The sequence below is a fragment of the Parasteatoda tepidariorum genome, chromosome 3, assembly GCF_982258835.1.
Source record: "Parasteatoda tepidariorum strain Cologne lab strain chromosome 3, Ptep-v5.0, whole genome shotgun sequence".
NCBI lineage: Eukaryota > Metazoa > Arthropoda > Arachnida > Araneae > Theridiidae > Parasteatoda > Parasteatoda tepidariorum.
Window position 1 is genome coordinate 11,300,342 of NC_141757.1, and position 576,716 is coordinate 11,877,057.

Here is a 576,716-nt window from a genome sequence, read left to right on the forward strand (position 1 = left end):
ACAGCTGTCGAAAGTGTAAGGCTCTCAAGGAGGCTGGATAGCAAGAATTTTGAAAGAAAATATTAAATGAATAAAAAATAAAAATAAAAAATAAGAGTCAGCTACAAAACGTCTGCAATGAGGAAAAAGTTTATAAAGTTTCTCTAGCGATAGGTATATATAGATAATATTAAGTTATAATTTTCAAACTCAGACGGAAAGTTGGCCTCTATGAGCCGAACCACCTTACAAAGAAAATTTTTTATAGACCTATTAGGGGGGCTGCAAACGCCCCTTAAGTCTTTTGTTTAGCTAACCGGGAGAAGGTACTTTGATCTATGCAGTAGCCCGATCGCCGTATAAACGTGGTTCAACGGCTAAGACCACGTGCAAGTGACTTACGCCTTAAGCGAGGGGGTGCAGGTTCGAACCCCGGCGGAGGTCAATTTTGAAAATTTTTTATATTTTTTTCTTTTCTTTTATTTACATTATATTATTTATTTAATGTGTTTTGGATATATAAAGGATCCTATATGTAAAAAATAATTTTTTTTATTCGGGAAATTTCAAATAATTCTTAAAAACTGGAAAAATCCAGGAAAATTAGTTTATTTTTATTAAATTATTTTTTTAAACTCTTTTTACTATATTTTCACGATAGTTTAGCATTCGAAATGTGTTCCATGCTTAAAACCAAGTGTCATTCTTGGTGAAAGAACGCATAAAGGAATAAAAAATAATATAAAAAGGCGGGAAAAAGGTTCAATTTTTAGGTTTATCTAACTCCCTCTAATATTAAGTTATAATTTTCAAGCTCGGACGGAAAGTTGGCCTCTATGAGCCGAAACACCCTACAAAGAAAATTTTTTATAGACTTATTAGGGGGGCTGCAAACGCCCCTTAGGTCTTTTGTTTAGCTAACCGGGAGAAGATAGTTTAATCTATGTAATAGCCCGATCACTGAATAAACGTGGTTCAACGGCTAAGACCACTTGCAAGTGACTTACGCCGTAAGCGAGGGGGGGGGGCAGGTTCGAGCCCCGACGGCGGACAATTTTTAAAATTTTTTATATTTTTTTCTTTTCTTTTTTTTTACATTATATTATTTACTTAATATGTTTTTGATATATTAAAGGATCCTATATGTAAAAAATAATTTTTTTTTCGGGAAATTTCAAATAATGCTTAAAAACTGGAAAAATCCAGGAAAATTAGTTTATTTTTATTATATTATTTTTTTAAACTCCTTTTACAATATTTTCACGATAGTTTAGCATTCGAAATGTATTCCATGCTTAAAATCAAGTGTCTTTCTTGGTGAAAGAACGCATAATGGAATAAAAAATAAAATAAAATGGCGGGAAAAAGGATCAATTTTCAAGTCTATCTAACTCCCTATAATATTAAGTTACAATTTTCAAACTCAGACGGAAAGTTGGCCTCTATGAGCCGAAACACCCTACAAAGAAAATTTTTTATAGACCTATAAGGGGGGCTGCAAACGCTCCTTAAGTCTTTTGTTTAGCTAACCGGGAGAAGGTACTTTAATCTATGTAGTAGCTCGATCACCGTATAAGCGTGGTTCAACGGCTAAGACCACGTGCAAGTGACTTACGCCTTAAGCGAGAGGGTGCAGGTTCGAACCCCGGCGGAGGTCAATTTTGAAAATTTTTTATATTTTTTTCTTTTCTTTTCTTTTACATTATATTATTTATTTAATGTGTTTTTGATATATAAAGGATCCTATATGTAAAAAATAATTTTTTTTATTCGGGAAATTTCAAATAATTCTTAAAAACTTGAAAAATCCAGGAAAATTAGTTTATTTTTATTATATTATTTTTTTAAACTCTTTTTACAATATTTTCACGATAGTTTAGCATTCGAAATGTGTTCCATGCTTAAAATCAAGTGTCATTCTTGGTGACAGAACGCATAATGGAATAAAAAATAATATAAAATGGCGGGAAAAAGGTTCAATTTTTAAGTTTATCTAACTCCCTCTAATATTAAGTTATAATTTTCAAACTCGGGCGGAAAGTTGGCCTCTATGAGCCGAAACACCCTACAAAGAAAATTTTTTATAGACCTATTAGGGGGGCTGCAAACGCCCCTTAGGTCTTTTGTTTAGCTAACCGGGAGAAAGTACTTTAATCTATGTAGTAGCCCGATCACTGAATAAACGTGGTTCAACGGCTAAGACCACTTGCAAGTGACTTACGCCGTAACGAAGGGGGGCAGGTTCGAACCCCGACGGCGGACAATTTTTAAAATTTTTTATATTTTTTTCTTTTCTTTTTTTTGTGCATTATATTATTTATTTAATGTGTTTTTGATATATTAAAGGATCCTATATGTAAAAAATAATTTTTTTTATTCGGGAAGTTTCAAATAAAGCTGAAAAACAGGAAAAATCCAGGAAAATTAGTTTATTTTTATTATATTATTTTTTTAAACTCTTTTTACAATATTTTCACGATAGTTAAGCATTTGAAATGTGCTCCATGCATAAAATCAAGTTTCTTTCTTGGTGAAAGAACGCATAAAGGAATAAAAAATAAAATAAAATAGCGGGAAAAAGGTTCAATTTTCAAGTCTATCTAACTCCCTCTAATATTAAGTTATAATTTTCAAACTCGGACGGAAAGTTGGCCTCTATGAGCCGAAACACCCTACAAAGAAAATTTTTTATAGACCTATTAGGGGGGCTGCAAACGCCCCTTAAGTCTTTTGTTTAGCTAACCGGGAGAAGGTACTTTAATCTATGTAGTAGCCCGATCACCGTATAAACGTGGTTCAACGGCTAAGACCACGTGCAAGTGACTTACGCCTTAAGCGAGGGGGTGCAGGATCGAACCCCGCGGAGGTCAATTTTTGAAATTTTTTATATTTTTTTCCTTTCTTTTTTTTACATTATATTATTTATTTAATGTGTTTTTGATATATTAAAGGATCCTATATGTAAAAAATAATTTTTTTTTCGGGAAATTTCAAATAATGCTTAAAAACTTTAAAAATCCAGGAAAATTCGTTTATTTTTATTATATTATTTTTTTAAACTCCTTTTACAATATTTTCACGATAGTTTAGCATTCGAAATGTATTCCATGCTTAAAATCAAGTGTCTTTCTTATTGAAAGAACGCATAGTGGAATGAAAAATAAAATAAAATGGCGGGAAAAAGGTTCAATTTTCAAGTCTATCTAACTCCTTCTAATATTAAGTTATAATTTTCAAACTCGGACGGAAAGTTGGCCTCTATGAGCCGAAACACCCTACAAAGAAAATTTTTTATAGACCTATTAGGGGGCCTGCAAATGCCCCTTAAGTCTTTTGTTTAGCTAACCGGGAGAAGGTACTTTAATCTATGTAGTAGCCCGATCACCAAATAAACGTGGTTCAACGGCTAAGACCACGTGCAAGTGACTTACGCCTTAAGCGAGGGGGGGCAGGTTCGAACCCCGGCGAAGGTCAATTTTTAAAATTTTTTGTATTTTTTTTTTTTTTTTTTTTTACATTATATTATTTATTTAATGTGTTTTTGAGATATTAAAGAATCCTATATGTAAAAAGAAATTTTTCTTATTTGGGAAATTTCAAATAATTCTTAAAAACTGGAAAAATCCAGGAAAATTTGTTTATTTTTATTATATTATTTTTTTAAACTCTTTGTACAATATTTTCACGATAGTTTAGCTTTCGAAATGTGTACCATGCTTAAAATCAAGTGTCATTCTTGGTGAAAGAACGCATAAAGGAATAAAAAATAAAATAAAATGGCGGGAAAAAGGTTCAATTTTCTAGTCTATCTAACTCCCTCTAATAGTAAGTTATAATTTTCATTCTCGGACGGAAAGTTGGCCTCTATGAGCCGAAACACCCTACAAAGAAAATTTTTTATAGACCTATTAGGGGGGCTGCAAACGCCCCTTAAGTCTTTTGTTTATTTAACCGGGAGAAGGTACTTTAATCTATGTAGTAGTGCGATCGCCGTATAAGCGTGGTTCAACGGCTAAGACCACGTGCAAGTGACTTACGCCTTAAACGAGGGGGTGCAGGATCGGACCCCGGCGGAGGTCAATTTTGAAATTTTTTTATATTTTTTTCTTTTCTTTTCTTTTACATTATATTTTTTATTTAATGTGTTTTTGATATATTAAAGGATCCTATATGTAAAAAAAACTTTTTAATTCGGGAAATTTCAAATAATGCTTAAAAACTGGAAAAATCCAGGAAAATTTGTTTATTTTTATTATATTATTTTTTTAAACTCTTTTTACAATATTTTCACGATAGTTTAGCATTCGAAATGTGTTCCATGCTTAAAATCAAGGGTCTTTCTTGGTGAAAGAACGCATAATGGAATAAAAAATAAAGTAAAATGGCTGGAAAAAGGATCAATTTTTAAGTCTATCTAACTCCCTCTAATATTAAGTTACAATTTTCAAAGTCGGACGGAAAGTAGGCCTCTATAAGCCGAAACACCCTACAAAGAAAATTTTTTATAGACCTATTAGGGGGGCTGCAAACTCCCCGTAAGTCTTTTGTTAAGCTAACCGGGAGAAGGTACTTTAATCTATGTAGTAGCCCGAGCACCGTATAAGCGTGGTTCAACGGCTAAGACCACGTGCAAATGACTTACGCCTTAAGTGAGGGGGTGCAGGTTCGAACCCCGGCGGAGGTCAAATTTTAAAATTTTTTATAATTTTTTCTTTTCTTTTTTTTTTTGCATTATATTATTTATTTAATGTGTTTTTGATATATTAAAGGATCCCATATGTAAAAAATAATTTTTTAATTCGGGAAATTTCTAATAATGCTTAAAAACTGGAAAAATCCAGGAAAATTAGTTTATTTTCATTATATTATTTTTTTAAACTCTTTTTAGAATATCTTCACGATAGTTTAGCATTCGAAATGTGTTCCATGCTTAAAATCAAGTGTCTTTCTTGGTGAAAGAACGCATAATGGAATAAAAAATAAAATAAAATGGCGGGAAAAGGTTCAATTTTCAAGTCTATCTAACTCCCTCTAATATTAAGTTATAATTTTCAAACTCGGACGGGAAGTAGGCCTCTATAAGCCGAAACACCCTACAAAGAAAATTTTTTATAGACCTATTAGGGGGGCTGCAAACTTCCCTTAAGTCTTTTGTTTAGCTAACCGGGAGAAGGTACTTTAATCTATGTTGTAGCCCGATCACCGTATAAGCGTGGTTAAACGGCTAAGACCACGTGCATATGACTTACGCCTTAAGCGAGGGGGTGCAGGTTCGAACCCAGTCGGAGGTCAAGTTTTAAAAATTTTTATAATTTTTTCTTTTCCTTTTTTTTTACATTATATTATTTATTTAATGTGTTTTTGATATATTAAAGGATCCTATATGTAAAAAATAATTTTTTTATTCGGGAAATTTCAAATAATGCTTAAAAACTGGAAAAATCCAGGAAAACTAGTTTATTTTTATTATATTATTTTTTTAAACTCCTTTTACAATATTTTCACGATAGTTCAGCATTCGAAATGTATTCCATGCTTAAAATCAAGTGTCTTTCTTATTGAAAGAACGCATAGTGGAATGAAAAATAAAATAAAATGGCGAGAAAAAGGTTCAATTTTCAAGTCTATCTAACTCCTTCTAATATTAAGTTATAATTTTCAAACTCGGACGGAAAGTTGGCCTCTATGAGCCGAAACACCCTACAAAGAAAATTTTTTATAGACCTATTAGGGGGCCTGCAAATGCCCCTTAAGTCTTTTGTTTAGCTAACCGGGAGAAGGTACTTTAATCTATGTAGTAGCCCGATCACCAAATAAACGTGGTTCAACGGCTAAGACCACGTGCAAGTGACTTACGCCTTAAGCGAGGGGGGGCAGGTTCGAACCCCGGCGAAGGTCAATTTTTAAAATTTTTTATATTTTTTTCTTTTTTTTTTTTACATTATATTATTTATTTAATGTGTTTTTGAGATATTAAAGAATCCTATATGTAAAAAGAAATTTTTCTTATTCGGGAAATTTCAAATAATTCTTAAAAACTGGAAAAATCCAGGAAAATTTGTTTATTTTTATTATATTATTTTTTTAAACTCTTTGTACAATATTTTCACGATAGTTTAGCTTTCGAAATGTGTTCCATGCTTAAAATCAAGTGTCTTTCTTATTGAAAGAACGCATAATGGAAAAAAAAATAAAATAAAATGGCGGGAAAAAGGTTTAATTTTCAAGTCAATCTAACTCCCTCTAATATTAAGTTATAATTTTCAAACTCGGACGGAAAGTAGGCCTCTATAAGCCGAAACACCCTACAAAGAAAATGTTTTATAATCCTATTAGGGGGGCTGCAAACTCCCCTTAAGTCTTTTGTTTAGCTAACCGGGAGAAGGTAATTTAATCTATGTAGTAGCCCGATCACCGTATAAGCGTGGTTAAACGGCTAAGATCAGGAGAAAATGACTTACGCCTTAAGCGAGGGGGTGCAAGTTCGAACCCCGGCGGAGGTCAAATTTTAAAACTTTTTATAATTTTTTCTTTTCTTTTTTTTTACATTATATTATTTATTTAATGTGTATTTTAAAGGTGTAATGTGTAATATTAAATGTGTAATATTAAATATTAAATGTGTAAATAATATGTAATGTGTAATATTAAAGGATCCTATATGTAAAAAATAATTTTTTTATTCGGGAAATTTCAAATAATGCTTAAAAACTGGAAAAATCCAGCAAAATTAGTTTATTTTCATTATATTATTTTTTTAAACTCTTTTTTCAATATTTTCACGATAGTTTAGCATTCGAAATGTGTTCCATGCTTAAAATCAAGTGTCTTTCTTATTGAAAGAACGCATAATGGAATAAAAAATAAACTAAAATGGCGGTAAAAAGGTTCAATTTTCAGTAGCCCGATCACCGTATAAGCGTGGTTAAACGGCTAAGACCACGAGAAAATGACTTACGCCTTAAGCGAGGGGGTGCAAGTTCGAACCCCGGCGGAGGTCAAATTTTAAAACTTTTTATAATTTTTTCTTATCTTTTTTTTTACATTATATTATTTATTTAATGTATATTTTAAAGGTGTAGTGTGTAATATTAAATGTGTAATATTAAATATTAAATGTGTAAATAATATGTAATGTGTAATATTATAGGATCCTATATGTAAAAAATAATTTTTTTATTCGGGAAATTTCAAATAATGCTTAAAAACTGGAAAAATCCAGGAAAATTAGTTTATTTTCATTATATTATTTTTTTTAACTCTTTTTTCAATATTTTCACGATAGTTTAGCATTCGAAATGTGTTCCATGCTTAAAATCAAGTGTCTTTCTTATTGAAAGAACGCATAATGGAATAAAAAATAAACTAAAATGGCGGTAAAAAGGTTCAATTTTCAAGTCAATCTAACTCCCTCTAATATTAAGTTATAATTTTCAAACTCGGACGGAAAGTCGGCCTCTATAAGCCGAAACACCCTACAAAGAAAATTTTTTATAGACCTTTTAGGGGGGCTGCAAACTCCCCTTAAGTCTTTTGTTTAGCTAACCGGGAGAAGGTACTTTAATCTATGTAGTAGCCCGATCACCGTATAAGCGTGGTTCAACGGCTAAGACCACGTGCAAATGACTTACGCCTTAAGCGAGGGGGTGCAGGTTCGAACAACGGCGGAGGTGGAATTTTAAAATTTTTTATATTTTTTTCTTTTCTTTTTTTTAACATTATATTATTTATTTAATGTGTTTTTGATATATTAAAGGATCCTATATGTAAAAAACAATTTTTTTATTCGGGAAATTTCAAATAATGCTTAAAAACTGGAAAAATCCAGGAAAATTAGTTTATTTTCATTATATTATTTTTTTAAACTCTTTTTACAATATTTTCACGATAGTTTAGCATTCGAAATGTGTTCCATGCTTAAAATCAAGTGTCTTTCTTGGAGAAAGAACGCATAATGGAATAAAAAATAGAATAAAATGGCGGGAAAAAGGTTCAATTTTCAAGTCTATCTAACTCCCTCTAATATTAAGTTATAATTTTCAATCTCGGACGGAAAGTTGGCCTCTATGAGCCGAAACTCCCTACAAAGAAAATTTCTTATAGACCAATTAGGGGGGCTGCAAACGCCCCTTAAGTCTATTGTTTAGCTAACCGGGAGAAGGTACTTTAATCTATGTAGTAGCCCGATCACCGTATAAACGTGGTTCATCGGCTAAGACCACGTGCAAGTGACTTACGCCTTAAGCGAGGGGGTACAGGTTCGAACCCCGGCGGAGGTCAATTTTTAAAATTTTTTATATTTTTTTCTTTTCTTTTTTTTTACATTATATTATTTATTTAATGTGTTTTTGATATATTAAAGGATCCTATATGTAAAAAATAATTTTTTTATTCGGTAAATTTCAAATAATGCTTAAAAACAGGAAAAATCCAGGGAAACTAGTTTATTTTTATTATATTATTTTTTTAAACTCTTTTTACTGTATTTTCAGGATAGTTTAGCATTCGAAATGTGTTCCATGCATAAAATCAAGTGTCTTTCTTATTGAAAGAACGCATAATGGAATAAAAAATAAACTAAAATGGCGGGAAAAAGGTTCAATTTTCAAGTCAATCTAACTCCCTCTAATATTAAGTTATAAATTTCAAACTCGAACGGAAAGTAGGCCTCTATGAGCAGAAACACCCTACAAAGAAAATTATTTATAGATCTGTTAGGGGGGCTGCAAACGCCGCTTAAGTCTTCTGCTTAGCTAACCGGTAAAAAGTACTTTAATCTATGTAGTAGCCCGATCACCGTATAAACGTGGTTCATCGGCTAAGACCACGTGTAATTAACTTACGCCTTAAGCGAGGGGGTGCAGGTTCGAACCCCGGCGGAAGTCAATTTTTAAAATTTTTTATATTTTTTTCATTTCTTTTTTTTTTACATTATATTATTTATTTAATGTGTTTTTGATATATTAAAGGATCCTATACATAAAAAATATTTTTTTTATTCGGGAAATTTCAAATAAGGCTTAAAAACTGGAAAAATCCAGAAAAATTAGTTTATTTTTATTATATTATTTTTTTAAACTCTTTTTACAATATTTTCACAATAGTTTAGCATTCGAAATGTGTTCCATGCTTAAAATCAAGTGTCTTTCTTGGTGAAAGAACGCATAATGGAATAAAAAATAAAATAAAATGGCGGGAAAAAGGTTCAATTTTCAAGTCTATCTAACTCCCTCTAATAATAAGTTATAATTTTCAAACTCGGACGGAAAGTTGGCCTCTATGAGCCGAAACACCCTACAAAGAAAATTTCTTATAGACCAATTAGGGGGGCTGCAAACGCCACTTAAGTCTATTGTTTAGCTAACCGGGAGAAGGTACTTTAATCTATGTAGTAGCCCGATCACCGTATAAACGTGGTTCATCGGCTAAGACCACGTGCAAGTGACTTACGCCTTAAGCGAGGGGGTGCAGGTTCGAACCCCGGCGGAGGTCAATTTTTAAAATTTTTTATATTTCTTTCCTTTCTTTTTTTTTACATTATATTATTTATTTAATGTGTTTTTGATATATTAAAGGATCCTATATGTAAAAAACAATTTTTTTATTCGGGAAATTTCAAATAATGCTTAAAAACTGGAAAAATCCAGGAAAATTAGTTTATTTTCATTATATTATTTTTTTAAACTCTTTTTACAATATTTTCACGATAGTTTAGCATTCGAAATGTGTTCCATGCTTCAAATCAAGTGTCTTTCTTGGAGAAAGAACGCATAATGGAATAAAAAATAGAATAAAATGGCGGGAAAAAGGTTCAATTTTCAAGTCTATCTAACTCCCTCTAATATTAAGTTATAATTTTCAATCTCGGACGGAAAGTTGGCCTCTATGAGCCGAAACTCCCTACAAAGAAAATTTCTTATAGACCAATTAGGGGGGCTGCAAACGCCCCTTAAGTCTATTGTTTAGCTAACCGGGAGAAGGTACTTTAATCTATGTAGTAGCCCGATCACCGTATAAACGTGGTTCATCGGCTAAGACCACGTGCAAGTGACTTACGCCTTAAGCGAGGGGGTACAGGTTCGAACCCCGGCGGAGGTCAATTTTTAAAATTTTTTATATTTTTTTCTTTTCTTTTTTTTTACATTATATTATTTATTTAATGTGTTTTTGATATATTAAAGGATCCTATATGTAAAAAATAATTTTTTTATTCGGTAAATTTCAAATAATGCTTAAAAACAGGAAAAATCCAGGGAAACTAGTTTATTTTTATTATATTATTTTTTTAAACTCTTTTTACTGTATTTTCAGGATAGTTTAGCATTCGAAATGTGTTCCATGCATAAAATCAAGTGTCTTTCTTATTGAAAGAACGCATAATGGAATAAAAAATAAACTAAAATGGCGGGAAAAAGGTTCAATTTTCAAGTCAATCTAACTCCCTCTAATATTAAGTTATAAATTTCAAACTCGAACGGAAAGTAGGCCTCTATGAGCAGAAACACCCTACAAAGAAAATTATTTATAGACCTGTTAGGGGGGCTGCAAACGCCGCTTAAGTCTTCTGCTTAGCTAACCGGTAAAAAGTACTTTAATCTATGTAGTAGCCCGATCACCGTATAAACGTGGTTCATCGGCTAAGACCACGTGTAATTAACTTACGCCTTAAGCGAGGGGGTGCAGGTTCGAACCCCGGCGGAAGTCAATTTTTAAAATTTTTTATATTTTTTTCATTTCTTTTTTTTTTACATTATATTATTTATTTAATGTGTTTTTGATATATTAAAGGATCCTATACATAAAAAATATTTTTTTTATTCGGGAAATTTCAAATAAGGCTTAAAAACTGGAAAAATCCAGAAAAATTAGTTTATTTTTATTATATTATTTTTTTAAACTCTTTTTACAATATTTTCACAATAGTTTAGCATTCGAAATGTGTTCCATGCTTAAAATCAAGTGTCTTTCTTGGTGAAAGAACGCATAATGGAATAAAAAATAAAATAAAATGGCGGGAAAAAGGTTCAATTTTCAAGTCTATCTAACTCCCTCTAATAATAAGTTATAATTTTCAAACTCGGACGGAAAGTTGGCCTCTATGAGCCGAAACACCCTACAAAGAAAATTTTTTATAGACCTATTAGGGGGGCTGCAAACGCCCCTTAAGTCTTTTGTTTAGCTAACCGGGAGAAGGTACTTTAATCTATGTAGTAGCCCGATCACCGTATAAACGTGGTTCAACGGCTGAGACCACGTGCAAGTGACTTACGCGTTAAGCGAGGGGGTGCAGGCTCGATCCCCGGCGGAGGTCAATTTTTGAAATTTTTTATATTTTTTTATTTTCTTTTTTTTTACATTATATTCTTTATTTAATGTGTTTTTGATATATTAAAGGATCCTATATGTAAAAAATAATTTTTTTTATTCGGGAAACTTCAAATAATGCTTAAAAACTGGAAAAATCCTGAAAAATTAGTTTATTTTTATTATATTATTTTTTTAAACTCTTTTTAATATATTTTCACGATAGTTTAGCATTCGAAATGTGTTCCATGCTTAAAATCAAGTGTCTTTCTTGGTGAAAAAACGCATAATGGAATAAAAAATAAAATAAAATGGCGGGAAAAAGGTTCAATTTTCAAGTCTATCAAACTCCCTCTAATATTAAGTTATAATTTTCAAACTCGGACGGAAAGTTGACCTGTATGAGCCGAAGCACCCTACAAAGAAAATTTTTTATAGACCTATTAGGGGGGCGGCAAACGCCCCTTAAGTCTTTTGTTTAGCTAACAGGAAGAAGGTACTTTAATCTATGTAGTAGCCCGATCACCGTATAAGCGTGGTTCAACGGCTAAGACCTCGTGCAAATGACTTACGCCTTAAGCGAGGGGGTGCAGGTTCGATCCCCGGCGGAGGTCAAATTTTAAAATTTTTTATAATTTTTTCTTTTCTTTTTTTTTGCATTATATTATTTATTTAATGTGTTTTTGGTATATTAAAGGATCCTATATGTAAAAAATAATTTTTTTATTCGGGAAATTTCAAATAATGCTTAAAAACTGGAAAAATCCAGGAAAATTAGTTTATTTTCATTATATTATTTTTTTTAACTCTTTTTACAATATTTTCACGATAGTTTAGCATTCGAAATGTGTTCCATGCTTAAAGTCAAGTGTCTTTCTTGGTGAAAGAACGCATAATGGAATAAAAAATGAAATAAAATGGCGGGAAAAGGTTCAATTTTCAAGTCTATCTAACTCCCTCTAATATTAAGTTATAATTTTCAAACTCGGACGGAAAGTTGGCCTCTATGAGCCGAAACACCCTACAAAGAAAATTTCTTATAGACCTATTAGGGGGGCTGCAAGTGTCCCTTAAGTCTATTGTTTAGCTAACCGGGAGAAGGTACTTTAATCTATGTAGTAGCCCGAACACCGTATAAACGTGGTTCATCGGCTAAGACCACGTGCAAGTGACTTACGCCTGAAGCGAGGGGGTGCAGGTTCGAACCCCTGCGGAGGTCAGTTTTTAAAATTTTTTATATTTTTTTCTTTTCTTTTTTTTACATTATATTATTTATTTAATGTGTTTTTGATATATTAAAGGATCCTATATGTAAAAAATAATTTTTTTTATTCGGGAACTTTCAAATAATGCTTAAAAACAGGAAAAATCCAGGAAAATTAGTTTATTTTTATTATATTATTTTTTTAAACTCTTTTTACTGTATTTTCACGATAGTTTAGCATTCGAAATGTGTTCCATGCTTAAAATCAAGTGTCTTTCTTATTGAAAGAACGCATAATGGAATAAAAAATAAAGTAAAATGGCGGGAAAAAGGTTCAATTTTTAAGTCAATCTAACTCCCTCTAATATTAAGTTATAATTTTCAAACTCGGACGGAAAGTTGGCCTCTATGAGCCGAAACCCCCTACAAAGAAAGTTTTTTATAGACCTATTAGGGGGGCTGCAAACGCCCCTTAAGTCTTCTGTTTAGCTAACCGGGAAAAAGTACTTTAATCTATGTAGTAGCCCGATCACCGTATAAACGTGGTTCAACGGCTAAGACCACGTGCAAGTGACTTACGCCTTTAGCAAGGGGGTGCAGGTTCGAACCCCGGCGGAGGTCAATTTTTAAAATTTTTTATATTTTTTTCTTTTCTTTTTTTTTACATTATATTATTTATTTAATGTGTTTTTGATATATTGAAGGGTCCTATATGTAAAAAATAATTTTTTTATTCGGGAAATTTCGAATAATGCTTAAAAACTGGAAAAATCCAGGAAAATTAGTTTATTTTCATTATATTATTTTTTTAAACTCTTTTTACAATATTTCACGATAGTTTAGCATTCGAAATGTGTTCCATGCTTAAAATCAAATGTCTTTCTTGGTGAAAGAACGCATAATGGAATAAAAAATAAAATAAAATGGCGGGAAAAGGTTCAATTTTCAAGTCTATCTAACTCCTTCTAATATTAAGTTATAATTTTCAAACTCGGACGGAAAGTAGGCCTCTATAAGCCGAAACACCCTACAAAGAAAATTTTTTACAGACCTATTAGGGGGGCTGCAAACGCCCCTTTAGTCTATTGTTTAGCTAACCGGGAGAAGGTACTTTAATCTATGTAGTAGCCCGATCACCGTATAATCGTGGTTCATCGGCTAAGACCACGTGCAAGTGACTTACGCCTTAAGCGAGACGGTGCAGGTTCGAACCCCGGCGGAGGTCAATTTTAAAAATTTTTTATAGTTTTTTCTTTTCTTTTTTTTTACATTATATTATTTATTTAAGGTGTTTTTGATATTTTAAAGGATCCTATATGAAAAAATAATTTTTTTTATTCGGGAACTTTCAAATAATGCTTAAAAACAGGAAAAATCCAGGAAAATTAGTTTATTTTTATCATATTATTTTTTTAAACTCTTTTTACTGTATTTTCACGATAGTTTAGCATTCGAAATGTGTTCCATGCTTAAAATCAAGTGTCTTTCTTATTGAAAGAACGCATAATGGAATAAAAAATAAACTAAAATGGCGGGAAAAAGGTTCAATTTTCAAGTCAATCTAACTCTCTCTAATATTAAGTTATAATTTTCAAACTCGGACGGAAAGTAGGCCTCTATAAGCCGAAACACCCTACAAAGAAAACTTTTTATAGACCTATTAGGGGGGCTGCAAACTCCCCTTAAGTCTTTTGTTTAGCTAACCGGGAGAAGGTACTTTAATCTATGTAGTAGCCCGATCACCGTATAAGCGTGGTTCAACGGCTAAGACCACGTGCAAATGACTTACGCCTTAAGCGAGGGGGTGCAGGTTCGAACCCCGGCGGAGGTCAAATTTTAAAAATTTTTATAATTTTTTCTTTTCTTTTTTTTTTACATTATATTATTTATTTAATGTGTTTTTGATATATTAAAGGATCCTATATGTAAAAAATAATTTTTTTATTCGGGAAATTTAAAATAATGCTTAAAAACTGGAAAAATCCAGGAAAATTAGTTCATTTTCATTATATTATTTTTTTAAACTCTTTTTACAATATTTTCACGATAGTTTAGCATTCGAAATGTGTTCCATGCTTAAAATCAAATGTCTTTCTTGGTGAAAGAACGCATAATGGAATAAAAAATAAAATAAAATGGCGGGAAAAGGTTCAATTTTCAAGTCTATCTAACTCCTTCTAATATTAAGTTATAATTTTCAAACTCGGACGGAAAGTAGGCCTCTATAAGCCGAAACACCCTGCAAAGAAAATTTTTATAGACCTATTAGGGGGGCTGCAAGCGCCCCTTAAGTCTATTGTTTAGCTAACCGGGAGAAGGTACTTTAATCTATGTAGTAGCCCGATCACCGTATAAACGTGGTTCATTGGCTAAGACCACGTGCAAGTGACTTACGCCTTAAGCGAGGGGTGCAGGTTCGAACCCCGGCGGAAGTCAATTTTTAAAATTTTTTATATTTTTTTCATTTCTTTTTTTTTTACATTATATTACTTATTTAATGTGTTTTTGATATATTAAAGGATCCTATACATAAAAAATATTTTTTTTTATTCGGGAAATTTCAAATAAGGCTTAAAAACTGGAAAATCCAGAAGAATTAGTTTATTTTTATTATATTATTTTTTTAAACTCTTTTTACAATATTTTCACAATAGTTTAGCATTCGAAATGTGTTCCATGCTTAAAATCAAGTGTCTTTCTTGGTGAAAGAACGCATAATGGAATAAAAAATAAACTAAAATGGCGGGAAAAAGGTTCAATTTTCAAGTCAATCTAACTCCCTCTAATATTAAGTTATAATTTTCAAACTCGGACGGAAAGTTGGCCTCTATGAGCCGAAACCCCCTACAAAGAAAGTTTTTTATAGACCTATTAGGGGGGCTGCAAACGCCCCTTAAGTCTTCTGTTTAGCTAACCGGGAAAAAGTACTTTAATCTATGTAGTAGCCCGATCACCGTATAAACGTGGTTCAACGGCTAAGACCACGTGCAAGTGACTTACGCCTTTAGCAAAGGGGTGCAGGTTCGAACCCCGGCGGAGGTCAATTTTTAAAATTTTTTATATTTTTTTCTTTTCTTTTTTTTTACATTATATTATTTATTTAATGTGTTTTTGATATATTAAAGGATCCTATACGTAAAAAATAATTTTTTTTATTCGGGAAATTTCAAATAAGGCTTGAAAACTTTAAAAATCCAGAAAAATTAGCTTATTTTTATTATATTATTTTTTTTAACTCTTTTTACAATATTTTCACAATAGTTTAGCATTCGAAATGTTTTCCATGCTTAAAATCAAGTGTCTTTCTTGGTGAAAGAACGCATAATGGAATAAAAAATAAAATAAAATGGCGGGAAAAAGGTTCAATTTTCAAGTCTATCTAACTCCCTCTAATATTAAGTTATAATTTTCAAACTCGGACTGAAGGTAGGCCTCTATAAGCCGAAACACCCTGCAAAGAAAATTTTTTGTAGACCTATTAGGGGGGCTGCAAACTCCCCTTAAGTCTTTTGTTTAGCTAACCGGGAGAAGGTACTTTAATCTATGTAGTAGCCCGATCACCGTATAAGCGTGGTTCAACGGCTAAGACCACGTGCAAATGACTTACGCCTTAAGCGAGGGGGTGCAGGTTCGAACCCCGGCGGAGGTCAAATTTTAAAAATTTTTATAATTTTTTCTTTTCTTTTTTTTTTACATTATATTATTTATTTAATGTGTTTTTGATATATTAAAGGATCCTATATGTAAAAAATAATTTTTTTATTCGGGAAATTTAAAATAATGCTTAAAAACTGGAAAAATCCAGGAAAATTAGTTCATTTTCATTATATTATTTTTTTAAACTCTTTTTACAATATTTTCACGATAGTTTAGCATTCGAAATGTGTTCCATGCTTAAAATCAAATGTCTTTCTTGGTGAAAGAACGCATAATGGAATAAAAAATAAAATAAAATGGCGGGAAAAGGTTCAATTTTCAAGTCTATCTAACTCCTTCTAATATTAAGTTATAATTTTCAAACTCGGACGGAAAGTAGGCCTCTATAAGCCGAAACACCCTGCAAAGAAAATTTTTATAGACCTATTAGGGGGGCTGCAAGCGCCCCTTAAGTCTATTGTTTAGCTAACCGGGAGAAGGTACTTTAATCTATGTAGTAGCCCGATCACCGTATAAACGTGGTTCATTGGCTAAGACCACGTGCAAGTGACTTACGCCTTAAGCGAGGGGTGCAGGTTCGAACCCCGGCGGAAGTCAATTTTTAAAATTTTTTATATTTTTTTCATTTCTTTTTTTTTACATTATATTACTTATTTAATGTGTTTTTGATATATTAAAGGATCCTATACATAAAAAATATTTTTTTTTATTCGGGAAATTTCAAATAAGGCTTAAAAACTGGAAAATCCAGAAGAATTAGTTTATTTTTATTATATTATTTTTTTAAACTCTTTTTACAATATTTTCACAATAGTTTAGCATTCGAAATGTGTTCCATGCTTAAAATCAAGTGTCTTTCTTGGTGAAAGAACGCATAATGGAATAAAAAATAAACTAAAATGGCGGGAAAAAGGTTCAATTTTCAAGTCAATCTAACTCCCTCTAATATTAAGTTATAATTTTCAAACTCGGACGGAAAGTTGGCCTCTATGAGCCGAAACCCCCTACAAAGAAAGTTTTTTATAGACCTATTAGGGGGGCTGCAAACGCCCCTTAAGTCTTCTGTTTAGCTAACCGGGAAAAAGTACTTTAATCTATGTAGTAGCCCGATCACCGTATAAACGTGGTTCAACGGCTAAGACCACGTGCAAGTGACTTACGCCTTTAGCAAGGGGGTGCAGGTTCGAACCCCGGCGGAGGTCAATTTTAAAAATTTTTTATAGTTTTTTCTTTTCTTTTTTTTTACATTATATTATTTATTTAAGGTGTTTTTGATATTTTAAAGGATCCTATATGAAAAAATAATTTTTTTTATTCGGGAACTTTCAAATAATGCTTAAAAACAGGAAAAATCCAGGAAAATTAGTTTATTTTTATCATATTATTTTTTTAAACTCTTTTTACTGTATTTTCACGATAGTTTAGCATTCGAAATGTGTTCCATGCTTAAAATCAAGTGTCTTTCTTATTGAAAGAACGCATAATGGAATAAAAAATAAACTAAAATGGCGGGAAAAAGGTTCAATTTTCAAGTCAATCTAACTCTCTCTAATATTAAGTTATAATTTTCAAACTCGGAAGGAAAGTAGGCCTCTATAAGCCGAAACACCCTACAAAGAAAACTTTTTATAGACCTATTAGGGGGGCTGCAAACTCCCCTTAAGTCTTTTGTTTAGCTAACCGGGAGAAGGTACTTTAATCTATGTAGTAGCCCGATCACCGTATAAGCGTGGTTCAACGGCTAAGACCACGTGCAAATGACTTACGCCTTAAGCGAGGGGGTGCAGGTTCGAACCCCGGCGGAGGTCAAATTTTAAAAATTTTTATAATTTTTTCTTTTCTTTTTTTTTTTACATTATATTATTTATTTAATGTGTTTTTGATATATTAAAGGATCCTATATGTAAAAAATAATTTTTTTATTCGGGAAATTTAAAATAATGCTTAAAAACTGGAAAAATCCAGGAAAATTAGTTCATTTTCATTATATTATTTTTTTAAACTCTTTTTACAATATTTTCACGATAGTTTAGCATTCGAAATGTGTTCCATGCTTAAAATCAAATGTCTTTCTTGGTGAAAGAACGCATAATGGAATAAAAAATAAAATAAAATGGCGGGAAAAGGTTCAATTTTCAAGTCTATCTAACTCCTTCTAATATTAAGTTATAATTTTCAAACTCGGACGGAAAGTAGGCCTCTATAAGCCGAAACACCCTGCAAAGAAAATTTTTATAGACCTATTAGGGGGGCTGCAAGCGCCCCTTAAGTCTATTGTTTAGCTAACCGGGAGAAGGTACTTTAATCTATGTAGTAGCCCGATCACCGTATAAACGTGGTTCATTGGCTAAGACCACGTGCAAGTGACTTACGCCTTAAGCGAGGGGTGCAGGTTCGAACCCCGGCGGAAGTCAATTTTTAAAATTTTTTATATTTTTTTCATTTCTTTTTTTTTACATTATATTACTTATTTAATGTGTTTTTGATATATTAAAGGATCCTATACATAAAAAATATTTTTTTTTATTCGGGAAATTTCAAATAAGGCTTAAAAACTGGAAAATCCAGAAGAATTAGTTTATTTTTATTATATTATTTTTTTAAACTCTTTTTACAATATTTTCACAATAGTTTAGCATTCGAAATGTGTTCCATGCTTAAAATTAAGTGTCTTTCTTGGTGAAAAAACGCATAATGGAATAAAAAATAAAATAAAATGGCGGGAAAAAGGTTCAATTTTCAAGTCTTTCTAACTCCCTCTAATATTAAGTTATAATTTTCAAACTCGGACGGAAAGTTGGCCTCTATGAGCCGAAACACCCTACAAAGAAAATTTTTTATTGACCTATTAGGGGGGCTGCAAACGCCCCTTAAATCTTCTGTTTAGCTAACCGAGAGAAGGTACTTTAATCTATGTAGTAGCCCGATCACCGTATAAGCGTGGTTCATCGGCTAAGACCACGTGCAAGTGACTTACGCCTTAAGCGAGGGGGTGCAGGTTCGAAACCCAGCGGAGGTCAATTTTTCAAATTTTTTATTTTTTTTTCTTTTCTTTTTTTTTACATTATATTATTTACTTAATGTGTTTTTGATATATTAAAGGATCCTATATGTAAAAAATAATTTTTTTTATTCGGGAACTTTCAAATAATGCTTAAAAACAGGAAAAATCCAGGAAAATTAGTTTATTTTTATTATATTATTTTTTTTAACTCTTTTTACAATATTTTCACGATAGTTTAGCATTCGAAATGTGTTCCATGCTTAAAATCAAGTGTCTTTCTTGGTGAAAGAACGCATAATGGAATAAAAAATAAAATAAAATGGCGGGAAAAAGGTTCAATTTTCAAGTCTAACTAACTCCCTCTAATATTAAGTTATAATTTTCAATCTCGGACGGAAAGTTGGCCTCTATGAGCCGAAACACCCTACAAAGAAAAATTTTTATAGACCTATCAGGGGGGCTGCAAACGCCCCTTAAGTCTTTTGTTTAGCTAACCGGGAGAAGGTACTTTAATCTATGCAGCAGCCCGATCACCGTATAAACGTGGTTCAACGGCTGAGACCACGTGCAAGTGACTTACGCGTTAAGCGAAGGGGTGCAGGCTCGATCCCCGGCGGAGGTCAATTTTTAAAATTTTTTATATTTTTTTATTTTCTTTTTTTTGCATTATATTATTTATTTAATGTGTTTATGATATATTAAAGGATCGTATATGTAAAAAATAATTATTTTTATTCGGGAAATTTCAAATAATGCTTAAAAACTGGAAAAAACCAGGAAAATTTGTTCATTTTTATTATATTATTTTTTTAAACTCTTTTTACAATATTTTCACGATAGTTTAGCATTCGAAATGTGTTCCATGCTTAAAATCAAGTGTCTTTCTTGGTGAAAAAACGCATAATGGAATAAAAATTGAAATAAAATGGCGGGAAAAAGGTTCAATTTTCAAGTCTATCTAACTCCCTCTAATATTAAGTTATAATTTTCAAACTCGGACGGAAAGTTGGCCTCTATGAGCCGAAACACCCTACAAAGAAAATTTTTTATAGACCTATTATGGGGGCTGCAAACGCCCCTTAAGTCTTCTGTTTAGCTCTCCGGGAAAAAGTACTTTAATCTATGTAGTAGCCCGATCACCGTATAAACGTGGTTCAACGGCTAAGACCACGTGCAAGTGACTTACGCCTTTAACAAGGGGGTGCAGGTTCGAACCCCGGCGGAGGTCAATTTTTAAAATTTTTTATATTTTTTTCTTTTCTTTTTTTTTTACAATATATTATTTATTTAATGTGTTTTTGATATATTAAAGGATCCTATACGTAAAAAATAATTTTTTTTATTCGGGAAATTTCAAATAAGGCTTAAAAACTGGAAAAATCCAGAAAAATTAGTTTATTTTTATTATATTATTTTTTTAAACTCTTTTTACAATATTTTCACAATAGTTTAGCATTCGAAATGTGTTCCATGCTTAAAATCAAATGTCTTTCTTGGTGAAAGAACGCATAATGGATTAAAAAATAAAATAAAATGGCGGGAAAAAGGTTCAATTTTCAAGTCTGTCTAACTCCCTCTAATATTAAGTTATAATTTTCAAACTCGGACTGAAGGTAGGCCTCTATAAGCCGAAACACCCTACAAAGAAAATTTCTTGTAGACCTATTAGGGGGGCTGCAAACTCCCCTTAAGTCTTTTGTTTAGCTAACCGGGAGAAGGTACTTTAATCTATGTAGTAGCCCGATAACCGTATAAGCGTGGTTCAACGGCTAAGACCTCGTGCAAATGACTTACGCCTTAAGCGAGGGGGTGCAGGTTCGAACCCCGGCGGAGGTCAAATTTTAAAATTTTTTATAATTTTTTCTTTTCTTTTTTTTTTACATTATATTATTTATTTAATGTGTTTTTGATATATTGAAGGATCCTATATGTAAAAAATAATTTTTTTATTCGGGAAATTTCAAATAATGCTTAAAAACTGGAAAAATCCAGGAAAATTAGTTTATTTTCATTATATTATTTTTTTAAACTCTTTTTACAATATTTTCACGATAGTTTAGCATTCGAAATGTGTTCCATGCTTAAAATCAAGTGTCTTTCTTGGTGAAAGAACGCATAATGGAATAAAAAATAAAATAAAATTGCGGGAAAAGGTTCAATTTTCAAGTCTATCTAACTCCTTCTAATATTAAGTTATAATTTTCAAACTCGGACGGAAAGTAGGCCTCTATAAGCCGAAACACCCTACAAAGAGAATTTTTTACAGACCTATTAGGGGGGCTGCAAACGCCCCTTTAGTCTATTGTTTAGCTAACCGGGAGAAGGTACTTTAATCTATGTAGTAGCCCGATCACCGTATAAACGTGGTTCATCGGCTAAGACCACGTGCAAGTGACTTACGCCTTAAGCGAGACGGTGCAGGTTCGAACCCCGGCGGAGGTCAATTTTAAAAATTTTTTATAGTTTTTTCTTTTCTTTTTTTTTACATTATATTATTTATTTAAGGTGATTTTGATATTTTAAAGGATCCTATATGTAAAAAATAATTTTTTTTATTCGGGAACTTTCAAATAATGCTTAAAAACAGGAAAAATCCAGGAAAATTAGTTTATTTTTATTATATTATTTTTTTAAACTCTTTTTACAATATTTTCACAATAGTTTAGCATTCGAAATGTGTTCCATGCTTAAAATCAAGTGTCTTTCTTGGTGAAAGAACGCATAATGGAATAAAAAATAAACTAAAATGGCGGGAAAAAGGTTCAATTTTCAAGTCTATCTAACTCCCTCTAATATTAAGTTATAATTTTCAAACTCGGACGGAAAGTTGGCCTCTATGAGCCGAAACACCCTACAAAGAAAATTTCTTATAGACCTATTAGGGGGGCTGCAAGTGCCCCTTAAGTCTATTGTTTAGCTAACCGGGAGAAGGTACTTTAATCTATGTAGTAGCCCGATCACCGTATAAACGTGGTTCATCGGCTAAGACCACTTGCAAGTGACTTACGCCTTAAGCGAGGGGGTGCAGGTTCGAACCCCGGCGGAGGTCAATTTTAAAAAATTTTTATAGTTTTTTCTTTTCTTTTTTTTTACATTATATTATTTATTTAAGGTGTTTTTGATATTTTAAAGGATCCTATATGTAAAAAATAATTTTTTTTATTCGGGAACTTTAAAATAATGCTTAAAAACAGGAAAAATCCAGGAAAACTAGTTTATTTTTATTATATTATTTTTTTAAACTCTTTTTACTGTATTTTCACGATAGTTTAGCATTCGAAATGTGTTCCATGCATAAAATCAATTGTCTTTCTTATTGAACGAACGCATAATGGAATAAAAAATAAACTAAAATGGCGGGAAAAAGGTTCAATTTTCAAGTCAATCTAACTCCCTCTAATATTAAGTTATAATTTTCAATCTCGGACGGAAAGTTGGCCTCTATGAGCCGAAACACCCTACAAAGAAAATTTTTTATAGACCTACCAGGGGTCTGCAAACGCCCCTTAAGTCTTTTGTTTAGCTAACTGGGAGAAGGTACTTTAATCTATGTAGTAGCCCGATCACCGTATAAGCGTGGTTCAACGGCTAAGACCACGTGCAAGTGTTTTACGCCTTAAGCGAGGGGGTGCAGGTTCGAACCCCGGCGGAGGTCAATTTTAAAATTTTTTATAGTTTTTCCTTTTCTTTATTTTACATTATATTATTTATTGAAGGTGTTTTTGATATATTAAAGGATCCTATGTGTAAAAAATAATTTTTTTTATTCGGGAACTTTCAAATTATGCTTAAAAACAAGAAAAATCCAGGAAAATTAGTTTATTTTTATTATATTATTTTTTTAAACTCTTTTTACTGTATTTTCACGATAGTTTAGCATTCGAAATGTGTTCCATGCTTAAAATCAAGTGTCTTTCTTATTGAAAGAACGCATAATGGAATAAAAAATAAACTAAAATGGCGGGAAAAAGGTTCAATTTTCAAGTCAATCTAACTCCCTCTAATATTAAGTTATAATTTTCAAACTCGGACGGAAAGTAGGCCTCTATAAGCCGAAACACCCTACAAAGAAAATTTTTTATAGACCTATTAGGGGGGGCTGCAAACTCCCCTTAAGTCTTTTGTTTAGCTAACCGGGAGAAGGTACTTTAATCTTGTAGTAGCCCGATCACCGCATAAGCTTGGTTCAACGGCTGAGACCACGTGCAAATGACTTACGCATTAAGCGAGGAGGTGCAGGTTCGAACCCCGGCGGAGGTCAATTTAGAAAATTTTTTATAATTTTTTCTTTTGTTTTTTTTTACATTATATTTTTAATTTAATGTGTTTTTGATATATTAAATACTGAAAGAAAACACAAATAATTAAGATCAAAAGGATAAAACTTCTTTGAAAAAAACGCGCTAAGAAGCAGCAGAAATTTCAGAAAAAAGTATCAATACAAAACAAATGAAATAAAATGAAAATATGACCACCGAAGCCGACGTCTTCAGGGGGTACCGGCCCCGGTAGCCATTAAAAACAAAACCATTTCTATTTGAGGGAGAAGCAAAAGCTTAAAATATCTCCCTCAGTACCCCGATGGTTTTGTATAGAGGTCCAGGAAAAACAAGATACATTCAAAAGAATAAACAAATTACGAAAAGAAAATCAATAAAAATCATCAGAAAATTAAAAACTCACAGTCACAGGTCAAGCATCAACTTCAAAAGCAAGTGGAGGAAAAGAAAACACTAAAAACTGAAAAACAACGCCCCCTATAATAATGCGCAGTAGAAGTTTAAAAATGAAATGAAAAAGGTCAGGAGAAGGAGATACGTAGATAAATTAATAGAATGCTTAACTGGGGCTGCTCAGTTAAGACTAGAATTGCGCCCTGTTAAAAGAAAAAATATATAAAAACTTAAAAACCATCAATCATTTTTTTAATTAAAAAATTAACATTACAAAAATTAAAAGGAAAATCATTTTTACTCAAATTATTTAAAAAATTATCCACAGCTTCCCGAAAACTTTCAACATTATTACAAATTTTCTTGATCCTAACTAATTGCGAAAAAACAAGATTTTTGAATATTTTACTACACAAATTAGTTTTAAAGTTGCTGAAAAAAATAACATTAAAATTAAAGGCTTTTCTTTTATCAAACACACCAATTTTAATAAAATTGTTAACAATATCAATTTTAAAATCTAAATATTCAATATTAAAGCAATTTTCATTAGTTTTTTTCAGAACCAAATCACCAGGATAAATAGTATAAATAAAATTATAATCGTCACAATTAAACAAAATCAAATCATCAATGTATCGGAAAGCATTAAGTACTTTATGTTCAAGAAATTTAGCCTGGAAAAAGTGCAAAAAAATGTTGGCAAAAGCCCCAGAAAAGGAATTACCTTGTGGAATTCCAATAATTTGCTTATAAAAATCTAAACCATAAAAAGAACATTCTCAAAAAGATTAAACTTGCATAAATCTAACCAGTTAAACCTATCAATTTTTTCATCAAATAAATACTTGTCATAAATACCTTCACAAATCTCAATAATTTTTTCATGTGGTATGCTGGTATACAAATTTTCAAAATCAAAAGTGTTAATGCTGGAAATATCATTACTTTTAATAAAATCCAAAACTTCAACATTACTTTCAATAATAATATTTTTCTCTTTTTTAATTTTAAGCAAAATAATTTTTAAAAAACAAAAAAACCTTTTACTAATATCAGAATTATAACTATTAGTACCACATGCTATAAACCTAAATTTAATCGGATTTTTATGAAATTTAACTATTGGAAATAAATATGGAAATGTAATCCTATTTAATTTAAATTTTAATTTTTTACTAAATGCAATAATTCTTTTTTCAATAACTTTTTTATCTTCTTTTAACTTTAAATAGGTATTATTTGCATTATATTCCCCAATAATCAATTTTTTAAAAAAATATTTACACATAATACAGAAATTATTTGAAGCTTTATCTACAACAGTAACAATGAATTTATCCTTAAGATTTTTAATTTTTCTAGATAAATCATAATCAATAAAAGTACCTTTAGGAAATGAACTAAAACTGGTATTAAATAAATTAAATTTAACCCTTTCAATAATTTTAGCTTTCCACTCAGAAAAACCTTCAACAGGCCAATGATATTTTCTGGAAATTTTTGCAATAAAAAAATCTAGATCTTTTTTAATGGATAAAATAAAACCTTCTTTTTTCATCTTAACTCTGGTTCTAAATTTTGAACCCTTACTTAAAATGCTAATTAGATCCTGATCACCCACAATTTCCAAATTTCCGGTAATAACATGTCCATAATCATTATCAATAAATTTTGAAAAACCCTCCTCATTACAATAACAATCAGATTTAGAAATACAATTAAGATTTCGACTTAAAAAATTATAATTACACACCTTTTTCCTAAGTGTAGAAGAATATTTAAAAGCAGCAGTAACCCTAATTTGTTCTAAAGGAAAGAAATCAGAAAGACCATGAATAATCTGTGGTAACTTAGCATTTTCAAAATTCTTATCATGAAAATTAATCGTACAAAAAACCCTTTCGACTTTAGAAACATTATTAAAAAGCAAATCAGTTTTCTTGACACCAATTTTTGATTTAATTAAATCCAAAACTATAAATTTAACAAGTTCAGTATCAAATTTAATTTTAGAACCAAATTTAATAAGGAAATTTTTTAAAACTTTATTTTTAAAACCAAAAATATATTTCCTAATAGTGAAAATATTATTCAAATTAACAGGTAAGTTACAAAAATTCGAAAACTCATCAAACTCAATAAATTTACCCTTACCTTTCCCACCTCCCCTTTTACTTCTAAATTTTGAATCACAAACACCAGGAAAATCAAAAACTTTTAATTTATTATAAATACAAAAATCTTCAGTATTAACAGTACCTTCCCCATTAAATTTACTATTTAATCCATAAGGAAAAAGAGTTTTAAGACTACCAATGTAAATATTTTCTAAATCAAGTCTTTTATCTAAATTTTCCATAAAATCCAAAATAAAAAGAGTAACATTATTAAAATCATGAAATTGAAAATGTAAAATTTCATAATCCGTGGAACAATTACTATTATTAAAATGTTTTATAGCTGATCTGTGGGAATTAATCCGCTTATGAAATTCAAGACCTGTCTGACCAACATAACACAAATTACAACAATTGCACTGAATTAAATAAATAATATTAATACTTTTACAAAAAAATACATTAGAATGACTGTCAATTTGAGAACTATCAGCCAAAGGACAAGTTTTACATTTTTTATTACAACATTTCTTAAACTTTTTAAATTTTTTTATATTTTTAAATTTATTTAAACAAAATATTTGACTTAGTAACTTTTTGTCCGAAGTAATCCCTAAGTCAAGACTAACTTCAGTGCTCCTTGTTTGGGCGCGCGACGAGCCAGGCGCCATAAAATATTTATATATTGTACTTTGCATTATTTTAAAATTAACCTAAAAGGAAATACTAAATTAGACATATAAAACCTAGACATCCAACAAAACCCTTTGACGCTTTAAATTAATTAGAAAACACCTAAAGCAAGAAATAAAAACAAAATAATTTTTCAAATAAGAAAAGCGCAAATGCAGCATAAACCAAATTTGAAAAATACAATACTGAAAGAAAACACAAATAACTAAGATCAAAAGGATAAAACTTCTTTGAAAAAAACGCGCTAAGAAGCAGCAGAAATTTCAGAAAAAAGTATCAATACAAAACAAATGAAATAAAATAAAAATATGACCACCGAAGCCGACGTCTTCAGGGGGTACCGGCCCCGGTAGCCATTAAAAACAAAACCATTTCTATTTGAGGGAGAAGCAAAAGCTTAAAATATCTCCCTCAGTACCCCGATGGTTTTGTATAGAGGTCCAGGAAAAACAAGATACATTCAAAAGAATAAACAAATTACGAAAAGAAAATCAATAAAAATCATCAGAAAATTAAAAACTCACAGTCACAGGTCAAGAATCCACTTCAAAAGCAAGTGGAGGAAAAGAAAACACTAAAAACTGAAAAACAACGCCCCCTATAATAATGCGCAGTAGAAGTTTAAAAATGAAATGAAAAAGGTCAGGAGAAGGAGATACGTAGATAAATTAAGATAAATTACCGGGAGAAGGTACTTTAATCTATGTAGTAGCCCGATCACCGTATAAGCGTGGTTCAACGGCTAAGACCTCGTGCAAATGACTTACGCCTTAAGCGAGGGGGTGCAGGTTCGAACCCCGGCGGAGGTCAATTTTTAAAATTTTTTATATTTTTTTCTTTTCTTTTTTTTACATTATATTATTTATTTAATGTGTTTTTGATATATTAAAGGATCCTATATGTAAAAAATTATTTTTTTATTCGGGAAATTTCAAATAATGCTTAAAAACTGGAAAAATCCAGGAAAATTAGTTTATTTTCATTATATTATTTTTTTAAACTCTTTTTACAATATTTTCACGATAGTTTAGCATTCGAAATGTGTTCCATGCTTAAAATCAAGTGTCTTTCTTGTTGAAAGAACGCAAAATGGAATAAAAAATAAAATAAAATGGCGGAAAAAGGTTCAATTTTCAAGTCTATCTAACTCCCTCTAATATTAAGTTATAATTTTCAAACTCGGACGGAAAGTTGGCCTCTATGAGCCGAACAACCCTACAAAGAAAATTTCTTATAGACCTATCAGGGGGGCTGCAGACGCCCCTTAAGTCTTTTGTTTAGCTAACCGGGAGAAGGTACTTTAAACTGTGTAGTAGCCCGATCACCGTATTAGCGTGGTTCAACGGCTAAGACCACGTGCAAGTGACTCACGCCTTAAGCGAGGGGGTGCAGGTTCGAACCCCGGCGGAGGTCAATTTTGAAAATTTTTTATAGTTTTTTCTTTTCTTTTTTTTTACATTATATTATTTATTTAATGTGTTTTTCATATATTAAAGGATCCTATATGTAAAAAATATTTTTTTTTATTCGGGAAGTTTCAAGTAATGCTTAAAAACAGGAAAAATCCAGGAAAATTAGTTTATTTTTATTATATTATTTTTTTAAACTCTTTTTACAATATTTTCACGATAGTTCAGCTTTCGAAATGTGTTCCATGCTTAAAATCAAGTGTCTTTCTTGGTGAAAGAACGCATAATGGAATAAAAAATAAAATAAAATGGCGGGAAAAAGGTTCAATTTTCAAGTCTAACTAACTCCCTCTAATATTAAGTTATAATTTTCAATCTCGGACGGAAAGTTGGCCTCTATGAGCCGAAACACCCTACAAAGAAAAATTTTTATAGACCTATCAGGGGGGCTGCAAACGCCCCTTAAGTCTTTTGTTTAGCTAACCGGGAGAAGGTACTTTAATCTATGCAGCAGCCCGATCACCGTATAAACGTGGTTCAACGGCTGAGACCACGTGCAAGTGACTTACGCGTTAAGCGAAGGGGTGCAGGCTCGATCCCCGGCGGAGGTCAATTTTTAAAATTTTTTATATTTTTTTATTTTCTTTTTTTTGCATTATATTATTTATTTAATGTGTTTATGATATATTAAAGGATCGTATATGTAAAAAATAATTATTTTTATTCGGGAAATTTCAAATAATGCTTAAAAACTGGAAAAAACCAGGAAAATTTGTTCATTTTTATTATATTATTTTTTTAAACTCTTTTTACAATATTTTCACGATAGTTTAGCATTCGAAATGTGTTCCATGCTTAAAATCAAGTGTCTTTCTAGGTGAAAGAACGCATAACGGAATAAAAAATAAAATAAAATGGCGGGGAAAAGGTTCAATTTTCAAGTCTATCTAACTCCCTCTAATATTAAGTTATAATTTTCAAACTCGGACGGAAATTTGGCCTCTATGAGCCGAACCACCCTACAAAGAAAATTTCTTATAGACCTATCAGGGGGGCTGCAAACGCCCCTTAAGTCTTTTGTTTAGCTAACCGGGAGAAGGTACTTTAAACTGTGTAGTAGCCCGATCACCGTATAAGCGTGGTTCAACGGCTGAGACCACGTGCAAGTGACTCACGCCTTAAGCGAGGGGGTGCAAGTTCGAACCCCGGCGGAGGTCAATTTTTAAAATTTTTTATATTTTTTTCTTTTCTTTTTTTTTACATTATATTATTCATTTAATGTGTTTTTGATATATTAAAGGATCCTATATGTAAAAAATAATTTTTTTTATTCGGGAAATTTCAAATAATGTTTAAAAACAGGAAAAATCCAGGAAAATTAGTTTATTTTTATTATATTATATTTTTAAACTTTTTTTACAATATATCACGATAGTTTAGCATTCGAAATGTGTTCCATGCTTAAAATCAAGTGTCTTTCTAGGTGAAAGAACGCATAACGGAATAAAAAATAAAATAAAATGGCGGGGAAAAGGTTCAATTTTCAAGTCTATCTAACTCCCTCTAATATTAAGTTATAATTTTCAAACTCGGACGGAAATTTGTCCTCTATGAGCCGAACCACCCTACAAAGAAAATTTCTTATAGACCTATCAGGGGGGCTGCAAACGCCCCTTAAGTCTTTTGTTTAGCTAACCGGGAGAAGGTACTTTAAACTGTGTAGTAGCCCGATCACCGTATAAGCGTGGTTCAACGGCTAAGACCACGTGCAAGTGACTCACGCCTTAAGCGGGGGGATGCAGGTTCGAACCCCGGCGGAGGTCAATTTTGAAAATTTTTTATAGTTTTTTCTTTTCTTTTTTTTACATTATATTATTTATTTAATGTGTTTTTGATATATTAAAGGATCCTATATGTAAAAAATAATTTTTTTTATTCGGGAAGTTTCAAGTAATGCTTAAAAAATGGAAAAATCCAGGAAAATTAGTTTATTTTTATTATATTACTTTTTAAACTCTTTTTACAATATTTTCACGATAGTTTAGAATTCGAAATGTGTTCAATGCTTAAAATCAAGTGTCTTTCTTGGTGAAAAAACGCATAATGGAATAAAAAATAAAATAAAATGGCGGGAAAAAGGTTCAATTTTCAAGTCTATCTAACTCCCTCTAATATTAAGTTATAATTTTCAATCTCGGACGGAAAGTTGGCCTCTATGAGCCGAAACACCCTACAAAGAAAATTTTTTTAGACCTATCAGGGGGGCTGCAAACGCCCCTTAAGTCTTTTGTTTAGGTAACCGGGAGAAGGTACTTTAATCTGTGTAGTAGCCCGATCACCGTATAAACGTGGTTCAACGGCTAAGACCACGTGCAAGTGACTTACGCGTTAAGCGAGGGGGTGCAGGTTCGATCCCCGGCGGAGGTCAATTTTTAAAATTTTTTATATTTTTTTCCTTTCTTTTTTTTACATTATATTATTTATTTAATGTGTTTTTGATATATTAAAGGATCGTATATGTAAAAAATAATTTTTTTTATTCGGGATATTTCAAATAATGCTTAAAAACAGGAAAAATCCAGGAAAATTAGTTTATTTTTATTATATTATTTTTTTAAACTCTTTTTACAATATTTTCACGATAGTTCAGCTTTCGAAATGTGTTCCATGCTTAAAATCAAGTGTCTTTCTTGGTGAAAGAACGCATAATGGAATAAAAAATAAAATAAAATGGCGGGAAAAAGGTTCAATTTTCAAGTCTAACTAACTCCCTCTAATATTAAGTTATAATTTTCAATCTCGGACGGAAAGTTGGCCTCTATGAGCCGAAACACCCTACAAAGAAAAATTTTTATAGACCTATCAGGGGGGCTGCAAACGCCCCTTAAGTCTTTTGTTTAGCTAACCGGGAGAAGGTACTTTAATCTATGCAGCAGCCCGATCACCGTATAAACGTGGTTCAACGGCTGAGACCACGTGCAAGTGACTTACGCGTTAAGCGAAGGGGTGCAGGCTCGATCCCCGGCGGAGGTCAATTTTTAAAATTTTTTATATTTTTTTATTTTCTTTTTTTTGCATTATATTATTTATTTAATGTGTTTATGATATATTAAAGGATCGTATATGTAAAAAATAATTATTTTTATTCGGGAAATTTCAAATAATGCTTAAAAACTGGAAAAAACCAGGAAAATTTGTTCATTTTTATTATATTATTTTTTTAAACTCTTTTTACAATATTTTCACGATAGTTTAGCATTCGAAATGTGTTCCATGCTTAAAATCAAGTGTCTTTCTAGGTGAAAGAACGCATAACGGAATAAAAAATAAAATAAAATGGCGGGGAAAAGGTTCAATTTTCAAGTCTATCTAACTCCCTCTAATATTAAGTTATAATTTTCAAACTCGGACGGAAATTTGGCCTCTATGAGCCGAACCACCCTACAAAGAAAATTTCTTATAGACCTATCAGGGGGGCTGCAAACGCCCCTTAAGTCTTTTGTTTAGCTAACCGGGAGAAGGTACTTTAAACTGTGTAGTAGCCCGATCACCGTATAAGCGTGGTTCAACGGCTGAGACCACGTGCAAGTGACTCACGCCTTAAGCGAGGGGGTGCAAGTTCGAACCCCGGCGGAGGTCAATTTTTAAAATTTTTTATATTTTTTTCTTTTCTTTTTTTTTACATTATATTATTCATTTAATGTGTTTTTGATATATTAAAGGATCCTATATGTAAAAAATAATTTTTTTTATTCGGGAAATTTCAAATAATGTTTAAAAACAGGAAAAATCCAGGAAAATTAGTTTATTTTTATTATATTATATTTTTAAACTTTTTTTACAATATATCACGATAGTTTAGCATTCGAAATGTGTTCCATGCTTAAAATCAAGTGTCTTTCTAGGTGAAAGAACGCATAACGGAATAAAAAATAAAATAAAATGGCGGGGAAAAGGTTCAATTTTCAAGTCTATCTAACTCCCTCTAATATTAAGTTATAATTTTCAAACTCGGACGGAAATTTGGCCTCTATGAGCCGAACCACCCTACAAAGAAAATTTCTTATAGACCTATCAGGGGGGCTGCAAACGCCCCTTAAGTCTTTTGTTTAGCTAACCGGGAGAAGGTACTTTAAACTGTGTAGTAGCCCGATCACCGTATAAGCGTGGTTCAACGGCTAAGACCACGTGCAAGTGACTCACGCCTTAAGCGGGGGGATGCAGGTTCGAACCCCGGCGGAGGTCAATTTTGAAAATTTTTTATAGTTTTTTCTTTTCTTTTTTTTTACATTATATTATTTATTTAATGTGTTTTTGATATATTAAAGGATCCTATATGTAAAAAATAATTTTTTTTATTCGGGAAGTTTCAAGTAATGCTTAAAAAATGGAAAAATCCAGGAAAATTAGTTTATTTTTATTATATTACTTTTTTAAACTCTTTTTACAATATTTTCACGATAGTTTAGAATTCGAAATGTGTTCAATGCTTAAAATCAAGTGTCTTTCTTGGTGAAAAAACGCATAATGGAATAAAAAATAAAATAAAATGGCGGGAAAAAGGTTCAATTTTCAAGTCTATCTAACTCCCTCTAATATTAAGTTATAATTTTCAATCTCGGACGGAAAGTTGGCCTCTATGAGCCGAAACACCCTACAAAGAAAATTTTTTTAGACCTATCAGGGGGGCTGCAAACGCCCCTTAAGTCTTTTGTTTAGGTAACCGGGAGAAGGTACTTTAATCTGTGTAGTAGCCCGATCACCGTATAAACGTGGTTCAACGGCTAAGACCACGTGCAAGTGACTTACGCGTTAAGCGAGGGGGTGCAGGTTCGATCCCCGGCGGAGGTCAATTTTTAAAATTTTTTATATTTTTTTCCTTTCTTTTTTTTACATTATATTATTTATTTAATGTGTTTTTGATATATTAAAGGATCGTATATGTAAAAAATAATTTTTTTTATTCGGGATATTTCAAATAATGCTTAAAAACTGGAAAAATCCAGGAAAATTAGTTTATTTTTATTATATTATTTTTTTAAACTCTTTTTACATTATTTTCACGATAGTTTAGCATTCGAAATGTGTTCCATGCTTAAAATCAAGTGTCTTTCTTGGTGAAAGAACGCATAATGGAATAAAAAATAAAATAAAATGGCGGGAAAAAGGTTCAATTTTCAAGTCTATCTAACTCCCTCTAATATTAAGTTATAATTTTCAAACTCGGACGGAAAGGTGGCCTCTATGAGCCGAAACACCCTACAAAGAAAATTTTTTATAGACCTATTAGGGGGGCTGCAAACGCCCCTTAAGTCTTTTGTTTAGCTAACCGGGAGAAGGTACTTTAATCTATGTAGTAGCCCGATCACCGTATAAGCGTGGTTCAACGGCTAAGACCACGTGCAAGTGACTTACGCCTTAAGCGAGGGGGTGCAGGTTCGAACCCCGGCGGAGGTTAACTGTGAAAAATTTTTATAGTTTTTTCTTTTCTTTTTTTTTACATTATATTATTTATTTAATGTGTTTTTGATATATTAAAGGATCCTGTATGTAAAAAATAATTTTTTTTATTCGGGAAGTTTCAAGTAATGCTTAAAAACTGGAAAAATCCAGGAAAATTAGTTTATTTTTATTATATTATTTTTTTAAACTCTTTTTACAATATTTTCACGATAGTTTAGCTTTCGAAATGTGTTCCATGCTTAAAATCAAGTGTCTTTCTTGGTGAAAGAACGCATAATGGAATAAAAAATAAACTAAAATGGCGGGGAAAAAGGTTCAATTTTCAAGTCTATCTAACTCCCTCTAACATTAAGTTATAATTTTCAAACTCGGACGGAAAGTTGGCCTCTATGAACCGAACCACCCTACAAAGAAAACTTTTTATAGACCTATTAGGGGGGCTGCAAACGCACCTTAAGTCTTTTGTTTAGCTAACCGGGAGAAGGTACTTTAATCTATGTAGTAGCCCGATCACCGCATAAAGGTGGTTCAACGGCTAAGACCACGTGCAAGTGACTTACGCCTTAACCGAGGGGGTGAAGGTTCGAACCCCGGCGGAGGTCAATTTTTAAAATTTTTTATATTTTTTTCTTTTCTTTTTTTTCCATTATATTATTTATTTAATATGTTGTTGATATATTAAAGGATCCTATATGTAAAAAATAATTTTTTTTATTCGGTGTCTTTCTTGGTGTCAGAACGCATAATGGAATAAAAAATAAAATAAAATGGCGGGAAAAAGGTTCAATTTTCAAGTCTATCTAACGCCCTTTAATATTAAGGTATAATTTTCAAACTCGGACAGAAAGTAGGCCTCTATGAGTCGAACCACCCTGCCGAGGGAAATTTTTATACATAAATTAGCGGGGACGCATTTGCCCCTTAAGTCATATTTTCAGCTAACCGCTAGAGGGTACTTGAAGCTATGTGGTAGCACGCTCGCAGTATAAGATTGGTACAACGGCTAAGACCATGTGATAGTGGCTTACGTCTGGAGCGAGAGGCCGCGTTTTCGAACCCCGGTTGTGAACGATTGTAAAATTTTTTCTTTTGTTTATTTTACGTTATATTATTTATTTAATGTGCTTTTCGATACATTAAAGCATTCTATATATAAAAAAATATTTTTTTTATTCGAGAAATTTGAAATTATGCTTAAAAACTGGAAAAATCCCTGATAATAAGTTTATTAATATTATATTATATTTTTAAACTCCTTTTACAATATTTTCACGATAGTTCAGCATACGAAAGGTGTTCTATGTATAAAATCAATTGTCTTTCTTTGTAAAATAACGCATAATGAAATAAAAATAAAATAAAGGAAAATGGCGGGAAAAAGGTTGAAATTTCAAGACCGACTAACTCCCATTAATATTAAGCTGTAATTTTAAAACTCGAATCGAAAGTAGGCCTCTATGAGTAGAACCACACTACCAAGGGAAAGTTTTATAGATAAATTAGGGTGGCCGCAGTTGTCTCTTAAGTCATTTGTTTAGCTAACCGCTAGAGGGTACTTGAAGCTATGTAGTAGCACGCTCCTAGTATAAGAGTGGTGCAACGGCTGAAACCATCTGCTAGTGACTTATGCCTAGAGCAAGGGGGCGTGGGTTCGAAACCCGGCTGCGGTCAATTTTTAAATTTTTTTTCTTCTTTTGTTTATTTTACATTATATTATTTTTTAAATGTGTTTTTCGATATATTAAAGTATTCATAATTTATTCTATAATTTATTATCCATAATTTATCCAGTCCATAGTTTATTAAAATATAAAATGTTTTTATCGTGTTTTTTAAAAATTCACGCTTGAAAACCCTGAGTCAACCTCTATTAAATGTTTTTTTATAGAAGGTTGTTTTCCAAGTTTCTGGATTAGGGTAATAATCGTAATATAGAGCAGCATGTTACAGATCTTGTTTTAAAGTTAGAATGTTTGCACGTAAACTGCATTGCAAACCTTTTTAGGTTTATAAATTAAAAGGTTTTTGCTGAGTGAAAATAAACCTATTTTTTCTATCTGAGATATATTATTCTTTACTGTTATAAAAATCGTTTCATTAATTAAAGAACTCTTGGAAAATTGCTTAAATTTAAAAATTCACAACTAACTTATCACACATGTAAGTTATTTTGGGGAGCAAAACTGGTCAGTTGAAACAAGCGATTCTGAAGTGTCGTAATTTATTTACTGACGTTTATTTCTGGGGAGTTGTAGAAGAAAATATATACACTTTGCTTATTTATTTCTATTTAATATGCATGGTGTTTTCAATATAAATGTAAACATCAACAATCTCCAGCTCTTAACTTGCTCTACTTCCGGTAACAAAGTATGCAGCTGTTGTATATTCTGCAAGGCGATATTTTCGAACTGATAATTTTGTTTCTTATATAAGAAATAAATTATGCGACTTCAGAGCTCAAATCTACTGTATTTCTTAAGATATTAATGATATTAAGTAATTCTGATGCGTTTGAAGGGAAAATTTCTTACAGTTATTTAGAGATATGACTCCCAGTGGCTCAGTGGTAGCAATTCGAGCTCCCGTGCCGCAGATCCAGGGTTCAATCCTTGGGCAGGGCAAGATTGACTCAGCCTTTCATCCCTTCAGTGGGTCGATTAATGAGTGCCAAGCATGCTTGGGAACTAAACACTGGGGGTTCCGCGTTCGGCTGACCACCTAACTGGAACATCTGCTCCTGCACTCCCGAGCCCAAAGCCAAGAAAACAGAGATGGGCACAGTAGGACTTGGCCCTCGATGGGCTGTCACGCCACTGAGTTTAGTTTTTTGATTTAGAGATGTATTGTTAAAAAAAAAGTGACCTAGTTGCTAGATATGGAAAAAATTCGCTTTTTTGGAATTTCTGATTTGGCCTCTTTTCATTTGTTTATTACGGTTTGTTCTGGATGCACCATCATACGTTAGTGTTTGCATATTGTTCGAGTTGCGAGATTAAGTCCATTTTACAAACTATCATTTAGGTTTAAATTTCTAAGTTAGTATATTGTTAACAAGGTAAGAAGTGTTGAATAACGATTCTTTTTCAAATGACAATTTTTACTTATTGAAAATACTGGTCTTCAAATGACGATACTTACAACTATTCTTCTCCCTAAATAATACACAAATAATGTATCAGGTAATAAATGTCCGTACACAAGATGTATTAGTCAAGAGAGTCTCAAAATACTATGTGAGCCAAATGGCCTCAAAACACGCTATAAACAATTATCCGGAAATACAGGCAGTCAAAAGCTTGCAGCGCGCCTAGTGTAGAAAACATCATCCTTTGGAGCGTGACGTTGGCTTCTCGGCTACCGAATTATATTTGTATCAACTATTTTTCACATAGTTTTGGCATCAACAGTAATTCTTTAATTTTTTTTTTATTATTAAAGTTTAAAAAAGCGGTTGCGCGAAAGCGAAAAGTATTGTATGCTGTTTACAATTATAGTATAGTATTTTTGAAATTTGCGAATTTTTGAATGTAAAGGTAAGTTACTTATCTGGCTCATTATGATATGTACTCATCTAATTATCAGAATGATTAATGATGTCTCAGATTTTAAAAACTGGAGGTGATGAAAGCGAAAATGTTACAGGTTGTCGTTGTAGTTTGTTGTTTTCGACTACTAGTAGGATCAGTGATAAAAGTTGGCTGGTCTAAGCTTTCTTTTTATTCCTTTGACATTTGGTGTTACTTTTCACTTTTTATGAAAACCTTGTTAGTTAAATATTTCGCTAAGCGTAAGGTAGACGTTGTATATATCTAATCGATTCTATTAATACTTGAAAGTATGGGTGTGATCTCTATGAAAAAAGTGAATTGTTCTTCCTGGAAAAGTGGAGTGCGTAGTGGAAAATGTTAAGCAAGCGTAATAAAGTCATCTTTGAATTTACAATAAACTTTTATTAAGCAAGAAAAAAAATATAACTTAAGCATCATAAAACTTCGAGACCACGAGAGTATTCTTCTCTCCACAGCATAAAACAGCTATTGTCGCTCCATACATTTATATATATATCATTGGTCTGTCTAGGTTTATGTAAGCAGTACCTATATTGTGAAAATTAAAAATTTTATTGAAATATCAACGCATAAATGTGGTAAGATAAGAAAATATATTAAAATATTGTCACAACAAATAAATATCATTTAGAACTAGTAAATTTCATATGTTTCTAAAAAAAAATTGCTTTTGTAAAATTTTGGGCTTAAAATTGTTTAAAAGTATTTTCCTTAAGTTGTATTTGTTAAGGTGCCACTCAATGGTAGTAAATCAGGGTTCCCACGGGTCAGGGAAAACCTGGAATTGTCAGGAAATATTATTTTAACCCCAAAAGTCAGGGAAAGATGCAATTTTTTTACAAAAACCTGGAATATTCCTATATCATACCTGGAAAGTAAACAGTCTTAAAATTGTCAGTAACAGTAATCAGTTATTGTTATTCAAGTTAAATAATTCTAATATCTATTACATCTATTTGTTGTAAGAGGTTCTCATTTCAGTCAAACAAAAATTTTCCTTTCCTCATTTAATATTATTTTACACAGAAAATCTAATATTTCACATTACAAATAATAGAATTAAATTTTCCTGAAAAACTCAGAGAATTTTTTTCTGAAATAGAGTGGGAACCCTGTAAATTTGCCCTGGATAGACCCCTGTATATAAGTCTAATCTGGATCTGTTTTATATCAGGGGTCTGTTTAGGTTATTCCGAGAGGTTCCTATATTGTGAAAATTTAGACGTAATTTGTGAATATTAAAAATTATATTTAAAAATCAACACGAAAATATAGATTTATCGTTTCTTAAGGGATACAAAAATAAAATTTTAAGAAAAAGTATTTTGTAAAACTATCGTTTTTCCTAAAGTTGAATTTGTGAAGGTACCGCTGAATGGTAGTAAATTTGGCCTGGACAGACCCCTGTATATATACACAAGCATGTATTTATCATCCAATCTAAAACATTTGCATAATCAGTGTTTTCATCATAGAAAAAAAAATGGGTGACAATTTCTCACCCTTTCTCAAAAACAGGGTGAGATTTCAGAAAGTTAAGTGAGATTTCTAAAAACTGAAAAAATACAACTGGACTTGGAAAAAAAATCATTTCTTTTATTATAATACATTTTTAACGTCTTATATTTTTTAAAGCATTGAATATTTTTGCTGCATCATCATTGAAGATTTTGCCTTTACTAGGTATTTGTCCATCTTTCATTAGTGCATTAAAAAATTTGAACGTCTTATACGAAAAACCATACCTACAGTAAACACGTGGTTGCAGAGAAATGTGTTCTGAAAGGGGTTCCCTGGTTCGGAGGGGTTGTGTTCTGTTGTTCGAAAAGGTTCTGAACAATACTACTAAATAGGGAAGTACTGGTAAATAGGGAAGCTGGATAACGGGGCAAGTGTTGAAAATAATGAAGATCCAGGAAGAAAAGTGAAACTGATTTGATTCTAAATGACGTAATTCGAAGCTTTTTCCAAAATGCAGGAATTTTGCGAATTTTGAAATTGATTTATAGAGTGCGCGAATTTCTCGCGGTAATAATTTTTTAATGCAAGAAAAGAAAAAAATATGCGAGATTCTCGCGCTGCAGTGAAAACACTGATAATGAGGGTGAAAGAAAATGTAATAACACACTTGCAATTAATATGTAAATTTATCTTTAAATTATTTTAATGTTTGAATTAAGCTTTAAAAAAAACAGCCTTTTTTTAACTCCAAAACCTTGTTCTTGCTGTCAGACATATTCTACTCTCCTGAGTATAATAATTAACAACTTTTGAGAATTATTTTAAAAAAAATATATGTTGAGATCAGTTAATTATTGGCAGATTTAATCTAAAAAGTCAGATTGAATTGTAATAGAAAATAATTAAAATCAATATTTTGATTGATAATGATTGCAAATCTTATTTATTATCTGTAAATGAAATAGCTATAATAGGGGTCTTAAAGTATTAAAATTACAATCAGAAAAACTAATAAAAGTAATAAATAGTTTCAATAATTCTGGAAACATTTTTATGTGTGATATATAGTATAAATCATAATTACAGAAGTATATAATGCAACTATTGTGCTAGTATACATTGCAAGTATTGTGCATTATTTAGTATCTAATAAAATGGCAAAAAAGAAACTTGCGCCAGGTTTTTGACGTCAAAAGCCTAACCTTGTTTGAGATATACAATTCATGGTCCTGAACCATCGAACAACAATTTATTTCCAGTCTTGCCCTGTGAAATAATGTTGCAATATTTCATTATTTAGGATTTCATTTTAATCATGTCTGTTCCTGAAGATTCTAGACCCTTTGAGGTCTTAAGACAGCACGCTGCAGATTTTAAGACTGGTTTCGATGAAGACATCAATTCTTGTCTGGGCCTTTTGGATTCCAAACTGTCTGCGCTTATTTCTGATCCTGGATCTACGAACACTCCTTCAAAAGATGGCAACAGGCTCAGTGTAGATATCCAGTTTACAAGAGCCAAATACGACATTTATGTGCACATGAAATCTCTTTTTGATGAAATAGAATCCTCTTGGAAAGAACAGCTGGAAGATATGAGGAATAATTTTTTAGAGAATGTTGAGATTTTATTGGCTAAAACAAAGTTGCATGAAAAAGTACTTCAAAATGGTGAGTATATATATATTTTTTGTTTCACCCTTTTATTCACTGCCATTCATAGTGAAAATTACAATATTTTTTGTTAGATTCTATTATATGAAGTCCAGGGTTGGGTTTTTGACGTCAAAAAGTGGTTTTTGACATGACAAGGGTATAATACTGGTTTAAACTGTCAAAAACCCGTCAAAAATGTCAAAAACTGAAGTTTGCCAAGAAAATATATAAACTTCAAAACTACCAACAGTTGCCATGCATTATATTGAAATTTAATTATACTATAGGTAATCAGCAGGTTTTAAAATATTTTTTAATTAAAATTAAGGTAAAATAACAGATTTAAAATCTCAGAAATTTATATTCAAATGCATGTGCAGAAAAATTTTGCACAAAAATTGTTTAAATATTTATATTTAAAAAATTTTTTTTTCTTTTTGATACTTAAGAAAATTAAAAGTTTATTACTATGCATTTTTGACATATAAGGAACATATAACTAATATTTATAAGGAACTTACAAGTTATGTTGTATAAATACAAACTTGATACAAGATACAAGTGTATAAAAAAAAAAATTTTAATGTTATACCGAATATCTTTATTTTCCAGTATGTTAATTTGAATTTAAAAGTAGTTATATTTATGAATAATGATAAATATAATTCATATTGTTTATTATATTTATGTATAATTATTACACTTATCATTTTAAAACAATTTTTATCTCTTAATTTTTTTTTCTCCACTCGTATTAAGAATACAAATAATGCATATCTTGAAAGCAAGAAGTAATTATTCAACAGCTGAATATTTAGATATTCAACAAAACTATATCATATTCAGCAAAATGAATAGGCTGAATATACTGTAAATCGACACTAACTACTCTGTGTATTTAACAGAAAGCACTTAAATTTGTATTGTTTTATGTTAAAAAGATTATTAAGAAGATTTAAAAAAATATTAAAAAGATTTTTCTTTAAAAGAAGATGTCTAATGTACAAAACTGCTAATGTTTATCTTTAAAAATGTCTAATTTTTAGTATAATCTATACTATACACTAAATTTGGTTATAAATAAATTTCTTAATAATATCACTGCAGATTTTCAATAACACATGAAAATGAATACATAATATTACAAAAGATGTGAGTTTTCAAAAGTACAAGATTTTGGTTACTATTCAAAATATAAGTGTTTCTTCAAAATTTTAAATTTATTTTTTCTAGAACATATTTAGAAACACTATCCTTTAAAAAATATATAAATTTTATGTATTAATTAAATTTCACATATGAATATAGGTTTTCGACATTTTTGACAATGAGGTTTTTGACGTGACGGTTTAAACTGTCAAAAACTGTCACATGTCAAAAACCTGCCAACCCTGATGAAGTCACAACTTATTATTTATATCACAACTATTACTTATTAACTGAAGTTGGCTTGCAGGGTTGCTATTCCACAGGCAAAACAAGGAAAATGTGGAAAATAAAAGGAAATTAAAAATCACCTTAAATTGCAGGGAATTTTGATTTTTTTTTTCTTTACAAACAGGGAATTGTGTTTCTTACATTTGTCTTTTAAAAAATGATGACCACTCAAAACGTAATCTACAAGATATTTCAGTATGTTCAGCTGTTTTTCCTGCAATTAAAACTAATAATTATAGTTAGACCAATATAGCTCACACAGGAGCACAGTAATTGTTGTTTTCTCTTAATATATTGTGTATAATCACGGGTCTGTTCAGGCCGAATTTACTACCGTTTAGCGATACCTTCACAAATTCAACCTTAGGAAAAACGGTAGTTTCACAAAATGCTTTTTCTTAAAATTTTATTTTTGCATCCCTTAAGAAACAATAAATCCATATTTTTGTGTTGATTTTTTAATATAATTCCTAATTTTTCACAAATTATGTCTAATATTTCACAAGATAGGTACCTCTCAGAAAACCTAGACAGACCCCTGATAATATGTACAGGGAATTTTTTTTCCCTCCAGATTTGAGTGGCAAACCTGGTTTGTTAATATATATATTTCAAAAAATTTGCATTATTGATTATTCAATTTAATAATTTTCGTCTAAGTAAGAGAAAGTTTTTTTTTATGTTTATATTTGTCTAGTCCACTCTTTTCACTACATAGTTAAACATACATACATAATCACAATATAAGTGACACAAGAGCACAGTATTAACATAGCACAGTTAAACATAGTTAAAAAGAAGGTTTTGCTTTAAGTTTAAAGCACATTATTTTGTGTCTAAAAGACTGATTCTTTGAAAATAAATTTAATCATAACTAAGAGGGTTTTTCAGCCTCTAAAAAGCATTGAAACACTTTCAAATACCAATAAAAATGTGTAAAACTTTAAATTTTAATTACTTTAGAATATGCCACTTTTTAAAAAAAAAAAAAAAAAAATTGAGAATTTATTGGAAATTATCTATCTAAAATAAATTATTTGTTATTCTAGCCATAACTACTTATTTCTGTATTTTTATTTCTTTACTATTGATAAATATGAACATTTTTAGTGATTTTTAATTAAAATGAGTCTTTTTGTAACAAAATCTTTAGATGGTAAAAAGTCTTTAAAGAATCGCAAGGTACGAACCGAATCTCCTGGTGCAACTTCAAATTCATCATTTTCTTTGTTATCAAAAGCAAAGAAGTTACCTGGTAAGTATTTACTTGTTTTGTATAATATAGACATGGTGCATAGCTTCTTTAAAAAGTGCCTAATTTTCCTTTCTCAGAAATGAGATTTTTTTTTCCTTTACAATGTCGATTTTTGCCACATGTTATGCAAAAGCTTGCTTTTCACATTGTTCTTTCAGAAACTAGTTATTTTATTATGATCTTGTAAAGTCTTTGAAATTTTTTTTTTTTTTTTTTTTTTTTTTTTTGCATTTTGTTAATGTATATAGTGCTTAAAAATATTTTTGAGTGCTTAAAAAGTGCTTATTTTTTGTTGAAATATTTGGCTACACACCCGGATAGAGTAGAAAATGAAAGATAGAGTAGAGATGCGGAAATTGTGACTTTGCAACCATTTCTCTTCTCTTTCCCTAAAAAAAGTAATGCAACATTGATGTAATAAGTACACTTTTAATTTTGTTTGATTTAATGTTAGTTACTTCACAATTTTTTTATTTACGATTTCTACAGAGATGCTAACTGCTTCCCTTTCTTCAAACTTTTTTTATAAATTGGTAGCGAATTAAATAGTAAAGCTTGTAGAGTGAAAATAATTGCACCTACTTTTTGAAAGTGTCATCTTGATAAATGCAAAGAAATAGAATTTCTTAAGGTATTTTGAATTTTTGATATATAGTGGTGGAAAAAATAATTTCATTACCTTAAGAAAATACTTTTTTACAAAGCTGAGCAAGTTGGCCTCTCTGTTTCTTCTAAAAATAATAAAGTTGTAGTAAAATGGGACAAACGCAGTGAAATAAAAAAGTGATTTTTTGCAGTTTGATAATGTACATGGTGCATAGCATTTTTAAAAAGTTCTTAAAGGTGCATACTTTCGATTTTCGTTTTTTAAAAGCCTTTGAAGGTGCTTTTTTCCATTGGGTGTTTTTAAAAAGTGCAAAATTTTCCCTTTTCAAAAATTAGATTTTTTTTTCTTTACCATGTGAATTTTCGCTGCGTATTATGCAGAAGCGTCGTTTTAACATTGTTCTATTTAACATTTTCGCAATCATTCAACCACAATCTATTTATTTTCATCTTAACATCGGTCCATAGCGTATGAAAGAACCAAAAATTTTACTGGTTTGATTAAATACTTGTGAGTTCACGTGTTCGTCTACTGAGCTGAGTTTGACGAGGTTCTTGCACTCTCAAGTACATCTCTGCTACATTTTGCAAGATATTCTCAATTGTAGTCTTCATTTTCAACCCTTTTAAATGAAAACGAAAAATCTCTCAATCTTTTTATGGTGGCTAATATAATCAAGACAAGAATTATTTGTCAAAAACTAGTTGTTTTATCACAAACATGTAAAGTCTATGAAAATTGCATTTTGTTACAGTATATAGTTCTGAAAAATATTTTTGAGTGCTTAAAAAGTACTTATTTTTTGTTGTTTTGTTCACCCTGATATAGACACATGCATACCTACCACAGATACATTCACTGAGATCCATAAATTTTGATACCTTCATTTGAATCATTTATACATTAATACAAAAAGAATTCATTTACAAGAACAGATATTTCCACAGGAGATATTTTCTAGACAAATAAAATATTTCTTACACTGATCTCTGAACCAAAATAATAAGCAGGCAACTTAATCATAATTTATGCTTGTCGGGAATATTTACAAAAAATTTTGTCTTTACCAGTTTAGGTGTAAAATCATTTATTTATCAAGAGCTGAGTTTGCAGATAGTACGTTTCATTCTGGTTTTTTTTGGTTTCTTTATTATTATATTTTTTTTTATTTTTTTAGCTTTATTTTTTTTTAGTTTTTTTTGTAAATGTATGTATGTAAAACAAAGAAACATAAATTTTTTTTAATCCTTAAACTCTAATTTTTGCATTAGTAGTTTTTTGTAAAAAAAATATTTATTACTGAACATTACATGTAATCATTTTATGGTAGAAAAATATGATTTTGCTGATATTTCATTTTTTTCAGCAATTAAGTATTTTAGTTCAAACTAAATATTTTTCTGTTATTTTTTAGTACTCAGTTCACTCCTACCTCAAACCCATGAATCAGATGAAGAAATAGATGAAAACGGTAATATTTGTTTTCCATTGGTTCAGGGCCGTATTTTGGGGGGCAAATATCATTTTCCCCTTAAAACATGATAAAAACTAGATTTTTAGCTATAAATATTTTAATATGAGCCAATAACCATTAAGTTAATATTAAAATCATTTATATCAATTACTAATTGAATTGAATTTTTTAAAAAGTTAAGAACCACTAAGTAAGTCCTGAGAAACACTACGAAATCATGCTCAAAACTAAAAAGAATATACCGACACAATTAAAAAGCTTGATGGAAGAACCAGGTAAGTGAAATTTTTAGGGCCTTTAATGAATCAGAGAAAATAACAAAAAGTGTTTGCATCATTATGGGTATGTTTAATGTAACAGAACTGTTTTTGCGTTCACTTCAATCTTATTATAACTAATCCACATCAGTTTTTAGTGCACTTGCCTGATTTTTATTTCAAATTAGGCAGTGGTAAATGATTAGTGGTCCTGCGTTCTAATAGGTAATAAAATAGTTTGAAAGCAACTTTTTCATTCTGAAAGTGTCACTTCTCTTATTCTTCCACTGGGTTTTTTAAAATAATCCACTAGGTTTTTTAATTAATATCAATATTATTAATACAATTAATATCTTTTTTATTCAATATTATATGTATCAATGGTTATACAAATGAACAGATTGTAAAAATTTCAATTTAACACACTTTGATTCAAAATAATTTAATGTTTTCTACCCCAAATTTTCGGTTTTTGACAATGTCATACAAATTAAATTTAATGCAAGAAGAAAGTTTAATACCAAAATAATTCAAGAACATAATTGATTAATCTCTAATAATTTTATATATACGTTTATTTATAAGTACTTCATATTTATAATAGCTGAGAATCTTTACCCCAAAATTTTGAGTTTTTGTCATTTATCAAAAACGGTTTTTGACATAGCGGTTAGAAATGTATCAACCTTGCTGGTAGGGTTTATCCCAACCAGAAAAAATTCTGCCATAGGGGCTTGAGCAAAATGATGTTTCGTATGATCTTTTAATTTTTTAAATGTAGTGGTGTGGAAAATAACTTTAAATCAAATTTATAAAACTAGGAATCAAGCATTAAAGCATAAACTTAGCTACCACTAGAGGAAATTTTTCTATAAAGTGTTGAAAGTTGACAATCCTAGATTGCCAAGTGTACATGTAAAACAACTAAATCATTTCTTTTACTTTTATTTAAAAAATCCCTTATTTAAAAGACCCAAAGGTACTGTGATCCTTTAAAAAGCCCTAATTTTATTAATAAGGCCTCAAATTTCATTTTGACACTTCAGTTTACCATTCTGTAAAATTTCTAAACTGTCAATAATTAATCAATCAACCTGCAATAGATATTTATAAAGTAATTTTTTTTTCCTTTCAATTGACTACTCAGGGGTTTGTCCAGGGCAAACTCACTGCCGTTTAGCAGTACCTTCAAATTTAACCTTTGGGACAGCAGTAGTTTCACAAAATACATTTAAAAAAAAGCAAGTTCTCATGCAAACCTCATTCTCGTTGCAATCTATGGAAAAGAGGAACTTTTCTGCCAGCTGTCTTTTAGAAAAAGGTAGCACGTGTTTGGTCAGATGTGGTTAACCTAACCACCCAATCGCTTACGCCATATAAATGTGAGCTTTTTTTCGCGGAGTTGTTAAAAATGAAATGAGCTGGTTAGATGGTGCTGTCTTGTAAGCCTAACTGGTCGCTGACACCCTATTATAGTGAGTTTTTTTTTTTTTTTTTTTAATTAGCCGATCCCTTCTGCGTGGTAAGGAAGAATAGAGAAAAGCATTAGTGTTACACTATCATGCTACATACATTTTCAACCAAAAAAAGCTACTTGTATTTATTATGAAAGTAATTTTGTCTGAGTTTTTCGTTTAAAATTTAAACAGAAGGGGATTTTACTACTTTCTCTAAAAATTTAGTCGCTTTGAAAATCAATTCAAGGTCATTTCCCCTTACAAAATGTGTTAGCAAGTTTTAAATCCTTTGAAATATTTTGGAGAATAGGGAAAGTAAATCTCAAAGAAAAGGCCATTAAATAGAAAATTTACTTCGCTATTTGGAAGTTATTTTATGAAGAAATTTCCAAAATGTTCTTGATTCCTCTATAAAAAAAATTGCAAAATGGAAGATCGTTAAATAGTTTTACAGCTTAGAAATCTTTGAATAACACTTTTTTTAACTTGTGGAGTTAGAAATTGTGATCTTATATTAGTATCTATTTCTCTGAATTCTACGAATAACATTTTATATTATTTAAAAATGTATTCAACAGGTTATTCCCCGGATGATGCTTCTAAAAGCTCTGAGATGCCTCGAAACTCTCCACCTAAACCTAACAAAGCTCTCATTAAAAGAAACCCCTATCCAAAGAAACCTGAAGTACAAAATATGGAAGAAGGTAATAAATATTTTTTCAACCCTGTGGTTAAAGTCTCTAAAATTTTTAAGTTTAAATTTGATTTTTCTCTGGCCGTTGAAGGACATGCTGTGTCCCCATGTATAACTCCTTTGCTATGTTTGCTAGAAGTGCAACAGTGGAAATGTGACTTGTCTTTGTTGAAGTAGATGCGTTAGTTTGTGATGCACCAGTGAGAGTGTAGTTAAGGAATTGTGATTGGAGCATTAGTGACCGAATAAATGTAACACTCGCTAAGTTTAAAAAAGTGCTTAAAGTTTTCCATCTGAAAAAAGAGAGCGTATTTCATTTTACTATTGTAAAATCATGCATCCATTCAACATTTTTCCTAAAGCAAAATTTGAGTTCAACAAAGCAGTTATTTCTTAATTGTACCAATCAGTTCAGTTAGTTTGTTTCTTTTCCCCTTCCTAAACTGAGCAAGTAAAACACCAAAAACACTTGTTTCTTTTTTGAAACAATCAAACCTTTTAGTGAATAACATATGAATGTAAAACTGTCTCTGTACCAGCTGACGTTTACTTTAAAACTGATTTTTACTTTTTATTTCGTCCCTTTTTTGTATCAAATGTAAAAGATTTTATATGTTCTTAAAGTATTTATTATTTTTAGATGAAAGTTCCAACACGACAGATCAGGACGATGAGGAGGAGATAGAAATCCTTGGTATGTACTAAAGTGTTTTTTTTTTTTTTTTTTTTTTAAGTTTGAAATTACATGTTTTTCTATCATTATTACGTGTTTCTCTTCTATATTTTTCCTCCGAGAAGAATTTTTTTTTATTAAATACTATACTTAGTGCCCTGGAGCAGAATTTTTTCGGTCTTTCTGCGACATTCCTCTCAAATACTAATATCTTTCTGCAAGATGCTTAAAATTAACAAATATACATGTTACTAATTTAAAGTAACAGAAGTGTTAACTTCGAAAAATAAATGAATTTTAAAAAGTCGGATCAGAACAACAGCAAAAAATTTCATTGAATAGGTAATATTTTTTTTTTCCTAATGTTATAAGTGATATTCTCACATTTGTAGGAATTTAACACACTAATTATTTCCTTTTTCACACTTTGTAATTCATCATCACTTTGAAAAAAATTGTGAAGTATGTCGCAGTGAGTACTGGGGAAAAAAATTTATGGCAAAATCCCGCAAATTTCACTCTTCAAAAGTGGTCACTAAATGTGTGTCTTCATTTTGAGATACAGTTATAATATTGTATTAAAAATATCAGATTTTTTGAAAGTTATGGGTAAATCAGTAGTAATAACTGCATTAAAAAATAGAACGAAAATTTCTACAGAAGAAAGAAAAAAAAATTTTTATTTCATTATTTTTATTTTTTCAAATGAGAATAGAGAATTCATGTGCATTTTCTTTCTACTCCGGTGCACGAGAAAGGCATCTTTTCTATATAAATCTAAAGAAAAGATAAAATCCTTCGTAAATTTCTACAGAAAAACTGGTTAAGCCTGAAAGAACCATCATTTTTCTCTTGATCTTTTTGTCTCATTCTTTCCTAATTTTTTTATATTATGCAAATGAAGAAATTGAGAAAGCTCAAAAATTATTCAGAGTCACCATTTTTTGCAAAACCATTTAATTCCTCTTAACTAGTTTCTTTGATTACTCTCAATTTAACCTTATTAGGATGGACATAATTATAAAATTTTATTCAGCAAATTAATATTTTTCCTTTTTTAATGTTGAATGTTCATTCCAAATTTTCTTTAAAGTTATCTATATTAAATAATCATTGTAAAAGGGGTAAATGGATCATAATAGCAGCCAAACTAATATCTATCAGGCTTGTTTTTTTCACTATTTTTGCAGTAATTAAATTGATTTTCTCGTGGTTTCTAAAGTTCCAATAATCTTGCGACCCCTGTGGCAGAATTTTTTTTGGTTTTCTGCAACGAACCTCTCTAGAATTACTATCTTTCTCCAAGATACCTTTAATAATAGCAAATGTACATATTACTAATTTAAAGTTTAAAAAAAAAACAATGTGTTTATGAAAGTTTTAAAAAAAAAACAAAACCTATTTGGATAAAATAAGATTGTATAGAATTTTTTTTTTTTTTTCAAATGAATATGTAATATTTTTTTATTCTAATATCAAGGACGATATTCTCACATTTTGTTGTAGAAAAATACACTAATTAGTTTCTTTTTGGCCTTCCATAAATCATCTCATCACATTAAAAAATAATTGTTAAAACTTCGTGAAATTTGTCACTGTAACTACTGAAAAACAATTGACAGTGAAATCACGAGAATCGGACTCTTCAAAAAAGGGGTTACTAAATGCATGCTTTGTTTCTAGATTCGGTAGTAGTAATAAATAATATCATTTTAAAAAGATAGAATTTTAAAAACTGTGGAACCCCCAGAAGAAAAAAAAAGCGATGGAATCATTGCTTTAAAAATTAAATATTCATATGCGTGATTCGAATTTCCCATGTTGTCAGAAATATACCTGGATATTTAAAAACCATGTTTGTTTTAGTTTCTTTTATTTATTAATGAAATTTTTAATATATATATATATATATATATATATATATATATATATATATATATATATATATATATATTTCAAAGAAATTGGTAAGAGAAACAGTTAAATCTATTCAAATTGAAAAAGAAATTACCGAAACATACTTAACGATTATTTGACAAAATACTAAATAGTGGCCGAATATTTGCTACATCTCTAGTTTATTTCTGTTATTATATGTGTTCCGGTGGTCTTTTCATATCTTTAAATCATTTTATTATATGAATATTTTGTTTTTGCAGAAGGTGTGTCAGCAAGAACTAATAGAATCAAAGCTAGAAATTCGACTGTTCTTAAGTCAACTCCCATGAAGCAAGTAAAAGGTAACAGCTTTTATGATTTAAGTTAATCATTGTAATGTACTTATCACAATTTTTTCTCCGTGTCTTTACGATATTAGTTTATACGTTACCTTCGTCCATTTACATAAAGCCTTTTCTTTCAAAGGCATGGAAATTTGATAAAATCTATGGATTTTTTTTTTCGGATTGTTTATAGTCCCTGATAAAACAATGTATGATAATCTGAGCATTTTTGATACAAATTAAATTCAGTGGTGCAACAGCCAATTAAGAGCCAAGACCTACTATGCCCACCCCAGTTATCTTGACTTTGGGGTGCAGGAGCAAATGTTCCAGTTGAGGGAGCAGTGGGAACACAGAACCTGTCTCAATTTCAAGCTTCATTTTCCACCCTCTAAAATCGAATCGGAAAATCTCTTGATCATTTTTTAATGGCTAATGTAATCAAGAAAAAAAGAGCTCTTTGAAAATTATTTTGCATTTTGTTAATGTATATAGTGCTCAAAAGTACTTTTTGAGTGCTTAAAATGTGCTTATTTTTTGTTGATAGATTTGGCTAAACACTTGTTTAATAGTGATTTTTTTTTCTTAGTTATGCTGACTCCTCTAAAGAGAAGTACTGCCAAAAATAGAAAAAGTATACTAAAGCCTGATTCACTCGTTGAAAGTGGTAAGTTTGTTCTTTTTCCCCTAATGTAATGTAGTTTTTTAAAAAAAAATTAGTTTTTTAATCTTAATATAGTCTTATGTAGTTTTCAAAATTTAAATTTTTATTCCAGAACTCCACACTACTCCTAGCCGTTCCACTAGAAAAAGAACTGCTGGTAAAGATACAAATATTGGTAATATTTTTTAAAAAAATCCTTAGACTTGTAAATGTTTTGATCAATGAATTATGTCTATTTTATAACACATATAATATTAAAATTGTAATACTAGAGGGTTTATAATACTATTATTAATTATTAACACTCCAGTATTATCAGTTAAACTAAAAAATATTATTGCATATTCTATTCAATTTTTTTTTTTTTACTCTATTTTCAAATAACATTAGACTGGGTTTCCAAAAATGTAATAAAATATTTAGAATTTTTAACCAAAATCATTTCAACAGGGTTGCCACTCCACAGGAAAAACCTGAAAAATACAGGGAATTTAAGAATCACCTAAAATAACATGAAAAATGCAAGGGATTTTGAGTTTTTCTTAAGAAATTAGGAAATTTTGTTTCTCATTTTCGTCTTTTCAAAAGTGGTAACCACTCTAAGTGCATTCTGTTGAGTATTTGAAGATGATATTTCAGCCATTTTAAACTAATTCATTTACTATAGCATTATTTATTCTGTTCCTTATTTTTCCAGCAGCATTAAGTAATCCTTAAGAAGTTTTTCCAGCAATTAAAACTAGTATAGCTAAACTAATATAACTCAGAGAAGAGCACAGTGATTTTTTTGTTTCCTCATAATATATTGTGTATAATACTTACAGGGAAAACACAGGATTTTATTTTTTTAATTATTAAGTGCATTTTATTTTTAATAATTTAAATTAGAATAGTATGATTATAAAGAGTACATATGTTTAATATTGATCAGCTCTATCTTGGTTCCCCATTTCTACAAAAATGGTACCCATTTTTCCCAATTTTTTATCTTAAAATTTTTTAGGCTACTTATCTGCAACTCTTTTTTACCCGAGACGATTATGGAAGGAAGAAAAAAATTTTTTATTTTTATTGCCTGAAAAGGCTTGAGAACAACTATTTTCAGGAAAACGAGGCTTTTCTGTACTCCTAGCAATTGTTTTTAGCATAAATTGGGTTGACAACCTGCAGTCGGCAAGAACTTCTGAACACAATTATTTTTTTTTCTTAAAAAATAAAAAAAATTGAAAATTTTTAATTGCAACTTTGAGTCATCGCTATTTAATGCACTCATATATATATATATATATATGTGCTAAATCAACTATTGATTAAAAGAGAAAAAATTTTAGAAAAAGTATTTTTTTGAATGAAATCTAATAATTAAAAGGATTTAATTTTCTTCAAATATACAAAAAATAATTTAGTGCTAAAACACTTAAAGTTTTAAAATTATCATATTTTACAGCAAATTGATCATGGTATATAATAATTAAAATTCTAGTCATATTGTTGAAAAAATTTATTTATTTATTTTGGCAACTGTTTTCATCCTTTAGGCTACTAAAAGCAACTATTTTGTTCATTTTTTTTTTTTCTGTGGCAAAGCTGGCTATAGGCAATTATCACTTTCTGGTGCATAATTTTTAGAGTTGTAGTTTAGTTATGAAAGGGCATAGGGAGGCATCCCTGAGGAAATTTTTTATTGCATAAAACTATTTCGCTATACAAATAATAATTATAAATTCTATATCTATTTCAGTATGTTTTGATTTTCCATTATTTTTTGCACGTTTGCTAGTTTATTTAACAATTCTGTTAAATCAAATGACTTGTTTTCTTTGTTGAGGAAAGAATTATTTATTTCAACAAAAAACAAGCTTTATATTTTTCTCATAAAACAGGCTCTAAGAACGATAGTTAATTTTTATCACAGAAAATAGAATTCCTACTTGCTGTTTTATTCCGTGTACAATACTTATTTTTTTCCTCCATTTTTAGCAATCTTTTGTTGCTCACTCACCAGTAAGGTAAAGTATGGTAGTTTTTTTTTTTTTTATTTACAATATATTGATCCCTGCCTACTAAAGACTCTCCGTGCAGTAAATGGTGGCTGGTGCATGTTAAACCTGTCTGGTCGCAAAGTCCTCCATATCTCTGGGGGTACTGGTCTAGGAGTTTCCTTGTCTTCTGGATTGGTTCAAAATTACAAGGTTACGGAGTTAAACATTAGTAGTCGTATACCAAAATTGAGTCATCTGTTCAACGCAGGTTATAAAATAAAATATACTTGATCCAGGAGTTCTCTTGTTTTCTGGATTGGGTTTAAAATTACAAGGCTACAGAGTTCAATATTAATAGTCGTAAACCCAAAAAAAATTAGTCTGCTATTCGACGACTGTTATAATATAAGATAAAATATGTTAATATTAATGATTGTAACTTATACCATTATATATATACATATAATACTTATATATGTAAAATTTTATTTCATGTATTTGGTTTTCTATTTTAGGTGCAAGTGATGCTATGGAATGTGAAGAAAATGATATGGATGGTATGCTTAATTTCTATATCTTTTTCTTTAAAATAGACATTAAATTTGTTTTAGTAGTGAGATTTCACTTTAATTTTTTTTTTCTTTTTTTTTAATACTTTTTGTTGTCCCTGGGTTATTTATTGTGGTATTTGTATTACACTTGATGTTGGATTTCAGAGTTTGATTGTATTGCTTCAAATCCTTCCGTCTTAAACTAGCTGTTCGAATGCACTATATTCAGAGTTGCCACAGTCGACTAAAATGCAACTATTTTCGGCAAGTGGTTACTGTGGAAACTTTTTATTGCCTGAAAAAGCAACTATTTTCAGGAAAAGGAGGCTTTTTTGTACTTGTGGTGTTTTTTTAGCCACGTTTGAACAGGGTTCCTACACGGTCAGGAAAACCTGCAAAAGTCAGGCTATTCTAAAATTAAGCTAAAAAGTCAGGATTTTTCTTACACATTCATAAAGTCAGGATTTTTCTTACATATTCATAAAGTTAGGAAAATATAAAAAAAACTATAGCTCATTCAAAGACTGACAGACACAAATAAAGTTTCAAGGAAAAATTCTGTAATTCAAAATATGTAATTTCCTCATAATAACATTCCTCTTTCCCTGGTAGAACCTGTCCTGTAAGCAATTTTCCTCCTGTTTATCCAATGATAAAGAATTTTTGATAGGGTTGCTAGGTTTATTGCTCTCTGTGTGAATAACTGGTTTACAGACAGTAGTAGCTGAAACGACAGCAGAAAAATCAAAAAAGGAATTTTTACTGTTTTGTGATGCTGCCAAAAAAAAAAGAAGAGCAAAAGAGATGAGATAATTTTTTTCGAAATATTTGCTCAGAGAAAAAAAATGTGAAAATTTGTGGGAGGTTATAAAAATTTTTCTTATCCTCTCTCATGGTAACGCAACAGTCGAAGAGGGGGTTTCAATCAATTAAAACTTATTGGTTTAAAACCTCAATGAAGACTCTATTATTTCACAAAGGCGTGTGTATGATTATGTTTCATTTATAAGTGGAATAAAAAACATAGGCATTAATGAAAAAATGCTAGATGCTGTAAAAGGATCTAGAACAAGATGGAGACATGCATTAGAAGCCAAAAAACAAAAGAATAAAAAAGCTGAAATTTATAGAAAACGAATGAAAGAAAAGATAGATGATTTGAAATTAAGAAAATCTAAATTGACGGAAACTGCTGCAACAGAACTGGATGTTCTTGATTCAGAAATTGTCAAACAACAAAATATGTTGAGAAATATTATATAACATAGGAGCCCCTGAGTTTCTCCGGAAGCTTATAGTATTACAGAAATGAATTTAAATATACTGAAGAAAAAAAGATATTTTTGATTTTATTTTTCTCACAAGTTGCATAATTTTTCTATCTGAATTTTTATTTGTATATAATTAACTTTTCTTGACTTTTTCCTATCTTTTAAAAGAAAAGTCAGTTTTAAGTTAAATTGTGATTTTTAAAAATTAATATTTTAATGTAATAAATGTTCTAGTATGTTTTAAGAATAAATATTATTTGAAGATACTGATACATATCTCAAGAGTTGATTAACCCTTAATATCCTGACTACACTCATGCATTTGGTTCCACTTAACATTAAATAAAATAATATTTCCATAATCCAGCAGATTTTCTTGATCTTTTTATTTAAATAGTTTTCGTATCTAACTACAAAGACACACTAAAAGTTTAATCTAATCATGCTAATCAAAGATATGTTTCGTAAGTTTTCTGAAAATATAATTCGGGATATAAAGTGCTATTACGCAATTCCACTTCAATATATAAGTGTTTATCCTATTCAATCTATGATACTTATAACTAAGTAGCATATTATGACTAATTGAAACTGCAATGTTAAAAGTTTTGTTGGAGTGGGAAACGGCAGGTATTGTAAAAGGTCAGGAAAAACCTGCAAAAGTCAGGATATTGTTTTCTCAAAATAGTGTTGGAATCCTGTTGAAAACCTGAGGCCTGCAGAAGCTTCTGAACACACTGATTTATTTATTTTTGAAAAATAAAAAATGTTGAAAATTTTAAATTGATAATTTAAGTCATCACCTATCAATTCATTCAATTGGCACTGATTCCATCGTAAGTCTATTTTGTTTCTTGATCGCCTTCTCAGTTGCTACAAAATTCCATGTGATTTATTTATTTTTATACGACATTACGAAGGATGAGTTTCGAATTTGAGTAATCACTTTTCACAATATATATGCTAATTCAATTTTTGATAAAAGGGAAGGAAAATTTTTGTAAAAGTATGTTTGTTTGTTTTTAAATGAATTCTAGTTATTAAAAGTATTTAATTTTCTACAAATATACAAATTTTTTTGATTTAAAAATTATATTGTCATATATAATATCATTACTGATAGTTTGACGTACAATTCGGGTTGCACTGTAATTTCATTAAAGGAAATAAAATCCAATAATACAGTGCACACTTAATGCTTGCAAATTTTAAATACAATTGCTTACAATTTTTTTACGAACTTTTAAATATACCTACTTTAAATGAAATCCTTATCCCTTCCAGAGGATGGAAAATTTTAATAGCGTGTCCGTGGATCATCCTCAGGGATGTTTTCCAAACTGTCAACAGTAGCCCATTTTGCAGCTCTTGTGAGATGTAAATCAATAACTGCTGCTAATGAAATCCTTTGATTTTTCCAAGTGTTTATAACTATCAGACAGATGTCTAACTTTATATTTTTAGCATCTTTCTAATATTGTAATTATTATTTTTTTTATTTTTAGTTGCTCCAAAAACTCCCAAGAATGTGCATTTTTCTATGGGACTTAATGTTCATGAAGATCTTGGTGAGCTTGTTATTTAATATTTTAAGTTTTGTGGCATTGTTTTGTATATTTTCAGATTATATGTTTGAGGTCATACTCATTATCCAAATTAAGATGTGGTCTACTTCGTGCTGCATATGAATGAATTACAAATATAGGCACTGAAGTGGACACACTGTATTTTCGATTCTATTAAAAGGGTCCCCTTCTTCCTCAGTGTCTGTCTTGACACAAGTGACATTTTTTGCTTAGACATTTAGTGTTTTTAAAAGTGCTTATTTTTAATTTAGTGTTTTTAAAAGCTCTTGAAGGTGCTTTTTTTATTTGAGGTTTGTAAAAAGTGCTTATTTTTCTTTCTTTCAAAAAGAGAATTTTTTTTTTTTTTGCCGTGTCAATTGTCACATTAAATTATTTTTTCTGCGGTATTTATCACAAACTAATTATTTTATTATGATTATGTAAAGTTTTTAAAACTGCTTTTGAATTTTATTGATTTTATGTTCATAAATTAAGAACTTTAAACAATGGAAAAAAATTACTTTTTATTACTGCACCGATCCTAATTATGACCTTTTTTTTAGGAAAGTGATTAAAAACATTTTTGGGTGCAGAAATGGTGCTTTTTTTTTTGTTGAAAAATCTGACTACGCACCCTGTTACAAAATGTTCTTGTTATTAAAACCAAAATATGTCCATTTTCTGTACCTCTTCTTGTGCTTTTTTCTTTCTAAGTTCTCCTATAAATCCTTAATTTCTTATGTATTTTTAAAGCCTCAAAATGCATCCAATATTGTCATATATTACAGAAATAGTATTGTAAACACCTCTTAGTGTCAATTCGTTAAAATTTAAAAGCAGGTAATTTAGTAAATGTTAAACTGTTTTATAATTTAATTGCTAGTGTTCAAATTTTTTTTTTTTCAATTAAAAAAAAAATGAAAATTTTTAAAAACTTAAGAGATTTTACATGCCATAATGTGTAAAAAAAAAAATAATTAAATTTACGCTGCTTATCATTAAACAGCTTGCAAATATTTTTTTCAAGTAACAGTTGAAGATTCTGTTGAAAAGTTCTGATGAGTGTATAAAGAGTATCTATATCATATTTTTATAGAGAAGATTGGGAACTACTCCGAAAATTCCTGGAAACCTATTGATTATTTTTGGAGCAAAGTTTTCAATGTAAAACATAATCTAGATTTTCCTCTAATACAATCTTCAGGGTGCGTAGCGTTTGTAAAAAGTACTTAAAGGTGCTTTTTTGAGGATTTGGTTTTTTAAAGCTTTTTTCAGCTGGCGTTTTTAAAAAGTGCTTGCTTTTTTTTTTTTTTTTTTTTTTTTTTTTTTTTTTTTTTTTTTTTTAATAATTTTTTCCCCTTCAGTGATATCTGATGGATCCCATGCATTTCACGAAAAACGGGGAGTTTGCTACATAATCATTCACACGGACTTTATGTCGTACCCACGTTATGACTATGAGGGTATCAGATCCTTATGAAATGTTTTTCTTTTTAATTCATTTTAATTTTGTTCTTGTGTATTTTATTTTACTTCTAACACTTTTTTTGACGTAGGGGGTAAGGGTACTTTTATTTTGAGTTCAGGGTCAAGTTGAATTCACTCGGTGATATGGGAAAGTTCTGATTGTTTCGATTTACGCCCGTTTCTTTTTGGGTTTTTTTTAACGCTAAAACTGTTTATAAAAAGTTTTTGTTTTTCGATAATATCATTGATTGAATATGAATTTTTTGAGTGCTTGAAAAATGTTTGTAAAGTGTTTGAAAAGTTTTTAAAAAGTGCTTATTTTTGATTCAAAGATTTGGCTACGCACCCTGTTTTTTTTTACTAATATATATATTTTTTTACTTATTGCATTTTATTATTGTGTTATTACTTAATAAAATAAAAATTGTCACGTCTGAAAGATCAAGAATGAGCTTGAATATCATCGAGCATACGGATTATCAAAGAAGCTGTAAAAAGAAAAGTTACAGGTTTTTGCATGACTCCAGAAATAAAAAATTTTTGTAAATATGCGGGTGCTAAACACAGCTGGGCAAAATAAGAATGTACCTGGAGCAAAACTTGATAAACGTTTTGATCTGAAGAAGAAAAAAGAGTATCATGTGCCCAGTCAGTGATTAATGAAGGCAACCAATGTCTCATAACTGTAATAAAACACAGGGTTGCCACAGGTGTCTAAAAGGCAACTATTTTCAGCATGTGGCTAGTATGGCAACTTTTTTTTGCCTGGAAAGGCTAAATAAGCTACTATTTTCTGGGGAAAGAGACTATTGGAGACTTTTCTGTACTCGGCGATGTTTTTAACATGAATTTGGTTGAAAACCTGAGGCCCGCAGGAGCTTCGGAACACTTTTTTTTTCCTCTCTTAAAAAATAAAAATATGTAATTGCAAATTTGAGGCTTCACTATCTAATTCATTTCAATTTGCACAGATTCCATTGTAAATCGATTTCGTTTCTCGATGTTTTCCTATTCTTTTTGTTTTGTGTGCTAAGTTCTTATTCTTTATGAATCAATACTTTTTAATCAATTTTAATTATCCCATCATTATAAAAATTACTTTTTTATTATATTCAAATTATTTTTCATGATTAATTTTTTTAAAAGAACAATCAAAAATTTCTTTATAGATTTATATTTTTGAATTAATGTAATTTTGATATTTCGAAGCATTGAAATTTGATCATTAAATTATTTACTTTCAGTTTTGATCATAATTTATTTGCGTCTATTATATTATAGTTAATATTATTGCATCTAATAACTTATTTACATTTTTGAATTTTAGAAATTTATTCTCCGGAGATTAATCTTACAAGATCTGCCCCTCGAAGAAAAACTGTGATGACTGAAGTTGAGGAAAATTTTACAGGTCAGTCTTTTTTTTTTTGTTTGATTTCCCCTCCAATATTTCTTCTTTTGTCTACTTTTAAACATATAAGGTAGGTTGGTATCTAGTATCTCTCAGAATGAGGAAGTTAAAATCTAGATGTTGCATAAGAAGTTGTAACATTTAATATTTCTTACATTTAATCAAAATATCATTTGATATTTGCTTATATCTTTTTAGTTGAATGTACTCCACATTTATTTTATTGTATTATAGAATTATATTTGTTTATTAATTATAGATTTCAATATCATTTTAATATAATTAGTTTAAAATAACTATGAAGCTGTGACCTTGTTCACACACAAACATCCCTCCGTCTCTTATCATTGAAAATGGAGGGGGGAATGAATTATGGACATCTAATTTTTTACTCCACAGAGACTTATTACTCAGTGAATCTGGATCGTGCTGTGGAAACCGTGTGTATATTAGTCGATTTAAAAAAACTATTTTTAATCTTGTAATCATATTAAAATTAATGGATAGCTTGATATGAAAAATATTCAAATGTACATGGAAAAAATTAAACTTAAGAATACAGGATATGTGTCGCAATAGGCATTAAAAAATGCTAATTAATTTCACTTGTTAACAATATGTAATGATAACCTTACATAATATAACAGTCCGCGCTGAAAACAGTATTAATCTCTCTTCGATCTTTATATTTTGAAAATTTTAAATGTTAAATTTAATATCTGACAACATCCTCTTATTTTATATTCTTTCTTTCCCCCCTCCCACCTCTTCTCCTTTACCTTTGACATCAAGTCTAGCATCAGCTTATAAGATGAAAGAGAAATTTTTCTGCAACAATAGTCACATATTTTTCAAAAGCGTACTTTTCACATTGTTTTATTCAATGTTTTCACAATTCATTCACCCACAATCCATTTCAGCTTACTAACGGTCCATAGCTTATGAAAGTGCCGACATTTTACATGTTTGATGAAGTACTTGAGAGTTTGCATGCGAGTCTTCTATTCAATGTTTTCACCATTCATTCAACCACAATCTATTTCAGCGTACCTTCAATCCATAGCGTATGAAAGTGTCAATCATTTTACAGTTTTGCTGAGGCGTGTGAGCTGGGGTCAGTGAGATTATTGCACTCTCATGTGCAACTCTGCTGCATTTTGCAAGATATTCTCATTTTTAAGTTTCATTTTTTACCCTGTGATTTTTTTTTTTTTTCCATGAACAGAAAAATTGTCTATTTTTCCATATGTTACAAACTGTAGATTTGGATAGTTTATATTTCCTGTAAATATCAGCTCAATTACCTCCATTTTCAATCTTTCTGATTATGCCCATTTTATCATCAATTCAGAAAGTTTTACGTTTACTGCTCGCCATAGTTGAATATGAGACACTTGTTTGCAGGCTTTTTTTTTAACTGAACTGAGAGCAGAAAGGAGTTGAAATGAGGGCCTTATTAACACAGATTAGTGTCCAACCTTTTGACAAATAAGGAATAATTACTCATTCCCTCTGACAGAAAATGCATATTGATCCACTGGAAACATCTGCTTGGCATGTTTAGGGATGGGAAAGTGAGATAAAAGAAGCAAACGAGAAAAATGCTTATCGATACATTTATTTCCCTCTATAGATTGATTTAAAAATAGGTATATCTATTTAGTTTGAAGTAGAAATTTCAAAATTATTACAAAAAAAAAATGAAGAAACAAATCAGTCGAAGGCAGAAAAAAGTTCATTATATCCAACTTCCTCACTTTTTTGGCTCACTATATCCACAAAAAATAACATTATATCCAGGGGTTCACTATATTATTATTTAATTGTATTGTTTGACTGTATTATTATTTAATTTAAAGAATTGTACTTGGAAAATATGAAAACTTAAATTTTCAATTAGTAGTCAATAACCAAAAGGCTGTAATGACTTAGTATCCACTTTTTCCTCAAACCTAATGAGTGTGGTGAATAATATTCATGGGTCCTTTTCATTTTATAGCCATTTTTTACAAACTTGTTTTGTCTAGATGAAATTTTATTTTTAAAAAATTTCATATTAGAAATATTCTTTAGCTATAAAAAGTTATTTCAACAATAAAAATTATATAAATATGTGGCAAGCTTTAGTTAAACATACTGACTTCGTATTAATGCTTCTTTAGAGTTGCGAATTTATTTATAGTTTTGTAATTTACATTTTTATTAAATATAAATATTGTTGCATTTTTTTAAAACGTGAAATTTTACTAAAATCTTTTTAGAAAACCTGGATAGGTCAGGGGAAAAAATTATTTTTGAGCATGAACCCTTCGTTTTTTAATTTGATTTAAAGATTCAAAAATATTTTTAAATCTTTTCCTTTTTTTATTTTCTCTTTTTAAAAAAAAAAAACCCTTGACTGTCTGGTCTTGGGGCTCCTGTTGTAGCCTTTGAAGCAATATTAGTCTGTTTTTCTCTTTCTAATGTCTGTGGCTTATCATTTGCTGTTTGTTAAAAGTTTTTATGTCATATAAATGTACAAAAAAAATTCTGTTTATTTCAATTTAGACATTTCCCACACGCCTGTTGGTCGACCTAAATCAAAGAGAAAAACTATTGGTAGCGGTGTAACAGATGTTCCAGGTAAAATTATCTTTTAAGTTTCCTTTACTTTTCATAATATGATGTTTAAATACATTTTTTAAATGATTACTGTTTTAAAAGTTGGTATAAATGTAGGCTTATTCTTAAGAGGCTTTCATGCAGCAAGCGAAGCAATGTGAAATATTTGCTAAATGATTAAAATTTCAGGTAAAAAAAATTTTAATGCTATTATAACAGAGAACTCATCTGAAAAAGAAGCAATGCGTGTATCTTCATTTATTCAATCAAAGAATGAAACTGATTTACACAAATTCAGAAACGGGAATCGTGAGAAAATAACATTTAAATAATAAGTCAGGTTTTTTTAAAAAAAATTTTTATTTTTTTTTACTCATAAGGTTTTAGGATTTTTCTTTATTTTTAGAAAGATGTTTACCTTACTATCATTTTGGAAATAATCATTAGTGTATTACTTCGTTTTTTCTTCTTTTTAAGATTATTTCCAAATATTATTGTTTTTAGTTGGGTTTAACAATAAAAAAACGGCTTTTTGTAGCGATTCTGTAAACCGGAAAAAATCAGTTATCCGGAATACCAATGGTCCTGATCGTTCCGGGTAATCGGTTCCCTACTGTATTTCGTTGATTCTTTAATTGCTTGTTCTTATTTTGTTAATCCATTATGGGGTCTCGGGACACTGTCATTTTGATATAACCACTTACTCCAGAAAGATTCCTGTGTGTTAACAGACAGTGTGTCCCCTGATTAGGTGCTGTCCTGCTAACATATAAATCTCTAAAACTCTTCGTTTTTGCCTGGTTTGTGTTTCAAACTTTCTAAATTATTATTTTCAATTATTAATTTAATGATTCCTTTGAGTATGCAAAAATCTTTACTTTTAGTCAGAAAATACTCTGTATCTTGTTTTTGAACTTTTTTTTATCAATAAATATTTAATAATTATTTTACAAAAATTATATGAAATGTTATGCATCAGATTAATGCTATTACGCAGATAAGAAAGGAGAATGAAAGTTATAAACGTTTCCTTTAGAATAAATATCATACCTGCCAAGTCTCCTGTTTACCATATATTGTCAAATTTTTCCGTGTTTGTGAAATTTTTAAAAGAAAATTTGGCTAAAATATATTCGAGACTGGCAAAAGTACTTCTCTTATTCCTCAACAGATGTCGCTATTGCTAATACTGCAGTATATTGAGTGTTTGTAGTTTAAGTAATTATAAATAATGGTTTTAAAAAGATCCTCTTTTAATTAAGATTTACATATTTATTTTTTACTTTGGTAAATGTGTTTTAATTATTCCCAATTTTGACTTACATTATTATGCATGATGTATCAAAACTTTACTCCTGACCCAAAAATGTCACTAGTAATAAAGAACAAATAAAGAAGCTTTTGCAATCTTTATGTCAATGATATTACAAATACATACTATATTAAAATTTTAATAAGCTTTTTTATTGGTGCAAAATATTTAAAAACTGCCATTTTTAATTAATATCAAAAGTAGTTAATAAAACTAACAAATTTGTTAACCCCTTAACTGCCGAGTAAAATTAACGTGATTCACTCCCCAGTGCCACCGTTTTTCGCGCAAGTGCACTTTCTTACACGGTGTTTTGGTGGGGGAAAATGATGCACGCTTTGCAATTTAAAAACAGTTTACTTTTGCAAGACAGGAAAGAAAGAATATACAAAATTTAAATTAAATAATAAAAATACAATATAAAAGATGTTAAAAAACTTAGCTGTTGTATGATAAATCCTGAAACATGGTTGGACACATAAACCAACATCACATTCATCGCACTGATAGCGGGATTTTTTTTCTTGAACAAACAGCACATTTTCGCGATGCATTTTTCTTTGAAGACGTTGATGGAAATAATAAAAAGCACCAAATACATACGGGAAACGAAAGCGAAAAAAGAATAAACCCGACCTTACTCAAATAAATACAACCAAGCGATTAATACAATATCACTTTTCCATAACATCCTTTTCCCATTCCCCCTCCTCCGAAATTAGTAATACATTTGCAAAGCAAACACTTTCAAGGCCATTTTACTGCATTCTGAAGTAGGGGGTGTAGTTCTATTTATAGCGGCGCAATGCAAAGCATGGTACTTCGGGAAAGCATATATATACGCCTGCGGCAGTTAACGCATCGTCTGGCTGAAACGTATATATACGCCCGCGGCAGTTAAGGGGTTAATAGAGTGATGTTATTAAATATTTATTTATTTTTGTCCTTTGTATCAAGGAAATGCGCATTATAGCACCTATAGATAATACTTATTTGTATATTTGAGTGATTTGATTAACAATTCTAACAAAAATTGGGAATGAACTTTTAAATATATTTAAATTATCTAGCAATAAAAGAGAGGTAAAAATCTTATGCATTGTTTATCATTACTTTGTAGTTGCTCCATCTCCCAAAAGATTCAAGTCTTCAAGAAACTCAAATACATCTGCAATTACTGGTAAGTGATTTTTCTAAAAAAAATTTTACTTACTTGACCTCTTCATGCCGCTTGGCTTATAAGCATACAAAGAACTTCTCCAGTCTGTAGTTTGGCATCTGGCTTCCTCTAATTCTTTAATTTTTGATCTCTTGAAATCTGCCGGCATTTGTTTCAGCCTAGTTACTTCTGTCTTCGCCTTTTTCTCCTACCATCAAAGAAAAAGAAACAATCGTTAATTTTTCACTTAAGTACATGTACTTAAGTGGAATAGCTGCCAACTCTACTGAATTTTCCAGTGGACTAGATTTTGCCAGTTTCTCCTGGTCTACTGCTTTAATTAAAATTCTCCTGGTTTTTATACATTTTAGAAAGTTCCCTGAAATCGAGTATGTTTCCTAAGAAAATACCTATTGAAATAGAATTTTTGTACAGATTATTGCTTGCTCGCTTGAATATTTAATATTACTAGTACATAATGAAGCGAACCTCATTTATAGAAATCACTTCAAAACTTTTTTTGTTCTAAAATGTTCAGTTTATTTTTGTTCAGTACTCTCTTTTTAAATTAATTTTAAAAAATCTTTTAACTATCTTTGATGAATTTAATGTTAATCATAACTGCAAAATATTGCAGTTTTTCTATTTCGATAACCACAAAAAAAATCCCTAAAATTCCCTGTGTGTAAAATATTTAGTACATTATGTAACAATTATCATAAAATTTATAATTCCATGTTAGCAGCTTTGTTAAGTGGAAAAGTGTTACCACTTAGTACATGTCTAGTCCATTTTCATTTTCTCACTTTTTAACGTTTATCTTCATATATTCTCTATTTTTATCTTCTGTTGCAGTTAAGTTTGCTTTTTCTAATATTATTTGGTTTCTGATTTTAGCAGGCCAAAAAATTTTGAAATTTTTTCTGAGACAGTTATGAAATTTGATTTACTGTACTAAATTAAATAAACTGAGATTTTTATCAACCATTTTTAAAAAAAGTCTCATAGTCTGTAATCCCTGGTGGACTCTAGTAGCAAAAGGGAGGGGAAAATATGGCTGCCAACAAATTTTAATACATGCAGATAAAAACTTATAAGGAAATGTAGCACAAATTAATGAATCCATTTTGCAAAGGAGTTCCATTAACTTTTAAAATCTTTGAGTAGGATTTAAAAAAAAAAAATTTTTAATCTTATGTCTATTTCAAATATTATTTTGTTATCTCAAACGAAGGGGGACAACAAAAAAACTTGTTAATTCAGAGAAAGTAAATTCATGTGTCTTATTTTGTGCTATAAGACACAATTGAATATTTATTTTGCTTATCTGCATTGATCAATTAGCATTTTTAAGGTAAACCCTGTTAAAACTGCATCTTGCTTAATGAAAATATAATTAATAGGTCAAAAAATGTTTAGGTTTTAAATTTATTATTATTTATTCATTTATTTTTGCATGCAATAGAATTGCTTGCATTAAATTTATATTCTTTCGTAAAATCGCCTTAATTATTTTCTATCTGGTTGGCTACAATTTAAAAATATTCAAATTAAACTACCCAATAATTTAATATTGCTAATTTCCAATTTAACATTCAATTGGAATCTAATATAATTTTTTAAAAACCTTTAAATATTCTTATTAGAGTGTATAATACCGTTTTAGTAATTTATACTAAAATGTTTATGATTGGTGTTTTGTCTTTAGAAGAGTCAGAAGATGCTGATCTTTCGAGAAGTGAATCATCTAGTTCAGGTAAAAATTTATTTATTTAACTTTACACATTTTAAATAGTTTGCTGTAAAGTAGGAAACAAAAAATATCAGTAATGAAATAAGCATTTCATGCTCATGCATCAGTTGAAATCCTTTAAAACTTAGAAGTTCGTCTGACTAGTAAGCCTTAGAAATTGTTTCTGATCCCCTTAATATTTTAAAGATTCCCATTAGTCAATAAAGTCATTAAAAAGGGTTAGATTTGAGCAAATCAAGAAATCAATTTTTGCCAAAACCTAGAAATATCACTATAAAGCTAGAAAATATGGTCCACAGAGGTTACTTAGTCCAGTTTTTAACGTCTAATTAAGTTCTTGTGTTCTTCATCACTTGAAAAGAGGAAAATAATTTCTAAATTCGGTTCTTGGTTTATATATTTAAAATATTGTATTTAGTTTTGGTCGCACACAAATATTAAATTGTGTTAATGAATACTCTCTCTTATATTGATTTATTTAATCCAATTAATTTATTTAATCTCCAGATTTGTGATACTTCAGTAGTAAATATACATAGTCTTGCAATTGTTTTTAAATTTTATCAGAGTTTTTTCAAACCTCTATCTATGCCTTTAATAAAATATTAATTCAAAACATGAATTTTGAATAATGTGTTAAAATAATGACTTTTTGACAAATTAACATGGTTTTTCCAGCAGTATTTGTTTTGGATTTCCGCGAAGTCATAAATACAAAAATGGGTGGTAACCTCTAGTTATAAGTACTGAAATCTTCAGAATCTGTAAAGTAACTAATCCCAATTTTAGAAATTAAACTAACGTTGGTACATTTTTATTCAGTGTTGTAAAATGCTTTTTTTTTATTCCGGAAAGAAACCAAACCCACTGAGTTCAATTGGATTTTTTTCAAATTTAATTGAGTTTTCCATCATTTTTGTTTTATAAATTTCTTTATAGTCTTAGAGCATTAATAAATGCTTTTTATACTTGGTTAATAGCCATAATTATAAATGCATTTTATTATTTTAATTTACATAGATAAATTAACAATAAAATTTTTACTGACAGTAATGGTAGTGTTAGATTTACCTATTCTGTTTTAGAATTATGAAAAACTACTAAATGTTTACATGAAGAAATAAATTATTTATTTTAATTCAAATAAACATCACTTCAATTGTTTAGCACATCACTTGAAAAACATCACTTTTCAAATATTTAGCATGAAAAAATTGTATGTATGCAATGTTATGTGGAAATATTACTTTTGCAACTGTGTCATTGTGTACGATGTCATGTACAGAGAAAGAAAGTTTCTAGAATAAGCTCTAGTATTTCAATAACAAGGAATACAATTGAACAAGTACAGTCAATTCGCTATAGCTCGAATATTACTATAACTCGATTTTTTTTTTATGAGGTCCCGACCCTTTTATCTTCAATTTCATGTTAATTATTCTTGATTACTCGAATTTTACTCCCTTTAACTCGATTTTTTTTTTTTTTTTTTTTTTTTTTTTTTTTATCTTTTAAAGAAAGAAAAAAAAACCTAGGAGCTGATATCTTGCTCCTTCCTTTGCAACACACACACAATGTCTTTCGCATTCTTCACGGAGAAGCTAAGGCTGTCCCTCTTGAAATATGTGAACAGTAAGATACAGTTAAAATGATGTTTTCAATATTGATGAAATGGGTTTATTTTTTAAATGTCTTCCAAATAAGACTATGATGTTAATGGATGATAACTGCTCAGGGGGTAAAATGAGCAAGGAACGTTTGACTGTCCTAGTTGGAGGAAATGCGTCTGGGACAGAGAAATTGCCCTTACTTGTTATCGGAAAATACCGAAATCCCCGATGTTTCAAGAATGTAAAAACGTATCCTTTGGATTACAAGTCTAACAAAAAGTTTTGGACGACATTAGTTTTGTTTGAAGACTATGTAAGAAAATGGGATCGGAAATTCTTCGCAAAAAAAAAAAAGAAAAGTGATACTCTTTATGGATAAATGCACAGCACATAGTGATCTTCCTAATTTGAAAGCAGTAAACTTGCAGTTTCTCCCGCCAAACACAACAGCAAAGTTGCAGCCGATGGACCAGGGTATCATAAAGTGCTTCAAACAGTCTTATCGTAAATGACTTGTCAGAAAAATTATCTTAAATATTGTAAGCAATTAGAAGATTTGTAATTAATAAGCACTAACTAAATAATCCGACAATATTTTGAAAGTCCAAAACCGAAACTAACGGTAAGTCGAACTTCCGATATGTCGAAGTTTTTCGTCGGTCCTATCAGATTCAAGTTATCGCGAATTCACTGTATTTCACCAGTTAAAAGATGCTATATTTTAAAAATATCATTTAAAACTGTATGTAATCGCATAGTTTAAAGAAATAGTATTTAAAATATGTTTTTATAAGTAATTTTCTTATTGCGAATTAGTATCTCAAGTTTTTCTGAAAATACCTTAATTCCTTGTAATTTCTAATAACACTAGTTTTTAGAAAGGTTAAGTAAAAAATTTAAACCGCAGAATATAGATGCATTGAAAATTTAAATATTTCAATGCATGTGGCATGTATTTTATTCTATTATTAGCTTAATAGCTACATCTGATTTGTTAATAATAAAATGCAGATGTAAAAAACAGACTTCAGTGTTTGTTTTTTTTTTTTTTTTTATCGGATTTGGTAAAATCATAACAAGCCTATTTTCATTTGTAGGTCATTACACTCCATGGCTGCTTATTGAAGACCTTGATGGTAAAGTGCCTTCTCAATCAGGTGTGTATGAACTAAAAGTGTACAAAGCAAAGAAATCTGCTTATATCGGAAGCTGTGACAACCTCCGCCAGAAACTCACCTTGCACAAGCTAGGTGGTAACTCAGGTCACAAGCACCTAGACAAGTTTTTGGAGAGAAACAGAAAAGACGTCCAAGTGCGATACGAAATTATGCCGTCTGCGGCTCAAGCCAAGACAGAAGAGATGAAAAGAATCAAGGCATTTGTTGAACTGTATCATACCTCTCCATCCTACAACTGATGTTTATAGAGATATTCAGTTCTCTATCTGTAACTTATGATGTTTTGTTTTTTTTTAATTATTGATAGTTTCTATGACTCTTCTTTTCAGGGGTCTGTCTAGGTTTTTTTAAGAGAATTTTGTGAAAATGTAGACATTATTAGTAAAAATTAAAAGTTATATTTAAAAATCAACACAAATATATATTAAAATAAGAAAATGTTTTCCAAAATTGTCACTACAAATAAAAAAAAATTTGCTTTCATAAAATTTTCAGCTTAAAATTGTATCTAAATTTAAAAATAGGGCACATAGCATTTTTAAAAAGTGCTTAAACAGGGTGGCCACTCACCTGGAATTATCAGGGAATTTTTTTATACTGGAAAAAACCTGGAAAAATCAGAGAATTTTAAAGAAAAGCTGGAATTTTTTTTAATTTCACTAATTTAAATTATTTACTAATTTCCTTAATTTAAATTATTTCATCCATTATACCCACTTTTTTTAGACGGAAATGTATCTCCAAGCAGTTTAAATATTATCAAGTTAGCAATACTTTGCTTGCATCAAAATTTGCTCCATTACAGCTCTGTTAAACTAGAATGCGACATAAAATTCTCCCACTGTTGCTAAACGAATGTGGAAACCTTTGACCGCTATGAACTGTACAATTTAGAAAAGATTGTAGTGGAGGTGGAAGAGGGGATTAGGATATTAGCTTCTGTTTTTAAATTCTGTCCTTGGGCTGAATCCATTTATGGCTTAAGTTTGTTCCAATTATTTCGTGGTAATTTTTTTCCATTTTGACAAAATGTTTTTGTATTTTTAACTTTATAAAATTCTCCAAAAATTAGTTGGTTATAATTTAATAATAATAATAGATTTTATATTGCACTCTTTTTCTGAAAGCTTTTGTATTCCCATTAAAAGAAATCTGTGAATTATTTTTTCTCAGCAAACCAACCAATCACAAATTTTTTTTTTACAATCGCTAACAGCAATGTTTATCGACAAATTGTAACAATTGTTGCATTAATGCTAATTTTTTCTATTTCATTTTAAAAAAAGATTTTTTTTTTTTAAGAACTAACTATATACAAATATTTAATTTTACTATTTTGTTGGTCAATGTATGATTTTTTTATTCAAAAATTTGTACCAAAATATTAAAAAATAAATAAAAAAATCTTGCCAAATTGTCAAAAAAAAAATTTTTTTCAAGATATGTTTAAAAAAATAACGTTTTGAATAAAATATTTTATAATCTAGACACTTTTCTTGCCTACACTCTATTAGAATAAAGAAACTAAAACCTGGAAATTTTAAGATTTTTATCTGGAAAAATCAGGGAAATTTGAAATCTGATATGAGTGGCCACCCTGTTAAAGGTGCTTATTTTTGATTTACGTTTTTTAAAAGCCCTTAAAGGTGCTTTTTTTTTTTTTGTTCGGGGTTGGTAAAAAGTGCTTAATTTTCTAATTTTTAAAAAGATTTTTTTTCTTTGCTGTATCGATTGTCATTTTAAATTACAAAAAAAGTCATGTTCGCAATTTTCTCTGCAGTGTTCATCAGAAACTAGTTATTTTATCATGATTATGTAAAGTTCTAAATTTTATTGATTTTATGTGTATAAATTAAGAACTTTAAACGATAAAAAAAAAAAATTATTATTGCGCAGATCCCAATTATGATTTTCTTTTTTTAGAGTGATTAAAAATATTTTTTGAGTGCTTAAAAGGTGCTTATTTTTTATTGAAAAATCTGGCTACATACCCTGCAAAAATCATTGTCCTTAGTTAAATTTTAACTTTAATTTAATAAAAACATACATTTAACAATACTAGCACTAAAAGTTATCTTCAAAAATTTTAGGCTGGGTCACACAGAAAAAAGGTGAGCGGAGAAAAAAAAAACTAATGGTCTATTAGAATAAATTTAAAATAATAGTTCGAATTTCGACTTGTAAACTTTACTGAGGGACAGCCTTGTCATTTCATTTTTAAAAAAACTTTACGGAAAAAAAAGATCACTATAATATGGCGTGAACAACCTATTAGACTTACCCCACCGCACAATCTGGCCTATCTATTAGTAGATATCCATTAGTAGTGCTATCTATTAGTAGAAAAATTCCTTTTTTTTTCCCTTAGATTGCAAGGAAAACAGGTTTGCGTTGTACTGGCGCTTTTTCTTCCACTTCCATTAAGGAACAGAGTAGCTGGCGCTTCTCTTTTCCCAGAGTGTTTCTGGATCCCAGCTTGCTTTCACCCAAGCAAGCCGTGTGAGAACAACAAAATTTTACGAGGCGGAGGAGAGAATCTTAGAACTTGCTTTTTTAAAAATATTGTGAAACTACCGTTTTTCCTTAAGTTGAATTTGCTAAGCGGTAGTAAATTTGCCCAGACAGATCCCTGCTTTTAATGAACTCATTCATTGGAAATTATCATTTATTTATATTTAACTTCATAATTTTTATTAGTATATTTTTAAAATCATATTTCTAAGCTCTTCAGCAGAAGCATAATATTTTTAGCTGTTGAAACAAGTGTATTTTTTGTGTGTGATTTCTATTGAGCGCTTTGATTTATAATGTTTTTCATGTCATATTTTTAAAGTAACAGACAAACTTGCTCAAATATGCTTAAAAGATGTTTTTTTTAATAGATTTTAATGATAAAATGTCGAAATTAGTTTGTTCCTACATTTGATTTAGCATTTTATAATGTTGAATAAATTTCTTTTATTGTATTTATAAGTTGTGTTTTACTTTCTTTTTTTTTTTTTTTTTTTTTTTTTTTTTTTTTTTTTTTTTTGTATGTAAGTTCAATTATATTTGTTTATCCTTACAATGCTTGGCACTGCATAATCAGTTCTGATTTTCAAGGATGAAATTACATCTCAAAAAAATTAATGTACCCAAAAAATGACAGACTCAGTCTATAACTATGGCCAAAAGCTCATGATAAAGTTTTAATGTGTGAGGCTGATGCACTGGATTTTCCGGTGTAAGCTGTAGCTTTTTTCTAAAGCGAAACTCTTGCAATTAAAAATGCCACGCCAAGTGTAAATTTTCAAAATACATATTTTAATAGGGTTTTTCTTAATAATCAGTATTTTAAAATTTTATGCTTAATCAATAAAGAAAAAAAAATTCAATGAGATAAGATGTAACATTTAGTTCAACTACATTTTTACGCAGACATTTACTTGATTTATAATCTTTCCACCATTGCTTTATTTTAATTCTACTGCATACAAGGCTTTGTACGCTTAAATCCCTGAACTGAGGTCACATTCTTGCTTTAGCCTTTTTCCAGTGCATTATTCATAGCGTGTAACCTTTTTAAAAAGTGCTACATTTTCCCTTTTCGAAGAGGGAATGTCGATTTTCGCCATGTATTATGTAAAATCGTGCTTTTCACATTGTTCTATTCAAAATTTTCACAATTCATTTAACCACAATCTACTTCGTTGTACAGTCTGCCGTTAGTATATGAAGGCGCCAATCATTTTACATGTTTGATGAAATACTTGCGAGTCCGCGTGTGTGTCTTCTAACTTGGGTTCGGTGAGATTTTTGCAATATTATCCATTTCAGGCTTCATTTTCCTCCCTCTGAAATCGAACCGAAAAATCTCTCTATCTTTTTATATTGGCTAATGTAATCAAGAAAAGAGTTCTTTGTCAGAAACAAGTTATTTTATCATGATCATGTTAAGTCAGTAAAAATTATTTTGGTTTTTGTTAATGTATACAGTGCTTAAAAACTACTTTAAAAATGCTTATTTTTTGTTGAGAGATTTGGCTACGCACCCTGTAACAGTAAAAAATAAATGAAGAATTTTTTTTTATATATATAATATGTGGACCATTCTCATGGAACTTGAGCTATAAATTTAATTCTTCAAAATAGCGCTACATTGTTTTAATTGGTCTAAAAAAAAGATCAATCTTGTAATGTTTCTGGAGTTAACCCTAAAGAATATTCTTGGCCTCACAAAGCATCATGCAATGGTGTTAATATTCCATCTTCAGAAGTTTGTTGTATTGATTCATAGAAGAAATAAGTTATACTTAAGAATAATCAGAGGTAAAATGCTCCCGGATTATTAAAATTACTACCACAAAGGATGAAGGTCACATTTCCGCTCCAACCTTTACAAGTGTTGTATGCATTTTAATTGTCCCTCCGCTTGCTCCCAATATTATATTTTAATTGATGAAGGTAATAACTTTGATTATTTTTTTAAGTAATTAAATAATGATTTGTGCAACTATTAAGGGTGTTAACCCTGAGGAATAATTTTGGCCTTACAGCTCAACATGCAAGGGTGTTAATCTTCCATCCTCAGAAGTTTGTTGTATTGATTCATAAAAGAAATAAGTTATACTTAAGAAAAATCAGACAGGGTTCCCACGGTCCTTGAGAGTTCTTGAAAGTCCTTGAATTTTTTTGTGCTAAATTTAGGTCCTTGAAAGTGCTTGAAAAACGTCTTAGGTCCTTGAATTTGTCCAAAACTGCCGGCGGCCCTTTTTATAAAACACCCGCGGATCTTTCTTGTTCTTTCTGTTTTGTTCCCGAGCTCTCTCATGTGGTTTTTAACGCCACCGTTTCTAACCGGGCCTAGTGTCTTGGTGTCTGCCAAGCTCGTGGAGCACAGCAGACAATAAATGCGTTCGGGGCGAGAATCCACTTCATCTTCTGTCGCATATGCTTAGATCTTTTCTTTTCGCAACTGGAATAATCTCGAATTTCGTAACAATATGTACCTTGTAGTTTTCAATAAATTTGCCGTTTTACCATCCGCACTTGTCCTTACGTTTGCGTCATTTCAAAACTTTATTGTAAAGCGTATTCGCAAAGGCACGGCTTCGTATTTGTGTTATGTAGTTTAGACTAGTTATGCCTGGGAAGTGCTATTTTAATCCCCAATGGATGGATAATCAAGCTTATAAAGAATGAATTTTATCGATGCCCAAAAAGAAGTTCAGAGTCAAGTGCCGATTATGCATGAAGGAGATCGATATCGCGAAAATGGAAGAATCTGCTCTTAAATCACACATGAAAGAAAGGTAAAACAAAAAAAGCAGTCTCATGCCTTGAGTTCTCTTTTTCCAAAGACATCAACATTTAATTCATCTGGTGTAAATACTCCTTCAACATCGTGTGCCCCATGTGAAACAGAAACTTTAGTGGCCGAGGTAACATTGTCTTCAAAAGGAATGTGCTTGATGCTGAAATTCTCTGGAGTCTGAAGTGCATCACTAGTAATTATTTATGTAACTCCTGTGAAGGGATTCGATTAGTAAATTGTTCTCCAAAATGTTTGCTGATAGCTGTATAGCGAGACAATTTTTTTGTAGTGCCACAAAGTGAGCCTATTTGGGCTCCTTTGAATTGGCACTATACTTCAAAGGGATTCTTATAAATGATCTGAAGAATGTTGATTGCTACACTACTCTTTGATGAGACGTTAAATCAGTCTCTACCATCTAAGCAGATGGACATTATGGTAAGGAATTGATAATAAAGTTTGCACTAAGTATCTTACCTCCCAATTTATGGGTCATGGAACTGCAGAAAATATTTTGTCCTCTTTTTACAAATGCATGGATGATGGTTAAAAGCTCTCTAAAATACTTCAATTATCCATGGATGGACCCTATGTCAATTGGAAATTCTATTAGAAGCTTCAGTGTGAATTAAAAGAGAAATATTCCCGCCAGGTCATATTCATTGGCAGTTGTGGATTACACATAACGAATAATACTTTTAAACATGGTGAAAATGGGATATGTTCCTTCTAATTTTTATTTTCAGAAAGAATTGTTGCTGCATAACATTTAGAGAAGGTTGTGTAAATTATGGATGAATAATTTCAGAAACGATGTTTAATAGAGGAGAGGAGGGGGTTATGAAATAGTCATGGAATATGGAATACCTAAGATTTGGCTCTGTCTTTCATGCAGCCTTCACATGGAAATACACAGGATTAAAGGATTTCACCATTAACACCTCATTACCATTAGTTATAGATTGTGCTGAAAATGATTTTGTGAATTAATATGTAAAACCAGTAGGGTTGTTTTTAAAAAAATATAAATTTTAGTCCATAATACATATACTCTCTTCTCTCTATATAGGCAAAGCATTTAGGTATTATATTTGAAATTAATTATTGCCACAACAAGCATTGTTGCTTCTAGTAAAATAGAAGAGAATAATTTTTAAAATTGGTCTTAGATTAAGGTCCTTGAAAATTTTGTTGAGGTCCTTGGAAAGTCCTTGAATTTCAATCTCATCATAGAGTGGGAACCCTGTCAGAGGTAAAATGCTCCCTGATTATTAAAATTTCAACCACAAAGATAATGAAATCTGAGAATTCCGTTCACGGAAAATTTTGTAACTGTTGCTAAAAAATTTGACTTTTCAAAAAAGGTTGTCTTTTTCGAATTTCCAAGAGAAAAAAAAAATTCTTTTTACCATATTTCGCGATTTACAATTACATTCACATGATTTAAAATCACGCGTCGATATTCCTATTTACGCGATATGAGATCGTGTTTCAAATTTTCACGTTTTTATGACATCGAATCGTTTTTCATATTCACACGATTTAAAAGCGACTAAAATTATACCTCGGAATTCGTATTCATGCTCTATAATACTACTAAACTCATACAAATCAATCTTGCAAGCTTTTTATGTAATTACTGCGGATTGGGCCACTTTGTGCAGCCCCTAGTGTCTATAATTATTTTGTACGGTATGGTAGTATATATAATTATCTGAGCTAGTTTGAAAATTATAGGTTAATATTAAAAAGAGATATTATGCTATATAAATGAGCAAAAATTCTTAATTTAAAAACTTTTATTATATTACAATACTAAAAGGAATAAATTAATTAAATGAGTATTTTATTTATAGTACAGTGCAGAACCCATTATCCGGAAATAAAAAAACCGGAACGAAATTCGAAGAATTTTCCTGCCATTTTTAAAAAAAAAAAATTTCCTCATAGATTTTAGGATTTTTCTTTCTTTTTTGAAAAATTTTTACCTTACCATCATTTTGGAAATAATCATTGGTGTATTACTTCATCGTTTTTTTCTTCTTTTTAAGATTATTTCCAAATTTTTTTTTTAGTTGGGACAATAAAAAAAACGGCTTTTTGTAGCGATTCAGAAAACCGGAAAAATCAGTTATCCGGAATAGTGATGGTTCCGGATAATCGGTTCCCTACTGTACAATATTGTAAAATAAACTGAAAAAAATTCTTAAATAAAATTTTGAAAAATTGCCCATCACATCACTGAATTTCGAACCAGGGTGTTCAGACATTACCAATTGGTTGCTCCATATTTCTTAACCCTATCAGTCCATCTGGCTGACCAATGTAGCCATATTATGGGCCCCCTAATTTGTCTATGATTTACTTTAGTATGAAAATATAATCTAATATCTGACCGAGTTAATAGTTTTATAAAGGGGAAAATTATAGGTAAATATGAAAAGTATAAGAACAAATTTTTTTTTATTTTAACGCTTTTGTCATGTTACACACTCGAGAAGAAGAAAACATTATTATGCATATTTTTACTTCATAACTGTTGTTGATCAGCCGACCCAATTTTAAGTGTACGACTACTAATGTTCAATTCCGAAGACAAGAGAACTCTAGGATTAAGTACTGGGAGAAATTTGCCTTTGTGGATGACTTTTGATGTCATTAACCCGCATTTGCGATACATGGAGAGGATGACATCGAGAACCTCCCACGGTTAGCCCGATGACAAGGGAATTCTAGCCCATGATCCGTCTACCACTGAGGATATTTCACGCCAGCACTGTGGTCGGTGCAAGCCGGATGCAGAATTCGTATCAACTGGGATTGGCGAATGCTCTATCCTCTGAGCCATTGCGGCTCTACTCAAATATTTCAAAATTTCCTGGGTTTATTTTTTCTACTGTTGTTGCAGTAGGCCAGTGTTTCCCAAACTTATGACTTTTGTGTACCCTTTCTAAGTTCTTCTTAATGCTGTGTACCACTAATAAAAGAAATGAATGTAGTTTTTACTATAAAGAAATTGCACAAAAGTATAAAATCACAACTGGCTGTTGATACCACTAATTATTAACTGTTAATTCTGCAAAAAATGGCCAATAGAAAGTTACGTAATCGTAAATTTTCATGGCTAGCTTTGTTTTTAAATAAAATTTTTGTTTTTTGCAAGATATTCCGCATAAGAACGCGTACCTCCTCTAAATTGTTCCCGTATACCCCTGGGAGTACAAGTACCATACTTTGCGAAAAACTGCATTAAGCCAAGGGATACGATTCCTCTTTTTTTCCAGTAGCGCCATCTATGGCCATGAATTCGACTTATGTCACACCCGTTTCTAGGGTGGAACCATTCATTCATCCACAGATCGTAATTTTGACTTGAACCAGAGAACGATCAATCTCCAATTCAGTACCCCCAGAGGTGTTGATTTGTTATGGGGACATGGAGGAATTTGTGAATCGACAGATTTAACGTGCACTAGTTACTGCACGGGGAGTCTTCGGCCGGCTGAACTCGAACTCACGTTTTCTTGAGCGTGTGTCCAGCGTCCTGCCAACCAGGCTACCCCGGCTCTAAAATCTTTCTTCCATTTTGCACACACTTTCAGAGACGTAAATTTAATTCACAAAATTTTTACTTGCAATTTACAAAGGAAGTTCCATAAGTGATATCAAAACTAAAAGAGCATTGAAATGGCCTTAGTGGACATTTCCATTCGGCACAAGTGAGGTCATAACCACTCAGGGATCGTTTTTGATTGTATTACTTACGGAGGCCTTTTGGGGCAATTTAAATTCTTAATAATTAAATGGATAAATGCTTGGGGAAAAAACAATTAGATATTCGGTTTCAGGTGAGAATTTCCAATAAGTTATGATTGGAAATTAAAAAAAATTATAGAGATGTTGTAGAGATTCTCGATTACTAATACAAGGAACATTTTATATATTTATTTAATTTTAAAAACAACAATTTCCCTTCTTTCTTTAATAAAAGCACATAGTTGATTAAACTGCTTGCATAAATATGTAATAAAATATGATTTTATTTTTTAAACTTCATTAAAAAATTTTAAAATTAGAAGGAATTTTAAAATCACAGAGACGGATATTATTCATTTGATATATCCTACTCCCAATTGGACATTGCAGTTCAAGATGATACGTCAAAGGTCAATGTGTGGGTATACCCACACATTGAAATCATGACGTCAGCTCCAGCTGATCGTTTATAAGTAAATTAGCGAGCTAAAGATGAGCTTCTCTTTTAAGTTAGAATGTTAATTAACATAAAGTTAATTAAATACAGATTGGAATCACACATCGAATTTATTGAAATATGATTCTTTCTCGTCTACTTCTTTTACTTTTGTTTATGTATTTTATTGTAACCAATGTATTTTTTTGTGTACCAAGCAACTTCGATGCTTAAGTTTGCTTATGTTCTATATGGTTTCGTGCCTGTATTTGGGTTAAGTAAGAAATATATTGCGAAAGAATTGAAATCTTTGTGTAAGAATATAAAATTTGACACTCAAGAGAGTTGATACTTGATGGGCATGGCCTACTCGATACAGAATGGGAAGAACAGTTGCCAATGTAACAATTGTCACGTTTCAACAACCAATCAGAATCGAGATACACACACTACGTTACTTGCAGGCATCCCTGATAGCATGCAACCTTGTGTCGGAATTTTTTTTCATTGTCACGAAAATGTTTGTACTAAAAATCTTTTTTCAATAAGGCAAAAAGTAATGCAGTTTCAAACTTTTCACCCTAGTTTAAAGATTCTTTTAGTTAAAATTGTATTGCCATTTAGGTTCATTGTGACGTTTTAGCTGACGTCACACAAGCGATAAAATCATATTGCATTGTCCGTTAAAATTTCATGACAATGTGGATTTTAGCTGAGCATGCAAGACATTGCGAAAAGAAATCTTATAATTATCTAGATTTAAGATTATTTTCACCGTGAGATTAGCTTTATTTAAGGATTTTTTCGCTCTTGAAAACCTTAAAACAACCTCGATTTTCAGGTTTTTATATAGAAGGTTGTTTTTCACAAGGTTTTGGCTTGGGGTAATGAGCGCTCACTAGTAGCACGCGCGTAGAATCGAGCAAATTGTCACAGACATAGTACAGAAATGATATTATCGTTTTAAGGTTAGAAGGTTTACACGTAAGCAGCATAATAAACCTTTTTACGTTTACATTGAAAGGTTTTTGCTGAATGAAAATAAACCTTATTTTGCGGTCTGGGTATCCCATTACTTCCCCCCCCCCTTTGCATATTCTCTTTTCCCTACCATTTCGAGCTTCCCGTTTTTCTTTTATTTACTTTTATGATGTAATTTGAATGAGCGCCCCCACTTTTATTGAAGTACTAGCAATAAAGCCTAGTTTTTCGTTTAGACCAGGTTCACGTAAACTGCGGAACTGAGGTTTGAACTACCGAGTTAGATTGCGTTCTGACAATTCAGCCTCTTTTTGTACTTTATTTGTACCAATGCCGGGGATGGCTCCCCTGCTTTGGTAGCCCGACAACCAGCTCACGAAGTCGAGCACTTCAAGGTAGTACGGCTTAACGAGGACCTATACCACACACCCTCGGTCCCTACTCAGGCTGATCAAAGTGGTCACCCACCCGCTTACGCATCGCCGTCAAGGATGCTTGACTTCAGTGTTCTACTGGGAACTGTGTCCCTACGATCTGCGGGACCAATTCATCCTACGAGTTTGATAATTTTGGATGGCGCGAGTTTTGAACTTAAGCGTAAATATTCAATCGGATATTAATAACCCGAAAGTCTTACGTCAAATTTTGAACCCTAACACCATCTGGGTTTAATTTTTCTCTTTCAGCCAACCATAAATAACCGGAAACTAAGGTGCCTGTTGCCGGAAATGTATGTACAACCAATCAATGTATCAATTATCTCAAGTGCAAATTGATTATTATCACGTGATGTGACCAGTATTTTATTTGTTGACAGGACAACATGGCGAGTAATGGTGACGAGTATGACACTAGTTGGTATGATAATAATTTTATGGAACCTTTCTAAGTAATATAAATTGCTTTTTAATCTTTGTATACTAGTTTCGACTTAGGAAAAAAATGTAATGTATAAAATAAATGCTGAACGTTTATTTTGTGCTGTCATAGAACAGAATCAAAATATTCTGTAAACCAAAACTTTCTGTAAATAATCTCATTTTATTTAATTAAAAATTTAATATATTTTGCCGAAACTTTACTACATAAACTGCATTTAGATTTATTTTTTTATATTTTATCTGAAGTTAGTTTTGTGATATATGTTTGTTTTGTGATATTTTTATAATTAAATGCATTTGTTTTTATTCTAGGTATTGAGATTTTTTAACCTTTTTTATTTCTTTGCTGTTTTGGTGATAGTTGTTGGTTCGAACAGACACCAATACTTAAATAACCCTTTCTGTAGAAATTAAAATATATTTTAAGAATTACAAAGAAGATAAAAAATTTAATGTACTTTTATTAATCTTTTATCCGTATCATGATCTGTTGCGCCAACTACATTTGCCAAGGTACCAAATAGATTTTGAACTTGTAAATTTTTTAAATAAGTCATGTAGATATTTGCCTGGGGATGGGTATGAGTTATACTTTTCAAGTGGTTCTTTTTATTTGATGTTTTTTTTAGTTTCTTGCGGGCCGCTGCCCGTAAGTTAACAAGGCTTGGTAATTATTCTGTCACAGATAATTAAACGGAATTCTCTCCTATCTCACTCTTACTTAAATTCCCAATATTGTTAATTCAGTATTTTTTGTTACAAGATTACAAATGTTAAATGATGGATAATATGAGCATATTTTCATATTAAAACCCAATAATATTCCTAGAGTCCACCTTTCTGCAAAATACAATAGCAGAGCTTGCCCTAGGAATAAAAAAGGGCAGGCCGCTTACTCGCAGAAAAGGGCACTCACTTAACACTGTTCAAATTGATCCAAATATGTAATGTTATGTAATAACTGAATTTGATCCTCAATTTTCAAATTACCCTTTTATAATATTTTATGTGTATAGTTCGCAAAGTACTTCTTTCTCATTATCAAAATAACAGAAAAATTTGAAGCTTTTTAAAAATAATTAAAGCCAAGCTAAAATACAATCTTTGTATAGATTTTCTTCCAAGAAAAAAAAAAAGGAATTAATTGATGAGCAACTTTAAAGCTTTTTTTTTTTTTTGCATTTTAATCTGGAAATTATGAGGCATTTAGAGAGCATTTTTAAATAGAAAGGTATTTATTAAAATAAATTAAATGGCAAAGTTTAAAATCACTAAAAATGGCAGTTCCGCAGTGGACCGATCGTTAAGACATGGTTCCCAGCAGATCACCGAAGTCAAGCATCACTGGCTGCGGTCTGTGTGTGGGTAGGTGATCACTTGGATCGGTTTGTGTAGGGATCAAGGGTCTGCGGTATTGGTCCTCGTTAAACTGTTCTACCGTAAAGTGCTTGACTGGTCGTCATGCTACCAAAGCGGGGGTGCCATCCCCTCTGCAGAGGATCAAAATTGTGAAGGCATGTCTTCGGATCATTCTCAAGGATGTTTCCCAGACTGTCGCCAATAGCCCATTGTGCAGCTCTAGTGCGACGTAAATGAACTACAACAACTCACAAAATGGTAATCTAACACCTCTAACGCAGTTTACCAAGCTCAAAATTTCAGATATAGCTAGTTGTTAATTTTACTTTTATATATTACTTTTATTCTGATATTATATCCTTTTTATAAATGCTACAAGTTGTGCTTTCATTCGATATAAAACTAAATTTAACTAATAAGAATCATGTTTCGATTCAATATACATAAATGAAAGCAGTTTATTTTCTCCTTATTACCCTCCCCCAAGGAATAACACACATATTCTTAATAGTCATGTAAAGTTAATCACATCTAATAGAATTTCATATTTTTAATTCCAGGGTTGCTGAATTAAAAAAAGCTTTATTAGAGGACTGCAAGTTAGAAAATATAAAAAAAGTATGTCAAGGAAAGCCCCTTCCAGACGCATTGAGATCAGAAATTTGGCAGGTAATTTGTTATTTTACAATGCTCTGAGTGAACTATTCTAATAATTTTACTTTACAATTTTGCTACATATATAATATTACAACAACTTTGTACTTATCAAAAATTTCAATATTTTTTAAAAATAAATATTGGCCAGCAAATTCCCTTTGACATATTTTTCCTCTCAGTCACGTTTATAGTTCTGACAATTTATTATTCCTAACTTGAGTTGGCATAGTTAAAATCCCCATGCTATTCCATCACTTTTTATTCTGATTAAGTTGTAATAATTCCCTTTGACATTTTTCTTTTTCTGTCACATTTATCATTCTAACAATTTATTACAGTACAGAACCCGTTATCCGGAAAACCAAAAAACCAGAACGTAATTCGATAAATTTTCCCGCCATTTTTTAAAAATAAATTTTTTTTCCTCATAAGATTTCAGAATTTTTCGTTCTTTGTTGAAAGATGTTTACCTTACCATCATTTTGGAAATAATCATTAGTGTATAACTTCATCGTTTTTTCTTCTCTTTAAGATTATTTCTAAATATTTTTTTTCTTTAGTTGGGTTTAACTATTAAAAAAAAAAACGGCTTTTTGTAGCGATTCAGAAAACTGGAAAAATCAGTTATTCGGAATTGCGATGGTCCCGATCTTTCCGGATAATCGGTTCCCTGCTGTATTTCTTACCAGATAATTAAATTCCCTAAGCTATTTTGTTGCTTTTGATTCTGATTAAGTTGTAATAATTCCCTTTGACATGTTTTCCCTTTCAGTCACGTTTATAGTTCTAACAATTTATTATTTCTAATCTGATAGTTAAAATCCCTGTGCTATTTCGTTACTTTTTATTCTGATTAAGTCGTGTCTGGGAAATACATGATAGTTTTGACATGATATTTATAATCTGGGGTCTGTCTAGGTTTTTCGGGAAGGTACATATTTTGTGGAAATTTAGACATAATTTGTGAAAAATTAAAAATTATATTAAAAAATCAACACAAAAATATGGATTTATCGTTTTTTACGGGATACAAAAATAAAATTTTAAGAAAACGTATTTTGTAAAACTACAGTTTTTCCTAAAGTTGAATTTGTGAAGGTACCGCTAAACGGTAGTAAATTTGACCTGAAATTGGCCTGGTAAATTCTGTCTTTTACATCATATTTTTTATCATTCAAAACAATTACTTGACAATAATTATTCTGTTTTTATATTGTATTATTGTTGTTCTTAATAAGGTCTGCTACATTTTCATTTTCAATATTTATTGTTAACAATAATTTTGTTCAATATATGCTGTTTTAAGGTATAAAAGTCATAATATATCAAGATAATATATTTTTAAATCTGTATAGTTATTGTAACATAAAATTGTCAATGTTTCAGTCTATCGACATAGCTTCGAACTGTCCAAAACTTTTTTGTCATAAACCTTCAAATCTTACTTTAAAACTATAATTTCAAACTATATAATTAATTGTTCTTGCTTTTCAATCCTCAAAAATCACCTGTTACTCGACGATTAACTAATGAGTTGAAAAGAATTGGATGGAGTAAAGTCCTTTTTCTAGATTTTGACTCACTTTAAAAAGTTGTCTGCAAAAACTTTTTTTTCTGTTACTATTTTTAAACAGAAAAATAATTTTTTCATTCATTAAATTTTGTTTTAATAAATATATATAATGAACAAGACATTAAAAGATAAAGTACATTACACCAATTTGCGTAATAGGGCAGTCTGCAGTGAATCAATTGATTGCTTTCCTTTCTCAATAGTTACAGGGTGTGTAGCGTTTTTAAAAAGTGCTTGAAAGTGCTTATTTCTGATTTACGTTTTTTAAAAGCCCTTAAAGGTGCTTTTTTTTATTTGGGGTTTGTAAAAAGTGCTTAATCTACTATCTTTTGAAAAAAGATTTTTTTTTTTTGCTGTGTCGATTGTTGTTCTGAATTACAAAAAATTCATGATTTTCACAATTTTCTCTGAAATATTTATCAGAAGCAAGTTATTTTATCACGATAATGTGAAGTATGTGAAAGTGTTTTTGAATTTTATTGATTTTATGTTCATAAATTAAGAACTTTAAATGATAGAAAAAAATTTATTACTGCACAGATCAGGAATTGTTTGAAAATTGATTAAAAATATTTTTTGAGTGCTTTAAAAGTTCTTAAAAGGTGCTTATTTTTTGTTGAAAAAATTTGACCACGTAACCTGTCTTTACAATACGTCACAATGTTACTTTAAGCTAATGCATATTGAACAAATGTGCTATCAGGGGTCTGTCTAGGTTTTTCTGAGAGCTACCTATTTTGTGAAAATGTAGACATAATTTGTGAAAATTAAGAATTATATTAAAAAATCAATGCACAAATATTGTAAAAATATTTATCGTTTTCTACGGGATACAAAAATAAAATTTTAAGAAAAAGTATTTTGTGAAATGTTCCTAAAGTTGAATTTGTGAAGGTACAGCTAAACAGTAGTAAATTTGGCCTGGACAGACTATTAATGCAAAGGAATATTATACTTTCTGAAAAATTCTTTTCTCATTAGATATTTCCTCTCTCAATAGTATCTCTCTTCAATGTTAGTTCTTTAAGCTAATGCATTTTGAACAAATATGCTATTAATAGAGATAAATATTATACTTTTCTCATTAGATATGCCTTTCTGTAAGTACAAAAAGTGATGAAACCTGGGATGAAATATTTGATTTACCCATACAACCTCAGATCCGAAAAGACTGCCAAAGCTTAGTTGGTGTGTATAATCCATTTCATATCTTCTATTTTCATACAGCTTTGTAATTACATTTTAACTCGCTTTAACATCAATATTTAACAGTTTAGAAATCATATGAGAATCATTTAGTCACTCCAGATCTTCCAAACCACACTAGCAAAGCTGTGATGGCTCAGGAGATAGAGCGTTCGCCTTCCAGTGTGGTGAACCGGGTTCAGATCCCAGCCGATACGAATTCCGCATCCGTCTTGCTCCAACCACAGTGCTGACGTGAGATATCCTCAGTGGTAGACGGATCATGAGTTAGAGTCTCCTTGCCGTCAGGCTAACTGTGGGAGGTTCTTGTGGTCTTCCTCTCCATGTAACGCAAATGTGGGTAGTTCCATTAAAAAGTCCTCCAAGAAGGCAAATTTCTCCCAATACTTGATTTAGAAGCTCCCTTGTCTTCTGGATTGGATTCAAAATTACAAGGCTACGGAGTTGAACATTAGTAGTCGCAAACACAAAAACTGGGTCAGCTGTTCGACGACGGTTATAAAAATTTTTTTTTTATAAAAGTAATTCAAGAACTTTCTAGATTCATCTTTATTTATTTAATGTCATAATTTATTTTAAAATTTTCATATTTTATAAATTTGACTGTGTAATTGTGTTTTCTAGTACATATTAGCATTTTTGCCATAAAGTCTTGTTTTGTATCACAGCATTAGTTTGTTTTAACATCTTTCTTTTTTCTTGCTTAAGTAGCTTATTTCTATAGTTTATAGTTGTTTATTACTAAAATATTTAGTGTAAATGCTTTAATAAATAATTATTTTTCGTTTTAGACAGATTAGGAAATGAAGATGAAGACAGAGTATCTGTTTTGTGTGATTTAGAGTCTGTAATTACACGCTATTGTCGACAATCGGGGTATGACTACGAAGATAATTGGGTTTATGTTCTGGAACCTCTTGTGGCTCTCCGACTTCCCAAAGGAAGATTATATTCTTTATTTCATTCAATTCATCAAAAATTTATTCCTAAGTAAAGACATTTTTTAAAATATTTCATTTAATCTGAGTGGAAAATGTTAAAAAATCAATGTTGATATGTACTTTACTTCAGGGTTATTTTGATTACTTTTTCAGTTGAAATCGCAATTAAAAGGTGCATACTACCCAGGTGGCAGAATTTTTTCGAACCTTCTGCGACAAACTTTTCTAGCATTAGTATTTTTCTTTAAGTTTCATTTAATAATAATAATTACTAATTTAAAGTAGCAGAAACGTTGCGTTTACAAAAGAAAGTATAGAATGAAAATGTATTTTAAAAAAATCTATTGTAAAAGTAATATTTTTTTAATTCTACATTTTGTTGGTGGAAAATTGCACTAATTATTTCCTCTTTAAAATTTTGTAAATCATTACAAAAATTAAAATTCGCACATAAATTAAAAATCGTAAAATCCGTGCAGTAACTCCAAAATAAAGATCGGCGACGACATCACGCAAATAGGACTGTTTAAAAAAGTGACAGTCAAATAAGTATGTGTAAAACATGGTGTTTTTTAACGGGAAAAAATTTAAAAGAGAACATTTCTAGAGCAAATTATCTTTTAAACTTTCGTGATTTCTAAATTTCTCATTCTATATTATTAATTTGAAATTCCAGCTGAAACCAGTCATTACAGACTTTTTTTAAAATTCCAAATGAGAATAGAAAAATCACGATTATTTCTTTCCTCTCTGATGAGCAAGAAAGACATCTTTAAAATAAATTCGGCAGAAAAATACATTTTTCGAAAAATTATGTAGAAAGGAAAACCAAACTTTTTCCTTTCTCAAATGAAAAATCTTTCTGCAAAAACTCTGTAAGGTTCTGCAACAATGTTGCCGCAATTCTACCATAAGGCATGCTACATTGCTCGGTCTGCTCATGCTCACAAATATGTACCGTCTCTTAGATTCCCATTGATTACGGAATTCAAAAATACATTGCGGTAAAAATATGTGCTTTGACATGCCATTATGGGCATTACATATTCCTCCACTTTAAATCCACTTGTTTCTTTTCTCAAATATAATAGCTAAATTTTTATTTCAATGCAAGTGTACAGTGTGCCAAAAAAAATGAACCACCCTGGAAAACATTTGAACTAATGATCTTAAGGGGGTGACTTTAAATATGCTACCTATAAAGTGCAGATGATATTTTAAGTTACGAATTTAGACTAAAAACCATACTGTTTCTGTATAATCATACCTTTTTTTCGATGGACTCAGATTTCTGATCCACAAAATTAAGGGGTAGCCGTATATACATGCATGGTGTGTAGCATTTTTAAAAAGTGCTTAAATGTCTTTGAAAAGGTGCCTTGTCTATATTTGAAAATGGAGTAATTCCATTTAGAACTAAAAAGTCGTTTTTTTTTTCCTGATTTAATATTAACGAATAGTAGTAATCATTGTTGCATGATTATGTTTCATAAAAGTATTGAGTTAAAATTTCATCCAAATTATTTAACCTTTGACAGTATTTTTCATTCAAAAACTAATTCTTTAAAGCCTCAGAGACTTATACCACTTTCGAAATGGTCCATTTTCAAGAATGATGGCACATTTGTGACATCATAATGCAATAACTGTCATAAAAAATTTTTTCATTTATGAATTTAATTGATGTTCTGAGTTGATTTTCTTAGGCATGAATGTTAAATTATTTATTTTCTTTTTATTAGAACAGATTCCAGGTTATCTAGTCCTTTTCACCTTTTGCGTCTTTTACTGCTGTATCATGAACCTGAGTTATGCTCCTTTTTAGACACCAAAAAAATTACACCTGAATGTTACGCAAGGAATTGGGTATGTGTTTTAACTTCCTCTTGACATATTTTTGTCTACAATTTTTCTTTTTTGGTAAATGATAATTGAAGTTTTTCTTTTATTATAAAATGTATGTATGAGTCAACACAGTAGTGTATAATCTTATTTACTTTTGAATATTTCGTAAGTAAGAAACCTTGGCACAATTTCTGTCTTATTTTGGAAGAAAAATTCGTATTCAAACTTCGTTAGCTTTTAAACTGCAAGCAAATGTATTTCTGTAATTTTTTGAATTAACAAAAAAAAAATTTCCAATAAATTTTGTGAAAAATATTTTATAAATTTAAAGCTAAAAGGTTAAGCTAATTATAGATAAAGTTTTATATTAAGCAATTTTTATATGACAATCTTGCTTTAATTGACTTGCTCTCTTAAAAGAGTCAAAGCAAATATTATTTACTCTATAATGTGAATGTAACCCCAGTTTCCTTCCCCTTTGTATTAAAAACTTTTGTTAATTTTGTTTCCATGAACTATAATAATTTTAACCATTAAATTACTTTTGAAAATCTAAGAGTTAATCTAAGAGGAAAGTTACGAAACCTTAAAAGTTGTGACAAAGATTGATATTTCATTTCTCTATTAATTACTTTATTCTTCCCCCAAGGACTATCTTTTTAATTTATGCATCATTTTCCTCCTTAAATTAAATAGTCTTATTTGGATTCACCAAGTCATCAAACATAAGAATCAGGAGGAACGGTGTCAGGTTTCGGAAGAAAAAAAGTGTTTTGCAGCTTAATGTTATTGCATATACAGGGTTTGAGGATATTGATCAATATTTTTCAAGAAAATCCTGTATTAAAATTTTAAGTTTCAACTAATTCAATTCTTTTGTTAGTTTCTTATCTTTTTTTTTTTTTTACCTCCAACAGATAACATTTCAAGGAAGTGAGATTAAAATCATAATTTAATTTTTCTTTTTAATTTACTTTTTTTTAGCAGCAATATAATACCTTCCTTTACATGTATCCAATATTCTATTTCAGTAGCATTACTATTCTTTACAACATATATAAAATTATGCCTACGTGAAAAAGAAAAACAAATTAATATTTCCTATGCTGCAACCGATAAATAGGACAAGGGCTCTTAAATAATTCTTTAAGAAAAATCTCAGCCCCCTGTAAGTTTTTTTTTTATTAGAAAGACCCAATTTTGCCAGGAGATAAGTAAGTTTTTTAAAGTATATTCTGTTTGCATACTTATATATACTAAATCTGTACTTAAGATATAGCATAAGTTAAAAAAATATTACTTGATTAGCGCCATAAAGATTAACAAAAACATGGATATGAGAATAATTATTTTAGCCATTTTTCTACTTTCTAAATGTATAATGAATCACATAATAAGAAAGTTACTGAAATGATTCTTTGTAAAATTTAAAGCATAATATGTTGTGCAATTACTTTTAAATTACTAGCACATAATTAAATTACGAGCACATAATTCAATAATAAATGAAATTTATATTTTTCAGTGCATGAATTATATCTTTACAAAAAAATTATCAACTTTTATCCTTATTATACTTTTTGTTTTTTAAATAAATGAAAAAAGGCAATAAATTTTTTAATATTTGTTTTCTAAGCATGCTAAATACATAATTTAAGATTTTAATGAGCATGTAGAAAACCTAATTTAATTTAATTATGAACAACCAGTATCTACAATATGCATTGACTTTCAATGATAAATAATTATTATGTTCAATATTTTTATCAAATAAAATATTAGCAAGAGACTCACAAATATTAAATAAAATACATTTTTGGTACTCTAAAATATATGTGCAATTATTGCTCAAAAATGGCAGTTAACTATAAAATATTTAACTATGGTATTATTGAAATAAATACAATGATTTAAAATTCTTTTTTATTTCTTCATTATAATTAAAAGTACTATTTGCATTTATTTTCATTAACAAATTAAAATTCTAAATATATCTATAAATAAAATGTGTTTTTATTTTAGTTCTGCTGTTTGTTCTCTTCCACCTGCTGTCTAAAAGTCATCCATATTATGTGGGACATTTATTTTCTTGCATCTGATCCTTTTTTAATTTTTTACCTTGCATTAGCTATTGTGATAAATGCCAAGTAAGTTTATTTTAAACATTAAAATTATTTATCAATAAACGGAATAATTGCTTTGGAAAATGCTTGAATTTTTCGTTATCCTTTTATATTAAATTGATAATCATTTCCTTATACTTATCAGCCCCGTGGCAAAATTGTGGCTACACAGCAACATTGTTGCAGAACATTGCAGACTTCTTGCAAAAAGATTTTTTGTTTAGGAAGCAAAGAATTTTTTTTTTATTTGCAGAATTTTTAAATTTACTACCATTTAGCGGCACCTTCACTAATTCAATCTTAGGAAAAAAAGTAGTTTCACAAAATGCATTAAAAAAGAAAGTTCTCATGCAAACCCCATTCTCGTTGCAAACTATGGAAAAGAGCAGCTTTTCTGCCAACTGTTTTTTACAAAAAGGTAGTATGTGTTTGGTCAGATGGAGCAATGTGGTAAGCCTAACCAGTCGCTTACACCATATCAAAGCGAGCTTTTTTGTGTGGAGTTGTTAAAAATGAAACGACGAGGCTCTTCCTCTATCTATAGACCTTACAGGAAATCAAAATTTAAACATTTTCTTAAGCCCTATTGTAAATTTATTCAACAAACCTTTATTTTTTAATAAAGCATTTTTTTTTCCTGTGAAACTTTTTTCTGTATGATCCAGTTGAAAATGTTTCAGAATTAAAATAATTTTTTGTGCTAGTACTATTAAGTGCATGTTTTTATTAAATTCAAGTTGAAATTTAACTATGAACAATGATTTTTATGTATTTTGAAATTTGGACAGAATTTTTAGCCCAAAATTTTACAATAGCAAAATTGTTTTTCAATATATGGAGAAAAATATTTAGACATTTACCAGTCATAAATGATTTTTATTTGTAGTGACAGTTTTTAAAAATATTTTCTTACTTTACCGTATTTTTGTGTTGATTTTTTTAAATATAATTTTTAATTTTCAGAAATTATGTCTAAATTTTCACGAAATTGATACCTCTTAAAAAAAGCTAGACAGGTCCCTTCTCATCTATTTTCTGTTTTGTTCAATAAAGTTTAAGAAAATTTAACAATGGAAAAAAATGGCATAATTTGATAAAACCTAATATTAAAATTTTTGTGATGATTAAAATCAGTGGTGGATTATTTTCTATAGTTTCTATTACTATAGAAAATAATCTCATAATAAAGCTGCTTTTGCATTTAAATTTTTTTCTCCCCCTAATAAATTCTTTAAGAAGCCTAATAATTCTTTATTTGTAGAACATTTTAAATAAATGTTTCCTGTAATTTCAGAATAACAAGTTTTTTTCTTGTTTAGGGAGCAACTTCTAGAAATGAAAGGAGCAGATAAGCAGTCAATAATAGGTAAATATTTTCTTGTGATGGAAATATTTTGTTCCTATTACTATTACATTTTTGTAGTTACTTCAGTAATTAGTCATGGATTCTCAAAAAAACAAAAAAAAAAAACAAAAATGGAAGTAGCAGGTTTTTTTTTTAAATTCAAAAATTTTAAAACTTGAATTTTTTTCTTTTCTAATTATCTCTGCATATCTATTCAGATATTATTTATCTCTATATCCTGATTGTTGTGGTCAAAAAGTGGCCGAGTTATGAAAATATATATATATCAGTGACTGTATAGATCTGTCTACAAAAAGCTCTAGTGAAGACCAAGGCCCACCTTGGGCTGTCAAGCCAATTATGATTATTAAAAAGTCTTGCTTAAATGATTGGAACAGATTTTAGTCATTCATGCTTTATGTCATTTTCAATACAGAAACTCTACCTCACTTAAAGTCATTTATTTCTTTGCATTTAATTTACAGTTTTTCTGAAAAGGGCCTTGATCAAGTGTCTCACCCAATGATAGTTCTGAACATGCACTTACCCCATAATGTATTTACAAAGGGTGGAGTACTTAATTCTTTCACAAGTGTTATATTTTTTTATTTTTAGAAAATAATAGAAAAGCTATTAAAACCTGGAAATTTCTGTAATTATGAAAAACAAAATAAATATAATAACTATGCTTTTTATTCTGTTATAAATAAGTACTGATATTTAACGAAATCTAGTCCTAAAGTGGAGTGAGCGTGAAGACACGGTGGAACACCGAAGTCAATCATCACTGCTGTAGTCAGTAAGCTGGTGGGTGAGCACTTTGATCAGCCTACGTAGGGACCAAGGGAGCAGGGTATTGGTCCTTGCCAAACTGTTCTTCCGTAAAGTGTTCGACTTAGCGCACAGGCCGTTGGGCTACCTGAGCATGCAATCCATCTCCTCTGCAGAGAATCAAAATTGTGATGGCGTGTCTTCGAATCATCCTCAGGGATGTTTCCCAGACCGAAGCCAATAGTCCATTGTGCAGCTCTGGTGAGAAAAATAAAGTACCTACATTAAAGAAATCTAAATCATTTCTTTTAACATCTCAGTTTTTAAATCCTGTGGCAGCAGTCTTGAACCCGCCCTGGTGCTTGCTGAACCAAACCTTACCATCCTTGTAATTCCAATTTGAAATTTTCATTATGATTGCATCATCACCTTGTAGATCTGTATCTTGAGTGCCTTAATCCTCTCAAATCCTTATTTATATTCATTCTTTCTATGCTGTATTAACTTTAAAACTATTTATTATTGTTCCAGTTTATGATATTTAGATTTTACTGTGGGTACTTTTTTTTCAAGTTTGATAAGCATGAAACCAAATAAAGGAACGTTTTATGTATCTAAATCCGTTAAGCTAATTGAAATCATTGTGGAAAACTTGTGCTCTTAATTGCACTATCAAAATTACTAAATGAAATTTAGTTCATGAATGTCTGTTTATTTTTGCAGATGAATTGCAATTAATTCCTTGTCAACTGGATGCAAATGACATTGAAGACTTTTGCACTGTTGCATTTCATTATAAGATGTGTACTCCTCCTTCTTTCATTCAGGTATACAGTTGTTTTCCAAAAATACTGTATGTATAGTTAAATTTAATTTATTCATTGATTTTTCGTAATCACATCTCCCTTTGTAAATTTCCTAGCAACAATTATATCTTGGCCCCAGTTGGGCTCAAAATTTGCTTTGTTTAGAAGAAATTTGGGTCCGTTAACAGACCCTTCACAAAATATCTTTTCATAAAAACAGACCGTTCACAAAATAATTTCACCTTTTAATCAGACCCTTCACAAATTTGTTTATCATCATTATTGTTTTGTCAATCGCATAAACTCTTCCCGGGAGAGAAAAAAGAAAGACAGTTCGAAACGAACTAAGTTTTCCAAATTTCTCTAAGTTTAAATTCCAAGTGTTGTATTCTAAGAAAATATTTCTATGTTTACAAACATCGTGTGCTCATTCTTGCTGATATTAAATGATTATTTTTTTTGTAAATAAATAATTGATCAATTTATATTTATTTGTATAATTAATCCATAGAATATTATGTAAATGAAAATTAATTTCTGGCAACTTTTTAAATAAAATATTATAAATTTAGGAATTGTTTAAATTCATTTAATGAGTAACACATTAAAAGTGATACGTAACTAAGTTGTGTTATTTAAAATACTTCAATTGAAATTATCAAGAATGTTAGTGATTTTGTTTCCATTATTTGTCCGAAATGAATATTCTGTGTTGAGCAGTATAGGCTAAATATTTGTATGTTGCATCTCTAATTTAGTACCAGCAATTGTTGAGCAGAATCTTGTATCTATTTACAATTTTTGCAATCACAGGAACCAATTTGCACAAATAGGGTCCTCAATTCAATTCACAAAAGCAGGACCCTGGTTGAAAGAATGTGACTTAACACTTATTTTATATTCACAAATTATGAGTAGTTTTTTCACAATTCTACAAAAACAGGACCTTCCACAAAATGTCTGGATAGACCCCTGTATAGGGACAATTGCAGCCCTTATGAGGCCAATATAGGTTAATGAATAAAAAATATTGGGTGAATCTGATAATTCTATATAGGGCGGATATTGGTTGTAAAGTGCCTGCAAAATATTGGGTAAATTGGACAGTTTTATTTAGGGCTAATATTTTAAAAATAATGGCTCTTTGAACCCTTATTGAGCCAAGATTTGTGAATATTGGTCCACAACGAGGGCCCTAGTTATTTTGCTGCTAGGGTTGTGGTAGTTCAGTAGTAATAAGGATAATTGTCTGGTTATTGCATAAGTTCATACATAAGCATTAACAAGCATATTGCACAAGTTTAAACAAACAAAATTTAAATTTCTCTAATTGATAATGTAATCTCTACTAATATATACAAATTTCACCAATTTTGAAGAACGTCCCTGGTAGTTTTTGTAAAAAGAACTGGAGTTGTTCTATATTATTCTCAGATTAAAAATAATTACCATTTAAAATTATAGCAAACCATAATCAGATAGCACAAGATCGAGGAAATACTTTGAGTGCGGTTTAATTTCCTATTCACAAAGTACTTTTTGTGCAACATGTGGTTTAGTATTAACATAGAAAAAAATTACACTATTTCTTTTTACCAATAAAGATGGATAAGTACCTTTTCTTTTGGTAAATCAGTCTTAGTTACAAACTGATACTAATGTAACTTAGTATCAGTTACAAAAATATTATACTTTTTGAAACAGAAGTATATAGTGTAGACCTCAATACAGGTCTGCACTATATATGTTTGATATATGTGAAAAAGCTCCAATGTTTTTATGAGATAGAATTTTATTACATATTTGTTCACTTGTGATGCAGATTTAAGTATAATTTTGATTGTAAAATAATTTGATTGAAAAAATTTTGATAAATAAAATAAAATGATAAAACAGTTGATTTAAATCGGAGTACAAAACTACACATATTTTATTTTAAAAAAATAAAATTTTAAATGTTTTTATTATCGCTGCCATGTATTGTATGTAATCTGTATGAATTACATATGTAAGGTATTCAGCAAAAATTCAAATGCTGTTAAATCAAGTATTAATTCTCATTTATACTTTTTGCATTCTTAGATACTTTTCTGTTTCTTGAAATGTTCTCATATATACTTTTTGCATTCTTAGATACTTTTCTGTTTCTTGAAATGTTCATACTTTTTAATTTGCAAATATTACCCATATCTGTTTTATGTTATTTTTATGAAAGTAAACTTTCCTTAGGAATACTATTCCATAATATATGAAGGAAATGTCGACCCCGAGAGAGAAATGTTCCTTTCTCAAGCGCTTTGCCTGCCAGTGTCCGTATCAGATATAATATCAAGAAATTCTGTTAAGGTAAATTATATATGTTTCAATACATCATATAGGTAGGATATTGATGATTCCCTAATGTGAATAATGTATGTAATAATTTATCAGAATGGACTTGTGAGGTTTTTCTTCAGTTTCGTTCTACTTCAAAACTGGAGGTAGGAGACTGTTGGAAAAAAAATATGTGCACGAACATTTTTATTTGTTCACATGACGAACTTTTGAATTTTTATTAATCTTTCTCTTTATTTTGTAAAAAGCATATGTGATGGTTATTAAATGTTTTTTTTTATTATTAAATTTACACACAGTTTAGGTATTATTTTAATTTTAACGTCAAGACAAGAAGTTGGTTTTGGTTTCTTTGAACTTATGAAAATTTTTTATCTGGTATCTAAAAAGAGTTTTTTTTCCAGCTATCTTTATAAGTAATAAAATACTTCAGCAGTTTTAAAATATTTCATAAGCCATATTAAAATCTATAGCGGACCAATCATGCCCCATACATGCTTTAATTTATAGTTACAGGGTCTTTCCTAATGAGGATACTGAAAGCTTCTTATTTAGAAAAATTATTTTCATTTGAAAAAAAAGTGCACCTTTTACTTACATTATTAAGGTGTGGATGTTGTCAGAATGCTAATTTCATGTTCTAATAACCTTATAATTGTTAATTAGGGAGTTCTACAGCTATTACAAACTATGTCAATGTATTTCTTGTCACATATGACAATATTTTCTTTTTTTATTGATGTAATTTATTATTTTCTTGCTCTAGACAGAAGAAATTATAAAATACTTTGTCGTTGATTGTCGTCCTGCCAGCCAATACAACAATGGTCACTTATCCACTGCTTTCCATTTGGATGCAAACTTAGTAAGATTTCTAGTCTTTTTATTAGAAATTTAATTCATGTAATGTAAAAATATTAAATTTATTTATTATTATTTATTTATGACTCACAGCTTTACTATCTGTGTAACATTTAAAGTTTTGTTTGTTGTGTTTTACGAGTAGCATCTTATTCATAATTTTTAGTTTCTTATGTTTGTTTGATTTTTAGCATTTTTTCCCCTCTACAAAATGCTTTTAATAATTTAGTGTTATATTACTTCTATGATATCCTTTTATTAAAGAAAACCATAATTGTACCCCTTAAAAATTCCTAATTTTGAACAGTTGGTTCCAGAAGAAATTTTTTACTACCTTTTCTGAACGAAAACCAAAATTATGACCTAACTTTTTTTACTTAAGTATCGACGTTACAAAAACGACACGTGGCTTCACGAATGAGTTACTGTCTTATGTTTACATCAATCTGATAATGGTATTTACTGGGAGACAGTACTTTGATCGCACTCAATGGTGATTCAATTTCAACCTTGATTTAGTTTATCACTTTTTTGAAATATTCAATTTTTGGAAACATCAATGCAATCATCATATGAGTTCTATGATTATATATTCAATGTCAAAGAGGACCACAATTTTTAAAAATGTGGCATAGCTTATCCAGTAGTTTGTCCTTTTTAAACAAATAAAACATTGCAGCTAAATAATCAAAAATCAACAGCAACCAAATATGATTAAATAAATGCAAAGCTTTTATAAAGCAAAAGTATGTATAATCATTTTCAATCTGGGTAATAAACTCAGGACCTTTTTGGGACAATTTAAAACTGTCACATCTGTGACTTCCATGACCATTTTTGGCTTTTTCTCTGTGAGAATTTTGGTGGTTGTTCAGGTTTTCATCTGTGCTGCAGGTCTTTTTATTATTATTTTTTCTATTAAAGTTTTTTTTTTTAGTTTTGTTTACAAATGACTGTTAATTGTTGTTAATGTTCTTACTTTCTTAAATTTCAATTAGATAAACACAGAGTATCATGCTTGAAATTATTCTAAAAGCATCACACTTGGACTGCAGTGTTACTCTTAACTTACTGACTTAAATCTTGGTCATCAAATATTTTAAAATTTCGAGTCACTAATTATCACCCTCACAGAAGCTTACAATTCTTCAAATTCTGCTATACTTCCAATTTCTATAATATATTGCTGTGGCAGAATTTTTTCAAGCCATCTGCGACAAAACGCTCTAGCACTAATATCATTCTGCAATATACTTTTAATAATAACAAACACGTATGTAAGTAATTTTATATAACAAAAGTTTACAAAAAAAAAACAAAAAAAAAAAAGATCAACAAGGAAATCAAACAAATCAGACTCCTCAAATACGTGTTTCATTTCGAGATTAAACTGTTGTAATATCCCATAGTAATATTCCATAAAAGATATCAGATTTTAAAACTATGGAGAAATGAATAGCAATAACTGCCAAAAATTCAATAGAATTATTTCCTTAAGATGTAAATACTCAAATGCATGATTCGAATTTTCTATATTGTTTGAAACGTATCCAGATGTTTAAAATTCATGTGAAAATCAATATCAATAACTGCCGAAAATACAATAGAAAAATAACATTGATTTATGATACTATATGGGTAAAATGAGCGTGTCAAAAAGCGATTGCCTAAATGCATGGTTCAAATATTACGTGTGAATTTCTGTAGAATAGAAAATAATCAAGAATGAACTTTTTTTTTTACTTTAAAAAAAATTCTTTCTGCACGACCTCTGTGACAATGTTGCTTTGTCGCTGCAATTCTGCCACAGGGCAAACATGTACATCAATAAATTGCACGAGCTTAAAAGTAAGTGAATTAATTAATTCATCTTTTTTTGAAGCATACCAAGCATTAAGAAATATAACAGTTTTATATAAATTTAGAAAGGTTCATATGCAACTTGTCTTTTTTTTCTCTGTTAGATGCTGAGGGAGCCTGCTGCATTTGGGACTGCAGTTGAGGCATTGTTTGCTGTTCAGAAACAGGCCAACGTTGCTGGTTCTGTAGCTGCTGGGGAACATTTCTGCTTCATGGGAAGTGGAAGGGAAGAAGAAGATCAGTACGTACACATGGTAGTCGCTAGCTTTTTGCGGAAACATCACAGCTATGTTAGTCTTGCTCAAGGCGGGTTCTCAGGTGAGAATGCTCGTTGATGTGTTTATCTTGATGAATTCATAAATGTGTTAATTGTTTTAAATAAAGAAAGCTCATTATTATTCTTCATATCCTGTATTTTGTTTCTCCTTATAAGCTTTTTGTTTGTCTGATTTATTGTAGCTGATGATATATTGATGATAAGTTTTACAAAAGCTTAATTTTAAATCCTCACAGTAAAAGCTTGAATGAACGAGTATCAGAAATCCACTGATACAACAAGTTTCCAAATCACTATCAACAGGCTAATATTAAAGATTCCAAAAATGTTAAAAATTACTTGTCTCCTGCTATTGTGACAAATAAAGCTTGGTTTGTTAAAGAAATTTTTCTGCTGTTTAAGTGAGCAAATTGTACAAAAATAGGGCAATATGGAAGAAATTTTTACTAATGTCTGGTGTCAATACGGAATAATGAATAACTTATTTTCAATCGAAATCCATTTTGTTTATAAAGCAAACTTATGCGGGATATCACAACTCAAATTATTTTCCTTTTTACAAAAAGAAAATTGTTTTTTTAAGGAATCCTGCCGCACATTTCAAATATAGAATATTGCCTTTTGTTGACCAATTATACTCCAGTTCTCTTCATTGTTATTTTAATATTAAATATCACTAGCAGCAAAATAACTTGGGCCCTCATTGGGCCAATATTAACGAATCTTGGCTCGATAAGGATTCAACGGGCCGTTATTTATCCTATATTGGTCCTATATAGAATTGTATGATTCACCCGATATTTCACAGCCACTGTACAACTAATATTGACCCTATATGGAACTGCCAGATTCAAACGATATTTTATATTAATAATTCATCCAATATTAGCCCTATATTGGTAATATATAGGCTGATATTGACCTTAAATAAGACCAATATTGAAAATTCTAAACATCCAAATATTGGTGCTTGTTCATATAAGATCCATATTGAGTCAATTTTGAGCCCAACTGGGACCAAGATAAAATTGTTGCTGGGGATGTGTTTTTGCGTATAACGAGTTGTTTATTGCGACCTGTTAAAAGCAAAACTTATCCATCTGCCACTGTGGATTCTTGTTAGAATGAACTTTTACTGTATTTCAAATGTAGAAGATACCTGCTAAACAAACAATTGTATTCTTTAAAAGAAAAAATTTAATTATAAGGACAAGATATTTTTAATTTCTGTTTAAGTTTTTGAAACTAATACATTGATTCGTATTGAAAAAGCATATTTGAGGATCTAAATAATTACTTTCTTATGTATTTCAGCCTTACACAAAATCATTCCGTCCAATGAACTGAACTCTATGCTGTCTTTTCATTCTCCAAAGGGCTGCCTTGTCTGCTCATCTGAAATGACAATCAACTCCGAAAACCAAGAGAAAGAGATATCAATATTTGATCAGGTAACTCCCCTACCACTACACAAAAGCATTTCCCCTTACATATAGAAGTCTACAACAGATTTGCCACAGGTGACTAAAATTTGCAACTATTTTCGACCTGGGGCAACTGCCGGAAAAGGTTAAAAAATGCAGCTATTTTCAGGGAAAGGGGACTATTGGGAGACATTTCTGCAATGTTTTTTTAAGCATAAATTGGATTGACGACCTGCAGCACGCGGTAGCTTCTGAGCACAATGAATGTTTTTTCGTAAAAAAATACAAAATTTTAAATCGCAAATTTGAGTTAAAACCTTTTAATGCACTCAATTTTCACAGACTTCATTGTAAATCTATTTTGTTTCCTGATCGCCTTTTCAACGGTTATTGCAAAATTCTGCATGATTTTAAAAAGTCCAATATTTAATATATTATGATGCGGGAATTTCCAATGTGAATAATCACTCTTCACAATATATATATACAGTGAACTCTCGCTACTACGATATCCGATACAACAATAACTCCCTCTATTACGATAATGTTCCGTGGTCCCGCCAAACTTGCATATGGATTAATGTTATCTTCCTCTCAATATAACGATATTCTCTGAAGCAGTAAACCTCTGTAAAACGATTTTTTTTTCAAATTTCAACATTATTTTCTAAATTTTTTTATTGGTTTTCAAATAATGTAAAAAGCCCTTTTGTCATCTTTTGCCATTTTTTTTCATCTTTTCTGATAAAAGGGTCACTGCTGGTTATGATCTTTCACCCCACTGTTATTTCTTTTCACATCAGAGAATGACTTTTGTATTCAAATTTCATTCCCCCACTGTTGAGGTACTTAGACCACCCTAAGAGCTTCATGTTTTAGAATTGCCTCCCTCAGTTCTTAAGAAATCACCATTGTAACATCATGAGTCATAAATGACCACACACATCACAGTAACACCTGCTACCCTGAGAAGGTACTGTTTCTGTAGAAGGTGGGTGGAGCACGTTTATTGAAATTGAGGAGGAGAAATAAAAGTGTATACTGACCATTGGTCATCGTTCATCACTGTCACTTAATCCCTGATTTAAACTACACCTGGTGTTTTCATGAGCTAGCGCAAATTCTACGATCAGAACTTTTCGCATTTAGTGCTGCTAACATTTTCAGCTTGGTGAGTCTTCCGTGTATTGGATGTTTTTTACTAGTGTAATTTAGCATAAGATGGCAGGGAGAAAGCAACTTTCATTTCAAGATAAACTTAACGTTATTAAAGATATTGATGATGGAATGAAACAGATTGATGCAGCTAGAAAATACGGATTATCTCAATCTACAGTTGCAACGTTTCTAAAGAAAAGAAAACAGATCGAAGATACTGTAAGTTCAAATTTAATTAATCCAAAGCGTAAACGACTAAAAGTCGCAACTAATGAAAACATTGATGCTGCCGTCTTAAAAGGGTTTCAAGAGATGAGAGCAACAAATATCCCGATAAATGGGCCCTTGTCTGCGAATTTACGTGCACACAAGCACGTAAATTCGCAGTAATGCTAGGGAACGAAACTTTTAAAGCCAGTAATGGTTGGCTAATGCGTTTTCGGGATCGACATGGAATAACTTTCCAGGAAGTTCACAGAGAGAAAAAATCTGCTCCGATTAACGAAGCAAACGAATGGAAGCAAGAGAAGATGACAGATATTCTTCAAAAGTATAAACCAGAGAACGTTTATAACGCAGATGAAGCTGGGCTGTTTTTTCAACTCCTTCCCGATCGAACATTGGCATTTAAGGGTGAAAAATGTTACGGCGGAAAAAAATCAAAGCAGAGACTGACTGTTCTTCTGTGTGCCAATAGCACAGGAACACACAAAATTCAACCTCTTGTTATCGGCAAATCATTGAAGCCGAGGTGTTTCAAGAATGTGAAAAGTCTTCCCGTGGAATATAAAGCCAATAAAAAAGCTTGGATGACTTCTAAGTTTTTTTCTGAATGGTTGTTGATGTTAGATAAAGAAATGAAAAAGAGGAAGAAAAAAATTGCTTTATTAATTGATAACTGCACCGCTCACACCTCAATTCCAAAACTACACAGCATCGAAATTGTTTATTTCCCGGCCAACTGCACTTCGATTTTGCAGCCACTCGACATGGGCATAATCAAGTGTTTCAAAGGATACTACAGGAAGCGTTTGGTTGAATCGATACTTGTCAACATCGAAAATAAAGTAGATGACCCTTTTAAAACTGTGAATGTCAAGGAAGCATGTGATATTATTGCTGGTAGTTGGTGGGAGGAAACAGAAAAAGCCATTCAAAATTGTTGGAAAAAGGCCGGTTTGTGTGTCTTGGAAGATGAAATTGTTTCTAATAGTGAAGAAAATTCCACAGACAGTGATCTTTCAGATAATCAAGAATTTGTTTTGAATCTTCAAAAATCTTTATCCCAACTTGAGGAAAAAATGGGTAAAACATATGGTGTTAACGTGGAGGACTATTTAACTGCGGATGACGATCTCACAATTTTCGCAGGAGTTAGTGATGAAGAGATTCTCTCTGAAATTACGGATGAAATGGAAAATAATGATGAGGAAGAAGATGGTGATGATGATCCATGTGTATCACAGTCCGTATTGTCACCCCATGAAGCTCTTCAATCCGTAAAATCTCTAAAGACATTTTTCTCAAGTCTTCCATTCACGAAAGAAAATCATTTTCGGGCATTGGACTCAATGCATACTTTGTTGGTTGACTTAACAGTCAGAAAAATGAATAAACAAACCAAAATGTCGGATTTTTTTCAATAAAAATGTTTTTTTAAGGTAAGTTTACAGTCTTATTTTCTGTATTTATATCCATTGTTTTTAATGTTTAACCGTAATAAACACTTTGCAAATTAATTTTTTCGATAATATATAAATATATTTATAGTTAATGAATATATAACATTACATTTCAAAAAATCTTATTGCGTCCCAGAATTGTGTGGGCCCTCGATATAACAATATATCCCTCTACAACAATATTCTTATTTGGTCCGCAAAATATTGTTGTAGCGAGGTTTTACTGTATTTGCTAAATCAATTATTGGTTAAACTGTTTTTGTGTATGTTTTTTTTTTAATGCAATAATATTTTTTTAATGATTTCTTGTAATTATAAGTATTTAATTTTCTGCCAACATACTAATTTTTTTGATACAAAACTTTAGTGATAGAATATCTATAAAAATTATCATATTTGCCACCAACATGACTAAATGGATCATTATATATGACAATTAAGTCATTTAGTAAAATTTTAGTCATATTTTTGTTCTTATTTAGACAGCTATTTTCATAGTTTTCGGCAACTATTTTCATGCTTTAAGCTACTACAAGTAACTATATTGTTCATTTTTTTCTGTGCCAACCTTGCTCCTATTATATATTTATTAGAAATATATTCTTATTCATTTTCAATTGCTATATTTTCAAATCTATAAAAAAAGCTCTTTTCTATAAGTAATTCATAAATATTTCTCTTTTATTCCAGCTGGCTTCTGCTGTGAAATCCAAGAGTTCAATTGTAAAAGAAAAACTAGTCGAATATATTACAAATCCTCAGTCAGAGGAAGACAGGTGAGGTTTTTCTCCTCAAGTTTATAAACCGTCCCTCAGTTTCTTTTGATCTAATGTTCAGACTATCACTTACAGGGCTTCAAGTACTGTGCATGTTGAGCATTTTGTGTCAAAGCGTAATATTTGTGTATTAACGCATAGAAGCGATGTTTCACCTTAAAATTGCATCGAATCTGCATCAAAATGCTCCCCGTACACATAAACTTTTAAAAATCGCAATCTGAATGTGTACTGAACATGTTAAAATTTATAACAATTTTTTTAAGAAGATCAATAAATTTATAATTGCCGAGATGATTGTGGGCCGAAAAAAATCCGGATTTTTCAGTAACCACAATCCGGAAATCCAAGGTCCATAAGTTTCGAGATATCATCGATCCCATTTATGTATAAAAATTCTTGCCTATTTTATTTAAAAATATTAGAACTGGAATTTATACTTGGCATATCTTTCATTTGTAAAAAAAATTTTCTTGTAGAATAATAAATGTGATTAGAGATAAAAGTAAACTTATACATAATTATTAATTTAAAATATGCTGCATTTAATTTTTTTAGAATTTCATGTTGTGAAAATATCAATGATTTAAATTTATAAAGACATTAAATTTTTTAAATACTTCATTAATGATTTTATTCAAGAAATTTCCAAGATTTTTGAGTTGGGCTCATAATCACCCCTGTAATTGATTAAGTTGCAATTAATATTAATGTGTGTTCAATAAAGATTTAATGGAAAAAATTGTTTTTAGGCATGTCAGCAGTAGTGATAAACTTGGTAAGCGTTACAGAGGAATGGCTCCTGTTTTTAGCATTGGAGATGATGAAGGTAATGAATGATTTATTATTTATAAGGAATTATTACCCCCTGACAGTTATAACTTGTAAACTAGAACTTCATGAGTTTGTGAAACAAACTATGAGACCCTGAATGTACAGTAATACCCTCCTATGAGGGACACCTCCAAATAAGTTCTTTAATTAATATTTTGTTGGGATGTTGGCCTTTAAGTGTTTGCTTTCTAGTAAAGGATGCTGAATAAAATATATATATAAGATAGAGGTAGAGTACTACAAAATAAATATTAAAATACTCTTAATTGTACAAATTAAGAAAAGATTACATTTTTTACTTTGTATCATATGATTTGAACCAAATAAACCAGATTTAAATTTAAAAAATTAGATTTTGGGGGCAATTTTTTATAAAAACCTATTTTTTTTACCAACTCTAATGCTGTGCACACTTAGCTGCATTTAGTTCTAGTTCCATAAACCTTACATTCAGTTAATCACATGCACAATTATTTATAATGTTAGTTTTTGAAATAGTTTCTTCACTTTCTCTTTGTTTAGAAGCTGATAGGTATACGGAATCCGAGGAAGAATCCTATGAGGAAGTTAATATTCAAACTTGGCTGAAAAAACCTGGTGTTATAGGAACATTTGTTTGTGAAGAAATTAGAGATATGGAATGTAAATATCCGAGGTAAAAGTGTTCTTTTTTTCTGATATATTTACTGTGTTCTGAGTACTTTTTTCCTTATAAATAAAATTATTTAAATTAACTTTCATTCTGATGGAATTTTAGAAACTAAACTAAAAATTATCAGAATTTTTCAAAATGTGGAATCATTTCCAGAAATCAAGCTCAATAGATGAAGAGTAGTGTTGGATGATCTTAAAAGATAAAAACTATTAGAATTCCAATTGTATAGAGCTATGGATTTAATCTTAATTGTGCTTTATTCGCAGTTATTTCTCTACTTTATTCGTGTTTCAATCACAATTATTTTCACCATTGCACAAATGTGCATGAAGAATAAGAAAAACTGCATAATAAACTGTATAATATATTTGGTGTTGGTGCTACAGCATTTAGATGATATGAAAAATCAGGAGCTAATATTCTGTTTTATATGTTAAATATGCAATTTCCTGTAGTGGAAGAAAAACATTAGTGGTGTGCCATGTGATTAGTAAAGTGCAGCAATGCTGTAAAAAAAGGAAAAAAATCATTCTGATATACAATGATAATGAAATCGCCAAAAATAAAGTACGCCAAGAGCCGCTATGGCTCAGGGGATAAAGCGTTCGCCTTCCAATGAGGCGAACCGAGTTCGAATCCCAGTCGATGCGGATTCCGCATCCAGCTCTAACCGACCACTGTGCTGACATGAAATATCCTCAGTGGTAGACGGATCATAAGTTGGAGTCCCCTTGCTTGTCAGGCTAACTGTCGGAGACTCTTGTGGTCTTCCTCTCCATGTAACGCAAATGTGGGTTAGCTCCAACAAAAAGTCCTCCACGAAAGCAAATTTCCCCCAATACTCGATCCAGGAGTTCCCTTGTCTTCTGGATTGGGTTCAAAATTACAAGGCTAAGGAGTTGAACATTAGTAGTCGTAAACCTATAAAATTGTGTTGGCTGTTCAACGATGGTTATAATTATAATATAATGTAAAATAAAGCACACCAAAAAGGGATAAATTAAATGTGTGCACTTGAGAGTTAGAATAATGTTGTAAAGTGTATTACAATTTTAAAAATCACAAGGAAATTGGTAGTTATGAATACCAAAGTAAGGTTTAATATGTCACTTGGATTTACGATTAAAAGGGCAAAAAAAAAAGTGATTACTGAAATTTAAAATTTGCGCTTCATAATTTTGTATTAAAGATATTTGGGTTTTTTAAACCCATGCAGAATTTCATAGCAATAACTTTTAAAGAAGCTATTGAGAAACAAAGTAAATCTATAATAAGATCTGTGCAAATTGAGCGCATCAAAAAGTGATGACTTGAATGTTAGATTCAAATATTAGACATGTTTTTATTTTTCAAAAAAAAAATAATAATAATAATGCGTGCGTTCAAAGCTACCATAGGTCGCACATTAACAGTCGTCTGTGCACTTACAGTTTAGAATATGGAACTGTTTTGTTATAACTCTTTTTTAATTAATGTAGGTCATCACATTCTAACTATGAAAATTTTTGAATTTCAATAAATATTTTTACTTTCAGCCACCTAATTGTAACAGAAACACATTTGTACATTCTGCGTGCAAACCAACAAAAGAAAGGTTATGCATATATTGTTGCAGTTCGACCTCTCTCCTCAATAGTCAAAATCACCAGCAAACGGAAGTGTCCAGAATGGATTACTTTTGCATATGGTAAGTGATTTTTCACAATTATGATCACAATTATACCAGATTTGTTTTGTAATGAATAAGTTATATGTTTATCTATGAATACAAATTTTTTGTGGCATTATTAGTTCAAAAGCTCAATCTAAATTCTATTAGTTGTAAGCGGTATGTTAAAATGCTTATATTTTTTGCATAAATCTGTTGTTGTTGCTAATTCCCATCAAATCAATAAATCCGTTGACATTTTAAGAAGTTCGAAACTAAAAGGGGAGAGGAATGAATGTCGTTCCAGTCAAGCCCTAAACAGTTCAAGATGTGCTCAGTTGATGCCTGGTTTTGTTGGCTTTTAGGGCAAAGAGGAAAGATCTTTTGATTAGCAGAAAATGCGAGACTTTTCAGGTGTCCACTGGCCAGTCAGGATAGGCAAGTGTTGGTCTGCCTGTCACCAGGAAGAGATAGAGAGTCCTGGTCTTTTTGCTCTATACTAGTAGTGAGTAGGTGGAAGCAGCCTACTCATTCTAATCTGTACTGCATAAATCTAATTGCAGGGGGTCAAGATATTTTTTTTTTCATTTTCAAAATTATTCAGTATATTTTGAGAAATGCATGAAAAAGAAATGTTTTACCTTAATAACATCAACAGTTTCTTTAATTGCTTAAAATTCTCAATTTGAAAAAAAAAAATTTTTTTTAAACCTCACTTCTTGTTCCCTGCCTCTAAAGATGTTGTTCATTCTGTGAACCTAAGTCACAGAGGAAAGCAATACAGTACGAGCTTAAAAATCTGGACTTCAGAAATCTCTAACATCCGGACTCTTACGTCCAGTTCGTCAGAAAAGAAGGAAAAAAAGAAGAAAAATCACTTAAAGTAAAAATTTAAATGTAAGAGCCCAAAACCTCAACTCTACTCCAACAATGAAGCAGTAGATGAAGAGGTAAAGGTGGGGAGTGAATGAAAGCTCATAGCTGATAAGGACATTCCAGTCATTCTTATCAGCTCTGTATAGATAACAAAGAATACAGAGGGGATTCCCCTCTATATTCTTCCATAGATGAGGCATGCTGGAGGAGGAATTCTTCTACCACCTTGTTTTTCCCCCTTGTGAAGAAAGAAAACTGGTTCTTAGTTAGTTAGTTATTATATATTCTTAGTATCGGTTCTGTAACTTAGGAGGTGGGGACAAGTTCTTTCATCCCCCAACAAAAAAAGGATTAGTATCATTTGTTTCAGTTATAAGTTGAAATTCAGCTCGCGTTTTAAGCCTATATTTTTAGTTATAATTGCTAATATTATGTTATCTAAACAATCGATTACGGGGGAAATGACGAAGTTTGATGTTAAGTTGTTGAAATTGATGTCGGAGGTCTACGCACGCACGTTTAATTGCAAAAACGGCTTGGTGAATTCGAAACTTCGATAATTCTATCAATTTAAGTAAGATATCTAAAATCCAGACATTCCAAACCACACAGCAGTCCGGATTTTCGAGGTTGCACTGTATTACCCACACCACATTGCCACAGGTACCCATAAATAAGATGGGTCCCATTCAAATAACAAACGACAACACACAAGAGTTTAACATGCATGCCATAAGCTGAATTTAAACCCGCAACCATTGGGTTTGCAGTCAGACACTGTGGCTGCTTGAAAAAGTTTGCAGAAGTAAATCATTGATAGTATCGTCTTTAGAGCAATTGACTGCAACATGTTATTGTATCATCAAGTAGAGCTCTTTAATTGAGAGCTTCAAACAAATATTTGGAATACATTTTAATCTACTTATTTGTTTTTCGTGTTTCTTTATTTGACCATTTCCGTCTGCAGTGCAGATATTTGCAGGTCGCTGGCAGAGGTTTTAATGGTTCTTCCTTTAACACATAGTGTATGGAAAAAATTCTCTGTGTGCTTCTCAAAAGTGGTCGTAAATAGAGATGGTTTTTCCTAGAGGTTTTACTGTACATTGTTTTATGCTTTATCATCCAAATATTTTTCAGTCAATAATCTTTCTTGAAGCAATTATTTTGAATAAACAAGTTTTACAGCCACTTTCCTGTCTTGAACTATTGAGACTTAATCTAATGGCATCCCTATCTTGGTATACAAACGCAAATATGAATATATATGTTTGATCTCTTAACTTGAATGCATATCTAAATTAATTTTTCAAAAAATCTTCATACATAAACAAGTAATATAAAAAAAAATGTTTAAGTCAATTCCTACTTAGATCAACAAAGAAAATTTTTATTTTAGTTACTTTTTATTAAATAATTAAAAATTTTTTCTCCCATATAAAACTAAAATTAATGAATTAATATTGGAAAAAACTGTATTAACATCAAGTGTCATCCACTGCAAGTTTAAAAAAAAGTATTTGAACTTGAAAGGATGAATAAAAAGTATTTTATTAACAATTGAAATTTTGAACAAGATATAGGGAGAGTGTGAACTAATAGTAGGAATTAAAAAAAAAAGAGTTCACTTTAATGATATTAAAGCACATTGTATTGCAGGCCATATTGAAGAAGATGGTATAGCCATAAATTCCAGGGACCATCTCCTAATTCCCAAAGCTGGTGATGCAACAAGCCTTATCAAGTACAGAATCTACGACATCAGCGTAGTACATTCCTCCTGAATGAGAAAACTGTTCACTGCAGCACATGTGTATATATGTCACTAAAGGAAACATAACTTATTTTTCTCTTTTAATATATGCTTATTTAAATAAAAGAAATAATATAGTTATCTTTTTTTTTTAAATCATAAATTTCTTTCAATGTTTGATAATTAATAAATAAACACAATATAAATGACCTCGCAAAGGGGCCTTGTGAACTTAGGGTTATTGTCTTTGTTGTACTGACATTATTACGACTCGAACCATAGACTTCTAACAAGTCTTTCCATAAAAAAGCTCAGTGGTTATTTTAGTCCTATGTATGTTGCATCCTATCTCAGGGTGGCCACGGAAAAAAATGAACAAAATAGTTGCTTTAGATGTCTAAATAAGAACAAAATTCTTTCAATAATGACAAAAATTTTATTAAATGACTTGTCATATACCATGATCCATTTAGACGAGTTGGGGGCAAATATGATAATTTTTATATAAACGTTAGTATTCCAGCTCTAAATTTTTACATCAAAAATTAGCATGTTTACAGAAAATTAATTTTAATTTTAGAAAAACATACTTTGTCTAAAACATTTTCCCTTTTATCAAATATATATACAGTACAGAACCCGTTATCCGGAAATCATAAAACCAGAACGAAATTCAATAAATTTTCCCGCAATTTACTTAAAATTTTAGGATTTTTCTTTCTTTTTTGAAAGATTTTTACCTTACGATCATTTTGGAAATAATTATTAGTGTATTACTTCATCATTTTTTCTTCTTTTTAAGATTATTTCCAAATATTTATTTTTTTTAGTTGGGTTTAACAATAAAAAAACGGCTTTTTGTAGCGTGAATGTGAATGTATATTCTAGATATTAGTTTTTAATTAAATTTAATGATTTCTACATGCTTATTAAAATCTCAAATTTTATAATTATATATTTGGAAAGGAAGGCTTAGAAAACAAGTATTTTAATTTTATTATCTTTTTTTCATTCATTTCAAAAACAAAAAGTATAAGTGGATAATTTTTTTGTATCTTGTGAGACATATAAATAATTCATACGCTGAAAAGTACAAATGAACATACAAGATATGTGCATTTTATTCTATGAACTAATAGCATTACATATTATGCTTTAAATTTTGGAAAGAACCATTTCAGTAACTTCATCCCATACATCGTTTCAAAAACCCAGGCTGGCTGGATTTGTTCTTAAAAACCAGTCTAATTTCTCGAATCGGGTCTAGGCACTTCACAAGCTTTGGTTGTTTTAAACAATTGACACTCTCAACAAACAAGCACTTCATTAAGATAGCCATTTTAAAACTCCTCTCTTTTCAAAGATGAAGCAGAAGCAATAAAAGCAGCTACTATACAGAGAAAATGCAAGTAAACTTTCTTGATCACCTTTTTGTTAAAAGTAAAACAAAGCTTTATGTAATCTGCATCAATCAGTTAAATTCCTCAACTTTGTGAGTGTATTTAATCAAATAACTGTCATATAAAAAATATTTATTTTAAAGTGAAGTTTCAGAAGAAAAAAAACTTCCGTAACAGAAACTAAGTTTTAATTTATAAGAATATGTAGAATGATAAAAATCTGATCCATTCTTTCTGATTAGGTTTAATCTAAGACGTCATAAAATTTATATATTTTCATAACACACTAATGTGTAAGTAACAGACAAAATAAATGAAAAATTTCTTACAAGTTTTAATACTACACGGAAACAGGGTTGTTGTTTGTCGAAAGTAAGAACTCCTCTAGCCACCTGTGACTATGCTAAAGAGGTATAACTATTTCAGGCAGGGATGTGGGGTTGCTGTTTAGAACAAGTTTTGGCTAGGGTCGACAAGAAAAAGGGAATATTTCTCTCTGGTCTATTGTGTTAGCCCTAGAGTGAAGCAAAACTACCTTCCCTAAAATACGCCATTCTTGTTTCCATAACAACAGACGTCCTCAGACCTTATGGCTGGGCGAGTTTTTACCGTAGACAAACTATGCTTTATACCATTGGTCCCCAACTTTGAAGCCGCAAAACCATACCAGTTCGTGGTTAAAATGGTTCCAGGCTGTCCAAAAAACATTAAATAATTTTAATTTATTTACTGCGGTGTATTTCAGGTTTGTATGACTTTCCAAGCTGGGAGACGTCACCAGTACAGCACGTTATTGTATTTTATTTTGAAAGCATGTTAAAAACAACAAAATTTAAATTATTAAATCATAACATTTAACAATTCCTTCAGTGACCACAATAAAATTATCATGGTCTGCAGCGTTGGTTGCAAGGTTGGAGAGTACTGCTCTATACAATCAGGGTGGCCACTGATATCTGTAAAAAACATTCACTGTTTTTCCCCTGCACATATTATACGCATTATATTACGAGGAAACACGCATTCACTGCACTCTAGTGAACTATATTAGGATAAAAGTGCTGGTTTCAATTGCTGAAGAAATAAGAAACAGCTCAACGTATAATAAATGAAATAATATAATATAGCTGAACTATCATCTTAAATATCTCATAGATTGCAATTTGAGAGGTTTGCATGCTTTAAAAGACAAAAATAAAATTCCCTCTTTTTTCCCCCAGTTTGTAAGGAAAAATTCCCTGCATTTTCCCTGTTACTTTAAAATTTCTCTATTTTGCTGGTTCTCCCTGTGAGGTGGCAAGTCTGGCAATATAAAATAAATTTTGAAAAACATGCGGTAAAAATTTAACTTCATTAATCTATCAAAACAGTTGTAAAAAAAATTCATACATTAGGTACTGACAAAATTAAGTCTTTAAAACAAGCATAGAAAAACAAATTGTAAAACTTTTAAGATGTCATGTACAATTTTGTATATCTTTTCGTACTTTGTTTACATATAGATAAAGGTTTTTTAAAGGACAATACTTTAAATTATGTTCAAGAAAAAAAATTAAGTATAAGAAAAATAAGATTTATTCAAGGGTATTTAAAAATAGAACACAATGAAAACTTTTAAAACATATCATAATGCTTCAAATTTAAACTACTAAGTCTAACATATTATATATCGATATAATTGCCCTATTCAAAGAATTTGAAATTCCATACTTCTTAAAAGATTTCAAAATAACATTTGAGAGCCAACGTATCTAATCCAGAGAGAATGTGAAATATTTATAACTTGAGAAAAAAAAATTTAAAAACTTTTTTTGTAATGTTTTTTAATTTTAAAAATTTTTATATTTGGTTTTATTTTCACTGGTCAACTTATAGAACTGACATATCAAAAATTTGCAAATCCTTAATAAGAGATAGAGGTCAACTTATAGAACTGACATACCAAAAATTTGCAAATCCTTAATAAGAAATACAGGTTAACTTATACACTGGCATATATGGTATTTAACCAGGGTTGGGGTTTTGGATGTCTTAAACTGACTAATACTGTCTTAAAGTGTCCAAAACCTTGAACATTAGTAAAAATTCTATGTGTAACCCTTGTACACATAATTACATTTATTAATAAATATTTGATACTTTTTATACAGTTTGCTTTAACTTATTAAAGAAAAATAATATAATAGGAAAAGATTAATAACTTTTGAAGCTCCACAATTCATTGAACAACAGAAGTGAATACTTTATTCCTTAAATATGATTTTAATATAGACAAATTATGTTTTTGCATAAGGATATATAATGCAATATTAAAAATAATAAACTTTTTTAATAAAACTGAAACGTAGCTTAATTTTGTTTCTTGTTAAAAAATTAACATTAAATTTTTCACAATGGTATTTTTTTTAAAAATTGTGACATAATTTGAGTAAATAGGTTTTGGATAGGACGGTTTAAACCGTAGATTAAACCATTCTGCCATGAACCATGCCAACTCTGTATTTAATCCTTTATAAAGCCATTTTTTCTAGTAATATTTGAAATATTTTTGGGATTAAGATTGATTTATAAAAAAAATTCAGTTAGTATTACTTAAGATAAATTTTTTTAAGACTATTTTTCTTAGTTTTTTTAAAATCGCATGGATTAAAATAGCCTGGCCAATTTTTTTTTTTCCAAAATATAACCTACTGTAAAGAACTGGTCATAAATTTGAACTTTTGTGCTAATAAATAATTGAATTTATAGGGCGTGTTTATAAATACAAATAAAAGCAACGAAAAGTGATCAGATGCACAAAGAAAAAAAAGTTTCCAGTGTCTCTTCTTGACTCCTCGCTAACCTTTACAGTTATATTAAGGTAAACTAAGCCCTTTGTTTTATTTTATTTTCTGTGGTACTTTTTGAATTATGGGTGCCACTCTAAAAATATATTTTAAGACTGAACTTACTTTTTTGACCAATTAACACAATCTAGTGTTATTTGAATTTCCAGAAAAATTTATACTTCAAAATGTGCCTTTCTATGATAAGGACTCGTACATTAAATCAATTATCTAATTTTTCTTCACTCAATTAATCTATTTTTTACAGCAAACAGCTAAAATAACAGCTAACTTTGTACAACTTTTTACAGCAACCACTGAATGTAATTTTTGTCCTATCCCTAAACATCTTTAAAAAGAAAATCTCAATTTAACTTTGACCAGCATTTTAAAACGCTGAGGGAAAATAAAAACAAGAAAATTTAGATAAAATAGCAAGCAGGCATTGAAGTTCAATCTCATTTTCATTAATTGATCATTTCCCAATAATTATAATTAACAATGTTTATATTACAATGTAATTTTTATTTAACAGAAAATATTTGTTACATTTTTAAGGAAGATTCACATTTTTATTAACATTATTATTCTACATTTTTATTAATAGAAATTTTTATATTAAAAACAAATAGAGAAAGAGCAAATGAAACAAAATCTACTGATTTTCTCGCTACATTTTTCTGATATCTGTCCCCAGGACTGAAGACTTCATTCATTCTTCAGGACTTCATTCATGTTTTGAAGTTATCAGCTGATGCCCGCATAAATGACAGGTGGTAAAATAACTTCCAATCGACATTTAAAAATTAATGAACTTGTTGGGAAGTATACTTTCCCGAGTCTAATAAAGAGTACATTGCTGGAGTTTTCAGTACACGCTCAACCACGTAGCTCCACAATTAAAGAGTAAATTTCAGTTATTTCTAACCTGTATAAAATAATGCTGTCAGATTCATTCAGATTTCATAAACAAAAGAGTAACCTGCAATGATGTGACATCTGCTGAAAAACACTGCATTTCGTTTTGTAAACTTGTATAATAACTGAATAATTAAGAATTCAGATAACTGAATAGAAATCATACAGACATTTTCATTTTTATAGGAGGGTGATGCTCATATCCAATAATTTCAAAGTCGTCATATTTAAATTCATCTATCTCTTTCACCTCACGCTTTATCTTTAACTTTGGAAAGGGTTTAGGCTCCCTTTTCAGCTGAAAAAAAAAACATTAAATACATCAATCCAAAACGTTATACACTAAAAGTTAAAATGTTTGCAGTCATATTCATCACTGCAAACATTTATAAACATTAGATTATATAGAACAATATGAAGATTCAATTTAATAACTTATTGTATCCACAAAAGTTTTAATTTTTCAGAGTGTGAAGCCAGATTTTTCAACAAAAAATAAGCACCTTTTAAGTACTTTTTAAGCACTTAAAAAATATTTTTAATCACTTTCCAAAAAAAAAAAAAATCATAACTAGGATCTGTGCATTAATAAAAATAATTCTTTTTCTATCGTTTAAAATTCTTAATTTATAAACATAAAATCAATAAAATTCAATAACTTTACATAATCATAAAATAACTAGTTTCTGATAGTTACAGAGAAAATTGTGAAAATCATGTATTTATTGTAATTTAGAACGACTATCAACACAGCAAAGAAAAAAATCTCTTTTTAAAAGATAGAAAATAGCGAAAGATAGCGCCTTTCAGCACATTTTTCAAAAACGCTAAGCACCCTGTTTTTTAATAAATAAGTTACTATTATCAAATTTTCTTCTTTAGAGCCAAAGTTGAAAAAAAAAAAGTTTTAAAAGTTTTTCTCACAAAAAAAAAAGCTTTGAGGCTTAAATTACTTTTTTTTCTTCTGATTCGTTAAAAGAGTACTTTGAATAATATTTTAAGCCCCTGATTGAAATTAACTAAACTATTCCAAAGTATTTCATTGAATTTAACTATTAATTAATATTTTCAATAAACAATTCAAAAATATCCATTTTTGCTAACATAATTAAAAAGAACTAACATAAATAACTGTAAGCTAACATAAATAATAAAAAGAACTAAATACTTTAACTATGCTTTTATATTACTTCATAATTCCACTCAACATATACACCTTCACGCTTTGAAAGTGAATTTAATTGTTGCAAGTTAAGACTCCCATGAGGCAGGCAAGGGCATTTTAGCAACTTGTAAAATAAATGAGAAAGCTACTGAAGACAGTTGTTTGAATATTTTCTTTCTATCACTTTCTGTTAAAAGGCTGTGATAAGTGCTAATTTTGTTTTGGATTTCTGTCTCCCCCTGATAGTCATATGCTCTTGCTATATTTATTTGGAGCAATTTAATATTGAAAAGAATTCTGGTACTGCAGTAAAAATTATAAGGCTAAATATATAACTTTTGTGGTTACACAGAGCAATTATGAATTGAATAATTTACAGTTTAAATTAATTCTACAGTTTAAAAAATATACAACTTTTTTTTTTGTCTTACTGAAAGTATTTGATCCACTATTTTCTTTTAAAAAGCTTGCTTTATATTTCATTTATGTCAAGAAGCATTCTTTCTAATATTTAAAAAAAAACTTCACAGTATCAGAAACTTTAATTTTTTTAAAAAATTCCTACTGATATTCAGATAAAACAACACATTATAACGCAAGGTACCAGCACCAAAAACTGTAAAACTATACAGATCAACCACTCCCTTCCATAACCTAATATTTAGGCTACAGGAAATATTTTGAGTATTTTTGTTTGTTGTGTATTTTAGCAAAATTTTCACTACAAACATATTTAAAAAGCTTCAGTACCCTTGCAGAAACGAAACAAAATTTTGTTTCTTTATTATATATTGGATATAAAGGGCTACAGGGTACATAGTTAAATCTTTCAAAAAAAATAAGCACCTTTTAAGTTCTTTTTAAGCACTAAAAAAATATTTTTAAGCTCTATATACATTAATAAAATGCAAAACAATTTTCAATTTTCATGATTATGATAAAGTAACAAATTTTTGTCAAAGAACTCTTTTCTTGATTATATTAGCCATTATAAAAAGATCAAGAGATTTTTTGGTTCAATTTCAGAGGGTGGAAAATGAAGCCTGAAATTGAGAGTATCTTGCAAAATGCAGTAGAGTTGCACATGAGAGTGCAAGAATCTCATCAAACCTAGGGCATTATACGCACAAGTGGACTCACAAATATTTCATGAAACATGTAAAATGATTGGCGCTTCCGTACGCTATGGACCGACAGAACACCGAAATGAATTGTGAAAAGGTGGAATAGAACAATGTAAAAAGCACGCTTTTGCATAATACATGTCGAAAATCGACATGGTAAAGAAAAAAACCTCATTTTCGAAAAGGAAAAATTAGCACTTTTTAAAAACACCCAATGAAAAAAAGCACTTTTAAGGGCTTTTAAAAAATTAAAATCGAAAATAAGCACCTTTAAGCACTTTTTAAAAATGCTACTCACCATGTAATAATATATTTAATAACAATGGCATTACCTGTTCAGTAAGAGCATCAATATGATCAAGATATATGTGAGCATCTCCAATGGTGTGGACAAAATCTCCAGGCTTTAGATTTGTTACATGTGCAATCATGTAGGTAAGTAGTGAGTAGCTAGCAATATTAAAAGGTACTCCTAGACCCTGGAAACAAATTATTCATTAAACATTCCTGTAATCTTAAAGCAATTTTAATTGAGAGTGTCTGTCAATATTGTCATTTTTCATTTAAAAAGAATTGCATTCACTTATAACATATAATAACAAATTTATCGACATTAATGACAGCTTCCCAGCTTATGACTTATGAGCGTTATTCTAGATTCATGCGTCTTAATTGTTTCAACTTAAAAATATCAGAATTTTAAAAATTACATAGAAATCAGTGGATATAACCACCAAAAAAGTTTTGTTGCAGCATAAAATTACAAATTGAAATTTTTAGAAGAGTTTTCAAATTCTTAAAATTATTTTCCAATAATAAACTGTAGAATAGTGCAATACAAAATAAGTTCTCTCTTTCATGGTACGATGAACTTATTACATTGTAAGTTCTTTTACTATATTGGCTACTGAATGAATTCACATAAAAATTTGGTACAAGAGTGAAAAGAAATTTATGAAGGAATACTTAATATTATGCTGTTAGGAATTAACAAAATTGCACCAGTACTGTATATCTGTACTTTGAAGATACTCTAGTGTCTACTGTGCTTATACATTCTTTTAGCAATTATTAAAAGTAAGTCAGGCTAGACACCTATAATATGCAAGGATAAAATAAAATATTAAAGCAGAATAAAATGATATTACCATATCTGCTGACCTTTGATACATTTGACAAGATAATTCTCCATTGCAGACATAGAACTGAGCTAAGCAGTGACATGGTGGAAGTGCCATTTTTGATAGATCTGAAAAATGTAAAAAAAGCATCATCACAACTATTTATATTTACAAAAACCAGATGATGTATAAATAAAATTTTGGAAAGATTCTGATGTAAAAATATAAAAAACTCAAATAATGTCAGATGAGAAGTTCATGTGTTCAAGCTTGGAAACCATAAATAATTTATAAATTGATTCAAATTTTCTTTTCAAAGGTAATTAAAAAGAAAAAAATCTTTGCTTAATGGTCAGAAATCAGCTGAAAAATCATCTATTGCCTAGAAACTGAGATATTTCTCTATTAACTATTAATAACCCTCTCCAAGCAATCACATAACATAATTTCATTTTTTTATTGTCTGATGGAGTGAATTAAGTATTGCTCTCTTGAATTAAACTAAGGGTTATCTTAAATTATTAATTTGTAGCAGCGATTTTGCTTGGCTGGTTTTTTGGAACTATCGCCAAAAATATATAGCTTTTTAGCACCCAATTTATGATGAAATCTTTTCGAAAGTTTGACTGCCTCACTATTTTGACAGTCAGGAATCCAGTTGTAAAAAAATATATATATGTTCATTCAGAAAAAGTACGTTTTGGTCACTGGATTTGTAATCGAAGGAAACATTAAAATTAACACTTTGTGAAAATTTGATCATTAGAATGCAAGTTATTCAGGGTGATATCTTTTTTACTTTGCGAACCTCAGTTTTTCACAATTTCAGTTTAGTGCCTTAACCATTGAGTCAATATAGTTCAATAAATACCTATAGCATACAAAAATAACACTGATAAGAATAAAAAAATCAGTCAATTCATCTATTCATACATTAAATCATTTTTCATACATAAAATTATTTTTCATATAATTCTAAAAGGAAAGATCCTTTTTTTTTTTTTCCTTGACAAAACTAACACATTTCAGCAGCAAGGAACATTTTTAAAAAAATTCCAATTAAAAATCAATAAAAAGACTTAAATTTTTTTAATATAAACATGCAATTAAAAATTACTATAAAAAAAAGAAGAAATGACCCATAATAAAAAAACAAGAATATTACTTAAGAAATTAATATACCTGGTGGATTCCAAGCTGACAGAATCATTCTTCTATCATGTGGCTTTTCTTTTATCATATTAATTATGTATTTCAACTGATCTATTCCTTCCTTAGAATAATCTTTACTCATATGGGTATAATCTGCACCAAAATGCCGCCATTGAAATCCATACACAGGCCCTAAGTCTCCTAGGTAATTAATACATTTACAATCAAATACATATTTATATACACAGTGAAAGATAAAAATGATCTTGAGACATCATGAGAAAAGATTTTTAAAAAAATCAAAGAGAGAATTTGAAATAAATATGAAAAATATTCCAATAATTTTCTAATTTTCAGTGTTGCCACAGAAAAAAATTATCAAAACAGTTAATTTTAGTTGTCTAAAACATTAAAATAGTAGTTTAAATAAGAACAAAATTTTTTTAATAATATGATTCAAATTTCATTAAATGACCTAAATGTCATATGCCATGATCCATTTAGTCAAGTTGGTAATTAGATGATAATTTTTAAATAAGTTTTAATATTCTAGCACAAAATTTTTACAGCGCAAAAATCTTGTATAATTGCTGAAAATTAAATACTTTTAATTACTAGAATACATTAAAAAAATACTTTTTCATTAAAAAAAACATACTTTTTGTACAAAATTTTCCCTTTTATTAATAATTGATTTAGCAAATGTATATATATATACAGTCGAACCTCGCTAACTCGAACCTCGATTTCACGAATTTTTCGATATCTCGAAGGAAAAAAAATTCCCTTCAAATTCCTATACACTCAATGTTAAAAAAAACTTGATTTCACGAATTTTTTTTTCTAATCCCTCGATAACTTGAATTTTTTCTCTCCATAAATAGTGCAGATTTTCTTTCCGAAAATGATTGGAACAGATTGACTGAACTCGTGAAGCTTGATGACATGGAATTTCATGACTTTGTAAACATAGATGATGCATAACAGTGTGTGGTCAGTGGGATGACAATGATATCATCGCTCAAATGAAAAAGCTTCTTGTGAACTATCTGAAGGAGAGGATGAGGAAATCGAAGATTTACAGCCCAATGTTACTAACAAACAAGCACTTTCTGTAGTGGACACTGCAAGGAGATTTATTGAGCGGCATCCGAATATATCAGAGGACAGACACATTTAAAGCTGTAGTCCACTTAGAAAGTGTTATCGACGAACTTTCTTACACATCTCTAAAGCAAACAATTTAATCTTTTTTCAAATGAAAGTGTAAAAAGTGTTTTTAGATTAAATATGGAAAGGTAAATAAGGTATGTAAAGAGCATTTTTCTTTATTCTTCCATCGATAACATGCGATTTTCGATATCTCAAATTTTTGCCCGTCTCCCTTCAAGTTCGAAATGTCGAGGTTTGACTGTGTATATTACAAGTGATTATTCCAATTCGAAATTCACGCACCATAATATCATACTAAAAATAGGTTTTATTAAAATCATGCAGACTTTTGTAGCAATAACCCTTGAAAAAGGCAATAGAAAAAGTGAATAGACTTAAATTGTATCTGAGCAAATTGAGCGCATTAAAAAGTGATGACTCAAATTTGCAATTCAAAATTTTCATCAAGTTTTATTTTTTTTTAAGAAAATTTTTTTTTATTCCGTTCAGCTCCAAAGCATTCAACATTAAAATTTATATTCACCTAAACAAGAAATATATTACAACAATTTTTTTTCTCTTGTCAATAAGAGCTTTTTTCTCAATACAATAAAAAGCTGATAAAACGACTCACCTTCTTCAGGATAAGATAAGTTGATTGAAGCCATATATTCTTTAGAACTGTTTCCGTCCCAAATATGTATGCCCTTCTCCTTTAAAACATTTGCATTTGTACTTCCAGACACAAACCATAAAAGTTCTTCACAAATACCTCTCCAGAACACTTTCTTAGTTGTAATTAGAGGAAATACACCTACAAAATGCTCTTCGTTAAAACCTTTTTTTTTTTTTTAATAGAAGAAAAAGTAAGAACATGGAAAATATAGATATATAAAACTTTTTACAATTTTAAAATATGTAGCTATTACTTTATGCTGTTAGTGGATAAGATTTAATATGAACTAATAATCAAATGAAATTTTAAAAATCTCTTATTTTTAACATTCATAAAAAAAATATGTTTTTGAGAAATGAAGTAATTTGCAACTGGTATTGTGATGGAACAGAAAAAATTTGTTTTGGAGCAAATAAATCTGCAGAAGCTTTTGAGCATATAAATTAACATTTTATAGCATATTTAAAAGAGCTTGGAAAAAAGCATTATAAAATAAAAATATGCAAGACAAACGCCAAATATTAATTACTTAAACAAACAAATAATTACTTTTTCCACTTTATTTCTGCAGGCGAATATCTTATTTAGAAAAACATGCATTTTAAATAATATGATAACAAAAATACACCAAAATTTGAAAGTAAATAAAGTTTCTATTATAAATGCAACTTATTTACCACCAATAATGAAAACATGCTTTCATTAATAATATATAGGAGCCTAGAAGAGGATTGAGGGACGCACAACATACAATCCAGTTTTGGCAACTTCAAGGTAGTTGCTGCCAAGACTCAGTAGAATATGGAAATATTCTCAAATAAAATTATTTTTTAATAAAATAAAGTAGTCATCGTTAGAATATGAATCAATAAGTCATACATAAAAAGTAAGAAGATGTTAAAAATATATATATATATTAATAACACGAAAGAATCAGTAAAACATACAAATAAAATGAAATTTCATCAATTTTAAGTAATGTAAAAAATACCAATATTTATTCGTACCATTCCGCAAGCTGTAACGAGCTTGTGTACCAAAATAAGACTTGGTGCCAGTACCAGTTCTGTCATCTTTAATGTTTCCTTTTTCTAAAATTAAACGAATTTGATCCAGATACTGGTATTCATCATGCCTGGAAAGAATTACAAATAGTTAAAACTCTATTCACAAAAGGACAATTTTCCATCTTGATTAAAACAACAGAAAAATTGAGTATGATGAGGAAAGGTACTAATAAGAGATAAATACCTAATATTTCCATTCATTGCTGCAAATTAAAGTTTATTATTTTTAAGCTTATACAAACACAATACAGGAACTATAATGAAAAGAAAATGAAAATCGCGCGCAAAAATAATAAAATGAAAGTGTTAGTTATTATTGTGAACTTGATTTGTTCTTCTACGGTAGCAAATTTTCAAGGAACCATTCTCGTTGCAAACCGGATTAGTGAAAAATATTCACTCAGGAAGAACTTCTTATCAATCAGGTTCTCATTCGAAAAAATACCATGCAGTAAGAAAAGCTCTTTAGGTGTCTCATTTTTGCAATTCACTATACAAGCTATAAACACATTTTGATTTAAGTATAATCTATGAGAAGCAATGTATATTATCAATTATTATGGAAATTTAATTTCATGCTTTCTAAACGTTAATGTTTTAAAAAGACAACATCAAAAGTATAAATTGTTTGTAATGTAGTTTTTATTGTCTGCTTTTCCTCTCTCTATTTTACTTATGGCCAATGTGGTTTACGTGGGAAATTATCCCAACACACTTTCCGATGAAGATATACTCGATATCTTTGAGGATTTTGAAGGACTGGTGCTTCTGAGATCCTTACGAAAAGCTCGGAAATGCTATTCCTTCATTTTATGCCAAGATCAAGAACAGGTCATCGAAGTCGTTTTTGCCTTGAACGGTATTGATGTTTGTGGTAGGAACTTGATTGTCCGAGCTTCCGATGATGAATTGCAAGAAGTAATTGATCAATGTGAGAGAGAAGACACAAGTTACGAGAGCTACGCCGCTAACAAAGAGGTACCTTCCGAGGGTCATCAAGGGTCTTCAAACTCGAATTATCGTCAACCGCGAAAGCCTTCTCGATTGTCTTCTGCCAAAGGAGCTGTAGACACTTCCAATCAAATTGACCAAAATCTCATTAATCCAAAAAATGGTGTTGCCACTAGAGAAAGATATGAAACGGCTGATTCCGTTATAAGTGAAGCTTCATGTTCTGAAACTGGCTCATTTAGATCCTTTTCGCCATGCTCGTCCGCAGCGTCAACATGCCAAAGGCAGCAACGCAAAGGAGAAAAATTCAGCTTTGTCTCAATTGTTAATTTTCCTGATGGAACTACTAACGAAGAACTTAAAGAAATGTTTTCTGATTATAACCCTTTCAAAATAATAATCCAAAACCAATTCTCTGATCACGATCAACCTACTGAAGCGGTTATCTGTTTTTTAAGGAGTAAAGATGCAACTAGTTCCATTTTAAATTTAGATAATACATTATATCATGGGAGAGTAATTCTTGTCACAGAATTTGATGATGTCTCATTAATATCAGATCTTATGAAAGTTCATTGTTAAATTTCTTTAGTATTATTAAATTCTTAATGTTATGATAAATGCTCAACTCCCCAGGATGTATGGGAATCAACAAATTCTGGATATTTGAGCATTGAAATATCAAATTATAATACCACTATATTTTTCAGGAAAAGCGAAACACCTGAATAAAAATTGAAAAAAAATTCTTGTTATCCATGACCACAAAAAAAAAATAATAAAAAGTAGAAAAACTATATTAATTATTTGTATTATATAACTATCTAAGTTACTAAAGATAAGAAAAAAAATTAACAAATTCAGCAAGGGAGAGAAAACATAATGTGAGAATAATATTTTGCTCTGACTTATTTCATTCAAAAGTCTTAGTTTTTCATACACTAGAAAAATGTTATGCCATAAGAATGTCAATAAGAAAATAAAGGTGTTTTAGAATATCAGCTTTTAAGTAGATAAAGAAAAAGAAATCATCAATAAAAATATTAAAGATAAATGAAAAGTTCAGTGACAAGAATATAAATTTACGTAATTCTATTAACAAAACTTTAAAACTGAAAATCTCTTTCTTTCTCATTTAAGGAAAAATTATGCTATAAACAATGATAAAAATATATATCAAAAATGCTTTTAAAAAATATTATGCCAAAAGTTTATAAAATAAAGAGAAATTAAAAAAGAATTGAACTTAAAACTAAATTAGTTCAGTGAAAAAAATTTCAGTTTTCCATAAGTCTGGGTATTCTATCTATATCCATGTACTGGCAACAAATAACTTATGTCCAAATCACAATGAAAATTTTATTATTTGCTGATAATGTTATGTTGGCATATTCACACATAATTTGAATTTTTTTTCTTTTGCAATTTTGTATTGCAAAGTAAAATGCATTATTATCACCAACGAATCAAATGATTACAACTAAATTGGATCTACATATTTGTTTGTTTTTGACAATACTTGCAGTATTTGTAATTATCAAATTTTGCTGACAAACATTGTTAAATATATTTTTTAATCAAAGTGCTGCTATTTTAAAAATTTTCAGAATCTCCAAAATGACATGGGATAGAAGAAGAAAAAAACAAGTACTTCGGAAATTTATCTAAATGTCCTTAAATTTTTATATTGTTATGATAAGGCAATTCAAAAAGTTGTAAAGTAGAGCTATGACAGTGTTCTCCCGAAGCGTTTTTAGAATGTCTGCCTGCCCTTTGGTCCCTATAAATGTGCCCTCTTTGCTCTTTTTGTACAAATAAGCCACCATCCCTTTAAAACACTGTCGTTTTATTCATATTTCATTTTGAAAAAAATTAATTCATAATTGATATAATAACTACATGCTGGTAAAATTATCTGTGTTTTCAGGTTTAATTCTTATTACTATTACAAATATTTACTTTGTTAGGATTATTCTCAACTAGTTAAATTTTTTAAATTTAAACTAGCTCTTTTTTTTAGTGGGATTTTAATACTTTTTTTAATGATTTTAAAATTGTTTTTTAAATACATACCTTATTTTTTTAAAAAAAAAAAAGCTTTCAAGTTATTTATTAATTAATAATTTTTTTTATTGTTAAAAATATTTTTTGAAATTTCTCTGATGCTTTCTTTTAGATCTATGTTCCCAATGTAGTTTTCAGTTCCATGCAGTTTCCTAAATTAAAAGATTTTAATAATCAAGACAGAAACTAACGTACTTCCTTCTTCTATGACTCTCCGCACGCTTATGGTGAAAGCATGTGAAGTTTTGGCATAGGTAGAGAGTTCTGCTCTACGCCTCCTGTGTCCCATTTCGATTGCCAATAAATAAACTGTACAATAATGAGATTCCTTTGAGAATACATTAATATCATCCACGTTGATTAAATCTGCTGGCACATTTTGACAAAGAAAGAATAAAATTGCTGTTCGAGTGGTAGCTTACGCAACCAAGCATTTAGAGTTGCCCAACAACCGGTTGGTTCACAGGCGATGTTCCTCCTGACAGCCACTTTGCTTCCTATGCGCATGTGCTGGATCTTAGAACATATGATGCTCTGTTAAATCTGAGTATATTGCTTACACTTTAAGTTGTTTTTCTGGTTTAGCATACTGAACCGAGCAGCTCCTTGTAATCTAAGGGGTGGACTTCTCCTTTCCATATTCTTTGGATTGGGGTGGGCCACCCTTCTAAAAACGCTTAGGGAAAACAATTATATATATATATGTATGTATATATTATACAGGGTGCGTAGCATTTTTAAAAGGTGCTTATTTTTGATTTACGTTTTTTAAAAGTCCTTAAAGGTGCTTTTTTTTATTTGGTGTTTATGAAAAGAGCTTTATTTTCTATCATTTAAAAAGAGATTTTTTCTTTGTCGCATTGATTGTTATTCGAAAATGCATGATTTTCACAATTTTCTCTGCAATATTCATCGGAAACTATTTATTTTATCGTGATTATGTAAAATTTCTGAAAATGTTTCTAAATTTTATTGATTTTTATGTTTATACATAACTTCTATATAAACTTTAAACGGTAGAAAAAATAATTTTTGTTATTGCACAGATCCTAATTATTATTATTATAACTTTTTGGGGGGGAAAGTGATTAAAAATATTTTTTGAGTGCTTTAAGGGTGCTTATTTTTTGTTGAAAAATCTGGCTATGCAGCATGATATAGTTAAAATTATCTTAAAAAATATTTTTCGAAAGTAATGTATCAAAATTTTAATAGTAATTTTTTCTTTAACAAAGAAAGGAATTCTAAAGAGAATGGATACAGAATTCTAAAATAAACTAGCATATGTTTAAAACTAAGAAATTAAAATAATAATTATTCAAACTGAATTTAAGGTCCTACTCATTGACTTAATGAATTTAATCTAATAAATTAACAAATTGATATATAAATATATTTGTGATACATTTAACATAACAGAAAATTTGTCATTTTCTTTTTTTTAATTCGACCCAAAACATCCCCATGACACATGAATTTCTTTTAAACCTTGTTCGTGCAGTTGGACATATTCTGTTCCCCGGAACTGACCCTAGAAGGTATTGCAAATTTATGTTGTTGGGAGGGGATAATTTCTATTTTACTGAATGAAATTTAAAATTGGTCCAAATCATTAATAAGTTTGTAACTCATTAGCTTCAATAAAAAATATTTCTTTTGTTGATAATACTATATTTTCACCAATATACCGTGAAACCTTTCGGGAGCGACCACTCTCTATTCCAGAGTAAAGTGAGGGTTGTTGGAGATTGGTCGTTCCTAGGGCTCCTTCATCAAAAATACGTAATTTTTCGCAAACAATTTTCATTTTAGTTAGTATAATTTTCTTGGTGCGGAAAAAGCACTTGTGTTGGTGTGATAAAAGCCAGATATAGTTTGTCTGAAGCAGGGTTTCCCAAACTATTGACTTTTGTGTACCCTTTCTAAATTTTTTGTAACGCTGTGTACCCTTAATAAAAAAAATAAATGTATTTTTTACTATAAAAAATTGCACAAAAGTTAATAAACACAATTAGCTGTTGACATCACTAATTATTAACTGTTAACACTGCAAAAAATAGCCAATAGAAAAATACGTTATCGTAAATTTTCATGGCTAGCTTTGTTTTTAAATAAATTTTTTTGTAATTTTCGTTTGTTGCAAGATATTTCGCATAAGAATGCGTACCCCCACTAAACTGTTCCAGTACCCCTGAGGGTACGCATACCACATTTTGGGAAACACTGGTCTAAAGTAAGAACTCCCCTAGCCATTCGTCTGAACCTGTGGCGGTGACTATGGTAACAAAGTATGACTATTTCAAGTAAGGGTGTGGAGTCACTGTTTAGGAAAGGTTTTGGCTCTTGTCGGAGAAGGAAGTGGAATCTTTTTTTCCGGTCTATTGTGTTAGCCCTAGAGTGAAAAGAAGCTGCCCTCCCTGAAATGCGCTATTGTTGTTTTCATAGCAGCAGACGGCCTCCGACTTTGTGGTGGTGGGGGGGAGTTCTTACCGTAGACAAACTATCAATGAATAAAATTTAGCATCAATAAAAATGAGCTTAACTGCTATGTGTAAAAACAAATTTATCAATTATGAAAGATAGAACTATTTTAAACAATTATTTATGTTTTTAGTTTAAGTTTACAATTGATTTTGTAACATAAAAATTAGTTTTTAAAAAAAAGGAGAAGAGGTTTACTTGAATCTGATGCATATTTTTCAAAAAAAAAAACTTTTTTTTTTCGAATTTTAATTTTCAGCTCTAAAAACAATCATTGATAGCAGAAGTCATCTAACAAATAAGAAAAAAACCTCACTGTCTAAGAGCTATTTACAAATATTTTGAATGCATTTGAATTTATTTATTTGTTTTGTTAATATTTTTTATTTTGATATTTTTTTGTGTTTCTATATTTGACCTTTTCCGCATTTGCTGTAGAGGTTTGGGCGGTCTCTGGAGGAGGTAATTAATGATCTCTCCTAAAGATTTTCTTCAAGTCTTTGGAAAACAATACCATGCCCCCCAAAAGTGGTCACAAATAGAGGCAGTCTTTTTCTGGAGTTTTCACTGTATTACTGATTTAATGACTTTATACTTAATTATTCTAGTCAAACAGCTATAATTGGTTAATGAAGCATTGAACTGTGGTGAAGAACTAGGGTTCCATCCGTAGTGGTGGCATGAAACCCACCCAACTTCAGATCGTTCGTTATCAGTTTGTCTGGCTGGGAAGTAAAGGCTGTCTGTGTGCAATATTCACCACATTTTGGAGACTTAACCTGTTCCACAAAGGGCTGTTGCGGGAATAGTTTGCTTTAATTCTATTCAATAAATAATAAATCTTATGATAAAGAAATTTAAAAAAAAGAAATTAAATCTTTTTTGCCTGGATTTTTATTAATTTTTTTCGTTTTTTTTCTTTTTGCATTTATTTATTGTGTTATATATATTTTCTTTAACCAAATCATGCTCAAAATAAATGTAATTCAAAGATTCATTTGAATATTAAAATAATTTATGCTATGAAAATTATAAAATTAATGTTTTGATAAAATTAGAAACCTGTCGTTATAAATTTATTTTTTGTATTTTATTTTCCAAAAATTGTTTTGTATAATTTTTTTTCAAAGTGTAAAAAATTTCAAATATTTTTTGATTTTTAAAATATTAAACACGAGCTTTTTTTATGTATATATATAACCGTTGTTGAACAACCGACCCAATTGTTGGGTTTAGGACTTGTTTAATTGCGTAGCCGTGAAATTTTGAACGCAATCCAGACGACAAAAGAACTCCTGGATTAAGTATTGGGAGAAATTTGCGTTCGTGAAGGACTTTTTGATGAAACTAACCCGCATTTGCGTTGCATGGAGAGGAAGACCACGTGAACTTCCCACGGCTAGACCGACGGCAAGGAGACTCTAACCCATGATCCGTCTACCACTGAGGATATTTCACGTCAGCACTGTGGTCGGTGCAAGCCGGATCAACCAGCCATCGCTGTGATCGAACCGCGTATCACCTCATTGGAAGGCGAACGCTCTATCCCCTGAGCCATCGCGGCTCAAACACAAGCGTTATAAATTTTGTATATAATTTACTTCAATGTGTCTTAATTTTAAGGACAGAAAAATTAAGTTAATATAAAGATTATATTTATTGTGGCCATTAAAAGCTTTTTTTTTTCCTTAACAGTTTTTTGAAGCTCTTTCTGCAAGGAAAATAGAAGAAAAAAAGTCGCAGTTTAAAGGTAAAAAAAATTAAATTACGAACGTTTTTCATTTTCACAAAACTGGCTTTTTTTCGTACTAACGTTTTGCGCCTTTTTCGGAATTAGTATAGAGGACACTGTCTAAAATTAGGCTAAACTTGACGTCCTAATAGTCATTGAATAATTATTGCTAACTCACAACAGATATGAAAATAACACATTATTCTCAAAAAGCGTTATCTCATGAGACGACGAAAAAAACCAATGAACGAATATAATTAAGAAAAATTAAAAACGTCTTGAATTATTGAATTCCAAAATATCTAACTATTTATCCGGTGTTTTTGTGTTGCCCCCTAATTATTCGGATGGTTATGATCAAACCCTGCTCTTTACATTGATAATATAAATAATTAATGTAGAAAACAATTATTTTACTATTTCGGATTGTAGTGGGCTACAATCAAATCAATAATTTTTCCTAATCTTTTCTTCCCTGATAGTTCTAAGCGGCGATTGGTTGTCAGAATATCAATTCCTTTCTCGGATGAATTAATTCTAAGTAAAGTTATTCTCCATAATTCCTGTTCACTTCCCAACTCTTAAACCTCTTATAATACGCCTTTTCTGTGAGCCATTCCTATCACTATAAGTAGAATGAAATCTTTCTAGCAGACGATAAAAAAGGCACAACCAGATAAAAAAAAAATTGCAGTACTAAAACGATAATAAATGAAATATATTTAATTCTTCCCAAAATGCCCGAAGCGAGATGACGTACGTAGATATCTGTTGGTTAAAAAGGCATCCTGTTTTTGTGCCGTTCTAAGAAAAAGGAAATCTACTACCACGGACCGGAACTACTTACATGATCTCTTACACAATACTTTTTCTTTTGAATTCAGCCCGACGTTTTGAGGTTAGTGTGGCTCCTTTATTAAAGGTTGAGAAAATTACTCTCTTTAACGAAGGATATGTTTTCAAAAGGTATGTTGATTGTTTGTACCAGTTTTTATTCTCTTTCCATCAATTAAAACAAAATCTGAAGAAGAAGAAAATACTATGGTTGAAATGTGATTAGTAAATGTCTATCGTTAAGTTGGTCACAGTGAGAAGAGGTGTGTTATATATTAATCAATATGAATTAGCATAAGCGTGACTTCGTTAGAGGAGGCAAATTGTCGCCACACTAATTTTCCAAAACTTAAAATTATTTTATTTCATATCCGTAAGAAAGCTATTTCTTTCTTTTTAAGTAAAATTTTTTTTTAAATACATCCATTTCAAATAGTTTATTTTTTATCAAAATAACATATTTTTTATCACTTTTATATAAGTAGTATATTAACCAATTAAGGATCTTTTTCAACAATTGAAACTCTGTGATTTCAATGAAATTTTATTATTATTGTTAGTTTTTTTAAACTAACCATTTTTGTGACATATCACCGATGCCACTTTTCCGACATGATCAGATCGAGTCGGTGAAATGAACAGTCGGCTAAATGATCGTGTCTGCGAAAGAAACTGTCGCTGAATGGTTCTGCGATGTGATCAGTCGGTGAAGTTATCCTGTCAGAAAAATAAACTGCCGGTGTGAAATGATCGTGTTAACGAAGTAATTGTCGGTTTTGCAATGTGATCTGTCGGCGAAGTGATCGTATTGTCGAAATAAATTACCGCTGAAATGATCGTGTTGACGAAATAATTGTCGGCGATATCCAAATAATTGTCGGCCAGTTTATGGTTGTAGTTAGTAAATATTTGATTTAATTCATCCACAATGTAATAATTTTTAAAGACAAATATTTTTTACTGTTGAAGTATTTTAGTATCGTTTTGCATTACTTTTGCTTCATAGCAGCAAACAGCATGTTTTGAACTCGGAAATTTATATTCTAACTTGTTTCAAACAATTTTGGTAAAAAAAAAAAAATAATAATTCGATTAACCCCTTTATCCAATATTTCTATTTAATTTTTGGATTCTATAAAAACTCGATTAATAATTTTCGCCAAAGAGATAATTTAGAAAAACACAAAAAATTAATTCGTAATTATGTTTTACAATTTTGTATTCATTTTAATTGCATATATTATACGGACATTTTCTGTATAATGAAAGTAAATATAACTTTGTTTAATGTTTAATCATTGTAAAACATTAATAAGTTAAAATACCTATTTAAATATCAACTAGTCATAAAAACTTTGAAAAGAGAGTCGCAAGAATTTTTATTACCCATTGGGAAAATGGGTGTTATTTTGGGTTTGATGGCATACGCACCGCACCATATTTGAACGTAATCACATTTTTCAACTGTGTTCAAGAATAATAGTAAACAGTGCGCATGCGTCGTCATTGCATGCGTTGCTATGGCGACCGCTGCTGTTTGAAAAATTTTTTAGAATTCTTTTTTTTTAACTTTTAATTTTGTTATGCATTAAGTTGGTAAGTTTTCTTTTTTTTTATTTTCATCAGCAGGCATTTTTAATGCATTTACATAATAATTTAATGTATTTTTATATTCTTTTTATTATTAACTTATAATTACTGCCTTGACCGTGATTTTAACTTAAATATGAATACTAAAGAAGGAAAAGTATTTTGTGACGTCTTGAAACACGTACATAGGCAGGATTTGAAATCCTATCCGACGACAAATATCAATTGAGACAGTTTTTGCTACCCATGATTTTATCAGAGTTAATCCAGGAGAAAAAAAAAAAAAAACATTTGACCATTGAGTAACCAGTAATCATAGTAAAGCGATTGCAATTTCTTCATTTTTTTTTCCCGTTTATGTTAAACTGTTTTGAAAGAATTTTAGAACGAAAATGTTTTTTCTTTCCTTCAATGGCTTATGAATAAGAAAAAATTAACAGCAAAAATAACATCGAAAATCCCGTGAGTTAACGAAAAGTTATTGTCTTATAAGTTCTCTAACTTCTCAGTATCTCGAGACGGTTCTGTGGCTAGAATCCTCATACTGACGATACTACGTTAGGTTTCCGTGGTTTTCCACTCCACTGAACGCAAAAAAAAAAATCTCCACAAAGGATATAGTTTGTCCCAAAATTTAATCCAGAAGTTGAAATTACAAGGTTACATAGTTGATCATTGATAGTCGTACACCAAAGAACACTTCTGTTCAACGAAGGCTGTTCAACGCCGTTTATAAAATAAAATATTTAATGTCAATTTAAATTATGTACGAACCATTATTTTTTTAATGTTATTTATATACATTTTTCTTTTAATGCTTACATTTTGTATTGTGCTAAATTACAATTACTGGTCCAAACCAACTGAGAAGATATTAACAGTATCTATGTGCTATGAATATTTTAGGAAATGTCACATGATCTATATCTTGTAGTTTTTCCCTAATATGAATTTTAGACTTGACTTCTGCAATCACAATCTAAGTGTTTTATATTTTTGCTAATTTAAATCCTTTCCTAGCCTCTACTAGCAGAAACTATATCCTATTTTACCGTCAATCTGAATTTATCTTCAAGCAAAATTTTGACCCTATTCCGATGAACTAGAGTGCTCAAATTTCAACAAATATTCCGTGTTTCATGACTGTACAAATCAATCGTTGCCTAAATGCTGTACGGAAATTAGTCTCCATTTTACTGCCAGTTAAAATTTTCGACCACTTAGCGGTTTTAACTAACGGGCACAGAACTAAAAAGAAGGCAGTAAACATTTTGAAAAAGACGTTTTTCTAATAGACAAAAAAGGCGGAAGTTTTTGTTTTTGTCAAAACGAAAAACGTAGAGAGCATCACGTTCGTGATAAATAAACTGCCATCGCCGTTGAAAATTTCTCCCATGTTTTTAAAAAGTACATGCGCCTTACGTTTTATTATTTTAGACTAGACAAAAATAAAACTTTCTCTTCTACTCTCTTGTCTTTTTAGTATATTTGAAGAAGAAAAAAAGTGCCCTTTTAAAATTTAGTCCCGTTCTTACTGCTCTAAAGTAGAATTTAATTCAGGAAGAAATAAAAACTATGCTGTTGAATCACTTGTGAGAAAACCCAGTTAGTTAGCGTTTCAGATAATTGCCTTTCAAGCTTCCTCCGTTTTCTCCTGCAATCAAATATTCTTTGTTTCCCATCCCACCTTCCTCAATAACGATTAGTTAATTTTCGATAGAGTTTATTTATTTTGCCTTCTTAAAGGTAAAGTAGCGAATCCTAAAGTGTAGGGTCAGATGAGGTAAAATTGGTACATGGGAGAAAGTGGGTATATATATGTTAAAAAACACGTATTTTCTCCTTTAAAATTTAAATAGCAGCAAGCATTTATATTTCAGTTTTAGAAACTGATAAAGTTTAATGTTTACAAATTATCTGTTTATGATCAACTTGTCCAGTATGTTAGTTTAAGCTGCTGATGAACTTCCTTCTATTATAAAAAACAAGCATTTATTTTGGTTCAAACTGGTAGAGCAGTGTTTCCCAAACTTATGACTTTTGTGTACCCTTTCTAAACCTTTCGTAACGCTGTGTACACTAATAAAAAAAATGAATGCATTTTTTACTATAAAAAAATTGCACAAAAGTTACAAATCACAAATGGCTGTTGACACCACTAATTATTAACTGTTAACTCTGCAAAAAATAGCTAATTAAAAAATACGTAATCGTAAATTTTCATGGCTAGCTTCGTTTTTTTTTAAATTTAATTTTTTGATATTTTAATTTGTTGCAAGATATTTCGCATAAGAACGCGTACTCCCAATAAACTGTTGCTACGCGTACCTCACTTTGGGAAACACTGGTAGAGAGACATCTAGAGAACAGATCTACATAGAATTTTAAGAATAAAGTGGGTGCATAGTTTGGCTTATCTAAGTATTGTATGATAGGAATATTTTTTCTTACTTCTGTGTTAGCTTTAGTAAGTATCTAATGCTCAATATTTTATAATGAAATAGCTAAAAAATAATTTACCCGATTGATTACAGCCCTGCATGATAATTTTAACACTGAAAACAAAATTTCTTTTAAATTTTATAGAAGTATGATAGAGGAAAATAATAATATAACAGACACATTATACAATTTAAAATAGCATAATGGTACAACCAGTGGTCGGAAGTAGCGCGCTACAAGTAGCGAAACTACTGTTATCGTTACTTTTTTTTGTAGTGTAGTGCGCTATAGTTTGTCTAAAGTAAGAACTCCCCTAGCCATTCGTCTGGACCTGTGGAGGTGACTATGGTAACGAGGTATAACTATTTCAAGTAGGGGTACGAAGAGCCGCGATGGCTCAGGAGATAGAGCGTTCGCCTTCCAATGAGGTTAACCGGGATTCGATCCCGGCGATGGCTGGTCGATACGAATTCCGCATCCGGCTTGCACCGACAACAGTGTTGACGTGAAATATCCTCAGCGGTAGACGGATCATGGGTTAGAGTCCCTTTGCCGTCAGGCTAACCGTGGCAGGTTCCCGTGGTCTTCCTCTCCATGTAACGCAAATGCGGGTTAGTTTCATAAAAAATTCCTCCACGAAGGCAAATTTCTCCCAGTATTTGATCCCAGAGTTCCCTTGTCAGCTGGATTGGGTTCAAAATTACAAGGCTAAATAGTTGAACATTAGTAGTCGTAAACCCAAAAAATTGGGTCGGCTGTTCAACGACGGTTATAATATAAAAAGTAGGGGTGTGAGGTCACTGTTAAGGACTGGTTTTGGAATATTTTTCTTCGGTCTATTGTCTTAACCCTAGAGTGGAGAGAAGCTACCCTCCCTGAAATGCGCTATTCTTGTTTCCATAGCAGCAGGTTGCCTCAGACTTTGTGGCGGAGGGGGGGGAGTTCTTACCGTAGACAAACTATACTTTTTAAAAGAAGTTGTGTAGTATATTAAAAAAATAAGAAGAGAAAAACCGTAGTTTTGTAATGATTTCTGGCAACTACTTTTAAAGTTTTTTTCTAGTAAAGAAACAAAGTTCAAATGCGAAAAATTTTCCGTCTGATGCTCCCGAGCAGTTTTTAATTTTGCACGAAACTGCCGAGTTTTTTTCATATGCTTTTTAACACTATATTAGCCATTTATTAAGAAATTTTTGTTCTAATTGGAGAGGCTTGCAATAAACGAGTTTATCTCGCTTAAATATTTACCACCTAATATTTTCTTACTGTTACATTGCCTTTCTAACAGCACTGATCACGAAAACTGAGCTTTAATTTAAAGACGGAAGCAATAGCTACGACTCCCTTGCCCCTTCTTTAAACTAAATCAACTAAAAAAACAAAACAAAAAAATATTTGAGGTTGTACCCCTGACACTGTTTCTCGGCATCTTTTCTCTCTCGCAAAACCATCTACTCAGGCTCAGCCTAAAGGCACAATCAAAACACTTTCTTTCGTAAGAGACAAGATTCACTGTTCACAACCCCTTCCTCCCCTCAAAACAAAGTTGTAATCTGCCCTTCGTTTCAAGAGATAACTGTGATTAGGATTACGTTATTAGAGAAGGCAAGCTTCTCATTCCACTTCCTTTACCAACCCACGTGCTTACTCATCGTCGTTTCCTCTAGGTCGCTTCCTCATTCCGGTTCAACTTCCTGTCCTCTTCACTTTCTCTCGCACAAGTTATTTCAACAACAACAAAGAAGCAGTAAGATTTTGAAAAATATCGTTTGTTTTGTAGTTCGTTTCTTTTCTTCACCGATGACTTTTCCACGCGGTTAAGGCCGTTACGCAATCTGTGTCTGACAAAAATTTTTAAGAGGGAAAAAAAAATCGTTCGCTAAAAAAATGGATTAAAATGTTGAACATCATTGAATAATGATAGGATTGATTGGTAAGTAGTTATAATTATTATCATTATTATTATTTTGAGAGGGAAAAAATTGTTTGCTTAAAAAATGGACTAAACTGTTGAACATCATTGAATAATGACAGGATTAATTTGCATTATTTGCAAGTAGTTATTATTGTTTTAAGAAGGAAAAAATAGTTTGCTTAAAAAATGGATTAAAATGTTGAACATCATAGAATAATTATAGAATTAATTAGTAAGTAATTTTATTTCTAGTTCTCTATAACGTTGTTCTTTTACACATCATTATTATTGTTATTATATATTTTCTTAAATCAATTTCCTGCCGTATGTACCTATTTATTTTACCAATGTTTATTTTCAAAATCAAAAAGCTATATTGTTAAATTCTTCAGAAAATATAGTTAATTCAAGGATTAAATGTGTAATTTTTAATGAATTTTTTATAAAATATATAAAGCTTACATTGATGAAACTCGAAAATGGAACATAATGATATCATTCACTAAATTAACTTACAAAATTTGTAATTAAATTGAAATTAGTATATAATTTGAATAATTTTGATGAACAAAATGATTGATGATTTCTTTTGAAAGAAAAAAAAAATCCTTAATGTGACGAATACCAGTTTGTTAGTCTGAAAAAAAAATCGATATTCTTTTTATTATAACATTATTGCGTAACTCGGATTCTTCATATTTAAAACTGTTAAAATGTCTATTTATATTTTATTAATTCTGGCCCACATTGGATTCTAGAACCAGTGACGTGACGTACACCCCCCGCCGTAACCCACGCATCACGGGGGGGGGGGGCAGGCTGCCCGTGAAATTTGAGGGCGCTCGCGCCTTTCCTCCAGAAAAAATAACACTGAATTACAATAAATGCTTTTTTTTTTTCATATTTTATTTTCTAACCGTCGTTAAACAGCCTACCTAATTTTGAGTTGACAATTTAGTTTCTATTGAATTTTATTTTGAGATCGATGAATCAATTTTTCGCATTGTTTTATCATTAATTTTAAATTAGAATTTATGCCCTTTAGCTAAATTCGCCGTCCTGAAGCTTTGTCTAGTTTAGTACTGAATTGGTTTTTGGTGTATTTACGTAAACTGAAAACGATTAAAATAAGCTGAATAATGTTTTTTTTCTTTTTTTTTTAATGAAAGTGGAAAGAAGAAAAAAAACACGGCGATAAACATTTAAAATGGTTAGTAGAGAAACATATTTCTTTATTAGCAAATTTAGTTATTTTAGTTTGATTTCAAAAGCTCGGTGGAAGATACGAATGAAATTTTTTTTTTTTTTTTTTTAAATCCATGTTTCTTTTATAATTTATTCGAAATATTGTAAATAAAAAAAAACTATATATTTCTTTTCTTTTAAATGGTTCCATTTCTTTTTTTATGGGAATTTAGTTTAAATAATTTCATAAAGGGTACCGAAATATTACATAAATAATGGCTTTTTGATTGGATATAATTAAAAATTCCAAAATCATTGCTGACTAAAAAAAAAAAAGAAAAAGGTCTTAATTCTTGGAACCACTGTAAATCTTCTGCGGAACACCGTTTAGGAACCACTGCAATATAGATAAAGCAGTCGATCTATGGTGTAAAAAACGAATTTTATTTTTCTAAAAGTGAAAAATAATAATACACCTAGAATCAACTTTCAAACCAAGACCTTAGATTTCAGTGATCTCATTTTTACTCAACCACGATTGGTTAGAATGGTTCTTGTGATGGGTTGTGAATGGTTCAATATTTATTCAGATATAAACTGCTTTAACTTTTTATAAACCATTTAAATGGTTAGGATTTAAAAACTGAAATTTTGTTTTAATCTAAAATCGTTACGTATTATGTCTTAGTTTCGTTAAAAAAAAAATCCGATACATTGTAAATATAGCCGTCATTTTGTGATGGATCAAGCTATTTGGAAGCGTCTTCGGTATTTTCTAGCATGCTTGATATTTTTAGGCTAATCACAATTAACCTATATGCCTTTACTGAACTATAAGATGGGACTGAATTTTAATTGGGAAATTTGCTACAATAAGGCTGTACTACTCTGACTTATTGCGAAATACCTGAAATAAATCAAGCTAAATAAACAATATATATATTTTAAAGGTATGAGTACTGGCTGTAATAAGCCTAAAACGTGTTGGAAAAAAATTGGAGACTCTATTGCTTCCTTATTGTTTCGTGTTATTGTTTATTAAAATTAAAAATTGTTCAATTTAATCAAAATATATTATTGTATTAACACATAATTGGTGTTAGACTTAATTAGTTTCCAATTCTATTGGTAAAAAAAAATTTCAAATTCATCCGCAAATTTGTTTTTTTAATTTTTCATAAAATGTTTGATGTGGATAATAACTTGTTAAATATTTTAAGCTCAAGAAATTTCTAAAACTTAGTTCTTTATTGCTTTAAAAATTTAAATGCCTTACGTTGAATCGTTGTATGAAAAAAATTTTGCTTTTTTTTTTTGTTTTCTTTTGCTTTAACTTTGACTGAAACAATCAAATTTCAAGAATTTCAGGATCAAGTTCAAATATGACTTTGCGAAAAGTTTTATTTTAACACCCCGTCATTCATTCCAAGACCTCGTAATTAAAAAATTATCATCTGTACTATTTAATTTAAATGAATACAGATTGTGGGAAGAAATAAATGTGAAGTATATTTATTTATTCCTCGAAGAGTATTACAATTTTAATAGGGAACGGTTTTTAACGCTATTTATTTTATTTATTTTTAAAAAATTCACTTTAAGTGTTAAGATCTGGCAAAAGGTAATCACTCTCTCTTGCTACTTTTGATTGACACCTCGAGCACCAGCCTATAAAATAAAGATTTTGTGAGGGAAACATAAATTGTCAACAACAATGGATTAATAGTCAATGTTTAAAGCAAAATAACTGAATGTAATCACGAAAAAGCACTTTAATGTGCAATAACTTTCAAACAAATAGGTACGTATTTCGGAAGAAGAAAAAAATACTCTTATGGGCAATAAATCAACCAACATGATTTATTTTTTATTTTTTTTTGCTGCAAGTTTATAATTAATAGTAAGATCTGATATTTTATTATTATTATTATTATTATTTCGTCGTTCTTCCTATAATTTTTTTACACACCCTCGTAATTTTAAATCTTATAAATTTTGATTCATAAAAAGCAAAAAAAAAGAAAGAAAAGAAACAAAAATATTTAAAATTGCAATAACTTTTGATCTCATTGAAATTTTGATAAACGCTCTGTGTGAAATGTGGCCCTTTCAGCATGCCAAATTTCAACTCTGTAGTTGCATTCTTGCGGCCCTGTAGAGCGGCCCGTATTGTATTTTTTTCAACAACGGTACATTTAGAATTGGTCCCTTTCAAAGACTTCATCGCTATATGAAATGATGCTTTTTTGCGAGTAATACAGTATTTTCACAATTGCTTGGAGTTTGCAACAATTACTCATGATTGTTAAGCCAAGTTTACCCCATCTATCAATAGCGCTCTCTATACTTATTCTGAAAATGGCGCAAAACCGTCAACATGGAGAGAAAACCCGCAGTCTTGTGAAAATAAAAATGTTTGTTGAATATTTTTTTAGTATTTAAAAACTTACTTCGATGCTGTATTATCTGGGCTCATAAAAATTTGCAAAAACTGGGAATTTGGCAATGATTTTAATAATTTTCATCTTGGTGAAAAACTGTCGCCAAATCGGTGATTTTTTACATTTTCTTATAGAAGTTTAATAACTTTGCACGCTGTTTTTCAAAGTTCGGTCTCCAAGGAAAATAAAAAAAGCCATAGTTTAAGTGTCTTACACTCAACGCTATGATTTTAAGCTATAGATATAATTTTGCCGCAAAGAATTATCTGGGCTTTAGAACGAACAAATAACTTAAATATTTTAAAAGTTATTAAACTTTTTAAAAAATCTGATATTTGGCGACATTTTTCCACTTAGATGAAATTTATCAAAATCACTGCCGTATTCTCAAATTTTTAGGAGCTCAAATAATGCAGCATTGGAATAAGTTTTTAAATATAAAAGAATTAGACAACGAAGGCTTTTCCTTTTCACAAAACTGTGGCTTTTCACTATATTGACGTTTGGCGCATTTTGAAAATAAGCGTAGACAGCGCTGGGCTTCATCAGAAAGGCTAAACTTGATCTAACAGTCATGAGTAACAGTTACAGTTATAAAGATGGCATATTATTCGCAAAAACGCATAATTTCATATTACGAGGGACAAAAATTAAAACATTTTTCCAATTTAAATCATTTTAAAAAAGTAGTTTTTGAAATTTTTATTTTAGTTTTACGTCTGTAAGTTTCTATGAGTTCCTACTTAAATTTCGATAAATAAAGTAGTGATAATATCGCCTTCAATTTTATTCGCATTATTTAAAAAAAACAACAACATTAAATTGGATTAGTATGAGACACTAGCTAGAATTTTGAGCACGACAGCTCGTTGGAAGGAGATCAAAATTTCGATGGGCATTAAGCTTCCTTAGACGTTGAAATAGCTAAAAAAAAATCTGTTAAGAGTTGTTCCGAAAACGATTGATACTTGTATTGTCATCCAACAGAACTCCATTTAAAATTTAAGCACACTAGTTAGTCAAAAAGTGGTCAAAATATTTAGTAACGATAAATTTCAGGTAAGAAAATAGAGACAAATTCTGCTTGTCAGAAACGAATTAAAACTTATATTGTTTTCTGTCACAAAGCTAAAGTTGAAATTAGAGGACCAAAGTTATTCGGAAGGCGATCAAAACTTTGAACTAACAAAATATTATATTTGTTGATAAAAGTCTTCCTTTGTAGCTATAATGATACCAATGAAACCTTTATTTTGCCACCATGCATACAGGTTACAAAAAGAGATTTGAGTGCACTGGCTAGTTGGAAAGAGGTCGAAATTTCAATTACAAAATTTTCCCATCCCAAATCCGATTGTGATTTTTTTTTTTAAAAAGCTATATTAAAAATAAAGGAAACATTTTTCATAAATTTGGCAATTTCAGTATAAAAATAGTTCTTAAGTAACAATATTTTAATTTGCATTTTCATATGCGAAAATGATTCACGTTAATTTCAAAATTGATTAGGTACTTTAAATAGGAATTTTTAAATGAATATAAATACTTCATAAAAATATGAATAGTATAATTTTACTTTTCACCCACTTACCTTACCCTTCATGGCTCGGCATACTAAAAGTTATAATTTCTAATTCCATGGTATAGGGGAGAGTGGGGTCACTTGTAACATTTTTTGCTTAACTATTTTTAACTAACAAAAAATCCAATATATTATTAGTATTAATTGACAGACGAGTAAAGTAGACTATCCTCTACTAGAAAAAAAAAACCTTATTTTAAATGTTATTATATTAGTGATTAACAATTTTTGACAGTCGCGCACTTGTTACAATTGTCCCCACTTACGGGGTCAATTGTAACAGTTCATAAATTCAACTAAAACATAGTTAATTATACATATTATCATAGTTGTGATATATTTTTTTATTGATCAAAATAGTAGTGATATTTTAGGAGTAAAAATAATAATGAGCAGAGACCTAAAGGGTTAAACTTTTAACTTTAAGGGGTTAAAAATTTTAATTTATGCTGTGAAAGGTGACAAATGAAATAATGCGCATGCAACATAATATAAATGATATAGGAAACTATTGGTGGTTCTTAAAGAGTTAAGTAATGGTTTGTAAACATAAGATTATTTATTTTCAGCTGTTACAGTCTTCCCTTTACTTATTGTTACAATCGTCCCCAAGACGCCATTTCCGCTTCATTTGTTAAAAACAATGCTAGTTAATTAAAAAAACTAATCTTTTTTTTTTCTTAAAATGTTAATTAAGTTGTCCACTTACATATTCGGTTAATAATTTTTATTTGTTTAAACAAAATTACTATGTTACAATATAATATTCTAACACCAAAAAAAGTACTTACGTAGCGTGAAAATATCTTTTGTGATATAACTCTTTCAAAAGTACATAAAAATGGTTGCCACCAGGGGTGTACATGTAGATTTATTAACGCCACGTAACATGTAGATTTATGACGCCACGTAGGAACCGAATCTAATACCCGACACTCGAAATATTTGCTCTGTTACAATCGTACCCTGTTACAATTGACCCCACTCTCCCCTACTGTATTTAAAATAGGAAAGATATCCCTGATCTATTCATTCTAGTAGAATAAGTCCCTTAAGAGGACGCCATACCGCGGAAGAAAATTTTCCTAGCAAATTCTCTTTCTCCTTCATTATTAAATTAAAATTTAGAGTGTAGAAAAAGTAAGTTCAGACAAACCTAGAGTAAGCCATGAAGTTTAAAATGCTGAAAAGAACATTTTAAAATATACAAATGAAAATAAATTATGAGATGATAACTTAGGATTACGAAACGGAGAAGTTCTCTTCTATAAAATTGTTTGCATTTTAATATTTTGAAGTATTTTTTACAGCAATTGAAACTTCATGATTTACTCTAGGATCGCATGAACTTAACTTTTTCTTTCATTTGAATTAGTAATGAAGGAAAAAGAGAATTTGCGATGGAAATTTTCTTCCTCGGTATGGTGTCCTCTTAAGAGACGTTGCGATGTCTATATAACTGCGGTTAAATAATTTCAAATACCAGAGCCGGATTATACCTTTCGTAGGCCCTAGGCATAGCCGTTTTTGAGCCCTCCCCTCCTTCCCTATTTTCAAAATATATGCTAAAATTTTCTTGCATATTTTTTTTTTTTTTTTTGCGTTTTTATTAATATGGATTTTAATTTACAAATTTGTTTATCGAACTTTATCTGCAATACCGACATACTGCCGATATTGCAGTTAATATCGATAATACTATTATGATTAGTTCGATCGATAACTATGTAAACGTAGTTTGGAATTCGACAGCATAATACAAGATTTCGTTGAATCCAAAAATCGCAAAAAAGTAATAAATTGATCATAAGATTCTGCAAAATAATTTATTACCGAAAAATATTATATTTTTATTTGTATCTTCATAATTTTGTGCAAAATACACTTGTTGTTTTTAAAGCTAAATTATTTTTGTCAACAAAATTTTTTTCTCCCAAGTTTTTCGTAGGCCACTGAATTTCGTCGGCCCTAGGCACGTGCCTAGTGTGCCTATAGGTTAATCCGGCCCTGTCAAGTACAAGCTCTTTTTGTTTAAACCTCTTTGGTTTTAACCGATCAAATATCTTGTTTAATAAAGATGTGAGTGCTATATCGGATCAACTTTTTCCATTGTGATTTTTATTAATTGTTATTATTATTATTTTGCTTCTCTCATTTTTTTTTTAAATTTAATAAAATCGAAACTTAGGAAGACGACCAATGTCAAATTAAAGAATCACGTAAATGGACTTGCCGGAGAAAGAAAGAAAGCTACTGTCAATTGGCGAAATTTGACTGCGGTTAAGAGTGCTAAATGATGTCTGATATAGAAAGGTGCTGTTTTGGCAATCACAAAATTTGGCATAGCATCAGTAAAATTGTTTTTGTACTGTAAGGTGATTTTACTGTAGTCGCTCTTGAAACTAGAAAAACCTTTCTTTCTATATTTTCTTTTATGCAGTCTAACCCCGCTATAGTAAACCTTCAAGGGATCGAAATTTCAGTTCAGTATAACCGGGAGTTCACTATATCCGTTACACAGGCAATTTAACTAATGGTTCCCAAACTCCTCCCTTTTATTACACATTTGAATAAATGACTGAAAAATATTATGTAGTAGCAAAAAATGTGTTATTTTTCATTACTCATCGTCTTGCGTACAAATAAAAATTAGTAATCTTTAGATGATGAGCATCCTCAACATCAGATATGGAAACACTTCACGACTCTCAGATAATTTTTCCCGAATTTCTGTTATTCCGCTTCTTAAACCTGTCTAACCTGCCATTCGAGCACATAAAATTAGTCTCTATAGATGGTTTTAAAAATCGGTATACGTATTTATTTTGAAGTAGAAATTTCAAAATTATTGCAAAAATATGGAGGGGAAATCAGTCGAAGACAGAAAAAAGTTCATTATATCCAACTTCCTCACTTTTTTGGTTCACTATATCGACAAAAAATAACATTATACGTGCATAGCAAGGCACGGGACCGAACATTTCGTTCACTATATCCGGGAGTTCACTATAAACCGTGTTCACTATAGCGGGGTTTGACTGTATTTTATTTTCTGTTTTTTTTTTTTTTTTTTTTTTTGCTTGATATATTCGATTTCGTAATTTTTTTTTTTTTACTTAATGTGTTCTATTTTCATTTCAAGATTTTTTTGTGTATTCCTATTGTATTGATATATTTTGCTTTGGCTGTATTACTGCGCTATTAGAAAGCACTCCTTTTTGCGGATATAATCGTGTGAGCTGATGAGGAGATTGTATCTTTTCATTATTTTGTTTCTGGATTTTCGATATTTTCCTTCAATATTTTTTTAAAAATATTTTATTTTAATCATTTTCCATCGTGATCTGTCAACAGAAGTCTTGGCAGTTTCCTGGCAGCGGTCCGCTGAGAAACTTTAAAAAAAAAAAAAACATAACAAAAAGGGACCAACTAGGTGAAAATATTAGATATAGCAAAAATCCGTAAGTTAAAAACGCTGACGTAGTGGAATATTATTTTCACAAAATCAAAACAAACATTTACAATTGATGTAGACTTATTTCTTTAAAGCTGCTGCATACGATTCAAAATTCGTAATTATTCTCTAACAAGGGAAACTAGGGAAGTGTGACTCGCCAATTTTGAAATAAACTAGTGGGATGTATGCCCTATGAGGAATAATTTTAGGGGGCAACATTCGTTTCGGCCCATAGAAGGTCCTATGAGAGATAAAAATAATTCTATATATAGAAAAATCGGTATTTTATTACTTCAATGCAGACTAGTTATTGTAATTGCCTCATACTCCAATTAATTTGTAATTAATCAATTAATTAATTTGCTAATTAATAAATTAATTAGCAAATTAATTAATTATTAGTTAATTAATAATTATTAATTAATTGATTGATTTGCAATTACATACTCCAATTAATTTGGAAACATTTTTAAAGGAAAAAAATTAGATGTCAATTTTTTTTTTAAAATTAACCTAACAGGTTTTTCTGAAAAACTACAGATATATAAAATTTTCGAAATCAATTTTGACAATAAATATGCATTATATAGTGCGTGAAAGTACCACAAAATTAATCGGAGTATGAGATAATTACAACAACTAATAGTCTGCATTGAAGTAATAAAATACCGATTTTTCTATGTATTGAATTATTTTTTATCTTTCATAGGACCTTCTATGGGCCGAAACGAATGTTGCCCCCTAAAATTATTCCTCGTAAGGCATACATCCCACTAGTTTATTTCAAAATTGGCGAGTCACACTTCCCTAGTTTCCCTTGTAAGTAAAACTGCGGTTCTGTGAGCAGAAAATTTGGCAGATTATAGCTTTTGATGAATTCAGCTTATTATTAATAATATTTAAAAAAATATTATTGAACTCCTATTGATTATTTAACTTCTTTTAACTAAATCGTATAGTTAAAATAAATAAAATTTATAACTTTGAAATGGCGATATATATTTCGTTCATATATATCTCGTTTATTATTGAACAAGTATAATTCGAAAACCATAATGTTAAACAAAAACAAATAAAATTATTTTTTTTATTTAATGAACCAACAATGGTTGTAAGACCACAAGATTACTTTCTAAATTTCATCAATACATTTCTTCAAATTCGCATTCTATGTCCATGTTTTTAGTTCGAAGGTAGGCTTAAACAGAAAACTACATGGGGCGGATCCAGAAATTTTTCCTGGGGAGGGTCGTAGACTCAGAACCCCCCGCCCCCCACAATTAATTTTTTTTATAAAAAGAATTTTTTAATACTTTTTTTTGTTGAAAAAACAAAAACAAAAGAAACTGGGGTTTTTAATGCTAGTCTTCTCATTTATTTTTTTCATAATGTACAATAGAATAATACATAAATAATTCAATTATTTAAAATCTTTAAATAATTAATGTCATGCGTTTTTTTAGAAACTTTGGCAAATACCATCTTTGGTTAAACGTATTGAAGCGCGCATCAACATTATTAATGTTTACAATCAAACTATGACGAATTTCGTTTTAATCTTTTGGATTATGATTATTGAAACAGTGAAGAACATAATTATATGGAAAAAAAATTGATTTTTCCGACCTACCTAGATGTATATGCCCCCTTAAATAATTTTTAAAAGATTTTATTTCTTTTGTAAACTATTAAAAAAATTATTAATTTTATTTATTTATTTTTTTTTCAAATTTATTTTTGGGGGGGGGGTTAAGACCCCTATGACCCCCCCCCCCGTGGATCCGCCACTGTATATATAACAGCTATAAATAGCGTGCTTGTAGCTTTGTCTTTGTAGCATTAATCACGCCAACATAACGTAAATAGGTAGTATCTAAAATAAACGCGGACATGCGCAGTTGCTTCTATCTTATACATACGGGTGCCTACAGAAGCAAACGTAAAATTGCAAAATCTCCCTAATGAAAATGTGTAGAACGTTAATTAATTATCATAGGATTTTATTTTATAAAATTTTCTTTAATGCTACGAGGCCACCAAAAAATTTGTTTTAGCTTTCGGAAATAAATTGCAATCAGTTTTTGTAGCATAGGGGCAGCATAAAACCTGATACCTGTGTCGTGTTATTTCTTGATTATATCGGGGAAAAGTACGAATTAAAGTACAAAGTGCAGTATATTTTTAATCTTTAATTTGTAATTGCGTGTTATTCTTCGATGTTTTTAACGTTCGTGTATCAATTGGTAAAATTAGACGATATATAATACAAATTCGACGACTGGACAAATTAGACGATATATTATATAAATGTAGAATATTTATTATATCAGGTATTATATTAGTATATTATAATAATTAGACCAAATTATTAGACTCACTGTTGTTTCGTAATAATTACATGTTTTGCACGAATTTATAGGCAATACTTTTATATTTAAACATATATGTAATGGGTTTTTATTCAGGAATTTTTTTTATTTACTTCCTATTTGTGTTTATTTTTAACGTACTGCATTACAAAGTTAACCAATTGATACACGAACGTAAACAAGTGCAAACCGGTTTCAGTTTCGTAAAAACAATAAAGCTGTATAGTATCACCTGATAATTAAGATTTTGCATAGAATCTTATAGTGCGTCTATTAATTTGGCCACGGAGTGACTGTACTTATGTTAGAAAGATACTTCGAATCTTTTGGATAGACTTACTAATCTTTTCTGCAGAGTAATAATTAATAACATATTTTAGCAATAAATAAGCATTTATTACCTGATTCGTTACAATTCTAACAAAAATCAATTTCGAACTAATGAATTAAATAGTTTTGTATCCAATTAATAAACTGAAAGGAGATGATTTCACTTCCTTGAGGTGTGCTTTTACTTCTGTTGATTACTGATGTTTTTCCTCCAATTTGTGTCAGTTCAAAGGTCGAATCCTATCGATTACTAAACAATTAGTACTCCCTGCATTCTGTTCGAGAAAAAGGAGGAAACTTTTTACATTTTTGATACCAGTCAACACGGAAATAATAAGTGCGTTCGTTAATATAATGTTGTAATTCAGCTAGACTTAGATATTACTATAGGGAAGGTCGAAAGTGATTTTCCAACCCATTAAAGTGTTTTTTTTATTTATTAAAGTCTTGATATTAGACAATTTTTAAAGAAATTTATTTATTTATTTTTTTTTTTTTTCGGTTTCAACAATTTGTCCTATTGTTTTTTCATGTCACTGGGTAAACCGTTACTTTAATTGTTTTCATGACTTGAATGATTTGCTTGGAGAATAAATAGTAATAAATAATTGATTCGTAATAGTCATTGAATTAATAATTTATTAGTAATAAATAATTGATTAGAAATTTTCGATTTGTAACCAACTCCGATATTTGGCACACGTAACAGGAGAAAATCTAATGTTAACACATGGTGCGTAGCGTTTTTAAGAAGTGCTTAAAGGTGCTTATTTTCGATTTTCGTTATTTAAAAGACTTTAAAAATGCTTTTTTCGCTGGTTGTTTTTAAAAAGTGCTTATTTTTCCCTTTTCGAAAATGAGATTTTTTTTTTTTACCATGTCGATTTTCGTCACGCATTATGCAAAAACGTGATTTTCCCATTGTTCTATTTAACGTTTTCATAATTCATTCAACAACACTCCATTTCGGCGTACCGTCGAACCATAGCGTGAGAAAGCGCCAATCATTTTTATGTTTGATGAAATAATTGCATATATACTGAGCTGGGTTCGGTGAGATTATTGCACTCTCCTGTGCAACTCTGCTGCATTTTTCAAGATATATTCTCAATTTCAGACTTCATTTTCTACCCTCTGATATCGAACCGAAAAATCTTTTGCTTATTTTATAATGGCTAATATATTCAAGGGAAGAGTTCTTTGTCAGAAACTAGATATTTTATCACGATCATGTAAAGTCATTAAAAATTATCTTGCATTTTGTTAATGTTTATAAAGATTTTTTAAGTGCTTAAAAGGTGCTTATTTTTTGTTGAAGATTTGGCTACGCACCCTGTAACATCACGTATAAATAATTCCTTCTTAGAAATTATATAACAATAAGCGGCTGATTCTCCTAATCAGTGATTATACAAACTTGAACAAACAGTATAAACTCTTTATTGAAAGATTCGAAAATCGGGCTACCATCAGCAACACATATCGTCACCATCTACTTTTATGTATTTGTTTTTTATGTAAAATACAGAGGGTTGCCTCAATCAGAGAAATATGGTCCTCATAGTTTGGTCAGGAGAGCGATTCAAAGTTTGAACCCCTTAATGCTAATTTTACTCTTTGCATATTTCACTAAATCTCGAGAACTTTTTTAAGCGAATTAAAAAAAAATTGCACGCGTTTATGAAATAAAAAATAGTAAATTTATGTCTTATAGTAAATTAATTCTATACACTTTTGAGTACCTTAGTATCTTGAATGCAGTATGCGCAGTAACATGCGCTTTTCATTACAAAGTGTTTTTTATTTTATTTTTATTTCTAATTAATTATGACTTTTGCATTATATTATTTGCATATTTGTTTTACATTTTTAATTTGAGATGTTTTTTTGTAATTTTGAAAAATTTATTTTTATGCGTGATTAATTCGTTTAGTAACTAAAATATTTTTTCTTCTTCAAAAGGTCGATTTGTTAAACTTTTTAAACGAGTTTTATCTCTGTCGTTTCTAGATTTAAATAAAAAATACCTACAAATATATTTTTAAAATTTTTGTTGTTGTCATTTACGCTCTAATGTTGTTATTTAAATTGCTTCAACCAGTGTTAAATTTCAACTAAAGTGTTTACTGTTGCTAACTATTTTAATAATCTTTCACGGATTTAAAAATGCTAAGATTTACTCCTTAATGATTTTATTTGTTGAAGGCTTAATCTTTCTTTGACAATTTTGTCTGAAAATAAATCTAATTAAATTCGCTTAGTGGTTACCTAAGTTTTAAAATTGACAAAATTGCGTTGTGCTTAACTTTTTAAAATTAATGTATAGGCCATGATAATTTAGATTAACAATTGAAAGTAAAATATGATTTTAGCTACCATCTGTATATTGTATTTGCCAAGTGACTATGCAAAACTTACCACATGCCACGAGTTCTTCTAGCCCAGTGTTTCTTAACCATTTTGATATAATGGACCCCTTTTAAAATTTTTTAAGTCACGGATAAAAAAAAATAATTGCAAAAAACATCAATTGTTAGAAAACATTTAATTTTATTATTTTAATAGTATACAAAATTTTTAAAATTAAAATTTTTAATGTGAAGGTTGCTGCTGCTTTTCCTTAATTAATAAATTTAATAGGGGGATGGTTTTCGACAAAGCGACGTGTATATCATGTTCAACATTCAATCGATTTCGATGTTATATTTTTATTGTCGCAAGTGTGGAAAATTCCGCTTCGCAAAGACACATTGTAGCAAACTGAATTATAGCTGCCATTGTTCGATTTACAAGCAATGGGTAGGTTTCCAAACGTTTTAAAAATTAGTAGTAGTCAACCGACCCCCAAAATATAACTCATGGATCCCTTAGGGGTTCATGAACCACAGGTTAAGAAACCCAGTTCTAACCAAACTGATCGGCGTGGTCAAGCCACAACTTTGACAGGAAACATAAGAAGCAGCATTATTATTTATATTCTACTTAAATCATTAGTTTTATCCAGGGGATAGAGCGTTCGCCTTCCATTTTGGTGAACCGGGTTCAAACCCCAGCGATGACTGGTCAATACGAATTTTGCATCCGGCTCACACCGACCACAGTGCTGACGTGAAATATCCTCAGTGGTAGGCGAATAATGGGTTAGAGTCCTCTTGTCGTCAGGCTAACCGTGGTAAGTTCTCGTGGTCTTCCTTCCCATGTAACGCAAATGCGAGTTAAATTTCTCTTAAAGGGCCGGGATAGCCTGGTCGGTAGGGCGTTGGGCCCATATCCAAGAGGTCGTGGGTTCGATCCTCGCCGGCCGAAGACTCCCCGTGTAGTAAATGGTGACTGATGCACGTTAAATCTGTCGAGTCTCAAAGTCCTCCATGTTCCCACAACAAATCAATACCTCTGGGGGTACTGATCCAGGAGTTTCCTTGTCTTCTGGATTGGTTCAAAATTACAAGGCTACGGAGTTGAACGTAAGTAGTCGTAAACCGATGAAATTGGGTCGGCTGTTCAACGACGGTTATAAAATAAAATAAATTTCTCTTAATACTTGATACAGGAGTTCCCTTGTGTTCTAGATTAGGTTCAAAATTACAAGGCTACGTATTTGAACATTAGTAGTCGTAAACCCAAATATGTGGCTCGGCTGTTCAACGACGGTTATTAAAAAAAAATACCAGTAGGTTTATCGGAATTACATACATTTACAGGCTTGTGTGCTCAATTTACGCATATTAACTTTTGTCAAATAGAAGAACAGATAGCACAATACAGAGAAAGACAACACGAAAATACATCCAGAGTAAGAGCGGGATTCGAACCCGCTACCTCCACCCTTTTTTCCCCACCCCTTTCTTTTGCTCAGCGTTTCGAGGGCGATACCGCTCAGCCAGAGAGGCCCCATTACCAGTAGGGCAATGGGCCCATGCCCAAAAGGTCTCTGGTCCGATCCCCGCCGGTAAATGGTGGCTGATGCACATTAAATCGAGTCATAGAACGAGTCACAAAGTCCTCCATGTTCCCGTAACAAATCATACCTCTACGGATACTGATCCAGGAGTTTCCTTGTCTTTTGTGTTGGTTCAGAACTACAAAGCTACGGAGTTGAACATTAGTGGTCGTAAACCCACATTTGGGTCGGCTGTTCAACGACTGTTATAAAATTATAAAATAAAGCAGCGAGAAAAGCTTTTATATTTCACGTGAAATATCCCTGTTGAGGTATTTTGTTACCAAGATCCTTTTAACCGGGACCTTTTTTACCGAAGGCATGATACTTACTCAAGGATCAGGTGATGATAGGTAGGGGGAGGAGGGGGGAAGTGACATGAAATAAGTGGTCAACTGTATAAACAAGGTGGATTTCGTTCTGTTTGATCCACTTTCTTGATGACCCCACTATCTTTCTCATTTACTTCCGCGTGTTCCACTGATTATTTTCACCTTTTACTTTTCATTGCTAAAACACTTTCTCTGGAAGTAGGCCGCCAGCACCAAACAAACAAAGGTGAAAAAATTAGGCCTGGAGATTTTTTTTTTCTTCTTCTTCTTTTTTTTATAATTCCTATCTTTCGGCAATGTCTAAACGAGATTGTGGGGTCATGAGATTTTGCATATATGGACGTAAACTGAGGCATTATATTTTCTTATGAGATCACTCGTTGCAAATTGACACTTAGATTTCGCAAACATTATTCCTGAAATTACATGGTGCGTTTTTAAAGGTGCTTATTTTCGATTTTGGTTTTTTAAAAGACCTTAAAGGTGCTTTTTTCATTGGGTGTTATTAAAAAGTGCTTAGTTTTCCCTTTTCAAAAAGTGAGATTTTTATTTCTTCACCATGTCGATTTTCGCCACGTATTATGCAAAACCGTGCTTTTCATAATACGTTTATTCATTTTGGGACTTATCATATGTTTTTATGATGGATTAAAGCTGCAAGTCAGTAAATAAAACAAATTTTATAAAACAACAAGCGTTCAACTTAATGGTTTGCTCATTAATTTGGTGAATAGTGCCTATACGTAGCTTTTTATTAACTTCATAAAATATAATTCTTCTTACACGAAATTTTATTTTGTGTCTTAATTAATGTAATGGAAGCATATTTCAATGAAAATAATACCACATTTTATAAAATTTCTATGCATGGCCGAAAATGGGATAATATAGATAATAAATACTTAAACTATTTTGAGATTATTAAAAAAAATATTAAGAAAAATATAAGAAGGATGATTTTATTTGATAAGTAATTTCGCCATCATGAAATGACACCGTATAAAAAGATTTAAAAAAAAGAAAATACCGTAACCGTACTCGTGTTCTTGGTAAGATGTTGATTACATCGAATAATTCGGTTTTCCGCTCGACATCCGGAAACCGACTAGATAATTTTTCACATCCGTTCGAAAATATATATTCGGTTAAATTTTCTTTTTTATTGCAATACACTTTTTATTTCTATCGTAAGGAGGTGTCACATGTTCATTTTATAAATAGAAAATAGTCTGGTTTACTCTTTTTTTTCTCTCATTGCATTAGATCAACAATATATGGGCTATAGCCATACATTTTGTTTATTAATAATTTGAATAAACGTCCATTCTTTATAGCTTAGATTATTTATGTATTTAATTTTTTTAAAAAATTTTATTTGGAAATAAAAGACGTTAAATATTTATGATAATTCACGATTATAATTAATATTAATTATAATAATGAATTATAATCCCGATTATAATTAATTGAAGGACACCTTCAAAATGTTAACAAAAAATGAAACCAAAAAATTATTTTTCAAATTCTTTCATTTTAACACTTTTGGTTCGTTCAAATATCGCTTGCGTTAACACCTCACGGGTTAGGTTTTTGTGATTTACTTATTTTTGCTGATAAGGTAGTTATATATATTCGGTTAAATTTTCTTTTTTATTGCAATACACTTTTTATTTCTATAGTAAGGAGGTGTTTCAAATTCATTTTATAAATAGAAAATAGCCTGGTTTACTTTTTTTTTCTAGCATTATAATAGATTAACAATATATGCGCTATAGCCATACATTTTGCTTATTAATAATTTGAATAAACGTCCATTCTTTATAACTTAGATTATTTATGTATTTACGTTGTTTTTTAAAAATGTATTTAAAAATATAAGACGTAAAATATTAATTATAATCACGATTATAATTAATTGAAGGACACCTTCAAAATGTTAGCAAAAAATGAATGCGAAGAACTATTTGTTTAAATTATTTAATTTTAACACTTTTGGTTCGTTCAAATATGGGTTCCGTTAACATCTCATGGATTAGGTTTTTGTGATTTACTCATTTTTGCTGATAAGGTGGTAGGAAAGGGGTGAGCAATGCTTACGATATGCTTGAAGTAAATGTCTTTCTTCCCCCAAAAAATTTACATAACTTTCAATACAACCATGATTTTCTTCAATTATTTACGGCTGAACTCCAATAACGCAGATTCAAACCATTAGGTACTAAAAATTATTAGGTACTAAAATCATTAGGCACTAAATTGGTCAAACCATTAGGTACTAAACCATTAGGCCATTACTAAATTGGCAAAATCTGGGGACAAAAAAAGCTGCATGGAGATATGTTCTGGGGAAGGCCGAGGTCTACCAACACCTCCTAGAAAAGAGTAGGCCTCTGCACGGGTTACCATAAATATCCTTTAGTAGTCCAAACGTAATGACATATTTCGTATTTTCAACCACTGCGCAGCTTAGTACCCCGAACGTAATGACATCTTTCTTATTTTTCATCAACTGCGCAGTTAACTTCGTCACATCGGACTACTAATTTGATCCGTACTGAGGCCTTCATTATTCTAGGAGGTGTTGGGTCTACCCCGTACTATTGGACAAATGATTGTTAGGTAGGTAGAAATTTAATTTACGTCGCCCTACCCAAGTCAAAAGTCTTGATGGTTTTCCATTGATGGGCCAACATAATTTTGATGGTAACCATCAATAATATTACCATGAACCTTTATATTTTTTGGTAGTAACCAACATAAGTAACCATCACCCCAATGTAGGAATTCGGACTGATTTCTGATGGTTCAACATTAAAAAAAACTGTTTTGATGGTATATTTTTGAGAACCAACAGGAATTACCATTAAACCATGTATAGTTGGAACCGAACCATCATGGATTGTTGATCCATGAGAATCAAACTTCTCTTGATGGTCTTCTCCATCATAGTATTAAAGTAGCATTTTCCAACATGAAATGATGGAAGTTTGTTGGCATATCAAACACCATGAATGCATAATGGAAAATATTGGATGATGTTGGACCATCATGAATCGCACTGAAACCAACATAAACCATCAAAATGTTTTGATGGTACTATCAAGAATTTTGACTTGGGTAGAGCTCCACAATGGGCTATTGGCGACGGTCTAGGAAACATCCCTGAGGATGATCCGAAGACGTGCCATCTCAGTTTTGATCCTCTGCGGAAGGGATGGTTCCCCTGCTCTGTTAGCCCGTCGACCTGTGCGCGAAGTCGAGCACTTTACATTGGAACAGTTTAACGAGAACCGATTCGCGCTCCCTCGGTCCCTACGCCGACTGATCAAAGTGGTCACCCACCCACTTACTAACCGCAACTAGTGATGCTTGACTTCGGTGTTCTACTGAGAGCCGTGTCTTTGTGGTCAAAGGTCACTGCGGGACGAATGATGGTTAGATTTCACGAACTGAAGCTGGAGATTTTTCAATTAACCTTTCACATTACAAAATGGAGTTGACTGTTGTTGGTAAGAAGTCGGATAATTCAATTAGCCTGCGGCATACATACATACGGCTTTTTGAGGTGCTTAGGTAACATGTTTTATTAGAGAGTTAGAACTGCAAAAATGTGTAAGCCTACATTCAAGTTTCCTTGTAAACTCTAAAGTTGTTTTGCTTTACAACTGATGCGACTTAAAAATCCTGGTTTCGTAACAGTAAAAAAAATAGGTTTTTATTGGTTACAGGGACCTTTTGTTGACGACTGCTCTTATTCCGAGTTGACCATTGATCCATTATTATAACCGATTAGTCTCGAATTTTGATTTCGCCTATTATATTTATCTCCAAAAAATATCATTTTTTAACAGCTTATCGCGATGATTTCGGAATTTAAATAATTAATGCTATTTTTGCATTGGTCAATATTTTCGTTACCCAAGTAAAATTTATCAACACTTACAATGATTCCGTATCACAATGATTATCAATATAATATTGCGATATTATCTTTTTGATATGTTATTTCATCGATAATGATACTATATTATTATTATATTATAACCGTCGTTGAACAGCCGACCTAATTTTTGAGTTTACGACTACTAATGCTAAGTACCGTAGCATTGTAATTTTGAACGCAATCCAGAAGACAAGGGAACTCCTGGATCAAGTATTGGGAGAAATTTGACTTCGTAGAGGGCTTTTTAATGAAACTAACCCGCATTTGCGTTACATGGAGAGGAAAACCTTCCATGGTTTTCCTGACGGCAAGGGGACTCTAATCCATGATCCGTCTACCACTGAGGATATTTCATGTTAGCATTGTGGTCGGTGCAAGCCGGATGCGTGTTCGTATCGACCAGCCATCGCTGGGATTCTAACCTGGTGTATCTCATTGGAAGGCGAATGCTCTATCCCCTGAGCGATCACGGCTCTTATTCACTAACAAGAAGTTCTTTAAGCTTTAAATAACAATATAAACTTTATAGCTCAAAATAGTATTCATTACCTCTTATTGTACTGCTATCTGTTCATAGTAAGGTCAATAAAGGGCCGTTTATGTAAGTAAAATGAACAGTTCTTCTTATTAAAGTGTTAGTAATTTGAAAAACCGCTTTCAAAGAGTTTTGTAAAGTTTAGATGTATAAATGTTCACTTTCTATTAAATATTTTCATACGGTTCGTTTAAGGTATCGCGGCTCTAGTGAGCACCTTTGTCGACAACTGGCTGTTAAGGGAGAGCTTGATTTTTTTATTTTATTATACAGTCAAACCCCGCTATAGTGAACCTTCAAGGGACCGGGAGTTCACTATATCCGTTACTCAGGCAATTTAACTAATGGTTCCCAAACTCCTCCCTTTTATTACACATTATTCAAATAAATGGCTGAAAAATGTTATGTAGTCGCAAAAAATGTGTTATTTTTCATTACTCTTCTTCTTGCGTACAAATTTTTTTTTTTTTTTTAATCTTAAGCTGATGAGCGATCCTCAACATCAGATATGGAAACAAGGGCGCCGGCAGAATAATGTAAAAGGGGTGCAACCCTCTAACAAACTACCCCCCCCCCCCAAAAAAAAAAACAACAAATTACAAATATTCTGTTATTGCATTTTGTTTTGTTATTACACATACTTTCATCTATTAATTTCTTTCAAGATACATTTCTTCATTGTTAACAAGACATTTAAAAAAAAGTACGAATTTCTTGTACTTGCAAATTTTGCCACGAGAAACTTTATTGATGGCGCTGGCATAGCTACTGACCTTGAAACACAAATAACTAAGAACAGTAGTTTCGTATACTAACGTGTTTGTGCACGCTTAACATTGGTATTTGTTTAGTTGATATTTATTGAGTTTTGGAAGATAAATATATATACTATGTATAAAGATCTGCTCTTACCGAAATTCATCTCTGAAGATACAACGTGGTACGAAATGTGGTGGAATAGAGAAAATTTTTATGAATCCCTCGAATACATCGATTTAGTAATTGTGAGCTCACCGTTTTATCCAGCTGTAGCGGAGGCAATCAAAATTGGCCGAACACTTCCAGTTACTACGTGCACTATTGAACGCACTTTTAGTACAATGCGACGCATCGAAACATGGAATCGGTCTACAATGTCTCACGAGAGATTAAGTAGTTTGTGCATGCTCAGTGTGCATAAGAAAAGAATCAAAGATGACTCAGAATTCATTGAAAAAGTTATAAACAGATTTGGGCAACAAACAAGGTTCATTACAATTTTTGTTTGATTAAACATTTTTTTAATTATTATGCATCAATAATTACTTAATTATTTGTTTTTGATTAAAAATATTTTTAATAAAAAAAATTTATAATTTTTTTTTTTTCTGTATCTCCTTAATTGTTTAAAAAAAAGACAGGGGGGTGCAAGTGCACCTCCTTGCATCCTCCTGCCGGCGCCCTTGTATGGAAAGACTTCCCGACTCTCAGATAATTTTTCCCGAATTTCTGTTATTCCGCTTTTTAAACCTATCTAACCTGCCATTCGAGCACATAAAAGTAATCTCATAAAATCACTTAGCAAATTCATCGACAATTGTCCAGATACTGGAAGATTGTGGCTTCTTCGATTGGTGAACCACTTCAGTAATGCTTCTTCAACATCCTTGTGATCTGCTTCTCTCAACTTTTTTTCTGCCATCTAAATTTTTTTCATGTTACAAACTGCAGACTTGGATAGTTTATATACCCTGCAAATATCAGCTTGATTGCATCCATTTTCAATTTTTCTGATTATGCCTATTTTATCATCAATGGAGAACGTTTGACGTTTACTGCTCGCCATAGTTAAATTTGAAACACTTGTTTGCAGGATTTTTGTAACTTAACTGAGAGCAGAAAGGAGTTGAAAAGAGGGCCTTATCAACACATATTAGTGTCCAACCCTTTGACCAATAATGAATAATTACTTATCCCCTCTGACAGAAAATGCATATTGATCTCACTGACACCTTACAGGTGCATCGTCTGCCTTGGTTGGAAACATCTGCTTCGTTTGCTTAGGAATGGGAAAGTGAGATAAAGGAAGCAAACAAAAAAAAAATGCTTATCGCTACATTCCCCTCTATAGATGGTTTTAAAAGTCGGAATATGCATTTAGTTTGAAGTAGAAATTTCAAAATTACAAAAACAACAAAAAAAAATTAGTCGAAGACAGAAAAAAGTTCATTATATCCACAAACAATAACATTATACGTGTATAGCAAGGCACGGGACCGAATATTTCGTTCACTATATCCGGGAGTTCACTATAAACCGTGTTCACTATAGCGGGGTTTGACTGTATATTTATTATATTTATAAACTAACAAACTCCGTACTCCATTTTAGTTTTAAAATACGCAATCACTGAAGCTTTATCTAAGAACATTTTGCTTAATCGTAACGAAACAGACGATAAACGATGTTTTCGTAAACGATATTTCGTAGCATTTTTTTTCGTAATCAATATCTCTTGTTATCATTAATGATCACGACATTGTCGTATCAGGGCCGGCCCCAGGGCAGGGCGATCCGGGCGGCCGCCCGGAGCGCAATGATCTAGGGGCGCCAAAATGATAGTTAACAAGATTGAGAGGCGGCAGGCGGAATTTATCATTTTTATTTCTAAGCACATAATTCAAATAATATAATATATTTAAACATTAATGCAAAACCTAGTTAATTCAATTCAACATGACAAAACCACTCAAGAATTGATTGTATTTTATGTAATATTTTTGGTCTAAATAATATTTTTGTCTAAATAATACTTTGGCTTATATAATATTTTGGTCTTTTTGTATAATATTTTTGGTCTAAAAGACATGCCCAGAAATGAGCTACTGGCTCATTGCAAAGATTTGGAAATAGTTTTAACTGATGGAAATTCAAGTGATCTTAACGCCCTGGAACTAGCCGATGAAATAAGCATTGTTTCGTCATTATTAACAAAAAAGGAAACCCCTGTTGAAGTTCTCAAGTTTATCGCTACACTTAAATTAGCACCAAACCTCAGCATAGCATTCAGAATCCTACTTACATTGCCAGTCACTGTGGCTTCAGGGGAAAGAAGCTTTTCAAAACAAAAAATAAAAAATTATCTCAGAACGAAGCAGACGCAAAATCGACTCAATGGATTGGCAATGATAGCTATAGAACACCAAATTAGTGACAAATTAGACTTGAAATCACTGGTTCGTGAGTTTGCCGAAGGAAAAGTTAGAAAAAGGGTATTTTAATTACTTTGGTTAGTTAGAATTTATTTATAATATGGGATATTAGTTTAGTAAGCATTACTACACTTTAATCTTTGTTATTTTGCCTTAAATGCTAATTTGCTTATCTTGTTATCTGATGATTGAGTTTTTAATAAAAGTTTTTTTTAATATTTTTCTTCAATGTTTTCTTGATTTTCTGATATGGTCGCATGAGATTTACTTAAAAAAACGGGGGGGGGGCGCAAAATTAAGGTTTCGCCCGGAGCGCCAAAATGTCTAGGGCCGGCCCTGGTCGTATTTGGTACACCTAAGTGTATTATTGATAGCCAGTGACCGTGACCTGAGAGAACCAGAATTCAACTTGGATTCGTGGGCCAGTCCCAATAAAGCACCAAAAAAATTTCGATTTCACATTATAAAATTAATATGGACAAATGTAATATAAAAATAATGAACAAACAAATGTAAAAAAAATAAAAGTTTTTTTTCCCTAAAAAAAAATAATAAAATGCTTTTCATTTTTGAACGTCCAAGGTCATTTCCTCCTTTGTTTAAATAATGTTTTTTGGAGAAGGAAATTTCCGCCGCATGTTGAAGGGGGGGATATTATTTTTAAAGGAAGTGTCGTGTCCACTCGTGGTGATGTTTATTGTAATAGGAAACGTGATGTCTGCTTACCTACTAAAAACCACGTGTCCTACCTATACCTTTCGGCAAACAACCTTGGAATTGGAATGAAGAGATTAGGAGAGAGGCAGAAGGAAGTTATTCCCCCGGGAGGAAGTACTTCATTTCTTTCCCCCACTATGATGAAATGAAATAATTTATATACCGGTTATCACTTTTTTTTTTCCTCCTTTGTCCATTCTTTTAGCCTTGAATTTGGAAAGGATGAACCCATGGTAGCTTCTTTGTTTCGGCACGCCTTCGCGTTCTATTCGCAAGCTGAAAGGGAAAACATTTTTTTTTCTTCTTCCAAGATACACTTTCTCATTAAATGTTTGACAAATATTAAGTTATTTTATTCAATACTAAATTGATATATATATAAAAAAAAGAAACTAATGAATGTAACATTTATTTTATAAACGGAATCGTCAATGAAATTTGAAATAAATACACAGGTACAGAAAATCTTCTGTCTGCTATAGATATCTACTAACTAGATGAATGAAAAGAAGGAATCAAGAGGTACCTCAAAATAGAATCCAGTTAGCATGTCTTATATACTAGTGAATAGGTATTTAATAATTATAGTGGTAGTTACGCCACCTTTATCCCTGATAGAATTCAATGAACGAATACCACTAGTTGATTTATGCTGTTTTTTTTTTTTTTTTTACTTATATCATTTTTGCTCATTATATTTTTTAATCTTTTTTTTGTTTATTTATATAATTTCGCTCATTTTTTCTTCGTTTTTTTGTTTATTGGCCGGTACATTTCACCGGATTTTTTTTTTTTTTTGAGCACCATATTTTTTTTAGCAAATCAACTGATTAATGTGGACTATCCGTATCACGTCCGCAAGTCACCATATAATTATCGACTATGTCAACCTTCATTCATCAAAAGGTACCTCACTACTTAACTGGTATTTAATATTACTAGTGGTAGTTACGCCGCAGAATAGTGTTAAATATTATTTTTAAATTAAGTCGTTATATTGTCGATGAAAAAAGAAACAAGTAATGAATACATGTTTTTAAACGCGGACTGATTTCAGCACAAAAAAAAAGAAGAAAAAAAACAGGCGCCGAATGCAAATGAAAAGGCTCCTGTTGATCCAGAGACATATTACACTGTATTCCTCTTTATGTTAGATTAGAGGTTCTCAAACTTAATCGGTCGCGGTTATGAAATGTGTAGTGTATCACCACAACGAAAATACTATTCCAATTCACTAATGTATAAGACATGTTAACTCGATTCTATGTTGGGGTACTTTTTCATAGATGAAAGTTGACATGGTCGATGTGACTCTCCCCACATTGGTGACCCGGGCATCATGTAAACGCACCTACCTTGACAGAAACACCTACTTCGATTAGAACACGACTACCTCAATGGATTGTCCACATTAAACAGCTGACTTGCTACTTGTGACTGCGACATTATCCACCTCCTCATGCTGTTGCTACTCAGTCTCGATCACACACAATGTCGGCCTGTATACACTCGACTGCTAATGGCAACACAGGAGCTGAACTTAATGCAGCTCTCACGATCAGCACTCAAAAAGTACGGTAATCTTAATACAGCTCTCCCGGTTTCTCACAAAACAGCAATGACTCAACTAGTGGTATACGTTCATCTAATTCTACCACAGCTATAATTCTGGTGGGGAAGTCCTGTAGTTTATCTACCACTACAAAAATATAATTCCAATTCCCAACTAGTATATAAGACATGTTAACTCGATTCGATGGAGGGGTACCTTTTCATAGATGAAAGTTGACATTGTCAATAACTACTATCCCCACAAAATGCTTTTGTAAATGGAAATTCTAAGAAGAGCACTAAATATTTTTTCCGCAGTTGCATAGATGCTATATTAAGGAAATAGAACGAAAAGAAAGATGTTTCAAACGACATTTAAAAAAGCCAGCATCTCCTAAATCTCCGATCCTTAACTTTCTTTTGCATCATAGTTCTTCATCCATTCTTTACTTCAATTTCTAAGATATATATATTTTTTTAAAAAAAATTTCAAATTGTTTTGTTTGGTTACTTTTCATTTAATATTTTATACTTTATTTTAAGGATATGAGGAGCTTTATAGATTATTCAATTTTTCGTAATAGGGAGATTTCGCACTTTAGCGTTAGCTTTCGTACGCTCTTGTAAGTAAGATCGAACCAACTGGCATGCTTTATTTTCGATGCTACCTATCTTTACCTTATGTTGGCGTGATTTACGCTACAAAATAAAGACAAAGCTACAAGCACTCTGTTTATAGCTGTTAAATGTTGTTATTTGTTTAAGCCTACCTTCGAACTAAACACATGGACATGGACGGCGAATTTGCAGAAATGTATTGATGAAATTCTGAAATGAATCGTGTGATCTAACAACAATTGGCTCTATTGCTTTTTATTTAACTTGTTTGCCTACTTGAACTTGGTCCATAAGAAACTAGATATATTTTCGTTATTTTAAAATGATAAATTATATTTATGTTTTCACTATACAATTTAGTGAAAAGAAGTTAAATAACCAATTGAAGTTCAATAATTCTTTTTTCATAATAATAACAAAAATGAGCTGTATTTTTTATCACTGAATTCATCAAAATCTATAATCTACCAAGTTTTTCTGCTCACGGATCCGCAGTTTACGGATTTTTGCAAAATCTTTTAATTTCACTTAGATAAATTTGATATTTTTTCACGGGCGCATGCGCATTTCTCCAGAACTGACGCATGCGCACTAGAAGTGCATATGCGCAATTATTTGAAATCATACTTAAGGGAGCGTACGGAAGCTAACGCAAATTTGTAAAATCTTCCTACTAATAAAATGACGTCTCTGGCATTTTTGTCCTAGAAATTGGAGACCAAGCGTTTCAAAAGTTTGCTTGCACAAGATAATCGTCCAATAACTTTCTTCCTTTATTCGTCCGAAATGAATATTCTGCGCTCAGCAGTATAGGCTAAATACCAAATATTTATATGTTGCATCGCTAATTTAGTAGCTGCAACTGCTGTTTATTTTTTGAAATTTAATTTTCTTAATTATAATTTTACATAAAAACTCCTTGAAAAAGTTTTTTTTGCAATAACGGACCCAATTTGCACAAATTCACAAAGGCGGACCCTGGTTGAAAGAATGTGACTTAAACGTTTTTTTTTATATTCACAAATTACGAGTAATTTTTTCACAATTTTACAAAAACGAACCTTTCACAAAAGGACTCGACAGACCCCTGTTGATTCTGAAGCTGCAACCACAGAAACATTAACTGAATCGGATATTTTGGACTGTGTGAAAATGAAAAACAATACAGCAATAAATTGTGAGGAAGACGAAGACAGAAATGATGAAGAGATCACCAAACCTTCATATGATAAAATCATTTGAAACAATTCGATAGTAGATAATTTACAAGATAAAAGTGCATCAATTGCTATTTTAATTGTGTCTAGTGTTTATGAATTTAAAACCTGTTTTGTGTTGTTTAGGTATTTCAAATGGTGATTTTCCATTTAACGAATTTGCCATATACGGTATTTAGCAACTTCGGCAAGTAGAGGTTTGATAAGCTGCCCGAACAAGGAACGGAGCCACGCTACTTTTTTGAAAAAAAATCTTTAAATCATATTACTTTGCTCTCTAACTATACAATAACATGGTGCGTAGCGTTTTTAAAAAGTGCTTAAAGGTGTTTATTTTTTAATTACTTTTTTTGAAAGCCCTTATAGGTGATTTTTTTTTATTCGGGATTTGTAAAAAGTGCTTAATTTTCTATCTTTTAAAAATAGATTTTTTTTTTCCTTTGCCATGTTGATTATTGCTGTAAATTACAAAAAATGCATGATTTTTTACTATTTTCTTTGCAATGTTCTGAAACTGTAGTCATATTATCATGATTATGTAAAGTTTTTGAATTTTATTGATTTAATGTTTGTAAATGAAGAACTTTAATTGATGGAAAAAAAAATTTTTATTACTTCACAGCTCCTATATAATTTTTTTTTTTTTTTTTTTGAAAAGTGATTAAAAATATTTTTTGAGTGCTTAAAAGGTGCTTATTTTTTGTTGAAAAATCTGACTACGCACCCGAAATTACTAAGTGCAACTATTTGCTGTTTAATTATTTTATTTTATAGCCACCCGTTTGTGGGTTTGCGACTAACGATGTCCAACTCCGTAGCCTCGTAATTTTGAACCCAATCCAGAAAATAAGGAAGCTACTGGATCAAGAATTGTGATAGACTAGTTTTATTGGAGAACTTTTTTTTATAGAACTAACCTCTATTTGCGTTACGGGGAGAAGAAAACCTCGAAAGCTTCGCACGGTTATCCCAACATCTACCCCATGATCCGTCAACCTCTTAAGATACTAAACGTCAGTAGTGTGGTCGGTAAAAACCAGGAGCAAAATTCGTATCAAACAGCAGTAGCTGGGAACCGAACCTGAGTCACCTCACTGGGAGGTCAGCGCTCTGCCCACTGTACACGTCATCATCACTCTACAGTCCTAGAAGAGCTCTCGTTTTCTTTACGGCTTTGGACCATTATTCTTTTCTGTTGGTTGCTTTTTTCATGTAGTTCGTAATTTTGCATAGTTTCAGGTCCTCTTCAACTTATTCTTTCCATCTAGTTCTAGGTCTTCTTCTAAATCTTGGCCCTCCTGGTTTTCCGTCAAATAATTTTTTTAACATTTCTTTTTGAATCCATTCTCAGGATGAGTTTAAACTATTGGATTCGTATATTTGTTATCACAAATTTATTTATTTATTTTGTTCCTCTAAGCCGACAGGGCTGTGTAGGGTTCAGTGAACTAGCCTTGCATCAGAAAGGTTATGGCTTCGAATCCCGGGCAAGGCATGGATGTTATTTCATTCTCTGTACTATTTGTCCTTACTGTGGGAGCAACGTTGGCCCACCTCATATGAGACCCCTGAAAAAGTGGTCAACAAATCTACCGTTCAGATGCCTGTATTGACAAAGGTCATTACCCAGGTGGGCATTGGGAAAAAAATTGGTCCTTTAATGTCCATCCTCTCAAATTGCACCAAAAAAATTTTCCTTTCCCATATTTAAAAAAAATAAGAATCTGAGAGTTAAGTTCACATTCATATAACCCAATTATTCCTTTCATCTCTTAATACATAAATGATAAATCGACCTATACTATTAACTTTCTTCAAATGAAAATCGAAACGAAATGAATATATTTTTTTAATATCTCAGTTAAAGTAAGGCAAAATATCCTATAAATTTGCAATTTCCTTTATTTTTTTCAATTAGCTTCAGCAGTAAAATAAAATTATGTAAGCAATAATGTAAAATTGAGGTAATTAATTGTATTTTTAATTTTTTATTAATTTTGACATATCTATACAAATTGAAATAAATTAGTAATCTTCTTTATTTTTCAATTAAAAAATGGCATCCTATTTAAAACGTTTCACTAAACACAACTTATTAAAAAAAAAACATTAATTTAATATTTTCAACTTATACTACATTCAAAAACTTCATACATTTAATGCGACACCTTTCAGCCGTATTGTATATATATATATATATATATATATATATATATATATATATATATATATATATATATATATATATATATATATATATATATATATATATATATATATATATATTCTATACATATTTAGGTCATAACTTTTAACACAAGAACCTAAAATAAAACTTTTTTTTTACATTTTATTACTAAAACTCACAATATCCTAAAAAAAATCATAATTTGTTGTTATGATTATTTTTTAAATGAGTGAATAAAAGTAATTTAATTAAAAGCATGCACTTTTTGCATGTCACTCAAGTAGTTTCACGCCATAATGAGGGGGCCGGCATAGCCAATACCTCCTAAAAGATATAGTTTGTCTACGGTAGGAACTCCCCCCGCCACAAAGTCTGAGGCTGTCTGCTGGTACGGTAACAAGAAAAGCGCATTTCAGGGAGGGTGGCCTTTCTTCACTCTAGGGTTAACACAATAGATGGGGGAGAAATATTCGCTTTCTCCCCCTTCCCGACTCGAGCTAAAACTTGTCCTAAATTGTGACCCCACACCACTGCTTGAAGTAGTTATACCTCGTTACCATAGTTACCGTCAAGGGTCCAGACGAATAGCTAGTCGAGTTCTTACTTTAGACAAACTATAGAAGACCTCATCACGAATCATTTGGTAGTCCGACGTAACGAACATAAACTGCTCAGTGGAGGCAATAAATAGTCGAGTTCTTACTTTAGACAAACTATAGAAGACCTCATCACGAATCAATTTGGTAGTCCGATGTAACGAACATGAACTGCGCAGTGGAGGAAAAATAATAAAGATGTCACTATGCTCAGGCTACTAAGTTGCGCAGTGGTGGAAAATACGCAAGATGTCGTTGCGTTTGGACTACTAAAGGATCAAATTTCTTGTTTATGGTAACCCGTGCTGATGGCGTGATAATTGGATGGCGCACTTTTTCAAGATTAGTTCTAAAAATCGATCGGAAGTAGTAACTCGGAAGCTTTGCGATGAATTTTAACCCTTAGCGTCATCTGTGTCAACCATCCATAATTAAAAGTTACATTTTATTTGGTCTTTCTTTTAATAATTTCTGTGTATTTTATGATTAAATGCCCTTGAAAAGAGTAGTGTAAACAGTAAAGCGGCTAGAAAAAAGGGCAATTTAATTTTTTAAAAATTTATAAATATTTCTTTAAAGAAGTCTAAATATATATTTTAAACGCACTTTGATGCAAATGTATGCTGAAATCTTTTTCTAATAAATAGTTTATTGTTCACAATTAAGCATTCGTATTTTTTAATTAATAAATTAATTTTTTTAGTGTAAATATTTTTATTATTATAAATTTCATGGGAATGAAATTTTATCATTAAATTATTTGAAAATTACAGTTTATTTTTCATAAAATATCTAATCGAACCAAATATTTATGTTTTAAAAATTTAATTTCATAATTAAAATAACATTATATATAGTCCCCATAGTGGACTAAGGTGCGTAGAGTTTTTAAAAATTGCTTAAAGGTGCTTATTTTATTTGGTGTTTGTAAAAAGTGCTTAATTTTCTATCTTTTAAAAAGAGATATATCTTTCTTTGCCGTATCGATTTTGTCGTTCTAAATTACAAAAAAATGCATGATGCAAAAATTAATGCAAAAATGCAATTTTTGAATTTTATTGATTTTATGTTTATAAATTAAGAAGTTTAAACGGTAGAAAAAATTTTTTTATTACTGCACAGATCCTAATTATGATTTTTTTTTTGGAAAGTGATTAAAAATATTTTTTGAGTGCTTGAAAAGTACTTAAAGGTGCTTATTTTGTTAAAAAAAATCTAGCAACGCAACCCTTGGACGAATGGATGCCCCCTCTAGGCTGAATGTTCTTTGTACGTGGTTTGCGTATCATGATTTGTGTATTTTGCTTTTGCGTATTCCATTACTTATGCTTTTTTGCTAAGTTACACAACAGTGACTGCATGGTTTCCATGCTGTGGAATTTAATACTTTATTTAAGCATCGTGATTGAGTCGATAAACATGCCCAGTAATCAAAGAGCAAAAGGGTCCTTGAGTATCACTATTAAAAGTTTGTCCGTTTTCCTGCAACTTGTTTGTATCGACAATTGTCCATCAGAAGATGTTATCGAATGGCTTGAAGGTCAAGATTGTCATTGTCTCACGGAAATTAATCAATTAGGAGGAGGAATTAAGTGGAATTATGACAATATTTCTTTAAAATCTTGTGATCTGAAAGAAATCTTCCTCTAAGGAACTGTAAGAAGGAAATAACTTCGCGATGAGATTTTCTTTTTCTTCTGCAATATGCGGATGTTTGAAGTCCTACTACGGATTGCCAAGTATGTAGTGATTCTTTCTTTTTTAATCCATAGAAAAACTATTCTTTAAAATTATTTCTAAGGGAAATAAAGCTATTTGTGTCGTTTAAAAGCTCTGCCTTTTTTATCTTGGATTTTCGGTAAGGTGCTTTATCCCAATTTCTTTTTTTTTCTTTCTCTTCTATAAATCTTAGATGGCCGAGTCTGCAGCGCAATGCTTTTAAAATAATAGATATATGCGAATGCCGTTACCTAGCTATTCTACTAAGTAACTAGGGTGATTCTTTTAAGTGCGGAATCAAGAGTTCAAAAGTTAGCTTCTCTAAATTTATCAACTAATGTCACGATTGTTTCCTTCTATTTATTGACTTGATTCGTTAGATATTGAAAAGTAAATAAATGACATTTTTTTAATTTCATTTATTTGTAAGAATATTTTAATAATTGTATCTTCAAAATAATTAGTATATGCGAATGTCGATAATATGCTTATTACCCAGCTACTCTACAGAGTAACTAGAGGGGGGGGGGATTCTTTCAAGTGCGGAATTAAGAGTTTTCCACAATTTACCTTGGTAATGTGGGCATTAATGATTTCAATATCGTTACGTAGCATAATAAATAAGCATGCTTGCATTGTATGGTTAATGTTCAAAAGTTTGCTTCTCTCATTTTATAAACTTATGTTTCGATTGTTTGCTTATATTTATTGACTTGATTCTTTAGATATTGAAAAGTTAATAAATGACATAATTTTAATTTCATTCATTTGTAAGAATATTTTAAATCGTCCAATTCTTTGTATCGCAATTATTCTTCGTATTACTTATTATTCGATCCTATTAAGTAATTGGCGACAAATTCTCTCAACTAATGTGCTGTTGCTAAATTGTAGTCACTAGAGTTCTTAGATTTGATTTATGTGATTCTTTCAAGTGCGGAATTAAGGGTTTTCCACAATTTACCTTGGTAATGTGGGCATTAATGATTTCCATATCGTTACGTGGAGGTATAAATAAGCATGCTTGCATTGTATCGTTAATGTTCAAAAGTTTGCTTCTCTCATTTTATAAACTAATGTTTTGATTGACTTGATTCTTTAGATATTGAAAAGTAAATAAATGACATTATTTTAATTTCATTCATTTGTAAGAATATTTCAAATCGTCATATTACAATTGTCCTTACTTAGCTTATCATTCGATTCTATTAAGTAATTGGCGACTAATTCTCTCAACTAATGTGCTGCTGCTGATTGCAGTCACTCGAGTTTTTAGATATGATTTATGTGATTCTTTCAAGTGCGGAATCTTTCTTATGTGATTCTTTCAAGTGCAGATATTTCGGACATTCACCAAAGTGACTATGAGATTGTTGACATTCACCGGTGAAAGTTGACATTCTCTTAATTTCAGCCATTCATCGTAACAAATATGCTTCTTAGCATTTGTGTTCATAAGTAATTTTATGGTTGAAATAATAGTTAAATTACCAAGACATTAGATCGAAAATACAAATCTTTCGATAATTCAAACAGATTATTTTAAAAACTGTATTTGTATTTGCATCAGAAATGTTAGGAGGAAAATCTAAAAATGAGCGACAAATAACGACAAAATACTTTTTTTTCAGGAGAATCAAAAATTTTAGGATAACTACAAATTCTGATGTTATTAAGCTCTATTCGGTTAAAATAAATGAAAAAAAGGTTTAATGGTTTAATAATTTGTTTATTAAATGTTTGAATAATTTATTTATTATTATAATTAATAATAATAGTGTAATAATTATTATATTATATATAATATAATAATTATTATAATATAATTATCATATTATTATTATAATTTATTTATAATTAAATAATTATTTATTTAATATTAATAATAAAAATGTATAGTAATAATTTATTTAATAATTTATTACTATTAAACCATGAGTGCTAAATAATTTATTTATTATTAATTTAATTGCTATTAGTTTAATTTATTTTTTTATAGTTTAATAATTTATTTATTATTAAACCACGAGTACTGAAAATTACTTTTACTATTTTGTATGCAATTCATGTCATATTTGTATCTTTTCATCTTTCTATTATTTTCTAATATTTTTTAATTATTATTAATATAAAATATATACTATATATTGCCTTAAATATATTAAAATCTTTATTGATTCGATTGTTGTAAAGTAATATAAAAGCATATTTAAAGTATTCAGTTCTTTTTTTATTATTGTGTTATTAACGGAAAAAAAGTGGATATTTTTGAAAACATTGGCATTGAAAACATTAATTAATAGTTACTTAGTATAGTTAAATGTTATGAAATACTTTGGAATGGCTCAGTTAATTTCAATTAAGGGTTTAAAATATTATTCCATGTATTGTTTTAAAAAAATGAATAGAACCAAGTTTAAACTTAAAAAGCTGGTTTAATATTTTTTTTTTTTTTTAAAAAAATCCCCGTTTTTTTTTTTTTTTTAACAATTCCATTCAATATTCAATACATTCTTCAATATTTGTTGTTTTAGTAAGCATTTATATTTAAGTTGGTTATCCAAAGTTCTCGATTTTAAAAATAAAGAATTCTTAGAAAACCCTTAAATATCTGATTATTTTCTCTCTTTTTTTTACCTAAATAAATACTGTAATAGTGATGCCAGAAAAATATTGAATAAGTATGCTATTAAATCAATGCTTGTAAAAAATTTTTAAATGAAAAAAAATATATGAAATTTTAAGGGAAATAATCAATTGACCACTGTCACGAATTGTTTTCTTTGTTTATTGTTGGAGCCGTTTAAATATTACGTAAGCATGTTTTGGGCAATTTTCTACTCCCCCTTCCCTCTTGTAAGCAAATCACACACCTTTTCCTTTCCTTACGTAAGAGAGTTGCAATACTCCCTGCCCCCCCCCCCCCCCAAATCGGGATTTCCTGTAACTTGGACTGTAATAATCTAATTTTAGGATTACATTGGAATTAAAAATATTTAACTTTGCTCCGAACAAATTTACGTTTTAATTCCTTTTATAAAATTTTGAGTATATTTTTATTTTAATTTATTTTATAACCGTCGTTGAACAGCCGACCCAATTTTTTGGGTTTACGACTACTAATGTTCAACAACGTAGCCTTGTAATGTTGAACCCGATCCAGAAGACAAGGGAACTACTGGATTAAGTATTGGGAGAAATTTGCCTTAGCGGAGGACTTTTTGATGGACAATTCTTTGTATTGCAATTATTCTTCGTATTACTTATTATTCGATCCTATAAAGTAATTGGCGACAAATTCTCTCAACTAATATGCTGTTGCTAAATTGTAGTCACTAGAGCTCTTAGATTTGATTTATGTGATTCTTTCAAGTGCGGAATTAAGAGTTTTCTACAATTTACCTTGGTAATGTGGGCATTAATGATTTCCATATAGTTACGTGGAGGTATAAATAAGCATGCTTAAGTATTATCTACTAACCCGCACTTGCGTTACATGGAGAGGGCGACCACGAGAGCATGCAACGGTTAGCCAGACGGCAAGGGGACTCTAACCCATGATCCGTCTACCACTGAGGATATTTCACTCCAGCACTGTGATCAGAGCAAGCTTTCGGGTTTTTAATTTTAAATGTCAAAATCTGAAATTTGAATGGAATTGGCCAAATAATTATTGAGAAATGAGGATTAAAAGTACGACTTTTTTTTTATTAATATTATTCAGTGTTAAAAAAGTGAAGTTAACATTAAGGGTCCCAAACTTTCGACAGCTCTTATGCCTAAATGAATGGAACCATTTTTCCCAGATTGAGGTTACAAGCATATTTTGAAGGTAAAGAATCCAAATTCGCCGATAAAAAACAAAAACATATGTGTATTTAGCGGAAGACGATTTTTATGTCCGATATCGTAACTTAAAATATCGTTTGAACAAATATTTTGGAATATTTAAGGTTGTTCCCGAATCATTAACATGGTTTTTGGAAGTTCTTCCGAATAGGAAAATAAAAAAGACACAATTTAAGTGCCTTACACTTGAAGCAAAACTATAATTTTAAACTATGTATGCAATCTTGCAGTGCAGAAATATCTGGGCTTTATAATAGACAAATAACTTAAATATTTTAAAAATTATTAAACTTTTTTTAAAAAATCGCCAATTTGGCGACATTTTTTCACCTAGATAAAAATTATCAAAATCAATGTCTTATCTTACCTTTTTGCAAATTTTGTGATCCTAAATAATGCAGCTTTAAAGATAATTAACTGGAGAACCTTGGCTAAGGGAAGAATGTCTTGGCATAGGCTTGTTGAGAAGGCCAAGGCCCATCCTGGGCTGTCGTGCCAATGAGAAGAGAAGAAGAAATAATGCAGCATTGGAGTAAGTTTTTAAGTATTAAAGTCCCGCAGTGGACTGATCGTTAAGACACGGTTCCCAGCAGATCACCGAAGTCAAGCATCACTGGCTGCTGTCAGTGTGCGGGTGGGTGACCACTTGGATCAGTCTGAGTAGGGACTGAGGGTGTGCGGTATGGGTCCTCGGTAAACTGTTCTACCGTAAAGTGCTCGACTTCACGTGCAAGTCGTTGGGCTACCGAAGTGGGGGTGCCATTCCGTCTGCAGAGGATCAAAATTGTGATGGCATGTCTTCGGATCATCCTCAGGGATGTTTCCCAGACCGTCGCCAATAACCCATTGTGCAGCACTAGTGCGACGTAAATAAAAACTACTACTACTGCTTTTAAGTATTAAAAAATTTAGACCACAATCGCTTTTCATTTTCTCAAAACTATGGCTTTTTTACATACTGAAGTTTTGCGCCACTTTCAAAATAAACGTAAAAGGTGTTGACTGAAAACAGGCTAAACTAGCCCTAATAGTCACTAGTAACTGTAACAAGCTCATATCAGTTATGGAAATATCATGTTATTCGCAAAAAAGCATAATTTCATGCGACTTCAGAGACTTCGGAAAAGAATAGTGGACTTGAGAGACCTTTCATGATAAATTCTGTTTCATCTCCATTGGTAATTTAAATTTTAAGGGCGGTTATTGCTGCACATCTTTATGTATGATATTTTCCTTTTAGGAAAGAAATGTAACTACAAAAACATTTGAATAGAATGATTCATGAATGGTTGGAGTGTCTATGGATTGTCTCGAACCAGCCTACCTCAATCTGCCAGGTTGGCGATGCGTACCCGTGTATGCCGTCCCTCTATCACCCACATCACCACCGGCAGAAAATTCACAACCTCTAGATGCGCACAACCTACTCCCGCCCAATATACGTAAGTTCTCCCTTTTGTTCTCTCTATAGACAACATTAACTGAACCTTATTGAGGTTGTAGCACAATGTTATGGTTGACCGAATACTTCTAAGTGTGTTAAATTTATCTACAGACCCTGACCAAATTATCAGACGAACTTTACAATGTTAACCAATTGATACACGAACGTAAACAAGTGCAAATCGGTTTCATTCGCGAAAAAGCAATAAAGCTGTAGAGTGTCACCTGATAATTAAGATTTCACATAGAATCTCATAGTTAATCGAATAATTTGGCCAGGAAATGTATATTAATCTTCGAGACTCGTTTCCTTTTACTTGATCAAAACAGCTAGGTGTAATTTCAAAATTTGTGTTTTGTACCCTCTTGATAACTGTAAGATTAACTTTGTGAACTTGTAACTAAGTGAACTATTGAACTAAAAAATTTTATGTCCCTCCTATTTTAATAAATCCTAATGTTAATTTCTCTTCAGAGAATTTGCCCAATCCTTTCAGTTCTTGTAAGATGATAGAGTTTCCATATTATGCGTAGCACATGTTATGGTGTACAGTGCGGTAAAAAAGGGAACACCCTGAATAACTCATGATCAGGGCTGCAGGTTTGTCGCGGCTCGAATTTCCGCGAGATTGTCATCTTTTTTCCTAAAATCCGCGAATTTCTCAATATGTCTTGACTTGCGCGAAAATTGATTAAAATTTGATTTTTTTTTTTCATTTTATATTTATTATTTTTATTTTCCTGAACCTTAAATTGAACATGTAAAATTGATTAGATATTTAGGGGAGTGAATCAATAGCAAAATGACATGAAAATAGTTCAGAGATAAGAGATAATCACAATTTTGTCAACTAAGGTGGTCTTTCTACACTTAGGGAGGGTAATTACCTTCCTGAAGTCAGTAAGAGTACAAAAGAAATTGGAATCACAAAAGAAGGAAAATGTTATAAATCAAATCTTTGACATAAAAATTTTTATACATGCTATTGCACTGGGCAATGAAATTTCTACTGCCTTTCTACATATCCAGTTAATTTTTCCTAGGCGGATTCTTGTGATTTCTTAAATATGGATCAGTTTCTTAGACGAAGGGGGGGGGGACTAGTAGTTAGTAGGGACCAGTAGTTTGAATGTAGAATGTTTGAGTTTTCACAGCAATTACTTCTTACAAACCAACGGTCAAGGAATTGCGCGTTGGTGAAGGAAAATTGATCGAGTTTTGGAAATTAAAGACCGAACGTTCCAAAATTGGCAAAAGTGGCGTTGATGCAGAAAGATCGTTTTCTAAGTATAAAAATGTATTAAGTGATGAAAGACGAAGGATAAATGAGAATAATCTTACAATGTACAATACTTTGTACCAAAATTCTGTTCATTTAAATAAAAATATTAATATTGCTTGAAATTCAAAGAAATACTTTTGTTGTGTATTTTTAAGCTTTTTTTATTATTTGCGCAATTTCTGTCTTTTGCATCATTTATGTAATAAATTTTTTTATGTTTAGAACTTGTGTAATTTTTAAAATTTCCCGCGATTTTTCCGCGAATTTGGGGTCTTTTTTCCCGCGACAAACTTGCAGCCCTACTCATGATCTAATAATTAATTTTCACGTATTTAGACTCAATTTTAATATCATGGCCCAATGGAAGCACAATTTTTAAAAATAATGAAATTAAATTACGCAGTCACAATATTTCTCTAAATATCACTGATAATAAGGGAGAAAAAAAATCTTAAATGTGCTAATTACCCGCAAAAAGATTAATTATTTTATCTCTTATGACTGTAAGGAATTTAATTTGATGATAAATAATTCACAAAAACTTTCTCTTCTGGGCTTCTGGCATATTTTAGTCAAAGAAAGGGAGAATTCGTAGTTGAAAAGCGGGCTAACTTATATTTATTATTCAGGAACCGCAATAAATTATTTAGTTAGTCTTCTATAGAAAAATATTAAAAAATCATTGAGCAGAATTCATTTAAATACAAGATATATAAGTTTTACAATAAGTTTCTTAAATTAGTAATTTACTTTAAAAGTACACACAAGTTTTTAACTGCTGTGGAATTTCAAGGTTGAAGCAAATTTTAAGTTTTACAAGAATAAAAAGATTCATTGAAAAAAGTTAAATTAATCCATATGCAAGTTTTAAACCTTATTCAAAACTATTCACCTTAATTACATAGATTCAAAAATCGCAAAACCGGAAAATTTACACTTGTAAGAAGCATAACATAAGATTTTATATTAGTCATTTTAAAATTTCTTTGACCAAATATTAAAAAAAAAAGTTTTAATAACTTATGGAAAAAAATAGCCTTAAGACAATTGTGACACTGCTCTATCCCATAAGCTAGTATGGCTCCACACTTTATTCAGTGATTTATACCGTCGTGACGTTTAAATAAGTTATAAGCAAAATAAAGTGTCAAAGTTAAGCAAAATAAAATGTCAAAAAAAAAAAAAAAAAAAAAAAAAGACGTGGCAAATTTAAGAACACCCAATAAATTTTTACGTGATTAATTAATAAAAATAATATCTAATAATTATGATTAAGTCATTTTCTAAAAAAAATTTAGAAATTTTTTTGAAGAAAATCGAAAAAAAAAATGATTTTAGATATAATTAAAAAACGTCGTTTCTCGCAAGATCTTTAATATTGAAATATATTTTGGTTTGTTTCATCAGGTAAACTCAAGAAGCAACTTAAATGGCATTTTATTGTAAGGTTTCATCTAAAACTATGCATCGTGTTAATTGTGTTTATCGTTATGCTTTTGTTACATTTCTATGAGACTAAATATTTTACGGTAATTGAAATAAAAAAAATATTTTTAAAATAAGAGTTAAATGAATGGAGAAATTTGTTTGCGCTAAATTTTGACTATAATGCATTGACCTGCGTGATCAATAGCAGCATGCCAAACGTAACATGTCAGCAGCTATGTACTGTTAAATCTTTATTCTGTTTAATTGAACTTCTTAAAAAAATGTGTTTCACTTAATCTAATAACGTAAAGTCATCGGAAAAGGCAACAAATAATAATAAATAAAATTTTTGATTATTTTAACTTTATTAATTGTTTCGATACATAGTTGCTGTTTAATATCGATTTATTGATTATTTACTTTTCTATTCTCTACCTTATGTGAAGATCTGGTATTCAGCAAGTAGATAAATAAAATTTTTGAATTGGAGTGTTTTTCTGGTTAATGCAGATGTAGCTGTGCATTGTTCAGGTGTGATTCAAAATGGGAACCAATAGAATAAGCTGTAAATAGAATTGTTACATTAATATCTATAAAAAAAAACTGAGTTGTGGTGAGTCGAAAGTTTGTAAACTATTTCAGTTGAAGAAATACATTTATCCCTAAAAATTGCCTTCAGAACTAGGTCTGTTAGTCGAGCATAACTTAGTTTTTTTTTTTAATAAAAATACTTATTATTTTTATTTTAGTAGTATACAGAAAAGAAAAAAAAGCAATGTTCAATTAGTCAAATTTATGCTAGTATATAGACAGATACAGAAAAATAGTGTATGAAAACAACATTTTGACAAAGAAATGTTTCATTCATTTACAACTTTTGTTTTTACTTTCTAGTTTTTTTTATTCTCTAAATGATTATTTCTTCTTTTATCAGTGCATTTTTAATAAAATAGCGTTATTTTAAAAATAAAAAGAATTATCAATTTTTATTTTTTTAACTTCCGAACCTTTCATGTTTTTGTATTCTATTTTTGATTACTACGTATGTAATATATGAAACACTGAAAATTTATTCAGGGATTATAAAATGATTTGTATCATAGAAACGACTGAAACCATACAAAATGATATTAATTAACAATCAGGTAAACTTGTTTCATAAAAATTACTAAAACCATATAAAATGATATTAATTACCTGGTAAACCCACCCCATAGTTTTGTGACTGTGGACAAAAAAAAAAGAGCACTTGAAGAAAAAGTCCGTAAAAAAACACCTCATAAGTAACTATGAATAATTTGAATATCAATATGAATATGAATTTCAAAGTCGATTCAATTGACCCGTTGATCCCCAATTCCGAGTAATTAAATATTTATTCGAATGAAATTATATATATATTTCTTAAAAATATTAATGCATGAAGATTAATTTAAACACTACCTAGTATTTAACAAAATGATTAAGACTCTTCTCCGCCACACATTTTCTTAAAATAGAAGAATAACACTGGATGTGATTTTTTGTCGAATTTATGCGAGTGCTTGATTTCACAAAATTCGGGTAAGAGGATTTTAAATAGTAAGCTACAGATGTTCGTACCTTATGTTCGTAAAGCCACTGATTACTTTTTCTCGAAAATGTATTTTTGGTTCAGTTTATTTATTTTTTCGTCGGGATGGTGTACTCTAAATTATTAAGCTCATTAAGTAGGATTAAGTTGTTCTAACATTTACCTTAATTTCTATAAAACACACTTATAGAATTGCTAGGTACAAACAATGCTTTTTGCCTAGTTATTGTTTTAAAAATTCTTTTAAATTAAAATACTTTAAATTTTGTTGATATTTTTAACTTATTAAAAAATTTAGCCCCTGAGAAGCAGTTGATTGATACATAATTTATAACAATATTGTATATTATATAATTGAAAAAATTAAAAATGAATCAAAATTAAAACGTATAAAGTATTAAAAATATATGAAGTAGCATGTATCACAGTTCACTTTGTATCACGTATATCCTCTTTTTCAAAAGTCTCAACTGAAAAATAGGCGGAATTTATTTCTTTAGATACGTCGATGTAAAAGTAAAGTTGCTTAAATCCAATATGTACTTAAATACTTAGTTTTATTTTGAAATTTTTTATTTTTTTAAGTACATTTTGTTTGTTAAAACTTTTGATCAGAATGTCAGGAAATTTGTAAATGTATAATATTATGTTATGTAATCCTATGTGACAAAACAATCACGAATGAGATCAATTTTTTGGGACAGTTTAACATTTTAAATTGCAGTCGAAGTTTTAAAGAAATGTAAGATAAAGTAATAAAACATTTTGCTGAACAAAAGTACAAAAAATGAACAATTTTTTTTTTGTTACTCTGAATCTGAATTGATCTGGATTTCTGCTATGAAAGATACAACATTAAACAAAATATTAGAGCAACTATCTTAAACATTAGTTACAGTAAAGTTTATCATGATTAAGAGATCTGATCTTGTTCCGGTTGATTTCTCATCTTGTTCCGGTTAACTTGCATGGTTTTAAAAATCGAAATTGTTGTGTTTAAAGAGGAAAATAAAATTATTTAATTGATTCACAAAACTGGTATTCATGTTTTGAAGAAATAATAAATGGTCGGAATAATTTTTATGCATATTTTATTTAATATATTTACCTTTTTATTATTTATTTAAAAACGAAACAGACAAGATGAGATATTTAGATTTTTTTGGATTACATTGTCCATTTTGGTAACCATAAAAACTTTACATAAATTTACACAAGGAAATAAAAAAGACAACACATAGAAATCTCATTTTCTACCTCGTTCAGCAGTACTATTAAAATTTAAAAAAATTAATACTTTTAAATCCGAAAAAATATTTGAGAAAAACACCAAATTTTGAAAGTGTTAATTAGCACAAAATAATAACTTCAACATCCTGTATTATTTTGATAAAAACAAAATAAATTAAAAAATTATATAGAGTACACTTAACACACTCATATAGTAAATTAAGTTTAACAAATTATCCAATTCTTAAAAATATTTTTTATTACAGTTTTTATTATTAAGTATAATAAAATCATATGGATGATTTTGATGAAACTTTTGCATTTAAAATATTTCTTCGTTCTTTGAATTAATTAAAATCTAAGTTGATGTTAATTTTTTGTATTAGGATATAAATTATCAACATTTATTTAAATTTTTTTATTAAATTATATATAAATTCGTTTATTAAATTAAACATAAATTTTTATAAAATTAAACGTGACATCCAATTTATGAATGAGAACAAAGTTATTGAAAAATGATAAAAATTCTAAGTTTTGACTTATAATTTTAAAAATTACATTAATTTCATAAGTATGAATTAAGAACAAACTCTGTGCGTTAAAAATGAATTCATGCACAAACAATGAACGGTAAAATCATGAACTGATGTACTATGAAAATAAATCTGATATATATATACTATTAAACATAAAACAGTTGTAACAGAACGTAAATATACAATCATAAATGCATTAAGTTTAATACAAACATTTGCTTACCTGTAAAAAAAATGGATTTATTTCATGAGTTCTTGTAATCCAAAGATAAACTTTATTAAGAACTGGAGTTCTTGATGGCCAAATTTATTTCGAAAAGTAAAATTATTAATTTTAATTATCAAAAGCATGCAATGCTTTTGATAATTTTTTGCATGCAAATAACTTTGGATAAACGAATTCTATAATTGTGAACAAAAAGCTTTCAATTCGCCTGAAAAGTTCTTGAGGGGTGGAGAAATGAGCAAAAAGGGAAATTAACATTAAAGGGTCTAAACTTTGAAACGGTCTCCTGATCATACTATTGGGACCATATTTTTCAGATGTGGCTATCACCAATATTTTGAGAGTCCTAAATCCAAATCTGCTGGAAAAAAAGAGGTATATTTAATCTGAGATAATAACGATTTCGTGTTTGATTTCATAACTTAAAATATCGTTTACATCAATTAATTACAATATTTATGTTGAGGCCCTCGAACCATTAAGATCGCACGTGAAAATCTGATCATTAGATTAAAAGTTATTCAGAGTGTTCTTTATTTTGCCCACTGCACATGTTCGAACCATCGCTAGCAGCTATACAACTTGGGCCCTCATTGGCCCTCAATATTCACGAATGTTGACTCAATAAGGGTTCAAAGGATCGTTATTTTCCGATATTGGCCCTATATAGAATTGTCAGATTCACCCGACATTTTATAATCATTATTCAGCCAATATAGATCCCATAAAGGCCGATATTGTCCCTATATAGGACCAATATTAAAAAATCTAGACATCTCAATATGGGTCCTTCATTTCATGTTCATATAGGGCTTATATTTTGCCAATTTCGAGCCCAACTGGAGCCAAAGAAAAATTGTTTGCTAGGGGTCTTGTAGATTCTAAGTTTGTATATAATGTTAAAAACAGAAAAATGGTTTTCTAATGAGTATGTTAAATGTGACAAAATCTAAGAGATGCTTTCTTATTATCTATGACTTTGCAGCTCAAGATCCACGTCACTGGTCTAGGCAGCATGTGTTCACCTGGCTAGAATGGTGTGTGGACAGCTTCTCTCTGCCCCCTCTGGACATCGAACAGTTCTTTATGAATGGCAAGTTGTTTTTATATTATTATTCATCTTCTCATCATTATTATTGCTGTATAGTCATTCAGAGAAATAACTGTGAAACACTAATGTTATCGTGCTTGTTCGATTATTGTTCCAAAAACTACTTTTCGCAAAGTGGATAGAAAAATAATAGAACTCCCGCGGAGGATTCTCTAGAAAATATTTTGAGTTTTTTGCTCGATATTTTGAGTTACTTATTCAGACACAAAATGAACAAACGGATATTTATTCTGAATAAACCATTATTTTTTCCGACTAATATGGAATCTTTAAAACATGGAATTTGAAAGATATGTTGCCAATAGTTTAGACACTAGAGCGGCCAGAAGTTTGAACCACTTAATATTAATCTCGTAGAAGGGCAAGTTCCCCTGAATGATTTTTTGAATTCCTTTTTTTTGTACTACAGAAAAGTTATTTTTTAAGTAAAAAGAAAGCTCCATCCCTTCTCCAACACCATATAATTTTGTCTCTTACTTATCATTGTTTTTTTTCTCCTTTTCTTATTTTTTTAAGTTAATAATTCAAGAGTGATGGCAAGAGGAATAAACTAATGCTATTTCCTATTTCCCCAATAAGACAAAATGACAACTAAACAAATAATTTCTACCTTTGAAAATTCGTCTATTCTTCTTTTTACATAGCAAATAAGATAAGTTTTCTGCTGTTTAAGTTTTTAACAATGTAATAGCATCTATGAAAAAAAGGACTGGTTTTTGCTAAAAATCCGGAAATTAAACAACATAGGGATTATAATCTCAGCAGCTCCCCTTTGCCGCTGATTCAAGAAGAAGACCAGAATACTTGCACATATGTGGTAAATATTTTTAAGTTAAAATTTTTGAAAGGGAATTCGTATTATAACAAAAATAAAATCAAACTGAAGGATAATATTTAAGGTTGGAAGATTTAAAGTCCAAAACGTTTCACGCTTTCTGATCTCTGATCCTCCAAATAGTGTTTCTGTTTAAGTAATACCTATACAATAATTGTTTCAACTGTTTTTAATTTAAAAAAAAGGACGTGGTTTATGTCTGCTGAAGAAGACAGACTTCTCTGAAAGAACACCTCGGTGTGGAGACGTCCTTTACAATGCTCTCCAAGTCCTACTCCTTCAACATCAGCAACAGGGAAAAGGAGAGAACAATGTCTCGGCTTCACTTTTGCAACATGCCTCTTCTCGAGAGAGAAGTAAGTTCTTATTTCTCCCCCTTTTTATACATTGTTATAAGACACATATGTTACTTATAGTCCGAGATAGCGAAATAAGGTTTATTTTAACTCGGCAAAAACCTTTTAATGTAAACCTAAAAAGGTTTGTTATGCGGTTTACATCTAACCTTAAAACGAGATCTGTAACAATCTGCTCTATTCTACGCACATTACCCTTTCCCAAAACCTTGGGAAACAGCCTTCGATATAAAAACCTTAAATCGAGGTTGACTTGGAGTTTTCAAGCTTGAAAAAAATCCTTTAATAAAGCTAGTCTCAAGGTGAAATTAATCTTAAATCTAGGCAATTATAAGGTCTCTTTCCGCAACGCTCAGCTAAAATCCCCCTTGTCACGAAATTGTGATGAACAATGCAATTTGTTCCTATCGCTAGTGTGACATCAGCTTAAACGTCACTATGGACCTAAGTGACCTTTTTGCCTAAGTGACAATGCTTTTTAAAAAAGCTTTACGAAATAGTTTTTAATCCTTTTAAAATGAAAGGTTGGGAACTGAAATATTTTTGCTTTATTGAAAAAAGGTTTTTAGAACAAACATTTTCAGTATAAAGAAAATTCAGACACAAGGCTACAGCAAGGTTACATGCTTTCTGGGTATGAAATTTACAATTATTGTGTGAAACATTTGCCACCACCTTTTAAATGTTTTCAGACTGTGGCCACCCTGTAATAAATACTATATTCAGGGACCGACTTAAAGATTTGGGGGCCCCGGGCACAGATGAATTTGGGGGCCCCAGTTAAAGAGCCGATAAATTTTAGTTAACATGCAAGGTCTTAAACTTAATATTGAAAAAGTATTTTTCAGACCATAAAAATTGCAAGTAACATGAAACCTTATTTAGAAGTACGTCCCCCAGATATTCAGAATTTAATTTAGTGAAATTGTAAAAAAAATATATATAATCAGCTAAATACTAAATTTAGCATCAGCTAACAAAATTAGTGCAAAAATTTAATAAACATATCTAGAGGTTTTGGTTAGAATGTTAAAAATTATGAAGGAAACAAGATATTTGTACCGATTACCTATTTTTATTTTCCTTTCATCATTGATTTTCCATGAAATGAAGGTACTATAAAAGAAAGAGAAACTGTAGTTCTATTAGAGTAAGTACTTGACCTTTTAATATTTCACTCATTTAGTATTTCAGCATTATTAGAAAGGGGGGGCATTTTGTAAATTTGTAGCTAAATCATTAGAGTTGGTCTCTTAAATTTTCTGAAATAAGGTTATTGTGTGATACAATCTCAGCATCAGCTAACAAAATTGGTGCAGAGTCAGAACAGTCATTCAGTTTTTCAGCATTTTAATCAGCAGTTTGAGTTTTAACAGTATAGAAATCCATTGATCCTTTAATGCGTTTTAATTCAGCATTTTTTTTCGCCTTTAATTTTTTTTAGCACAACCAGACGGATAAGATCGCTTCATGATGAATTCAATGTGTAAGCGAATAGCAAAGAAAATTTTAAAAAAATATAATAAAAGCAAAACAGATAATGTAACAAAACAAAATATTAAATTTAACTACAATAAAAAAAAACTTAAGAATGGTTTTAAAAAAAAACTTTTGTTTGAAATCTGATAAAAGTAATCATCAACATTCGAAAATTTTTAAGATGCCATAAACAACAATGATTAACTAATGCAACTAGCTTCAGAGAAATTACTAACAGAAGCTTATATCTTAGTCTTGTAAAAAGAATGGCCTTGCACTAGAGCATTAAAAGTTGTTATAATACTGTAATAAATAATGTCAATAGCAAATTATTTTGCTCTAGTGCGAGTGCGGAGTAAATAGTAATGATATAATGGAATAATGATGTAATGCAAGTACCCCATTCATGAAATTTGATAGTTGTCCCTGTTCTAAACATTTTTTCAAAGGGATCTTCTACACAAGGTTTTGTATTTGCCATGTTATGTAAAAGATCATTTATTGGGAAAGAGGCCCCTCAAATGCTGGGGGCCCCGGGCACGTGCCCCGAATGCCCTCCTGTAAATCAGTCCCTGACTATATTGGAATGATGTCCCATAGTTGAAAATAAATCATTGACTGTTATCTTTACAGGTCCTTTTCCTACAAGAACAGGCTCCTGGCCAAGGTCTATCAGCAGTGACTTCCATAGCATGGGTCATGTAATACACGAGAGTGAACATGCACAAGTAGCCATTAGTCACATGAATGGTAGTGACGTTGACAGTACCACAGCTATGAGTCCCCCTCCAGCCAATGAAGACTCGGAAAAGAGCCCGGAAAGAGGTTGCGTAACAGGTACGAAAGATAAGCTTACGAAATATAAAATCCTCTTTTAAGCTCCATTCCGTTGCTCTAACAGGGTATTTTGTAATGACCACCTTTAATATCTAAATATAATATTACATTAAATGTTGCGAATAGTATTAAAGCCAGGGAAAGGCAGAAAATAGAAACACCTTCAAGTACTAGCAGACACCAAACTACTTTTGATGTTTTAAGTCTCTGCATGATGCGTAGCGTTTTTAAAAAGCGCTTAAAGGTGCTTATTTTTGATTGTCATTTTTTAAAAGCCCGTAAAAGTGCTTTTTTTTATTGGGTGTTTTTAAACAGTGCTTATAATTTTATCTTTACGAAAATGATTACTTTTTCTTTGCCATGTCTATTTTCACCACTCATTATACAAAAGCGTGCTTTTCACATTGTTAAACGATTTCACAATTCTTTCAAACACAATGTATTTCGACGTACAGTCGTACCGTAGCGTATAAAAGCGCCAATCATTTTACATGTTTGATGAAATACTTGCGAGTTCGCATGTGCGTCTACTGAGCTGTCAGATTATTGCACTCTCATGTGCAATTCTGCTGCATTTTGCATTTCTCAATTTCAGGCTTTAGTTTCCACTCCTGATATCGAACCGAAAAATCTCTCAGTCATTTTATAATGGCTCTAGAAAAAAGTTCTTTGTCAGAAACCAGTTACTTTATCATGGTCATGTAAAGTCTGAAATTTATTTTGCATTTTGTTAGTGTATATAGTGCTTAAAAATATTTTTTGAGTGCTTAAAAAGCACCTAAAAGGTGCTTGTTTTTTGTTGAAAGGTTTGGCTACACACTCTGATTTAGTATAGAGATAAAACATATTTTGTTAGGGGAACACAAACCTTACAAACACTTCTAATTCGTAATTCAGAATATCTATGAACTTATGTTTCATGCCAGATAAAATTATACAAGTATAACAGTAAAAATGGACAAAGTTACAAAAAAAAAAAAGATCTGTCTCAACTCCGTAAGAAGATCTGGAGTTTGGTGAGCGAATCGAGCATTTTTTAGAAAATGTTATTAATATTTCTGTATATTCTTAATGGACAAGACTTTATTTTTGTCTTCTTTACGATTACGTTAATTCTTTAAAATTTAATAAAAAAATGTATGATTTTTACTTAAAAAAATATACTAAACATTACGAATTTTAAAAAACGTCTTTTTTTAGAACTACACTCTTAGATTAACTAACGGCGATTGTTCAATAAACACTGCATTGAGTCAACTGTTAGAAGAAGTATATTTTTGTTGTCTAATTTTATAGTTTTGTCAAAATGCTTATTAAAATCTGCTTAATTTGATTTAAATAGGGAAATACTAATGTATTTTTTCTTTCGAATTTATGGCAAACAACTTTTTTTAATTAATGAAACATAAATAATTTTCGCTCATTTTCACTTGGTCGACTTGTACAACAATCATTAGAAAAGTATGCCTTTTAACCCTCAACGCTAAGTGGTCAGATAGGCAGGCGGACGTTAATTGTTCCGTTTCTGTCAACAGATAAATACAAAATAGGATGAGAATAATAAAATGACTGTCATTTTGCTTCTTGACCTTTGTAATGATGATCATAACCCCTATATGCATTAGACTATTATGTATTTGCTCTTAAAATTTAAATTTTTGATGTGAGTTTTCTTTGCAGCATTAAGTCTAAAGGCAAAGTAGATCTCAATAATTTTACAACGGATTATAGTTATTTTAATTATGTTACGCAAATTAAAAATTAGAAGGAGCTGACAATTTTAACTTTCTTCTGGGCATATAACTTTGACCTTCCATTTAAAAAAAAAAGTTTAAAATTAAAAAACCGAGTGATATCGTTTTCATCTAGGTTTCTTTCTAGAAAAACAAAGTTCTTAATTTGCAAAAGTCTTGTCAGGCCAGTCTTGACATACGCTTCTGAAGCTAGGACAATGACAAACTGGAGGAAAATTGTATCACAATATTTGAGAGAAAGATTTTACGGAGTAGGGGAGAGTGGGGTCAATTGTAACAGGGTACGATTGTAACAGAGCAAAAATTTCGAGTGTCGGGTTCTAGATTTGGTTCCTAGGTGGTGGACAAGGTGTATTTAACAAATCTACATGTACACCCCTGATGGCAACCATTTTTATGTACTTTTGAAAGAGTTACATCACAAAAGATATTTTCACGTCACGCAAGTATTTTTTTTGGTATTAGAATATTTTATTGTAACAAAGTAATTTTGTTTAAACAAATAAAAATTAGTAACCGAATATGTAAGTTGACACCTTAATTAACATTTCAATAAAAAAAATTAGTTTTGCTAATTAACTAGCATTGTTTTTAACAAATGAAGCTGAAATGACGTCTTGGGGACAATTGTAACAATAAGTAAAGGGACGATTGTAACAGCTGAAAATAAATAATCTTATGTTAACAAACCATTACTTAACTCTTTAAGAACCACCAATAGTTTCCTATAGCATTTATATTATGTTGCATGTGCATTATTTTATTTGTCACCTTTTACAGCATAAATTAAAATTTTTAACCCTTTAGGTCTCTGCTCATTATTATTTTTACTCCTAAAATATCACTACTATTTTGATCAATAAAAAAATATATCACAACTATGATAATATGTATAAATTAACTATGTTTTAGTTGAATTTATGAACTGTTACAATTGACCCCGTAAGTGGGGACAATTGCAACAAGTGCACGACTGTCAAAAATTGTTAATAACTAATATAATAATATTTAAAATCAGGTATTTAATTTTTTTTCTAGTAGAGGATAGTCTACTTTACTCGTCTGTCAATTAATACTAATAATATATTGGATTTTTTGTTAGTTAAAAATAGTTAAGTAAAAAATGTTACAATTGACACCATTCTCCCCTATACTTGGTGGTGTTAATGAAAACAATAACTGGAGAAGGAGATTTAACTTTGAACTGTACAAGATTTATTAACAACCCGATATTATTAAATACATAAAAATAAATAGAATGAATTGGATGGTCCACGTGATTCAAATGAGTGATGACAATACAATGAAAAAGATACTGCTTTTTAGACTCACTGGAACAAGAAAGCGAGGAAGGGCGTGTTTGAGATGGACTGATTCGGTGGAATCTGATTTTCTTGCAATTAATGAAAAGAATTGGAGATCAAAGATAAATCGGAAGTCGTTATGGAGAAATTTTCAGAGGAAGGCATTGGCCCACATTGGGCTGCCTGGCCAACTATGATGATGATGAGGACATTGTTTTCAATAAATTTTAACAGAACTCCTCTTTTCAAGAAAGAAAAACTCAAATAATTTAACTATTCAACTTTCATAGATAACACAATGCTAAATAATTAATACTTGCATGAATTATGGCATTTGACATTAATAAGAAATGTAAAATGAATAAATATTTTCTTAACTTGCCAAAAAAAAGGGCCTAGGTGGCTCGAGAAGTGTTTTTAGTACTGTGAACAAGCAACTCATATAACAGAATGACCAAAAAATATGGCTATTCTGGTGAGCTAATTTGAAGTCGAAAGTTGTGCTTCTCTGTGGTTTCTTATTAACAATTTTTAAAAAAATGACCACCCAAACAATTTCCCGAGGAAGAAATTTACATCTGAATTTCGGACAAAAGACCCTGAAATGAGCCAAGCCACGGGAGAGAAACTATAAAATAAAGTTTTATTGAAAATCATTCGTTTTTAAGTTTTTTCCCAACAAAATAATGGTAGGTAGGGCTCTGGGCTCATGTCCAAGAGGTCGTGAGCCGCAGACTCCCCTTATAGTAAATGGTGACTGATACACGTTAAATATGTCGAGTTAGAAAATCCTCCATGTTGCCATAATAAATCATACCTCTAGGAGTACTGCAGGAGATTCCTTGTTTTCTGGATTGGTTCAAAATTACAAGGCTACAGATTTGAACATTCGAAGTTATAAACCCAAATTTGGGTCGGCTGTTCAATGACGGTTTATAATTACAATAATAATACTATGATTAAAAGTAAAGCTTCTCTTTATTTTGGATGCATAAAAAAATTATTATTTTTGTAGATGCGGTTTTATTGAACTCAAAACATCCCTCTGTAGTTACTCCAGTGCAATCTCACCCAACAACCCTGTTCAATGATAGAAACAATGGAAACTGTGGTGAAAAAATCAGTAAATATTATTTTTTTATTCATTGCTTACTTATGGTTATCATTCAGCTCTTATTAACTGCTTCATAAAATGAATTTTCATTGCAATAAACTTTGCTGTTTTATTGTGCTTTCTTATTTAAATCAACATAATTTCTTTTATACATTAGTAATGCTCATCGTCATCTTTTATTGAAGTGTAATAAAGTATTGTAAAGGAAAATTACTGATGAGTGCAAGCACATTTTTTCTTCTTTTTTTACTTGTTATCAATGTTGATAAGTTTTAACTTAGCTTAGTTGCCTGTTTTGCTTTTTTAATAATACTACTAATTAATTGCTTATTGGATAATCGCTATTATAGAATTGCTTAATTTCACATAAAAATTTTTTTTTTATAAGATATCGTTTTAAACGGCGATTGATTTATTGCTAATTTTTTCCAACATTCAGTAAAGATTCTGTCTTTCTGTGGCTTTTTTTTTTTTTTTTTTTTTGCCTGCTTTGTAATTTAAAATTTTTTATTTTCTAAAATAATTAGAGCATGTGAGGGTCAATCTAAAAATGTTTTGAACAAATTGTGAGGAGTTTAAATAAATTTTTTATTAACAAGAGATAGAATTTCTTTTTGGTTTCAAAAGCTTAATTTAGATATATATCTGATAGCAGAAACCCTTCCGGACGGCAGTGGGCAATTATCACGGTAGACTTAGAGGTTGGGCAGCTCACATCGACCAGAGGTCTATTGTACCCAAACCCCAAATCATTAGCCGCTGTGGTTCAGGGGATAGAGCGTTCGCTATCCTAATGAGGTGAACCGGGTTCGAATACCAGCTATGACTGGTAGATACGAATTCCGCATCCTGCTTGCACCGACCACAGTGCTGACGTGACATATACTCAGTGGTAAACGGATCATGGGTTAGAGTCCCCTTGCCGTCAGGCTAACCGTGGGAGGTTCTCGTGGTCTTCCTCTCCATGTAACGCAAATGCGGGTTAGTTCCGTCAAAAAGTCCTTTACGAAGGCAAATTTTGCCCGATACTTGATCCAGGAGTTCCCTTGTTTTCTGGATTGGGTTCAAAATTACAAGGCTACGGCGTTGAACATTAGTAGTCGTAAATCCAAAAATTGGGTCGGCTGTTCAACGACGGTTATAAAATAAACCCTAAATCATGATTAACAAGAAAACCTTATGGCTTAAATGAAGTTCAGCAAACACCTAACAAGAGTATCTTGCGATTCCCAGCACTCAATGCAATGTTGCCCTAAATGCTAAAATCTTTGAGCAGAATAGACCTCACAATTACAGAGTATATGTCGTGAAGTCTCCTCTTCAAGATGACAGCCTCTACAAAGAGGATTATAGATTCAACACCCATTATGTATAGGTGTGTCTCCTGAGGGTGCAGTGTTCAGTGCGAAGACCAATGATCTTCCTGAAACTGTAGCATAACAAGATCTTTTTGATGTAAATTAGGACAGTCAGCTACTTAGCTTGTCTCTGACCATGCGAATTGCGCCATTGCTCATGGGCATTTTGCCATAGAGCTTGGATATAGATGCCCTGAATGGGAGAAATTCCCAAGGCTGGCTCAGGGCTCCAGAAAATCCCACTAGAGCCAGCCCGTGCTGCTTCATCAGCTAGTTCATATCCAAGAATGCTCATCTGTCCAGGTGCCCAATGTAGGTATACCTTGTTATGAGTAGAGAGGTCACAAAAGACAGAGAAACACTCCCACTCTAGTAAAGAGGTGATGAATTTACACCTTGATAGTCATAAGAGAATTATCACGGTATCTGCAGATCATTTTTCTTCTAATTAAAAAAAGTGAAAAATAAAATTTCTAATGCTTCTTTTAAAAACATACTAAAACTTGTTTCTTCTTGTATTGGATTGCAGAGCAAAACTTTAAGGTGTTTCTAATAACTGCCTCTTGATTCCTTTCTGCTTCTGCCTGCAATCAGACAGGTTTTGGTGTTCCTCAATCGTGATTGGACAGATTTTGATAATGTTTTTGCTTCCTCAATTAAATATTAATTTATGACCTTCAATGTGATAATTTATGACTTTCAATTGAGGGGAGTTGCCATGAAAAACCTTGTATGTTTTACAAAGTAATTATTTTTCTTTACTGAAAAACCCATTGTTAAGATAATCTTTTCTCTTAACAGATGTTCGACTTTTGTGGGACTTTCTTCAGCAATTGCTGAACGACTCTCAACAAAGATACAATTGTTGTATCATCTGGAAGGACAAGTCTCGGGGAATATTTAAGATCACTGATCCTCATCGTTTGGCAGCTCTGTGGGGAAAACAGAAGAATCACTTAAACATGAACTTCGACAAAATGTCTCGTGCTTTACGATACTACTACAGGGTTAGAATTCTCCAAAAGGAACCAGGAGAGAGGCATTGTTACAGGTAATCATTCTTTCGCCTACACTGAATGCATAGAAAAAAGTGAACCATGAAAATTCAAATGCAGAAATATCAAATTGTGAACAAAACATGGGGAATTAAGCAATGAGCAAGTTAGCATTTTGATGTCTGGAGATTATTTTTTCAGCACTTGAAACCTCCTGGTTCGTAATGTTGATTCCATTGTCATATCTATGTGTGTTAAACAAAGTGAATAAAAATAGTAGAATACGTAAGATTAATCTAATTTTTTAAAGCCATATTCAATGTGTGCTTCAAACTTACAGTGTTTATAAACATTAGTTGATAATAAAATTACTCAGACATTATAATTCTGTTATTAACTTTACCGTTAAAATTAAAGTTACATATACATTTAAAAAAAATTAAAGTTTTTTAAAACTACATTTTTTAAGTGGGCAAAAAAGGAAACAATTTTATTTTTATGGAGTATAAAACAAAGAATGTAGACTGACAAAAAACGTATGGCCTAAACTACCAGTAAAATTTACAGTGTTTCGTGCTCTATGGGAACGCAAAAAAGTTGTGGTAATTTTTACCAAAATGCTTTGGTGATGATTTTTTGGTAAAATTAACTGTAAGATTAAGTTTTTGTTACCATTGGTGGTAAATATGGTAAAAAATTACCAATTTTAACAGCAGCGTAGTTTAGGCATTGTAAAAATGTTCAGTTTAATAAATTAAAATTCTATTTTTTTTTGTTGTTGTTCAAGTATTAACTTTTTATTATTCATTTGTACAAAATGTTACTTGCAACTGTATTGTTTCTAAGCCCTTTATTAGTATTTTTTTATTTAACTACTGCCGTGTTTAATTATTTATTGGATAATATCGATTGGAATAGTCATTTTATGCTGCAAGCTGTTCATATGAATTTGTATTTTTATTTGATAATTGATTTGTACCTGTTTCAGATTTTTAAGGCATCCGAATGAACTGCGTCATTGCAAGCAAAGGGCTCTGTTGACACGCGAGAATGGCACTCCAAATGGAGTCCAGGCGAGCGGAGATGTTGAGGCAGCTTTAGACATGAGTATTAAAGAGGAAGGCTTCTCACCTAATGCCGCAGACTAGTAATCAAAACAACAACACCTGTTAAGTGTTTCCACAGACTTCAGTTGAAAGGTCATTAAAAAGTCGTATTTATACTTCTCCACTAAATGACTGACTGTTACTCCGCTATCTTTGTTATCAGTAATTAATTATTTTTTTTTAAAAGTTCAAAGTATATTACGTTTGTTCCAAAAATAACTGTGATATTAGATTAGCCTTGGTAACACATTTGATTTTAGTATATTGGGTCCAAGGAATACAAGATGGCACAAATAATCAGAGGAATTCTATAATCTAACTTTTATACTCAATAACAGATTTTGCTATTTACTTATCACACTCTGAAAGCTCCACTGAAAGTCTCGATTGCATTTAATTTGCAATCAGATGCTCTCTTTCATTCAATTCCTACTATTAGTTCACACTCTCTCGATATCTTGTTAAAATTTCCAATCATTAATAAAATGCTCTTTAGTCATAAATTTAAATTCAAATACATTTTTTTAAACCTTTAGTGGATGACATTTCATGTTAATACAGTTTTTTCAAATATTAATTCATTAAATTTAATTAATTCATTTTAGTTTTATATGGGAGACATTTTTTTAATTATTTAATAAAAAGTAACTAAAATAAAAAAAAAAATTTGTTGACCTTCATAGGAATTGACTTCAAATTTTTTTTTTATATTACTTGTTTTTCTTGTGAATTAATCATGTATGATGGGAATTTTTATTAGTAGGGATACACACAGAACAGGGCATTTAACCTGGCAGTGCTTAAATTAGGATTATTTGTTCTAAAATTATACTTAAAAGAAAAAAAATCAAAATTATAACTTAGTATTTTGTCTGATTTTATTATATTTACTCAATAAAAAGGTGTCCAATGTATGAAAACAGAGTTACCAGTTGTTTGATCTATTTAGTTCATAACTTCTTGATAAAGCTAGACGATCAAATAAAATTTTTTAAATTTTATTTTTATTTGAGAAAAAATTTTGGGCCATCTTGTATTTAAAATCTCTTTTTAAACATTGTCATATTTTTAGTATCATTATAAACTATAATGATGAGAATTACATCTTTGTAATGCTACTTTCAAAGAGGCAGGTATTTAATTTTTTTTTCATGTGAGAGGAGTTATAGCATTTTGATGCTGACACTTTATTAGATGAATTGTCCATAAAAAATATAAAAAATGTTTTTTTTATTGCTGAAAAAATAAACACGTACGAAAAGAAAAAATTAAAATTATTCATTAATAATTACTATTGAGAAAAATATAAAATAGAGATCTTAATTGGGAAACATGTGCATGCAACAACTGCATCTTTTTTTTTATGCACAAAGTAAATGAGAAAGAATTTAAAAGAATTATCTATAAAAATCTATATATCATTTAACATATCTATCATTTAAAAGATCTATATATAATACATTTAAAAGAATTATCTATAAAAACACTATTTTTATTTTTCACATTTGTTGGAAATAGTAATATTAAAAAAAAAAATTATAAGCATAATTTTCTACTGTGAAATAATAGATAAAAAAAAACAACACTCTAATCACATAGTTTAAAAACAAAAACAATATTACCAAATTAAAGAGAAAATTAAACTTATCACTTACTGCTATTTAAAGGAAAGAAAAAAACTGTGAAAGTAGACGTACCAAAAATCTATATTACCTTAAGTAATATTTATACCATTTTATAAGGCATGCATAAGCTGCAGTGGTTTTTAAAATTTTCTTTTTCTTCCATAGAATTATAAATAGCAATTATACATTTTCTAAAATAAAAATAAAACAATTATCACAGTAATCATCACTTAATTTTAATATAGAGTTTTCCTAAAGCAGAATACGAAAGAAAAATTACCTTCTGGACATCTGATTGACAACTTGTTGTGCGTCATGTTTGAAACAAATAAAAATTTAGCTTCCTTGATTTTGGAAGCTATTTGAGAATTTTTTTGTAACACACTAGACCTTATGTATTTCACTAACTTTTTAAAATTAAACTTTCGATTTAAAAGCAAATGCAATTTGTTTACAAACAACTTTACAAACACAGACATATATATTTTAAATTTAATATTTGGATTGTTATATTTAGTTTTATTTTATTGTTTGAGTATACATAAATTTCATCTATGACAAATATTTACAGTCAGACCTGTTTATCTCGAATCGTTAAAAAATTCAATTTAATTAAAAGTGCTTTAATTGTTTTTAGTAGAAAAATACGAGCATTTCTGTAAATTAATTATACCACATATATCTAAACTAAAACTAAACTCAGTCGCGTGACAGCCCATAGAGGGCCTAGGCCTACTGTGCCCATCTCAGTTTTCTTGACCTTGGGCTCTGGGATGCAGGAGCAGATGTTCCGGTTAGGTGGTTAGCCGAACGCGAAACCCCCAGTGTTTAGTTCTCAAGCATGCTTGGTACTCATTTATCAACGTACTGAAGGGATGAAAGGCTGAGTCTACCTTGCCTGGCCCGAGGATCGAACTCAGGACCTGTGGCATGGCAGCGCGAAGCGCTACCACTCAGCCACCGGGCGTACCACATATATGTATTTGCATAAAATTTTTTTTAACATACCTTTACTAAAACTAATATTTTTAAGATTTTTGACGTCTGACCTTCTTTGTTTGTTATGCTGTTTGGGCACTTGTGCTCGCTCGACTATTTGAAATTCGAGAAACAGAGGTTTTGAAAAAAAATTAGAGATAGACACGGAAAATACATTGATTTTAAATAGTAAATGTAAGGAATTTTAGAAATTATGAGATAAACAGGTTTGAGATAAACAGGTTTAACTGTATGTTTATAATTTCTATTGAAGTCAATTTCCTCGAATCGGTTCTCGTTTTAGATATTAGCATTTTAAATCTAAATATCTGTTACCAATAAAAATATTGCTGAAATTCAATGTTTCCATTTAACAAAGAAGTCTTGACAGCTTATTATACATAATTGTTTGTGCACTAAGAAAGTTACTAATTTATTTGACTATTTATCGTTTTGTTGTTTAAATATTATCATATGCAAAGATGAGAGAATTTCTTTTTAGTTTGTTAAAACTATTAACATATCAAGATGTTAGTTATTTTACATAGACCTACTTAAATAGTTCAGAGGTCAATTAAATATAGAGCTGCTATTTTAAAATATATAGTTTAGGAGATGATACTGTATTTTTAATCATTGAGTTTATAAACATGTTCCAAATTCATTATTGCATGAAATGTTCAAAGAATGCAATTTGGAATTTATTTGATCCAACAGTTTGAAAATTTTCAGTCAAAAGTATAGCTGATGAGATAATAAATTATCTTTTCTTATTTTAAATTTGATCATTAAATGTTAACTGTAAGTTACATTAGCTTTATGCCGGATAGCCTGGCTTTTACGATATTTTTAATCACTTATAAACATGTTCCAAATTCATTATTACTTGAAATATTCAAAGAATGCAATTTAGAATTTAATTGACCCAACAGTTCATAAATTTTCAGTTAAAAGTATAGTTGATGAGATAACAAATTATCTCTTCTTTATTTATCTCTTGTTATTTTAAATCTGATCATTAAATGATAACTGTAAGTGACGTAAACTTTCTGGTTAGGTTTATGCCAGATAGCCCGGCTTTTACTGTATTTTTCATCCTCGAGTTTAGAAACATGTTCTAAATTCCTTATTACTTGAAATATTCAAAGAATGCAATTTAGAATTTAATTGACTTAACAGTTCATAAATTTTCAGTCAAATTATATTTATTTTAGAAATAAGTTTTCACAAAAATGATATGCTGAGAGAATTCATGAGCGAGACATTTCTTTGTTATAAGTTAGTTGTTTATAATGAATGTTGTTCTCTATTATGATTACTATATTTATGTGTTTTCTTTTTGTACCTGAGAAATGATTCTAAAATGTTTGTAAATAAATGCATTGTTTTCACATAGTGATAATTTATTTTTTGTTTTCTATTTTTTTTTTTCTAAGGAAAAACATATATCAAGAAGTTGAATTAACTGATTCTAGAGATTGTTTTAAGAATGCAACATATGCTTAAAAAGATCTTTTTTTACATAAATTGGAAGCATTTTATTTTTTAAAATTTAATCAATGGTATTTGCATATATGTCTCAAAATTATCAGTCCTATTTCTACCTGGTTTTCACGAGATTGTACATTTTTTCTATATTAAGAGATTATTAATATTGTACATTTTTTCTATGTTAAGAGATTATTAATATCTCTTCAGTTTTTATTGGATTTAAAAGTTCCCTTTTGCTGGGAAAGTCAATTTTTGAAGCTTACAACTTAATTTATAATCTCTTAAAAACAAACTAGAAATTTGAAGGGGCTATAAATTACTATGCTACATTGTAGAAAAAGTTTGTTTCTTAAAAAATACCACTGAAGTTAACCCTCTGCATACGGCTCAGTTTTTATATTCTCCCGTACTGAAATACGGGGCAATTTTTTTATATACATATGTTACAATTCACATCTTTATCAGTTGTTTTAAAATAATACAAGAATTTTATTAGCTTTTACGTTTTAAAAAAATATATACTAATTCCCAAAAATATCGAAATAGTATCGTCGGATTCCATGTGGTGATGGCGGAGCCAAGTGCAAACTGCTAGTGAACGAGCTATACCAGCTCTCCTGGAAAGTGTAGGTGGTCAGAACACTATCTAACCTCTATGCAGGGTTCCTGATTTTTTTAATTTAAAAAAAAATCATATTTTTTTGATTTTTATTCAAAAACACTGTAAGAAATTTAATTTGTGATTAAAAATACTTTATAAATGTTTAGTCAAAATTAAATTAACTTTAAAACTATATTATAACAAAATTTTAGGAGCTCTAACTTACTAAAATAATTTTTCGTTATAATACATAGATCTGAATGCATGGCAACCATTTTGGAACAAATGCATGATTGAAATTTAAAGACACAAAAACATTGTAAAAATATAGATTTATCGTTTCTTACGAGACACAAAAATAAAATTTTAAGAAAAAGTTTTTTTTTAAAAATTATTCTACGGTTTTTCCTAAAGTTGAATTTGTGAAGGTATCGCTAAACGGTAGTAAATTTGGCTTGGACAGACTCCTGTACTTTAACTATTAAAGCAAAGTTTCAATTAGCAAACCATAATTTTAATTTAAAATTGTGATTTCTTTTTTTTCCTCTTGATTTTTAAAATGACAAAATAAATGAAACAGATTGTGTTTATAAATGTAGTCATTCATCAAAAAATAAATATTTAATCTATATATTTTTAAATTAAAATATTTATTTTTAATCCTACATCAATAAAATATAATGTAGATTTTAATTCCATGCTTTTTCAATCAAAAGGTAGAATTTTAATTAACATTATTTGCACTTTTTTTTTTAAAGAGATTCGTGTTTATTAATTACTTTTGACAGCTATGCAAGTCTATATTAAGACAGGATTAAATGTTTAGTGTAATCTGTACTTTCAATCTCAAGAATCAATAGATTTTTAAAAATGTAATTTCAAATGTGTTGGAATTTAATACACATCAAGAAAGAAAGTAATTTCGTTAACTAAAATTAATTAATGTAGCAATTTATTTAAAATAAATTTTAAAACTAAGAAAATAAAATAAAAGTATCAATAATTGAAACACTGTTTTTTAAGTTTTAAAATCGATATATATAAAAAAATCAGTTGATTTAAATCAATGATTTTTAAAAAAAAAATCAACAAACCCTGCCTCTATATGGATAAAACACACAAGCTGACAATAAAAATGCATAAATTTATTTAAATTATTATTCAATTATCTCTCGTATTCTAGAAAGTAAACTTTCCAAAACATCAAAATTTAAGAGTGCTTTTTCATATATTTCTTTCCACGCAGCACTGGGCATGAGAGTATTGTTTACTGTCACAACAGTCTTTTGTTTTTTGCCCGCTTGCTTGGCTGTCTCCTTGTAATGGGCCCGGGATAAGTTAATAGCTTCCGCTAAAGGTTTCAAGTACGACTCTGAAACAGCGTCTATGATGTCCCAAATGCCTGTCAAATTTTTATTTCTGCCATCCCTCAGTACAAGGTAGCGGAGAAAGTTTAATGTCGACATTATTCTGTCATTATTTTCAAGCAAATCTGTTTCTGCACCCTCTAGCAGAACAAAGACCTTCTTCATAAACAGAATTAAGTTCTTACCGAGAAAATAAGAAGTAGGATCATTCATATTCGTGTGCAGATAATTTTTATAGAGATCTATAGCTAGTCCAACACAACCGGAATGTTCCACAGTGCATACCACCTGTAATATTAAGTGATACCTGGCTTTCCAATCACATTTTTCGATGTAAGTTAAAAAGTTATTAATGGCTATCTGTCTGCAGTGTTTCACTTGGCAGTGAACGGCAACATTTAGAAGTAGTTTAGACAATTCTGTGTATAAATTTATTTCAACACAACTATAGCTGATTTCAAAATTTTCAAGGCTATTTAAAAGTTCGCGAGTTAACAAAAGTCCTTTGAACAACACACAATTGTTTGTTTCATGTAACAATTGCTTCATATATTTTAAATTATTCATGAAGATGTACTTATGACTATATACAAAAGGCTGAGAGTCAATGGCAAGTTTTTCTACGAATATTAGATATGATAAATTAGAAAAAGCCAACAATGACACAGGTTCTTCACAGTCTTCCTCGGCAGCATTTTTCTTTATTGAAAATGAAGATTGTTCATATTTATATAAATCGAAAACATTACGACAGATTCTGCACAAGCTCTTCAGATAATTTTCACATAAAATACGTGTTGTACTTTTTGACTTTCTTTCATCTTCCATGTGTAAGTCTAGATACAAAAAGGGATGATGAAACAGTTTTAATATATATTTCCGTAGTATCTCCCGCTGCAATTCAATTCTATCAGCTGAAGATTTTGTTTTCTCCGAACTGACCTCATCTATGAAAAATTCAACAAAACTGTAGTAGTTGGACAAAACGTAATTCGAGTCCACCACTTCGGGTGTCGCATCCAACAGCATCTTCTCCTCCCCTTCAAGGTCGTAATCGTTCGGTGGGGGAAGCGATTCAATGTGCGCATTTAAAGAACTCAAAACCCATTCGAGGGTCTTAACCCGCTTGCTAGGAACTTTCTTCAGTGTCTTCTTTAATGGTTCTAACAAGAGACAGAAAAACGAATGCTCTTTGAAGCTATCGGCTTCTTCCATGAGGGCCACAATAACTTCTCGTGGTTTACCATGATCTACAATGTGGAGCAGTATCTTCTTGCAGAGTACAAGATCAGACTCGTGTTCCAAAATGTTGTTGGTTTTAACGGTTAAACATATCTTGTTTATTAAGTTCCAAACTCTACTTTTAATGAGTTCTTCATTTTCTGGATTTTTCAAGAACTCAAGAATTGTCTCATACTTTTTCTCCAATAGCAAATTGTAGAGGTTGTCCTCGAAGCTCAACTTTGTTAACATTATTTATGGGCACTGAAAAAAAGATCTTGCATTTAATTACATGAAGTAGTAGGGATAAAAAGTCAAATTGAAGGTTATACAATAAACTGTAAATAAAATAAGTTGCTTATAGCACACAATAAAACTAGTTCATACTAGAGTTGAGTTATGATTCGGTGATTCAAATCACTGAACTGATTTGGTGATTCAAATCGATTGATTTGCAATAGTGATTGAAATCAGTTGATTTTATCGAAATAAATTCAAATTATAATGAATAATAAGTTTCTGAAATTTCAGATACTCTTGTTTCATAGTGATCCTATGGCAAATTTCTTGTAAAACCTTTTAGATTCTTGCACATTCATTATTTAAGATTTACTATTCAAAGAATTAGATAAATTTGCATATAAAAAGCAAATAAAAAATATTATTGAATTTCCTTTGTAGTTTCTTAAAACTTAACACAGTTAAAAGTGTTTATATTATTTAGCAACATATATAATTATACAAAAAAATGAATATACTTATATATGTTCATATCTTTCGTAAATATATTTATGTTGATAAGAATATACTTATGAAAGTTTATGTACTCGAAAGAAGTCTAATGTTTTAATACCTTTTCTCAATTGATTTTTGGTAAAGGGGGAAAAAAGTACTAGATAAGTGAACTGTTAAAAGACTCTAAGCTGAATAGTATTTTGAATTATTTTATTTGAATCACATGATTTGAAATATATTCGTTAAATCATGTTGTTTGAATCTTTGATTCAAATTACTCGATTCAATTAGCATCCCTGTTTCGAATAGTGGTTTGAATCCCTTGATTTGATTTAGATGATGCGAATAAGTGATCTGAGTCATTGATCCAAATCACTTAATCAAATCAGTAATCTGAATTACTTAATTTGAATTATTGATCCGAATGGTTAGATTCGATTTATTGATCCGAATGGTTAGATTTGAATTATTGATCCAAATAACTTGATTTGAATACTTTGATACGAATAGTGATTTCAATCACTTAATTCAAATCACTGATCTGAATAATGTGATTTGAATCACACTTGATTTAGCATATATATATATATATATTGTGCAAAGTGATTAAAATTCGAAATTCATGCATCGTAGAAGTTTAATAAAAATTGAGATTTTTAAAATCATGCAGAATTTCGTCGCAATAACAGTTGAAAAGGTGATAGGTGATCGGGAAACAAAATAGACAAACATCGAAATCTGTGCAAATTGAGAGCATGAAAAAGTCACGATTCAAATTAGCAATTCACAGTTGTCAAAATTTTTATTTTTCAAGAAATAAAAATTCATTTTGTTCAGAAGCTCCCGGGGGTCGCAGGTTGTCAACCCAATTTATGGTAAGAAAAAAACATCACTAGGAGTACAGAAAAGTCTCCCAATAGTCTTCTTTACCTGAAAAATAGTTGCTTTTTTTAGCCTTTTCAGGCAAAATAAGTTGCCTCAAGTCGAAAATAATTGCAAATAGTCGCCTGTGGTAACCATGGAAATATTAGTCCTGTTTGTTTTCATTTGATTAAGTGATTAAGAATACATAGGAAACAATACTTGTCAGAATAGCCACATGAAATACGTACACCCCGTGGCAGAAACACGGTGTGGCATCAGCCAGATTAACTGTAACTGTGTACTAACTGTTTAGTTTTAGTTTCAGTTTGTGTATCTCGTTAAGTTGTTATTAAATGTGTTTGCGAGATGCTAGATCCTGCTCATTTATTTAATATGTACTGAAATAATACATAACAACACATGGTGGCAGCGGTAAAAGAAAACAAATTAACGCAGTAAGTTTTGACTCTCCTTCGATATTCTGAAATTACATCATGACATCAGCTCCTGCATATCATATAACGCCGCCGGAATCATTTCCTTTTTCGATTCCCTCGGAATGGCCTAAATGGAAGCAAAGATTTCTACGTTTCCGAACTGCTTCTGGACTAATAACAAAAACAGAAGAGGAACAAGTGGATGCTCTCATATACGTCATGGGCGATAAAGCCGAGGACATATTTCTTTCGCTCAGTATATCGGAAGAGGATAAAAAGAAATTCCAGGAGGTTTTGAATAGTTTCGACACTCACTTTGTTGTTAAACGAAACATAATATTCGAACGAGCTCAGTTCAATCGGCGAATTCAAAAAGAAGGTGAGTCTGTCAATGATTTTATTACTGCTTTATATGCTCTTGCTGACAAGTGTGAATATGGTAATTTACATGACGAATTGCTTCGTGACCGTATAGTTGTTGGTATTAAAGATCAAACTTTAAGCGAAAAATTACAACTTGATTCTGAACTTACCCTGCAAACTGCAATTGACAAAGTACGTCTTTCGGAATCAGTTAAGAAACAACAATCACTACTAGTTGAAAATTCTACAGTTAATGCTATTAGTCAAAAGAAGAAATATAATAAAACAAATAATGCAGACAAAAGTAATTTTCATGATTCGAAAAGTAAATATCAAGATTCGAAGACTAATTATCAGCGAAAAAATTGCAAATGGTGTGGTAAACAGCCACATGAAAAAAGAAACTGCCCAGCAAAGGACTCAAATTGCAGAAAATGCAAGAAAAGAGGACATTGGGATAATGTTTGTTTATCTACTATTAAAAGAGTCAATGAACTTTGTGATGCTGGTTTTGTAGGACTAGTGGGAAGTACACAAAACACAGATGAGTGGGTTGTTCCTGTTAAAATACTAGGAAAATGCATCCAATTTAAAATTGATAGTGGTGCAGACTACTCTGTTATTCCAAGCAGTATTGCCTCCACAGTACTCAAACATGCAGAACTAAAAAGTACAGATAAAATGATTTTTGGCCCCGATAAAACACCCTTGAAGTTAATGGGAAAACTGCTTGAAAATGTTGAATATAATGGAAAAAAGTGCTTAGAAGAAATTTATGTTATAGAAGGACTCCAAACATGTTTATTAGGAAAACCTGCCATAAAATGTTTTGGACTTGGTCCCAATATCCAATCTCAGTCTGTGCTCAACATTACAAGTTTTAATCCTTTTCATGAATTTCCTTCGTTATTTCAAGGACTTGGCTTACTGAAAGGAAGTTACCATGTTGAACTTAATAGTGATGTTAAACCATATGCCCTAACTTCTCCACGCCGAATTCCAATACCACTTCTGGAGAAAACTAAACTAGAAATACAGAGAATGCAAGAATTAAATGTTATTCAGAAGGTAGAAAAACCTACTGATTGGTGTTCTCCTGCAGTGGTAGTACGAAAAAAAGATGGAAGTGTGCGAATATGTGTCGACTTGACGACACTCAATAGAAGCATCAAAAGAGAATGGCACCCATTGCCAACAACAGAATACAATTTATCACTTTTGGCTGGGGCGAAAATCTTTTCGAAATTAGATGCAAACTCTGGGTTTTGGCAAATTCCTCTCGATGAAGAATCTTCATATCTCACAACATTCATCACACCCTTTGGCAGATTTCGTTTCTTACGTCTACCATTCGGAATATCATCTGCTCCAGAACATTTTCAACGTAGAATGTCACAAGCTTTAGAAGGTCTTCCTGGTATTATATGTCACATGGATGATATACTCGTCTGGGGTTCAAATCAAAAAGAGCATGATGAACGTCTAACATCTACTTTAATTCGTCTGAAAGAAACGGGAATCACTCTTAATAAACAAAAATGCTGTTTCTCTGTTAAATCTATAAAATATCTTGGTCATGTCATTGATGACTCAGGAATACACCCAGATCAGGACAAAGTAAAAGCCATACAAAATTTCAGAAGCCCAACAAACAAAACTGAACTGAAAAAGCTACTTGGAATGGCAAATTATTTAGCAAGATTTATTCCACGATTTTCAGATATTATGGCACCTTTGATTTCTATGTTATCCACAAAGAATACATTTGTTTGGAACTCTCCTCAGGAAACCGCACTAAAAAAGTTAAAAGACATTTTGTTATCTGAACCTATACTTACCATCTATGACCCAAACAAACAATCAATTGTTACAGCCGATGCTTCTTCTTATGGATTAGGAGCCACACTGTGTCAGAAGCATGATTCTACAATCAAGGTGGTAGCTTATGCATCCAGAACTCTAACTCCTACTGAACAACGTTATGCTCAGATAGAAAAAGAAGCCCTTGCACTTACATGGGCATGCGAAAAAATTTCCAATTATCTAATGCAGGGTTCCCACTCTATGATGAGATTGAAATTCAAGGACTTTCCAGGACTTTTCAAGGACCTCAACAAAATTTTCAAGGACCTTAATCTAAGACCAATTTTAAAAATTATTCTCTTCTATTTTACTAGAAGCAACAATGCTTGTTGTGGCAACAACTAATTTCAAATATAATACCTAAATGCTTTGCCTATATAGAGAGGAGAGAGTATATGTATTATAAACTAAAATTTATATTTTTTTAAAAACAACCCTACTGGTTTTACATATTAATTCACAAAATCATTTTCAGCACAATCTATAACAAATGGTAATGAGGTGTTAATGGTAAAATCCTTTAATCCTGCGTACTTCCATGAGAAGGCTGCATGAAAGACGGAGATAAATCTTAGGTATTTCATATTCCATGACTATTCCATAACCCCCTCCTCTCCTCTATTAAACATCGTTTCTGAAATTATTCATCCATAATTTACATAACCTTCTCTAAATGTTATGCAGCAACAATTCCTTCTGAAAATAAAAATTAGAAGGAACATATCCCATTTTCACCATGTTTAAAAGTATTATTCGTTATGTGTAATCCACAACTGCCAATGAATATGACCTGGTGGGAATATTTCTCTTCTAATTCACACTGAAGCTTCAAATAGAATTTCCAATTGACATAGGGTATATTACTATGGATAATTGAAGTATTTTAGAGAGCTTTTAACCATCATCCATGCATTTGTAAAAAGAGGACAAAATATTTTCTGCAGTTCCATGACCCATAAATTGGGAGGTAAGATACTTAGTGCAAACTTTATTATCAATTCCTTACCATAATGTCCATCTGCTTAGATTGTAGAGACAGATTTAACGTATCATCAAAGAGTACAGTGTAGCAATCAACATTCTTCAGCTCATTTATAAGAATCCCTTTGAAGTATAGTGCCAATCCAAAGGAGCCCAAATAGGCTCACTTTGTGGCACTACAAAAAAAATTTCTCGCTATACAGCTATTAGCAAACATTTTGGAGAACAATTTACTAATCCCTTCACAGGAGTTACATGAATAATTACTAGTGATGCACTTAAGACTCCAGAGAATTTCAGCATCAAGCACATTCCTTTTGACCAGATAAGAAGACAATGTTACCTCGGCCACTAAAGTTTCTGTTTCACATGGGGCACACGATGTTGAAGGAGTATTTACACCAGATGAATTAGATGTTGATGTCTTTGGAAAAAGAGAACTCAGGGCATGAGACTGCTTTTTTGTTTTACCTTTCTTTCATGAGTGATTTCAGAGCAGATTCTTCCATTTTTGCGATATCGATCTCCTTCATGCATAATCGGCACTTGGCTCTGAACTTCTTTTCTGGCATCGATAAAATCCATATCCATCCATTGGGGATTAAAATTGCACTTCCCAGGCATAACTAGTCTAAACTACATAACACAAATACGAAGCCGTGCCTTTGCGAATATGCTTTACAATAAAGTTTTGAAATGACGCAAACGTAAGGACAAGTGCGGATGGTAAAACGGCAAATTTATTGAAAACTGCAAGGTACATATTGTTACAAAATTCGAGAGTATTCCAGTTTCGATAAGAAAAAGAAGATCTAAGCATATGTGACAGAAGATGAAGTGGAGTCTCGCCCCGAACGCATTGATTGTCTGCTGTGCTCCGCGTGCTTGGCAGACACCAAGACGCTAGGCCCCATTAGAAACGGTGGCGTTAAAAACCACGTGAGAAAGCTCGGGCACAAAACAGAAAGAACGAGAAAGATCCGCGGGTGTTTTATAAAAAGGGCTGCCGGCAGTATTGAACAAATTCAAGGACCTATCAAGTTTTTCAAGGACCTAAGACGTTTTTCAAGCACTTTCAAGGACCTAAATTTAGCAAAAAATAATTCAAGGACTCTCAAGGACCGTGGGAACCCTGTAATGGGTACCAAGTTTCTTTTGGAGACAGATCATAAACCTCTTGTCCCAATACTTACTAGAAAATCTTTGGATGATTTAACACCTCGCCTACAACGTCTCAAAATGAGGCTCATGAGATATTCTTTTGATGTTTTCCACATTCCTGGAAAAAATCTTTGCGTAGCAGATGCACTATCTAGAGCACCACATCAACAAGAAACTCCAAATCTGGAATTGGAAGAGGAAGTTGAAGCTTTTATCAATCAAGTTTTAGAATCTGTTCCGATGTCTTCAGAGAGACTTTCCCAGATAAAACTAGAACAAGAGACTGACTCAGCATGCAATATGTTGATCAATTACGCTTCTCAAGGTTGGCCGGAGAAAAACCAGATAGTACCATCCTGTTTACCCTTTTGGCCTCTAAGATATGAAATCTCCATACAGAATGGCTTGTTAATGCGAGGAAACCGAATAATCGTGCCAAATAGGCTACGACAAGAAATATTGGGCAAAATCCATGAAGGGCATATGGGAATTAATAAATGCCGAGCTTTAGCGAATTCAGCAGTATACTGGCCTGGCATTAGTAAACAAATAGAGGAATTAGTTCGGGACTGTCCTGCATGTATACAGGAAGCTAAAAACTGTTCTGAACCTTTGAAACCAACTAGTTTTCCTCAGAGACCATGGGAAATTGTAGCTATGGACTTATTTAAACTCCATGCAGAATGGTATTTATTAGTTACAGATTTTTACTCACGTTATCCAGAAGTGGCAAAACTGGATAGTTTAACATCAAAAGAAGTAATTTTACACTGCAAATCAATTTTTGCCAGACATGGAATTCCAAATGTTGTAAGATCAGATAATGGACCACAGTTTGAAGTTACAAGAACAGCCGAGTTTCAAAACTTTGCAAAAGTATACGGTTTTAAGCACATTACTTCAAGTCCAAGATATCCTCAAAGCAACGGTTTTGTTGAAGCAGCAGTGAAGATAATTAAATTAAGATTCAAAAAGTCTAAAGATCCTTACTTGGCTTTATTGAGTTATCGGACAACACCTTTAAAGAACGGCTACAGTCCTGCTGAATTGTTGATGGGGCGTCGACTACAATCAACCTTACCTTTAGCAATTTCACTACTTCAACCAAAGCTAATAGAGAAGGAGATATTGGAAGAAAAAGAAGAGAAAAGAATAGAAAGACAGAAAAAGGATTATGATCGGAGGCACAATGCTCATGAATTGAAACCAATACATCCGGGTGACAAGATATGGATAACTGATAGGAAGGCTGTTGGAACTGTACAGAGAAAAGCTGAATCACCAAGGTCATACTTTGTTAAAGAAGGCAAACAAGTGCTTCGACGGAATAGGAAACATTTGATTCCAGGATCTAAACTACAGATTCCACCGCTAAACGATGATTTAGAGCATAGATTCTCAACCTTTTTAACGTTACCGCCCCCTTAAGGAGCAAAAATCATTTCAACGCCCCCCGTTGTGAAAATCCAGTTATTTAGAGCATGGTGACTGATCGAGGTGTACTGAATTATAAGAGGCAACATTAAGCAATTTATTAGGAGTTACATTTGTTTGGTTTTAACAAATAATGTGTACATTAACTCGATACTTTTCTCATGGCAAGTAATCGCAGTCTATTTGTTCTTATTAAAATAAATACGGTAATAAAAAAATACAAAAAAACCTATGCTTAAAATCAATCATTTATTCTTAATTAGATAATTAAAAACACACCCAAAATAGTTTTTCTTACACTAAAAAGTAGTATCAACGAGACATTCGTTTCTTAACGTTTGGTTCAATATTTTAAGTGTGGTGAAGACGCTGGTCCCCTCGTTACACAATTTCGAGTTGATTTCTCTTTTTTATGTGACAAGATCCGTAACAGCACTGAATCCACTTTCGACAAGGTAGGAGGAAGGGAGGACATTAAAAAATTTTTAACGATAGTCCGCAGTCCAGGGTAGAGGAGACCAAATTCTGTGAGACGATCATCACTTCAAAGTTTCATTAGTTGGAAGTTCGACCAATTCCTCATAAATCTGAACCTCTGCTGTTACAATATTCACAAAAGGGTTCATAACCCATTGAGGGACTTCCAGGGAACAAAAAATCTTTAAAACGGTCAGAAAAGTCCACGAGTAAAGAGTCAAGGTTTTGACAATATTCTTGTGCATCATCAGAGCGAATTTCACCTGCTTCACTGAACTCATTCCAACCAAAATTCTGCTTCCACAAAATGAGTTTTTTCAGAAAGGCAGAAATGACTGATTTTATAGGGATCAAATTGAGCTCGTCGGCATGAAGTTATAATTTTATGCCATTAAATTATAATAATATAATCAGCCAAAGTCTTTCTCCAATTCTAGCAATCTGTCTCTCAGAGCTACATCTCTGTTTTAGAGAAGCTTAAGCACAGAGTCAAAAAGATTCCAAGACCTATTGAGACAGGCGCCTTTGGAAAGTCAGAGAATCTCGGTGTGTAGTAGCAAACGATTGAATACTTCATTATACACAGTTGTCTGAATAATCAATCGTTGAGAGCATTACTGCGAATTTTGTTCACAGCAAATATAACATATTGCAATAACTGATGCAAACGGTCTCTGATATTTTTTCCCACTAAATGCTGTCGGTGAATCAGGCAGAGAACAGCTAAAATATCTGGTATTTCCCTTTACAAAAGGGTGATGTCGACCCACCATTGCAGGATCTCCATCAGTGGCAATCGACATAATATTCGCAAGAGGAATATTTTTCTTTGTAAAATAATCTTGGACAGTATTAAAAACAGATTTACTTTTGATATCTACAATCGAGCTTCTTGCAAAAATTATCTTGCGACTACTTTTTCCAACCATTCCAAACCGGACCTACGCCTACAGTAAAGCTTACATTGAATGGCAAGGTTGATTCCTCCACTTGAAGGAAAAATTTGTTGGATATTAAAAGTTTGCTTAAAGAAGCTTCAACATCTTTGGCCATCTCACCATTTCGTAACCCGCACTGTATCGTTGCTTAATGGGATATTTCGGATTACATTGGATGTGGCTGGATGGCGTAAAACTGTTTCTAAAACTTGACAACCGGCAGTATCAGCTCTGATCCGATAGTATGAACCTTCCCAGAATTAGCAATAAATTTTGATATATTATAAGAGGCTATCAAACCATCGTCGCATTTTTGTGATGAGATTGCTAGCAACCCGGTGACCGAAGGTGCTTTCAGAAACTTGTCTTTGATGTTCGCGAAAAATGACAAATCTTTATTTTGTTTGTCAGGATGAGTTTTTTGCAAATGCTCCTGCTAGCGGAAGGATTTAATTGTCTCATAAGATAAAACTTTGTTACAAAGTAAACACATGGGCAGTTGAGAGTTCAACAGCGATTGAACAAATCCAAACTTCAAGTGCGTGGCACAGGTATTGATGGTACTTCTTTTTGTTAACCGACATTGTTGGTGGCAGCAAAGTACAAATGATGAAAGAAAATCAATTATTTCTCCAAATTAATAAATAATTTATGGTAAGGAACTAATTCGCGCATATACCTGGCCAAATAAACAATGAGATCGAAACGAAACTAGGGAAAAAACTGTAAGGAAGGTAACGAAAATCATCATAAGAAACAGGAGTCAAATCAAACATTCATACCGAAAGCTCATGCTCTTCAATTTCCATCAAATGACCTGAATGAGTCAGAGCCATTCGCGAAATAGCTATGATGAATCAGAGGCAAAAACTACAGACTCATGAGCTGCGCTGTGCTGGTTCGAAACGGAGAAAGGGTGTCGTATAAGTTCGTTTTATCGGTGGTACAAAAGATGTAAAAGTCTTAATTTATTTTGTTAGTTTAATCTTTATTTTCCTTTAATATTAATTTTATTTATTAAGTAAATTTATTTGTAAGTTTTAAAATTAAATTTGAATGACAAAAAAGCTCATCGCCCCCCTACCGCCCAAAACATACCCAACGCCCAAAACAAGTTCACCGCCCCTCAGCATACTCCCAACGCCCCCAGGGGGGCGGTATCGCCCCCGTTGAGAAACAATGATTTAGAGGAAGCTCTTTCAGAAAGGGATAACAGAAGGAGCTTACCAGAAATAACGGATCCAGATCCTACAGTGTTAACTCAGAAGAAAGATGTATCTCCAAAAACTGTTGTGACTCGCTCTGGAAGAATTGTGAAAGCTCCCAATAGACTAAATCTTTAAAGGGGGGAGATGTGGCATCAGCCAGATTAACTGTAACTGTGTACTAACTGTTTAGTTTTAGTTTCAGTTTGTGTATCTCGTTAAGTTGTTATTAAATGTGTTTGCGAGATGCTAGATCCTGCTCATTTATTTAATATGTACTGAAATAATACATAACAACACACACGGCGACACAGCGACATTGTCGCAGAAAGCGACTGAGTTCTTGCAGAAAGATTTTTTTTATTTGGGAAATAAAAATTTTTGGTTTGCCACAAACAAAAGTTCTCAAAAAAGATTCTGCAGAAACAGAAGCTGTTGTACCAAAAAAAAAAAAAAAAAAAAAAACATTTTCTACAGAAACAAAAAATTTCTGCAGAAGCAATAATGGTTGTGCAAAATTTTTTTCTTACAGAATTGTTTTAAATATTTTTTTTTCTAGCGTACCGCGGAAACAGAAAGCGCTCGTAATTCTCCGTTAATCTCCAGCACAAACAGTTACTGAATAAAAAGGGGAGAATTTTTTTCCCCTTTATTAAGCTATTTTTGGAAATTTGCCAACTTCGGCCTCTATCGGTTATAGTCAATTCTATTTTATTATTTTGATTACTCAACTTCAATATTAATTTTTTCACCTGATTTGTTTCTGTACTTTAGGGGTGCACAACCTGCGGCCCGCGGGCCAAATGCGGCCCTTCGACTACTAAAGTGCGGCCCGCGAGAGCTTCTAAACACAATAAAAAAAATTAAAAAATGGCAATTTTTAATCGCAATTTTTAAGTCATCACGTTTTGACACAATCAATTTTAACAGATTCTTTAGTAAATGTACACGTTTAACGCACTTTCTTTAAGCCGATTTTATTGTAAAAATAAATGATTTTTTTAAACAGTTATTTCCGCTTTTCTACGTGATTTCGAAAATCCCGAATTTTTATTACGACGCGAGTTTCAGATTGCAAATTTAAATAATCACTTTTTGTGTATTTTATTTTTGACAATTTCATCTTAAATCTAAGTGATTTTTTATCTTTTTTTTGCAATTCTTTCTTTTTTTTCAACAATTTTTTTCGGCAGTTATTGCTAAGCGTTCCCACGTATTATAAAAAATTCCAATTGTTCTATTACGACATACAAATTTTAAATCATGCATTTGAAACGCTTTATTCGTGCTGAGTGCAGCATAAATATATTTTTTATTTTTATGCTTTTCCACATTATTTTGACGATCCCGTTATTTAACTATGATGTTATTACGACACGTAATCACGTCATAGTTAAATAACGGGAATCGCGCAATTAAATGATCCATTTTTGATACGGTATTTCGGTACAGTTTTATCTTAAATCCTAGTTATTTTTCCTCCGTTTTTATTTCCGCAACGAATATGATTTGGTCGAATGTGGTAATGAATTGTGATTTGATGAAATATCAAATATTCGGTAAAAAAAAAAGAAGAAGAAATCGACAGAACGCCGTACACTTGGGGCCAAATAGCGAAATCTTTTACTGCTACGAAACACTGAAACTAAAATTTCAATGCTCAGAATAATATTTCCTGGAAAAACGTATTCATAAATTAACTCTAAAAAATAAGGCCAATCAAGAACGTTTTTGAAAATGTCGAAAAGCGAAACAGAGAACATAAAAATCAATCTTAATTTTTGAAAAATTTTTTAAAGCTGAACATCTCAGTTTTTCAATTACCAGAAAAAGCCAAGAAAAAAGAATTAAGAAAGAAATGCTATTAAAAATTACTGCGTTATAATGAAAACGTCTAAGAAAAGGTTTTTTTAATTTAAAGAAAATAAAAAGAGAGAAAAAAAGCGTTCTTAATTTTTAAATGAAAATCTTATGCCGAAAATCTCAATTCAAATTTTTCTCATTGCCATAATTTTAGCAGAAAAAAAAATTGCTATAAAATAAATTTTATTAGTAACTTTATTTTTTAAAAAAATGCTGAGTCATAATAAAAATTCCTTAAAAAAGAAAAACAGAAAAAACACATTTTTCTTAGTTCCTGAAACAAAACTTTAATACTGAAAATCAAACTTTTCTATGTTACTGGTTATTTATATTACAGTTCAGGGAAAGAGTGATAATAAACTCAATTCTCAAAGTATTGAAAAAATGACAAAATTGACTTGTCTGATTATAATTTTTTTTTAAAAAAAAAGTAATATCCATAAAAATTCAAAAATTAAAAAAACTTTTAAAAATACATTTTCAAAAAATTTTCTGCCGAATATTTGACTGATCATTTAACCAACTGAATTTTTCACAGAAGGGCCAAATACTCGTTACATCCCTCCCTAAATTAAATGCAATGTTATTACAACTTAAGAAATTCATAAAATGTCGGAAAACGTGAATTTTTGAACTGCTCACTGTTTGTAGTTTAGATTTCAATTTTTTGTTGCTTAAGTGATCTTTTTCGATAAAAAAAAAGAAACTGTTAACGATATAAAAAAATCTAATAATTAATAAAATAAAATCATGAAGCACATTACAAAATAAGCACTGAATTTTATTTTGAACTATCACAGTTTCTTTTTTTATTTTAGGCTTTTGTTTAAAACCTATAAATTTTCTTCAATTAAATTATTTAATTTGAATTTATATTACTTAATTATGACTAAACTTTTTCCGACTTTCATTGTGTGGGCATTGCAGTTTTTTTTTTATTTATTAGAATTTAATTCTAAAATGAATTTTCGTATTGCACGATATGATAAAAAAAAAAAAAAACATTTCTTTTCTTCAATGTTTATTTATTTTGATAAATCTATTGTTCATATGACAAAAATAGCAAGTTTTTTTTCTGTAAAAAAAAGTATAAGTTTTTTTTATTTTTGAATGAATTCTAATAGTGGAACACTACTAAGTTATTGATATTACTAAGTTTATTGATAAAAAAAAATGGAAAGCTAATGTTTAAATGAGAGGTCGCCAAAGTGGTCTATATAGACCCCCAGGGGTCTATTTAACATAAGCGGGGGTCGATCTGAGCCAGGCGGTAGAATGGAGGTCGATCCGAACCGGAAGGGTCGATTGGTTGAAGGATTATCAGTGTTTTTCAGATATGTGACAATTAAAAATAAAAGAAGACTTGGAAATGCATACAGGTAATCTTCAGAAATTGAGCGACTATTTTAAACTGCGTTTTGTTGATTTGGAAAACATTGACATCCGTGATTGGATTATTGTGCCATTTTCTGCTCAAATTGAAAACGTGGACATCAATCTGCAAGATGAGCTTGCTGAATTATTATGGGGATTTGAAGCAAAGACGCTTTTTAAAAATTTAGCAATAAGCAAATTTTGGACAAATATAAATATAATGCAAAAATATGTAAGACTTTACGAAATAGCTCAGCCATTTATGATAGCATTTCAAAGTTCCTATATGGTTGAAGCTGGTTTTAGTCACGTAAATTCAATCTTAACTAAGAACAGAAATAAATTAAATATGGAGTTTCGAGCGGATTTCAAATTAAAATTGACCAATTTTAAACCCAATATAACAAACCTTGCAAAAAAAAAAAAAAAACCAGGCACACCCATGTCATTGATTAAAAAGCAATAAATCCGTAGTTACTTTACTTATTATTTCTACTTACTTGTAATTACTTATTATTTCATAAATATTAAGGTATTTATATTTTAACATTAATATATTTTTCATAAAACTATTGTTACACTATGTACTATTACTTTAATAAATATTCAAAATCATAAAATAAATGTACAAACACACTATCTAATAGAGTTTTATCTTAATTAACAGAAAATGACTTTTATGGGGGTCGATGGAGATTTCGAAAAATTATGTAGGGATCGATGATCAAAAAGTTTGTCAACCCCTGGTTTAAATAAACATTATTACATTTGTCATTAACATGTCTAAATAGATCTGCGGCCCTTCGTTAGCAAGGCTGCTGTGCAAGTGGCCCTTCACTCAAAAAGGTTGTGCACCCCTGTGTACTTGATATAACTACTATAATGAAACATTAAATCATACTGTTTTAAACTGCTTTAATAATTTAATTTTGATACTGTTTTAAACTGATACTTCAAATTCAGTTATCTTGTTTTATAAATTTAATCTTTTTGTCCATTCTTAGCTATTTCTATAAGTTCTATCTTATTACAGGTTCTGGATAATCTTTATTTATGCTCTAGTAAGCATTTTTGTCTGCAGATCTATACATTTATAACTTTTCGTTATTATCGAAGATTATGCAAATTTATATTTAAACAATTTAAACTTATTAAGAAATGTAAACTTATATTATGAAATTAAGAAAAAAAAATCTACACAGTTTTATTCTATGCATGTAGACTTATTTTATAAACACGAATTTCATCTATTATTATAAATTCATTGCACATACATTTATAACGATAAAAATATCTTGCAGAAAGATATTGGTTCTAGTTAGGTTTGTCGCAGAAAGTCAGAAAAAATTCTGCCACAGGGTACGTACATAAGTGCAGGCACAAGATTGTACTTCCTGTACACAAAACCCTTATAACTAACTACAGCGGTACCTCGAGATACGAGTGTCCTAACATAGGAGTTATTTGAGATACAAGCTGTCGAGCGAGCAAAGTTTTGTTTTGAGATACGAGCGACATGTGAGATATGAAAAACGGCCATGCAAGCCCTTCACATCCTCGACAATGCTCCTGCTCACCCACCAAACCTTGAACATGACATCCTCGAAGAGTTCATGTTTACAAAGGTTCTCTATCTAACACTCTCTATCAGCAGGTGATTTCTAATTTTAAAAAGCTGTACACTAAGCACCTGTTCTGGTGCTGATTTGAGGTAACAGAGAACACCCTTCGAGAGTACTCGAAGGACCACTTTAACATTGTGATATGCCTCAGAATTATTGATCAGGCCTGGCTGAGTGTTACAAGGAGGACCTTGATCTCTACATGGAAGAAGCTGTGGCCTGAGTGAGTCTGTAGCCGAAAATTGTGCTGTCTCCTGAGTTTGTAGCTTCGAGGGATTCGAACCCGAAGTGCCAGTGGAGGAGGAGATAGTGTCTCTGGGAAAATCCGTGAATCTGGTGATGGGTGGGAGAGACGTGAACGAGTTCCTCTCATGAACTGTCGACCGAGGAATTACAAGAGTTACAGTCACAGCAGCATTCGAGGGTTCTGCAAGAAATTGATTTCGAGGAAGAGCCAGAGGTGGAGAAGGTTATCTCAACAAGTGAGATAAAAGAGTTCTTGGGAATGTGGGAGAGAATTTCACAGTTCGTGGAAAAGAAACATCCCGAAAAAGTTGCAACTGGTCGTACATCGGAGCTATTTAATGACACTTGCCTAGCTCACTTCTGCAGCATTCTGAAAAGGAGGAAAAAACAAACCTCCTTGGACAGTTTTTTTTTTCTCTTTTGAATGCGGCTAAAAAAGCAAAGACCAGTGAAGAGAAAAGTAGTGACTAAAATTAAGCATACAGTAGCATTTAAGTTGTGTGTAAGTTGCATTTAAGTGACCAAAATACAAATACGTATGTACACTTCATAAAACCAGTTTTTTTTTTTTTTTTTTTGCTTTACATTCTCTTTTATTATGCTTTTATACAATATTTGTCATTTATAAAAAAAAAATTTTCATTCAAAAACATGTAACAAAAGCAATTGGAGGTAGCATTTTTGGGGCTGGAATGGATTAATGGCATTTCACTAAATTTCAATAAGAAAAATTGCTTTGAGATACGAGCAAATTGACATACCAGCAACGATACGGAATGAATTAAACTCGTATCTCGCGGTATCACTGTACTTAACAATTTGTATTATCTATTCCAGTTTTATTTCAATTCAGCATAAAAAGTTATATCGAAAAAGTTTACATGTTCAAATAGCTTTTATACAGCAATGCAAAAAATTTACAAAAGTACCTGTCAAAAGATGCACTTTTTATACACAAAAAACTTTAAAATTTTCAATTATTCACTCCGTTGACTTGTGTCTAGACTCATTTGATTCAACCTTATAAAATATACCTATTGGAAACAATGGCTTGCTTGTTTACTTAGCAATGTCATTTGAGCAAATTAGTATATGTACAAATTTTCACTTTTCTAAATAAAACCCTTATACCATTTAAACTATTCATGCATGAACCCACTTGGCTTAACCCACTTGGCTTAACCACTTAACCCACTGGCGGTTAAGGAAATGGGCAAAATTGGGAGAATGTTTCTCCCCTACACACAGTTCCCCTATCAGTTAACATGGGAAAACCGGTTTTGATATGCAGAGAAGACTACAGGTTAAAATGCGACTTTTTACGTGCAGAACCGTCAGTGGGTTAAGATGGGTTTATTTCAATTTAAGTGTACTAAGTACATTCGAAACAATTCCTAAGGTAAAATGCAAAAAGTAAAATTAACACTATGAAAGCTTGAGTGAGCAAAATTAATAATAGCAAAATATGTTTTAGGGTGCTGGAAAAAAAGTGATTCAGATATTACATTAAAGACGAAAATAACTTTGAAAAAAATTAAACGGGGATTTAAAGCAACCATAAATAAATAGCCTAGTTCAAATAAGGGAGATTATTCTAAACTAAAATAGATAATCCAAACGCCACTATTTTGACTTTTAAAAAAAAAACAACCACATCCAACAACAAAACCTTTTTTCACAAATTTACAGTATACATCTTTTAGGATGGAATAGCCTGACAGGTATAGCTGAGAGGTTGTGAGTTTGAATCCGATCAACAGAAGAATCCACATGAGGGTGACAGGTGCATGCTAAATATGCATGGGTCACAAAGTCCATCCCTTAAAATTTTCAGGTTTAAAATCATTTGTATCCATGTAGTTGGCGTGACAGAGGACAGACGATGTGGAAATATCCCCGTAGTTGGTGGGAACAGGTACAAATACCAGGGTGGCCACTCAAATCAGATTTCAAATTTCCCTGATTTTTCCAGGTTTTCCAGATAAAAATCTTAAAATTTCCAGGTTTTTGTTTCTTTTTTTCTTATAAAGTATAGGATGTGTACAAGAAAAGTGTCTATATTATAAAATATTTTATTCAAAATGTTATTTTTTTAACATATCATCTTGAAAAAAATAATTTATTTTGACAATTTTCAAGATTTTTTATTTATTTTTTAATGTTTTGGCACAAAATTTTGAAACAAAAATCATATATTGACCAACAAAGGAGCCTTTTTTGTTTAAAATTAAAATATGTTATAAGAGGTTTAAATGAAATAGAAAAAATTAGCATTAATGCAACAATTGTAACAATTTGTCAACAAACATTGCTGTTAGTGATTGTAAAAAAATGTGTGATTGGTTAGTTTGCTCAAAAAAAATAATTCACAGATTTCTTTGAATAGGAGTAGAAAAGCTTTCAGAAAAAGAGTTCGATATAAAATCTATTATCATAAAATTATAACCAACTAATTTTTGGAGAATTTTATAAAGTTAAAAATACAAAAACATTTTGTCAAAATAGAGAAAAAAAATAACCACCAAAGCATCGGAACAAACTTGAGCCATAAATGGATTTAGCCCAAGGACAGAATTTAAAAACAGAAGCTATAATCCTAATCCTTTTTCCCACCAGAATCTTACCTAAATTTTCCTAAATTCCCATAGCGGTCAAAAGTTTCCACATTTGTTTAGCAACCGTGGAAGAATTTTATATGGCATTCTAGTTTAACAGAACTATAATGGAGCAAATTTTGATGCAAGCAAAGTATCGCTAAGTTGATGATATTTCAACTGTTAGGTGATACATTTCCGTTAAAAAAAAAAGTGGGTATAATGGATGAAATAATTTAAATTAAGAAAATTAGCAAATAATTTAAATTAGTGAAATTTGAAAAATCATCAAAGAAAAATTTCCAGCTTTTCTTTAAAAATCCCTGATTTTTCCAGGTTTTTATCCAAATTTCCCTGATATTTCCAGGTTTTTTCCAGTATAAAAAAATTCCTTGATAATTCCAGGTTTTCAAGATTTTCCAGGTGGGTGGCCACCCTGAAATACGGAAATATCCACATATAACTAAGGTAATATTTGCCAAAAAATCACAGAATGATCTAGTAGAGGTCATATAATATTCACTGGGTACTTGGAACAGGTTCAGCAATAAATATACTCGATCGTGTTTCAGCTACTCGAATTAGCAAAAAATTAATGACAATCTAGATTTAATAATTCAATTTATTATCTTAATAAAAGTTCAAACACTATTATTTGTTGTCACGAGTAGCAGACTACCAATATCAACGAAAGTGAAAGAGGGGAGAAGCAATTAAAAGCTTTTAAATTAGGAATCCTATTTTTCGACCAAAACTTTTGATCGAAAATTTCCAGTATCCATTCCTTATGAATGTATCAATGGATACATTTTGCGTATTTTAAACGAGCTAGCTTAAGTAATGATAATAAGTAAAATCTGGAAAAAATATGCTGTAATAAATAATTTAAATTATTCAACATTACCTGTTTGAGATTTAATTTAGAGTTGAAAGAAATAGAAGCAAATAAACAAAAACTCTGACCAATCCAAAACCAAACAAACAAAAAGCTTTTCACTTCGTTTCAGTTTCTTTTGTTACAGCATCAAATTTATAATTAATTATATATTTAAAATTTAATTTTAAAAATTCATAAATTAAAAATAAACGTCCTTTGTAGAATAAAAGTAGCTAAAAAAGCTACCTGAATTTTTTTTCCTTCATTAACGACTACAGAATAAGTATTTCTCTCTCTTGCATCATTTGAGAAAAAAAATATGATTTCAAATTTAAAATTGCTGGCAAAACGTATTTGACTATCATTTAAATTATTTTATTCAATATTACGAAAACTAACACCAATTTATTTATATGTACAAGTGTATATGCTGAGCTGATGTGATGACCGTGTCAAAAATGTCGGCCCCTTTCGGCTAGAGCATGCCGCGTTAAGGATCTCGAAATGGACATAAATTCCTTCGTAAGTAAATATTTTAATCACAATTATCTATAAGATTGAACATTTGTATTACTATAGTTTGGAATTAAATACCATTGAAATGTCAATGGTTGCAAGACTTGAGAAAAGTTTTAAAAATTGGTTGTAACATCTGAAAGTTCGATGATGTAGAAAATCATTTTTCATGTAGTCTGTGCCAATATTGGATTATTAATATTTTCAATTGGTAAAAAACATTGCAAAAATTACAATTCTTGAGCTTTATTGCAAGCTGGATGGAATTAAATCTTGTTTTCAGTAAAAGTAAACACTTTAAGCCTAATTTAGGATGTTAATGATTGTGATCACTGGAAAATATTTATTATCTTAACTTTCCTGTCACATATTACTTGTGAATTTATTTTCTGTAAAGTCAAAAGAATCTCTTTTTGATCTGCCTGTTTATAAACTTTTAGCAACAATACTTAGCTGTATACTCCAAAATAAACTCGTCTTACATTTCTTGACCATATTTGAACATACCTAAATGCGTGACTTACCTTATTTTAATATATGGATTTTTGTTTTAATCTTATGTGTTTCTTGTAGAAAAGTGTAAAAAATCATTCTTAGACAAATTAATATGTGATTTCCTTGATCTGTTTGCAATATGTGTTTGAATTTTCAGTGAATTTTCTTGAATTCTTATACATAGGAGAGCAACTATACTCGTAGGTGTTCTGTTTTATAAAATTGTAACAATATTTAATTTTCATTACCGTATGTACGTTGAGAAGTTTCTTTAAAATTATTTTGCCCTATAAAAGAAAAAATAAACATTTTGGATTTACTAAATTTATTTGTCAGTTGTAGTAAATAAAGAAGTAGTACAAGAGTATGCATGAACCTTGTATTATGATGAGATTTAAAAAACATTAGTCCCTGGAGGATTACTTAGTCAAAGAACCTGTGACTAAATTTATTACCTTTGTCTAATTAGATCATTATTTACTTGTCCAAAGGACTGATAATTGAATATTACTAGTCTAAGCCTATTATTTTCTGGTTTGTTTTCAAATTTCTTAAAGACTTTTTTAAAATAATAAACTGAATATATAAATTAAAATATAGGATCTGTGCAATGTTCGCAATTATGATAGGCTGTTTTGTGAGAGAAACATAAACCAGAACTAAGATCACAAAACCAAAAAAGCACATCCTTATATCAAGGGTGATTGTAATCCGAGCGGGGATACTTCAGAATTCCGGGTTTTTCGTATCATTAGTCCAGATCTAAAAACTAGAAGGGCTTATGGTTTTTGTGCAATTATTGCATAATTCCACATATCTCAAGACCCTTGTTTCACTTCAAAAACTTGTAATTTTGAAGTGTTAGTTCATTCCTGTTCAAAACATTTATGTGCATTCTTATGCCTACTTGATTCTTTTTGTTTGGGAGGATTTTCGCCAATTTGAATATTTGGAATTGCACCAGTATTTGCTAATATTGAGATTCTTATTCATGCAATTTTAATATTCCCTGTGGCAGATTTTTTTCAGGCTTTCTGTGACATTCCTCTCTAATACTGATATCTTTCTGTAAGATACTTATAAATAACAAAAATACATGTTACTAATTTTAAGTAACCAAAGTGTTCACTTCAAAAAAATAAATAAAAAAAAATCGGATAAAATTAAATAATTTTTTAATTGAATATGTAATATTTTTTTTAATTCTAATATTATGATCGAAATTCTTGCATTTTGTACGCAGTTAATGCACTAATTATTCCTTTTTCACATTATTAAAAACAGATTCGTAGCAGAAACTACCGAAAAAAGATCGACGGCGAAATTGCAAATCGGATTCTTCAAAAAGGGGTTGCTAAATCCACGTTTTTATTTCGTGATTCAGTTGTAATAAATAGTATCATATTACAAATATTGGATTTTAAAAGTTATGTGGAAATCAGTAGTAATATCTGCATGAAAAAATAGGAAGAAAATAAAACCAAATTTTTGCTTTATTATTATTTGTTTTTCCATTATTCTCCAAGGAGAATAGAAGAATCACAAACATTTTTTTTCCCACTCCGATGCACGAGAAAGGCATCTTTGGAATATAATTCTGAATAAAAGATAAAAACTTTTGAAAATTTCTGCAAAAAAGATAAGCAAAATTTTTTACTGCCCAAGGGAAAAATCTTTCTGCAAGTTACCTTCTATGACAATGTCGCCACGGGGAAATATTAAATTATGATTCTTGTATTTACTTGATTTCAAAGCTATGTATTGCAATTAGTTTTAATTTGATTTTTAAAATTTTACATCGCAATTCCTATTCACGTGATTTTAAAATTCAATATCCTGATTTTTATTTGCTTGGTTTAAATTCCTAACATCGCGATCCATATTTACGAGAGTTTGAAATCCAATGCCCCGATTAGTATTCACAAATTTTTAAAATCCAGTAGTGCAAATTGGTATTCTCGTGTTTGTTATATCTAATTGCATTTTTCGCATTTATGCATGATTTAAAAACTACGCATTACGATTCCTATCCATGCGATTTTAAAATTCAATATCATGATCCATGTAAAAAGTAAGTTTTTTTCTTGAATTCGTGACTCTGAAGGTGTAATATTCTGAATTAGTAGGTAATTAATTATAAATGTTAGATAAAAAAATTATGTTAAATATAAGACATGTATGTGGTACATAAATTGATATAGATTTAATGGACATAAAACTTTTAAGGTTTTTCATTTTTTGGCACATGATTTTGTTGATTTTTTTCTTTTTAGTTCTTGCCACAGTTTCCACATTTTTTAAAATTAACCTGATAATCCCTGTGGCAGAATTTCTTCTCTCTATTTGTGAAAAAACTCTGAAGCTCTAATATACTTTTACAAGATACTAACTAGCATATATATCACTAATTTAGGATAAAAAAAAAGCTGTGTTTACAAACATATATATATATATAATAAAATATAATATACATGGTATCCGCTCACCTGGAAAGTCATGAATTTCGGTTTTGAGCAAAATTTGTCATGAAATGTCGTGATTTTAACTATTTTCTTAAAAAAAGTCAAGGAAAGTCATGAATTTAGGTGACCATAAAATCTAATTATTAAACTGGAATTTACCCCTACCCCAATTTCTTCGTGTTCCGAATATCTGAATTTGTAACAAACTCCCCACTCACAGTTATATTTTATTAAAATATAAAATGTTTTTATCAAGCTCTTTAAAAATTGTGTTCTTTTAAGGAATGAAAAAAAAAAAAAAAAACTTCATTTCTAGAGCAAATTATGTTTTAAACTTCTGTGATTTCAGAATTTTTCTTTTATCAATTTAAAATTCTAGCTGAAGCAAATCAGTGATTGGCGAATTATTTTTGTTCCGAAATGAGAACTGAAAAATAAGAAGTATTTCTTTCCCTTGAACAAGAAAAGTATCTTTAGAATTTAATTCTGCGGAAAAAAGAAAAATAATTACTTTTGTATTTTTTCAGATATTTTATTTCTTCAAATCTTTATTTTCTCTGTTTTTTAAATTAAAAATCTTAATTTAAGTAGAAAGATGCACGGTATAATAGTTTTGGTTACTCCTATAATTTCAATTAATGGTACTATGATGCTTTTTTAAATTTACTATTGTGTTTTTGTCGGAGAAAATTGTAACTTCGTAAAATCATGAAAAATTCTTGGAATTAGTCATGGAAAGTCGCTGAAAATCTTAAATGTAGCAGCTACCCTGAATATATTTTTTTTAATTGAACATGTAATAATTTTTATTCTATTATTATGGGTAATATTCTCGAATTTTCTTGCCAGAAAGTGATTATCTAAATTTATGATTCAAATTTTGCGTATAAAATTTCTATAGAAAAGAAAACTAAAATTTTCTACTTTTCAAAAGAAAAATCTTTCTTCAAGAATTCTGTAGCTTTCTGCTGCAATGTCAGTGGCCAACAATGCTCGACTTCGGTGTTCTACTGAGAACTGTGTCCTTAGGATTAGTCCACTGCAGAACAAGAGTCTGATCTGAGAATTTGAGTTGAAATTTCTATTCTCTTTTGGTTCTTTTCTAATCTCTCATATTTTTGCTTTTTCTTTATTATATTGTTAAAATTCATATTTAAAAATAGTAATATATTCATATTGTAAAAATTCATATTTCTAAAATAGTAATGATTACTTATTTAATGACTTGGGTTGAGAAATCATTTTTGCTTTTTACAGACAATTTTTTCTCTTGCCCCCAATTTGAAATTTTTTTTTTGTAAGTTCGATCTCATTCATTTTCTATAAATCACTATCTATTATATACCATACATGCCATCTAAAATATCTGCCTTCGCTTTCCACCAAATCTGTACATCAAAGATGCAGTTTCTCCTTATTCTTCTCTCAACCATTAACATAGCAGAAACTGTTTCTCACATAGTATAGTATTTGTTTGTATTTCTCTCAGCACTTTTCATGAAAAAGGGGTAAAAATGTCACTGTCATATTCCTGCAGAAGGCAATTGACACATGCCGCAAAATTTTTTATACCTTTCGCACTTACAAGTGTTCTTTATTTTTGTATTTAAAAATTATCATAAAAAGAAATTTTAACAATTAAACATTAATGAACATGAAATTCAGAAGACAAAGTTGGGTTATATTTATTTGTAAATTGTGATTGACTACCTGCTTATATTCTAATTTCTATGTTTTTCCTTAGGATTTAGAATTTTATGATTTTGAAAATGCTAGCGAAGAGGAAATTCAAGAAATACATGCTATACTTAAAGGCCCTGGAAATAATGGCTCTGTGGAGGTATTAATTTCTAAGTTAAAATGGCATGATTGTTTTTATTAAATCTTTTTGTATAACTTAGTTTTTTAATTACGATTTTTTTTATATTTAGCTTCCATGGGAAATAACTTTAAAAGAAAATTGTAATGAATCTCTTCCGGAAAAAGAAGGTAAGAATATATAAATTATTAGTATTTTTTTTTTATCTTATGCTTTTTTTAAAATTTATTATTCTTTATTGCCAATGCAAAAAAGGAAATGAGGACTTTCCTTGTCGCTGTGTAAGAAAATACAATCAAACCCCTGTTTAACGAACCCCTAATACTGAATAGGACTGGATGATATAAGAAATTTTATATTGTGATGCGTCGTCAGTTTTGCATCGCGATATAGTATTTTTGAAATTCATTTACTTGTAAGGCGCAGAAAGTCAGATTTCTATCAAAACTGCATACTCAGATTGATTTAAATCAATTTATGAATTTGATGTATATGTTTTGCTTAAGAAAGATTTTAATGTTATATTTTCTAAAAATGATCGCTCAAATAACGAAAGATTTCTTAGTTTAAAAAATAAATAATAAAAAAATAAATAAAATTGAAATTTACCAATATATTTGCCAAACAGTATAGAAAGAAAATTCAAAAAATAACTTCGTTAAAAATTATTTGTATGCTTAAAACAAAGTGCTAAATAAATTAAACAGAAAAGAAAAAAAACACTTTTAAAACAACACTATTTTTTATCCTTATTATTTCACATAAATAATAAAGTTAAATTGAATAATTACCGAATTCTGAACGAAAAAACAAAGTAAGGTTTAATTTCTTAAAAATAAAAACAAAAGAATTATGATATTCGCTATTATATTCAACTTACAATATTGAAAGAAAATTAAAAAACATGATTTTACTCTTGAATAAAACGAAGTGCTAAATGATTTTAAAAAAAGAAGTCGCAATCGCAAACATTACTAATTTTTTGAAATAAACAAAGTTGATTGACTTATGTCCAAATCCAAAAGAGGAAAAATAAGTTTTGTTATAATTTTATTTATAAAAATGAAAACAACTAAAGATTTATAAATTTAAAATCAGTAATAAAAACCCATTAAATTATTATTTTATCCAAAAAGATTTTAATAAATTAAAATAAAGTAAAAAATAGCCTAACAAATTTAATTACTTTTTAATTTAATTCTTTATGGGCACCTTAAATTAGATTTCCGTTTGTAATAAATTCAATAATGTAAAATAATACTTAAACATATAATATCAAAATTAATTTTCACATTTAAAAAAAAAAAGAGTTTTGTTTAAAAAAAATAATTTACCTAATTAATTAAGAAACACTTCTTTATATGTTTTTTTCAATAATAGATTACGTTCGGAACAAGGAAACGACGGTGATCACAAAGTCTGAAATAATCTAAAAGAAACGATATCAAATCGCGGCAAAGAAGAAAAAAAAAAAACTAAGAGGTGCGGAAACGAACATGCGAGATCACGATATATGTTCTCAAAACTGATTCTGATTCTACCGCTCATCAATCAAGGCCGTTTCAATATAACGATACATACATTGTCTTCCCCAGCGCAAGTTGGCATCGGAACGTAAGTGATCCTTGCGTGTCTTGTATCGTTATATCGTTCGTCTTCTTTACTCGACGCCTTAAATCAGATTTCTGATGCATCGCCTGGAGCGAAAGTCATTGTATCGGCCTGCCGATACAGGCGTTAAATTGATATATTGCGATATATCGATTTATAGCCCAGTTCTAATACTGAATCTCGCTATTTAACACATTTTATGGAGTAGATTCAAAGGAAGCAATGAATATCGGCTCTGACACTGATGAGTTTGAAATCCGCAGCAAGATGTTATTTTTCAAACTCATGAAGAGAAGAAATTAACTTTTAAATTTAGAAATCAAGGAAATAAGCAAACTTTTGAGATTTAATGTCAAATCAATCAGCACGTAATCATTTGTTGTATTTTACGTTCCTAAATAAAAACAATAAAAAATTCTTTTAATTTGGCTTTTGTTTAAACATCGTAAATTTTCTTTAATTAAAATATTTAGTTCATATTTATATTACTCTATAAAATGCATATATTTTTTGTACTTTCATTCTGTAAGTTTCTTTTGGGTTAGAATTTATATTCTCCATCCCAATATTCATGTATATATACATATATATATAGGTAGGTATATATTTGATAAATTAATTATTGTGAAAAATTTGAAAAAAATGTGTCAGTTTTTTTAGGTTTAAATAAGTATAAATAATCAGGGCTGATTGTGCTCCGGAAAAAATCCGGATTTCCGGAATTTTCGCTAACAGTGATCCAGATGTTTCCGGAGATCGAAGGTCCAGAAGTGTCAAAAAATCATAGATCACAAAGTTTCCGGAAATCAAATTTTCAAAGGTGGAACTTAAAAACACAGTTTATTTTATTTGTTTGTAAGGAAGATCCAGAGAGATACTTTATAAGCTTATATTCATGATTAATATTAATTTTTTATCTGTAAATAGTTGTTATAATCATAAACTCAAGAAAGAAAGACATATTTGTAAATTTTAATTACTTCTCCAGGTCATCATAGGTATGTGTAAAATTTTAAATATATTTTAAGAAAACTAAGAAATATTGAGAAAAAGGGAAAAAAAACTTGTTTAAATTTTTTTCAATTTAAACTTCTTTTTTTTTTAACTCAAGAAATTTTCCGGAATTTTGACTTAGGCTCACAATAATTAATAATTAAAAGATTTTAATTTTCTGCAAATTGTATTAAGTTTACTGATAAAAATTTTTAGTGCTTAGAACACTAAGGTTTATATAAAAATTATCATATTTGCTGCTAACACGACTAAATATGCGTGTGGCCCTTTGTTAATCTACCTTCTCAGTAAGTGGCCCTTCACCCAAAAAGATTGTGCATCCCTAATCTGTATGGATATTTTTTGGGAAATCACAAAGTTTGCACTGAATTACCAATCACTTATTTTACAAAGTATTAAAGACTTATTATTATTTCACTTGATTTGTGCTTTTTAAGAATTTACAGTATTCTTGCAGTTTTATGAAAAGGAAAAGAAGGAAACAATATCTTCTCAATCATATTATTTTTAAAAAGTACTGTTTGAGGTGTTCACTTGTGTAATACTAGGAAATTCTGACACATATTCACATATAACTTCAAAAACTTTTACCTATTAATCATTTTATTTAAAAGTAATAGAAATTAACAATTCAATAAATTTTCGATGTGGTGGATTGAAACACCATTTACATTTAATAAGTTACTTTTCACAATTGTCTTAATTATTTTTTTTTCTTTCCATAAATTATTAAAACTTTTTTTTTTCTCAATATTTAGGCAAGGAAAAGTTGTAGTTACTAATACATATATTTCTTTATTTTATTTTCAAATTAGGAGTACATTTTCTTACCGGCGTGTTTATACAGTTTCCTGCTTAGTAGTTTTTACTCTTTTGAACCTTAGTAGTTAAGGTGAATAATTTTGAATAAGGTGGGAAACTTGCATACGGATCAATTTAATTTTTCTTCAGTGAATCTTTTTATTGTAAAATTTAAAACTTGCTTCAGTTTTGAAATTTCACAGCAGTTAAAAAAAATTATGTACTTTATTAGTAAATTACTGAAAAATTTATATCTTTTTGGTTAGATCTTGTGTTGAAATAAATTCTGTTTAATGATTATTTAATATTTTTATAAAGAAGAACTAAATGATTGTGGTTCCTGAATAAAATTCTAAATGGTCTATCTATTCAACAACAAATGATCATCTTCCCCCGCCCCCCTTTTTTTTTTTTTTTTTTACTGAAATATGTTGAAAGCCCTGCAGGCAAAAAAAAATTTTGAGAATTATTGTCAAATTTAATTCGGCTAAAAATAAGAAAGAGATAAAATAATTTATCTTTTTGCAGGTATTTAGCACATATAAGAATTTTTTTTCTTCTTATCAATAACATTTTTAGAACAATATTGTGACTGTGGTCTTTTGAGGATTTGTGTGTGTGTGGTTTTTTGAATACTGGCTTCGTCCTCAAAAAATGTACTCTTGCGATACCCATGTATGCACACAAAAACCTTTCTCATTTATAAGTTTAAATTTGTGTTTCAAGAGCCTAGTAACATTAGTAGTGGTACATCAGTAGTAGTACATTGAGCAGTTTCTGAAAAACTTAATATTTTGCTCAAAAATTTTAATTAAAAGTTGATTATAATATTGATTCTTACCAGATTTTAAATGAAGTTGGTAATTATGTTAACATCTAATTTGGATGACAAGTAATTGATTACTGGTAATCATTTTTTTTTAAAAATGTACAATAAAAAAGCTGTATTTGTTTTTAGAAAAATGTATTAGTTTGATATTTTACTAACCATTTTTAGCCATTTTCTATTGCTGATATATATATATATATTTTTCTCTTTTTAGATACACTAGAGAAAATAGATGTAAAAAGTACCAAATGTCTGGGATCTGTTGTTGGCCCAGCTTTACATTTTGCAACCCCACAATCTCCTTTATCACCTCCAGTTGCACGTCTACCTCCACCAACAGTAGAAGCATTCATTGCACCCCCTACTAGTGTAAGTCCATATCCAAATCCTCCTTACATTGTGTCTAGGACGATACCTTATCTACGTGCCTATCATCATATGGGAATGCCATTCTTTGCATGTCCAATACCAGGAAGTGCTGGGGAAGCCAGCCCTATACCTTCACCTTATGGGCAGTTTGTACCAGTAGTTCCTGCAACTGTTGCGCAAGAGAAATATATGGGGCATATTGATTCTGAATCTAATCAAAAGAGCAGCAACAGCAAACCAACTGAAAAACAATATAATAATCGCCGTAGCAAAAAGAAATTGGACTATTCTACGTCATCTGAGACTGTTGCAGATGTTTACCGAGAAGTAACTCTAGATGGGACTTCTCCAACTGTTAGTAGTGATCGTCCACCTTTAGTGCCTTTACCTGTACCACCATCTACGTTTGGTGTCGCAGGTGGGACAATTCCTTTACATGGTTATCCCCCAGGTTTGCACACTCTTCCATACCCCCAGATGACTGGGCCGCAAGCTCCATCAGCCGCAATGTATTATGTTCCCGTATTTAACCACCCCTATAGCAGTTACTTGCCTTCTCCATCTGCTCCAATGGTGCTTCCGGTCAACCTTCAACCGGAGGACACCACCTCCCCAGTCAGTAGTTCTTGTGAAAATGCAGAACCCGCTTTGCTCGCCAAAACTAGTGAGATTGTCCCACACGTCCAGTCGAACTGTGAACAACAGAAACAGTCTTCCGAAGAGAAGACTACAGACTCTGCTGCCAAAAATATGTCAGAGGGAGAGGACATTACGGACTGCAACTCCTCTTCCGACTATCCTAACAGTAAGAGCATAAGCTCGTCTCCTGACTATATTCCCGATCCGGGAATAGTTACAGATGACTTTTACGATAAATGTGCCGCTTCGACTTGCGAGGAAGACGTGAAACAGGCTGACTCTTCTCGATGTTGGGCCGACCTGTTCAAGAAGCCTCGCTCCGAAATCAACGGTATCGACCACCAGCAGAGGCACACGTTAGATAAAGATGAACTTTATACAAATGGAAAACATTATGCGTCTTCTAGTGATGTTCATTAATTTCATAAAACTAGCAATAAATTTGCTGCGTAATATATTTTGCATAAAAAGCATTTTTAAAGCGAGTCTGCCCTCGTGTTTTTTGAGTGATATATTGTTGTGATCTTGATTGAAAGATTGAGCTTTTGTGCATAAATATATTTAAATTATTAGATTAATAGAAAAGTATTGTTTGTGCTCTTTCTCTCATATCTGCCACATTTCACTATTTTTTTTTGAAAAGTGGATTTCAGCTGTTTGAGGCTGTGAAAAAAATTATATATATATTATAACTGGACTGTGCTTTACTAACTTTACTATTGTAAGATTGCTGTGTTTTAATTTTTATCTTGTTCTTTACATATAAATTGTATATACATTTTTATATTAATAGTCATTAAATAAGGTCTTTAGTAAATGTGTTTGAATTTGTAGGCGTGTTTTTAAAAATTAGATTTAAATTGATTGTTGTAATTATTCAGAAATGAACTAGTGATCTATTTGCCTGAATCATGCTGTTGTGACAGAAAAATTCATTGTAAAATGTTATGGCACTGACCATGCAAAGCAATTGTTAATTCTCAAAAATATTTGCAATTTTTCTTACATAAAATTTAACTGTTGATAAGTAGTCATGCAATAAAGGTTAATGTTATAAAATTGTGAAAGCTACTTGCAGAAATAAAATTTTTATAGTGTAGCTACTGAGATTTGCATTTGATTTTTTACCTTGTCTCATTTTATATAATAATTTTTTATTTGTTTTGTAGATATTTTTCAATTTTTTGTTGCATGACAAAGAAAAGATGAATAATAATAATAAAAAACTAAATGTTTATAACTTAAATTTGCTTTTCTTTCATTAAAACTTTCAGTTTGATACATAACAAGCAGCTAGCTTGCAGATGATATATACAATCCATTTTTTTTTCCCCTTAAAAAATCAGCTTTAGAGCTGGCTATACTTCGTTTCACCTCAAGTTGGCACTACAGGGAAAGGTAGGAAATGTAATACTACGCCTTTGAAAAGTAGTTATTCGCTATTTCCGAATTAATTACAGTTTATGTGTGAATGCAAATATAAATAAATTTTGTACAATACGAAATATGTATCTTGAAACAAGTTTTAGAAGTTTTTTCATGATTAAATATATTTAATTCATAAATACCTTCTCAGGAAAGCGAATATACAAGGGAGGTGTTTGGCGATGAATTAGTTTCCGAGGACGGGATATTGGTGAGTTGGCTATGTTTTCGCACTTGTCAGCCAGCTCTTTCAAGTCTCCTTACCTTTTTTGCATTATTTCAGTTTCTTTCGCAGATTAATTGATTTTATTAGTTGTTATTTATTTATTTTTAGGTTGTTTTTTTTTAAAGTTTGTATTTTATTGCATTAATTGTTAATTTTTGTTTATTTTTTTTGCTAATTACTAAATGTTAGCTTGTTTTTTTTTGCTAGTTTGTTTTTGTAGCCATTAATTCAGCTTTATATGAGATTTTTAAAGACTTGAGAATTTCTTTAGAGAAACAGGGCTGATTGTGCTCCGGAGATCGAAAGTCCAGACGTTTAAAAAAATCATTCATCACAGGAGTTTCCGGAAATCAAATTTTCAAAGGTGGAACTTAAAAACACAGTTTATTTTATTTTTTTGTAAGGGAGTGCCAGAGAGATACTTTCTAAGCTTATATTCATGATTAATATTCATTTTTTGTCAGTAAGCAGTTGTTATATTCATAAACTCAAAAAAGAAAGACACATTTGTGAATTTTAATTACTTCTCCAGGTCATCATAGGTATGTGTAAATGGTATAGGTACGTGTAAAATTTTTAATATATATTAAGTAAACTAAGAACTATTGAGAAAAAGGAAGAAAAAAACCTTGTTTAAATTTTTTCTAATTTTTCAATTTAAACTGTTTTTGTTTTTTTTTAACTCTGGAAATTTTCCGGAATTTTGACTTTGGCTCACAATCACCCCTGGAGAAAAGAAAAAGGCAATCTTCCATTATAGAGAGATTTTTTAGCTAAGTTCTTTTGTTTCACGGAAGCAAATATACTTCAGGAAAAAAAATTAGTTTTATAATAAAAAAAAACTTTACAGAAAAAAATGTTACTTTTTATAAAAACAAAGAAAAGTAAATATTATAAAACATATGTATGATCTTTTTCATGATCAATGCTTTCTTGCCTATGTTGATTTTTCCTTCCCCTACAAAACACCAATGTTGGATAAATTAAAACATATAAATTTATTAAAAAAAAAAGGTTGCATACAAAAATAAGTATCTAAAGTAAAGTATTTATGAGCATATTTTTTTTACTTAGTTTTAATAAATAAAAAACTATCTTTTTTAATTATAATTTTATTTCGTTTAAAACTAATTTCATTTAGTTAAAAAAAAAATCTGTCTTTTAAAAAAAAATTATAGTAAGAAATCAGCTTACAATTAGTATCTCAAATCAATTATTATTAGAAATGCTCTAGAAAAATCTTGCTCTTTTCTATATTTTGCTCAAAATTTTAGTAAGATTCTTAGGAGAGAAAAAATATTGGCGCTTTGTTTTCTTTAACGCCAATATTGCCACCACTTTCTCTTTTTTTTTGCTACCTAACGCCCCCAACTATCTTTGAGCAACCCAGTTTCCATGACAATGGCTGCAATCCAGTCTACCTACCTTTCTCTCCAGTACCAACTTGAGGTGAAACGAAGTATAGCTTGCAATTCCTAAATAAAAAACTATTACTATACTATTGCCAATGATCCTTATAACAAGTTTTCTGTATAAATGTTTTAAGATTTTAGCTGACTCTGTTTTCACCCAATTTCTGATCTACTTCATTGTGTTGAAGGCAGGATTTACAAAGGGGAAGGCCCAACCCAGTAAAACCCAGTGTTTTTTTTTTTTTTTTTTTTAGATTGGACACACTTGAAAAAACCCAAATTAATACCCACCAGGTCAGTTTTTTCACATTTTATCATTTCCAATCAATTTAAACCTAATTGTTCTTTGAAATTATTAACTTATTTTTTTATAAGTTTATCTTAGTAACTTTTTGTCAACAGAATTATGATGAACAAATGAGCTAAAATACTTGAAATAAATAAAGTACATGATTAAAAAAAATATTTTGCTAAATTATAATATATTATTTATCTACAAAACAAATTAAGTGTAATATGCATACTCATACTTATTGCATAATTTATTTGTATTGAAAACTCTTCAGTGATAGTTAAAGTACATCTTCAACTGATCCAGATTACTTCGATCTAATATTTTAAAATGATCCAAAATTGAAAAATAATCAAATCTTATTGGTATAAAGGGGAAACTTACTATAATAGAAATATTTATGGTTATGAACATAATTAGGAATTATTACATATTAAGATATCTATAAATATAGTTCGTTCACCAGGAGTTGGGCACTTGGCTCCACCTCCTCGGACGCAGAGTTCATTTCAGTGCGGGAGTAAGATAAGATACATCTTCGCTCTTGAAATTGAGACAACCATCAATGCGCACTAAACGCAAACAATGAATTCTTTTCCAGTCACTTACTTCGCTTTATCATCTGCTACTATACCTGTTGTTACTCGAGCTAATCAAATACATTTTAAATTTGAAAACTGCTCTTTTTCCAGCAATTTTTTTAAAAAAGACAAACTATTCACTCAAAAGAGAGAAATATCAAATTTATAAAATAAAATGCACATAAAAATTGCGAAATAAATATTTTTGTAATATGATTGCCAAATAGCAACCTTGTTTAGGATTGTTCACATCCTTCTCCCAAAAATAGCATCATTGGATACCACGAGATGAAGGCGGAGCCAACTCCTGGTGAACTAACTATATTTATGATAAATAAAAAACTGACTAACAGCTATTAAAAAAATTAAATAAAATTGTAAAGTTGAAGAAAAAAGTATCCTCTTAATTCTTAAAAGAAAGAACAAATAATATTTTCTTAAAAAAAAAAAGCATCCGTAAAACGCTAAAAAAATATAGTCTATCAGGAACACTTTTAAAAATGCTGCACTATGTTAAAAACAGATTATGTGCAAAAGTTCCATCTTTACTGCCGTTTTATAATAAAAACGTCTATTAAAAATAAAAGTGTGTTAATAGGAAAAGCTAGATAGCAACCAAAACAAAAATCATTCTTAATTTGTAAATGAAAAATTTGACGCTAAAAATCTCAAATTAACTTTTTTGCGCTGCAGTAAAAAGTAACCATAAAAGAATAATATCCATTAGAAACCTTCTTAAAAAAAATACTGTCAGAATAAAAACACAAATAAAAAGAAAAATTACTAAAAAAGGCAAAAGAGAAACATAAATATTTTTCTCAGTTCTGAAATATAACTAACTTTGAGAATCACAGTTTTCTGTGTTACCGATAATCTGTCTTACTATGCAGGTAAAAAAATAATTACAAAAGAAAGAAATCTATCAGAAATCTGTGCTGTAATTAAAACAGAAAAGCTGCTAAAACGGAAAAGAAAAAAAAAGTGTTTCTAATTCTTAAAGCAAAAAGCGTTGAATAAACGACAAAATATGACTTCCTGAATAAAATTAAAAAACTCATGTTTAACTATACAGTAATTTATACTTCGTTGCAAGTTACGAAAAAACTATTATCCTCATGGAGAGAGCCTGTTTGCAAATTGATCCAAAGCTTCCAGTGTGAACGTATAATAACATCACCAACTCCGAAAGGATGTTGCTAAGCCTTCTTTCTGAAATGTTAAATGAGGAAAACAAAACTTTTTGAATAATCAACTAACAATTAATAAGAATTACTAAAAATCATAACAAATTTACGTCTTTCTATTCGCATTTCAAAAAATGGACGAAAGAATAAAAATTTTTCTTTGTAAACTATTTTCTTCCTCAGTGAATCAAATTAATAATTCCTCAACTCCCATTATATTTGTTAAGGGCATGTCAGCATAAGACACCATTTTTCGTGGTTCAATCAAATCCAATGCTCTAGGAACGTCATACAGTTGTTTCTTTTCAAGAAAGAATGTTCTTATTTATTCAAACACGTCACTAAATCTAGGATTTTAGTAAGACTTCGAAAGTATAGCCTTTTTTTAAAAAATAATTCTTTGATATAATCATTAAAAAAAAATGTGTATTAAATTTCTGTTTGAAGTGTTCAATTTTTAAAAGCATATTTGAATAATTTGATAACAAAACAAAACGAAAATATATGCAGCTGCGGATGATTACTTAAGTTCTACATTGCAGTGGTCTCTTTTTTTTAAAAAAAAAAAAAAACTTGAAATGGAGCATAGTTTCAAACCTCGCTTTTTCCTTTGTCTTTCAGAACATAAATTAGCAGGTTTTAGAACTTAACAAATATGCCAAAAAACTACTTCGAATTAGGTATCATAAAAAATACGATTTTCAATTATTCTTTAATTAAATCTATTCAAATCCCTCCCCTCTCCAAAAAAAAATACTTTGCAGAAATAATATTTTGAAAAAAGTGCTTTGTCGAATCAAATATTCGGATAAAGGGCCGAATAGTGACATGTTCGAAACAGGTAATCTGACAGGTCAGAGGTACAGAAACAAGATCCTTGCATCCTAAGTGAGACTTTTCTGTGGAGCAAATGAACAAAATTTCATCTTTATGGAATAATGCCCACAACAATTGGAGCGGCCTGCACTGTCCCTGACCTTAATCCTATGGAACATGTATGAGATACGCTTGTACAGTAGCAGCATGAAGACCAGCTCCACCAACCATTGGTGAGCTCAAGGGTGCCTTAGTGCAAGGGTATGTCTGGTCACGCTAGAGATTGATAAGGTCCCTGGTTAACAAAATGAAACAATGATGCGAGAGTTGTGCAGCTGTCAGAGGCGATCATGAAACTAATTAGAATTTTTTTTCTCAAACTGACATAATCAGGGGTAATTGTGAGCCCAACTAAAAAATCCTGAAAATTTCTTGAGTAAAATCCTTAATGACTCATTTAAAAAAATTAACGTCTTTATAAATTTAAATCATTGATAATTTCACAACATGAAATTCTAAATAAATTATTTGCAGCATAATTTAAATTAATAATTTTGTATAAATTTACTTTTTATCTCTAATCACATTTATTATTCTACCAGAAAAAATATTTACAAATGAAAGAAATGCCAAGTATAAATTCTAGTTCTAATATTTTTAAATAAAATATACAAGAATTTTTATACATAAACATGATCGATGAAACTTCTGGACCGTTGATTTCCAAAAATTTCCCAATCGCTGTTAGCGAAAAATCTGGACTTTTTCTAGAGCACAACCATCTCTGCATTATGTTGGTCAGCTGCATTGCAAGACGAGTGACCAATTTCTTTCCTTAGGAGCCATTTTTATTTCTCCATATATTGGACTTATATCAGATTTTGATAAGGTATGGTTTTATTTGTTTTGATACTTTTTTACTGCAAAAAAAAAAAAAATTGTTCATTTTTTTTTTAACAGTATAATATAGGAGACAACAACTAAATCTGAATATAAAGCATAATTTCTTTTTAAAGATGAACTTCTAAAGATTCATTGTATTTGGGTAGTATCAGATGGACCCATAATTTAACGTTGAGGTATATTAAAAAACACCTATTTTTGGACAAATATTTAATTTATACAGCCCCAAAATATATAAATTATATCAAAAAGGAATTTAATACATTAGTTTTTTTCTAAAAAGAGCTTTATTTAACTACCATTTTCCCATATCACAATATATTATTATGAGCATATCATTTTTAATATTTACTGGAATTAATTTTTGCAGAAATGAAATATAATCGGAGAATAATTTTTTTCTCTTTTGAACAATATTCAATGTTACAAAATTCATAAATTAGGCTGTGAAGTTAGTTTAAGCCTTAATACCTTTCAATGTCTGATTAAAATATCAAATTTAAATTTACTAAAAATTATATAACATAACAATTTTTTAAACAAAAATAAAAGCCTTTTGTAAACTTAACATGTTTTTATTAAAGTTCAAGAATTATAATGCGAATTTCCAGACATCTTCCTGCAACAACACAAATTTATTCTTTTCTATACAGAAATGATATTAAATAAATATTGATGTTTCACAAAATGAAAAAATGCAAAACTGGTTATGTTAAAACAGTTATATATCACAATTCATATAACTAATATGTAACAAAAACGAAGCAAAATCTAAACTCAAAAACGTCGTCTCCCACCTCCTCCACCTCTTGAACGCCTTCCTCCATAGGCCTCTTCCTCTGCCTGCTTTTTCATTTTCCAGGCTTTATAGCGCTTAGACATTTCGTACAATTCGTCGGGAACAAATTGATCGGCTTCCTCTAAAATTTTAACTAGAGCACCAGCGTGCATCCAGTCTTGCCTCGTAAATATGGAAATGGCATGACCAGTATTTCCTGCACGCCCAGTACGTCCTACACGATGAACATATTCTTCAATGTTTCTTGGAAAATACATATTGAACACATGGGTTATATCTTTAATATCTAACCCTCTTGATGCGACATCTGTAGCAATCAATATACGGACAGCGCCTGTTTTCAAATCGTCCAGAGCCTGTTCTCGATCACACTGCTCCCTATCACCATGGATAGATTGCAGGGAAACACCCCGTAACAATAGATCGCTGGACAAATCGTCAGCGATGCACTTGCGCTCAACGAACACTATGACCTTGTCACCAGATCCCATATTTCCTATGAACTCTTCTAGTATTTCGCGTCGATCTTCGTCTTCCGCAAAAACAATCTCCTGTGTAACAGAATGGACAGCGGCTAAATCCAATGCTCCAACATTAACCTTGAAAGGATTTGTCATGTAGCGAGCAGCCAAATGCTGAATCTCACTCGTCCAAGTAGCACTGGTCATCACCGTCTGCCGATCGGGTCGGATGTCGATCACAATTTTTCTAATCTGTGGCTCAAAACCCATGTCGAGCATACGATCGGCTTCGTCGAGGACTAAATAGGTCACACCTGTCACGTCTATAATTTTGTTCATTACCAAATCGTTTAGTCGTCCTGGGGTGGCAATCACAATGTCAACTCCCTTGGTAACCACGCCGATCTGATTTCTTCGACTCCCGCCGCCATAAATGCAGACACACTTGATATCGTGGTAGGTATATTTCTTTGCTTCAGATTCAATTTGTTGAGCAAGTTCGCGTGTCGGAGCTAATATGAGACAGGTCGGTCCGACACGTTGAGATCTGGGAGTCACCTGACCCACAATGTGTATCAGAGCTGGAAATAAAAAGGCAATCGTTTTACCAGTTCCAGTTTGCGCTATTCCTATCATGTCGTATCCATTAAGCAGTATCGGCCAAGCTTGACTTTGAATAGGTGATGGAGTTTTAAAATTCTGCTTTTGCAGTTCCTCCAAAAGTTCTGGATAAGGATGAAAAGCATGTTTGAATGTAGTGACAGGATTAGGTGTAGGCCTATCATCATCTTCATTAACTTTATTTACAGATATATTATTATTCATCATTCTAAACTCGTGAACAGCCTTTTTGGACATAGCAGTAACACTAGGATCTTCTGAGTAAAACATCTTTATAATGGGAGGGAGTGAAGCAAGCTTTCTCTTTCTTGCTTCTTCACACTCTTGGCCAATTTTATCCCAATCGATAAATGTTGTTGTGCCATTCGGAGTGGAGTCAGCATATGAAGAGTCGCTGTACGCTGATCTTTCACCAGAACGAGCAGATGAGTCAGTGGAGAATCTTTGGAAATCGGTAGTCAAGTCCTCTATGAGTTTTTTGGCTGCATCGCGAGATTCTTGGGAACCAGTTATACGTACTGTAGTTCCGTCCATGCTGTTGCCGTCATCGCGCAAGACTTTTATGCGCGCCCCACTTTCAGTTTGAAGCTCTTGTATTTTTGAACCTCCTCGCCCAATCACTTTTCCTACTTTATTAGAATCTATTACCATTTCAGTACAATCTTGCTCTTCCCTCGTATTGTCCCTCTGAAAATTACGAGGACCCCTGTTAGAAAATTGGGACCGGTCATTATAGCTAGGTCTTCCTTGGGGAACATATGTAGAATTATTTACATATCGTTGGTTGGAATTTTCCGAATCCCAAGTGTTGTTACTCTGATCCCAAGAAGTGTTACTCTGATTCCAAGAAGTGTTACTCTGATTCCAAGTAGTGTTACTCTGATTATCATCCCATCGTTTAGCAGGTGGAGTGTATTTTGGAACATTGTATTCAGTAGTTGGAGCCGAAGGATCATAAAGTTCATCATCCCAACACTCTTCCATTTTTATTAAAATATTAAGCCAAGCTTTTTAACAATAATATTTGAATTTAACAGTAGCTTCTCGCCGGATATTAAGAAAACTGACGTACCAAAGCTATTGTAACTTATTGTTAAGACTTAATGCTTAATTTGCAAAATTAGCTTACAGCTTACTGTAAACTACTTAATAGAAAAATGAGTTGAGTTGTTTCTTTTCAAAAAGAGAGGTAAGTACTTTATTTGCGCCGCACTAGAACTGCACAATGGGCTATTGGCGACGGTCAGGGAAATATCTCTAAGGATCCGAAGTCATGAGAGTTCAATTTTGATCCTCGGCAGTTAGGATTTCTCCCTTACTTCAGTAGCCCGACAATCTGTGAGCACTTTACGGTAGAACAGTTTAACGAGAACAGATATCGTGAACCCTTAGGCCCTACCACTGCAGGACTCAATCTTAAGGAAAAAGTAGTGAAAATGGATAGGCAACAGTGCACCACACCACTCATTCCTTTAATCAAACTGCCCCATGCACTATTAAATGCTCCAGGTTTCTAAACGGTCATGCCTTTGCTTGTTTACTTACCATTGTTGTTGTTGTTGTTAATTTACGTCGCACTAGAGCTGCATAATGGGCATTTGGCGACGGTCTGGGAAACATTCCGGAGGATGATCCGAAGACATGCCATTACAATTTTGATCCTCTGCGGAAGGGATGGCACTCCCACTTCGGTAGCCCGATGACCTGCGCGCGAAGTCGAGCACTTTACGGTAGCACAGTTTAACGAGGACCAATACCGCACACCCTCGGTCCCTACGCAGACTGATCCAAGTGGTCACCCACCCGCACACTGACCGCAGCCAGTGATGCTTGACTTCGGTGAACTGCTGGGAACCGTGTCCTAACGATCAGTCTACTGCGGTACTTACCATTGTCAAGATCGTTGACATGATCAATTTTTTTAAATTCTTTTTATAACCGTCATTGTAGAGTCGAACCAATTTTTTGGATTTACGACAACTAATGTTCAACTCAGTCGCCTTGTAATTTAGAACCCAATCCAGAAGACAAGGAAATATTGAATGAAACCCATTAAAAACGCTATCATTCACATGCGAAAAAAAGAATTGCATGTAGGGAGAACGGCCCTTTAATATTTTTCATTTATTGCACCATCCTATTATCGCATCCTACAAATATAGTCAGCTAAGGACTTACGTCAAATGCACTAAATAAACAAAATTGGAAAGCTATGGCTGATGATTTTATAACAATAAATAATTTAGATGGAAATGCGGTAAGTTTTATGTACTTTATATTTTTAATGTGCAAAATTTCTCTCTTAAGGTTTAATAGATAATCTGATAAATGTTACTCAATCTTCCATCCCTTTTATCCAACTCAGTTGATTAGTACATAGTAGATCACTTATGTTAGTAACTTTCAGTTGTCTTAATTGTCTTCAGCTTAAAAACTGATGATAGTAAAAGCAGTTACATTTAATGTTTGCCTTTTTTCACCTACATTTACCATTTACCGTTTTTCTTTAAATAAAAGGTTTTGTTTGTATTGATAGGGAGATAATAGGCCTTTTTATCTACATATTAGAAAGTTAAGCTATAGATTAGGGGTGCACAACTTTTTTGCGTGAAGGGCCACTTACGCAGCACGTAAATTGAGTCCCATTGAGGGGAAATTGACGAAGAGCCGCACTCATATTTAGTTAAGTTAGCGGCAAATATAATGTTTATCTAAACATCCTAGTGTTCTAAACACCAAGTATTTTTATCAAATATATTTTTACCAAACATTTTTATCAATAAACTTAATAACATATTTACAGAAAATCAAATACTTTCAATTATTTAAATTTCTTTAAAACTGAAAAAAACATAATTTTTTTTAAAAAACTTTTTCCATTTTTCGCAATAATAAATTTAACAAAAATATTTTATCTATGCATTAATATTGGCAAAGGATATAAATTAGAATAAAAAAGAAGCTTACAGAATGAAAGTGCAAAAAAAAAAAAAAAACGCATTTTATAGAGTAATATAAATTTGAACTAAACATTTTAATAAAAGAAAATTTATAATGTTTGAACAAAAACGAAATGAAAGAAATTTTTTTATTACGTTCAGAAGTTCCTGCCGGCCGCACATCAACAATCAGCGTGCGACAACATAGGTTGTGTTATAGTTTTGATCATTTTTTTAACAAGTGGCTTAAAAAAAAAGGGTGTTAATTATATGGACATCTGTTCTCTCCAGCCATAAGCCAGTTCAAAGGAATATTTCCTTTTTTTGTACTTTTAACAGTGGGTATGTAATAAATACATTAATTTGATTAATGTAATTAATGTGAACATAATAAATATAAATTAATGTGAACATAAATTATTTGGTGTGCAAATTTTCATATCTGTGTCCAATTGCGAGACAGAAACTTTAAAAAACACTACATGGTGGCTGATGCAAATGTCTGCTCGCAACTAAGAAAATTTTTTTGTATTTTTGACTGCAGCAGAATAATTGCCATGTCTTGGCAACTTCTGAGCAATGGCCTGCAAGAAACTTCACAGAAGGTAACCAAATCAAAGGATTTGTATCGTAGCCATATTCTGGCAAACCTCTACACATTTTCTTTTTAATTTACAAGTTTAAAATCCCTTTGGTGTCTTGGCAGTTGCAATTGGGGTAACAGATCATGATACGGAAATTTTGATGCAAACTGCTACCTTCACTATTGAGTAGGACTGGGCTATAAATCGGTGTATCGAGACATATCGATTTAACGCATATATCGGCAAGACAATACAGCGACTTTCATTCAAGGCGATGCATCAGAAATCTGATTTAAGCCGTCGAGTAAAGACAATGAGCGCAAAACGATATAGAGATATAAGACACGCAAGGATATAAGATAACGATATAGCGCTATAAGATTCTCCGATGTCGACTCACGCTGTGGAAGACGATGTTCATTTCGGTATGCTGAATTGGCCTTGATTGGTGAACTGTAGAATCAGAATCAGAGTTTTGAGAACACATATCGCTATATCGCATGTTCCTTTTCGCACCTCTTAGCTTTTTTTCTCTTTGTCGCGGCTTTTCTCATAGATTATTTTCAGTGGGACTAACGTCATGATCGCCGATGTTACCTTGTTCTGAAGGCAATCTATTAATGAAAAGAATATATAAAGAAGAGTTTCTTCATTAATTAGATAAGTTTTTTTTCTTAAAAACTTCTTTTTATTTTTAAATGGGAAAATTATCGGCAATCTAATTTAGGCCAAAAAGTTTTAACCTTTAAGTTAGTAAAATAACCTAACAAATTCAATTCCTTATGGGCATAAGGAATTGAATTTGTTAGGTTATTTTTTTACTTTCTTTTAATAAAAACTTTTTGGATGAAACTTCTAATAATTTAATGAATTTTTATAGTGATTTTAAATTTATAAATCTTGTTGTTTTTATTTTTAGAAATAAAGTTAAAACAAAATTTATATTTGTCATTTAGATTTGGACATAAGTCAATCAACTTTGTTTATACAAAAATTTTTGGAAGGTTTGCATATTTTATTCATTTTTTTAAATCATTTAGCTCTTCGTTTAATTAGGGAGTGTAATAATTTTTTTTAAAAATATTCTTTTCATATTATTTGTTAATTAGCTAAATATATTATCGAATATCAAATTTTTTTTATTTTTACGAAATTAAATCTTACTTAGTTTTTCGTTCATAATTCTGTCATTATTTGATTTAATTTAATTATTTATCTGAAATGATAAAGTCCCGCAGTGGACTGATCGTTAAGACACGGTTCCCTGCAGATCACCGAAGTCAAGCATCACTGGCTGCGGTCATTGTGCGGGTGATTGACCACTTGGATCAGTCTGCGTAGGGACCAAGGGTGTGCGGTATTGGTCCTCGTTAAACTGTTCTACCGTAAAGTGCTCACTTATTTTTAAATTAGACGACTTTGTTTTACGTTTATTATGAATTTCTAAACAAACATTTCAATAAATATTTTAAGTAAGATTTGTACATTGTAGTCAATTTATTTAATATCTTTCTTAAGCAAAACATATATATCTTCAAATTTATAAATTGATTTAAATCAATCTGAGTATGAAGTTTTGATAGAAATCTGACTTTATGTGCCTTACAAGTAAATGAAATTCAAAAATACTATATCGCTATATCGCGATGCAAAACTGACAATGCATCATGATATATAATTTCTAATATCGCCCAGTCCTACTATTGAGCCAAAGGATTTTTTTACTTTCAAAAATTTAAAAACAAAATATTTTGGTTCTGGAAGGGGATATTTCCATATCGTGATCTGTTGCGCCAACTACAATCGCCAAGGTGCCAAATACTTGCAATTTTTAAAGAAACAACAACATGTAGATGTTTGCCCGGGGGTGCTTATGAGTTATATTTTTCGAGTTGATCCCTTTCTGTGATGTTTTTTTCCCTTCAGTTTCTCAGCGAGCCGCTGCCCGGAAGTTGCCAAGACTTGGCTATTATTCTGCCACATATCAGGATACAGAAATCTCCCCCAATATTTCTGCCTCATTATCTCTAGAATCGTTAAAGTGCCAAATAAAATTTTAACTTGCAAAATTTTAAAAATATTATGCAGGTGATTGTCTGGGAATGACTACTAGTTATACCCTTTAAGTTGGTAATTTTTTTTATTTTTAATTGATCATTTATGTTTAGAATACTTCTCAAGCCAATTTACATTCCTTAGAAGACTTACAATTTCAGATATCTTTAAAATAAAGTCTAAATTACATTAATTTTCTTTTATTTATTTATTATCATTTATTTTTTGTGCACGAATTGATACTTCAGCGAGACAAAACAAATGGCTACTAGTTATACCCTTTAAGTTGGAGAATTTTTTTTTCATGGATCATTTATCTTTAGAAGAATACTTCTCAAAACAATTTACATTCTTTAGAAGACTTACAATTTCAGATATCTTTGGAATACTTCTTAAAAATAAAGTCAAAATTACATTAATTTTCTTTTATTTGTTAGGTAATTGTTATTATTATTTATTTTTTTGTCCACGAATTGTTACTTTAGCGAGAAAAAACAAAAACGCTATTAAAATCTAATGTATCGATATTGAGTATAGTGAATTAAGAACATCAAAGCCTTTTCGATAGTCAGAGAAAATTGGGAAAAGATAAAAATTCAATAGTGATTTATTTAATTAAAATGTTTTTTTATAAACTCAAGTAAATACATATAGTAATGTGGATTTCATTTTTTGCAAGGATTCTAACTGTAATGGGCAGTGATAACAGTAATTCATTTATGTATATATATATATTCATATTCTTTTTTTCATTAACTTCTAAATATTTTAAAAGTGGATATATAGCTATTAAGAGTCTTCTTTTGTTTTTTTTTGTTGAATGAAATTAGGTATAATATAAGTGAACAATGAGTTTTATTAACATGTGAGTTTTAAAAGCTTTTATATTCACATAATAAGCATTAGATGTAGCAAGCACAAAATGTAAATAGTTAACTGTTCTCCCATCTGCACTAATATTGAAAGAATTTTTAAAGTGTTATGTTTTCATGTCAAGACTTCATCATTTAATTAATAGTAATTATTAAGTATATTTTAGCCCTTAAATTCTGAAGATCTCAACATTTTATTTAAGAATTTGCTCATTATGAAACAAATGCTAGTGAAGTGAAACCAAGTACATATACTCCAAGTGCTTCATTTTTCAGTTACAATTTATTGCTTATTTGTGAATGTGTGTCGGGAGAGCATAAGTAATCTGATTCCAATTCTTCAAATTTCGCTTTTCCATGTATCTTCCAGAACATAAGCAAACAATTTTTAGATTAAAACTTCACAAATGTTTATTGTATAATCTCTCCTGGTCTAGAAACTAGAAGCAGGGCATGTGATTTTTTCGCGGATATCAGGACCATTGATTTGCGAAAGTCAGTGATTCAAAGCCTATAATCCGACAAAATTTTCATATCAATCTAAATTTTATAGTTAAAAAATAAATAATTTAAATAAAAAAAAACCTTCTCTAAATCGCGTTAACAAGACATAGTCATTCTGATGCCTGTTCCGCAAATCCCCCCCCCAGTTCGTCGGATTTTAATATTTGAAACAACACTGGAGTCCATTAATATTGCAATTCATATCCACTCATTTTTAATAACAAACACTGATTTTCGTATTTGCCTGATTTAAAAGTTACGAATTTTTAATCTTATTCATGCGATTTAAAAATTTTGCGCCACGACTCGTATTCACGTGATTTAAAAATCCAATATCGTTATTCTTATTTAGGCAAATTTAAATTCCAATGTCGCTATTCGTATTCACGGGATCTAAAAATCATGCATTGCGATTGTATTTACGCAATTTTAAACCCCAATTTCACAATTTTTATTTTCACGTTCTCAAAATACAACCTCGCAATCCTTGTCAGAACTTAGTTTTTTCTTAAATTAGTTACTATGAAAGTGTCATATACTTTATTGGTAGGTAGTTTAAGTTATAAATCTTAGTTCAAAAAATTATATTAAATATGAATAGAATATAAATTGATATCTTGTTATCGAGTTTTTTTTGCATATGAAATTTTCAGGATTTTTCACTTTGTGTCGCAATCACGTTTTTGCCATTGTTAAATCATCAATAATAGTGCAGATTTGATTTTGCTATTAATTTGATATTTTTGTTTTATAATAGTTGCCTTTGACCGAAGGTTGCAGGATGCCTGTTAGGATGAGGAACTTAGATGAAACTCGTAAGTTCAATTCATATGTTTGAAAATTCTGTTTATTGTGAATGTTATTTTAACTAGTATGTTTATTATTATCAACATGTGTTATGTATGGGAACTGTAAAAGGCTGCAAAATTTAGCAGACATTTTTCAATTCCATCGCATTTGCTTAAAAGAAAAAGACACCTACTTTTTATATGTTTCTTAAGTATTTTCACTACAGTTCAAAAGACTGCCATATTTATTTTGTTTCTCACATTGAAAAATTATTAATGCCGTATATTTGCGTGCTGAATGACAAATCAGTTTTAAAAATCATCAAATTCTGGTTTTGTTTTTCTACATTTTTGTGCTTTGTGGCATGGTTACAAATTTTCTATAACATGTAGAATTTCTTTACAGTGGCTACTGAAAAAAAAAAAAAAAATAGTGGGTACGACACCATATGAACTTATGTTGGTATCCTTGCAAAAAAGCTATTATTCAAATGTGTGATTCAAAATTAGTGTGTAATATAAAATGCCATTTTAAAAAGAATAAAGGTTTAAAAAACCACAGAGAGCTGCAAATGAAGCATTAAAAATGACCTTGGGAATTTGTGATGGAATTTTCGGGAATCGATTGTGTAAAATATGATTACTCAAATTCGCATGTTGTAATTATATTTTATTATGTAATCATAATTTTAAGAAACAATGTTTTTCTTTATCAGGGTTGCCACAGGCGACTAAAATGCAACTATTTGCAACTATTTTTGGCATGAGGCGACTATGGCAACTTTTTTTGCCTGAAAAGGCTAAAAAAGCAACTATTTTCAAGAAAACGAGACTCTTCTATACTCCTAGAGGTGTTTTTTTTTCAAGCATGAATTGGTGAAATATCTGCGCCCTGCTAGATAGTTCCTGAACACACTGAACTTTTTTTTCTTAAAAAAAAAAATGTTAAAAATTTTTAATTGCAAATTTGAGTCTTCACTTTTTAATTCGTTCAATCTGCACAAATTCCATTGTAAGTCTATTTCATTTCTCGATCACCTTTTCAATGATTATTGCTAAAAAATTCTGCATGATTTTTTTTATTTAAATTTTTTTAAATTTTTTTTTAACGGTATTACAATGCATGAATTTCGAATTTTAGTAATCACTTTTCATATTTATATAAACATTTATATGAAAATTATCATATTCGCCACCAACTTAACTGAATGGATGATGGTATATGACAATTAAGTCATTAAAAAAATTTTAGTCATATTTTTGATGAATTTTTGTTCTTATTAGGCAACTATTTTCCTAGTTTTTGGCTACTATTTTCATGCTTTAGGCTACTAAAAGCAACTATTTTGTTCATTTTTTTCTGTGGCTACCCTGCTTTATGGAATATTTATGCATGATTTGTTTTTGTTACTGACAAAAGAGAAGAAAATGAGTAAACATATCTAGCACGTTAGTTACAAAATTTGTAAAGAATAGATATAAAGAATTTACGAAATTCGTAAAGAATTAAAATAGTAAGTTTATGTATTTAGTGAAGATCCTTTTGGTATCTAAAAGATTTAAAAATTTATGATTTTAAGAATGTTTATGTGGGGAGATTCACATCGACAACGTCAACCTTCATTTATAAAAAGGTACCCCAACATAGAATTTAGTTCACGCGTCTTAGATACTAATGAATTGGAATTGTATTTTTGTAGTGATAGACACACTACAGTTTAATTAAAAAAAATTTTTTTCCTTATGAATCTAAGAAATTATTCTAAAAATAGAGGAACCTCATTCTGTTTTTGTGAACGAGTGAGAGTCACCCATTTCTCACCCTGTGATGGAATTTTCCTTTGATCTCTAAGTGTCTTCATTAGAAAGGAAAAGTTAAAGTAAAAAAGAGAGAAAAACAAACAAACTAAAAAGTACTGGAAGAACTTACAAACTTAGCGTCTTGTGACTGGATTCATAGTTATCCCAATATTCCTGATAAAAAATTGATTTTAACAATTTTCTGTGCAATATTTATCAGAAACTAGTTATTTTATTATGATTAAGTGAAATTTGTGAAAATGTTTTTGAATTTTATTGATTTTATGTTCTTAAATTAAGAACTTTAAACAATAGGAAAAATAATTCTTTATTTTGAAAAGTGATTAAAATTTTTTTTTGAGTGCTTAAAAAGTACTTAAAAGGTGCTTATTTTTTGTTCAAAAATCTGACCACGCACCCTGTTTTATACCTGCCAAGTCTCTTGTTTTTTAGCGAAGACTCCTGTATTTTACGACTTATCTCCTGTTTACCTGTATATTCTCAAATTTCTCTGTATTTGTTGAAGAAATTAAGAAATTTTTTTTTTTTGATGATAAAATGTCCACTGATGGCAAGAAATACTTCTCGTATTGCTTAACAGATGGTGCTATTGCCAGTACTGCAGTATGTTGAATGTTAAAAGTTTAAGTCAAGGCATGATTAAGTTTATTCAAGGCGCCTTCCTATGAGGTGAACCCAGGTTCGAATCCCAGCGATGACTGGTTAGTACGAGTTCCGCATCTGGCTTGCACTGACCACAGTACTGGCGTGAAATGTCTTCAGTGGTAAACAGATCACAGGTTAGAGTCCCCTTGTCGTCAGGCTAACCGTGGGATGATTTTGTTTTTTTCCTCTCCACGTAACACAAATGTAACATAAAAAAGTTCCCCTAAAGCAAATTTCTCCCAATACTTGATTCAGGAGTTCTGTTGTCTTCTGGTTGGGTTCAAAATTACAAAACTACGGAGTTGAACCCAATTGTAAACCCAAAATTGGGTCGGTTGTTCAACAACGGTTATAAAATAAAATAGTTTATTCTATTGCCAGTACTGCGGTATATTGTGTGTTAATAGTTTAAGTAAATAAAAATAATGGTGTAAAAAAATTTTCTTTAGATTAAGATTTATAAACATATTTTTTACTTCTCTAATTGTAGATGCTTATATTATTTCCAATTTTGAAGTTCTCTTTTTGACTTAGATGCATGATGTATCAAAACTTTACTCATAGCTTAAAAAGTGTCGCTAGTAAAATCTCTGTATTTTATTCTCCAATGTTGGCAGGTATGCTGTTTAAATTGCCATTCATGTAAGTGGTATGAACTAAAGTCGTTTTTCTGAATTCCTCTTGCAAACATGGCAATTTTGTAAAGAGAAACTAAAATATTTTGTTTTATTCCTATTTCATTTCAGCTTGCAATCAACAGTTTGAAAAAGAAAAAAAAGTATTTTGAATAATTTTCAAATTGAAATAAAATTTTTCCAAATATTTTTTTTGAAAAAAGATATTGTAGTATGGAAAATTCTTTTGCTTCCACTGGTTGCTGACTATTATGGATAAGAATCCACATACATATCCGTGGAAAAGGATACAATGGTTGATTGTTCTCGTAAAAAATTATGTGTATGAAAAATCATAATGATGAAACAAATTTTTTTCCAAAGAATTAAGCCTGAAGAATGCCGGTTGCATACATTGCACATCTTCCAAATTTAACTTCTTTACAAACAATATTTCCTATAATACTCAATTTCATGCTCTAACTATATTTTCTAAGCTTGAAAATTTTGATTTAAAATTATTTTAAACTCAATGGCATAAAGAATTAAAAAGAAATAAAAATTATGTATAATATATATGTATATACAGTCGAACCTCGCTAACTCGAACCTCGATTTCACGAATTTTTCGATATCTCGAAGAAGAAAAAATTCCCTTCAACTTTCCTGTACACTCAATGTCAAAAAAAACTTGATTTCACGAATATTTTTTTTCTAATCCCTCGATAACTTGAATTTTTTTTCTCCATAAATAAAGTAGATTTTTTTTCTAAAATTAAAAAAATATTCAGAAAAAAAAGAAAAGAAAATTAAGAATGGCTGGCAAGGCATGGAGTGATGTGTCTTCCTCTACGATAATGAATGGCTTCAAAAAGCCTGGATTCATTAAAGATCACGAAAGTAGTCAAACAATCAACATCGTTAATTCTGCTGAAAACTACACCGAAAAAGATTGGAACAGATTGACCGGACTCATGAAGCTTGATGACATGGAATTTCATGACTTTGTAAACGTAGATGATGCAGTAACAGTGTATGGTCAGTGGGCTGACAATGATATCATCGCTCAAACGAAAGCTTCTTGTGAACTATCAGAAGAAGAGGATGAGGAAATCGAAGATTTACCGCCCAATGTTACTAACAAACAAGCACTTTCTGCAGTGGACACTGTAAGGAGAGTTATTGAGAGGCAGCCATGTATGTCAGAGGAGACATTTAAAGCTATAGTCCACTTAGAAGACTTTCTTACACATCTCTAAAGCAAACAACAATTGAATCTTTTTTTTAAATGAAAGTAGAAAAAGTGTTTTTAGAATAAATATGGAATAGTAAATAAGGTATGTAAAGAGCATTTTTCTTCATTCTACCATCGATAACATGCGATTTTCGATAATTCAAATTTTCGATATCTCGAATTTTTTCTCCTCTCCCTTCAAGTTCGAGTTATCGAGGTTTGACTGTATATACATATATAAGTTCAACATGTAGAGAAAACAAGGGAAAAGTTACAGAACAATGAAAAAGGGGGAAAAATTTAAAAAAAAATAAAAATAGCAAAAAACCGGAAAAAAAGACAAAAAATTTAAAAATTTTTTTAAAAAAAACCCGGAAAATAATCCGAAGATATAATCTTTTAATTGGCTCACTCGATTATATCCGCAAAAAAAGAGTGCTGTCTAATATTGCATCAATATAGTCAAAGCAAAATATATCAATACAATAGTGTGAGAAGCACTCAAAAAATTTTACAAAAAAATTGCTTAAATTAAAATTTTTCTTCATTTTTTAAAATTTATTATTTTTATTTAATATAATTTTTTTATTTCCTATTTCCTCAAATTGAACATGTAAAATTGATTAGACATTTAGGGGAGTAAATCAGTAGCAAAATGACAAAAAAATTGTTCAGACATAAGAGATAATCCCAATCTTGTCATGTAAGGTGGTCTTTCTACACTTAGGGAGGTTGATTGACTGATTAGGATTACCTTCCCTGAAGTCCATAAGATTACAAAGAGAATCGAAATCACAAAAGAAGAAATATTTTACAAATCAAATCTTTGACAGTAACATTGTTACACCGGGTATTGCATTGAGCAATGGAATTTCTTCTGCCTTTCTTTGTACGTATCCAGGCTATTTTCGGCTTCTTGTTATTTGGGACGCGTGGGATTAGCGTAGACGCGGAAAGATCGTTTTCAAAGTATTAAAATGTATTAAGTGACGAACGACGTAGCATAAATAAGAATAATCTGAAAATGTACAATACATCATCATCAGTCGGGATCTGCCTCTCTTTCTAACTCCAGTTTGCCGTTGCTAAAAAGATTCTTTTAGTTGTTCTGTCATCGTTCATTCTTACAATGTGTCCGGCCCATTTCATGCGCTGGATCTTATGGTACTTCATAATGTCCGGTTCTCTGAATATCCTGTAAAGCTCAGAGTTAGTTCTCCTTCTCCACACTCCCTTGTCACATACACCACCAAAAATGGATCGGAGTATCTTCCTCTCGAAAGCAGCGATGGTCCTCTCATCAGCTTGGGACAAGGTCCAGGTTTCAGATGCGTAAGTGAGAACTGATCTTATTAGGCTTTTATATATTAGCAACTTGTTGTCTCTTTTAATGTTGTCAGATTCAAGGAATTTTCTTATGCCATAAAAGCACTTGTTGGCTGCAGTTACTCTCTTCCTTACTTCTGTGGAAATAGAGTTTTCGGAGTTGATTTCAGAGCCAAGGTAGGTGAAAGAGTTCACCTTTTCAAATTTATACTCTTCAATCTCGATGTGCGTGGAGGTATCGGTATAGTTGATACATTACATATACTTTGTCTTACTCTGATTAATTGAGAGGTGCATTTTTTTGGCCTCTCTTTCCAGGTCCAAGAATGCCTGCTTTAGGTCTTTAGGGGTTCTTGCTATGATATCAATATCATCAGCATAGGCCATAATTTGAACAGATTTTGAGAAAATAGTTCCTCTAGTGTTAATTCCTGAATCTCTTACTACTTTCTCAAGAGCAAGATTGAAAAGAAGGCATGCTAATGCGTCGCCCTGTCTTATGCCATTTTTTTATTTCAACAGGTTGAGATAAGTTTCCCTGTATTTTGACTCTCAATTTGGTGTCATTTAATGTAAGGGATATTAGTTTCACAAGTTTTTCAGGAATGTTAAACTGTCTCAGAGCGTCGATAAGAAATGTACAATACTTTGTACCAAAATTTTGTTCATTTAAATAAAAAATATTAATATTACCGGAAATTAAAAGAAATCCGTTATAATATACGTAATCCGTTATATATACGTAATTAAAAGAAATAAAAAGCAAATAAGCTTTTAATGCCAGTTTCAAATTAGAAATAATGCAGGGAATTAAAACAAGCATAAATTTTTACTTTTTGTATTTTATTTCCCCTTTTTATTCTTAAAATATGTTATATTTTGTAGTTTTTTCCCCCTTTCGTGTTGGCAGCTCTTTTATTGTGTCTTTAAAATCTTTTCTATTTGAACTATCTATTTCTCTTATAATTACAGTCTTCCTTTATTACAGTAATTTCATTCTTTATTTGGTAGTTTTGTTCTAATTCTGCTACAAACGAAGGATGAAAAATTATTCAACTATTAATAATGTTTAATAAACATTGCAAGCACAATTATAATTGTTATTTAAAGCATGCTTCTGTTTATTTTATTTGGCCTTTATTACTTTTTCATCTATAACAGGGTGCGTAGCGTTTTTAAAAAGTGTGCTTAAAGGTACTTATTTTCGATTTTCTAAAAGTCCTTAAAAGTGCTTTTTTATGGGGTTGTTTTTAAAAAGTGCTTAATTTTCCCTTTTCCAAAATGAGATGTTTTTTCTTTACCAATATCAAATATCAATTTTTGTCACGAACTTCGCAAAAAGCGTGATTTTCACATTGTTCTGTTCATCGTTTTCACAAATCATTCAAACACATAGATATTCAGCGTACACATTTATATTCGTTTCTTAGCGTGTGAAAGCTTCAATCATTTTACTTGTTTGATGAAATGCTTGCGGGTCCGCATGTGCGTATACTGAGCTGGATTCAGTGAGAATTATTCTTGCACAATCATGTGCATCTCGGCTGCATTTTGCAAGAAATTCTCAATTCTTCATTTTCCTCCCTCTGAAATCGAACTGAAAAAATCTCTCTCTATCTTTTTATGGTGGTTAATGTAACCAAGAAAAAGAGTTCCTTGCCAGAAACTAGTTACTTTATCATGATCGTGTAAAGTCTGAAAACTATTTTGCATTTTGTTAATGTACATAATGCTTAAAAATGTTTTTTAAGTGCTTAAAAAGTGCTTATTTTTTGTTGAAAAATTTGGCTACGCACCCTGTAATTGAAATGTTTAATACGTTCTGTAGAATTTTATTTATAATTTTTTTTTAAATTCTCGAAAACTTGAGTGATTAAGTTGAATACAGTTTAGTGTTCATTCTAGTTCATTTTCTAATTTAAACATATTTGAGATCATCATCTTTAAATAATTTTTCCATGTTTTTTATAATTATTTTTTTAAAGATTTTTTTTCTAAATTTTAATGACATTTTCTTGAACTTGTACAGCTGCTGAAGGTGCACCTCGGGAAATTCAACTGGCAGAATATGGTAATTCTTCTTTGTGTTACCATCCCTCCTGTAATGCTTTAATTTTAATAATATTCCATCCTCGTTGCAAAAGGCCATTTTGTGCATGCTGTTTTCGTTCTAAAATGAAACTTTAAAATAACCTCTCTTTTCCATCTTATGATTTGAAAAAGGTTATCAAACATAACCTTTATTTTCTTGGGCATTAACATTCTCCTCATCATTATTTTAGCATGATTTTCATTTTTTTATCTATTTCATTTTTGTTTGAATATTGAAATTCTTTCCTAATTCAAATTTGTTGTATGATTGATTATATACATCTTGTGAATGTATCTTGCTCAGTTTTTTTCTTCTTCTTTTCTGCTTTAAACTACATTTTTTGAAAAAAAAAAAACAGGCTAAAATAAGATAACAGGGTGCGTAGCGTTTAAAAAGTACTTAAAGGTGCTTTTTTTTAAAAAAAATTCGGGGTTTGTGAAAAGTGCTTAATTTTCCCTTTTCGAAAATGAGATTTTTTTTCCTTTACCATGTCGAATTTCGACACGTATTGCGTAAAAGCGTGGTTTTCACATTGTTCTATTCGATTCATAATTCATTTAAACACAATGCATTTCGGCGTACCGTCGGTCTGTAACGTATGAAGGCGCCAATCATTATACATGTTTAATGAAATACTTGCGGGTTCGCATGTGCATGCACTGAGCTGGGTTCGGTGAGATTTTTGCACTCTCATGTGCAACTCTGCAGCATTTTGCAAGATATTCTCCATTTCAGGCTTCATTCTCCACCCTCTGAAATCGAACTGAAAAATATCTCGATATTTTTATGGTGGCTTATGTAATCAAGAAGGAGTTCTGTATCAGAAACTAGCTATTTTATCATGATCATGAAAAGAGGCTAGAATAAAAAAAACAGGGTGCGTAGCCTTTAAAAAGTGCTTAAAGGTGCTTATTTTTGATTTACGTTTTTTAAAAGCCCTTAAAAGTGCTTTTTATTAATTCGGGATTTGTAAAAAGTGCTTAATTTTCTATCTTTTAAAAACAGATTTTTTTTTCCTTTGCCGTGTCAATTGTCGTTCTACATTACAAAAAATGCATAATTTTCACAATTTTCTCTGCAATATTTACATTAAATTTTTATCATCCAAAAACATTATTTTGAGCAATTATTGATTGAGTCTTGGCAGATTTTGTGCAATTTTCTGAAAATTTTAATATTTGAGTAATTATTAAAGCACCGCTGAATGAAATGTAGTTAGAGGAATTTTGTACATTTTTTCGAGCTAATATAGTGAATTTAGTTAGAACAGTAATCACATCACTATAATCAATATTTTATTTAGATTTTTTCTTTTTAAATGGGACTGAAGTCAGTTTAGTAACTTAACTTCAACTCTGAAAAAAATTCAAATGTGAGAAAGTTAATTTGTGTTAAAAAATACAGGGTTGCCACAGGCGACTAAAATGCGACTATTTTCGGCATGAGACGACTTTGGCAACTTTTTTTTGCCTGGAAAGGCTAAAGGAGCAACTATTTTCAAGAAAAGGAGATTATTGGGAGACTTTTCTATACTCATAGGCCCGCAAGAGCTTCTGAAAACAATGAATTTTATTTCCTTAAAAAATAAAAAATTTTGAAAATCATTGAAATGTTGAATTCTTTCCAATTCTTTTCTTTTTAATGCGCTCAATTTGCACAGATTCCATTTTTAAGTCTATTTTGTTTCTTGACCACCTTTTCAACGGCTATTGCTACGAAATTCTGCTTGGTTTTAAAAAACCTAATTTTTAATACGATATTACGATGCATGAATAATCAATTTCACAATATATTTACATATATATTTGTTAAATCAATTATTGATAAAATGGAAAATTTTTTAGAAAAAGTATTTTTTTTAATGAATTCTAGTAATTAAAAGTATTTAATTTCTTGTAAAAAAAAATTTAATATAAATATTCGGTGCTAGAACACTAACGTTTATATAAAAATTATCATATTTGTCACTAAGTTGACTCACTGGATCATTGTATATGATAATTAAGTCATTTATTAAAATTTTAGTCTTATTTTTGAAAATTTTTTGTTCTTATTTAGGCAACTATTTTCATATTTTTCAACAACTATTTTCATGCTTTAGGCTACTAAAAGCAACTATTTTGTTTATTTTTTTCTGTGGCAACCCTGAAATAACTCCTATCGAATAATGAATCTGATCAATATAATAACTTTGAACCATTACAGATATAATTTTGTTTTTAATTTGATAAACTGTTTTTTATTTTAAAAAAAAATAAAGCATTACATATCCACTGTAAAACACAAGTTTTCTTTTGACTCATTTATAAAATAAATTTACATTTTTACTGATAATTTTACTTAATCTTATACATAAAAAATTCTTCCATTGAGATTAATTACAAAAGTTGAAGGTTAATTGTGTAAAAATAATCAATAAAATAGAATGTTTGTGTGTGTGTTTGTAGTTCGTTTCAAGTATGACATTAAGCATCTAAAGATGAAATTTTAAATGAATGTAGATTAGAAGGGCTTTTCAAGCATGACATTGGCATTTAAACATGAAATTTTAAACGAATGTAGACTAGAAGGGCTTTTCAAGCATGACATTGGCATTTAAACATGAAATTTTAAACGAATGTAGACTAGAAGCCCGTTTCAAGTATGACATTGGCATTTAAAGATGAAATTTTAAATGAATGTAGACTAGAAGCGCGTTTCAAGTATGACATTGGCATTTTAAGATGAAATTTTAAATGAATGTAGACTAGAACTAGAAGGGCGTTTAAAGTATGACGTTAGCATTTTAAGATGAAATTTTAAATGAATGTAGACTAGAAGGGCGTTTAAAGTATGACATTGGCATTTAAAGATGAAGTTTTAAATGAATGCTGACTAGAACTCCCGCCCTGATGCAAGTCAAGACGGATTTTTAAATTTCTTATTAGTTTTTTCGACAACCGTATTTTCCATTTAAAGTTCATACTTTTTCCTTCAAAGTTTAATTCCTCATATTTTCTTAGAATGGTTTTTTGCAAAATAATTACTTTTTTCCTCTTATCCCTGTTAAGTTTTTAAGTTATGACACTTAAGAATCTATAATAGATATAAAGAAAAAATTATGAAACAATACTCTCATTTTTTTAAAAAAAATATTTATGAATCACGCAAGAAGAAGTAATGCTTCAAAAGGCTGTCCTTCAAGCTCCTCTCTCATTCATTTTCAATGCTATAACTTTTTATAAAGAAAAAATTATGAAACAATACTCTCATTTTTTTAAAAAAACTATTTATGAATCACGCAAGAAGAAGTAATGCTTCAAAAGGCTGTCCTTCAAGCTCCTTTCTCATTCATTTTCAATGCTATAACTTTTTATAAAGAAAAAATTATGAAACAATACTCTCATTTTTTAAAAAAAAATATTTATGAATCACGCAAGAAGAAGTAATGCTTCAAAAGGCTGTCCTTCAAGCTCCTCTCTCATTCATTTTCAATGCTATAACTTTTTATAAAGAAAAAATTATGAAACAATACTCTCATTTTTTTTAAAAAAATATTTATGAATCACGCAAGAAGAAGTAATGCTTCAAAAGGCTGTCCTTCAAGCTCCTCTCTCATTCATTTTCGATGCTATAACTTTTTATAAAGAAAAAATTATGAAACAATACTCTCATTTTTAAAAAAAAATATTTATGAATCACGCGAAATAATGCTTCAAAAGGCTGTCCTTCAAGCTCCTCTCTCATTCATTTTCAATGCTATAACGTTATACATATTTATTTTTTTTTAGTTGAAAATGTATGCAGTATGATAGTGTAACACGGGATAATGTTTTGCTCTATTCGAGCTTTTCATACAAATTTCTTTTATGGTGAAGATTTATAAAATAAATAGTTGATACTAATATACAAGATAAAGGTGTATCAATTGCTATTTTAATTATGTCACGTGTTTATGAATTTAAAACTTGTTTTGTGTTGTTTAAGTATTTTAAAAGGTAATTTTCTATTTAAAGAATTTTCCATTCAACGAATTTATCAGAATTTAGGTACTTTGTTAAATAGAGGGCCGACCGCAGTAAAGTATAAAAGTAAGTTTAAAAAATTGCCCTATAACGTAAGTGGCGCCTCTCTTTACTTAAACAGTAATGTTTATTGGCTGTTTCTGTATAATTTATATCTTATGTCTAAAAATAATCAAAATACTTATATAAGTTTCTTAAAAAAATCTTTTGAAATTTAATTGAGCATTTTTAATAATCTTAATATTTCAAAGTAAATAGATAAAATTTTTAAGTAGGAAATTTGAAAAAAATCAGTGTAAAAATTTGATTTTGGCTGTTGTCTCTTTATTCCAATTTTGTGTGTGGTTGAGTTCGATTTAAAAATAAGTTAAAAGCTTCCTATGTATCTTAATAGTTTTCAATTTATCAATAGCTGAAAAAATTGCTTACTAATATTACTAAAAATTCTTAACAATTTTTTTTTTTTTTAAAATTTACTATGAACCAGGCTTTTAAATATTTAATCACTAGTACTGTTCTATTTAATTTAGAATTTATGCTGCATCTCATTTAGTTCTACCAGAGGATTGGGAGAAGAAACTTTAATATATGCAATAGTTTTGTTCCTTAAATAAATATTAAATATATATATTTTAGCATTTTGATTAGAAGTTACTCAAGATTTTAATTTACTGTTTGATGTTGAATCTTAAAAACTGATTTTAACTGTTGAAAACTCAAAAATCGGGGATGCAGATTAATGATGAGTTAATCAAATGAAAAAATAAAAAGTAAATAAAAAGATAGCATTTTGAAACATAAGTTTTAAATTGTATTAAACTTAATATATAATTTAATATTTTTTAAAAATATATATTTTAGCTCTAAAGGTATTGGCAATCCTGATGATCAAACTCTATTAGTTACATGGTGCGTAGCGTTTTTAAAAAGTGCATAAAGGTGCTTATTTTCGTTTTTTAGAAGCTGTTAAAGGTGCTTTTTTCATGGGTTGCTTTTAAAAAGTGCTTAATTTTCCATTTTCGAAAATGAGATTTTTTCTCATTACCATGTCAATTTTGCCACATATTATGTAAAAGCGTGCTTTTCATATTGTTCTATTCCACGTTTTCACAATTCACTGAACCACAATCTATTTCAGTGTACCATCGGTCCATAGCGTATGAAAGCGTCAATAATTTATAGGTTTGATGAAATACTTGCGAGTCCGCATGTGCGTATAGTAGTGAGCTGTGTTCAGTGAGATTCCAGTACTCTCATGTGCAACTCTGCTGCATTTTGCAAGATATTCTCAATTTCAGGCTTCATTTTCCACCCTCTAATATCGAACCGAAAAATCTTTCGATCTTTTTATTATGGCTAATATAATCAAGAAAAGAGTTCTTTGTCAGAATCTAGTTATTTTATCATTTAAAGTCTTTGAAAATTAATTTACATTTTGTTAATATATATGGTACTTAAAAATATTTTTTGACTCCTAAAAGAATACTTAAAAGGTGCTTATTTTTTTGTTGAAAGATTTGGCTAAGCACCCTGTTACCCTGTTTTATAAATGTAAGAAAATTTGTAATAAGAGTTCATATCTGTTATTAACTACTTCAGACAGTGTAATTTTAAGATTTAAAAAAAAAAAATTACAACAATAATGTATCTTAAATTTTTGATGCTATGGTTTTATTCATGGTAAAAACTCAAAGACCTGCCAACTCTATGGGAAATCAAAATAATACATTAATTCCAAACAATGAAAGGAAATCACTCTTAAATAATAAATACTCTATAATACATTGTAATATGTTAATACAGTACAGAACCCGTTATCCTGAATTCAGAAAACCGGAAAACCAAAAAACCGGAACGAAATTCGATAAATTCCCCCCCCCTTTTTTTTTTAATTTTTTTTTTCTCGTCATAAGATTTTAGGATTTTCCTTTCTTTTTTGAAAGATGTTTACCTTACCATCATTTTGGAAATAATCATTAATGTATTACTTCATCGTTTTTTCTTCTTTTTAAGATTATTTCCAATTTTTTAAAAATTTTTTTAGTTGGGTTTAACAATAAAAAAACGACTTTTTGTAGCGATTCAGAAAACCGAAAAAATCAGTTATCCGGAATAGTGATGGTCCCGATCGTTTTGGATAATCGGTTCCCTACTGTAGTAGGTCTTGTCCCCGTGGCAGAATCACAGCGACAAGGCGAGATTGTCTCAGAACGTTACAGAGTTCTTGCATAAAGATGTTTTGTTTGAAAAGTTTTTAAAAAAAATATTTACTTTCCTTTCCTACAAAAATGTACACTTAATATTTGAATCATGCATTTAGATAATCATTTTTTGATGCATTCAATTTATTTATTATAACACATTTGAGAAGTCCATTTCGCATGATTTCATCATTGATCTTTCTCTTTCAACAAGTACTATTACGGATTTCGTGATTTTTTATTGTGATGATTATTTATTTACAGAATGCGAAGAAGGATGTAATTTTTGGATCCCCCCAACACAATGCAAGAATATCCCCCATAATATTAGAATAAAAAAATTATTGTATGTTCAATTGAAAGAAAATTGTTGAACTTTTTTTTGTAAACACAGTTGTTATTTTAAATTAGTTATGTATAGGTTTGTTATTATCAAAAGTATCTTGCTGAAAGGTATCAGTGATAGAGAGTTATGTCGCAAATAGCTCGAAAAAATTCTGTCACAGGGGGTCTTGTTCTTGTTTCCACTATAATATATTTTACCACTTCAAATCCTAATTTGTCATAAATTCGGTATTACATGAGTTATTACTTATAGTTTTGGGAAATAAAATTTGAGGACTTGAATATTCCGTATTCTCATGTCTAGTATTTTCATAATTTTTCTATGTTTTACTGTTTTAATTCATATTCTTTTTGTAATTTTTATCCTAATCAAGGGACAAAGTGGTGCCCTATTTGCTGAAATATTTGTCAATTTAAGGATTTTACTCATTATCCATACATTCAATGACGATCTTTACCATGATGCATAGCATTTTTAAAAAATGCTTAAAGGTGCTTTTTTCACGGGATGTTTTTAAAAAAGTTCTTAATTTTTTCTTTTCGAAAATGAGATATTTTTTTCTGTACCCTGTAAATTTTCACTACGTATTATGCAAAAGCATGGTTTTCACATTGTTTTCTATTCATCATTTTCACAATTCATTCAACCACAAACCATTTTGGCGTGCCGTCAGTCCGTAACGGATAATAATGCCAATGTTACATGTTGGATGAAATACTTGGGAGTTACTACTGAGCTGGGTTCGGTGAGATTCTTGCACTTTCATGTGCAACTCTGCTGCATTTTGCAAGAGATTCTTAATTTCAGGCTTCATTTTCTTCCCTCTGAAATCGAACCGGTGGATAATATAATCAAGAAAAGAGTTCTTTGTCAGAAACTAGTTATTTTTATCATGACCATGTAAAGTTTTTGAAAATAATTTTGCATTTTGTTAATGTATATAGTGCTTAAAAATATTTTTTGAGTGCTTGAAACGTGCTTATTTATTGTTGAGAGATTTGACTATGCAACCTGTTTAGCTTACTTTTTCTGATATTTAGTTGTAAACATTCGAATAGAAAGAAACTAAATAGAAGCAAGTATGCATTGCTGTTCTTTAATTTACTCTTAAAATATACCTTCTAAAATATTGCACAGTAAAATATTGTCTTCCACAAATAGCCATTTTATCAAAGAGAGTCTTGGCAGTTATTTATTGAAAGTTGTCTTACATAAAGATGCAATCACAAACACATGAAATATGTATTATTTTTCATTATTTTAAAATTTAATACGAGGTTTTTCGCTTTCTTTAAATAGTGGAATGAGTAGGAAAGGCGGCAACAGATCTGTGCATCCAATCGAACAAGAGATTTGATCAACGACTGAGATAAAATTCCATTTAAAAAAGCATTAGAATCTTACCATTTGCAAAAAATTGTGGTTTTTGAATTCTTTTTTCAAACCACTAAGATTTAAAGAAAAATAATCGAATTTATATGTTAACTTAATTAGAAATATGAGTTGATCATTTAACACTTCTCTTTAAATTGTAAAATAATTGTTTGGCAGGTAATGAAACCAGTCAATTAAAAATGATATTTTAATGTACTGTAATAAAGGAAAAAATTTCCTTTCCCAAAAAATTATGATAAGGTCATTGCAGATACTAATTTATTGCACAAAATTTAAAAAGAACACGATTGATAATATTTTTTTTATGTAGAATAGTTTCTGCTTGAATGTACATAAAAGTAAATTCAAAATATGGATTCAAATTTTTGCTAGTGTATATCTTCCTAATGTTACTTTTTTATTTAAATAAATGTTTGCTTGCCCCTTCTAGTGATTATACTCCTCTTTCCCTGGTCATCAAAGTAGTAGTTTGCCCTAAACATCCACACTCCTCTGCCCTCTACTTACTCCAAATTATTTAAAATGTGTCAAATTCAGTTAAAACTGTCTGTATAGGAAATATTGCAGGAATGATCTTTAGAAACTACTGAAACGAAAAGATATACTTATTAACATAAAAAGTTAGTTTACTTAAAAAAATAGGACGATCCTAAAACTCTGCATGCTTTGAGCATTCTAGAATAGGTGCCTATTCTCAAAACTCACTAGACCTGAATCAGGAAAACAAAAGAGATTTGAAATAGAAAACGTAAATTAGCCAATGAAAAATAAAAGTAAAAAACCAAAACTGTTTAATTTTTGTTTTCACCATTTTTTACCACCACTGAAGCAAATGACATTTTTGTGTTACCAAGTGAGTTCATGGGGTTCTTTGTGAGTTCCAAGTGAGTTTTTAAAAAAATGCTTGAGAGCTTATTTTCGATTTTCGTTTTTTAGAAGCCCTTAAAGGGGCTTTTTTCATTGGGTGTTTTTAAAAAGTGCTTAATTTACCCTTTTAAAAAGTGAGAATTTTTTCTTTACCATGTCGATTTTCGCCACGTAACACCCAAAAGCATGCTTTTAACATACTTCAACGTTTTCACAATTCATTCAACCACAATCTATTTCAGCGTACCGTCGGTCCATAGCGTATGAAATCGCCAATCATTTTGCATGTTTGATAAAACACTTGCAGGTCTGCATGTACATATACTGTGCTAGGTTCAGTAAGATTCTTGCACTCTCATATGCATTTCTGCTTCATTTTGCAAGATATTCTCAATTTCAGGCTTCATTTTCCACCCCCTGATATTGAACCGAAAAATCTCTTGATCATTTTATGATGGCTAATATAATCAAGAAAAGAGTTCTTTGTCAGAAACTAAATATTTTATTGTGCTCACGTAAAGTCTGGAAATTATTTTCCGTTTGGTTAAAGTATGTAGTGCTTAAAAATATTTTTGAGTGCTTAAAAAGTACTTAAAAGGTGCTTGTTTTTTGTTGAAAGATTTGGCTACGCACCCTAAAGTTGGATTTTCTTCTCTTATGCCACAACTCTGTAATTTTTATTTATTTTTCATATCCTAGTTAATTTTTGTTTTATTTATTTTCTTAATATCTAACTTAAAAGTGTTTATTTCCTTTTATCTTAGTACTGGCTGAAATCCTGAGCATTAAAGAAACTTCTGATGGAGAGTCCTTGTATTATGTCCATTATATAGATTGTGAGTACCTTTCCATTATTGTCTTTATGATTGTTTAAAAAAAAAAAAACTGAAATGAATCTGTACTTAATACTTTTTTTTAAAATAATATGCTGCACCTTATAAGGCTTATTCCATCTAATTGAATATTATAATTTTGCCATGTTTATTAGAATTTCTTCTATAATTGCCGGCATAAAGTGTAGTTCGTTCACCACTTGGCTCCCCCTCCTCGGATGAAGAGTTAATTTCAACCCGGGAGTAAAAGCAGAAACATCTCTGCGCTTGAAATTGAGACAACCCTTAATGCGCGAGAAACACAAACAATGTTTTTTTTTTCAGTCGCTTATTTCGCTTTATTATTTGCAATTATAACTTTCGTTACTCTAGCTAATTAAATATATTGCAGCGAAATGTCTTAAAAAGGACAAACTATTCACTCAAAAGACAGAAATATTATCAAATTTATGAAATATTTAATGTTAAAAAATGCACATAAAGATTGCGAAATGAATATTTGTGTCGCATGATTGTGAAATTGCAACCTTGTTTAGGATTGTTCACATCCTTCTCCCAAAAATATTGAACTAGTATCGTCGGATACCATGTGATGAAGGTAGAAACAAGTGCCAACTCCTGGTGAACTAGTTATTACTAGTGCTGTTTTGTTATATGCAGAGTAATTTGTTATATGCAGAGCATGTTGTTTTGTTATTCGAATAAAATAAGTAAACTTCATGGCTTAACAAAACTTAATCTTACATATCAATAAGCTTACTAAGAGATTTCAATAAGGTTAAGGAAGAGTGATTATTCAACTTTTATATATCTTCTGGAAGGAAAGTTTAGTTTCAGCTTCCGTGGCAGAATCGTGGCGTTACGCTGACGGCGCGGAACGTCAGCGTGAAAATTTTTTCTTTCAACAGAAAGATTTTTCTTTGGGAAGTAAATAATTTTAGTTTTCTTTTCTGCAGAAATTTTTGTTCCATTTTTTTTTATGTAGTTATTACTATTGTTTTTATAATCCCCATGGTTCAGGAGGAACAAGGAAAACTTGGAATTGTTAGGGAATAAATTATTTTTTTTTAAAAAAAAACAGGGAAATTGCAATTTAAATTGCAATTTAAAAAAAAAAAAACCTGGAAAAATTCCTACTTCATACCTGAAAAAGAATCAGTCTTAGAATTGTCAGTATCAGTAATCAGCTATAGAGAATCTAGTTAAATAAATGTAACGTAAATTTAATTTTAGTACGACTTCCAGGCTTCTATCCTCATTCAGTGTTATTTCTTTGCTCATAAAGTCTAATATTTGACATTGCAAATAAAATATCAAAATTGTCTGATGAAAAATTGCATGGTATGGATTAAATAAGGTTTGGATGTTCTTTGAGATTTTCCTGATATACCTGGAAAAGTCAGTGAAATATTTTCCTGAAGTTGAGTGGAAACCCTGTTATGAGTTTCATATTTTATTCCAAATAGGTAATTCTCGAAACCTTTTATCATTTAAAATTATAAATTTTTTAAAATAATTTCATTCTATGTTTTATTGTAATGAGTAGTGTATATATAAAGGTTTGCTGTGTATTTTAGTTAATAAACGTCTTGATGAGTGGGTTGGTAAGGATCGTTTGGACCTTACTAAAGTTCAGCAACCAAAAAAGGAAGTCAAAACACCGTTAAAAGAAATTAAAAATGGTTCTCGACCATGCTCTCCAGAAAAGGAAATAATTGTAAGTATCGTAAAAATTTTTTTTTTTTCGTTAACCGGCCCAAATGTTGCCTATTGTGTACCAAACGTGAGCCAAGTTGCCAAGCAAAGTGAATGGCAAAACATTCACCGGAATAAAAGTCAAAAACTTTAAACTAAAAACAAATATTAATGAATTGTGAACAAAAATCTCAAATTTTCATCATTTTTTGAAACAAAAATTAAGATGGAAGAAAGAAAAGAAAACATGCTTTGTTTTGAATGAATTCAGAGAATAGAGCACAAAACCCCAAACTAAAGTTCCTCTTACGGTTGTAAGAAATTTGGCGGAATTCTACATTGTTTGGCAAATTTTCGCTAGCTCCCGGCTTACTGAAAAGTACCAATTTTTTATTGAATAAGGAGATTCATATCTGCAACACTTTAGCATAATAAAACTGTAATAATAGATGATAAATGAAGTTAAATTATAAAATTGAAATATAATTTTATAAAAAATTTAAGTTTAAAAATCCAATTTTCTTCCTTTTTTTAAGGGAAAAAGAAACTAGCAAACTGAAAGGGCTTTTGCCCAGAGGTTAATTTTTTTAAAAATATTTAACATTTCATCTGACATACATTATGTTTATAAAAATAAGATATCGTGTAAACTGAAAAAAAATTGCTAAAATTTTATCCAGAAGATTAGTTAAAAGACTTTAAGAATGATTATTTTAATTATTTTTTCATTTTCAAAATATCTTTAAACTAAAAACAAATATTAATGAATTGTGAACAAAAATCTCAAATTTTCATCATTTTTTGAAACAAAAATTAAGATGGAGGAAAGAAAAGAAAACATGCTTTGTTTTGAATGAATTCAGAGAATAGAGCACAAAACCCCAAACTAAAGTTCCTCTTACGGTTGTAAGAAATTTGGCGGAATTCTAGATTGTTTGGCAAATTTTCGCTAGCTCCCGGCTTACTGAAAAGTACCAATTTTTTATTGAATAAGGAGATTCATATCTGCAACACTTTAGCATAATAAAACTGTAATAATAGATGATAAATGAAGTTAAATTATGAAATTGAAATATAATTTTATTAAAAATCTAAGTTTAAAAATCCAATTTTCTTCCTTTTTTTAAGGGGAAAAAAAAACTAGCAAACTGAAAGGGCTTTTGCCCAGAGGTTAATTTTTTAAAAAATATTTAACATTTCATCTGACATATATTATGTTTATAAAAATAAGATATCGTGTAAACTGAAAAAAAATTGCTAAAATTTTATCCAGAAGATTAGTTAAAAAAATGACTTTAAGAATGATTATTTTAATTATTTTTTCATTTTCAAAATATCAAGTGTAAGTGCATAATCATAAAGTTACTGAAATAATTCACTATGCTATATTAAGTATTCATTTTTAAAATAGTAATGTGTACATAATTTTTTTTAAAATTAATGATGGGAAATTTCCAATGAAATGTAAAATTATGTACCATGTATTCTGGCGTATAGCGCACACTTTTAATACAAAAAATAACACTGGAATTTACGGGTGCACGGTATACGCTGAATATAAAAAATTATAGATTAAAGAAATTTAAATATTGAAAAATACTTTTATTTTAAAGAAATAACATAGCTTTACCTATATACTTGATTGATTTTCGTTATTACATAAATAGTTCATTATATTCGTCTTTCGTTATTTCTTCAGGCACGTCATCACAATCTGTTTCGTCTTCATCATCTGTGTTACCCTCATCCATAAATAAACAGTCATCTTCTGATCCGTCCAGATTATTTGAAATGCTGCATTTTTTGGATGATTTTCTAATAATCTCAGGCTTAATTTCATCCCATACTTTTAATATCCATTCGCACACTGTTTCCAAACCTCCTTATGTAAAGGTTTTCTCGCCCTCCAACATCCAAGTGCTCCACTGTTTTTTTAAATTGGCTTTAAATGGTTTGTTTAAGCAGACGTCCAATGGCTGAACTAATGGTGTCAATCCGCCCGGAATAACTGCCATATCGGTGTTACATTCTTTCAACAATTTTTTTGTATTATCTGTAAGATGGGACCTAAACATGTCCCACACTAAAAGGCTTTCTGGTTTTCTATTGATACTAGACGAGATATTGCACATGTACAATCCAAATTTTCGTGCGCGTTATACGAAGAGTATATCTTAAAATTTAAAAAAAGTTATTAGAAATTACGGGTGCGCGCTATACGCCGGGGCGCGTTATGCGCCGGAATATACGGTATTCATAGAAAGTAGTTGTAGCCTATAGTATGTTCATTTGCTTCATTTCATTTCATTGTTTAAACTTTACATGTGAACTACTTTCATATTTTTACACTTCTTTTTAAAATTTTAGGTAAAGGAAGAACCAATTCATTTATTACAAGTATGTAGCTATGTTTATTTCTTTTATTTTCTTGTTATGAGTTGCTAAATTTTTATGCAGTGTTACTTGTAAAAATAACCTATTAACATGTAAAAATTATAACATATGGTGTATCCTCTTAATGCAGTGTATCTTGTGAGCAACATTAGTGTGTATAATTGTGGACCAATACAAATCCAGGAAACCAATATAGAATCCTGGAACTAGTTAATCAATGAAAGTTTTAGGGTTTTTTAAAAGCTACTCTCTAAGTGATTTTACAATGAAAAGTAATTGTTGATATGTGTTTAGAGTTTAGGCTAGAGACTTTAGTTCATGAGCATTAAACATGATATGTAGCATTTTTAAAAAGTGCTTAAAGGTTTCGATTTTCGTTTTTAAAAGCCCTTAAAGGTGCTTTTTTCATGGGGTGTTTTTAAAAAGTGCTTAGTTTTCACTTTTCGAAAAGGAAAAGTCGATTTTCTCCATGCATTATGTAAAAGCGTGCTTTTCCCCTTGTTCTATTCAACATTTTCACTATTCATTCAAACACAAACTATTTCGGTGTACCGTTTGTCATTAGCATATGAAAGCACCATTCATTTTACATGTTGATGTGCATTTACTAAACTGGGTTTGATGAGATTCTTGTACTCTCATGTGCAACTCTGCTGCATTTTGCAAGATATTTTCAGTTTCTGGTTTCGTTTTCCAGCCACTGATATCAAACCGAAAAATCTCTTGATCTTTTTATGGCGGCTAATAAATTCGAGAAAAGAGTTCTTTGTCAGAAACTAGTTATTTCATCAATATCTTTGAAAATAATTTTATAATTTGTTAATGTACATAGTACTTTAAAATATGTTTTGAGTGCTTAAAATGTACTTAAAAGGTGCTTATTTTTTGTTGAAATATTTTGCTATGCACCCTGTTAAATAATATGTGTTTAATAGTGAACCTAGTAGCAGAAATCTTGCGGCACTTGTCTTCAAGCAACCCATGGCATATGAGAGGGTTAAAAATCGTGTATGGTCATTTGGGTTCAATTAAAATCGCAAATCATTATTAAACTGAAGCTATTTTGATTCACTTGGTGAACAGAATATGGCAGAAAGAAACAAATATGAAATTGACGCAGATATGAAATACAAAAATAAAATAACTGATTTACACTTCAGAGTACATAAATTTTAAGAGTTTTTATTTATTAACAAAGGGTATGATGCTGATTCTGATTAATGAATGAGCTGATTCTGAAATGAGGGAAAGTAATCATAGTTTTTTAAAATAAAATTCAAGATAGTTAAAGAAGAAAATTTCAGTATACCCAGTAAAAGAATTAAACACGATGGTTTTTTTCGTAATAAAAGGCTTTAAAATAATTTGTTTGTTGTTTACAGAATGGTGGTATTGCTCCTCCAAAAAAGTCAACTGCCGGAAGGAAAAGAAAGTTTCCTGGTGCGACGGGAGATGAACTCATCATTAATGTTAGTACCTTATTTTAATATCTTACTTTTACCACCATCCTTTGTATGGTTTTTATTTTTGAAAAAAATTCTTTTTAATTCAGCAGCAAGATTCAAAAGATGCTGCTCCTAGTCCAAGAACTACTGGAAGTTTAGTTGCCCACCATGATGATCTCATAACAAGGATGAAGAATATAGAAATGATAGAATTGGGAGGTCACATGATAAGACCTTGGTATTTCTCACCTTATCCCCAAGTAAGTTCTTATTTTATTTTGCTCAACAATTGCCAGACTTTAAAGTAATATTTTTTTTAAAATTTCCATCGGCAAAGGAAATGACAAACTCTTATAAGATTAAAAAAGAACACAATACGAGAAAAAAGCCTATCAGGAGATGTCGAGCACTCCAGTATCGCTTCACCTCTGAGCCATGCATACCTGCCGAGCCTCCTATTTTTTAATGAAGACTCCTGTGTTTTAGGATTATCTTCTGTTTCCCTGTATATTCTCAAATTTCTCTGTCTTTATTGAAGAAATTTTAAAAAAAATTGTCAATAAAATATCTGCCAATACCTAAAAATATTTTTATTCCTCAAATGATGGTGCTATTGCCAGCACTGCAGTATCTTGAGTGTTTATAGTTTGAGTTATCATAAATAATCATTATAATAAACAATCATAATTATAAAAATCTTATTTGGATTAAGATTTATATACATATTTTTTACTTCGCTAAATGTAAGTGCTTGTATTATTTCTAATTTTGGATTTCTCTTTTTTACTTACATCATTATGCATGATGCATAAAAAAAAGCCTTTGTAGCGCAAAAAATGTCCCTAATAAAATCTTTGTTATTTTATTTCTCAAATGTTGGCAGGCATGGCCGCTCATCCCGACAAATGGTTTCAGTTCATGAGAATGAGAGAGAACTCTTCCACAAAGTTCGTCTTTTCCACAGTCATGGCCTACTGTGAGTCTAAATTCTACAACAGCCTTTTCACAGGGCTTATCTTAAATATTTTGATCTAAAGCTTTAAAGATATGATAATTTTTAAAAATCATATGGTGAAATATTGAAATAGTTAGTAAAGAAAAATACTAAAAAGAAAAATTTATTGAAAAATATCTTACTCTATAATAAAATTAATTTTTTTTTTTTTTTTAACTTTGCTATCTGTAGCAATTTTTTTTTTTGGCCACAAAAAACTTTTCTATTCCTGTCTGAAAGATGATATTTTATTGCTTTGTTTATCATCTACGTTAATTTTAAATAATTATTTTGTACTGTTTTTTTTAATCAACTGTTATTGATATATTAAAGCATACAATGTTCATTGATACTTCTTTGACTTGAATTAACAAGGTTTCATACTTACATCTGAGTACATATGAACCTTTTAGCAAGTATTTGTGCTAACCTAAGTATAAAAATGTGCTTAAATTTAAGAGCAGTTTCTAAATATGGGCCATGGTTTAAATTTATAGCCTTGCCTCCAATGTAATGCACTTAAACTACAGGCCATGTATTTTCTTCGGGGGAAAAATTTTGAAAACGGTGTTGAATTACTAAATCTTGAACTTATGTAATAACTAAATGTGTTAAGTGGATAGTTTTGTTTTTCACTAAGTTAAAGTTATTATTTATTTATTTTCAGAATGTCTGCCATAATTTTAATAATTGTTAATAATTATTTTTAATTAAATGCATTGTTAATAATTTTATCCAAATTAAATAAATGCTGAAATAAGTAATTAATGCTTAAGTCAGAAATATTGGTGGGTCTTACAAGTTTGCTTAACCTTAAAATCTTTCCTACTTGCTTAATTATTACATTTTTAACATCTTTTAATGAAATTTTTTTCTCCATTATTTAGGAACTTGTTAGTTTGCCATGTATATATTTGTGTGAGTTTTGTCTTAAATATATGAAATCCAGAGGTTGTTTAAAAAGACACATGGTAAGCTTGATGTTTTTTTAAAATTTTTGTATGACATTTAAGTCAATTATTTGAAAAATAAATAAAACCAAATCAGAGGCTTTTATTTTTATATGTTTTGACCTTCAGTGTAAAATGTGATAGCCCAAATTTTATTAACATTTTACTTTCCTGTTGTGAATAGACACATCCTACAGGTGCATCTTATCCTATAGATACATTGTACAGGATATCCTATAGATATCTTTTGTTACATCCTATATCAGCTTCAATTTGCCTGAGTTGTATAAATCTCTAGTGAGAGATAACGTAATTCTGGTTCAGTTTCATATAAAGCCACACATCTCTACAGTATCTGCGACAGGAAAATCTGTTAATTTTAAACTGTTATAATAAAAATATGAGCAATTACTTTTTACTCCTGTGTTTATTGTGTGTGTTTTAAAAGTATCTACTCGGATAATGAAAAACATTCCAAATAATTTAAAACAAAATAGTTTAATATTTATCAATGAAAAATGTTTAATAGTAAAGAAACCTATCAAAATGTCAATTTACTGTATAATATTATTTTTTGTTTATTATTAGTGAGGACATGTTATGTCCTAATGTTTGTCCTCCGTTTTGCATGATTCCGTTTTCTCCAAATTTTCATTCTGAATTTATACATTGAACCTCTTGAGTGGCATTTTTACATTCAAGTTTTTCCTTGGTATTTCCCTTGCATAATACATAGAAGCAACATCTACAAAAATTTGAAAAACAAAAAAAAAACAACCTTCAGATGTCAACTAATAGTTGAATTAATTATAAATATTATGTCTCAGTATTTAATTCTATTTCATGTTAATTATTGAATCTTGTTTAAGCCAAGTGTAATCTATGCCATATTCCTGGCAATGAAATTTATCCTATTTATCCGTGAAATTTATCTTTGTTATTATCCTGATTAATGTAGTTGAATTAATTGTGAATATTATGTCTCATACTATTTCATGCTAATTATTGAATCTTGTTTAGGCCAAGTGTAATCTTCGCCATCCTCCCGGCAATGAAATTTATCGCAAAACTTCCATATCATTTTTTGAAATTGATGGTAGAAAAAATAAAGTAAGTTTGTGTTTTGATTTTTTACATGGTGCGTAGAGTCTTTAAAACGTGATTAAAGGAGCTTTTTTTTTATTTTTGTTTTTCAAAAGCCATTAAAAGTGCTTTTTTCATGGGGTGTTCTTAAAAAGTGCTTAAATTTAACTTTTCGAAAATGAGATTTTTTTTCTTTACCGTATCAATTTTGCCACATATTATGTAAAAGCGTGCGTTTTCAACTTCTATTCAACTTTTTCACACTTCACACAACCACAATCTATTTCAGTGTACCTTCAGTCTATAGCATATGAAAGCGTGAATAATTTTACAGGTTTGATGAAATACTTGCGAGTCCGTATGTGCGTATAGTGAGTTAGTTCGTTGAGATTATTGCTCTCTCATGTGCAACTCTGTAGCATTTTGCAAGATATTCTCAATTTCAAGCTTCATTTTCCACCCTCTGAAATCAAACCGAAAAATCTCTTGATCATTTTTAATAGCTAATATAATCATATGATTATATAGCTAATATTATGGATTAGAGTCCCTTTGTCGTCAGGCTAACCCTGGGGTGTTTTTGTGATTTTCCTCTCCATGCAACGCAAATGCGGTTTAGTCCATCAAAAAGTCCTTCACGAAGGCAAATTTCTCCCAATACTTGATCTAGGAGTTCCTTTGTCTGCTGGATTGGGCTCAAAATTACAAGGCTATAAAGTTGAACATTAGTAGTTTGAGGGTTCCCACGGCCTTGAAAAGTACTTGAATTTCATTTTGATTTTCAAGGGCCCCTAGAAGTACTTGAAAATGATATTAAATCCTTGAAAAATTCAAAATGACCTTGAAAAGTATCGTAAACTCAGGAAAACAGCCCTATTTCCAGCATTTCTGTGTTTAACTTTTTGACGCGCGTAAGTGTGAGAAAATGACTTTCCCTCCTTTAAGATGATGACACGTACTGTTTGATTTTAAGATTTTATGTATGTTTGGCTGATTTTAGGAATTTTAAATATTGGGAACTGTGCCAAATTCTGACAAAATCTCGATTCTTATTCAGGCAATTCTAATATCAATCATTGATCTTCGTATTAAACTGATTTAAAAGCTATGTGTTGCGATTCGTTTTCGCGTGATTCAAAAATTGTACTTGCAATTCCCATTAAAGCAATTTAAAAATCTAATATCGCGATTTGTACTTAAGCGTTTTTAAACCCCAATATCGCGATTAGTTTTTCCGCAAGTTTAAAATCCAATGTCGTTATTCGTATTCACACATTTTGCAATGTCAAACATCGATGTTGTAATATCAAACATCGATTTTCGTATTTATATTCTTATTTGAAAACTACTCGTTACGATTCGTGTTCATGTGACCATGTCAAGTGCGTATGATCGATGCTACTGAAAAAAAAAATTAATTCAAGTATGAGTGGTTAATTAAAACAGTCAAAGTGACCAAAATTGTTAGTAAGAATCTATCAGAAGATATTGAGGTGAAAGTTGGCAACTAATTCAATTTAAAATGGTTGACCCGTAATAAATTTAAAATGATAATTAAGCCACAACATCCAATAATTGATTAATTTTCTTTAATAGAAAAGTATTCAAAATTTCAAAATTATATTTAAGAGCAATTTAAATTTCACTGTCTAAATGCTTCTGCCACTTTAAATATTAAATAAAAATCTCCCGGCAGAGTTGTTTTTAAATATCTAATTGATATCACAGTATTATATAGAACATCCCTCCTGTCCTGCCCGAATATTTGCTTATTCAGAGGTTGTATACAGGGTTGGCAAGTTTTTGACACATGACGGTTTTTACCGTCATGTCAAAAACTGTCAAAAACCCATAGTTTTGGTAAAACTGTATTTTTATTTGAGTTTAACTGCTTATAATTTAAAATTAATTCATTTTTGGGCAATAAAATTAGAAAAAAAAGTTGTTAAAAGATATTTAAGAACAGATTCTTGCATTTTCTCAACATGATTATATCAAAACATACTATTTGAAGTAAAATATTAGGATACTAAACTAACTTTTCAACATTTCCAAGCATAATTTTGTTTGTCATATTACATTACTGAAGAATGTCAAGTCATTCTTGACTTAGAGTTTGTTATGAGTTACAAGTTTTGAAAGTTTTGTTTAGCTTATTTCTAATATTTAAGAAATGCCAAATTTTAAATTCTTCTTTTTAGTTCTTGAATTTATTAATAGTTCCAAGCTTTTTTGTTAGCTTGTTTATTTCTAACAATTAAGAAGTGCAAAATTTTGAATCCTTTGCAAATCAAGCTATAATGATAAAAGCAAGTATCACTATTTTCAATAAGTATATTACAATATTTCAGCATGAATGTATATCCTTCTATAAGAATACATGTATATAGTTGCAAAATCAATAGCAATAATTTACATCCTTCATTTATAAAGGCAATTATGTGAAAATAATATATTGTCCACTATATGCCATAAATTAAAGAAAACAGTAGGTTTTTGACAGTTTTTACCGGTAAAAACACGGTTTTTACCACTGTCATGTCAAAAACCAGTTTTTAATGGCAAAAACCCAACCCTGGTTGTATACCTAGCTTAAAATAGGCCTTGTGCAAAATTCAAATCTGACGTTTTTATGAATCATGAATTTTATTTTTGACTTGAAGCCAATCACCCTTGCTTTCTTTATACTTAGATCACTTTCCGAAATCAAGAGAGCAATGGAAGTCTTATTTTTCAGTACTGCTATTATCGACTGTCAACTAACTATTATTGTCGAAACATTTTAGTTTAATATGTAAAATTTTAGTCTATCTTTTACTAAAATTTAAGTCCTTGATAATTTTATAATAAGTCTTAAAAAGTCCTTGAAAAGTACTTGAATTTTATTTCTTAAGTAGAGCATGAACCCTGTAGTCATACCCCCCCCCAAAAAAAAATGGGGTCTGCTGTTCAACGACAGTGATAAAATAAAACAAGAAACACAATGAACATTGTCTGGGTATTTATTAACGCAAAATTACGTTTTTCGCATTGCGTTGCCTAGAGGCAACACAAAGAGGTATTTGAAAATTTTTTAAAAATTGTGAAAACTTGTATTGTACGTTTAATTTTTCCTTTTGACTTTCTTCTCTTAGTAAGAAATGAATTTGTTCAAAATTGTATTCATGAATTGCAACTTTAATGAAAGCATAAAATGAAACTAAAGTGGCATTAGCTGAAATGTAAGAAAGCATCTAAATATTGACTAGAAATTGATTTGAAGTGTCATGAAAAGGAAAAGAAACGCATTTTAAAAGAAATTTTAATTTTAGGATAAATTTTTATTTTATTCCAGGTATATGCTCAGAATCTTTGCTTACTAGCAAAGTGCTTTCTAGATCATAAAACTTTATACTACGACACAGATCCTTTCTTGTTCTATGTTATGACAGAACTGGATAACAGTGGCTTTCACATTGTTGGATATTTTTCAAAGGTTTGTATCCTTAATTATTGTTTATTTTTTATGTTTTGAATAAAATCTGTTTTTGTAACCTTTTTTTTTGTTCAGGAGAAGGAATCTACTGAAGATTATAATGTGGCTTGTATATTAACTCTTCCCCCCTATCAGCGTAAAGGGTATGGAAAATTACTTATAGAATTCAGTAAGTAGACTTCATTAATAAATACAATAGTTATTATTAAATGATTATTAATAAACTATCCCCAATTGCTGTACATAGAATTTCCTCATTTTTTATTTTCTCCCCGTCGCATACCTGCCAAGTCTCCCGTTTTTTTTAACAAAGACACCTGTATTTTACGACTATCTCCTGTTTAACCATATATTCTCAAATTTCTCCATATATGTTGAAGAAATTTAAAAAAAAAATATTTGGTGATAAAATATCCACTGATGGCAAAAGTACTTCTCTTATTCCTCAACAGATGGTGCTATTGCCAGTACTGCTGTATGTTGAGTGTTAATAGTTTAAGTCAAGCCGTGATGGCTCAGGGGATAGAGTGTTCACCTTCTAATGAGGTGAACCAGGTTCAAATCCCAGCAATGACTGATCGATTCGAATTCCACACCCGGCTCACAGCGATCACAGTGCTGACATAAAATATCATCTGTGGTAGACAGAACTTGAGTTAGACAGGGTTGATTGTGCTCTGGAAAAAATCCGGATTTTTCGCTGACAGTGATCCGGAAGTTTCCGGAGATTGAAGGTTCAGACGTTTAAAAAAATTTTGATTCCGGAAATCAAATTTTCAAAGGTGGAACTCAAAAAACTCAGTTTATTTTATTTGTTTGTAAGGGAGAGCCAGAGAGATACTTTATAAGCTTATATTCATGATTAATATTCATTTTTTTATCAGTAAATAGTTGTTATAATCATAAACTCAAGAAAGAAAGACATATTTGTAAATTTTAATTACTTCTCCAGGTAATCATAGGAATGTGTGAATGGTATAGGTATGTGTAAAATTTTAAATACATTTTAAGTAAACTAAGAAATATTGAAAAAGAAGGGGAAAAAAACCCTGTTTAAATTTTTTTTCAATTTAAACTTCTTTTTTTTTTAACTCAAGAAATTTTACGGAATTTTGGCTTGGGCTCACAATCACCCCTGGTTAGAGTCCCCTTGCCATCAGGCTAACCATGGAAGGACTTTGTGGTTTTCCTCTCCATGTAATGCCAAGACGGGTTAGTTCTATCAAAAATCCTCCACAAAGGCAAATTTCTCCCAATAATTGATCCAGTAGTTCCCTTATCTTCTGGATTGAGTTCAAAATTACAAAGCTACGGAGTTGAACATTAGTAGTCGAAAACCCAATATTAAGTCGGCTGTTCAATGACGGTTTTAAAATAAAATAGTTTAAGTAATTATAAATAATGTTTCGAAATTTTTTTTCTTTAGATGAAGATTTATATACATATTTTTTACTTCGCTAAATGTAAATGGTTATATTAATTCCAATTTTGAATTTCTCTTTTTTCCTTGCATGATTATGCATGATGTATCAAAACTTGCCTAACAAAATTCTCTAGTAAAATCTCCATTATTCTATTTCTTCAATGTTGGCAGGTATGCCATCGTTCAAAAACTATTATATTCTATAGTAATTTTTCTCTCATTTTCTACTAATTAATAAAAGTTTATGTTTATTAATTTCTATAATTATTAGTGAGAAAGAAAAGCAAAAATGCAGGAAAATTGTAGCTTTTACAGCTATTACATTCCCACATTTTATGCAATTCTAAACAGTATATTATTTTCAAATCTTATTTTAATTTTTAATCATAAATTGAGATATTTCATATGTGCTGTTTTTTTTTCTTCTCGGATATTAAACTGAGATTTATAATGTAAATGTTTTATGATCTGTGGTTCGGTTAATAAATGTATTTGTTTGGCTTATTTTTCTATTGGATTTTGCGTATTCCAATAGAAAAATAAACAAGTGAGGTTATTGTTAATTGCAAACAATATTATTAAAATTAAAGTGTCCAGTTTTAAGATTAAAAGTCAAAATAAATCACTTTGATCTCATGATTTTTATCCATTACTAACTTAGTCCACATACATCCTAACAAGTCTTTTTTTTATTAAAAAAAGTTAGCTACAAATTTTATACATTTATTTTTATTAACTATAATTTTTTGCAATACTATTTTATTCTATCTTAGTATGAGTAATGTTATATTAATAGTCATTTGTCAGAACATGTATGTAGGATGTCAAACCAGAAACATCTAATGGGATCTTATCAATCAATCTAATGGGATCTATTAATGGAATCTTATTAGTCAGAAATATATAAGATTTCTGGTTCAGATTACTTCCTGAAATCAAAACAGTTTTGTACAGTGTATTTGCTTAAGATGTTATTATGTCAAATTTGTAGAAGTAGTTAAAAACATGTGTGTGTATTTTTAAAGTTGTTTAAATTCATATTCTAAACAGTTTTTAAGAAATGTTATTTACCTTATGGGATGTTATCAACATCTTCAGTTAAAATTTAGTCAATACTTCAATTTTAATATTCAATCTTTATAATATTTAAAAAAAACAGTAATATTGTCGTTTAGAAATAGTAAAATTTGCACTGGCAAGTAGAACAGATTTATTGAAAAACATCTAGAACATGGTGCATAACGTTCTTTAAAAAGTTCTTAAAGGTGCTTTTTTATTTTTGTTTTTTAAAGCCCTTAAAGGTACTTTTTTCATTGGGTGTTTTTAAAAAATGCTTAATTTTCCCTTTTAGAAAATGAGATTTTTTTTTTACTATGTCGATTTTCGTCAAGTATTATGCAAAAAGCACAATTTTCACATTGTTCTATTCAATGTTTCAACAATTCATTTAACCACAATCCATTTTAGCGTACCGTCTTTCTGTAGTGTGTGAAAGCGCCAATCATTTTACATATTTGATGTAACACTTGCGAGTCCGCATGTGTACTGAGCTGGGTTCAGTGAGATTCTTGCACTCTCATACGCAACTCTGCTGCATTTTACAAGATATTCTCCATTTTAGGCTTCATTTTCCACCCTCTCATTTCCATCTTTTTATTGTTGCTAATATATTGCAAGAAAATATATGAAAATATATAAAAGATTTCCATCTTTTTATTGTTGCTATATTGTTGCAAGAAAAGAGTTCCTTTTCAGAAACTAGTTATTTTATCATGATCATGTAAAGTCTGAAAATTATTTTGCATTTTGTTAATGTATGTAGTGCTTAAAATGTTCTCAAAAGGCGCTTATTTTTTGTTGAAAGACTTGGCTAAGCATCCTGTAGAATTCAAAGCATTGCCGTTTCCGCTTGAAACACATAAACTTATATACAGTGTAATAAAGAAAGGAAAATAACTGAAGAGAATGTCCTAGAAACTTTTAGAATATTCCATAAGTAGTAACTAGAATCTTAAATTACTAATGTTCATATTTAAATGCTTCTAAAGTCTGGGAAGAAATTGTGAGGACTTGGCGGATAACTCAGGACTTCTTACTTACCAAGCGAGTGCCTTTATTCGCTCGACCATCCCGATACTTTTCGTGTCAATATTTTGAGTTCAGTGTAAAAGTCCACATAAAAATGCTGTCCTGTACAGTTTATTTTTGTGCATTTTAACTTGAGATTTTTTTCTTTTTCAGTATCTAATGAATAGAATGTTTTTTTTTTTGCTCAAAAAAAAAAATTAAAATTAATGTTCTTCTTCCAAAAGGTTATGAACTTTCTAAATTTGAAGGAAAGACAGGTTCTCCCGAGAAACCTCTGTCAGATTTAGGATTGTTGTCCTATCGAAGTTATTGGTCTGAAACAATTTTGGAAATTTTAGTCAATGTAAAGCCAACTGAAAATTGTGAGAGACCACAAATAACTATCCAGTAAGTAGTTATTTTTTCATAAATTATTATTTTTTTTAAATACAAGATAGTGAAAAGAACGTTTTAATTTGGATTATAACATAGATTGTTATGGATGTTACATAAGTTGAAATATACGCTGCATCAAATATATATTCGTTTTTTCACTACATGCTTATAGTTTAAATATTTTCTGAATAATGTAAATACTAAAAGCAAACCGAGTAAAAATTATGCATTAGTGAGTTTTAATTATTGTTAAGATCGTAATATTATATTTAAAGTGGCCTAAATGGTTAGCTAATATTTTAGAGAAAGTGTTCTAAACCTTCACTATTGCAAGCAAAAAAAAAAAAAAAGTACGCAGAAACCATAATAAAAAATAAGAATACAAAGAAAACAAGGAAGAAAAAAAAAGAATTTTTTTTAAAAGATAACCAAAAAAAAAAAAAAAAAACATAAGGATATAATCTTTTCATCAGCTCACACGATTTTGTCCGCAAAAATAGTACTTTCTAATATTGTATTCATATAGCCAAAGCAAACTATATCAATACAATAGGTGAGGAGCATTAGAAAAAAAAAACACGATTTGAAAATAAAACATTATTAAGCAAAAATCACAAAATTCTAGAAAAGTACGAAATAGTCGAGAGTCAAACATCTTGCAAAAATGATGTAAAAATATTTTCGTAACTTTTTTTTCTCCAATAACCACCTAGAGAATGACCTTTTGTCATACAGGCATCTGAAGGGCAGATTTGTTGGCCATTCTTTCAGAGGCACCATATTAGGTGGGTCCAATGCTGCGCTCCCACAGTAAGAACAGATAGTATAAAGAATGAAAGGACATCCATGCCTTGCCCGGGATTCGAACCCAGAACCTTTCTATGCAAGGCTAGCTCCCTCGCCCCTACTCAGGCCGGTGGGCATATTATTGCAACTAAGATGGCAGATTACAGTGGTCTGTCCAGGGTAAATTTACTACCGTTTAGCGGTACCTTCACAAATTCAATTTTAGGAAAAACGGTAGTGTCACAAAATACTTTTAGAAAAGCAAATTCTCATGCAAAACCTGTTCCCGTTGCAATCTATGGAAAAGAGCTTTTTACGAAAAGGCCAGATGTGCAATGTGGTAAGCCTAACTTTTCGCTTACGATGTGCGAGCTTTTTTTTCGCTGAGAGTTTTAAATTGAATCGACGAGCCCTCTATAAACATTACAGGAAGTCAAAATTCGAACCTTATTGTAAACATCCAAACATTATCTTAAACACTATTGTAAATTCTTTCTGACTAATATCAGACCTTCATTTTTTATGAATTTTTTTTTCTCTGTGAAACTTTTTTTTTTGTATGACCTAGTTGAAAATGAAAATAACGAAATGAAAATAACTTTTAGTGCTAGTTCTACAAAATGCATGCTTATATTAAATTCAAGTTGAAATTTAACTATCGACTATGATTTTTATGGATTTTTAAATTTGCATACATTTTAAACCCAAGATTTTACAATAGCAAAATTATTTTTGAATATATGGAGAGAGAAATATAGAAATTTACCAGTCATAAATAATTTTTATTTGTAGTGACAACTTTTGAAAATATTTTCTTACTTTACCGTATTTTTGTGTTGATTTTTTAATATAATCTTTAATTTTCACAAATTATGTCTAGATTTTCACAAAATAGGTACCTCTAAAAAAAACTTAGACACCTCTGGATTATAAAATTTTAAATCAAAGCTTAAATAGAAGGTAGTAGAATCTGTATTTTTAAGGCACACTCTTACTGAAGTACTACAGAACCACATTCGATTTGTCTGTTACCTCGAATCGGCATGAAAGTTAGATTTACAAAAGACGATAATATATTGTGTGGTTAAATCAACATTTATAATAAATAAAGGATTGAAATTATTAACATTTATAAAAAATTGAATATTGAAGGAGATGTTGTTTAGTTATAAAAATTTTTAGTCACAGATTTGACCAAATTGGGTTTGGGTTGTCCGGAATTAGATCTGCATTATCTGCAAAACATTATTTTTAGAATTGAAATAACAGTTTTAAATACATCTTAAATTATATGGGTGTTGAATTTATTAACTAGATTGCATGCTGAGTTTAAAACAGTAGAGTTGCAATGAGTTTTTGTGTAATTTATTTCCAAATTAAATCCAATCAGAACTAAGCAAAAATGTAATTATTTTTTACCATTTATCATACAGGTAATGCATATTAATTCGCACCGTTTTTTTTTCTTCAGTTAATAAAATTTATTTGTATTGAAATTTAACTAAATAAAAGGAAACTTAAACGTATTTAGTCCTGTCCTATTTTATAATATCAAAGTATTTATACATAAACGATTTTACAAGACTCAAATTATAAGTGTAATGTAATAATAAAGGGAATAATAGTTTAAGATTGCCCTACCGCATTACTGATGTTATAAAATTATGCAATTGTAATATGTAGCTGGAATTGTGTAATTTTGATTTGTAACATATACTAATTTGTACACCATTTTAAAGAATATAATTTTATGATTAAAAGAAACATTTGAACAAAATTGATCCAATAGTTCCTTAGAAATCAAATTTTAACTATACAATTTCTTTATGATTCAATTTCTCTGAAACTTTCGTCTGATTTTGTTCAAACGTTGTATTTTGTCTTATAAAATTTACATTCTTTAAAATGATGTAAAAAATTCTTAAAATTCAATTTTTTCAACTCTTATTATGTAAAATAACAAATAATTATCAAAAAATTATTTTTGTCAGAAATTATCTTTAGATAAATCAAATGAATTTTATAATTGGGTGCAAAAATGTTTTGATTCGCTTAAAAAATTCTCAAGATATCCCAAAACACGCAAAAAGTTAAAATTAACATTGTAGGGACTAAACATTTAGGACCATGTTTCCCAGATTGCGGCTGCCCCCATATTTTGAGAAGCAAAAATTTAAATCTGTTCTAAAAAGGAATATTTATTCAGCGAAAGTACATTTTTGTGTTTGATTATTTAATTTAATATATTGTCTGTGTTAATTAACCAACATATTTGAGGGCGATCCGTATAGCATAAGGGAAAAGAAAACACTATAAAACAGATGCATGCCACACTTAGTTCTTTCAGGTGGCATTTTATTCATAAGCCTCTTTTTATTTATCAATCATATTTCATATTCTTATTAAATCTAGTTCCACAAAAATCTTAAATGGATAATGCAGTGTTTTAGAATACTTATAGTATATATTCACACAAATAGTTTTCTACTTTTTTGTGGAAAAACAACTTCAAAAGTGTTATCAAAATTAAAGTTTTCATATTCAGTCTTGGTTTATGAATGTAATTTTAAATTACTTTTACCCCTTTTTCATAGAAATAATTATTTTTAAAATATCTCAATTAACCATTTGAAATTCTGCTGGCAAGATTTTATACAATTTTCCCCACAATTGTCAATTATATTCCTATTTCACTACCACTTAGGAGAGTGCAAAATTTTACCACTCTATTAGAATTATAAGTCCCTAAATTTTACATCCTTTACAGAGAAATATCTGAACAGACAAGTATAAAGAAAGAAGACGTGATATCAACACTACAGTACCTGAATCTAATACATTATTACAAAGGACAATATATAATAACTCTCACCAAAGAAGTATTGGATGCGTATCAGAGGGCGTACGAAAAGAGACCCATACGCATTGATTCACAATCACTGCACTGGACACCAAAAGACTGGTCTAAGAGAGGGAAGTGGTAGCCATAGATTTTTTATTTTAATTCTCTGTTATGTTTTATTCTTTAACTCCAGATAAGGGGTAGGAATAGAATCTTTTTGCTTTCCCAACAAGTTTGTTCTCTTTGTTATTGAAGGGAGAAAGGATGTTGGGTTGCATTATTTTATTTATTTTAATTCGAGAGATTATCTTAATAGCACAAGCATTGAGACGTGAAGCTTTGTGTTATGTTCACACATTGTTAAACTTACCGACTGAATGTGGCAGAATACATCAGGAGCAGATCACTATTATTGTTGCAAAATAATTCTTAAATAAAAATTATTTAAAACAAAAATATGCACCCAAGTCTTTGTTTTTTACAATTTTTTTTAAAATTATCATTGGCATTAGAAATAAAATCAGTGTATTCGCGCACCTGGAAAGTCATGAAAAATCATGGATTTCAGTATTTAACAAAACTTTTCATGAAATATCATGATTTTAGCTATTTAAAAAAAATCATTAAAAATCTAATTTTTAAAATGAAATTCTCCCCACCCCTCCCAATTTCACAGTGTTCCGAGTATCTGAATTAGTAACAAAATCCCCACTCATTGTCATATTTTATTAAAATATAAAATATACCCTGTTCTTTAAAAATTATGGTGTTCTTTCAAAGAATGACAGAAAGAACATCATTTGTAGAGCAAATTATCTTTTAAGCTTCCGTAATTTCAGATTTTTTATTTTATTTATATTTTTCATTTTATCAATTTAAAATTATAGCTTAGGCTTTTTATATTACACTTTTTAGAAGAAATAAAAAAGGTTTAAATAACTACATATATCTGACTGCATTTAGTTATTTTCTTTTGTATTTTTTTCAGCTATTTTATCACTTCAAATCTTTCTTTACTCTGTTTTTTAAGTTTAAAATCAATAAATATGAAGATGCAGAGTATAACTGTTTTGGTTATACCTATCATTTCTGTTCATCTTGTTATAATGCTTTTTTTAAATTTATTGTTGTGTTTTTGTTGGGAAAAATAGTATGAATACTTCAAAAATAATACTTAGAATAGAAAATAATACTTCGGTAAGTCACAAAAAACTCTTGGAATTATTCATGAAAGTCATGGATTTGAAAACCTAAAATGTAGCAAATACCCTGTAAAATCAAACTAATTAATCAATTTTGTTTTGCTTTGGAAATTGCCAAAGTTAATGCAGTTTATAGAGAATTGTGGTTTCTAGAATTGCGTCCTGTAAATCTCTCATTTTATGCTCATTATAGTGTTCTTATTCCAAATAGCATATTTTTACACTTACTGCTCTATGACACTAACTATCAAATATTTTACCAATAAAAAAATGACTGGAAAATAAGCATTTTTTGAACTCTCATTTGAAAAATTGAGTGTCCATTTATTTTTTTCTTCTGTGCTATTTCAAAAATTCTATGACTATTTATTAATGAATTTATTCAACATGTATACAAGAGTATTGTTCGATTAAGTTTATTTATTATTATTTTGTATGTTGATGTAAATATTGTTCAATGAAAGCTTAGAAAAAAACTTTTGAAAATTGACTAGATTAAATGAGCTTCGTAAATTTTTCACATTTAGTTTTAGTAAACGATTGAATTTTCTTTCATATTTTGGTTTGTACTTCTTTTAATTCTCAGCTGAGGTTTTAATAGCAATCCCTAAAATGAAGTTTGCAAAGGTAATTTATTTTTAGATTATTACAAAACAATTATTTTAAGTAAGAAAGCTTGAGCTTTAGGTCAGGTTAGGAAAAAAAAAAGTTATTTTTATTTTTTATATTGTTGTAAAATTGTCTGAAAAACTTATCAGATACAAATTATATTCATCTAACCATTAGATAGTCTTAAATTTCTCTATCAGGTGAGGGCAATTTAAAGTTATGCAAATGTAAAATTATGCAAATTTAGTAATGTAAGAGAAATTCAAAATCACTCTTCTCTTTTCTAATTTTTTTTTAAATTTCCAATTCCGAAATGTTTTAATATTTTGTCAATTCAGGGCAGATATGTTGGTTACTCTTTCAGGGGCACTATATTAGATGGGCCAACGTTGCTCCCACAGTAAGGACAGATAGTACAGAGAATTAAAGAACATCTATACCTTGCCTGGAATTCGTACCTAGAACATTTTCAATGCAAGGACCCCTACACTGCCCCGTCGGTGATTCTGACAAATCCTTATGATTGTTTTATTAATGACTCCCAAGAAATTACTTTTTGAAAAAATGTTCTGTAGAATTCCAAGCATAACAGGTATTTTATCCTAAAAAACGTATTAAATATGTATATGTGAAAACGAAAAATGATGCAATAATATGCTACTTTAAGGTGCAATATTCAATTTAATTGCATAAAATAATAAAAGAGCCTCACAATTTAATTGCCAGGTAATTAAAAGCGTCTGTAACAGAGGGGACAAAGAAAATCCCACATTTTTGACATGCACTGTTATTTCCACTATAATCTGTGATTTGGAACATCCTAAACATTATTTGTAATTTTTTTTTTAATTATCACATTTCAAGGTAAAATAAATTATCATAAGACTTTTTAAATTGCTTACACATTTTTATTAACTTCAAAAAATGCAATGTAACAGAGGGGACATTTTGCAAATTTGATAAATAGTTACAAGGAAATATGCTATTTAATTAAACATTGCACCTTAAAGTAGCATATTATTGCACCATTTTTTGTTTTCACAAATATTTAATAAATTTTTTATGATAAAATACCTGTGTGATTTCCCCTCTGTTACACTTGGAATTCTACTACTGGTTTCATTTGGCATGGAATTCAATTTCTCTCTTTAGTCATGAAATGAGAATTATTAAACTGGCTTGCAATAGTATTGCAAAAATCAATATTTTGTATAGTTTTTTAACTATGCTCATGTGTGAATATTTTGAGATTATTTAAAGTTACAAAATCGCTATCTGATGACAAAACTTTTAATGGCCGTCTTAACTTTTTGTTATAAAAATCAAAGTTTAGAAATTGTTTACTCATGTTTCGATTTTTATCAATGTTTTTTTCAAACAATAGCAATAATTTTAATTCTAAACACTTCTCCCCCTCTCTAAAAAATCAGTTACAATTTCTTTACTCCTTCTAATTTTGTTAACTTTTTTACTATTTACATTAATCTAAATGTAAAATTCCAAAAATCTTGACCCAGAATTTTTTTTTTTAAATATTTTTATGTTTTACATTGATTGCAATATGTACTGCAAAGTTAATTTATTAAAACTAATAATTTGTAATTTGATACAAAAAATTATTGTAGATTATTTTTGTCTTTTGCAATAGCTAAAAGTATAAATAAATTCAATGGGTTTTTGAAACAAAAATATAAATTGTAACTGTCTTTAGTATTTCTGTCTTGTGCTAAAGCTGTCTCTTTATCAGCCAAATAGCGTTTGTATAAAGCTTAACAATGTTAATAAAGAACAAATAATAGCACAAAAAAGGACATACTATGGTTTGAGTTCTTTAAAGAAGAACCTTACGAATGTCGAAACACTATTTATGTTTCAACACTGTATATCCATTCAAATGTTTGTCTTTGGATTTTCCATACTGTTAAGTAAAGGATAAAAGAACTTGTATTATGTGTTTATTGTAAATATTTTTATGTACAGTTAAAATATTCCAATAAAAGTTTTAATGAATTTTCTAATGTAATTAGTATATTTAATCAATGTCTGTCTAAATATGAGAATTTTGAAAGAAATAACATCAATTTAAATATAGATTAATTAACTCTTTTAAATGATTTCAGACTATCTCAACTTAGTATCTGAAAACATTGTAAGTTTCAATAGCTTACAAACACTGTTATAAATTCAAAATAACTCCCCGTTAATCTTCTATGAATTCGCAAAGCGGACACTGCTGTAACCAGACCACAGACAGACAATCTAGGAACGTTATTTTCTATCTCTTCAAACCGGACACCAATTTTTCTAAATGTGTGAAAAAAAGAGCTGTGGTAGCTCAGAGGATAGAGCGTTCACTTTCCAATGAGGTGAACCGGGTTTGAATCTCAGTGGTGGCTGGTTGATACCAATTCCGCATCGGCTTGAACTGACCACAGTGCTTATTTAAAATATCCTCAGTGGTAGAAGAATCATGGGTTAGAGTCCCTTTGCTGTCAAGCTAACCGTGGGAGGTATTCCTCACCATGTAATGCAAATGCGGATTAGTTCCATCAAAAAGTCAATATTTTTTAAAATTTCCATGATGCTTTCTTTTAGAACTATGTTTAATGTAATTTTCAGTTACATACAATTTCCTACCTTTAAAGATTTTAATTTATATGGAAATAAGGACAGAAACTATCCTACTTCCTTCTTCTATGGCTCTCCACACGCTAAGTGTTGCCATAGGAAGAGAGTTCTGCTTTACGCCACTTGTAGCCCATTCCGATCACCAATAGATAGTTTAAATGCACGGCATCTTGTATGATACATTTAACTGTATGGAACACATCAGATTTTTCAGTGAAACTAATAATGTTTATATACATTGGAATTCAAAAAAAAGAGGAAATTTTCTGTAAAACTTTAATAATATAAATTTAATTACAACAGAATAGATGTATTTGTTTTCACACAGTAACAGAATAGGTGGTTTAAGCTACTGGATTTCCATGCCACTGCACCTATAAAAACCCACATCAGGGTGTGTGGCCTACGGAAGGAGTTCGCCGGACGGTCTCCCTTCTTTTCTCTCTCCAATGTGGAGGGAGCGTTTTGTCAGCAATCAATAATGTCCGATTTCACTTGAGACCGTTGAGGGGGTCGACGTGGAAAACCTGCACAATAAAAGGAGGCAAGAATTATATATATTTTTATTTAACCTTTCATCTAATGAAAGAAATCTGTTTTAAAGATTTGCAATGGTTTAAAAGTAACTATGTAAAAATTATTTTACCTCAGGCTGTTATAGAACTATAGTTATCATGAACTTGTTTTCTTTCTACGGCTTTAACACTACAAAGACTAAAATACCTATAGTGCCCAAAAGCAGTCGAAATGACTGGATTGTAAAAGAATAACTAATGTATAAAGAAATTTGTTTATAATTAATTTTTAATATTTTTTATATCATTTACAGTTATATAACAAGCTATTAGTAAATATTAACAATAAAAAAAAATTATATGTTGTACAAGAAGTCACAAATTTTTTAAAAAATTGTGTCGTCATTGTTTTCTTAATTGAAATTAAAAAGCAGGTCAAAATGACTTCCTTGGGCAATCTAGTGTGAATCTGTCAACTGCAAGATGTTTGAAAAAGGTTATGGATGGTTGATACGAATTCCGCACCGATCACATTGCTAGCGAATAATATCCTCAGTAGTAGATCATGGGTTAGAGTCCCCTTGCCACCAGGCTAACCATGGGAGGTTCTCTTGGTTTCCCTCTCCATTTAACGCAAAATGCGGGTTAGTTCCATCAGAAAGTCCACCACGAAGGCACATTTCTCCCAATACTTGATCCAGGAGTTCCCTTATTTTCTGGATTGGGTTCAAAATTACAAGGATAAGAAATTGAACATTAGTAGTCGGAAACCCAAAAAATTGGGTCGGTTGTTCAATGACGGTTATAAAAATATTAGAGATCACTACAATTTGGTCTGGTTTTAATGTGGATTTCATTCTTGGTTGATAACAGTCCTCAAAGGTGTATCTGTTACCAAAGTAAGTCATTCCCGTCTGTTCATGAATGGCAAGATATTTTTTATCACCCAACCAGCTCTCTTTGGCTCACTTACAGCCAATACCTCTCAGAGAAGAAGGCCTCACAACCATCAGCCACATCTGTCTTTCACTGAATGGGATAAAGAATATCTGTTACTATGCTTTATTTCATGTAGAGATAAACTTTAATTTATTTTTATTAAATTTGTTCGATGAACTTTCTTCAGCAATTGATTAGAATGAAAAACTTGTCTTCCTATTTTTATTTTTACTGTATAAATTTAGCAAATTAGTATAATATAACTTATTTAAAACTTAAATTAGAAATTAAAAAATTCACTTAATTTTGTTCAAATTTAAATAAAGTCATTTTTAATTATATATTAATCATAACATACATTCTTAAATGGTATTTTTTTATTCCAGTCAAACCCTGCATTTTCAAATTCATAAATATATATATAAAAGGATTTAGCTCAAAATATATTTGTATTAAATTAACATTTTTGGGTAATTTAATTAAAATTGTAAACATTTTGATCGCTGATATTTTTGTTTTAAATTAAGGAAATTACAAAAGGTAACGAGAAAATAAAATAAAAAATACAATATTGGAATTTAATATTTTCATCAAAGAATAATTTAAACATCTTGTTTATATTTCTAATGTTCATAATAAATACAAAAGAAATGAATTTTTTTTATTATTTTAAGTTCAGTATTTTAAAAATAGCACTAAATATTTTGATATTTTTTTAAATACGATAAATATGTTTGTTTTCTAATGTTCAAAATAAATACAAAAGAAATGAATTAGTGTTAATTTTTTATAAATATGTATATATATTTTTTAGATAAAGCACTAAATATTTTGCCGTTTTTTAAATATTTTTTAATGTACCTAGTTAAGACATAATTAGCTTACATTGAATTCATAACTATAAGGTTTTTATTTTAATATTTTATTTTAATGCTTGTAAAGATTTTTTTCTTTTTTTTTGTTGTTAAAAATAATAATCATGAAAACTTTTTAAACTTAATAATACACAAAAAGTATAGAAAGAAATAATAACATAGCAAGTACAATTACTTAAACCAATAAGTAATGCAGTGACCTTTTATTCATCTATTTATTTTACTTTTAAGTAAAGGGTGTTTAGCAGAGAGCTGACTGATTTCAAAAATAAAAACCTGAAGAACACACACTGACAGAGGAAATAAACTAATGATATGTCTATTGTGGAAGTTGAAAAAATTTTGTGCAGAAATTTTGGAATTTAGTTACAACTGTTACCAACAGATGGCACTGTAGTGAGTTCTTGAAAAAGATACCAATGCTGTAGGACTATAACCTTTAATATTCCATGACTAAAAAAACAATGTTCAACAGAAAACAGGTTTTAAACCTCTAATCCGATACAACCTTCTTTCAGGTTTTAATACTAGAGCTGATCACTTTGGTAACCAGTGGTAATGCCATCTGTTGGCAACTTTTTGTAACTAAATTACAAAATTTCTTTTGAATAGCAAAAACATTTTAAATAAAATAACTATATTTCCTGAATTATACACTGGTGCAAGAAAGTAAGAGAATTTGCAGACTTGGTCGATTATCTCTAGAACTACTGGACCGATTTTAATGAAATTTGATCTGTACATACATTGATACAATACAAAACAAATAACCATTCAACAATTGTAATACACAAGCATGATCGCGCGTAATACTCGTTGGAGTCGGAAGGTATGGAACAGCGATTGCAGAATTTAAAAAAAAAAAATGGGTTAATAGGGGTAAGGTACCCTCTTACAGACATACAGGCCTTGCAGTGTAATTTCATACTTGAAATAAGGCAGTTTATGTTTTCCTGTCGTAATTGGCCTGGATTGTCCTATGGCTTCCTACTCCAACGAGTTTTACGCACGATCACGCGTGTGTATTACAATTGTTGAATGGTTATTAGCTTTGCATTGTATCAATGTGTGTATGTATCAAATTTCATCAAAATCGGTCCAGTAGTTCTAGAGATAATCCATCAAGTCTGCAAATTCTCTTAATTTTCTACACCAGTGTAATTCAATTATAACTGCGAAAAATTTCATTGCACACAGGAGACATAAAAACCTGTCAAGTTACAGCTGCTGCTAAGTACTGGTTTTGGGCTTTTTTTAATCTTGGGGAATATTGATTCTACCTCACAAATGATGCCCTTACTTCAAAATGACAGTCATCACCTGCACTATCTACTTGCCTGGGTCATTTCGGACACAAGTTCTACGGCAAAAATTATTTCTTTCGTACCCCTAATTAAAATTTTGCCAGATACTTTCTTAGCATCCTGTGTTACTATACCAAATGGCTCCTTACCTCGGCCTATTTTTTCTCTGTCACACTCCACTTCGCTCGTCTGTTCGCCACGAAGAGCAACAGTGTCAGCTCTGCTGAAAGTATAAATAGTTCCTTCACTGTCACTCTCGTCGCTTGAAAGCCTGGAAAGATATCTACATTTAACAACCTTACAACACATCTTCACAATATGTAACGCAAATAAATCATTGACGAGCATCAAATCACTGACCAAAAGGTCAGCAAACAAATTGAAGTTAAGTTGCTGTCAACAAGTAAAATAAGAGATTCTATTAATTTATGCTATTTGTAATAATCAGTTTTGTGAAATAATCACACTCCTATGATCATTAAAATTTTATTTTAAGGGTATTATTTGTTTTGATAAATACAGGGTTGCCACAGAAAAAAATTAGCAAAATAGTTGCTTTTAGTAGCCTAAAGCATGAAAATAGTTGCCTAAATAAGAACAAAAATATGACTAAAATTTTATTAAATGGCTTAATTGTCATATATGATGATCCCATTTAGTCCAAGTTGGTGACAAATATGATAATTTTTATGTAAACGTAAGTGTTCTAGCACTAAATTTTTATATCAAAAAATTAGTATGTTTGCAGAAAATAAAATACAGTACACTCTCGATTATCCGTGCGTGGATTATCCGGTTTGCGGATTATCCGTGCTCATTCCGGAGTCACACAAAAAATATAAAGAGAAATATTTTCATGTTTTATAATACTACCAAATTTTTCGAAGCACTATTCATTATTGAATTGCAGTATATAGTATGCAGTATGCAGTATACAGTATTACAGCAGCATGGCCAAATGTAAAATCGCGTACGTTATCACGATCGTGGAGAAAGATCACACCGCTTGATGAATAATCTTCTTCAAATATTCAAGAAAAATATGATATCAGTATTCTTGAACAAGCAAAAAAAATCTAAGGTTTCGAAATTCTTGATGAAGAAAATTTAAAAGTTTGGTTTCAAAGTGATGCATGCGAGCCTGGGTTCCAGTATTTGACAGATGAAGGCATCACTTTGCTGTTAAATCAAATAGTGATGATAGTAACTGATGCAGAAGATGTAGTAAATGAGAGAAATACACTTTCTCATTCTGCTGCTCTGTGGAAACTTTATTAGATTACATGGGAGGATTTGATTACGGTGACATTACTGAGGTTTGTAAAATATGTGTATCGATATATGGCAAGGACGCATTACACATTTTTTTAAAAGGAAAATTACTTGTTTTATATTAAACAGCATGCAAATGTCAGTAATTTTTATATTTTTTGTACTGATATTGATTTTTTCTTTAATAAAAGGGAGTTTTCGGGTTATCCGTGGTTTTCGATTGTCCGTGCCACCTGTCCCGGTGATTAACCCGGATAATCGGGAGTGCACTGTACTTTTAATTACTAGAATTGCTTCAAAAAAATATTTTTTTCATTAAATAAAAAAAAATTTTCTAAAAAAATTTCAGTTTAACCAATAATTAATTTAACACACATATACATATATATTGTGAAAAGTGATTATTCAAATTCAAAATTCCCGCATCGTAATATCGTATTAAAAATTAGGTTTTTAAAATCATGCAGAATTTCGTAGCAATAACCGTTGAGAAGGCGACCGAGAAGCAAAATAGACTAACAATGGAATCTGTGCGAATTGAGCACATTAAAAAGTGAGGTCACAAATCGAAAATAGTCGCATTTTAGTCACCTGTGGCAACCCTGTAAAATATAATTTTCATTTTTTTTACACTTTTTAACTTAAAATTTCATATTACCTTGCAAGGGAATGATGTCATAAATAATTATTGGTATGTTAAAAGTTTCTTTTGTATTAATAGAATATCTTCTGCTTGTTAAAAATATAAATAATAATGTTTATATCAATACTCAATTGCAATTTTTTAGGTTTTTGACACAGGATTTTCGATGCAACAGTTTTGTCCTTGGTAAAAACCATCATAACTGATACTTGTCAAACATTTTCTAACTTTGGAGCCACAACATAATTTACATTACTTCATCACCTTCAAGGAAACATAACCAAAATAATGATTTAATCATGCATTTATTGATAAAAAAAAATTCATTTAACACGTGCTTTATACAAACAGACTAGCGAGATAAATTTTGAAGTGCAAATGAGTTTTTTTTTAGTAATTTTGTTTTATTTTATATAACTAATTTTTTATAATTGATTTTATATAAAAATGAAATAGGCTTTAAACTTATTCAAGTTGTAGATTTAAGTGAGTTTAAAAACTTCTCCTCAAATCCAATAGTAACATTACTAGAAGTTAATTACGACTTTTATCAGAATGTTTTAGTGAAATAAAAATTATAAAACATGTAGAGAGATCATCATCATAGTTGGCCAGACAGCCCAATGTGGGCCAATGCCTTCGCCTGAAGATTTCTCCATAACGACTTCGGATTTATCTTTGATGAAGAGAGATATTGATGGCAATAAACAGTCTGATACTGTCTATAACCTTCCTAACATTATATTCTTCATTGACTGATGCATGTGTTAGTGTATTATATATTAAATAGTGTTAAAATTTTTTAAAGATGTTTAAAAGTAAAACTTTTCTTTAATATAAATAATCAAAAGGAACATATAGACTAGTAGTTTGTCTGAAAAGTGAACCTTGTAATGTGCCTAAATCAAGATCTGTGGTTTTATGAACGAAAAGTTGGTTTGATTATCAGACATGAGACTACGAAAAAAATCAAAAAGTCCAATCAACACAAATCATGAAAATATAAATAAATAAAAAAGTGTGTGAAACTTTTTTGTACAAAAAGAAAACATTTCAATTATTTACATACTTATTTAGAATTAATTGGATGTGTACATTGGCAGTCCAACAACAAACTGTTAAGATTTATACATAAATCATGATTAAAGAGAATATAATAAAATAACACAACAAAATAATGCAGCAAAATAATAAGAGAATATAATAAAATAAAACACCAAAATAATACAGAAAATGTAAAATAATAAGAGAATACAATAAAATAAAACAATAAAATAATGTAGAAAATAATAAAGAAAACATTTCAATTATTTACATACTTATTTAGAATTAATTGGATAAGTACATTGACAGTCCAACAAACTGTTAAGCTTCATACATAAATCATTATTAAACAGAATATAATAAAATAAAACAACAAAATAATGCCTTAATATACATTAATTATTCCTCTAAAGTTTAGAAAGTTTGAAATTTTGCCTAATGTAGGAAGAGTCTCATGCCTGGATTATGTTGAATATTTCTGAATTCACTAAAATTTACTGTAAAATAAATATTTTGTGTAATTAAATTTTAAGAACTTTCAATCATCTCTTAAACTTGTTGATTTTTGAAACTTTATTAGAAGAATTATAGGTTTAGAATTTATAAGACAATCAATAACAATTCTGAAAGTTCTTTTGTTCTAGGGAAGTTATTTTCTCCAGAACAAAAGGAAGGTCCTAATGTAGGAAGTCTCATGCCTGGATTACGTTGAATATTTCTAAATTGACTAAAATTTACATTCAAATAAATATTTTGGGTAATTATACTTAAATTTTTTTCAATCATCTTTGAAACTTGTTGATTTTTTAAACTTTATTAGCCTTTATAAGACAATCAATAAAAATTCTGAAAGTTCTTTTGTTCTAGGGAAGTTATTTTCTTCAGAACAAAAGGAAGGTCCTAATGTAGGAAGAGTCTCATGCCTGGATTACGTTGAATATTTCTAAATTGACTAAAATTTACATTAAAATAAATATTTTGGGTAATTATACTTAAAAATTTTTCAATCATCTTTGAAACTTGTTGATTTTTTAAACTTTATTAGCCTTGTAGGTTTAGAAATTATAAGACAATCAATAAAAATTCTGAAAGTTCCTTTGTTCTAGAGAAGTTATTTTCTCCAGAACAAAAGGAAGGTCCTAATGAAGGAAGAGTCTCATGCCTGGATTATGTTGAATATTTCTAAAGTGACTAAAATTTACATTAAAATAAATATTTTGGGTAATTATACTTAAAATTTTTTCAATCATCTTTGAAACTTATTGATTTTTTAAACTTTATTAGAATTGTAGGTTTAGAAATTATAAGACAATCAATAAAAATTCTGAAAACTCTTTTGTTCTAGGGAAGTTATTTTCCAGAACAGGAGAAAATTTTTAATTTGGTTATGATTGAAACATTAACATATAAATTATAAAAAGGAAACATAGATATTTCAAAATCAGCAGGGAAAATTTTGCCTAAAAATATGACACTTTGCATGTTGAAACATTATTTTGGTTATAGTTAGATAAATACTATGTGGAATTGAAATTTTATATATATACACACAAATCTTTATTTTGCTTACTGCAATAACATACTTTAAAAGTAAATAATTCTATTACAAAACCAAATTACATTGGAGAAAATGTACACAGCTTTTACTTTTACACACATTCCTTTTATTTAGATCTTCAATTTACTTAAACAACAATCAATAACACACAAATTGTCAATATAGGTCAGAAATATGAAACTTAATCGGAAAAAAACGTTCAAAAATTTGTTTTCTTTATTTAATTTTATTTACTATTTAGATAAAATAAAATTAAAATCTGGTCAATGAAATTATTACAGAGTTTGCCTTATTCAAAAGAGAAGAACTCTAATAGAAACTGTGAGTGCTTCAGAGAGTGTATATTATTAAGAAGGTATAAAGGTGGGAAATTTTTCATGGCAGGTTCTAGTTGGAGTCTATTGGAGTTTTCAAGTTCAGAGAAAAGGGAGTTCTGGTAAATCTAGAGTAAATAATAAAGTTTCAAATTCTGGCAACAAAAAAAATATGTATTCAAAATACAGTATACTCTCAATATCTCAAAAAAAAAAATTCCCATGACATTATATATTTTCCTAATGTTAATTATAATTCCTGTGTCAAAGAGTTTCTTTTTAAAACCTTGTTATGTCAAATTTTTTTTTCAAAATAGAAAAAGATTTTTTTGTTGGAAAAATCACAATGTAAATTTATTGTACGCCAATTCTTTTCTATTTAATTCACAATTATTTTTGTCTTACTTTTAAAAATAAAATGATCATTTTTGTATTTAGACTTATAATCAACTATCAATACAAATATATTTTAGGATATATATTTCTACTTTTTAGAACATATTTAGTTATGAACTTGTTATCTCGAAAACTCTCTATCTCGAAATTTTTTTAGCGTTTCTTCAACTTTGTGATAGGGAGAGTATACTAAAAATGCAGACAAATTACAGCAAACCAACTTCAAGATTATGTCTCTTAGGGCCATAATTTGTTTGCATTTTGATATTTTGAATGCATTTCTTTTTGCAGAATTTGAAACTTCATGATTTACTCTAGTTTTACCACTTTTCTCTCAACATTGCATGTAAGTGAAAGAATTTTCCATAATGGCTTTTCCACACAGTATAACGTGGAAAAGTATGATTCACGATTCATTATTTTAAGTTCACTCTCATGCTGTAAGAATGTTCATATTTCTGACCTATACCTGAAAATCACTTTGAAATGAATTAAAATAAAAACTTTTACCAGTGGCTCTCAAAATATAGAATTAATGAATGAATTGAGGGGGGCATACTTCTTAATCATTTCTGAAATCCCACATCCACGGACTCTTTGGCAAGGCTTAAGACAGCGATCCTCAACAATCTGTCTCGTCTAACAAAACTTAAAAATCCAAGGACTTTTCCTAAATATTATTCTGCAAAGGTAGTGTTTTTTTCTTAGCACGAGGTGCATTTATTGTGCGGTTTTCAGGAGAACTCCTCGAGACACCAGTCTCGCGCCGTGGCGGGTACCATGGTTACGAGGGAAAGTAACTTCAAATAGGGGTGTGGGGTGAATAGTTTTGCTTTGCTCTATGCACATGGGTCAGTCTGAGTAAACCAATTGACATCTCCATTTCACCCCCATTAGAAATGTGCTCTCGCTTGTTACCATACCAGCAGACAGCACCAAACTTTTAGTCTGGAGGAGTTCTCTTCAAAGCCGCATTTATGGATGGTTGACTGAATGTAAACAATAACAAGCTTCCTAAAGCTGGAAAAAAATTAGAAAACTTCCGGTGTATCTCTCCGCTTATGTTATGATTACAAGGCGATGTGTGAACAGGTTTAATATTCTGAGGAGTTTTATTGTGATTTCTGTTTAAGTTTACGCGTAATTCTACCATTCATAAAAGTTTTCCGCAATTTATAAATTCAAACAGGTCGTAAACTTAATACAAAATTAATATCACAATATACATAAAATGTAAGGAAAATGAAAATTCTGCAATCTTAGTTATTTTCAACATTCTGACATTTAGAATGTTTTTGTGATGAAAAGAAGAAAAATTTTGATGATTCAAGCACACTTATAATCTCTATTAACATAAATTAGAAGATAATCCTCAATAAATCATTAACAGAGATTTCAAGTATAGAAATTGTATGGCTTTTAGCATTCAAAAAGAACACATTCACCTGAAGAAGTCTGTTCTCTCTTTATAGCTTTGCTCTATGCACAATTTGATTTTATGATAATCGGAACTAAATAATTTTATATATTAAAAGGAGCAAAATTTAAAAAAAAAAAAAAAAACATAAAATTTCAAATCCAGCTAATTAAAGGTTGAGAGCATGAAAATGATTTATATTACAAAAAACTCATAATGGTAATAAAAAGTTTAAATGGAAACGTAAAATAAGCTCTTTTAAAAAAGAATAGAAATGTATTCAATTTATGGAGGATTATAAATTGTTAAAAAAATTTTTTAAATGGGTATAAGACATATTAAATCTTGAGGCGGTATCTGCTGAATATTTAATTCTTCATTCATTCATAATGGGCAAAGGCATTTAATGATTGTGATAATATATAAAAATGATTATATAAAAACTTTAAATATATATAAGGTTATGAAATGGTTAAAATAGTTTAAATTATTAGAGTGGAGGGAAAAAAAAGAGAGAAAAATGTTTGAGAACCACTGTCTTAAGAAGATTAAGAAGTATTAGGGGGATGTATTTCCTTTTACTTACAATAGGTGGCGACACTTAGGGTCAAACCCTGCAGATGATGAGGCACAATAGGTGAGAAGAAGCAAAGTTCCTTTAGTCAGTGCTTGGTCACTATAGTAACCAAATCACTGAGAAACTCATAATAACAGATGCACTAATTGATTGCTATTTATCCCTCTTCTGATGTTGCCTGGAAGAAGATTCAGGATTCAATTTTACCTTCAAAACAGTCATTTATAGATATTGCCCCATTTTTTCTCGGCATTTAATTTACACTATTTTTTTTTTTTTAATTTTATGATTCACTTTTGATACAAGATAAGGTCTTCCAACGGAATATATAAATAACTCAAAACTAGAGCAAATGCATTCGACAAAACTTTCCAACAATCTCTTTTTTTTTTTTCTTCAGGGAAGGGGTTAATGAAATAACCATTACAAATTTATAACTTAGACAAGATAGTCTGCTAATAAGATTAAAATTTTGTGTGGGTATTGAGCGTTGTTAGAAGATGGGGATGCAAAAACTTTTTATTCCATGTAATAATGATGCAGCAGATGACTTTTGTGTTTTTTCAAATTAGGCAATTGTATAGTCATACCTAGATGTTACTCTGTGAGGCTTTAAGGCAACAACCACTAAGGCTAGATCAACAGACCACAATCAATTCATCATTTGCTAATTCTGCTAGCTAAAAGCAATCAATTGATTAATTGATGTAGAGTTTGGATAGAGAATTTTTTTAAGAATAAAATTGAAAAAATTCTAGGTAGGTAGGTACTTTATTTACGTCGCACTAGAGCTGCACAATGGGCACGACGGTCCGGGAAACATCTGCTGCAGAGGGGATGGCTCCCCTTCTTAAATAGCCCGACTACCTGCACAAAGTTGAGGAGTTTAACGAAGACTGATATTACATACCCTCGGTTCCTACGCAGACTGATCGACGTGGTCACCCCCGTTTACTGACCGCAACCAGTGAGGCTTGACTTTAGTGTTCTACTGGGTATCATGTCTTTACGATCAGTCCACTTCGGAATGAAGAAATTCTACAGTTTTGGAAAGTTATTGGGGGAGAGGGGAATGAGCCTCTAATATTATACACACGCTTGTTCATCTGTTGGTGAAAATTTTAGTTACCTCTGCCCCTGTTAGTCAGAACTTTTGATATGTTATAGCTGCCACTTTAAACGATTTTTTGCTGGAGATTTTTCATAGTGGTAGCAGAGTAAAATCATTAAAGTTGTTAGTAATCTCATACATTTTGTCAGGCGTTGACACAAATAACTCATAATTTTCAGGGTATGTAATTTAAATTATTTATGTTGTGCTGGTAAAAATAATTATAAATCAAAAATTTCAAATCCAGAGATAAAGTAAAAAATTGGCTACCACTAGAAAATATCGTTTGTAAAATTTGTCATGCATGGCGTGTTATTCATGACGATTCAAAATAAGCTACATTACACTTAATAGCAACCTTATCTGGTTTCAATAATTACATTACACTTAACAGCAACCTTATCCGGTTTCAATAATTACATTACACTTAATAGCAACTTTATCTGGTTTCAATAATAAGACAAACAGGAAATATTGTTAATTCATCCCATTTCTATTACTGGACGATTCGGTTTGTAAAAAAATTACAATGGGGCAACAATTTTTTCCATATATTAAATATATTTGAATGTTTCCTTTTGAACTGGATTTTTATTCATCCTAGAATACTTCCCCTAACAGTCTCTTCTTTAAAGATTATCCTTACTTTTGTATTTTTAAAATGATCTAAGGAAGAACAACTGAATGTGACTGTCCAATCAGATAGGCAGTGAGATTCTTTGATTTGCTAATTGAGTTATTCAAATTCTGTTGGAATATAACCTTATTCATACACTATTAATAGTGCTGTCATCACTTTTCGGTCATTAGGTTAAGATTACAACTCAAGTTTATTTCAAACACTTTAAAAACGGTTACTCAAATAAATAACCATCATGCTGTTTGTTTTAATCATTATTTCTTAATTTTTTTTATCGATTTCTAAAATTTGAATGATACAAATAAAAAAAATTTTTCTTGAGTCTTTTTTTTCTTCTACAATTTGTACGAAAATTAAGGAAAAAAAACTTAATTATTGTTGCATCAGTCACCAGACACATTCCCTTAATAACTTTTGATGTGAAAAAAGCATTTGAAAATATATTAATGAGTTATAAGTTTGTAATGATTACATTAGGAACTTTCCAGTTTTAAATTTGATCTACAACTTGCTTCAGACTTTCTTTAGGAAATCACTCTTTAAAGTAAAAGTAAATTAACAATGTTTACATTAAAACTCTTGAATGCTATAAACAGCCACATTAAGATCTGAAAAAATTCATTGTATTTTATTATTTTTTTACATTTAAAAATTGGTCCATAGTTAAATCTCAACTTAACTTTAATAAAAACATGCATGTAACAGTACTAGCACAAAAGTTATTTTCATTATGAGAACAGTTTTGACTAGGTCATACACAAAAAAAGTTTCGCAGAGAAAAAAATGCATCATAAAAAAATAAAGGTCTGTTAGAATAAATTTAGAATAATGTTCGAATTTCGACTTCCTGTACAGTTCATATAGAGAGAGCCTCAATGCTTAATTTAAAAAAAACTCGGCGAAAAAAGCTTGCTTTGATATGACGTAAGCAACCAGTTAGGCTTACCACACCACACTATTGGACTAAACACATGCTACCTATTCGTAGAAGACAGTTGGGGGAAAAGCTATTCTTTTACATAGATTGCAACGAGAACAGGATTTGCATGGTACAAGTGACTTTTCTTCCATCTCAATTAAGGAATGAAGTGGCAGACGCTTCTTTTCTCCCGTGGCGCTTCGGGATTATGGCATGCTCTCAGCCAGGTATGGGGAGGAAAAGTGGTTTTCTTACAAACTGGGTGGAAAGCGAATTCTTCTACTACATCATAGCAGTAATCTGAGGGACAGTTCCATAGAAAGTCAAAAAGCGTAATTAACCCAAGATTAATTGTTTTTTACGGGGATACAAAAACAAAATTTTAAGAAGCGGAGGGGAGAATCTTAAAATTTGTCTTTTTAAAAGTATTTTGTGAAACTAAGGTTTTTCCTAAAGTTGAATTTATGAAGGTACTGCTAAACAGCAGTAAATTGCCCTGGACGGGCAGCTGTTAAATATCGGCATAATATTTTATATTTACTATTTTAATATATTACTGGATAGTAATATTTATTTTGCATACATTCTTTTTTTTCTAATGGGCATTGTAAGAAAGCAAAAGTTATTAAGGGTTGAACAGGCAACTGCACAAGCTTGAAAAGGTGATTTATTTCTTAATTATGGAGATGACATAAATATATGAATTATTTTTTTAAAAAAGGGGGCATGTTTTGATCGGAAAACAAATGAAGAAATTACCCTTTCTTGATGCCTTTTGAGGAGGCGGATGATTTCTTGGAATTTGATTGGGTTCGACCCTTCTGCCCTCCCCATGAGGATCTGCTTCTGTCTCTGGGGAGGGCTCCAAAGCCAGACGGTATGATCCTTGCACTGTGGGGAGTGTTCACAGGAGTGGCCTCATCCGAAGCACTACTACTCGTATCAGTGTTTTGGCCGGCTGAAAAACATAAATATTTCAACAATTGAAAGAGGGAAATACATCAATGAAATTAGCCTACATTTAAACATTGAAGAGCAAACAAGCAAAGTTCGTTGATTTAAATTGAATGATAAATTTTTTTTATGGATCACCTTTTTTTTAATTTTTTTTTTAAAATTTGATCCTTCCCAGATAGCAAAATAAAATTTCTTTTAGCTCAGCAAAAACCTTTTAATGTAAACCTAAAAAGGTTTGTTATGCGGTTTATGTTTAAACCGTCTAACCTTACAAACATTTCCGTGAGAATAAAAAGAAAAATTCCAACACAAGGTTGCCATAAGGTTTACATGCTTTCTGGGTAAAAATTAAATTTGTGATTTTTTACTCAGTTTTTATGTTATTAATAGGGATAAGTTATTTTTCATTTTCAACAAATTTGAATACTTGATCCAGGAGTTCCCTTGTTCTCTTGGGTTAAAAATGACGAGGTTACGGAGTTGAACACTAGTGGTCGTAAAACCAAAATATTGGGCCGACTGTTTGACGACGGTTATAATTTCGAGACTAATGGCATAATTGGGGCATTGTGGTCAGCACTGGGCACAGGTCACCTTTACTTCTCAGATAAGCTGGTACCCATCAATCTGAAGCAAGATGGGCTCCAAGAAACCACAGAAGATCAAAGTCCAGTTCTCCACAATGACAGTTCAGTGAGTGCATAGCCAAATCTTTCAACAAAAAATAGGCATCAAGTACTTTTTAAGCACTAAGAAAATGCAAAATAATTTTCAAAGACTTTACATAATTATGATAAAATAACTAGTTTCTAACAAAGAACTCTTTTCTTAACTATATTAGCCACCATAAAATGATGGAGAGATTTTTCGTTTTGGTGTCAAAGGATTTTTTTTCTTCCAATTCTCACCTGGAGAATGACTTACGTCATACAGGCATCTGAAGGGCAGACTTGTTGGCCACTCTTTCAGGGGCACTATGTTAGATGGGCCAACGTTGTTCCCCCCACAGTAAAGACAGATAGTACAGAGAAGGAAAGAACAACCATGCCTTGCCCGGGATTCGAACCCAGAACCTTTCTGATGCAAGGGCAGTTCCCTAACCCCTACACAAGCCGGCCGGCTTGATTTCAAAGGATGAAAACGAAGACGGAAATTTAGAATATCTTGCAAAATGCAGCAGTGTTGCACATGAGATTGCAAAAATCTCACCGCACTCAGCTCAATATACACAAATGAGGACCCACAAGTATTTCACCAAACCTGCAAAATGATTGGCGCTTTCATACGCTAGGGACCGACAGTTGTGTTTGAATAAATTGTGAAAACGTTGAGTAGAACAATGCGAAATCCACACTTTTTAATAATACGTTACAAAAATTTCATGTTCTAAAACCGAAAATTAAGCACTTTTTAAAAAACACCTCTAAGCACTTTTGAAAAACGCTACAGACCATGTTATTGTGCGATTTTATAAGGAGACTTACTTTGAGTTCCAGGCGTAAGGCACGCACCCTGTCTTCTCTCGTTGGGCTTCGGAGGTGTGCCACTAAACTGTCGGATGCCAGGGTCGGTAGCCTCTGACTCAGTGGTTGTGCGATTATTGCTGTTGTTGTCGTAGTGTAGAGGAGGAGGAGGGTGGCGACGAGCATACTCATAAGCTCGGAGGAGTTCCTCTTGATTAGAAGAACCTGAAGTAAGACTATGACTATTGGGCGCTGAAAGTAATGAAAAGGAGCTATAAACTAAAAGAACACAAGCTACATTGGAAATTTTACGCAGGTGCCTACCTACATAAACTTATTAACGAAATTGTGATAATGCTTGTTCCACACTTAGAGCTTATAAATGATAAAATCAAAATTATGAAATAAAGAATAAAATAAAATAAAAATTAGTCATTTATCCTGTCTGATATTCATTTTTCTGCACTTAAAATCTGAGAAACAATCATTTCTTATTGATAAATTAAAAATAGAAAATTTTTCAAGTGAAAATTAATAGACTTGTCGGAATACTGCTTAATGTAACAAGGTGCACTGTTTCATGCAACATTTATGCAATATTGATCTTTAGCCTCAGGCTACAACTTCAAGCATCTTCTGTAGTAGCAGTATCGGTCATACATGTGTAACATGCGCAGAAGTTCATCAAAAATAAAATGATGTTAAGTGTATTGTCCTAGTAAGCCAAGTATAAGTTGTGATCAGTTCAGGATCGTTTTTGTGATACTAGGTGACTATTTATTCTTTTTGTATATTCATTTAAAGCTTTCTTTTTGTTGTTGATTTAAAGGCCTATGTATAAATAAAAAATTTAAAAGAAGTTACCTTGGCTCTGATAGAGTTCTTCACTTGCTTTTCCACTTTTACTTGACGGTGGATCTAAACTGGCCTGAAAAAAATTTGTTTTAAATATTTTATTTTCTATCAGGTAATAAACAGGAGATAGTAATACAACAAGAAACTATTAGCAATCGCAACGCCTGAATACGCCCTCTAGCAGGGTGGATATTTTCAGGCTACTATTTATTAGGTTTTCATTTAGTTCTATCAGAATCATTGGCAGAGTCGGACACCATTTTCTGAGTAGCAAATAAGAAGCAAAGTTTCCCCAAGGAAAAAGCAGAAGAACTTGAAAAAACTACCCAGAACATTGGTAAATCTTTCAGAAACAGAGCACGCCAAACATTTGAAGAACAATTTTTTAATAATTTTTACCTTTCTATTATCAACAACATAAATTCTGATTTCATGATTGCATGCTGTTACAGATGTGTGTATTATGGTAAAATATTTTTTTGTCTTCAATTCATTACGAATTGAAGTGAAGTCAACATTGACTTCAACAACTTCATTCCAATAAATAAATGTGACTTCAGAAAGTACGGAACACCAGTTATAGAATATTCTTCTTCTTTTTTAGAATAGTATATATTTCTGTATCTATATAATTCGGAAAACAGCAATAAAGAATCATTCGAATTACTTGAAATAGTATCATTTATGTTGATTATTAATAAATTTTTATCGTTTTCTTGGTAAGTATTTTTTAATTTTGAATGATTAATTTCAACAAGAATTCAGCTATTCTGTTTTTAAAGTTACATATTGAAATCTTACAATTATAAAATTTTATTGTGTGGTATTTCATCTTAAATTAATAAAGGGATAATCTATGTATATATTTTGTTTGAGAATAAAATTTTTAAACGAAGAACATTTAATTTTGGAATTCTCTGGATTTATAAAGCAGGTAAATGTTATGATTTTTATAATAAAAAATTAACTTGTTAATAATTTGATGATAGCTTTCTACAGAATGGTTTTCTACATCTGAATACAAACTTTAGGGTTAATAAAAAAAAACTATGAAAATCTTTTATTTCAATAAGAGGAATTTGCAAATTTTTATTTTTATTTTTTATTATCATAAGCAGTTTTTATTTTAATTTTTTTAGTCTATAAATAATGATTTTTTATTAAAACTTTAAATTTTTTGATAAAAACTGTTATAAAAAACTTTTTTTCAAAATTAAATAATATAACATTACGTGTTTCTGTATACTTTTTGCATATTTTAATGTTTGAAGTAATATGATTCAGAAAAGTATGGAATGTAAAGTTTAAAAAGAGCTTTCATACTAGATCATCAAATTTAGCAGGGCGATCACTCAAGCATTAGGTTTTAACTCTAATAAGAAGATAAGATAATTTTTTTTTCTGTTCATTTACAAATATTTTTCCAATGTGTTTTGGATGTTCCTTCTTTAAAAAAAAGATTACAAAATTAACAAGTGTATTTCTTTAGGAATACTAACTAATTGGTAACATAATCACCCTATGCAAAAAATATAAAATGTGTCTATTTGTCCTTATTCAATTAAATGTATATTTCTGAAAATTTTTGACTGCTTCCAAACGTTTCACACGCCCTGCATAATACAGCTTTATTTATGAAACAAAGTCTTTACCAATGAAAAACATTTATTATTGTCCTTCCTCGCAACATTAGGAATACGAAAAACGTTCAATTGAGAAAAATTCAGTTCTAATAAAATGGGTATGGCAAAAGAATATCTAAAAACATAGAAAAGAAACTGAAGTTTTTGATGATGTCAAAATAAAATACCTCAGAGATGCCATTCTATGACTCATCGTACAGTTAAAATGAGTGATTGTTCTATTTAAAATAATAATAATAGGAAATAATAATGATAGGCTGAAAATATTCAACATGAAAGAGAAGCATTTCATAAAATTGTAAATTTACCTTTGTTAAATAAGGAGGTTCTCCGTGGTGAACACTGAACGTTTTGAACTCTTCTGTCTCACCTTCTTCACCAGGGGGAGGGGGAAGCTGAAAGGTTGCATAGGGTGCAATTTCATCTTCATACTCGGGAACAGAATGTGAAGCTGTGAGCAGAATGAAATTTTGTTCATTTTTGAAACAAATATACTAAGTTTGAAACATTTTAAGGTACAACAGACTCTTTGAAATTTGAACAGTTTGTGCTTGGAAGCTTTCCGTCTTTTAGAATTTTGCAGATTTTAGATCCTAAATTTGTTTACTATAGAACTATGTGCTTTTGATTTATAAGTTTATATCTTATCTGATGTAATTAAAGGGAAACTAATAAAAATTAAGAATACTTTATATGTGATAAATTTTTCAATTCTCATTTAAGCTAAATTTAAATACATCACAAATTGTAAAAGTGTTAAAAAATGTGAGTAAAAAAAAGTTTTTTATCAGTAAAAAAATAAAATATGTTTCATTATGTATTTTTTAATAATAAAATTTAATTTTTATATAAATTTAAGATCTAAAAATTTGACGGCACAGCAATCCCTTGAACAATGTACTTATAAAATCTTTCATAACTTCTGATCTACTAGTTGTATTGACATGGGTGAGGATTTTTTCGATTCAGTATAAAAAAATACATCAAAACAATATGTCACGAGGCCAGATAGCAAAGTGTAACTCACTCTTTTTTGTCCTCAGTAAGTCCTAGATTAGGACTGTAGCTCACCTCAGTTTCAACTTCAGACCTTTATATTCAGGCTAAATGATATTTTTTAAAACAATTTACAGCATTCTTACAAAAGTTTTTGTATGTGATTACTTAGGTATGGGTCTCAAATTTTATGGCCATATTATAAAAAGTTCAATCAGTAATAATAGGTCAATAAATTCTGATAGACTTAAGTACCAAAGAATTGTTACATAACACGGTGGTGCAGGCATTAAAGTATTGGTACTTTTATGAGACCTTTAGCATTGTAATTTTGAATATTTAGTTATAATAAAATATTATTTGGTGCAAACTTATTTTATGATGCTCAGAAGAATACTAAGCACCTTTCCTCAACATAAATGAGGTGCAATCACATGACATTATAAAAGAGCTTTGAAGAAGTTATAGAAACTAAAAGTGGTGATAGCAAATATTTTCAACCCGTGGAAGAAGGATGTTCAGGGTGCATAGCCAAATCTTTCAACAAAAAATAAGCACCTTTTAAGTACTTTTTAAGCACTCAAAAAATATTTTCAAGCACTATATATGTTAACAAAATGCAAAATATTTTCAAAGACTTCACATGATCATGATAAAATAACTGGTTTCTGACAAAGAACTCTTTTCCTGATTATATTAGCCAACATAAAAAGATTGAAAGGTTTTTCGGTTCAGAGGGTGGAAAATGAAGCCTCAGTTTGGGAATATCTTGCAAAATGCAGAGTTGCACATGAGGGAGCAAGAATATCACCAAACCCAGTTCAGTATTCCCACATGCGGACATGTAAAATGATTGACGCTTGCATACGCTACAAGCCGGCATTACTCCGAAATGGATTGTGGTTGAATGAATTGAGAAAACGGTGAATTGAACAATGTGAAAAGCATGCTTTTGCATAATACGTGACAAAAATCGACATAGTAAAGAAAAAATATATAATTTCCGAAAAGGAAATACTAAGCACTTTTTAAAAACCTTTTATGAAAAAAGCACCTTTAAGGGCTTTTAAAAAACGAAAATCAAAAATAAGCACCTTTAAGCTCTTTTTAAAAATGCTATGCACCATGATTTCAATAGAGATACTCACAATGGCTGGTAGAGGGACCTGCTGTTGTTGACTGCTGGCGTGACTGAGGAGGTGCTGATGTCGGAGCAACTACTTTCCTGACAGGGGATGAGAAGTATGATGGGAGATCTCCACCCCTACTGTTGTGTTGTCTACTGGCTTCAGACGATCTTCCTGTTTTCTTATCCATGTGAGCCATCAGAGACGTTGTGGTTGACACATCTGCCCTCGCTTCTGAAAACAAATTTTGTTTTAACATCAACCTTACGTTTTACAAATATACAGGAGAAAGTCACCTTATAAATGCTAGTATTAAATTTATTGTGTGTTAAAGATTTTGAAATGTTATGTATTTTGATGAATACGCCTAAACATTACGAACTCAACATTACTACACCTCAATTAAAACTAAATTTTCTTGAGTTGTGGTTTTCAAAAAAAGCATTAAAAATTAGGGGAACAATTTAATCTCTGAATGAAGTATATTATTGATTACCTACTATGCTTTCCTTTAAACATAAATTATGTATTCATTTTATTTAAAAAGAAACATATAATATTTCAAGGTTTTCTAAGAATTATAGCAATTTTTACAACACCTATATAAATTCGCTCTTATTGAAATGAAAAGTATTTTGTATAATTTCCCTTGAGAATTAATTATTTTTTTAAAGAATGTATTTTATATACAAGTAAAATTTTTTGCACAACATCAGTGAAAATATTTTACAACCCTTGAATTAGTACGTAAAATGTTTTATAAAGAAATTATTGAAATAAAACGAATGCAAAAAAAAATAAATAAATCAAATCGCATGTTTACAACTAGTTATCAGAAAGAATAATTTATTTGTTTAATTTTTGGTATGTTCTGTTGACTTTCCTGACCCTTCCTCACAAGGGTCATTGTGCTAACGGTAGCAGGAGGTTAAGGGAAGAAAGAAATAAACATTTTATTCCCTCTAGAGGAGAGGGAGTTTTTTCAATCTTAGCTTTACTCATATCAAATACAGTACAGAACCCATTATCCGGAAATCAGAAAACCGGAAAACCAAAAAACCGGAACGAAATTCGATAAATTTTCCCACCATTTTTTAAACAAAATTTTTTTTTCCTCATAAGATTTTAGGATTTTTCTTTCTTTTTTGAAAGATGTTCACCTTACCATCATTTTGGAAATAATCATTAGTGTATTACTTCATCGTTTTTTCTTCTTTTTAAGATTATTTCCCCCCCCCCCCCCAAAATTTTTTTTAGTTGGGTTTAACAATAAAAAAACGGCTTTTTGTAGCGATTCAGAAAACCGGAAAAATCAGTTATCCAGAATAGTGATGGTCCCGATCGTTCCGGATAATCGGTTCCCTACTGTATATGTTTTGCTGTCGATGTCATAAATATTTTTGACATCACAGAACATCTTTTGCCTCTCCCATGAATGCCGTAATCATTTATTTTCTTGTTAAAAGTGAAGGTTACTGAAAAATCCACATTTCAAAGGTTGTGGTTACACTTGACCATTACTGTTGTAACTAGTGAATGAAATAGTTAGTTTTTCTGGTCGCATGTATTTCTACATCACTGCTTTCTTCACATTATTTAGCTTACATCTCTTACTCAACAATACTTCTTAACAATTTTTTAATGATAAGAGAAAGAAGAATACCCATAGAATTTTTTTTTACTGTAGTTTGTTTCAGGCTTATATTATCTGGACACAATTCTAACTGGTTATGCATCACATCTACTAAAAATGACTGTGATTGAATAAAAAAATACTGATTTGTTTAGAAAAATTAATTTCGAGGATCAAGTTAAATATTTTCCTTTTTAGTGGAGAAATCAGCCGCCAACACTTTCGCCAAAACACAATTTTATTATCACATTTGGCGAAGTACATATATAAATTGAGCTGAAGAGTGATATTATTACCTCTGTAGTGATGTCCAGAGTTCCTTCTCCTTTTGTACATTATAAGGCAAACAACAGCAACAATGCCCGCAATTAAAACAACTCCAGAGGATGCCATGGAAACAAGAGTGGTAGTATCTTCAAAGAAAGAGGTTGCAGAGGGTAGCTGTCCTTGAGACCCATGGTCAGGAAAGGCTTTTTTTTCAGAGACAAGAATAATTTTGTTATTCATAGATTTAAGTTAACATCAAAACTTTTACACAGTGAGCAAAAAAGTCATGAAAAATAAACAACTATCGTAAGTCAATTAAAACAAATTTCTTATGCCATTACTAATGGTAAGCAAATGATACAAGTACAGGCAACAGAGAATTTTGTAAAATATTTTCCATACGATAATCAATTGCCACCAGTCATTAGGGCCCAATTGGAGCATGGGGCAAAAACTTCTTTTGGCTCCCCTCCCCCCTCTGCTTCACTACTTCAATAACGAAGAAACGAACTTTATGGAGACATATTAATTTCGCGATATGCAAAAATATTGGCTTTTCATTGGTCAAATTTGTCCATTTAATTGCGAAAATTTTGTTGAATTCCACTCTAGAAAGTCATGTATTTACAAAATATAGATATTTTGTGTCCATACATGAAGAAGTTAATATATAGCTTACGAATTTTACACTACTGAGATTTTGTTTCAAAAAAGTTCAGTAAAGAAGAAAACATAAAATGAACTTTCTATTGAATTTGGAGCCCCCATCTGATGTGGGGGCCTGGGGCAACAGCCCTGTATGCCCCCGCCTTGGCGAAGCTAATACAAGGAAAAAAACTCAAACCGAGGAAGTGACCAGTCCAAAATGCCTGGTCAAATGGTGTGCCTGGTGAGAAACCTGCTGTATTTGACTATCCACCAGCCAAGAGGTGGGATATTCTAGGATTTTACCAGAATATTTTTACAAATATGATGTAGGAGAAGAAAAAAAATGAGTTATCAAAAATAATAAATAAAAAATGAATACCATTTGTTAAGGTGATGACATCATATTCTGCTGTCGTTGAACCGGCAGCATTGTAGGCTGTCAATTTTACAACATACCATGTCTCAGCAGCCAGGTCAGGCACAACAAGTTGATTCTGCTGCTCGGGATTCACGTGATCGGTCAACATTGTCCACCTGCTGTGACTGTGCGGTCGGTACTCGATGCTCATACGTGTGATTGGACAGCCGTTGCCCTGCCAACTCGACAAATGCAATACGAGGTGAGTTGCATTCGTGAAAATCATATCATCTTGCTTTGGAGCAACAGGAACTAAAAATAGAAAGTCAAAAAAATATGACGATTTTGTAAATCAATTCATTAAAACAGAATTTATGGATCTTTCAAATTGTATGGTTAAATTTTTTTTTTCAAAGTTACATTTACTCAGAAAATACTGTAAAAGTTCATTGTATTGAAAATTCATAATTGCAGATGAAATTGTTATAATAGTAAGCTTGTCGCTACGAGTAAATATCCATATTTAATATTAAATTAGTGATAAAAAGATTATTTAAAATGTCTTTTTCTCATGTAATGTTGCCCACTTACATAATTGAAAAAAAATTTCCTTAAAAAATTTTTTTTTCACATAAAAGTGAAAGGCAAGTAATTTTTAACTAATTATAAACGAAAATTTTTTGTATTTTTAATGTCAGTATATTGGCGGTGAATTGTATGTGTTTCGTAGTAGCAAATTTTTGATGCTCATCACAAATTATCATTTTCAAATCCTTGAGGTTTTAAGATTTTTTAATATTGGTCCTATATAGGGGCAATATCAGCCTCTATGGTCAGGTTCATGATTTTTTTGATTTAAATCTGATTTTTTACAATTTAAATCAGATTTTTTCGATTTTTATTCAAAGACACTGTAAGAACTTTGATTTATGACTAAAAAAACTTTATAAATGCTTAATCAAAATTAAATTAATATTAAAACTGTATTATAAGAATATTTTAGAAGCTCTAACTACCTAAAAAATTTTTTTCATAATAATACATAGCTTTGAATGCATAGCAACCATTTCGAAACAAATGCATGATTGAAATTTAAAGACTAGATGAAATAGAGAATTTAAAGAATACTTTAACTATTAAAACAAAGCTTCAATTACCAAACCATAATTTTAATTTAAAATTGATTTTTTTTTCTCTTGATTTTTAAAATCACAAAATAAATGCAACAGATTGTGTTTATAAATGTCTTCATTTATCAAAAAATAAATCAATATTTAATCTAAATATTATAATGTTAAAATATTCATTTTTAATCCTATATCAAAATAGATAAGTTAAGCTAAAAAAAATTTTTTTTTTAAATCTATGTACCTACTTATTGAAATTTTTTTCCCACAAAATTTCTTTATAGAAAATCTGATAATGTCAAAAATACTGTAAACATAATATGAGAAAAAATACTTAAATGTTTACTTTAATCTGTACTTTCAATCTCAAGAATAAAAAGATTTTAAAAAATGTAATTTCAAATTTGTTAGCTAAAATTAATTAATGCAGCAATAATAAATTTTAATACTAAGAAAAGAAATAATAAAAGTATCAATAATTTAAAACACTCTTTTTTAACTTTTTAAATCAATGTATATATATATAAATCATTTGATTTAAATCAACAAACCCTGCTTTAAGGGGCCTATATTGGCTGATTAATGAATATAAAATATCGAAGGAATCTGATAATTCTATATAGGGCCGATATTGGTTGTAAAGTAGCAGTAAAATATCAGGAAAATCGGACAATTTTATATAGGGCTAATATTGGGAAAATAACGGCTCTTTGAACCCTTATTGAGTCAGGATTCATTAATATTGGTTCAATGAAGGCCCAATTAAATTTTGCTGCTAGGGTAATAAAAACAATCTTGCAAATGTTCAAGTGCATGGGCACCTGATGACAAAAAAAAAAAAAAAAAAAGGAGGCCCAGATTTGCATAGCAAAAATTCATAAGGGAGGACAATATTGACAGGATTACATGGAGAAATAAGTAAGAGGCCTCATGTGTCAGATCAACATGAAAAGGGTAACTAAAAAAGTAACCCTGTGTGTCTTCTGACTGGTGATAAATCTTTCAGTCTGCTATGTATACAAGTGTTGATGAATAGGAAAAATGCATTCTTAGAACAAGATTATAAAAACATAACTATAAGTGGACTCACCAGAACCTTGTGTCTTGAATGAGAGAGGATTACTCCTCTCCCCCTTCCCCTCACTGGTTAGAGGAACTACGTAAAGTTGATATTTAACGCCACACTCCAACCCCTCTAATCTGTAAGTGTGGTTTTTGCTAAGGAACCGTCTCTGCTGCCACTCACCATCTTCTGCTTTGTAATGAAGCTCATAACCTACATGAAAAGTAAGAACAAAATTTTAGTAGATTTGTTTAAATTTAGACTGTCATTGGAATATTTTAGTTTGAACTGACCTTTATAGGCTTATTTTTTCCTACCAATGTCGTTAAAATATTTTAATGACTGAGATTGATTTTTAAAAAAAAATTCAATTAGCTTATTAACTAAAATTGATTTGATTTTCAAAACCATTCTTTTATATTTTTTTTGTTCTTTTTTTTGGTGGGAACTTATTAACAACCAATTAAGAAATGATGAAAAGCAAACAAACCTCTTGCTATAATTCTTTCTTTCGATTGTGGAAGTTCTAATAGAACAGAATTGGCAGCGGAAGAAATCACTTTTACCACAGGAACATGAGATGGAACTGAAACATTGAAATAAAAATCAATTATCCAAAAGAAGGATAGGGTATATTTCGTTCTACATAAACAAGCAAAAAAAAAAGTGAATAAGGTACAAATTAAGTACAGAAATGAATTTTCTATAGATTTGGTTCTAAATTTTGATTTGAAGAATGTGAAAGATTTATCCAAAATCAGGATCACCTTTAATTACCTTACATGGTTGGACTTCTAATCATGGGTTTAAGTTTTTTTTTCTGATAAAATCAATCATAACCGCTCTTCCTCTGCTGAGCTTGATTTCTGGGAATAATTCCATGTTTTAAAATTTTTTAATAATCTTGTTAATATTTCTAGTATTCCATCTTTCCCCAGTGTTTGAAAATAAATTTCTAATTTAATTTTCTTATCTGTCACCTCTAAGCAACTGTTTCTTATCACCTTTCTTTTATTATCTTGTAGTACAAGCTTGTTCCTCTATCCCTATTGGTTAAACCACTTAGCATGTGTTGATCATTTTACTTTTCTGACCGTCATTTGGTGTTTAGACACTGAGAAAGGTAGTTACTTAAAAGAGCAAAAACAATATTATGCCCATTTCTGTACTTTATATGATAGTATATTCAAAATTTTTTTTTGCTTTAATAATCATTTAGTATTACCAATTCATGAAGTACACTAAATAAGAGAGATTTAAATATGTTTCAATAAACATATGAAATAAAAAAAAACATGTTCTGAAATTTAATAAAAATTCAGCAATAATTTACACAACATTTTAAAGAAATTTTTTTATTTTAAAGCACTGTGTTTTAGATTAATCAATAAACTTCAAAATATTTCAATTTAATTTTAAAAAAATATTATAAATATTTCTTAGGTTTTGCGTGAATAACTGACAAAATAACCAATGATAATTTAATGTGAAAAAATAAAACAACATACCAGGCTCTATATATGAAAAATCCATAGTAAAGCATTGAAAAGAATATTCATGTTATTGCATTCTGAATTAAAAGGTAAATTATTTAAATCACTCAACAATAAAGAAATGAAAGTCAGCAAGATAAGATTGTTCTCCATAAAATTCTGTTATTCATTAAAATATATATAATTTTCTCTCTGTAATATTATTTTCTGTTATTTTGAAATTTGTTTGATATTGAAAAATAAATGCTTTAAAACGAAAATGGGTATTTGTTGTTTTTTCCTTATTATTTCAGCAGATGACCTTTCCGCATTAGATTATATGTATTATCTCTAAGTAAATGTGAAAATTCAAGATAAGATACATATTTGACTGTAATCTGATGCGGCACACAAAATTTTCAACCTCAGTTAAAGCCACCAATAATGTTATAAAGCAGCATTCACTTTAAATTTAACTTCTTTTAAAAAATGTGGTAAGCAAAAAAAGTTATTTAAAACTGTCAAGAAACATATCAATCTACAAATAATCAAATTATATGTGACTTTAAATAAATTCTATTTTTTAAATATGATCTCCGTCGACAACTACATTTAAAAGGAATTGAGAATGTTTTAATTTACCAAAATGAGTAATTTATTTCCAATTTTTTTTCCGTGCTATTGTCATAGAAATTCTGGCAAAAAACTGAAACCATGTGTTTGGACAAACCAAAAAAATGGTTAAGTAATTTAGGGACACTATTATAATATGAAAACTGTATTTCCTAATCGTGTTTGAATTTATAATCTTTGTCATCATCACAGAATAACATTGTTTTTAAATATTATTCATTATCGAGAAAAGGGATTTAGGTTCAAAAATGGATTTAACTTTTGAAAAAAAAATCATTTAAAACTAGATAAGAAAAAGAGGAATTAATTTATGTACACTGGTGTAAGAAATTAAGAGAATTTGCAGACTTGATGGATTATCTCTAGAACAACAGGAAAGATTTTAATGTAATTTATTATGAATATACATTGATACAATGCAAAACAAATAACCATTCAACAATTGTAATATACAAGCATGATCATGCGTAACACTCGTTGGAGTTGGAAGAAATGAAATTGCCACAAGACAATTCAGGCCAATTGCCACAGGAAATGATAAACTGTCTTATTTCAAGTATAAAATCACGCTGTAAAAGGGGACCATATCCATATTAATCCATTTTATTTTGTTTATTCTGCAACAGTTGTTTCATACCTTCCGACTCCAACGAGTGTTACGCATGATCATGCGAGTGTATTACAATTGTTGAATGGTTATTTGTTTTGTATTTTATCAATGTATATTCATATGAAATTTTATTAAAATCGGTCCAGTTGTTCTAGAGATAATCGACCAAGTCTGCAAATTATCTTAATTTCTTACACTAGTGTAGATGCAGATTTATTTCACAGTAGTGTAAAATACCTGTAACAGCAAGAACATAATGTATCTCATCCACACCATGACGATTCTGCACACGACAAGAATAATTTCCACTGTCGGAAACCTGAAGTTTTCTTATGACTAATGATCCATCAGAATGAACTTCTATACGGTGCATTATTTTGGGCAGCGGCTCACCCCTTTAAAATTATTAACACTTATTCTAATTATTCATTTAAGAGAAAAACATATTAATAACCTTTAAATAAAGTATAAAATCTCTTGACTTATAAAGTATTAAAAGTTAAAATTGATAAAAATAAATTTTTAGTTTGAAAAAAAAAAAAAACGCCATTTTTTTCGTGCGACAAACTTTACTAATGCTGTGCCTAGTCAATCAATTCAAAATTAGAAAATAATAATTATTTTAGCAAACTTCATTGTCTCTCATCACATCAAAAATCTTGGTTTTCATGAATATAATAAATGTATTATGAAATATGTAGACTGGCCATGTCCGCAGGAAGCCTAGGGAATATAACACATGTTTCTTTCTCCTGGACTCTCTGATGGCAAAAGGAAAAGAGGTATTTCCTCTGGTAATGAGATAGCAGTCATATTGGTGAAGATTTCAAGAAGACCAAGTTGACATAATTAGAGGACACTAGGCTATGGACCACAGTCAAAAGGGGGAATTAAGTGTTTCTCCTGGGCTTCCTGGTGGCAAAAGGAAGAGAGGTCTCCATTCGTGGAATTCCATCCCTAATGAAATTCTGGTGGAGGAGTATTGTGGCAAAACTACCACCATGATTTCTAAACATCAATTCACCTGTATATAAGACTTGCTAACTCGATTTAATCATGGGGTACCTTTGGATAGATGAAGGTTGGCATGGTTGGTAGCTCCTCTCCCCACATGTACCATATTATACAATGTAACATACACACATCTATGTTTAGAATTTAGGTTCGTATTGCATGCTTAGAATTTAGGCAGTAGGAAAAAATTTCATGCAAGATGCAATTTTGAGGGCATAATTTTTTTTTAGAAACAACGTAAAAGTAACAAAAGTATTTCAACAGAGTGGATTAATAAGAAATAATTTAACAGTAAATAGCGAGAGGATACCTAAGTTTCCATTCTCTTTTTGGAACAGGCGATCCAACAGCTTGGCAGTTGAGGATAACCTTGTCTCCAGGCACAGTAAGAATCGTTTCACCAAAGTCCATGATTCGAGCAGGAACTGCAGAATAAGAAATACATTTTAATATCAACATTTAGAAGTGGTGACCACAACCAAATGGGTGAATCCAATTTGAAAATTTAAGTAAATTCATGTATTATCTTTTGTAAATGTGAAATTTCAAGATAAGATAGTAATCCGATGTGGACAAGACATTAATCCGAAGACAGTAATCCAAGATAAGACAGTAATTTTAAGATAAGATAGATAAGAGCATAATCAAGATAAGACAGTAATCTTATGTGGCATACAAAATTTTCAACCTCAGTTAAATTCACCAATAATGTGATAAAGCAGCATTCAGTTTAAATAAAATTTCTTCAAAAACTGTGGTAAGCAAGAAAAGTTATTTAAAACTGTCAACAAAAAAAAAATATCAATCAACAAATAATCAAATTATATGTGACTTTAAATAAATTCTGTTTTTTAAATATGATCTCCGTCAACAACTACATTTAAAAGGAATTGAGAATCTTTCAATTTACCAAAATGAGCAATCAAGAGTAAAAAGAAATTGCAGATGCTGTAATTGTAATGTTATTTATTTCCAATTTTTCTTCTATTGTCATAGAAATTCTGGTAAAAAACTGAAAACATGTTTTTGGACAAACCAAAAATTGGTTGTTAAGTATTTTAGGGACACTATTATATTATGAAAACTGTATTTTCTACTCGCGTTTGAATTTATAAACTTCGTCATCTTCAATTCCGTCTTTTTCTGAAAATTCTGTTTCTTAATATATGCCCAGTCACCAATCCAGCTATTTTAAAATAATTAAGAATGTTTGAATTTACCAAAATGAGTAATCAAGAGTAAAAAGAAATTGCAGATGCTGTTATTGTAATTTTACTTATTTCCAATTTGCAAGTTTGCACAAAGTTTACAATCGTGCGTGTTTCGATAAACAGAAGAGTAATAAGGAGGATTAACTTTTAACTGTCCACTTTCAATCTCAAATCCATGAAATTTTCGTTTTTAGGAAAATCAAAAGTTTATTTTTTCATTTCATTCAAAGAATGTTAACATTCTCACTTTGGGAACTTTTTTTAGGGGTTTACGTCTGTTCTTTGAAGAACATGTAGTTTTAATTTATTACCCAATGGCAAAATGGGTGTTGTTTTGAGTTTGATGACGTGCGCCCCTCATTTGGATGTCATCACACTTTTCAACTGTGTTCAAGAGTAACAGTGCACATGCGTTGCTATGCCGACCGCTGCTGTTTGATAATTTTTTTAGAATTCTTTTTTTCTTTCACTTTTAATTTTGTAATGAATTAATTAAGTTGGTGAGTTTATTTCTTTTTATTTTCACCAGCAGGCATTCTGGTGAAATGTATTTACGTATGAATGCATTAACATAATAATTTAAAGTATGTATTTCCATATTCTTTTTATTATTAACTTATAATTACTGTCTTGACCGCGATTTTAATATAAATATGAGTACTGAAGAAGGATAAGTATTTTGTGATGTCTTGAAACACGTATATAGCCAGGATTTTAAAAATTAAACGGCAGAAAGATGAAAGATTAGAAACTGATCCAGATTTTAATATAAAAGTATTTGACAAAAGTTTTCATTTATCTTTTTTTAAAAAATGTTTTAAAATTTCATCTAGGTTTAAAATATTTGTTTTTTTCACCCATTCTATAAAACTAAAGTGATTTTTACCTCTACTACTTGTGGTTTGTGAGACAACTCTAGTTGGCTCCCCTTCTCCTCTTGCTGTTGAAGCTGTAATCCAAAATTCATGTCGGGAGCGGTCTGGAAGTCCTGATACTTTGTACTGATACTGATTGGAGGGAACACGAATAACAGATTCATTCTGAAATAAAAAAACAACCATTTTAATCGACATGTTTTCATACATTATCGTAAAAAGTATGGACAAAAAGAAAAAAGTTTACAATTATTTATTGTTAAAGAAGAAAAAAAAAACTTAAAAAAAGTGCTCACCTTTGCACCACTTACTAAACTTCGCCAGTATAATGTGAACTTTGTAACTAAACCATTGGAATGCAGGGGAGGCTTCCAGCTAACAAGAATAGTATCTGAAGACATAACAACTGCTTTTATATCGGCAGGAGATCCGGGAACTAAAAAAACATAGAAAGTGAAATCATTACAACATTATGGATATTATTAAGTAAGTAAATATTAAAAGTGATATAGTTTAAGAGCATTATAATTTCTTCTTTTAAATATTTTAAAGAAATAATCATATTAATTGAATTTTCACAAAAAAACCTGTTGTTTGATATTCAATTTAGTTTGTAGTTTTTTTAAAAAAAAATGTGCAATAAAAGGCTGCTGCCCAATCAGAAAAAAAGATAAATATCTACATCATTGTTCTAGGATTTTAGACAAAATTACACCAATCAATTGTCAAATCAGCTTTTTGAGAAATGCAAATAAGTTTACCTTTTTCAAATATATAAAAACTATCCTTGATTTTCTTAAAAATTATTTATGTTAAAAAAACTTTTCAGACGCATTCAAATTAATTTTCATCAGTTTAACTTAACACAAAATTTAACTTTAAAAAATCTAAAACAAAACAAGAAAAATGTACAATATTCAATTGCATAACTTAAACTTATTGTTAAAATTTTTTCAGAAAAAATAATCTACTTATTTTTTAGAAAATATAATTTATAATCAAATATTCTACAAATAAGACACTAGATAAAATGGAAAAAAAAAGCATATCAGTATGTCCAGCGTTACTTTTGTGATCATTAGAGAAAAATTTCATGTATATTACCCCTTATTTATCACAAAATATATTTGAAATCAAATTGATAACTATTTATGAAAAATACATATATTTTACTTAATAAAACCCATCTGACTTAACGAAAAAAAAAGATATTTTTTTCCCTGGTAATAACTCACTTTTTCATTACTCTTGTGATCACAGAAAGAGATATTTTTTTAAACAAATTTTGAGGTACAAATTCTATGAATCATATTGGAATAAAATCAGAAATTCACATATAATGTATAAGAACTATAACTTTTTTTAAAAGGAAGAATTAAATAAATTATCTGATCATAAATTAATTTATTAAAATATTTTTTTTGTGAAACAATAAGTGTTATTCTTGCGATAAATTGTCAAAAATACAATCACTATAAAGATAACATTTCAAACAAATAGAAAACTATTAAAATGTATTCGACTTAATTAATCAGAAAACAATTTAATCTTAAATCCAAGATAATGTGTGAATATTATAAAAAACATTAGTTTGTGTAAAATCCTAGAAAATTTATCATTGAAAGAACATTTCTTTTAACATATTTAATATCTTTTGTACCAAATTAGGTACTCACTAGACTTAAATTTGCAAATACCTTCAATCTTTGTAGGCATTAATTTGGTAATTTACCGGAAATTCTGGTTTTTAAAAATATAGTTCTCATCACCAAACAAAAAAGTAAAACATGGAAAACTAAATAGTAAATTTAACCAATTACATGGTTTTTATGCCAGGCTCTAAAGAATCTTGATACCAAATTGTGCCACATTTACCAAATTGTGCCACATTTACCAAATTTTTATCACATATTATAACGCTATATTTTATGGCTAATTTTACCAAAATCATTACCAAAGCAGTTTAGTAACTTTGAATAAACTCACACTTTACACATTCAAAAAAGGCAAAAATACAAAAACAAATTGAAAATATGTTTATGGAAAAGTCATAGATGGTGTCGATCCTCTATTTAGAACAATATTAAAAGGAAGAAATTGAATGGTTCAATATGAAAATCTTACCATCCTCTAGAGTAGAACAAAATATTGCATCACTTCGAACTCCAAAACCTTTTTGAGTATAAGCCATAATTATCACAGTATAATTAGTAAATTTATGTAAATTTGTTAACTTAATTTCTTGCTCTGAAACAGTTCTTTCTTCGTATTCTTCATCACCTAAGGCAGAAAAAGACATTATTTATTAGAATATCCCTTGTTCTGAAACTCAATATTTATGCATACATAATTGTGGTAACAATTTTCTTAATAAATAATTTTCAAATTGGTAATTGTTAAATGCTAGTTGAAAAATGTATTACAAGTGCTCAAAAAGGTTTTGTTGGTCTAGGACCACTAAAATTAAATCTGAGCTACCATAAAATCATCATCAGTGGTTGCTTGGAGCAGGAATCGGTGTAAAAGGATGGTATGCTTGTTTTTGATTTCTAATTTTTGGTTTTGGTTTCTGTTATTACCCAAAATAGCATATTTCATCATAATTGTGATCCATTTAAGCATAGGTCTGTTTACAGACCTATTTTTTTTAATAAAAATATGATTCCAGTTAATTCTGAATTTAACAACATACATCTTTAGAAATATGAATGTTTACTTATTAGTGCGGATATTTTAACTGATATACTTCAAATATAAACTGCATATACTATTATAAATCTACTGATTTTTTGATGAAGCAATTTTCTGTGTGAGATAATTTTTAACAATTACCATCTATAGTTAAGTACAGATGTCAAGTAAGTATTTGTTATAACCACTGTATCACATTATACTGTATCACTGTAAGAGAGACATATAGCATATTGTCATCATTATCATAATATTTTCTCAATGTTCTCATCATTTTTTACAGTATTATGTAAATACTATATTGAAACAATTGTCAACAAATTATTTTTTTTATTATTATTAAGCAAATCTCACTTAATCAGCAAAAAACTGATAATGCAATTTATTTATGCTTTTCAACTCATAATACTATTTATAATGAATAATAAACAAAAAATATACTGGAAAATATTGTAATGCCATTCCTGTTACACTCAAATACATGAATGGAACTTTTTTAGCAAAAAATAATTATTCCATCTGTGCTTCATTTAATTCAGAATAATAATGATAAAAAAATGTATTTAGCTATTAAACCCTTTGAGTGTTAGTCTCAGCCAAATTTTCTGATGCACATATTCCAGCGTGAAAAATCCGTGTTATACAGTAAGAAAGTAGTGCATTTCAGGAAAATTTCTTTAGAATTTTGCCCAGGGCTTCAATGTTTTTCCTTTAATTAAATTCAAGATGAAGACTAAATGTCACCCCCACTGAGAGAAATATAACTTTTAAACTGAACCTTTTAAAACATATTTCTATTTTTTCTCTAATTATTTCAGTGTATAACTCTTTCAAAAAAAAATTTTTTTTTTGAAAATTAATTCTGACTTTTAAAAAATTCACTCAGATAGTAACGCACAGGGCGTTATTTTATACAATGAAATGAAACACAGAATGTAATACAATGAAATAAACTTTTGAAGGCTATTTTAACTTAAAGAGATTTAAATTTTTGAAGGCTATTTTACTTAAAGAGATTAAGTTACCAGCAAGAAACTCTGCAGGTCGGAAGAGAACTTAGTAACCTTGAATTATTTCAAAGTTACTAACTTTGAATTATTTCAAAGTTAGTAATGCACAGGGCTTGAATTAGTAATTACAGGGGCTAGAATTAGTAATGTTAGGGCTTCAATTAGTAATTTAGTATTCTTGAATAAGTAATGCACAAGGCGTTTTTCTAGGTTTACTTAGAATGTGATGCAATTAAATAAACTTTTGAAGGCTATTTTAACTTAGAAAGAGAATAAATTACCAGCAAGAGACTCTGCAGGTCAAAAGATAGCTTTGTAACCTTGAATTATTTCAAAGTTAGTAATGCACAGGGCTTGAATTAGTAATTACAGGGACTTAAATTAGTAATGTTAGGGCTTGAGTTAGCAATTTAGCATTCTTGAATAACTAATGTACAGGGCGTTTTTTTAAGTTCACACAGAATGTAATACAATGAAATAAACTTTTGAAGGCTATGTTAACTTAAAGAGAATAAGTTAAAAGCAAGAAACTCTGCAGGTCGGAAGAGAACTTTGTAACCTTGAATTATTTCAAAGTTACTAACTTTGAATTATTTCAAAGTTAGTAATGCACAGGGCTTGAATTAGTAATTACAGGGGCCAGAATTAGTAATGTTAGGGCTTCAATTAGTAATTTAGCATTCTTGAATAAGTAATGTACAGGGCGTTTTTCTAAGTTCACACAGAATGTAATATAATGAAATAAACTTTTGAAGGCTATTTTAACTTAAAAAAAGAATAAGTTACCAGCAAGAGACTCTGCAGGTCGGAAGAGGACTTTGTAACCTTGAAGGATGCCATGAAGGGAAGAAGGCGGGGGCGCACTCCAAGATATGTGTAAGCTTTGAGAAGTTGTTGACAGGCATTTAATGCCCCTTGGTGCTTCCCCAGGGACTAAAAACATCACAAAATTTCAATATACAGCTCACACAACTCACTCAGGGTGCGTAGCTAGATTTTTCAACAAAAAATTTAATTGCGACCTCTAATGTACATAGTTTTTTTTCCCTCAAGGATTCTGAGGTTAATAATAAGAGGTTAATTATAAGAGTATATTAAGAGTATTTATAATGAAACATGTACATAAAATAAAAATGTCAGACGGCTCCGGGTCAAGCCACAATATAGAATAAAATTGAGCTTTTCTTCGAATTTAAAGTACTCAAAATATAGTTATTTTTATTATTATTCATATGATTAATTCTTAAACTGGTACGGCTTTTTTAAATTTTTTTTAAAATTTTATAAATGATATGCACTAAGTGAAGGATAGAATGAACTATCAAGAGTGACACCCGACACCTTGCATTATACTTCCAATGATTTTTTAAGCACTAGCAGCCTTTTATTTATCCTTGAAATTAATGAACACATTCACAAACAATTAAATCATATGTGTAGCCAAGTCTTTCAACAAAAAATAAGCACCTTTTAAGTACATTTTAAGCACTCAAAAAATTTTTTTAATCAGTTTCAAAAAAAAAAAAAAAATCAGAATTGAGATCTGTGCAGTAGTAAGAATTATTTTTTCTATCATTTAAATTTCTTAATTTATAAACATAAAATCAATAAAATTCAAAAACTTCACATAATTGTAATAAAATAACTAGTTTCTGATAAATATTGTAGAGAAAATTGTGAAAATCATGCAATTTTTGTAATTTAGAACGACAATCAATTTGGTAAAGAAAAAAATCTCTTTTTAAAATATAGAAAATTAAGTAATTTTTACAAACCTCGAATAAAAAAAAGCACCTTTAAGGGCTTTTAAAAAACGCTACACACCCTGTCACTACGTAAACATAAGTCATATTACAATAAAATAGAGAATGATTCAGAATTATTGAACATTATTTAAGTTAATGTTGCAATTTTTAAAATATCACAGCAGTTATCAAGTTTCTGTTTAAGGACCAAGGAAACACGTTTTTTCAAAATGTCCTCAGCACTCACCCAGCGTCTAATATGCTTCTTTTCAGAAAAAATTCCTCAATATACATATATATAGCTAGTGCATACTACTAAAAATATTTAATCTTACAATATGCAAAAATTTTTGCATAAAAAAGAGGACTAATTTGGACAAAACTATGAACTTAAATTCATATACTTTAATAAGAAATAAAAAAATAATAGGATAATTGATGATAGAAATTTATTTTATAGTTCATATGCATAAAAGTGCCAGTTGAAATTGTACAGGTAAAACGACGTTTAAAATTATTCTGCTCCAGTCAGCTATTTTTGATAAATAAGATACGTCCAAATAGATGCAAAAACCACATAATTTAAACCTGAAAACAAATCTTGCAAAGTGACTAACTTTTCCCAGAAACGGTGAAAAAACTTTCAAACAAGAAAAGTTTGTATGAATTTATTATACCTTCTAAAAAGAAATTTGCAAAAAGCATAAAAAAATTGACCGGGTTGGAAAGAATAGTCCCACTGTAGCTCATGCATGTCGTAAAAGGTGAATAAAATGGGCACATAGTGTCTGGGGGTATAGTTGGGCACCCTGCTCCTAGGGATTATATCAGGAAACAGGCCATCCAGGAGTAAGGTGTAGGGCTAAGGACCATACAGTACAGGGTTGCCACAGTAAAAAATGGACAAAAATAGTTGCTTTTAGTATCCTTAAGCATGAAAATAGTTGCCTAAAACTATAAAAATAGTTGCCTGAACAAGAGCAAAAATTTATCAAAAATAGTAGCCAAATAATTAAAATTGTAGCTTAATTGTCAAATACTATGATAAGGACTGGTTGATGTCAGAAATTTTAAATCGTGATACATCGTCCGTTAGACATCGCGATTTAGCATATGTTCAGAAATTACCTATGGGAAATCAATCAAAAATAAATAAAAAGGAATCTATTACAAAAGAAAATATTAATTCTAAACATATTCTACTATAATATCAATATCATTGCTTAATTTTTTCAATTAAAATAATAAAGAAGTCAAAGTAAAAGCAAACCCCAGCTTTATTTCCTTTTTCTTAAATTAAAAATGATTTAAGATTTATTGGTTTAAAAATAATAATACTGTAACAAAATATTTTACATACGTGCATTAAAATTAGAAGAAAAAAAACGAAAGTAGAAAACAAACCAAAGAAGTTCACTTTAGAAAAAAAATTATTTTTTTAAAATTATTTGTTGGAAAAAAAACCATGCTTTTAAAACATCATTAGACCCTCTTTTATTCAATTATTTAAAATAATATAAAGTAGTATTAACTTATGGTCAAATTCTGTACTGAATAAATGTAAAAATATTTTTACTTATTTAATATTATTTTCATTTTTGAAAATAAAATTGATTAAAGATTTATTTCTTTAAAAATGACACTGACTATCTAGCAAATTATAAAACAAACATGTATTGAAAGAATTTTAATAAAATTTAAAAAAAAAATACTTTAAGTACTAATGTTAAATTATTAAAAAGCGTCCAAACATTACTAAACTCTTTATTTAATTTTTTAAAAAAATTTTGTTTTTTAACTAATAGCCAATTTTTTTTAAAACTTTGTTTTCAGTTTCTCAAAAGTAAAAGCAAATTAAATGAAGGTAAGCTTTATTTTAATTTTTTTATAAATAAAAACAACTGAACATTTATTGGTTTAAAAATAATCAAATTATTATACTTATCTACATTAAATAAATTTGAAAAAAACTAACTTTTTATAACAAAATTAAATACAAAATACCCCAATTAAATTGTATCGCTTAAAATGAAAAATAATAATTGAAAAAAAAACCAATGAAGAAACTTTTTTAATTTATATTTTCTTTTCATTGATCTATTAAGTTCAGAACGAAAGTTTAAGATAACAGCGATTATGCAGCAATCGAAAAGTAACAGTAGGTCTACGAAAAATAAGAATAAGTATAACGAAAAATAAGAATAAGTATAAAAAGAACTTCGCAAAGAGTAAAAAAGTCTCCCAATAGTCGCCTATACCAGAAAATGGTTGCTTTTTTAGCCTTTTCAGGCAAAAAAAGTCGCCATAGTTGCCTAAGGCTGAAAATAGTAGCAAATAGTTGCATTTTAGTAGCCTGTGGCAACCCTGATACACCCTAAAAAGCCATTGTTACGAAATCTCAAGAAAAAATAAACGAATGACTGACAAAAAGAGTCGATTTAGTAAAGGCTTTAAGGACTTGAAAATTGGATCATGGAACATTTGTCGTTATAAGTTTTCAATGCCAGACCAGTTGGCACACGAAAAAGAGGCAGGCTGAATTTGAGATGGATAGATGGCCTAAAAAAGGACCTTTTGGTCTTAAAAACTAAAAGTTGGAAAACGCTAGCAGGAAAAAGGTTAGTCTGGAAGGAAAAATTTACTGAGAAGGCCATGGCCCACCCTGGGTTCAAAAAAATTGTTTTTAATAATTTCAAGTAAACCACAAACGTGAATTTTCTGCCCTTTTTTTTAAGTGGTTGCTTCGGTATGAAAGATTAAGTCCTGGCTGATTTACCTTAAAGATTTGTTGTTTTAACAATTAATAACAGAATGAATTATAATTACCATCTTCCAACGTTCTTACTATAACTTCATCAGAGCGTGGTCCCGCTCCCATTGAGTTATAAGCTTGCACCAACACACTATAACTAGTAAATTTCTGTAACTGTGTGAGCAAAACTTCCTCCCTAGTGCCTTGACTTACTTCCAAAGTTTTGTACAAATAGGAATCTTTGGAATCAAACACTTTGTAGCCGATGTAATAGCCTTTTATGGGTCCATTCCATAATTCTTCATCTGGGGGCTGTAAATATTAAGAAAACACTTTAGTAAAAGAAAATTTTTTTGGTAAAAAAGAAAGATGTTTTATTAATAGAGAAAGTTTACCAATAAATACAGTATAGCCTTGCTGCAACAATATTTTGGTGATCAAATAAATATATTGTTGTACAGGGATAGATTGCTATATCGAGGGCCTGCATACTTAGGGGACACAGAAAGATTTTTTTTTTTAAATTTAAATGTTATATATGTACTAACTATAAATATATTTATATATTATGTAAAAAATTAAGTTGCAGAGTGTTAATTATGGTTAAAAATATTTAAAACAATTGAAATAAATTCAGAAAATAAGATTGTAAACATATCTGAAAACCGTTTTTATTGAAAATAACTTATATTTTTGTTTACATATAAATTTATTTTTTGATTGTCAAGTCAACCAACAAAGTATGCGTTGAAGCTAAAGCATGAAAATGGTTTTCGTTTGTGAATGGTGCTCCACCCACTCTCCACAGAAAAAAACTCTCTTTCAGGTGATGCTTGTGGTCATTATGATCAGCTGTTAACATGATGGAAATAAAATCAGAGAGGAATGTTACATCTGTGACTTTTTAAGAGATAAGGGATTCTAAGAATGGAAGCTCCTGCGGGGGTCAGCAATGAGTCTTCTCTTGTGAGAAAAAGTGGGGAAAAATGGCAAAAGATGATAAAATAAGATTTTTTACATTATTTGAAAACCAATCATAAATGAAGAAAATAATGTTGAAATTTGGGAAAAATAATCATTTTACAGGGTTTTATTGCTTCACAGAATATCGTAATATTGAGAGGAGCATGACATCAATTCATACGCAAGTTTGTCAGGACCACGAAACATTATAATTATAAAGGGATTGTTGTATTGGATATCGTAATAGCAAGAGTTCACTGTATTTACTCTGGAACAAGGTGAATAGGATAAAATGCTAAAGCTCACTTGAATTAGAGACATTTTTTTAAAATTCAGGCATAAAAATTATCTGTTTTTTTTTTTAAACTGTAAATTAAATTACACTAGTATGAGTGAAAAATAATAATTTTAAAAAGGGCTGTGCCACCTTCTTTTAAAAAAGTAAGGGGACAAAATCCCCTGTTCTGCTGCTCCTGATTCTCTTAACCATCTGACAAAGAACTGTTAATTTTATACTTATAAAGAGTCTAGAAATATTATAATGAGGAAAGGGATATTGTATGGACTGCCACCAAAGTATACAAGGAAATGAAAAGACAGTTTAGCAAAGTTTTTTATGTAACCAATTGTTTTTTTTTGGGGGGGGGGGAAGGGGTGAACTATATAGCTTTATTAAGAAGCCTTTGAAAAAAAAATCCATGAACAGAGACCTCATCTATCACCAGAAGACATCTTTCAGATTTGAAAATATGACACATTATGAGAATTCATAGAAATATTAGAGAATTATAATTAAATTGTAATAAAAAAGTTTAAATAAATAAATAAAAAATTGATTGCAATATAGGATTGCTTCATGAGACATCCTACAATAATTCACGTGAGAGCGTTCCTGTTAATAAATGTTTAGCAAGACAAAAATGATATTTGTGTCCAGAAGCAGGCAGGGTGGCCCTAGATGAAGACCTGTACAGCATTAATGCTTCTTTTAATTTATTTCAACTTATTTTTCCAACTCGACATTTTATAAATTTATTTAAAAACAAATTTTCGGTTTATGCTGCTTTATTACTTTTTTTAATTTGACTTTGCTTTATTGTTCTTTTTATGTCACATATTCAAACTAGTTTATCAGTTTTTTTTCCTTCAAATCATTTAAGAATATGATTGTATTATAAGAATGACATAGATGATCTAATTTTCTGAAAATATCATTTTCAGGGATTATCCTAAAAAACTTTTAATGCAATTTTGTGAGTTTGATGAAAAACATTTTTATGCATCAATAAATGTTTTCATAGGTAGAAATTGGTAACACTTCTATTCCCACTCATAAATATTTTTTATTCTGTGTACTGTTGTTTTTTAATATTTAAATAGGAAAACATAAATTGTATTGAATAGTAGACTTGGTATAGGAACTCAGGTGTAGAAAAGCGCCTTCTGTGAAAATAAAGAAATTCACATAAAAAATTTAAATCAGTTGAAATCTTCTGGCTGTACACCGCAATCAAAGTTTTTTAAAATTTGACAAAAGAGTGTATTGTAATTAAATATTTAATGCCATTTAAATTCAGCATTTGATTTAAAGATAGCTTATCAACAAAATGTTTCTAAACGAAAGGGCCATTTGAAAGTATTACCGTCCAGGTTACTCGAACAGATTGTGAATCCACTGCTTCTGCTTTCACATCTAAAGGAGGACCTCCAGGAACTGAAACAATGACAACAATTACTTTCACATAACACAATTTTTCGCTTTCAAAATTTATGTAAACATTGTTTTGGTTCAAATTTATTAGAAACTTCTCTAACTGTTGAAACCTATGATATTGCTCTAATGTATACAAGACTAAACTTGATATTTGTACTTGAGGTTTGCAGCAAAATCAAATGTGATCCAGAGTTGCTTTATTATTACAGTTACTTAGAGTATTATTCAGAGCAGCACATTTTAAGCACTTAAAATATTTTTAAGCACCATATACATCAACAAAATGCAAAATAATTTTCAAAGACTTTACATGATCATGATAAAATAATTAGTTTCTGACAAAGAACTCTTTTCTTGATTATATTAGCCACTGTAAAATAATCGAGAAAATTTTCAGTTCCATATCAGAGGATGGAAAATGAAGCCTGAAATTGAGAATACCTTACAAAATGCAGCAAAGTTGCACATGAGAGTGCAATAAGAGTGAAGTATACACACATGCGGACTTACAAGTATTTGATCAAACATGTAAAATGATTGATGCTTTCATACGCTATGTGTGTGGTTATATTTATCGTTTAAATACTAATTATATAGATGAGCATGATCTAACATCACAACGAATACATTTAATGACAACCTGGTGAGATACAGCAACTGAAACTAAACATAAACAGTTAATAAAAAGTTACAGTTAACCTAGCTGATGCCACATCTCCCCCTTTAAAGATTTAATCTATTGGGAGCTCTCACAGTTCCTCCAGATCGAGACACAACAGTTTTTGGAGATACATCCTTGTTCTGAGTTAAGACTGTAGGATCTGGATCTATTATTTCTGGTAAGCTCGTTCTGTTATCTCTTTCAGAAAGTGCTTCTTCTGAATCATCGTTCAGCGGTGGAGTTTAAATAAAATCGATATGGTAAAGAAAAAATACAAAATTTTTGAAAAGGGAAAACTAAGCATTTTTTAAAAATATCCATTGAAAAAAGCGCCTTTAAGGGCTTTTAAAAAACGAAAATCAAAAATAAGACCTTTAAGCCCTTTTTAAAAACGCTACATGTTCTAGAATGACAACTGAATAAGATGAAAAAAATAAAAGATTTACCTTCTTCAGCAGTTGTAACAGATATAGTTTCACTCGGTTCTCCGAGACCCACGGAATTTTCAGCTCTCACTCTACAAGAATAGGCTCTTGCCGGACGAAGACCTCTCAGGGTGATGTCTTCACTTCCTGTTGTTATATTTTGGATTCCCCAATCACCTACAATTTCAAAATTTACTTCTTCACATATTTTACAGAGAAAACAAGAGGATATTATTTTTTCAAGCAAGAACGCCAGCCTGAAGGGAAAACTTTCCACAGCTGTAAAAACCATCGATGGTATTCGTTTCTGTGGTTACAAATTTAACTTCCTGTAAGTACTATTTATAAAGGGTTCCCACTCAATTTCAGAAAAAAATTTTCCATGACTTTTCCAAATTGCAATGAAAATAATTGTAAATTGCAATGCCATATTTTATCTACATCATGCAATTTTTCATTAGAAGTCTTTGATTTTTTTTTTATTAGTAATGTCAAACATTGGATTTTGTGAGCAAAAATGAGAATGAAAACATGGAAAAGTTTTACTAAAAAGTGGAATTTTATAGAATAATTGCAATAGATGTTAGAATTATTTAACTCGAATCCTAATAAATGATTACTGTTACTGATAATTCTGAGACTGGTTATTTTCCAGGTATGATATAGGTATTTTACAAGCTTTTTGTAAAAAATTACAACTTTCCCTCACTATTCCCTGCTTTTTAGAGGTAAAATAAAATTCTCTGACAATACTAGGTTTTCCTTGTTTTCCCTGACCTAATGAGGGCCCTGATTTATAGTGATATCAAAACGCAAAATGAAATCCAATAAATAATTAATGAAATCCAATAAATTACTTTTTCATCAAATATTTAAAAAAAAAATTGATGCATTTTATTCTAATAAGATTAACAGCCAAAATTTATAAAAATACTGGAAGATTGGTTTGATTTAAAATTGCTGACACATATGATTACCTTCATTTTCATGGTAAAAAATAAAGGTCGGTTGCCAAATTTGAAAACTTTTGCCAAAGGAAAGAGTGCATTTTAAAAATTGAAAAATAAGAAAAATTGGAAATTTTTCTCATACTTCTGATGCAACACTTTTTGATTCCTGCTGCAATGTAATCATGCTGCTATTCTGACATTCCTGCTAGAATACTAGTAAATAGAAAAAAAGGCACTCACCGGAATCTGAAGATTTGCATTGTACTAAATATCTAATAATGGCACTATTTCCATTGAATGGAGACGACCAAGAGATCTTGGCTGAGCGACTCTTATGCTCAACGACACGGACATCTCGTGGAGGCTCTGGCGGTTCTAGAAATAAAATAAACATGCTTTACTAATAATTTTGACCGACCTTTGAATAATTTTGCTTTGTACTAGTTTTCATTTTGCAAAACAAGACAAGTAAAGCTATGCATGGGAACTAAGTACATAATAGGATACATGAAAGTAGGATACATAAAAAATATTGCAAGACTTTTTTTATTTTATTCAAATATTAATCATGCTTTTTGGAATTATTGTAAGAATTTTTAGCTGCTTAATCATTTGATTTAATGGTATTTAGGTACTTCAAATCAAATTAAGATGAAGCTAATAACTAATTATTAAGCAACCAGAAATATGTATCTATTTTCTTTACTTGCTTATTTCACTTTGCAGAAGGCTAACAATACATTGTAAATTTAAACTGTTTACCTAATTCATTAGTCAGTCAATAGTAATTGTCAAATTCAATGCATTTCAATGCCTTTAGAAATAATTATGGGCCACCATTTTTGTTTTCTATCAATACCAATAATGTATTCACAATCATGCTACTTCCAATTGTTCTCATTCATGTTTGCTAGATAAAATTTCTTTATTTTAGGTAGTTACAAGGATGAGTTTGGTAAAAAGCCGAAAATAGAAATCCAAAAATGTAGTGAACAAAATAAATTTTAAACAGAAAAAATTTCCGAAATTTGAGGACGAAGTGTATGTAAGAAGCTAATATTCGTAGAATATTATCAATATTTCAATAAAAAAAATAATAAAAATATCAAATTATGAAAAATGCTGAATAAAAATTAATTTTTTCTAAAATTTTGTGAATTTTGACCTTGATGTGAGATTCTTAAATTGCGTGAATATGAATTCCAAGAGGTGATTTTCTTAAAATCACATGAATACAAATCGAGATCAGGGTTCCCACTCTATGATGAGATTGAAATTCAAGGACTTTCCAGGACTTTTCAAGGACCTCAACAAAATTTTCAAGGACCTTAATCTAAGACCAATTTTAAAAATTATTCTCTTCTATTTTACTAGAAGCAACAATGCTTGTTGTGGCAATAATTAATTTCAAATATAATACTTAAATGCTTTGCCTATATAGAGAGAAGAGAGTATATGTATTATGGACTAAAATTTATATTTTTTTAAAAACAACCCTACTGGTTTTACATATTAATTCACAAAATCATTTTCAGCACAATCTATAACAAATGGTAATGAGGTGTTAATGGTGAAATCCTTTAATCCTGTGTATTTCCATGTGAAGGCTGCATGAAAGACAGAGCTAAATCTTAGGTATTTCATACTCCATGACTATTCCATAACCCCCTCCTCTCCTCTATTAAACATCGTTTCTGAAATTATTCATCCATAATTTACACAATCTTCTCTAAATGTTATGCAGCAACAATTCTTTCTGAAAATAAAAATTAGAAGGAACATATACCATTTTCACCATGTTTAAAAGCATTATTCGTTATGTGTAATCCACAACTGCCAATGAATATGACCTGGTGGGAATATTTCTCTTTTAATTCACACTGAAGCTTCTAATAGAATTTCCAATTGACATAGGGTCCATCCATGGATAATTGAAGTATTTTAGAGAGCTTTTAACCATCATCCATGCATTTGTAAAAAGAGGACAAAATATTTTCGGCAGTTCCATGACCCATAAATTGGGAGGTAAGATACTTAGTGCAAACTTTATTATCAATTCCTTACCATAATGTCCATCTGCTTAGATTGTAGAGACTGATTTAACGTCTCATCAAAGAGTACAGTGTAGCAATCAACATTCTTCAGCTCATTTATAAGAATCCCTTTGAAGTATAGTGCCAATCCAAAGGAGCCCAAATAGGCTCACTTTGTGGCACTACAAAAAAATTGTCTCGCTATACAGCTATTAGCAAACATTTTGGAGAACAATTTACTAATCCCTTCACAGAAGTTACATGAATAATTACTAGTGATGTACTTCAGACTCCAGAGAATTTCAGCATCAAGCACATTCCTTTTGACCAGATAAGAAGACAATGTTACCTCGGCCACTAAAGTTTCTGTTTCACATGGGGCACACGATGTTGAAGGAGTATTTACACCAGATGAATTAGATGTCTTTGGAAAAAGAGAACTCAGGGCATGAGATTGCTTTTTTGATTTACCTTTCTTTCATGTGTGATTTCAGAGCAGATTCTTCCATTTTTGCGATATCGATCTCCTTCATGCATAATCGGCACTTGGCTCTGAACTTCTTTTCGGGCATCGATAAAATCCATTCTTTATAAGCTTGATTATCCATCCATTGGGGATTAAAATAGCACTTCCCAGGCATAACTAGTCTAAACTACATAACACAAATACGAAGCCGTGCCTTTGTGAATACGCTTTACAATAAAGTTTTGAAATGACGCAAACGTAAGGACAAGTGCGGATGGTAAAACAGCAAATTTATTGAAAACTACAAGGTACATATTGTTACGAAATTCGAGAGTATTCCATTTTCGATAAGAAAAAGAAGATCTAAGCATATGCGACAGAAGATGAAGTGGAGTCTCGCCCCGAACGCATTGATTGTCTGCTGTGCTCCGCGCTTGGCAGACACCAAGACGCTAGGCCCGGTTGGAAACGGTGGCGTTAAAAACCACGTGAGAGAGCTCGGGAACAAAACAAAAAGAACGAGAAAGATCCGCGGGTGCTTTATAAAAAGGGCCGCCGGCAGTATTGGACAAATTCAAGGACCTATCAAGTTTTTCAAGGACCTAAGACGTTTTTCAAGCACTTTCAAGGACCTAAATTTAACAAAAAATAATTCAAGGACTTTCAAGGACTCTCAAGGACCGTGGGAACCCTGGAGATGTATAATTTTAATTGTGCGAACACGAATTGAGATATGTAATTTTAAATTCAGAGATGCCAACTTAATCCGGACAACGGATAAATATTTTCAAGTGGTAGATTTTTACTCTATGATTTTTGGCTTAATGAATTCGATTTATTAGGTTTTCAGCCACAATTATTTCTAATTAATTTGAAGGCTTATGTAATTCACCACTTTATTATAGTTAAGTCATGTTAAACCCTTTAAAAAGTAAGCAAATATCTGCCAATTTCCTTTTGTAGTTATTTACCGCTTATTAAATTATTTTGTCGTGTCCAGAGCAGTTAGCATCTCTTTAAATTGCATGAATACGAATCGTGATGTGTAATTTTAAATCACGTGAATATTCGATCACGATATAATTTTTAAATCCAGTAAATGCAATTTTGAATCCCATTCACATAGGTATGAAAACGGTTGAGAAGAGTATTTTTATTAAATAAAAAACTGGCAGAATTCCACCAAAGAGCTGAAAAAATTCATCCTTGGATTATTACATCAGTGGCACGACAGCCAATGGAGGGTCACAATCTACTGTGCCCATCCTAATTTTCTTCACATTGGGCTGTGGAGTGTAGGAAGTTAAAAATATACATTTAAAAAAAAAACTACAGTGATTAGCCTTTGTTAAATTAAAATGCAGAGTGTCATACCTTGTACTATAAGACGAATATTCATGTCATCTTGGCCGAAAGCATTTCTAACAAGGCACGTGAATAATGCAGAGTCCCTCCTCTCTGCAGACTTGATTGTGATTTCGGAGGACATGCGCTTCTTCTTATCTACCAGCTCCTTCAATTCATACCTACTGAGAAAAACACTTAAATCAAAATAAAAAAAGTGAAATCTCTATTAGCGATAATAATCCATCGATGATTGTAAAGAATTGATTACTAATAAAAAAAAGGACCTGGTTTTGCATTTAACAAAGGGTGCACAGTCACATTTTTCAACAAAAATAAGCACTTCTTCAGCACTTTTCAAGCACTCAAAAAGTATTCTTAAGCACTTTCAAAAATATCATAATTAGACAGGGTTGGCAAGTTTTTGACAAATGATGGTTTTATTTGCTTGCCAGTCATGCTGACGACGCATGTCACCAATGATGAAATCAACAAGAGAAACAAAACAAAAAATTTTATTGGAGAAAAAAATTGACAATGATTAGTTGGTTCCCGTAATCAGCAAACTTTTGAGAGATTTTTTGGTTCGATTGCAGAGGGAGGAAAATGAAGTCTGAAATTGAGAATTTCTTGCAAAATGCAGCAGAGTTGCACATGAGAGACAAAAATCCTTCCCACTGAATCCAGCTCAGTATACGCAAATGCAAACCCGCAAGTACTTCATCAAACATACAAATTTTTTTTAATAAAAAACAATTTATCAAATAAAAGATAAAATTATATTCGTAATAATTCAAAGTTATTATATTGATCAGATTAATTATTCTATAGAAGATATTTTTGAACACAAATTAACTTTCTTATATTTAGAATTTTTTTCAAAGTTGAAGTGAATTTACTAAACTTAATTCAGTCCCAATTTTTTTTAAAAAAATCTAAATAAAATATTGATTATAGTGGTGTGATTACTGACGGCAGCCAGCGATGCTGATTTTGTTGTTTTGATTTGATTTGTTCTACTGGGAACCGTATCTTTCACAATCATTCCACTGCGGTACAGAACATACTAAAAAAAAAAGAAATATTTTTTTCACACTCAAGAAAAAAAGTCATGCAGGAGAGATAGAGTATTACCGAGTATCTTCAGTGGGAGTGAGGGGTTGCTTGTCAAGATTCCAGACGATTGTCATTGGATGATCTCCAGTTGATTCACACTTCAGTCTCACCACATCTCCCTTACGAGCAGTTTCACTCCGGAACTTGGTATCAAAGCGAGGCGGAACTTTAAAAAAAGAGTAAAGTCAAAATACTTTCATGAAATATTCTCATTGAATTCAGTTTATGAGAAATATAAATAAAAATTGGAAAAAGCTATTTTTCAAGGGCCCATTCCTTACATGAAATAACACATTTTTAGCAAACAATATGTCATTGTTTGTAACTGTTGCAATTTTGTAACAGTTAAACTGTTAAAGTTTTGCCAAAACAGGGTTTAAATTATGATTCTCGATATGAAAAAATTCATCAGTTTCGTAAAAACCATTTGTTATTCAAAGTTTTAAGACTTAAAAAACTGCTCCATCACTTGCTTTTTTTAAAAAAAATATTTGTCTTACCTGAAGTCCTTTCCAGTAAGATATGAAATCAAAACTTTTGAGTTAAACAATGTGGCTTCTTTTATTTTCTTTGTTGCTTTCATTCTCTTAAACAATAGGTCTTTCTCAATTAGATACAAAAATTCATCTGCTAAACTCTACTTAAAATCAAATTATAGTCAATGGAAAATCAAAAATTTTTTTCTCCACACAATGTAAAATTAGTTAACTTTTTTCTTTTAAAGATTTGATTTATGATTTATTTACTCTGTTAATAATTTATAAACAAACTGCGTAATATCTACATCACTATTCCCAACAAAACAATCACACATGTTAAAAAAAAATTTCAAAGAATTGAGGCATTGTAAACAATTCTTTATAGTGGACTTATTCATGGGTTCATTACTACAGGACTTGACTGTGTTTAGTTTCTTTCAAATGTTAGCTTTTTAAGCTAAGTATTTTTTTCTACAAATGCTACAGCTAATTAAGTACTGAATTTCATAACAGAATTTATTGACAGTGTTTTTACTGAATTTAGGAAAATATATCTATGTAAACAAATGAAAAAAGAAATGTTCCATTAAAAATTCACTTAAAGAATAAATAAAAAATGCTACAAATGTAATAACATTAATTGTTAACATATGATGTATGTACATGTGGGTGTTTGCTTGAAAATGCATAATAAGATAATATTTATACACCAAAAGCCACATTTAATATTTTTAGCCAGATAACTGGTTTCAATTAGTAAAAAGTAAACCTGATTTCATTTATTTAACAGCCAGGTCAAAAGGGTACTTTATGGCTAATTTACTATGGAATTACAGTGTGAATCATTAGTGAAAAAAAAATCCAATAGCCAATTGATGAGTATTTTTACTAAAAGCTTTTGTTTATTTTTCTAATATAAAACAATAACTTTTAACAAAGTTATTATCTGATCTTGGTTCACATTACAATAATGAGTGTTAGCAATAAACTGATAAAATTTCCCATAAGCAGATTCAACTATTCCTCAAACACTGAGTGAGCCAGTTTTAAAAAAAATAGTTTTGGGAGTATGTTTGAATATTTTTCTTTTTGAGAGTTAGTTTTACAATTGTCATTTCACCTTTTTAAATGTTTTTTTAATATTATACATTATTTTTATTAGCGCCTGCGCTGAATTATGTTTTTTATTTTCAATTGAATCCCATCTCTATTGTTACTGATTATTTTCAAATGCATGTTCATGCTTTGAAATTAGTTCGAATAAATCATAAGTTTTTACACATGAATTTAAGTTAAGCATATGTGTTTGTATACTTGACATCCAGATCCGTCTGTTTAATTAAATGGATGTTTTCAGTTCAATTTACCTTCATTTCATTTTGTTTCTAATTACTTCACTTGATTTAGAGTTTAGCTTTGAAACAAGAGTGTTTATAATTAAAAATACATACTTTGATTTCATCCACTTAAATTGACTCATATCTGTGTGGTTACTGATTATTTTTAAGTGAAACTGATCATTTTTCTATTAATTCATGCTACTGTTTCAAAATCAGTTATTAGTTTTAATGATTTACAGATTTTTATAATTGAATTTAAGCAAATATGAGTGATATCATTTTTAATCCAAATCATATCTGCTCAAGTCACTAATTATTTTCAGTGCAATTTTTTTCAGGGTTGCTACTCAAATAGAAAAATAAAATTCTCTAACTTTTTCAGGTTTTCCAGATATATTTAAAAAAAATTCCTGTATAATATTGCAATATGTACTGACAATGCGATGGTCAAAATATGAAGTAAATTACAAAAAATTAACATTTGTAATTTGTACATAAAATCGTTTAAACATTATTACTGCAAAAAATATAACACCACTCTATAAAGAAATCTACAATCGAAAATTTTATTTATTTGAAACATCTGGAAAAAGAAATTATGTCTTCACAAAAAAAAGTATATGTATTAGACATATTTTTTCATTAAAATATAAAATTAATGTTATAATTAATAGGAATTAAACCCAATCGAAAGTAAAATTATTAATGATACAAAAAGCAAGCTTTATCATCTTCAAATCTTGCTGACAGGGAATACATTAAAGAATAAATTAGACAAAAACAAAAAGCTAGAACAGAATTTATTTTACTTTCTATTATAAATATATACTCACTATGAACAGTTAGGAAGACTACTTTACTAAGACCAGAAGCAATGCCATTACTGGCTTGGCACAGATAATACCCAGCATCATCGTCTTGGGCATTCTTTATTAGCAATGAACCATTGGCATACACTTCATAATGGGGACCACTAGCAATGGCAGAATAGTGGCGGGGAGAATTGGCTTTGGATAAAAAGAAAATTGTTTAGTTAAAGAGCACAAATGAATGACCAGATATCAAACATATTATACAGATCAATTAACATATCATTAAACTTAACCTAATAAAGATGGTAACATATACATATTAATGCTTTAAAATAATTTTTTAAATGCAAATACTTTACAACACAAAAATATTAACTTAAGCGCACATTCTTTACAGAAAACAATTGAAAATATCAGGAGTAGGACTGGGCTATAAATCGATATATCGCGACATATCGATTTAACGCCTATATCGGCAAACCAATACAGCAACTTTCATTCCAAGCGATGCATCAGAAATCTGATTTAAGCCGTCGAGTGAAGAAGACGATATAACGATATAGCGATATAGCGATACACGCAAGGACTTTCTCTTACGTTCCGATGCCAACTCGCGCTGTGGAAGACGATATTGTTTCGTTATGTTGAGACGGCCTTGACTGATGGTAGAATCAGAATCACTTTTGAGACCTTATATCGTTATATCACATGTTCGTTTTCGCACCTTCGCGATTTGAAATCGTTTCTTGTAGATTATTTTCAATGGGATTAACTGCGTGATCGCCGTCGTAACCTTGTTCTGAACGCAATCTATTATTGAAAAGAATTTATAAAGAAAAGTTTCTTCATTAATTAGGTAAGTTTTTTATTTATTTTCTGACAAAACTTTTTTTATATTTTTAAATGTGAAAATTATCGGAAATCTAATTTAAGGCATCCATAAGGAATTAAATTACAAAGTAAATAAATTTGTTAGGTTATTTTTTTACTTTCTTTTAATTTATTAAAAACCTTTCGGATAAAACTTCTAATAATTTAATGGGCTTCTATTACTGATTTTAAATTTATAAATCTTGAGTTGTTTTTATTTTTAGAAATAAAGTTAAAACAAAACTTATTTTTTGGACATAAGTCAATAAACTTTATTTGTTCAAAAGAATTTGAAAAGTTCGCGAATTTTATTCATTTTTTTTATCAATTACTACTTCGTTTTATTAGAGAGTAAAATCATTATTTTTTTTTAATTTTCGTTTTATATTATTAGTTAATTAGCTAAATATATTACCGAATATCACAATTCTTTTGTTTTTATTTTTAAGAATTTAATTAAGAAACTTTGCCTTACTTTGTTTTTTGTTCATAATTCGGTCATTATTTAATTTAATTTAATTATTTATATGAAATAATAATAAAAATAGTGTTTAAGAAGCATTTTTTTTCTAAAATTTATTTAGCTCTTTGTTTTAAGCATACAAATAATTTTTTAACGAACTTATTTTTTAAATTTTGTTCCTATGCTGTTAGGTAAATATATTGATAAATTTCACTTTTATTTATTTTTTTATTTTTAACTAAGAAATCTTTTGTTATTTGCGTGATCATTTTTAGAAAATATAACAAAACTTGTGTTTACTTCTTCATTAAGAATTTGAACATTACGATCGAACTTAATAATTCTGTAATTATTTACGCATAATAGTACAAGCAAATATTAATTTGTTAAAAAAAGTTTCTTTTTTTTAAAAAAAAAAAACTATTTTTAACACTTTGTTTTAAATGTATAATGAATTTCTTAACAAACTTTTTTTTAAATTTTTTAAATTTTCTTTCAATAATTTCAGCTAGATATCTTTATAAAATTCCCTTTTTATTTTTAAACTGAGAAATCTTTCAGAGAACGAAAATTTTAAGAAATTATTACAAATCTTATGTTTACTTTTTAGTTTAAAATTCGAACATTTTTAATTTTAAACTTCGGCTTTTAGTCAATCTAACTTTTATTTTAATTAAAATATATTTTGAAATTTTAAAATCAGCTTTTGTTTAATAACAATATTTTTTTTCATTAAGGGTGTTTTAGGGGTTAACTTAAATTAAGACTGCTTATACCTTATAAACGATAAAGAAGTGCAAATATTTCATTCTGTATCTACACACATTTTTTCAATAAATATTTTAAGTAAGATTTGTACATCTTAGTCAATTTATTTAATATCTTTCTTTAGCAAAACATATATATTTTCAAATTTATAAATTGATTTAAATCAATATGCGTATGAAGTCTTGATAGAAATCTGACTTTCTGTGCCTTAAAGTAAATGAAATTCAAAAATACTATATCGCGATACATCGCTATATCGCGATGCAAAACTGACGATATATCACGATATATAATTTCTAATATCGCCCAGTCCTAATCAGGAGCATTAGAAATGAAATTCGACAAATCTCTCAGTATTGATTTGCTTTAAAGTTAATATGGTTCATTAACTTTACAATAAAGCAAGTTTGTTAAGTTAATGCGGTTCATGGAAGATTTTGATTAATAGTATTGCATAATATAGATCTTCTGCTGAATAACAATAGGTGGCATAATAATTTTTTAAAAAAAAAACATTAAAGTTTACTTTCTATTTGCAAATATTTGATGTTTCACTGAACAACAAACATGTCATTTATTGAAAATCGTGATTCATAGAATCGTATAATATAGATTTTCAACTGTATTACAATAAGTGATGCAACAAATTATAAAAAAAGTATATTTAATTTACAATTCAATATGATTGATGTTTTATAACGAAACAAAACATCTAATCTTTAATTAGGTTTGTTTTGCAAACTTTGAAGTTTTTTTTATCATCAATAACTAATGCTGTGCAAGCATTATTTATGATCTTGCATTTTTTCAGCATTGGTACAGCTAAAAGCAGAATTTGTTGCCTATTTACAACCCAAAAAAATTTATCATCCACCAAAATGTTGGTTACTTTATAGATAAACAAACAAAACTGAAATATATGTATTTTTCTAATTTTTTTTCAGACCTACAACAGAATATCGAAAAACAAATAATTCTAATAAAAGAATATAGGAAAGCAAGGTAAATAACCACCTGAGCCTCTCTCCCATGTTATCACAGGAGCAGGAAAACCGTCTGCTAAACAATCAATTCGAACGTTTCTTCCAGAAACAACAGAAGTATCTTTAGGTTCAACATGCCATCGGGGAGGAACTGTAAGAATAGAAAAAAAAATAATGATTAATAAAACAATTCTATATTTAAAGGAGATAACTTATTAAAACCTATGTCATAACTGCGACTTAAGATTGATGTACCTCATGAGGTTTTGTAGAAGAAAAAAAAAGAGAGAATGATATAAGGGATCAATCGAACACTAGGCAAATTTTTTAATTCATAATTTTAATTATAAGCCACAACAAAGCTTTAAGCCTATGATATTTGGCAGAAAGTATGTCACAGACATATAATTGTTATAAATCATAAAATATACACCAATTGACACAGTCAAATAAAAATAGTTTGTTAAATTGGTCATGCACTTAAACAGCACAACTTTTTTGAGGAAATTTTAAAAAAAAGGCATTACTCATTAAAGTATGCTTTAAATAAGAGGCGATTAAATATATTTCAAATAAGAATGCTTCAAAGAACTTAGATTCAAAGAATATATTTTTATTTCTATGGTATTCTATACTAATACTCTCGAAATCAAGAGAGAATAATAACAATAATGTATGTTTAAATAAGGTATTTGTGCAAATTTGCGAATTTTATAATAGGTGTGCTTACCATCACACCTATTATAAAATTCCAGGAATCACACACACTTATGTCCTAAATTTCGTGAAACAGCTTTTGATATTTTTCTATTTATTTTATATGTTTTTTAATAGTTGCTATGGTTATACGAGACTTATGGAGATACATTTATTATTTACAAAATCTTATTAGAAGATTAAAGAATATTTTGCAAAATGCACGTATTAGCCATTGTGATAAAAAAAAACTTACCATCAACAACGAGGGTGGCAGTATGCGTAACAGAAGCAGCTGCATTACTGACGATGCAGGTGTAGTTGCCATTATGCCGAGGAGTGACGCTAGAGAAGGTCAGATCACTAGAGAACTCATCATTCCGAATGATGACACCTAGGCCAGGTTCTATCGGTCTCTCGTCCCTTTTCCAGCTAATGACAAACGGAGGGTCACCCTGGATGACGGTACACACAAGACGGGACCGCATCCCCTCCTGAAGATTTTTAGGAAACGAAAAAGGATCTATAACCGGCCTCACTGAAATTGAGAAATATTATTTAATGATAATTTTTTTTTACTCTTGAGAAAAAAAGTGCTTTGAATTGTATTAAATGAATATTAAATAATCCTAAAGCATAACCCATGTAACAGGCTGAAAGAAAAACATGAAAGAAGCATATCAGTTGCGATTTAAAGCATCTACATTAACATTTATCATAAATATGCCACCTTGTTTCTTGCTTTTTTAATTTTTATTTTATTATAACCGGCGTTGAACAGCCGATCCAATTTTTTGGGTTTACGACTACTAATGTTCAACTCTGTAGCCTTGTAATTTTGAATCCAATACAGAAGACAAGGATACTCCTGGATAAGTACCCCCGGAGGTATGATTTGTTATGGGAACAAGGAGGACTTTGTGACTCGACAGATTTAACGTGCACCAGTCACCATTTACTACATGGGGAGTCTTCGATCGGCAGGGACAGAACCCACGACCTCTTGAACATAGGCCCAGTGCCCCACCAACCAGGCTATCTTGGCGTGACACATTGTTTGAACCATTTCATACAAAGTATTTGATGCTTCTATAATCTATCACAGAAGAACTATCACTAATGGTTCTAAATGCTGAACATGCATGAGATGAATCATTTACATTAATTTGGAAGAAATCATTAGAGTAGGACAGAACTATCACTAATGATTGAATGTATCCAAGGACTAACATTCAATGGCTCAGAGTACAACAGGACGTTTAAAACAATTTTCCTTACTTAAATTTTTTTTTTCGAAGTTTATACATTGAATGACAGAATTCGCTCATAAAAAATTAGATCAATAGGCATACATGCCTATTAGTATTAACCATAAAAAAGTTAAAACTGGTCAAAGGTACAACACTGTCCCTGATATCTTGCGTAATACTTCATTGATGGCAAAGTGGCATGTTTCTCCACACATGAATTGAATTAAGGTAAGTTTCAGTATTTTGAAAATAAAAGATCAGATTATGACTATATGTAAACTTGTAAATAAAACTATGACTGGTACAAAAAGTGTATGCTATATGACAGTTATCGTGAAACAAATTTTTAATGTCATGGTGTCAAAAATAATAATTATATGTTAATTTTGGAATTATTCTATCACGATACTTTATATTCAACAATAGTATTTTTTTTATTCTCTATTTTTTGTCTACTGTACCAACACAGCAGTAGAAATTAATAAGATAGTACCATTTTTAGTATAACCCCTTTTCAGAACATTTCATGAGAATTTTGAATTAAAAACAGGGCTCGAAATTAATGGTAATCTGTTGGTCCTACATGAAAAAATTAGCAAAGCTAACCATAAAATAATTATTAGTGATTTCCCAGACCAGAAATTGATGTAATGGGGTGGTATTTTTTTATTTTGGGTTCCATGTTTGGCTCAGTGTTTTGAGACCAAATAGCATTTTTCATCATAATTATGAACATGACACATTCTACATATTGTAATTTTTTATTTAAATTCACTTCATCATTTTTTAAAAAAAAAAAAATAGAATCTAACAGAAACAAGTAGACGAATCAGTGAAAATGTGTACTGATTATTAATATCTTTTCATTTCTGGTCCTTAGATCCAATGACAAAATTTTATTAAATTTATATACCTGAGGAACATAAAAAAATACATAAATTAGCAGAGAAAAATCTAAATAACAAAAAATAGGAATCTTTTATTACCCATAACATGAACCCGAACTGTCCCATAAGCGTTCTGTCCTTGTTTATTCCATGCTTTACATTTGTAAGTTCCGTCGTCCACACCTCTTTGGACATCTTGGATGATCAGTGTCCCATTTGGAAAAACTTCCTGTCGACGATTGATGGGTAACCTACTACTTCCTGTTAAAAACAAAATGCAACTAATCATAATGCAATGAATATAATTTATCTTACTAACCTGCACATTTACATTACTGTGACTGTACCACAAAAAATTTAGAGAGAGTGAAAATTGTAAGTCATTTGATAGAATATTGCAGTTAAGTTAATTACACCAACAATCTGATTCCTCAGAAGTCAGGGATATGAGCCAGTATGTCAAGAACAGGTACTCAAATCTTCTGTAAGGTCATTATTTTTAGACCCATTATTTAATCTACATGCTCCAGTTTAATTTACAGTTTTTAAACTAACAATACACTAGACTATTTGTCACTAAAATTATAATATAGGGTGTCCAGCAAAGAACTATTCATTACAAAATGGAAAATCTTGGAAACAAAGGATGATAGAGGAATAAAACTAATGGTTTGCCTATTAAAAAGTTTTAAAAATTTTATGCAGAAATTTTGGAATTTAGTTACAAATGTTGCCAATAGATGGCGATGTTAAGAGATCATGAAAACGACATGAATGTCTTAGCACTGTGATATTCCAGTAACAGAAACTTGCGTTGTTCGATACATGTTTTAAACCTCCTAATCTGGTATAACAACCTCCTCCTATGTTTTAATGCTAATTCATCGATGGCTTGCAGCGCCATCTGTGAGCAGCTCTTGTAATGAAACTTCAAAATTTCGGTATGAAATTTTTACAGCTTTCATAACAGACATACCATTTGTTTCATCAATCTATCTCCCTTTGTTTCCGAAATTTTTAATTTTGAAATCGGTTAGGCCACACTGGGTACACTGTATAAGTGACTTATACACCATTAAGCTTTAGGCTCAAAAACTGTTGAGAAAAGTAACAATCTTCATCTGCAAATAATATATCCTCTCTGTTCAATATAGAGTGCAATTCCTTGAATAATTTTTTTTCTTCAAAGGTGCAAAATTATTGATTTAAGGGACATGCCTATGATATGCTAATTATTTAAATATTCGATCTTTAATATATATGCAAAGAGATTATGTATAATTTCGAAAAAACTAGTTTAAATAAAATAATGAGATATAACGTACAAAAAAAGTTAACAAGCAGAGAGGCATTTCAGAATTATTAACAAGTAGCATCATTAGCACTTAGATAATATACTCTTTTGCAAGTTCAGAAAAACCATTATCCTTATGGAAAGAGACTGTTTGCATCTAAGTGCATGCTAAATGGATGCCAAGGCGAATATCAACATCGCCAACTCTTAAAACAATGTAGCACTAACTTCTTCTTGCTCATAAAAAATAGCACAAATTAAATTTCTGGTTGACGAGTTTCACTTTTAAAAGCTTTTATGTTGATAATTATATAATTTGATCTATACACAGTCTATATGCAATCATGGATGATTACTTAAATCTTATACTGCAATGGTCTTTTTTTGAATTGCAATGAAATATAGAAAATTATGAAGTTGATTATTATTATGTGTCTGATGATGGTATTTCTTTTTGGTAACAAAATTACCGTCAATACTTTTTGTGACATTTTTCAATGCTGTTTTCTATCTTTGATCTAATAAACCGGTTTACTTTAGATGAGCTTAATTTGCAACTACCATTCTACTATAATGAAATTCTATGACTTAATGCGAGCACATTATAAATAATTTTTTTTATATCAAATATACATAAACTCACAGACCCAAAAACAAATTACATGCAAAAATACTTTCAGCAACGACTTTTTACTTGATAATTTTTTACTCCTTAATTTATTTACTTATTCATTTTATTTCTGAAATACTCATAGAAGATTTGAAAGTTCTTAATTCATGTTAAACTCAGTATTTTTCATTCAATATCTAAAATTTAAAAAACAGTTAGAAATAAAAATTACATTCCAATCCAAATCATTATTTCACTCACAACATACACACAATTATATAATTTGATGCTTATGTTCTTCTATTGGGTTAAAGGTTATTCAAATACAGTCGGATTTTTATTTAATGAACTTCCATTATGCGAATTTCTCTATTTTTGATTTTTTTTCAAGCAATCAAGGAATTTTTTGGAAATTTCCTCGTAAAATAACTTTAAAATAGCGAAGTGAGTCTTCTATTGAACGAACTTTTCTTTCAGGTCCACTTTCCCTATTTCCCAAAATACTTCAGAACTTTTTAAACTTGTAAACGCATTTTATGGAGAAAATGATGTTGAATTGATTTTCGAAGCCACTTAACTTTTAGAGAAAGCGGTAAAATGCCTTTCCCTTTTTGTTAACATTTCAAACAAAAAAACTGAAACAAAATTAACGTATTTTATCAGTAGCAATTAAACTTAAGAATGCACGTGGGTGGTGATGTATGCTCAAAATTACTTTTACAAAAAAATCAGCTACAATTTTATACAAAAATTTAGCTTTTTTTAGTTGAAAATGTATGTAGCGTGATTGTGTAACACTGTACAATGTTTTGCTCTATTCTTGCTTTCCATGCAGATTTCTTTTAGGGTTAAGATTTATAAAATAAATAGTAGATACTAGTTTACAAGATAAAAGGTGTATCAATTGCTATTTTAATTATGCCTAGTGTTAATGAATTTAAAACCTGTTTTGTGTTGTTTAAGTATTTCAAAAGGTGATTTTTCATTTGATGAATTTTCCATATAACTAACGTATTTTCAATATACAGGGGTGATTGTGAGCCCAAGTCAAAATTCCTTAAAATTTCTTGAATTAAAAAAAAAAACAAAAAACAGTTTAAATTGAAAAAAAATTTAAACAAGGTTTTTTTCCTATATTTCTTAGTTTACTTAAAATATATTTAAAATTTCACACATACCTACACCATTTACACATAGCTATGATGACCTGGAGAGGTAATTAAAATTTACAAATATGTCTTTCTTTCTTGAGTTTATGATTATAACAACTATTTACTGATAAAAAATTAATATTAATCATGAATATAAGCTTATAAAGTATCTCTCTGGCTCTCCCTTTCAAACAAATAAAATAAACTGTGTTTTTTAAGTTCCACCTTTGAAAATTTGATTTCCGGAAACTTCTGTGATAAATGATATTTTGAAACGTCTGGACCTTCGATCTCCGGAAACTTCCAGATCACTGCTAGCGAAAATTCCGGAAATCCGGATTTTTTCCGGAGCACAATCACCCCTGAATATAGCGAACTTATTATCGGGATTTAGCGACTTCGTTAAATAGAGGTGTGACTATGGCAGAAACATACCTCTATGCCAGGTGATTGTGTCAATGGGATAACCTGCAACGTGACAGCGAAGCATGAGGCTCTCTCCTGCGACCGCCGACACGTCCTTCATTGGACGGATATAGGGCAATCCATACACGTTCAGTTTTGCTGCATGGCTCACAATGCCCACTGTGCTCCTTGCGTGGCATTCATATTCTCCACCATCCTCGATTCGAACAGATGTGATGTTGACGTAACTGACCACCCTCCCCTGCATAGTGATATAATCCCCTACTCGAAATCGCTGGTCCTCTGGCAGAAGAGAACCGTCAAGTGTCCATGTTATTTGAGGCAGTGGATTGCCAGAGGCCACACATTTCAGAGATAGGAATGGTCCAGGCTGCAATGTCTCCTCCGAGAACACATAGTGAAAGACCGGTGCAGCATCTATTGAGAAATAAACATTATTAGTTACAAAAAAGCTGACACAAAACAAATAATACTTGATAGCAAATTAGGAATTATAGTCAAGTCCCGTTTTAGAGAAATCTGAAGTAGTGAAATTTTAAATGTAACGAATATTTTTCGAATCCCCAAATGTACAGGGTGTTCCAAAATTATCTTTACAACTTCAAAAATTCATAACTTCGAACATAAAGAAGATATTTTCATTCTGTCTTTTGCATGTATTAAAAAACTAATAAAGTTTTTTTTCAATAGGCTGAAAAGTTATAAGTGAGGATGTGGACACCACAACAGAAAGCTCAATGCGTCTCATGGTTCATAGAGACGAAATCAGATACACAGGTTCAACGGAACTTCAGGACAAATTTCCAAAGAGACACACCATCCAGACCCTCCATCCGTGCATGGCACACAAGCTTCATGAGCACCGGATCAGTATTGCATAAAAGTGGAGCCGGACGACCCAGCACAAGTCCAGAAAATGTGGAGCGAATACGGCCATGAGACGCATTGAGCTTTCTGTTGTGGTGTCCACATCCTCACTTAAAACTTTTCAGCCCATTGAAACAAAAAACTTTATTAGTTGCAGTAATACATGCAAAAGACAGAATATAAATATCTTGTTTATGTTCAAAGTTATGAATTTTTGAAGTTGTAAAGCTAATTTTGGAACACCCTGTATATCCATAGAAACAATAAATTAAAAATACAGATATCACGAAATTTGTAATTTGATTTAGCGAAGGTGAATCAAAACACTTTTCCATTCTTCAAAAGTACACAATAAATTCAAATATTTTTGCATCTTTAAAATAAAAAGCTTCATACATGAAAGAGACATGTTAAAAAAGACAAATCACTCTGAACAGACCACCCTGAAAAACCTAAACCTCAACACATTCTTGTTTGAAGAAGTCAAAATACATGTGGCTTTCCAAAAGAGTGATTTCTGGTTCAGTTGTTTGAAAATGAGCATAATTTGGAGAAGTTTGTAATTTCTACTGGTTCTAAATCATTTGCACAGAAAAAAATTACGGATTGTATAATTTTTGATAAGTAAGCGATAATAAATTCATTGTTTCCTTTTAGCTTAATTGTTTTTGTGAGCTTTTAAAATATTGATTTCATATTTTCTAGATGTCGAGTACAAATTGATCAAAACTGTCATTAAATGTAATATTTATGTATTTTTATGCAAACAATGTAACAAAATAATTTTAGTTGATGTTGAAATTCATAATATTGGTATAACGAATTTTCGTTATTGCTTAGCGATTGTTTCGGTCACTAAAGCGGGATTCGGCTGTATAATGAAATTAGATCAAAAATGAAGTGTTGAAAACAATGACGTAGTGGCCAATCGATTTTTTATCAGAAAGCAAGTCACTACACTGTGATAATAGAGGGTGGAATCAAAATTGCCAAATATAATTTTGGATTCAAAATTATCAAATCACCTGAAATTATCAAAGTTTTACTAGCTTGAGTTTCCCTGTTTTTATTTCCTTGTAGCCTCTATAACTTTTCTTCTCTTACTGAAAACAAATCTAAATCTTTTCATTTACACATTCAATTTCTCTGAAAATTCAATTTATAATCTATACGAACTCAAAGATTTATGAATTATTTATTAATAAAACTAATACCTCAAACTGATTAAAACATTTTAAAATAATCCATACTGAGTTATTGTTTTTCTTCTTTGTCAAACAGTATTTTTAGAAACAGCTGTTAGGAAAAATAATTTCATTGCTCCAGTTTAAAAAACAGAAATGCAGGTTAGATAGAGAGCTAATTGCACAATAGATTAATTATAATCTAATGTAATTACCTTTCAACTTAGCATGCTTGTGAAGTTTGCTTTTACTTTGCAAACGGATTATATTAAAATTTGTAAAAAAATACTTTTAGAGTTTTCAATAAAAAAAGAGTTACTATCAGTGTAGTAATGCGTTCAAAGTTACAGAACTAGGTTCTGCCTCCCTAAAAAGTGTCAGAAGATTGCACTGTAGAATTTCAGACAAAAAACTCCTGGTTAAAAATCATTATTAAAAAAAAATGTAATGCTCTGTGACAAAATCGCTGTAGTTCTGCCACTGGGTGCTGAATATAGTAGCGGTGATGAAAAAAGAAAGAGAGGGACAATGTTTACTTACCTCCCAGTAAAAGCTGAGCAGTTCCCTGAGAGGACTCAATGTCGTTGAAGACAAAGCACTGGTACATGCCGCTGTCCTCCCTCTGAACAGATGCGATGGAGAGAATGAGCCTCGATGACAAATGGATGCGAACACCATCTTCGTAGAGTGGATTCCCATCCTTCATCCAAGTCACACCACTTACAGGGTGACCAGTGAAAGAACAATTAAATCTTGCAGATCTCCCCACGTCAATTGTTTGCTGTTGTGGCTGGATGTGGGCTGTTAAATGAGCTACAAAGATACCAACAAACTTTTCTCAAAAAGGGGCAGTTTCTGATAAAAGTACTAGATTTTTTTTTATTTGCTATTTGAGTATATGTAAGCTGCAAGCTAGATTTTAATTTATTTGTCATTTGAGTACATGTAAGCTGTAAGTGAGAGTTTGTATCATTCATTGCTATGGTGATATTATAGAACAAATTTTTGTGTTTAAATAAAGAGTTATGTTTCTTGTTCTTTGTAAAAATGGAGTCAGAATAATTTTATTTTAGTTAAGTAGTAGTTTTTAGTAGAGAAAATTGTACTTTATGGTCAAGTCTCTTAACAGTTTCCAAGTTGCTCAATCTTAATAAATACTTTTAAAATCCTTGTAAAAATTAAATAGAGAACATTATGGGTTGATATTTACTTGAGAAAGAACAAAACCCAATTCTGTCTAAATACTGTTAACGTCAATAACAGAAAAGAAATAACCTAAAACCAGTTTAAATGAAGACAACGCTTAGCAAAAGAGGATCATATTTCAATTTAAATAGATAAACTAATCTCTCACTATTTTAATTTCTAGCTTGCACTTTTAGATTTCGGTCATGATTGGTTAGAAACTGAAGATTTTAGTTCTTTCTAGGGTGTACACCAGAATTCTATTATCATATACATTTAATTCTGACAACAGGAATTCGGATATGATATATTTTTTAGATAAACTTTCCATAAAAAATCTGTAATTGTGAAATGAGGGTTAGTTTTTTAAAAAAAATATTGGTAATAAATAGAATAATTAATAGATACTTTTGCTCAAGATTCTCACCAATAGTAGATATCCTGCTTTATTACTTAAAGATTTAATTACGATCTCAAATGTACATAGTTTATTTTTACAAGGATTTTGAGGTTAATAACAAGAGGATATTTAGAGTGCTTATTATGAAATACATATATAAAATAAAATTGTCAGGTGGCTCCGGGTTAAGCTACAATATAGAATAATATTGAGCTTTACTTTGAGTTTAAGGCACTCAAAATACAGTTATTTTCATTATTATATTAATAGGATAAATTCTTAAGTTATCTTAAGCTTATCTTCTTATTAATATGATAAATTCTTAACTTGTTTTTTTTTAAATTTTTTTTTTAGATCTTATAAGTGATATGTACTAAGTGAAGGCTAGAATGAATTATCAAGAGTGACACCTTGAATTATAATTTCAATGATTTCTAAATCACATTTATTAACAAAAGTGGCAGTCGGCAGCTATGTAGGAAAAAAAAAAGAACTTCGTAACAGACCTTTCTTCAATATTTTATTAGCATTTAACCTAAACACTAAAATAAAATGGTTAATTACAAATTAACAAGAATGTTAAAATAAAAAATACAATTACTCTACTTTTTAACAGTTTTAACTGATCTAGGTTCTGAAAAATGTGTTCTCTAAAATTTAAAATCAGTAGCATCTATTATGTTGAAAAAAAAACTTTTTAAGGAATCTGTTACTAGGTTACTGAAGAAGTAAATTCTAAAATTGAAACACATAAATTGAAAACAAATAAAAATATCAGATTAAAAAAAAACAACATATTATATATACCAGTTTCTTACCTACAAAATTCTTAAAAATATGAACGTTTCTTGATATCAAAGGTATAAATGACAAGATTTGCTGATAAATCCTAATTTAATGAAAAAAAAGGTATGCTTTTTTTTTTTAAACTTTTAGTAAAAGTTCGTTTTTCGGTCAAAATATAATCGCCACTTTTATGTTAACTTTAATACATATTATGTAATTCATCATAATTCTTTGAGATACAACGAAAGAACTTTACAGAACGGAAATCCAACAGATCGTTCAAAAATTATGAGGATCATTTTTCTTATGACTGTATACATGCAGTTTCATCTGCTATAATTTAGTAGGGGTATTTAAAAAAGGAAGAAACGCAATATTATTTATTTGGCTTTTTAAGTGCTTTTCATGAGAGAAAAACATTGGTTCATACAAAAGCGAAACTCTGACTAGAATTAGTTTTTTTCCTTCCAAGAATAACATAACTGTGTATTTCTTCAAGATATAGTTAGCACTCATTTTTTTTTTCTGGGATAAAAAAATTATAATTTAATGGTAACTGTATAAAATTTAAAAATATTGAAAGTTTACAAGTTTAAAAATTGCTCACATTAAGTTAAATTAGCACACACCAGAGAAAGACAATATGAAATTTTAAAGAGTTTTGAGAACATTTTTATGTTAGGTATGACAAACTTTGTACAACAAAAATAAGTAGATAAATAAAAACAAAAATATCGTTCAAATTATGAAATTTTCTTTTATTCACAACTCAAGAAGTATTTATGCATGGTTCCCACTCTTTTAACAAAGTAAAAATAAGAACTTTTTTGAGAAAAATTAAGGACTTTTTCGAAAAATTAAGGACTTAAAAATAGTATGATTGTTTATCATCGAATATACATATACCACCAGAGACAGTGCCAATTATTTACCTTTCTAAAAAAAAATCAATAAATAAAAAGAAATGATAAAAAAACGATTTTTTTATATAATATAAGTACTAATAGAATTGTATTAATAACCAGAGTTCGCCAAACTAGGACCAGGTAATTTTTGAAAACCCGGGTTGGTTTTTTTAAAAATATTTTCAGATTGTTAAGGGTAAAGGTCTATGAAATTAATCTGTATTCCATTTTTAATGATTTCATTGAAATTGAATAATAAAATTAAGATCAGAAATTAAGATCTGAATTTTTTTTATACATTAAAAAAAAGAGTTAATAAAGAAAATTGGGGAAAACATTGAAAAAATTATTAAAACAAGTTTTTAAATTTCGATGCTAGACATGCATCACATATTCAGTTGTGGGCCAATCATTCTAAATATACAGTTATGTAAAAAAAAAAAATTACTTTTTTCTATTAATAAAATGTTTTATTTATGTATTAAAGGAATTGATACTAAAAAACTGAATTAAAGTTATGCAGTAGAGTAATTTTCGTAACTATGTCATGTTAAATTAAGTCCTATTTCAAGTAAAAACAGGCCATACTAATATCTAAGTACCCTAAACCACTTTTTGCTTCATTAGGCTTCACTTAATTTTTTTCCAAATTTATAGCAATAAATATTTTTATGAAAATTTTTATAGATTAAAAATATAATTATGAGATTTATAATTTGAAAAGATTGATAATTTTCAAGTCAATGTTTTTTATATAAGAATTCTAAATGAAAATAAGAATGATTCACTCTCCTCATAGAGTATCACTTTAGGCATAAGAAAGAATATATTAAGGAGATCATGCATTCTTCCCCTTGCCTGAAGCCTTCTCACATGCATCCCTTTTTGTCTCACTAAAATGCTCTATTTTCGATGCATGGTCTCACTCTAGGTGATAAAAGAATTACTTTTTTCAAAAATACTTTTATAAGACTGAAAAAATTGTTCCTATCAAATATGGTGATGCTGCAAAATTAAGGACTTTTAAAAACCTTGCAACACAATTAAGTACTTTTAAAGGCCCTTATTTTCTAAAATAAAAATTAAGCAGTTTTTAAGGACTGTGGAAACCCTGTTATGAGATCTCTCTGGTTCCATATCTCAAAAATAAACTCAACAACTTAATGCATAACAAAATTAAAAGTGAAAAAAAAGAATTCTAAAAAAATTATCAAACAGCAGCGGTCGCCATAGCAACGCATGCAATGACGACACATGCGCACTGTTTACTATTACTCTTGAACACAGTTGAAAAGTGTGATGACGTCCAAATAAGGAGCGCATGCCATCAAACCCAAAACAATATTCATTTTGCCAATGGTTAAAAAGTTTATTTTTTTAGGTCCTGTTTTACAACGTATTGAACTTTTTTTCATGAAAACCAACAATTCCTTATCTTATAATATTCATTAAACTGAAAAGACATGACTTCAGAATGATTTTCGGTGAAATAAGTGAGATTTTTAAGTTTTAAAGAAGTGTACCTGTTACAATTAATAGAATATCTGTTCTTTCTTCTCCGGCGCTGTTGCTTATTAAACAAACATACTTTCCACTATCTTCTAAAGTGACTTGTCTGATTATTAAGGAACCACTTAACTGAGCCATTCTAGGATCTTGATAGACAGGAAGGAGTTGTGAATTGTTTCTTCCTGCATATCTGTACCAGCTGCAAAAATAACACTGAATTAACATCTTTTTAGTGCTCGAATTTTTCTAAACTCTTCCAAATTTCAATATCATAAAACTAAACTGCACTTTTGGTATAATTGCTTTTGCTTGAAAAAAAATGGGCAAGAGCTAATTATGGCTGTGCTGTATCAGAATAAAGGTTTAAGCAAACTCAGAATAATGCATGCTCAAGGTTGCCAAAATCAAGTTGTATTGGTATACCTGATGCAAAAATAAAGGGAAGACAAAAAAGAAAATCAGGATAGATGACTCAAAAGCTTCGAATTGTGAGATTAAATTAAAATGATAAATCAAGAAGCAAAATAAAATGGAGAAAAATCACTGAAGCAAATGGGGAAAGCAAAAATCATGTACAAAGCAGTTAAATACTACAATTCCAAAGAAAAGTGGCGCAATGCAGCAGAAATTCCATAAGAAAATTGAAACCAATAAAAAATTTTAAAGTAAAAAGCAATGAAAATAATGAAAGTATAAAAATGACTACCAAAGCTGACGGTATCTGGAGGTACCAGCTCCAGAAGTCATAAAAATGCAAAACCTTTTCTATCGAGAGAGCACGACAAATGTGTAGAGCAATTTTTAGACATTTGTCGTGCTCTCTCGATATAAAAGGTTTTGTGTTTTCGTGATTTCCAAAGAATGTACCCCCAGATGCCGTCAGCTTCGGTTGTCATTTTTATACTTTCATTGTTTTCTTCTTTAAAATTTTCCATTGAAGTAAATATGAGTAGAGTCGAAATTTATAATACTAACTCAAAATAATAAAATCATCAAACAGTGCTAAGAACTACATCTGACACAAAAGGAGGCAAACGAAGAAAGAGGCAACAAACTTAAGAAGAAAAAAAGAGTTTGGAGAAAATAAACTAAAATGATCAATCAAGGGGGAAAATAAAATGAAGAAAAATCATTGAAGTAAATGGGAGTAGAGTCAAAATTTATAATACTAACTCAAAATAATAAAATCATCAAAGAGTGCTAAGAACTACGCCTGACACAAAAAAAGGCAAACGAATAATGAGGTAACAAAATGAAGAAGAAAAAAAAGAGTTAGGAGAAAATAAAGTAAAATAAAATGATAAATCAAGGAGCAAAATAAAATGAAGAAAAATCACTGAAGTAAATGGGAGTAGAGTCGAAATTTATAACACTAACTCAAAATAATAAAATCAGCAAACAGTGCTAAGAACTATGTCTGACACAAAAAAAGGCAAACGAATAATGAGGCAACAAAATGAAGGGAAAAAAACCCTAATGAGTGGCACTTCACACTTGCCTGTATCTAGGTACGGGAAAACCCTGAGCTGCACATGGCAATTCTACGATGTCACCTTGTACCACTGTTAGGGTTGTCCTGCTATCCGTGACCCGAGGAGGAACTGTACCACTGGAATCTGTCGTCAAATAAGTATCGTTCAACATGAACACAAAATAATCCAATAAATTTTAAGCAAACTTTTTCACAACATATTCCACAGAGCAGGTTTTTTTTTTTATTTTTATAATCAGTTAACTACAAAAAGGTATACTTCACTAAATTATAAAAAATTTCATTCAACAAATTAGCTGCAATATTTTTAATTGTGATGGACATTAAATTGATCTGAATATAGTTTTTTTTTCATTATGTTTATCACATACTTTAAACTCATAATGCATGAGTAGACACCAATTTCTGTTCTTTTTTTCGCAACATATTCCAAAGAGCAGGGCTTTTTTACAATCAGTAAACTACAAAAAGATATATTTCACTAAAATATAAAAAAAATTTCATTCAACAAATTAGCTGCAATATTTTTAAGTGTGGTGGACATTAAATTGGATTGATTACAGTTTTTATTTATTATGCTTACCATAAACTTTAAATTCATAATGCCTGAGGATCAGTGTACAAACCCGTTGCTATTTTTCATGCTATGAACAAAGTGTCTCTGTTTTACTAGGCCAATTTTGTCTTATGGTCAAGGAAAATAAAATTACTTCAAACTTTTCACCTTGCCATTAAATTTCCTGCTTACTAAAAGTAAAATAATAATTTAACACCACAAATAATAAAAGTAAAATAATAATTTAACTACACAAATCTTCCAATCACATCAATGTTTACTATAGTTAAAAAATTTTAAATCTGGCTAATTTATTTAACAAAAGTAGAGTACATCATAAAGGAGTCTCAAATTGAGAAAAAAATAGAATAAAAAATATGCTTATTATGTGCAGTGGTTAACTTTAACAGTGGCGAAGTTTGGGGGACAAAGACTCCTCCAAAATTAAACATTACTTGTGGTAAGTAGGATGTAGATGGATAAAATAGCTTTCATTATTCATTTTTTGTAATTTAAACGTTTAGAATATATATATATATATATATATATATATATATATATATATATATATATATATATATATATATATATATATATATATATACAAGGGGTGATCAAATGAAAAGGTACGAAACGACATAGTGGGTACAAATGTAGATTTTATTCCAAATATACACCATAGGCCTGAGCACAATGATCCCACTGATGAACAAGCCGCAGGATTCTTTGTTCCCAGAATTCCTGTGGCCGTGACGAGATCAATTCCTTCACAGCGTCCTTGAGTATGTCGGCCGAGTTGAAGAGCTTCCCTTTCAGGTGTTTCTTCAGTGCACCAAACACATGGAAATCGCAGGGCGGCATGTCCGGACTGTAGGGCTGATAGTCCAACGTCTCCCACTTGAACTTGGCCAGTTCTATGTGTGTCACTCTGGAGACGTGTGGACTCGCGTTATCATGGAGTCGAACCACACCCTCCGAGCAGCCCCGGTCTTTTGTTCTTGATGGACCTGCGTAGGCGTCAGGGTGTCTCACAATACACATCGGAGTTAATGGTTTTTCTGTGCTCGAGGAAATCGGATAACACCTCGCTGCTCCTCAATCGTCGAATTTTGCAACGCGAAAGCCATCCTCTCCATATGCGGACTGCCTCATCATTTGGACGCCGCTTTAGATAAGAGCCTCTGCTCTCTCCTGCGCACGTGGGCACACCCGCATGCTTCGATCCCAGTCAGAGACTCCAATCGCATCCCGAGATGTCTCGCTACGTTCTCCCATAGCGGAATATGCACATATTTAACTGTAACGTTTTTAAGTCGTTTCGTACCTTTTCATTTGATCACCCCTTGTATGTATAGATATATATATATATATATATATATATATATATTAAAAGGAGGTAACCGATAATCCCCCTCGAACATGCATTAAAACTATGTCACTGAACTGTAGAATTTCAGTGATAATTTAACATTGTCAATAAGTATTTGTACAGAAATATCTTAACCAAAACAAAACATATAGATGCTGAACTATTTCTCAATCTAAAATTTCAAGTCCCGAGCTCAAGTGATTCTGGAATTATTAAAGATTCGAAATAGCGTGCAAGAGCAGACACAAAAGAAAAATTAAGGAAGATAAACCTGTAACGATGAGTCGGCCGGAGGTGGCGCTGACAATGATCTCATTTGTCAGACGATGGTTTGTTTGGCAACGATAACTAATGGATCCATCATCTGGAGTGACATTTCTTATGTGCAGTTCTCCTGTTGGAAAGACACTGTAACGGCCACCTGAAAAACACATTCATGAATAGATATGTTATTAGCATTAGAGGATATATCTTCTTGACGCTGACTTTCACATCACTTTAACCGTACAACTTTAGAGCAAAGTAATTGAAAATAAAATAAAAATTATAACAAAAAGTAAGTAGTATCGCCTCCTTTCTGAGTGATTCCCTCTTGGCAGAAGTAAATTTTGAAGTCTGAGAAAAGGGCTTCCCTTTAAAGGTTTCGGAATGACCTTTGACCTTAGAGGCTAAAGTGCACTACTAGTATTTATATCTCAATTGTTAATACTCAAGTCAAAATTCTTGATGGTTCCATCAAAAGATTCTGATGGTCTATGTTGGTTTCGCGATTCATAATGGTCCAACATCATTGGAAGGTCAATGAACAACATTGCTCATGGTGTTTGATATGCCAACAAACTTCTAATATTCCATGATGGTTAACCATCAAGATAATTCAATTTTCATGATCCAACAATTCATGATCTGTGATGGTCCATGATGGTTCCAACTACACATTTCCATGATGGTTTAATGGGAATTTTTGTTGGTTCATCAGGAATATACTATCAGAAACATTCTTTTTTTTTCATGTTGGCCCTTTATAAATCAGACCGAATTCCTACATTGAGGTGATGGTGGTTCATGACCGTTCCAAGATTTGATTTCCAAGAAGATATGATGGAAATTTCTATTGGTTCAACACGAACAAATCATCAAAACAAGTTGCTATTCTCATGTTAAACCATCGTAAATCAGTTCGAGTTCCTACATTGGGGTGATGGCTATTTATGCTGGTTACCATCAAAAAATATAATGGCTCATGATGGAATTATTTCTGGTTACCATCAAGATTATGTTGATCCATCAAGGGAAAAGACATAAAAAATTTTGACTTGGGTAGTAGAACATAAAAAAAAAACTGCTAGTGCCGAGATCCACTCACTTTAATCCTTTCCTTCTCGCTCCCGCGAAAATGGCGGGGCGAGGTTTCGTCCTCTATTTCTCGCTCTCGTGATATTTCCAGGCTGGAGTGTTCAGTAGTAACGCGCCAATACGAATAAAACTAATTCATTTCTCTTCTTTCTAATTCATTCAAAAGTAAAATTTTATTTCTCCTTTTACACAACAGATAAAATTCTGGTAGGGGAGTACTATGGTGTATCTACCACTACAAAAATACAATTCCAATTCATTAGTATAAAAGACATGTAAACTCGATTCTATGTTGGGGTACCTTTTCATAGATGAAGGTTGACATGGTCGATAACCAGGGCCGGCTTATGCATGTCGCGGCCCCTAGGCAATGCTCGTCTCGGGCCCCCCCTACCGTCTTCTAACTTCCTAATGTATTTCATCGCTAACACAACACTTTATTCATAATTACGCTGTTTTTTACTACATAGGTAAATTATCACATTATTCAATAAAAATATTGAATCAAACGAAAAGAATATAAGTAATTAATATATGCATTTAAAAAAAATCATACAATAAACTTAAATATTAACTCTTCTAACTTTTTTTGTTACAAAATCGTTCAAGACATCCTGAAAGTTAACCTTTTTCCAATACACTTTTTTCAATTGCCATTATGGTCAATGAATTTAAAAGGTTTTGAACGAAGACAGTTTTTAATTAATTTCAATTTGGAAAATTTTCGTTCACCAGTGGCGTTTGTAATCATTATACTTCGATATATTTGCAAAGCTGTCATTACATTTGGGAAAATTGATTGTGCCATGTTACCAATAGTCAGTTTGTAAGACTCTTCGGCAGGCACAATTTTTTTTCCGGCGTCTTCTAATTGTAAGATAAGTATTTATACTGCACCATTTCGTCTATAAACTCAGGCTCATAATGTCCTCGAAATAATGTTCCGTAAACTTTGTGCAAGTCTGTCTAATTTCAGCGTCGGATTTTGACACAATACAACGTATGTATTTAGCGGATCGGGGAATTCCCCAGTCTTGCGACGAAAGAACCAGTACTGCCAACCTTATTTTTACATACTCTTTGGTAGCTTGGCCATAGAATATACATACCTATGGTAGGTACCAGAACAGTAAGTGTGTATTCACAACGTAGAATTTTGCGCGTTTTTCAAGCGTGTTGTGTTAAAAAAGCTGCTCTTGCTGTATAGTCATCTGATTAGTCAGCGTTAAAATTACCGCGATAAAATTGCTTGCGATTATATTACTGCGTTATATATGAACTAACTACCATAATATTAATATCTAATTTGGAATGCGTTCAGAAATGTACTAAAATAGCGTCGATGTAATGTACAGAGCAAGACAATCGTCATTGAAATTTCGAATTAAATTTTTACTGTTTAAGAAACATTGTCAATTTTTTTCACTGTAGCACAGGGCCCCTGAACGTGGCGGGGCCCCTAGGCAGTTGCCTACAGTGCCTAATGGATAAAACGGCCCTGTCGATAACTACTATCCCCACACATGATAATTTTTTAATTTTATATTAAGTTTATATCTACCTACGTCAAAATTTCATTAAAATCTTTTGTTCTGAAGATAGTTTCGAAAATGTCCCAAATTTTAAACATTAGTGAAGTTTATTCCTTTGGTGATGTCATGAATAAAATGAGATCAGAATTAAAAATGTTTTTTTTTTTTCTGGTACCAACTAATTTTTTGTCAAACAACATTAAAACGTAAATTTCTTTTAAGGAAAACGAGCCATCAATAGCTTTTTTTTAATGCAGGAGGTAGCTATTTTTACTTTGTTATTGATAAATGGCAAACAAAATTTTTGTAACAGTAAAAATAAAAATAATAATTTAAAAAGAAAATAAAAAAATATAATAAAAAATAGAAAAATAAATTTCAAAAAAGTCACATGAAGGAATAAAGCGAAAATATATGCTACAGCCATATGCTGAAAAAATATTGATTATTTTTGCAAAATCTAAATTAAAACCATATAACGCGAAATCGAAAGTCCGGAACAACAATTTCCGAAATCATCATTAATAACTGCTGTTTTACAAATACTGACATTAAAGCAACACAACAAATACGTGAAAACATTAAAACAAAAATAATTAATAACTTTCAAGTTTTTCAATAAATTTCTTAAAATGTGAGAAAAAAATTGAAATTTGAAGGGGGGAAAAAAACAGTCATAAGACATGGTTATATAATTCAGTAAATAATTCGCCTGTCCCTTACTTATGTTTAAAATTTTATTATCCCAGGTATTTTATAGTAAATTAAAGCGAAGAGAAAGAAGTAACTTTTCCCATACAATACACTGAGTATACAGAGCGCATTGAAGCTACATTTAAAAAATAAAAGGATGATTAAACAGCATTTTAAAAATAGGGAAACAATTTTAAATTAGGTCATTCTCTTGAAAAATTATCATTAGGCAGAAGAAATACAAAAGTAAGTCTGAGGTTGTGTCCCCTGTAAAAGTGTTTCTCCTTTATAAAAGTACTCACGAGGAAAAAACTATGTTCTTTTCCGATGGCGTAGTAAGCACTCAACAACTTACTTTTAAACAACATACTTTTAATTTTTGTAACTCTAAGAATTTATGAATGAAGGATAAGTCTATAAACGACTTTCTATCCTGACAGACTGACTTTTAAATTAATTTCCCTATAAATGTTTTTTTTTTTTTTTTATTTATTATTTTTTTTTTAAGACTGCTAATTTATTCAATCCGTTAAACATTTTTATTATTATTTCAATTTTATTACCTTTTTACTAATTGTTTCTCATAGATGGCAGCACTAATATTTTACCTAAACATTTTTTTTCTTCTTCTTCGATCAAATGTTTTTTTAATTTTATTATATTCGATTCAAGCTATAAGCAATATTTTACATCTTCGCGATTTTTGTTAACTGTTTTATTATTGTACTTTTAAACCTAAACAGCGTTTTAATTCACGCCGGAAAGTTTGATTTCCTTTTACATTTTTCTTTTATTTCATGATTTTTTACAACATAAGGTTTTTTGCGATATCGACACATATAAAGAATAATTTTTATCTTAGGATAATTATTCTTTATTCAGAAATATCGCATTTATAGCAATAGATGTGTCTTGACAACGACTATTTGCTTTTACCATTCTTGTTTCTCTACCATTTAGTTTTTATTTTATTCATGTTTTTCATGTTAATTTGTGTATATATATATATATATATATATATATATCGAACTTCCATTTTAACGAACTTTTTTGTCTGCATTTCGAACGAAAAACTCAGGCAATATTAATGTTTAAGAACGCATGAGGTAATGTACGTTTAAAATTACTTTTATAATAAATGCAGCTATGATTTTATCCATTAATTCAGCTCTTTTTAGTTGAAAATGTATGTAGCATGATAGTGTAACGATGGATAATGTTTTGCTCTATTCTTGCTTTCCATGCAGATTTCTTTTACGGTTAAGATTTATAAAACAAATTGTAGACACTATAGCTCACAAGATAAAGGTGTATCAATTGCTATTTTAATTATATATAGTGTTTATGAACTTAAAACCTGTTTTGTTTTGTGTAAGTATTTCAAAAAGTGATTTTCTATTCAACGAATTTTCCATATAACGAACTTATTTTTGGGATTTAGCGACTTCGTTAAATAGAGGTCCAACGAGTATAGAGACATATTTCTAAAGAACTGGCATTCAAGTGACACAAATTCGTTGTGCTCCTCAATAAAAGTTAGGAAAAATATTGAAAAGTAAATCCGTAAAATGTTTCTTTTTCAGGAATAATGGAAATCTCAGTAATTGTAATTGGTCTATTAAATAGGGCTAGGGATATAGTCTTTCCCACGAGTTAGTTAAAGGGATAATCGTTAAAATATTAATTTATGCATACTTGAACTAAATATATATTAAAAAAGACAGGATGTGAATTTTGAAGTGCGAGAAAGAACGTTTCGTTTTGAATAATAAATTAAAAAAAAGATTTACAGAAAAGGATTAGCATAAAAGGATTAGTTGAAGCTTTTTATGTCACACATATATATAATAATAAATATCTGCCACATATTTTTTAAACAAAAAGAAGAAGAAAAAAATGTATAATCTCTCCTCATAGTGAAAAAGAGAGAAAGCAAGCGTGTGTATTGCAAATGAAGAAAGAGAGAGCACACGTGGTCTGAGTCACGTGACTTTGAGATGGTTGCTCCGGTGATTTATCGAGCGCTGAATTTTGGACGTTGTACCTGATTGAGGAGAAAGAATAAAAGAGACGGTCAAAGCAACGGGATTTCCTGGCAAGCTGCCAGAAGGTCACCGGAAATAGCCTCGCTTTTTGGCTCGCTGCCAAGCATCCGATTGCTCTTCCCAAGCGCTTCTGTGCGATCATCTTCTGTCGCTGCTGCTTCTTCATCCTCTGATGCCCTTTTCCTCTCTCTGAACAAGATTTCTCACTTTTTATTTTCTACACTACTTTTCTTACTGATCAAAAACAATGTACTCTAACATTTATACAACAGGGCTTGGAATACGTTTTAGCAAAACATTTGTGAAATGGAAATATGGATTTTTTTCTTTTCTTTTGAAGAATATCATCATTTATTATTTCAAAGGAAATCTTTTAAAATGTTGGTATGATAAAAAAGATTTTTTTTTCAGAAGCGAGTGTGTGGGGGAGTTGAAATACATTAAATATCTTATAGGCTTTAACAGGGTGCGTAGCCAGATTTTTCAACAAAAAATAAGCACCTTTTGAATACTTTTTAAGCACTCAAAAATATTTTCACGCACTATCCAAAATAAAAATCATAATTAGGATCTGTGCAGTAATACTTTTTTTCTATCGTTTCAAAATCTTAATTTATAAACATAAAATCAATACATTTCAAAAACTTTACATAATCATGATAAAATAACTAGTTTCTGATAAATATTGCAGAGAAAATTGTGAAAATCATGCATTTTAAATAATTTAGAACGACAATCGACACGGAAAAGAAAAAATCTCTTTTTAAAAGATAGAATATGAAGCACTTTTCACAAACTTCGAATAAAAAAAAAAGCACCTTTAATTGCTTTTAAAAAATATAAATCAAATATAAGCACTTTTCAAAAACGTTTAACACCCTGTTTAACATATGAAAAATATATCAAATTGGATTTTTGGGAACATTTATGGATTTTTTTCCCTAGTTAGTACTAGACACACAAATAATAATAAATAAATTAATGAAACAAAGAAAAGAGGGAATCGAGTGAGGACAAATGAAATATTTCTATGATTTTTCACTCGAAACTTTAGCCGATTGGCAAAACTGTATTGCACATTCATATGCAGTTTTGTAAGACTATTAAGAAGTAAATTGAAATACAAGGTTTTTATGGTGGTAAAGTACTTTCTTATTTCAGGCTGCGTAGCCAGATTTTTTAACAAAAAATAAGCACCTTTTAAGGATTTTTTAAGCATTCAAAATTATTTCTAATCACTTTCCAAAAACAAAAAAAAATTATAATTAGGATCTGTGCAGCAATAAAAATTATTTTTTTTCTCTATCGTTCAAAGTTCCTAATTTAAAAACACAAATTCAATAAAATTCAAAAACATTTTCAAAAAATTTACATAATCATGACAAAATAACTAGTTTCTTATAAATATTGCAGGAGAAAATGGTGAAAATCATGAATTTTTTGTAATTTAGAATGACAATCAATACGGCAAAGAAAAGAACTATTTTTAAGAGGTAGAAAATGAAGCACTTTTTACAAATCCCGAATAAAAAAAAGCACCTTTAAAGGCTTTTAAAAAACGTACATCAAAAATAAGCACCTTTAAGCACTTTTTAGAAACGCTATGCACCCTGTATTCTGCATTCAATTGCTTCCTTAAAAGATTTAGGTTCATAATTTTCCATAGAAAGAAAACATGTTAAAAATGAATTTTTTAAAAAAAACGATGCTATAATTAGATTCATAGAAAATGTCACGCTATAAATAAATATGCTTATTAAATACTTTAATAGCCATTCTTTATTTTCCTTTTTTCTTTCCTTAAATCAATTCAAAATAAGTCAGGAGTTGTGGACGTGGAGCTACTGTGTTCCTGTCAATGTGAAGCTTTGTGTGATAATATAGTAATGTGGGTTCATTATTATAATAAATCACTTATTAGGCTATTTAACTACGAAAATAGAATTTTTTTTAAATATTTAATTTATTCAAAATTTTTTCAACATTTTAGGCTTTTATTCGTAAATTTCTATTACTTTTTTTCAGTGGAATATTTAGGAAAACTAATGCTTTAATACTTGAGTTTTTACAAGCTGTATATCAAAATTATTGATAATCCATTGAATTATTTCTTTATATGTAAAATTTGTGAATTGAAATAAAATATTGGATCATCATAATATTTTACACGACCAACAACCCAAAGCCTTCTACTGAAGATTCTTTCAGGACAACTTATTTCTGGATCTGAAACTGTCACTCTTTTATCAAAATCATTTTGATATTTCATTCCCCATAATGGAGTCATCGTTGTTTTGACTTTCGCCAAGCTTTGGCGCAATAAGTTTCGTTTTTGGATCTTCCTCATTCATTCTGGAACTATCCACAGCCCAGTTCATGATTTTAAAAGTCTTGATGACTTGATGATGTCGGCCTCTTCAAAAATTCTATACATTTCCGAGTTAAAACGTCTTCGATAAATGCCATTCGTACACTTAGAATACTTCAAAACTATCGTCCAACCATCGAATTATTATGTTTCAATCCAAAATATCTTCTCTGGTACCTTTTTCAATAACAGCAATCATAAAAATATTTATTTAAAATAAAAGATAAGTTACTGCACTAGAATCGATGTCAGGCAAAACACACAGCAAAGTTAGTGGATAAAGATGTCTGTTAGTTGATGATTTCAATCATTTCCATTCATTCAAAGGACCTTTATTTTAGATCAATTGCTGCTATTTTAAAGCATTTTCTTTTTATTTCCAGTTTTATTTTCAACTATATTTCTAATTTTTAAATAACAGTTTATGTACTTAAATGTTTAACATTTAAAATATTAAAAACTTTTATTAAAAAAAAGATCTCAAGTAAGAAAATTTCTTTTATATTTTAAAAGATATGACGAGAAATTTAAAAAAAAATCTTTTTTAAAACCGAAGTTGAACAGCCGGCGCAATTTTGGATATACGACTACTAATGTTCAACTCCATAGCATTGTAATTTTGAACCAAATTCAGAAGACAAGAAAACTCTCCTGGATCAGTACCCCCAGAGGTATGATTTGTAATGGAAACATGGAGGACTTTGTGACTCGACAGATTTAACCAGCATCAGTCTCCATTTACTACACGGGGAGTCTTCAGTCGGCGGGAATCGAACCCACGACCTCTTGGACTTGGGCCCAGCTCTTTACCAACCAGGCTATCCCAGCCCTAGATCACCAGAATTGACTTTAACCTTAAAAAGTCCGTGTAATGCACGTTAAATCTGTCGAGTCGCAAAGTTCTCAATGTTCCCATAACAAATCAATACTTCTGGGGGTACTGATGCAGGAGTTTCCTTGTTTTCTGGATTGGTCCAAAATTACAAGGCTACGGAGTTGAACATTAGTAATCGTAAACCGAAAAAATTGGGTCGGCTGTTCAACGACGGATAAAATAAAATAAAAAATAAATACAACATAACCTTAAAAAGGAAAAAAAAAAAAACTAACTAAACATACAGTCGATAAGGATTTTTTTTATTTTTTGAGAGGATCCATCTTTTTCGTAACTGATTTCTGCACCTATGAAATAATTATGTGCTGTTCAATCTTTTGGACCAAATTTATTAAAGCAAGTGATAATTCATAAATTTTGCTTACACTTTCAATCTTTAGCTACCGCAGCTCTTTTTTTCGTTTTAATGTTTTACTTTGCATAATCTTCGTTGTGAAATACACAATATTGGTTAGAAGACTTTGCTTTTAGATAAATATATTAGATTAATAATGGGAAACAAAAATTAATTTATAATGCAATTGAAACAAAAAGCCGGATCTTCCATAGAGGCGTGGCTCCGACGTCATATGTACGTCATGGATCGAACGCAACGAGTGACGTCATTTATCCGTAAACATTTGAAATTGGTTTCATTTCAGATCAGCGCATTTGAAAGGTATTTCTCCGAGACGAACATTTCATCGCAATTTAAAGAGAAGTTTTTTTTCCCCTTTTTTAATTTACTTACTACTTATGAGACATATTTAAATTTAATTCATCTTCATGTCAACTGCATGTATTTTTTTAAAGATAAATATATTTAAATAATTAGTTTACTTTAGTCGGAAATACATTTATATTACTGATTTGTGTTTAAAAGAAGAAAAATCATAACAAAATTATTAATAATTATCAATATGAAATTAGCAATTTATTTGACGAACGGGGTAGAGAAGTTTCCACAATTATGAATTGATTGAATAATGAAATAATAAATAAACACAAGAAAAATCTTTATGCCTTTAAAAAAATCATTGAATTTATTCGAATTGTAAAATAACTAAAGAAAGAAAACGTTTGCCCGGTGAATAGTAGCAACGTCTCTAGACTTTGCAGTGCGTCTAAGAAAATGAATCACTTAATCCATAAAAGCCCAGCCAAGCCATACCAAAAAGTGATAGAGCATATGCACTACCCTACAATAATGGAAAAGACACTTACAGCTTTTTCCTATTTTGTTAAATTTCTCAAGAAATACTAAAAGAATTATTTTGTAACTTTAGAAGTGCTTAGTTCATACAATTTTTCATGCTTTGCAATAAAGTTTAAATATGTCAAAGTTTTGAGGGACCGACTATAAATTACGAAAGAAAACAAGTATTTTTGAACACCCTAAGCCAGAAAATCCAGCAACAAGCTTGTAACTTGTATCGAATACTCTGATTGTTATTTGCTATGATTGCATATAATTTTATAAGCTTAGCTTAGTTAGCGTTCATCTCTTCAGTAATCATCTCAAAATATTAAAATAAATCTTATTTTCTGATTCTATAATTTCGATTTATATGAAATTGGACTGCGAAAGAAGTAGACTACTGTCCTCTTTTATATTTCATATACATAATAAAATGAAAACAAGATAACAAGTTTCATTGCTAAAAATATGGATTTCTTTTTTTTTAATTTTAAAAAAAGTCTCTTTAGTACGACCCCCATTACAGCGACTCCTCTTTATAACGATATTGCTATTTCATAGACACATAGTTATTTTTTCTGAACCTTTCATTCCGAAATAGCGACTGAAATTCAGTCCAATGAATCAGATTATATAAACCATTATTTTCCTTGACACAATAAATGCTAAACACCTAAACACTTTATCAATTAGCTTAAGAAAAAGATGCATGCATGAAAGCATACAATAAATTTATCAATCGAAGTCGTTTGAAAATTGTATTCATTCTTTTTATGAAATGTATGGTTTACTATCGGGTTGAAGCACGCCGTATTCACAGTTATCTTTAATCACAGTTATTTATCAAAAATGACCGCCCTAAACCAACGCATTATTTTTAAGGGTACTTTTACATAATATTAATATAGAAAAATCGCTGTATTACTTACTAATTTTTCGGTTGGAATGGTCAAGTTTTTTTTTTCTTACGCTATGAGTTAATGTATAGTATTTTCACCCGATACAAGAGGGTTGTTTTATCGAACGTCGATTGTATTAAATAAAATTAAATTATCATTGGCTATTCGTGATGGTTTAACATCATTTGATGGCCACCATTATCCAACATTTTCAAACACGTGTTCATAGTTTTTGATATGGAAACAAATTTACATCATTCCATGATGGAACATGCTACTTAAATACTATGATGATTAACCATCAAGAAAAGTTTGATTTGCGTGAACCAACAATACATGACGATCCACGATGGTTCCAACTATACATTACCATGATGGTTTCATGGGAATTCGTGATGGTTCTCAGGAATATAACATCAAAACAATTTACATTTCTTATATTTGACCATCAAAAATCAGTCCGAATTTCTACATTGGGATGATGGTGGTCCATGATCATTCCAACGTTTGATTTCTAAGACACTATGATGGAAATTTCTATTGGTTCAACATGAACAAACCATCAAAACAAGTTACTACAGTCAAACCCCGCTATAGTGAACTTTCAAGGGACCGAAATTTCGGTTCACTATAGCCGGGAGTTCACTATATCCATTACGCAAACAATTTCACTAATGGTTCCCAAACTCCTCACTTTTATTACATTATATTCATATAAATGACTGAAAAATATTACGTAGTAGTAAAAAATGTGTTATTTTTCATCACTCTTCGTCTTGCGTATAAATAACAATTAGTCATCTTTAGCTGATGAGCAATCCTCAACATCAGATATGGAAACACTTCCCGACTCTCAGATAATTTTTCCTGAATTTCTGTTATTCCGCTTTTTAAACCTGTCTAACCTGCATTCGAGCACGTAAAAGTAGTTTCTATAGACGGTTTCAAAAATCGGTATATGTATTTATTTTGAAGTAGAAATTTCAAAATTATTACAAAGTAAAATGGGGGGGGGGAATCAGTCGAAGACAAAAAAAAGTTCATTATATCCAACTTCCTCACTTTTTTGGTTCACTATATCCACTAAAAATAACATTATACGTGTATAGCAAGGCACGGGACCGAGCATTTCGTTCACTATATCCGGGAGTTCACTATAAGCCGTGTTCATTATAGCGGGGTTTGACTGTATTTTTATGTTTGGCCATCATAAATCAGTCCGAATTCCTACATTGAAGTGATGGTTACTTATGTTAAATGGTTCATGATGGAATTATTGATGGTTACCATCAAGATTATGCTGGTCCATCAATGGAAAACCATCAAAAATTCTGACTAGGGGATAGCTCTATTTATCACACACAAACAGAGTCGTCGCTAGATTCTGCGAGGCACTTTAATTATTCCATTTCTACACTGCCCCTAGGAAAACTTATCTTCTAAGATTTAAGATTTTTCGCTTATATTACTAATGATATGCGCTATTTAAATGGCAGTTGATGAAGACTATTAAAACATTGGGTGAAACTTTAAAGATGCTTCGATTTCTCTCTGTTTCATACGGCAACCAAACAAGTTTCAGAACGTCTTCCATTTAATTTTATTTCATAACCATAGTTGAACAGCCCACCCAATATTTTGAGGTTTAGGACTACTTATGTTCAAATTCCGTAGCCTTGTAATTCTGAATCCAATTCAGAAGATAAGGGAACTCCTGGAACAAGTATTGGGAGCAATTTGTCCTCGTGGAAGACTTTTAGATGGAACTAAGCCACATTTGCGTTAAGTGGAGAGGAAAACCTCGCACGGTCAGCCTAAAGGCAAGAGGACTCTAACCCATGATCCGTCTACCACTGAGGATATTGTGCGTCAGCACTGAGCTCGGTGCAAGTCGGATGCAGAATTCGTATCGAACAGCCATCGCTGGGATTTGTACCAGGTTCAGCTCTTTGGAAGGCGAACGCTCTATCCCCTGAACAACCAAAGCTCATACATCCTCCATTGTGATTACATAACACTCGTTTAAATAAAACCGACTTGAAATGAGTATCCATTAAGAAAAAAGGCAGGAAAGAAGCTTACCTTCCTGGACAGTAGAAGAGACTGTAAGCACGTCATCCCTTATCCAAGATGTGACGGTGACGTAATCTTTCACGAAACTTGGTACGTGACAAGTTAGCACGGCGGTGTTCCCTCGGATAACGTACTCGTCGTACACCTGAACCTCATAGTACTGTTTCACCACTGCAAAAGTAAAAAAAAAGACATCGAATATACCAATTATAACTTCATAATTCAACAAAGTTTCAATGCAATGGTCCAAAAAAATATTACAAGGGAGACAAATGTAAAACACTTGAAGCTAAATACATTCAGACCTCTATTTAACGAAGTCACCAAATCCCGATAAAAAGTGCGTTAAATAGAAAATCACAAATAGCAATTGATAAACCTTTATTTTGTAAATCATTATCGACGATCGAATTGTTTCAAATGATTTCATCATATGAAGGTTTGGTGATTTCTTCATCATTTCCGTCTTTATCTTCCTCACAATTTATTGCTGTATTTCTTTAATTTTTCACACTGTCCAAAATATCCGATTCAGTTAATGTTTCTGTGGTTGCAGCTTCAGAATCAATAAAAAGAAAATCATTAATCAGTACATCATCGTTAACTTCGTGGTTCTCTCTTAGCTGCGCCCACATTTTTTAAAGTTCTTCTAAAGGAATATCATCATTGTCTTCCCTGTTGACTAAGAATCCTGCTTTAGCAGAACTGTTACGAATAGTATGACCTGTAACATCATAGTTCTATGCTTTAGAAATTTCTATTACGCTTTCTGGTAAATTGATTTTTGGCATGGATTCCTGTATGAAATGCAAACAAAAAAGGAAAGTGATTTTACTGCTTTCTCTAAGAGTTAAGTGGCTGCGAAAATCAATTGAAGGTAATTTTCTGCATAAAATGCGTTAACAAGTTTAAAAAATTCTGAAATATTTTGGGAAATAGGGAAAGTGGACTTCAAAGAAAAGTTCACTAAATAGAAAATTCACTTCGCTATTTAGAAATTATTTTACAATGAAATTTCAAAATGTTCTTGGTTCCTCGAAAAAAATCACAAAATAGAAAAATTCGCAAAATGAAAGTTCGTTAAATAGAAATCCGACTGTAAATAATACACATATTTCAGGGTGCATATCAATTATTATGTATATTTATGCAAACAACAGCAGATACATTTCAACTTTAATGCGGATTTCGAATCGCACATTAGAGAAATCACTTTATGACAAACTCTATTCGCGACGATTTTATCGTAAATTCATTTTATCAATCGCCTTTTCGGCAGCATTACTACGGGAACTCGATTTTTCTTCGAATACAATGATATGAATATGCGAAATTTTCATAACATATGCATACCCTACTAATCTATCATCCACGTGTATGATTTTGACGAAAATTTTTAATGACTTGAATACAATTGGGTACTTGCACTTCGAGAAGAAGACAATCTATACCCACACACGTGACCTATGACATCAGCGCCAGCTGATCGTCAAAAAACAAAATGGCGGCGCAAAGTTCAGCTAAGTTTTTTCCACATAAGTTAGAATGTTAATTAACGTGAAGTTAATTAAAAAAACAACGTAGTATCGCACATTGAATTTGTTGAAATTTTAATTCGTTCTCAGATTTATCAATTGTTTATGTATTTTATTGTAACAATTGATATATTTTTGTTTTGCGTACCTGGCAACATCAATGCATAATTATTTTGTTTATGTTCTACATGACTTCGTGCCTATCTTTGTGTTTAGTAAGAAATATGTGGTGAAAGAATTGAAATCATTGTGAAAGAACATTTGTGAAGGATTATAACATGTATCTCTTACGAGAGTTGATACTTGAAGGGGTTAGTTAACTCGAAATAAGATGAAAAGAACAGTTGCTAACATAAACAAAGCCACGTTTTTACAACCAATCAGGCTCGAAATACACACATTACGTCACTTGCAGGTATCCCATTGCATGCCAGCAAATGACGTCATCGTAGGTATATCATATCATTTGAAGGTTCAGAAGCCAATCAAGTTCGACACACGCGCGTGACGTCGATTACAGGTAACCAATTAAATGATTTAAATCACGTAGTTAGGCATAATCACTTCACTTCATCTCTAGTTACTGAGTTCCCGATTGTCGCAATGCGCCACCAGGCTGACGTAATCCCAGATTCAATAGAATTCTTTTTAAATTGGTTTCTAATAAACTAAACGGGCGCAACTGTTCAACCTTTTACAGCGGTTCGAATTTCTTGGCAGCAACGTATGTCTGAAATTAGGTTTCAAATAGAGTTTATTGAATGGCATTACACTAGGACTGGCAGAATAAAAAAGAAGCGCTTCCCCAGGCCCATATACTCAGGAACCGATTAAGACAAATTCAGGCCCAAGATCCACCAAATTCTCCGGGCCCCTTACAAAATATTTTGAAATTAAATTACTGAAGAGTAGTCCTAACAATGAAAAATAATCTATTGAACTGCATGATTCAAGAGAAACGTTCTAAGAAATTTTGAAAGCAGACAATTGAAGATTATTTTTAAGAGAAAATTTACGTATCTTTAAATTTAAACAAAATATAACAAAACAATGTTATGTCAAAATAAAAATAGTTTGATGGCCACAAACAATTGAAATCAGTGATTTTAGCTAAAAGTCACTGATTAGATGAATTATTTTCCAATTTAATACTTAAAGCAACAAAAAAGCTGCCCCACCTTTCATTAGACTTTTTACTATTGTTTTAGTTCTATCAGAAATTGTGGGCCCTAGCCAAATGCCTATTGGGCCTAGACGATAATCAGGTCCTGTATACTCCAATAGTATATGCAATATAGAGTACGCATTCGTACTAATACGAGATGTAATACGAGAGTACCAATTTTTTGGGTGTACGGCTACTAATGTTTCAACCCCGTAGCCTTGTACTTTTGAACCCAATCCAGGAGACAAGGGAACTCCTGGATCAAGTATTGGGAGAAACTTGCCTTCGTGAGGGATATTTTAATGGAACCAACCGGCATTTGCGTACATGGAGAGGAAAACCACGGAAACTTCTCACGATTATCCTGACTGCAAGGGGAATCTAGCCCATGATCTGTCTACCACTGAGGATATTTTACGTCAGCACTGGGATCGGTGCAAGCCTGGTGCAGAATTCGTATCGACCAGCCATTGCTAGGATTTGAACCCAGTTCATCTCACTGGAGGGCGAACGCTCTATCCCCAGTGCCACCACGGCTCTGCTTGTGTCAATTTTATAACAGTTGCTGAACAGCCGACCCCATTTCATGGGTTTACGACTACTAATGTTCAACTCCGTATCCTTGCAATTTTGCCCGTATCCGTAGCCTTGCAATTTTGAACCCAGTCTAGAAGACAAGGGAACTCCAGGATCGAGTATTGGGACAAATTTGCTTTCGTGGAGAACCTTTTCGTCAGCACTGTGGTCGGTGCAAGTGAGATGCGGAATTCGTATCGACTGGGATTCGAACCCGGTTCGCCTCAATGGAAGGCGAACGCTCTATCCCCAGAGCCATCACGGCTCTGCTTGTGAGAATTCAACTTAGTAGGTATAGAGACTCAGATCTTTAGTGACTATAAGCTGTAGAGAATTTCTTGAAATTTGCAATTCTGATCCACGACGCCGAATCGGACATTCCAGGATTTTAATACTCTCGCTTGGATATGATCATTCAAACGGCTTGTTTTTGGACGACCACTGTTTTTAGCGACCCCAATCAATCCAGTCTCTCCGGATTTTTTAGTAACATTTGGCGAAGTTAAATAATTATACCGATCACATTTTGCACGAAATTTAAAAACTGAAGCAGCCCAGCTTTAATTAGTTTCGAAGCATTCATCCACAGTCAAACCGCGTTGTTCTTTCGTGCAATGCTGCATCTTTGCAACAAACTGTCAAATTGTTATCTTCTGCCAGCAATAAATCAAGAAATCACACAGCATTTTAAAAATAGGGAAACACTTTCCAAATATGTCATTCTTTCGAAAAACTATCATGAGGTAGAAGAAATACAAAAGTAAGTCTGAGGTTCTGTCCCCTGTAAAAGTATTTCTCCTTTATAAAAGTACTCACAAGGAAAAAACAAAAGAACTATGTTCTTTTCCGATGGCGTTGTGTTCCAGTAAGCACCCAACAACTTACTTTTAAACAACATATTTTTAAGTCTTGTTATTCTAATAAACGTAAGTGAATTATATAAAGACACGTATTTCAAATATTGATAGTCAATATGTGGAATACATGTTTTTATTTCGTAAATATTATATATATATATATATATATATATATATATATATATATATATATATATATATATATATATATATGATTTGCCAATTTCGAGTCCCACGAAATTCGCTTGAAGATTTGTTCAGAGTAGATAATTGACAATTGACGGTCAGAATAGGTACTTGAAGAGTTGATACTTGACGGTCTCGAAAGTTTGCTGAAGTTGCATCCTAATACGTTAAAGCAAACTAGAAAAATATCCTAGGTTTATTTGAAACACAACATTTTACAACACAATATTTAATCGACATCCCCATAAATGTTTGGTCGCCAGTGGAAATTTCATGCCCTAAATAGGTATTCAAAAATTGTCTGAGTCGTTGCAACTTTTTTTTTCCTTCTTGTTTTGTTTTTTAAACAGAAAGTGTGTTATGACCAAATGCGTATTCCAACTAAGAAGTGCAATTCTATATACAGTCGGACTTCTATTTAACAAACTTCCATTTTGCGATTTTTTTTCGAGGAACCAAGAACATTTAGAAATTTTAAAATAACTTCAAAATAGAGAAGTGAATTTTCTATGTAACGAACTTTTCTTTGAGATCCACTTTCCTTATTTACCAAAATATTTCAGAACATTTCAAGCTTGTTAACGCATTTTATGGGGTAAATGACCTTGATTTTCGCAGCCACTTAACTTTTGTAGAATGCAGTAAAATGCATTTTCTTTTTTTTGTTTGCATTTCAAACCAAAAACTCAGACAAAACGGATTTTATTAGAAGCAATTAAATTTAAGAAAGCGTGTGGTAATGTAAGTTTAAAATTACTTTTATAATAAATGCAGCTCTAATTTTATGCATAAATTTAGGGTTTTTTTTAGTTAAAAATGTATGTAACATGATAGCGTAACAATGGATACTATTTTGCTCTATTCTTGCTTTCTATGCAGATTTCTTTTATGGTTAAGATTTATAAAATAAATAGTAGATACTAGTTTGCAAGACAAAGGTGTATCAATTGCAATTTTAATTATGTCTAGTGCTTATGAATTTAAAACCTGTTTTGTGTTGTTTAAGTAATTCAAAAGGTGATTTTTCTAATTAGCGAATTTTTCCATATAACGAACTTACTATTGGGGTTTAGCAACTTCGTTAAATAGAGGTCCGACTGCATTTACTTAAAATTATTTTTTTTCAAATCAATGTGTTATTCCCCTGATCGTTTCTCAGAAATGGCATCTTGTGTCTTATTTAATAATCTGGATTTTGGAGGTGAATGAAATGAAAATCTTGTGAATATGGGGGTGGGAGAGTGACCTTGACTCAACCCTTGCAGGAGAGAGAGTAAAGATAAAAATAGAAACTACGCACGCTGCAGTCATCGATTTTCTCCCCCTAACCCCCCTTCTTATTTGGCGATCTTTATTGCAAAAGCTCTATTTCCGAAACAATCTTGGTGATTTCTCTTCTACTAGCACACAATGACATTAAAAGGCTGGAAATTACTATCAAAAACGATACTTTTAAAAATTGAATGGACCTATAAGAAAGAGAAGTGACGTAAAATATTTTTTTTTAAAGGGTGAGAATCTGGGATCACGATTCGATTTAAAGAGCTTTCTGTTCAAATGTTTCGTGATGGTGCGTAGCCAAATCTTTCATCAAAAAATAAGCATCTTTTAAGTACTTTTTAAGCACTCAAAAAATATTTTTAAGCACTATATACATTAACAAAATGCAAAAAAATTCAAAGACTTTACATGATCATGATAAAATAACTAGTTTCTAAAAAAAAGAACTCTTTTTCTTGATTATATTAGCAATATAAAATGAGCAATAGATTTTTTGGTTCAATATCAGAGGGTGGAAAATGAAGCATGAAATAAAGAATATCTTGCAAAATGCAGTAGAGTTGCACATGAGAATGCAATAATCTCACCGAACCCACCTTAGTGGACGCATAAGCGAACTCGTAAGTATTTAATCAAACATGTAAAATGATTGGCGCTTTCATATGCTAACTACCGACGGTACACCGAAATAGATTGTGGTTGAATGAATTGTGAAAACGTTGAACAGAACAATGTGTTCAAACAAACAATAAAAGCAGGAAAAAGTAATAAAAAGCAATAAAATAAACGCTACGCTTTTACATAATACATGGCGAAAATCGACTTTCAGCAAAGGAAAGTAGAACAGTTTTTAAAAACACCCAATGAAAAAACTACCTTCAAGGAGTTTTAAAAAACGAATATCGAAAATAAGCACCTTTAAGCATTTTTTAAAAAGTTACGCGCTATGTGATAATATATATTTAACCTTTCGTTTTTATTTCTATACATAAATAAACAAAATTCATAAAACTGTTTAAAGAAGAAAAAAAACGGAACAGTCGAAAAATATGCCGAATAGCTTAACTAGAATTGTGGCTTGCCATGGCGAGCTTTTAAAAATTTTACGTAATAAAATCTCCTTCGTAAATTAACTAATTTCACACTTTAAGAAATTTGTCTTTTATCATAATACTATATTAAATTTGAGATTTTTTTCCATGCACTTCACTAAGGTTTTTCAAAACACTTAACACACTATAAATTTATATATATATTTTTTAATTGAATTATATTGACTGCAGCGCCCAAATTTGTACCAATTTGCATTTTTCAGGGTGTGTAGCCAAATTTTTCAACACAAAATAAGCATCTTTGAAGCACTCAAAAATATTTTAATCACTTTCCGAAAAAAAAAATTAGGATCTATGCAGTAAGAAAAATTTTTTTCTATCGTTTAAAGTTCTTAATTATAAACATAAAATTAATAAAATTCAAAAACATTTTCAAAATATTTTTGAATTTTATTAATTAATATTAAATATTTTCAAATAACTAGTTTTTGATAAATATTTCAGAGAAAATTGTGAAAATCATGCACTTTTTGTTATTTAGAACGACAATCGACAAGTCAAAGAAAAAATCACTTTTTAAAAGATAGAAAATTAAGAACTTTTTACAAACACCGAATAAAAAAAGCACCTTTAAGGGCTTTTAAAAACATACATCAAAATTCAGCACTTTTTAAAAACGCTACTCATCCTGTATATTAAATTTGGAATTTTTTTCAATGCATTTAACTAAGGTTCTTCAATCTCACCGAACCCAGATCAGTCGACGCACATGCGGATCGAATTTGTTTAAATATAATCCTTACTTGACAACGTCTTTTTTATTTATCCTAGATTTATTATTTGTTTAAGTATGTATTTAATTGTAACCGTGATTATTTTTGTTTCGTGCATCTGGCAATTAGCTTGCTTATGTTCTACATAGTTTCGTGCCTGTCTTTGTGTTAAGCAAGGAATAAATGAAATCTTTATTTGTGAAAGAATATAGAATGTGTCACTAAAGATAATTCATATTTTACGGACTAGGCTTACTCGAAATATAAAGAACAGTTGTTATATAAACAATTGCCACGTTTCAACAGTCAATCTGGATCCATACGATGACGTTGTTTGCAAGTATCCAATTGTGAAAGTAATTGTTTTAATTTGATTAGAGCAATTGTGATTCACTATTTTGTAAGTTATTCGGTAATAAGGTAATTATTTCAGTTTTATTCTCTTATACATTGCCCATACACATGGAACAACCATTTTTAAACTATTGAAAGCAAAAACAACTACATTTCAATTCCAAAATTGTTATCTTACAAAAAATGCAATCTTGCAGTCTGCACTGAAAGAATGGTCTGAAAACGCATTTAAACTAAAACTGGTCTAAATCAGTAAAATAGTAGGTAGTGATTTAGTAGTGCTTTATTTACGCCGCACTAGAGCTGAGCAATGGGCTATTGGCGACAATCTGGGAAACATCCCTGAGGATGATTCGAAGACATGCCATCACATTTTTGCAGCCCGAATCAGTTGAAAATTGCAGATTTGTGTAAGGAACATATAAACAAAGCTAGTGCTTTCAATCTAATTTTAATGAATATTTTAAACATAATTAACTGGTAGTTATGATTTCGGCTTTTAATATTGGTAAAATCCTAGAATAGCCCAAGTCTTGACGACTTTTTGAAATCTCGCCAAGTTGGCGGTTATTACTGTATCGCTCCCCTTGTAGACGAGGGAGAAAAAAAATTCTTGGTATCAAAAGCAGTCTGCACTGAAAGAATGGTCTGAAAACGCATTTAAACTAAAACTGGTCTAAATCAGTAAAATAGTAGGTAGTGATTTAGTAGTGCTTTATTTACGCCGCACTAGAGCTGAGCAATGGGCTATTGGCGACAATCTGGGAAACATCCCTGAGGATGATTCGAAGACATGCCATCACATTTTTGCAGCCCGAATCAGTTGAAAATTGCAGATTTGTGTAAGGAACATATAAACAAAGCTAGTGCTTTCAATCTAATTTTAATGAATATTTTAAACATAATTAACTGGTAGTTATGATTTCGGCTTTTAATATTGGTAAAATCCTAGAATAGCCCAAGTCTTGACGACTTTTTGAAATCTCGCCAAGTTGGCGGTTATTACTGTATCGCTCCCCTTGTAGACGAGGGAGAAAAAAAATTCTTGGTATCAAAAGCAGTCTGCACTGAAAGAATGGTCTGAAAACGCATTTAAACTAAAACTGGTCTAAATCAGTAAAATAGTAGGTAGTGATTTAGTAGTGCTTTATTTACGCCGCACTAGAGCTGAGCAATGGGCTATTGGCGACAATCTGGGAAACATCCCTGAGGATGATTCGAAGACATGCCATCACATTTTTGCAGCCCGAATCAGTTGAAAATTGCAGATTTGTGTAAGGAACATATAAACAAAGCTAGTGCTTTCAATCTAATTTTAATGAATATTTTAAACATAATTAACTGGTAGTTATGATTTCGGCTTTTAATATTGGTAAAATCCTAGAATAGCCCAAGTCTTGACGACTTTTTGAAATCTCGCCAAGTTGGCGGTTATTACTGTATCGCTCCCCTTGTAGACGAGGGAGAAAAAAAATTCTTGGTATCAAAAGCAGTCTGCACTGAAAGAATGGTCTGAAAACGCATTTAAACTAAAACTGGTCTAAATCAGTAAAATAGTAGGTAGTGATTTAGTAGTGCTTTATTTACGCCGCACTAGAGCTGAGCAATGGGCTATTGGCGACAATCTGGGAAACATCCCTGAGGATGATTCGAAGACATGCCATCACATTTTTGCAGCCCGAATCAGTTGAAAATTGCAGATTTGTGTAAGGAACATATAAACAAAGCTAGTGCTTTCAATCTAATTTTAATGAATATTTTAAACATAATTAACTGGTAGTTATGATTTCGGCTTTTAATATTGGTAAAATCCTAGAATAGCCCAAGTCTTGACGACTTTTTGAAATCTCGCCAAGTTGGCGGTTATTACTGTATCGCTCCCCTTGTAGACGAGGGAGAAAAAAAATTCTTGGTATCAAAATTGCCATTTAAGAGAGTATTTCACTCCACCCATTAAAAAGAGTGATGATCAATAACCCGCTAGTTTTTAGAAAGTGTACTACTTTCCTACAATCATTTGATGTTTAAACACTAAGGAACCGTTCACACTGCTTGTGATTCAAACAACTTCGATTACCGCTGAAAGAAGAAGAGGGATTTGGGGGTGGTGGTGGAAAGAATATACGTATTTGACAAATCAGGTTCCCATTCTCCTTCAATGGCGCATATGCTTTAATTGTATGCAGTAAGAATGGCTTTTAAAGAAAGTTCTTGTTTATAGAACCTTAACTATTCGCTATCGCAACGTTTGAATACGCCATCCGGGTAGAAGACCGGTTTCATGTCTTGACACTTCCCCTTTCTTAATATTTTTCATATTTAACAGTCAAAAATATTTTTTTTAAATTTTCCCATCACTCTCTTTTAGAACTATGTTTAATGTAGTTTGCAGTACCATATAGTTTCCTAACTTAAAAGTTTTTAACCTATTTGAAAATCAAGACAGAAACTAACGTACTTTCTTCTCCTATAACTCTCCACACGCTAATGGTGAAAGCATGCGAAGTGTTGCCATAGGAAGAGAGTTCTGCTCTATGCCACATGTAGCCTGTTTCGATCGTCATTAACATGCCCGTACTTATTTTGTGATTTTTTCACGATCACTCACCCACTTTATTATCGTTTAAGACAGTACGCTGGTAAAATTTTATTTCATTTTATAACTGTCGTTGAACAACCGACCCAGTTTTGAGTTTACGACTGCTAATGTTCAACTCCGTAGCCTTTCTTTTCTAAAGCGTTTTCTTTTTATTTCCAGTTTTATTTTCAACTATATTTCTAATTTTTAAATAACAGTTTATGTACTTTAATGTTTAACACTTAAAATATTAAAATCTTTCATTAAAAAAAATGATTTTAAGTAAGGTAATTTCCTTTATATTTTAAAAGACATACTTTATTAGATCATCAGAATTATTGTTATTTTTTTTAATTTTTCTTATAACCGATGTTGAACAGCCGGCTCAATTTTGGGTTTACTACTACTAATGTTCAACTCCGTAGCCTTGTAATTTTGAACCAATCCAGAAGACAAGGAAACTCCTGGATTAGTACCCCCAGAAGTATAATTTGTTATGGGAACATGGGAACTTTGTGACTCGACAGTTTTAACGTGTATCAGAGAGCCGGGATAGCCTGGTCGGAAGGGCGCTGGGCCCATGTCCGAGAGTTCGTGGGTTCGAACCCCGCCGATCGAAGACTCCCCGTGTAGTAAAGTGACTGATACACGTTAAATCTGTCGAGTCGCAAAAGTCCTCCATGTTCCCATAACAAATCAATACCTCTGGGGGTACTGGAATGGAGATCGATCGTTCTCTGATTCAGGTCAAAATTACGATCTGTGAATGAATGAATGGATCAGCCCTATAAACGGGTGCGACGTATGGTGTGGCAGAAGTCGAATCCTTGGCCATAGATGGCGCCACTGGAAAACAAGAACTATCGCACCCCCTCTGCTTTAACAAGCATACGTCAACAACGTGCATCAGTCACCATTTACTACACGGGTAGTCTTCGGTCGGCAGGGATTCGAACCCACGACCTCTTGGCTATGGGCCCAGTGCACTACCGACCAGGGTATCTCGGTCCACGCAAGTAAAATTGAAGAATGCTTACCTCCCCTGACGTGGACATCCCTGCTGAGCACTGTACCGACAACATTGGCAGCTTCACATCGGTAAACATCGGCATGGACATCCTGTCGGTATTGCTCGGGTCGAAATGGCCATAGGACGAGTGTGCCATTGGGGAGGGTCTGCCGAAGTCCGGGCACGTTGTCGGCAAGGGAGCCATCACGTAGCCGCCACCTCACACGAGGGCTAGGGTTTCCATAGGCTAGGCAATCGACGAAGGCTCCCGTTATGTTCAGGAAATCCACTTGAGAAGGAGGCTCCGAAATGAACACAGGACCCATTCGCTTCTCGCTCTCGTACCCTACAAAAACAGAAATTTCAATTTTTTTTAAACAAAACAAACAATTTTTTTGCCATACATTTTTCTTTGCTATAACTATAAAAGTATTCAATAAAACTAAACAAAATTTTTAGAACATTTTAAAATTAATTATAAAATTTTTCCTTTAAAATTTGTGAAAAAATCGTTTAAACCTGTGCAAGATAAGAGTAATTTAAGAGTTCTTTTATTATACCGCGTATGCGAGAGGAAAATTAAAAAAAAAAAATTCCTTATTTTGTAGAGAATCATGTTTGGCAACTGATAGAAAAAAGTCCGATGATTTGAATATCTTAAAAATATAAAAAGTTTCGAGCAATTTTCTAAGTAGTTTTCGTACTTTTTAAAAGAATGCACAAAATAAGGGGTTTTCCACACATATTTCATTTTGCACTATTAAACAAAACTTATTAAAAAGACTCCGGCATTTCTGGGTATCATTTCCCATAAAAGTAACATTTTACCCATTGGCAAGATAGGTCTTGTTTTATACTTATTAATTATTATTAAGCAAATTATACTTTTTTCTTCCTTTTTTAATTTGTCGTTTGCTTTTTTAAAAAGTAGTCTAGTAACTAACCCATTTCCAATCATCCGTTTTAATTTTTTTTTCTTACCTTTTGGCGAAATGGGTGTTGTTTTAGGTTGATGACGTGCGCAACTTATCTGGACGTCATCACACTTTTCAACTGTGCTCAAGAGTAATAGTAAACTGTGCGCATGCGTCGTCATTGCATGCGTTGCTATGGCGACAGCTTTTTCTTTCATTTTTACTTGCAGGCATTTTTAATGTATTTACATAATAATTTAAAGTATTTTTATATTTCTTTTATTATTAACTTATAATTACTGTCTTGGTGGTGATTTCAATGTAAATATGAATACTGAAGAAGGAAAAGTATTTTGTGAGGTCTTGAAACACGTGCATAGCCAGGATATGAAAATCAATTCGACGATAAACATCAATTGAGACAGTTTTTGCAACCCATGATTTGTTGTGGCTTTTATCGGAGTCAAACGGGAAAAAAAAAAAAAAAAAAAAAAAAAAAAAGCATCTGACCAATAGGTAACCTAACCAGTGATCGTAATAAAGCGATCATAATTTTTCTTTTTAATTTTTTTTTTCCTTAATAAATCACATTTTGATGTATGAGTGTTTGTTATGTTTTATCATTAGTTATTAAATTCTGTCTAATGATACAAAATAATATTTGAAGAAAATTCCATATCATTTTCAACTTTTTTTTTTTTAAAAAAGTACGAAAATTAATTGAAACTTTTTAAATTTTTTCAAGATATTCAAATCGGACTTTTCTAGTTACCAAATACAATTTACTACAAAATTAAGATCCTTTACTTTCTCCCGAGCATGCGCAGTATAAAAGAACTAGTTCAATTACCCATATCTTACGCAGTTTTCAGCGAACTTTTAAAGTAAGAATTTTGTAACTAATATTGAATTGATCTAAAAATTTTGTTTAATTTTATTGAATATTTTTAAAATTGTAGCAAACAAACATAAGACAAAAAAATTTGTTCATAAAACTGTTCATATCCTCATAAATATATAAGCTAGGCTTAAGAAATTTTGTGTAATTATTGCATATAAAAACCAAGATAACTGTCACACGTTACAAATCTATAGCTAAATTTTTATAGCATAGTTAGTTTAAGAACATTATTTTCCGTTTTTAATTTATTGTCAGATCCTCAAACATTTAAACTTCATTAATATGTAAGAGAAATCGTATGATCTTCTGAAGTTATAAAATGAGTTAATTTGATTTTTTTTTATCAGATGTTCACGCACGTATAAAAGGTTTTTTTTTTCATTTTGGATTATATTTCAAAGATAACTTATTGAAGACACAAAAAAAAAAAAAAAAAAAAAAAAAAAAAACAATTAATGCATAATATTAGCAAGTTTCATTTATGTCACAATAGTTCGAATAAAGCAAAACAACCCAAGCAGCAAAATAACTTTGACCTCATAGGACCAATATACAGGAATCTTGAGCTCATATAGGTCCCATATTGAGCCAATTTTGAGCCCAACTGGGGCCAAGGTAAAATTTTTACAAGAGAATGAGAATAAAGCCAAAAATAGGTATAGAAATGGATATATTATAGTTTCGGTTTTATAAACAAAAACCTTCTTCAGCGTCTAAACACCAGGTGGCAATAGAGAAGTAACAATAGAAATACATACAAAGTCGTTTAACCAGTAAGGAAAGAGAATTATTTACCGACCTATATATTTGGGAATCCTTCTGTATTTATAAAAATTCAAATAATTTAGCTAATGATCTTCCAAGAACGGACATCCATTCTTTCCCGACCCGATGTTTAGAAATTTATTTTAAATCGATTTCTACATTTTGCACTCTAGGGTTCCCCTCTAAATCGTCTTCACACCCGTTTGTTATTTCCTTTATTATCTTGCTCAAGCTTGTGTCTTTTTCCTTACTCATTAAATCACTTTTTACGAGTTTGTCTCATTTCTTTCTACTGTCATTTGGTGTGTTTAGACACTGAGACTTCTTGTTTATAAAACCGAAACTACAGTACAGTGGTGTAAGAAATTAAGAGAATTTGAAAACTGGGTCGATTATCTCTAGAACTACGGGGCCGATTTTAATGAAATTTGGTGTGTACATACATTGATACAATACAAAACAAATAACCCTTCAACAATTGTAATACACATGCATGATCGCGCGTAACACTCGTTGGAGTCGGAAGGCATAAAACAGTTGAACAGTCGGTTGCATGAATAAACAAACAAAATGGGCTAATAGGGGGTATGGTCCCCTCTTACAGATATACAGGCTTTGCAGCGTGATTTCATATTTGAAATAAGGCAGTTCATCATTTCCTGTGTGCAATTGGTACGACTAGTTCAGCAACGTTCTTTTCATTCCCTGGATGGTTCTCGGAGGAGGGTAGCGAGTTGCAATTGATCTCTCAAGAGTATTCCAGGCATGTTATATAGGGTTGAGGTCTGGCTGGCCAATCCATTCCGCGAATATCCTCACTCTCTAGAAATTCGTCGACCAGAAGAGCTCTATGTGGCCTCGCGTTGCCGTTCATTAAAATGAACTCAGGGAGAACTGCGCCCCTGAGACAGCGAACATAGCATCCAAGACCTCATCCATATACCTCACACCAGTCACAGAGCCTCTTTCAAAGACATGGAGAGGTGTGCGGCCATCCAACACAATGCCTCCAATTCGATAAAATATGGAAATTCTCTTAATTTACTTCACCAATGTAGTTCATTTCTGTGCCTTCATTTGGGAGTCATAATGGGAACCAGTGCATGAGGACAGATTGCTTGGCTCGCAGGAGCGTGATGCATATTCGGTCCCAAAGTCGGCTACTGAGCCAAAAAGGTAGGGCCTGCGAAAGCGGGGGCAAAAAACTCCAGGGAGTTTCCTCAGAGAAACGAATGGTGCGGGCCAGCACAGTCCAGTAGATGCGTTGAAGTTTGCCCGACACAGTGTGGGTGGGTTGTTGTTGTAGTTCATTTACGTCGCACTAGAGCTGCACAATGGGCTATTGGCGACGGTCTGGGAAACAGCCCTGAGGATGATCCGAAGACATGCCATCACAATTTTGATCCTCTGGAGAGGGGATGGCATCCCCGTTTCAGTAGCCCAACGACCTGCACGCGAAGTCGAGCACTTTACGGTAGCACAGTTTAACGAGGACCAATACCGCACACCCTCGGTCCCTACGCAGACAGATCCAAGTGATCACCCACCCTCACACTGACAGCAGCCAGTGATACTTGACTTCGGTGATCTGCTGGGAACCGTGTCTTAACGATCAGTCCACTGCGGGACCAGTGTGGGTGGGAGGGGGACTGCCAGTAGTTTTTAAAGGCAGCGCTGACAACAACGACCCCGTGAGCCCAGGAGAACGCCTGGTGTTGTGGCGTAGTTGGGTGGCGTAGAGCAGATGAGGGGTGTTTCGAGTACCCCCTGCAAACGTGTGTGGGAACATTTGTGCCGGTGTTCCCCCACGGATTCATAGCTGTACCTTCATTTGTGCTTTATTCACGTTGCTTTACTTTATTCGATGCAACACAAAGTATACCCGTTTCGATAAGCCAATGTTTTGTTCAACACATTATGTATTTTACAACACACAAGCAGAGAAGGAAAAAAAAGAAATCTAACCTCGAACGTAGGCGAGCAGAAGAAGGAAGAGTGTCTTCTTCCAAACCATGTTAGAGAGGCTGGACGGACCTCGTTCCTCTGGGGACCGTCGCTACTCTCCTCGCCCTCCACCACATCCTCCTCCTCCCTGCAAAAAAAAGAACAAATACTTACAATTATTCGAATTCTTGTGTTTGTAACTATTTTTATCATGTTAGCATAAATCAGGGTGCGTAACCAAATCTTTCAACAAAAAATAAGGATCTTTTAAATATTTTTTAAGCACTATATACTTTAACAAAATGCAAAATAATTTTCAAAGACGTTACATGATCATGATAAAATAAGTAGTTTCTGACAAAGAACTATTTTTTTTTATTATATCAGCTATTATAAAAGCTACCAGTCTTTCGGATTTATTTCGGAGAAAATTGCTGAAAATCCTTATGGACAATGGATAATTTGCAATAAAATTTTGTACAATAGGCCTTTGATGTCCGCAAAGCTTATAAGACATCTTGAAACTAAACACCCACATCTGAAAGATAAGAGCATTAGTTATTTTGAAAGACATTAAAGAAGCACATCAAGTAGGTGACTTAAACAAACATGCGAAAACTGCTTTCAGGACTGATGACACTGGAAAACCACACAACATTGATGAAAATCTAATTAAACTACGTATGACAGAAATAGTTGTCTAAGCAAGAAGATGTGGCGAAGAAAGTTGCAGCAGTTCAACATTCCAACAACACTATATCTGATAGGTTTCATAAGATTTCAGAACGTATTGAAGATACATTAATAAGTAGGTTGGAGCCACGACAGCTCAGGGGATAGAGCGTTCGCCTTCCAGTTCGAATTCCGTCGATGGATGGTCGATACGAATTCCCATCTGGCTTGCACCGTTCACGGAAATATTCTCTGTGGTAGATGGGTTAGAGTCCCCTTGCCGTTAGGCTAACCGTGAGTGTTTCTAGTTGTCTTCCTTTCCATGTAACGCATATGCAGGTTAGTTCTATCAAAAAGTCCTCCGCGAAGGCAAATTTCTCCCAATACTTAATCCAGGTGTTCCCTTGTCTTCTGGATTGGGTTCAAAATTACAAGGCTACGTAGTTGAACATTAGTAGTCGTAAACCCAAAAATTGGGTCGGCTGTTCAACGACGGTTATGAAATAAAATTAGTAGGTTGCAAGATAGGACTTCATTTGCAGTACAACTTAATAAAAGTACAGACATCGTCGGCGTGTCAATCTACTTGTATTTGAAAGATAACCTTTTGGAGAATCGATCGAAGATGATTTATTTCTCTGAGCATCTCCGCAAACCTACAAGGCCATTTGAATTGATTGATGCTCTTATAGATTTCTACATCATTCCATCTTCTACATCAGTGATTCATGTTGAATTATTGCATAACGGATATTAATGTGACTCAGTTGGGCGATATATTCGATAAACTAAATGCGTTTTTCAGTTGCTTACAAAGGAAAAAACAGCATCACGTTCACGGTGAGAGACAAAATTCCATCACTAGAAAACAAATTGAGCTTCTGGCTTAAATGAATGCGAAACAAAAAATGAATTCTTTTCTCTATTAAATGTACCCCTCAAAGAAAATGAGTTGCAACAAGTAACCACAGATATACGGAATAATATAAATGAACCTTATTGAACTTCTTAAATACTTTGAAAAATATTTTCTAAAAGATTTCTGGGACATCGTCTGGGTAAAGAGTCCATTCGCTAATTGAACCGAACCATCAATGTTAAATTGTGACAAAGTTTGTGAACTTTATAGACATTATAAATTTACCCTCACTGAAACATAGGTTTAAATCAGAACAGTTGGATTGGACTAATGGATGAATATCCTGCAGTAGCTGAGAAATCTATCAAAACTCTGATCTCATTTCTCTCGACTTATTGTTGTGAAACTGGTTTATCAATTTAAGTGTACACCAAAAACAGATTCTGAAGTAGACTGAACTCTGCTTCAGGGCCCCTGCTACGCAGTTATGGTCACTAGCTCATCAACTGATGTGTGACGTCAAAGCCACAGAATTTCCACTAAACGCTAAAGGCCTGTTAATACGATCCAAGTTCTAGGACGAAGATTGATTGAAATAGATGGAAACTTGTTTTCCTTTGAGCTGGAATCGTGTAAACGATCATCCAAGTACTTGGTCCAAGTCCTTGGACGATAGTAGAGCATATTCCACTTTCCATCCAAGTTTGTCCTCCCTTAACCAATCAGTTTCTTAAATTTTTTTACGTCAACAAACAGGAATCAGATTGTGTGATTTTGTTGTCTGTTTTCATATATTTTAGTCCAAATAAATTAATCTCTTATAGTCTATTTGTTTTATTATGATTTTATTTGAATTTATTCAGTAATTTTAAATTCATGTTAGTACGGTTACGTATGATTTTATTGTGTTAAATATGAACAATGCGCAAGTTTTTCTTCCGACCAAACAGTGACATTCAAGAACTTAAATAGTGTCGACGAATCATCCAATTTCTTGCAGAGAGAAATTCCACGAATTTCTCGAATTCAAGAACTTAGACCGTGTAAACAGGCCTTTAAACGCGTTCCTCGGAAACGCTTTCAACACGAAAACTGCATTCCGGATCTTGCTCCTTTCCGAATAAATTTCTTCAAAATAGCATTCTGCGACAGGCAAAATACAAGTTGAAAAGTTTTTTTATTTATAAACTACGACGAAAATTATCACGAGTAAAACTTCTTTGTTTATCATTTTAACTCTAAATATTATACTCATTTTAAAAGCATAGACGACTAGTTTGTTCTTTAAACCAAATAGTATAGATAAAGAGTTATTGAAAAATCGATAAGAAAATCGTTTTAGTTTCTTCCATTTCTCGAAGTCTTTATATAAGATTTTAACAACGATAGTGTTCTAAAAATCAAAATTCACTTTTACTGATGCAGAAAGATCTCACTTCAGTACCTTTTTTGCATCAGTACAAAATTTCAGTGGATATATTATTAATTATATATTGTTCGCTTCGTTAAATTTTTGTTGTAGCAGTCGGAACCTTAGTCATCAAACCTTGTCATGTTTTATTTAACAATAAAAGTTCTCTTAAAACCACTTTATAATAATTAAAAATTACAAATGCCCTTGTTGCTTATGATTTTAAGTTGATACAGCTCTCAAAAGTATAAGCAAATGAAAACAGTATGAGCGTCGTCGACGGGGCAGTTGGGTACATGCCCTTCCCCCTCAATAATTAGAAATCTCTAAGAGTACCCCTCAATATTTCAAACAAGAAAATTTTTAAGAATCGACATCGATTGAAATTCATCAAAGTTAAAATTCGAAATCTCTAAAAGTACCAACTTCTCAATATTTCAGACAAGAAAATTTTTTTGAAACAAAAATTCATTTAGGTTAAAAATGGAAATAATCTTTTAATAAAAATGGGAAAGAAATATAAATAATCAAAATTTTTTCAAATATTTAGCAGACATAAGAATTTTTTTCTTTGCGAAATTAAGAGTGTGTATTTTAATTTCGTCCCCTTCAAAAATTGGATCCATGGGAAGCAGATTTATAATTAAATACAGTACAATTTTGTACGTCATGTAATATATTAATTTTATTTTCCCATTCTATGAGCTTAATTACAGATACTCATACAATTTTTGTGTGTGTCCGCATACCTAAAGCCCTGGATACGCAGCGACACGCCGCCATCTTGGTGACAGCAACTCTTGCGAGCAGGTCAAGAGCTCGAGATAGTTTTCGTTTACATTTATATTGAAAACCCTATATATATATTCGCACACATTATTATTATTAAATTCTTTTTTCTTATTATTAAATTCTTTCGAGAAATTCCTTTTTCTTCAATATGTCAGTTCAAAAGTAGGTTTGTGTACAATACGCAAATTAAAAAAGATATCACCTCAAATAACTTTTGTTCTAATAATCGGATCTTCACAAATTAATTAACGCTAACTGCTATTTTAGATATAGAAACAGAAAAAAAATTTGCTATCTTCGAACAAGCATACCGTTTTCTTTTCAACGGACTAGAATATTTCTTCATCAAAATATGAAGGAGGAAACCCGCAATTTTCAAATTAAGTTCTCAATAGTTTCTGCAGGAAACGCTTAACTCACAAAAAGTGCTTTCAATGAAATGAAATGAATGTAGGGTTTAATGACATATGGTCTAACTAAATAAAAACAAGCTGCACCAAGCAACACGCTTATACAAATTATAAAGTAAAGTACATAACTTATTTTTATAAAATACAATTAAACATTGACAAAATGGTACAAGAACAATCAAAGGTAATCAGCTCAAAGAGAAAATACAATAAAATGCTATGAAACAGGTAAAATGGTGCAAGAATAAGAATATACTTCTAAACGTGAATAAAGTTACGAATAGAATAAAACTTATATATTGCAAACTATGAAACGCCGGCATTCTATAGAATGTTTACGCATTGTATATAATGCTGGATGTTTTTAGGCAAGGTATGAAATATGAGAAGTATTACATAATTTCCCTAGGCATACAATACCTAGGCATTCTATAGAATGACAAATGCTTTTTAAGCAAAGTATGAAAAAAAAACGTCCTGATGAGGTTATTATGCAAAATATGTGCATTTCTCAAAAATAAAAAATTTTATTCTGAAAAAATAATGAGAGTGCCATTAAAAAAATTTATTCAAAATGCGTAAAGAAGAATGAAAGTTGTATGAAACATAATTTATGCCTTGCTTATTAAGGGAAACAAAATTGATGATATTAAGGGAAATTCATAAACATAATTTACATTAAGAAAGCCAAAACATAATTTATGCCTTTCTCATTAAGGGAAATCGTGATATTCTAAACGATGTATTTTATACTTTGCCGGTTCCTAGTATGCCTAGGAAATATGTGAAATATAAATTGCGGCTAGTTTTAGGCATTCGATACAATGCCCAGGCGTTCTATACAATGTCCAGGCATTCTATAGAATGCCAGATTTCAAACTTTGCCGGTAACATATATAATTTAAAATACCAATAGCAGCAAAAATGCGAAATGCTAGAATGATGGGTTATACCTAAACAAATCCTCCATAGATATAATGACCAAAAAAGGTAAGAAGACGTTGATTTAAACGCGTATAAACAATTAAAATAGGATGAATCGAAAATAAAACGCTGCAAGTGTTGCATTAAGAAGTAAGTTCCCCAAATAGCAAATGAAGATGCACCAGTCTAGTATAAACAGCCAATTAAATTCGGAGCCGGGTAGGCTTAACATCTACACTATCAGAGCGCAGCACAGGCAAAAGGTTCAAATCGAGTTTGGCAGAGTGCTATTTATAATTGATTTTGGAATCCCATTGCTGTTGCCATATTGATATTATAAACTGTCGAATATGTAATTTCATGTCTGAGAAAGTTACTGACAGAGTTAAGGAGGTAGTAGCAGATCGTGCGACTGTTGTGGCTAAATCATTGTCAGGAACATGACTTGGAACTTTGCAAAGCAAAATATCGAAAGCATTCTTATGGACATTAAATAACAAATGCTGTATAAAACACAAAATAGAATGAGTTTCACTGTCAAAACGTCCTAGTTGGCACAAAACGCTCATACAGTCTGAGTAAATGCAGCATTTCCGTGTCGAACCGGCTGATATAAGCCGCAATTACAATAGCTTCAACGGCTTTGTCAGATACATTCAATAAAGAACATGACGTGGTAGCACGTGTGGTCCACGTCACCAAATTTATACTTTTATAGTTGTCTGATATCAAGCACCTTATATACGGAGGTACATATAGAGAATATATATATATAATAAATATATAGCGAGAGGATGAACTAATAGTATGAATTGGAGAAAAAAAGGCGCGTGGTATCAGACAACTATAAAAGTATAAATTTGGCGGCAGGATGGACCACACGTGCTACCAAGCAATGTTCTTTATTGAATTTATCTGAAACAGCGAATATAAAATAATTAAATATTTAAATATGTGCAATAAACTATTTTTTTGTCCAAATAAAGCTATCAGTTAGAAATTATCACTGATGTTATTTTGAAAATGTGTGAAAAGCTGAGTCGCTTATAAAAAAAATTTAAAACAATGACTAACGCTTAACCGATCAGAAAATTCCATTTCGCTTTTCCCTCATCCCTATTCAATAAATGAATTAATATTTGAAAAAAACTGTATTAAGTGCAAGTGTCATCCACTGCAAGTTTTAAAAGAATGTATTTGAACTTGAGTAGCTGAATGAAAAGTATTTTATTACGATTGAAAATTTGAACAAGATATAGAGAGAGTGCGAACCAATAGAAGGAATTGAAAAGAGAAAATGATTTTTCGTAAATATGACGAATGACCAAGCAAGACTTGACGAATAATGAAAATGTTTGGGAAGTCCAGGTCCTCCCATCCCAGTGCCACTGGGCATGGGGACCTAACAATGATAACACAATATGACACGTCAAGTTATGTGTTAAGTTAAGAGGGTCAAAACATTTAAGGATGATGAAGCCAAAAAAAAAATAGCAATTTTAAAACACCTCATAAATGTCTGTAGCATCTGCCGCGGCATTGATTCCACAAGGTGCTGATAGGTAGTCTGATGTAACTGGTGTAACTGGTAACAAGCGCTCACCAACTGGTCCTGCAATTCCCTCACATTGCGAGGGGGTAGCGTGGCAGCACGAATTTGGTTTTCCAAGTAGGACCACAAATGCTCTATTGGATTAAGGTCAGGTGAATTTGGGGGCCAAGACATGACTTGAAAGTCACTGGAATGTTCCTCGAACCAATCCATGACGATTCGACCCTTATGACATGGTGCATTATCCTGTTGGTAAACACCATCCCCCGCAGGAAAAACTTTTGCCATGAATGGGTGAACCTAGTCTGCAACTATGTTCAAGTAGCTTACAGACGTCAGGGATTGTTCTATGAGGATTATGGATCCTAATGTGCCCTGTTCCTGGGCGAGAAACCATGAAAACTTGGGCGAGCCCATTGTTATAGATGGAGGGTGGTCATAATGTAATGGCTCTTCGGTGTATACATTAAAAAAATGTAAAATAATTTTCAAAGATTTTGCATGATCTTGATAAAATAATTAGTTTCTGATAAAGAACTATTTTCTTGGTTATAATAGCCACTATAAAAAGATCGAGAAATTTTTCTGTTCAATGACAGAGGGTAGAAAATGAGGCCTGAAATTAAGCATATCTTGCAAATATACCGCAGAGTTGTTCAAGAGAGTGCAAGAATCTCACCGAACCCTGCTCAATATACGCACATGCTGACCCGCAAATATTTCATTAAAATGTAAAATGATTGACGCTTTCATAAGCTACAGGCCGACGGTACGCCGAAATGTGTAGTAATAGAATGAATTGTGAAAACGCTGAATAGAACAATGTGAAAGCCACGCTTTTGCATAATACGTGGCGAAAATCGACATGGTAAAGAAAAAAAAATCTCATTTTTGAAAAGGGAAAACTAAGCACTTTTTAAAACATCCCATAAAAAAACACCTTTAACGGCGTTTAAAAAACGAATATTGAAAATAAGAACTTCTAAGCACTTTTTAAAAACGCTACGCACCATGCCTCTAAGGTCAAAACATTAGAGAAATTCGAACCAATGAAACACCCCCAGTAGTTTGAGCAGTTGAGTTAGGAAAGTTAATCTCGGACAGCGACAGCAGAATTAACGACATACGTTTCAGGCTTGGACACCAGAATAAGTATCTAATCTTTGTATCAAGGGTTTAGGCATCGAAATAGTTCTTGAGATATCGAATTTTAAAAACACGACTTTTTCAAAATTCGATTTCTCAGGAACTATTCGACTGATTTATCTCAAATTTATCATTTTGAAATTTAAAATTACATTCTTTAAAATGATGTAAAAAATGTATACCTTATAATTTAACATTTTTTGACCATTATTAAATTTTAAAAAAATTTACTGAAAATTATACTTTGCTTGGAAACATCTTTAAATAAGCGAGTTGACAAAAAATCTTCAATTTGCTTAAAATGTTATCGGGATACGGTGAAATATGCAAAAAAGTAAAATTAACATTAAGGGGTCCAAACTTTGGTCCTCTCTCTTGACAAACTATTAGGGCCATATTTTCCGTATTGCTATGACCCCCTACATTTTGGGAATCTGAAATCCAAATCCGTCGTTAAAAAATGTATTTTTATTCAGAGAAAGTACGTTTTTATGCCAGATTTTGTAACTTCAAATATTTTAAGTCACCCTCACAACTGTTTAATATTTAGTTCTAAAATGTGAAGATCCGATCATTAGATCAAAAATTATTCAGGATGGTCAGTTCTTTTATTTTGCGCACTAGTCATGCTTTCTTGTAACAAACTTGCTTCTTATTTATCTTGTTCTTTTTATTTGTTATATTTTTCTTGATGTTAATGAATTCACCCGATGGTTAACCTTTCAACGTCCTCAGTTGAATACACTGAAGTCCATGATTATCTAAAATAAAAGTTTTTAATTCCTTTTCCTCCCTTTTTACTATTTCTTCTGAAGTAGAATAGTTTGGCCAGCTTCCAAATCGATTAGTTGCTTTAGCATTATGCGCGCAAACATTGTTTAACAGTTCATTTTAAAATGTTTTCATCCATAACAATTTGAATGCTTCATAAATTGATTTATAAAATCAAATTTAGATATAGTGATCAGGAAGCCAACTTGCTTTGTGTTTATGATTTTATACGACTGTCTCAAATTCTACTAATCACCTTTTAATGTTTTGAGGAATAATTTCATAATGGTATTTACAATCTTGGATGAACATGAGTTTGTATTTTGTTCTGTCTGTGCAACTGTGATTCCGCGAAGTTTCTATAATGTATTTTTGAACAGTTGCAATACCTACTTCATAGGACGTTATAACGCAGAAGAAATTTTTTATCGCTAATTCCCCTTCACTTCCCTATATAATTTAAAATATTAAAAAGTGAGTTCGGACAAACCTAAACAGGGTACGTAACCAAATCCTTCAACAAAAATTAAGCACTATTTAAGTACTTTTTAAGCACTATGTACATTAACAAAACGCACAAAATTTTTAAAAAATTTTACATGATCATGTTAAATAATTAGTTTCTGAAAAAGAACTCTTTTTTTTATTATACCAGCCACCAGATCGAGAGATTTTTCAGTTCGAAAAATGAGGGTGGAAAATGAAGCTAGAAATTGAGAATATTTAGCAAAATGCAGCGGGGTAAGAGTGCAAGAATAACTCCCATCGGATTCAGCTCAGTATACGCACATGCGGACCCACAAATATTTCATCAAGCATGTAAAATGATTGGGGCTTTCTACGGAACGATGGTACGCTACGGAACGATGGTACGCCGAAATGCATTGTGTTTGAATGAATTGCGAAAACGTTTAATAGAACAATGTGAAAAGCACGCCTTTGCGTAATACGTGGCGAAAATCGACATGGTAAAGAAAAAAAAAATCTCAATTTCGAAAAGGGAAAATTAAGCGCTTTTTAAAAACACCCAATAAAAAAAGCACCTTTAAGGGCTTTTAAAAAAAAAGAAAAACGAAAATAAGCACTTGTTGAAAACGCTACGCACCCTGCTAGAGTAATCCATGAAGTTTCAAAAACTAAAAATGAAAACAAATTATGAGAGGATAATTTAGGATAACGCAATAGAGAAGCAAAATACTGCACTAATTAATTGGCATATTTGAGGCCACCCCCTCGAACCTTTAAGATTGAGTTCTAGAACGTGATCATTAGATCAAATGTTATTCAAGGCGGTCCGTATTTTATTTTGCGCATGGTACATCCAAACTCGGAAAAGGATTTTATCCCTTTTTTGGAGATACATACAATCCTAAATAGAAAAGAAACCCTCCTAGAAAGTTAAAAATTGTTGCTGAATTTTTTATTTTGAGCATAGCTCCAAAATATGCACGTTAGAAAATAGTTATAGTTTGAAATAAACGTTCTCAAAAATTAATTTTAGTTCAAGAAGCTTTATATACGCTTGAAATAAGAAACCGTCATATGAATAAGAAAATGAAATGTTATTTTTCAGTAAAATGTCATTTTCCTCTCATACATAAATTAAGCATTATCATATCTAATAATCTCTCTATAGCTCTATACTTTCACGTAACCTGCGTAAATCAATGAGATGAATCAAAACAAAATATTGTACGAGTTGTTTGTTTATATGAAAAATTTTATTTTGAATTCTGACCAACTAATGCAGGGTGCGTAACCAAATCTCTCATCAAAAAATAAACACCTTTAAAGTACTTTTTAAGCATTCAAAACAAATTTTTAAGTACTATATACGTTAACAAAATACAAAGAATGTCACATGAGTAATACAGGGTGCGTTGTCAAATCTTTCAACAAAAAATAAGCACCTTCTAAGCACTCAAAAAATATTTTTAAGCACTATATACATTAACAAAATGCAAAGAATTTACATGAAATAATTTACAAAGAATTTACATGATCATGATAAAATAACTAGTTACTGATAAAGAACTCGTTTCTTGATTATATTATCCACCATAAAAATAACGAGAGATATTTCAGTTCAATTTCAGAGGGTGGAAAATGAAGCCCGAAATTGAGAATATTTTGCAAAATGCAGCAGAGTTGCACATGAGAGTGCAAGAATCTCACCGAATCCAGCTCAGTAGACGCACATGCGGATTCCCAAGTATTTCATCAAATATGTAACATGATTGGCGCTTTCATACGCTATGGACCGACTGTACGCCGAAATAGATTGTGGTTGAATGAATTGTGAAAACATTGAATAGAATAATGTGAAAATCACGTTTTTTCATAATACGCAGCGAAAATCGAGATGGTAAAGAAGAAAAAAACTCATTTTCGAAAAGGGAAAATTAAGCACTTTTTAAAAACACTCCATGAAAAAACCTTTAAGCACTTTTTAAAAACGCTACGCTACTTGTCAGGATGCGTAGCCAGATTTTTCAAAAAAAACTAAGCACCTTTTAAGTACTTTTAAAGCACTCAAAAAATATTTTTAATCACTTTACAAAACACTTTACAAAACAAAAATCATAATAAGGATCTGTGCAGTAATAAAAATCATTTTTTTTCCATCGTTTAAAGTTTTTAATTTATAAACAAAAAAAAACGATAAAATTCAAAAGCATTTTCAAAAAATTTATATAATCATGATAAAATAACCAGTTTCTGATAAATATTGGAGATGTAATTGTGAGAATCATGCTTTTTTTTATAATTTAGAACGACAATCGACACGGCAATGAAAAAATCTCTTTTTAAAAGATAGAAAATTAAGCAAGTTTAACAAACCCAGAATAAAAAAAGAAGCACCTTTAAGGGCTTTTAAAAAACGTAAATCAAAAATAAGCACCTTTTTTAAAAACGCTACGCCCCCCTGTCGCTGCCTCTCAGCAATCCTTTTTCAAATCATTTAGCGATCTGAGCACCTAACTTAATACCTAATTAACTGAGCACCTAAGTAATATGAAAAATTCAAAATAAAACTACAACTACATACATGTGTTTAGATACCGAAAATGGAAATTCAAATAAAAAGAAGCGTTAGATTTTTTTCTTTTTATTTATTCTTTTACTTTTTGCCCTGTTACATGCCTAAACTTATAAAACATAACTTATAAAGGAAAAAAAATTAGAAACTACACAAGTTTAAAAATTAAAATTAAAAGCCAAAAGGGATACTCATATTGAAACATTTTAAAAATTCTCTAACTTATTCTCTTCATTTTTCCCTGGGGTAACGTGAGTTTAAATTATTAAATTCAAGCTGGAAATAAATTTTAAATAACGTATACATGTTTTAAAATTCAAACAGCAAAGATTTAAATTGAAAGGTAATTCTAAGCGATTATTGAAATGAAAACTGAATTATTGAAAGGAAAATATAATCTAACGTCATACGCACGCACATTTCAAAAAATGATTAAAAGTAATAAAAAAAGCAATAAAGTAGGAATTTAAAAAAAAGCATTAAGAATTTACTCAAAAATCCAAAAGGATAAGGAATAGTTAGTGCTACGTAGATTAAAGAGAAAAACAACATTGAAAAAAAAAAAAAAGCCCTAACTGCTGCCTCCGTAATGTCATAGCATAACGTGATTATTACTTTTTTTTAACGTCTCGAATTTGTTTCCGTAAAATTTAGTTTGTATTAAGTTGAAACGATGTAATCGAAACAATACTGAATATTATTAAAAAGTTAATCACCTTATTTTTATTGTTAAAGAGAAAGGATATAGTTCGTTCGGTGCACTACAAAAAAAAGAAGTTTTGTTGGGGGGGGGGGGGGGGGGTTGGAACTGTGTTTGGGGTTGGAACAGATTACATAAGGTACGAGTATATTATTTTAAAATTTGTTTTAGGTAATTTTCTCAACTATATGAATAAAATTTTATATATATATTTATAATTTTATATATTATAAATAACCATTAGGTACAGAGAATGAAAGAACATCCATGCCTTGCCCGGGATTCGAACCAAGAACCTTTCTGATGCAAGGTCAGTGCCTTGGCTCCTGCACAGGGCGGTCGGCATATTTATAGAAATTATAATTATTATTCTGTTTTTATGGATATCTCTATTTATAGATATCAGAATAGAACTTACATCTAACGTGCAATCAGTTAAAACCCATCATATTATATTTATAACGATTATATTGATCATATTTTTTCCCTGGGGAAATGAATCAGCTGGAAATAATGAATAATGAAAAGTGTAACTAATAGTAAATTTCTATGATTTAATATTTAATTTTCAACTTTAAGCTAATTTTCAGAAAATGTACTTGAAATCAAGGGATATTACCTCTAAATAAAATATGTTCACAATAGTTTTCTAGTTCTGTTTTTAAGATTTCAAATGTTCCATAATTCAAAAATATTTCAAGATTTTTAAGAATTATTGTCATTTTTATAGCTTTCATTCAGTGATTTACAAATAATAACACTCAAGTTTCATTAAATAGTTCAGATGAGAATATAAAGTTCATAAAGTAAAATAAAAATCGTGCAATTTTTTTCAATATAAAATAAATCTTAAATAGGTCAATCATAAATAAATCATGAAAAATGATTCAATGAATCAATAATAAAAAATGATTTTAACATTTCATCATATTAACGTTTGGTGATTTCTTCTTCATTTCCGTCTTCCTCACAATTTATTGAAGTATATATATATATATATATATATATATATATATATATATATATATATATATATATATATATATATATATATATATATATATATATATATATATATATATATATATCTTACACGGCGACAAAAAAAAAGCCTCATAACAACTCCCCGAATGGCAACGCTAGAAAATCGACCAATGATTGCCGCTAAAAATGTCACATGCCAAATCTAGCAGAGATGGCTCAACATATAGCGCTTTTAAAAACGGAAAATGAAATAACCAGAGAGAGTATAAGCTAGGCAGAAGTGAGTAGTCTTTGTCGATAGATCTCTATTTTAGTATTTTGTCGAAAGAGCTTTTTTCACGAATTCATATATTACGAATTTATTTGACGATTTTTGATTTATATTACGAATTTATTTGTCTTACTAGAATTTATTTGTTTATGCAGGTTTTTCCATTGCAGTTCACTCATTTCAATTTTTAATAGACTTAATTATAGTCAAAATTTTAACCTTTTTAAAGAGATATCAGTTTTAGAAATTTTATCTTAAGATTTTATATTATAGCACATTTCTAATAGGTTTAACGAATTACATGTCATTTATTTGATCTCAAATTTATTTTAATGACTTAGTATTTACTAAAAAGATGTAATTTTTTTTAAAAAAAAGTTGTTATGTGGATTTGAATGATTGTTTTGAATTCTTAGAATTTTGTGCATTTGCAATGTACCTAAGTTAGTAGCGAGAGAAGCGAGCTTTGTTTGCGAAGGAAGCCATATAAGATTGCGTAGCAATTTTCGGGGGCTGGCGAGCGTTAGCGAGCAGGGGGCGCAGCCCACTAGTTGTTTTTATTTTCCTCATAGCCCAAAACATCTGATTCAGTTACTGTTTCTGTGGTTGCAGCTTCAAAAGCTGGATTGAAGCCTGAAATTGAGAATCTCTTGCAAAATGTAGCCGAGTTGCACATGGCAGTGCAAGAATAATTCCCACTAAATCCAGCTCAGTACATGCACATGTGAAGCCACAAGCATTTCATCATCATCAAAATGATTGGCGCTTTCATACGCTATGGAATGAAATGCATTGTGTGTGAATGATTTATGAAAATGCTGAATAGAATTATGTGAATACCACACTTTTACATAATACGTAGTGAAAATCGACATGGTAAAGGAAAAAAAATCTAATTTTCTAAAAGGGAAAATTAAGCACTTTTTAAAAACGCCCAATAAAAAAAGCAGCCTAAAGGACTTTTAAAAAACAAAAATCGAAATTAGGCACCTTTAAGCACTTTTTAAAAACGCTACGCACCCTGCTTGTATATAAATTTTTGTTAATAAAACATTTAGAATTATATTATGGAATTATATATTTATATTATATTACTCTGTAGAAATAATTTTCTTTTTTAAAAAAAATTCTATTTCCTATGCTATGAATAATTTTGCACAATATTTGTGAACAATATTAATGAAAATACATTAAAAATAAGTGAAATTTTGAAGACATCATAAGTGCAAAATAATAATGACGGCAAAAATATTTTTTTTCTGTCCGTCCGTTTGTTGGATATTTTAATACGTTTAAAAAAAAAAATTACAGGCCATAACATATATCAAATTCAGTTTTAAAAAAAACAATCAAAATTTCCCAAAATGTTAAATTTTGGCTTGAATCATTATTAAAACTTCCCAACGGAAAAATGCCTATATTGTTTTGATGTTACTATATTATTTTCCAATTGTTATATTGAAGTTTATACTAATAGTTATTGAAAAATTAAAATCATAATTCGGCCAAATATTTTTGAACATGAAAATGCTGTCGATTTTTTTATTTTTTATGTTCATAAATATTTATACACACAATAATAAATAAATAAGTAATAATGTGATATTTCTTTGCAATTGGTTATAATACATAATAGGCATTATTTGTTTTTCACATATCAAATCAACCTGAAAAATTTTATTTATGTTTATAAATATGTATTTTATTATAAATACGGAATTTTTGTGGTTTCAGAAAATATTTTTCGTAGAAGCAGCAAAAGTAATGTATTAGTATTTAAATATATTATATTTATAAGAATTTTGTCCAACACTAAATACAAATAACTTAAACAAAATACATAGAAGGTCATATAGACGAATGCTTCATTTTTCGTTCGAATAAAAAATTTTAAAAATTCTATTTGTTCAAAAAAAATTTTTTTTTCCACTACCACTGAAAAAAAATAAGAAATGGAAAGCCAATATATTATAGAATTATCTTTTACAAGTCACATTAAAATATTTAGAGCATTTTTAGAAGCATTTAGTACTGTGTCATATACCTATGACTTAAACAACATACTGAATTTAATTATTTTTATCTTGGACCACGTGACTGAGGAAGTTTCACCCAATAAGCTAGCTAGGCATATTGGCTACACTTTTTTCTGGGGAGAATATTATTTAAGGTTGTAAAAATAATATGCAAAATATCATCTATAAATAGAGATTATATCAAACGCGTAATAAATTAAAACCTTTCCCACAAAAAGTTAAAAATATTGAGAAAACAAGGAAAAAGATATAAAATTTCTCAAGGGAAAAGAAAAAAGTATTAAGAATGTTTTTAAAAAATACTTAAAAATTTAAAAATTTTAGAATTAAAAAAAAATTGGAAAATATAAAATTAGGAAAAGATATAATACCGTCATCAGCTCACACGATTATATCAGGAAAAATAGTGCTTTCTAATATTGTTATTAATATAAACAAAGCAAAATATATCAATACAATAGTGTTGTAAGAAGCACCAAAAAATTGAAGCGAAAATAAAACCCATTAAGCAAAAACGCAAGATAAAAATAAAAAATACAAAACAAAACAATCAAACAAAAATAAATAATAAAAATTCGAGAAAATATAAAATAAAACTCAAAATGTAATATATAATACAGACAATATATATAATAAAAGGCATTATTCAAAAAACTTGTCCAGATTACAAAATATGAAAATATAAGTGTAAATAGAGGATGAAGAGAATCAACTAACGGTGCGTTCTTGCTGAAGTACAGAAGCACGTTTGATTTGGTAGTTACCTTGAATTGGCCCGAATCAGGATGTGCGCAAGGTATTTTAATTATAACATCCAATTAACTTAACGATTTTATATAGAATTTAATTACATTAGTTGGATATCCCTCGTTTTTTATTAAATTTTGGAAGAGTTCGCCTACTTGGCTTTTCGATAAATAAACATTGCTACAAATTCTTTTAATTCTATTGTAATTAAAAATTTGATTAAAAATGGTTTTTAAATAAATGTTTCTAGAAACATCAGAATTTCATGTAATTAGTTTATTTATATTAAATTTAAAATAATTTCTTCTATCGTATAAATCAAAAATGCGGATTATTTTCTTCTTTCTTAATACTTAAACACAAAAAATTAAAATTGACATTATTGTCAGACTGGGTAAATATTATTTAACAAAATTGCATAATTTTGAAAATTAAACACAATTATATCATCAATAAATCTAAAAATAAAAATTTAAATTAAGAGTATAATTCTTTTCATAATAGTGTAAAAATAAGTTAGCTAAGAGAGATAAAGAATTAGTTGTGGTATTCTATCAATTTGAACAAAAATATGTTTGCCATTGTAAAGATAATTATTAAAAAGACAATTATTAATTAGTATTTCCCAACAATCAAAATCGCAATTAAGGATATTTTTATAATCATAGTAATAACTCAAAAGAACATCTTTCAGTTTAGAAAGGGGAATGCTATTAAAGATATCTTGGAAAAATAAGAGATCTTTAGATTTAATAATGATTTAATTATCTTTAATTTTTAAAATTATGCAATTTTGTTAAATAATATTTAACCGGAGGAATTAATCTTGCTTCGACGATAATATTAATTTTATTTAATTTTTATGGATTTAAGCATTAAAAAAGAAAAAAATATCTGCATTGTTGATTTATACGATAAAAAACATGATTTTAAATTTAATATGAATAAACTAATTACATGGAATTCTAAAACTCATAAAAATATTTATTTAATTATTATTTTTAATCAAATGCATAGTAATCTTGTAGTAATGTTTATGCAAAGAAAAAACAAATAGACAAACTCTCCCAAAATTTAATAAAAAATAATATATAGATATCCAACTAATGTAATTAAATTCTATATAAAATCGTTGAGTTGATTGACTTGATTGTATGCTATAATTAAAAATTTCTTTGTTAACTAAATTTATATTTTTAGTAGTGCCTAATTAGTGTGCAAATCCAATTAGGGAAATCCATGGCTAAAAATCTAGTATTTAATAAAGAATTTTTTTAAATATTTTCTTTAAATAATTTTTTTTCTTTAAATGTTAATAATAACTCGCTTTAAATATTAAATTTTGAGTTTTCTGATTTTTATTATCTATTTTTGCTTCATTGTTTTGTTTTGCATTTCTTATTTTTATTTTGCAATTTTCGTTTATGAATTCTATTTTCGTTTCAATGCTCACATTATTGTATTGATATGTTTTGCTTTGGCTATATTAATACAAAATTAGAAAGCACTATTTTTTTCGGATATAATCGTGTGAGTTGATGACAAGATTATATCCTTTCCTAATTTTATTTCAAAATTTATTTTATTTATTTTTTGAATGCTAAAATTTAATAATGATTTAATTATTAAATATGTAATGATTTAGTTATATAATGATTTAATATAATGATTTAATTATTACATTAATAATGATTTAAAATTGTTTAAATTTGTAAATATTTTTTAAAAACATTTCTTAATAGTTTTTTTTTCTTCTCTTTTGGGAAATCTTGATATTTTTCCCCTTGTTTTCTCGATATTTTTAACTTATTTAATGAGTTCAATGTACTTGCAGCTTATGCTTAGTAAATAAAACTTATTTTTATTTTACTTCGTTAATTTCTCTATCTCTCTCTCTTTATTTATATATATATATATATATATATATATATATATATATATATATATATATATATATATATATATATATATATATATATATACACACACACATTAGGAGAAAGGGATAAACAGTTACAGTTTTTATTATAAGACCCTTTTAGATTAAAAAAAAATTAAAAATAAACGATTGGTTTTTACAACTTCTTTTTAAAAGCGTATGCTAATGTACATTTTCTCAGTAGCAAATTTTGTAAACCCCTAGAAATTGCATAATTCCCTAACGTGCTTCAAATAAAAAACTTCAATTAGGCAACTTTCAGAAAAAGTAGCAAAGATAAACTTCAGTTAGCTTTCTTAACGGACAGATTTTAAGGAAGAAAATGTTATAAAAAATAAAAACGAATAATCTGGACGAACGATTATAAATAGCAACAAAGATGCAGTTAAGAGAAAGCCTGGGGACAGATTTTGGGTAAAATGTGCCTATAAATTCTAACAACTGATCAAAAATTTAACATGTCTCTTCTTTCCGACACGTCTACATTGACTGATTGGGAGCAATAACCCAAAATCACAGCGTTTAAAGATAAAAGGGAGAACTTTTAACAGTACTCAATAATTAACAAATTTTTATTTCAAAGTTTTTAGCCGATGTAAAATGAAATAAAAAATCCTTTAAACTTAACAAAATGATACAATTTTTAAGCAATCTTTTGCGCTATCTATAAAGTTTTCAAGACATAGAAAATATTTTAACCAATTAAGATAAATAAAATGCAAAAAGTATATTACATTAATAATTACAAACTTTAAATCGCCGCGATTTATACCGTTCGTGTTTAACATAAATGGACTTCATTAAGAACTTTTTACCATATTTAAATCCTGCTTTTTTTTAAAATTATGTTTACATTATTCTTAAATTCATAATTTTGATTACAATAATAAATATTTAATTCGTTTTTAATAGTAATAATATTATCTCAAATTATTTAAAAATAAAAAGCTACCGATTTTTTTTTCCTTTTAATTTAAAAAAAATGAAAAGTTTCAAGCTGATGACTACAAATGGGATTCACTTCACTCTTTAATAATGAATAATACTTTTCAGACTTAAACTAACAATGAGCTGAGTTAAAAAAAAAAAAAAAAAAAAAAAACTTTACTTATAGACACTTTCTTAACACTAGATTGCCTAAGAAAGTCATTTTGACTGCGTTTAATTTCAATCGAAAAACAATGGTGTATATAATGACACAATTTCTCAGAATTTTGCGCAACATATAATTTTTTTATTGTTAATATTTACTACTAACTTGTTATGTAACTGCAAATAATATAAAAAAATATTAAAAATTAATTTTAAACAAATTTCTTTACACAGTATTTATTCTTTTACAATCCAGTTATTTTGACTGCTTTTAGGCAATATAGGTATATAGTTTCAGTCTTTCTAGTGTTAATTTAGGAGTTTTAGGTTAAAAAGAAAAGGAAAATAATTTTTTTTTAAAAGGGAAAAATCCAAAACAGATGCAGTTATTTATTATGTTTTAAATTACTTTTATTAACTGTTTATCGTTTCAGAGGCTGCGAAAGTGAACAACCAAGAACAAAAATCAATACATTATACATTAAAATTCTCTTAGTCGGTTTATTCAAATTAAAAGCACGAAAAAAGGAATGTTAGCGCTTTCAAAGTGCAAAGGTTCAAACGTGAGAAATATTTTTATTTTTATATATAAATTGTTTATCGGATATCAAATCAAATTTTTATGAAACAATGACGTTTGACTGTTAAAAAGATTTTTCTTTAAGTATTTGAACTAAAGTTTGCTTAAAAAGGTTAAATTGCAATAAAATATTTATAAATATATTAAGAAAGATTAAAAGTCATAAATTTAGTGACGGACTACACAAATTTTAAATGCTTTATTATTAACGTTTCATTATTGATCATGGCTTTGCAAGTTAAACCTACAGGTGAAAATTAAATAAATAAAATCAATATAATCATGCATGAAATCAATTAAGTTTTTATTTATTTATGTCCAAGCTTTTAATATTCTAAAAAGAAATGAAAAAAAAAATCCTAAGATATGATTCTAATGCTTACACACATTTTAAATTTTACGAACGGTAAAAAAGTCAGTGGAACTTGCCTTTAAAGCAATAATTTTCCTTTATCAATGTATATTATATTAATTAAAATTTACTGCATATTTTAATCTACAGTACAATAAGCAAGTTGAGAAGATTTACTATTATTATCATTTATTCATTCAGGGGAGGGAAAATGTCGTCAAGAAAATGGAGCTTTAAGTTTTACTATGTTAAACTCAATGTTGTATTCAAAAATGTTTCAAATCAATTTTCAACAATTATAGTTCAATAGATATAAGTATCAGTGCAACAAAGAATCCTATTTTTTTATGCTCTCTCATATAATTTGATTAAATGCGGCGTTACTTTTTAAAGGATTTGATATACCATGTCGTTTCCTAATAATTAAGAACATAAAGCCATAGCTTCAACCAGATGTGGCTAATTTCTTTAATTATCCATTGCATTCAATTCAACGATAAAGCTAGTTATATATTAAGTAATAAAGCAACTTCTTCAACACATTCATTAAAGAAAATTCAAGAATATATAAGAGAATATCAAGAATACCAGAATATTTACTATCCATCACATAAATTATGATAGTTTTCATTAGATGTTTCAGTTACACATATACTTAACATTTTATAAATCCATACCAAACATGGAATTTTACATAAAAAAACATTTAATATCAGTGATCAATGTTTACATCCAAATTAATGGAAATGGCAAAAATCTGTGTAGCAATCAATAACAAGAAGATTAATTAAAAATGAAGGCAATTATTTTGAAAATCTGAAGTGATAAGGGTTAAAAAATGTGTTTTCATGAGCAGAATATTGGGTAATTCCTTTTTTATTTTTTAAAAAGGAACTAAATTGGGATCACAAAAGGATAGGGGTAAGGGGATGAAAAAGGTAAAAAAAAAAAATCTTACCTCGATGAGTATGCCAGATGTACGAAACTAAAATAAAAAATAAAATCACACAAAATCCGAAATGTTATGAATTCATTAGAAGATAGCCGGTTCGACACTTTTTAATAAAATTTCGAGGCAAGGGGGGCGGCGGGAGTTTTCTTAATGAATCCAATGGGTGAGATTTTTTGACACATATATTTTTTCGAAAATGAATGAATTTGTTGCTTTTAAAATAATGGTTTATTGCAAAAAGAACTGAATTGTTTCTTCTTTCTATATTTTTTAATTGTAAGCCCCCCAATATTCGAACCGGCAAAAACTCGGTCTGCACGTTCCCGGCTGCGAGGAGGTCGGTTCCTGGCGTTTTGCCAAAGGATCTTCCCATTCTCCGAAAAGGAGAGGAATGCAGGGTTCTTTCCCTCTACTAGTCTTTTTCTTTTAAAATGAGGGAAAGAAATCAAATAAGATATCGTTTTAATCCAAAAAAAAAACTGAGTAAACAGCACAAATTCACGTAAAATTCAAATAAGGCATGACAAAACTTACGCGACCCTATGAAGCTAAAATAAAACTCATTTCAGAAATGGAAAATGTGTTCTTTTTTATTATTCTATTTAGTGATTTCTTTAATGTGGTTTTTGACTTATTACCCCGTAAATTAAATTTAAAAGGAGAGAAATAGCTACAATTTTATGTATATATAAGTGCGTAGCCAGATTTTTCAACAAAAACAAAAAATTAGCACCTTTTCAGTACTTTTTAAGCACTCAAAAAATACTTTTAATCACTTTCCAAAAAAAAAATTTTTTTTAATTTGGATTTGTGCAGTAATAAAATTTATTTTTTCTATCATTTAAAAGTCCTTAATTTAAGAACAAATCAATAAAATTCACAAAACATTACATAATCATGATAAAATAACTAGCTTCTGATATATATTGCAGAGAAAATTGTGAAAATCATGCATTTTTTGTAATTTAGAACGACAATCGATACGGCAAAGGAAAAAAAAATCGCTTTTTAAAAGATAGAGAATTAAGCACTTTTTAAAAACACTAAGCACCTATATATATATATATATATATATATATATATATATATATTACAAATAAATGTTTAAGTAGTAACAAAAATTCAAATTTTTATGAATAATGAAAAATAAGTTTGTATGTAATAACTGACAGATAGAATTATATTTCCTGATAACGTATCTTCTGAAAAAATAATTATTACAATACCTTTGTACTTTGCTCCAAATTTGTATTTTTAAAACAGCAGCAAATTGTTTAAAAAAAAAAATAGAAACTTATAAAATTTAATTTCAGCTCCGTACAACAACTAAATTACTATAACGCACAGGACATAAAAATTTAAAGGAAAAAGGTTAAAAAGAGCCCAAATATAGCATATAAAAAATATCTTTCTATAAAGTAGTGAAACCAACTTCATCTACTGATGTTTTTAAATATGCAAGCATATTGACTTAGAATTTATTATTAAGAAATTTATTGTTCTTGGAAAAAAAAAAATTTATAAATTTTTTTTTTGTTTTGTTTCTCAGTAAAATCTTTAAGAGAAAAACATGAGCATATTTTTAAAGCAAGGTCCTGGCAATAAGTATTCACTGAGATTAATAATTATTTTCAGAGTTGTAAAAATTTAATGAATTTATGATGAGCATCTATCGATAAGTCTAAAGAGTTACCCCCATTATATCCATATTAAAAGAGCTTTTTTTATTATTATTATTCACAATTTCAAAGGGAAATTCGAAGTTTCAAAATTGTTAATACACTTTAAAGAATCCCCGTCGAACTTTTCATCAATTTTTTAGTTTATTTCAATTCAAAATTTGCATGTGCTATAATTTGCAAAACAAAATTATACGCTGGATTCATTTCTGAGTGTTGGGGAGGGTGGATGGCTCAAGGGATTTAGCGTTCGCCTTTCAATGACGCGAAACGGTTTCGAATCCAGCGATGGCTGGTCGATACGAATTCCGCATCCGGCTTGCACCGACCACAGTGCTGACGTGAAATATCCTCAGTGGTAGACGGATCATGGGTTAGAGTCCCCTTGTCTTCAGGCTAACCGTGGGAGGTTCTCGTGGTCTTCCTCTCCATGCAACGCAAATGCGGGTTATTTCCATCAAAAATCTCCCAATACTTGGTCCAGGAGTTCGTTTATTTTCTGGATTGGGTTCAAAATTACAAGGCTACGGAGTTGAACGTTAGTAGTCGTAAACCCAAAAATTAGGTCGGCTGTTCAACGACGGTAATATTATATTATATTATTTATCTTCATAAGTATATATTCGACATAACCTATGAACTTTTGATACGTTTTGCGCAAAATTCATCTGATATAATTAACTTATTTTTAAATAAATAAAGAAACGAATATTTAAAAAAATGCTATAATCCGTTCACAAGGGGAGAAAATACAAAAATCAAATTTTGAATCAGTTCCAAAATAATATATTTTAAAAAGAGTAAATTATCTTAATTAGATCTAACCAATGATCTCGGGGTGCGTAGCCAAATATTTCAACAAAAAATAAGCACCTTTTAAGTATTTTTTTAAGAATTAGAGAATATTTTTAAGCACTTTGTACATCAACAAAATGCAAAATAATTTTCAAAAAATTTGCATGATCATGATAAAATAACTAGTCTCTGACAAAGAGCTCCTTTTTTTTTTTTTTAATTATATTAGCCACCATATCGAGAGATTCTTCGGTTCGATTTCAGAGGGTAGAAAATGAAGCCTGAAATGGAGAATATCTTGCAAAATGCTGCAGAGTTGCACATGAGAGTGTAAAAAAAAATCCAGCTCAGTATCCGCACATGCGGACCCGTAAGTATTTCATCAAACAACTAGAGAAAAAAATGATTTCATGTAAAATGTTTGGCGCTTTCATATACTACGGACCGATGGTACGCCACCATGCATTGTGCTGGAATGATTGGTGAAAACGTTGAATAGAACAATGTGAAATAATACGCTTTTGCATAATACGCGGTGAAAATCTTATTTTTGAAAAGGGAAAATTAAGCACTATTTTAAAAACACCGAATAAAAAAAAACACCTGAAAGAGCTTTTAAAAAGCGAATATAAGCACCCTTAAGTACTTTTTGAAAACGCTACGCACCACGGAATCTTTTCTTTTTCCACCTCCGTGCAGTCTAGAAAAAACACAAATTCCGTTAAAAATACAGTTGCTTGGAAACTGAGGAACATACAAGGAACAATTTATAGTAAATGTAGACCAAATTTACGAACTGACGTCACAAATAAAATTTTTATCACATTCCTCTGCATTTCGTCAGGCTTCATACAGTTGACTTCACAGTTTCAGTTGAGCAAGATCATTCTGCATCGTTTACAGTTGAGACACTGTATCCAATCTTCCAACGGTTTCACTTGGAGTAACGTCATGTCCGACTGAAAAAGTCCTACTTAGCACGAAGGAGAGGACATAACTTAATTAAACGTAACATAATTTAAAACTCACAAATGTACACGCAATTTAAAACTCACTTTAATAATTGAAGACAGCAACTAAAAAAAAAAAAAAGGCGCGAACGAATGTTGAATTCACCAAATACAAACTGCAGAATTAAATTGAAGGAGTAATTTTTACTCTGTCAATATAATTAATCCTAAATTGGCGGTAAAAATTACTCCGTCAGTTTAATTCTGCGGTTTGTATTTGGTGAATTACCAATTGTATATATTTGGTGTCCACGATTTTGCAGGATTAAGTTTTCCTGAAAAAGTAGAAAGAGAATTTTTTTTTCATACGAAGACAATGCTCTTGTGAGTCAGTCATAATTTTGGCATCTGCTACATTACAGCCTTAGACCTTACAGAAGGTCAAACTTTTTTCCAGAACATTTTTAATGCATAAAAAAAATGCTACGAGTTTGGTCAATATCTCCTCATCCTATAAACAAATAACGCTGATAGCGTAAACCATCAGTCTTCAAAGAAAAGAAGTGAAAGAACCCAACTAGATTTTAAATTAAATTTTAACTCAAAATAAATTAAACTTTGAATTCTCTTTACATACATATTAGTATCTCCTGAAATATTTGATATGCATTTAGAAAACGAGTGTAGCATCGAGAATTTTTTTTCTTCAGAATTCCTTTACACAGTTGCGATAATTTAATGCTTAATCATTAGATCACTTACTCCGATAAACAAATTTTTAAAAGTGACGAATGCTTTGGCATCCAGCGCATTTTCTGTGACAACCAAAACAAGCCGATTTAAAATGCGCAAACCATGTGTTTCTATCACCCGTCTCTTAAATATACTTCTTCAACCATTAATACAGTACTTATGAACATTTCATAAGCTGAGGAAACAGTGTGGCTAAGTCAAGTGATGTATTCACTATACAGAAATATCTAGTTCAAGATATAATACACACATAAAATTCATAAACACTAAAATTACTTCCATCCGTAATCCAAAGAACGTTTGGTTCGAATTATTTTGGTTGTAGACTTGTGCCTGTGCTGAGCATTAAGTTTGCCAAGTTGAAGTGTTCAGCGGTAGTTAGCCAACATTACTGGTTTCCATCTACCTTGATAATGTGACTCCAACAAGATGTTTTGGTGGAAACACATTCACCAGAACCACGATGACTCAGAGGATAGAGCGCTCACCTTCCAATGAGGTGAACAGGGTTCGAACCCCAGAGATGACTGGTGGATACGAATCCGCATTCGGCTTGCACCGAGCACAGTGCTGACATGAAATATCCTCAGTGGTAGACGGATCGTGGGTTAGAGTTCCTTTGCCGTGAGGATAACCGTGGGAGGTTCTCGTGGTGCTCCTCTCCATGTAATGTAAATGCGGATTAGTTCCATCAAAAAGTCCTCCACGAAGGCAAATTTCGCCCAATACTTCACTAAGGAGTTCCCTTGCCTTCTGGATTGAGTTCAAAATTACAAGGCAACGGAGTTGAACATTAGTAGTCGTAAATCCAGAATTTGGGTCGGCTGCTCAACGACGATTATAATAATAATAAACACCACGTTAGTCATTGGCTGAATCTAAGTTTTCGGGAGAAAAAAAGTCAAAATGTGAGTTCAGAATATTAATATTGAAGATCATGTTGACACCCAGTCTGTACACATTAATAATGCTTTTCTTCAAAACTTTTAAACAGTAATCAGATTTAAAAATTCCCAAGGTAATTAGCTATAGCTGATTTGAATCACTGACTTTCAGCAAAGTCAGGGAAATAAAAGTCAGCAATTAACTTTCTTAGTTGTGAACACGCCATCTTTCAATTTCACATAGCTCAACTTTGGAAACTTGATGTACAAGTACCGAAAAGCATTCGAGTCTAACGTTGTCCAATGCCTTAACAAAATTCTTCATGAATATATAACATGAATTTGATGCGAATTTATGTCAGCTTGAAGAGGCATTACAACTTAGTCACGGTCAATCAATGGCACAAGAAGGATATTTCCTGATTGCATAAAATTTTTGATGGGTATTTTTCTTTATGTAGTGGTGCTTTTTCTATCAGGGTGCGTAGCCAAATCTTTCAACGCAAAATAAGTCATTTTTAAGTACTCAAAAAATATCTTTAAATACTATATACATTAACAAAATACAAAATAATTTTCAAAGACTTTACACGATCATGATAAAATATCTAGTTTCTGACACAACATATTTAAACATAACAGAATTTCCTTTAGCTAAGCAATCAAGCTTTTGTTAAATTATTTTTTTAATTATTAATAAAAATTAAATAACAAAAATTAGTAAAAAATTTTATCGAAGTTTTTTTTTAAATACAGTGCGCCAATTAAAAAAAAAAAAAAAAAAAAAAAAAAAAAAAAAAAAAAAAAAAAAAAAAACCTGAATCACTCTGAATAATGTTTGATCTAACGATTGGATCGTCACGTTCTTGGACTCAATCCTAATGACTCCAGGGGATGATCTCAATTATGCTAATTAATAAGTGCAGGCGAAATCAGACAAAAAGACGAACTTTCTATGAATAAACATACCTTTTTTCTGACCCCCAAATTGTGGAGGGAGGGTAGCCACGATCTGGGAAATATAGTCCCAATAGTTTGGTCAGGGAGGTTTTGCCCCAATCCTAAATGATCCCCAGCACCTATAGTCACATTTTGACTGTAAGGAAATAACGTCGTGATTCCAAGTCACTACGCTAGCTTACAGATTTTCAAGGTTAAGAGTTGACGCAAAAAATGTGGCCAGCACTCACAATATTAGCTTGCTTTTGAAACAAAATTTCCAGACCAGCAATAAAATCAAATTAATGAGGAATAAAATGCGAAACTTAATATAATCTTTTCATAATTTTGCCAAACTCAAACGAAGAAAAAAAAAAGCACCATTTCCATCTCACTTGAACATCAGATAGCTGGGGAGAGAGAGGCCTGTTTCATTAGCCTCCTGGATTACTTGGTTTTACGGAATATGAAATTTACTATGGAATACTAGTAGCCTGGGATATGTCACTCTTATTAAGACACCACATCTCGTCAGGGCCTGATTATCGCCTAGGCCCAATAGGCACGGGCCTAGGGCCCACACTTTCTGGAGGGCCTCAAAAATTAGTCAAAAGTCCACAATATTACTTTAAAAAAAATACTGAAAGAAACAGTTTATCTCAAAAAGGGCAATTTTTATTTCAAATTTTCTTTATATTGAGATAAACCAAACTCGTGTAAACAGTGCAAATGCAACGAGAATGCATATTCGCAAAGTCTCTTATAAATGATTATTGTCAACAAGAACTGAAAGCTGATTTGTAACAAATATGTTAAGCTGTAGATGGAAGGCTACAATCTTTAAAATAATTCAGCTAATCAGTGACTTTTAGCAAAAATCACTGATTTCAATTGTTTGTGGTCACCAAACTATTTTTATTTTCATACAGCATCGTTTTGTTGCTTTATATTTTGCTTTAATATTTAGATGCGTAAACTTTATCTTAGAAAAATAATCTTCTATTGTCTGCTTTCAAAATTTTTAAAATGCTTCTCTTGAATCATACAGTTCAATAGATTTTTTTTATTGTTAGAACTACTCTTCAGAAATTTAACTTCAAAGTATTTCGTTAGGGGCCCGGAAAATTTTGTGGGCCTTGGGCCTGAATTTGCCTTGATCGGTCCCTGCATCTCGTAAAGAAAAGAAAAAGACTTAATGGATTTGCTTCAGCAAACAAAACTGACCATGAGGTACAAAACTCAACAATCTCGGCGATTTAAATCCAAGTCAAATGGTAGAATTCAAATCAAACGGTGGATCCAAGCTATTGGCGATCGAAATGGGTAACAGGGAGTGTAGAGCAGAAGTCTCTACCTATGGTAACACGCATGCTTTCACCCTTTGCGTGTGGAGAGTCATAGAAGAAGGAAGTAGGCTATTTTCGGTCTTGATTCTCATATAGAATAAAATCTTCTAGGTTGGAAAACTATATGGAACTGAAAACTAAAATATAGTTCTAAAAGAAAGCCTCATGGAAATTTTAAAAAAATATTTTTATTAATTACAAACGAAAAATATTAACAAACGGAAAAATACAACTGATACAACTCATTACTGATACAATTCATACAACTCAGTTCTTCAGAGAGTTCATTTTTTAATCCATTTCAGAGTTCTAATGTATTGACTATAACCTCAAAACCACATATCATAGCAAATAATAATTTCTACATCGGGATGATGGTTGTTCATAATCGTTCCATCATTTGATTCCTAAGAAACTATGAGGTAAATTTCTAATGGCTCAACATGAACAAACCATCAAAAGTTGTTGGACCATCATAAATCAGTCCGAATTCCTACATCGGGATGATGGTTGTTCATGATCGTTCCATCATTTGATTCCTAAGAAACTATGAGGTAAATTTCTAATGGCTCAGCATGAACAAACCATCAAAACAAGTTGTTGGACCATTATAAATCAGTCCAAATTCCTACATTGGGGTGATGGTTTTGTACGCTGGTTACCATCAAATATATAATGGTTCATGATGGAATTATTGATGGTTACCATCAATGGAAAACAATCAAAAATTTTGACTTGGGTTCTAAAAGTCACCAAGCAGAAAATGATTTACTCGCACATGATAGAAAAGACAAACATGAGTCAAACTTGAAGTGTTTACATTATCAAGTATAACCACACCTACTATGTTTCTCACCACCTAGGAAATCTGTCACGTTTCTAATGTACAAACGATTTGAAAGCAGAAGTCTTGTTTCAAATAAAGGTAAAAATTTATCATAGAGTAACCCTCTCTTATTTTGACAATTTTTTTATATTATTGCAAAAACAGAGAAAAATGACTTAAAAGTGAGATTTTCTAATAATAAGATATCTTGATAAAAAATAAAAGGAAAATGACTAATTTCATAAAGAATAAAAGCTCTGAACTACAGTGCCGAATTCAAGGGGCATCCTATTCCACACTGTAGAAACTAGAAAATGATTAAAACAAGTATATGGCCAATGAAGCCACCTCAGTAATTACAGGTTATTGGCTAACTGAATAGGTTGAATTACAATGAAATTAGAGGATAATTAGTAGTTATATGTTAATGACAAATAAGAAAAGAGTACAGGAGGGAAAAAACCATAAAGGCAAAAAGAAAATATATGCACTTGATTAGTTCATGGTAAATCACAGACACATATATATTTGATAAATTGAACAATTCTACACTCTAACCCAAACTCAACTTCTAGAAGATGACTGAACTGCACATTCGGATAAAAATTTACAATTAGCCACACTTTTCATTTTGGCAATTTTTTGTTTTTGGAAGAAAACAGGAAAAAATGACTTAAAAGTAAGATTTTTAATAATAAGAAATCGAGATAAAAATAATAGAAAAATGGAAGATTTTATTTACAGTAAAATCTTCAAGTGCCCAATCAAAGGGGACCTAATTCCATACTTTCACCCAGATTTGCTTGTTCTGCTCTCTCATCCAGAAGGGATTTTTTACATATCAAACAATTTCTTTTGAAATGTTCATTTTGAAGACAACATGCTAAATATTTTACTTTTTCAAAAGAAACAAACATTTGGACAAACATGAATAAAAATTGTTGCCACCCAGCAATTCAAAATGTGAATTTTTCTGCAAATTAAACACGGTACATAAAAGGAAGAAAAAAAAGAGAGCATAAGTAGTAACTGACCTGTAATCAACTGTTAAATTATTAAATTTTATTTCAACTATGCTTTAATTGCAAATGGAGAGTATCAGCATCAGGGCAGATTTTGGCAGATTTTTGGGAAAAAGGAGTTGGAGTCACAAAGTAGCTAAAAACACATTGACTCCAGTTTTTGTTGACTAAAACTAAACTAAACTCAGCGGCGCGACAGCCCATAGAGAGCCAAGGCCTAATGTGCCCATCTCAGTTTTCGTGATCTTGGGCTCTGGGGTGCAGGAGCAGATGTACCGGTCAGGTGGTCAGCCGTGGTATTTGAACATCCAGTGTTTAGTTCCCAAGCATGCTTGGTACTCATTTATCGACCCACTGAAGGGATGAAAGGCTGAGTCAACCTTGCCTGGACCGAGGATCGAACCAGGGACCTGTGGCACGACAGCGCTACCACTCAGCCACCGAGCGTTTTGCTGACAGTTTGAATTAAAAATGACAAAATTAATTATGACAAACTGAGTTATTATTTTCATTTATGGACTATACATAATAAATAGTTAATTAATCTCTATTTTATAGTTATTCTAATAACAGGAAAAAGCAACTAGTAGCGAAATCTTACTGGGTTCAAGATATGCAAATCCAAAACACCAAATTTTGTCACATGACGAACAAATTAAAAAGGCAAAGAAAGCCACCTACGAACATTCACAAAGAAGGAAATTATTCTCAGAACAATGAAGATTTCAAATCAAGGCAGTCAAAACTCTTTTAGACAGCTCTTAGTCAAACTTAGCATTCATGTAAATAATCTGCAATGCCATAAATTTTTTTTCTGTAGCATATATTACTTCCTTTATATTAAAAAAAAAAAAAATAAGCTGTAATGCATGTGTATATGTTTACAGATATATAAGGGAGTTGGGAGTTTCTAAATTTAAAATTCCAGAGTCAGTCATTTGCCTTACTGATTCCACCAATTGATTATGTATATATATATATATATATATATATAGATAGATAGATAGATAGATAGAAAGATAACATAAAAGCTTCAACTAAACTTATTAGGTCATTCCCTTTCCGTAAATCCTTTTCTTAAATCCTTTCTCACGCTTTAATATTCACATCCTGTCCTTTTAATCTATTTATAGTTCAAGTAAGCATTAATTAACATTTTAACAATTATCCTTTTAAGTATTTCATGGGAAAAACTTTTTTTCTGGACTTATTTAATAGACCAATTACAATTACTAAGATTTCCCTTACTCCCTAAAACGAGACATTTTACAGATTTATTTTGCAAGATTTTCCCTAGCTTTTATTGAGAGCACAACAATTTGAGTCACTTTTGTCTCTCTATTATTCTCTCTCTATTAATTATTAAATAAATATTGTGCCCTCTTTCCCTGCCTAATATCTGTTTTAATCCTTCCACTCGGCGACGACGTTACATATGCATAAAACTTGAAATGAAACTCCTGAATGGAACTGAGAAAGGATCCAAACATTAATTTATTAAATAAAAAGAATCATATACTAAAAGCCAAAGCTGTACCAATGTAATAAACATTAGGACACTATTTACAAATTTCATAAATATGGGTTGATATTAGTGTCAATTTATTTTGTTCAATACAAGTATTAAAACGCTTTAAATTTACATACAATATATAACTAATAGTTGAAAATCAAGAAAAAAAGTTTTCTGAATAGAACAAAATATCTGCCATTAAAAAATCATTGCCTGTCACCAAACAGTATTGCTGTCAACAGAAACTCTGAAATACAGCCCAAACTATGTAAGAGAATAATATACACCGAAGAGCCATTACATCATGACCACCCTCCATCGATAACAATAGGCTCGCCCAGGTTTTCATGGTTTCTCGCCCAGGAACATGAGGCACATTAGGACCCATAATCCTCATAGAACAATCCCTACCGTCTGTAAGCTACTTGAAAATAGTTGCAGACCAGGTTCACCCATTCATGGCAACAGGTTTTCCTGCGGGGGATGGTGTTTACCAACAGGACAATGCACCATGTCATAATTGTCGAATCATCATAGATTGGTGCGAGGAACATTCCAGTGACTTTCAAGTCATGTCTTGGCCCCCAAATTCTCCTGACCTTAATCCAATAGAGCATTTGTGGTCCCACTGGGAAAACCAAATTCGTGCTGCCACGCTACCCCCTCGCAATGTGAGGGAATTGCAGGACCAGTTGGTGAGCGCTTGTTACCAGATACCTCAGACTACCTATCAGCACCTTGTGGAATCAATGCCACGGCGGGTACTAGCAGTTTTGAGGGCTAAAGGTGGTCCTACATGTTATTAGCAGGGTGGTCATAATGTAATGGCTCTTCGGTGTATATAGATAATGTTTTGTCAAATAAAACATAAAAAAATAGGTAAATTTAAATTAACATTATTATAATACATTAAAAATAAATACACAGGAAATACAGCACCACATTGTGCTAGCAGTTTTGTGGGCTAAAGGTGGTCCTACATGTTATTAGCAGGGTGGTTATAATGTAATGGCTCTTCGGTGTATATAGATAAGGTTTTGTTAAATAAATCATAAAAAAAGTAGGTAAATTTAAATGAACATTATTATAATACATTAAAAATAAATACACGGGAAATACAGCACATCATTGAACAAAAAAGGAGGAAACAAATAATTACTTAACACTTGCATTTTCAGAGAAAAATATGCAAAAGAAAAAAAAAATAAAAATAGTTTTACTATAAAAATTTCAATTGCCAGAAAGTTGGGAATGGAAACTATTGCATTACTTCTTTAAAGAGAAATATTTATTTGAATACAAATAAATCTTGTTTAAAAGCTGGATATGTTTTTAATGTCTGCAAAGAAATGAACAAAATATAAAACAATTAATAAGCTAATTAACAAAAAAGTTCATGGAAAAAAATTCTTTTGTAAAGGGAAAGAATTTTTAAATTTCATTTTGACTTTCTCCGGATACTCTACTTTTAAAATTACAGATAGTTTTATTTCATGCGAAAAAAAAAAATAAGCAAAGTACAAAAAATATATCATAGCATAGAGGCTAAAAATTAATAATCCTAAGAGCGTTTTGATGTTGAAAATTAAAACACAATAATTTTTTAATGGAAATTAAATGAAGCAAATTAATTTTGTTGAAAGACGGCACATTTATAGGGATCAAGGGGCAGACAGGGTGAGCCGCCCTTTTAAAATCGCTTAAGGATAACACTGCAGGAACCCTACATCAAGCCTGAGGCTAAGAGGTAAAATAGAAAAAGCTGGTAATCAAACCTTTCATATATGGGGGAATTAAATCTATTCATTAACAGGGGTCTGTTCAGGCCAAATTTACTACTGTTTAGAGGTACCTTCACAAATTCAACTTTAAGAAAAACAGTAGTTTCACAAAATACTTTTACTTAAAATTTTATTCTTGTATACCACAAGAAACAATATATCCATATTTTTGTTTTGATTTTTTAATGTAATTTTTATATTTCACAAATTATGTCTAAATTTTCACAAAATAGGTACCGCTCAGAAAAAAAGACAGACCCCTGATAAATATAAATTTTTCAACAGTATTTTTCTTTCTTGAGAAAGAAGTGGTCTTATATATAACGTTATAACTGCTTAAAAAAATCTCTTGGTACTCATGGAAATATCATTTGTTCCGAAAACAAGCTAGAACTAAATGTCTTTCTTACCAATTTTTGTATTTTTCTGTCTCAATATATATAGACTTTCAACCCTGATTTACATGTTAAATCTTTATATTGGTACAACATCCTCTAAATATCTTTTAAACCCGAGTTCCAAGGCATCTCAAGAAACAAAAGCCACCACATCGAAAACGATATATCTGTTAAATAGATATTTCTTAATTTATGGCCCAGCTTTACATAAGTGGCATTTTATTTTTTTAACAAATCAATTTGATATTTAAGTTCATGTAAGATGTTATTCGTGAAATTAATATCAGTTTAAAGACAATAAAATTTTAAAGACATTTTTATTCCATTTTGAAAGGAAAGTTGAAGAGCATACTTACTTTGCTTTATCTTAACATTTTAAACTTTATTTTGAGCAGAAGAAATAAGTTCCTTTCAAAAACAGTTCCATATAACCTCTAATGATAATGTATGAATTATCTGATTCAGAATCATCTGAAATATGATAAGGAATAATTATTTTTCTCACAAACAAATCTAAAAAAATTTTAAAGTCATAACCATTTCAAAATAAATTATATTTGAACTGATATATTACCTTTTAAAAATACTGAAAAAAAGATTTAAAATCATTATATGTGAATCCATTTAAATATTGCTAAGTGAATAAAATCTAGTGATTACATAAATGATGCTAAATTATCGAGTCAAAATTTATTTTGATTATGAATCAATTATGGATATTTTAACATCAGTAGCTACTTTCGCCAACTACAATCGCCCGAGAGTGCAGAATATTTCCCATTGCGCAAACGAAAATTAGGGGGAATTCAGACAACTCCTGGGTAATTTTTAATCCAATTAAAGCAAAAATAGCTAAAAAAAAATTATTGTAAAAAAAAATTTTTTTTTAATAAATTACATAATTACAATTGAATTTGCAGTAAATGAAATCTGATAATTTTAGTATAATATTATGACATGGAAATTAGTACTGGTTTGAATAACCTCTTCTGGGCAGATATTGCAATCGATATTCTCATGTTTTTCTTTAAATCCCGATATTTTTTATATATACATTAATGTTACTCTCAAAATTTGAATTACACATTTGACCATTGACTTTTTAATATGACTTTATATTGCATATGATTTTCAAAATGTCAATATATTTTATATAATGTTATTATGACACAGGAAATTACAATTGCACATTTAAGTGATCACTTTTTGAAGCAATAACTAGATTTGCACTGATCTCATAAAATATCCAGGTGGGGATTTGATTTTTTTCTCAACTGTTATTGCGATTGATTTTTAAAAGCTTTTCTTTTTTTAATTATGGTTCTTTATGCATTATTTATATTAAATCCTTTTATTTTTCCTAAGTTAATATTAAGATATGCAAAATTCAAGTAGCACATTCGAGTCAACAATTTTTGATATGACAGCTCAGTTGTTGTCAATCAATTTTTTGGCGGTTGATGCTACAGATATCTTTAAAGTTTTTAAAATCCCCATAATTTTAAGACGATATATTTATAACAATGTGTGAGACTGGAGTCGAGCAATTGAGTAATCACTTTTTGATGTCTCCACTCAACATGATTTTGTTATAAATCTGACTTAGATTTTGATCTTTTTTTCTTTTTTTTTTCAGTATTCTCATATTGCCACAGATTTTACTATTATTTTATTTTACTGCACTATTTACTTCACTATTACTATTATTTTACTGCATAGTAAAATAATAGTACTGCAAGCAGAAGTTTGCACTATTTTTAAAAAACCACTTTCAGAAAGAAAAAAAAAAAACATTTTAAAATGGACCCAGAAAACCAGAAGTTTTTGGTCCTAAGGAGCCACAGTTCACAGAGTCAAGTGGAATCAGTACATTGATGGGGGAAAAAATTATTAGATACAAAGCATTTTTTCCCCCTTTAAATTAATGAATATTATTTTACTGAACAAAAATGACACTCTTTTATTCAATATTTTTTCCATTTAATTTAACAGAAATTTGTATGAGAAAATTTTAGTATTGTAAAAATTATCCATAGAGAAGAAAATTTTTATTCAGAAACAAAACTAGCCAAAAAAATTCTAAAAATGATCAGATAGTTTCTTGCTCAAAAAATTGAATGTCTGCATAACAAAATGTTCAGTTTTACAGAGAATAGACCTGCTATTCACAAAGCTTCAAACCTTCTAAAAAAGTCCTTTTAAAACATTTTTATCATAGAAGGTTTTTATTTTACTAGGATTTTATCAGCATCCCATTTAAAAGTGTATAAAACATCGAATTTCATTGATAACATGCAAAAAGGAGAAATTAAAGTTGTTATTTATAAATAATAAATAAGCATTTATTTCAAACTACTTGGGAATATTTCAGAGCTGTCTTCATTAACCAAAATCAATTAGACCAGTTGACTTCTTAACGAATTAAACTACTTGACTTCCTGATTAGTGTTAAATCTTCTGTTAAATTAAAAATTCAGTATTTGGTGAAATAAGGTGTAAGAATGATGGAAAAGTTGACTTATTTTTACATATGCCTTATGCATACCATATAAACTTACTGCTTAAAAAGCAAAACAAATATTTTCCGTTATATTAATTATAACACACATAACTTTTATGTGTCTATTTGTTTACTAATGTGTTTATATTTCTCAAAGTTATGAGTGAGACCTTAAATTTAATATTATAAATTATTTCTATTTCAATTCATTTTGATTTTAATTATTTTCAGCAGGTATGCCAGTTTATTTAAGAGCTGCGTAAAAAAAATGAATATTTTTACTTTGCTAAGGAACTAATTATAACACACGTAACTTTTATGTGTCTATTTGTTTACTAATGTGTTTATATTTCTCAAAGTTATGAGTGAGACCTTAAATATAATATTATAAATTATTTCTATTTCAATTCATTTTTATTTTAATTATTTTCAGCAGGTATGCCAGTTTATTTAAGAGCTGCGTAAAAAAAATGAATATTTTTCCCCTGTGGCAGGATCGCGGCGACACAGCGACATTGTCGCAGAATGTTGCTGAGTTCTTGCAGAAAGAATTTTCTGTTAGGAAGTAAGGAATTTTGGTTTTCTTTTTTGCAGAAATTTTTTTTTCTCTAAAATTATATTTAAAAGAGGCCTTTTTAGCACATCAGAGAGGAAAGAAATGTTCCTGATTTCTCTATTCTAATTTAAGAATGAAAAATATAGAATAATAAAGAAAGAAATTTCCTTTCTGCAGAAATGTTGAACGATTTTATTCCCTCCAGAAATCATTCTTTTGACACACTTATTCTGCGCCAATATTCTTGTTAATCCACGCTCTATTTTCATATTTTTAAATGAAACAAATCCCGATTCCCAATGTTTTTTATACAATTTAATTATACTTGAAACAGAAATCAATTATTTACTTTTACTGCGACGATTTCACAGTTTTTCAGCTTTTTATTACATGTGCTATGCTACTGAATTCCATGGGATTTTTAAAATTCCTGTTATTTTTTAGTCAATATTATTTCTACACGTAAAATTTAAATTGCGCTATTAAATAATCTCTTTTTGACACTCTCACTTAATGCCGATACTACCACAAATCTATGTAGTGTTTAGATTGTATTTTCGGCAGTTTATTGATATTGATTTTCCCGTGATTTTTAAGTATCCCGATATATTTCTGACAATATGGGGAATTCGAATCGTGCTTATGAATATTTAAAACAATGATTCTATCGTTTTTCTTTTTTGGGGTCATGTATTTCACACAGTCTTTTTAAATACGATAATATTTATTACAACAACCGAATCTCGAAACGAAACAAGCATTTAGTAACACCCCCCTCCCTTGCTTTTAAGAGACCAATCAGCGTGATTTCGCCGTCGATCTTGTTTTCAGCAGTCACTGCTACGGATTACAAGATTTTTAATTTTTTTTGATGAGATGTTTTATGAAATGCGAAAAAGGAAATAATTAGTGTGTTTTCTTCGTACAAAATGGGAGAATCTCGCCATTGTATTAGAATAATATGTATAAAAAAAAACATTACATATTCATTTAAAAATTAAATACGACTTATTTTATTCAAAAAAATTTTTTTTATTGTGAACGCAACGTTTCTGTTACTTCAAATTCAATTAGTAACATGCATACTTGTTATTATTAAAAGCATCTTGCAGAAAGATATTAGTGCTAGAGAGGTTTGTCGCAAAAATCCCAAGAAAATTCTGCCACAGGGATTTTTACTTTGCTAAGGAATTAATTATTATCGAAATTTTTTTAATTATGTGCAAACTTTTCTTATTAAAAACATAGTGAAAGAATTTTTTTTTTCAAAGAAAATGTAAATGAGGAGATTTCACATTTTAAAATAAATGAATTTGGGTTTTAAATACTTTCTGTACCTCAGTAATCACCAAAAAGATTTTCAACTTGCAATAAATGTTTTCAAAAAAGTATGCTGATGTTTCCATGATTTTCCACTTTAGTTGGTCCCTTTTCGGTATTTTTTTCATTGTCTTTATTTCTCAAATTTCAGCCTTTATTTTTCCGTACATAGCAACATCTTTCCAATTTATATTAATAATTTGAAAATAAGCATTATATTAAAAAAAATTTGCCAGCGCTATTATAAATCAAAAGTATAAATTTTTCATTTTATTATTTCTTTTAAAAAATAAATATATTGTAAGAAATAATTAACAGATAAATATAAAGATAAAATTTTAAAAAATACAACTACAATTTAAATTAGCGTTAGAAAGAAACTTACCCCAAATACGAGAACTTTTGTTAAAAAGAAAAATTTTCATAATACAATCATATGACAGTTTTTAATAAGTATATTTCTCCACAGCATTAAATAAATTATTATCTCAATATATAGGAACATAAACTCATCATTCATCTTAAAAATTTCAAGAGTTAATCAAATACGAAGTTACATTTGAAAATATAAAAAGAAAACACATTTTTTTAAAATTTCGGCCTCCTGCTTCCACAAAGAGCGAACTAATTGAGGAGCACAATATTTTATGTGAACATTTCCCCTAAACTAACATCTATAGCCTGGACGACAAGCAACAAATATTCCAATTATCATCACTGACAATTAACCTTGATGTAGCAAAAGCAAAAAAGTTTTAAATTTTGATTTTCTAAAGATCTTCAGGCAAATTATAAGAAGCAGACTTTCCACTGTAACACTTTTTGAAAACGTTTCATTGATATGAAGAATATTTTAACATCTTTACTCTATTGACTTAAGGCAAGCTTACAGCTTACATCTTTTATATGCATCTATCCTCGCAACCATCTCTAAACTCGCAACCGACAAACGAGCTAGGGATAGAAAAAAATATCACTTTGACGTCAAATTCATGCACCTAGGGAAAATCTGTAAGCTCGCGATTTCAAAGGGATTTACCTAACGGAATGCGGTCTTTCTTTTCCCTCCCAACTATCCATTCGAAAAGGATGCGTTTTATGCAGGGATTAAATTAAAATTCTGTTTTCAAAGATAATTTTTGGATATTTATCCAAATATTTTTATGAACATATGTCAAAGACATAATTTTTTCCCTCACACATTTATTTTTTCAAGTATTACTTCAACAAAATAAATTATTGTTTCATATGATAATTAGATAAAATAAGTTAGTTTCTTGCACAACTTATAGGGAAATAAAACGTGAACATTTTATTGAGCCAAATTTTAGAGTATTTTTGCTCACGTATGCTTAGTATAATTATCACCTGGCTTTTATTAAATTTTATTTTCACTAATTTATAATATTTTCAAATTAGAAAGAAAAAAAGAGATAAAATATCAGTGGGGAAAAAATGCGTCATAGTAAAGTTAAACCACCATTTTATATTTTTTTCTTAAGAAATAAATAAATAAATAGGTGAATTATAAATTAGATTGGCACGTAAAAAATAATTAAGATTATTATAATAACTATATCGAAAATAATATAAATAAAAGATTTTGTAATTTACATGCGTAATTTTTCATCTACTATACAATTTTCTGTAAAGAAATATGAAAGGACGGAAACTTTTTCAACAAAATAATTTTTAAAATTTAAATCAAGTTGCAAATAACTTCAGATGCATAGTTAAGAAACATGTTTTTATTTCCTTTCTTTGTTTTTTCTCTTAATTTTTTGAAAATGCGAAAGTTTTCATTTAGATTTTTCTAGACAAGAAAATATTGTTACTCTTACATCCATGACCCCAAAATATACTCATTATATTGTTTTTAAGAAAAAGTATGAATTATTTATAAATGATTATTAAAATGATCTTTTGTTGGACATTTGAAGGCTTAAAAATACTTGTATTTCGAAAAATGGTGAATGAAAAATTTTTAGGAAGAAAGTTTTGAGGTCCTTTATTAAATATGAGCTGAGTTATTATAAAGACATTCAATTCTTTTCATTTGTTATTATTAGACTAATATCGTTTCAGCTTTCTCTGAATTACATTTTCGAAATTCATAATGAATTAATGCGTTTAATTTTAATCCAGAATGGCTTTAACGAATTTATGCGAATGTGAAAACAAGAAATTCCTTCGAATGACTTCTGCATAATTTATTTTTGTGCACGATGGTAAATCATAAGACAAAAAAATATCCGGTGACAAATGAAAATCAATTGTGATTATTTTGTAATTGAAAATTTATTTAATTAAAACTAGAAAAATAATTGCATCGTGTTAAACTACTAACGTTAATTTGTAATAAGGATAAATCATGAGAGACCCTTATGACTAGACCAATAGTAATGAAATTGTATGACTAAATATTCTAACTTCGAATATTTAAATGACAAATAAAGTACTTAGTACCCTTCTCTTCTGAATTGGGTACAATATAAGAGGGCAATCGAAAGGAAGGAATAGGAAAAAACGGAATCTTTCTTCGATCTAATCATTTTTGAAATTATAATAAAGTTGAGTTGGATGTATAAATGTTAGTAATATAATTTAGTAAATGTATAACGTTAGATACTTAATTAAGAAAAGATAAACAGAATAAATTCTGTTAATCTTTATAAAATATGAAAATTTTCATTTAAATATTCCAAGAGGAACAAATATTTTACTCTTATATCTATATATTCAAAAAAATGAATTTTTTTAATGAAAATCTGTATTATTTTAGAATTGAAATTTCATAAGACAAACATGGAAAAAGTTCTAAAATCGTATTTTTTTTAAAACCAATTTTGTTGTCAATTGTATTAAAATAACACACGGAAATGTTTTTTTTTCTTAAAAAAAAAAAAACTTTTGTTTTACGAGTGTTTAAATGCACAATATTATGTATATCAAAACTGCAAAAAAATGAAATTAGGTTTGATGGTTCTGCACTTTATATTAGTTAACAATTAAAAAAAAAAAAAAAAAAAAAAAAAAAAAAAAACATATTTTTGTAATATATGGGTGTCCTGAAATTCGCGATAGCAGCGAACTATAGGAGGCGTTTTTGTGTAAGGCGAATACCTGCGATTTCTATATGAACAGTAATTTAAATACTCTGGAGACGTCTCCAATGTAGCGTGTAGCATTGTAACGTTCCTTCTTTATTGCAGCTTATTAAATTTAAAAAAAAAGGTTTGATATTCTTTCTTATGCAAACGAAAACAAAATGGTATCTCTTGTTTTTAGAGAAGGAACATCCAAAACACAACGGAATTTTTTTTTTAAATAAACAGAAAAAAATACGTATCTTCTTATTAGAGTTAAAACCTAATGCATGAGAAATAGCTTTACTAAATTTATTGATATAACATGAAAGGCCTATTTAAACTTTACATTCCATAGTTTTAAGAATCATATTACTTCAAACATTAAAATAAGCAAAAAGTATGCATAAGCCTCATAATTTTAAGCAATTAAATTTTGCAAAAAAAGTTTATTCACACCAATTTTCATCAAAAAATCTTAAGTTTTATTAAAATCATTGTTTAGAAACTAAAAAACGTAAACTAAAGAATGCTTACAAAGCAACAAAAAAAAAAAAAAAACAATTCTAAAAATTCCTTACATTAAAATAAACAACTTTCATGCTTTTTTTTATTCATAATTGGACGTAGGAAACCATTCTATAGGAAACTATCATCAAATAAGAAAAAAAATTAATAAGTCAAAATTTTTATTTTATGCTTTATAAATCCGGAGAATTCCAAAATGATATGTTCTTCGATTTTTGACACCATTTTTTAGAGCTACGAAAATGCGTCTTTTGGATTTGCCAAAAATAGAACGAGATGCAATTTTATTTTTTCAGGAGCGAAATATTTTACCAAAAAAAGGAACGAAAATTTACCAATTCTCATGACATGAAACTTTATTATGGAAAACGTACGTTTTGGAAACGTAATTTCATTTGGAATCTTATTTATTAGAGTTCATATGTCGTCCATAAACGTCCACTGAATTCCGATGAACTAATTTGATTTTAAATAAAGTGTTTTATTTTATGATTTGTCGCAAAAATTTTAGGTGTAGATTGGTGGCACTTAAAAACCGTCAAATCTGTAGCTGCGGTGGCGTTAATACGTAAGTACCAATTTTTATTTCATACTTTTCTGAATTATATTACTTCAAACATTAGAATATGCAAGAGATATACATAAACACATAATGTCATACCATTTAATTTTTCAAAAATATTATTTTTACAACAATTCTTATCAAAAAATTCGAAACTAAAAAACGTGAAATAAAGAATTCTTAGGATAAAGAAACGATTTCAAAAATTCCTCATAAAAAATTTCCATATTGTTTCGTTTTTTTATTGTAATAGTTCTTTATCTGCAGTAAAAAACCATTCTGTAGAGAACTATCATCAAATAAGAATATTGTTGTTGTTGTTAATTTACGTCGCACTAGAGCTGCACAATGGGCTATTGGCGACGGTCTGGGAAACATCCCGGAGGATGATCCGAAGACATGCATCACAATTTTGATCCTCTGCGGAGGGGATGGCACCCCCGCTTCGGTAGCCCGACGACCTGCGCGCGAAGTCGAGCACTTTACGGTAGCACAGTTTAACGAGGACCAATACCGCACACCCTCGGTCCCTACGCAGACTGATCCAAGTGGTCATTCACCCGCACACTGACCGGAGCCAGTGATGCTTGACTTCGGTGATCTGCTGGGAACCGTGTCTTAACGATCAGTCCAAATAAGAAGAAAAAAATATTATTTACGAGCAAATTTTTTATTATAAAAATCATAACACTTACCTGATTTATAAATCCGGAGAATTCCAAAATGATTTGTTCTTTGTTTGAAAACTTCATTCTCAAATAATATATACATAGTTTATCTGTTCATTACTTTTAGATAACGTACCACACAGCAAAATTTTATAATTGTAAGATCTCGATATGAATTTTTATATGTAGCTTAAAAACAGAATAGCTGAATTCTAGTTGAAATTATTCTTTCATAACTAAAAAATACTTACCAAGAAAACCATGAAAATTTATTAATAATCAGCACAAATGATACTATTTCAAGCAATTCGAGAGATTCTTTATTGTTGTTTTCCGAATTATATAGATACAGAAATACATAGGTACTATTCTATAAAGAAAAAGAATATTATAGAACTATTACAGTTCTGTACGTTCTGAATTTATATTTATAAATATCAACAACATTGCTTTCTTCATTCCAATAAATATATTTATTGGAATGAAGAAAGCAATGTTGACTTTACTTTGATTTGTAATGAATTGAAGACAGAAAAAATGTATTTTTACGTAATACACACATCTGTAACAGTATGCGATCCCGGAATCGGAAGTTACCAGTAGCAAGCTTGTTGATAATAGAAGCTAAAAATTATTAATCAATTTATCTTCAAATGTTTGGCGTGTTCTGTTTCTGAAAGATTTGCAAATATTCTGGAGAGTTTTTTCAAGTTCATCGGCTTTTTCCTTAGGGAAATTTTGCTTCTTATTTGCTGCCAAGAAAACTGCGTCTGATTCTGCCAATGATTTTGATGGAACTAAATAAAAAACTTAATTCGCGATCGCAACGCTCGAGTACGCCGTCTAGCGGGAGCCTGTAAATATTAGACATTAATTTATCACGTTTTCATTCAGTTCCACCAGAATCACTGTCAGAGTCGGTCGCCATTTTCTTTGCACGAAATAAGAAGCAAAATTTCCCTAAGGAAAAAGCCGAAAAACTTGAAAAAACTCTCCAGAACATTGTTAAATCTTTCAGAAACAGAACACGCCAAACATTTGAAGAAAATTCCTCAATAATTTTCAACTTCTATTATCAACAAACTTGCAACTGATAACTTCCGATTTCGCTATGGCATACTGTTACAGATGTGTGTTTCAAGGTAAAATGCATTTCTTCTGTCTTCAATTCATTACAAATTAAACTGAAGTCAACATTGCTTTCGTCATTTCAATAAATAAATGTGAATTCAGAACGTCAAGAACAGCAATTGTTATAGAATATTCTTCTTTGTTATAGAACGGTATATATTTCTATATCTATATAATTCGGAAAACAACAATAAAGAATCATCCAAATTACTTGAAATAGTGTCATTTGTGCTGATGATTAATAAATTTTTTATCGTTTTGTTGGTAAGTATTTCTTAGTTTTGAAAGAATAGATAATTTCAACTAGAATTCAGCTGTTCTGTTTTTAAGCTACATATTCAAATTCACATTGAGATCTTACAATTATAAAATTTTGATGTGTGGTATGTTATCTAAAAGTAATAAAGGGATAATCTATGTACATATTATTTGAAAATAAAACTTTCAAACGAAGAGCATTTCGTTTGGAATTCTGCGGATTTATAAAGAAGGTAAGTGTCATGATTTTAATAATAAAAAATTAGCTTGTAAAATTTTTTTTTCTTATTTGATAATAGTTCTCTACAGAATGCTTTTTTACGTCTGATTAAGAACTATAAGAATGAAAAGAGAAACAATATGGAAGTCTTTTATTTCAATATGAGGAATTTTTAAAATCGTTTTTTTATCCTAAGAATTCTTTATTTTACTCTTTTTAGTTTATAACTTTTTTATAAAAATTGTTGTTAAAATAATTGTTTTGAAAAATTAAATGGTATAAAATTATGTGCCAATGTATACTTCTTGCATATTCTAATGTTTGAAGTAATATGTTTCGTTACTTACGTAATAACGTCACCGCAACTACAGATTTGGCGGTTTTTAAGTGCCACCAATCTACACCAACAAATCATAAAACACTTTATTTAAAATCAAAGTAGTTTATCGGATTTCGGTGGACAATGGGCAAAATATTTCGCTCCTGAAAAAATAAAATTGCATCTTGTTCTATTTTTGGCAATTCCCAAAGACGAATTTTCATTGCACTAAAAAATGGTAACAAAAATCGAAGAACAAATCATTTTGGAATTCTTCTGATTTGTAAAGCAGGTAAGAGTTAATTTTTATAAAATAAAAAATTTTACTTTTAAGTAATTTTTTTCTTATTTGATTTAAATGATAGTTCTCTATAGAATGGTTTTCTGCTTCCGATTATGAATCAAAAAAGAAAAAACATGAAAGTTGTTTATTTTAATGTAAAGAATTTTTAGAATTGGGTTTTTCATTTTTGCTTTGTATCGTAAGCATTCCTTATTTTACGTTTTTTAGTTTCTAAATAATGATTTTTATTGAAACTTGAAATTTTTTAATAAAAATTGTTGTCAAAAAACCTTTTTTACTAAATTAAATTTCATAAAATTATGAGGCTTGTGTATACTTTTTGTTCATTTTAATTTTTGAACTAATATGATTCTTAAAACTATGGAATGTAAAGTTTAAATAGGCCTTTCATGTTATGTCATTAAATTTAGTAAAACTATTTTTCGGGCATTAGGTTTTAACTCTTATAAGAATATACATATTTTTTTTCTGTTTATGTGCAAATATTTTTCCGATGTGTTTTGGATGTTCCTTCTCTAAAAAAAAAGAGATACCATTTTGTTTTCGTTTGTATAAGAAAGGATATTAAACATTTTTCTTTTTTAAATTTAATTAGCCACGATAAAAAAGGAACGTTGCAATGCAACGTGCTACATTAAAGACGTCTCTAGAGTAAATGAATGACTGTTCATATCGAAATCGCAGGTATCCGTCTCATACAACAACGCCCCCTATAGTTCGTTGCGATCGCGAATAAATTTATGCCTGATATCTTCAGGCTCCCTTCCCAAAATGGAAAGGAAAAGAACGATGTGGTAAGGCTGCTGCCAAAAAAAAAAAAAAAAAAAAACTAAATTTCAACTGCAATTATTCTGAGAAAAGAGAGCTCTAAGCTTGCTATGTTTTTTCGTTAAAACTCGTTACTTTCATCTCTCGGTATTTATTTACTCGGTATTTAATGTTTAATTTTGAAGTTTGAGGATTTTTAGTAAGCTTTCCGAAGCAATTAATCTACTATCGCTATAATTATTTAAGATATATTAGCAGGGTAAAATGCCTTTGCCGGTACCTGTTACTCTTGGAGTTTTTCAAGTAAAAGATACTTATTTTTCATAATTAATTCGTTATAGTTTGCACTTTCAGTATTTTCTTCTGACAGATAATATTCTCGATTCCTAATTTTTCTTATTTATAAGTTATTTTTGCCTTATTATTTATTTTTTATTTATGTTTCTTATTAGGCAGTGTATAAATTTTTCTGTTCATTTTGATTGTGATATTAATATTATTCCCATCTGAATGAGTCCCTTTTGATTGATACTATTGATATGAGGTACTTTATTCATGTCTTTCACTTTTGCATATTCACACATATTATATATATAATCAATTGTGCTGGCCACAGCTTTTAAATATTCAGTGCAAGTAATTTTATTCAATAATGTTTAGTTTGTGGAGGGTTTTGAGAAAAATTCCATTACAACTCTGCCACTTGTACCAAAAACAAAGGAAACTGCGTTATAAACTTATAATCAGGGATTATTTTGTTCTAATTTTCTGACTCAGATGCAAATGTTTTATCTTTTCTTTTCTAAAAATGAAAATTGTAGCATTTACAGTTGTATGAGGTAATTGTGCACCTATTCATCCAATTGTGCACCTAATTGTTCATCCCATAGTTTTCTCACAAAAATTTTAATAATTCAAAATAGGTTAGTGATCTACTGTGATTATTAAAGTTCTCAGTCATAGCGTTATTCATTTCAATTCAAAATTATTAATTTCTATTAGGGGGATTTTACAAAAAAAGATAAATTTTGAAAAATCTGAGAAAGTTTCCAAGCTTCAAAGAAACCTAAAATGATCAGAAGATTTAGTTTTGGAGAAAATCACGAAAAAATACCATTTTTGGCGAAAAAATGGAGGAAAAAATCTTGCAACAAATGTGGAAAACAACCTAATTTAAAATTGGTTGTAAAAATAAGTAGCCAGTGAGATTCAAAATAACTGAGTCTATTATTACTAGCATAAAGTCTAATATTTATATTTTTTTATACAAATCTTCAGTAATGATTAGTTCTTAGAACTGTCAAAAATTTACTCTTTCCTTTATTCAGTAATTGTTATTCAGTATTCCTTGTTCAGTAATTTTACAATTATTAAAATACGAATATCAATTTGAAAAAAAAATTCTCTTTGTTTAGCAAAATATATAAAATTTTTATTAGAATATTATTTGAAAATTGTAACATTTTCCATTACATTTACAGTATCCACTATACAGCAGTTACAGTTACGTTTACAGTATCATTTACAATTGTAGTTCTTCAGTAATGATAAGTTTTTAAAAACTAATCCTTGTGTATAAATTAATTTGATTTCTTAGTCACTAGTAAGGTACATAAGTTATGTACCTTACTAGTGACTAAGAAATAATAACTAACTGATTATGTGACTGGTGTGATTATTTGAATCATTGAATTTCAGTTTTTTTTTTTTTGCAAGGTATTGCTTTAATTTATAATGTATTTACATGTGTAGTGTAAAATTAAAAATTTTTTTTTTCAAGAGCTCTGTTGAACCTATGCAAGTTGATGCCCCACCTGAAGAAAATGATGCATCAGAAGAGGAGATTTATGTTGTTGAAAATCCTACTTTGGTAAAAAAAGAAAAAAAGTTTTTCTTTTTCTTTTACAAGTATTATTTACATGTTAATTTACTGCTAGATTAACCCTTTACATATATTTATGTTGAACGTAGATCCTCCCCCCCCCAAAAAAAAAACTGTATTTGTTTTCTTTTACAAATATTACTTACATGTTGATTTACTGCTAGATTAAGCCTTTACATTTACAGCGAAACCTCCTGTTATGGACACTCCTGCAAGACGAACGCCTCTCAATATGGACATATTTTTAATTCCCCGGGAATTTTCTATGAATATACCATTATGCACATTCTCTGCAAAGCGGACACTCCCGTAACCGGACGCAGACAGTCATTTTGGTCCTGAAACGTTGTTTTCTATCTCTACAAACAGGACATTACTTTTTCTGAATTTGAAAAAGGAATTATTTTTGCTTTAAATTGCAAGCTAAAAATATGCAACTTTTCACCATTTTTGAAGCATGTAAATAAAATTTTTTGCCTTATCCGTAACTAAAAATATTCTTAAGCTATTTCACCACTGAAAAATCAATCTTTCTCCTGTAACCTTGCCTTGTCTTTGTAAAGACATGACCACATAGGTCATGAGACCCCTCAAGTTGAAATGACATCTCTCAATGCTTCTTCCCCATTGAAAATATCTTTAATTTTCTTATAAATTTGAAGATTGTATATAACACAACTGGTGTAAAAAAAAGAGAACGGAAGTATAATCTTTGAGGTTATTATATAAATGAAACATTTATTCAGACACTTGATAGTTGATCAATTGTGAATAATCAACTCCATAGGTCCTCATGACTTACAGGTATGCATTATTTTTTTCTTCTGTGAATCATAGGAGGTTTTTAACCATGGTCCCTATCAAATGATAAGTAGGTGTAAGGGGATGTAAAACTAATAATTGAAATGGACTGAGGACAGAAAGCTCCTATTCGGTACCATATGTCTAACTTGAGTATCTATGCTGATATGAAAATTATATTTATCTGTAGCTACATCCAGAATTATGTATTTATATCAAACTTCTTTATATATTCTTTTTTATCTTTCTTATTGTTTAAATAAATATTCTTGTAGATATTTATAGTATCCTTGTAGATATTATTTAATAATTTCTACATCTTTGAAAATATTCTAAAAACAATTTACGGTGTTAAATTTCGTTATTAGGGTACCCTTCCCGTAAACGGACAAATTTTTTGGCCCTATGAATGTCCGCTTGACGGAGGTTTCACTGTATTTATTTTGAGCATAACTCAAAAAAAAAAAAAAAGCTATATTTGTTTCTTTGGATTTCTTTGCATTTAAAAAATCTTAATCATTCAAATATAAGGTGTATGTTACATAACAATTATCCAGTGAATGAAGTTCAAGGATTACATCACAATGTGACACAATAATCCAGTTTTTGGCATTTTTCTTGCATTATCGAAAAATATTTTAAATTTAAATAAGTGTAGAATTATAATATGTTTTTTCTATTTTTATTCAATTGCCAATAAAATACAGATGATTGAAATCCGCACTTTTAAAGAAATAAATAAACCTAACACCTTTCTTACTACTTGCATTATTAATTTTGAAACTATATATTTATTTTAGTTTAATTATTTAAAATTTATAGTATAGTTATTTAGTTTTAGTTATTTAAGATGTTTTAATCTAAAAAAAAAAATAAACAAATACTACTGTTGATTTTATATATTATGTTAATTTTGTGTTTATAAATTAAGAAATTTAAATGATAGAAATTTTTTTTTATTGCTGCACAGATCCTAATTATGATTTTATTTATTTATTCATTTTTTTTCTTGGAAAGAGATGAAAAATATTTTTTGAGTACTTAAGAGGTGCATATTTTTTGTTGAAAAATCTGACTACACACCCTGTATATTACAAAATTAGTTTTTAATAGTAGCTAAACGTATTGACATAAGTATTTTTAAAGAATTATTTAAACAAAAATTATTTGATTGCTTACCATGATAAATTATGTCTAAACATTAAAATGTTTTAATATAAAAATATTGTTAAATAATTTAAATTTTAGTTTAAAGCACCAATATTTTTGTCTTTATTATTTGCACACACTATGGGAAACATTTGAATAAAAATCTTAAAAAATTTTATAAAATGTTATTATATTATTATTTACTTTTTAAAAAAAACAAAAAAAAAAACAGCGAATTTAATTTTATTTTACAGCTGGGAGAAATAGAGAAATTTATGTTAATTCTTTTGCAAATATATCTTCTAACTTTATTTTATTAAGATTGTTTTGCTCCAAATATTTTAATTTTATTAAAAAATATTTCTTTAAAATGCCAATTTTCTTTGAATAAATTTTTGCTTTCAACAATATTTTACTTACTCTTTCTCTTTTTAAAGTTTCATAGTATTCTGTTTTACTTGCAAATTATTAATGGTTTGTTAATACATGCTTCATTTTCTTACAGTAATAAAAGTTATTTAGATAAATAATTATTACTTATGAAAATTTTTGTTTAATATTTTAAAGGATTTGGAAGCCTACATTAGTAGCTATACAGGATTAGCTAAGCTCTACCGTCTTCTTTATATTGCTGATCATTGTCCAGCGTTAAAGATTGAAGCTTTAAAAATGGCTCTGTCATATGTACAAAATACCTATAACGTCAACATCTACCAGATGATTCATCGGAAACTGGTCGATGCAACTGGGTAAGAAATTAAATAATTTTTTAAAGCCTTATTTAATATTTTTTTTTTTAAATTAGTATTTTTACGGAAATTTTTTAAAGTAAAAACTTTTAAAGTACCTAGAATTTTATTGTATATTGCAGAACTAAGAAATTTCAGAAAAGTTGGCATTATGGAAGGCAAGGAATTCAATATAAGATAGATGGTTCTAAATAATATTTAAGCTAACTTTTAAGCATCAGCTTTAGAAAGCATATATTTTAAATAAAATAGTTGTTTAATTTTAAGTCTGTTTATTGTGTATTATTTAAGTAAAAATAAGTACATATTAAAAATTTTTGCTATAATATGTTTTTAATTTTTGTATTCAAAACGATTTTAAGTTGTTTCAAATTTGCTAAAGTCTTTACTATATAGGGTCAATAAAATGAAAGAGTAATCTTATAATATCCCAATACATATTTAAAAATAATTCCACCATTTAGGGATATTTTATTTGAAGATTTTAAAATCATTTAACTCAGTTAAAAATGCAATTTTAGTTACTCAAGCTTATTTTCAGAAAAAATATTACAATTGCTTGATTATTATTATTATTTTTTTTAACTGAGTTGCTTGATTTCAAAATCGGCAAATAAAACATTCCTAAATGGTGGAATTGCCTTTAACGTGACATTTGGCATTTGCTTGTAGCTGTATAATCTTAATTCTTACAAGGGAAACTAGGGAAGTGTGACTCGCCAATTTTGAAATAAACTAGTGGGATGTATGCCTTATGAGGAATAATTTTAGGGGGCAACATTCGTTTCGGCCCATAGAAGGTCCTGTGAGAGATAAAAAATAATTTAATATATTGAAAAATCAATATTTTATTACTTCAATGCAGACTATTAGTTATTGTATTTGTCTCATAATGCAATTAATTTGTAATTAATTGTCTGAGTAATTATTTTACTAATTAATAAATAAGTTAATTATTAATTAATTAATTCTTTATTAATTATTTATTAATTATTTATTAATTATTTGTTAATTATTTATTAATTAATTATCAGTTAGAAAATTAATCAATTATTAATTAATTAGTTGATTTGCAATTACATACTCCAATTAATTTGGTAAATTTTTTGAAAAAAAAAATTTAAAAAATTTTGATGTCATTTTTTTTTAAGTTAACCTAACAGGTTGGTTCTTCTTAAAAACTACAGATATATAAAATTTTCGAAATCAATTTTGACAATAAATATGCATTATGGCAATAAATATGCATTTTGGCAATAAATATGCATAATGTACGTGAAAGTACCCCAAAATTAATTGGAGTATGAGACAATTACATTAACTAATTGTCTGCATTGAAGTAATAAAATACAGATTTTTCTACATATTGAATTATTTTTTATCTTTTACAGGACCTTCTATGGGCCGAAACGAATGTTGCCCCCTAAAATTATTCCTCATAAGGCATACATCCCACTAGTTTATTTCAAAATTGGCGAATCACACTTCCCTAGTTTCCCTTGTTAGTTATGTAATTTTTTTTCTCTTAAATTTTAATTGCAACTACTATAATTAGAGCCGTGATGGCGAACACATTCCAATGTGGTGATTCAAATCCCAGCAGTGACTGGTCGATACGAATTCCACATCCGGCTTGCACCGACCACAGTGCAGACGTAAAAGCATCCTCAATGATAGAAGAATCATGGGTTAGAGTCCCCTTACTGTCAATCTAACAGTGGGAGGTTTTCGTGGTTCTCCTCACCATGTAACACAAATACGAGTTAGTTCCTTCAAAAAGTCCTCCTTAAGGGCAAATTTCTCCCAATACTTGATCCGGGAGTTCCCTTGTCTTCTGAATTGGGTTAAAAATTACAAGTCTACGGAGTTGAACATTAATGGTCGTAAACCCAAAAAATTGGGTCGGCTGTTCAACAACGGTTTTAAAATAAAATAAAAATAAAGCGTCTGAGTAATCCTAGTATTCCTATTCTGTGAAATTCTTCGGTTATAAAAAATAAAAATAACTACTAGAATTAAACTAATGATGATTTATTTGGATGTTTAGAAATTCGAACTTGCCTGATGTCACTGGTGGTCTGAATGCTGGTGTAGTTCCTTTGGACACACAATGGATTGAAACTAAAAGCAAAAAGGCAGCCCTGAAAGTTGAAAAATTAGATGCTGATTTAAAAAACTACAAAAGTAATTCCATCAAGGAAAGCATCAGGTATTGTATGATAATAGTTCTTGCAACAAGCAACAATTCTCATTTTCTCTCATGATCAAAACACTTTTTAATTCTTCAAAAGTACACAATGATCTCAGAATTCAGATGCTTTTGCCTTTTCAAAATAAAAAGTTTCCGGTATGAAAAGGACATGTCAAAAAAGATTAATCACTCTGAAAAACTAAATCCCTTATCCAGACATTTATTTGGGAAATGATTTTCCCACATTTTTTAACAATTAAAAAAAAACTTTTTTTTTTCTGTCTGCATGTTCTGTTGAAAAACCTCATGTAAATAAAAAAGAAGTTTTTTGTTTTTTTTTCATAGGATAGTCAAACATTTTTAGTGTTTGAAAAGATGTTGTGATGAACATTTGAAGAATTATAGCTTAATATTTGGTAAGAGGAACAAACTGTGAATATTAATGAAGCCAATTATTAATGTTAGAAAATACAAAGAGACGCTTTTTTTACTCAAATTTGGGCAGTTTTTTTTTTAAAAATTACTCATTTCTGTTCTTTTTTTTAGTTTAGTTTACTTTAGAGTAGTGCACTTTCAGTCAAACTAGTTTTATACACTTTTTCATAACCTTTTAAGTAATCAAAATAAATTAAAAAAAAATCTATATTTTTCTTCACTTGAATTGAAAAAAAAAAAAAAACATGCCTGTTCATCCAGTAAAGAAAAAAATTAACTTTTTGAAAAAGGAATATTCTTTTAATGGACTTATTATTTTATTAATAGCAATTCTTTTAACACAATAAACATTCTTATTTAATTTATTGTTAATTAAACGATAAAAATTATTATTATCGTAATTATTATTATTAAATTATTAAAAAATTATTATCTGAAAATATGCTGATAAATTTCTTGATTTTGAGATTTCAGTATATTTTGATCAAATTGGGTCAAATGTCTGTCATGACCTGTACATAAAATAGTGCAGCATGTGCTTCCAAATAAATCATGCCTGTTTTTATATAGATGATAAATCAACAAACATATTTTTCTCTAAAAACTGCATTTAAAAATAGAAGTTTTTGATAATTATCTGATTTTTTTTTGTGAATAAACAGTTTGGCTGAATTTTATTTTTAATTGAACTTAATTTTATAAAATAATAAAAATAACATTATTTTTATTATTGTATAAAATTTGTAAGCATGCCCTGTACATTTTTTTGAGAAATTAAATTTAAGTTCATAAATGTTTTGAGATAAATATTTTTTAGTTGTGAAATATTTTTTTTGCAATCCTTTTTTCACTTGTTTTATCTTTCAGACGCGGCCATGATGATTTGGGTGATCATTATTTAGATTGTGGCGATTTAAGTAGCGCATTAAAATGCTACTCAAGAGCCAGAGATTACTGCACCAGTGGCAAACATGTTGTCAGCATGTGTTTAAATGTTATAAAGGTACACTTCATTTTTTGTTTATTTTGTTTTTAACATACTTCATTTTTTTTGTTCATTTTGTTTTTAACTGACATAATGATCCTAGTTGGGTAACATTGTTTAAATGAAAATTAAATATTAAATTAACTCAGCTATATGAAATTTTTTTAAATATTTTGAATCAAATGACTTTACTATAATTTTGAACAAGAAGTTTTTTATTAATTATTTATTCTAACGTCGCTAGTTATGTAAGCAATTATTTCTATCTATTTATAATTATTATGTTTAGCGTTCTCAGATTTAATATTAAATTTATATTTCTGCGTTGCTTTTATTTGATAATTTGATTGCTTTTAGTGATTGCATGGTACGTAGTGTTTTTAAAAAGTGCTTAAAGGTGCTTTTTTTATTTAGCTTTGTGATATTACATATATTTTTTCCTCCTTTTCCCTTCTTCACTCAGATGCTTCCCGAAAACACAATTGGTCGAAAAAAATGGTAACCAGTTTATAACACAAAAAAGCATTTATTAACAATGGTAAAAGGTGAAGTCTGAAGAAAATTAATATAACCAAGCCACCTAAACAAAACTGCAAGCACACATCTTTTTTTCCACTTCCGCTCTCAATCAGAGCATTCCCTCTATCTTTTTTTTACAACATCTACCTTGACGACAGCGCCATCACAACATGGAGGTATGACAAACATCATGAAATCTTGTAGTGTAAAACACTCAATAAACGTATCATTAAGCTATATAATATAAAATATTCAATACAAACATAAAAAAATATAATATGGGACATTCAATAAAAAAAATTATGAACAACCATTTTATACTAACATAGAAAAACAATATAATATTATAAAAACATATAGCAATATGGAACGTTCAATAAAAACACATATGGAGGCATGACAGGTGTTTTTAAAAAATGCTTAATTTTCCCTTTTCGAAAATGAGATTTTTTTTCTTTAACCATGTCGTATTATGCAAAAGCGTAGTTTTTACATTATTCTATTCAACATTATTCACGATTTATTCAACCACAGTCTATTTTGGTGTGCTGTTGGTTCATGGCGTATAAAAAACGCCAATCATTTTACATGTTTGATGAAATACTTGCTAGTCCGTACATGTCTATACTGAGCTGGGTTCGGTAAGATTATTGCACTATCATGTGCAACTCTGCTGCATTTTACAAGATATTTTTAATTTCAGCGTTCGTTTATCACCTTCTGATATCGAACCGAAATTTTTTTCGATCATTTTACAATGTCTCGATCACTTCAATATAAACAAGAACAGCGTTCTTTGTCAGAAACTAGTTATTTTGTCACGATGCTGTAAAGTCTTTGAAAATTATTTTGAATTTTGTTATTGTATATAGTGCTTATAAATATTTTTTGAGTGCTTAAAAAGTACTTAAAAGGTGCTTGTTGTTTGTTGAAAGATTTGACAATGCCCCCTGGAATGGTTTTTTCTCCATTGAATTTATAATTGTTGTTTTTTAATTTGAAATGTTGTGTTTATAAAAGTATCCAGAAGGGGCAAAAAAACATTTGACTAATGGGTAACCAGCCCTGTGGCAGAATTTTTTTGGGCTTTCTGCGACAAACCTCTCTAGCAGTTGCGACAAACCTCTCTAACAAAAACATTGTGTTTACAAAAAAAGACCTATTTGATTAAAATAAACTTATATTTAATTTTTAAATGAATATGTAATATTTTTTTAATTCTAATATCATGGGCGAGATTCTCAAATTTTACTCAACAAGAAAGCAGACTAATTATTTACTTTTTCACATTTCGTAAATCATCACATCAAAAATCACTGCCGAAAAAAAGGTTGACGGCAAAATCACGCGAATTAAATATACTGCCTGGATTAACGAGAATATCGGTGCAAAACGACCGTGGCGAATATTGATTTCTTGAATCCAATATTTGAATTTCGCATGCCGTAATAATATCTGTTTATTTCAAAAATTCAGGAGAATATAAATAATAACTGAGCTATGAAGGACATCGGGATTTCGAAAGAGCAAAGAAAAATTAGTAGCATTAACTGTCTCTAAGAACGATTGAAATACTTCATAGATTAACGAGAATATCGGCGCAAAATCAGCGCGTCAAGGAATGAATTCTGGAGGAGGGATCTTTAAACATTTTTGCAGAAAAAGAAATTTTAAATTCATAATTCTATATTTTTCATTCTTCTTAAATAAGAACAGAAAAATCACGGACATTTCTTTCCCCTCCGATGTGCGAAAAAGGCATCTTTTGATTATAATTTTAGAGATATAAAATTTCTGCAGAAAACCAAAACTCTTTATTACTTCTGAAAAATCAAATTCTTTACTTCCTGAAAGAAAATTCTTTCTGCATGAACTCTGTAATATTCTGTGACAATGTCACCGAGTCGCCGCGATTCTGCCACGGGAGTAACCAGTGATCATATTAATGTGATCAAAATTTTTCTTTCTTTTGTAACTACTTGTTGCACTTAATAATGCTTTTTTTTCCTCCATCTGAAATCTTTTTTTTTTCTTCTTCATCTTTCTATAGGTTAGTGTTTATCTCCAGAATTGGTCTCATGTTTTAACCTATGTTAATAAAGCTGAAACAACTCCTGAAGTTACTGAAGTAAGAAGCGATATTCACTCCTCTAACACATTAATTTCTATGGTATGATTTAACAGTATGCTTTGTTTCTTTTATGCTAGCTTAAAAACTATGTTAATAAAATTTAAAACTATGAATTATTTTGCCTACCTGTGCTATTTTGAATTGATCTTATTTTCTTTAAAAAATAATTTATGTTTGACTTTTGTTTTTACTTGTTACTAGTTTTAGTTGCAATGCAAAATGTAAAAAATAATAATAATCCAGTTTTAAATACAGTAGAGCGCCGATTATCCAAACTGCTCGGGACCGAACGTGGTTCGGATAATGAAAAGTTCGGATAATTGAAAAGTTGTTTAAAATCTAGTTTAAATGATTATTATTTATGCACTAACTTCCCTTCACACTTTTTCCAGGTTTAGGACTGGCAGTACCATCGAAAATAGCTCTGTTAAGAAAAAAAATTCAATTTTTAAATATTTTTATTTAATTTTTTTAATTTTTAATTTTTTTTAATCATACTTCAGCTATTTATAATTTTTTTTTGTCAATTGCTGATTTTACCACATTTTTCTTTATTTTCCATTGAAAAAGAAATCCAGCAAAGACATTTGTTTCAAAGATGCTCTTTTTTGAGCAGCGATATACCTTATTCTTTTTAAATAAATCAACTGAACATCAACATCATTTTGACGTTCTAGCCAATTCATTGCAATATCTAATGAATTGCATGCTTCCATATGAGAAGGTTCACTATCTTGAACTTGATCATCTATTTGTTCCTATTCGTCTGTGGAGTTCCGATTTTCGTTCAAAATTTCAGCAAACAATTTCATCATCATTTGAAATTCTAGGACGTTTTCAGTGTCTCGACACCAGCCTTCCATTTCTTCTGCTGCATAACCTGACATCTCTTCAACCGGAAGATCTACTGGCTCAGAAATTTTGAAAAATTGTTGATAAGTCAAAAATTATTCTAAACTTTAAAAAAAAAAAAAATGAATTCAGACATAGTTCGGATAATTGGACGTTCGGATAATCGGCGCTGTACTGTATTGACAAATTAGTGTTGTTTTTATGTCTAAAAAAGAAGAGGCTGCAAGTGTAATATAAAACGGCGATCCTAAACCAAACTCATCAGTTCAATAATGGTTATCATCAGTTGATAAATAAATCATCAGTTGCCAAATAAAATTCCCTAAAAAATTATGAAAAACATTACAAAATTTTTTCAGTGCATTCGCAGTACAAACGAAGCCCCATGGCGGAATTGGGGTGACATGGCAACATTGTTGCAAAACGTTATCGAGTTCCTGTAGAAAGATTTTTCTTTTGGGAAAGTAAAAAATTGTGTTTTTTTTCTGCAGAAAGTTTCAAAAGATTTTATCTTTTTTTTCAGAATTATATTCAAAAGATGCCTTTCCCGCTCATCGGAGTGGAAAAAAATGCTTGAAATTTTCCTATTCTCATTTGAGAATAATGTAAAAATAAAAAATAATGAAGTAAAAAAGTTGGTTTTCTTTTCTGTAGAAATTTTCGTTTTAATTTTTTTATACAGTGAATACTATTGATTTCCACATAGTTTTAAAAATCCAATATTTTTAATACGATATTATTTAGTACAACTAAATCTCGAAATTAAAACTCGTATTTTGCAACCCGTTTTGAAGTCCAATTTGCGTGATTTCGTTTTCGATCGTTTTTTTTTCTTCGGTAGTTACTGCTGCGGATTTCATGGTTTTTCTATAATTTTTTTAAATTGATGAGGATTTACGAAATGCGAAAAAGGAAATAACTAGTGTGTTTTCCTCCAACAAACTGTGAGATTATCTCCCGTATTATTAAAATTTAAAAAATATTACACGTTTAATTGAAGAATTATTTTATTCGAAAAGTTCTTTTTTTTTAATTTGATGTTACTTTAATTTAGTTACATGTATATTTGTTATTTTTAAAAGTATCTTGCAGAAATATATTAGTATTAGATATGTTGCAGAAATCCCTGAAAAAATTCTCTCACAGGGAAACAAAGCAGCTTAAATACTCATAACTTGCACAGATTTTAACCAATTTTTTCAAAATTTTAAATCAACAATTTTGTAATTTATCTTAAATTTCTCCATTGAAGTTGTAGCTTAAAAAACACTACGTGAAATGATTAATTTTTTATAAAAATGTCCATATCTTCATAAATATTTACTCTAGGTTTGTGAAAATGTATGCAGTTATTAAAAACAACAACTAAAGTAATAAAAAAGGGTTATAAGTTTGCAGAGGGTGTTCGAAAATACTTTTTTTCTTTTGTAATTTATTGTTGATCCAGGGGACTGTCCAGGGCAAATTTACTATCGTTTAGCTGTACCTTCACAAATTCAACTTTAGGAAAAATGGTAGTTTCACAAAGTGCTTTTTAAAAAAGCAAGCTCTAAGATTCTCTTCCCCGTCTCTTTAAATTTTGTTTTTGTATCCTCGTGAGAAACGATAAATCCCGGGTTAATTAAGCATAGTCGAATAGGTAGCACATGCTTGGTCAGGTAGTGTGGTGTGGTAGCCTAATCGGTCGCTTACTACGTATTATAGCGAGCTTTCTTCGCAGAATTTTCGTTTTTTTAAAATTAAACAGCGAGGCGGTCCCTCTATAAACTTAATAGGAAGTTGAAGTTCGAACATTGTTCTAAACTTATTCTAACAGACCTTGATTTTTTTATAAAAAATGTTTTCCTCTGTGAAATTTTTTGTAGACCCCGTGGGAAATATTCTCATAATGAAAATAATTTTTAGTGCAAATGCTTTTAAATGCATGTTTTTTTAAATTTTTTTTAAAATTTTTTTTCTATTTTTAAATTTAAGTTGGAATTTAACCATGAACAATGATTTTTATGGATTTTTTACTTGAGATAAAATTTTAAGCCCAAAATTTTACAATAGCAAATTTATTTTTGAATATATGGGGAAAAATATATACAAATTTACCAGTCATAAATTAATTTTATTTGTAGTGATATAATTTTTGAAAATATCTTCTTACTTTACCATATTTTTGTGTTGATTTTTTAATATAATTCTTAATTTTCACAAATTATGTAATTATTGTGAATATTCTTAGTTTTCACAAAATAGGTACCTCTCATAAAAACCTAGGCAGACCCCTGAGGTCTCTCAAATCCCTAAAAGTTTTGAATTTAATTCCTGAGTGTAAAAAATTGCAGGAACTAAATATCTCTGAACTTACAAAATAATCCTTTAAGTATTTCTGGACAAATTAAAAATAAATGTAAAAAACTGAAAGTATCTCTTCCATTATTGTAGGGCAGTGTATATATATTAGGGATATGACGAATATTCAGCCACTATTCAGTATTCGGCTTGTTTGGTCCCCTTGCCAAATATTCGCAATGTATTATTTTGAAAAGTCTATGTATTATTTCGACGAAGTTTTTGGTGATAAATTTGAATAAATGTAAGGAAAAATGATCAAAAGGAAGAAAAAAATTCCGACTACACATTATTGGAAATAGTTATAGTTTTTCTATTTCTCTCTTTTTTTCAACTTAACAACTTTAGTTTTTTTTTAATAGCTGTTAATTTTTTATTTATCTTAATATCTAATTAGCTTTTTTATCTGAAACATTTCTGTTAATCCCCCCCCTTACCCCAAACCAATACTTTAGCTAAGTTTTAATTATTTCTTAATAATGACTAAACTTATTAATATATAAAACATATTTATTAGCTAAACATTTATTGTTTAACTGAAATTCATTATTAATATATTTTGAATTTAAATGCATAAAATCATTGTTAATAAATTACAGAATATTGACTTTTTGAGCTGAATGTTCTGCTATACACTCGAATCACTATTAGTTACATTGCTGATATATATTACAACTACAATATTAACAAGTAATGCATAAAATCATTGTTTATAAATTACAGAATATTGACTTTTTGAGCTGAATGTTCTGCTATACACTCGAATCACTATTAGTTACATTGCTGATATATATTACAACTACAATATTAACAAGTAATTGTTAAAATTATTTTGAAATTCTGAGTCAATCATAGAAATGGCTACCACTAGAAAGAAATCTTTTATGAAACACGTAAAATGTTGGTGCAGCTATGCTTTTATATTAGCTAAACATTTCTTGTTTAACTGAAATTCAAAATCAATATATTTTTATTTCAAATGCATAAAATCATTGTTAATAACTGATTTGTTTTTGTCTTCCAGGCTAATGGTAAAGATAATAATCAGTTGGTAATCACTAAGCTGAGATCAGCAGCTGGACTTGCAGAATTAGCTACTCGAAAATACAAATCTGCTGCAAAAAATTTCCTTCAAGCCTCTTTTGATCACTGTGATTTTCCAGATGTTAGTATTCCTAATTTTTTTAAGAAATCATTTTTTTTTCTTTTGTTTTTTTTTCTTTCATGTTTAAGGCAAATTGTGTTTGTTATGTTATTGAGTATTCTCTGGCTTCTTAGCTTATTGAGAGAAAAAAAACTTTTGACATAAACCAATATTTTTCTTTTCTTTTTTATTAATAAATTTTTATTAATCATCTTTATTATAAGATAATTGTTATTTAGTCACACATTATTTTTTTATCTTATTCTTTATCATTCTTTATTTTATTAATTTGTCTACTGTGTATTTACATTTACTGAAATTCTGAAAAAGAGAGAAAAAAATTGGCTACTGTGCAGATTCTACCCTTTTCCCATGAATTTATCTTTTATTTATTTCTCCAGATTATTCTAAAAATAAAATAATTTACAAATTTGTAAGTAGTTACACAAAATATTTCAAATGATAACCCATATAATATTTCAAAATGGGGGGGAGGGCACAGCTTGCTAATCCTCATAAGAGTAAGGAGGCAATTTAATTAAATTGTTTATTTTTTAATGTTTTAACTTTAAAAATTTTTTTTTTACTTACAGGAATGATATTGTTTTGTTACTGTGATTTAAAATGGTAATTAAATTTTGTTTTAAAAATTAAAAATAAAAATTTTCCGCATTAGCCTATAGTGGGTTGGGGAAATCATGGAGGTTAAAGCTTCACAATTTCATGACCATTGGTCTGATTAAGCCTACTTTTTGAAGCATAGGTGGCTGGTGGTTAGCATTGCACACCACCCACATTTACTTCTTAGACTAGTTGGTACCCATTACGTCTGGTTAGGCTCCAAGCTGCCATTGGGAGTTGAAACCTAGCTCTTCACAATAAGAGCTTACGGTCTTAACCACTGTACCATAGTTCCTCATGATAATACTAGAATAATACTTTTTTTGCCAGAGATGCTGCTCTTTCGTCTTATTTAAAAAATAAATAAGAAATTGTGCAGTGTTTTTCTATTGCACAATTTTAATTATTTTCATTTTTGCATGACTATAAGATTTAAACTATTAAAGTTCTACTTTTCATTTTAGACTTAATTCTGTAAAATTAGATAAATTTCCCTGTATTAAATTATTCAATAATTTATTTATCAATTATATTTATTTAAATGTCCTACTTTAAGAATTATGTCATATCTAAAATTTTCCAGAACTTTAAAAAATTTAATTAAATTTAAAGCACATTAAATTCATTTCAATTGCAGAGTTTTAATTATTTTCAATTTTGCACGATTATAAGATTTAAACTATAAAAGTTCTAGTTTTTGTTTGAGACTTAATTCTGTAAAATTAGATAAATTTTCCTGTATTAAATTATTTAATAATTTATTTGTTTATTATATTTATTTAAATATTCTAATTTAAGAATTATTTTATATCTAAAATTTGGCATAACTTTAAATAATTTAATTAAATTTAAAACATTCTTAATTAAATTTCCCTGCCCTGAATTTTTATAAAAATTATCTAAAATATCAAAATTTTGAAATTTCAATTTGACTTTTGATAAGTTTTGGATCTCATCAAAAATTAAAGTGACAATAAATCAAGACATTTTAAAACAGCCCACAATAATTTTTATTTGTAATATAATAATATAAATTAGATTTTCTTTCTTTCCCAACTCACAATATATAAATTCATTAAATCATTAAATAAAATATATTTCTATAAATATTTTAACTACTGTAACTAATTGAAAAGAAACAGATTCATATAAAATGTTTGTATTGGAGTTTTAGAAGAGTGGAAAGTCTTGTTATTAAAAATATTTGAAAATGCAAGAATACTCGGGGGACTTATATCAATCATTTTTCATATTTATTTTAGCTAATTTCCCCAAACAATGTAGCCATGTATGGAGGACTTTGTGCTCTTGCATCATTTGATAGACAGGAACTATTGAAGTTTGTTTTGTCAAGCAGGTATGCTGTTATAGTTCCACTTTATACTGTTCTTGAGTTAATTTATGTGAAGTTTTAGATAATTATCAGTTTGTTCTTTTTAGTAATGCATAAGTGCCTACTATTACAATTTATATGTAATTATTACAATTCTATAGTAAAGATTAAGGTCTTGTAGTGTGTCTACTACTACAAAAATACAATTCCAATTCACTAATACAAAAGACCTGTTAACTCGATTCTATGTTGGGGGTACTTTCTCACAGATGAAGGTTGACATGGTCAATAGCTACCATCGCCTCAGTCTTGTCAGAGTGTACTGGTCTCAATAATCATGAAAGTTAAGAATTTGAGAAAAGGTCATAAATGTCTCGAAAAATTCATAATTTTTTTTTGAACAGAGTCACAAAATTTGTTATTTTTAAGTGCTTCCATAAGTGATAACTTAAATTTGAAATTTGCGTATAAAAGGGAAATGGTATTAATTATATTTTGTTTAATGCCGGGCACTTTCGTGTATTTCAGAATTTTTTTTTCTTTAAAATTTTGGGCAAAATTAAGGAAATATGCCACATAATACAAACTTTTCAAAGCAGAGTTACTTACTTAATTTCTATTGATAACAGAATGTCTCCTGAAATTAAAAACTGTCTCTATCTGGCAAATACAGTGTAACGTCTCATATCCGGACGTCCCTTTTCCGGAACGATCGATTTCCCGGACACTTTTTAACAATCAAAATAAACAAACATCTCTTTATCTTCCCTTTTCTTTTAAAAAAAAGAAGGTCTTTTGACACGTTTTCTCTTCTAGCTTGCACTGAACCCCTGATTTATTCATTGAACCCATAAATCACAAAGGGGAAAAAGAGAAGATCTACCAAGACCATTGAGTGACTGTTAGCGATGCTCCTACTCTGTAATGCAGGAAAAGAGGGAGATTTGTTTTCAAAAGACCACAACTGCGTCCCCTCCCCTCTCTTTTCCTATGCAGCTGGCTAATAGAAGAGGCATTTCCTGGAACCTCTTTATTGAAAGAGAAGGGTAAACACTGCAAGCATTAACTTGGAGGGGGAGTCAAAATGGAACATTTGAATAGGTCTGAAAGGATACACATCCTTGAGAAACATTCATTCTTCCCCTGACCATGTAATATTTAGGAGGTGGGGGGAAAAAGGGGTAACATTCTTTCTTTAGCAGATTCTTTCAGTCATACAAGAAAAAATAAAGAGAACCCCATCAGCGTGCCCCGCCTTTATGCTTGATTGATAGCTAATGATTGGAGAGAAAACAATAATTTGTCGCTTCCCCACCCTCAGCTTAAATGATCTCCTCTCTACACTTATTTTCTTTCACAAATAAGGAGGAAATGAATTTTTCTCCTCCACCTACCCACCTTAATGAATGACAGGAATTTCCCTTTCTTGCTTGAATCATTCTAGTTAAAAATGGCGCATTATTATTTTCATAACTGTCAATTTTTTTTCCTTATCTATATTTTGAGCAATAATTTTTTTTCCTAATATTTCATATTTGATTGATTGGATAATCTAATACTAGAACATTATTCCCCCCCCCCCTTAAAAGTAATGTTTATTTATTTTTGCTTCTTAGATTTAGATCATTTTAAAGCTTTGTTCCAGAATGAAGTGAATTTCCCCTTCCTGCTTGAGTCGTTCTAGTTCAAAATGGCGGATTAATATTTTCATAACTGTCAAATTTTTTCGTTTTCTATATTTTTAGCAATAATATTTTTTTTTTCTAATACATATTTTATGTTTGATTGATTAGATATTCTAATACTAAAACATTATTCCCCTTAAAAATAATGTTTATTTATGTTTTGCTTCTTAGATTCAGATTGTTTATTAGATCATTTTAAGCTTTGTTTACCTTGGGGGTCAATTATACGGAAAAATCTATTATACGGACTTCTGGAAGTCCCACCGATTCCAGATACGCGACTTTACACTGTATCTATGGGCTGAGAAGATTCATTAAATCTAGGTTTTTTAGAAAAGCAAAGTCCTTAATTTACAAAACAGTTGAGCATTACAAATGTCACATCAAAACAGGTATAGCAGAGCAAATGTGTTAATTCTATTCAATCACATATATAATAGGTTTTGTGTTTCTCACAGGTTTCTTTGTAAAACAGCATAAATACAACAGATTTTTTGTCTGTGTTCATGTGTGTGTGGGGGGAGGGGGGAGTAATCATCCCAAGAGCCATGATAGGGTTAAGAAGTAATGTAAAAAATTAGTGACAATTTATTTATTTTCAGTTTATCTGTTGTTGTTTTTTTAAGTTCTTTTACTTATAGTTTTATTTGTTTTAGCTCCTTTAAATGGTTTCTTCAATTAGAGCCTCAGCTAAGTTATTTATTTTCAGTTTATCAGTTTTTTTTTAAAAAAGTTGTTTTACTTATAGTTTTATTTGTTTTAGCTCCTTTAAATTGTTTCTTGAATTAGAGCCTCTGCTAAGTTATTTATTTTCAGTTTATCTGGTTTTTAAAAAAAAAGTTTTTTACGTTAAAAGTTGTTAAAAGTTTTATTTGTTTTAGCTCCTTTAAATTGTTTCTTGAACTAGAGCCTCAGCTAAGAGACATAATACATCGATTTTATAATTCAAAATATGCATCCTGTTTGAAACTGTTGGAGGAAATCAAGGTGAAAACATTTTCCATTAATTTTTTATGACACTCCATTAAAAAATGTTAATGACTTTATTCATCTCTGAATCTTATTTTTTAGGACAATCTTCTGCTAGATATGTATTTAGCCCCTCATGTCAGTTCTCTTTACACACAAATTCGAAACAGAGCTCTCATACAGGTAAGGAGAATATATTTCTTTTATCTTATTCATAATCAATTATTCGTAATTTCAATAGCCATCAAAGTTAATTGTATGAGGCAGCAATGCTTAGTTTGTAAGCAGTGTTGCCAAAACTGCTATAATATTAACACTACTTTTAAGAACAAGATGCCAAAATAAAATAAAAAACTTCAGTGAAAAAAAAATTTTTAAATGAAAACTTAGCAATAAACATTGTAATGAAATATATAGAATCTAGGGCTAAGATAAAATATCAAATTTTTATTTAAAGTTATTATAAATTAGAAAAAATTAATTGAATTAGAAAAACAGATATAATAGCAATAGTCTGTGTTGGATTAAAAAAAATAATTAAAAATGCAAATTAAAGATAAGAATATCATAATAAAGTAATAATAAGAAATTTAATCCTTTTGTTTTTAATGTAATGACATGTCATATTATCTTTAGAATATCTATGCATTTAATACTTTTCCCAAAAATGTTGTAATTTTTGTTATCCTATAATGTTTTGTGTCTCTCCTAATGGAGGTTTATTTTGATATGGAGGTTTAATTTTGAGATTTTTGTAATTGCAGGTTAAAATTTTTTACTCTTCTATATATAATATTGCATGATTGAAGCCTCATTATTAGTTAACCATTGAATCAAAATAGATTATATGATAGACATTTATTCTGAAATGAAAATACTTTTAAAAGTATTCTTTTTATTTTTTTAAGCTGTATTAAATTAAAACATTGAAATCTGAAGGCTGAAGGGGAAAACAACAATTTATTGAGTGTAACAACTATTTTTCTATCTTAATAAATTTTTTTAGGGGGGAGAGAACACTTAATTCTGTATAATATTCCCTCCCCCTAGGCAATATACGGACCCTGTAGCAGAATTTTTTTGGGCTTTCTGCAACATACCTCTTTAATAATGTCTTTCTACAAGATATTTCACAATAACAACTATACAAACTTCAAAAAACTATAACTTCAAAAAAATAAAATAAAATAAATAAATATAAATAAAAATTAAATAAAATAAAATAATTTTTTTAATTGAATATGTGATTTTTTAAAATTGTAATATTATGGGTGATATTCTTGCATTTTGTAGAAAGATAACTCACTAATTATTTTCCTTTTTAGATAGCACGCTAATTATTTCCTTTCTCGCATTTTATAAATCATCACATTAAAAAAGTAAAAAAATAAAATCGTTAAATCTGTAGCAGTGACTACCAAGAGAAAAAGATAGACGACGAAATCATGCGAATCGCACTCTTCAAAAAGGGGTTACTAAATGCGTGTTTTCATTTCAAGATTTAGTTGTGATAAATAATATCAGATTGTGAAAGCTATGTGGGAAGAAGCAGTAATAACTACGCGAAAAATTTGAAGGAAAATTTCTCTGGAAATTAAAGCCAATTTTTTAAAATCATTGTTCTTTATTTTTCATATTTTTTCCCTACTCTAATGGGCGAAACAATCTTTTGAATATAATTCTGAAAAAAAAGATCAAACCTTTCGTAAAGTTTTGCAGAAAAGAAAAGCAAAATTTTTTATTTCCCCAAAAGAAAAATCCTTCTGCCAGAACTTAGTAACGTTCTGTGACAATGTCACCATGTCGCCACAATTCTGCCATGGGGTATACAGAATCATTATGGTTATTTGGAAACAAAATAATTACATGGGTGCCGAATTGTGTGGATGATCCTGTTTTCATTCACCTATATTATCTTCTGTCCTTTTCTCATTATATTATTAATTTTATGACTTTTATTGTGTATTTGTTTGCATGGTTAATGATGATTGAATATGGAAAAACATGAAACATTTATCTTTTCTTTAGTATTTCAGCCCATACTTGTCTGCTGATATGAATAGAATGGCTTTAGCTTTTAATACAACTATTGGAGCTCTTGAGGATGAGCTGATGCAGTTAATTCTAGATAATCAAATACAAGCAAGAATCGATTCACATAACAAGGTACATTTAACAAACATCACAACTGTGGCGTGCCAAGGTGTATGGATGCCCTGGGCTAACGTTTTTACTCCGTAAAAAAAAAAAAAATAGTGGGGGTAGAGAAAAAGACAATTTAATTTTTTAGAAAAAGAATATTGGTTCTATATTTATGTATAAAAATCTAAACTCTTATTTTAAACTCTTTTTAATTTAAATATAAGTAATATTATGTACAGGGTATCTGCACACCTGAAAAGTCATGGATTTTGGTATTGAACAAAAGTTGTCATGAAATGTCAAGATTTAATTTTTTTTTTAAATCATGGAAAGGCATGGATTTAGGTCGCTGAAAAATCTAATTTTTAAAATGGAAGTTCCCTCCCCCTCCTGATTTCCCAGTCTTCCTAATATCTGAATTTGTAACAAAATCCCCACTCATTGTCATATTTTATTAAATTATAATATGTTTTTATCCTGTTCTTTAAAAATGGTTCTCTTTCAAAAAATGAAAGAAAGAACATCATTTCTAGAGCGAATTATCTTTTAAACTTCTGTAATTTCAGAATTTTTTTTATCTATTTATTATTATTATTTTTTTTTTTATTATTAATTTTAAATTCTAGTTTAGGCTTTGTATATTACACTTACTTTAAAGAAGAAATAAAACAACTTTAAATAACTACATATATCTTACAGCATTTAGTTTTTTGCTTTTGTATTTTTTTTCAGCTATTTTATTGCTTCAACTCTTTCTTTACTCTTTTTTTTTTAAGTTTAAAATCAATAAATATGAAGATGCAGAGTATAACAGTTTTGGGTATACCTATCATTTCAATTACTGTTATTATAATGCTTTATTAAATTTATTGTTGTGTTTTTCTCGGAGAAAATAGTATCTTCTTAAGTCATGAAAAATTCTTGAAATTATTCATGGAAAGTCATAAAAAGTTATGGATTTGAAAATCTGAAATGTAGCAGATACCCTGTAATTTCTTGAAGTTTTAGTGTCCTTAGCCATTGAATAAATGGTTCTCATACATCGTCCTTTTTCTGGATGCATGGGGCCTTTTGCCCCCTTCCTCCCATCTGTGCTTCACAATAACTTTATCTACTTCTTGTAATGTATGCATAAAACATTTTTTTAAAATAAGGACTGTTATTTTCCTAGTTTATAATGAACTCTGATGCACTTGGAGAAATTGAACAACTTATCAAATCTTACAAACCAAATAAAGTTAAAGGCACGGACATACAAATGAAAATAATTCAAACTGACAATTTGACTGATTGCAATGCAACCTGGAAGATTGGGGCAAGCAAAAAAGAAGAAAAAAATTGCCAATGGCAAAGGAAAATGACAAACTTTTATAAGATTTACCAGGAGTCTGTCCAGGGCAAATTTACTACTGTTTAGAAGTACCTTCACAAATTCAACTTTAGAAAAAATTTCACAAAATACTTTTAATAAAGCAAGTTCTAAAATAACTTTTAGTGCTAGTACTGTTAAATGCTTGTTTTTTTTTAAATTCAAGTTGGAATTAACTATAGAAAATGATTTTTATGGATTTTTAAATTTGGTTAAAATTTTAAGCCCAAAATGTTACAACAGCAAAACTATTTTTGAATATATGGGAAAAAATAGATAGAGAAATTTACCTGCCATAAATATTTTTTATTTGCAGTGGCAATTTTTGAAAAGATTTTCTTACTTTACCATATTTTTGTGTTGATTTTTTAATATAGTTTTTCTAAATCTAATGTCTAAATTTTCTCAAAATCGGTACCTCTCAAAAAACTTACAGACACCTGGTTATGATGCTCTTGGAGAAATTGAACAGCTTATCAAATCTTACAAATCAAATAAAGTTAAAGGCACGTACATACAAATGAAAATAGTTTGAATTGTCAATTCAACTGATTGCAATGTGACCAAGGAGATTGGGGCAGGCAAAAAAACGAGGAGGGGGGGATTTTAAGGGCAAAGAAAAATTACAAACTCTTATTAGATTAACAAAGAACAGGAATAAAAAAGAACACAATAAGAGAAAAAAATTCAATGTCCGATCAGCAGATGTTGAGTACTCCAGTATCGCTTCATCTCAGAGCCCCCAAACAGAGCCCTGCATCCCAACAAATGGTTCCTGTTCATGATTTCGTAACACCATGATTCGATAGTGCTCTGTGGAGACACTGATATTATGTGATATACAGCTCGTTTACCAGGAGTTGGCACTTAGCTCCGCCTTCATCACGTGATATTCGACGATACTTTTTCGCTATTTTTGGGAGCAGGATGAGAACAATCCTAAACAAGGTTACTATTTTACGATCGTATGACAAAAATTTTTATTTAGCAAGCTTTATGTACATTTTTTTAACATTACATATTTCATAAATCTTATAATATTTCTCTCTTTTAGGGAATAGTTTGTCCTTTTTGGGACATTTTACTGCAATATATTTTATTAGCTAATGTAATGAAAGGTATAATAGCAGATGATAAAGTAAAGTAACTGAAAAAGAATTCATTGTTTGCTTTTGGCACGCATTAAGGGTTGTCTTAATTTCAATCTCAGACACGTTTCTCCTCTTACTCCCCTCACGAAAATGAACTCTTCCTCTGAGGAGGTGGAGCCAAGTGCCAACGCCTGCTGAACGAACTATAGTGCTTTGCAGCGTTTTTTAGCTAAAAAATTTGGGAGAAATAAAAAATAAAAAGCTGACTAGCTTTTATATAAGTGTATGATACTGTTATTTCTAAAAAGTATTCTACAATAATTTCGTTTAGAAGCTATAGAACTTGGGAAGCATTTATTTTATGGTAATTTTCATAAATTTAACATTATCTTTTTCTGAAATTTTGTAGAGAAAAAATGCATTAAATGTTCTTGATCAATCAATAAATATGACCTCATTATCTAAGTTCATTATTACCAGAGGATTTGATATGTTCAACTATTTCATCTTTTTTCTTTAGATTTTATATGCAAAAGATATTGATCAGCGGAGTACTACTTATGAAAAAGCCATTCAAATGGGAAAGGAATACCAAAGGCGTACTACTGTAAGATAGTTATATTTATTGATGTGTTAATGTTAAACTTTATTGTTACAATTTAAATAACTAAAAAGTTTTTCCTTCCGCTTTAAACAAAAAATATTAAAATATTTATTTGTTGAATTTCTACTTGGTGTATTATTTAAAATATTGCAAATTGTTTTGTTATTGCTAAATTTTCAAAGCAAAATTTTTCTAAAAATTATGTAAGTAAATTCTAGTATTATGTAAGTAAAATTCTCATGTGAGTTGTAGTGCAATTTGATCATATGAATCAGTTAATTTGTATTCACACAAGATTGGATGCATTATTTGATAAAAAGGAATTTTTTTCTTATTAGCTTAAACGTGTTAAGATGCATGTCAGTCTTTAGACTATTAAGACTATTTTGTAATTTTACATTAAAAAAAAAGCTTAACAATTGTAATATATATATATATATATATATATATATATATATATATATATATATATATATATATTTTATTGGCTTAATTATGAAAATTTGCACATTTTTTCCATGAATTTGATAACTTTCAGTTTATAAATTTTTCTACATTTATTATTCAGGCAAAACTATGCTGCATATTGTAATGTGCTTTCTTTATTCTAAAAACTTAAATTGTGTTTATTAGTGTTATGTTGACTGGGGGGATTAAATTCTCAATAATATTTCCATAAAATTTGTATTCTGATGGTTAACTTATTATCTTAATCAAAATAGTAATTACCTTTTACGACTGATATTTATTAAAATAAGCATGTTTGTAAATCGAAATTTAGGATAATTTTGTTTTTTTTGGCTTATCCTTAAGCCTTTAATCACTTTTGTACTGTAGTTGATAGCCAGCAGAGGAAAATGTACAACGGTTAATCAACTATATATAGCCAACAGCCAGAAAGTTTTCATTTCATCTGAAATTGGATTAAATAAAAAATGTGCATAGTATTTTCCTTTGATGTAGAAATTATTAAACACTTTTATGTTTTTTTTAGTTATTTTGTATTAATTTAAGTCAAAATAAGTAAAAGATATTTCATTTAGAATTTTAATAATTGATAGTTATGAAATACAGCTTTAAACACCAGTGTATTTTTCTGCGTTGAAGATCAAACATGGCTTACTCCCAAACAAAAATTTTTCAAATTTATTCTTACTTGCAGTTATTTAGATCTAAGAGAAACAGTTATTCATCATTGAAATTTCTTTAATTTACAAAATCAGTTATTGATAAATTTTGAAATCTGAATGAAAAAATTTTTTGAATGTTTTTTTTAAACTCTCTTTTGGATTTTATTACTGATACAATTCCGATAATCTAACATATTTTTTAGCAACTATTATGCAGTTTAATAATTAAATGCAGTTAATAATTAAAAAATAGCAAACTATAGCTTCTAATTAACAACAAACTAATAATTTTTCACTCTTCAAATTTTATTTATTTTTATAGATAATCTTGCATCATTAGCATTAAATATTTAGTAATGCTTATTACATTTGTATACTGTTTTATATCAATCTTTTAAAAGACACATAAATGATGATCTACTTCGTTTTCATACTGTTTCATACTAATTGTGAATTGCTTTTGGAATATCTGTGTGCATTTTACATTTATAAAATGTTATTTGATTATTTATTTATTGTTCATTTACAGCAACTCATATTGCGGTCAGCGATGCTACGTAACCAAATTCAAGTTAAAGTAAGTTTTCTAGATTAATTTTTACATTTAATGTGATTGTTTTAAATTATCTTAAAATTATTTGGTTATTGTGAAATAATTTCTTTGCCTTGACTCAATGTATGTTAAGCATCCTGATTTATTTATTTATTTATTTTTATCTTTAAAGCATCAATGTGTTTAAATGACTTGTGAAAATATTATTTTAAAAGGGATTGTTGTATTTGAAGAAAGAAAAATCATGGTGAAAATGCATTGTTGAGCTACATAAAATGTGCATGATCCGTCGTAAAGTTTGCTTACAATGCAATATAATTATAGCGTTTGATTTGAGCTTTTGTTTGGAGAAGAGTATAAATAATTGGCACTCTTAATAATTTTTTTACTCAATCTTTTAAGTGTAGCAAAAAGTCCATTTTACATTTGTAACAATCTCAATAAATAAGTTTTAATTTATATTAACATATCCTTTCACAAATATTTATGAAATGCAGAGCCGAAAAGGAAAACTTTATTAAAGCAAAATTAGTGCAGCCAAAACCCCTTTTAATTAAGAAAATAGTTTTTATAGCAACTACTTTGATGGTGAACATGATTTTGTCGACTAGTACTTAGAAAATTGCTAGTGAGAAAAAAATGTCCGATACGGAAGAACTTCTTAACTTTTTGATTCATGTTTTGTGTCATGGTAAAAAGTGCTTATTTTCTTTTTTTAAAAGCTCTTAAAGGTAATTTCTTCATTTCGTGTTTTAAAAATGTGCTTTCCCTTTCGAAAGTGAGATTTTTTTCTTTACCATGTCGATTTTTGCCACATATTATGCATTTTCGCCTTGTTCTATTCAACATTGTCACAATTCATTCAAACACAATCCATTTCGGCTTTCCATCGGTTCAATAGAGTATTAAAGTAGCAATCATTTTACATGCTTGATGAAATACTTGCGAGCTCGCATGTGCATCTACCCAGCTGGGTTCGGTGAGATTCTTGCACTCTCATGTGCAACTCTGCTGCAATTTGCATGATGTTCTCAATTGCAAACGTCATTTTCCACCCTCTGAAATCACACTGAAAAATCTCTTGATTATTTTTTAATGGGTATTATAATCAAGAAAGGTGTTCTTTGTCTGAAACTAGTTATTTTATAATGATCATGTAAAGTCTTTGAAAATTATTTTGCATTTTGTTAATGTAGATAGCGCTTAAAAATATTTCTTGAATGCTTAAAAAGTACTTTAATGGTGCTTATTTTTCGTTGAACGATTTGATTACGCACCCGGTGTCTCACTCAATTAAGAGATTAAGAAGGAACAAAATGAACCTGAAGTAATTCCTCACTGGTTTGTATAGCAATATAAAATAAGTAAATAAGTACAAGTATAAAATTGTACTTCTTGTACACAAAACCCTTATAACTTCTTAACTATTTATCTTATCAATTTCTTTTTTGTATCATTCCATTCAGTAAGAAAAATTACGTTTGAGGATATAACTTTCATGTTCAGGTAGCCCCTAAATAGTAATGCAATGTATGTTCATATATATGTGTCAATAGAAGTATTTTCTATGCATGAAACTCTTACGACTTTTGAGCTATTTCTTCTGTTGACTGGTGTATAGTCTGTGGGGGCGGAGTTAATCGACCATGCCAACCTTCATCTATCAAAAGGTACCTCGTGATAGAATCAAGTTAGCATGCGTTATATACTAGTGAATGTAGTTCAACTTTTGTAGTGGTAGTTACGCCACAGTACTCCCCCACCAGAATTTTATCAGGGATATAATTCGATGAACAGATCTCACTAGTTGCTGTACTTGTGAAAGACCGGGAGAGAGAGTCACCGGATTTTTTGAGTGCTGAATGTGAGAGGTGTATTAACTTCACATATGAAGTCGCTCCTGTGTTGCCATTAGCAGTCGAGAGTATGCATGCGTTGAGAGTGTATTACGTTGTATATGTTCGAGACGAGACAGAGTAGCAACAGAGCAGGAGGTGAATGACGCATTCACAAATAGCAAGTCAACTGTTCAATGTGGACTATTCATCGAAGTAGGCGTTACCTGTCAAGAGATTGTGAAATGGGCGTTACTTGCGTGATCAAATCACGTCCGGGTCACCAATGTGGGGGTGGAGTTAATCGACCATGCCAACCTTCATCTATCAAAAGGTACCTCGTGATAGAATCAAGTTAGCATGCGTTATATACTAGTGAATGTTGTTCAACTTTTGTAGTGGTAGTTACACACCAGTCAACTTTTGTAGTTAGTCTAATTTAATTTAGCATCAAAATGTACATTGGTAGCAATGCTTCTTGTTTAAATAGCAATATCAAATGCGTAAATAAGCAACAAAAGTGTACTTTTCGTACATAATATACTTATACTTCTAAATTATTACTTTGATCATCACGAGAGTGGAATTGTCTAAAAATATGTCAGAAGCAGTGCAGCATTTGCCAGTCCTGAAGAAATTCAATACTTTTCCTCAAAAAAGAGGAAGCATACAGAGGATCATAAAAAATTTTCAGGTACCATTTATAACAAAGCTGTCAGAAAAAAAAGTATTGGGTATTCATTTTTCCAAGGAGAAAGTTTAATTTTATTGGACTATATTATTGACTTTGTCATCCCTGTTTGTGATTAATAAATAATATATGCGATCCATTAATGGGATGAAATTATGATACTGTTATAAACTATTTTTAAATTTTTTCTTTCTTTCTTTAATTAGACCTGTCATGTGTCTGATTCAGCTATGAAGGAAGCTTTTTCAGTGCAGCAGGATTTACCTGTATGTAATCTTTTTATATCTTTATTATCAATTTCATTGCCACATTTTATCACTGTGAAAAATTTGCTTAGCTGCAATATTAGTTTTTTTAATGGTGAATAGTGTCGTTCTAAACTAAAATTTTTGATTCGGACTTTATGTATGAATCCTTTGAAATTTTGTATATATTGTAAATATGCTAGTTAATTTATTAAAACGTTTCCAAAAAGCAATTCTCTGAGTTGAAATTAAGAAATTTTTTTATTCTTATGCTATACAAGCTATTATTAAACATTTATAAAAATTAAATAGAATAAGTATATGATAAGAAAGTGCCACGTATTTAGGATTTTTTTTAAAATACTGTATAAAAAACCAATTAAAAAAATTCAAACATTTTCTTTCTATAAAATTATTTAAGAAAAGAGGGCAATGTTCTGCTTAGGAAATCAGAAACGTTTTTCTCACCAAATTTCAAGTAACTTGCAAATTTTCTCATCAGATGACGCTGATGATTAGAGAAACTAAAAAACAGCTTTTTTTTGCTTTACGTCAGCCTATTCCAACTGAAATTTCTGCTCATTTTGTCTTCATACTACTTCACATTGTTGTTACAAATGATGTTCATTTTAAAAGCAATTTTATATAAGTTTTTATCATTTAACAGTGCATTCTGTAGGGCAGCGGTTACCAATTTTTTCGGCTGTCGAGCCCTAAAGCGACCCAACTAAATTCTCCCATGTGAAACTCCCAACTAAATTCTATGTCAAATAAAATTATATTTTCTGTTTAATTCTAATCTTTGCAGATGTGGTTGCTATCAATTATAAAAATAAATGCTTAAATTTTTTCTAGTAAAGTTATCTTTAATTTAAAAAGAATTTTTTTTCTTCCTCTTACAAAAAGAAATATAATAAAGTAGGGAAGGAGAATTTTTTGGCAGTTGCATGTACAACCCATTTATTTTTATTTATTTATTTTTTTAAGTCTTATCTCCATGTGACTGCCTTGTAAGAGGGGGAAGGAGAGAAGGGGTAGTAATGGAGACATTAAAACCTCTTATTTTCAATATTCTTAATAAGTAAAATTTAAAAATTACATGTAGAATAATATCAAGTTTAAAATAAAAGTTAAATTTGGAGAAAGAAAAAATTTTTTCGAAGAGAGTTACAAAATTCAGCTGTTTTAAATACAAAAGATTCATAAAAAAAACTCAACTCAAAATTATATAAAATGAATTCAAGCGTAAATTTTGTTTTTTTGCAAAGTTCCATTTCTTCTTTGAATTTAATTCTACAATTTGATTTCTATTCTAAAAGTTATGCAGAAGCCTTTGACTATTACTGTAATTTTGCTAACGAGGATGTATAAAATTACTTAAATAATATGCTTAGGTAATATTTGAACAGTGCATTTATTAATTTTATTTTCTTCTTAATTTTTTTTCTTTCTTGATTTAGAGTCCTCCTAGAGAAGGATCTCAAGGGATTGAAATACCTGCATCTCCTTTGAATTGTCCACCAAGAAATTGAAGCCTGTAAGAGAAATAATACCTTTTAATTATTCATCTTTAAATTTTAGTACACTGTGTACTTTAGTAAACTGTGTACTAAATAATAGTTCTCAGTATGTTAAAAAAAAAAAAAATTGTAAATCTTGTAAAAAGTTGTAACTTTATTTAATACTTTAGTAAATGCAACTTTTTTATCTAGATTAGTCTATAGTGTGGATTTTATGACAAAATTTAAATTTCTGTTGTATCTATTACCTTCGCCTGTAAGCAGAACTTCTGTTTATTGTATATTTTCTGCATAATAAATCAGTTTATCTACTCATATTTGTGAAAAAATTTTCGTGGCTTCCAGCTGTTGATGTTCTGTAAAACAATTTTTCTTGTATATGTGAATACCAATAAATTTTTTTAAAAATCTGAAGTTTTATATCTTTTTATATGAATGTAAAACATGTAAAGATTGAGAAATGTAATTAAAAAGATGTATTTGGAGAAAAAAATATCTACATCTTAGCCCTTTTGATCCGACTTTCGCAGCTTTAAAATTTTAGCATGATAGGCAGTTTATGTTAATGCTGACATATAAAAATAAGTGCACAATGAGTTTAAAATTTTCCCGAAAATCTCCTGGGACAATATGTCACAATCGTCCTGAATATTGTAGAAATGCCTACATATTGCATGAGAATAAGTAATGAAAATAATATAAATGCATCGAGCTATTTATTCTTACCAGAAGTTATAAAATTATTAAAACAAAAACTGAAATTTTGTCTTATAATATTTTTATCACTAATCGGATATATTGTCTCAATGGTAAGTATGATAGGAACAATGTATCCCACTGAACAAAATTTCTTAAATCTGATATTAAATAGGTAGAATTGTTACTTAATAAGCACAAACATAACTATTTTTCATAAAATATGACAAAAGTATGATTGTACTTTCTTAAAATTTAGGTAATATGTTAATTAAAACAAGATTGATTGGCATGCTCGCAAACATGGATGTTGACCATTTTGAATGTAAGAGCGTTGCCATGTTCCTTTAGTCATATTTTTTTTCCCTAATGCCTAAATAACCCTGAAAACATTAAAGAAGACCCATGCAGAGTTGGGATCTGTTTATCCATTAGGGAATGAAGTTTAATCTTTGGAACGTATATATCCCATTCGGGTCAGAAGGGTTAAAGAAGACTAGTTATTTCAATGGAACTCTGCCACAAACTATTGCGTAAATTGTCCCTTCTCACTAGTACAATTCGTTTTCACATAACTCTAGTGTTAATAAATTAAAAGAGTGGAGGAAAAGATAAAGGACTCGTATTAACTGTTTGCGTGTCCCAAAAATGGATTTTCAGTCTGAATAATATTTTTTACACTTTTAAAACTTATATTATTGTTTTGCTTTTAGTTTTTAATGAATTTAAAAGGTTAAGTATAATTTGTTAATCTTTCTCTCACTATTGTATTATAATTTACCTGAAGTCTAGTTTTTATAAATTAATTACAAAATTAACGATTCCTTATTCAGGCAAAATGATGCTGAAATAGAAAAGAAGATCTAGCATGGTGCGTAGCGTATTTAAAAAGTGCTTAAAGGTGTTTATTTTCGTTTTTAAAAGCCCTTAAAGGTGCTTTTTTCATTGGATGTTTTTAAAAAGTGCTTAATTTTCCCATTTCAAAAAGGGAATGTCGATTTTCACCCTGTATTATGTAAAAGCGTACTTTTCACATTGTTTTATTCAACGTTTTTGAAATCCACTCAACCACAATCTATTTCGGTGTACTGTCAGTGCAGTCGTTAGCGTATTAAAGCGCCAATCATTTTACATGTTTGATGAAATACTTGCGAATCCGCGTGTGCGTCTACTAAGCTGGGTTCGGTGAGATTATTGCACTCTCATTTTGCAAGATATTCTCAATTTCAAGCTTCAGTTACCACCCTCTGAAATCGAACCGAAAAATCTCTCAGATCTGTTTATGGTGGCTATTATAATCAAGAAAGGAGTACCTTGTCAGTAACTAATTATTTTATCATGATCAAGTAAAGTCTTTTAAAATTATTTTGTTAAGGTATATAGTAATTAAATATATTTTTTGAGTGCTTAAAAAGTACTTAAAAGGTGCTTATTTTTGTTGAAAGATTTGGCTACGTCCGATTCAGGGGGAAGGGCCAAAGGCAGTTGGAGCGTAGCGATGGCATATTCGCGATCATATGTTGATATTAATATCAAAACATCGGATGCTTTCCAACTAACTGACAATTTATGTTAAAAAAAGGGGGATAGATAATTTTCAATTCCAAAATTATTTCCACATTCATCGATATCCGATTCAACATTTCGCTCATAAATTCACTCTTGCTCAGAAAAGAAATATTTTTTTTTATCATATTACGCAATACAAAAATTCACATAAAAAATGAATTCGAATAAAAAAAAAACTGCAATGCTCACAGAGTGAAAGTAGGAAAAAATTTAGTACCTATTAAGTATTATAAACTTAAATTAAATATTTGTCCCGCAGTGAACTGATAGTTAAGACCGGCAGATCACCGAAGTCAAGCATCACTGGTTGCTGTCAGTGTGCGGGTGGGTGACCACTTGGATCAGTCTGCCTAGCGACCGAGGGTGTGCGGTATTGGTCCTCGTTAAACTGTTCTACCGTAAAGTGCTCGACTTCGTGTGCAGGTCGTCGGGCTACCAAAGCGGGGGTGCCATCCCCTCTGCAGAGGATCAAAAATGTGATGGCATGTCTTCGGATCATCCTCAAGGTTGTTTCCCTGACAGTAGCCAATAGCCGATTGTGCAGCTCTAGTGCGACGTAAATGAACTATACAACAACATAAATTCGCTCTTTTTCCAATGTTTTTTTCCCTCCCTTTCATACCTTTGTTTACTTGCTACGTATAGAATCATTCACTGTGCTTTAACCTTTAGGGGACGGAGGGTACGACAGTTGTACCCTAAAAAGAAATTTATTTTAAGACGGTTTCGGTACAACATTTGTACCACACATTTCTTTCCCCTTTCACTGTCAAATTTGCTCTTCTCCTCTTGATAATAAGTGGTTTATGCAGTTCCCCCTCTATTGTTAAGGCTTCGAGGGGAGGATTGCAGGAGGGTTTCGCGATATTCGGCATTGAAGGTTGGCATATATTGAATGTTGGAGTGAAAATAGTTTAGCCAAATATTCCGTTATTTTAGCAATTCCGATGGCTCCTCGTAAGCGAGGTTTGAATGATGAAGATATCTGCAAACTCTTAGAGGACACATAATCTTTATGACACATAATGAAAATAATTAAGAAAATACAAGTGCTTATGACAAAATTTGCTATTATTATATTATTATTTAATTAAAAACGTATTAGTCTTCCTTGCAGACTAGCTCGGATGTCTATAATTAGATATTTTTCTATTTTATAATATTTGGATTTTCATAAGTATGTTAACTATAATATTGAAATTTGAAAAAAATGAAATTTTAGTTCAAGCAGTTAAACAGGAGTTTTACAAAACGCAATTTGGAATAAGTGTATAGGGGATTTATAAATTTACTGTAATTATCATTGTATATTAAGTTTTGATGTTTTGAATTTATTAATTTTTTTAATTGTATAATAAACTTTATTTCAACTATAAAAGTCTTTTCTTTTTTTTTTTTTAACAAAAATTTAAATTTTCTACAAATTCTTGAAATAGAGAATTTTTATTTCTTGCTAAACATAAAAATTTGTGTTATGCTTTTTGATTTGTAGAAAAAAAAATTTAAAATATGCGTTACTACGAGCTATTAATTTAAAAAAGTAAATTACTAAAAAGTCGGAATAAAGTATATTTAGATGAAATTAGTTTCTGATTTATAAATAGTTACAAGACTTTATTTTGTCAAAGTACATCTTTTCCTGTTCAGTTATTGGATTTATATTTTTATCTAATATATAATCGATAATAAAATAAACATAGTACAAAGGAAAAAAAAGAAGGTCCAGAGTGTTATGAAATATTTTAGAAATTCCAATGTTTCTTAAAACATCCCAGTTAATATAATTAAGGTGAATAGAAAATCGATAAAAATTAAAGTAGTATTACAGAATTTGAAATTGAATTGAACTTTATCATAGGACTTTAAAAAAAACTTAAGATTAAAAAAAAAAAACTAAAATTTTTTTAAGATTTCAAAAAAATTAAATCGAGCAATTTTTTTAAATCTAAATATTACGAAACTTAAAAAAAATGTATTATAGAGTAACATTATATTATAGGAAATAGTAGCGTAAATTAATAAAGTTTTAAACAGCAGTCAATTAAATATTAAAAGTAGAAATAATTTTTACGTTTATAAAAAAAGTTTTGTACTTCTTTATATTTATTTCTTTTAAAAAATATTGTCAACAAAGTTACATATTTATCTAATTTCTTTAAAAAAATCCTTCAAAATATATTGGTTCCTGCATCAAACTTGCAATATAAATATTTTTATTTTTTTACTTTTTTCAATACAACTAAAGAAACTGGAGAAAATAAACCGAAATTTTTTTCTACTTTATTCAAGGCTTTTATATTGTGTAGAAAATTATTAACTTTTATGAAAATAAACTCTATACTCTTTCGAAGAACATAATCAGTGTAAGTTTTTATATTTCTTTTCAAAATTTCTAATGCCATGTAAGAGAAATATTTTCCATATATAATATTTATTCTTCTTAACTCTTGTATGATTTGCAAAGTCAAACCCCTCATCAATTATTAGCTAGACTGTCTACTTTTTACAATTGCATTTTGAATGTAAGCATTTCCTTTACTTTCACACATTTCCAGCAATTTCTTCCTAATGGAAACAACCAATTATTCTATGTCCTCTTGTCAGGTTTACCTTCTGGGTGTCTCTTTTCAAGTATGCGACGTCAAAAGAAATCTCATATATCACGTTATAAATTTCATTCAAGTTCCTATGAACTTTCTATTGAGGCTAGCACAGCTTGTTGCCATGCAACTTACTTTTCAGATAATGAAATTATTATTTCTTCTTTAAAAGAAAAAGATACCGAAACCAATTAAGTATTGCCACTTCTACATGCAAAGTGCTATTTCTTGGTGAATGGTGTTATCTTGTCAGAATAAATAGTCTTCTTGATAATATATATTGAGGTCTGTCATTTTTAAAATTCTTAACAATAGTTAGTTCACAATACCTGAGGAAAAGACCACACCATGATCAACGGAAATGCATGTTTTACTTTCAACCAGCTGTCAACCAAGCTTGCATAGGTGTGTCTGATAACAATCGATGACTTTAAAGTTTTCATCTTCACAAGCAGGTGTAAATTGTGAAAGACTTCAGCTCAGGGGATGTTTTATTTTGTATTAAACTTTTCTAACTTCTTAGAAAAATAAAACAAAAATTAGGAAAAATGCTTCTTTTTGCCTAATAAATAAATTCATGGAAAACATTAGAAAATGACTCAGTTTAAAATAAGTAACTCTGATAATTAGTGTTATTCTGTTTTTAATAATATATAATACGTTATTTTGCAAATAAATTAGACTTTTTGATCTGACAATAAGATCTTCAGATATAAACCTAATAGAAACGTGGAGTATATTTTTATTATTAAATATATTTGTTGGAAATGATGATTTTCTTTAAATTTATTGTAAGCATATTCTTACATACTTTTAGAGTCTTTGTATTTATTATATTATGTAAAGAAATATTCTGGTAAAATATTCATGCATTCCTATGAATACGCGCATGAAACTTTTGATGTAATTCTAAAATAAACGAACTAACGACGAACTTTAACGATAAAATAACGAACTTTTTTTTTGTACAATATTATTCATTGAAAAAAAATTGGTCTCGAAAATTTTCAATTTTGTTTCTCTGGTTACAACTATTTATTAAATAAAAAGAAAAAAGTAAGCATTTTTGTTTAGCAAAAAATATTTTATTTATATATTAAGTGTTTAGTTAAAATTTAAATAACTTTTTATTCAGCGTGAACGTTTCTCCAGGTAAAGGTTAAGAAAAATTTTATTAATAAGAAAATAATTTCTTGCAGAGTACACTTGATGCATTTATAATAAAAAGTTAGTTAGGTCAGTTTATGTATCAAAAATACAAATATTTTGCCCTTAAACTTTTATTTACTAATTACTAGTTTCCACAGAGAATTTCCAAAGTTTTTCTTTTCCTCCAGCTTTTTACATTCCTTAGATCAGAATAAGCATATTCATTTAAGTAAATGTAATATGACTTCTTTTCTTTAGAAACATATTTTGCATCTGCAGTTTCCTATGAATAAAGTTTTAACAATAGAAATTGAATATTAGCTCATCCAAGCTAAGCGATGTAGCATAGGGAATGATATGTAAGACTTAGCATAAAATAAGTCACGTGATAAATACTATTTAGTTTTGACGAAATTTATTGTTATTTATTTTTTTAAGGAGGTACAGAAACTTTTAGATTCTTGTAATTTTGTTAGGAGTAATTAAAAATGAGACAGCCCCTATATATATATATATATATATATATATATATATATATATATATATATATATATATATATATATATATATATATATATATATATATATATATATATATATATATATATATATATATATATATATATATATATATGAAAGGTGGATAAATATAAAAATGAAATAGAAATAATATAGTTAAAAAAGTATATATGATTTATTTTACATATAATATATTTTTACCGAAAAAATATCGCTTACTCAAAATTGTTAACTGGGTGAATTTCTTTCAAGAAACCACATGATATAACGTTATAAATTATCTGCTTGAAATATAATTTCTGTCTCGAAGAATATTTGTGTTACAATTTTGTAAGAACGTAACGTATGCGACTTTAAATTTCAAGAAAAAGGTGAAAGAAAGATGAAAAAATCCATTTAGTATAAAAAATTTATGGAAAAAAAATCTACATTTGACTAAATTATTTGAACGGAAAAATTAAATAAACTATTAAATTCGAAAAAAAAACATTTGAAGTTTCAGACGCATCTCATTTCTAAGAGAACCAAAAACTATGCTTTTTAACATTAGCTATCAGTATAAATTTTTTAACATTTTACAACAAGAATAATTTATTTGTATCTTTTAAAAACAGTAGAAAAGGCTTTTAAAAAAAATCAGTAAAAATTCTAAATAACTTTTTAAATATGAGTTGTTTCATTATAGAGAAAAAGTTTGTTCTTTCGTAAAAGAAAAAAATCGAAAAAAAAAAAATTATTTTAACTTTTTCTCATAATGTGTTACACGTTCAAATAAAGTATGCCAACATATTCATAACTGAGTCAAAATGTATGCCGATAACGATGCACGCTGCAACCCTCTACTGCTCTCCTCTTGGAGATGGATAGATAAATTACAACAAAACGTTTCCCATTCATAAGTGGTTAAAGTAGTTACCTCCCACTGACTAAGTGGGGGGCTGAATTTCTGCAAGAAAGCGCCGGACAGAGAGGAGAATTTTTTCACCGAGTAACCCTATCCTAAAGGTTAAAAACTAAACTATAAATCTTAAAAATAAGTACATGTAAAAGGACACTAGAACACATGATTTCGTTTTTACAACTTTTTCCATCTCTAATTGAATAGAAAATATCTAAAAAAAAAAAAAAAAACTTATTTTCTGACAATTGCATAGTATATGCAGGGATAAGGAGATTATATTGTGCTGATTCCATTTTGTCCATTATTATTAAACTTTATATGGTAGCATACATAATTAATTAATATATAATATATGACAGTTTCAAATTCATAGTAAATATCGAAAGGAAATATTATGTATTAAATATACATGTTCTTGATCGCAGCACTCGAATTCGCCGTCTGCGGAGAATACCGGTTCAATGTTTTGACCCTTCTCTCTCCTTATCTCAGTTGTTTAGAGTATTTTCCTCTTTTTTAACTTTTTTCGTATTTAATTGTCAAATATATATATATATATATATATATATATATATATATATATATATATATATATATATATATATATATATATATATATTTAATTTCCAAGACATTTTCCTTTAGAACTATGATCACCAATAAAGTTTTCATCTCCAAATAGTTTTCGAACTTTAAACTTTTCAATCTATTTCAAATCAAGACAGAAACTGACATACTTCTTCCTCCAAAGACTCTCCACACACTTCTGGTGAAAGCATATTTACATTATCATATCGTGAAATAAATATTTTTTTCTTTGTTGTTTTACTATCGAATTTATAAAGTTTAACAGAGCCGGGAATCGGACTAAGAACCTCGGGACTACCAGCTTGGAGCTTCGAATCACATCGCGCTCCACGTTCAACAGACAAGCGGACGATTATTACGTTTTTCGAGCCATTTATGATGTATGTCAAGGGTATCATATTATATATATATATATATATATATATATATATATATATATATATATATAAATATATTTAATGTGTTTTTCCAAATTCTGGAGGATCCTGCATGAAGGAAGTAAAATTTTTTTAATTGGGAAAATGGGAAGAAACAGGAAAAATCCAGGAAAATCAGTTTATTTGCTCTTTTTCGACTCCTGCAACATTTTGGATATTCTAGCATGCATGGGGTGTTCTGTGTGTGAAATCCAGCAGAGAAAGCGTAATGGAATAATATAAAAAAAAGAATAAAGAAATAAAATGGCGCGAGTAAAGTTCAAATTTCGAGACCCCCTAGCTCCCTTTAATATCAAGGTATAATTTTCAAACTCGGACCCTAAATAGGGGTCTATGGTCCAAGCAAGGCTGCTGAAAATAATTTTTATAGGCCAATTAGGGGGGTCACAGTGGGCCCCTAAAGGTATATTGCGGAGATGAGAGGAGATAGTTTTTGAAGTTAAACTATGGTAGGCTTCCCGTATCACCATGGACTGGATGGTAGGCCACCAGACAAGAAAAGCAAGTTCGCTGCTGGAGGGAGGGATCCTGGGTTCAAATCCCAGGCATGGACACTTTTTCAAAAATTTTTTCTTCTTTTTGTTGTTTATTTTAAATTATATTATTTTTTCAATGAGTTTTTCGATATTCTGGAGGGTCCTGCATGTAGGAAATAATTTTTTCTTATTGGGAAAATGGGAAAAAACAGGAAAAATCCCGGAAAATCAGTTTATTTGCTCTTTTACGACTTCTTTTGCAACATTTTGGATATTCTAGCAAGCATGGGGTGGTTTCTGTTTGTGAAGTCCAGCAAAGAAAGCGTAATGGAATAATAATAAAAAAAAGAATAAAAAAATAAAAAGGCTCGAGAAAGGTTCAAATTTCAAGACCCCCTAGCTCCCTTTAATTTCAAGGTATAATTTTCAAACTCGGACCCTAAATAGGGGTCTATGGTCCAAGCAAGGCTGCTGAAGATAATTTTTATAGACCAATTAGGGGGGTCACAGTGGGCCCCTAAAGGTATATTGCGATGATGAGAGGAGAGAGTTTTAGAAGCGAAACTGTGGTAGGCTTCACGTATCACCGTGAATTGGAAGGTAGGCCACCAGACAAGCAAGTTTGCTATAGGAGGGATGGGTCCTGGGTTCGAATCCCAGGGACGGTCAAATTTTCAAATTTTTTTTTGTTTTTTTTGTTGTTTATTTTAAATTATATTATTTTTTATGTGTTTTCCGATATTCTGGAGGTTCCTGCACGAAGGAAATTTTTTTTACTGGGAAAATGGAAAAAACTGGAAAAATCCTGGAAAATCAGTTTATTTGCTCTTTTTCGACTTCTTTTGTAACATTTTGGATATTCTAGCATGCATGGTGTGTTTTCTGGGTGTGAAGTCCAGCAAAGAAAGCTTAAAGAATAAAAAAATAAAATGGCTCGAGAAAGATTCAAATTTCAAGACCCCCTAGCTCCCTTTAATTTCAAGGTATAATTTTCAAACTCGGACCCTAAGTTGGAGTCTATGGTCCAAGCAAGGTTGCTGAAGATAATTTTTATAGGCCAATTAGGGGGTCACAGTGGGTCTCTAAAGGTATACTGCGAAGACGAGAGGAGAGAGCTTTAGAAGAGAAACTGTGGTCGGGTTCACGTATCACCGTGGACTGGAAGGTAGACCGCCAGGCAAGCAAGTTCGCTGTAGGAGGGATGAGTCCTGGGTTCGAATCCTATGACAGTCAAATTTTCAAAAATTTTCATTTTTTTTTGGTTTATTTTAAATTATGATATTTTTTAATGTGTTTTTCGATATTCTGGAGGTTCCTGCATGTAGGAAAAAAATTTTTTCATTGGGAAAATGGGAAAAATCGGAAAAATCCAGGAAAATCAGTTTATTTGCTCTTTTTCGACTTCTTTTGTAACATTTTGGATATTCTAGCATGCATGGTGTGTTTTCTGTGTGTGAAGTCCAGCAAAGAAAGCTTGAAGAATAAAAGAATAAAATGGCTCGAGAAAGGTTCAAATTTCAAGACCCTCTAGCTCCCTTTAATTTCAAGGTATAATTTTCAAACTCGGACCCTAAGTAGGAGTCTATGGTCCAAGCAAGGCTGCTGAAGATAATTTTTATAGGCCAATTAGGGGGGGTCACAGTGGTTCTCTAAAGGTATACTGCGAAGATGAGAGGAGAGAGCTTTAGAAGAGAAACTGTGGTCGGGTTTACGTATCACCGTGAACGGGAAGGTAGGCCGCCAGACAAGCAAGTTCGCTGTAGGAGGGATGAGTCCTGGGCTCGAATCCCAGGGACGGTCAAATTTTCAAAATTTTTTTTGTTGTTGTTTATTTTAAATTATATTATATTTATGTGTTTTCCGATATTCTGGGGGTTCCTGCACGTAGGAATTTTTTCTTACTGGGAAAGAGGAAAAAAACTGGAAAAGTCCAGGAAAATCAGTTTATTTGCTCTTTTTCGACTTCTTTTGTAACATTTTGCATATTCTAGCATGCATGCGGTGTTTTCTGTGTGTGAAGTCCAGGAAAGAAAGCGTAATGGAATAATAGAAAAAAAGAATAAAAAAATAAAATGGCTCAAGAAAGGTTCGAATTTCAAGAACCCCTAGCTCCCTTTTATATCAAGGTATAATTTTCAAACTCGGACCCAAAGTAGGAGTCTATGGTCCAAGCAAGGCTGCTGAAGATAATTTTTATAGGCCATTTAGGGGGGTCACAGTGGGCCCCTAAAGGTATATTGCGAAGATGAGAGGGGGGAGCTTTAGAAGCGAAACTGTGGTAGGATTCACGTATCAATGTAGACTGGAAGGTAGGCCGCCAGACAAGCAAGTTTGCTGCAGGAGGGATGGGTCCTGGGTGCGAATCCCAGGGACAGTCAAATTTTCAAAAAATTTTCTTCTTTTTTTTTGTTTATTTTAAATTATGATATTTTTTAATGTGTTTTTGGATATTCTGGAGGTTCCTGCATGAAGGAAAATTTTTTTTAATTTGGAAAATGGGAAAAAACCGGAACAATCCAGGAAAATCAGTTTATATGCTCTTTTTCGACTTCTTTTGTAACATTTTGGATATTCTAGCATGCATGGGGTGTTTTCTGTGTGTGAAGTCCAGCAGAGAAAGCGTAATGGAATAATAATAAAAAAAAGAAAAAAGAAATAAAATGGCTCGAGAAAGTTTCAAATTTCAAGACCCCCTAGCTCCCTTTAATTTTAAGGTATAATTTTCAAACTCGGACCCTAAGTAGGAGTCTATGGTCCAAGCAAGGCTGCTGAAGATAATTTTTATAGGCCAATTAGGGGGGTCACAGTGGACCTCAAAAGGTATATTGCGAAGATGAGAGGAGAGAGCTTTAGAAGAGAAACTGTGGTCGGGTTTACGTTTTACCGTGGACTGGAAGGTAGGCCGCCAGACAAGCAAGTTCGCTGTAGGAGGGATGTGTCCTGGGTTCGAATCCCAGGGACGGTCAAATTTTCAAAAAATTTTCTTTTGTTTTTTTTTGTTGTTTATTTTAAATTATATTATATTTATGTGTTTTCCGATATTCTGGAGGTTCCTGCACGTAGGAATTTTTTTTACTGGGAAAGTGGAAAAAAACTGGAAAAATCCAGGAAAATCAGTTTATTTGCTCTTTTTCGACTTCTTTTGTAACATTTTGCATATTCTAGCATGCATGCGGTGTTTTCTGCGTGTGAAGTCCAGCAGAGAAAGCGTAATGGAATAATATTAAAAAAAAGAAAAAAAAATTAAATATCTCGAGAAAGTTTCAAATTTCAAGATCCCCTAGCTCCCTTTAATTTTAAGGTATAATTTTCAAACTCGGACCCTAAGTAGGAGTCTATGGTCCAAGCAAGGCTGCTGAAGATAATTTTTATAGGCCAATTAGGGGGGTCACAGTGGGTCTCTAAAGGTATACTGCGAAGATGAGAGGAGAGAGCTTTAGAAGAGAAACTGTGGTTGGGTTTACGTATCACCGTGAACGGGAAGGTAGGCCGCCAGACAAGCAAGTTCGCTGTAGGAGGGATGAGTCCTGGGTTCGAATCCCAGGGACGGTCAAATTTTCAAAATTTTTTTTTCTTTTTTTTGTTGTTTATTTTAAATTATGATATTTTTTAATGTGTTTTTCGATATTCTGGAGGTTCCTGAATGTAGGAAAATTTTTTTTTATTGAGAAAATGGGGAAAAATCGGAAAAATCCAGGAAAATCAATTTATTTGCTCTTTTTCGACTTCTTTTGTAACATTTTGGATATTCTAGCATGCATGGGGTGTTTTCTGTGTGTGAAGTCCAGCAAAGAAAGCTTAAGGAATAAAAAAATAATATGGCTCGAGAAAGGTTCAAATTTCAAGACCCCTAGCTCCCTTTAATTTCAAGGTATAATTTTTAAACTCGGACCCTAAGTAGGGGTCTATGGTCCAAGCAAGGCTGCTGAAGATAATTTTTATAGGCCAAATAGGGGGGTCACAGTGGGTCTCTAAAGGCATATTGCGAAGATGAGAGGAGAGAGCTTTAGAAGAGAAACTGTGGTCGGGTTCACGTATAACCGTGGATTGGGGGTAAGCCACCAGACAAGCAAGTTCGACGAAGGAGGGATGGGTCCTCGCTTCGAATCCCAGGGACGGTCAAATTTTCGATATTTTTTTGTTTTTTTTTTTGTTGTTTATTTTAAATTATATTATATTTATGTGTTTTCCGATATTCTGGAGGTTCCTGCACGTAGGAATTTTTTTTTACTGGGAAAGTGAAAAAAAAAACTGGAAAAATCCAGGAAAATCAGTTTATTTGCTCTTTTTCGACTTCTTTTGTAGCATTTTGCATATTCTAGCATGCATGCGGTGTTTTCTGTGTGTGAAGTCCAGGAAAGAAAGCGTAATGGAATAATAGAAAAAAAGAATAAAAAAATAAAATGGCTCAAGAAAGGTTCGAATTTCAAGAACCCCTAGCTCCCTTTTATATCAAGGTATAATTTTCAAACTCGGAACCAAAGTAGGAGTCTATGGTCCAAGCAAGGCTGCTGAAGATAATTTTTATAGGCCATTTAGGGGGGTCACAGTGGGCCCCTAAAGGTATATTGCGAAGATGAGAGGAGGGAGCTTTAGAAGCGAAACTGTGGTAGGATTCACGTATCAATGTAGACTGGAAGGTAGGCCGCCAGACAAGCAAGTTTGCTGCAGGAGGGATGGGTCCTGGGTTCGAATCCCAGGGACAGTCAAATTTTCTTTTTCTTTTTTTTTGTTTATTTTAAATTATGATATTTTTTAATGTGTTTTTGGATATTCTGGAGGTTCCTGCATGAAGGAAAATTTTTTTTTTATTTGGAAAATGGGAAAAAACCGGAACAATCCAGGAAAATCAGTTAATTTGCTCTTTTTCGACTTCTTTTGTAACATTTTGGATATTCTAGCATGCATGGGGTGTTTTCTGTGTGTGAAGTCCAGCAGAGAAAGCGTAATGGAATAATAATAAAAAAAAGAAAAAAGAAATAAAATGGCTCGAGAAAGTTTCAAATTTCAAGACCCCCTAGCTCCCTTTAATTTTAAGGTATAATTTTCAAACTCGGACCATAAGTAGGAGTCTATGGTCCAAGCAAGGCTGCTGAAGAAAATTTTTATAGGCCAATTAGGGGGCTCACAGTGGGTCTCTAAAGGTATACTGCGAAGATGAGAGGAGAGAGCTTTAGAAGAGAAACTGTGGTCGGGTTTACGTATCACCGTGGACTGGAAGGTAGGCTGCCAGACAAGCAAGTTTGCTGCAGGAGGGATGGGTCCTGGGTTCGAATCCCAGGGAAAGCCAAATTTTCAAAAAATTTTCTTTTTCTTTTTTTTTGTTTATTTTAAATTATGACATTTTTTAATGTGTTTTTCGATATTCTGGAGGTTCGGGCATGTAGGAAAAATTTTTTTTTATTGAAAAATGAGGAAAAACCGGAAAAATCCAGGAAAATCAATTTATTTGCTCTTTTTCGACTTCTTTTGTAACATTTTGGATATTCTAGCATGCATGGGGTGTTTTCTGTGTGTAAAGTCCAGCAAAGAAAGCTTAAAGAATAAAAAAATAAAATGGCTCGAGAAAGGTTCAAATTTCAAGACCCCCTAGCTCCCTTTAATTTCAAGGTATAATTTTTAAACTCGGACCCTAAGTAGGGGTCTATGGTCCAAGCAAGGCTGCTGAAGATAATTTTTATAGGCCAAATAGGGGGGTCACAGTGGGTCTCTAATGGTATATTGCGAAAATGAGAGGAGAGAGCTTTAGAAGAGAAACTGTGGTCGGGTTCACGTATAACCGTGGATTGGGGGGTAGGCCACCAGACAAGCAAGTTCGACGAAGGAGGGATGGGTCCTCGCTTCGAATCCCAGGGACGGTCAAATTTTCGATATTTTTTTGTTTTTTTTTTGTTGTTTATTTTAAATTATATTATATTTATGTGTTTTCCGATATTCTGGAGGTTCCTGCACGTAGGAATTTTTTTTTACTGGGAAAGTGGTAAAAAACTGGAAAAATCCAGGAAAATAAGTTTATTTGCTCTTTTTCGACTTCTTTTGTAACATTTTGCATATTCTAGCATGCATGCTGTGTTTTCTGTGTGTGAAGTCCAGGAAAGAAAGCGTAATGGAATAATAGAAAAAAAGAATAAAAAAATAAAATGGCTCAAGAAAGGTTCGAATTTCAAGACCCCCTAGCTCCCTTTAATTTTAAGGTATAATTTTCAAACTCGGAAACTAAGTTGGAGTCTATGGTCCAAGCAAGGCTGCTGAAGATAATTTTTATAGGCCAAATAGGGGGGTCACAGTGGGTCTCTAAAGGTATATTGCGAAAATGAGAGGAGAGAGCTTTAGAAGAGAAACGGTGGTCGGGTTCACGTATAACCGTGGATTGGGGGGTAGGCCGCCAGACAAGCAAGTTTGCTGCAGGAGGGATGGGTCCTGGGTTCGAATCCCAGGGAAAGTCAAATTTTCAAAAAATTTTCTTTTTCTTTTTTTTTTGTTTATTTTAAATTATGATATTTTTTAATGTGTTTTTCGATATTCTGGAGGTTCCTGCATGTAGGAAAATTTTTTTTTATTGAGAAAATGGGGGAAAACCGGAAAAATCCAGGAAAATCAATTTATTTGCTCTTTTTCGACTTCTTTTGTAACATTTTGGATATTCTAGCATGCATGGGGTGTTTTCTGTGTGTGAAGTCCAGCAAAGAAAGCTTAAAGAATAAAAAAATAAAATGGCTCGAGAAAGGTTCAAATTTCAAGACCCCCTAGCTCCCTTTAATATTAAGGTATAATTTTCAAACTCGGACCCTAAGTAGGAGTCTATGGTCCAAGCAAGGCTGCTGAAGATAATTTTTATAGGCCAATTAGGGGGGTCACAGTGGGTGTCTAAAGGTATACTGCGAAGATGAGAGGAGAGAGCTTTAGAAGAGAAACTGTGGTCGGGTTTACGTATCACCGTGGACTGGAAGGTAGGCCGCCAGACAAGCAAGTTCGCTGTAGGAGGGATGTGTCCTGGGTTCGAATCCCAGGGACGGTCAAATTTTCAAAATTTTTTCTTTTTTTTGTTGTTTATTTTAAATTATATTATATTTATGTGTTTTCCGATATTCTGGAGGTTCCTGCACGTGGGAATTTTTTTTTACTGGGAAAGTGAAGAAAAACTGGAAAAATCCAGGAAAATCAGTTTATTTGCTCTTTTTCGACTTCTTTTGTAACATTTTGGATATTCTAGCATGCATGGGGTGTTTTCTGTGTGTGAAGTCCAGCAAAGAAAGCTTAAAGAATAAAAAAATAAAATGGCTCGAGAAAGGTTCAAATTTCAAGACCCCCTAGCTCCCTTTAATTTCAAGGTATAATTTTTAAACTCGGACCCTAAGTAGGGGTCTATGGTCCAAGCAAGGCTGCTGAAGATAATTTTTATAGGCCAAATAGGGGGGTCACAGTGGGTCTCTAAAGATATATTCCGAAAATGAGAGGAGAGAGCTTTAGAAGAGAATCTGCGGTCGGGTTCACGTATAACCGTGGATTGGGGGGTAGGCCACCAGGCAAGCAAGTTCGACGAAGGAGGGATGGGTCCTGGCTTCGAATCCCTGGGACGGTCAAATTTTCGAAATTTTTTTTTTGTTTTTTTTTGTTGTTTATTTTAAATTATATTATATTTATGTGTTTTCCGATATTCTGGAGGTTCCTGCACGTAGGAATTTTTTTTTACAGGGAAAGTGAAAAAAAAACTGGAAAAATCCAGGAAAATCAGTTTATTTGCTCTTTTTCGACTTCTTTTGTAGCATTTTGCATATTCTAGCATGCATGCGGTGTTTTCTGTGTGTGAAGTCCTGGAAAGAAAGCGTAATGGAATAATAGAAAAAAAGAATAAAAAAATAAAATGGCTCAAGAAAGGTTCGAATTTCTAGAACCCCTAGCTCCCTTTAATTTCAAGGTATAATTTTCAAACTCGGACCCTAAGTAGGGGTCTATGGTCCAAGCAAGGCTGCTGAAGATAATTTTTATAGGCCAAATAGGGGGGTCACAGTGGGTCTCTAAAGGTATATTGCGAAAATGAGAGGAGAGAGCTTTAGAAGAGAAACTGTGGTCGGGTTCACGTATAACCGTGGATTGGGGGGTAGGCCGCCAGACAAGCAAGTTTGCTGCAGGAGGGATGGGTCCTGGGTTCGAATCCCAGGGACAGTCAAGTTTTCAAAAAATTTTCTTTTTCTTTTTTTTTGTTTATTTTAAATTATGATATTTTTTAATGTGTTTTTGGATAATCTGGAGGTTCCTGCATGAAGGAAAATTTTTTTTATTTGGAAAATGGGAAAAAACCGGAACAATCCAGGAAAATGAGTTTACTTGCTCTTTTTTGACTTCTTTTGTAACATTTTGGATATTCTAGCATGCATGGGGTGTTTTCTGTGTGTGAAGTCCAGCAGAGAAAGCGTAGTGGAATAATAATAAAAAAAAGAAAAAAAAATTAAATGGCTCGAGAAAGTTTCAAATTTCAAGATCCCCTAGCTCCCTTTAATTTTAAGGTATAATTTTCAAACTCGGACCCTAAGTAGGAGTCTATGGTCCAAGCAAGGCTGCTGAAGATAATTTTTATAGGCCAAATAGGGGGGTCACAGTGGGTCTCTAAAGGTATATTGCGAAAATGAGAGGAGAGAGCTTTAGAAGAGAAACTGTGGTCGGGTTCACGTATAACCGTGGATTGGGGGGTAGGCCGCCAGACAAGCAAGTTTGCTGCAGGAGGGATGGGTCCTGGGTTCGAATCCCAGGGAAAGTCAAATTTTCAAAAAATTTTCCTTTTCTTTTTTTTTGTTTATTTTAAATTATGATATTTTTTAATGTGTTTTTCGAAATTCTGGAGGTTCCTGCATGTAGGGAAAATTTTTTTTTATTGAGAAAATGGGGAAAAACCGGAAAAATCCAGGAAAATCAATTTATTTGCTCTTTTTCGACTTCTTTTGTAACATTTTGGATATTCTAGCATGCATGGGGTGTTTTCTGTGTGTGAAGTCCAGCAAAGAAAGCTTAAAGAATAAAAAAATAAAATGGCTCGAGAAAGGTTCAAATTTCAAGACCCCCTAGCTCCCTTTAATTTCAAGGTATAATTTTTAAACTCGGTCCCTAAGTAGGGGTCTATGGTCCAAGCAAGGCTGGTGACGATAATTTTTATAGGCCAAATAGGGGGGTCACAGTGGGTCTCTAAAGGTATATTGCGAAAATGAGAGGAGAGAGCTTTAGAAGAGGAACTGTGGTCGGGTTCACGTATAACCGTGGATTGGGGAGTAGGCCACCAGACAAGCAAGTTCGACGAAGGAGGGATGGGTCCTCGCTTCGAATCCCAGGGACGGTCAAATTTTCGAAATTTTTTTTTTTTTTTTTTTTGTTGTTTATTTTAAATTATATTATATTTATGTGTTTTCCGATATTCTGGAGGTTCCTGCACGTAGGAATTTTTTTTTACTGGGAAAGTGGTAAAAAACTGGAAAAATCCAGGAAAATCAGTTTATTTGCTCTTTTTCGACTTCTTTTGTAACATTTTGCATATTCTAGCATGCATGCGGTGTTTTGTTTGGTAATCCCAGTTGTTTGGTAATCCCAGGGAAAGTCAAATTTTCAAAAAAATTTTCTTTTTCTTTCTTTTTTGTTTATTTTAAATTATGATATTTTTTAATGTGTTTTTCGATATTCTAGAGGTTCCTGCATGTAGGAAAAATTTTTTTTTATTGAGAAAATGGGGAAAAACCGGAAAAATCCAGGAAAATCAATTTATTTGCTCTTTTTCGACTTCTTTTGTAACATTTTGGATATTCTAGCATGCATGGGGTGATTTCTGTGTGTGAAGTCCAGCAGAGAAAGCGTAATGGAATAATAATAAAAAAAAGAAAAAATAAATAAAATGGCTCGAGAAAGTTTCAAATTTCAAGACCCCCTAGCTCCCTTAAATTTTAAGGTACAATTTTCAAACTCGGACCCTAAGTAGGAGTCTACGGTCCAAGCAAGGCTGCTGAAGATAATTTTTATAGGCCAATTAGGGGGGTCACAGTGGGTCTCTAAAGGTATACTGCGAAGATGAGAGGAGAGAGCTTTAGAAGAGAAACTGTGGTCGGGTTTACGTATCACCGTGGACTGGAAGGTAGGCCGCCAGACAAGCAAGTTCGCTGTAGGAGGGATGTGTCCTGGGTTCGAATCGAAGGGACGGTCAAATTTTCAAAAAATTTTTTTGTTGTTGTTTATTTTAAATTATATTATATTTATGTGTTTTCCGATATTCTGGAGGTTCCTGCACGTAGGAATTTTTTTTACTGGGAAAGTGAAAAAAAACTGAAAAAATCCAGGAAAATCAGTTTATTTGCTCTTTTTCGACTTCTTTTGTAACATTTTGCATATTCTAGCATGCATGCGGTGTTTTCTGTGTGTGAAGTCCAGGAAAGAAAGCGTAATGGAATAATAGAAAAAAAGAATAAAAAAATAAAATGGCTCAAGAAAGGTTCGAATTTCAAGAACCCCTAGCTCCCTTTTATATCAAGGTATAATTTTCAATCTCGGAACCAAAGTAGGAGTCTATGGTCCAAGCAAGGCTGCTGAAGATAATTTTTATAGGCCATTTAGGGGGGTCACAGTGGGTCTCTAAAGGTATATTGCGAAGACGAGAGGAGAGAGCTTTAAAAGAGAAACTGTGGTCGGGTTCACTTATCACCGTGGACTGGAGGGTAGGCCGCCAGACAAGCATGTTTGCTGTAGGAGGGATGGGTCCTGGGTTCGAATCCCATGACAGTCAAATTTTCAAAAAATTTTCTTTTTCTTTTTTTTTGTTTATTTTAAAATATGATATTTTTTAATGTGTTTTTCGATATTCTGGAGGTTCTTGCATGTAGGAAAAAAAAAGTTTTATTGGGAAAATGGGAAAAATCGGAAAAATCCAGGAAAATCAGTTTAGTTGCTCTTTTTCGACTTCTTTTGTAACATTTTGGATATTTTAGCATGCATGGGGTGTTTTCTGTGTGTGAAGTCCAGCAAGGAAAGCTTAAAGAATAAAAAAATAAAATGGCTCGAGAAAGGTTCAAATTTCAAGACCCCCTAGTTCCCTTTAATTTTAAAGTATAATTTTCAAACTCGGACCCTAAGTAGGAGTCTATGGTCCAAGCAAGGCTGCTGAAGATAATTTTTATAGGCCAATTAGGGGGGTCACAGTGGGTGTCTAAAGGTATACTGCGAAGATGAGAGGAGAGAGCTTTAGAAGAGAAACTGTGGTCGGGTTTACGTATCACCGTGGACTGGAAGGTAGGCCGCCAGACAAGCAAGTTCGCTGTAGGAGGGATGTGTCCTGGGTTCGAATCCCAGGGAAAGTCAAATTTTCAAAAAATTTTCTTTTTCTTTCTTTTTTGTTTATTTTAAATTATGATATTTTTTAATGTGTTTTTCGATATTCTGGAGGTTCCTGCATGTAGGAAAATTTTTTTTTATTGAGAAAACGGGGAAAACCCGGAAAAATCCAGGAAAATCAATTTATTTGCTCTTTTTCGACTTCTTTTGTAACATTTTGGATATTCTAGCATGCATGGGGTGTTTTTTGTGTGTGAAGTCCAGCAAAGAAAGCTTAAAGAATAAGAAAATAAAATGGCTCGAGAAAGGTTCAAATTTCATGACCCCCTAGCTCCCTTTAATTTCAAGGTATAATTTTCAAACTCGGACCCTAAGTAGGAGTCTATGGTCCAAGCAAGGCTGCTGAAGATAATTTTTATAGGCCAATTAGGGGGGTCACAGTGGGTCTCTAAAGGTATACTGCGAAGATGAGAGGAGAGAGCTTTAGAAGAGAAACTGTGGTCGGGTTTACGTATCACCGTGAACGGGAAGGTAGGCCGCCAGACAAGCAAGTTCGCTGTAGGAGGGATGAGTCCTGGATTCGAATCCCAGGGAAGGTCAAATTTTAAAAAAATTTTTTTTTTTGTTGTTTATTTTAAATTATATTATATTTATGTGTTTTCCGATATTCTGGAGGTTCCTGCACGTAGGAATTTTTTTTTATTGGGAAAGAGGAAAAAAACTTAAAAAGTCCAGGAAAATCAGTTTATTTGCTCTTTTTCGACTTCTTTTGTAACATTTTGCATATTCTAGCATGCATGCGGTGTTTTCTGTGTGTGAAGCTCAGGAAAGAAAGCGTAATGGAATAATAGAAAAAAAGAATAAAAAAATAAAATGGCTCCAGAAAGGTTCGAATTTCAAGAACCCCTAGCTCCCTTTTATATCAAGGTATAATTTTCAAACTCGGACCCAAAGTAGGAGTCTATGGTCCAAACAAGGCTGCTGAAGATAATTTTTTTAGGCCATTTAGGGGGGTCACAGTGGGGCCCTAAAGGTATATTGCGAAGATGAGAGGAGGGAGCTTTAGAAGCGAAACCGTGGTAGGATTCACGTATCAATGTAGACTGGAAGGTAGGCCGCCAGACAAGCAAGTTTGCTGCAGGAGGGATGTGTCCTGGGTTCGAATCCCAGGGACGGTCAAATTTTCAAAAAATTTTCTTTTGTTTTTTTTTGTTGTTTATTTTAAATTATATTATATTTATGTGTTTTCCGATATTCTGGAGGTTCCTGCACATAGGAATTTTTTTTTACTGGGAAAGAGGAAAAAAACTGGAAAAGTCCAGGAAAATCAGTTTATTTGCTCTTTTTCGACTTCTTTTGTAACATTTTGGATATTCTAGCATGCAAGGTGTGTTTTCTGTGTGTGAAGTCCAGCAAAGAAAGCTTAAAGAATAAAAAAATAAAATGGCTCGAGAAAGGTTCAAATTTCAAGACCCCCTAGCTCCCTTTAATTTTAAGGTATAATTTTCAAACTCGGACCCTAAGTAGGAGTCTATGGTCCAAGCAAGGCTGCTGAAGATAATTTTTATAGGCCAATTAGGGGGATCACAGTGGGTGTCTAAAGGTATACTGCGAAGATGAGAGGAGAGAGCTTCAGAAGAGAAACTGTGGTCGGGTTTACGTATCACCGTGGACTGGAAGGTAGGCCGCCAGACAAGCAAGTTCGCTGTAGGAGGGATGTGTCCTGGGTTCGAATCCCAGGGACGGTCAAATTTTCAAAAATTTTTCTTTTTTTTTTGTTGTTTATTTTAAATTATATTATTTTTATGTGTTTTCCGATATTCTGGAGGTTCCTGCACGTAGGAATTTTTTTTTACTGGGAAAGTGAAAAAAAACTGGAAAAATCCAGGAAAATCAGTTTATTTGCTCTTTTTCGACTTCTTTTGTAACATTTTGCATATTCTAGCATGCATGCGGTGTTTTCTGTGTGTGAAGTCCAGCAGAGAAAGCGTAACGGAATAATAATAAAAAAAAGAAAAAAAAAATTAAATGGCTCGAGAAAGTTTCAAATTTCAAGATCCCCTAGCTCCCTTTAATTTCAAGGTATAATTTTCAAACTCGGACCCTAAGTAGGAGTCTATGGTCCAAGCAAGGCTGCTGAAGATAATTTTTATAGGCCAATTAGGGGGGTCACAGTGGGTCTCTAAAGGTATACTGCGAAGATGAGAGGAGAGAGCTTTAGAAGAGAAACTGTGGTCGGGTTTACGTATCACCGTGAACGGGAAGGTAGGCCGCCAGACAAGCAAGTTCGCTGTAGGAGGGATGAGTCCTGGGTTCGAATCCCAGGGACGGTCAAATTTTCAAAATTTTTTTTTTTTGTTGTTTATTTTAAATTATATTCTATTTATGTGTTTTCCGATATTCTGGAGGTTCCTGCACGTAGGAATTTTTTTTTACTGGGAAAGAGGAAAAAAACTGGAAAAGTCCAGGAAAATCAGTTTATTTGCTCTTTTTCGACTTCTTTTGTAACATTTTGGATATTCTAGCATGCATGGTGTGTTTTCTGTGTGTGAAGTCCAGCAAAGAAAGCTTAAAGAATAAAAAAATAAAATGGCTCGAGAAAGGTTCAAATTTCAAGACCCCCTAGCTCCCTTTAATTTCAAGGTATAATTTTCAAACTCGGATCCTAAGTAGGAATCTATGGTCCAAGTAAGGTTGCTGAAGATAATTTTTATAGGCCAATTAGGGGGGTCACAGTGGGTCTCTAAAGGTATATTGCGAAGATGAGAGGAGAGAGCTTTAAAAGAGAAACTGTGGTCGGGTTCACTTATCACCGTGGACTGGAGGGTAGGCCGCCAGACAAGCATGTTTGCTGTAGGAGGGATGGGTCCTGGGTTCGAATCCCATGACAGTCAAATTTTCAAAAAATTTTCTTTTTCTTTTTTTTTGTTTATTTTAAATTATGATATTTTTTAATGTGTTTTTCGATATTCTGGAGGTTCTTGCATGTAGGAAAAAAAAAGTTTTATTGGGAAAATGGGAAAAATCGGAAAAATCCAGGAAAATCAGTTTAGTTGCTCTTTTTCGACTTCTTTTGTAACATTTTGGATATTCTAGCATGCATGGGGTGTTTTCTGTGTGTGAAGTCCAGCAAGGAAAGCTTAAAGAATAAAAAAATAAAATGGCTCGAGAAAGGTTCAAATTTCAAGACCCCCTAGCTCCCTTTAATTTTAAAGTATAATTTTCAAACTCGGACCCTAAGTAGGAGTCTATGGTCCAAGCAAGGCTGCTGAAGATAATTTTTATAGGCCAATTAGGGGGGTCACAGTGGGTGTCTAAAGGTATACTGCGAAGATGAGAGGAGAGAGCTTTAGAAGAGAAACTGTGGTCGGGTTTACGTATCACCGTGGACTGGAAGGTATGCCGCCAGACAAGCAAGTTCGCTGTAGGAGGGATGAGTCCTGGATTCGAATCCCAGGGAAGGTCAAATTTTTAAAAATTTTTTTTTTTTGTTGTTTATTTTAAATTATATTACATTTATGTGTTTTCCGATATTCTGGAGGTTCCTGCACGTAGGAATTTTTTTTATTGGGAAAGAGGAAAAAAACTGGAAAAGTCCATGGAAAATCAGTTTATTTGCTCTTTTTCGACTTCTTTTGTAACATTTTGCATATTCTAGCATGCATGCGGTGTTTTCTGTGTGTGAAGTTCAGGAAAGAAAGCGTAATGGAATAATAGAAAAAAAGAATAAAAAAATAAAATGGCTCCAGAAAGGTTCGAATTTCAAGAACCCCTAGCTCCCTTTTATATCAAGGTATAATTTTCAAACTCGGACCCAAAGTAGGAGTCTATGGTCCAAACAAGGCTGCTGAAGATAATTTTTTTAGGCCATTTAGGGGGGTCACAGTGGGGCCCTAAAGGTATATTGCGAAGATGAGAGGAGGGAGCTTTAGAAGCGAAACCGTGGTAGGATTCACGTATCAATGTAGACTGGAAGGTAGGCCGCCAGACAAGCAAGTTTGCTGCAGGAGGGATGGGTCCTGGGTTCGAATCCCAGGGAAAGTCAAATTTTCAAAAAATTTTCTTTTCCTTTTTTTTTGTTTATTTTAAATTATAATATTTTTTAATGTGTTTTTCGATATTCTGGAGGTTCCTGCATGTAGGAAATTTTTTTTTATTGAGAAAATGGGGAAAAACCGGAAAAATCCAGGAAAATCAATTTATTTGCTCTTTTTCGACTTCTTTTGTAACATTTTGGATATTCTAGCATGCATGGGGTGTTTTCTGTGTGTGAAGTCCAGCAAAGAAAGCTTAAAGAATAAAAAAATAAAATGGCTCGAGAAAGGTTCAAATTTCAAGACCCCCTAGCTCCCTTTTTTTTTAAGGTATAATTTTCAAACTCGGACCCTAAGTAGGAGTCTATGGTCCAAGCAAGGCTGCTGAAGATAATTTTTATAGGCCAATTAGGGGGGTCACAGTGGGTCTCTAAAGGTATACTGCGAAGATGAGAGGAGAGAGCTTTAGAAGAGAAACTGTGGCTGGGTTCACGTATCACCGTTGATTGGAGGGCAGGCCATCAGACAAGCAAGTTCGCCGCAGGAGGGATGGGTCCTGGGTTCGAATCCCAGGGATGGTCAAATTTTCAAATTTTTGTTGTTGTTTTTTTTGTTGTTTATTTTAAATTATATTATTTTATATTATTTTTCCGATATTCAGGAGGCTCCTGCACGTAGGAATTTTTTTTTACTGGGAAAATGGAAAAAAACTGGAAAAATCCAGGAAAATCAGTTTATTCGCTCTTTTTCGACTTCTTTTGTAACATTTTGGATATTCTAGCATGCATGCGGTGTTTTCTGTGTATGAAGTCCAGCGAAGAAAGCGTAATGGAATAATAGAAAAAAAGAATAAAAAAATAAAATGGCTCGAGATAGGTTCGAATTTCAAGAACCCCTAGCTCCCTTTTATATCAAGGTATAATTTTCAAACTCGGACCCTAAGTAGGAGTCTATGGTCCAAGCAAGGCTGTCGAAGATAATTTTTATAGGCCCATTAGGGGGGTCACAGTGGACCTCAAAATGTATATTGCGAAGATGAGAGGACAGAGCTTTAGAAGAGAAACTGTGGAAGGGTTCACGTATCACCGTGGAATGGAGGCTAGGCCACCAGACAAGCAATTTCGCAGCAGGAGGGATGGGTCCTGGGTTCGAATCCCAGGGACGGTCAAATTTAAATTTTTTTTTTTTTTGTTTATTTTAAATTATATTATTTTTTATGTGTTTTCCGATATTCTGGAGGTTCCTGCACGTAGGAAATTTTTTTTACTGGGAAAATGGAAAAAAAACTGGAAAAATCCAGGAAAATCATTTTATTTGCTCTTTTTCGACTTCTTTTGCAACATTTTGGATATTCAAGCATGCATGCGGTGTTTTCTGTGTGTGAAGTCCAGCAAAGAAAGCGCAATGGAATAATAGAAAAAAAAGAATAAAAAAATAAAATGGCACGAGAAAGGTTCGAATTTCAAGAATCCCTAGCTCCCTTTAATTTCAAGGTATAATTTTCAAACTCGGATCCTAAGTAGGAGTCTATGGTCCAAGCAAGGCTGCAGAAGATAATTTTTATAGGCCAATTAGGGGGGTCACAGTTGGTCTCTAAAGGTATACTGCGAAGATGAGAGGAGAGAGCTTTAGAAGAGAAACTGTGGTCGGGTTTACGTATCACCGTGGAATGGAGGGTAGGCCACCAGACAAGCAAGTTCGCTGCAGGAGGGATGGGTCCTGGGTTCGAATCCCAGGGACGGTCAAATTTTCAAAATTTTTTTTTGGTGTTTTTTTGTTGTTTATTTTGACTTATATTATTTTTTATATGTTTTACGATATTCAGCAGGTTCCTGCACGTAGGAAATTTTTTTTACTGGGAAAATGGAAAAAAACTGGAAAAATCCAGGAAAATCAGTTTATTTGCTCTTTTTCGACTTCTTTTGTAGCATTTTGGATATTCTAGAATGCATGGGGTGTTTTCTGTGTGTGAAGTCCAGCAGAGAATGCGTAATGGAATAATAATAAAAAAAGGAAAAAAAAAATAAAATGGCTCGAGAAAGTTTCAAATTTCAAGACCCCCTAGCTCCGTTTAATTTTAAGGTATAATTTTTAAACTCGGATCCTAAGTAGGAGTCTATGGTCCAAGCAAGGCTGCTGAAGATAATTTTTATAGGCCATTTAGGGGGGTCACAGTGGGTCTCTAAAGGTATACTGCGAAGATGAGAGGAGAGAGCTTTAAAAGAGAAACTGTGGTCGGGTTTACGTATCACCGTGGACTGGAAGGTAGGCCGCCAGACAAGAGATTTCGCTGTAGGAGGGATGGGTCCTGGGTTCGAATACCAGGGACAGTCAAATTTTCAAAAAAATTTCTTTTTCTTTCTTTTTGTTTATTTTAAATTATGATATTTTTTAATGTATTTTTCGATATTCTGGAGGTTCCTGCATGTAGGAAAAAAAATTTTTTATTGAGAAAATGGGGAAAAAACAGGAAAAATCCAGGAAAATCAGTTTATTTGCTCTTTTTCGACTTCTTTTGTAACATTTTGGATATTCTAGCATGCATGGGGTGTTTTCTGTGTGTGAAGTCCAGCAAAGAAAGCTTAAAGAATAAAAAAATAAAATGGCTCGAGAAAGGTTCAAATTTCAAGACCCCCTACCTCCCTTTAATTTCAAGGTATAATTTTCAAACTCGGACCCTAAGTAGGAGTCTATGATCCAAGCAAGGCTGCTGAAGATAATTTTTATAGGCCAATTAGGGGGGTCACAGTGGTTCTCTAAAGTATACTGCGAAGATGAGAGGAGAGAGCTTTAGAAGAGAAACTGTGGTCGGGTTCACGTATCACCGTGGACAGGAAGGTAGGCCGCCAGACAAGCAAGTTCGCTGTAGGTGGGATGGGTCCTGGGATCGAATCCCATAACAGTCAAATTTTCAAAAAATTTTCTCTTTTTTTTGTTTATTTTAATTCTGATATTTTTTAATGTGTTTTTCGATATTCTGGAGGTTCCTGCACGTAGGAAATTTTTTTACTGGGAAAGTGGAAAAAAACTGGAAAAATCCATAAAAATCAGTTTATTTGCTCTTTTTCGACTTCTTTTGTAACATTTTGGATATTCTAGCATGCTTGCGGTGTTTTCTGTGTGTGAAGACCAGGAAAGAAAGCGTAATGGAATAATAGAAAAATAAAATCGCTCGAGAAAGGTTCGAATTTCAAGAACCCCTAGCTCCCTTTTATATCAAGGTATAATTTTCAAACTCGGTCCCTAAGTAGGAGTCTATGGTCCAAGCAAGGCTGCCGAAGATAATTTTTATAGGCCAATTAGGAGGGTTACAGTGGACCTCAAAAGGTATATTGCGAAGATGAGAGGAGAGAGCTTTAGAAGAGAATCTGTGGTCGGACACACGTATCACTGTGGACTGGAAGGTAGGCCGAAAGACAAGCAAGTTCGCTGTAGGAGGGATGGGTCCTGGGTTCGAATCCCATGACAGTCAAATTTTCAAAAAATTTTCTTTTTCTTTTTTTTTGCTAATTTTAAATTATGATATTTTTTAATGTGTTTTTCGATATTCTGGAGGTTCCTGCATGTTGGAAATTTTTTTTTATTGGGAAAATGGGAAAAATCGGAAAAATCCAGGAAAATCAGTTTATTTGCTCTTTTTTGACTTCTTTTGTAACATTTTGGATATTCTAGTATGCATGGGGTGTTTTCTGTGTGTGAAGTCCAGCAAAGAAAGCTTAAAGAATAAAAAAATAAAATGGCTCGAGAAAGGTTCAAATTTCAAGACCCCTAGCTCCCTTTAATTTCAAGGTATAATTTTCAAACTCGGACCCTAAGTAGGAGTCTATGATCCAAGCAAGGCTGCTGAAGATAATTTTTGTAGGCCAATTAGGGGGGTCACAGTGGTTCTCTAAAGTATACTGCGAAGATGAGAGGAGAGAGCTTTAGTAGAGAAACTGTGGTCGGGTTCACGTATCACCGTGGACTGGAAGGTAGGCCGCCAGACAAGCAAGTTCGCTGTAGGTGGGATGGGTCCTGGAATCGAATCCCATAACAGTAAAATTTTCTCTTTTTTTTTTGTTTATTTTAATTCTGATATTTTTTAATGTGTTTTTCGATATTCTGGAGGTTCCTGACAGTAGGAAAAATGTTTTTTATTGGGAAAATGGGAAAAAACCGGAAAAATCCTGGAAAATCAGTTTATTTTTTCTTTTTCGACTTCTTTTGTAACATTTCGGATATTCTAGCATGCATGGGGTGTTTTCTGTGTGTGAAGTCCAGCAAAGAAAGCTTAAAGAATAAAAAAATAAAATGGCTCGAGAAAGGTTCAAATTTCAAGACCCCCTAGCTCCCTTTATTTTTAAGGTATAATTTTCAAACTCGGACCCTAAGTAGGAGTCTATGGTCCAAGCAAGGCTGCTGAAGATAATTTTTATAGGCCAATTAGGGGGGTCACAGTGGGTCTCTAAAGGTATACTGCGAAGATGAGAGGAGAGAGCTTTAGAAGAGAAACTGTGGCTGGGTTCACGTATCACCGTGGATTGGAGGGCAGGCCATCAGACAAGCAAGTTCGCCGCAGGAGGGATGGGTCCTGGGTTCGAATCCCAGGGATGGTCAAATTTTTGTTGTTGTTTTTTTTGTTGTTTATTTTAAATTATATTATTTTATATTATTTTTCCGATATTCAGGAGGCTCCTGCACGTAGGAAATTTTTTTTACTGGGAAAATGGAAAAAAACTGGAAAAATCCAGGAAAATCAGTTTATTTGCTCTTTTTCGACTTCTTTTGTAACATTTTGGATATTCTAGCATGCATGCGGTGTTTTCTGTGTATGAAGTCCAGCGAAGAAAGCGTAATGGAATAATAGAAAAAAAGAATAAAAAAATAAAATGGCTCGAGATAGGTTCGAATTTCAAGAACCCCTAGCTCCCTTTTATATCAAGGTATAATTTTCAAACTCGGACACTAAGTAGGAGCCTATGGTCCAAGCAAGGCTGTCGAAGATAATTTTTATAGGCCCATTAGGGGGTCACAGAGGACCTCAAAAGGTATATTGCGAAGATGAGAGGACAGAGCTTTAGAAGAGAAACTGTGGAAGGGTTCACGTATCACCGTGGAATGGAGGCTAGGCCACCAGACAAGCAATTTCGCAGCAGGAGGGATGGGTCCTGGGTTCGAATCCCAGGGACGGTCAAATTTAAAAATTTTTTTTTTGTTTATTTTAAATTATATTATTTTTTATGTGTTTTCCGATATTCTGGAGGTTCCTGCACGAAGGAAATTTTTTTTACTGGGAAAATGGAAAAAAAACTGGAAAAATCCAGGAAAATCATTTTATTTGCTCTTTTTCGACTTCTTTTGCAACATTTTGGATATTCAAGCATGCATGCGGTGTTTTCTGTGTGTGAAGTCCAGCAAAGAAAGCGCAATGGAATAATAGAAAAAAAAGAATAAAAAAATAAAATGGCACGAGAAAGGTTCGAATTTCAAGACTCCCTAGCTCCCTTTAATTTCAAGGTATAATTTTCAAACTCGGATCCTAAGTAGGAGTCTATGGTCCAAGCAAGGCTGCAGAAGATAATTTTTATAGGCCAATTAGGGGGGTCACAGTTGGTCTCTAAAGGTATACTGCGAAGATGAGAGGAGAGAGCTTTAGAAGAGAAACTGTGGTCGGGTTTACGTATCACCGTGGATTGGAGTGTAGGCCACCAGACAAGCAAGTTCGCTGCAGGAGGGATGGGTCCTGGGTTCGAATCCCAGGGACGGTCAAATTTTCAAAATTTTTTTTTGGTGTTTTTTTTGTTGTTTATTTTGACTTATATTATTTTTTATATGTTTTACGATATTCAGCAGGTTCCTGCACGTAGGAAATTTTTTTTACTGGGAAAATGGAAAAAAACTGGAAAAATCCAGGAAAATCAGTTTATTTGCTCTTTTTCGACTTCTTTTGTAGCATTTTGGATATTCTAGCATGCATGGGGTGTTTTTTGTGTGTGAAGTCCAGCAAAGAAAGCTTAAAGAATAAGAAAATAAAATGGCTCGAGAAAGGTTCAAATTTCAAGACCCCCTAGCTCCCTTTAATTTTAAAGTATAATTTTCAAACTCGGACCCTAAGTAGGAGTCTATGGTCCAAGCAAGGCTGCTGAAGATAATTTTTATAGGCCAATTAGGGGGGTCACAGTGGGTGTCTAAAGGTATACTGCGAAGATGAGAGGAGAGAGCTTTAGAAGAGAAACTGTGGTCGGGTTTACGTATCACCGTGGACTGGAATGTAGGCCGCCAGACAAGCAAGTTCGCTGTAGGAGGGATGTGTCCTGGGTTCGAATCCCAGGGAAAGTCAAATTTTCAAAAAATTTTCTTTTTCTTTCTTTTTTGTTTATTTTAAATTATGATATTTTTTAATGTGTTTTTCGATATTCGGGAGGTTTCTGCATGTAGGAAAATTTTTTTTTATTGAGAAAATGGGGAAAACCCGGAAAAATCTAGGAAAATAAATTTATTTGCTCTTTTTCGACTTCTTTTGTAACATTTTGGATATTCTAGCATGCATGGGGTGTTTTTTGTGTGTGAAGTCCAGCAAAGAAAGCTTAAAGAATAAGAAAATAAAATGGCTCGAGAAAGGTTCAAATTTCAAGACCCCCTAGCTCCTTTTAATTTCAAGGTATAATTTTCAAACTCGGACCCTAAGTAGGAGTCTATGGTCCAAGCAAGGCTGCTGAAGATAATTTTTATAGGCCAATTAGGGGGGTCACAGTGGGTCTCTAAAGGTATACTGCGAAGACGAGAGGAGAGAGCTTTAGAAGAGAAACTGTGGTCGGGTTTACGTATCACCGTGAACGGGAAGGTAGGCCGCCAGACAAACAAGTTCGCTGTATCAGGGATGAGTCCTGGATTCGAATCCCAGGGAAGGTCAAATTTTTAAAAAATTTTTTTTTTGTTGTTTATTTTAAATTATATTATATTTATATGTTTTACGATATTCAGCAGGTTCCTGCACGTAGGAAATTTTGTTTACTGGGAAAGTGGAAAAAAACTGGAAAAATCCAGGAAAATCAGTTTATTTGCTCTTTTTCGACTTCTTTTGTAACATTTTGGATATTCTAGCATGCATGGTGTGTTTTCTGTGTGTGAAGTCCAGCAAAGAAAGCTTAAAGAATAAAAAAATAAAATGGCTCGAGAAAGGTTCAAATTTCAAGACCCCCTAGCTCCCTTTAATTTCAAGGTATAATTTTCAAACTCGGACCCTAAGTAGGAGTCTATGATCCAAGCAAGGCTGCTGAAGATAATTTTTATAGGCCAATTAGGGGGGTCACAGTGGTTCTCTAAAGTATACTGCGAAGATGAGAGGAGAGAGCTTTAGAAGAGAAACTGTGGTCGGGTTCACGTATCACCGTGGACTGGAAGGTAGGCCGCCAGACAAGCAAGTTCGCTGTAGGTGGGATGGGTCCTGGGATAGAATCCCATAACAGTCAAATTTTCAAAAAATTTTCTCTTTTTTTTGTTTATTTTAATTCTGATATTTTTTAATGTGTTTTTCGATATTCTGGAGGTTCCTGCACGTAGGAAATTTTTTTACTGGGAAAGTGGAAAAAAACTGGAAAAATCCATAAAAATCAGTTTATTTGCTCTTTTTCGACTTCTTTTGTAACATTTTGGATATTCTAGCATGCTTGCGGTGTTTTCTGTGTGTGAAGTCCAGGAAAGAAAGCGTAATGGAATAATAGAAAAAGAGAATAAAAAAATAAAATCGCTCGAGAAAGGTTCGAATTTCAAGAACCCCTAGCTCCCTTTTATATCAAGGTATAATTTTCTAACTCGGTCCCTAAGTAGGAGTCTATGGTCCAAGCAAGGCTGCCGAAGATAATTTTTATAGGCCAATTAGGAGGGTCACAGTGGACCTCAAAAGGTATATTGCGAAGATGAGAGGAGAGAGCTTTAGAAGAGAATCTGTGGTCGGACACACGTATCACTGTGGACTGGAAGGTAGGCCGAAAGACAAGCAAGTTCGCTGTAGGAGGGATGGGTCCTGGGTTCGAATCCCATGACAGTCAAATTTTCAAAAAATTTTCTTTTTCTTTTTTTTTTGCTAATTTTAAATTATGATATTTTTTAATGTGTTTTTCGATATTCTGGAGGTTCCTGCATGTAGGAAAATTTTTTTTTATTGGGAAAATGGGAAAAATCGGAAAAATCCAGGAAAATCAGTTTATTTGCTCTTTTTTGACTTCTTTTGTAACATTTTGGATATTCTAGTATGCATGAGGTGTTTTCTGTGTGTGAAGTCCAGCAAAGAAAGCTTAAAGAATAAAAAAATAAAATGGCTCGAGAAAGGTTCAAATTTCAAGACCCCCTAGCTCCCTTTAATTTCAAGGTATAATTTTCAAACTCGGACCCTAAGTAGGAGTCTATGATCCAAGCAAGGCTGCTGAAGATAATTTTTGTAGGCCAATTAGGGGGGTCACAGTGGTTCTCTAAAGTATACTGCGAAGATGAGAGGAGAGAGCTTTAGTAGAGAAACTGTGGTCGGGTTCACGTATCACCGTGGACTGGAAGGTAGGCCGCCAGACAAGCAAGTTCGCTGTAGGTGGGATGGGTCCTGGAATCGAATCCCATAACAGTAAAATTTTCTCTTTTTTTTTGTTTATTTTAATTCTGATATTTTTTAATGTGTTTTTCGATATTCTGGAGGTTCCTGACAGTAGGAAAAATGTTTTTTATTGGGAAAATGGGAAAAAACCGGAAAAATCCTGGAAAATCAGTTTATTTTTTCTTTTTCGACTTCTTTTGTAACATTTCGGATATTCTAGCATGCATGGGGTGTTTTCTGTGTGTGAAGTCCAGCAAAGAAAGCTTAAAGAATAAAAAAATAAAATGGCTCGAGAAAGGATTCAAATTTTAAGACCCCCTTGCTCCCTTTAATTTCAAGGTATAAATTTCAAACTCGGTCCCTAAGTAGGGGCTACGGTCCAAGCAAGGCTGCTGAAGATAATTTTTATAGACTAATTAGGGGGATCACAGTGGGCCTCTAAAGGTATACTGCGAAGATGAGAGGACAGAGCTTTAGAAGAGAAACTGTGGCAGGGTTCACGTATCACCGTGGATTGGAGGGCAGGCCATCAGACAAGCATGTTCGCCGCAGGAGGGATGGGTCCTGGGTTCGAATCCCAGGGACGGTCAAATTTTCAAAAATTTGTATTTGTTTTTTTTGTTGTTTATTTTAAATTATTTTATTTTTTATGTGTTTTCCGATATTCTGGAGGTTCCTGCACGTAGGAAATTTTTTTACTGGGAAAGTGGAAAAAAACTGGAAAAATCCTTAAAAATCAGTTTATTTGCTCTTTTTCGACTTCTTTTGTAACATTTTGGATATTCTAGCATGCTTGCGGTGTTTTCTGTGTGTGAAGTCCAGGAAAGAAAGCGTAATGGAATAATAGAAAAAGAGAATAAAAAAATAAAATCGCTCGAGAAAGGTTCGAATTTCAAGAACCCCTAGCTCCCTTTTATATCAAGGTATAATTTTCAAACTCGGTCCCTAAGTAGGAGTCTATGGTCCAAGCAAGGCTGCCGAAGATAATTTTTATAGGCCAATTAGGAGGGTCACAGTGGACCTCAAAAGGTATATTGCGAAGATGAGAGGAGAGAGCTTTAGAAGACAATCTGTGGTCGGGCACACGTATCACTGTGGACTGGAAGGTAGGCCGAAAGACAAGCAAGTTCGCTGCAGGAGGGATGGGTCCTGGGTTCGAATCCCATGACAGTCAAATTTTCAAAAAAATTTTCTTTTTCTTTTTTTTTGCTTATTTTAAATTATGATATTTTTTAATGTGTTTTTCGATATTCTGGAGGTTCCTGCATGTAGGAAATTTTTTTTTATTGGGAAAATGGGAAAAATCGGAAAAATCCAGGAAAATCAGTTTATTTGCTCTTTTTTGACTTCTTTTGTAACATTTTGGATACTCTAGTATGCATGGGGTGTTTTCTGTGTGTGAAGTCCAGCAAAGAAAGCTTAAAGAATAAACCAATAAAATGGCTCGAGAAAGGTTCAAATTTCAAGACCCCCTAGCTCCCTTTTATATCAAGGTATAATTTTCAAACTCGGACCCTAAGTAGGAGTCTATGGTCCAAGCAAGGCTGTCGAAGATAATTTTTATAGGCCTATTAGGGGGATCACAGTGGACCTCAAAAGTTATATTGCGAAGATGAGAGGACAGAGCTTTAGAAGAGAAACTGTGGAAGGGTTCACGTATCACCGTGGAATGGAGGCTAGGCCACCAGACAAGCAATTTCGCACTAGGAGGGATGGGTCCTGGGTTCGAATCCCAGGGACGGTCAAACTAAAAATTTTTTTTTTGTTTATTTTAAATTATATTATTTTTTATGTGTTTTCCGATATTCTGGAGGTTCCTGCACGTAGGAAATTTTTTTTACTGGGAAAATGGAAAAAAACTGGAAAAATCCAGGAAAATCATTTTATTTGCTCTTTTTCGACTTCTTTTGCAACATTTTGGATATTCAAGCATGCATGCGGTGTTTTCTGTGTGTGAAGTCCAGCAAAGAAAGCACAATGGAATAATAGAAAAAAAAGAATAAAAAAATAAAATGGCACGAGAAAGGTTCGAATTTCAAGACTCCCTAGCTCCCTTTAATTTCAAGGTATAATTTTCAAACTCGGATCCTAAGTAGGAGTCTATGGTCCAAGCAAGGCTGCTGAAGATAATTTTTATAGGCCAATTAGGGGGGTCACAGTTGGTCTCTAAAGGTATACTGCGAAGATGAGAGGAGAGAGCTTTAGAAGAGAAACTGTGGTCGGGTTTACGTATCACCGTGGATTGGAGGGTAGGCCTCCAGACAAGCAAGTTCGCTGCAGGAGGGATGGGTCCTGGTTTCGAATCCCAGGGACGGTCAAATTTTCAAAATTTTTTTTTGGTGTTTTTTTTGTTGTTTATTTTGACTTATATTATTTTTTATATGTTTTACGATATTCAGCAGGTTCCTGCACGTAGGAGATTTTTTTTACTGGGAAAATGGAAAAAAACTGGAAAAATCCAGGAAAATCAGTTTATTTGCTCCTTTTCGACTTCTTTTGTAGCATTTTGGATATTCTAGAATGCATGGGGTGTTTTCTGTGTGTGAAGTCCAGCAAAGAAAGCTTAAAGAATAAAAAAATAAAATGGCTCGAGAAAGGTTCAAATTTCAAGACTCCCTAGCTCCCTTTAATTTCAAGGTATAATTTTCAAACTCGGACCCTAAGTAGGAGTCTATGGTCCAAGCAAGGCTGCTGAAGATAATTTTTATAGGCCAATTAGGCGGTCACAGTGGGTCTCTAAAGGTATACTGCGAAGATGAGAGGAGAGAGTTTTAGAAGAGAAACTGTGGTCGGGTTTACGTATCACCGTGGATTGGAGGGTAGGCCACCAGACAAGCAAGTTCGCTGTAGGAGGGTTGGGTCCTGGGTTCGAATCCCGGGGACAGTCAAATTTTCAAAAAATTTTCGTTTTCTTTTTTTTTTTTGTTTATTTTAAATTATGATATTTTTTAATGTGTTTTTGGATATTCTGGAGGTTCCTGCATGAAGGAAATTTTTTTATTTATTTGGAAAATGGGAAAAAACCGGAAAAATCCAGGAAAATCAGTTTATTTGCTCTTTTTCGACTTCTTTTGCAACATTTTGGACATTCTAGCATGCTTGGGGTGTTTTCTGTGTGTGAAGTCCAGCAGAGAATGCGTAATGGAATAATAATAAAAAAAATAAAATAAATAAAATGGCTCGAGAAAGTTTCAAATTTCAAGACCCCTAGCTCCCTTTAATTTTAAGGTACAATTTTCAAACTCGGACCCTTAGTAGGAGTCTATGGTCCAAGCAAGGCTGCTGAAGATAATTTTTATAGGCCAATTAGGGGGGTCACAGTGGGTCTCTAAAGGTATACTACGAAGATGAGAGGAGAGAGCTTTAGAAGAGAAACTGTGGTCGGGTTCACGTATCGCCGTGTACTGGAAGGTAGGCCGCCAGACAAGCAAGTTCGCTATAGGAGGGATGGGTCCTGGGTTCGAATCCCATGACAGACTAATTTTCAAAAATTTTTCTTTTTTTTGTTGTTTATTTTAAATTATGATATTTTTTAATGTGTTTTTCGAGATTCTGGAGGTTCCTGCATGTAGGAAAATTTTTTTTTATTGGGAAAATGGGAAGAAACCGGAAAAATCCAGGAAAATCAGTTTATTTGCTCTTTTTCGACTTCTTTTGTAACATTTAGGATATTCTAGCATGCATGGGGTGTTTTCTGTGTGTGAAGTCCAGCAAAGAAAGCTTAAAGAATAAAAAAATAAAATGACTCGAGAAAGGTTCGAATTTCAAGAACCCCTAGCTCCCTTTTATATCAAGGTATAATTTTCAAACTCAGACCCTAAGTAGGAGTCTATGGTCCAAGTAAGGCTGCCGAAGATAATTTTTATAGGCCATTTAGGGGGTCACAGTGGGCCCCTAAAGGTATCTTGCGAAGATGAGAGGAGAGAGCTTTAGAAGCGAAACTGTGGTAGGCTTCACGTATCAATGTAGACTGGAAGGTAGGCCGCCAGACAAGCAAGTTTGCTGCAGGAGGGAGAGGTCCTGGGTTCGAATCCCAGGTACAGTCAAATTTTCAAAAAAATTTCTCTTTCTTTCATTTTGTTTATTTTAAATTATGATATTTTTTAATGTGTTTTTCGATATTCTGGAGGTTCCTGCATGTCGGAAAAAAATATTTTTATTGGGAAAATGGGGAAAAATCCAGGAGAATCAGTTTTTTTCGCTCTTTTTTTACTTCTTTTGTAACATTTTGGATATTCTAGCATGCATGGGGTGTTTTCTGTGTGTGAAGTCCATCAAGGAAAGCTTAAAGAATAAAAAAATAAAATGGCTCGAGAAAGGTTCAAATTTCAAGACTCCGTAGCTCCCTTTAATTTCAAGGCATAATTTTCAAACTCGGCCCCTAAGTAGGAGTCAATGGTCCAAGCAAGGCTGCTGAAGATAATTTTTATAGGCTAATTAGGGGGGTCACAGTGGGCCTCTAAAGGTATACTGCGAAGATGAGAGGAGAGAGCTTTAGAAGAGAAACTGTGGTCGGGTTCACGTATGACCGTGGACTGGAAGGTAGGCCGCCAGACAAGCAAGTTCGCTGTAGGAGGGATGGGTCCTGGGTTCGAATCCCTTGACAGACTAATTTTCAAAAAATTTTATTTATTTTTATTTTTTTTTATTTTAAATTATGATATTTTTTAATGTGTTTTTCGATATTTTGGAGGTTCCTGCATGTAGGAAAATTTTTTTTTATTTGGAAAATGGGAAAAAACCGAAAAAATCCAGGAAAATCAGTTTATTTGCTCTTTTTCGACTGCTTTTGTAACATTTTGGATATTCTAGCATGCATGGGTTGTTTTCTGTGTGTGAAGGGGACCCGGAAAGTGAAAAATGTCAAAATTTTCGAAAATATTTTTTTTACTTCATTGATTAATTTGAACTTTCTTCTTCACAATGATACCAAATATATTTTTCTCCGATTAGTAGAAGTCCGATTATCTTTCAAAACACTCAGGTATGTCAAAAAATTCGAGCTGACGAAGTGGTTTCGGTTTGAATGCAGACGACATTTGACATCGCTTCGATTTAATTTCGCTTCAAATTGTCTAATAAGAATGCAGCTAATTATTTTTACTTATTTTAGCTTTTAGCTTTATTAGATTTTCATTTATTTAAGTTTATGAAGTGAAAGTTAAAGTATAGAATTCTCAAACTCTGTTTATCTTTTAGAAATATTGCGAAGCGAACGTGCTGTTTTGATATTTTTAGAATCATTTGTTAATTTTAATTATATTTTTGTTACTATTATATTAATTTTGTTTTGTTTCATCTTTATTATTTTTTATTACGTTTAAAAATCTCTTTGTTTTTGTTCAAATAGTTACCTTTTTATTTGTTTTTGTTGATATTTTGAAGCGTGTGTTTTGATTGTTTTTTTGCCATGGGTCGAACTGGAAATGTTTTTAAAAAGCGTAAGGCTTTTAATTTTGCTGGAAGAAAATCAAAAGTGCAGTGCAACCATGTTGATGAAATTTCATTAGACAATTCTACTTCTAGCCGTAAGATAAGTAGCTGTGATTTGTTCGAAAATTTGAAGGATGAGCAAACATCAAGAAATATAATAATAGAACTTGATTTATTGTCAGCAGCATTTGAAAATGTTGCGTGCAAGGACTGCGGACATAAATCAGTCAAAATAAATCTTGTTGGTAAAGAGTGCGGACTGGCTGTGAAATTGCAAATGTTTTGTGAAAACTGTTCTTTCTTGCATAACTTTCACAATTCTTCTGTTCATAAAAGTGCTAACGAAGAGACTTCTTATGCCCTTAATACCAGGCTTGTATATAGCCTTAGAGCTATAGGTAAAGGTGCTTCTGCAGCCCTAAGTATTTTGTGGACTAATGAACCTTCCACCACCTCCCACAAAATTTGCGATACATAATATGATGCTGAAATCAGTAGTTTCAGATGTTTGTGCAGATACAATGAGACGAGCAGCGGAAGAATTAAAATCTTAAAACTCTGAGGAGAATGACTGCCATAACATTGCTGTTGCAATTGATGGAACATGGCAAAAGAGAAGCGGCTATTCATCAAAAAATGGAGTTGTGTCTGCTACAAGTGTTGACACGGGTAAAGTGATTGATGTTGAGGTGCTCTCAAAACATTGTGTCTGTTCCGATAAAAAAAATCACAGTGACACCTGCAAAATGAACTTTGAGGGAAACAGTGGTAAGATGGAAGTGGATGGGACTTTAGCCATATTTAAACGCAGCGAGCAATTTCATTCGCTAAAATATCTGAAGTACTTGGGTGACGGAGACTCTAAGGCATTTTCAAATATTGAAAAAGAAAATGTATATGGGGATCAATATCCAGTAGAAAAGTTAGAGTGTATTGGGCATGTACAAAAAAGAATGGGATGTCGCCTTCGTCGCCTGGTGAAAAAGATGAAAGGGGAAAAGCTTAGTGATAAGAAAGTACTTGGTGGAAGAGGTCACCTTACTGATTCACAAATTGATAAGCTACAAACTTATTATGGATTAGCCATCCGGCGAAATGTTGGAAATTTAGATCACATGCGTCAAGCAGTGTGGGCTATATTTTACCATAAATATTCGACAGATGAGAAACCACAACATGGGTTGTGCCCTTCTGGAACGGAATCTTGGTGTGGGTACCAGAAAGCTTTGGTTTCTGGTATGCCTTATGAACACAAGAATAGTTTTCCGGTAGCTGTTATGGAAACTATCAGACCAATTTTCAGAGATTTAGCCCACCCTGACTTGTTGAAAAAGTGCCTCCATGGGAAGACACAAAATCCCAATGAATCTCTGAATAATGTTATCTGGTCACGCATACCTAAAAATGTATTCGTGCACATTGATACGTTACAGTTTGGTGTGTTTGAAGCAGTGAGTGTTTTTAACGAAGGCAATATAGTGCGGTGTCAGGTATTGCAAAAACTGAACCTTCCACCAGGGCAATATTGTGTTACTGCAATGCAGTCTATTGATAAGGAGCGAATAAGAAATGCCGAACGAGACTGTGAAGATTCGACAAAAGAAAGAAGGGTACAGAAACGTAACAATGATATAGAAGAGGAAGAGTCGTGTGACGACTATTGTCCAGGCGGATATTAATTTTAATAATGTTTTGAAAGTGATTAATTGCTGCAGTTTCTTTTATTAATGTTTTTTTATTATTGTTTGGTTTATAAATAACAATATTAATGTATCTCTCTTTTTAAATTACATTTTATCTATTTTTATAATAAGAATTCTTCGAATATGAGTATTTTTCGAAAAAGATTCATTTATGTTCCACACATTTTTAGGTTTTAAAACCATAATGTTACTAGCTTAATATATGTTAATCTAAGTAATTAAGTGTATATATGTGTAAAAACAAGAAAAATAATATGAAACTTATGATTGAAAGTTTTAATAAATTTTTTTAATGAAAAATTAGACATTTTGCCTCGTATCTCAAAATGAGTTTTTTTGAGACTCGATGTACCTTTTCTGAAAATATAATAAAGCTACAGAGTTAAAAAAATTACACAATATGTATAAAGTGTTATCCTTTAATTCAACATGAGCTTTTGTAGAAAAAGTGATTATGTATCATTTTAAAAAATTTTAAAGTTCAAAATCTTCTGTTTTTTCCCTTTTTTTGACATTGCTCCACTAAAACTTTTTTTTAAAAGTTTGAAACAAACAATTTATAAAAGCTCATGTTAAATTATTCTCAAATGTCATAAGAATATGTGTAAAAAATTTCAAGCCATTATCTTTGCAAAATTCTGAGAAAAGGTACACCAAAAATGACCTTTTTAACATGGACGGTATACGGGATTCTGCGGGATTCCGGATCCCCTGAAGTCCAGCAAAGAAAGCTTAAAGAATAAAAAAATAAAATGGCTCGAGAAAGGTTCAAATTTCAAGACCCCCTAGCTCCCTTTAATTTCAAGGTATAATTTTCAAACTCGGACCCTAAGTAGGAGTCTATGGTCCAAGCAACGCTACTGAGGATAATTTTTATAGGCCAATTAGGGGGGTCACAGTGGGCCTCTAAAAGTATACTGCGAAGATGAGAGGAGTGAGCTTTAGAAGCGAAACTGTGGAAGGCTTCACGTATCACCGTGGACTGGAAGGTAGGCCACCAGACAAGCAAGTTTGCTGCAGGAGGGATGGGTCCTGGGATCGAATCCCAGGGACGGTCAAATTTTCAAAAAATTTTCTTCTTTTTTTGTTGTTTATTTAAAATTATATTATATTTTTATGTGTTTTTCGATATTCTGGAGGTTCCTGCATGTTTGAAATTTTTTTTACTGGGAAAATGGGAAAAAACTGGAAAAATCCAGGAAAATCATTTTATTTGCTCTTTTTCGACTTCTTTTGTAGCATTTTGGTTATTCTAGCATGCATGGGGTGTTTTCTGTGTGTGAAGCCCAGCAAAGAAAGCGTAATGGAATAATTAATAAATAAAATTGCGCGAGTAAGTTCCAGGGACGCCCTGGGACGGAAACTTTTTCAAAAATTTTTCTTTTTTTTTCTTTTGTTTTTTTTTCAAGCGATGTGTAAACTATATCTCGACTTCGGTTGGATGGTTCAGGAGTCTATACAAGGACACCTACACACAGACATTCATTTATCTATCTATCCATATATATATATATATATATATATATATATATATATGTATATATATATATATATATATATATATATATATATATATATATATATATATATATATATATATATATATATATATATATATATATATATATATATATATTATATATATATATATATATATATGTATATATATATATATATATATATATATATATATATATAAATATATATATATATATATATATATATATATATATATATATATATATATATATATAAGTTCAAAATGAAGAATAAAACAAAGAAAAATTATAGACATATGAAAAAAAGGGGGTGGGAAAAAATAAGTAAAAAAAACAACAAACATTTTATTTAAAAAAAAAAAAAAAGTGAAATGTTAATTAAAAAACCGGAAAAAAAGCCGGAAAAAAGGATATAATCTTTTCTTCAGCCCACACGATTATATCCGCAAAACAGAGTGCTTTCTGATATTGTATCAATAAAGCCAAAGCAAAATATATTAATACAATAGTGTGAGGAGCACACAAAAAAATTTTTTTTATAAAATAACTACATAAAAATAGATCATAAAAAGTAAATATAACATGTAAAAACAGATAATAAAATAAAATAAATAGAAAAAATAAAATAAAAAGAAAAAACATTAAAAAGGGGGGACTATAAAGCGAGTAGCAAAATCATAACAACTTACATATATATATATATATATATATATATATATATATATATATATATATATATTATATATATATATATATATATATATATATATATATATATATATATATATATATATATATATATATATATATATATATATATATATATATATATATATATATATATATATATATATATATATATATATATATATATATATATTGATAAATAGATAGATAGATAGATAACGTGATAAATAACAATGATTTATTCGGATTAAGAGCTAAAAATTCACCACTTGAAAATAACGTGAACTGCTTTAAAATTAGCTGAAGCAAAAATATTTTACGTCTTTCAAAAATTTAAACTGCTCATTATAGTTTTCTTTTAATACAAATCTGAATACCGCGTTCGCTTATGTTTCACTAACACTTCGGTGGACGACGTGACAATCCTACTGAGAGGCCTTGACTCTTGATGGCTATGCTCCAAACCCTGATCCGTCTGCCATTGAAGATATTTTACGTCAGCACTGTGGTCGTTCAAGCTGGATGTAAAATTCGTATCGACCATTCATTGCTGGGATTCGAACTCGGTTCACCTTATTGGAAGGCGAACGCCTATCCCCTGAACCATCACGGCTCTAGGTAAATGATTGGTGAACGTCCTACAAAACCACTTAGCTCCTTGAAGCTGGGTATATACTTTAGCTGAGAGAATTCAATCTCATGACCAGCTAAGCAGGGGTTCGAATCTCAGCGTTGACACCACAACATTTACTCTATTCCTCCAGCACATGAGGAGTTTCTACTGTCTTGCACTTTTCATATACAATAAATACATTGTCATTTACTCAGACCTCGAACCAAAGCAATCAATCTGGAGCTCTTATATAGCTCCAGGCACCTTTAGTTTTTTTTAAACCTATTATCACTCTTTTAAATTTTTCAAGCTTAACATTAAAAGAAAAAAAATCGTGTTTCTAATACAGAATTTTTTATTTTATTTTAAGGCAGACAATTTGTGTCTTGCAGAAATATTTTATTTAATTTTGTTTTCAATCGGGTTACTCAGTATTAATTTTCATTCTAATATTTAATAACTATGACATAAGAATCCAAATATTATCTAACATTCGTTATCATTTTTGCATTTAAAATACCTTGTTCCATTTTATAAAGCAAATTTTAAATAAAATTCTGAAACTTAAAAAAAAACGCATAAATAAATAGTAGAAATGCTGAAGCCCTCAATATCTAACTGGAGCATCAAAAACTGATCGGCTCCCTGGTCATTCATATGATATAAAAGCATTATTTCATTCTAAAATTAACAGACAATAAACTGTTTTTTCCCTATATTTTATTTATTCAAAATAAATACATGATGATACAAAGGAAGATAAGGTAGGGGAGAGTGGGGTCAATTGCAACATTTCTTACTTAATTATTTTTAACTAACAAAAAGTCCAATATATTATTAGTATTAATTGACAGACGAGTAAAGTAGACTATCCTCTACTAGAAAAAAAATAAATACCTTATTTTAAATGTTATTATATTAGTTATTAACAATTTTTGACAGTCTTGCACTTGTTACAATTGTCCCCACTTACGGGGTCAATTGTAACAGTTCATAAATTCAACTAAAACATAGTTAATTATACATATTATCATAGTTGTGATACATTTTTTATTGATCAAAATTGTAGTGATATTTTAGGAGTAAAAATAATAATGAGCAGAGACCTGAAGGGTTAAACTTTTAACTTTAAGGGGTTACGAATTTCAACTTATGCTGTGAAAGGTGACAAATAAAATAATGCACATGCAACATAATATAAATGATATAGGAAACTATTGGTGGTTCTTAAAGAGTTAAGTAATGGTTTGTAAACATAAGATAATTTATTTTCAGCTGTTACAATCGTTCCTTTACTTATTGTTACAATCGTCCCCAAGACGTCATTTCAGCTTCATTTGTTAAAAACAATGCTAGTTATTTAACAAAACTAATTTTTTTTACTGAAATGTTAATTAAGTTGTCCACTTACATATTCGGTTAATAATTTTTATTTGTTTAAACAAAATTACTTTGTTACAATATAATATTCTAATACAAAAAAAAGTACTTACGTAGCATTAAAATATCTTTTGCGATGCAACTCTTTCAAAGGTACATAAAAATGGTTGACAGCAGGGGTGTACATGTAGATTTATTAAATACACCTTGTGCGCCACCTAGGAACCAAATCTAGAACCCGACACTAAAAATTTTTGCTCTGTTACAATCGTACCTTGTTACAATTGACCCCACTCTCCCCTACACTTTCGACTAGGTATGAATGAACAATGCGAAAATATCTAAAAAGTAGAATATGAATAAGTTTTTTAATTTTCTTTAATAGAAAATTGCCATTATTTGTTCCTTATCCTTGGTTGTTATATCTTCTATGCTTTATTCATACAGAGTAACCTCTCGGTAGTGACCACTCTCCGTCCCATATTAAAATGGTCGTTGATGTAGGTGGGTCGCTCTTGGAAGTTACCTAGATTGACTTCAAAATTGTTATCAAAGGTACTTGATTTATCTCAAATGATATATGATTCAGCCAGTGTCATTTTCTTGGTGCGGCAATGTCACTTCTGTTCGCGTCATGAACAGACGACGAATGAAATTTAGCGTCTATAAAATTGATTCCAACTGATATAAAAATGTGTAAAAACAAATTTACCAATTTTGTATGATCAAGTTATTTTAAGTAAATAAACAACTATGTTTTTCCTTTTTTTTAAGTTTGCATTTAACTTTACATCATAAAAATTAGTTAGCTTCAAAAGATGAGAAGAAGTTGATTGATTTGAGATACTTGTTTTTTCTAAAATAACTTTTTTTCTAATTAAACTTTCCATTCTAAAAGTAAATCACTGACAGCATCATCTTTCGTGCACTTTGACTACAACGAGAGGCTGTATCGACAAAAAGAGATCTCTAAATAAGAGTCTCACACAAATATTTTGAATACATTTCAATCTACTTATTTCTTTAGTTAAATTTTCTGTTTTGATATTTTTTCGTGCTTCCTTATTTTACCTTTTCCACATTTGGTGCAGTTGTTTTCCCGGTAGCTGGAAGAGGTTTCAATGGTCTCCCTTAAAGGTTTTCTTCAACACTAAGTCTATGGAGAGAATTCCGTGCCCCCCCCCCCCAAAGTGATCGTAAATAGAGGTGGTTTTTCCTGGAGATTTGACGTAATTACACAACGTGTCTCAAATAAGGAGACTAAAAAAAACAATCATTCACTGAATGATGAACAGAACAATCATGTTTGGCTTTTTAAAAAGTGATTTGATTTCAGACATTCTGTGAAGCTGACGTAAAGGAGTCTCGTAATATCATAAATAAAAGGTAATTATATTGGCATCCACCAGTCTTTTGGAAAACAACAATATAGATATTTCACTGTTTTTTCCTTTTTCAGACTGAATGATTTTGCTACAAAATCTTCTGCATTCCACGAAGCCTCTCATTGAGAATCTTCTATAAAAAAAAAACCTTTTGAGTGTCCAACATTTGTACCATAATAACCTTTTGTAATAGTTTTTCTTTCCAATTGAATACACCACTGTATCAAACATTCATTTTATTTATGAAGATTCAGGAAAGAATCATCCAAATTTTCCAAAAAAAAATATAAGTATATTTTATTTTAAATTTTCTCCTGGATGAATTTAAAAACTTTTCCAGTTTTCAATTCTTAAATAAAAACTCCAGTAAGTTTTAAAAAAATTAACTTTTGTAGTTAGTTTCCGATTAACGGGGCCCTATTTCAATGACATAAACCATCATTTTCTAATAATATAGGTTCCCTAATATGGAAATATTAATAAAGACTAACTGCAATCATAACATTGCAAGAATCAAGCAGGCTGACCCTCAGACACAGGACTAAATTAGAAATTAATGTTAAGATAGCAGCAATAACTCAATGATTAATCACATTGAAGTGTTATTGTCAAAGACTCGTGTTTCATTTTCAGTGCAAGCTTGAAGTTTTAGATTCATGGGTTGCAGTTTAACTGATAAGTTAATAAGGCTTCACTGTCATAATCATGCGATTGCAGAGCTGCCAACTCCAAAGTTGTAGCTCTTGCTGATATTTAAGGTGATAGTTAAACTATTAAGATAAAGTGTTGGTCAAAATCTTTTTAAATCAAATGCTGAAACAGAAGTTCTGTTAGCACCATAAATATTTAAGATAAAACTCAGACTAAAGGTAGAGAAGTTGAGAAGTCTGTGGTTAATAAAATTGTGGAGTCCTAATCTTCATCACCCTGTTGGCATACAATGGGCAGTTGTACGAATGCTTTGCTTTTATGCCTGAACTACAATGCAGTGAAAAACAATGCTTTATGCTATTTTACCAATAAATCTCTTTGTGTCATTTATTTAGTTTTTTTCTATTCAAAAGTTATTCTAACTAAGAAAAAGTTATTCTTACAATTTCAAAGTAATATTAAAAAATATTAAAAAGATAGCAGTAATCTGTAATGTAAAGCCAAATTAAAAACTCTTTATTTAAACTATTAGCAGTTGTTGATACCAGGGCAGTAACTACGCCGGGGCACTGCCCCGGTGCCCCGACGGTCAAGGGGGCCCCATATGAAGAGACCACATTACGTTTTTTCAAAATTAAGTATTCAAATTATATGGTATATATGTAGGAAAGAAATTGTGTTAAGATAGAATTGATGAAAATTTTCTTTTTTGTAATTGCATATCTACTTTGACATAAAGGGAAGGGTAAAAAACTTTTTTCTATAATTATTTCCCTTTCTTAAAATAACAAACACGCTTCGCAGAGAAGGGGAAAGGCCACAGCTGCATGTAGTTGATTGTTAACACTTTCAGTATATTGCACTTTCGGCTTACTTAGTTGCTTCCCCTACTATCTAGTGTCAGACCTAGTGACGCGCCTACCGAGGGGAGGGCTCTTCTTGTTTCCTCCCCCCATCCTGACATTTAGACACTCACAAAAGTAAAGTCAAGTAAAATCGGTAATTTAAAAAAAAAAAAATCAATTTTGAAGCTATTTTTCAAAAAAAAAACTTTATATTCCTCTAAAATTTAGGTCGGGGGTCGAATAATGTGCTTTGCCTCTTCTGATATTTAATTTAATTTTTCTCTTAAAATTTTATTTTCCTCTTACATAAAAGTGATGGGACGATTTTCCAATTCGCTAGTTATTTTCAAAATTAAAATAGAAAACTCCCTCTCCCCCCTCCGAGAAAAATACTTCCGTTTTGTTTCAATTTAATAAACATGTGACAACTTTTAATTTATTAAAAAAAATTTGAAACTAAAATACAAAAAGTGAAGAAGCATTAAAAATAAAGCAAGTGTTTAGAAAACTATTGCCACTCTTTTACCATACCCTGGATAGTGTAATAAAATGCATTCTACACTGACTATACCTCCCACAGAGTTAACCCACAGTTCTCTGTCTCCTTAAAAATAGCCTTTTACACTGTAGAAAAATGTCTTTTTGCTTCTTTAAATTACCTTAAACAATTTCATGACAATGAGCTCCTTTGTACTTTTATAAAATGTCATATATTTACCGAACCACCTATATGTCCGATAAGTTGTCTTAAACAACAACTATCTAGATGTTGTAGGAAAGCAGATGTAAACTTTTAAGGGAAAAAAAGGGATGACTCTTGTTTACATTTACTTAGGTCATTTCGTCAAGAGACTTTTTCAGAGACAAACGTTCTAAGCACTCCCAGTCAAATTCCAATTTTTAGCAAATTTAATTGCGTCATTTAAATCAACTATTTTTAATACAGATATAAATTTTCTGTCAACTATTATTTTGTTCAATTTTTGAAATTAAAATTTAGCTTTAATTAAGAGTAATTATCTGCAACTGTCTTTTTTCAAACATAAATCGTGTGATATCAATAATTCCCATTCTTAATAAAATTTGTCTTCGGAAAACAAGAAAACCAAAACTAAATTTATTTCTAAGGGGGTAAGGAAATGTTTGCATTAACTCATTTAAAATCGTATATTTATGTACTGTTAGAATTGTTTTATAAGAATGGTCAAGTTAAAATTGCCTTTTTTAATGTTCGTATATAAAATTTCACTTATATAGTACTTTAATTGATGATTTTACTGCTTATTGTGTGCATAGATTTTCTTCTTATTTTATATCTTTTTTAATTATTAAGACCCTTAAATTTTTGAAATTGGGACTTCGAATTTTTTAGGTTTTTTGACTACTTCATTTTCATTAAAAAATTAAATGCAACCTTTAATTTTATTAAAAAAAGAATCATATTTAATTTACTAAAAAAACTCTTTTAATTTAATAAAAAAAGCTATGAATATCAGCTTAGAAACCAGTAGCAATTAAAATTAATTGTCATGACAAACCATTAAGAATTTTTTTTAATTAGCAAATATGCTTTGACTTTTTCTCATTTTTCGTTTTGGAATATTAAAAAAAAGAAAGAAAAAGAAAACTATTACTCTTTGTCATATATGATCACATGGTGTCATGAATACATAGAACAAATATTCAAGAATAAATTCTTTTCAAAATATAGCTATATTTTTTAGGGACCTGTCTATATTGGAGTAAGGCAACTTTGTGTTATTTAATCAATGTTCATGGAGATAAAATTTCTGGATATTCCGTTTTTTTTGAAATGTGGGTATATGTGCCGATAAAAAAAGACTATAATTTCCTACCATTTCCATGACGCGAATTGAAATTTTCAGATTTGAAACTAAGAGATAATTTTCATTTTTATAATGGTTTTGTCTTGAAAAGACCTTCCAAACGATATAGTAACCGGACTCAAGAGGTCTATAAAATTGGTATTTTATGATTAGCATTATATTTAGAGGAAAAGGACATGCGGGACAAGAGTAGGCAAGATGAATAGCTTTTTTCTTCCTAGTCAAATTTCCTCAGTGAGATGTCGTAAATTGATAACATTAACGTTCAGTGAGCCAAAAAAAAAGACCACCCTGGATAACTTTTGATTTAATGATCGGATCTTCACTTTCTAGGACTCCATCTTCATAGTTCCTGAGTGTGACGTCAAATATGCAAATTAATTCGAATAAACGATATTTTATTTTAAGTTACGTAATCAGACATAAAAACATACTTTATCTGAATAAACATAACTTTTATTCAACGAATTCAATTTTCCAACCCCTGTAATATAAGAGGTGGCCGTAATCTGGGAAATATGGCACCAATAGTTTGGCTGGGTGAGCTATCTAAAGTTAAGATCACCAAATGTCAGTTTTATTTTTTAGTATTTCGCCACAACTTGAGAGCTAATTAAGAGAGGGAGTTGAGAGGGAATTGAAAAAATTTCGCGAGCGATTATAAAATTTTTGTTATCCAAAGATAACTCCAGGCAGAAAATAACTTTTAGTAAATATTTATTTTTTATTTCATAATAGTCTGAAAACTTTTGAGTTGTAAGATGTATAGTTTTTCTTGCATCATTTTAAAGTATCTAATTCCACATGGAAAATATAAAATCTGAGCAAAATCGGTTGATTAGTTCCTGAGAATGCGAGTTTTATATGTACGACTTTTTTAAAATTTAATTTCCCAATTTCGCACAAATTTTATATTTTGCAATGATGAAAATTTAACAATATTTTTTTTAATCCAATTTATTTACGAACAAGTAACTTGTTTTCATAAATATATTCGCTAACATGATACATTAATAGCTAAAATGTATCCTGCATGCATTAGTTAGAGATGGAGAACAGAAAGTTTTTGAAAGGGCCGCTGACAAACATTTTTGCCCCAGAGCCCCCCGATGGATGAAGTTACAACACAGATTTCAAGTAGGGGTGAGGGGTCACTGTTTTGGAATGGTTTCGGTGGGAGAAAAGGAATTTTTTTCTTCGGCCTTATGTGTCCTAGAGTGAAGCTACCTTCCCTAAAATAAGCCATTCTTGTTTCCATAGCACCAGACGGCCTCACGCTTTGTGGCGGGAGGAGTTCTTAGCTTAGACAGACAGTAAGCCGATTGGCTTGTATGGTGGTCAAGGAGTTGGCCTCATACCAAGAAGTTTCCGGGATCGAATCCCGCTTCGGGCATGGATGTAATTTATCTCTCGATCCTTGTGTTGTTAGGGCGCCCTTATATACTATACTCACTATAGGATATCGACAATGAAATGCTATTTGGAAATGTTGAGTACTTCAGGCACTATAATTTTTTTTGTATGTTTTTTGTTTGGTAAAAATTAGAATGACGAAATATTTCTTTAAGTTTGATAAAATTCGTTTCCTCGAAAATGTGGCCATAGCTATTTAGTTACTTCGACGAAAATTTCTCTCGCAGCCAACACTAGGAAACAGTTTCATCAAAAACGAAAAAAGTTTAGTAATATTTGAGTATCTAGCTTTTACTGTGTATGTCTTAACGAATTTAGCATAGATGTTTATTTTCATAAATACCATCATATACAATTCTTTTTAATATTTTATAAAGTACAATATCCAAAATCCAGGACAGCAATAGGAAAGCAAGTCTGTCTATCAATAAATACTTCCGTGAACATGATTCAAAATAGCTGCTCGTTCATCTGAAAATATTGAACTAAAGAATTCTCATTTTTACACAACCAAACTCTATGTTTGATCAAATCGAATATAATTTTTCAATTTTACGTAAAGAGTTATTTCATAAACAACAACAAAAGTAATTTTTCTCGATTCATGTGATCAGATTACAGTCATAGTTATTTTAAACATCCGTTACAGAATAGGACGAAAAACAAAATGAATTTGCTACCATATTTAGTAAATATTTACAAATATAACTGTTTACAATAGCCTCAAAGACCGTTGCTTTTCATCTTTGGTTAACAGAACTTCGAAACATTCACTTTTAAAAACCTTTCCGACTACCTCTGGACATCACTACAGAGTATCTAGAAATTATGAATGTATATATACATGAAATCAGACACTTTTTTTTTTATAAATGAGTAATAAATAAAAAACGACAGTTTATTAAAGTTAAAGTCACTTTCTTGTTTATCAATTAAGTCACTGCACATATATTAGAGGAAAAATTAAAATTACTCCGGAAAAATTAAAATTATGTTCAATGTGATGAAAAGTAATGCAATTGTTAGATTTTCTTTTTCGTTGTATGTTAAGTTTTTGTTATAAATTAAGAAGTGTTTTAGGAAAAAATATTGATTTTAAAGGTTGACGTTCTCCTCTCGTTTGAATAATATGGGTCAATATTAAGGGGTGATAGGAAGCAACAAAATTAGTTGACCCAAGGGTCCAGGATTCAAACCCGGTTAAGGGTCAATATTTAAAAAATTATATTTCTTAATTTTTATGTTTTTTTTTCTCATTATTCTAACATAAATTAAATTTTCCTTTTCCTTTGAAGGGAATTATAAATCGACTATGTCAACCTTTTGATAGATGAAGGTTGGCATAGTTGATAATTAATACCCCCACACCTTAAATTATAATTTTTCTTTTTAATAAGAGCGAATAATAGCTTGAAAACGGAGAAATGTTTGCTCACATATTATGCATATAAATGACCCCATATCTGCCCCTAATATTAACCTATAATTTTCATAATGGACCAGATATTATATTATAATATACTATACAATCGTAAGAAAGGAAATAATTATAGACAAATCAGGGGTCCACGAGCGTTATTAGCTTTGAAAAGAAAAAGTTTTCAAAACCTAACACACTTGTGTACTATCTTTCTTTTAAGTAGAATAATCATTGCTTAATCTATTGAATAAATCTGACTTGGTTGCAAGTTGAGCCCAAAGAGAAATGATTTAAATTAATCGAAAAACAACAATAACGAAAAAAGCAAGCAATGAATTTTGGAAACAGAAAATTTCAAAAAATCCCAAACTATAATAGCGCATTAATTTGAAATTTCTCAAGTTTCGAAGATTAGAAAAAATTCCTTTAAGCGGGATTGTATCTAAATATAATCAGAGGTATAAAAATTCATCATTGGTTATAAACAGTACGAAGGTAAGGAACCCTTTCAACTCTTCCATGGAGTTCTAGGGTTCTGCGGAACAACATTGAGGAATTGCTGACTTAGGGAATTCAACAGACTGGTTTCGCAATTTTATCTGTAAAATATTTTAAATATTTGTAAAGTAAATTATTGTTCTTTAAAACGAGCGCTTAACCGCCACACGAAATTAACTTCAACTATGAATCGAAAAATTCTACAAATACAGTTCCAAGAAATTTTAAATGATAATCAATAAAGCCGGTGTTGACATTGTCTAATCCTTTACATTGAAATGAATCGTAGAACTTTTCTTGCGAATTCAAACAATGGAAGTGGTTTGAATAGGATAGCAGAATAAAATTGCATTATTACTACTTTTATTGAAGAATATAAATTTTTTGAGTATGCTAATTTTTCGTTTTATCTTGTCATTAACTGTAATAACATGGGTGAGTATAATTTTTTTCCCTTTCATACATATATTTATGCTATACCTATTCGCTTTATAAGGATTAGTGCTGAACAGCGTACAAAATCATAACTTCTCTACACCATTGATCGTAATTGGGATTCTAGCCTCTTACTGTAAACTTCTCTACACTGTTGATCGTAAATGAACAGAAACTGGGATTCCAGCCTCTTACTATAAATTTATTTACACCGTTGATCGTAATCGAACAGGAACTGGGATTCTAGCCTCTTATTATAAACTTCTCTACACTGTTGATCGTAAATGAACAGGAACTGCGATTCTAGCCTCTTAAATTTCTTTACACCGTTGATTGTAATCGAACAGGAACTGGGATTCTAGCCTCTTACTATAAACTTCTCTACACTGTTGATCGTAAATGAACAGGAACTGGGATTCTAGCTTCTTAAATTTCTTTACACCGTTGATTGTAATCGAACAGGAACTGGGATTCTAGCCTCTTACTATAAACTTCTCTACACTGTTGATCGTAAATGAACAGGAACTGGGATTCTAGCCTCTTAAATTTCTTTACACCGTTGATTGTAATCGAACAGAAACTGGGATTCTAGCCTCTTACTATAAACTTCTCTGCACTGTTGATCGTAAATGAACAGGAACTGGGATTCTAGCCTCTTACTATAAATTTATTTACACCGTTAATCGTAATCGAACAGGAACTGGGGCTCTACAGTTTTGTATTTTATTTTTATTAAACACAAAATTACATTTGCTTTTATATCCAAAAATTTAAATGGATTAAAAAAATAAAAAAATAAATTTTTTAAATAAATTTATATTAAATGCTATTATATCTAGATGTACAAAGAGTAAAAAAAAGAAAAAAGAACGGACTTTAACAAATAACTTTAGATTTAACTATTGAATCGTCACATTTTTGGCCTCAATATTAATGGTTCGAAGAGGTGACCTCAAATATGCTATATAATTAGTGCAGACGATATTTAAACTTATGAAATCAGATACACAAAAGAACTTTTTCTGAATAAACGTACCTTTTTTTCTCTCCATTCATTCGGATTTTTTACCCCCAAAATATAGCCTCAACCTGAAAAATATGGTCCTAATAATTTGGTTAGTTGAGTGATCCAAAGTATTTACATGTCAATTTTATTTTTTGAGAGTTTCATGATGACGCAAGAGCATTTTAAGCGAAATAAAACATTTTTTGCACACAATTATAAAACTCGTTTTTTCAAAGATAATTCCAGACAAAATATAACTTTTAGTAAATATTTTTCTTTTGGATTATTTTACTTAATAACAGTAAAAAATGTAAATTTTTACATTATTTTAAAAATTATAATTTCAAATAGCAAAATATGGAATTTTTTCTGAAATCGGTCCAATAGTTCCTGAGAAATTGAATTTAAAAAATACGATTTTTCAAAATTTGATTTCTCAAGAACTATTCAACCGATTTCGCTGAAATTTTGTATTTTGAAATTTAAAATAGCAATCTTTAAAATGATGTAAAAAAATTGTATGTCTTACGATTCAAACATTTAATTTTTAGCTATTATTAAATAAAACAATAAATATTTAGTAAAAAATATATTTCGCAAGGTATTATCTTTGAAAAAACGAATTTTACAATTATGTGCAATTTTTTTTTCAATTCTCTTAAAAAGTTTTCGAGATACCCAAAAAGTAAAAGTAACAAAATTTGAACCACTCTCCATACCAAACCTTTGGGGCCATATTTCCCTGATTGCAGCAATTCCTATAACTTTGATGTCGAAAATCCAAATCCGCCGAAAAAAAGGTATGTTTATTCAGAGAAAGAACGTTTTGTGTCTATTTTCCTAATCAAAATATCATCTGCTGTAATTAATTAGCATTTAAGGTCAACGCCCCGGACCTTTAAAATTTGAGTCCTGAAACGTAAAGATCCAATCATTAGATCAAAAGTTATTCAGCGTGGTCTGTGTTTTATTTCGTGCGCTGTGCAACTTACGAATATATTACGAAAATAATTCAACAATTTGAGTTTTTTTTATATGATATGAACGTGTTATAGTTTTATATGATATGAACGTGTTATAGTTTTATATGATATGAGCGTGTTATAGTTTTATATGATATGAACGTGTTATAGTTTTATATGATATGAACGTGTGATAGTTTTATATGATATGAACGTGTTATAGTTTTATATGATATGAACGTGTTATAGTTTTATATGATATGAACGTGTTATAGTTTTATAAGATATGAACGTGTTATAGTTTTATATGATATGAACGTGTTATAGCTTTATATGATATGAACGTGTTATAGTTTTATATGATATGAACGTGTTATAGTTTTATATGATATGAACGTGTTATAGTTTTATATGATATGAACGTGTAATAGTTTTATATGATATGAACGTGTTATAGTTTTATATGATATGAACGTGTTATAGTTTTATATGATATGAACGTGTAATAGTTTTATATGATATGAACGTGTAATAGTTTTATATGATATGAACGTGTTATAGTTTTATATGATATGAACGTGTTATAGTTTTATATGATATGAACGTGTTATAGTTTTATATGATATGAACGTGTTATAGTTTTATATGATATGAACGTGTAATAGTTTTATATGATATGAACGTGTGATAGTTTTATATGATATGAACGTTTTATAGTTTTATATGATATGAACGTGTAATAGTTTTATATGATATGAACGTGTTATAGTTTTATATGATATGAACGTGTTTTACATGATATGAAGTGGAATATGTGATGTTTTATATGATGTGATATGATATGTTTTACATGATATGATATGAATTCTTGTTGTTCTAGGAAAAATGATACATTACTTTTCGTTTCTGGTTATAAAAGTTATCATATTACGAATTCAATTTAATCATTTGATCTTTTGCGCATTTCTTAAATTTGAAATAGTTGGTTATTATCATATATGGCAGTACTTTTACTTTCGTTACTTGTACCGCCGGTACAAGTAAAAAGTACGAACTTTGACTTGTACTTCGTTACTTTTTAAATTTAGTACTTTTACTTGTACTTTCGTTACTTTTTTTGGGAAAAAGTACAAGTATTTGCAACGGAAATGTTGAATGAAATCGTTACTTTTTTTCTAAATCTCGGTAAGCTTTCTAAAAGAAAAAAAAAATGCTGTCGAAACGCAATTATTTTGCAAAATGAATAAAAATATTAATTTAGAAGTTATTTTCATTCATTTTCGAGTTTTATGCATTTGTTTAATACATTTTAAATAAAAAAATGTTGGATTTTGTTATTACGTTTTTCAATTTTCTTTTTGGACTCACAATAATGGATTTTTGTCTTAATACATTTTTTACTAAATACATTTTTACCTAGTACATTTTTTACTAAAATTATATTTATGCCCGACCTTGTCAAACAACGCCCAGTCAAATCTCTAAGAACTTCAGAACTATATGTGCTACTGAAAACTATTATAATTACTATTTTAACTCTTGAAAACTCGAAGGTATTAATTTAGCCGCCGATACTAAAATTCGTTTACAAATTTTAATTATTCCGTTTGGCAGAAATGTTCGGAAAATGATTTTCTCGCATGACTTCAGCATTAGCCATTGTTACAAATAAAACTGTAGACTGTTCTGTTTCAACTTATACTGATGCACATTCAATTATTTTTTATTAGCTCAAAGATCACAAAGCTATCTGAAACCCCGTGTTTGCTTTGTTTATGTTTGTGCTTTTAAAACGCGTTTCTATATAGTAAAACAATTTTAAATTAATGGTAATTTAAATAAATATAGATAATAAACTAAAAATTAAAGTCAATAGATAAAATTTCTTTTTCGTGCAAATCCATAAAAAGTTTCAAAAAATCCAAAAGCAAATCCATAAAAATTATACTTGATTTTAAATTATATTATACGATTATATCATAAAATTATATTATAATATTCCTCCGAATTTAAAAATAAATTAATGTCCATAACTTTCAAAATTAAAAATAATTAAATAAATAAAACCAATTTTGCAAAATCATTGAAGAACATAAGAATATTATTCAATAAAATTTTAGGTTACTTTGAATTTTCGATTTCCTAGAAATGTACTTTTAAATCGTTACTTTTTTTTGCTTAGTACTTGTACTTTTACTTGTACTTTTTACTCGTTACTTTTTAAAATAAGAACTTTTTACTTTTTACTCGTTACTTTTTTTAAAAATACTTGTACTTTTACTCATTACTTTTTAATAGTAACGTTGCCATATATGGTTATTATTACAGTTCTAGAGAAACAGATAAATAAACATGGTGAGTAGCGTTTTTAAAAAGTGCTCAAAGGTGGTTATTTTCGATTTTCGTTTTTTAAAGCCCTTTGCGGTGCTTTTTTTTTTTTGGATGCTTTTAAAAAATGCTTCATTTTCCCCTCGCGAAAATGAGATTTTTTCTTTACCATGTCGATTTTCGCTACGTATTATGCAAAAGCGGGGTTTACACATTGTTCTATTCAACGTTTTCACAATTCATTCAAACACAATGCATTTCGGCGCGCCGTCGGTCCGTAACGTAACATAGAGCTAATCATTGTACATGTTTGATGAAATACTTGCGGGTCCGCATGTACTGAGCTGGTTTCAGTGGGAAGGATTTTTGCACTCTCATGTGCAACTCTGCTGTATTTTGCTAATTTCAGACTTCATTTTCCCCCCTCTGAAATTGAATCGAAAATTCTCTCGATCTTTTTATGGTGGTTAGTAAAATTTTTGTCAAAAACTAGTTTCATGATCATGTAAAGTCTTTGAAAATTATTTTGCATTTTGTTAATGTATTAAAAATATTTTTAAATACAATATATTATTATCTTACATTATATTATTACTTTATTATTATATTATTTAAATACATTATATTTTTAAGCAATATTTTTAAATGCATAAAAATATTTTTTAGTGCTTAAAAGTACTTAAAAGGTGCTTATTTTTTGTTGAATTTTGGCTACGCAACCTGTTAAGTTTTAGTTTTCGATTTTTCGTAATTTTCGATTTCTGAATATAATACTTAGGATGTTATGCATATAATTCTCAAAGCTGCTGGACTATTATTATTCTTTATTTGACCATACATTTTGCTTATTTCATTAAAAAATTAAAAAAAGTTTATTTAGCTTATCATTTCTTACGAAATTAATCTTCTTCATATAAACACTAGTTGAAAAGATTCAGAAATGCCTCAGTGACCTTTTATTTAATTAGGTACGTTTTAAAATGTCTCATTTTCTTTTCATTTTTTGGCATCATGAAACGTTTAATAATTCTCTAACTGCATGTTCACTTTTTAGCGAGCCCAAAAAGTAGAAAAATTTCAAATAATTTTTCATGATTTTATTGCTATATTTCAAACATTTGACTGTTGGTTTACTATTTTGGCAAAAGATTTTTTTATTAAAAAAAGAAACAAAACTCTTGAAAGTGGATATGGAATCTTGGTATTAGACTCCTGGGTTCGATCCCCGCCGACCTTAGACTCCCCGTGTAGTAAATGGTGACTGATGCACGTTAAATCTGTCGAGTCTCAAACTCCTCCATGCTCCCATAACAAATCATACCTCTGGGGGTATGATCCAGGAGTTTTCTTGTCTGCTGGATTGGGTTTAAAATTACAGGGCTACGGAGTTGAACATTAGTAGTCGTGAACCCAAAAATTGGGCTTGCTGTTCAAAGACGGTTATGAAAAAAAAAGATGTAAATCAATCTCGAAAATTTCAACAATGGAGGTAGAAAAATAGGGTCAAAATATGAAAAATACTCTAATTTTTTGACGAAGTCACCATTTGCCAACATTTCATAAAGTATGGTTCATAATGAATAACTTGATAAACCTTTGATAAACGAGACAAGGTTTTGTCCAAAAAATAAAAAATGAGCGAAAATTGTACAACATATACTATTAAGGGAATCATTTCTTAAGTAAGTTTATTTTGCTCTTTATTTTACTTTTTCAGATAAATGGAAGAACCCATCCTAAGAAGCATCACAAGGGTGGCCATCACCGTTATTCCGATGAATGTCGTGAGTTTAAAAAACTTTTATTACTTTAAATTATTAAATAAAAGCCGAAAATTAAATAAGTCATATAGCACACGTTTCATTGTGCAGAATTTTATAATATTATCTAAGTTATGTTGCATGTATTCACGAGATAGAATAAACATGATGAAAATCAGCGTTAAATCATGAGTTAAAAAACTAAAAACTGTTTTTTATTTTATTTTATAACCGTCGTTGAACAGCCGACTCAATTTTTGGGTTTACGACTACTAATGTTCAACTCCATAGCCTTGTAATTTTCAACCCAATCCAGAAGACAAGGATACTTCTGGATCAAGTATTGGGAGAAATTCGCCTTTGTGGAGGACCTTTTGATGGAACTGACCCGCATTTGCGTTGCATGGAGAGGAAGACCATTAGAGCCTCCCACGGTTAGCCTGACGCCAAGGAGACTCTAACCAATGATCCGTCTACCTCTGATAATATTTCACGTCAGCACTGTGGTCGGTGAGATCCGGATGCGGAATTCGAATCGACCAGCTATCGTTGGGATCGAACTCAGATTACCTCATTGGGAGGCAAGTGCTCTATCCCCTGAGCCACCGCGGTTCTACTAACAGCTGTTTGAGTACATTCGCCCAATAGTCAAATTGCCACCGGACATAACAGAGCTGAACTTAATTAGTTGCAAAAAGAGGACCTAGCCCATTCGCCCAACTCACTAAATTCATTTTGAACTTTATCCTAAGGGAGTAAAGCAATCAATCATAACTCGTTACTGTCATGAGTTATAATTGATTTTATTTTATATTTTATAACCGTTGTTGAACAGTCGACCCTATTTTGGGTTTACGACTACTAATGTTGAACTTCGTAGCCTTGAAATTTTGAACCAATCCAGAAGACAAGGAAACTCCTGGAATAATACCCCCAGAAGTATGATTTGTTAGGGGATTTAACGATTGATTTACCGGGCATCAGTCACCATTTACACTTCGGCCGGCTGATATCGAACCCTCGAGCTCTTGGACAAGAACCCAGTGTCCTACAAAGCAGGCTATCTCGGCCCTAGTTACAATTGATGACGAAATTGAGATTATCTTCAATGCACGAAACTTGTATTATTCTTTATTGTATTAATCCTGATACTGTTTTGTCACACTAATATAATAAAAAAATATAAAATAGCTTATAAGAACCCAGAATAAGGAGAAAAAAAAATAACACTAATATTTTTGCTGTACATGCGAGTAAATAGTTCAATTCTTATTAAGTGTTATTGCGCATCAACTTTTCTGATTTAATTTCTGTAATTATGTATAATAATGTTATCTTTTCATTATTTTGTTTTTCGGCTTTTTTAATTAAAAAAATTGTTTTTAAATAAGACATTTTTTCAAGAATATTTTTAAAATTTTATTATTTTTATTTTAATATTTTTTTTAGTCTTTTTTCATTAATCTTTATTATTTTCTATGTTTCCCTTATATTTTTAACTGGAATATCTGAAATATATGAGCATTTTTTGTCGATTTAGGCGTAGAAAAAGACGTATAGGCTGTTTCATAAGGTATATATTTTTTTTTAAAATCAAACAAAGTGAAATTTTTTAAAGCAAGCTATCTAAGTGAGATAGATGTTGACTGAAAAACATTGCTTCAATTTCAATAGAGTTTTTATTCGTAATACGAAATAAAATATATGCTTCTAGATTCTAAACAATCTTCAATATATTTTTAAAATATACTTAATGGAAATATTGTTTTGTGTGCTAAATTACATTTCAAAATTGTAAAAAATTGCAAGCATTTATTTATACGGAGTTTAAATTTAAGACAAATTTCTAATTTAATTAAGAGAAAACAAAGAACGTGATTATATGTCTAAAAACGCCTTTATATTATTTTCCTGCGTTGATTATGTGTTTATTAATTTCTTAAAAAGAATTACAATTAATGAGCTTTTACTGTACAATTGGCAAAAATTCAATGATCCTTTTCAAAAGTTTTCTTCAAAATTTATATTTTTTTAAATTTATGTTTTCAAAATCATATGGAGAAGTAGCTAAAGATGCTTTTCTCATCTTAACTCTCAACCTAAAGTCTCTTTCTATTGTAGTTATAGGAACTCTGTCGACAGCGAAGAAAATTCGAATTTAATTAGCTTTTGCCTCATTTTTACAGCATGTGGTATATCCGATTTCGTTGAAGAGCGTGTTATCTATGGAGAAGTTGTTAAAGATTACAGAAAATATCCTTGGATTGTAAGCATATATATAAATATATATTTTAAAATTTGAAGAAATCTATAAAGTTGGAAAAAATTGTTTGTCTCGAAGATATTTTACCCATTGGCAAAATGGGTGTTGTTTTGGCTTTGGCTCACCTTATTTGGAAGTCATCACACTTTTTAACTGTGTTCAAGAGTAATAATAAACAGTGCGCATGCGTCGTCATTGCATGCGTTGCTATGGCGATCGCTGCTGTTTGAAAATTTTTTAAGAATTCTTTTTTTTCAATTTTAAATTTGTTACGCATGAAGTTAATGAGTTTATTTTCGAGATATGGGACAGGAGAAATCCCATAAATACTTCTTGAGTTGCGAATAAAAGAGAATTTCATTATTAGAATGCTATTTTTGTTTTTATCCTTTAACTAAGAATCAGAAATCTGTTCAAACTGGAACGTTTTCAATGCTAATTCAGGTGAATACGACAAAAAAATTAGACAACAACCATTTTGTCAATGGGTAACCGATTACGGTAATTTTTTTTTTTAAAATTTTAATTTTTAATTTTATCTTTGTTTGCCTACCCCGATATTTTTTACCTTTGCTTGTTTGTTTACAGAAATAATTTTTTATTCTTTAGTGCGTATGTATGGATGGATTAGAATTTATTTTAATTTAGCTATTTGAAACAAGCTTAACATGGTCTCTTACAAAAAGAGAAAATAATTTTATTTTCAAAATTGAAGCAAATATTAAGGTTTAAAAAGTTGCCTATATAGTTTGATGCATCGAATTTCTTATAATCTATTATATATAATTCTCTTACGTGGCTCCCAAATTTTGGCTGTATTTCTTTTCCGCCGGTGGCAATGCTTGCTTTGTTTTGAAAACACCAAAGCATTCTGCCTTTTAATGATGTGTTTCTGATCTAATATATATAATTCTCTTACGTGGATCCCAAATTTTGGCTGAAGTACTTTGTACAACTAAATAAGATTCTTTTCACAACAGTTAAATATTTACTTTATTTTCTTCATTCATAGAGAAAACAGTCGGCAAAGAATTCTGTTAGGTTAAGAAACATTTCGCTAAAAAAATAACGAATTCTAAAAGAAATAAAGATAAACAACTTAAATAAAAATGCTGTTGCCAGCCATGGAATTTTTTGAAAGTTAACTTAGCAACATAAATCAAAATGACATAGAAGCGCAACTAGATCAAAATTATGATACCTGAGCGCTTGACGTAACAAATCCTTCAATTCTAAAAGTGTTGTATCGCCAAATGCCCAAATTAACAATTGTGTTCTTAAAGAAATTCTATAAAAAGTTTTAAATAAGCAACCTACTTCTACAATTGCTTCTTGAAGAACTGGGCTCATTGACTAAAAATATTGTTTTAATTTTACAGTACTAACTTTACTTCTACTTACATTATTGCTATGACCCCCTTTCATTACATTTTACACCTTCATGCTAAATTTGAGGACTTTAAGTTGTTTTGTGGTTGAATACTGACATTTAGAAATGTGTACATAAAAAAATAATATTTAGAGGTTAAGAGTTGCCTCAGAAAAATTTGAATTGTTGACACTGAATTTAATAATGAAAACAATCATTTTTGTGAAAAATTGAATTGTATTGCTGACATCAAAACTAAAAATATTGTGTTTCAACTTAACAATACTACCTTAATTTTACTGACATTTAGAACAAAATTAAGGTTTAGAATTGCCTCGGAGAAATTTGAATTGTTAACAATGACTTAAACAAAAAGTTTTATTTTAACTAGCAAATACTATATTATAATTTTAACTTTTTATATGACTATACTCATTTTCTTACTCTTTTCTTTGTTTTTATACATTTTATGTTTTTGTGATAAAATAAAAAACTTATAGTTATTCTGCTTCTGAATACTGATGAAAACACTAAATGATGGGCGTCATCAACAATCAAAAATATACACATTTATTTTACAAATTCCATATTATTAGGGTGGCGCCCTTCAGAGAATTAAAAATACAAAATTATCTTCATCAAAACCGATGCTTTACATCCGGCGTTCAGTGGCAGACTACTATTTCATATTGTTTTACAACACATGACTTTAGCCTTTCTGGTGGGAAAGACTTTAAAACAAAACTTACAACTGTTACTTTTCTCAAAAACTGAAGTTTAGAATAGTGTGATTAAGCAAAACATGTGAACTGTTTGCAATTTCAAATTAAAATTGAAATGTACAGGTTTCGAATTTTCTACAGGGAAAAGTTTTCGGAACTTCAGTATTCAAAAAAGTATTCAAAAGCTAGACGTTAAGAACGTATCCAATGAGCGAGCAAAGCGAGCATTGGATTGCGAAGCAATCCGAAATGAACTGCGAAAGCAGTTCCGGCGGTTGGCGAGCGCCAGCGAGCAGGGGGCGAAGCCTCCTAGTTTATACGAAATATTCTTGTTAAATATTCAGTTCATGTTAATTGTACGAATTTAAGCGAGTTTAATTTAAAAGAATATAAAATAGAAAAACTTCAAGTGCAATTACCAGCATGCTCAAAATAACTAAAACTAAGTTGTATCAGTTTGCAAAATTTCCATTAAATTTTCGAAAATTGCTATTCAATTACAGTTTTATACTAAAATGCTGCGAAGTACAATTTAAATTTGTTTGTTAATTTTGTTGGAACGGAGTCAAAAGTTTTAAAGTAAGTATTAAAGCTGTTTCCGAATACTCTGACGTCATATAGAATAATGTTTGTTTTTTCTTTCGTTTATTTTTACAAATAATATTCTATTTTTATATCCGCTGTAAGTTTTTAACAATTACTCTTTATCCTATATTAAGTCAACTCTTTCTCTGAAAATTCTGAAAATGGCTCAAAATGCCAAGAAGAAAAGAAGTCACGGTTTTGCATTTTTAATATTTATAAAGTTACGCCAATGCTATAGTAGTATCTAGATTCATTAAAACTTTTAAAATTTAACTTTCATGATTTCAATTTGGGTAGCAAAATCTCCGCAAATTTGCAAATACAAAAAAAAGTTTAATGTTTTAAATATGCATATATTCTTCATATATATATATATATATATATATATATATATATATATATATATATATATATATATATATATATATATATATATATATATATATATATATATATATATATATATATATATATATATATATATATATATATATATATATATATATATATATATATTTTAAATGTATAAGACATTTTATTTTCTTGAAATACATAACAGGATCCTGCATACTCGACTGCTAATAGCAAGACAGGAGTGACCACGTACACAACCATGAACTTAATACAGCTCTCATGGCTAAAGTTCAAAATCCGCTGACCTTAATCCAGCTCTCCCGGTCTTTCACAAATACAGCAACTGGTGGTATCCGTTCATCTAATTCTATAAAATTCCCTGATGAAATTCTGGTGAAGGAGTATTGTAGCGTAGCTATCACTACGATTATTAAACATCAATTTACTACTACATAAGACATGCAAACTTGATTCAATTTTGGGGTACCTTCTGATAGATGAAGGTTGGCATTGTCTAATGGTCTTTCAATACAAATAATACCTCACTTATCCCATCAATGTGACAATATGATCATAGAACCTTCCGCTCTTAAAGTTTAAAACTTATAATTTGATCCCAGATAGCAAAATAAGGTTATTTTCACCTAACAAAAACCTTTTAATGTAAACCTAAAAAGGTTTTCTAAGCGGTTTACGTATAAACCTTCTAATCTTAGTACGAGATCTGTAACAATCTGCACTGTTCTACGCTCATTACCCTAATGCAAAACCTTGGCAAACAACCTTCGATATGAAAACCTTAAATCGAAAGAATGAAAAAAATCCAGGAATAAAGCTAGTCTTAAGGGGAAAATCTAGGTCTTAAATCTAGGTAATTATGAGTTTTATTTTCGCAACGTCTTGTATGCTCAGCTAAAATCCACCTTGTCTTCACATTTTAATGGACAATGTAATTTGATCTTATCGCTAGTGTGACGTCATCTAAAACGTCACTTATGGACATAAGTGACGATATAATAATGTTTAATCCTTTTAGGATGAAAGGTTTGAAACTGCACTATTTTTGCTTTATTGAAAAAAGGTTTTTAGTGCTAACATTTTTGTGACAATAAAAAAAAAATTCCGACGCAAGCTTGCCGTGAGGTTTACATGCTTTCTTAGATCTTTGACTTCGATAGAACCATGATCTAGTAATTATTTTCCAGGTCGGTGTAATATCTTCCCACGATTGGGAAGAATGGGGATCTTGTGCTGGAGCTTTAATTTCTCCAACTTTTGTCCTAACGGCAGGGCATTGTTTTCCCAAACAAGGGTAAGTATTTCTGATTTTCCAGCATTAACACACAGTCCTAATGGTTTGAAACTCACATAATAATTATGCTAGTTAACTGTCAAGACGTTATTGTTAATTAGACTAAAAAAGAATATTCCTCTAATTTAAAATGACTTCCTCTTTGGCGGGTGAGGTAACTTTACCTCCAAAAAGATACGAGGGGCAATCACAATCAGAAAAAGTACACCCAATAGTTAAGTCAGGTGAACGGTCGAAAAGGAAAATTCATTTTTTAAACAACAATTACACACTACAATAATTTAAATTTTATTTAATTGAATAATGGCCGATAGATTTAAGAGAGAAAGAGAGAGGGAGAGAGAGAGAAGGAAAGAGAGAGGGAGGGAGAGAGAGGGAGAAGGAGAGAGGGAGAAGGGGAGAGAGAGGGGGGAGAGAAGGAGAGAGAGAGAGAGAGAAGGAGAGAGAGAGAGAGAGAGAGAGAGAGAGAGAGAGAGAGAGAGAGAGAGAGAGAGAGAGAGAGCTAGGCTTTCTCTCTCGCCCAATGAGGGTGAACCGGGTTCGAATTCCGGCGATGACTGGTTGATTCGAATTCCACACTCAACTCGCACCGACCACAGTCCTGACGTTAAAGATTCTCCGTGATAGACGGATGATGGGTTAGAGTCCCCTTGTCGTCAGGCTAACCGTGGGAGGTTTTCGGGGTTTTTCCTCTCCATATAACATAAATACGGGTAAGTTTCAACAAAAAAGTCCTCCATGAAGGCAAAATTTCCCCCAATACCTGATGCAGGAGTTCTCTTGTCTTCTGTATAAGGTTCAAAATTACAAGGTTACGGATTTGAACATTAGTAATCGTAAATTCAAAATTGGGTGGGTTGTTTGCGGTTGTTCTGTGAAACAAAAATAGAGAAAGTAAAAAGATCATCAGTACTTTATTAAAAAAGAAAAAACAAAAATAGCTTTAAATGAAGTAGACAAGAAAATGGATGTATATTATTTATACTCGCTATGGATCGGCTGGTTAAATTTCCATCCGAATAAAACCTTCCGGCTGGCCACAGTTGGCCAACGGGCCGTAGTTTGCTCATCCCTGGTCTAGGACAAAGAATAGGACATAAATCATCAGAGTCCCCACTATCACGTACTCCCTTTCTTTTGGCGATGTTGGCGGAGAAAAGCTCCGTGACTGACAGCAACAGTTGGAATGAGTTCTGGTTTTCGGTTGATTCGTGTTTTGTGCTTATGTACGTCAGAATTGATATTTCTTCTTTCTTTACTGGCCTAACTCGTTTTATGTCAATCGTGAATTTTTGACATTCCTATAAAAAGCTAGTTGAGCTCAATTTCGAATAAAACTTTAAAAAAGTTGATTTAAGTTTCGTTTTCATTTTAAAACGAAGTTAGTTTAAACTGAAAATGAGTAAGTAAATAAATCATTACTTTTCTACCAGAACTTTTTCCTGCTGGATGATGCCCAACATGTGCAGAGCAATGAAAGAAAGAAAGGTACAAATTGGATTACTAGGAAGAAATAAATATCAACCTCTAATAAAATTACCTGTCAAACGGATCATTGTTCATCCTGAATTTGAGTTATATACACCTCATCACGACATAGCCCTAGTAGAACTACAGATTTCAATTCCTTGTACACCGTACAGCAAGCCAATTTGTGTCATTCCACCTAAAAATATTGCTGGAGTTGGCCAGATAATGCACATTGCTGGTTTTGGCAAAGTAGATCTACCCCGTAAGTATAGTTTTACCTTATATTTTTGCATAATGTACTGCAATGTAAAAGTTAACATTTGTTTTTAAGAGTGTCTTAAATATTTTGAGGATATTTCCGTATCGGGATCTGCCACGTCTACTGCAATCGTCAAGATACCAAACAGATTTTAAACTTGCAAATTTTTATTTTTTAAAGAAACATGTAGATGTTCGCCCAGGGGTGGTTACGAGTTGTACTTTCGAGTTGGTCCATTTCTGTGATGTTTTTTTAGTTTCTTGCTGGCAGTTGCCCGAAAGTTGCCAAGACTAGGTGATTATTCTGCCACAGATCAAGATACGGAAATCTCCCCAATATTTTTTCTCTAATTTTCAGTTCTGATTCTTTCTTTTTCTTAAAAATCATTTTCGTAGATTCGAAATCTTATTTTTCTAAATTTATCGTGTTAAAAAAAAGCTATTCAAAGAAAATGCCACTGTAAAAATTAAAAAAAAATTAGAAAAAAGCATTTCGGCATACTAAGATCGTTTTTAAAATTTTTTAAATAAGAAGCAAAACTCTTATAAATATAGTGACTTTGATAGGGATGAAATAAGATATCCTCAAAACTCAATGAAAACATTTAAATATGAAGTGTTTTTTGTTTCACTTAAAGGCGCTAATTCAAACCCTTCTGACAGAATTAGTTTTATTTTTCAAACCACTGTATATTATTACGAATTTGTAAATGTGTGTATAAATTTGAGAATAATTCTTTTTTGATGTGTTATGATGCTAAATATCTCAGATGGACCTGATATAATCAGTTCAATAAGAACATTTGCAAGAAAGTTCCATTAGTCCTGAGTCCCTGCAGTGGACTGTTAGTAAAGACACGGTTCCCAGTAGACCACCGAAATCAAGCATTACAACCTGCGATCAGTAAGCGGATGGATGACCACTTTGATCAGGCTGCGAAGGGACCAAGGATGTGCGGTATCGATCCTCTTTAAACTGTTCTACCGTAAAGTGCTCGACTTCACGCACAGGTCGTCGGGCTATCAAAGCAAGGGAGTCATCCCCACTGAAGAGGATCAAAGCTGCGATGGTATGCTTTCGGATCATCCTCAGAGATGTTTTCCCAGACCGTCGCCAATAGTCCATTGCGCAGCTCTAGTGCGATGTAAATAAAATACCTACCTACCCATAATTCTGACGTAATTTAGAAAGAAAATAACGCCTAAGGCCAGACGCAATCTAGGTGACATAATCACGATGATTCCTATCACTACCTGCATTGCTATGACGCAGTGAGTGATTCAGTTGTAAAAAGAAACAAGTTCCGGTTAACTGTCGGGCATCTCCATATCCAATAATAAACCTATAATTTTATCACTGCAAGCATGAAGACGTTTTTTAGTTATTTGTTTTCATATTAAAGTTTAAAGGGTATAGAAAAACGCTTGCATTTTAACATCTAGCTTAACGATTTTACTTCAACTGGCAAACATTTTTGAAAACTTAAGTTACTCAACTTATCGTAATGTTGTTGTAACTTTTAAGATTGATAATAATAATTAAAAAAAACTCGGTCTGTAGCGTTCAATTATCATTTCTGATTTCGAAGTTGAAAACTTTCCTTTCAATAAAGCCATCTTTTAAAAATTTGGAGAAACGAAATCAAATTAAATGAGAAAAAAGAAATTCAGCTGACACAATTGTTATTTCTTGTGGAAGACTCTCTTTGGCAGCATTTTTGCCAATTTGGCAATAACCTTGGTGACTTGGCGATACGCACTTTAATAGCAGTAGTCTGTGTCCAGTAGTAGCAAACGATTGGGAATTTTTAAATTTTTGTAAAGTATTTTTTAAAATAATGAAACTAACAATGTATTCTGATGTGTAATCATTATCAAGTATTGTTAGTTCTTTAGAATTATTTAACGTTAAATTATGCGTATAGCTTAAAGTTTTACAAACTTATCTGCCAGGCTATTTTTAATCAAGTTTTAAATTTTTTTAAAAAATGCATTCAAATAATCTATCTTTCTTTTAGAACATTTTTTGATCGTCTATATTAGATGAGCTGATTACAAATGAAAATTTCAAATTTCGTTCGGAAAGTTGTGTCAGATCAAAAATTATAGTAATAATTTTCCCATCAAGTTCACTATAAAGCAGGTTGTGTACTGTTTTAAAAAAGTGCTTAAAGGTGCTTATTTTTGATTTACGTTTTTTAAAAGACCTTAAAGGTGCCTTTTTTAAGTTGGGAAAAGTGTTTAATTTCTATCTTTTAAAAAGAGATTCTTCTTTGAAGTATCGATTGCAGTTCTAAATTGCAAAAAATGCATAGTTTTCACAATTTTCTCTGCAATATTTATCACAAACTAATTATTTTATCATGATTAAGTAAAGTTTTTAAAAATGTTTCTAAATATTATTGATTTTATGTATGTAAATTAAGAACTTTAAACGATCGAAAAAAGTAAATTTTTATTACGGCACACGCCTTAATTATGACATTTTTTTTGGAAAGTGATTAAATATATTTTTTGAGTGCTTAAAAAGTACGTAAAAGGTACTTATTTTTTGTAGAAAACTCTTGTTGCGCATCCTGTAAATGTTTCAGTACTTTACTGCGTTTTTAGTTACTAGTTTTCGAAATTGAGCGAGTGCAATCTTGCTATCGAAATTTCGACCACTATCCTAGTGAAATATTCAATTTTTTATAAGATCGTTGTGGACCTGTTGACATTTTTAAATAACTACAAGTCTAATTTATCGCCAATCAGGAATCTAGCCATTTTCAAAAATCTCTTCTGATGCAAAATCTCCATCGAATAACTTAACATTTTATTTCTGTATTTTTCTCTCAGAATTTGGCCAAGATCTTCGTGAAGGTACTTCACGTATTGCTAACGGTGAGGTTTGCCGGAAGCGTTTTGTCCAGTTTCTACCTTCAGAGGAACTCTGTGGAATGCCACATGGAAATACAACGGTTTGCATGGTACGGTTTGTATATATATATATATATATATATATATATATATATATATATATATATATATATATATATATATATATATATATATATATATATATATATATATATATATATATATATATATATATATATATATATATATATATATATATATATATATATATATATATATATATATATATATATATATATATATATATATATATATATATATATATAATAATAATAACTCGAAAATAACAATTACTACGCTTTTCTTAAATTTGCTTTCATTTTATGAGTGCCGTTTCTTAAATCTAAAAGCTTGTATTCAAGTGTTAATACAGTAGAGAACCGATTATCCGGAACGATCGGGACCATCGCTATTCCGGATAACTGATTTTTCCGGTTTTCTGAATCGCTACAAAAAGCCGTTTTTTTTATTGTTAAACCCAACTAAAAAAAAAAAAATTGGAAATAATCTTAAAAAGAGGAAAAAGATTGATGATGATTATTTCCAAAATGATGGTAAGGTAAACATCTTTCAAAAAAGAAAGAAAAATTCTAAAATCTTATGAGGAAAAAATTTTTTTTTTTTTAAAAATGGGGGGAAATTTATCGAATTTCGTTCCGGTTTTTTAGTTTTCCGGTTTTCTGAATTCCGGAGTTCAGTACTGTATTTGAAGAAAAAAAAAACACGCACACTGGCCAAATTATTAGTCGTAGTCTATGATTATAAGTAAAATCTTTATTATCAGATGATACTATACAGCATTATTGTTTCGACGTGGCTGAAACTTATTTATACTTGTTTAAGTCCATGTATTAATTGGTTAGCATTGTAATGCAATACGTTAAAAACAAATACAAATAGGAAGTATATAAAGAATCCCCCTATAAAAAACCCATTACATGTATGATTAAATACAAAAGAATTGCATATAACCTCGTGCAAATCATGTAATTATTAAAACACTACAGTGCGTCTAATAATTATAATATACTAATATAATACCTGATACAATAAATATTCTATATTTATATAATATATCGTCTAATATATCCAATCGTCGAATTTACATTACGTATCGTCTAATTTAGCCCATTGATACACGAACGTAAACAAGTGCAAAACCGTTTTCAGTCTCGTAAAAACAATAAAGCTGTATAGTATCATCCATATATGGCAACGTTACTTTTAAAAAGTAACGAGTAAAAGTACAAGTATTTTTAAAAAAAGTAACGAGTAAAAAGTAAAAAGTTCTTATTTTAAAAAGTAACTAGTAAAAAGTACAAGTAAAAGTACAAGTACTAAACAAAAAAAGTAACGATTTAAAAGTACATTTCTAGGAAATCGAAAATTCAAAGTAACCTAACATTTTATTGAATAATATTCTTATGTTCCTCAATGTTTTTGCAAAATTGTTGTTATCTATTTAATAATTTTTAATTTTGTAAGTTATGGATATTAATTTATTTTTAAATTCGGAAGAATATTAAAATATAATTTTATAATATAATCGTATAATATAATTTTAGTATCAAACTTTTTATGGATTTGCGCGAAAAAGAAATTTTATCTATTGATTTTAATTTTTAGTTTATTATTTTTATTTATTTAAATAACCATTGATTTAAAATTATTTTACTCTTTAGAAACGTGTTTTAAAAGCACAAACATAAACAAAGCAAACACGGGGTTTCAGATAGCTTTATGATCTTTGAGCTAGTAAAAAATAATTTAATGTGCAGTATGAGTTGAAACAGAAGGTATTTAATCACGAAGTTAGCTGTGAATGCATATATATTGCACATTAATTTTATAAATTAAAAAAACATAAGCATTTATTTTTAAATTTAATTTCTTTTTTTTTTAGAAAGCTTACCGAGTTTTAGAAAAAAGTAATGATTTCATTCGATATTTCCGTTACAAATACTTGTACTTTTTCCCTAAAAAAGTAACGAAAGCACAAGTAAAAGTACTAAATTTAAGGAGTAGCGAAGTACAAGTAAAAGTACGTACTTTTTACTTGTACCGGCGGTACAAGTAACGAAAGTAAAAGTACTGCCATATATGGTATCATCATAATTAAGATTTTACATAGAATTTTATAGTGGGTGTAATAATTTGATTAGGGACTGTACATTGATAGCTAGACAAGTCTTTAAAAAGAGCACACAGTAGTTAGCCTTTAACGTCATATACCAGATTTTAACAATGGAGCTAAATATACCAGACCAGATCATATACTAGATATACCAGATATACTAGATATACCAGATCAACGAGCCGTTTAACACTTGTACGGCATAAATGGCTATACACTTAAGGCTAATAGCACCCCTTGTTAAAATTTGTAGAAAAATTTCGACGGCTATAACCAAAGATGGAGCTTGAAAATGCATTTATTTAGTTTATGAACCGATTTCAGTAATTCAAATTTATCACTAAGTATAAAAACCTTTGAATTATATTATAACTGTCTCTAGTGTTATATATCGTCTAATTTGACCAATTGATACACGAACTTTTACAAATACAAACCGGTTTCAGTCGCGTAAAAACAACAGAGCTCTATAGTATCACCTGATAATATTTTATAACCGTCGTTGAACAGCCGATCCAGTTTTTTCAATTTATGACTATTAATGTTCAACCTGTAGCCTTGTAATTTTGAACCCAAACCAGAAGACAAGAGAACTTTTGTATCAAGTATTGGGATAAATCATGCTTTTATGGAAGACTTTTTGATGGAACAAACCCACAATTGCGTTACATTCAGAAGAAAACCACGAAAACCTCCCACGGTTAGCCAGACGGCAATGGGACTCTAACTCGTGATCAGTCTACCACTGAGGATATTTCACGTCAGCACTATAGTCGGTTCGACCCGGATGCGGGATTCGTATAGACCAGCTGTCGCTGGGATTGAACCCTAAAAGTTCCGATTTAAATTATAGCTTTATGATATTGAAAGTAGAAAACCGAATTTGACTTACACACGGATGGACCTAATTCAGATATTTTAACGAAAAAAATCATGTTATGTTTTTTACTTCTAATTTTCAGATCTATTTTGATTTAGGGTGATTCTGGATCTTCATCATTCATTCAATATAAACATAGGTTTTATTCCGTGGGAGTGGTTTCATATGGCGATATGTTTTGCCCCACAACAAACGTCCCTGCTGTGTTTATGAGAACCGATATGCACTTCGACTTTATCAGAAAATATGTTAAAGACCTTCCCAGACAGCCTAATACATAGCCTATATGCTATTGAGATCTATGAAAAGAAAATCCTCACAAATTGTTATTTTTTTTCTTTTAATGAAATAAATCCGTAAGTTTTCTGCTTGTAAAGGATTTAATTTTAAATTCATAATAATAAACTGTACTTATATTGCCTCTTCATTTTTTTCTACGCTCAATAAGAAAATAAAAAAAAAGAAGAAAACAATGAATATATACATACAGTATGGTGCGTAGCGTTTTTAAAAAGTGCTTAAAGGTGCTTATTTTGGATTTTCGTTTTTTAAAAGCCCTTAAAGGTGCTTTTTTTATTGGGTGTATTTAAAAAGTACTCTATTTTCCCTCTTCAAAGTTGAGATTTTTTTGTTTACCATGTCGATTTTCGCCTCGTATTATTCAAAAGCGTGGTTTTCACCTTGTTCCATTCAACGTTTTCATTCAACACAATGTATTTCGGAGTACCCTTGGTCCGTAGCGTGTGAAAGCGCCAATCATTTTTACATGTTTGCCTGCGGGTGCGCATGCGTGTATGCTGAGCTGTGCGCGGTGAGATTCTTATTCTCTCATGCATTTTGCACGATATTATCGTTTCATTTTCCTCCTTCTGAAATCGAACCGAAAAATCTCTCGATCTTTCTTCTATGGTCTGAAAATCTATAGCAAAAATTGCGTGAGTATATTTTCACTGTCCTTAACACCACTTTTTTATATTTTATATCATACCCGTCGTTGAACAGCCGACTTAATTGGGTTTACGACAATTAATGTTCAACTCCATAGCTTTGTAATTTAAATTTCAAAAGACAAGAAAACTACTGGATCAAGTATTGGGAGAAATTTGCCTTCGTGGAGGACTTTTTTGATGGACCTAACCATCATTTGCGTTAAGTGGAGAGGAAAACCACGAGAACCTTCCACGGTTAGCCTGGCGGCAAAGGGACTCTAACCCATGATCCGTCTACCCCTGAGGATATTTTACGTCAACACTGTGGTCGGTAGGAGCCGGGTGAGAAATTCAAATCAATCAGCTATTGTTGGGATCGAACCCGTTTCAAATTATTGGGAGGCGAGCGCTCTATCTTCTGAGCCATCACGGCTCTCATTAACACTACCTACGCCAATGTTCATCCCATTGTCCTTACCACTAATTTTCCCTTTTTCATTTCTAACTACAAAAAAGTCCCGCAGTGGACTGATCGTTAAGACACGGTTCCCAGCAGATCACCGAAGTCAAGCATCACTGGCTGCGGTCAGTGTGCGGGTCGGTGATCACTTGGATCAGTCTGCGTAGAGACCGAGGGTGCGCGGTATTGGTCCTCGTTAAACTGTTCTACCGTAAAGTGCTCGACTTCGTTCGCAGATCGTCGGGCTACCGAAGCGGGGTTGCCATCCCCCCCCCCGCAGAGGATCAAAATTGTGATGGCATGTTTTCGGATCATCCTCCGGGATGTTTCCCAGACCGTCGCCAATAGCCCATTGTGCAGCTCTAGTGTAACGTAAATTAACAACAACAACTACAAGAAAATATTAAATCAATTTTGATCGCAATATAATGAAAAAAGAATCTTATGTATTTAATTATTTTCATTGTTTACTAGCCCATATTCAGTATAAAATTTTCCATATATAAATTTTCCTTATCAAATTTCACAAAAGTCAATCCGTTGAAATTGAGCTAAATACAATAATGGCATTCTATGAATACTCTTATTATAGAGATGCGTATTCCATTAGCCACCTGCGTGTAATATTCAAACAAAATTAAAAAAAGTTTGTTTATTTACTAACATTGCACGAGAGAGACAAATATTTTTGATTAATGAAAGAGCCAAGGAAACTAACATGGCAAGTAAAATGATTCTTTGCACATTCTTGGGGGTAATTCTCTTTCACTTTAATGGAGATAAGTTTGAAAGCAGGGTGGTTCCAATTTCAAAACTCGTCTGTCCTGATTAATGTGAGTAATTAAACTCGCTGTGATTCCTTTGGTATAGAGAGCCTTTCAAACAAATGAAAATAAGTCGGTAACGTTTGGGTATTGAATATTTTAATCAATGGTCTTACCAGTCTTGTAAATCTGATCTAAGTTCACTTGGAATTCCGAAAGGCTTGCTTTACACTAGAGAAAATTATGATACAAGTTTCAGTTTATCCAAAATAAAACATTTTTTTCTTTAGCATGAAATACTAAAGTAATTTAGCTTATCGGAACTATTATGGATTAAATAAAAATATTAAAATAACTATATTTTATGACAAATTTCTAGCAATCAGGGCTCGAAAAAAACTCAGAAATTTTACCTGTCCCCGAGGATGGCTTGTCCAACAATGTACCCGTCCTCCTTTGAAACTAACCCGTCGCTTCTAAATAAATAAAAATGTTATTTTTTCTTATTTATTACAAACAATGTAAATTACACAATGAATTAGTAGCTACTAGGATTACATTATACAGTAATAAAAGAAATACTGGGTTACTAATAGTAAAACCTAGTATTTCTTTAATGAAATAATTTATTTCTTTTGTGAAATAATTTAAATGACAAAGGTCAAGTTATCTGGAAAGTCAATTTATCCGAGGGTACTGCGTTTTTTTAAATGAATCAAATATGACGTTTGCCAGTTCCACAATCAAGCCAATGATTTACAGAGGTTTCTGCACGGAAATCTGAAAAGGGCAGTCCATTTAGGTGGATGTTCATAATTGCGCTTAACGCTTACGTAATGTGTTTTTTTGTAAGTTAAATGCTGAAAAGTCCCTTTCAAATGCTGCAGTACTCCCAGACGGAAAAAACACCAATCCACCATGCGCAGTATGTTGCTGTACAGGATTTCAAGATCAGAGGGTCATTTTAGAAGTGAGACGCTAGAATCTTGTAAGATAACAAAAATTGAAAGTGTATCACGAACATTAACGGGAAAATGCCCGCCCGCGCGGACGGATATGTTTATTCCATTATCCCAGATAATGTTTATTTTTACTCAACAAAAACCTTTTAATGCAAACCTAAAAAGGTTTGTTATACGGTTTACGTGTTAACCTCCTAACCTTAAAACCAGATCTGTGACAATATGCTCTATTCTACGCACATTACCCTAATCCAAAACCTTGGGGGAAAAAACACCCTTTTATATAAAAACCTGAAAATCGAGGTTGTCTAAGAATTTTCAAACGTGTAAAAATCCTTTAATAAATCCCAGATAGCAATATAAGGTTTATTTTCACTCAACAAAAACCTTTTAATGTAAACCTAAGAAGGTTTGTTATACGGTTTACGTGTTAACCTCCTAACCTTAAAACCAGATCTGTGACAATATGCTCTATTCTACGCACATTACCCTCCTCCAAAACCTTGGGGGAAAAAACACCCTTTTATATAAAAACCTGAAAATAGAGGTTGTCTAAGGATTTTCAAACGTGAAAAAATCCTTTAATAAACCTTGTCTTTGTGTGAAAATAATTTTAAATTTAGGTAATTATAAGGTTTCTTTTCGCTAAGTGCTGAATGCTAAGCTGAAATCCACATTGTCTTGAAATTTTAATAAACAATGTGACGTCAATGTGACGTCAGCTAAAACGTCATTTTGGATCTAAGTGATCATTTTACCTAAGTGACAATACTTTTTTCAAAATAAGCTTTAAAAACTAATTTTTAATCCTTTTAGGATGAAAGGTTTGAAACTGCAATATTTCTGCTTTATTGAAAGAAAGGTTTTTAGTACAAACATTTTCATAAAAGTTAAAAGAAAATACAGCCACAAAATTGTCGTAAGGTTACATGTTTTTCTGGGATTGAATCTGAAGCGAAACAAACAATAATTTTAAGAGTTTTTTTCTTTATTGAAACAATGTTTTATCCTTCCATTAATCTCATTACAAAAGATTGCCAACACCATCTAGTACTTTGCCGGCAATTCCGATTCCGTTTGTAGCAGCCCTGCCAGCTCCACTTAGTGCAGCTGTAAAAATAATAAATATAAAACATCAGTTCATTGTTTATTAGAATAGTCATTGTCACAAGGAATGATTAACAAATAATTATCATAATTAACTTCCAGCCAGCCGCAATGGCTCAGGGAATAGAGCGTTCGCTTTCGATGCGAATTCCGCTTCCGGCTTGCACCGACCACAGTGCTAACGGTAAATATCCTCTGTGGTCTTCTTATAAATTTTACAAAACGCTTTCTAAGAGCCGTGGTCGCTCAGGGGATAGAGCATTGGGCTCCCTAGTGGTGAACCTAGTGGTGAATATTTTTTAAAATTTGAAATAATTTGAATTTGCTTTTTTTTAATCATGAAAAAGCAACGGTGATCCCAGTAATAATCGCCAACGTGGCGAGATTTCAAAAAGTTGCCAAGATGTGGGCTATTCAAGATTTTACCAATATTTTCTTGAGTAATGATCATTTTTGACCACACTCCTTTGAATCATCGAGATTGACTCTCAGTACATGAAAACCCGATCATTTGGCAAAAAAGTTATTTATTTTCAGACTTTTTTTTTATTCTCAATGAATACGAAAAAGCATTAAATCGATAAAGTACACAGACTTTTAAGAGATTCGGTCAAAGCGACCCGATGGAAGATGAGATTAATCACTTTTGGAAGAACAAGGACGTACAAAGATTTTTAAAACGAATACAAAAATGCCTTGATAGATATTACAATTATATAAGAAGAGCAGCGGTGGTTCAGGAGATAGAGCGTTTGCCTTCCAAAGAGGTGAACCGGGTTCGAATTCCGGCAATGGCTGGTCGAGACGAATTCCTCACCCGGCTTGCACTGACCACAGTGCTGACGTAAAATATCCTCAGTGGTAGACGGATCATAGGATAGAAACCTTTTGCCGTCAGGCTAACCGTGGAAGGTTCTCGTGGTCTTCCTCTTCATGTAACGCAAATGCTGGTTAGTTCCATCAAAAGATCCTCCACGAAGTCACATTTCTCCCAATACTTTATCCAGGAGTTCCTTTGTCTTCTGGATTGGTTAAAAATTACAAGGCTACGTAGTTGAACATTAGTAGTAGTAAATTCAAAAATTGGGTTGACTGTTCTACGACGGTTATAAAATAAAATCATATAACTAATAAAAAATGGAGAAGAAAAATATTTAATCGAATTTTTTTAAAACATAATTTCGGTATACTTGAGTGCGGAAAAGTTGAAAACTATAGTGATAATGAGATTTTTAAAATCGGTTAATATCTTCTTTTGTTGCATCGTACGTAAAACTAATGAAAACTTGAAAAAAATCGTTCTTTTGTAAATAACTAATACTTTCGAAACAAACACGGCTTAGATTTTTTTACCTTTTCTGATAGTTTGAATAATCTAAATGAATAAAATTGTGGCCAATAATTTTATTTTATAACAGTCGTTGAACAGCCGATCCAATTTTAAGGTTTACGGCTACTAATATTCAACTCCGTAACCTTGTGATTTTGAACCAAATCCAGGAGACAAGGGAACTCCTGGATCAAAATCAAGTAGTGGGAAAAATTGTGCTTACTTTTTGAGAGAACTAACCCTTTTTGCGTTACAGGGCGAGGAAAACCACGAATCTTTCCTATGGTTAGCCTCTAACCCAGTGATTCTCAACCACTGTGCCGCGGCACTTTTGTCTGCCGCCAAATTCTTAAAATGTGCCGCCAAACATTAGAAATGATAGTATAAAAATTATAATGCTTTTTTTTAATTCTGAGTAAATAACTATGCCAGTATCATACACAGTATCATAATTAAAACTGTTGTTCTGTGTTACTGTTTGTTCTGAGACGTACGTCGCAGAACAAACGAAGTCCTGTAGAACAATTTGTATCTTGAATAAAATACTCTTTAGCTTTGACCATTTGCTGTTTCCCAGGAATGATGTTGCTTTAGAAGGGGAACATTTGACACCCTGACAAATTTCAGAACATTTATCAGTAATCTCCCTTTATTTTAATGTTCTGATCTTCATATCATAGGCATTTTAATAATAAATTTATCCTTGCCATTAACAAAATTTTCTACTTCAAAAGTGATTGAAAAAGTTACAAATCAAGAATGTTTGCCCGGCTTTAAAAAATAATGTAGTGTATCTGTGTATGATCCTGTATTTTAATAAATGAAAATATAGTACTTGAATGCAAAGTTGATTTTTTTTTAGCTGTGAAATGCTTGCAGAACATATGAAAATATTCTATGATTGTCTTGTCTCTTACAATCTTAAAATAAGATGGAAGTGTTTAAACTGTATATGACGCACAATTTCAAAAATTGTTGTAAGAGCTAATCATTGAAGTAAGCTATGCAATTAATAACCAAATTAACAAAGGATAATTAAAAAAACAAATATATAAAAAACAAATTAGCGAAGGATAACTAACAAAAATTAAGCTAGCAATTAATAATTAGCAAAAAAAACTAGTTAACAAGAGATCACAAAAAAATAACAATTAATAACCATAGAAAACAAGTTAACAATAAATAACTAGCAAAAAAAAAAAAATAACTGTTACTGAGTTATAAAAAAATGGGTCCAAAGAAAGAATTAATCCTTTAATAAATGTGCTTCTGTAATCATATTATTTTATTTCACATTCAAAATTATGATCACAAACTATTTAACACAGTGTAGGTCAATAACCAACTTTTAATCGAATTTTTTTCAATGTGTGCCGTCAAATTTCGAAATCATTAAAAGTGTGCCGCAGCAAAAAAAAGGTTGAGAATCACTGCTCTAACCCATGATCCACCTACCACTTAGTATATTTCACGTCAGCACTGTGGTTGGTGCAAGCAGGAGGCGGAATTTGCATCCATCACTGGGATACGAACTCGGTTCACCTCATTGGAAGGCGAATGCTCTATCCCCTGGGACATGACGGCTCAATTTTATAAATTTGGAATACTTTAGAACAGCAAACAAGCATAAAAAATGAAGCGTGTTCATTTAAAAAATTTAGCCAACTTAAAAAATAATAATTAAACTCATTTTTTCAAGCTTTTATTAACTTTAAGTATGATGTGTGAACGGAACTAATTTCGCATGGCGCTTTTATTCCCATTACAATAGGCAACGTTTTGACATTAAAGGGTTTTGAATTTCAAGATTTTATTTTTTTCGATCCAATTTATTCTAGAGTATTTATAGTAAAAAAAAATAATATTTAGAATGGTTTTATGTCTTACCTGGGACTATACCTTTTGTACCTTTATGGTGATGCACTCTCCTCCCTTAAATCAAACAATCATACAATTATTTTATCTATCAAAATAATGTGCATATTTACATTAATCATTTTCTTAATGCTTATTAATATTCTTGAAATGAAGTTCTTTCCACACTGGTGTAAGAATTTAAGAGAATTTTCAGACTTGGTCGATTATCTCTAGAGCTACTGGACCGATTTTTATGAAATCTGATTTGTACATACATTAATACAAGACAAGACGAATAACCATTCAATAATTGTAATACATATGCATGACCATGCGTAACATTCGTTGGAGTCGGAAGGTATGAAACAGCGGTTGCAGAATAAACAAAGCAAAAAATCCGATTCACTACAAAATGAAGAAAATTGTGATTGCCGCAAGGCGATCACAGGTGGTTATCCATTGGCAAAATGGCTGTTGTCAAATTTTTTTTTTGGAAAAGAAACGTTATTGTGTTTTCATCTTGGACATCTTTAACTGTTGATCCAGATCTGCTCGGTACATAATTTCGCAGACATATTTAAGTGCAGATCAGACACATTCTGTGTAAATTTTTTTGATGACTGAATAGACATTGAACAGCCCATCGAGATCAGGATTAACATTTTCGGATTGGAACAATGGTGTTTGATGGAGATGGTACGCTGCATCATACATCCGTTTCGAATTCACAAGTTCATACATAAAATATGATTTGAAAGCTAGACTTTTTTTCATTTTTACTTGAATAGTGAATGGATCATTGCGTGGAAGACAGTCTACGGTCTTGCGCAAGTTATTGGGTACATTGACAATGGATCCTTTTATCCCTAACTGGTGATCTACACACAGTTCTCGTATTTGCATGAAAGGGGTTCGGAGGGTCACCATTCGCTCTTCGGTACGGTTCAATTCTGTCCATCACTTTGGTACTTTTGTGAAGGACGGGCTTCATGTTTGCGTTTGCGAACGGAATCCTTTCGTTTTTCCGTTTGTGTGTAAAGCTTAAAGCATTTCCGCCTAAGATCTTTGGCTTTTTCAGCCTCGGTAAGTTTAGGCCTTGGCATCGTTTTTTTTTCTTGCTTCAACTCCCTCTTACAGATATACAGACCTTGCAGCGGGATTTCATACTTGAAATAAAGCATTTTATTATTTTCTGTGGCAATTGTCCTGAATTGTCCTGTGGCAATTTCATACCTTCCGATTCCAACGAGTGTTTCGCACGATCATGCGTGCGTATTAGAATTCTTGAATGGTTATTTGTTTTGTATTGCATCAATGTTTGTACATATCAAATTTCATTAAAATCGGTCCATTAGTTATAGAGATAATCGACCAAATCTGCAAATTCCCTTAATTTCTTACACCTGTATATTTTAAAAGTTTCCAATTAGCCAAAAATGAAAATAAAAAAAACTCTGGGATTTTAAAAAGTTACATTATTTACACTGCCTAGCATTGTTACCCGAGCAGTTATCTAGTAATAATATTTATTTTTATTTCTACTGATAAATTGATTTGACTAAACGAAATTAAATAACTGAAATAAGGAAAAACTTTAGAAAAGATTAAGGAAGATTTTGTAAAGGTGCCAAAATAGTTACGATTGATAATTTTAGCCCCATCTAGTGCTTTTCGAGTGCCTTTTAAATTAAAATTCGAATAGGTTATTTTTTTTAATTTAAAATGATACATCAGTTAATTGAATGTATGATATTTTAATAATCTCTTTTGTCGACTTTTGCCACAATGTATGTAATTAGTCTTGTCCGCACTAATTCCGCGTTTTTGAGTTGGCGTGGACAAGTCTGATAATAAATTTTTTAGTCTAATGCGTCTTATACAAGAGCACGTACATCAAAAGGAAACTATATTGAATAAACTATTAAGCTAGTTTGCTTGCAAGTGCAGCTCGGCGTGGCCACTATAATTGTAATAAATAGAGAAATTTTGAGTGATGTAACCGAAAAATTCCAACTATGCACACTCTTGCCTGAATGCATTCGTCAATACTTTTACGTCAATTTCCCAATCGTTTTTTTAAAACTAAAGCAATTATATAAAAATACATTCTTGAATACGTAATTAAATTGTCGAACTGATCGATCTTATCGACAAAAATTGTATAGAAACAATGAATTGTGACATAAAGGAGGAATACAGGAAAAGTATATTTTTTTCTCAAAATGTCCTAAAACAACAAAAAAAAAGAAAAAGAAAAAAAAACAGAAAAATTTAAACAATGCACAAAGCATACGTGAATCCATTCATTTCTTGAAGCAAATTGAATTAATACATTACTTACTGACTTTGTGAACCTCTCCTTGAGCTAAAAAAGAAAAATCAAGAAACTGAGTTTTTAAATGTATGTAATGAATAAGTATGAATAAGTTATGTTACATAGTAGAAATACCGACAAAATATTATGTCCAGTTTTGATGAAAATATTTTGTGAAATCTTCAGGTTGTTTCGCAAAAACCACCTTTAATATATATTTCCTAAATTTTTATCAATAACAAGAGACTAAGTATGCGCGTTGAGGGTTTCAAATTAATATTTAAGCGGAAGAAAGAAAGAGATCTGACTAATCACAGCTGAGGAAAGAGAACTTACAAGACATCAAAACCAGTTTGACTGCTGGTTTAAAATGTTACAAATAATCACTTTTTTAAATTCTTATTGTTTCCTTCTGTAGTTGAACAAGTTACTGAAATTAAATATAATACTGTCGTCTATTCGTCTAAATATATATACATAAATTCTTTTACTTTTGCTCCACGTTTTCTACTTTCTTTTATTTCAAACTTATTTTCTACTGCATTTTAATTTTTTAGCGATATAGACACATTATAAGGAATAATTTTTATCTTAGGATAATTATTATTTATTTAGAAATATCACATTTATCATAAAGGATGTGTCCTGATGAAAACGTTTACGTTTTCCTATTAAAAGTTTTTCTATATATGTATATAATATGTTAACAATGATGGAGCACGACACTTTGTTTACTTGCATTGTCAGCTTAAATGATAACGTCATCTGATTTAATAAGTTTTTCATCTTTCTTTTTTTTTCATACTATTCTGATAATTATATTAGATTATTGAAATTTCAGTTACGTATTAAGTGTGTTAAACGCAGAAACTACAGAGAAGCGATATCTGGATTGGTATTTGCTTACCCGGAGTTAAAAGTTCATTTGCTATGAAGCAACAGTTTTACTCACCTACTGCCATGAAAGCCAAGATAGAGAAGATGAAGAAAATTTTTGATAAGAAATTCATTATTTCTTATCACCTGAACTGCGTCAAAAGAGTTAAAAACAAAGTGTAAACCCTAGTTGAATTGCGTGTTTAAATAGTTTAGAGAAATTTTACGACCCTCAATAACGATCCTTCTTGAAATGAGAAAAGACATAATTTTACAGTTTTATTTCGATTACCTTCAAATAATATGTTTATTAACAAACAGCTTGGTGTCCTTTTTAAATACATGTTAGCTGTACAAAGTATCTTCTTTAAATAAGTGAACAGGGTTAATCTTTTTTAAAATTTTATTAAATACTCATGTAAAAAAACACTGTCGAAGAATCCCAAACAGCGCTTTCTCTAAATGAGTACGAGAAGACCCAAGCAGCGCGATAGCGCTTGTTTTATTTTATGCCGAGAAATACCAAGAGGCGCGATAGCGCTTTGTATATTCAACATCAATGAGTTCCTAATTGGAGCAATAGCGCTTCTTCTATTTGTTAGGTAACGCGTTTTATTTTCCCTTATGGCTCCGTCACATTTATTGCAGTTAGCAAAGCGAGCTGACCTATTCCTGCGTAAGTGCTTTGCATTGTTAATAATTGTGCGTTTCAAAATGATTAGACGAAGCAACGCAAAAGGTAAGTAAAAAATTAATCTGGATTTAATGTTTAACTTTTTAAAATTTGGTGTATTCCCTGAAAGGTTAAATGAATCGGAAAGGAGAAACTGTGAACATAATCAAAAATCCGTGTAATCAATCCATATTATTGACGACTACATTGTTCCTTTAAAGTGCAAAAGAAAACGCACTTTGAGTACTTCAGAGGATAATGATAACAATGAAATAAAATTTTTATTTTGTAGCATATTATTGCATTATTATAGTATTATTCTACCTATTTTATTTTATAACCATCGTTGAACAGCTGACTCAATTTTGTGGGTTTATGCCTACTAATGTTCCACTCCATAGTCTTGCAATTTTGAACCCAATCCGGAGGACAAGGGAGCTACTGGATCGAGTATTGGGAGAAATTTTACCTCGTGGAGGACTTTTTTGATGAACCTAGCCCGCCTTTTCGTTACATGGAGAGGAAGACCACGGGAACCTTCCACGGTTAACCTACGGCAAGGGGACTCTAACCCAGTATCCGTCTACCACTGAGGATATTTTACGTCAGCACAGTGGCTGGTGCAAGCCGGATGTAGAATTCGTATCGACCAGCCATCGCTGGGATTTGAACCCGATTCACCTCATTGGAAAGCTCTATGCCCAAAAGCCACCACGGTTCTGTTACTCTGATTTAACAAGTATGTTTTGCCTCTACCGATAACATATTTTGCCCGGCTAAGTAATTGAAATGTTTCCCCGGTCACCTACACACGTCTGTGCACCACTGATGCCACTGAGGGTATGTCAGAAATGGCCGGAAACGAAAGATGAATTTTCTGTTTATGAAAATAATTATTCACTCTCGTCAATTTTTCAAAATGTGTTCATTAATTCATCATATTCGTCATTCTCAGTCTTTTATCATTTTTCATTCCATTAATGCCTTCATTCTATTCATGCCTTTATTCATTTTTCATTCTATTAATTCATGCTCTTAAATATCTATTTCGTTTCGAATTTGCGTTTATTATGACAAAGTTTAAACTTAATTAAAAATATGCGTAATTTATAATCCATAATGTTTTGGTCAACTCTTAGGAAACAATTATTGAAAAAAATAATAAATAATTATTAAAAAAATATTTTCAGCATGGCTTTTGACTAAACAAGTTTCATAATGGGGCAAAAATTTTTTGATTTGCTTAAAAAGTTAAGAAGATATATAACATTAAGTGCCCAAAGTGACCTCTCTCTTGACTTAACTATTAAGAGCATATTTTTCGAATTGCGGCTATCTCAGCCCTATGCTTTGAAACTCAAGACTCAAAATTTGTCAAAAAAGGTACGTTGGTTCAAGAAAAATGCAATTTTGTTTCGGTTTTTTAATTAGTAAATAGTTAGGACTATTTAAGTAGAAAATGTTATTTAAGTAGCAAAAAAATAAAGAAGATATATAACTTTAAGTGCAGTCCCGCAGTGGACTGATCGTTAAGACACGGTTCCCAGCAGATCACCAAAGTCAAGCATCACTGGCTGCGGTCAGTGTGCGGGTGGATGACCACTTGGATCAGCCTGCGTAGGGACCGAGGGTGTGCGGTATGGGTCCTCGTTAAACTGTTCTACCGTAAAGTGCTCGACTTCGCGTGCAGGTCGTCGGGCTACCGAAGCGGGGGTGCCATCCTCTCTGCAGACCATCAAAATTGTGATGGCATGTCTTCAGATCATCCTCAGGGATGTTTCCCAGACCGTCGCCAATAGCCCATTGTGCAGCTCTAGTGCGACGTAAATGAACAACAACAACAACCTTAAGTGCCCAAAGTGACCTCTCTCTTGACTTAACTATTAAGAGCATATTTTTCGAATTGCTGCTATCCCAGCCTTATGCTTTGAAACTGAAGATTCGAAGTCTGTCAAAAAAGGTACGTTAGTTCCAGAAAAACGCTATTTTGTTCTGGTTTTTTTTTTAAATATTAAAAAGTTAGTACTACTTAAGTAGCTATTTGAGTAGCAAATTTGAAAAAAAAATCATTCGAATCCTTTTTATATTAAAAAGAATTATGCAATACTACTCTAATATTTTATAATTTATTCGAAAAAAGTGGAATGATTTTATTTTTTTTAAAGATATCACGAATATTAAGTTAAATTTAATTTAAATGTTATTTAATATTTTGATGCAAGGTGTTTTCTGTTGTAAAATGTTTGTATATGAAACAAGGTATAAAATCGAATCTAAATTACACACATTTAATATATTTGATTTGAAGAAGTTAAAGATTGTTGTTCGAACACCTTAAATGTATTTTTATCGAGTTAAAGATAAAATATTGGTTGTTCAAACTCAGTAAATATTAAATGTGTATGAAGTAAGGCACCTTTTTTTAAAGCTATTTGTATAATATGTCAACACAGTTTCTTCCTTTTTTAAACATCGTAAAATACATAGCAGTTCCATTTTATTTCCTTGACTTGAAGTCAATACTGAATAAGAATATTTGAAAACAGAATATAAGAAATTCAAAAGTTTCGTCAACTCTCATTTGTGAAAATGACAAAACACTGTCTTTAACGAATTAAAAAGAAACAAACTAGACATTTTCTCTATACGTTTAGATGTTTTGACACTTTAGACCGTTTGTGTTTTGCTGTCGTTAAACTTTCTTTATGGCAGATGCAAAGTTTTAGATTAGAAGTCCAGTTTCCAAGTAGTTGAATGCAGAACTAATTAGAGAAAAGTTGGAAAATATTCAAAAGTTGTATTTTAAGGTAATTAAAGATGACTTAAGTTTGCCCCTTATTCCTAAATAATCGTACCTGTTAGAAGAGCAGGATTTCCTTTAAGCAAAACACCTGAATTTTAAGATTTATTTTAGTTAGGTTCCAGTTGAAGAATTTATTTATTTTTTTACATTACATTTTTACATTATTTTGTTTTAATAAAAAGAGAGCATTGAAAACCTCGGTCATTCAAATCATAGGCGTAGCGTGAAAGAAATTTTTGAGAGGGCAAGCGATTATTTTTAATTTTTTTTATTAATATATATATATATATATATATATATATATATATATATATATATATATATATATATATATATATATATATATATATATATATATATATATATATATATATATATATATATATATATATATATATATATATATATATATATATATATATATAAATATATATATATATATATATATATATATATATATATATATATATATATATATATATATATATATATATATATATATACTGGGTGATTCTAAAAAGATAGGAAAAATTTTAGGAAGTGATAGTACACACCCAGACAAACAATTTTTATCGAAGAATGCATGGTCGAAAACAAAACGCAAAGGTGCTGGCGCATTTGGACAGTTTTTTCATGGAAACGAGAAAGCTCCATTCCTATTGCGAGTTACTGCGCTACGTTATTTGTCGTCAAGCTTTCGGCCGCTGCAGGGAAAGTTCGCCTATCCTTTCTTCGCCGTTGTACCAGCATAGCCGCTGCCGGCCACTGTTTTGAACACTTATTGTAATCACATGCCATTAAATTTGCTTTTATAACTTAACTTCATCGTTCTTTGTATGTTTTTGCCTCATATAAGAACATAAACTTTGACGTCCTCTAGCGGTTGTGGGTTTCATTTTCGACCATGCATTCTTTGATAAAAATTGTTTGTCTGGGTGTGTACTATCACTTCCTAAAATTTTTCCCATCTTTTTAGAATCACCCTGTATATATATATATATATATATATATATATATATATATATATATATATATATATATATATATATATATATATATATATATATATATATATATATATATATATATATATATATATATATATATATATATATATATATATATATATATATATATATATATATATATATATATATATATATATATATATATATATATATATATATATATATATATATAAACTGCTGTTTGTAGAAAATGCAACACCATGAAGGAATCATCAGAATCAAATGAAATTCGCAGCAAATGTCAATTATAGGATATTATGCAAATTAATAAAGTTTCAGAGCCATCGCGCGTGCGTGGCGCGCGCAGCGCCCTCTGAATTGATGCTGAAAGCGTATAAATAAAGTGCTGTAGCGGGACGTTGAAAATAGTCTATGATTATTTGTTAGTGGCAAACGTTTAGTGAGACCTGAGTATGCCTCCACGACGGAAGAATAAGAAATTCAAGCAACTTACGGAGTTTGAACGAGGGAGGATAATCGGCCTTCGAGAAGGAGGATTTTCCTATCGCGCAATAGCAGCTCGTATGCAGCGGAACAGTTCCACAGTGATGCGAGTTTGGAAGCAGTGGACCGACGAGCACCGAAAAACTCGAAAAACAGGCACTGGACGACAGAAGGTGACGTCAGAGCGCGATGATCGACACCTGCTCCGCATGGCGGTGAATGATCGCACAGCTTCCTCCAGGCAGCTGGCAGCACATTGGTCTACTGCTACAGGTGTACAATTGTCGGCTTCGTCAATTCGTCGTCGTCTGCTGCGCCGTGGATTGCGTGCAAGGGTGCCATTATACAGGATTCCCCTCACGGCGGATCATCGACGGCTGCGTCGGCAGTGGGCTCTTGAGCACAGAGACTGGCGAGCTGATTGGCACCAAGTTGTCTTTTCAGATGAATCACGCTTCAATTTGTGGACCCATGATGGCCGTGTTCGTGTTAGACGTTATGCCGCCAACGCTGCCTTCCTGAGTGTATTATTGAACGACATAGTGGTCGAACACCCGGAGTTATGGTCTGGGGTGCGATTTCGTATCATGGACGATCCAATTTGATACGAATTGAGGGTAATCTCAATAGCAACAGATACGTCCGTGAAGTGCTACAGCCCGAAGTCGTTCCTTTCCTTCAAGGCATCCCTGGAGCTATCTTTCAGCAGGATAATGCACGCCCACATGTTGCGCGGACTGTTAGAGACTTCTGTTCAGCACAACGCATGCAACTTCTTCCTTGGCCTGCTTATTCGCCGGATATGTCGCCTATTGAGCACGTGTGGGATATGGTTGGTCGGCGTCTCACTCGTGATCCGCGTCCTGCAGTTTCCAAAGACGAACTTTGGTTGCGCATACAAGCGATGTGGAATTCTCTTCCTCAAGCAGATATTCAACATCTGTTTGACTCCATGCCACGTCGTATAGCAGCACTTATTGCAGCGCGTGGTGGCTGCACCAAATACTGATTTCGGACGCTTAATTTGTTTCTTTTGTTTTGAAAATTTCATCATTTATTTGTATCAGTACAAGTCGTTTCTGCATTAAATTTCATTTGATTCTGATGATTCTTTCATGGTGTTGCATTTTCTACAAACAGCAGTTTATATATATCTTGTTACAAAAATATTTTAAATCATTCTTGAAAATTTTCCCGTTCTTGTAAGTATGTTAAATTCGCTACTCACTTTATGTATTTGTGAAAGTTTTTTTTACTATTTTTTCAGGACAATAACATCTATGAGCCTCAACTTGTCGTTAGTACCATCACCCACATGCTAAATCATAATTTAGGAATAGGGCATGACCATACAGACGGTACTGGTCAGGGTCCTGGTAAGTACAGTACTGTATGTATTTTGTAGCAAGCGTATTTGTAGATTCTAGAAGAATATAATCGAGCCAAAATAATTTGAGAAGTTCTAATATTTAAAAAAAAAAAAAAGTTTTTGGTGTCACATTGTTTTTATCAATTGTAGATCGACGATTACACTTTGATGACCGATTTTTGCACAGCGTAATTTTAGAGTTATGTATTTGTATAAATTTTGCCTTTAATATCACGGCCAAAATGTAAGTTTCAAGACTTGAGATGAGGAGAATAAGGCGGCTTTAATGATCCAGTTTTCAGAAATGCGGCTGATTTATTACGTCTCTTTTACATGACTAATGAATGACAATTAAAATGCGCATGCTCAAAACAAAAACACTTTATGTCGCCAAGTTTTGACTGAATCTCGCCAAAGGTTCGAAAGTTAATTAGGGCTTTCATCATACCGTTCAATAACTCTTATTCTTTATGCCAGATTCTCAACCTTTTTTTTGTGGCGGCACACTTTTAACGATTTCGAAATTTGACGGCACGCAATGAAAAAAATTAGTTTAAGTTTGTGTACTTACCTATAGTACACTGTGTTAAATAGTTTGTGATAATAATTTGGAATGTGAAATAAAATAATATGTACTACAAAAACATGTTTATTAAGGGATTAATTATTTCTTCCGACTAATTTTTTATTAGTTAGTAAGAATTATTTATTTTTTTGCTAGACTTTAATTGTTAGCTTGATTTCTTTAGTTATTAACTGTTGTTTTTTTACATTGTTATTTCTTTGTGATTTCTTGTTAACTAGTTTTTTGCTAATTATTAATTGTTAGCTTATTTTTTTGTTAGTTATCCTTTGTTAATTTGTTTTTATAACTATTAATTGCATAGCTTACTTTAATGATTAGCTTTTATTTCGGTTTGAAAGTTAATATTTAGCTTGCTTTCCCTTATTAATTAATAATTTTAATGGTCATTAAATTTCTGACTTATTTCAACATTTTTTAAAATTGTGTATCAAAGACAATTTTAACACTTCCTTCTTATTTTAACTTATTTTAAGATTGTTAGAGACAAGATAATCGCCGACAAAGATGTTCACGTGGTTAAAGCGTGGAAAAATTATAATTATATATAATTACACACTTTTCTTTAATGTAAACTTTACTCGTAGTAAAAAAAAAAGCGTTATAACTTTTATTGTATCACTTCTAATATTTGCGGCACATTTTAAGAACTTGGCGGCGCACAAAAGTGGTTGAGAATGACTGCTCTATCAACACCTCCTAGAAAAGAGTAGGCCTCTGCACGGGTTACCATAAATATCCTTTAGTAGTCCAAACGTAATGACATATTTCGTATTTTCAACCACTGCGCAGCTTAGTACCCCGAACGTAATGACATCTTTCTTATTTTTCATCTACTGCGCAGTTAACTTCGTCACATCGGACTACTAAATTGATCCGTGCTGAGGCCTTCAGACTTCTAGGAGGTGTTGGCTCTATGCATTCAAAGCTGGATCACTCTACATGAAATATTTGTTACAGTGAATGACCAAATTTGGTGTTTTTTTTAACTGTTGTTAAACAGCTGACCAAATTTTCAGTTTACGGTTACCAATGTTCAACTCCTTAGCATTGTAATTTTGAACCCAGTCCGGAAGGCAAAGGAACTCTTGGGTCAAGTATTGGGAGAAACTCGCCTTCGCTGAGGACGTTTCGATGAAACTAACCTGCATTTGTGTCACAGGGAGAGGAAAACCACGAAGACCTCCCAGGGTTAGCCTGACAGCAAGGGGACTCTAACCATTGAGGATCTTTTACATCAGCACTGTATGGTCGGTGCGAACCGAGTGCGGAATACAAATTAACCAGCCCTTGCCGGGATTCGAACCCGGTTTACCTTATTGGGAGGCGAGCTCTCTATCCATGTGTTATATATATATATATATATATATATATATATATATATATATATATATATATATATATATATATATATATATATATATATATATATATATATATATATATATATATATATATATATATATATATATATATAAAAGTTCAAAATGAAGAATAAAACAAAGAAAAATTATAGAATATTGTTTTTCTTAACTTTCTAAGTGTTTTCTTGTATTTATTTATTTATTATATATATATATATATATATATATATATATATATATATATATATATATATATATATATATATATATATATATATATATATATATATATATATATATATATATATAAATACATCCTTTATCACAATAAATCTTTGCGATAATATTCTTTACAACTTTTCCAAAGCTAAAATTTTATTCTTACTCGCTACCCTGCTCGTTGCGCTGTCTTACCCCAATGATTTTATTTTTATAGCTGTCGTTGAACAGCGGACCCAATTTTTCGGTTTTACAATACTAATGTTCAACTCTGTAGCCTTGTAATTTTGAACCAACCCAGAAGACAAGGAAACTCCTGTATCAGTACCCCCAGTGGCATTAATTTGTTATGGGAACATAGAGGACATATCCATGTGGTTGATGACTTCCGCCGGTGGATGTTGATAATCACATGGTCACTTTGGTTAGTGTCCGAAATATATACTAGGTCTTGTTGAATGAAGGGGCAGGCAAGGGGATCGTTCGGAGCATCAGGTTAGAGGGGGGCCGAACCAGACCCAGGTTTATGTTTCATAAATTATAAATTGTTTCTTTTTTTTAAACATTATTTGCTTGAAAAATATATTTCTAGGTTTTTTTCTGATCTTATATTAACTTTCTTCGTAGTTACAGTTCTTTACATATAAGTTTTACTAAAGATGGAAAGAAAAATGTGCAGCAGAAAAGTCTTTATTTGACAGTTTAGTTCCCCATTTTCCAATTCCAGATCTTTTCTCTATACTATTCAACAAGCAAGGGGTGATTGCTTCAAGTTTCATGTTTAACATTGGTTTAAGACCAGTGAATAAGTATATCTGATCAGTACTCGATCCAATGATGAGAAGTATATCTGATCAGTAATTCGATCAAATGGTACTCAAACCAACTATCATTTCATTAGTTTTCGAATTCTCTCTTTTTTTTATCGACTACTGAAACCACTATTTTTTTAAATGTTCCTCGAACCAGTCATTATTTTATTAATTTTATACCGACTCCTTTTTTCAGAACTTTAACTCACTATCTCATTATCGATACTAAAAAACCCGCTATCATTTGATCAGCACTCTAACTTACTGCCTTTTTATCAGTACTCGAACCCTGATGGTATCATTTGATCAGTTTTAGAAACCATAACGCGTTTTGATAAATACTGAAACCTTCAATGATTTTACAGGCATACTCGTACCAACTAACATTTAGTCAAATCTCGAACTCACTATCTTTTTATCGGTACTTGAACCCTTATGGTATCATTTGATCAGTTTTAGAAACCATAAGGCTTTTTGGCATTTGATCAATTTTCGAATTTCCTCTCTTTTGTTTCAAACTAAAACCAGCTATTTAAATATCGCTTCTAAAACCCGTTATTCTATCAGTACTTGAACCGACTCTTTCTTAATTTTTTTTTTTAAAATCGAAACTCGAACTCAGTAGCATCTGATCATCTTTAGAAACCACGTATTTGTTGATCAGTACTTGAACCTGTTTTTAAAGGTATATTCGAACCATCATTTGGTTTATTCCCGAACCCACTTACTTTTTATCGGTATTAGAGCTCCAGTATTTTGTAACGGTACTCAAACCGGGCTATATTTCGATCAGTATAAGTATAATTTAAATTTATATAAACTATCAATGTTTAAAATATTTGAAAATTTAAGCATCATTTGCATTCAATCTTATAAACTGACAAATTCAAAGTATATTTAAAAAAGTTCATGATGTTGTTGTATTTCATTTACGTTGCACTAGAGCTGCACAATGGGCTATTGGCGACGGTCTGGGAAACATCCCTGAGGATGATCCGAAGACATGCCATCACAATTTTGATCCTCTGCAGAGGGGATGGCACCCCCGCTTCGTTAGCCCGAAGACCTGCACGTGAAGTCGAGCACTTTACGGTAGAACAGTTTAACGAGGACCAATACCGCACACCTTCGGTCGGTCCCTAAGCAGACTGATCCAAGTGGTCACCCACCCGCACACTGACCGCAGCCAGTGTTTTTGTTGTTAATTTACGTCGCACTAGAGCTGCACAATGGGCTATTAGCGACAGTCTGGGAAACATCCCTGAGGATGATCCGAAGACATGCCATCACAATTTTGATCCTCTGCGGAGGGGAGACCGCAGCCAGTGATGCTTGACTTCGGTGATCTGCTGGGAACCGTGTTTTAACGATCAGTCCACTGCGGGACAACAAGAAAAAAGGTCATGATTAAATATATATATATATATATATATATAAGCTGATTCATTTGAGAATTGAAAGCTTCAGGATTGATGGTTCTTTTTAATTTCAAATGTGAATTTTGAAAATTTAAAAATTTGTTTGAAAAATGTCAGATTTTTAAATATCGGGGAAAATATTACTGTGTTGTGATAACAGTCAAAACTTGTAAGTTCAGGTTGCATGCACATCATTTTGAAATACTTATAAAAAATAGCTGTTTACATAAATGGAGAGATATTATTAATATATAAAGATTTTATGGATTAAGGGTTATATGGAGGGAGATTTCATTGATTGACGAGTTTTGATAATAAATAATACCCTAGGATCTTTTTCGATGTGCATGTCAGATTTATTAGGCTTGCGTCTGCTGAACTTTAACACTTCAGACTCTTTTGCAATATAATATTTTATTTATTAGCTAAATTCAAAATTAATGAGTAAAACACAGGTCCTCTGTCATTTTTCTGATGTGTTTGTTAAATATTTATTTAGGATTGCGTCGACTGATATTTAAATAGTTATTTTTAAAATATTTTTTTACTAGTTAAATTTGAAATGGATAAATAAAATAAATATTAATTTCAAAATTTAAAGAGTTATATTTTAAAGATTGTATTCTAAAGTTGTATTAATACTTAAATTTCCAAGAAAAAAAATGTAACAAATATTAAAAAAAAAAACTTTTAACGTGAAACCCAGGCTTTAAATTTAATATCACAGTGAGTGACATTTTGGTCGAAAAAAAAATCTTAATTCCTTTTTACTTTTGACCCCTTTCATCAAATTTCAATTTTTTTTAACGAATTATAAATTTCAACTATTCTATTTTGTTAAGGTCTCTGAGAAATTTTATTATAAAAAAGGACTAATTAAAGAAATCTGGTACTTAATTTAATACTGGTTGAATAGGGTGGTTTTCATTTTCCTTTCTCAAACACAATTAAAAACCTTTAAAAATGACTATTAAAAATAAATATTAAAAAAAAGCATACTTTGTAAATCGCTGGAAAAAGCACTGAAAAAATCCAGATAAAAAAGAGCACCTCCTTAATATTTGCATAAACATATCAGACTTGATTCATGTCATTGTACCTCAATTTAAAAAGAATCTATAATTACTCAATCGTAGTAATCTCTAAAAAAATTAGTCCTTGTACAATGTTTTACTTAAAGTCTTAAAGTAACGTTTAATGTTTTATGCATATTTAATTTTAAATACAATAACATGATATACTATAATAGTATTGTTATACATAAGGAATTCATTAACAGGTTTCAGGGCCTTAATTGTTTTGATAAGTTAAAAATATTAAAACAATTCAATCAATTGGATATCAATTAAATTTTCTTTAAAATAAAAGGTAGTTATGTAAAGTATACTTTGTATTTTATTAAATCACATTACAATAAATATAATTTTTGAAGCTTTGAAAAATTTTAGAACTGAAATTTTTGAATTTTAGTTGGGATTGTAAAGTTGGGATAGCTTAATTCTTTTATCTGAATCTTGAAAAATCATGGGGAAAATATATTTTATTTTCTAGAAAAGTTTTAGAGAAAAATGTGCTCAATTATAAAATTTTCTTACAAAAGCTAATAACAGAATGAGAGCTAAAGATAGCGATGATTTTAACGAAAAAAGGTATTTATCACGTCCTTTGTCCGACAAATCACATTTTGACAATTTTTTTTAGTGAGTGACAATTTGATATCAAAACGTGCCTAATTGAAACGAATCTTTTATAACAAATGAAAAAAAGAAGAAAAAGTGGAGTCTAGTCACCATTTCAGAACTTAAACGGTTATGTAATTCTTCGAGCGAAAAAAATAATTTGTTTGGAAAAGTTACAGAACAAATGACTTTAAGATGGGACCTGTCTATATATATACAGGTCACCCATACTTCTAACATTGGAAGATTGACCATGAAAAAAAAACTAAATAAGATGCCCTAGCAATTCCTAAATTAGCACGTGAGCTTTACTAATTAATTTTCTTCACAGCTATTTATGGGTTGTCAACTGGTTCTGTTTCCTCAGTGATTTGTCCAAGACGAGGCAATGGGTATAAATTGTGAAGAAACATAGGTCCAATTTTATTTCCATTATAATTATGGGAAAAAACTTTAATTTATGCTATTTTACATGGAGTTCTAATGACCGCCTAGAACTCTCGATACTTTTATTAGTTTATATTTAAAATGATTTCGATAGTGTTATTTAACTATTTTATTTAATTGAAAACACAAGTTATTTTGAAAAAAAAACTTCATTATCAAATTTCAATTTCTAAAGAATATTACATTAAGTTAAAATCATTAACACGAATCATTAACAAACGATATTTAAATTTAGTTTAAACTTGTGTATATAGCATTGATGTCTTTTATAAAAGCAGTTTTATTAAGGATATTTGATAAATTAAACTAACTATCAATTTCACTTTCATAAACTATCAATTTTATATTCATTAGACCTTTGAAAGTAACAAGGTATCTAAACTCTTAGTAATTTTTTAATAAATAGAAGTAAATGTCATAGATTAATAAAAACAGATGAGGCATGTAAATAATTCCTTATAGAAGCTTTCGAAGGACTTTATATATTTTATTTCACGATTAACATCAGTACTTAACACCTACTGAAGGTTTAAAGAAATTCATATGATTTTTGTACTCAATTTACTGCGATTTTAACCAAAGAGGTAAATCATTAAATTTTAAGCAAATTTACAGATTGTCATAGCACTTACAATTTTTGAATTTTATTATTTTTCTTCGAGATTACGCGTATTTCAGAAGATTAAACAAATTTAATAAACCTGTTCTAAAACACTAAGATTAATAGAATGTGTAGTGGAGTAATTGAATATTAAAAACTAATTAATATTATGTATTGTACAACACTCCAAAAAATTGTACTTCTTCTAAAAATTAACATGCGAGAGCTAGTGACACACACTTTGTATTAGAATTACGAAATAAGAATTTTACATATAATATTCAAATTAAAATAGTAAAATCTAACAGAAAATTTAAAATCTTTTGTTTTTATCATTTAAAAGTAATCAGATACTATAAAGTGAATTTTTAGTACTATTTTCATATTCTTTAAAAATGTAAAATATTGTCAATAAATTTAACAAGATTTAACTTTCAAATAATACTATAAGAGTATAAATCTATGTAGAGTCCCTTTGCCGTAAGGCTAACCGTGGAAGATTCTCGTGGTTTTCCTCTCCATGTAACGCAAATGCTGACTAGTTCCATAAAAAAGTCCTCCACGGAGGCAAATTTTTCTCAATACTTGATCCAGGAGTTCCGGCCTTCTCTTCTGGATTGGGTTTAAAATTACAAGACTACGAAGTTGAACATTAATAGTAGAAAACCCATGAAATTGGGACTGCTGTACAACGACGGTTATAAAATAAAATAATTAGTGCAGGATATATTTTAAGTATGAAATCAGATACGATGATGTACTTTCTCAGAAAAACACATACCTCTTTTTGATGGTTTCGGATTCCAAAATACTGAGAGTAGCTGCAAGCAGGGAAATTAGATTCCAGTAATTGGGTCAGAAAAGAGGTCAAAAGTTTTGAACACTTTATTTTACTTTTTACGTATTTTGTTACATCGTTTAAATCGAATTAAATTTTTTTTTTACTCAGACCTATAAAATTCGTTGATTCAAAGATAATTCCATGCAAAAAATAACTTTTTATAAATATTTATTATTTTCTATTATTTCATTTAATAATAGTCGAAACATTTTGAATTGTAAGGTAATTAATTGTTTATATCATTTTGAATTTAATTTCACACGAATTTTTCGAAATCGGTCGAATAGATCCTGAGAAAAAAAATTTTAAAACGTCGTATTTTTAAAATTCAATTTCTCAGGAAATATTTGACCAATATCCTTCAAACTGTTATATTTTTCCTTACAAAAATACAGACTTTAAAATGGCGTAGAAAATTGTATACCTTAAAATTCAAAATTTTTTATTATTAAAAAAAGGAATAAAAAATACTGAATATTAACTAAAAGTTATTTTTTACATGGAATTATCTTTGGGTAAGAGAATTTTATAATTGTGAGCAAAATTTTTCCTGTCAGCTTAGGAAGTTCTCAAAATTTAGCGAAATACGCAAAAAGTAAAATTAACATTAAAGGATCCAAACTTCGAATCTCTGTTTTGATCAAGCTATTAGGGCCATATTTCCCGGATTTCCCGGATTCTCCCTATATTTTGAAGGTCAGAAATTCGAGTCCGTCGTAAAAAAGATATGTTTATTCAGAGAAAGTCTGTTTTGTGTCTGATTTATACATTAAAAATTATTGTTTATTAAGTTACAATATGTAATTAGTTGCTAGAAACACATGTAACAGTAACAATATAAACAATGTAGTATGTAAACAATTTAAGTTTAATTAGTTGCCCGTTATTATTTCTTTCTTTCTTATTTTGGTAATTTTTTTTATTCCTTTGCTCACTCTATAATTCGATTTCAAGGATCTCAGTTTCCAAGCGTATTTTTAACCAATTAATTATAGTTTTTATTTTTTGAACTTCTACTATAGTTTTCTAATTTGTTCTAATATTTACTTCTTTGAGTAAATGTCAGGAAAATTGTTTTAATGGAATTATGTTACATTTCTTAAAAAATAATACAATTAGTAAAACAAACGTAATAATTAGTAAAATCAAACGCCCGCTTATACCTGAGAATAATATCAAGAAAGGACGGTAGAAGAAAATTAAGTTATGGACAGAAAAAAACTCACAAAAATGTAATTAATTTTACGTTGATGTGGCTGAGAAATATATCTAGATCTTCTTTGTTTACAAATGATCATCTCCTAATATTTTTTGTGTGCAATGAGTTTGATCGAAACGTTAAGATGACAATTTTTTATAATTTATTAGCGAACCAGTTAAAAATGTAACTAATTTAGTAACTCAATTTCTTTTCAGTCATCATTTAAATGTAGTCAATAATCCCATCTCTTTTCCACGAGCGAGAGTTACATGAATCGCTTAATACCTCTAATTAATTTTCGAAATACATCGCTATGACAAATTAGTCGCTTGTCTTTGAATTGAATAGACAGCAGAAAACCAGACTTCGACTTTGATCGCATTAATTGTGTTTCTGGTAAATGGATTTTAGATGGAACGTTAAACTATTTTGCAGATTCAGTGGTACTATTATTATGGAATTTAAAATCTAGTTGAGGAAATTGAATAATTCGATTAATTCTATCTAGCTATTGAAATTATTCTATGCAAGATAGCATTTTAATACAGTTTCAGTAAATTACATTTGACAGAATAAAATATAGAATGTTTTTCTCCTGTTTGGAATTATTAAAATTTTTATGAGTTGCCATACGGACTGTTTTCGCTGGAATAGAAATTTTTAAAATAAAATTTTTTTTTTTTGTTAGCTAGTTTTGTTTAGATAAAAGTTTAGTTTTTTTTTAGATAAATTTTGTTTTGTAATACTCGCGTAAGGACATTAAATTAAGGACTATAATATTATATTTTTAATCAATGTAACGGATGTTTATTATTTCAGCAAATGATATGTATTTATTTATTTATAACCGCCGTTAAACAGCCGACCCAATCTTCGGGTTTACGACTACTAATATTCAACTCCGTAGCCTTGTAATTTGGAACCCAATCCAGAAGACAAGAGAACTCCTGGATCGAGAATTGGGAGAAATTTGCCTTCGTGGAGGGCTTTTGATGGAGCTAATCCGCATTTGCGTTACATGGAGAGGAAGACCACGAGAACCTTTCAAGTTTAGCCTGACGGCAAGGGGACTTTAACCCTTGATCCGTCTACCAGTGAGGATATTTCACGTCAGCATTGTGGTCTGTGAAAGGCGGATGCGGAATTTGTATCGAATGGAATTCGAACCTGGTTCGGCTCATTAGAAGGCGAGCGCTCTTGTAACATTTCTTCATACAGCCTCACTTAAGCGGTAATGGATCAGGGAATTAGGCACTTGCTCACCGATTAGGGGTTCCAGGTTCGCTCCCATGACTGGTATCCATGATTGGTTCGATGCTCCCGGCTAGCACCACTCACAGTGCTGACGTAAAATACCGAGGAAAAGTCATGGGTTAAAATCCCCTTGCAGTCTGGCTGACCATGGGAGGTTTATGCATTTTCGGCAAAGCGAATGCGGGTTAGTTCTATCAGACTTGTACAGATTTGTACTGATATTTGTTTCCAAAAGTTTACTTGTTTTCTATGTTGGGTGTCAAATTACAAGGTTACGGAATGGACATTGATAGCTGCAAACCAAAAAATGAATTGGCTTTTCAAAGCTGGTTGCAAAATAAATTAAAAGTATAGTGTCACTTAATGTTTGATGTGCATAATTTTTCACATACTCTTCCAATGGCGACAGTTCATTTTATTTATTCACAAATGGCATCTTAGAGTAATTCTTAAAATAGCGAGCGAATAAATGAAGTGACGAAAGAAAAGAAATGAACCTGTAAGCTACAGGGTGAAATCGAAGATATAATATATTTTACCAAAATCTTTTTATCTTCGCAGATCTTCGTAAGTGACGATTCCTGATATAGATTGACTTAATATTTAATAAGCATTATCTGCTAATAACTGTTACTATAAAGACCGTTCCCTTTTATTCTGTTTAAAACATATATTTTATAATGATTATTTTATTATTTTGTAATTGTAATTTTATTTTTATAACCGTCGTTGCATAACCGACCCAATTTAGAATTTACGGCTACTAATGCTCAATTACGAAGCTCTGTGACTTTAAACCCTATCCAGAAGACAATGAATCTCTTGGATCAAGTTTTGGAGGGAATTTGATTTCGTGGAGTACTTCTTGATGCAACTAATCCGCATTTGTGTTACATGGAGAGGAAGACCACGGGAACTTCCCATGTTTAGCCTGATGGTAAGGGGACTCTAACCCATGATCCGTCTACCATTGAGGATATTTTACGTCAGCACTGTGTTCGATGCGAGCTGGGTGCGGAATTTAAGTTGACCAGCCATATCTGGGGTTCAAACCTGGCTCCCCTCATTGGGAGGCAAGCGCTCTATCCGCTGAGCCACCACTGCTGTAATAATTGTAATTATAAATGGATAATTGAAACGAGGAGGAGAAAAATAAGTCATTGTATGGGTCTTAGGGTTTGAGTATGGGGTTTAGTAAATAAGCTAAGTCTTGAATGAGGGGATCGCCTAATAAATAAGAGAATTGTAAATTGAAAAATATACTATATTTTTTCTTATTATTGCGAAACACATTTTTTCCATTAAATGTTAAAATATTTAATTTATTTTAAAATTGAACGGTTGTTCTTATCATTGGTTCTCTTATCTTGGTATCGGTTGTTCTTATCTTATCATTGAGTAGAGCTACCATTACGCATGGAAAGTGAAGCCATACCCTCTTGGTCACGGCCATATTTCGGGAACCAAGGTCACCATAGTCAAATTTTTTTAAGGTTTTCCATTGATGGACCAACATAATCTCGATGGTAATCATCAATACTTCCATCAGGAACCATTACATTTTTGATGGTAACCAACATTAGCAACCATCACCCCTAAGTAGGATTTATGTCTGATTTATGATGGTCCAACATAAGAATAGTAACTTGTTTTGACGGTTTGTTCATGTTGAAACATCAGAAATGTCCGTCATAGTTTCTTAGAAATCAAATGTTGGAACGATCATGCACCACCATCACTCCATTGTAGGAATTCGGACTGATTATTGATCATCCAACATAAAAACACTCCAATTTGTTTTGATGTCTGAGAACCAACAAGAATTCCCATTAAACCATCGTGGAAATATATCGATGGAACCATCATGGTTTGTTGGTCCACGAGAATCAAACTTCTCTTGATGGTTAACCATCACATTATCAAAGTAGCATTTTCCATCATGGAATGATGGATGTTTGTGTTGGCATATCAAAGACCATGCACGTATAACGGAAAATGGTGGATGATGGTGACCATCAAATGATGCTGAACCATCATGAGTCACACTGAAACTAACAAAAACCATCAAAATGTTTTGATGGGACCATCAAGAAGTTTGATTTGGGCAGTATAAAACGCTTTACCACTATCAGAATTAAGAGATGTATTTATAATTGAAAGAGAATTATATGGAAACTAATAGAAAAAGAACGATTTTTACATCTTTATGAACTTAACGTACTTAAATTTTATGAATATGTGTGTTCAAAAAATTATTCTCCAAAATAATAATGTCAACATTAGCTTGATAATGACATTTACAAGGTTCAATAAGAACAATCATTCGAATATGTATGATATGTAGACTAAATTATTATTACTAATTTACCGTTGAATGATCAGTTTAAAATTTTATGACTAAAACAATTTTTTTTAACGAGAAGTAAATTAGTATTTTAGTATTTGTTTAGTCTGATTAGATATATATTAAATGGGTCTCAAAAGCATTGATGTACGCTTACTTTCGTATTTGTACAAGAACAATTTTATGCATTTTTTTTTCTTTTTCAAACCAAGACTCACAATCTTTATATTTTTAAAATACTATATGCTAAATTAATTTCAATATGCAATATCTAAAAAAAAATTTCGATATAATTTTGCTCATTTTTTTCACGAAATCTAAAATGAAAGTCAAATTTAATTCCAGGTATCCACTATTTTTTTCAAACTTGTTATATGACTGATAAATACAGTCGGACCTCTCTTTAACAAAGTCGCTATATCCCGATAAAAAGTTCGTTATATGGAAAATTCGTGAAATAGAAAAGTACAATTTAAAATATTTAAACAACACAAAACAGATTTTAAATTCATAAACACTAGACACGATTAAAATAGCAATTGATGCACCTTTATCTTGTTAATTAGTATCTACTATCGAATTGTTCAAAATGATTTTAGCATTTTATCATATGAATGTTTGGTGATTTCTTCATCATTTCCGTCTTCATCTTCTTCGTCCTCCTCACAATTTATTACTGTATTGTTTTTAGTTTCATACTGTCCAAAATATCCGATTCAGTTAATATAAATGTGGTTGCAGCTACAGAATCATTAATTATCATCGTTAATTTCGTGGTTTTCTCTTAGCTGTACCTATAATTAAGTTCTTCTAAAGGAATATCATCCTCGTCCGCCTCGCTGACTAAGAATCCACCTTTAGCATAATAGTTAAGAATACTACGATTTGTAACATCATAGTTCAATGCTTTATAAATTTCTGTTATGATTTCTCGTAAATTGATTTATGGCCTGGATTCCTGTGTGAAATGCAAACAAAAAGTGAAAGGGACTTTACCGCTTCCTCTAAAAGTTAAGCGTTTGAGAAAATCAATTCAAGTTCATTTCCCCCATAAAATGCGTTTGCAAGTTTGAAATGTTCCGAAATATTTTGGGAAATAAGGAAAGTGGATCTTAAAGAAAAGTTCGTTGAAAAGAAAATTCACTTCGCTATTTGGAAGTTATTTTGCGAATAAGTTTCCGAAATGTTCTTGGTTCCTCGAAAAAAAAAGATTGCAAAATAGAGAAATTCGAAAAATGGAAGTTCGTTAAATAGAAGTTGACTGTAGTTTATTGAACGAGCTTTATTTATTCTGAACATTTCATTTGATATTGATGCTGAAACCGAACCTTCATTTAATGATACTCTCACAATTCAACATTTTGTGTTAATAGGCAAAACTTTTGGGAAGTTATTCACAGTCATTATCAGGTTGCTGCAGTGCAAGGGAAAAGCAGGACCGTTGACTATTTTAAGTCTATAAAAGAGAGCATAGAGACATGGTTGTTTTTCGAAAATCACTGATCTCCTGATTCCTATTATAGTTGGGGAGATTAAAGATGGTTTCACACTTTAACTTTTCCATCAGTTTTTGTTTCCAATGAAAGCATAATAAGAATAAAAATCGACTCAAGAACAGTTTTTGTTTTCCAATGGAGGAATAATAATATAAATAGACTCAGAATCACTTTTTATTGAACTTTTGCAGTGTTTGCAGGAAACACAGAAATCTTCATTTTTTACACTTAACAACTAACACTTAACTTACAACTAAAAGCGTTAGAATTATTATTTCAACGCAGTTATCTTTAGCGATCAATTAAACCCTCATATAATGCTTAAGTCAAACATTCAGGAAAACTAATAAAAAATTGTGACCGGAAGAGCAAAATAAATGAAAAAAAATATAACTATTTATATCTAATTTTTGTGCAAATTGAAGCTAAATTCTCAGTATAAGAAATTATAATATCTCAAACTATTTTATTGATAATACAATTGGCGAACGTAATATTTCTTTACTTTTTCGACAATCATAAATGTTTGACTTCTAAAAGGCTCTATTGTGTTGCAGGAATTGATGCAAATAGTCAAATAATTAACACTATCATTGTACGGTTAATTCAACTTTGGTAACATGAATTAATTCGAAACGTATTGAAGCTGCTCTCTCTGCCTCGAGGGATATTTAATATTTAGATTAAAGTTCACAAATGAGATATTTTGAAACAATTAATGGCAACGCTATTTGCATTAACTTAATATTTTCCCTGGGAACACAATTACATTTCGACCGACTGTTTTCATTGTTTCAAAGTGAATGCTCAGATATTGGGAATAATAAGTCTTTATTAAATAGAATATATCGACCCAATTATGATAACAAAACTGAAATTATAACAATAATTTCAATTATGACATTAAAATAAATAAAAATGTCATCTTATTTCAGAAGTATAATTAACTAATTATTATTATTTTAATATTCTATTATTATTTTAAAACCCCAAAAGGAATGTTGTTAATGTGTCTTTTTTACATCTGTATTTAAAGAGGAGAAATACAGCAAGATATTGTTATTTTGCATAGTTGTTCCAACAGTCTGTTTTAAATAAGACTGAAGATTTTTTAAAAATATTTTTATAACCGTCGTTAAACTGCCGACCCAATTTTTGGATATATGACTACTAATGTTCAACTCCGTAGCCTTGTAATTTTGAACCCAATCCAGAAGACAAGGGAACTCCTGGATAAAGTGTTGGGAAAAATTTGCCTTCGTGGAGGACTCTTTGATGGAACTAACCCGCATTTGTGTTACATGGAGAGGAAGACCACTTGAACCTCCCACGATTAGCTTGACGGCAAAGGGACTTTAACAAAGATCCGTCTACCACTGAGGATATTTCACGTCAGTACTGTGGTCGGTGCCAGCCATCACTGGGATTTGAATCAGGTTCACCTGTTTTGAAAGCTTTCAGCTTACTCCCATTGCGGCTCTGACTGAAGATTTTATGAAAATTTAGAAAAGGAAAAGTTAATTTTGGGTTAAAGCTAGTTTTGGTTAAACAAAAAAAAATATCAATTCTGGCAGCTAGACTGTATGGCACGACAGAATGCTTCTCAGATTTTCTTCTTTTAGTTAAAAATATTTTCGACAGATGGTGGTGCAAGCCTTTCTACCGTTTATTCCGATGCAATTTGTTACCCTTTTGATTGTGGTTGATGGTAAACTTTTCGAAAATGTCATTATACAATTTTTATCGTTTGAAGATTTTTTTTTTAAAAATGTGATGTGATTTTCATTTCTTTTTATTTGATTTCCACGAGTTCTATTTGCAGCACCATCTATCGAATGAAAGTTGAACTAAAAACATGTATTCTGTAAGGAAACCTCTGTTATATAAGTTATGCCCTGTCATATAAATTTGCTGCAGTAATTCTTTTTTAATTATAACCGTTTTTCCTTTAAAATTTTGTTAAAAGCTGTTAGTCTAGTTTAAGATACCCTATTTATTATGGTTTTTATCTTCCACTACTCTTATCTTGCAACTTTGGATTTGCGTCATGATTTGACCTTGAATTTTAATAAAAATAATTTCAAATTATTATCTATTAACTTATTATTTATTATCTATTCTTTTTTAATTTCTTCGAATTCTTTGAATTCTTTTTTAATTATAACCGCTTTTCCTTTAAAATTTTGTTAAAAGCTGTTAGTCTAGTTTAAGATACCCTATTTATTATGGTTTTTATCTTCCACTACTCTTATCTTGCAACTTTGGATTTGCGTCATGATTTGAACTTGAATTTTAATAAAAATAATTTCAAATTATTATCTATTAACTTATTATTTATTACCTATTCTTTTTTAATTTCTTTTTTAATTTCTTCGAATTCTTTGAATTCTTTTTTAATTATAACCGTTTTTCCTTTAAAATTTTGTTAAAAGCTGTTAGTCTAGTTTAAGATATCCTATTTATTATGATTTTTATCTTCCACTACTCTTATCTTGCAACTTTGGATTTGCGTCATGATTTGACCTTGAATTTTAATAAAAATAATTTCAAATTATTATCTCTTAACTTATTATTTATTATCTATTTAGTAATAGTTTTAATTGAATATATTTAAAACTCATAATAATTCAATTGGAAATTTTCCAGAAAATGTCAAATTAAATAAAGAGTTTTATGGAAATTAGTACTATGAAGTTTAAATTATTTATGGATAAATTTCGTGATAAAATGTTTCAAGAATTAATTAAAGTGAAATATTTAATAATTCGTCAAATGAAAGATTCAATTGAATAATGAAATAAAGAAAGATTAATTCTAATTGTAAACCATGAAGGAGTAATTATTAAGAAATAATTATTAAGAAATAATTTTAAAAACTGAAAAAAAATATTGTCATTTATCATAGCAGCTTGCAATTTGAGTAAGGTAAAGGATTGGTTTCAATAATATTTGTTAGGAAATAAATTGTGCATTTTAAAGGATGAAAAAAATGCTTTTGTTAGCCTTTTTTAATTGCAGACGTTGCGAATATTTTTTAAATTTGATATCTGTAGTGTATTTGATAAAAAAGTTTAAAAAATCTGTACTAATTATTCAATTAAAATTTATAATTCGCTTTAAAAATATAAAAGTCTGCAAATTCTCTTAATTTCTGGCACCAGTGTAGTTAATATCGTCACTGATGCTAATAATACATTAACATGAATTCAAATTTGCTTAGCAAAATATCAGTTTTCAGTTTCCGAAGCCTAATTTTTCTGTAAAAAAAGCACAAAAGGATATAAACAAGAATACAATTTAGAACAATAGCTAATAAATTTTACGAAAAACATTTTAAAATGCAATTAGGGTTTAAGTAGCCTTGTTTCCAAAGGTTTTAAATTCAGACAAATCTTGCCTTTATTTATTACTTAAATATATTTCCTGAACTTTATTTCTTTGAAAAACTTTGGGAACACATTATTTTTATGAGATTTTTTTCTTTTTCTTTCTAAGAAATTAATTCCTATTAAGATATGCTTCGGTGAAAATATTTAAAGTCTTACTTGCTAAAATGGAAATAATAAATTGAAATATTAAGTTATTTTGCCATTAAAAAGGATTGCAAATGTGATTAGATTCTGAATCCTTACATATGAGACCAAATTTTTCTCTTAAATCGCATTAAAGAAATAATTTATTTTATCTTTTATTTATTTATTTTTTTGAAATACTGATATAGTATGTTACAAAAAAGCTGAATCTTTGGAAAAAATTTTCTAATTATTTATCAGGAGATTACATAATACCAGGACTGCTTTTTGCAAAATATTTCATAGAGTTGTAAACAATTAAAAACTTAAGCTTTCAATTAGTACTTATTACCAAAATTAATTAACCATCATTGGGTTCCATAAAATAGTACGGAGAGTTTTTATTTTCCTCCTAAATGAATTAGTTCCATTTCTCCATTAATTATGTTTTTTAGTATAGAGTTACTTTTTACGCTTAGTAACTATTACCAAAATTAATTAAACATCCTTGGGTTTCATAAAATAGTACGGAGAGTTTTTATTTTCCTCCTAAATGAATTAGTTCCATTTCTCCATTAATTATACTTTTTAGTATAGAGATTATTTTTTACATTTAGTAACAATTTAGTAGCATTTTTCACATTTAGTAGCAGTAAGGTGATATGCCCTTCTCTTAAATGAATTAGTATAATTTCTCCATCAATTTTTCTCTTTAGTACGCAGTTTATTTTTAATTAATCCAGCATCATTATCGTCAATAATAGTATGGCGTTTTTATGCCATTTCCCTGAACAATTTATTGCTAGTTCTCCATTAATTTTGACGTTGACTGCCTATGTTCACGTTGACGTTTTGTTGAGTTCATCTGACATAAGGAATAAAAAATAATTGAGTATTTTAGAACGGGCAATATGAGATGATTTATGAGAACTCTCAGTAAGCAAACATCACTGACGCTATCGTTAAAATCGTTTGCAGTTTCATTATTATGTATGACGTAAACTCTAAACCAATGAGAAATTTCGCTTTTACCCTTTGTCCAAACTAGTAGATCCAATGGTTATGTAGTCATGAGTGACACACACACGCAGAAACAATCACACAAAAACTCTTTATTTTCCTATTATAGATTTAGAAAGTTTTAAGGGAATTTCTTTTAAAAGCATAATAGCATATAAGTTCTCGTTATGTTTAGTAAAAATAACAAATCAGATCTCTTCAAGTGTAACATTACTTAGTTTAAAATCAGATATATCAGAAAATGTTAGACATTATTTGTAAATAATGGAATTTTATTTTATTTTATAACCTAACTTAAAAAAAAACCTTATTATGTACTTCCTAAATCAATTATTGATAAAGGAGAAAATTTTTAGGAAAAGTATTTTTTTTTTAATGAAAAAGTACTTTTTTGAATAAATTCTAGTAGTTTCAAGTATTTAATTTTTTGCAAATATACTATTTGTTTTACATAAAAATTTAGTGCTAGAGCACTAATGTTTATATAAAAATTATTATATTTGCCATCAACTTCACTAAATGGATAATGATATATGACAATTAAGTCATTTAATAAAATTTTAGTCATATTGAAAATTCTTTGTTCTTATTTAGGCAATTATTTTCATGCTTAGGGCTACTGAAAGCAACTATTTTATTCATTTTTAGTGGCAACCCTGCCAATGAAATACTGATGAAATTCAGGGATTTTTTAATAATAAGGATCCGATCAAAAGATTTCTTTGTTAAATAAGAACTCATTAACAACAATGAAAAACGATTTCTACCATTATGTCTTTATGTTACATTTGAGATTACATTCAAAATTTCAAATGTGGAGTTTTGCAAAAAAAATCAGTTTTGTAAATTTATGAAAGCATGCTTGTTATTTAGGTATTAATGCATATAAATATAATTATGGATATTTAAATTTGTAGGAGAGCTAACAGAAAAAAACAAATAAACCACAAAACTCTATTTCGCAAACGATATGCATAATAAGTTACGGTTTAGGTTTTTCTAAATATACAGTTTTAAAATAAGCAATAAAAGTAAAGTAGCTAGAATAAAATTGAGATTCATTGCTAAAGATTTATTCATAACATTTCTTTATCTATTAAACATATTGAATTCAATTTATAATTAAAATGCGTTTTACTAGAGTTCATTAAAGACCACATAATGTCTCTTTTGACATAAAATGTTTTTTGTTCGATTGTGCTTTTCAAAATATTCTTCCCGCTCATTATGTTTTCTAAATTGTTTTTTATTGCGTCTTGTATTGAAATTAAAATTCTAAAGACCTTAAATTTTATTATTTCTTTTGAATAATTGCTTTCTCTTTTTGTAACTCTCATGATAAGAGCAAAAGAAGCCATTTTTTTCCCTTTTGAATTTACGAACTTAACTTTAAATAAACGTCTTTAAAGGTTTCATTAGTTCATTCATAAAGATACATTAAATGAGGAGTACCATTATTCCTGTTGATGTATTTATCTTTAAACTAATGACATGGGTGCGACAGGAACGAATAACGTAAAGATAATTTAGTTTTTTTTTTTGGTTCAAAAGTTGAAAAAAGTATTTTTCGATTGATTTTTTTGCTTTTATTGTTTTTATGAAAAAGATCTTTTTACAGTAATCATGCGTAAGATTTTTTTCCCTACGTGTCTTAGATAAGAGTTTTTACAAAGCTTCTGAGAACTTTATGCATGTTTTTAATATATCTTTTCCCCTTTCTATCTTTTCTAATATTTTTTTCTGAATATTATTTTGGAATTTACTTATAATACATTAAATTATTGAAGCAATGATAAAATAATATCTCAATATTTCGTTTTAAATTGTAAAAGTGGTCTTTAAAACTCATTAATAATTGTAAAGGCACATCAGTTTGAGAAATAGATTTTTTTTTTAAAAATTTAACCATCGGTTTGAAACAATTATTTTTTGGACAGAAGTTTAAGCTTAAAATCTGTATTAATGGCGAAAATTATTTTAAATGGTAATCTGCAATTTGTTTTTTGTTAGTTAGATCAACACTGTTCAACATTTGTTCAGTTAGATCAACACTAAATAAAATTATATTTCGGCTATTTACCGCATGTTTCAGTGAAAATGAGCTTTTAGTACACGCAAAAAAAAATTACTAAATTATTAGATACAACTGAACGTGTTAATTCTATTCTCATAGAATGAATAAACTAATCAATGAATCAATTCGATAATCATTGAATCAGATAATTAATACATACGTGATTAAAATGAACAATACATTTTGCAAATAAATAAATAGCAGCTTAAAGAATCAGTTAGTCTGCAAATTAAAAATTCTATAAACGAATACGCGAATAAAAGTATCGGCAACCAGCGATAAATGAAATAGAGAATAAATGAATCAGTAGAACAATGAGTAAGCGAATAAATAAATCAACAAATCAGCGTGTGAATGAATCTATGTGAAAGCTAACTGATTAATAAACGAATCAACAGTTCGAAAAATAACTTATTTCTTAATTTTTCTGTTTCAGTATTTCAATTATTCACTGTTTTATTGATTCGTCGTCACAATGTTTCAGTATGACTTATGAAAAATATTGCGAAATTAAACTATAAGATAAAGTAAATAAATAGTATAAATTTTGTAATTGACACCAGAGCTTCTATAAGTCGGAACATATTCAGTTCTTTTATTTTATTTTTATTTTATAACCGTCGTTGAACAGCCGACCCAATTTTTGGGTTTACGACTATTAATGTTCAACTACGCAGACTTGTAATTTTGAGCCCAATCTAGAAGATACGAGAACTCCTGGTTCAAGTATTCGGAGAAATTTGCCTTCGCGGAGGACTTTCTTGATGGAACTAACCCGCATTTGTGTTACATGGAGAGGAAAAGCACGAAAACCTCCCACCGTTACCCTGACGGGAAGAAGACTTTAACCCATGATCCGTCAACCATTAAGGATATTTCACGTCAGCACTGTGGTCGGTGCAAGCTGGATGTGGAATGCGTATCGACCCACCATCGCTGGGATTCGAACCCGGTTCACCTCATTGGAAGGCGAACGCTCTATCCCCTGATCCATCGCGATTCCAGTTCTTTTATTGTCGAGGAATTTTGCAAACCAAGAGTAACTCAACGATCTAGTGTAACTTAATTAATAAAAACACATGCTTCACACGGTCGGGATAGCCTGATTCGCAGGGTGCTAGACTCCTGTTCTTGAGAACAAGAGTTTGAACGCAGACTGCCAAAGACTCCCCTTGTAGTAAATGGTAACTAGTGCTCGTCAAATCTGTCGAGTCGCAAGGTCCTCCATGTTCCCATATTTGAGTATAATTTAGCTAAGTTATTGCTTAATTTTAAATTTCTACAAAAAGTATTTAACAATTTTCCAAAGAGATTATTCAGCTGTACCGTTATTACTTTCGCTTTAGAGCTATAAATTTCATTCGTTTTATGCTTGTGTCAGTCAAAATATTTTTTTTGTGTATTAAAGTTTATATCAATATGAGTAAAATTTATATATCAACGCACAAAACAGTTTTCATTAAAATATTTTTTACTTTCAAATAGAGATAAATTTCAAAATAACAATTAAACCGAAATTAAATCAATTACAATTGGCCTAAGTAAAAAAAATCTAATTCAGTGTTTCGTTTAAAATCGTTTTAATTCTTTATTTTAAAATTAGAAATGTAGAATAAAATAGCTCATATTAATAAGCCTTTCAGATTTAAAATTATTTACAGCAAAATTGCTAAGTTGTGCAAATTGTGAAAACTTATTTTGATACATATCTTTCTCGTGGAGGGCATAAATTTATATTCGACACATCAGGAGGCAGCATTTAACCTTTAATAGAAGCATTAATTTCTCATATAAAAGCAAACCTCTTCCGTTTATGTAACATGCGAAGCCGGCACAGAAATAATTTCGTCGTTAAAATAATGACAAGTTGTGAGGGAAAATTACCAGAACCTGTTATCTCGTAAAAAATAGCAGGGGAATGAAAATTATTTCCAAACATCGAATAAAAAAAGAGCAAAGAGAAATGTCATATTATTTGAGAAGGCTTTGGTACAGAAGTATGATGACAGATGGCGCTAATGTTATTAGTTTGAAAATGCAGTTGTATGCTGTGAGTTTTCTGTGAGAGGTTACCTTTTTATGGGGTTGTTTAAGAGCAGATGCAAGTTATGGTTGCTCAACGAATAATAGTATAATAATAAAGAATTTCTTTCTGTAAGTAGTT

The 576,716-nt window shown here is 30.7% G+C and overlaps 11 protein-coding genes and 1 long non-coding RNA gene across 43 annotated transcripts; 7 read left to right on the plus strand and 5 right to left on the minus strand.

The window, feature by feature from the left end:
• The first annotated feature begins 36,914 nt into the window (after positions 1–36,914).
• On the plus strand, positions 36,915–71,760 carry LOC107453016 (uncharacterized). Of its 6 annotated transcripts, none has more exons than XM_087158783.1 (16): positions 36,915–37,042; positions 39,840–40,209; positions 42,785–42,886; positions 44,908–44,964; positions 47,260–47,385; positions 48,016–48,069; positions 50,208–50,288; positions 50,860–50,937; positions 51,047–51,109; positions 53,432–53,473; positions 56,244–56,306; positions 59,098–59,181; positions 61,729–61,803; positions 64,215–64,274; positions 65,962–66,009; positions 68,714–71,760. In XM_087158783.1, the coding sequence occupies exons 2-16, from the start codon at positions 39,855–39,857 to the stop codon at positions 69,031–69,033; spliced, it is 1,608 nt and encodes a 535-aa protein (XP_087014909.1). In that variant the 5' UTR covers positions 36,915–37,042; positions 39,840–39,854; the 3' UTR covers positions 69,034–71,760. The 6 variants fall into 6 exon arrangements, with proteins under 6 accessions (XP_087014909.1, XP_087014910.1, XP_087014913.1 ...); XM_087158784.1 differs by having other exon boundaries at positions 51,047–51,091; XM_087158787.1 differs by lacking the exon at positions 47,260–47,385.
• An 8,213-nt stretch (positions 71,761–79,973) lies between these two features.
• TBC1D23 (TBC1 domain family member 23) lies at positions 79,974–109,133 on the plus strand. Of its 2 annotated transcripts, XM_043044865.3 has the most exons (17): positions 79,974–80,118; positions 82,061–82,169; positions 84,819–84,918; positions 85,728–85,926; positions 87,620–87,743; positions 89,745–89,869; positions 91,165–91,211; positions 92,685–92,788; positions 94,997–95,113; positions 95,868–95,966; positions 97,927–98,140; positions 99,414–99,550; positions 103,054–103,139; positions 103,892–103,968; positions 104,496–104,628; positions 106,164–106,315; positions 108,809–109,133. In XM_043044865.3, the coding sequence occupies exons 1-17, from the start codon at positions 80,084–80,086 to the stop codon at positions 108,931–108,933; spliced, it is 1,983 nt and encodes a 660-aa protein (XP_042900799.1). In that variant the 5' UTR covers positions 79,974–80,083; the 3' UTR covers positions 108,934–109,133. The 2 variants fall into 2 exon arrangements, with proteins under 2 accessions (XP_042900799.1, XP_042900801.1); XM_043044867.3 differs by lacking the exon at positions 84,819–84,918 and having other exon boundaries at positions 79,990–80,118.
• A 4,498-nt stretch (positions 109,134–113,631) lies between these two features.
• On the minus strand, positions 113,632–121,844 carry Ts (Thymidylate synthase). Its single transcript, XM_016056374.5, has 7 exons — positions 121,687–121,844; positions 121,443–121,570; positions 120,394–120,573; positions 118,638–118,808; positions 117,483–117,583; positions 116,667–116,813; positions 113,632–114,343 (listed from the first exon to the last, which is right to left on the minus strand). The coding sequence occupies exons 1-7, from the start codon at positions 121,701–121,703 to the stop codon at positions 114,206–114,208; spliced, it is 882 nt and encodes a 293-aa protein (XP_015911860.3). The 5' UTR covers positions 121,704–121,844; the 3' UTR covers positions 113,632–114,205.
• Positions 121,845–129,534: 7,690 nt separating this feature from the next.
• Positions 129,535–192,510, plus strand: aop (ETS variant transcription factor anterior open). 5 transcript variants are annotated; one of them, XM_043044871.3, is made up of 8 exons: positions 129,535–129,696; positions 172,512–172,713; positions 179,979–180,086; positions 181,125–181,295; positions 183,408–183,611; positions 187,685–187,792; positions 189,943–190,192; positions 191,125–192,510. In XM_043044871.3, the coding sequence occupies exons 2-8, from the start codon at positions 172,557–172,559 to the stop codon at positions 191,282–191,284; spliced, it is 1,158 nt and encodes a 385-aa protein (XP_042900805.1). In that variant the 5' UTR covers positions 129,535–129,696; positions 172,512–172,556; the 3' UTR covers positions 191,285–192,510. The 5 variants fall into 5 exon arrangements, with proteins under 5 accessions (XP_042900805.1, XP_042900808.1, XP_042900806.1 ...); XM_043044874.3 differs by having other exon boundaries at positions 129,544–129,628; XM_043044872.3 differs by lacking the exon at positions 129,535–129,696 and adding an exon at positions 135,189–135,529.
• A 4,551-nt stretch (positions 192,511–197,061) lies between these two features.
• LOC107440449 (glomulin) lies at positions 197,062–217,935 on the minus strand. Of its 2 annotated transcripts, none has more exons than XM_043044876.3 (2): positions 217,806–217,935; positions 197,062–198,789 (listed from the first exon to the last, which is right to left on the minus strand). In XM_043044876.3, exon 2 carries the CDS (start codon positions 198,775–198,777, stop codon positions 197,095–197,097), a length of 1,683 nt encoding a protein of 560 aa, XP_042900810.2. In that variant the 5' UTR covers positions 198,778–198,789; positions 217,806–217,935; the 3' UTR covers positions 197,062–197,094. The 2 variants fall into 2 exon arrangements, with proteins under 2 accessions (XP_042900810.2, XP_015908851.3); XM_016053365.4 differs by lacking the exon at positions 217,806–217,935 and adding an exon at positions 217,587–217,732.
• A 9-nt stretch (positions 217,936–217,944) lies between these two features.
• Positions 217,945–229,360, plus strand: LOC107440450 (uncharacterized). Its single transcript, XM_016053366.5, has 4 exons — positions 217,945–218,081; positions 222,777–222,872; positions 222,964–223,021; positions 227,321–229,360. The coding sequence occupies exons 1-4, from the start codon at positions 218,064–218,066 to the stop codon at positions 228,532–228,534; spliced, it is 1,386 nt and encodes a 461-aa protein (XP_015908852.3). The 5' UTR covers positions 217,945–218,063; the 3' UTR covers positions 228,535–229,360.
• Positions 229,361–235,507: 6,147 nt separating this feature from the next.
• Positions 235,508–237,998, minus strand: LOC107440452 (putative ATP-dependent RNA helicase DDX43). Its single transcript, XM_016053367.5, has one exon. The coding sequence runs from the start codon at positions 237,816–237,818 to the stop codon at positions 235,731–235,733; it is 2,088 nt and encodes a 695-aa protein (XP_015908853.2). The 5' UTR covers positions 237,819–237,998; the 3' UTR covers positions 235,508–235,730.
• A 937-nt stretch (positions 237,999–238,935) lies between these two features.
• On the plus strand, positions 238,936–281,960 carry Tip60 (Histone acetyltransferase Tip60). Of its 4 annotated transcripts, none has more exons than XM_043044877.3 (14): positions 238,936–239,091; positions 244,546–244,603; positions 252,246–252,287; positions 261,886–261,957; positions 263,532–263,671; positions 266,017–266,046; positions 267,426–267,512; positions 267,596–267,748; positions 269,370–269,453; positions 270,453–270,542; positions 273,850–273,990; positions 274,066–274,159; positions 277,726–277,888; positions 281,430–281,960. In XM_043044877.3, the coding sequence occupies exons 1-14, from the start codon at positions 239,047–239,049 to the stop codon at positions 281,644–281,646; spliced, it is 1,416 nt and encodes a 471-aa protein (XP_042900811.1). In that variant the 5' UTR covers positions 238,936–239,046; the 3' UTR covers positions 281,647–281,960. The 4 variants fall into 4 exon arrangements, with proteins under 4 accessions (XP_042900811.1, XP_042900812.1, XP_042900813.1 ...); XM_043044878.3 differs by having other exon boundaries at positions 267,599–267,748; XM_043044879.3 differs by lacking the exon at positions 252,246–252,287 and having other exon boundaries at positions 238,937–239,091.
• Positions 281,961–286,205: 4,245 nt separating this feature from the next.
• On the minus strand, positions 286,206–425,834 carry LOC107446001 (cell adhesion molecule Dscam1). 12 transcript variants are annotated; one of them, XM_087158791.1, is made up of 38 exons: positions 425,377–425,834; positions 420,972–421,086; positions 386,521–386,647; positions 382,004–382,321; positions 370,619–370,780; positions 357,843–357,992; positions 355,653–355,770; positions 354,169–354,353; positions 349,910–350,182; positions 347,328–347,735; positions 343,937–344,098; positions 341,957–342,238; positions 341,036–341,155; positions 337,942–338,115; positions 335,308–335,455; positions 334,204–334,355; positions 330,571–330,705; positions 329,402–329,557; positions 328,224–328,294; positions 325,692–325,929; positions 321,907–322,053; positions 319,544–319,699; positions 317,716–317,855; positions 317,431–317,584; positions 315,644–315,758; positions 314,557–314,714; positions 313,113–313,133; positions 312,095–312,190; positions 311,632–311,817; positions 309,436–309,726; positions 308,438–308,611; positions 306,530–306,742; positions 304,694–304,836; positions 302,752–302,815; positions 301,909–302,139; positions 300,227–300,425; positions 289,726–289,847; positions 286,206–286,470 (listed from the first exon to the last, which is right to left on the minus strand). In XM_087158791.1, the coding sequence occupies exons 3-38, from the start codon at positions 386,567–386,569 to the stop codon at positions 286,412–286,414; spliced, it is 5,970 nt and encodes a 1,989-aa protein (XP_087014917.1). In that variant the 5' UTR covers positions 386,570–386,647; positions 420,972–421,086; positions 425,377–425,834; the 3' UTR covers positions 286,206–286,411. The 12 variants fall into 12 exon arrangements, with proteins under 12 accessions (XP_087014917.1, XP_087014919.1, XP_087014915.1 ...); XM_087158793.1 differs by having other exon boundaries at positions 306,530–306,739; positions 334,204–334,358; XM_087158789.1 differs by having other exon boundaries at positions 334,204–334,358.
• A 7,026-nt stretch (positions 425,835–432,860) lies between these two features.
• Positions 432,861–464,215, plus strand: CSN1b (COP9 signalosome subunit 1b). 7 transcript variants are annotated; one of them, XM_087158802.1, is made up of 16 exons: positions 432,861–433,138; positions 434,616–434,705; positions 437,235–437,416; positions 439,464–439,625; positions 440,910–441,045; positions 443,597–443,716; positions 447,894–448,034; positions 449,897–449,991; positions 452,534–452,639; positions 452,724–452,804; positions 454,650–454,787; positions 457,744–457,830; positions 459,487–459,534; positions 462,243–462,302; positions 463,742–463,818; positions 463,994–464,215. In XM_087158802.1, the coding sequence occupies exons 1-15, from the start codon at positions 433,100–433,102 to the stop codon at positions 463,811–463,813; spliced, it is 1,557 nt and encodes a 518-aa protein (XP_087014928.1). In that variant the 5' UTR covers positions 432,861–433,099; the 3' UTR covers positions 463,814–463,818; positions 463,994–464,215. The 7 variants fall into 7 exon arrangements, with proteins under 7 accessions (XP_087014928.1, XP_087014927.1, XP_087014931.1 ...); XM_087158805.1 differs by having other exon boundaries at positions 432,914–433,138; positions 443,597–443,674; XM_087158801.1 differs by lacking the exon at positions 463,994–464,215 and having other exon boundaries at positions 463,742–463,900.
• A 52,094-nt stretch (positions 464,216–516,309) lies between these two features.
• Positions 516,310–537,196, plus strand: LOC107445996 (venom protease). Its single transcript, XM_016060522.4, has 7 exons — positions 516,310–516,449; positions 522,463–522,529; positions 524,692–524,771; positions 529,004–529,110; positions 530,544–530,842; positions 533,677–533,807; positions 536,870–537,196. The coding sequence occupies exons 1-7, from the start codon at positions 516,405–516,407 to the stop codon at positions 537,050–537,052; spliced, it is 912 nt and encodes a 303-aa protein (XP_015916008.3). The 5' UTR covers positions 516,310–516,404; the 3' UTR covers positions 537,053–537,196.
• A 3,490-nt stretch (positions 537,197–540,686) lies between these two features.
• Positions 540,687–547,570, minus strand: LOC107445997 (uncharacterized). The gene is made up of 4 exons (XR_006225438.3): positions 547,447–547,570; positions 546,522–546,545; positions 544,211–544,255; positions 540,687–540,996 (listed from the first exon to the last, which is right to left on the minus strand). It is a non-coding gene; the product is annotated as an uncharacterized LOC107445997 (long non-coding RNA).
• Positions 547,571–576,716: the final 29,146 nt, after the last annotated feature.

Coding starts and splice junctions, on each gene's coding strand:
- LOC107453016 (XM_087158783.1), top strand. CDS start 39,855: ATGTCTGTTCCTGAAGATTCTAGACCCTTTGAGGTCTTAAGACAGCAC. Junction 48,070..50,207: donor GGAGGAGATAGAAATCCTTG/GTATGTACTAAA, acceptor TTGTTTTTGCAG/AAGGTGTGTCAGCAAGAACT. Junction 66,010..68,713: donor AAGTGAATCATCTAGTTCAG/GTAAAAATTTAT, acceptor TTTCATTTGTAG/GTCATTACACTCCATGGCTG.
- TBC1D23 (XM_043044865.3), top strand. CDS start 80,084: ATGGCGAGTAATGGTGACGAGTATGACACTAGTTG. Junction 103,140..103,891: donor CCTCAGTCAGAGGAAGACAG/GTGAGGTTTTTC, acceptor AATTGTTTTTAG/GCATGTCAGCAGTAGTGATA. Junction 104,629..106,163: donor ATGGAATGTAAATATCCGAG/GTAAAAGTGTTC, acceptor TTTTACTTTCAG/CCACCTAATTGTAACAGAAA.
- Ts (XM_016056374.5), bottom strand. Junction 120,574..121,442: donor TCGTTACAGCTTGCGGAATG/GTACGAATAAAT, acceptor AGCATTTTGTAG/GTGTATTTCCTCTAATTACA. Junction 118,809..120,393: donor CTTATCTTATCCTGAAGAAG/GTGAGTCGTTTT, acceptor TTAATTACCTAG/GAGACTTAGGGCCTGTGTAT.
- aop (XM_043044871.3), top strand. CDS start 172,557: ATGGTTGGAGTGTCTATGGATTGTCTCGAACCAGCCTACCTCAATCTG. Junction 180,087..181,124: donor CGAACAGTTCTTTATGAATG/GCAAGTTGTTTT, acceptor TTTAAAAAAAAG/GACGTGGTTTATGTCTGCTG. Junction 190,193..191,124: donor GGAGAGAGGCATTGTTACAG/GTAATCATTCTT, acceptor TACCTGTTTCAG/ATTTTTAAGGCATCCGAATG.
- LOC107440449 (XM_043044876.3), bottom strand. CDS start 198,777: ATGTTAACAAAGTTGAGCTTCGAGGACAACCTCTACAATTTGCTATTG.
- LOC107440450 (XM_016053366.5), top strand. Junction 222,873..222,963: donor GAAATAATGGCTCTGTGGAG/GTATTAATTTCT, acceptor TTTTATATTTAG/CTTCCATGGGAAATAACTTT. Junction 223,022..227,320: donor ATCTCTTCCGGAAAAAGAAG/GTAAGAATATAT, acceptor TTCTCTTTTTAG/ATACACTAGAGAAAATAGAT.
- LOC107440452 (XM_016053367.5), bottom strand. CDS start 237,818: ATGGAAGAGTGTTGGGATGATGAACTTTATGATCCTTCGGCTCCAACT.
- Tip60 (XM_043044877.3), top strand. CDS start 239,047: ATGGCTGATGATTTTATAACAATAAATAATTTAGATGGAAATGCG. Junction 244,604..252,245: donor GAGGAACTTAGATGAAACTC/GTAAGTTCAATT, acceptor GAACTTGTACAG/CTGCTGAAGGTGCACCTCGG. Junction 267,513..267,595: donor GAGATGAACTCATCATTAAT/GTTAGTACCTTA, acceptor TTTTTAATTCAG/CAGCAAGATTCAAAAGATGC.
- LOC107446001 (XM_087158789.1), bottom strand. CDS start 386,569: ATGGTTTGGAAGAAGACACTCTTCCTTCTTCTGCTCGCCTACGTTCGA. Junction 355,771..357,842: donor CGGCCGACTCATCGTTACAG/GTTTATCTTCCT, acceptor ATTTGACGACAG/ATTCCAGTGGTACAGTTCCT. Junction 309,727..311,631: donor ATTCAAGACACAAGGTTCTG/GTGAGTCCACTT, acceptor TTCTATTTTTAG/TTCCTGTTGCTCCAAAGCAA.
- CSN1b (XM_087158802.1), top strand. CDS start 433,100: ATGCCTTTGCCGGTACCTGTTACTCTTGGAGTTTTTCAA. Junction 452,805..454,649: donor GAAACAGAGCTCTCATACAG/GTAAGGAGAATA, acceptor TCTTTTCTTTAG/TATTTCAGCCCATACTTGTC. Junction 457,831..459,486: donor AATACCAAAGGCGTACTACT/GTAAGATAGTTA, acceptor GTTCATTTACAG/CAACTCATATTGCGGTCAGC.
- LOC107445996 (XM_016060522.4), top strand. CDS start 516,405: ATGCTAATTTTTCGTTTTATCTTGTCATTAACTGTAATAACATGG. Junction 522,530..524,691: donor CCGTTATTCCGATGAATGTC/GTGAGTTTAAAA, acceptor TCATTTTTACAG/CATGTGGTATATCCGATTTC. Junction 524,772..529,003: donor ACAGAAAATATCCTTGGATT/GTAAGCATATAT, acceptor ATTATTTTCCAG/GTCGGTGTAATATCTTCCCA.